Source organism: Chiloscyllium punctatum, chromosome 39 (genome assembly GCF_047496795.1).
Source record: "Chiloscyllium punctatum isolate Juve2018m chromosome 39, sChiPun1.3, whole genome shotgun sequence".
NCBI lineage: Eukaryota > Metazoa > Chordata > Chondrichthyes > Orectolobiformes > Hemiscylliidae > Chiloscyllium > Chiloscyllium punctatum.
Genome location: NC_092777.1, coordinates 56810425 through 57387140, shown reverse-complemented (window position 1 = coordinate 57387140; position 576716 = coordinate 56810425). Strand labels below are relative to the sequence as shown.

At 41.9% G+C, this 576716-nt stretch overlaps 7 protein-coding genes across 14 annotated transcripts in view; 4 read left to right on the top strand and 3 right to left on the bottom strand.

Moving 5' to 3' along the window:
- Positions 1-82646, bottom strand: part of gnav1 (guanine nucleotide binding protein (G protein) alpha v1) — a 134936-nt gene extending 52290 nt beyond the window's left edge. For 3 of the 4 annotated variants that reach the window (XR_011954851.1, XM_072558785.1, XM_072558787.1), the window contains exons 1-5: positions 82262-82646; positions 81911-81988; positions 76936-77027; positions 36662-36754; positions 11076-11236 (exon numbers count right to left, since the gene is read on the bottom strand). Coding sequence is in view for 3 of the 4 variants with exons in the window: in XM_072558785.1 (XP_072414886.1) it covers positions 11076-11236; positions 36662-36754; positions 76936-77027; positions 81911-81988; positions 82262-82391 (554 nt within the window). In the remaining variant the exon portion in view is untranslated. The remainder of the gene's footprint in view (positions 1-11075; positions 11237-36661; positions 36755-76935; positions 77028-81910; positions 81989-82261) is intronic. The other variant, XM_072558786.1, reaches the window with a different exon arrangement.
- A 20013-nt stretch (positions 82647-102659) lies between these two features.
- On the bottom strand, positions 102660-162547 carry pcyt2 (phosphate cytidylyltransferase 2, ethanolamine). Its single transcript, XM_072558783.1, has 13 exons — positions 162332-162547; positions 136052-136140; positions 134230-134391; positions 133966-134032; positions 132954-133038; positions 130924-130968; positions 119456-119594; positions 118132-118214; positions 117398-117475; positions 117195-117260; positions 111253-111318; positions 106939-107027; positions 102660-104186 (listed from the first exon to the last, which is right to left on the bottom strand). The coding sequence occupies exons 1-13, from the start codon at positions 162412-162414 to the stop codon at positions 104066-104068; spliced, it is 1173 nt and encodes a 390-aa protein (XP_072414884.1). The 5' UTR covers positions 162415-162547; the 3' UTR covers positions 102660-104065.
- Positions 162548-162914: 367 nt separating this feature from the next.
- Positions 162915-178036, top strand: cenpx (centromere protein X). The gene is made up of 5 exons (XM_072558784.1): positions 162915-163011; positions 168768-168819; positions 169459-169512; positions 172334-172422; positions 177291-178036. The coding sequence occupies exons 1-5, from the start codon at positions 162976-162978 to the stop codon at positions 177303-177305; spliced, it is 246 nt and encodes an 81-aa protein (XP_072414885.1). The 5' UTR covers positions 162915-162975; the 3' UTR covers positions 177306-178036.
- A 17955-nt stretch (positions 178037-195991) lies between these two features.
- aspscr1 (ASPSCR1 tether for SLC2A4, UBX domain containing) lies at positions 195992-533412 on the bottom strand. Of its 4 annotated transcripts, XM_072558780.1 has the most exons (18): positions 533299-533412; positions 494956-494993; positions 399350-399405; positions 396494-396608; positions 364195-364295; positions 333804-333861; positions 328731-328804; positions 322433-323054; positions 283636-283704; positions 277743-277888; positions 275149-275230; positions 273004-273070; positions 266037-266099; positions 261415-261467; positions 213305-213356; positions 207868-207937; positions 201790-201968; positions 195992-196212 (listed from the first exon to the last, which is right to left on the bottom strand). In XM_072558780.1, the coding sequence occupies exons 2-18, from the start codon at positions 494983-494985 to the stop codon at positions 196202-196204; spliced, it is 1848 nt and encodes a 615-aa protein (XP_072414881.1). In that variant the 5' UTR covers positions 494986-494993; positions 533299-533412; the 3' UTR covers positions 195992-196201. The 4 variants fall into 4 exon arrangements, with proteins under 4 accessions (XP_072414881.1, XP_072414877.1, XP_072414880.1 ...); XM_072558776.1 differs by lacking the exons at positions 494956-494993; positions 533299-533412 and adding an exon at positions 407112-407266; XM_072558779.1 differs by lacking the exons at positions 494956-494993; positions 533299-533412 and adding an exon at positions 407145-407260.
- Positions 458589-502283, top strand: notum1a (notum, palmitoleoyl-protein carboxylesterase a). Its single transcript, XM_072558781.1, has 11 exons — positions 458589-459437; positions 461650-461702; positions 466568-466663; positions 468200-468260; positions 470562-470620; positions 475445-475547; positions 490011-490202; positions 491690-491790; positions 493351-493498; positions 495145-495192; positions 501439-502283. Exons 1-11 carry the CDS (start codon positions 459073-459075, stop codon positions 501743-501745), a joined length of 1533 nt encoding a protein of 510 aa, XP_072414882.1. The 5' UTR covers positions 458589-459072; the 3' UTR covers positions 501746-502283.
- Positions 533276-534189, top strand: LOC140464085 (myeloid-associated differentiation marker-like protein 2). Its single transcript, XM_072558782.1, has one exon. The coding sequence runs from the start codon at positions 533278-533280 to the stop codon at positions 534187-534189; it is 912 nt and encodes a 303-aa protein (XP_072414883.1). The 5' UTR covers positions 533276-533277.
- A 13411-nt stretch (positions 534190-547600) lies between these two features.
- pycr1a (pyrroline-5-carboxylate reductase 1a) lies at positions 547601-568771 on the top strand. 2 transcript variants are annotated; one of them, XM_072558772.1, is made up of 8 exons: positions 547601-547715; positions 547794-547918; positions 558797-558867; positions 560619-560798; positions 562205-562426; positions 564217-564309; positions 565283-565446; positions 566180-568771. In XM_072558772.1, exons 2-8 carry the CDS (start codon positions 547852-547854, stop codon positions 566319-566321), a joined length of 939 nt encoding a protein of 312 aa, XP_072414873.1. In that variant the 5' UTR covers positions 547601-547715; positions 547794-547851; the 3' UTR covers positions 566322-568771. The 2 variants fall into 2 exon arrangements, with proteins under 2 accessions (XP_072414873.1, XP_072414874.1); XM_072558773.1 differs by lacking the exon at positions 547601-547715 and having other exon boundaries at positions 547722-547918.
- Positions 568772-576716: the final 7945 nt, after the last annotated feature.

Sequence of the window (576716 nt, the reverse complement as noted above, 5' to 3'; positions counted from 1 at the left end):
TCTGATCCTGGTTGATACATTGCTGTCTGCAGCGAATGTGACTGGAGAGGTCACAAAAGGTTAAAACAAGCAGAATGTGCTCAGATTATACTGAAAACAATACGAAAGCTGTATCACTTGAGACCTCTTAAGCTTGAGCTTCAATCAACTCTGTATTAATCAGGAGAGTTCAGAATTTACTAATGCTTTACTCATTGTATAACAAGGTTAGGCCACATTCAAAGGACCTGTCATTAAAACACTGCAGTATTCTCATATGTGCTGTGATGGAGCTTTGTAAACTGCTTTCACAAATGGGAGTGAGTTGCGGTAATTCAGCCTGAGACTATTTTGCTATTAGCGTATATGTCATCATTGGCAGTCTCTTGTACATGAGGATGACTCTCTTCCACTCTCAGGGGAGTCTGTAGATCTGTAGGCTGTATAGACTGATGGGGCTACCCCAGGCTCTGTTACACTTGGAGCAGTGATGGTCACAGGAAGGGGGGGGTGGGTGCGGTGTTGGTGAGGCAGCACGCTCATTTCGCAGTTTTCGTCCGGCTTCCATCAATCTCGAGGTGCTCGATGCCTTCCCAAATGCTCCCTCTCCACTTTGGACGGTTTTGGGTCATTGATTCCCAGGATCTGTGGGAATGCTGCACTTTGCCACCCAAGTGCTTCCTGTGTCCACCTGGGGCTCAGCTGCTGTTTCAAACCTGCAAATGTAGGCATTGTTGCCTATGTCTATGGCCCATCCACAATTGCTCTGGATAAAAAGGTGATGGTGAGCTGCCCTCTTGAACTGCTGTGGTGGTGTAGGTTGCTGATCGAATAGTAATTCCAGGATTTGGGAATCCTGCAATGCTGAAGGAGCTGTGAAATATTTCCAAGCAAGGTTGGCATGCAGTTGGAGAAAAACTTGCAGGCAGTGTTCCCATGTATCTGCTCTCCTTGTTCTTCCAGTCGGTAGAAGTTATACATTTGAAAGGTACTATCCAAGGGGCCTTGTAGATGGCACACACCACTGTTGAGGTCATCTGTGGCAGAGGGAGTAAAATTGTCGAAAGCATGGATGTGATGTCAATCCAGCAGGCTGCTTTGTCCTGGATGTTCTCAAACTTCTGAAGTGCTGGAAACTGTCTGCATTCCTGACTTGCGCCCTGTAGATGGTGGGCAGACTTTGGAGAACCAGAAACAAGTTACTCAGCATAGAATTCCGAGCCTGTGTTCTGTTCTTGTAGTTAAAAATGTTTATATGCTTAGTCCAGTTCAGTTTCTGGGCAATGGTAACCCCAGGATGTTCATAGTGTTGGATTGAGTGATGGCAATGGCATTGGATTTCAATAGATGATGGTTGGATTCACTCGTCATTGCCTGGCACAGATGTTACCACTTATCAGCTTTGATAACATGACATAAAGAACTTATCAGCTAAACCTGGAAATTGTCCAGGTCTTGCTAAACATGAACACCAAGTGCATCAATGTCTGAGGAGTCACAAACGGTGGAGAACATTGTGCAATCATCAATGAACATCCCCACTTCTGACTTCATAATAGAGGGAAGGTCATTGATGAAGCAGCTAAAGATAGTTGGGCCTAAGATCCTTCCTAGACATTGCAGATGCCATGTTGTAACTGTACTAGAACAGCTTGGTTCAATGGTGTGGCATGTTCTGGAGCACAGGTCTTCAGTACTATTGCTGGAATGTTGGCAGGGCCCACAGCCTTTTGCAGTATCCAGTGCCTCTAGCCATTTGTTGATGAACTGAATTTTGTTTGTAGTCTTGACCAAGGTGGTACAAGGAGGGTGCGGCTGCAGAATCTCCACCTGCCAATGGGATGTCACCACCAAACAACTGGAAGAATAGGCTGTTTCACCATTGACCACTTGAGACATGGCAGCTGCTAAATCCCAAGGAGAGAGTATGTTCTCGGTACTGCTGAAGGGGCTTTGGCACAGTGCAACGTGCATTCAAGCCCGTTACTCTTGCTGGGTGGAAGAGACGTTAGTGTCTAATCTTGACATTAAACTGTCTGATGGAGATGGGGGCCCTTTAGATAATTTCAGTTAATCAGTCTGTTCAGACATATTACTACTACACAGGTCTGGAACAGATGGGTGTTGAATCTGGGCCTCGCGGACCAGAGGTTGGGACATTACCACAGTGCCACAAGAGTCCTCAAAAATGTCCCTCTAAATAAGTTAAGCCACGTCCAATTTGGACATAAACAGCTGGTTCTTGGCACGTGTAAAGAGATCTCTATTGTCTCCAAAGTACTTCAGTAAAATAACAATCTACTTTACTCTTCTCATTACGAGAGACACTCACTTTAACCCAATCAGCAGAGTGCCCACTGGGAAATCTACACGGAGTGCAGTTATCCCAAGGTGACGAGCACGTTAATGAAATATCAGATCCTGCTTGGTAACCTCAAGTTGTTGACATCTTTTTCTCCAATATATATAATACTTATCCCCTCCCTATTTCCCAACCCTGTCTGTAACTTTAGGGTGTAGGTTTGCTCACTGAGTTGTAGGTTTGATATCCTGGCTAGGTAACATCATCAGTGGTGACCTCCAAGTGAAGGGAAGTGGTTGTCTCCTGCTTTCTATTTATATCTTTCTCCTGGATGGGGTTCCTGGGGTTTGTGGTGATGTCATTTCCTGTTCGTTTTCTGAGGGGTTAATAGATGGCATCTAGGTCTATGTGTTTGTTTATGGCGTTGTGGTTGGAGTGCCAGGCCTCTAGGAATTCTCTGGCATGTCTTTGCTTAACCTGTCCCAGGATAGATGTGTTGTTCCAGTCGAAATGGTGGCTTTTTTAAAATCCGTGTGTAGGGCTACGAGGGAGAGAGGGTCGTGTCTTTTTGTGGAAGTCGCCATTGATGATGTTACCTAGCCGGGTAACGAAACGTCTGGATATCAAACCTACAGCTCAGCGAGCAAACCTACACCCTAAACCTCAACCTGAGCTACAAACCTTCACAAACCTTGCCTGTCTGTAACTATTTATACATATACATGGAACCCTGTCAGAGTCAGACCCCCATCCAAACTTTTATTCAGAACTGCCTCCCACTTCTAATAATTAAAGCAGCAGGAAGACTTTTATCCAGGATACATTCAGGCCAATTCCCGTGCTGAAGGTTAACATTGTGTTGAACACACACCTGGGTTGCTGGGCTCTTGCTACATTAACAGCTTGATAGAAAAACAAATTGTTGATACTGATACAGTGACTCTTCAGGAATTGCAACTGGGCTCACAATACAGACAGTGGCAGATACAGTTCTAAAAACTAATAACATCATAATACATGATAACAGGTTCATGTAAAACAACACATTGCCGCACACCTCTCTGCAAAACAGACAACCACATCAAAAGATTCAGAAAATAAAAGGAGAGCAAAACAATCAGAGTCTAGGGATATTATTAAAATGTCTGATTTAATTTGATTTAAAAGGTATGTTTTACCTTCAGGATGTTGGAATGGAAGTTCCTTTCATCACTTCAAAATTATATCTTTATTAAACTACATTCATAAAATAAAGAGGATTGTGTTTGACTTCACTATGTTAACCGATGATTTCATGCACTTAATTCTCTACAGATTCATTTAGTGCCAGGTTATATCAACAAGCATAAGCCTGATCCACACTCAGTTGGGGGTTGGGAGGAAATGGGGAGACAAGCCTGCAAGTTAAAACCAAAGTTTTCACAGAACTAAAGATTTGTTGGTAAAGTTGAAATGATGTTTGGTGTCAATCGCCAGGTAAATTGCTCAAAGTGTTAGATGCAATTGTCAGAGGGAAATGTGTCTGGGCGGGTTACTGTTTGGAGGGTCGGTGTGGCCTGGTTGGGCCAAAGGGCCCGTTTCCACACTGTAAGGAATCTAATCAGTGGGTGGTCCTCAAGCTGCTGAGTCAGGGTTATTAGAAGTCATCATCATTTTGGACAGTGGTGAATGGAGTGGCTCAGCCTGTGTGAACTCAGACTGTACATCTTCAGGTGGTTCTGAAATACCAGTACAGATACTGCACACACAGATCTGTACTTGCAATCCCACATCTCCCATGTTACAATCACGTTTGCACTTTGAAACAGAACTTGATTGGTGGTGAAGAAATTTGAAATGTCCTGAAGTCAGGAAAGGCACTATATAAATGAAAGTCTCTCTCTCTGATTTTGTACGTATGATACTCGTGCTGGAGCCACTCAACAAAGGCCATAGTAAAGTTTAGTTGTTCACTCCAAAATGAATTTTAAAAAAGCTTTACAAAGAAAAGGATATTACTGAATCACAACATCGTGACGGTCATTTGTCTTCTGCCGAAGTGTAACCACAGCCTTCTGCAAACTGTCAGGTTCTTACTTTAGCTGCACACTCCCAGCCTCTCACAGAAATGATCACATTCAGTGGTCAAATTAAACTGAAAACTAATCACCAATGCATCAAAATAAACTTGATAAATAAATCCCGATGACTGAATATTGTATGTGAGAACAGATGGGATTGAGAACTTTTGCAGATGAACAGGAATATTAAGCAGCACATTAACACAAGCAGTCTCTAGTAGAATATGTTATTTTTGAGGGAATGCAGAATAAATAGAGTCAAAATCATATTTATTAGTTTGGTGTGGTTACGAGGTGTGGGTTAAAATCCAGAATTACAGTTTAGTTTTGTACTGTCCAACTCCTCACAACCACGTGGTAATGACTGGTCCTTCTCTAAAGAGGATGGAGTAAAGCTATTACTAATCAATTACTTTTGCTAAACGGCAACATCCCAAGTGCCTGAGGGCCCAATTCACGAGTGATGTTCCTGGTTATAGATAAAGGCAGACTGAGGTCTTGGTTTCCTCCCACTTTTTCTCCCCCCCCCCTCCCCATTGTTCTTTTGCCCATTCTACTTTTAGACTCCTCTTACCCTAAGATATGGCAACAACACCTTAGCAGAGGGACAATAAATAAACACAGTCCCAGCCTTCAGTGGCGAGACTCTTCACTGAAAACACGTTGAGAGAAAATCTCATCAGACAAGCGTTAAAAGTTTGGTTAGTTTTCCCTCACATCTGAGGTGCAACTTTGTTGATAACCAGCTTTGAAAAGTCAATGACTAATCCAGCATTGTCTGAACATCATCAACTTCTACACTAATCACCTTAAGCAAATGTAAGCCAGGAGAAGGAACTGAAAAAATATCCCTTCACAAAGTGAGCAACCTTTAATAGTTTAAAAGGGTCTTTCCTCTTTGTAGTTAGACAGACAGCTCATCACCAGGTTGGCCTGACTTCCTCCCCCAGGTTTCACTGAGGCTAACCTGACACTATGCTCCCAACACTTGGCTCTCACCTCCATTAGCTCTGATTGTGTCTGACTCAGTATAATGACACTCATTACTTCAGCACGCCAACTAGATAGAAAGCTGTCATTGGTTACAGCTAATCCGACCTTATACCTCCACAGCTGAGAGTTAATGTCAAAGCCAGCAATTAGTGCACTGTGTGTTAAAAAGAAACACAAAACGTCAGGCAAATTAACAGTGCAAACTTTACACAGAGGTAGCAATTACTAGTCAAATTGTGGAAATGTCACACAAAGCCCTTTTCAGCTAATAATCTATCAGGCATTCACTTGAGGGGCTATGTTAGTTGATTGCTGTCAGGTGCAATTTTTTTTGCTTTGTCAACGTTTGCACTCTGCTGGAGAAATCCTGGCTCTCCAAACACTTTCTTTCACTATGCAGTTTCCCTCAGGTGAGAGGCTCTATTCACATTTCTTGGCCACTGCTCCATCCATTCACATCCCACTGGATTCTCCGTAACCTCCTCACACCCCCAGCTCACACTCCTCAATGATGCAGGACACTAGCAGCAGTCTTCATACACTGCAGCTATTGACAAGAGATTGGTGACTATCAAGGCCTCTCTACTCTTTTATACTAAAGGTAAACTGAAAGTGAACACTCCCCCCTCTCTGTCCCCCCTCTCTCTGTCCCCTCCCTCTGTCCCACTCTCGCTCAGTCTACCCTCCCTGTCCCCCTGTCTCTCTGTCTCCCCTCGCTGTCACTCCCGTTCCACCTCTCTCTGTCCCCTTCTCTCTGTCCACCCTCTCTCTTCCCCCCCCCGTCTCTGTCGCCCCTCTCTTTGCCCCCTTGTCTCTGTCCACCCTCTCTCTGTCGCCCCTCTCTCTCTGTCTCCCCTCGCTGTCACCCCCGTTCCCCCTCTCTCTCTGTCCACCCTCTCTCTCTGTCCACCCTCTCTCTCTGTCCACCCTCTCTCTCTGTCCACCCTCTCTCTCTGCGTCCCCCAGGGAGGGTGGGGTTGCTGGGTTTCAACAGCCAGAACCCCAATCCTCAGGATGACCCTCCCTCCGCCTCTCCATTTCTTTGTTCCTCCTGTGAGACGTTCCTTGAAACCCACCTCTTTGATCAAGCATTTTGTCACCCGTCCTCATTACCAATACTGCGCCACGGTCCAAGTTTGCTCCACAAGACTCCTGTGACACTCAGACCATACTTTCTTCCATCAAAGGCACTATATTTGTACAAACTGTTGTGTTATCGTTGTGAAACAGTCAACCACATTGTAGAAAGACCGGGTGAAGGAGCATAGGAATAGAAGTAGACCATTCAGCCCTTCCAGCCTGTTCCACCATTCAATGAGATCATGGCTGATCTGTAACCTAACTCCATATACCTTTGGCCTATATCTCTTAATACCTCTGCTTAACAAAGTTTTAAAACGAAGATAAAATTAACAGAATCCTTTTGTTTTGTGGAAGAGAATTCCAAACATCCTCCACACTGTGTGTGTAGAAGTGCTTCCTAACATCTCTCCTGAACAATCTGACCCTAGTTCTCAGACTATGCCCCCAGTTCTAAATCACCTACCAATGGAAATAGTTTCTCTCTCAAGTAAATACCTTGAACACGTTCATCAAATCACCTTCTAAATTCTAGAAACAAAAACAAGCCTAACTTGTGCAATCTCTCCACATAACACAACCCTGAAGTCCAGGCACGAGATTTCTTAATGTGGAGGTTAATGATGCTGCTAGTTTGACTAATTTGTGTAAAGTTGAAACAAGACATAATCTACATATCATATTTACATCATAATTCGTAAAAAGGAAATTGACTCATCTACAAGATGCAAGTTACTTAAACATCCGGAATTATAATTCAATATTAATCACATCCTGAAAATCAATTAAAGACACAGCTTATAATTTTGGATAGACTGAGTCATTATTTTTCTGAAGAATGGAATATCAGCACCATCCTGAACCCTTCAGTCCACATGCATCTACACGGACCCCACCAGCATGGTTGCCTCCTGACTGATCCGCCACCCCTTATCCAGCACAATCCCCACTCTCCTGCACAGTCTCCACCCACCTGGTTCCCCCTCCAGCCAACCCCACATTCTCCCTTGTGAAGACAGAAGGGCGACACAAATATGGTGAACACAGAGGTTAGTAAGGGAGGAACTGAAGCAAACTTGTATTCATACAGAAGTAGTGTTGGAGAAATTGATGGTATTGAAGGCTCATAATTCCTCACGGCCGCATAATCTACATCTGACAGTACCTAAGGAAGTGGGTCTAGAAGTAGTGGATGCATTGGTGGTCATCTTCCAAGGTTCTTTAGACTCTGGAACATTCAGAGTTATAGAGTTACAGAGATGTACAGCATGGAAACAGACCCTTCAGTCCAACCTGTCCATGCTGACCAGATATCCCAACCCAATCTAATCCCATCTGCCAGCACTTGGCCCATATCTCTCCAAACTCTTCCTATTCATATACCCATCCAAATGCCTTTTAAATGTTGCAATTGTAGCAGACTCCACCACTTCCTCTGGCAGCTCATTCCATACCCATACCACCCTCTATGCAAAAAGGTTGCCCCTTAGGTCTCTTTTAAGTTTTCCCCTCTCACCCTAAACCTATGCCCTCTAGTTCTGGACTCCCCCACCCCAAGGAAAAGGCTTTGCCTATTTATCCTATCCATGCCCCTCATAACTTTGTAAACCTCTATAAGGTCAACTCTCAGCCTCCGACTCTCCAGGGAAAATAGCCCCAGCCTGTTCAGCCTCTCCCTATAGCTCAGATCCTCCAACCCTGGCAACATCCTTGTAAATCTTTTCTGAACCCTTTCAAGTTTCACAACATCTTTCCGATAGGATGGAGAGCAGAATTACACGCAATATTCCAACAGTGGCTGAACCAATGTCCTGTATAGCTGCTACAGACCTCCCAACTCTGTACTCAGTACTCTGACCAATAAAGGAAAGGATACCAAACACCTTCTTCACTATCCTATTTACCTGCGACTCCACTTTCAAGGAGCTATGAACCTGCACTCCAAGATCTCTTTGTTCAGCAACACAACGTAGGATCTTACCATTAAGTCTACAGATTATCCAAAGTAATCCTGCTATTAAAAGGGGGGGGGGGGGGGGGGGAGAGAAAAGAGAGAGCAAATAAGGAATTACAGACCAGTGAGTCTGATGTTGGTATCAGAGAAGATGCTAGAGTCCATTGTCAAGGACTTCGTAGAGGACCACTTAGAAAACAGTGGTAGAATTACTCACAGAACATATGTATTTACAAAAGGGAAATCATACACTAATCTATTGGAATTATTTAAGGATGTAACTAGTGGAATTCAATAGGGGAAGCCTGTTGTGTTGTCAAACAAGACTCATGGGGATTCAGGTACGTGGTTCTTTCAAATTTGCATCACAGGTAGATTGGGTGGTTAAGGCGGCATTTAGTACACTTGCCTTCATTTCACAGACTTTTGAGTTTAATAGTTAGAATGTCATGTTGTGGTGGTAAAGGACATCGGTGAGGTCAGTTTTAGAATGCTGTGCCCGTTGTGATCACCCTGCTATAGAAAGGATATTATTAACTGGAGAGGGTTCAGAAAAGATTACCAGGAATGACATGTTTGAGTTCTGAGGAGTGGCTGGGACTTCTTTCACTGGAGCATAGGAGGTTGACTGGTGACCTTATAGAGATTTATAAAATCGTGAGGGTATAGATAAGGTGAATAACAAAGGTCTTTTCCATAGGATGGCCAACTTCAAAACTAGAAGGCATATTTAAAAGGCGATAGGAGAAAGATTTAAAAAGGACCTGAGGGGCAATGTGTTTTACACAGACTGCTTCCTATGTGGAATGAGCTTCCAGAGGAAGTTGTAGTAGGAAGTATAGTGACAATATTTAAAAGACATTTGGATAGGTAAATGGATAGGAAAGGTTTAGAGAGATATGGGCCAAACACAGCCAAGCGGGACTAATTCAGATTGGGAAACTTGGTCAGCACAGACTAGTTGGACCAAATGGTCTATTTCCATGCTGTATGACTCTGTGACTGACAATTAACTACTAGGTTGTGTTTAAAGTTTAAACTAGGCAGATTGCCTCTGATTGGTCAATGCCTTAATCAGAGAAAATCAACCAGCAAGTGGCCGTCAGTCATTTTGTTCAGTTGAAACACAGTGATTGTACATTTTCTACCTGTTTACAAAGAACAGCTACATTTAAATATACGCAGCTTCTACCACATGTGTGTTTACTGCAAGCCCAACTGACAATCCTAAATTGATCATCAGTGTAATTCTCCACACACTCAGAACTATGCAGTAAGTGTTGCCCAGTTGTAGAACCATGTCTCATGCTAGACATGGTATTGAGACTTTGGCAAGTATGGAAACAGTCAGTACCCAGTTTGGCATGAACAGTTGAAGGGTTATGCAGTTTGATACGATCTGTCGGTCTTTGGGATGTATGACTAACAAAGCTGGCATTACACTGGCATTGAAATTCACATACCATATTACTCATTTCAGAGTAAGACAGGACACCCTTCTGGTTGGATGGCAGCATGCGGTTAGTGATGAACAGGATCTATGTGACCACTGCATTGTAGCAGCGTGAAACAGCCAGGGGTGGTGACAATTCACAGTGACCAACTTCCATCAATGACTCTATTACTGACTCTCTATAACATGAGAAGAGGATGAATTCCCACATGTCCAAAGTCACGTGTTTCTCCCAAACCTGTTATGCTTCCCATGGATCCATGTTTTAAATTAGTTTGTGTAAGGAAGCTCTCAGTATTGCCTTTGGCAAATTAGCTGCTTCCACCATTTCCCTTGTGAACCTGTTCCACAGATTAGACACCACCTCCCTAAAATATTGGATGCATGCACTGGCCTCATCTTTACCCACTTTGAGGTGGCTGTGCCCTCAGGTTTGACTGTTCTGGAAATGGGAAAACAATCATTCATGGTCTATGTTGTTGAATCCTAATTTCAGTTGATTTTAGTCATCATTCTGCCTTCTGTTTTCTATTGGGAACATCCACAATTTTCATAATTACTCTTCATAATCCAATTCCTCCCTATTCCCACAATTGCTCAGATTGCTGTACTCTGTACCCTTTCAACAGCTGCAGTATTCTTTTCCTCAGACAGCATTTCCAAACCCAGGACCTCTTCTGTCTGGAAGGACAAGGGCAGCAGGTATATGGGAACACCACCCCCTTCAGGTTTGCCTCCAAGTCACTGTCGCTGGGTCAAAATCCTGGAATTCCCTCTCTAAGGGCATTGTGGCCACCCACAGCACATGGATCGCAGCAGTTCAAGAAGGCAGCGCAACGACCTCCACAAAGGCAACTGGGGACGGGCAATAAATGCTGGTACAGTCAGTGAATCCCAAGTCCTATGAAATGAATAAGAAAGTCCTTTTGTCCCATGAATATCTGAAATTGTGGTTGTACAATGGTTTATAAACTATAAATAATATTAACCTTTGGAGCATAAACCAACATTTGACTTGCTTGAGTCATTGGCAGAGTATACAGTCACATTTATAGCATTCGATATACTTCAGGGGAAACTGGACAAGTTCCTGAGGGAGAAAGGAACAGGTAGATAAGCGGATAGGCTGAGGGGTTAAACAGGAAGGAGAATAAACACTAACATGGACCTGATAGATTGAATGGCCTGTTTCCGTGTGTACATTATATGGAATGCACAGTGAACGTCGAGGTACACAGGAAACCACTAACTTACTAATGCGCCGAGTCATTCAGCTCAAACTCGTAGCCTCGCGATGCTGCCAGTTTGACTCCCTGGTCCGCCCACAGGAAGCGGAGGGCGTGGGACATGAAGGGGAAGAGCGCATAATCCTCATCGAAACAGCGACCACAGGACAGTACCGTCTGAGCGTGGATCTGAAACACAACAGGCAAAACAAAAAACGCGAGTCAAAACTGATTCCAGACGTGACCCCATGTTAGTCACAGGGGAGGAGAATGCAATAGGAGAGAAGCTGCAGAAAGGAGGAGGAGGAGGCTCAAAAGAAGGGAGGGAGGTAGATGAGTCAGTCTGTCAGCTAGTTGCAATGACATTTCAGATTTAATTAACTTTTTCTTTTAGGGAAGATAATATTGACGCCTTCTTAACCTTATTCACCAGAGTTAGCAGAAACCATGTTATACTCTCTCACACCTAAATGTGCACAATGTTAATATGTCCATCTCCCATTCTTCAGTGACAAAGAGTAAAACATTCTCAATCAGAACAAAATTCTTGCACACTGTATTTTCTACCCACTTCTTTCTCCAAGAAGTGATCATAAAAGCTGGAATGCCCACAACTATTAATGTCAGACACCACCCACTCACTGAGAACATCACCCCATTACCCATCAGCAACAAAGGTAAAGTCACTGTATTTCTACCAGACCATAGGGCTACCCTGTTATTAGAGAGAGACAACTGGCAATTTAATCTGAAAGTCACTATGCCTTAGGTAAAAGGAAACACTGAGAAAGAGAGTCCTTCATGGTAACTTCAGCCGGTGTGGGAATTGAGCCCACGCTGTTGGTATCAATCTACATTGCAAACCTGCCATCCGGCCAACTCAACTAACCGACCTCCAGCAACATCTGGATTCACACCGAGCTACATGTGGCAAATGCATTAGACACTGTTCAAGACAAGGTTCAAAACATTCAGAAAACACAGACTTTGAAGCATCTTCCTTTTTCCTGGAGATTTCAACCTCAAAATCTAATTGGAAACCCAAGATTTGAAAGGTTGGATGATTTCAAATAATTGCTTGATTTGCAAAAAAAGACAGAAACAGCAGAATTCCTCCTCCCAGCAGGCACCTGCCCATGACAGTGGACAGAGGAGGGCAGGAGACAGACAGGAGGCATCCTTAGAACATAGAACATTACAGCGCAGTACAGGCCCTTCGGCCCTCAATGTTGTGCCGACCTGTGGAACCAATCTGAAACCCATCTAACCTACACTATTCCATTTTCATCCATACGTTTATCCAATGAGTATTTAAATGCATCCTATCCCTTGCTGTCTTCGTACAGACCCGTCTGGGTGATGCAGCAACAGAGATAGCATTCCCCGTAACAGCACAGCTGATATCAGGAGGGACCTCTCCTCACACTCTCAGCTTCCCTCGTCTCCATGTGTTCTAATCCACAGCATTGCTGTGTAATAAAGATATGTTGGAATAGCTCAGTTCTCGGAGTTATCAAGCAAGTCAAGTACTACTGGAGAAGTGCACCAGTGTCAGCCTGTGTACTCATGGTTCAGAGAGCAAAGAGAGGGGGACAGTGCATGTGCTAAAGAGTGAGAGCACAGGAGAGAGAATGAGAACTCAAGAGAGAGCACACAAGAGAACAGATGGACAAGAGAGGAAGCAGCAAGCATGAGAGAGAGGTGGGGGGGGGGGGGGGGGGGGGGGGGAAGCAGGGAAAACACAGGGTAAGTGGGTAGCATGAGAGGGGGATTGGAACACACCTTACCAAAGGAAGATGAAAGAAAGGGGTGCTCTTTAATATTTAGCAGCTGACACTCAGTCGCCTGATTTTTGCTGATCGGTTGCAGAAAGTGTCAGAGCTGATTTGCTGCATCCTTACAGCTGTCATTATTGGTTTGTCAAAGTTGATTTTCAGTGAGAAGAGGGAGTTGCTGCTGTCACCAAACACAGCTCCATCTCTCGCTGCTGTAGCTGATCGAGATCTTTCTATAAATAATTGCTTATGAAGTGATTATTCAAACAACTGCCCTATATTAAACTAAATAAGCAGTAAGAGCATGTAAAGGGCAGGTGTCAAGGGGTCAAGGGCCAGGACCCACGTGCCCCATGCACATCCTGCCAAGATTATTTCTGTTCAATTGTATTTCACAGCTAAAGTTGAGTGCACTGTTAACAAGATTTGAACTCTTGTGATGGGGAATTCTTTTCCTGACATTTCTGATGGTTATTAGCTGTTGGGGTAACAATGGGCCAGTTGGAAACAGGAAGTTCCCCCGTTAGCAAACTCTAATCACACCAGGGACAGCTCCATTGTGTCAGCTCCTAACCTCAGGCTAACCAGATCGAGAACAAGGACTACACCTTACAGACCCTCTCCAACAGTTCAAATTCTCCCTCTGATCAGACCATAGGTAAAACACAATCCACCAGCAGGCAATATCAAGAGAGACCACGAGATAGAGAGAGAGAGAGAGAGGGCGAGGGAGACCGGGCGCGAAGCAGAGGGCGAGGGCGAGGGAGACCGGGCGCGAAGCAGAGGGCGAGGGCGAGGGAGACCGGCGCGCGAAGCGCACATAGCGCCAGAGAGGGAGAGGGCGACAGCGCGCGAAGGAGAGGGAGAGGGCGACAGCGCGCGAAGGAGAGCGAGAGGGCGACAGCGCGCGAAGGAGAGCGAGAGGGCGACAGCGCGCGAAGGAGAGCGAGAGGGCGACAGCGCGCGAAGGAGAGCGAGAGGGCGACAGCGCGCGAAGGAGAGCGAGAGGGCGACAGCGCGCGAAGGAGAGCGAGAGGGCGACAGCGCGCGAAGGAGAGCGAGAGGGCGACAGCGCGCGAAGGAGAGCGAGAGGGCGACAGCGCGCGAAGGAGAGCGAGAGGGCGACAGCGCGCGAAGGAGAGCGAGAGGGCGACAGCGCGCGAAGGAGAGCGAGAGGGCGACAGCGCGCGAAGGAGAGCGAGAGGGCGACAGCGCGCGAAGGAGAGCGAGAGGGCGACAGCGCGCGAAGGAGAGCGAGAGGGCGACAGCGCGCGAAGGAGAGCGAGAGGGCGACAGCGCGCGAAGGAGAGCGAGAGGGCGACAGCGCGCGAAGGAGAGCGAGAGGGCGACAGCGCGCGAAGGAGAGCGAGAGGGCGACAGCGCGCGAAGGAGAGCGAGAGGGCGACAGCGCGCGAAGGAGAGCGAGAGGGGCGACAGCGCGCGAAGGAGAGCGAAGAGGGCGACAGCGCGCGAAGGAGAGCGAGAGAGGGCGACAGCGCGCGAAGGAGAGCGACGAGGGCGACAGCGCGCGAAGGAGAGCGAAGAGGGCGACAGCGCGCGGAAGGAGAGCGAGAGGGCGACAGCGCGCGAAGGAGAGCGAGAGGGCGACAGCGCGCGGAAGGAGAGCGAGAGGGGCGACAGCGCGCGAAGGAGAGCGAGAGGGCGACAGCGCGCGAAGGAGAGCGAGAGGGCGACAGCGCGCGAAGGAGGAGAGGGCGACAGCGCGCGAAGAGAGCGACACCCGAGAGGAGGGCGACAGCGCGCGAAGGAGGAGAGGGAGACAGCGCGCGAAGGAGGGGAGGGCGACAGCGCGCGAAGGAGGGGGAGGGGAGAGGGAGACAGCGCGCGAAGGAGGGGAGGGAGAGGGAGACAGCGCGCGAAGGAGGGGGAGGGGCGACAGCGCGCGAAGGAGGGGAGGGAGACAGCGCGCGAAGGAGGGGGAGGGCGACAGCGCGCGAAGGAGGGGGAGGGCGACAGCGCGCGAAGGAGGGGGAGGGCGACAGCGCGCGAAGGAGGGGAGGGCGACAGCGCGCGAAGGAGGGGAGGGCGACAGCGCGCGAAGGAGGGGAGGGCGACAGCGCGCGAAGGAGGGGAGGGCGACAGCGCGCGAAGGAGGGGAGGGCGACAGCGCGCGAAGGAGGGGAGGGGCGACAGCGCGCGAAGGAGGGGAGGGCGACAGCGCGCGAAGGAGGGGAGGGCGACAGCGCGCGAAGGAGGGGAGGGCGACAGCGCGCGAAGGAGGGGAGGGAGAGGGAGACAGCGCGCGAAGGAGGGGAGGGAGAGGGAGACAGCGCGCGAAGGAGGGGAGGGCGACAGCGCGCGAAGGAGGGGAGGGAGAGGGAGACAGCGCGCGAAGGAGGGGAGGGAGAGGGAGACAGCGCGCGAAGGAGGGGAGGGAGAGGGAGACAGCGCGCGAAGGAGGGGAGGGAGAGGGAGACAGCGCGCGAAGGAGGGGAGGGAGAGGGAGACAGCGCGCGAAGGAGGGGAGGGAGAGGGAGACAGCGCGCGAAGGAGGGGAGGGAGAGGGAGACAGCGCGCGAAGGAGGGGAGGGAGAGGGAGACAGCGCGCGAAGGAGGGGAGGGAGAGGGAGACAGCGCGCGAAGGAGGGGAGGGCGACAGCGCGCGAAGGAGGGGAGGGGATACAGCGCGCGAAGGAGGGGAGGGAGACAGCGCGCGAAGGAGGGGAGGGCGACAGCGCGCGAAGGAGGGGAGGGCGACAGCGCGCGAAGGAGGGGAGGGCGACAGCGCGCGAAGGAGGGGGAGGGCGACAGCGCGCGAAGGAGGGGAGGGCGACAGCGCGCGAAGGAGGAGAGTGAGACAGCGCGCGAAGGAGGGGAGGGCGACAGCGCGTGAAGGAGGGGAGGGTGACAGCGCGTGAAGGATGAGAGGGAGAGGGAGACAGCGCGTGAAGGAAAAGGAGAGGGAGACAGCGCGCGAAGGCGGAGAGGGCGACAGCGCGTGAAGGAAAAGGAGGAGGGCGACAGCGCGCGAAGGAGAGGGAGAGGGCGGCAGCGCGCGAAGGAGGAGAGGGAGAGGGAGGCAGCGCGTGAAGGAGGAGAGGGGAGGCAGCGCGTGAAGGAAAAGGAGAGGGCGACAGCGCTGCGAAGGAGGGGAGGGAGACAGCGCGCGAAGGAGGGGGAGGGCGACAGCGCGCGAAGGAGGGGAGGGGGCGACAGCGCGCGAAGGAGGGGAGGGCGACAGCGCGCGAAGGAGGGGAGGGCGACAGCGCGCGAAGGAGGGGGAGGGCGACAGCGCCGCGAAGGAGGGGAGGGCGACAGCGCGCGAAGGAGGGGAGGGCGACAGCGCGCGAAGGAGGAGAGGGAGAGGGAGACAGCGCGCGAAGGCGGAGAGGGCGACAGCGCGTGAAGGAGGAGAGGGCGACAGCGCGCGAAGGAAAAGGAGAGGGGCGACAGCGCGCGAAGGAGGAGAGGGCGACAGCGCGCGAAGGAGGAGAGGGAGAGGGCGGCAGCGCGCGAAGGAGGAGAGGGAGAGGGAGCAGCGCGTGAAGGAGGAGAGGGAGGCAGCGCGTGAAGGAAAAGGAAGAGGGCGACCGCGCGCGAAGGAGGGGAGGGAGACAGCGCGCGAAGGAGGGGAGGGCGACAGCGCGCGAAGGAGGGGAGGGCGACAGCGCGCGAAGGAGGGGAGGGCGACAGCGCGCGAAGGAGGGGGAGGGCGACAGCGCGCGAAGGAGGGGAGGGAGAGGGAGACAGCGCGCGAAGGAGGGGAGGGAGAGGGAGACAGCGCGCGAAGGAGGGGAGGGCGACAGCGCGCGAAGGAGGAGAGGGAGAGGGAGACAGCGCGTGAAGGAGGGGGAGGGCGACAGCGCGCGAAGGAGGGGGAGGGCGACAGCGCGCGAAGGAGGGGAGGGCGACAGCGCGCGAGGAGGGGAGGGAGAGGGAGACAGCGCGCAAAGGAGGGGAGGGCGACAGCACGCGAAGGAGGGGAGGGCGACAGCGCGCGAAGGAGGGGAGGGCGACAGCGCGCGAAGGAGGGGGAGGGGAGAGGGGCGACAGCGCGCGAAGGAGAGCGAGAGGGCGACAGCGCGCGAAGGAGAGCGAGAGGGCGACAGCGCGCGAAGGAGAGCGAGAGGGCGACAGCGCGCGAAGGAGAGCGAGAGGGCGACAGCGCGCGAAGGAGAGCGAGAGGGGCGACAGCGCGCGAAGGAGAGCGAGAGGGCGACAGCGCGCGAAGGAGAGCGAGAGGGCGACAGCGCGCGAAGGAGGAGAGGGAGAGGGAGGCAGCGCGTGAAGGAGGAGAGGGGAGGCAGCGCGTGAAGGAAAAGGAAGAGGGCGACAGCGCGCGAAGGAGGGGAGGGAGACAGCGCGCGAAGGAGGGGAGGGGCGACAGCGCGCGAAGGAGGGGAGGGCGACAGCGCGCGAAGGAGGGGAGGGCGACAGCGCGCGAAGGAGGGGAGGGCGACAGCGCGCGAAGGAGGGGAGGGCGACAGCGCGCGAAGGAGGGGGAGGGCGACAGCGCGCGAAGGAGGAGAGGGAGAGGGAGACAGCGCGCGAAGGCGGAGAGGGCGACAGCGCGTGAAGGGAGGAGAGGGCGACAGCGCGCGAAGGAAAAGGAAGAGGGCGACAGCGCGCGAAGGAGGAGAGGGGCGACAGCGCGCGAAGGAGGAGAGGGAGAGGGCGGCAGCGCGCGAAGGAGGAGAGGGAGAGGGAGGCAGCGCGTGAAGGAGGAGAGGGAGGCAGCGCGTGAAGGAAAAGGAGAGGGCGACCCGCGCGCGAAGGAGGGGAGGGAGACAGCGCGCGAAGGAGGGGAGGGCGACAGCGCGCGAAGGAGGGGAGGGCGACAGCGCGCGAAGGAGGGGAGGGCGACAGCGCGCGAAGGAGGGGAGGGAGAGGGAGACAGCGCGCGAAGGAGGGGAGGGGAGAGGGAGACAGCGCGCGAAGGAGGGGAGGGCGACAGCGCGCGAAGGAGGAGAGGGAGAGGGAGACAGCGCGTGAAGGAGGGGAGGGGCGACAGCGCGCGAAGGAGGGGAGGGGCGACAGCGCGCGAGAAGGAGGGGAGGGCGACAGCGCGCGAGGAGGGGAGGGAGAGGGAGACAGCGCGCAAAGGAGGGGAGGGCGACAGCGCGCGAAGGAGGGCGAGGGCGACAGCGCGCGAAGGAGGGGGAGGGCGACAGCGCGCGAAGGAGGGGAGGGAGCGAGAGGGCGACAGCGCGCGAAGGAGAGCGAGAGGGCGACAGCGCGCGAAGGAGAGCGAGAGGGCGACAGCGCGCGAAGGAGAGCGAGAGGGCGACAGCGCGCGAAGGAGAGCGAGAGGGCGACAGCGCGCGAAGGAGAGCGAGAGGGCGACAGCGCGCGAAGGAGAGCGAGAGGGCGACAGCGCGCGAAGGAGAGCGAGAGGGCGACAGCGCGCGAAGGAGAGCGAGAGGGCGACAGCGCGCGAAGGAGAGCGAAGAGGGCGACAGCGCGCGAAGGAGAGCGAGAGGGCGACAGCGCGCGAAGGAGAGCGAGAGGGGCGACAGCGCGCGAAGGAGAGCGAGAGGGCGACAGCGCGCGAAGGAGAGCGAGAGGGCGACAGCGCGCGAAGGAGAGCGAGAGGGCGACAGCGCGCGAAGGAGAGCGAGAGGGCGACAGCGCGCGAAGGAGAGCGAGAGGGCGACAGCGCGCGAAGGAGAGCGAGAGGGCGACAGCGCGCGAAGGAGAGCGAGAGGGCGACAGCGCGCGAAGGAGAGCGAAGAGGGCGACAGCGCGCGAAGGAGAGCGAGAGGGCGACAGCGCGCGAAGGAGAGGCGAGAGGGCGACAGCGCGCGAAGGAGAGCGAGAGGGGCGACAGCGCGCGAAGGAGAGCGAGAGGGCGACAGCGCGCGAAGGAGAGCGAGAGGGCGACAGCGCGCGAAGGAGAGCGAGAGGGCGACAGCGCGCGAAGGAGAGCGAGAGGGCGACAGCGCGCGAAGGAGAGCGAGAGGGCGACAGCGCGCGAAGGAGAGCGAGAGGGCGACAGCGCGCGAAGGAGAGCGAGAGGGCGACAGCGCGCGAAGGAGAGCGAGAGGGCGACAGCGCGCGAAGGAGAGCGAGAGGGCGACAGCGCGCGAAGGGAGAGCGAGAGGGCGACAGCGCCGCGAAGGGAGAGCGAAGAGGGCGGACAGCGCGCGAAGGAGAGCGAGAGGGCGACAGCGCGCGAAGGAGAGCGAGAGGGCGACAGCGCGCGAAGGAGAGCGAAGAGGGCGACAGCGCGCGAAGGAGAGCGAGAGGGCGACAGCGCGCGCGAAGGAGAGCGAGAGGGCGACAGCGCGCGAAGGAGAGCGAGAGGGCGACAGCGCGCGAAGGAGAGCGAAGAGGGCGACAGCGCGCGAAGGAGAGCGAGAGGGCGACAGCGCGCGAAGGAGAGCGAGAGGGCGACAGCGCGCGAAGGAGAGCGAGAGGGCGACAGCGCGCGAAGGAGGAGAGGGCGACAGCGCGCGAAGGAGGAGAGGGCGACAGCGCGCGAAGGAGGAGAGGGCGACAGCGCGCGAAGGAGGAGAGGGAGACAGCGCCCGAAGGAGGAGAGGGCGACAGCGCGCGAAGGAGGGGAGGGCGACAGCGCGCGAAGGAGGGGAGGGAGAGGGAGACAGCGCGCGAAGGAGGGGAGGGAGAGGGAGACAGCGCGCGAAGGAGGGGAGGGCGACAGCGCGCGAAGGAGGAGAGGGAGACAGCGCGCGAAGGAGGAGAGGGCGACAGCGCGCGAAGGAGGAGAGGGCGACAGCGCGCGAAGGAGGGGAGGGCGACAGCGCGCGAAGGAGGGGAGGGCGACAGCGCGCGAAGGAGGGGAGGGCGACAGCGCGCGAAGGAGGGGAGGGCGACAGCGCGCGAAGGAGGGGAGGGCGACAGCGCGCGAAGGAGGGGAGGGCGACAGCGCGCGAAGGAGGGGAGGGCGACAGCGCGCGAAGGAGGGGAGGGAGAGGGAGACAGCGCGCGAAGGAGGGGAGGGAGAGGGAGACAGCGCGCGAAGGAGGGGAGGGCGACAGCGCGCGAAGGAGGGGAGGGAGAGGGAGACAGCGCGCGAAGGAGGGGAGGGAGAGGGAGACAGCGCGCGAAGGAGGGGAGGGAGAGGGAGACAGCGCGCGAAGGAGGGGAGGGAGAGGGAGACAGCGCGCGAAGGAGGGGAGGGCGACAGCGCGCGAAGGAGGGGAGGGCGACAGCGCGCGAAGGAGGGGAGGGAGAGGGAGACAGCGCGCGAAGGAGGGGAGGGAGAGGGAGACAGCGCGCGAAGGAGGGGAGGGATACAGCGCGCGAAGGAGGGGAGGGCGACAGCGCGCGAAGGAGGGGAGGGCGACAGCGCGCGAAGGAGGGGAGGGCGACAGCGCGCGAAGGAGGGGAGGGTGACAGCGCGCGAAGGAGGAGAGTGAGACAGCGCGCGAAGGAGGGGAGGGCGACAGCGCGTGAAGGAGGGGAGGGTGACAGCGCGTGAAGGATGAGAGGGAGAGGGAGACAGCGCGTGAAGGAAAAGGAGAGGGAGACAGCGCGCGAAGGCGGAGAGGGCGACAGCGCGTGAAGGAAAAGGAGAGGGCGACAGCGCGCGAAGGAGAGGGAGAGGGCGGCAGCGCGCGAAGGAGGAGAGGGAGAGGGAGGCAGCGCGTGAAGGAGGAGAGGGAGGCAGCGCGTGAAGGAAAAGGAGAGGGCGACAGCGCGCGAAGGAGGGGAGGGAGACAGCGCGCGAAGGAGGGGAGGGCGACAGCGCGCGAAGGAGGGGAGGGCGACAGCGCGCGAAGGAGGGGAGGGCGACAGCGCGCGAAGGAGGGGGAGGGCGACAGCGCGCGAAGGAGGGGAGGGCGACAGCGCGCGAAGGAGGGGAGGGCGACAGCGCGCGAAGGAGGGGAGGGCGACAGCGCGCGAAGGAGGGGGAGGGCGACAGCGCGCGAAGGAGGGGAGGGCGACAGCGCGCGAAGGAGGGGAGGGCGACAGCGCGTGAAGGAGGGGAGGGTGACAGCGCGTGAAGGATGAGAGGGAGACAGCGCGCGAAGGAGGGGAGGGCGACAGCGCGCGAAGGAGGGGAGGGCGACAGCACGTGAAGGAAAAGGAGAGGGCGACAGCGCGCGAAGGAAAAGGAGAGGGCGACAGCGCGCGAAGGAGAGGGAGAGGGCGGCAGCGCGCGAAGGAGGAGAGGGAGAGGGAGGCAGCGCGTGAAGGAGGAGAGGGAGGCAGCGCGTGAAGGAAAAGGAGAGGGCGACAGCGCGCGAAGGAGGGGAGGGAGACAGCGCGCGAAGGAGGGGAGGGCGACAGCGCGCGAAGGAGGGGAGGGCGACAGCGCGCGAAGGAGGGGAGGGCGACAGCGCGCGAAGGAGGGGAGGGCGACAGCGCGCGAAGGAGGGGAGGGCGACAGCGCGCGAAGGAGGGGAGGGCGACAGCGCGCGAAGGAGGGGAGGGCGACAGCGCGCGAAGGAGGGGAGGGCGACAGCGCGCGAAGGAGGGGAGGGCGACAGCGCGCGAAGGAGGGGAGGGCGACAGCGCGCGAAGGAGGGGAGGGCGACAGCGCGCGAAGGAGGGGAGGGCGACAGCGCGCGAAGGAGGGGAGGGCGACAGCGCGCGAAGGAGGGGAGGGCGACAGCGCGTGAAGGAGGGGAGGGTGACAGCGCGTGAAGGATGAGAGGGAGACAGCGCGCGAAGGAGGGGAGGGCGACAGCGCGCGAAGGAGGGGAGGGCGACAGCACGTGAAGGAAAAGGAGAGGGCGACAGCGCGCGAAGGAAAAGGAGAGGGCGACAGCGCGCGAAGGAGAGGGAGAGGGCGGCAGCGCGCGAAGGAGGAGAGGGAGAGGGAGGCAGCGCGTGAAGGAGGAGAGGGAGGCAGCGCGTGAAGGAAAAGGAGAGGGCGACAGCGCGCGAAGGAGGGGAGGGCGACAGCGCGCAAAGGAGGGGAGGGCGACAGCGCGCGAAGGAGGAGAGGGAGAGGGAGACAGCGCGTGAAGGAGGGGAGGGCGACAGCGCGCGAAGGAGGGGAGGGCGACAGCGCGCGAAGGAGGGGAGGGCGACAGCGCGCGAAGGAGGGGAGGGCGACAGCGCGCGAAGGAGGGGAGGGCGACAGCGCGCGAAGGAGGAGAGGGAGAGGGAGACAGCGCGCGAAGGCGGAGAGGGCGACAGCGCGCGAAGGAGGAGAGGGCGACAGCGCGCGAAGGAAAAGGAGAGTGCGACAGCGCGCGAAGGAGGAGAGGGCGACAGCGCGCGAAGGAGAGGGAGAGGGCGGCAGCGCGCGAAGGAGGAGAGGGAGAGGGAGGCAGCGCGTGAAGGAGGAGAGGGAGGCAGCGCGTGAAGGAAAAGGAGAGGGCGACCGCGCGCGAAGGAGGGGAGGGAGACAGCGCGCGAAGGAGGGGAGGGCGACAGCGCGCGAAGGAGGGGAGGGCGACAGCGCGCGAAGGAGGGGAGGGAGAGGGAGACAGCGCGCGAAGGAGGGGAGGGCGACAGCGCGCGAAGGAGGAGAGGGAGAGGGAGACAGCGCGTGAAGGAGGGGAGGGCGACAGCGCGCGAAGGAGGGGAGGGCGACAGCGCGCGAAGGAGGGGAGGGCGACAGCGCGCGAAGGAGGGGAGGGCGACAGCGCGCGAAGGAGGGGAGGGCGACAGCGCGCGAAGGAGGGGAGGGCGACAGCGCGCGAAGGAGGGGAGGGCGACAGCGCGCGAAGGAGGGGAGGGCGACAGCGCGCGAAGGAGGAGAGGGCGACAGCGCGCGAAGGAGGAGAGGGCGACAGCGCGCGAAGGAAAAGGAGAGGGCGACAGCGCGCGAAGGAGGAGAGGGCGACAGCGCGCGAAGGAAAAGGAGAGGGCGACAGCGCGCGAAGGAGAGGGAGAGGTCGGCAGCGCGTGAAGGAGGAGAGGGAGGCAGCGCGTGAAGGAAAAGGAGAGGGCGACAGCGCGCGAAGGAGGGGAGGGAGACAGCGCGCGAAGGAGGGGAGGGCGACAGCGCGCGAAGGAGGGGAGGGCGACAGCGCGCGAAGGAGGGGAGGGCGACAGCGCGCGAAGGAGGGGAGGGCGACAGCGCGCGAAGGAGGGGAGGGCGACAGCGCGCGAAGGAGGGGAGGGCGACAGCGCGCGAAGGAGGGGAGGGCGACAGCGCGCGAAGGAGGGGAGGGCGACAGCGCGCGAAGGAGGGGAGGGCGACAGCGCGCGAAGGAGGGGAGGGCGACAGCGCGCGAAGGAGGAGAGGGAGAGGGCGACAGCGCGCGAAGGAGGGGAGGGCGACAGCGCGCGAAGGAGGGGAGGGCGACAGCGCGCGAAGGAGGGGAGGGCGACAGCGCGGGAAGGAGGGGAGGGAGACAGCGCGGGAAGGAGGGGAGGGCGACAGCGCGGGAAGGAGGGGAGGGCGACAGCGCGGGAAGGAGGGGAGGGCGACAGCGCGGGAAGGAGGGGAGGGCGACAGCGCGGGAAGGAGGGGAGGGCGACAGCGCGCGAAGGAGGGGAGGGCGACAGCGCGCGAAGGAGGGGAGGGCGACAGCGCGCGAAGGAGGGGAGGGCGACAGCGCGCGAAGGAGGGGAGGGCGACAGCGCGCGAAGGAGGGGAGGGCGACAGCGCGCGAAGGAGGGGAGGGCGACAGCGCGCGAAGGAGGGGAGGGCGACAGCGCGCGAAGGAGGGGAGGGCGACAGCGCGGGAAGGAGGGGAGGGCGACAGCGCGGGAAGGAGGGGAGGGCGACAGCGCGGGAAGGAGGGGAGGGAGACAGCGCGGGAAGGAGGGGAGGGAGACAGCGCGGGAAGGAGGGGAGGGAGACAGCGCGGGAAGGAGGGGAGGGAGACAGCGCGGGAAGGAGGGGAGGGAGACAGCGCGGGAAGGAGGGGAGGGAGACAGCGCGGGAAGGAGGGGAGGGAGACAGCGCGGGAAGGAGGGGAGGGAGACAGCGCGGGAAGGAGGGGAGGGAGACAGCGCGGGAAGGAGGGGAGGGAGACAGCGCGGGATGGAGGGGAGGGAGACAGCGCGGGAAGGAGGGGAGGGAGACAGCGCGGGAAGGAGGGGAGGGAGACAGCGCGGGAAGGAGGGGAGGGAGACAGCGCGGGAAGGAGGGGAGGGAGACAGCGCGGGAAGGAGGGGAGGGAGACAGCGCGGGAAGGAGGGGAGGGAGACAGCGCGGGAAGGAGGGGAGGGAGACAGCGCGGGAAGGAGGGGAGGGAGACAGCGCGGGAAGGAGGGGAGGGAGACAGCGCGGGAAGGAGGGGAGGGAGACAGCGCGGGAAGGAGGGGAGGGAGACAGCGCGGGAAGGAGGGGAGGGAGACAGCGCGCGAAGGAGGGGAGGGAGACAGCGCGCGAAGGAGGAGAGGGAGAGGGAGACAGCGCGTGAAGGAGGGGAGGGCGACAGCGCGCGAAGGAGGGGAGGGCGACAGCGCGCGAAGGAGGGGAGGGCGACAGCGCGCGAAGGAGGGGAGGGCGACAGCGCGCGAAGGAGGGGAGGGCGACAGCGCGCGAAGGAGGAGAGGGAGAGGGAGACAGCGCGCAAAGGCGGAGAGGGCGACAGCGCGTGAAGGAAAAGGAGAGGGCGACAGCGCGCGAAGGAAAAGGAGAGGGCGACAGCGCGCGAAGGAGAGGGAGAGGGCGGCAGCGTGCGAAGGAGGAGAGGGAGAGGGAGGCAGCGCGTGAAGGAGGAGAGGGAGGCAGCGCGTGAAGGAAAAGGAGAGGGCGACAGCGCGCGAAGGAGGGGAGGGCGACAGCGCGCGAAGGAGGGGAGGGCGACAGCGCGCGAGGAGGGGAGGGATACAGCGCGTGAAGGAGGGGAGGGCGACAGCGCGCGAAGGAGGGGAGGGAGAGGGAGACAGCGCGCGAAGGAGGGGAGGGCGACAGCGCGCGAAGGAGGGGAGGGAGACAGCGCGCGAAGGAGGGGAGGGAGACAGCGCGCGAAGGAGGGGAGGGAGACAGCGCGCGAAGGAGGGGAGGGAGACAGCGCGCGAAGGAGGGGAGGGAGACAGCGCGCGAAGGAGGGGAGGGAGACAGCGCGCGAAGGAGGGGAGGGAGACAGCGCGCGAAGGAGGGGAGGGAGACAGCGCGCGAAGGAGGGGAGGGAGACAGCGCGCGAAGGAGGGGAGGGAGACAGCGCGCGAAGGAGGGGAGGGAGACAGCGCGCGAAGGAGGGGAGGGAGACAGCGCGCGAAGGAGGGGAGGGAGACAGCGCGCGAAGGAGTGGAGGGTGACAGCGCGCGAAGGAGGGGAGGGTGACAGCGCGCGAAGGAGGGGAGGGTGACAGCGCGCGAAGGAGGGGAGGGTGACAGCGCGCGAAGGAGGGGAGGGTGACAGCGCGCGAAGGAGGGGAGGGTGACAGCGCGCGAAGGAGGGGAGGGTGACAGCGCGCGAAGGAGGGGAGGGTGACAGCGCGCGAAGGAGGGGAGGGTGACAGCGCGCGAAGGAGGGGAGGGAGACAGCGCGCGAAGGAGGGGAGGGAGACAGCGCGCGAAGGAGGGGAGGGAGACAGCGCGGGAAGGAGGGGAGGGAGACAGCGCGGGAAGGAGGGGAGGGAGACAGCGCGCGAAGGAGGGGAGGGAGACAGCGCGCGAAGGAGGGGAGGGAGACAGCGCGCGAAGGAGGGGAGGGAGACAGCGCGCGAAGGAGGGGAGGGAGACAGCGCGCGAAGGAGGGGAGGGAGACAGCGCGCGAAGGAGGGGAGGGAGACAGCGCGCGAAGGAGGGGAGGGAGACAGCGCGCGAAGGAGGGGAGGGAGACAGCGCGCGAAGGAGGGGAGGGAGACAGCGTGTGAAGGATGAGAGGGAGAGGGAGACAGCGCGCGAAGGAGGGGAGGGAGACAGCGCGCGAAGGAGGGGAGGGCGACAGCGCGCGAAGGAGGAGAGGGAGACAGCGCGCGAAGGAGGGGAGGGAGACAGCGCGCGAAGGAGGGGAGGGCGACAGCGCGCGAAGAAGGAGAGGGAGACAGCGCGCGAAGGAGGGGAGGGCGACAGCGCGCGAAGGAGGAGAGGGAGACAGCGCGCGAAGGAGGAGAGGGAGACAGCGCGCGAAGGAGGAGAGGGAGACAGCGCGCGAAGGAGGAGAGGGAGACAGCGCGCGAAGGAGGAGAGTGAGACAGCGCGCGAAGGAGGGGAGGGAGACAGCGCGCGAAGGAGGGGAGGGCGACAGCGCGCGAAGGAGGAGAGGGAGACAGCGCGCGAAGGAGGGGAGGGAGAGGGAGACAGCGCGCGAAGGAGGGGAGGGAGAGGGAGACAGCGCGCGAAGGAGGGGAGGGCGACCGCGCGCGAAGGAGGGGAGGGATATAGCGCGCGAAGGAGGAGAGGGCGACAGCGCGCGAAGGAGGGGAGGGTGACAGCGCGCGAAGGAGGAGAGGGAGAGGGAGACAGTGCGCGAAGGAGGGGAGGGTGACAGCGCGCGAAGGAGGAGAGGGAGAGGGAGACAGCGCGCGAAGGAGGGGAGGGCGACCGCGCGCGAAGGAGGGGAGGGATATAGCGCGCGAAGGAGGAGAGGGCGACAGCGCGCGAAGGAGGGGAGGGCGACAGCGCGCGAAGGAGGGGAGGGCGACAGCGCGCGAAGGAGGGGAGGGCGACAGCGCGCGAAGGAGGGGAGGGCGACAGCGCGCGAAGGAGGGGAGGGCGACAGCGCGCGAAGGAGGGGAGGGCGACAGCGCGCGAAGGAGGGGAGGGCGACAGCGCGCGAAGGAGGAGAGGGCGACAGCGCGCGAAGGAGGAGAGGGCGACAGCGCGCGAAGGAGGAGAGGGCGACAGCGCGCGAAGGAGGAGAGGGCGACAGCGCGCGAAGGAGGAGAGGGCGACAGCGCGCGAAGGAGGAGAGGGCGACAGCGCGCGAAGGAGGAGAGGGCGACAGCGCGCGAAGGAGGAGAGGGCGACAGCGCGCGAAGGAGGAGAGGGCGACAGCGCGCGAAGGAGGAGAGGGCGACAGCGCGCGAAGGAGGAGAGGGCGACAGCGCGGGAAGGAGGAGAGGGAGACAGCGCGGGAAGGAGGGGAGGGAGACAGCGCGGGAAGGAGGGGAGGGAGACAGCGCGGGAAGGAGGGGAGGGAGACAGCGCGGGAAGGAGGGGAGGGCGACAGCGCGGGAAGGAGGGGAGGGCGACAGCGCGGGAAGGAGGGGAGGGCGACAGCGCGGGAAGGAGGGGAGGGCGACAGCGCGGGAAGGAGGGGAGGGCGACAGCGCGGGAAGGAGGGGAGGGCGACAGCGCGCGAAGGAGGAGAGGGAGACAGCGCGCGAAGGAGGAGAGGGAGACAGCGCGCGAAGGAGGAGAGGGAGACAGCGCGGGAAGGAGGGGAGGGAGACAGCGCGGGAAGGAGGGGAGGGAGACAGCGCGGGAAGGAGGGGAGGGAGACAGCGCGGGAAGGAGGGGAGGGAGACAGCGCGGGAAGGAGGGGAGGGAGACAGCGCGGGAAGGAGGGGAGGGAGACAGCGCGGGAAGGAGGGGAGGGAGACAGCGCGGGAAGGAGGGGAGGGAGACAGCGCGGGAAGGAGGGGAGGGAGAGGGAGACAGCGCGCGAAGGAGGAGAGGGAGAGGGCGACAGCGCGCGAAGGAGGAGAGGGCGACAGCGCGCGAAGGAGGAGAGGGAGACAGCGCGCGAAGGAGGAGAGGGAGACAGCGCGCGAAGGAGGAGAGGGAGACAGCGCGCGAAGGAGGAGAGGGAGACAGCGCGCGAAGGAGGAGAGGGAGACAGCGCGCGAAGGAGGAGAGGGAGACAGCGCGCGAAGGAGGAGAGGGAGACAGCGCGCGAAGGAGGAGAGGGAGACAGCGCGCGAAGGAGGAGAGGGAGACAGCGCGCGAAGGAGGAGAGGGAGACAGCGCGCGAAGGAGGAGAGGGAGACAGCGCACGAAGGAGGAGAGGGAGACAGCGCACGAAGGAGGGGAGGGCGACAGCGCGCGAAGGAGGAGAGGGAGAGGGCGACAGCGCGCGAAGGAGGAGAGGGAGACAGCGCACGAAGGAGGAGAGGGAGAGGGCGACAGCGCGCGAAGGAGGAGAGGGAGAGGGCGACAGCGCGCGAAGGAGGAGAGGGAGAGGGCGACAGCGCGCGAAGGAGGGGAGGGAGACAGCGCACGAAGGAGGAGAGGGAGAGGGCGACAGCACGCAAAGGAGAGCGAGAGGGAGACAGCACGCAAAGGAGAGCGAGAGGGAGACAGCACGCAAAGGAGAGCGAGAGGGAGACAGCACGCAAAGGAGAGCGAGAGAGAGACAGCACGCAAAGGAGAGCGAGAGGGAGACAGCACGCAAAGGAGAGCGAGAGGGAGACAGCACGCAAAGGAGAGCGAGAGGGAGACAGCACGCAAAGGAGAGCGAGAGGGAGACAGCACGCAAAGGAGAGCGAGAGGGCGACAGCGCGCGAAGGAGGAGAGGGAGACAGCGCACGAAGGAGGAGAGGGAGAGGGCGACAGCGCGCGAAGGAGGAGAGGGAGAGGGCGACAGCGCGCGAAGGAGGGGAGGGAGACAGCGCACGAAGGAGGAGAGGGAGAGGGCGACAGCACGCAAAGGAGGAGAGGGAGACAGCGCACGAAGGAGGAGAGGGAGAGGGCGACAGCGCGCGAAGGAGGAGAGGGAGAGGGCGACAGCGCGCGAAGGAGGAGAGGGAGAGGGCGACAGCGCGCGAAGGAGGGGAGGGAGACAGCGCACGAAGGAGGAGAGGGAGAGGGCGACAGCACGCAAAGGAGAGCGAGAGGGAGACAGCACGCAAAGGAGAGCGAGAGGGAGACAGCACGCAAAGGAGAGCGAGAGGGAGACAGCACGCAAAGGAGAGCGAGAGGGAGACAGCACGCAAAGGAGAGCGAGAGGGAGACAGCACGCAAAGGAGAGCGAGAGAGAGACAGCACGCAAAGGAGAGCGAGAGGGAGACAGCACGCAAAGGAGAGCGAGAGGGAGACAGCACGCAAAGGAGAGCGAGAGGGAGACAGCACGCAAAGGAGAGCGAGAGGGAGACAGCACGCAAAGGAGAGCGAGAGGGCGACAGCGCGCGAAGGAGGAGAGGGAGACAGCGCACGAAGGAGGAGAGGGAGAGGGCGACAGCGCGCGAAGGAGGAGAGGGAGAGGGCGACAGCGCGCGAAGGAGGGGAGGGAGACAGCGCACGAAGGAGGAGAGGGAGAGGGCGACAGCACGCAAAGGAGAGGGAGAGGGCGACAGCACGCAAAGGAGAGCGAGAGGGCGACAGCACGCAAAGGAGAGCGAGAGGGCGACAGCACGCAAAGGAGAGCGAGAGGGCGACAGCACGCAAAGGAGAGCGAGAGGGAGACAGCACGCAAAGGAGAGCGAGAGGGAGACAGCACGCAAAGGAGAGCGAGAGGGAGACAGCACGCAAAGGAGAGCGAGAGGGAGACAGCACGCAAAGGAGAGCGAGAGGGAGACAGCACGCAAAGGAGAGCGAGAGGGAGACAGCACGCAAAGGAGAGCGAGAGGGAGACAGCACGCAAAGGAGAGCGAGAGGGAGACAGCACGCAAAGGAGAGCGAGAGGGAGACAGCACGCAAAGGAGAGCGAGAGGGAGACAGCACGCAAAGGAGAGGGAGAGGGCGACAGCACGCAAAGGAGGAGAGGGAGACAGCGCACGAAGGAGGAGAGGGAGAGGGCGACAGCACGCAAAGGAGAGGGAGAGGGCGACAGCACGCAAAGGAGAGGGAGAGGGCGACAGCACGCAAAGGAGAGCGAGAGGGAGACAGCACGCAAAGGAGAGCGAGAGGGAGACAGCACGCAAAGGAGAGCGAGAGGGAGACAGCACGCAAAGGAGAGCGAGAGGGAGACAGCACGCAAAGGAGAGCGAGAGGGAGACAGCACGCAAAGGAGAGCGAGAGGGAGACAGCACGCAAAGGAGAGCGAGAGGGAGACAGCACGCAAAGGAGAGGGAGAGGGCGACAGCGCGCAAAGGAGGAGAGGGAGACAGCGCACGAAGGAGGAGAGGGAGAGGGCGACAGCACGCAAAGGAGAGGGAGAGGGCGACAGCACGCAAAGGAGAGGGAGAGGGCGACAGCACGCAAAGGAGAGCGAGAGGGAGACAGCACGCAAAGGAGAGCGAGAGGGAGACAGCACGCAAAGGAGAGGGAGAGGGCGACAGCACGCAAAGGAGGAGAGGGAGACAGCGCACGAAGGAGGAGAGGGAGAGGGCGACAGCACGCAAAGGAGAGCGAGAGGGAGACAGCACGCAAAGGAGAGCGAGAGGGAGACAGCGCGCAAAGGAGAGCGAGAGGGAGACAGCGCGCAAAGGAGAGCGAGAGGGAGACAGCGCGCAAAGGAGAGGGAGAGGGAGACAGCGCGCAAAGGAGAGGGAGAGGGCGACAGCGCGCAAAGGAGAGGGAGAGGGCGACAGCGCGCAAAGGAGAGGGAGAGGGCGACAGCGCGCAAAGGAGAGGGAGAGGGCGACAGCGCGCAAAGGAGAGGGAGAGGGCGACAGCGCGCAAAGGAGAGGGAGAGGGCGACAGCGCGCAAAGGAGAGGGAGAGGGCGACAGCGCGCAAAGGAGAGCGAGAGGGAGACAGCGCGCAAAGGAGAGCGAGAGGGAGACAGCGCGCAAAGGAGAGCGAGAGGGAGACAGCGCGCAAAGGAGAGCGAGAGGGAGACAGCGCGCAAAGGAGAGCGAGAGGGAGACAGCGCGCAAAGGAGAGCGAGAGGGAGACAGCGCGCAAAGGAGAGCGAGAGGGAGACAGCGCGCAAAGGAGAGCGAGAGGGAGACAGCGCGCAAAGGAGAGCGAGAGGGAGACAGCGCGCAAAGGAGAGCGAGAGGGAGACAGCGCGCAAAGGAGAGCGAGAGGGAGACAGCGCGCAAAGGAGAGCGAGAGGGAGACAGCGCGCAAAGGAGAGCGAGAGGGAGACAGCGCGCAAAGGAGAGCGAGAGGGAGACAGCGCGCAAAGGAGAGCGAGAGGGAGACAGCGCGCAAAGGAGAGCGAGAGGGAGACAGCGCGCAAAGGAGAGCGAGAGGGAGACAGCGCGCAAAGGAGAGCGAGAGGGAGACAGCGCGCAAAGGAGAGCGAGAGGGAGACAGCGCGCAAAGGAGAGCGAGAGGGAGACAGCGCGCAAAGGAGAGCGAGAGGGAGACAGCGCGCAAAGGAGAGCGAGAGGGAGACAGCGCGCAAAGGAGAGCGAGAGGGAGACAGCGCGCAAAGGAGAGCGAGAGGGAGACAGCGCGCAAAGGAGAGCGAGAGGGAGACAGCGCGCAAAGGAGAGCGAGAGGGAGACAGCGCGCAAAGGAGAGCGAGAGGGAGACAGCGCGCAAAGGAGAGCGAGAGGGAGACAGCGCGCAAAGGAGAGCGAGAGGGAGACAGCGCGCAAAGGAGAGCGAGAGGGAGACAGCGCGCAAAGGAGAGCGAGAGGGAGACAGCGCGCAAAGGAGAGCGAGAGGGAGACAGCGCGCAAAGGAGAGCGAGAGGGAGACAGCGCGCAAAGGAGAGCGAGAGGGAGACAGCGCGCAAAGGAGAGCGAGAGGGAGACAGCGCGCAAAGGAGAGCGAGAGGGAGACAGCGCGCAAAGGAGAGCGAGAGGGAGACAGCGCGCAAAGGAGAGCGAGAGGGAGACAGCGCGCAAAGGAGAGCGAGAGGGAGACAGCGCGCAAAGGAGAGCGAGAGGGAGACAGCGCGCAAAGGAGAGCGAGAGGGAGACAGCGCGCAAAGGAGAGCGAGAGGGAGACAGCGCGCAAAGGAGAGCGAGAGGGAGACAGCGCGCAAAGGAGAGCGAGAGGGAGACAGCGCGCAAAGGAGAGCGAGAGGGAGACAGCGCGCAAAGGAGAGCGAGAGGGAGACAGCGCGCAAAGGAGAGCGAGAGGGAGACAGCGCGCAAAGGAGAGCGAGAGGGAGACAGCGCGCAAAGGAGAGCGAGAGGGAGACAGCGCGCAAAGGAGAGCGAGAGGGAGACAGCGCGCAAAGGAGAGCGAGAGGGAGACAGCGCGCAAAGGAGAGCGAGAGGGAGACAGCGCGCAAAGGAGAGCGAGAGGGAGACAGCGCGCAAAGGAGAGCGAGAGGGAGACAGCGCGCAAAGGAGAGCGAGAGGGAGACAGCGCGCAAAGGAGAGCGAGAGGGAGACAGCGCGCAAAGGAGAGCGAGAGGGAGACAGCGCGCAAAGGAGAGCGAGAGGGAGACAGCGCGCAAAGGAGAGCGAGAGGGAGACAGCGCGCAAAGGAGAGCGAGAGGGAGACAGCGCGCAAAGGAGAGCGAGAGGGAGACAGCGCGCAAAGGAGAGCGAGAGGGAGACAGCGCGCAAAGGAGAGCGAGAGGGAGACAGCGCGCAAAGGAGAGCGAGAGGGAGACAGCGCGCAAAGGAGAGCGAGAGGGAGACAGCGCGCAAAGGAGAGCGAGAGGGAGACAGCGCGCAAAGGAGAGCGAGAGGGAGACAGCGCGCAAAGGAGAGCGAGAGGGAGACAGCGCGCAAAGGAGAGCGAGAGGGAGACAGCGCGCAAAGGAGAGCGAGAGGGAGACAGCGCGCAAAGGAGAGCGAGAGGGAGACAGCGCGCAAAGGAGAGCGAGAGGGAGACAGCGCGCAAAGGAGAGCGAGAGGGCGACAGCGCACAAAGGAGAGCGAGAGGGCGACAGCGCGCGAAGGAGGAGAGGGCGACAGCGCGCGAAGGAGGAGAGGGCGACAGCGCGCGAAGGAGGAGAGGGCGACAGCGCGCGAAGGAGGAGAGGGCGACAGCGCGCGAAGGAGGAGAGGGCGACAGCGCGCGAAGGAGGAGAGGGCGACAGCGCGCGAAGGAGGAGAGGGCGACAGCGCGCGAAGGAGGAGAGGGCGACAGCGCGCGAAGGAGGAGAGGGCGACAGCGCGCGAAGGAGGAGAGGGCGACAGCGCGCGAAGGAGGAGACGGCGACAGCGCGCGAAGGAGGAGAGGGCGACAGCGCGCGAAGGAGGAGAGGGCGACAGCGCGCGAAGGAGGAGAGGGCGACAGCGCGCGAAGGAGGAGAGGGCGACAGCGCGCGAAGGAGGAGAGGGCGACAGCGCGCGAAGGAGGAGAGGGCGACAGCGCGCGAAGGAGGAGAGGGCGACAGCGCGCGAAGGAGGAGAGGGCGACAGCGCGCGAAGGAGGAGAGGGCGACAGCGCGCGAAGGAGGAGAGGGCGACAGCGCGCGAATGAGGAGAGGGCGACAGCGCGCAAAGGAGGAGAGGGCGACAGCGCGCAAAGGAGGAGAGGGCGACAGCGCGCAAAGGAGGAGAGGGCGACAGCGCGCAAAGGAGGAGAGGGCGACAGCGCGCAAAGGAGGAGAGGGCGACAGCGCGCAAAGGAGGAGAGGGCGACAGCGCGCAAAGGAGGAGAGGGCGACAGCGCGCAAAGGAGGAGAGGGCGACAGCGCGCAAAGGAGGGGAGGGAGACAGCGCGCGAAGGAGGGGAGGGAGACAGCGCGCGAAGGAGGGGAGGGAGACAGCGCGCGAAGGAGGGGAGGGAGACAGCGCGCGAAGGAGGAGAGGGAGACAGCGCGCGAAGGAGGAGAGGTGGATTGCGCGGCAAGGAGACAGCGCGAAGATGCAAACGAATGCAGGAGAACGAGAGAGAAAAAATTTGACAGAGAGAGAGAGAGAGAGAGGGCGGAAAGGGAGCAAAGAAATGGGAAAAAGGAAATGAGAAAAAAAGGAAAAGGGAGCAAGAAAGAGCCAAAATCTCTTAAAACACAAATAGTTGCTGTGGTGTTATGGGCAAACGGTGGTCAACCCATGCACAGTATGATCCCACACATTGCCATTCAATGGCAGCAATAGTGGAGGAAGAAATGTCTGAACTTACTTTTCTTTGAAGAGTGCTATGGGATCATTTACATTAAAGTTATCAGAGTCTCTGTTTATCATCCAAAACGATGGGCTCTCTGACATTGTGGCACTCTGTCACCGCTGGCCCTCCAACAGTGCTGTGTACAAATGAACAAACAAAGCTGCCTCTTCTGTCTTTTCTATCATCTCCCATATTTGCCAAACCTTCCCAATACCTTTTCACTGTATTCACAATCCCAATGACATCAACATCCACAATTCCCAATTCCAGCATTTTATTCAGGCCAAGAACACCCAACATTTTATAATTTTACTTGGCATTTTTGATTCTCTGTTCAACTACGGGGAGTCATCCAGGACTAGAACAAAGAAGAAGGCCCTTCAGCCCACCCAGCCTGTACCAGTCCAAAACAAGCACCTAATTATTCTAATTCCATTTTTTAGTACTAGGCCTTAGACTTGTAAATGTCTTGACATTGCAAATGCACAGCTAAATAATTATCAAATGTTATAAGAGTTTCTGCCTCAAATTCCCATTCTTTGGATGAAAAAAATATTTCTTCACATCCCCCACGAACCTGCTGCCCCTTACCTTAAATCTCTGCCTCTGGTCATTGTTCCCACGATTAAGGCGGGAGGGAATACTGTCTCCCTGTATGTAATTACTAATTATATACATCTCAGTGATGTTCCCCATCAATCTCCTCTGCTCTAAGGAAAACAGCTCCAGTCTCTCTTCTTAATTATTTTCATGATTTTTTTTTTACTAATTCCTTTTCCCCATCTACCTGCCAGACAGATCTCTAGCTACATTGTTAAAATTTCATTGCTTCCCTCTCCTGGATCTAGACCAAAACAAACTCACCTCACTGATTCTGCAGTGAACTACCGCAACTCTGCAGGGGTCAGTGTTGGGACCACAACTAATCTGGTTATACATTAACAATCTGGATGAAGGGACAGACGGCATTGTTGCTACATTTGCCATCGACACAAAAGACAGGGGGAGGGACCATGAGCAGGTGGGGAGGCTGCAGAAGGATAGTGGGCCAAGAAGTATCATATGGAATATATATGGGACAGTGTGACAGTTATGCACTTTGGTAGAAAAACAGAGGCTCACACTATTTTCTAAATGGGGGAAAGGCTTTGGACATCTGAAGCATGAAGGGATTTGGGAGTCCTAGCTCAGGATTATTTTAAGGTTAACATGCAGCTGGCAATTAAGAAAACAATTGCGATGTTAGCATTTATTTCAAAAGGATTAGAGTACAAGAACAGAGATGCATTGATAAAGCTGTACAAGGTTTGGTCAGACTGCACTTGGAATATTGGGAGACGTTTTGGGTTCCCAATCTAAGGAAGGATGTACTGTCCTTGGAGGGGGTCCAGAGGAGGTTTACAAGATTGATCCCAGGAATGAAGGGTTTGCCATATGTAGAGCGGTTGAGGACACTGGGTCTGTACTCTATGGAGTTCAGAAGGATGGGCAGGGATTAGATTAGATTACATTACAGTGTGGAAACAGGCCCTTTGGCCCAACAAGTCCACACCGACCCGCCGAAGCACAACCCACCCATACCCCTACATTTACCCCTTACCTAACACTATGGGCAATTAAGCATGGCCAATTCACCTGACCTGCACATCTTTGGACTGTGGGAGGAAACCGAAGCACCCGGAGGAAACCCGGGCAGACACGGGGATAACGTGCAAACTCCACACAGTCAGTCGCCTGAGGCGGGAATTGAACCCAGGTCTCTGTCGCTGTGAGGCAGCAGTGCTAACCACTGTGCCACCGTGCCACCCACAAATGATTGAAATTTACAGAATACCAAGAGGCCTGGACAGAGTGGACATGGAGGAGATATTTCAACTCATAGGAGAGACTAGGACCTGAGGGCACAGTCTCAGAGTGAAGGAAATAATAGTGACCGCGAAGCCACTGGAACTGGATTGTTGTAACTTCCCATTTGGTTTAGTCACATCCTTTAGGAGATTAGCAATTTGTTAACTGGTTTGGCCAAAATGTGTCTCTCAACACACAGCAGACCTAAAGGGGCTACTTTTTCACACAGAGGGTGGTACGTGTATGGAATGATCTGCCAGAGGAAGTGGTGGAGGCTGGTACAATTACAACATTTAAAAGGCATCTGGATGGGGATATGAATAGGAAGGGTTTGGAGGGATATGGGCCGAGTGCTGGCAGATGGGACTAGATTAATGTAGGATATCTGGTCGGCATTGACAAGTTGGACTGAAGAGTCTGTTTCCATGCTGTACATCTCTGTGACAACCCTTTAGGAGGAGGAATTTGTTCAGCCAGAGGGTGGTTAATCTGTGGATCTCATTGTCACAGAGGGCTGTGGAGGCCAGGACAGGGAGTGGATATAACACAGAGATAGATAGGTTCTTGATTAGAAAGGGGAATTAAAGTTTATGGGGAGAAGGCAGGAGATTGGGGTTCAGAAATATAACCAGCGTGATCAGATGGTGGAACAGACTCCAAAGGGCTGAATGGCCTAACTCTATTCCTATAGCTTACGTCTGTTTCCTCCGCCTTCTTGCTACTGGGTTTTGATGCTTTTGTTCCCCTCAGTTCTCCTAAAACAACTTAAATGTATACTTTCATCTGCCAGAAACTCACTCCCTTCCAGAATTATACACCTAACGTCACACCTTTATTGTAGTCGATTGATGGGGAAAGAGAGCGAGTGAAGGAATTTCCACTGGATAAGGAAGTGGATAATATCCAGCAGTCGTAAAGCCTTATTGCAGAAGAAAAATACCTCATGAAAAACAACATTGATGAATCACTGAGGATAATGTGCAGGCAGGACAGACACGGAGTTAACATCAACTCCCTACAACTAGTGCAACACTGCCACCTACTGGTTGCAACTCTTCTGGACATACAGTGACAGTCATACTGTCCAAGTTACTATTTCCATCAGTGAATGAGAGAATATCTGACTGGAGGTCCCTTCTGCATGGCCTGACAATGTCAAAGATCCCATGATCCTATTTGAAGAAAGGCACAAGCGTTATCTCCAGTATTCTGGTCAATATTTCACTCTCAATCACCATCATTGCACACACAGATAATCTTATCTTCGTCACATTGCTATAATGTATATGGGAGCTTGCTATGTGTGAACTAACTGCAAATTACAACAGTGACTACACCTCAAAAAGGACTACATTGGCTGAAAGGTGCTTTGAGATGTCCTGAAAAGTGCTCTGTAAGTATTTTTAAAAATTTCTTACGGTATTCTTGGGGTTGGCCAGATTAATCCTCAGGATTCCCATCCCTTGGAGCACAAACTTCATTGAACTGAGGAGATTGTCCAGGACAGCGGGCTAAAGGGAGAGAAGAGGAGAATGAAACTCCCTGATTAGTGACAATGCTGGAAGAGAGGCTCAACACAGCAAAACAAACAAAGGCATTTCACAAGAGGAATAATCACAAAAAATTGGAGCCCGAACAACACAGGGTGATTCCATGCAGATTATCAAAGGAGGGCTTTAAAAGCAGCAAAACTTTTAGGATGAGTTTTCCAGACCTGCGATCAAGACAGCTCAGACACAGACACGGATGGCAGAATATTTAAAACAGGAATTGCTGTGGATGAGAATTGGAGATTCAGTATGGGAGGGTTGATTGTGAGGAGGGAACGGCTTAAAATAAGTTTAACTAAATAGCTGGACAAATTCAAAATAGCCATCAGAAGTAACTAATGGGCAGGCTATAGCCTTATAATATTACTGCTGGACCCCGATAATCCTGAGACCCCGATAACATTCTGGATTTGAATCTCACCAATTCAAGTGGAACTTGAATTCAATTTTTAAAAAAAGCTGGAATGAAGTGTCTAACAACGGTAATGAATTCATTGTTGATTGTTGGAAAATCCCATCTGGTTCACTGATGTCCTTTAGTGCCATCTTTACCTGGTCTGACCCACATGTGACCTCAGACCCACAGCAATGTGGTTGATTCTTAACTGCCCTCTGGGCAATTAGGGATGAGCAATAAGTGCTGGCCTAGCCAGTGACGCCCTCATCTATGAATGAATATTAAAATAAAACTGCATTTAGAGCAATCAACAAATTATCATCTGGTCTACGGTAAAAGACCTGAATGTTTGTTCAAGGCTATGACCATCTCCATCATTCCTGATAAAGGGCTTTTGCCCGAAACGTCGATTTTCCTGCTTCTCAGATGCAGCCTGACTGGCTGTGCTTTTCCAGCACCACACTCTTGGCTCTAATTTCCAGCATCTGCAGTATTCACTTTTGCCATCTCTATTAAGAGATGATCTAACCACCACCCGTTGACATCCAATGGTGTTACCATCCTGGTAACCCACAGGTTTTGAGAGTGAGCTTATCATTGACCAGAAACTCAACGGGATATCATATAAATATAATGGCTACAAGACCAGCTCACAGGCTAGCAATGCTATGGCAAGTAACTCGCCTCCTGACTCCTCAAAACTTGTCCGCCATCTACAAAACACAAGTAAGGAGTGTGATGGAATTCTCCCCACTTGACTAGAGGGCTTCAGCTCCAACACATTCAAGAAGCTTGACACCATCCAGGACAAAGCAGCCCACTTGATTGGCACCACATCCACAAACATTGATTCCTTCCATTCTGCTATTGGTGTCTGTGTCTGAGTTGTCCTGATCTAAGGTCTGGATGCTCAGTAGCTGTAGCGTGTACTATTTACACGATTACTGCAAAGATTTACCAAAGATCCTTAGATAGGACCTTCCTACCCACGACCACTTCCATCTAGGAGGGTAAGGGCAGCAGATACATGGGAACACCATTATTTGTAAGTCCCTCTCCAAGTCACTCACCATCCTGACTTGGAAATAAATGCCATTCCTTCACGGTTGCTGTGTCCAAACCCTGAAATTCCCTCCCTAAAAGGCATTGTGGGTCAATTTATAGCTCATGGACTGCAGATGTTCAAGGAGGCAGCTCACCACCTTCTCAAGGGCAACTAGGGACAATAAATGTTACCCAGCCAACACCACCCACAGCCCATGAATGAATGAATGAAAAAATGCCACTTGGATGACAAAGGAAATGGAGGCTATTTCAGATTTGCTGGATGATGCAAGATGGACTGAATGGCCTGATTCAACCCCAAGATATACCATAAAATGCCAATTTGATTACGACAGTATTTATTTTTGTAGATATGATATGGCCACAACCTGATTAACAAAGTTTTTTTTAAAATCAGAAATGTGTCTCACGCAGTTTAGTTTTGTGTCATTCATAAAACTAATCCTCAAAATTACTGCCTTGTTGCACATTAAATTTCAGAGGATAACGGCTCCATGTGTAATTAGTTTCCTTTCTCTCTCAGTCGAACAGGGAAGCAGCTGGTGCCCTGAGCGTGTTCTACTCTTTCAGTATTGTCTTACATTTGCATCACAAAATTCACAATTCCTGTTGGCAAATTAGCAAAACAACTCTCCACTGTTCCACCAAAACCTCACTACCCAAAATATCAAAAGGAAACTTATCGACTTAAGTCAAAGCATCATTGTATGGCCAATGCACCCAGCCTCTGTGGTGCCCACATATCATAAAGAACCTAACACTCACTATCGCAACATTCATAATTGATACACCTTTAGGTGGTAGGTACGTGATGGACTGGAACAAAAAAGGGGGACATTTTCAACTCTAATTATTATTCTGTCGCTGGGTATCCATCAAGAACAAGATCAAACTTCCCTATAATTATTTGTCAGGTCGAATTCTAAAAACAAGCAGCTGTTTGGGAAAATTGTTCTAACTGGGGACCAGCTCTGCCAGGGAACTACACGAGCAGCTCTACCTGGGGACCAGCTCTGCCAGGGAACTACAGAGCCATTATGCCCAAGGTCCTGCTCTGGTTGGGCTGCTGCTCCATCAGAAGGTCATGGAGACAGCTTAGCCAGGGGACCACAGGGAGACAGCACTGCTTGGTAATTGAGAGTGCAGGTTCTCCTGGGGACAAGCTGTGTATGACTGGGTGGGGTGGGGGAAAAGGCCTGGCAGGCTCCTGACAGAAAATCTTCAGTTCATTCACTGAGGCAGCAGTTCAAGTAGCCTTTACTTGGATTTACATCATGATTGAGGGTGGACAAGAGTGGCATTGGTTGTGACCATAGCTCTGAGTCAGGAGGCCTGGCTCAAGTTCCACTTTCCCCAGAGGTGTGCGTCATAACATCTTTGAATAGTCTGATTAGAAAATACTTTTTAAAAATCTATAAATGTCTAAGAGCCAGCAATGTTCTGGGGAGGAGGGTTCAAATCCGGTCACGGCAAATACTGGAATTAGAATTCAATAAAATAAAAGTCTTGATAGAAGAGTCTAATGATGACCATGAATCTGTCATTGATGGTTGGGTCTTTGGGAAGGAAATCTCCCAAACCTACTTTGTCGGGCCTACATGTGACTACAGACCCACAGCAACGCGATTGACTCTTAACTGCCCTCTGGGAAATTAGGGATGGGCAATAAGTGTTGGCTCAGCCAGCGATGCCCACATCCTGTGAAAGAATAAAAGATGTCACATTCCTAACTTCCCAAGTTTAATTGTTCAAATTAAAGCAAGGATGGAAAACCATCAGGAATCCTTACTCCTGAAAAACCTCTCCAGCGGTTTATATGCAATGACAGCTGACATTTTATTAGTCAAGAATGTGGTGCTGGAAAAGCGCAGGAGGTCAGGCAGCATTGGAGGAGCAAGAGAATTGACTTTTCAGGCAAAGGCCCTTCATCAGGATTCCAGAGGGAGCAGACTGGACCCCAGTTTAAGACTGGACTGAAAGACATGATTTGGAGATGCCGGTGTTGGACTGGGGTGCACAAAGTTAAAAATCACACAACACCAGGTTATAGTCCAACAGGTTTAATTGGAAGCACTAGATTTCGGAGCGGCGCTCCTTCATCAGGTGGACAACCACCTGATGAAGGAGCGTCGCTCCGAAAGCTAGTGTTTCCAATTAAACCTGTTGGACTATAACCTGGTGTTGTGTGATTTTTAACTTTGGACTGAAAGACAGCAGTATAGCACACACACTGTGCTGTACTGGAGTATCAACCTAGATTGCTAGAGGACCAGGTCCATGTAACTAGGTGGAATGGGGTGGGATAACTGCAGCTTTGCCTGATGACATCTCAATACTGGCAGTTGAAAACTGAGTGCAATCATTTGCACAACAATCATACTGAGCTAAGACTGAAAAATCATTTTTAAAAAAATACTGCTTTTTTACTTTCTCTCTCTCAACAATCTATTTCACTCCCACTAACCCTCACAATCAAATCTGAAGAAGGGTCCGGACTTGAGACGTTAACTGCCTCTCTCCACAGAGGAGGGCAGATCAGCTGAGTTTCTCCAGCAATTTCTGCTTTTGATGCATGCAATCAGGCACCTGGCCTGCAGGGGAGAGGAATTCCACACAAACATCAGATTCGGCATAAAGAATCAATTAAAAACAACTTACAGCAGCATTCACAAGATTCATGAGACACACACACATACATCCATGACCAGTGACACATTAAGGATGACATTCTTTCAATCTGCAGCAACTTACAGGGTGGTGGGGTAATAAACACACAAGGGTGGATCATTGGAATCTCTTCTGGGGTAGAACTGACCTGTACAAGGAGGATGGATTGCACCTAAATTGGAAGGAGACTAATATACTGGCAGAGCTGAAAATGTGTTGCTGGAAAAGCGCAGCAGGTCAGGCAGCATCCAAGGAACAGGAGAATCGACGTTTCGGGCATGAGCCCTTCTTCAGGCAGGGAGATTTGCTAGAGGTGCTCGGGAGGATTTAAATTACTGTGGTCGGGGTGGGGGTGGGGATGGGACCCAGGGAGATAGTGAGGAAAGAGATCAATCTGAGACTGGTACAGTTAAGAAAGGAAAGCAAGTCAAACAGTCAGGGCAGGCAGGGACAAAGCAGAGAACAAGGTAGGACTGATAAATTAATCTGTATTTATTTCAATGCAGGAGGCCTAACAGGGAAGGCAGATGAACTCAGGGCATGGTTAGGAACATGGGACTGGGATATCCTAGCAATTACAGAAACATGGCTCAGGGATGGACAGGACTGGCAGCTTAATATTCCAGGATACAAATGCTACAGGAAGGATAGAAAGGGAGGCAACAGAGGAGGGGCATTTGCGTTTTTGATAAGGGGTAGCATTACAGCTGTAATGAGGGAGGATATTCCCAGAAATATATCTAGGGAAGTTATTTGGGTGGAGCTGAGAAATAAGAAAGCGATGGTCACCTTACTGGGATTGCATTATGGATCCCCTAATAGTCAGCAGGATATTGAGAAACAAATTTGTAAGGAGACCACAGTTATCTGTAAGAATAATAGGGTGGCTACGATTTTAACTTTCCAAACATAGACTGGGACTGCCATAGTGTTAAGAGTTTACATGGAGAGGAATTTGTCAAGTGTGTACAAGAAAATTTTCTGATTCAGTATGTGGATGTACCGACTAGAGAAGGCACAAAACTTGACCTACTCTTGGGAAATAAGGCAGGGCAGGTGACTGAGGGATCAGTGAGGGAGCACTTTGGGGCCAGCGACCATAATTCTATTCGTTTTAAAATAGTGATGGAAAAAGATAGACCAAATCTAAAAGTTGAAGTTCTAAATGGGAGGAAGGCTAATTTTGATGGTATTAGGCAAGAACTTTCAAAAGCTGATTGGGGACAGATGTTCGCAAGTAAAAGGACAGCTGGAAAATGGGAAGCGTTCAGAAATGAGATAACGAGAATCCAGAGACAGTATATTCCTGTTAGGGTGAAAGGAAAGGCCGGTAGGTGTAGGGAATTTTACTTTACTTACAGTGTAGAAACAGGCCCTTTGGCCCAACAAGTCCACACCGACCCTCCGAAGAGCAACCCACCCAGACCCATTCACCTAAATTTACCCCTTCACCTTACACTAAGGGCAATTTAGCATGGCCAATTCACCTGACCTGCACATCTTTGGACTATGGGAGGAAACCGGAGCACCCGGAGGAAACCCATGCAGACACTGGGAGAATGTGCAAACTCCACACAGACAGTTGCCAGAGGCGGGAATTGAACTCGAGTCTCTGGCGCTGTGAGACAGCAGTGCTAACCACTGTGCTGGATGACTAAAGAAATTGTGGGTTTGGTTAAGGAAAAGAAGGAAGCATATATCAGGTATAGACAGGATAGATCGAGTAAATCCTTAGAAGAGTCTAAAGGCAGTAGGAGTATACTTAAGAGGGAAATCAGGAGGGCAAAAAGGGGACATGAGATAGATTTGGCAAATAGAATTAAGGAGAATCCAAAGGATTTTTACAAATACATTAAGGACAAAGGGGTAACTAGAGTGAAAATAGGGTCCTTCAAAGATTAGATTAGATTACCTACAGTGTAGAAACAGGCCCTTCGGCCCAACAAGTCCACACTGACCCGCCGATGTGCAACCCACCCATACCCCTACACTTACCCCTTCACCTAACACTACGGGCAATTTGGCATGGCCAATTTACCTGACCTGCACATCTTTGGAGTGTGGGAGGAAACCGGAGCACCCGGAGGAAACCCACGCAGACACGGGGAGAACATGCAAACTCCACACAGTCAGTCGCCTGAGGCGGGAATTGAACCCAGGTTTCTGGCGCTGTGAGGCAGCAGTGCTAACCATTGTGCCACCGTGCCGCCCACAAAGATCAGCAAAGCTGCCTTTGTGTGGAACCACAGGAAATGGGGGAGATTCTAAATGAGTATTTTGCATCACTGTTTACTGTGGAAAAGGACATGGAAGATATAGACTGTAGGGAAATAGATGGTGACATCTTGAAAAATGTCCATATTACAGAGGAGCAAGTGCTGAATGTCTTGAAACAGGTAAAGGTGGATAAATCCCCAGGACCTGATCAGGAGTAACCTCGAACTCTGTGGGAAGCTTGGGAAGTGATTGCTGGACCCCTTGCTGAGAATATTTGTATCATCGATAGTCACAGGTGAGGTGCTGGAAAACCAGACTTGGCTAATGTGGTGCCTCTATTTAAGAAAGATGGTAAGGACAAGCCAGTGAGCCTGACATCGGTGGTGGGTAAGTTGTTGAAGGGAATCCTGAGGGACAGGATGTACATGTATTTGGAAAGGAGAAAGTGAGGACTGCAGATGCTGAAGATCTGAGCTGAAAATGTGTTGCTGGAAAAGCGCAGCAGGTCAGGCAGCATCCAAGGAGCAGGAGAATCGACATTTCGGGCATAAGCCCTTCGTCAGGAATGAGGGCCTCTTGCTCCTTGGATGCTGCCTGACCTGCTGCGCTTTTCCAGCAACACATTTTCAGCATGTATTTGGAAAGGCAAGAACTGATTAGGGATAGTCAACATGGCTTTGTGCGTGGGAAATCATGTCTCACAAACTTGATTGAGTTTTTTGAAGTAACAAAGAGGATTGATGAGGGCAGAGCGGTAGATGTGATCTATATGGACTTCAGTAAGGCGTTCGACAAGGTTCCCCATGGGAGACTGGTTAGCAAGGTTAGATCTCATGGAATACAGGGAGAACTAGCCATTTGGATACAGAACTGGCTTAAAAGGTAGAAGACAGAGGGTGGTGGTGGAGGCTGTTTTTCAGACTGTGACCAGTGGGGTGCTACAAGAATCAGTACTGTGTCCATTACTTTTCATGATTTATATCAATGATTTGGATGTGAACTTAAGATGCATAGTTAGCAAGTTTGCAGATTACATCAAAATTGGAGGTGTAGTGGACAGCAAAGAAGGTTACCGCAGATTACAACGGGATCTTGATCAGATGGGCCAATGTACTGAGAAATGGCAGATGGAGTTTAATTTAGATAAGTGTGAGGTGCTGTATTTTTGGAAAGCAAATCTTAGCAGGACATATACACTTAATGGTAAGGTCCTAGGGAGCGTTGCTTCTTGAAACTAGAGTTGCATGTAGATAGGATAGTGAAGAAGGCATTTGGTATGCTTCCTTTATTGGTCAGAGCATTCAGTACAGGAGTTGAGAAGTCATATTGTGGCTGTATTGGAGATTGATTAGGCCACTTTTGGAATATTGCGTGAAATTCTAGTCTCCTTCCTATTGGAAGGATTTTGTGAAACTTGAAAGGGTTCAGAAAAGATTTACAAGGATGTTGCCAGGGTTGAAGGATTTGAGCTATAGGCTGGGGCTGTTTTCCCTGGAGCGTTGGAGGCTGAGGGGCGACCTTAATGAGGTCTATAAAATCATGAGGGGCATGGATAGGATAAATAGACAAAATCTTTTCCCTGGGGTGAAGGAGTCCAGAACCAGAGGGCATAGGCTTAGGGTAAGAAGGGAAAGATATAAAAGAGATCTAAGGCACACCTTTTTCCATGCATGGTGTGTGTGTGGAATGGGCTGCCAGAGGAAGTGATGGAGATTAGTACAATTGCTACATTTAAAAAGACGTTTGGATGGGTATATGAAGAGGAAGGGTTTGGAGGGATATGGGCAGGGTGGTGGCAGGTGGGACTAGATTGAATTGGGATATCTGGTCAGCATGGACGGGTTGGACCGAAGGGTCTGTTTACAACTCTATGACACAGCAGTGACCTTTATATAAGGAACCATGATAGCCTGCACTTGCCCTCAATTCCCAGAATTATGCACGGTTGCCAACGTTGGGCAGAAATAAACAAAACTATAAATAAAAAGTTTATAAAATCATGAGGGGCATAGATAGGTTGAATAGCCAAGGTCTTTTACCTGGGATTGGGGAGTCCAGAAGTAGAGGGCATAGGTTTATGGTGAGATGGGAAAGATTTAAAAAAAGAGACCTAAGAGGCAACATTTTCACAGAGGGTGGTGCGTGTGTGGAATGAGCTGCCAGAGGAAGTGGTGGAGGCTGATACAATTACAACATTTAATAGGCACCTGGATGGGTATACGAATAGGAAGGGCTTAGAGGGATTTGGGCCAGATGTTGGCAAATGGGACGAAATTTATTTAGGTTATCTGGTCGGTATGGACGAGTCGGACTGAAGGGTCTGTTTCTGTATGTTCAGCTCTTTGATGCCGAAGGTCAGAAACAAAAACTGCAACTGCTGGATAGACTCAACAGGTTTGGCAGCATCAGTGGAGAGAGAAACACAGCTAAAGTTTCAAGTCCAGTGATGTGCCAAGGTTCTCCAGCACTCTGTTGGGCAGATATAAACCAGATGGGTCCATCATGCGACCATCCATCCCCACTGTAATAATTCTCTGTATCCACATATTTTAAAATAATTATTAAAAATTTACCAATTCAAAGAAAATGATAAAAATAAGCTTTTCTTTTAAAGAAAATTCCCCAGTTTGCTTGCCTCAGAGTCCTGGAGGTTCATCTTCAAATATTGGACATGATATAACAGATGCTGGAGCAGGACATCCTGGCTCAGAGGGAGGGATACTACCACTGTGCCACGAGATCCTTCTGGCTTCCAGGGCTATCCTGGAGAGTTGGCAGCAATTGTTGATGGGGGATGGATTCGAGATGAGGTTTCTGGAGGGTGGACTGACATATCACCAATGATATTACTGTCCTGACTTAAACCAGGGGTCAACTTCACATGTGCAAGTTCATTACTGATTAAGTAATTATAAAAATTGTCAACCAGCCCACTAGGGATCAGCTAATCCCATTGTGGAGGGCTTTACACTGAATCTATTCACTATGTAACACCATTACATAATAATACCACCTCATGTCTTTCCTGAACTGACTGACCATTGGCCATAACAGTGTTTCCAGCAGTGGGGCTCGCTTTTTCGACCCAGCACTCTCTGGAATGTTCTCTCTAACACCAACAACTTTCCCATTCTGACTTGGCTTCAATTCGACAACCTGGGTCCCTATATACTCTCTCTCTCTCTGCCCGGGATTGGACGTTGGATATCGGATGCCAAATCTCTCTATACCTCCATTCCCCAGCAGGATGGTCTGCAAGTTCTTGACTTCTTCCTCAAAGGCCTGAACACTCCCCATCCATCACCACTCTCCTCCACCTGGCTGAACTTGTTCTCTCATTGAACAATTCCTACTTTAATTCATCTCACTTCTGTCAGGTCAAAGGAATGGCATCTGCATGGGTCCCAGTTATTGGGTATGTGGAAAAGCCCTTGTTCCAGTCCTAAACTGACTCCCTCCCCCAATTCTCTTTCTTGGTACATCAACGATTGCTTCGGTGCTGCTTCATGTTCCCGCCAGGACCTTGAAAAATTTGTTCATTTTGCCTCCAATTTCCACCCCTCTAACTCTCACACCGCCCATTTCCAATACTTCCCTCCTATTCCTTGACCTCTCGGTCTCCATTTCAGGGAACAAACTGTCCACTGCCATCTACTTAAAGCCACCAATTCCTATAGCTACCTTCACTACAGCTTCTCCCAGTTCCTTCACCTACATTGCATCTGTTTGGATGATGCCACCTTCCGAAACAGCGGTGCTGACATGCTTTGCTTCTTCCATGACTGTGGTTTCTGGCTCACTCTCATTGATAGGGCCCCCAACCACATCCAATTTATCACCCGTGCTTCTGCCCTTAGCCCTTCCCATCACACTCAACGTGATCGGGTCCCCCTTGTCTTCACTTCATCCCATCAGCCACTGCATTCAAAGGATCATTCTCTGCCATTTCAGACAACTCCAGCAGAACACATTCCCTCACTCATCCTGCCTGTGTTTCACAAGGATCATTCCCTCTGGGACACCTTCGTCCATTCCATGAGCACCAATGCTAACCCTTCCTTCCCACAACACCTTCCCATGCAACTGCAGAAGGTGCAACCCCTGCCCCTTCACCTCCTCCCTGCTCACCATCTAAAGGCCTAAACAGCCTTTCCAGGTGAAGCAGAATTTCACCGTGTACCTCCTCCAATCTTGTGTATTGTATTTGCTGCACCCAATGTGGCCCACTGTACATTGGAGAAACCAAATGCAGACTGGGTGACCACTTTGCAGAACACCTCCGGTCCAGATCTTCCTGTAGCCAGTCATTTTAACACAGTAGCTTGCCCGCATGCCCACTTGTCTGTCCTCAGCATGCTGCAATGGTCCAGCGAATCAGTGTGGGCACCTTACAGCCTTCTGGATTTAATATCGAGTTCAACACCTTTCAATTGTGAACCACCTCCCATTTCCTCCCTTTCTTTTAGTCAGGTCTTTAATCAATACAGAAATAAAGGTTTATGAGGACACCATTGTTCCTGATGAAGGGCTTTTGCCCAAAACGTCAATTCTCTTGCTCCTCAGATGCTGCCTAACCAGCTATGCTTTTCCAGAGCCATATACTTTTCGACTGTGATCTCCAGCATCTGCAGTCCTCACTTTTTCCATACCATTATTCTACCATCTCTCATTCAGATCACTTAATCTGAGTTATCAATACCCTTTCTCCCTTAGCATTTCAACACCACCCCTCCCACTATTGCATAAATGCTGCCCCCTCCACAGTTCATGCCAGCTCTGAAGAGTCATCTAGACTCGGTGTTAGCTTGCTCTCTCTCCATGGATGCCACGTGACCCACTGTGATCTTTAGTGTTTTTTGTTTTCAGTACAGATTCCAGCATCTGCAGTAATTTGCTCCGATCACAGCAACTGTTACCTTGGTTCAGTGTTATTTACACAGAGAACAATTGCTAGAACATTCTTTACATAGCTGACTGAAGTTCCTAGAGAAACAACTGAACCCTTCCCTGCCAAAGTAAAAGGGTAGCTCATTGAATATCAACCTGCATCCAAACATAAACAAACCAGAGAGCAAAGATTGAATTTAAACAAAAGAGCAAGTCTTAACTTTAGTTCATGAGAGTGCCAGTCACTGCACAAGGTACCCCATTTTTGGGTCATGTGTACAATGACCCAGACACCAGTGTCACCCTAAACATCTCCTGCACCTTCTCTCAAGACACAGTGCTTTGGTGGTCAGCACACTCACCTCAGAGCCAAAAAGGTTCTGGATTCAAGTCCTACCCCTGAAATGTGAACACAGAAATGTTGACCCATGCTCCAGTGCAGGACCGTGGCAGGGCTGCACCGCTGCATGTGTTCTCTTCAGCTTGAGGTAAAGGCCCCACCTGCCCCCTCAGGGGGAATGTAATAGACCATGACATGATGTCAAAAAATAGCAAGGGGGTCAGCCCCATTCATTCCGGTAACATTTATCCCTCAATCAATGTTACAAAAACAGATCATTGGCGCATTATCTCGTTTCTGCTCAAGAGTTTTAGCCGTGCCCCCTACACTACAGAAACGTCACTACAGGAACTCCAAGACATTCGGAGGTTGTGACAGGTGCTGGGCACAGTTAAGTTGCTTCATTCCCGAGAATGACGGTATACCTTGCGTCAACAATGACGGTGTCATGGCTTGCATTCTGAATCACAGGCTGCAAAGTCATCGCTCATTCCAGTGTCTCTGCTGGAGACATTTTCTAATCAGTCTGTTCAGAGATATAACGATGCATCTCTGTAGCAGGTAGATCTTGAACCCATACCTCCTGGCTCAAAAGATGAGGACACTGCCATTGTGTCACATAAACCTCAGGTTTTCTGCATAAATCAAGTCATTAAAAATTGCAGCAGCTTTGACATTTCCCACTTCCTGTCAGGGGACAAATGATAGGCCTCCTCGCTGAGATCCATCTTCCCAGGGCCTCAACTCCCACCACCCTGAGACCTTCTCCACAAGACTTCTGTCCCTGCGGAATTCCCCCCTCCCCCACCCCCCCATATACAGGATACAGTTAGTAAAACAGGTTTGTGATGGACTGATGTGACAGCTACCAACTGGTCATAACTACACCCTCTCAACAGGTGATGCCCATTGATGTAACTGGCACTTGGCTCAGTATCTCAGGTAAGAGGGATATTATAAATTTCAATGGGGCCATAGAGGCTTTACAGAGAGTAGAGCCAGAGGCTGACACTCTCACACTGGACCACCAGTGGAAATTTCAGTATCGTTGTCTAAGCAAACATATACTGGCGTAGGAAGCTGACCAGAATGATTATTACCAAATTAATCCAGGGTATGGAGGGATTTACTTCTGAGGAGAGGTTGATGAAGTTGGGCTTGTACTCATTAGGAAATGAGAAGAATGAGAGGCAACATTGTTAAAAGTTGCAAGATTCTTAGGGGACTTGACAAAGTAGATACAGAGAGAGAAGTTGCTTCCCCTTGTCAGAGAATCTAAGGCCAGAGAGAATAATCTCAGAATGAATGGTCACCCATTTAAGATTGAAATGAGGAGGTATTTCTTCTCTTGGAGGGGAGAGAATCTGTGGAGTTCTTTATTGCAAAGGGCAGTCAAGGGCTGGATCATTAAGTATATTCAAGACTGAGATAGTCAGGTCTTTAATCAATACGGAAATAAAGGTTGATGAGGACAAGGTAGGAAAGCAGAGTTGAGGATTATCAGATCGGCCAAGATCTCATTGAATGGTGAAGCAGACTCGATGGGCTGAATGGCCTATATCCTCTCTAGGTCTGATGATCTTAACAGCTTAAATGGAGACCCTGTCTGGCCTCTGAGATGATTGTAAAATACCTGTGGCACTATCAAATCAAATATAGGACAGTTTCCAGTGCCTGGCCTAATACCCATCAATCAACACTCCAATACACAGTAAGATCCCACCAGTTCTGATGAAGAGTCATCTAGACTAGAAACTTTAGCTTGCTCTCTCTCATTGGATGCTGTCTGACCCATTAGAATCTCCAAGGTCCCACCAGCAGCACCTGATAGCAAATTGGCTGCAGCACTCCCAACTTTACAACAGCAACTACACCCAAAAATATTTCATTGGCTCCAAAATACTTTCAGATGTCCTGTGAATGTAAAAGCTGCTAACTAATTGCAAACATTATTTAATAAAAATCTACATCACCACAGCCTGTAATTGTAATGGGAACCTGGTTTATAGTTAGCTCAGTGCTATCATGCCAAGCAAACAGCATGGACATGTTTGAGAGAATGAACAAACGTGAGCCTTTTCCTTTGATGTCCCACAATTTTAGCAATCCAAAGCCAACAAAAACTTCATATACCTGAAGAAAAGAAAATGCAGGAATGTGAATGAAGGCATGGAACACAGAACCTTAGAAATGGTTAATGGGATGATATCATCAAACAGGACAAGCAGTCCTTTGTGTCCAAAGTTTTTCACAGCCAGTCACCAGACCACAGCTTAGACACAAACGATAAAGGAGGCTGGACAGCACTTGTGATATCTTCCAGATAAATTTCCAAAGGAATTCACAAAAGAAACACAAAATCAAAAATTTATTTGGTCATTATCTCATTACTGTGCATGGGAGTTTGCTGTGTGCAATCGAACTCTCACAACAGCAGGCGACCTGGGATGTCCTAATTTGGTGAAAGGTGCTAGATAAACTCAAGACTTTCAGTATCTGCCCTGGGATGGGAAAAGCCTTAGTAATGGAGGATTCCAAAGGGGATTGGGTACAAACCGCTATCCTAAAACAGGCCCAATGGCCAGCAGTCATAATGGGAGTCCAATTGTTGGTGACTCGGAGTGAACTGAGCATCAAATCGACAACACATTTCTTCCAAACGGGAAGCGGGCTGTGAAAGGAATTTAAAAACTGATCACTCGCTTGTCGGAATTAAACTGCAGGAATTCAGGAGAGCTGAACCAACCAAAACCTTTCTAATCCAGCCTGCTCACCGTGAATGTGGAGTTGATGAAAAGCGGAACTATTCAGTATTAATGTATGACGAAGTCTGCTGTTTAAACCAGTCAGCTGAGAAGAAAGCAGATTCAGAGAACTACAGAATTGTTACAGCACTCAGAGAAGCTATTCTGGAGCGACGCCCATTAAAACATTTGTTTTCATCCATTGTGGGTGCATTCAGATAGAAAACGGAGGCAACATTCCTTCAGTAACCAGGAGGACTTGTGGTATAATGGATAATACTTTAAATTCTGTGCTGAAAGTCCCACTCCAGACCTCAAAAGATGCGTTCATAACACGACCAAGCAGGGCAATTACCAACCTGCAGGTCTTTCTGGCACACTTAGGGCAGATGGTAACACTGGGAGAGTTTGCTGGTCAGCCAGGGTTGATGTGGAGAGGTACCTCTCAGATTACAGCCTCTATTGACAGGCTAGAGACTTGGTCCAGCTCAAACAGACAGAAGCACTGGCTTAAGTCCAAGCAAAATACTGGTAATATCGAAAATCTGAAATAAAGTGAAGAGACTCAGCAGATCTGGCTGCACCTGTGGAAACAGAGTCAGAGTTAACATGGAGTCTAAGGAAGAGTCATGTTAGACTCAAAATATTAACTCTCTTTCTCAGTCTACAAATGCTGCCAGACTTGCAGAGTTTCTCCAGCTTTCTCTATCTCAGATACCATTAAACACAGGAAAGACACAAAAATGAACATTGCTTCCAAAAATGAGAACTGATCCATCATTTGCTTTACACTGCTATGTAGAGAGTTAGTTATTTCTCTCTGTAACTTTATGACATTATTTTATGTAAAAGCACTCATTGTAAAACACCCAACACAAATTCATGATATTCCAAAAGTATCTTACAGTCAATGAACCATGTAGTCACTGCTCTGGGTGCTTGCTGTGTGCAAATTGATCACAGTACCAGAAAAAGACACAGGAGGGAATGTACAAATGATGTAATCACTAAGATGTAGCAAGGCATTAGCCCAATAAATGCCATCACTTCATTACAGGGAAAGAGGGAGAATGGAGTAATGTCAAAAATTGTTCAGCACAGTTGGTGACAGCTTGCTTAAAATCCTAAGATAAACACAAGGTCCCAAATGCAACTCTTGCCAACTTTATGACATTATTTTATGAAAAAACACTCATTGTAAAACACCCAACACAAATTCATGATATTCCAAAAGTATCTTACAGTCAATGAACCATAGAGTCGATGTGCCCTGGGCACAGGTAGGTGAGACTTGTCCCATGTCAAGGAAATGCACAGCCCATTGGAAGCAAGGTTGTTACTCTTGAGCCAGACAAAGAAGGTGCCTCTATTATTGATGGTGCTGGCCTTTGAGAGGAGATGTCAGAAGGAGGCCTCATCTCCTTGGTGCCTAGGCCAACATTCATCTCCCAACAAACATTGCCAAAGATAATCCACATGAGCTAGCTATTCAGCTAGGTGCTGTTTATGGAGTCTTGCTATGCATAAAACAAAGGCTGCCCTTGCCTAGATAACAAATGCTAAAAAGCAGTTCATTGCAGGAGTGTGTGCATTTGTCCCTCAGTGCATGGACTGATACCACAACCCAGCTCAAACTGTCAGCGCACTGAGCTGTTTCCAGAAAACCAGACCAAGACCACAATCACTCGAGGGTTTCCGCACACATTAAAAAGGTTGGCTGCTGATATCATTTTTAAAGCAAGTGCCACTGACTCTATGTTAAAGTGGAAAGCTCCAAGCTGTAACTTGGTCAGAGTAACTCCCAGTGGGCAGTGCAATGTGTCATATAATGGAGCTTGTGGATCAAGGAAGGGGGATGCAGTTTGTGTTCGTGATTCTTGTTATCATAGGTCCCAGATTTTAACAGTGCTATTGTCCAGGGAATGCAGTGGTAGGGGGCTATTTAGATTGCTCTTCCAGCACCACTAATCCAGAATCACAGCAGTTCAGGCAGCATCCGAGGAGCTTCGAAGCTCCTCGGATGCTGCCTGAACTGCTGTGCTCTTCCAGCACCACTAATCCAGAATCTGGTTTCCAGCATCTGCAGTCATTGTTTTTACCTCGCTATTTAGATTGATGTCAATCATGGTGTGTCTATTCTTGAGTTAACTAGAAGTATATTGGTGCCCAGGCGATTGCTCTGGCAGATCGTCAGGTTGGTTGTAATTCAATGCAGGATGATGACGTGTCCAGTCGGTTTTTCAGTTGGTGATTAACCAACCAACCAGGCTCATTGCCAGGGCCTGGAAAATTACACTAGAGAGCTGTCCCTTTCTCTTGTTTTTGCTTCCTCTAAACTGGACTAATGCAGAGAGCTCCAATCCAGGTGAGTAGTGGGCAATATGCTAAGTTCAAGAAGCTGACATCATCCAGAGCAAACAGCCTGCGTGTTTGGTACCACATGCATGCACAAGCATGCACTCCCTTCACCAGCAACACTCAGCAGCAGCAATGAGTACTATCCACATGATACATTGCAGAAATTCGCAAAATATCCTGAGACAGCACCTTCCAAACCCACAATCACTATCATTTCAAAGGACAAGGGCAGCAGATACACGGGAACACCACCACCTATATTGCCCCTCCAAGGCACTCACCGTCCTGACTTGGAAATGTATTACGGTTCCTCCAATGTCACTGGGTTAAAATCCTGAAATTCCTTCACTAAGGGCATTGTGGGTTCACCTGCAGCGGTTCAGGAAGGCAGTTCACCACCACCTTCTCAAAGGTAACTGGGGACAGGCAATAAAAGTTGACCCAGCCAGCGACATCCATGTCCCACGAGAGAACTAGAAAAGATAACATTGGCTGGGCCTCAGCATCACTGCGCTATGATAGAGTGGCGAGGGTTAGGAGGAGAAACTACAAAACACTATCACAGTGCCTCACTGCTGTCCTAATGGACTACCAGCAACAACCCAGAGGGAAACCTCCAGAAAGGGCTATTCTGACCCTTTCAGCACAGAACATATGCAGAATCCAAATTCCAATCATATCCGAGCGTCCCTCCACCAGGATGTCCTGGAAAAAGTGGGAAGCAAAACCTGACTGTGCAAAGCTGATCGTGAACTTACACCTCTCAAGGGAACAGTATGGCCTTTCCATTCTCATCCACGCTCCCCCATCCCCTGAACTTGACAGCTTGACGCAAAATACAGTCAAAGTCCACAAGGTTGCTGGGGAAAGAAAACAAACCAGTCCCCGGATGACCTCCTCACTCAGATCACTTTGTACAAACCTTGCAAAACGTGAGATGCAGGATGTTTACACGGATTCCTCATTCGAAAGGGAGCCAACAATTGATGCATGTGACACTGACAAGCAGGTTACACACACAGGATTTCAAAACATTGTCTGTCATGGGAGCGTGTGCTACGTGTCACAGTTCATGACAGAAGCAAATATCAATGAAGCAGAGAGCGAAAGTGAGGCGAATGGGAGTGTATGGGTGTGTGTGGGAGCCTCAGCAAGGCTTTATTTTTCTAGAGTTATAGCAATAGCAGAAATAATGAGGCCATTCAACCCATTGTATTTTATATCAGTAATAGCTCCACATTCTACTGCACAAGTCAACTCAATTAATCAGCTAAAGCCCTGTTATAAATGTAAGCACTTCTGTTACATAGAAAATGTAGCACAGAAAGAGGCCATTTGGCCCAGCAACTCTGTTCCAGTAAGGTCTATTCCCACACCATCTACCTCAACTCCATGTTTTGTTTGATCTTTCCCCTGTCTTTTTTCTCTCACACCCATGTCTAGTTTCCTTCCAAAAGCATCTAAACTATCTTCCTTCTTAAGTGAGTCGTTGGAAAAGCTGCAATTGAGGAACAGCAAACCATTTCTCAGTGGCCAACACTTAACAACAATAGAGCAGATTTATTTGGCCTTTATCTCATTAGTGTCTGTGCGCGCTTTCTGTGTGCAATTTAATTACAACTATAACACCACTTCAAAAAAGTATTTATAATTGATTATTAAGTGCTTAGGATGTCAGGAGGTTATGAAGGTTGCTACATAAATGCAAGTCTTTCATTCCTGTGCCATCGAGTTCTATATTTTAATCACTCAAGTAAAGAAACTTCTCATTTCCCTATTGGCTCCTAAATTAACTACCATGCATCCATATAACCCCTAGGTTGGAAATGAGGAAATACTCAACAGACTCAATATGCCTAAATCCTTCATCATTTTCAAGCTAAGGTTACCTCAGAGTACAACGGGATTGTGATCAGATGGGCCAATGGGCCGAGGAATGGCAGGTGGAGTTAATTTAGCTAACTGTGAGATGATGCATTTTTGAAAGGCAAATCAGGGCAGGACTTATACACTTCATGGTAAGGTCCTGGGGAGTGTGGCTGAACAAAGAGACCTTGGAGTGCAGGTTCATAGTTCTTTGAAAGTGGAGTCTTAGGTAGATAGGATAGTGAAGAAGGCGTTCAGTATGCATTCAGTACACGCCTTTTTTTGGTCAATGCATTGACTATAGGAGTTGGGATAAAGTTAAAAATCACACAAGGCATTTGGTATATTTGCCTTTATTGGTCAGTGCGTTAAGTTTAGGAGTTGGCTTTATTAGTCAATGCATTGAGTCTAGGAGTTGAGAGGTCATGTTGTGGCTAAACAGGATATTGGTTAGGCCACTTTTGTAATACTGCTTGCATTTCTGATCTCCCTGCTGTCGGAAAGATGTTGTGAAACTTGAAAGGGTTCAGAAAAGGTTTACAAGGATGTTGCCAGGGTTGGAGGAATTGAACTATAGGGAGAGGCTGAATAGTCTGGGGCTATTTTCCCTGGAGCATCGGAGGCTGAGGGGTGACCTTATAGAGGTTTACAAAATCATGAGAGGCATAGTTAGGGTAAACAGACTCCCCCACGGAGTGGGGGGGGGGGGGGGGGAAGGGGTAAAAGAAAGAGTCCAAAACTAGAGGGCATAGGTTTAGGGTGAGAGGGGAAGGATATAAAAGAGACCTATGGGGTACCTTTTTAGCACAGAGGGTGCTGCATATATGGACTCAGCTGCTAGAGGCTGGTACAATTACAGAATTTAAAAGGCATCCGGATGGGTAACTGAATAGGAAGGGTTTAGAGGGATATAGCCCAAATGCTGGAAAATTAGATTTATTTAGGATATGTGGTCAGCTTGGATGAGTTGGACCCAAGTGTCTATTTCCATGCTGTATATCTCAGTAACCTCCAAATTCTTTGAGGAGCAGTCCATATCAAATATTAAAATTTCTTTCTGCCTCCACAGATGCTGCCAGACATGCTAAGATTCTCCAGCACTCAGCGTTTGTTTCAGATTTCCAGTATCCACAGTATTTCACCTTTATCCAAATTCTCTCTAGAGGACAAAAAGCCTAACTTTCATACAGTCATAAAGCCCAGAAGCCCTTCAGTCCATTGGGTTTGCACCAACCTATCTACACTAATCTCCTTTCCAGCACTTGGCCCATAACCTTCAATGTTATGCTGTTTCAACTGCTCTTCAATAAACCTTTAAATGCTGTGAGGTTTCCTGCCTCTACGACCCTCTCAGACAGTGCATTCCAGATTTCCACCACCTTTTCGCTGAAAATCTACCCGCTGGTCCCCTTTAAACCTCCCACCATTCACTTTAAAATTATGTCCTCTCATTATTGACCCTTTAACAAAGGGAAACAACTGTTTGGTCCGTTCCTAATTGCTACAGTCTCTCAGTTCTTGGTCAGAACCTATTTTATACTTTCCCAAAGTTATGGTAAAGAGACAAAAGCAGCATGGTACATCACAGTCTGTGTAGGGTCCTATACATAATGCCCTGCTTTTGAATTGTGCATCCCTTGTAATCAATCCCAGTGCTCTGTTAGCATATTTTTATTCCTTTATTAACCTGTAATGTAACTTTCAGTGATTTGCTCTTCTTTATTCCTAAAACACTGCACTCTCACTTCGTTCAATGCATTTTTCAAAATGTGGAAGATGCTTCCCCATATTTTACAAATGTGCATCACCTTTCATTTACCGACTGTTATAAATCCATGCTTGATATTGAAACAAAAACAGAAATTGCTGAAGAAACTCAGCCGGTCTGGCACCATCTGTGGAAAGAAAGCAAGTTAGTGTCTCAAGTCCAGTGACCCTTGCTGCCAGACCTGCTTGAGTTTCGCCAGCAATTTCTTTATGTTTTTGTTTCAGATTTCCAGTATTCGCAGTTTGTTATTTTATTTCTCTGCTCGATATTGACTCCACTTATTGAATGGGCTGAAACCACAGGACGAGATGAAGGGTGAAGGGTGGAGAGACAACCCTTTAAGAGCAGAGATGAGGAGCAATTTCTTCAGCCGTAGGGTGGTGAATCTGTGGAAACCATTGCCGCAGAGGGCTGTTGAAGCCAAGTCATTGAGCGTCTTCAAAACAGAGATGGATGGGTTTTGATGAGGAAGGGAATTAAAGGTTATAGGGAGAAGGCAGATGAATGGGTTTGAGAAACATACCAGCCATGATCGAATGGTACAGCAGACTCGATGGGCTGAATGGCAAATTTTGCTCCTACAGTTTAGGGTCTAGATTAAGCAACTTAAATGACATCTTTCAAGATGGCTTAAAAAAAACGACATACGTACACTTGACAATTTACTAAACAAATCAGAATGGATACAGGCTGCTCTAACTAGGCCATCAGAACAGAGACAGAGACAGGGACAGAAACAGAGACAATCAACTTAAATGTGTGTGAGAATCAGTCAGTCTCTGAGCTATTCACAAAACAACCAGATATTTACATGTCTATTCAGCCAGACTTGATCACTTTGGACTATAAATACACCCCTGCTGAGAAAAGACCTCTACTCCACTGACCATATCATCAAATCACTCTTAAACAGTGCATCTGGAAGTACCTTACTGTGACCTTCACAGCCTAGGACACTTATGAAGTGCTCTGAAGAATGGTGATACTAGACTTGAAAGGAGATAGTGACCAAAGAGTCCAGAATATTGATGAAGAATTATCTGAAAGTACAATAGATGTGGATTCAATTGCAACCTTCGAAAAGAAAGTGGATAAATACAACAAAAAGGAAAAAGGAACAAGTTGAAACATAAATAGGACACCAGAGCTGGGCTAATTGGATAACTCTTTCAAGAAGCCAGCACAGGCATGGGGCTGAATGGCCTCCTTGGATGACTGTGGGAGCACGACACTCTCCTGATGTTCAAGCCAATCTTCAACTTGCAGCCACCGAAGTAAGCTCAGCCTTCCTCATCCTGCCACTTGTCGGACATTGTTGGGCTGTCTCGCTGGTATTCCTGTTTGCTCTCTGACCCTCACCCAATTGCCCCTGCGCTGCTCTTTGGGAATTTACAAGCACATGCAGGCTCACTCCAGAGACACAAGAACTTCCTTCTCTAGGATCGGAGTGTGAAAGGAAGGTTGACACAGACAAATGGTCTATATCTGTAGTGCAAATGTTTTACAGTTAGTTGCTTCTTCTTTAATTGTTCAGAAATAAAGCCAGCCATTTTATATTCAAACAAAACCATGATTACTTTCTTGCCTCTTTCTAACATAGGTCAGCAGGTAAAATGGACTGACTATAAGAACCCACATGGTCACTGCCAGGCTCTGACCTCGGGCCAAGAACGTCTCCCATTACTAGGAATCCACCCTCCAGGAAGTCAACAAATTCCACTGACATTTTTGTGGTTGACCTCCAGCGTACTGTGTTACCAACATCTGTTCAAACCGTGGCTCAGTGGGTTAGCAATCTCACCTCAGAGTCAGAACATTGTAGGTTCAACAGCAAACTTGAGAGGGTGGAGCACTGCATCTGAACAGACACCCTGGTGCTGCACTGGGAGAGTACCGCGCTGTCAGAGATGCTAAAATTGAAGGTCCTGTCTCAGGCAGGTATAGCAGGTTCCTGGGCACAGATTGGATAATGATCAAAAGGAGATCTCTGGTGACCCGGCTTAATCTTGGAACTGACACCCAAGAACCTGGTCATTAGACTGTTACAGTTTGACAGCCACACTACAACAGTGAGTATACTTCAAAAATAATCCTCAATTAGATGTAAAGAGCTCTGAAGCATTCCGAGGTCACAAAAGGCACCAGGCGTAAAAACCAAGCCACTTTTTTTTCTGAAAGGGGGGGGTGGGGAGGAGGAGGGAAATAAAGAGACACAGAGGCACAGACTCTTTGTAGTCTTGCTAATTGCTCCCAGACTTGCTCTGGCTGGGACTAGCTCACAAATTACTCCTGGCATCCATCAGGTAAATTCCTGGTAAAATTCCACACCCTTCAGGAGTGCACCCACTTGCTGTGGTTGGTGTGTGAAATCAAAAATGTACTCCTTAGTCACCGCAAGTCTCAATGATACTTCATTTGATTCTGAGTGCTGTAACTGTAATAATTTTGAACAAGCATTTCTGACAGGTTTTATTTGAACATTTTTTTGTTCCTTTCCCCCGAATCAGTGGGATTTAGTTCAATTTCTTTCTCCCTACCTCGTTGCTTGAAGATTCTAATCGTCATCAAGGAACAACGTTTTCTGGCATTGGCTTGTCGTGTATGAACCTGAACAGAGTGCGTCAGCAGCTATTTGACCACAATGGGCCTCATAGCACAAGCCAGTGTTTTCTCTCAGTCTACACAGGAGTATAGTCTGCAGAGTACATCAGTGTTTTCCAGGTTAATCTGCCTTGTCCCCCACCCCAACTCCTCACACAACCCCTACCTTCCCAATAAGCTACTCCTCTACCCAACTTGATTGAAATCAGCTCATTCAGACACAGACTAGGAAGCTCAGAGTCATCATACACACAGTTATAAAAATCTAAAGTGCAGAAGAAGACCATTGAGTCTGTACTGGAGGACTCATTTCACACACAGTATAATTTGGAGAGCCCTGTGCATAATCCAAGGAGACAATCCGAGAGAGTGCTGCAGAGTCAGAGAACCATCTTACCCTCTCAGGTGGATGCGAAGGTTCCATTTGAGTAACAATAAATGATTTGCCAGCTGCATAAATCCCTCGACTAACACCATTAAAGCAAATTATCCAGTCGTTACCTCACTACTGTTTGTGGGAGCTTGCTAGGAGCACATTGGCTGTTACATGAAAACTGTGACACTGATTCAAAGCAAACTGAATCGTTGTAAAGCACTTTGGGAATTGAGGTCTTGAGAAGTGCTATTCAAAATGAAAATCCTTATTCCAATGCAGCCACAGTTACACAGAATTTACAGCACAGCAAGAAGCTGTTCAGCTCACCTAAACCACACAGGGTTCTTAACTTCTGAACATCTTCCTTTTCATCTGACCCTAGGAGCACATTCTTTGCCTCTCATATGTTTATCAGGCTTCAACCACTCCCTGTTGCACACACTGACCACTGTCTGGGTAAAGAACATACCAACACAGGCATTCCTCCTGAATTCCCTGCTAGACTTATTTTTGACTCTTTCATACTCGGGGGCCCTCGGTTTTGAGTCCTTTACAAGTGTAAATATTTTCTCCGCATCTCCCCTCTCGAAACCCCTTCTAATTTAAAAAAAGAATCAGCTTTTTAAATCTTGTGCCTTTTCCCAGAGGAAAGGCGAAAGGACTTCCCATGGGTTTTTTTTGCTTGGTCGTGCAGGGGGTTGGGGTGAGGAGAATCCTGAGGGACAGACGGGAGGGAGGGGAAGGCGTGCCTGTTAAGGCGTAGATCTTGTCTGCAGCAACCATCACGAGTGGGAAAGTACCAGGTTGGAGAACCAGCTGCTGCAATACCAGCCCCAGTGCGACCAGTCTCAACTGCATATTTTAAAACAAAAATAACTTAACGTTGGGGATGATGATGGCGCCACAACATCAGATTCAGAGATGGACATGACAGATCTTGTGATCGTTAATACTCAACCGCTTCTTTTTAAATTTAATCCTCAAAAGGAATTTATATCCATTCAGCCAGCACGGGACTGGTGGTGGGTTAACCTTAAGCAGTAACAGCCTGAGGGAGCTCATGACTGTAGATTCAAGGCTGCAAGTTAGAAGGAGAATTTTTTTTTTGTTCATTCACAGGATGAGGCCCTCGCTGGCTAGGCCAGCATTCATCGCCCCAAGTGTCAAGGGTCAACTACATTTCAATGGTCTGGAGTTACATCTAGGTCAGACCAGATAAGGATTAGAGACAAAAAAAACCAGCAGATGCTGGAATCCAAAGTAGACAGGCTGGAAGAATACAGCAAGCCAGGCAGCACTGGGAGGTGCAGAAGACAACATTTCAGGTGCAACCCTTCTTTAGATCGGGGGGGTGGAGAGCTGCAGATCAAAGGGGTGATGGGGGCAGGGTGGTGAGGTGGGGATTGGTGAAGACAGGTAATGGGTACGACCTGGTTGGTCTATGGGAGGAATGAATCCAGTTGGTGGCAGGGAGCAGTGAAAAGGAGGAGGGGGGGGATGCTGGGAAGGGAGTCGGGGGATGTGAAGGGAGGTTATTTGGAATTCGAGAACTCAATGTTGAGTCCTCTGGGCTGTAAACTGCCCAAGCAGAAGATAAGGTGTTGTTCCTCCAATAGGAGCTGTGGTTTGTTTTGGCAATGGAGGCGGCCAAGGATGGTCACAGCAGAAAGGAAGTGGTTGGGGGAATTGAAATGGGCGTTGACTGGGACGTCCAGTCGGTCCCTGTGGACCTGGCTGAGATGCTCAGTGATCCATTCCCCAAGTTTACGTTCGGTCTCCCCAATGTAGAGAAGACCACATCAGGAGCACCTGATGCAGTAAACTAGGTTGGAAGAGAGGCAGGTGAACCTCTGTCTCACCTGGAAGGACTGTTTAGGGCCCTGGATGGAGGTGAGGGGGTTGGTGTACCGGCAGGTTTTGCATCTTTTTGCAGATTATCTTTTTAAAAACCGAATTCAAATTCCATCATCTGCTGTGGCAGGATTTGGACTAGAGTCCCCCGGTCAGGGGAGACTCCCCAGGATGTTGCTGGGGACAGGGCATTTCAGTGACGAAGTAAGGCTGGATAAGCTCTGGTTGTTTTCTTTGGCGCAGGAAGGTTGAGGGGCTACCTGATTGGAGGTGTGTAAGATGATGAGGGACAGGCTAGGTACAAAGCAGCTGTTCCCTTCAACTAAAGAGTTAGCAATGAGGGGCACACTTTTAAAAAGGTGGAAGACAGGAGGTTTAGAGGGGACTTGAGGAAAAATCGTTCCACCCAGGAGTCTGGAGTGCACTGCCTGGGAATGTAGTTGAGGCAGGAAACCTCACAGCCTTTAAAAAGTATGTAGGTGATCACTTTAAGTGTCATTACATTCAAGGCTATGAGGCAAGTACTGGACAGCGTAGATTTAGAGTCGTCTTGGTAGTACAGACCCAATGAGCTGAAGGGCCTCTTCTGTCTGATTGTATGAGTGCCAATGTATCAGAGAGATGCCAAGATGGCTGTGATAAATGCCAGTGTCTGAACAACAAGGAGGTGTGTTTGGTGTCCTGAGATCCTGAGATGTCATATGCAACATGGGGAAGTAATGGCCTAGTGGTATTATTGCTGGCCTGTTAATACAGAGACCCAGGCAATGTTCGAATCTAGGAATTCAAATACAATAAAAATCTGGAATTAAGAGTTTAACGATGACCATAAATCCATTGTCAGTTGTCAGAAAAACTCATCTAGTTCACTCATCTCCTTCAGGAAGGGACCATCCTTACATGCTCTGGGCTACATGTGACTCCAGACCCACACCAATGTGGTTGACTCTTAACTGCCCTCTGGGTAATTGGAGATAGAAACACCTTCATCCTGTGAATGAATGAGAAAAAAGACATGGGATTCTTGGGAGCAAGTGGCGAGCTGAATTCACCAGGTAATTTCTCCAGTTTCCAGGCAGAGGTTTCTGAATGATTAGCTTGCTTGACACTCTCAGGAAGACAGAAAGCTTTATAAAACGAGTTGGGTTATTAACAAGATATTTAACAAACAATAATCCCCTTCAACTGGTAATATCCACTCAGCGAAAGTATAAGTGATGTAGTGAGATGCCCCCACAGTGGAGATAGACCTGCCTAGTCACCTTGTCCAGTTCTGCCACACGTCTTACCATAGCCCCCATTGCTCAGACTCCTAAAGAATCCATTGAGAGAGTCTGGTCAAATCTCTCACTCCTGCTTTCATGCACAGGAACAAGGGTCAGATTCCCTGGAGATGCCCCTCATAGATGAGCAGCTGCTCTCTGCACAGGGGAAAGCCTCATGTTCCTGAAACCGGTGTGTGGCAAAAGATGGGGAGGGTGAACGAACGAGGAGGATTGGGAAAGTCCAGAAGTTTGTCAAACCTGGATCAATTAGGAATATACAAACTGATACCGGATGGAATCCCAAGGGTGTGCTTAAGTCTAACACTCCTTTCTCTCCCTGGGAACACATTGTTCATAAGCCACAGGCATGAAAATGAATCAAAATAATTCAGCGTAACCTGTCCCTCAAAGGAACAGTCGGTGGCAAGTTCTGACATGGAGTGCGGCAAACTGAGCAACGTTTTTGGCACAATTTCTGTTGTTATTCAAACATCCTTCTACAAATAATAGTAGGAGTTGGCAGACCTGCAACAAAACCATTCTGAAATCCGGCAGGCTACAGAAATTCAGTCTTTCATTAACTAAAATAAAAGCAGCCAAAAAGAAAAGGCAGTTGTCAAGTCAACACTTTCCAAGGTTGGGGGGGGGGGGTCTAATCTAGACAAGAGGAGCTGAGTGTTACAGTCAGTGTAGAGCTAATTAATTTACTGGAAATGAGGTCGATCACCCACTGTTCCTTCATCAGAGAGGGCGATTGCAAAGCAAGTGACGATACCAGAAATGTTTGAATTTCTCTAGTGCCTTTCACAACACAGGTCATAGTGAAGAAGGTAGTTTCTTTTTCCCCCCCCCAAAAAAGTGTTGTCACTCTTGTAGGAAATGCAGCAGGCAAGTTGCTCATAGCAACCTCCCACAAACAGCCTTCAGGGAATTCCGGGTAATCTGTTTTGGGTGTTTGTGGGGGTGGGGGTGGTATATAATGGGCAAGACATCAGGGCGAACATCTCATACTTCAAATAATGCCACAGAATTTTATTTTGCAACAACACAAGGCTCGATTTTAACGTTTCATCCTGAAGGTGGCGTCTCCGACAACGCTGTGTGCCCTTGGGCCTAACACTGGAGCATTATCCTTGATTAAATGCTCAAATCATTTGCCTGCATTCATTATGTAGACTCACACTGAAATAATTGTAGTTCAGGAGTGAAATCAGAGGCAGGACAGACTTTGAGACAATAATCCCCAACACTGCAGAGAAATAAAGTGGACCAATTGTACCAAGAGAATGAGGCCTTCAGTACAAAGTAATTTTGGAAATGTATTCTCTGCTGTAACACAGTAATCTCGCACAGACAATCAGCAAAGTCAAAACAACCAGATAATCTGTTTTGGTGATGGTAATTGAGGAATTGGCAAGGGTGTTATTTTCACTGTAGAAAATAATTTTCATGCGAAAAATAAACATGTTACTAAAGCTTAAAAATTTTAAAATCTCCTTTCTCTGCAGAAATTTACCAAAGATCCTCAGACAGCACCTTCCAAACTCAAGACCACCTCCATCTAGGAGGATAAGGACAGCAGCTATATTGGAACACCACCATCTTCACATTTCATCCAAGCCACTCCCCATCCTGACTTGAAAATATATTGCCGATCCTTCACGGTCAATGGGTGAAAATCCTGGAATTCCCTCTCTAATGGCATTGTGGGTAAACCCACAGCACATGGACTGCAGTAGTTCAAGAAGTCAGCTCATCACCACCTTCACAAGGGTAACTAGGGATTGGCAATAAATGCTGGCCCAGCCAGTGACACCTGCATCCCACAAAATGAAGCAATTGAAAAACAAAATAAATTTCTCTTTCCCTCTCCTTCGTGTTACAGTTCCTTTTGCAGCTCAATTGGTAGCTCTCTGGCCTCTGAATCACAAGGTTCTGGGTTAAAGAATTAGTCCAGAAGTTGAGGACAAAGTTCCAGGATGACACTGGAATGCAGTACTGGGGGAGTGCTGCACTGTCAAAGATGCCATCACTCAGTTAAAATTGTAAACTGAGGCCCCACCTGCGAGCATAAAGGATCCCATGGCACTACTTGAACAGGAGCAGGAGAATTCTCTCTGGTGTCTTACCCCTCAAACGATGTCACAGAAATAACAGATCAATAGCTCTCTGTGCAAATTAGCTCCTGAGTTCATAGAATCGCAGAATCCCTACAGTGCAGGTACAGGTCATTTGGCCCACTGAGTCTGCACCAACCCTCTGAAGAGTATCCCACCCTATCCCTGTAACCCTGCATTTTCTACAGTTAACCCACATAGCCTGCACATCCCTTGACACTATGGGCAATTTAGCATGGCTAATCCACACCAACCTGCACATCTTTGGATTGTGGGAGGAAACCAGAGCACCAGGAGGGAACCCACCCAGACACAGGGAGAATGTAGATTAGAGAGTGGTGCTGGAAAAGCACAGCAGGTCAGTCAGCACCCGAGGAGCCGGAAAAATCGACGTTTCAGGCAAAAGCCCTTCTCAGGGAGAATGTGCCAACTTTACACAGACAGCTGTAGGTAGAATCAAACCAGAGTCCCTGGTACTGTAAGGCAGCATGCCATCCCTATTTTTTTCCTCAGTTCTTTAAAATTGCAAGAATTATCACATGCAATTCTGGTCTCCTTCCTATCGGAAGGATGCTGTGAAACTTGAAAGGGTTCAGAAAAGATTTGCAAGGATGTTGCCAGGTTTGGAGGATTTGAGCTATAGGGAGAGGCTAATAGGCTGGGGCTGTTTTCCCTGGAGCGTCGGAGGCTGAGGGGTGACCTTATAGAGGTTTATAAAATCATGAGGGGCATGGATAGGATAAATAGACAAAGTCTCTTGCCTGGCGTGGGGAGTCCAGAAGTAGAGGGCATAGGTTTAGGGTGGGGGGAAGATATAAAAGAGACCCAAGAGGCAACTTTTTCACACAGAGTATGGTATGTGTATGGAATGAGCTGCCAGAGGAAGTGGTGGAGGCTGGTATAATTGCAACATTTAAGAGGCATCTGGATGGGAATGTGAATAGAAGGGTTTAGAGGGATATGAGCTGGGTGTTGGTAAGTGAGACTAGATTGGGTTGGGATATCTGGTCAGCATGGATGAGTCAGACCAAAGAGTCTGTTTCCTTGCTGTACATGTCTATGACTCTACAAGACACTATGATTCAGGAATACTTCATTGGCAGTGAAGCACTTTGCAATAACCTGTGGTCCATAAATGCAAGTCTTTTCTTAAAGTGCATCTGATCCATTTTCCTCAATTACTCCTGTGGGAGTGAGCTCCATATTCATACTCTCTCTAGATAAAGAGGTTACCTCTCCCCTGAAGTTGACACAACATCTCTATTGTACTAACCCTTTGAGATCACTGTAAGGAAAGGCTTTTCTGTTTGATAGCTTTAATTGCTAATTTCTGATATCAATACGGCAGGGGAGTTTATAAGATAAATAATCAATTCTCACTGTCAAAAAAGACAAACATTGGAGTGCAAAAATTGGCTAGATTGAAATCCTGTTTAATCAGAGGAAGTAATTTCCTGCTGCACAGGGCACACACACAGTGTGGGAGATGTCAGCCGTGGAATGCAACCAGTAAGAGGGTGAAAGCTGCAGACTCCCTCACTATGTTACCTGCTCACACTCCCTCCACCACACAGGAGTCTGTTAGCCAGGGTGTAAGCCATTTCTTAAGAAGACTGGAGGAATCCTGTTGAGAAAGGCTAAAGATTTCATAGAGTTTAGCAGTGTGGAGACAGACACTTCTGCCCATTACGTCTGTGGTGGCCATCAAGCACCTAACTACTCTAATTCAAAGTGCGATAGTGTGCTATGGTGTTTCAAGTGCACGTCTAAATGTTTGTTAGATATTGTAATGATCCTCACCTTTACCACCATTTCTGGCAGGGAAAAGGGTGAGAGAAGGCAAGGAGGGCGGGGTGTAAAGGGAGTGGTTGAGGGTGAGGGAGGACAAGGTGGAAGTTGGATGAGTGAGGGAAAAGGGGATAAAGGAGGTTGAGGGTGGTGGATGGGGTGTAGGGAGGAAAAGGGGAGGGTTGGGTGGACAGAGGTTAAGGAGGGCAAGGGTGGGATTGAGGATGAGGAATTGTCAGGAGGGCGAGGGGGTGAGGGAATGTAGGGAAGGGAAGGGGTGAAGGGGAAAGAGTTGGGGACGCGGCGGCGGGGGGAGAAAAAGAGTAGGGGACGGCAGGGGGAGAGACAGAGTTGGGGACAGGGAGCGAGAGAAAGAGTTGGGGACGGGGGGTAGAAAGAGTTGGGGACGGGGGGGGGAAGAGAAAGAGTTGGGGACGGGGGGGGGAAGAGAAAGAGTTGGGGACGGGGGGGGGAGAGAAAGAGTTGGGAGTCGGGGAGAGAAAGAGTTGGGGACGGGGGGAGAAAAAAAAGAGTAGGGGACGGAGGGTGGGGGGAGAAAAAAAAAAGAGTTGGGGACGGGGGGGAGGGGAGAGAAAGAGTTGGGGACGGGGGGGGAGGGGAGAGAAAGAGTTGGGGACGGGGGGGGAGGGGAGAGAAAGAGTTGGGGACGGGGGGGGAGGGGAGAGAAAGAGTTGGGGACGCGGGGGGAGAAAAAAAAAGAGTAGGGGACGGAGGGTGGGGGGAGAAAAAAAAGAGTTGGGGACGGGGGGAGGGGAGAGAAAGAGTTGGGAGTCGGGGAGAGAAAGAGTTGGGGACGGGGGGAGAAAAAAAAAGAGTAGGGGACGGAGGGTGGGGGGAGAAAAAAAAGAGTTGGGGACGGGGGGGGAGGGGAGAGAAAGAGTTGGGGACGGGGGGGAGGGGAGAGAAAGAGTTGGGGACGGGGGGGAGGGGAGAGAAAGAGTTGGGGACCGTGGGAGGGGAGAGAAAGAGTTGGGGACGGGGCGACGGGGGGGAAAAAAAAAGAGTTGGGGATGGAGGTTGGCGGAGAAAAAAAAGCGTAGGGGACGGGGGGGGAAAGAGACAGAGTTGGGGAAGGGGGGTGGAGAGACAGAGTTGGGGAAAGGTGGGGGGAAGAGGAGAGAAAAAGGTGGGGACAGGGGGAGAGAAAGAGTTGGGGACGCGGCGGCAGGGGAAAAAAAGAGTTGGGGATGGAGGGTGGGGGCAGAAAAAGAGAAGGAAGGGGACGGGGAGAGAAAGAGTTGGGGACGGGGGTGGGAGGGAAGAGTAAGAGTTGAGAGGGGAAGAGAAAGATTTGGGGGACGGGGAGAGAAAGAGTTGGTGACGGCGGGGGGGGAGAGGAGAGAAAGAGTTGGGGACGAGGGGGAGGGGAGAGAAAAAGAGTTGGGGACAGGAGAGAAAGAGTTGGGGGACAGGGGGGTGGAAGAGAACGAGTTGGGGTCGGGGGGGGAAAGGGGATAGAAAGAATTGGGGTATTGGGGGGGCGGAAGGAGAGAGAGAGAGAGAGAGAGAGAGAGAGAGAGAGAGAGAGAGAGAGAGAGAGAGAGAGAGAGAGTGTTCGGGTGAGGGAGTTTTGGGAGGGCAAGGGGTAAGGAATAGAGGTGCTGCAAAAATGCAATGAATTAGTGAGGCGGAGGTGTATGGTGTCTCAATGTGACCACTTTTTGAGGGGTGAGGACCGAAAACAGTGAAAGGACACTTTCGTTTGCTTTTTGTCCTGGTATAAAAACTGCAGCTATACATTTTCACTCCTGTAGACTTCCCATTGGTGTTTGCCCCACTAACAATGCAGGGTGCTCACAGTTTCCACTTGATTTTAAACAAGAAAATGTTGTTGAAACATCCGTGAAGTTAAAAATTTAGCTTAGTAGTGGAAGACACACACACACCAACTCGATCCTCCCTCACTCATCACCAAGCTCAAGAACCTTGCAAAAAGCAGTAATCAAGCTGATTAAAGCAGCTGTTACAAGGAATGTAAAAGATGGAACATAGATCAGGCAAACTCTCAATATTCAGTTGTCTGGTTTGAATAAGGGAAACAGGATCAAACTAGTAAAAAAGGTCACACTTCGGAAACTCCTTGGATACAGAGTTGCCCAAAGTATGGAATGGATTTCCTTGGGACAAATGAAGAGGAATCTGGAGTCTTTCAGCAAATGCTGAAAATGTGTTGCTGGAAAAGCGCAGCAGGTCAGGCAGCATCCAAGAAGGAGAATCGACATTTCGGGCATGAGCCTTTCTTCCTTGAAGAAGCTCCTGCAATCCTCTTTCAGCAAATGGTTGGGTACCGAATAGGGCTACTTTAGGACCACCTGAGTGAAGGTGATGGACCGAATGGCCTTACATTGTGAGCTGCTACAACATAGACATACACTAAGGGACATGGGTCCAAGAACCAGGAATAGGAAGCTAATGCTGATATTCCTCATCAGTATGGGATCAACCAGACACTGGTTTCATTCCAGACTCACTCTTCTGTCCGTATAACTTAGCTCCATGCTTGTTAGTCCATTCACCAAGTGAACCATCAAGAGAACTAGCTTCAACCACATTTCACCTGTTATTAAAAAAAGGTCCTGTCCATTGATCAGTTTCTTTACAATGCTCTGATACCTGTGCATTCCTCCAATAGGAGTAGGCCATCCAGGCCCTGAAGCCTGCTCCACCATTCAGTAGGATCATGATTTATCTGACATTCCTCACATCCACTTTCCTGCATGTTCCCCCTAACCCTCCATTCCCTGACTGATCAAGAATCTACCTACCGATCTCAGCCTTAAATATACACAAGTACTCTGACCCCACAGCCCTCTGTGGCAAGGAGATCCAAAGACTCAACCCTCAGAAGAACTTCTTCTTCATCTCAGCCTTAAATTGGCACCCCTTTATTCGGAGACTATGCCCTCTGGTCCTAGAGTCTCCAGTGAGGGGAAATATCCTCCCAGCATTTGTCTGTCATCCCCATTAAGAATCTTATATGTTTCACTGTAGGATGCATTTTGACAAATCCACAGCTTTGGCTGCTCCATTATATGGACGAGGAACAAAGGTAGGCCCCCTTTTGAGCCCACTGATCTGAGTTTAGCCATAACTCTACATTTGTGCATCTCGCATTCACCCACTTTGTAATCAAGAATCTGCCTACCTCTGTCTTGGAGATATTGAAAGGTTCTGCATCTGCTGCCTTTCGAGGAAGGGAATTCCAAAGACTCCCAACCCTCAGAAAAAAACATTTCCTCATCTGCCTTATATAGGCGACTTCTTATTTTTAAACTCTGACCCCCAATTTCTACATTCTCCCACAAGAGGAAGCATCCAATTGGTCAAATCCCCTCACGATTTTATATGTTTCGATTAAATCACTTCTGACCATTCTAAACTCCAAGGGATAGAGTATAGCCCTTCCTCTTAAGGCAATCTGCTCATTCTAGATATTAGTCTAGTAAACCTCCTCTGAACTGCTTTCAATGCATTAACATCACAAAGGCTGTGCCTTCAGGAGTCTGGTCCACACTCCCATTACCTCTCTTCCAAATATCCCCCGAAACTTCTCCACCTCATGACATCTCTCTCTCTCTCTCTCTCTCTCTCTCTTCCCACATCCCCCCTCCCCACCCCCCCCCCCCCCCCCCACACACACACACACACTTTTACCCTAGCTCTTAAACCAAGCTTAGAGCTATGTATTCTCATATCTCTATTTGCAGCTCAGTTTCAAATTTAGTTTCCGGTAATTGTTCCTCAGCGAAGTCCAGGCATGATTTACTGTATGTATATCAGTTTTCAAACAAAGTTACCAGTTCAAATTGGCTGAAATAATTCAATTGACACAGCTCTGTGCAAGGCAGGAGGAGTGTAAACAGATGGAAGTTAGAAGGTTAATATGACTTGGAATGCTGTTGAACAAGTTCCTCAATTCCACAAATACACCAGCACATTCTGACTAATACTTAGCACAGTTACAGAGCCTCTTGTTTTTCTGTGTGGTTGTGGGGGGATTGTTGGGGGTGTGTGGGAAATGTGGTAGGAATCGGTCAGGCCCAGTCAGTCAAGAAAAACAGGTATAGTGGGATCGGGTGTTGAGTACGCAAGTTGGAGGTACAGACAGACAGACAGACAGACACACACACACACACACACACACACATGGAGAAAAACAGAGTCAGAAGATGATGTGAATTTTTTGTTCAATCTGTGAGCAGCTGACAGGTGTAGCTACCAAGTTATGATCCTTAATCCTCCCAAATCCCTGACTGTCAGCTCTTCCATACAGAGTTTGGGACTACTCCCATTAGAAATCCATTTCCACTGGTGTTGACCATTTACAGCAGAATCAGTGCCGTACGGCCCAATTTCCACACTGTAGGGAAAGGTGACTAACCCTGGTGGGAAAAAAACAAATTATTCAGTCTCAGTTGAAAGATCTAATCCCTCACAGATCAAAGTGGGGGATGTGGGGGTTTTAGGGAGGGAGGGTGGTGGTGCCATTGGTGAGGGACTTGAGTTGGGGCACACAAGTGGGAGACAGTGAAGAGAGGGAGGAGGAACGATAGTGAAAAGCCATTTCCCTCTTTTTATCCCAGAAGAGCAATGTAAAGGCATGGGAGTAAAGAATTCAAGAGGGAAATCTTCACCCAGAAACTGGCAAGAATGTGGATGCCATTACATAGTGGACAGGTGAAGTGAAAAGTATACAGTAAATACATTTAAAGCTGGGTAAAGGGAAAGCAGAGAAGCTAATAAAGGGAAGGTGAAGCAGAGTAGAGAAACCTGCTGGACAGCATCAACAATGATAGAGGCTGGTTACATCAAACAATCTGTCTGCCTGTCCCGAAAATTCCATGGAACTACATTCAAGAGCCATACTGAATGAGCCAGCTCCATCATTGATGATCGAATCACTTCCCTTTAGAAGCTCACAAAACATTTCAAAGCAGCAGATTAGCCACTGAAACAACCACAGCTCCCCCCACTCCCCCAGCTTGTTCTCCCCCTACCTATTCATCACTAGCAATTCATAAAGCTGCTACAGCAGGCCAGGGATTAAAAAGGATTGTGTTTCTGGTTTGCTGATTTGCATTCCCATGACTGGACAAATGCAGCTAGAGGAAGCCAGCTTTGTCCACGGCAGCAGTGGGGAGTCAGAACATGAGAAGGCCAGGGAGCAGGCCATTCAGCCCCTTGACTCTACTGTGTCATTCAAAACGATCACAGCTGATCTCATCTCTGCCTTAAGTCCACTTCCCTGCCCACTCTCCATAATTTTTTAGCCCATTACTCATTTAAAAAAAAAACTAACAGAGCATTCTTTTTTTTTAAAAAAGAAAAGCTTAGGTCCAGAATGGAGAAAATGGGATGGCACAGTGGCTTAGTGGTTAGCACTGCTGCCTCACAGCACAGCGCCAGGGACCTGGGTTCGATTCCACCCTCAGGCAACTGTCTGTGTGGAGTTTGTACATTCTCCCAGTGTCTGCGTGAGTTTCCTTCCACAATCCAAAGATGTGCAGGTCAGGTGAATTGGCCATGCTAAATTGTCCATAGTGTTAGGTCCATTAGTCAGGGATAAATGTAGGGTAAGGGAATGGGTCTGGGTGGAGGGTTGGTATGAACTTGTTGGGATGAAGGGCCTGTTTCTACACTGTAGGAATTCTAATTCTAAAAAAAATGCAGCAGCCCAAATAGGCACAGCAAGATCTCCCATACAGTAGTTGAGATAATGACCAGATAATCTGGGCAGTGGGTAAATATTGGCCAGGGTTGCTCACAGTAGACAAGAGAATTAAGATATCCAAGGGGTGCAGTATTCTGCTTTCAATGTCCTTTAAGGCTACATGCTGTAATTGCTATATCTTCCCAGGGGGAAATTATCCACTTTTGATCTCGGGCAGACATCCAAGTCAATTAGAAAAGGTCAGAATGGCTGTTCGCAATTTCTCGGTTTCAAACATTGACTCCTGAAGTTAATCAGAAACTGAACTTTTGTTGCTGCAAGATTTTCCTTACAGATTTTTTTTTAAAAACAGCTTTTCAAACAAAATCCTGACAGATATTTACTTATGCAACAAGGAGACAGATAAATGTCAAGACAGTTAGCAGGCACAGCTGGGATCTGTGAAGCACAGCAGACCAAGCTGTACATGTACTGAACCTACTGCAGCACAGGTTGTTAACCTACACATATTTCTTTGGGATCACGCCTTACACCAAATCATGAAAAGATCTCTGCTAGTGCTCTCTGCATTATTTCCAACTGCACAATTTGAAAAGAAAATGATTCTTCTGAAACGATTACATTTTTGATTTTAAATAAAAAAGTTATTTTGAATGCAATGTTTTGGGATTTAAGTAGTTTGTTTGTTACAAAGCCAGGTATTGCCATATACATATTCCTTACAAAGATACAATAGTTCCATGTGCCTCGCTCCAGTTCTTGCACCTTAGGTTTTTTTAAAAATCTTTTCCCTTTCACCCTAAACCTATGCTCTCTAGTAACGGACTCCCCCACCCCAGGGGGAGACAGACAGACACACACACATACGCACACACCTGCTGGGAGTCAGGAATTTGGAATGAGGTCTTGAAAAGAACAAAAAAAAAATCAAATCAATTATAAACAAACCAAGTTAGTATTTCCTCCAGGCCTGCCACCACTCCCCCCAACCCCACTCCACCACCCCAAACCCATACAGATTTGGACTCTTATATACTTCAGAACCACATCTGATTTGCTGAGAGCTGTCAATAGGTTACATATATATAAAAAAAGAACAAATCATTCACCCCTTCAATTAGATGGTACCTCTATTCCATTTACTGCACTTCCCCTTAGACATGTTCAATTTTAAAGGGGCTGACTTGCAGAATTCCCCATTCTTCTCACCTCAGGGAATGCCAATTAGCTTTATGCAAACCTATCTATCTGCCATTCTTTTACCCACTCACTTACTCTGTCTATTTGCCACAGTAATCCATTGTGCCTCCTAACTCAGTGACATTTGCAAACATAGACACAAAACTCTGTTCTTTCATAATGTAAAACCTTGAGGACTGGTATCATCATGGGGATTCTGCATGTAAACCCTCAGAGGGCCAGGATCTAGAATTTTAATGTAACATTCCTTGAAAGTGGAGTCACAGATAGGATAGGATAGGCTAGCGAAGGCAGCGTTTGGTATGCTTTCCTTTATTGGTCAGAGTATTGAGTACAGGACTTGGGAGGTCATGTTGCGGCTGTACAGGGCATTGGTTAGGCCACTTTTGGAATATTGCGTGCAGTTCTGGTCTCCCTCCTATTGGAAGGATGTTGTGAAACTTGAAAGGGTTCAGAAAAGATTTACAAGGATTTTGCCAGAGTTGGAGGATTTGAGCTATAGGGAGGGGCTGAACAGGCTGGGGCTGTTTTCCCTGGAGCGTCGGAGGCTGAGGGGTGACCTTATAGAGGTTTATAAATCATAAGGGGTGTGGATAGGGTAAATAGACAACGCCTTTTCCCTGGGGTGGGGGAGTCCGTTACTAGAGAGCATAGGTTTAGGGTGAAAGGGAAAAGATTTTTTAAAAAACCTAAGGGGCAACCTTTTCACACAGAGGGTGGTACATGTATGGAATAAGCAGCCAGAGGAAGTGGTGGTACAATTACAACATTGAAAAGGCATCTGGGTGGATATATGAATAGGAAGGATTTAGAGGAATATGGGCCAAGTGCTGGCAAATGGAACTAGATTAGGTTAGGATATCTGGTTGGCATGGGCAAGTTGGACTGAAGGGTCTATTTCTGTGCTGTACATCTCTATGATTATATGACCTGAACTGGATTCTGACCAGGATCTATAGAATTGGAAGCATCATCTCCTTTTTATTGTATTCCAATCATCACCAAATAAAGACCAATATTCTATTAGCATTTTTGCACAGTTTACTTTTTTGTTTGCATACATGAGTACCCAAATCTCTTTACCCTTAAACACCTCCTAGTCTCATAGCATGAAGTAAATATTCCAGTTTGGCATCGTCAGATCCATACTGGAAGACATTACAATTCACCACATTGAATATTATACCCGTCTGTGGCTGGATCCATTCACTTATTCTACATCTCTCAATCACTTACTGTGGCTTTAACTCAGTGTCATTGGAAATTTGGATAGACAATTCAATTCCTTGAGCCAAGTCATAAATATATAGATGTGGTGGTGGTGGTAGCCCAAGAGCTCACTCAAGTGCTTGAGGACACAGAAGAAACTTTTCTATATATAAAAAAGTAAATGAGTGACACACGCTTCAAAATAATAAATAAACATAACATATGCTCTTTGTCTACTCCCTCAGATAGGGACATTGAGGAGGTAGAGAGTAAAGGAGTGCACAATTTAAAAGTGAGAGAAAACTGCAGTCACCATAGACCCCCATAACATTCCAACAACTGCAGGAAGTTGCACAACATCCTGACTCTGATCAATTGCTGAGGAGATGAAGCAGCTCATAGGAGACACACCAACTAAATTGGGGGAAATTCATTGATGCAGCTCCAAGCTTTATAGGGACAACAATATTCCAATTTATTCAACACCAAAAAACATTTGTCAGTTTTCAAATACAAGGCATGAAGAAACAATGTCAATGATGTAAAAACAGGCTTGGAGAACCACTTCTGATGAAAATCAACAAAACTATTAAGTCTCTGCTTCACAATACAGAGGACAAGCCACAACCTTGTTCCACTCCCCAGTGAACGATGATTCATTCCCCTCGATCCTGCAGACAGACAAGAAAGTTCACACAATGCAATAAACTAGGGACTCTCCCCTGGTCTGTGCATTGGATAAGCTTCTATTTGGAAATGGAAATTTTGGACAAACTAATCACAGACATTATTGATATATTAAATTCCCAACACCCTTCCTTTGAAAGATAATGAGAACTTTAAGATACTGGTCAGCAACATCCAATTTCATTCACAGTAACCAGCTGACAAGTATTTTTTTCCATCTCATTGCAAACTTGTACAGTGAATTGTGGAACTAATAATTAGCATTAAACCTAGTGCGTACATTTCATTTAAATTTTATTATCGAAGAGGAGTAACTTATTGTTTTAATCAGACATAACTAACTGTAAAAGCATCAATTATTACACCAGTGTGATAACCAGCCCAGGTTTTAACGTTTGGTGAACTGGCTCCAAAATGAAAAGGGAACACTGAAGAAAGACAGGGAATAACAATATATTTGAGACAATATCCCTTTAGATTAGATTAGATTACTTACAGTGTGGAAACAGGCCCTTCGGCCCAACAAGTCCACACCGCCCCGCCGAAGCGCAACCCACCCATACCCCTACATCCACCCCTTACCTAACACTACGGGCAATTTAGCATGGCCAATTCACCTGCACATCTTTGGAGTGTGGGAGGAAACCGGAGCACCCGGAGGAAACCCACGCAGACACGGGGAGAATGTGCAAACTCCACACAGTCAGTCGCCTGAGGCGGGAATTGAACCCGGGTCTCTGGCGCTGTGAGGCAGCAGTGCTAACCACTGTGCCACCGTGCCGCCAATCTTTAATCTTGCTGATTTACACAAACAGTTTTGGACCTTCTTTGCCAAAAAAGGTGATGGAAGCAGTCTTTGAATATTTTCAAAGCAAAAGTGGATAAGCAAGGTGTAAAAGGTTATAGGGTAGTTGGGAATGTGAATTGTGGCTACAATTAGATTAGACATTATCTGATTGAATGGCAGAGCATGATCAAGGGGCTGAATGGCCTACTCCTTCTCTTTGGTCAATTCAACTTTTAACAATTAAACTTTTTGAAAATTACCTTGAAACTTATAAGTTCTTCTTCAGTGAAACCATGACTGTGAATAATCTTCATTTGTTTTACCAATGTACTCTTCCCACTCTCGGCTGCACCTGGAACATGGAACACAAGACTGTCACAAATAGGAAGAGAAGTCAGCCCTCAATCCTGATCAGTCACAAACAAGATATTCAACTGCAACAGTTCAGCACAATATCTGTCTCAGGTCAGCTGCAGGGCTCCAGTGAGGCTCAATACAAGACAGACAAACAACACCTTGGGACATTTAAGACTTTAGGATGCAACATCAGGTTTATCAACTTTAGAGCATAAACACCTCTTTCCATGTCTATTACCTACCATACACTCCAGGTCCTGTGGCTTTAAGTGCAGCCAACCCATTTACAAGAACTCACAGTCCCCATTATTAGCTCTCCAGCTTTTTTTCTTCCCGAGCTTACTATCAACAATCTCTTTGTCTGCCTATCCTCTTTATCTCCCTCGTAGAGTCATAGAGATGTACAGCATAGAAACAGGTCCTTCGGTCCAACCCATCCATGCCGACCAGATATCCCAACCCAATCTAGTCCCACTTGCCAGCACCCGGGCCATATGCCTCCAAACCCTTCCTATTCATATACCCATCCAAATGCCTCTTAAATGTTGCAATCGTACCAGCCTCCACCACTTCCTCTGGCAGCTCATTCCATACAAGTACCACCCTCTGTGTGAAAAAGTTGCCCCTTAGGTCTCTATTATATCTTTCCCCTTTCACCCTAAATCTATGCCTTCTAGTTCTGGACTCCCCGACACCAGGGAAAAGACTTTGCCTATTTATCCTATCCATGCCCCTCATAATTTTATAAACCTCTATAAGGTCACCCCTCAGCTTCTGACGCTCCAGGGAAAACAGCCCCAGCCTGTTCAGCCTCTCCCTGTAGCTCAATTTCTCCAACGCTGGCAACATCCTTGTAAATCTTTTCTGAACCCTTTCAAGTTTCACAACATCTTTCAGATAGGAAGGAGACCAGAATTGCATGCAATATTCCAAAAGTGGCCTAACCAATGCCCTGTACAGCCGCAACATGACCTCCCAACTCCTGTACTCAATACTCTGACCAATAAAGGAAAACATACCAAACGCCTCCTTCACTATCCTATCTACCTGCGACTCCACTTTTAAGGAGCTATGAACTTGCACTCCAAGGTCTTTTTGTTCAGCAACACTCTCTAGGATCTTACCATTAAGTGTATAAGTCCTGCTAAGATTTGCTTTCCCAAAATGCAGCACCCCGCATTTAACTAAATTAAACTCCATCTGCCACTTCTCAGCTCATTGACCCATCTTTTCAAGATCCTGTTGTAATCTGAGGTAACCCTCTTCGCTGTCCACTACACCTCCAATTTTGGTGTCATCTGCAAACTTACTAACTGTACCTCTTATGCTCGCATCCAAATCATTTACGTAAAGGACAAAAATAGAGGACCTAGCACCGATCCTTGTGGCACTCCACTGGTCACAGGCCTCCAGTCTGAAAAGCAACCCTCCACCACTACCCTCTGTCTTCTACTTTTGAGCCAGTTCTGTATCCAAATACTAGTTCTCCCTGTATTCCGTGAAATCTAACCTTGCTAATCAGTCTCCCATGGGGAACCTTGTCGAATGCCTTACTGAAGTCCATATAGATCACATCTACCGCTCTGCCCTCATCAATCCTCTTTGTTACTTCGTCAAAAAACTCAATTAAGTTTGTGAGACATGATTTCCCACGCACAAAGCCATGTTGACTATCCCTAATCCGTCCTTGCCTTTCCAAATACATGTACATCCTGTCCCTCAGGATTCCCTGCAACAACTTGCCCACCACCGAAGTCAGGCTCACTAGTCTATAGTTCCCTGGCTTGTCCTTACCACCCTTCTTAAACAGTCTCTCTCTCTCTCTCTCCATTTATTACCCACTCATTTCACACCCCCAGCCTCCCCATCATCAGCATATTTTCCCCCTCACCTAGTTGCTTTCAGTTTTGGTTTTGAAATATTAGCTTTTTTTTCCCCTTCACAGATGCTGCTAGATCAACTGAGTTGCTCCTGCTTCTGTTTGTTACAATATCCCTAGTTTCCTTAAAACTCAAAGCTCCAAGTTAATAGTTCATTTGGAGAAGACAGCTCTAAGATTCCACAACAGATTCATTTTTAAAGATCATGACAGTTTTCAACATTTTAGTTTCAAAAATCTCTCATTTGTAAAACATCTTTAAGACTAAAACTTGAGGAATATAGGAGTTGTTGACATTTTCTGAATTCTGCTGACAATGAGCCTGGTGGTTTGGTTTGTAACAATTAAAGTTGATGGCAGAGGGGCAGGATGTCTGATTGGGAAGAAAGTACAAGATACTCTCACCTGTAAAGAACAGTCTGAGCAGCTGTGCAAGAGCGACAGAGATGCTAGGAATGTCAAGTTTTGTGAATAGTTACACTTTAAACTGTCCACTTAATTTCAAGGTAGAATGGAGTTGGAATAAACATTTCTACCAGGAAACGAGGTCCATGTGATTGATGATGCCATGGATACAGGCTGAGTGGGGAAGAGAACATAAGAAGCCATTAGATCTCAGGTTTTCTTAAAGGGTTTATAAAATCATGAGGGGCATGGATAGGGTAAATAGGCAAAGTCTTTTCTCTGGGGTGGGAGAGTCCAGAACTAGAGGGCATTGGTTTAGGGTGAGAGGGGAAAAAATTTAAAAGGGATCTAAGGGGCAACCTTTCCACACAGAGGGTAGTGTGTGCATGGAATGAGCTGCCACAGGAAGTGGAGGAGGCTGGTACAATTACAACATTTAAAAGGCATATGGACAGGTATATGAATAGGAAGGGTTTGAGAGGGATATTGGCCAAGTGCTAGCAAATGGGAGTAGATTAGGTTAAGATATCTGGTCTGCATGGACAAGTTGGACTGAAGGGTCTTTGTCTGTACCGTCTATCTCTATGACTCGATGACACCACTGAACCTCAGACAGGGTCAGTCTGCAAGATTCTGAGAGACAGACAGAGACAGAGGTTGCAATGAATTCTTAGTGTGGGAAGCATTCAATGTCAGGTTCCATCTGTTCTTGAAACCTTCTAGCAACTCAACCAATGTGCCCACTCCTCAGGAACTAGCCTAGCCATTGGCTATTTGGCCACCACAACACAGGATCGTTGTGCCCACATCTGATATTGTAGATTTTGTGTGAGGGGTTGATGGCTATATTCAAAAGATGAAAGCTTCCCAACATGACAACTTTTCCAGATCCAATGGCTCATCTGAGATGGCCTGAATCAGCACAGAATGGGGATCAAATCTAAGATGTTGCTAGTTTGTAATTAGTGAACAATTCGGTTGACTCTTCCAGCACAACTGCAACCTACGGAATATGCAGAAGTGATGGCTCTCAGACAATTGCCAACATGTCATAAATGATGTTCACCCAAAAGGGACTTGCAAGGTGAAGGAGATAGCTGTAGAAGCTGCTCAGGAGATAGGATTAGGAAAATAAATGCAAAGATCTGCAGATTCTGGAGATCCAAAACCAAAACAGAAATTGTTGGAGAAACTCAGCATGTCTAGCAGCATTTGTGGAGAGGGAAACAGAATTAATGTTTTGACTGAGTCAATTCAAGCCAGAATGTCCTGATGAAGGGTCACTGGACGCAGAATGTTAACTCTTTTCTCTTCCTTCTGCAGATGTTGCCAGACCTGCTGAGTTTCTCCAGCAATTTCAGTTTTTGTCAGGATTAGGAAAATTCTGATCTCTGTCTAGATTAGAGTGGTGCTGGAAAAGCACAGCAGATCAGGCAGCATCCAAGGAACGGCACGGTGGGCGGCATCCATGGGCAGCACGGTGGCACAGTGGTTAGCACTGCTGCCTCACAGCGCCGGAGACCCGGGTTCAATTCCCACCTCAGACGACTGACTGTGTGGAGTTTGCACGTTCTCCCAGTGTCTGCGTGGGTTTCCTCCGGGTGCTCCGGTTTCCTCCCACAGTCCAAAGATGTGCAGGTTAGGTGAACTGGCCATGTTAAATTGCCCGTAGTGTTAGGTAAGGGGTCGATGTAGATGTAGGGGTATGGGTGGGTACGCTTCGGCGGGGCGGTGTGGACTTGTTGGGCTGAAGGGCCTGTTTCCACACTGTAAGTAATCTAATCTAATCTAATCTAAACAGTAAATCAATGTTTCAGGCATCCCGGAGGCTCCCTGCCTCATTCCTGATGAAAGGCTTTTGCCCGAAACCTCGATTTTCCTGCTCCTCGGATGCTGCCTGACCTGCTGTGCTTTTCCAGCACCACTCTAATCTTGACTCTGATCTCCAGCGTCTGCAGTCCTCACTTTCACCTAAATCATAATCTCTGTCAATCAGAGGACAATACTCTAATACACACAAACCTGTTGTAAGGATTTTTAATGTTTGCAACTTATTCAGATACTCTTGGCCTTTCCTTCAACACCATTGGTTTGTACTTAATTTCAGTGATTTATTTGCTATTAGGCAATAAACGTCTTCAAACAAAGTAGAAGATCAGACAGAATTTAACAGACAAAGCCACTGTAATTTTTCCCACCCAGTTTCATTTTGGCCACTTTGAGCGTTTTGGATGTAGACTTCATTGTCTATGCTCTTTATCACCACGTACAGCCAGTGGGATTAAAATAGTCATGCGTAATAAGTAGTTCTGTGCAGTGGTTAGAGGAGGACACAATTTTTTCACTTCAGCCTCACAGTGCGAGGAGTCAGTTACGCTCTGCAGAGCGCTGCTGTTTGCTGAATGTTTAATGGGACAGACAAAGGGTCTCATTATTTACTGATTTTTTTTGTATTTTTTAAAAAAAATACACAAGTCTAACACAATCTGTTTTTCAAAAAAGATACAATTTGGACCCAAATCGAAAGAAACGGTTAGCGACATTTTGTTTAAAACAATATGGATATTTATCAAATATCAAGAAAAGGAACTCACAGGGACACTCCACTGGAACATGTCCATTGGTGCTCCCGAAAGTCCTCCACCTAGTAACTAGCTCAAAAGCAGCACGCACTGTTATTTAAACACAGGGAGATAGTTCGCATTTACACACTGAATGCAAAAAAAATCAATCCGAACATGCAGCTGACAACAGGACTTCCAGTTTTGTTTTGAAGGGGAGAAAAGTTCATTAAACATTTTAGGCAATTCTAATCATTTATCTGTGAGGAGCAAATCAAAACGTGTAACTTGATAATTAAGAAACAGCCGGGTAACCAGCTCAGGTGAATTTCTCCTTCAGTCACAACTCGCGTAGAAGGGAAAAGAGTAAAATCTGTTACTGACCCAACAGCAGGATCTTCACCATGTTCTGCTCCTGCTTGGCACATTCACAGAGTACACGGTCAATCTTCTCACTGCGGAGTCGCGCCTGTCGCTCCTCGGCTGTACTCTCGGATCCCAGGCACAATCCCATCTCCGCCGACCATTTCTTTCAAGGTGGGAGAGTGTGTGTGAGAGAGAGAGAGAGATAGATAGAAGTGGGGGGGAGCTGAAGCAGACTCAGAATGAAGGGGAATAAACCAAGCGGGGGAACATCACTCCAGCTTCCCTCTCACTCACACGTGTCCCAGAACAAACTTTCTCCTCCCTGCAGAAAGTTTAAAGCGCTGACTCTATAGTTACAGAGAGAGATAGACAGACAGGGCAATCTCTAGCACATGGCAGAGGAAATGACGTCTGCTTTTAAGGCAGTTTCTCAGTTTGGACCAACTGGTTTGCAAACTAATATTCGTCATTTTAGCATTTTTGGTGAGAACTTAGTGCAAGCCTAACGAATCAATTTGTTTTCTTTTTATATTGATTGTCTCCCTACTGTACTTTAAGGATATCAGTGCTCTCTGGAAATCAGAATATAAAATATTCTCAGACATTCTTCCTCCTTCCCACTGGCACTTTGGGTTTCATCAATGGGTGCCTAACCGTTCCAGAACGTGGTTTATTGATAAAATCCCAAGGGTAAATTCCAATACCCACTTCCCCCAAATTCCAAAAATGGGACTGTCAGTGAAGGGGCATACCAATCCCATTGGCATCTGGGAGTCACTAGTCCTTAGCATATCACTATTTAGGCAAAAGTACTTCTTTAAAAAAATCGGAGTCCCACTTTTATTGTGTAGTTTGATGCAACACTACAAGGTTGGGTTAAAGTCACACTGTGAAGATGGCAAAGCCAGTCTTAGATTCCAAAGTATTTATTATGCATTAATACTAAAGTGTGCTTTACAGGGCAGATTTCAAACCTTACCCACTCTTTCTAGGTATTATTGCAAAGTTGTTCCGTGCTCTGAAGGCCCTTATCCTCCAATAAACCCACTTGACAGTCAAGTATGGTGCAATTGTCAAGTGGCCAAACAGATTGAGTAAATTCTTGCAATACCCACCAACTGCAGGAGATACTCCTGTCAACTGAGTGATGGAAGAAATGACCGAGCTTCTGCCATCACTCTCTGTAGCTCCAGACTGTGATGTGGGAGGACCTGAGCTCCCTGAGGGGACTGAGACACATCACCACTAATAACATGTCTCAATGAGATGTGGTAGCAGCCATTCCCAAGGGAACACAGCCTCAGTGCACACAGTATTATGGTGAGGCTGCTGGAGAGTGGATGTGATCAGAAACCATCAGCAGAGGTTTACAGACAGTGAGCAGTAAGAGGCAGCACAGAAAGGCGAAGGATGTCCCCGGACACTGGGGTGGGGTTGGTCACAGCAGCTCAGCTGGAGTTAGTGAAACCAAAACTTCTTGGTAAGTCCCAGGCTCTAGGGGAGGGTGATGTTGATTCCACCACTACCATGGATGCAGCCTCAGCCACAGACTGTCAGGGCTCCACCTCCCTCTGTACCTGATTCTGCTGAGGCAGCCACTGACTGACTTGCCACTGTAGGGAGCTGCTTTAACCTGTGAGGCAGGAGGTCAGGCCCAGCAGCTCATCCCACAGCAGCCTTCCCAGAACTGGGAACCATGACGTCAGTGTTGAACTGGGGTGGACAAAACCAAACATCAGACGACACTGGGTTATAGTCCAACAGGTTTATCTGAAACCGCAGGAACTGGAAATGTATGTGCTGCAGGATCTGAGCAAACCTTCCTTTGTATCCTTTAGGAAGGTAATAAAAGGTGAATGACTGCAACAGCCTCTATATTGGTCAGTTAACAACTACAGGGAGATTCCTTCAGAAGGAATGGAAGTATCTGTTCCTTTCTTCAGATACCTTGGGTATCGAGTGTTTTCATCATCCATGTGAGATCATCTGAGAAGGCCATTCATTGTTACCAGATCACAGGCCAGGTACAAATTCTCAAAAATGAAGAGGTTTGATATAAACTGGATGTAGGTTTGCTTCAATGAGCCTCCAGACGGAGGCTCACTGAAAATGTTACCTAGTATGGTGACGAAATGTCTGAAAATGAACCTTCCAGCTCAGTGAGCAAACCTACATCCAGAACCTCAACCTGAGCTACAAATGTTCTCAAAACCCTTTTGGTATAAACATCAAGACTTAATTGTTATTTCTTTCAAACACAAATCAATATCGATAGGTTCATAAGCAAAAGGTTACAGACCTGAAAAGATAACTTTTTCTCTCTCTCTGAAGATATTGCTTGATCTGCTGCTGAGTATTTCCAGCATTTTTTCATTTTATTTCAGATTTCCAGCATCTGCAGTAGTTTAGTTTTGCTGTAGTTGTTTTGTTGTGTTGTTCTGTTAAAACAATTAATCAACAACCTGCTGTTCTACAGAACTCCTAATGTGGGCACACAGTTCAAATTTCCTTACATTAAAGAGTGCAGAACAATAATCAGGTGACAGGAAGTTTAAAAAACAAAGAGCAGGTTGGGAAATGAAAGGTGCAGTAGAAGAAAATTGTTACCTGGAGTTTTTAAAAAGCAGAGATTGTGAAGAGAACTGAATACAAAAGGTATATAACTGTAGTGATTAAATGATAAGGTATTCGTGCTATAATCTTTCAGTGCGGAAAGAGACCATTCAGCCCATCACGTCTGCATCCAACCCAAATCCATCGCCCTACTCAACACCATAATCCCACATTTACCATTGCCAATTCACCTAGCCCACACATACTTAGGCTGTGGGAAGAAACCAGAGCACTCGGTGGAAACCCATGCAGACACGAGGATAACATGCAAACACCACACACACAGTCACTCAGGGTAGAATTGAACCAGAGTCCGTGGCGCTATGAGGCAGCAGTGACCTACTGTGCCGCCCAAAGGAGTGAAGTTGAAGCCGAAGAAATGAAAAAAAAGCAAGATTCTGGTTTAAAGGAGTGGACAGATATGGGAATTTGAAAATTAGGTCAAAAGGTTCAGCCAATGCAAGAGGGCTTCCATAATGCCTGTCATACCTTACTGGGATGGTGCAATGTAAATCAAGCCCCACTATTCCTGGAGTTTGCACAAAAGATAAAGACTTTATCAAAGCACACAAAATCCCAAATGTATCTGTCTAGTTACATCCAGGTTAACCAAAAGCATGGACCAGGTTTCTGTATTTAATGAGAATTACAATTGATTAAAAATAAACTGATTCTAGCTATAGATCAACAACTATGAACTATCACCATGTAACTCTACTAGCTAAAATTCTAACCTCTTTATAAAACTCTTCCCTACACTTATGCAGACACATAACATTGGTGTTACGGTTGGAGAGAAATTTAATGGCCCATGTCCTAGGATTTGCTGAAGTAATTCTTTTGCTTGTCAGTCCTTGCTATTCGTCAATCTCTCTCCCCAGGTATCTCACTTGCTTGCAGGAGGCACCAAGCAACTGGTTCACATCTGACAAATTTAAACAGAATGTGCTGCAGAAACTCAGCGGGTCTGGCAGCATCTGTAGAGAGAAAAACAGAGTTAATGTTTGTCCTGACTGGACTCGGAACACTAACGCTGTTTTTCTCTCTCCACAGATGCTGCCAAATCTGCTGAGTTTTTCCAGCATATTCTGTTCTTGTTTCTTTTCTTACAATCTTTGTATGCCTGAGTCAATGAGAAAGGGGGAGAGAAAGACAGACAAAGGACGTGTGAGCACTCTGGTCTCCCAAACTCACGATGGCTCTCCTTTCAGCCTTTTTCTCGCAGAATATTTGACTCTTTAGAAGAACAGCTCCATAAAACTGCTCACTATGTCCAAGCAACAGCCAGCAGTGTTCAAGTGGATGTGGGAACATAACCAAAATAATGAGCACTCAAGGATAACAAAACTAACCTTCACAATTCATTTGCTAGTGTCACCTGGCTACATAATCTCACAATCAGATATTTCATCATAAGGTCTCCAGGAACTTGTGCTACCAGATTTGCCAATACTCTAGGCCAATATTTATATATATTAAAAAATATTTTTGTGACACTTTCTTGCAACAAAACCCCTACCGACCCAGAACGTAGAGGGTTAAGCAGTATTTTCACTTTTACTGCTCAGTCTGTTTGACAGATAGAAACACAGGACAAATGATGAGTGAGTGGGAAACTAAAATAGAAATGGCTGGAAGTGAAGAAAGGTCACTGGACCTGAAATGTTAACTTTGCTTTCTCTCCAGAGATGCTGCCAGACCTGTTGAGTTTTTCCAACGATTTCTGTTTTTCTTTTTAATTTCCAGAATCTGCATTTCTTTGGTTTTCTTTTATTTGGTGTGTGTATGGTACATACATAGTAACTTCCATCTCACTTTCCTTCCCACACCATTCTGCTGAGAATGGAAGGGAGAACCTGAATGTAGCCGGTGCTGGAGTTGCCTATCCCATTCACCTTGTGTCAACCGTGCCATGTAATAATTAAGGAACTGAACTGCAGTACATTTCATAAAGCACTACAATTTCATTAAGTGAGTTATAATTCCGGTCACACTCAAGTGGTTCATTCCTCCTATCACTTTTATTTGTTTTGTAAATTACTTTAAATTTGTACCTTCTCATTCTCAATACCTCCAATCTATTTCCATAACTGAAGTTCCTCTCTCTGGAATCAGTGTTGTGGAGCTTATCTGCACTCTCTCCAAGACCTTCATTCTTCTTAAATACAATACTTCTGTTAACATTAAACAAGTGTCTTATATAAGTTACTCTATACCCCACTAATAAAACCTAGAACACTACATACTCTAACCACTTTCTCAACCTGTACTGCCACCTTGAATGACAAATGTAAATATACAATGACATCCCTCTGCTCCTGCACCTCTTTTACTGCGGTACTCCTTATCATTGTAATGTCTCTCCATGTCCTTATTACTGAAAGTATCACCTCACATTTCGCCGCATTCAAATTCATCTGTCGCCAATTCATCCATTTTATCAACTTGTCTATGTTCTTTTGAAGTTATACAATATCCTACTTAAGCTTGCAATGGTGCCAAGTATTACATCAGGCGTGAATGTTGATTTTGTGCCCTGTTCACCAAGGTCTATGTCATGAATGTATGTCAGGAAAATAAAAGAGTCCCAACAGTGACTCATAAGGAACTCCACAACAAACTTTCCCCAAGCATGAAAATATCCATGAATCATTACATCAGTTCCTGTTATTCAACCAATTTCATTTCCATGTTACTGTCTCTATTTTTATTCCACAAGCTATAATTTTGCTCACGAATCTGTTCTTGGCAATCCAAATATGTCTTGGAAGTTCATGCACACTACACTAACAGCATTGCCTTCATCAGCTTATCATCTCTCCAAACATTACAGGTTAAACATGATTCTCCTTCAACAAATCCATGCTGGCTGTCCTTAATTAAATCACATTTGTCCAAGTGACTATTAATTTTGTTCTGAATGATTGTTTTGGGAAGTTTTCCACTACTGAAGCTAAAATGATTGGTTAGAATTGCTGGACTTATCTTAATACACTTTCTTCAACAAGTAGATAATGTTTGCAATTCTCCAGTCTTTGGGTATCGAAGGAAGGTTGAAGGAAGATTGAAAAATAATGACCAGTATCTCCAAAACTTCCACTCACTTTCCTCAGTATGCTTAGTTAAAAATCACACAACACCAGGTTATGGTCCAACAGGTTTAATTGAAAGCACCAGCTTTCGGAGCGTCGCTCCTTCATCAAGTGATAGCACCTAATGAAGGGGTGACGCTCCAAAAGCTAGTGTGCTTCCAATTAAACCTGTTGGACTATAACCTGATGTTGTGATTTTTAATTTTGTACACCCCAGTCCAACACCGGCATCTCCAAATCATGACTCAGTATGCTTAGATGTTTATCTCAATTGCTCCTGGCATGTTGTTAATGTTAAGCACAGATAACCTGTCCAAAACCACCTCTGAACTGTAAACCCTTTCAGCTTTGAATTAACTCCTGTTTCATCATGGCCTGGGTGGCAGCCTTTTACTTGGTAAAGCCAGATGCTGAATTGAGTACCTCAGCTACATGTAATTATACATCATTACAAGTTCTGTTCATGTCTCGTGATATAATTATGTCAGTGCCATATGATTATGTAAAGAGAGCTGGAAGGAAGCAGAGTCTAAGAGAATGCATATATCCACTATTCTGTTCATAAAAGAGAATTTTAATATAAAGGACTCTAATAAGGAAAGCAGCTTGGGCTCAAGAATCAGTACGTGGCAGACTAAAGCTGGTTAGACCTCATGCACAAAAAAAACCATGGCCCTTGCCTTCACCAGAATAAATATACTTTTTGATCCCTAATGGGCCTTACTGTTTCTAACTTTGTCTATAGAAAGCTTTGGAATTTCCTTTTTATGCTAGATGCCAGTCTTTTCTCAAACTTCATCTTTGTTTCTCTTATGTGCTTTGTCACCTTCCCTCTGAAACTTCTATGTCCACCTGGGTCTCAATCACATTTGAATTTATCATAAATGTGATTCATTAGACGTCCAGGGGATCTGAACTTGTTAACCCTACCTTTCTCTTGCAAGGGAATATACCTTGGCAACATTTGAACTGTGGCTTTTTTCAAGGTGGCCAATTACTTAGTTAATGTCTAATCCTACCAGTTTACTAGAGTTTACCAGAAGAAATGGCAGATATTTAAGAAAATAGCTCAGGATTCACAGCAAAGATATATCCCAGTGAGGAAGAAAGATTATAGTAACAGAATACACCAACCATAATTTACCAGAGTTAAGGACTGTATCAAATTGAAAGGAAAAATGTATAGTGACAATCAGAAGTCAATAATGCGATCTTTTCTGGCACATTTGCACAATGTCAGAACAGTGATGCAGGTATGGTTTAGAAGGGACATTGCTTGTGACTAGTGGAGGACTACATGGATCAATAATTGACAATTATTTACAATATATATTAATGTCTTGGATCAGGGAAATGAATGTGCTACAGACAGTCCACAGGCTGTGAATGGGTCCTGTTCTGGAGTTTGTTCACAAGTCGATTTGTTTGCAGCTGTTCATAAGTACAGGAAATGTTCATATGTCAGGGCTTTAAATTACATACATAGAGTCAGAGTAATACAGCATAGAAACAGACCCTTTGATCCAACCAGTCCATACCGAACATAATCCTAAACTAAATAGTTGCACCTGCCTGCTCTTGGCCCATATCCAAACATTTCCTATTCTTGCACTTATCGGAAGTGTACTTTAAACATTATAACTGTACCCGCATCCACCACTTCCTCAAGAAGTTCATTCCATATGCGAACCACCCCCGTGTAAAAGATTTGCCCATCGTGTCTTTTTAAAATCTCTCTTTTTACCTTAAAAAATACCCACCCTTGAAATCCCCATCTTAGGGAAAAGACACCTACCATTAACCCTATCTATACTTTTCATGATTTTATAAACCTCTGTAAGGTCACTTCTCAACCTCCTATACTCCAGTGAAACAAAGTCCCAACCTACCTTGCACTGGAAAAACTGTAAAAAGTACTCCAGAATCAATGATCTATATAACCTCAACATAATTTCCCAATTCTTATACTCAGAATAATGAAGGCAAACATGCTAAACATCTTTTAAACCACCCGGACACAACTTCAAAGAATTATGTACCTGAACCCCCAAATCCCTCTTCTACAACACTACCCAAGGTCCTACCATTAATTGTATAAGACCTGCCCCTGTTTGTTGGACCAAAATGCAATATCTCGCATTTATCCAAACTGAACATTATCTGCCACTTTTCAGCCCATTGACCCATTTGATCAAGATCCCTTCGTAATCTCAGAAAACCTTCTTCATTGTCTACTATGCCATCAATTTTGGTCCACAAATATACTAACCATGCCTTCTTTCAGAGTCAAGGTAGACAGATTATAGGGTTAAGGTAGGAAGGTGGAGTTGGAAGTGAGGATTATCAGATCAGCTATGATCCCACGGAAAGGAAGAACAGACCTGATGGGCCAAGTGACCCACTTATGCTTCTACTTCTTCTGGTATAACCATTTATTCCAATTTGGCCCAGATTCATCCTTACCAACATTTAACTTTCCTTTTCCATAATCAGCTTAAGTTCCTAAATGATATAATGAACATTGTCTTCGAAAGCTTCTCTAAGATAACATACAAATAGCAGAAAAAAATCCTGAAAGCACAAGAAACAGATCTAGATATTTAATTCATTATAGCTTCAAAACAAGCAGAGAAACAACAGAGCTTCAGGTTTAAAACTGAAGGTTGAAGAACATTCAATAGGTTGAAGTATTTACAAACACTGCGTTAATGCTCAACTAAGGAAATATGATGGTAGCTATTTCAATTTTAGCTGCATGTAAGTTAAAAGTGGAGATATACCTTCTCTGCAGTGCATAATTCGAACACATTGTATGATGAATCTTTAAAACCACCTCAATTTTATAGAAATATCAAGCATGCAGTAAAGACAAGTAATGTGTATTTTTTGAGAGGCTTCTTGTGCTCAATCAGTAACGGATTTCACAACTACATTTAGTTGAAAAATAAAAGTTATAGCCTCATGCTATTGAGTAGTGCACAAAATTGCAAAAGCATGAGAAAAATTATGCGTCATTGCTGATTTGAGAATGTTGTGTGCCATTGTAATCATAAGGAAATAATTAAAAGAGCAAGCAACCAAGACAGTGCAAAAGGTATCAAAATCAAATTGATCCATCCTCATTTAATACTAATACTGTTTTGCATTAAGAACAGCCGAAGCAGGATGCCTACGTACTGAACCTCAAGGAAAGAGTACCTATTTTCTTCCTGAACTTGAAGTAAAACATCATAATTTGTGTCTGGCTAAACTAAATTACCTTGCAGACATGACCAGTGAAATAAATGAGCCTCTGAATAAAACTATACAAAAATGTGAGAGTTTATTTTTTTACACACCATGAAAGTGTTAGATATATAACAGGCAAAAGAGAGGCAAAAAATGGGCATTGGACTGCTCGAAAAATGACACTGGAGAGATAGTAGTGGGGAACAAGGAAATGGTTGAGGAACTGAACAATGACTTTGCATCAGTCATCACAGTGGAAGACACGAGTAATATTCCAAAAATTCAAGAGTGAGCGATTGGAGCTTAGTATGGCAGCCATCACCAAGGAGAAGGTGATAGAAAAACTAAATGGCCTGAAGGTGGATTTCTAAGGGAGATAGCTGAAGAGATAGTGGAGGTGTTAGTCGTGATCTTTCAGGAATTGCTAGAATCAGGGAGAGTCCCAGAGGACTGGAAAATTGCTAACATGACACCCCTGTTTAAAAATGGAGTAAGGCAAAAGATGGAAAATTACAGACTGATTAGCCTAACCTCGGTCGTGGGTCAGATCCTGGAATCCATTGTGAAGGATGAGATTTCTGAATACTTGGAGGTATGTGGTAAAACAGGACAAAGTCAGCATGGTTTCATCAAGGGGGGGGTCATGCCTGACAAATCTGCTAGACTTCTTTGACAAAGTAATGAGCAGATGAGACCAAAGAGAGCCAATAGATGTTATCTACCTGGACTTCAAGAAGGCCTTTGATAAGGTGCCACACAGGAGGCTACTGAATAAAATAAGGGTCCATGGTGTCAGAAGCAAGGAGCTAGCATGGAAAGAAGCAGAGTGGGAATAAAAGAGTCCTTCTCAGAATGACAGCCAGTGACAAGTAGTGTTCTGCAAGGCTCACTGATAGGACCACAACTTTTAGCTTGATACATTAATGATTGAGATGAAGGAATTGAGGGCATTCTGGCTACGTTTGCAGACGATACAAAGATTGGTAGAGGGAACGGGTAGTATTGAGGTGGGGAAGCTGCAGAAGGATTTGGACAGGTTAGGAGAGTGGGCAAAGAAGTGGCAGATGGAATACAACGTGGAACAGTGTAAGGAAGGAAGAATAAAGGCATGGACTATTTTCTAAATGGGGAGAAAATTCAGAAGTCTGAAGTGCAAAGATTCTCAGGGGAACATGGCACGAACAGCCTGTTAGAGTCTGGCCCTAATGCAATGAGGGGTATGTAAGGTTCCAAGAGATTGATTGTGTTTGGGGACTGTCTAGTCTGAGGTACAGACAGATGTTTCTGTGGGCAGCAGCGAAAAATCAGAATGGTGTGTTGCTTCACTGGTGCCAGGATCAAGGATGTCTCTTGAGAGAATGTTCTCAAGGGGGAGAGGAGCCAGCAGGAGGTCATTGTACACATTGAGATTCTGAAGGGAGCTTACAGAGAGTTCGGTAGGAATTTAAAAAGGTGCTTGAGAGTAGTAATATCTGGATTACTCCCAGTGCTATGAGCTAGTGAGGGCAGGAATAGGAGGATAGAGCAGATGAATGCATGGCTTAGGAGCTGGTGTATGGGAGAAGGATTCACATTTTTGGATCATTGGAAGCTCTTTTGGGGTAGACGTGACCTGAATGAAAAGAGAGGATTGCACCTAAATTGGAAGGGGACTAATATACTGACAGGGAGATTTGTTAGAGCTGCTTGTGAGGATTTAAACTAGTAAGGTGAAGGTGTAGGACCCAGGGAGATAGTGAGGAAAGAGATCAATCTGAGACTGGTACAGTTGAGAACAAAGGCGAGTCAAATGGTCAGGGCAGGCAGGGACAAAGCAGAGAACAAGGTAGGTCTGATAAGTTAAACTGCATTTATTTCAATGCAAGAGGCTGAACAGGGAAGGCAGATGAATTCAAAGCATGGTTAGGAACATGGGACTGGGATATCATAGCAATTACAGAAACATGGCTCAAGGATGGACAGGCCTAGGGGCTTAATGTTCCAGGATACAAATGCTACAGGAAGGGCAGAAAGGGAGGCAAGAGAGGAGGGGGAATGGCATTTTAGATAAGGGATAGCATTACAGTTGTATTGAGGGAGGATATTCCCGGAAATACATCCAGGGAAGTTATTTGGGTGGAACTGAGAAATAAGAAAGGGATGATCACCTTATTGGGATTGTATTATAGATCCCCTAATAGTCAGAAGGAAATTGAGAAACAAATTTGTAAAGAGATCTCAGTTATTTGTAAGAATAACAGGGTGGTTATGATATGGGACTTTAACTTTCCAAACATAGACTGGGACCCCCATAATGTTAACGGTTTAGATGGAGAGGAATTTGTTAAGTGTGTACAAGAAAATGTTCTGATTCAGTATGTGGATGTAACAACCACAGAAGGTGCAAAACGTGACCCACTCTTGGGAAATAAGCAAGGGCAGGTGACTGAGGTGTCAGTGGGGGAGCACTTTGGGGCCAGTGACCATAATTCTATTAGATTTAAAATAGTGATGGAAAAGGATAGACCAGATCTAAAAGTTGAAGTTCTAAATTGGAGAAAGGCTAATTTTGATGGTATTAGACAAGAACTTTCAAAAGCTGATTGGGGGCAGATGTTCGCAGGTAAAGGGACAGCTGGAAAATGGGAAGCGTTCAGAAATGAGATAACGAGAGTCCAGAGAAAGTATATTCCTGTCAGGGTGAAAGGAAAGGCTGGTAGGTATAGGGAATGCTGGATGACTAAAGAAATTGAGGGTTTGTTTAAGAAAAAGAAGGAAGCATATGTCAGATATAGACAGGATAGATTGAGTGAATCCTTAGAAATGTATAAAGGTAGTAGGAGTATACTTAAGAGAGAAAACAGGAGGGCAAAAAGGGGACATGAGATAACTTTGGTAAATAGAATTAAGGAGAATCCAAAGGGTTTTTGCAAATACATTAAGGACAAATGGGTAACTTGGGAGAGAATAGGGCCCCTCAAAGATCAGCAAAGCGGCCTTTATGTGGAGCCACAAGAGATGGGGGAAAGATACTAAATGAGTATTTTGCATCAGTATTTACTGAGGAAAAGGACATGGAAGATATAGAATCTAGGTAAATATATGGTGACATCTTGAAAAATGTCCATATTATAGAGGAGGAAGTGCTGGATGTCTTGAAACACATAAATCCCCAGGACCTGATCAGGTGTACCCTAGAACTCTGTGGGAAGCTAGGGAAGTTATTACTGGGCCCCTTACTGAGATATTTGTATCATCAATAGTGATAGGTGAAGTGTTGGAAGAGTGGAGGTTGGCTAACGTGGTGCCACTGTTTAAGAAAGGTGGTAAGGACAAGCCAGGGAACTATTGACCAGTGAGCCTGACATCAGTGGTGGGCAAGTTGTTCGAGGGAATCCAGAGGGGACAGGAAGTATGTGTATTTGGAAAGGCAAGGACTGATTAGGCAAAGTCAACGTGGCTTTGTGCGTGGGAAATCATGTCTCACAAACTTGATTGAGATTTTTGAAGAAGTAACAAAAAGGATAGATGAGGGCAGAGATGGTAGATATTATCTACATGGACTTCAGTAAGACGATCGACAAGGTTCCCCATGGGAGACTGGTTAGCAAGGTTAGATCTTATGGAATACAGGGAGAACTAGTCATTTGGATACAGAACTGGCTCAAAGGTAGAAGACAGAGGGTATTGGTGGAAGGTTGTTTTTCAGACTGGAAGCCTGTGACCAATGGTGTGCCACAAGGATCAGTGCTGGGTCCTCTACTTTTTGTTATTTATATAAATGATTCGGATGTGACCATAAGAGGTATAGTCAGTAAGTTTGCAGATGACACCAAAATTGAAGGTGCATTGGACAGCGAAGAAGGTTACGTCAGATTACAACAGGATCTTGATCAGATGGGCCAATGGGCTGAGAATTGGCAAATGGAGTTTAATTTAGATAAATGTGGGGTGCTGTATTTTGGGAAAGCAAGTCTTAGCAGGACTTATACACTTAATGGTAAGGTCCTCAGCAGTGTTGATGAACAAAGAGACCTTGGAGTGCAGGTTCAAAGCTCATTAAAGTGGAGGCGCAGGTAGATAGGATAGTGAAGAAGGCATTTGGTATGCTTTCCTTTATTGGTCAGAGTATTGAGTACATGAGTTGGGAGGTCATGTTGCGGCTGTATGGGACATTGGTTAGGCCACCTTTGGAATATTGCATGCAATTCTGGTCTCCTTCCTATCGGAAAGGTATCTATCTACCTTTGATAGATAGGTATCAAAGGGATCAAGGGTTACAAGGAGAAAGGAGAATGGGGTTGAGAAACTTATCAGCCATGATTGAATGGCACAGCAGATGCAATGAGCTGAATGACCTAATTTCTGCGCCTATGTCTTATGGTCTAATTGGTACATTCAAAAGAAAACAGCAAGTCTGTAGGCAAAACGCTTTTTTAAAAAAAGTATTCATTTATGGGATGTGGGTATTGCTGGCTGGCCAGTATTTATTCCCTGTTCCTCGTTGGGGGTGAGCTGCCTTCTTGAACTGCTGCAGTCCATCTGTTGTGGGCCAACCCACAATGCAATTAGTGAGGAAATTCCATGATTTTGACCCAGAGACAATGAGTAAAGGTGATATATTTCCAAGTCAGGATGGGGTGAGTGGCTTGGAGGGGAACTTAGTGATGTTCCTACATATCTGCTCCCCTTGTCTTTCTAGATGGAAGTGGTCATATGTTTGGAAGGTGCTCTCTGAGGATATTTGAATTTCAGCAGTGTATCTCATAAATAGTACATACTGCTGATACTCAGCAATGGTGGTGGAACGAGTGGATGCAGTGCAAATTAAGGGGCTACTTTTTCCTGGATGGTGTCAAGCTTCTTGAGTGTTGACAGAGCTGCACTCATCCAGCAAGTGGGGAGTATTCCATCACATATCTAACTTGGAATATTTTGTATAGTTCTGGTTCCCCCCCATTACAGGAAAGATGTGGAAGCATTGGAAAAGGAGCAGAGGATATTTACCAGGATGTTGCCTGGTCTGGAGGGAAGGTCTTATGTGGAAAGGGTGAGAAACTTGGGTCTGTTCTCATTAGAAAGAAGGCTAAGAGGGGATTTGATTGAGACATACAAGATAATTAGAGGATTAGATAGGGTAGAGAATGGAAGTCTTTTTCCTAGGATGATGACATTAGCTTGTACGACAGGGCATAGCTACAAATTGAGGGGTGATAGGTTTAAGACAGATGTCAGAGGCAGGTTCTTTACTCAGAGTGGTAAGGGTGTGGAATGCCCTGCCTGCCAATGTAGTTAACTCAGCCACATTATGGGGATTTAAACAATCCTTGGATAAGCACATGGATAATGATGGGATAATGTAGGGGGATGGGCTTAGATTAGTTCACAGGTCGGCGCTATATTGTTCTATTTTCTATGACCTGTGCCTTGTATGGTGGACAGGCTTTAAGGAATCACAAGGTGAGTTATTCACTGTAGTATTGCTAGGCTCTGTCCTGCTCTTGTAGCCCTTGTGTTTATTTGGTGACTACAGCTGAGTTTCTGGTCAGGATATTGATAGTCTGGGATTCAGATATTGTAACACCATTCAACGTCAATGTGTGGTGATTAGGTAGTCTCTTATTGGTGATGGTCATAGCCTGGCATTTGTGTCACACGAATGTTACTTGCTACTTTTCAGTCCACGCCTGGATATTGTTCAGATCTTGACGCATTTGAACGTGGACTGCATCGTGAATGGTGCTGAACACTATGCAATCATCATATGGTCAGAAGTGGGAAAGTTTGCTGATGGAGGGAAGGTCATTGATGAAACAGATGAGGGTGGTTCAGTCCAAGACAGTCCCTGAGGAACTCTGACAGAGAGGACCTGGGAGCGGAGATGACTGATCCCCAACGGCCATCAGCATCTTATGTGGAGAAAGTGAGGACTGCAGATGCTGGAGATCAGAGCTGAAAAACATGTTGCTGGAAAAGCGCAGCAGGTCAGGCAGCGTCCAAGGAGCAGGAGAATCGACATTTCGTTGAAGAAGGGCTTATGACCAAAACGTCGATTCTCCTGCTCCTTGGATGCTGCCTGACCTGCTGCGCTTTTCCAGCAACACATTTTTTAGCCCATCTTCTTATGTGTCAGGTATGTCTCTAGAGTTAGCCCCCGATACCCATTGATTCCAATTTTGCTAGGGCTCCGTACTGCCCTATTCAGTCAAATGCAGCCTTGATGTCACATCATCTCTGGAATTCAGCTCTTCTGTCCATGCTTGAACCAAAGCTGTAATGAGGTCAGGAGATGAGTAGCCTGAGTGGAACTCAAACTGGCCATTACTGAGCAGGTTACTGTTGAAGAGGTGCTGCTTGATAGTGATGTTTCTGATACCTTCCATCACATTACTGATAATCACAAGTACATGTTGGAATAGTAATGGGCTGGGTTGGATTTTACTGCATTCCTGGGCGATTTTCTACATTACACAAGATTCAAATATCTGACAAAGAAAATGATTGAATCACAGAACAATCTGTTACATATGCAGTGATTATAAAGCCTTTCAGTGAGAATATTTAAATTAGTTTTAGTGGTACAGGATGGTAATTATTAGAAGAGCTCATTGACATTGTACAGAGGGAAGCTCTCAGATGAAGGCTGAACTGACTACCAGTAGTGATGTACTGGTCTAAATGTTCTGATAAATTCAACAATGCTTCTTCTTTAGCAATGAAACAGTTGGTCCCGTTTCGTACATATCATTGCTGTCAATTCTAAAAAAACTTACAAAATATTGGAAATTAACAGTCATATACTGAAATGGGATAAGCAGCAGCACAACTAGATAAACCTACAAGCACAAATGAGGTATGTCCAGGCAGTTGAGCAAAAGGAGGAGACATCAAGGGAAGCGTGCGGGTAAATGAAATTGAAACACCATCAGCCATGATTAAATGGGCTGAATAGCCTTGCTTCCACTCCCATGTCTTAATTTTCAAATCCTCTCTTGTGCAGGTGAGGTACCAGATCACTGATGTACTACTAACATTAACCGATTATTAAAAAGGGCTAGACTTGTAAACTACAAATCAGAGTCCAACTTCTTCAGTGCTTGGAAGAACAAGGTTAAAAATCACAACACTAGATTATAGTCCAACAAGTTGATTTGGAAGCACTAGCTTTCAAAGTGCTGCTTCTTCATAAACAAATTTAGCAAATTTGTTTAACATTACATGCCATGACACTGCAAGGATTTCAGGGAGCTAGGGTGGAAGCCAAGAGCTAGAAGCAGCAGTTGTTATCTTTGGTTTGTTCCCCGTACCACGTGATATTTCGCCCTGTTCTTCGTCTTGCTATCAGCTGAACACATGGCTGCAGGGATGGTGCAGGGGGAGGGTTTCAGGTAAATGGATAATTGGGGCTCACTCTGGGGAAGGTGGGACTTATACAAACAGGACAGTCTTCACTTGAACCAGAAGGATACTAATATCCTGGGTGGGAAATTTGCTAGTGCTATTCAGGTGGGTTTAAACTAGTTCAGCAGGGGGATGGAAACCTGTGGGGTCATTCCAGTGCACAGGAGGATAGAGTAGGGAGGACATGGACAGGATTTCATGGCCACAGCAGTGTGCTGGTATACAGCAAGCTGGTTTGAAGTGTGTCTACTTCAACACCAGACGTATCTGAAATAAGATGGGTGAGCTTGCAGCATGGATAGGTACCTAGGACTTCGATGTTGTGGCCATTTTGGAGATATAGATAAAGTAGGGTCAGGAATGGATGTTGCTGGTTCGAGGGCTTAGATCTTTCATTAGGATCAGGGAAGGTGGTAAAAGAGGGGGAGGTGTGGCTTTGTTAGTCAAGGACAGTAGAACAGTGGCTGAAAGAACTTTTCTTGAGGACTCATCTACTGAGGTGGTATGGGCTGGGTTAGAAATGAGAGGAGAGGTCACACTGCTGGGAGTTTTTATATAGGCCTCCACAAAGTTCCAGGGACGTGGAGGAGCGGATTGGCAAAATGATTCTGGGCAGGAGCGAAAGGAACAGGGTGATCATTATGGGGGACTTTAACTTCCCCAACATTGACTGGAAATACTATAACTCTATTATGATGTCAGATGGATCAGTTTTTGTCCAATGTGGGCTGGAGGGTTTCCTGACACAGTATGTTGAAGGATCGACAAGAGGGAAGGCCACACTGGATCTGGTACTTGGTAAAGAACCAGGCCAGGTGTTTGATTTAGGGGTGCACTTTGGAGAGAGTGACCATAATTTGGTTATGTTTAGTTTAGTGATGGAAAGGGATAGGTACATCCCATAGAGCAAGAGTACTTATAATGCGATTAGGCAAGACTTAGGAGGCATGGAATGGGATAGCAAAGTAGAGGGAATGGAGACAATCAAAATGTGGAGCTGGTTTAAGGAACAGCTATTGCATACCCTTGATAGGTATGTCCCTGTCAGACAGGGAGGAAGCAATAAGGTAAGGGAACCGTGGTTTACTAAAGAAATTGTATCTCATTAAACGGAAGAGGGAGACTTATGACGTTGAGACAAGATGGCTCAGGGGAGGTGATGAAGAGTTACAAATTAGCTAGGAAGCATTTAAAGAGAGAGTTAAGACCAAAGAGGGGGTATGAGCAGTCTTTAACAGGTAGAATAAAAGTAAAACCCTAAAGTTTTCTATAGGTATAGAAGGCTAAAAGGATGACTACAGTAGGAATAGGGCCAGTTAAAGACAGAAGTGGGAAATTGTGTGTGGACCCTGTGGAAATCAAAGTTGTTAAATTAATATTTCTCATGTTTTCACTCAAGGAGAATATTGTAGAGGAGAGGACTGGGATACGGGCTATTAGACTTCAGGATTGAGGTTAGCAAGGTGGTGGTGTTAATCAATTCTAGAACGTGTGAAAGTAGACAAGTTCCCTGGGCCGGATGGGAAGCTAGGGAGGAGATGGCAGAGCCTTTAGCCTTGATATTTGAGTCACCATTGTCTGCAGGTTTAGTACCAGAGGACTGGAATTTCAAATGTTGAGCCCTTGTTCAAGGGCAGCAGAGATGACCCAGGCAATTGCAGACCAGTGAGCCTAACTCACTATTGGAAACAAACAACGTCTGTTGTTGGAAAGGATTATAAGAGATAGGATTTACAATCATCTAGCAAGCAAAAATTTGATTGGAGATAGTCTACGTGGTTTCATCAAGGGTAGGTTGTGTCTCACAAACCTCACCGAGTTTTTTGAAAAGGTGACCAAGCATGTGGATGAGGGTAGGGTAATTGACGTGGTGTACATGGAATTCAGTAAAGCCTTTGATAAGGTTCCACATACTAGATTGTTGGAGAAAACACAGAGTCATGGGATTGAGGGTGATTTAGCACATTTAACTGGCTTTCTGTAATCTGCTGCTTGTCATTTTTATAAATGACTTCAACACAAGGCAAAGGTGAATTGGTTAGTAAGTTGGCAGATGACACAAGTCAGTGGAGTGGTAAACAGAATGGAAGAATGTTACAGTTTGCAGGGGGACTTTGATAAACTGCTGAGAGATAGCAAATGGAGCTCAAAATGCAAATAAATATAAGGTGATTCACTTTGGGAAGAATAACAGAATACAGAAATACTGGGTCAATTGAAAGATTCTTGGTAGTGTGGATGTGCAGAGGGATCTTGGTGTTTATGTACATAGATCAACTGCAGGTTGACAGTGGTGTTAAGGAGCTATACAGTAGGTTAGGTTTTATTGGTAGGGGGATTGGGTTCCGAAGCAATGATGTTATGTGGCAACTATACAAAACACTGGGAATATTGTGCGCATTTCTGGTCTCATGAGAGGAAGGATGCAGAGGAGATTTACCAGGACGTTGCCTGGTCTAGAGCAAAAGCTCCTATGGAGGAAAGGCTGAGGGAGAGGAGGAGGCTAAGAGGGGATTTAATAGAAACATACATGATGATCAGAGGATTAGATGAGGTGGATAGGGAGTGTCTTTTTCTTAGGATGATTATGTTGGTTGTAGGAGGGGACATAGCTGCAAATTGAGGGGTGATAGATTGAAGACAGATGTCAGAGGCAAGTTTTTCTACTCAGTGGTAAGGGTGCAGAATGCCGTGCCTGCCAACATAGTTAACTCAGGCACACGAGTAACATTTAAACAGTCCTCTGATAAGCACATGGATGAATGATGGGATAGTGTAGGGGGATGGGCTTAGATTAGTTCAAGGGTCTGTACTGCACTGTATTGTTCTAGGTCTAGGACATATCTGGACAATTTTCCACATTGGCAGGAAAGCATCAGTGTTGTGACTGTACAAAGTTTGGTTAGGAAAGCAGCAAATTCTGTAGCATAAGTCTTCAGTACTATTGCCAAAATGATGTCAGGATTGATAACTAGTGCATCCAGTGCCTCCAACCATTTCTTCATATTATGGGGAGTGAATTGAACTGGCAAAAAGCTAATGCCGGGGAGTATTGGAAGAGGCAAAAATGGATAATCCACTTAACAATCTTCAGCCAGAAGTGCCATGAACACTTCAGCTTATCTTCTGCACTGATGTGTTGAGCTCTTCCATCATGGAGGATGGGGCCATTTGTGGAGCCTCCTCCACCAGTGAGTTGTTTAATTGTCCACCACCATTCCGGACTGGATGTGGCAAGATTGCAGAGCTTAGATCTGCTTCACTGGTTGCGGGATTGCTAAGCTATATCATTTTTACTTCTGTTTGGCAGCTTCACTAGGTTAACGCATCATTTCTCAGAATTCCTGTTGCTGCACCTGATCCCCCTCCTTCACTCTCCATTGATGGTATGGTGGAGTGAGGGATATACTAGATCAAAATAGTGACCAGCTCTGATGTCTCTTGCATTCCAATGAGTGAAAAGAGGAATAGTTTCACAGCAGATTCATCTAATCCAGTTTTGTCTCCACTTTCTCTCCAGTTTTCAACATTGTACTTAAAATGTCAAGGTCAGCCTGCACTACAAAATACATTCCAATCACTTCTGATGTTGATTGAAGTCCAAGCAAGTACTTAGAAACTTAGTGCAAACAGATGCATCTATTCACGAGCTTCTTGATCATGGGCAAATGATCTTTATGACAGAGAACAAAAGTCATTTTCAATTAAGACGTTCCACACATCAGAAATTTCACATTTCAAAAGGTTGAAAAATTTGTTGCTAAATCATAGAAGTGTCCCAACAAGTACATATTTTATAATGCAATCTATTGTAGACATGTTTGAATGTTAGCACACCACTTTATGCCAGCATTTTCCATCTGTGTCATTTCCCCAGAAACCAAGATCTTTAATTCACTGACTGGCAGTATAATAGCATTCAAGTTTTAGATTAGATTAGATTAGATTAGATTATTTAGTAATCTCAGTAATCTAAGTTCTCAGTAAGTGATTGCAATTTAAGACAAATATGGTGTAAAAGTGAAATTAAAAACTGAAATAAAAGTACCTGAAAAGGAGAAGTAACAAAAGGACATGAGAAAATAAAGTTAAAATAATTCCAATTTTTCTGAAGTCCGCACATTGCTAGTTCAAAGCTGTCCCACACACAACCTGTGCATTGATTTATTTGTTACATCAGCACACAATACTCAGCCATGTTTTAATGCACCATTGGAGAAAAGCAGACATTGAATTCAAAAAGTTCTACAGACATTTGCCACACTGTACATTCATTAAAACTGCAACAAGTTCAAGGTTAACACAAGGTAGGGTATTTACATATAGCACAAAATAATTCTGAAGGAAACTCAACAGGTTAAAAATAACGGTAAGCAACCATTAAAAATTTAAACAATAAACTTAACCTCAGGCAAAAATTACTTCCTAGAAGTATGAAGACAAATACAACAGTAATATTACTTACTAATATATGTTGGACAGAATGCTGACCATTATGACAATTGGTTCAGTTTCAAAGGCCACTGGCTCTCAATTTTACAATTCTGCCTTTGGTAATTGCAATGAGATAACGACTGAGGGTGCTGTGTAAAATTTAAGAAATTTTTTTTTCATAGTTTTGAGCATAAAAACTCAAGAGCTAGAAACTTAGTATAGTGTTAGTGCAGAACATGTTGGAAAAATTAACTTTGAACTACTTCTTTTAAACCGCTGATCAGCAGAATTAAAATTTAAATTTCAATTGTTCGATCTCAATAATTGTGCACGAACAATTGTAATAAATATATACTGCAGACATTTATTATAATATTGCATGGTCCCAAGAAATAAAACTGCTGGCAGAATGTATTATGCCCATAATTAGAACTACCAGACATGCTAAGGAAAAAATTTAATAAAGGAAGCATTGAGGTTTGACTGAAGGTGGCAGGAGGGTTTTTCTTTGAAGGGGGTTGGGGCGAAGGGGGACATTAAAATTTTCTCATCTTCCGTGATGAAGAGGAAGTTAAAAAATAAACTATGACTATTTCAAATTCAAAGCAAAATTTTCCTGACATTAGTAAACATCAAAACTGCTCCAGTTTTAATTGCATCTTAAAATCTCTTCATAAATAGAAAAGCAGCATGTTACATAAAATCCAAATCACCAAAAAAGTATAATAGATATTTGTAAAGTCTACGTTATAAGACCTTTTACAGGTCAATTATATGCAAATAGAATATATAATTTTAAAATTATATACTTACATTTTTACAGCTCTGCACTGTAAATACTATCTGTATATTTACAAGCAGCCGGTTTAGTAAGGTCCACAAAGTACAGACTACCCCTTAGTGTATCCCATTATTTTAAATTAAAATTACTAAAAATATCGAAAGGTTCACCAATTAAACCCACTGCAAACCTAAAATGCAAAAATCTAGTAAACATAAAACAAACAGTGCTGAAGAAAAACCATTCATTAAATGAAGTGTACTGGTGTAAGTCAGCAGTTATGCATGGTTAGAATTATTCACTAGATTGTGCGTCGAGGATTCCTTTTGTTCGTTCATCACATCTCTTCTTGATGGCTTCTATTGCTGCCAACTCTTTAGCTTCCTTCTTTTGGTTTCTTGCTTCAAAGTGTAACCTGTCAGTGGCAGTAAAAAAAAAATGTTTAGGAAAGGAAGATATTCAATAAGTAAGCTCTTGCTGCAGGTATGAAATTCAAAATGCATTTCAAGGTGACATCTACAAAATTTTAGCTTTTTTCCATTCAAAGGATCCAATATCTTTTGAGAAAAAGGCACCATCATGAAGCTATTCCCTCCTCCCCACCAAAAGTTAAGGCTACACAGATGCAAAAAGAAAATATACTCTTGACATGTGGCCTATGACTTGCCATTTTTGCTGGAATGTTTTTTGGTTAGATACACAAATTTATGCCCAAACAAGATATTTGGACTAAGTGAAACATTCTTCCCGTCCACTTTATGACAATTAACCAGATTTGTGCACAAAGCTGGAACAGAATGAAGCTAATCTGAATCTAACAAAAAAACTATTGAACCTAAAACAGAGTTATAAAACAATATATTAAGCTATGTTTTCTAGTCAAACATTGCTTGCGAAAATGCCAAGTAATTACAGTAGTTTTGAAATTGCCAAACATTTAGAAAGTTGGATTTTATACCCTTTTCCCCCCATTTTAAATTCATCAAACAATTACAAATCAGGTATACAATGCATTTGTAAAGCAAATTGGGACAGCATGGTGGCTAAATGGTTAGCACTGCTGCCTCACAGCCCCAGGGTCTCAGGTTTGATTCCAGCCTTGGGTGACTGTCTGCGTGGGTTTCCTTTGGATGCTTCGGTTTCCTTCGGATGCTTCGGTTTCCTTCACAATCCAAAGGATGTGCAGATCAGGTGAATTGGCCATGCTAAAATTGTCCAGTGTTAGGTGCATTAGTCAGAGGGGGGGGGCGGTTCCTCTTCGGAGGGTCAGTGTGGACTTGTTTCCACACTGTAGGAAATCTAATCTAACCTATCAAAGCTCCCACAAAGTTTCTATTAATGTTTTCCCCCCAAGGACATGTACACTATGGATTAGTTAAGCTCAATATTCCCTTAACACTCCCCAACAATGTACTTCAGTTTCAACCTCCATAAGATATTGTAGTAGACTTAGGCCATAGATAGGTCCATCGTGCCTGATCCACCATTCAAATCATGGCTGGTACATTTCTGAAGCCCCTTCTCCTGCCTTCTCCCTGTAATATTTGATCCCCTTGCCAAGCAAGAACCTTGGTCTTAAATACACTCAATGACTTGGCCTCTACAGCCCTCTGTGGCAATGAGTTCCACACATTAACTACTCTCAAGTTGAAGAAATTCCACCTCACGTCAGCTTTAAGATGTTGTCTCTTCACGCAGAGGCTTTGCCCTCAGGCCTAGTCTCTCATACTAGTGGAAATATCTTCCCCACATCCACTTTATCCAGGCCTCTGAGCACCCTGTAAGTTTCAAATCAGACCACTCCCCCCCCACAACTTCCCCCCCCCCACCCCCTCCACCACCCCCAATCCCCATCTTTCTAAACTCCAACTCGTACAGACCAACCACCACTCCTCCTATGACAGGCCATTTATCCCAGAGATCATTTTTGTAAATCTCATCTTGAACCTTTCCAAAGCCAACACACTCTTCTTCAGATTGTGAGCCATTTTGTGGCCCCTATGTTTGAAATATGATCTGACCAGAGCCTTATACAGCCTCAGCAGTACATCTCTGCTCTTGTATTCTGGTCCTCAAAGTAAAGGTTAAGATTGCATTTTCCTTCCTAACTGCCAAGTGAACATGCATGTTAACCTTAAGAGAATTCTGAATTGGGACTCCCAAATCCTTTTGTGCTTTAGTTTTTCCAAGCCTTCCCACATTGATAAAATAGTCTATGTTGGCACTCTTCCTACCAAAGTTATAACCTCACACTTTCCCCACACTGTATTCCATCTGCCACTTCATTCTCCTAGCCTGTTCAAGTCATCATGCAACCTCCCCACTTCCTCCCCACTATCCTAACATAAAACAAGGAAGTGTGGATGCTGGACATCTAAAAAATAAATTGCAGCAGAAACTCAGCAAGTCTGTCAGACAAAAGCAGAGTTAACGTTGAGTCAAGACAGAGAGACACAGTCAGAGTGAGCGGGCGGAAGACTTGAGACAGAATGAGTAGGATGAAAGGGGCAGGTAATCAATGAGATTGAGAAAAGGGTAACGTGGCAATACTATGGCTTTTAGAGGTGCATTTTGTCCTGGGTTTTTTTTGGGAGAGATTGAGCCGTGGGGCTGAGCTGGATCTTTCAAGTTAATAAAGTAAACATCTTGGGAGGCTTTTGGGTCTTTTTTATTTAAAAAAGGTTGAAACTATAGAAGCAGCATGAATGGTTGGAGTCAGACTCCCATAGAACCAGGGTTTTAGTTGAACTTCCACAGGTTGCTGGGTTTTGAAGCTGGTTGCGGAAGCAGCTATATCTTTCTGATACAACTAAAAGCTTGGGTTCTGTCTCACATGCAATTCTGACAGCGGAAAATCAGTTTTATTGATTTTGTCTTTGTCAATTGTGCGTTTATGGGACATTACACTAGTGCTGTTTAGTAGTTAAATAATCTATTATTCGGTTTGGTTTTCTAAGAGTTAAAGTTATATCAATTCTTCTTTCCTTTGCTTGTATTTTAACTGGATTAAAGTGTGTTTTGCTTAAAGAAGAATAGTGTGACTAACTGAATTACATCTGGAACATAGCACCTTACATTTGCTTTCAAAATAAACACTTGGGTCGAGGCTATCATCTTGATATATTTGCAGGGAGTTTGGTCCATTCAAAACAAAATAATTTTCCCACCTGTTCTTGATTATTCTTTGAACAATGTGGTCCGTAGTGAGATCATTCCCACTATTGATGGATTTGAAGATGTTGCGCCGTTTAGGCTCCTGCAAGTAAAATGTGATGAACAACTTGAACACTCAAGAAATAGGTAAAACAATTAAGAATTTAAAAGTAATGAAATTTTTACTTATGTTTATTAAAACTACCACTTGGCATCTTCACTCCCTTTAGAATATCAAGCACTCAAAACCTCTTGCAATTTTCTCAGGTGGCAAAAAAATGTCTGCAGCAATATTAAAGAAACAAGGCCTGGATCAAGATGTTTAGGTTTAAAAGTGAATCACTGATTTGATTGTGTGAACTTGAATGAAGGAATATGCAATAAAATAAAAGGTCAGCCTGTATAAGCACTTCTTTGCACATCCAGTCAAAATGTGGAACATGCTCCAAGAATTTGAAAAGAATAAAATTACTTAAGATACAGATTCTTGCCTACATTAATGGAACATCAGTAGTAAAAGCCACATTAAATATTTAGCTCATATTTAGCCCAGTGAAGACGTTACTGACAGTTTATCCCAGATTTTGATAGATATGCAAGGGAAGCTGCCTTTGTGACTGCCAAAATTAGCAGTACTCTTAATACTAGATTTCTCCAATTGCTTAAGGTGTATAAATAACCAATATGTGTTCTTAACATTTAATATATGTACGATGTTGAAGTGGTTCTTCCATAGGAATGCAGAGTGCAAAGAAGTGCTTAATAAAGTCCAGCCATATCTGGTGATTTTGCTTTTTTAAAAAAAAAGGGCAAAATGCTTGGCTTTGAGTTGGAATGAGTAATGAAGGATACAAGAGCAAACTTTTGTTCAAATATGCTCCACATGGATTTAAAGGGCTTAAAAATAAGTGTTCAGAGACCACCTTGGAAACCTCATTCCAAAGTCAAAAAGTTACAAACTCCTGAATGTGATACTGCGATTGTCTACAATACTGCTGAAGCTGTCGATTCCTCAATCACTCCTTGTTGCCAATGATGTCCTTATCCCCAGTAAGACACTTACTTTCTTCCATTCTCTACTCTTGATGTAGCACTAAGGGGCGCCACATGGCCTAGCGATTGCAAAAGCAACTCAGCTAATCACACTTGCCACATCCCTGCAATTTCTTTCCCTCTCTCTCTCTCTCTCCCTCACACACTCACTCAGGGAAGAATAAAGGCAGAACAAGGAATAAGAGCTGAAACTTTTTTTGTGACAAGGAATTAAGTACTTTAATTGGTCATGAATGTTAGTTTTTTTTAAATGCAACTTCAAGTGAATGAAATTAGAAATAATGGTTTGGACACTCCGCTGTTGGACCACCTTGGATTGGAGTTGCATCTCAAGACTGTGGTATTCTTGACACATGACTCTAAAGGGAACTGCCCAGGAAACTATAACTGCTGATAAGCAATTCTCCTAAGGCTCTACAAATCTTCCACAGAAAGAAAGTAACTTCAAGTCAGAGACATCGGGGTTCCAACTCACCTAAGCTTAATAGTTATCCTGGACAAGGTTTGAGAATTAAAAATCTACTCTAGCTTCTGCACAGCTACCTAACAGAACTTCAGACACTCAGCAGACCTCCCAGTTATGAAGTGCCCCAACCTTGCCAGAGTGAAGCAAACAAAATACTTCTGCTTGTAATATCAAAGTCATTTGTTTTCCTTTTATCTTCTAATATCACCCAAGACTGTTGGCCAAGGTTGTGTAGGTAAAAGTCATTGATCAAATCATGATCAGATTGAATAGTGAAGACCTGATGGGTTGAAATTTTAAAGAAAATAGTCACTCCTCGGACTTAAGACATTGCTTCTTGGCCATCGTTTGTTGCCCATCCACAGGTGCCCTTGAGAAGGTGCTGGTGAGCTGCCTTCTTGAACCACTGCAGTCCACGTGCTTCAGATGGACATCATAGTGACTGATACAATTAAGTGGCTAGCTGGGCCATTTCATACAGTAGTTGAGTGTCAACCTCATTGCTGCAGGCCTGGAATCACAGGCAGGCCAGACCAGCTAAGTATGGTATCTTCCCTCTCTGAAGGTCTGAGTGAGCCAGATGGGTTTTTTTCATAGTAACCATTCCAGATTTTAAAAAACTGAATTCAAATTTGAATCCAGGCCACGAGAACATCAGCTGAGTTTATGGATTAGCAGTGCAGCGATAATAGCACAAAGCATCACCTCCCCTACTTGTGTTCGAGTGCATTTGCATAACATCACAAAATTCATTTCAACATTTCAGGGTTCAATGCAATTCATAAATGCAATACATGGGTAATGTTTCAAGGTCATCTCTTGTACAAATTGAATGTATCCTTCAGTGTACAAACTTGATTTGCCTTTTAGCAGCTCCTGGCCATAAAAAGGAAGCATCTCAAAATCACAAGAACTTGAATCCATGCCTTTTAAGTAAAAAAAAGCTTTAGCAATGTGCAGCATTTTTCCTTTATCCTGTATTTGTTCTTAACAGCTGCAATCATCAGCATACTATTGCTGTAAACAAGTAAAAAAAGTCTCGACAAAAAAAAGTCTCGACAACTTAATCTTTAAAAAATCATGAAGTGGTGTTGACAATGTATTTCTAATGAAGGACTTTTCCCTGAAGTGTCGATTTTACTGCTCCCTCGGATACTGCCTGAACTGCTGTGCTTTTCCAGCACCTCTAATCCAGAATCTGGTTTCCAGCATCTGCAGTCATTGTTTTTACCTAATATACATATAGCTCTCTGTGGATCATGGCTAATTAGTACATCAAAAAGTTGCAACAGCAAAGCTAACCACAAAATTAGCAACTACCTTCACTTAACATACTAGATGCTATGCCAACAAATCTTTTTGATCAATTTTACAGAAAGTTTGTCAATACCCAGTATTTGATCATCCAAGTCTTATGTGCATGATGCATACAGTGGTGGATCATTGTTAATAAACGGTATTTACATTAGATTCACAATTACTCTTAGAAACTAGGACAAAATTTAAGCAGCTCAAATATTATGGTGGATTTAATGTTCTTACTAATATTGGTCAAATTTATGTTCATCTATGAGCAGGACAAATTAGCACTAAAGATATCCCAAGATTACTACAAAGATGATAAATAGCACATATATATGCTGCTAATGCTGTCACTTAAAAAGGTCAAAAATGCCAATTGAAAGAACAGGTTAAACAATATCAGATGCTTTAAAGAAATATGGTACTGATCTTGGAAAGAACAGACTTGCCCAATGTGCAAGAGCTTGGTTCTCATAAACCTGAAGATTAGGCACAATCGCAGATTTTATCTAAAAGGGATCAAGCAGATTTGATGCTTCGAAAAAAAAACTCAACCAAAATCATTAAGAGGGTTAAAAGTATATGCAAAGCATCAAACATGAAAATGTAAAGCAAGCTAACATTAAATACCCAAAATGCAGGCAATTGTCAATGTACCAGTTACAGCCAGCAATAGCCTAGACGATAAAGAAATTCATGGAGCTGTCAAGAGTTCTTTCACCTCCAGATGAAACAGTTTACAGACCGAGGCTTCTTAACGGAAGGCCCAGATCTCCATCATTAACTGGCAAGCTATGTTATACTACCAGTCCTCTTAATCCTTTCACTAACTGATGAATCTGCAAAATTTCTCAATTCAAAATTACATCCTGCAACTCATCGGAGTTGTTACAAAGTCAGCCAAGAACCCTGGCTCCATCTGCTTGGTTGACAACCCACTGTGGGTTGGTGCAAAACTGGCTGCTGGTTCCTGTCAATTACTGATAAAGAGATTCCAGGCTTTCTAGCACTCTACTCCACCACTGCCCTCTGCCCCTCAAAGATGATTTTTAAATAGGTCAGAATCCTCAACCAGCAGCTGGTCAAAATGCAATTGGGTTGGTGAAGCCAACAGTTTCCTGTTTCGTGATAGCAGGCTAGCTACAATGACTGCACCTCAATGCCCACTCAGATTCATCTCTGGAGGAGCAGTATAAGTGTGATTTGAGGAGTTGGAACAGTGGACATGGAAGAAATAATCTGACTGGAGGAGTAGCTCAGTCTCTCCCATGCTAACAACTTCTCCAATCATTGTTCTAGTCAGTTCTCATTCTCACCAATTGATAAGAGTCGAGGCTAGTTTTAAGCATTGTACATTAGATGAGCCCTTAAGGTCTGAACATTATTTAATTTATCTGATTTCTGGGGTGCCAATCAGATATTCTTCAAACAAGGAATTTCTCATTCATGCAGCGCTTGTAGTAAGTATTATCTTCATAAAGAGTTAAGATGACAAAACTTAACTTACAGCATATGGGTCTGAACCATCCTTATCAGCGATAACTTCTGTCTTTCCGTGACAAACTAAATCAACCTGGAAAAAAAAATACCATTAGCAAACAGTTCACAAAGCTCATTCACCACTTCATACTGAATAGATTAATGAGTAACAGAAAACAGCTTGGATATGGCTTAGCTTCAAGGTTCAAGTTCTTTGATGTCAGTAATCATTTCATCCCCCTTAAACATCTGAAACAGAACAAAATTTTCAGATTATTGATGTGGCTGTACATTTTAAATGGGATTTTTAACATTCCATTTCAGCCTCTTTCCTGAAGATTTTAACCCTTGTGCAAGGGTACTGGTTGACCTCATATTACCAATTGATGGTCATTTGATCATAGGAACTGTTGGCCAGCTAAGCACCTCAATATCAAAAAGCATCTTAATCTGCACATTGAACAGATGTGGACAATAAATGTTATTTAATAATGGCCAGGTGCAGGATGATCTCCACAAACTAATGGCACAATGGCTCAGCTGAAATCAACATAGCAGAGAACTTAATTCTGAGTAAGGGCTCTCCTGTGGTACAGTATAGTGCCCTTAACCATGGACCAGGAGGCTCAGTCCCAACAGGTCCAGAGATACTTAAGTACACTTCAGAACAAGAGGATTAGAAAAAAAAAGTTAATTCTGTTAGAAGGGCCATTGATCTGAAATATTAAAATCTTATTCTTACATCTGTTTGACCTGTTGAATACTTCCATGATTTTCAGTGGAATTTTAAGGTTTAATTTTAAAGCAATTTGAATTTAATAGGACCAGGATTCTCTACACAATAAACTGAATCATTTCCTGACCAACTATCAAACACCCACGCTGTCATTCATATTACAGACAAGGTACATTTTTAACAGGGAGAATTATTAAAATAAACCTAGAGTTAAATTTAATGAAAACTGATTTTACTTTCTACCCTCTCTTTCTCTCATACATATGCCCACCCACCATAGTAAATGTTCAGGGGTATCAGAAAACTACCACTATACAGTGTTGTATCTCAAAAGTACAATATTAAGATTTATCAATACAATGAGATAATTGCCCAATTTGAATTCATCAAGGATATAATTTATCTATCTTTTTGGTACTGAAGCATTAGAAATATTCTATTTATTCGGACTTTCATTCACAATTTAAACAAGTGGTCACAAGTGATCAAGTAAAAACCAATGGTCACACTTAGGTAAATTAGCAGAAAAAAGGCAATGTGAATCATTAAAGTCAGTATGTAACTGCATCAAGTAATTAGAAAAGCTAACATAATGCATAATTTATTGAAAAGGGAATCAAATACCAGTTTGAGGTGGTCATGATTCAGCTTGACAGGATAACAGCAATAAATTATCAGGAATACTGTGTACATCACTGGTCTCCTTATTCAAGAAAAGGATGTAAAATGTGTTGGGAGGTAGTTCAGAAAAGGCTGATTAAACTAATACCTGGAATAGTCAAGAGAGTCTTGAGATAAAGTCAATTAAGGCTTCCAAAAGAGAATGGTATGACCTAAGTAAAAAAAACATTGCAGGACCACATGGCAAAGACAATTGGGAGATGAGTTGTTCAGAGTTGTAGAGCTGTACAGCATAGAAACAGATCCTTTTGGTTCAACTCATCCATACCAACCAGATATCCTAAAATCAACCTAGTCCCATTTGCCAGCATTTGGCCCAGATCCCCCTAAACCCTTCCTATTCATAAGCCCATCTAGATGCCTCCTCCACTTCCTCTAGCAGCTCATTCCATGCACATACCACCCTCATTATCCAGTACTAAATCTAATGTGGCCTTGCCCCTTGTTGGCCTTTCTACATACTGTCAGAAAATCCTCTTGCACATAAGACAAAAACTGACCCATCTAAAGTACTTGAACTATAGTATTCGCAGTCAACATTTGGGAAATTAAAGTCCCCATAACAACTACCCTGTCACTCTTGCCCCTATTGAGAATCATCTTTGCTATTCTTCCCTTTAAATCTCTGGAACTGTTGAGGCCTATAGAAAACTCTCCAAAAAGTGACCCCTGCTTTCCTGTATCTAAGTCAGACTTATGCAAGCTTCCTAAAGTGAAACTGAAGACACCCCCCAGGTGCCTTTTAAATCTTCCCTCCCCCCACCCTAAACCTATATCCTTTAGTTTTGGACTCCTCTACCCTGGGGAAAAGACCTTGGCTATTCATCCTATCCATGCTTCTCATGATTTTATAAACTTCTATAAGGTCACCCCTCAACCTACACTACGCCAAGGAAACAGTCCCAGCCTATTCAGCTTCTCCCTATAGCTCAAACGCTCCAACCCTGGTGACAATACCTGTAAATCTTTTCTGAACCCTTTCAAGTTTCACAACATCCTTCTTATAAGCAGGGAGATCAGAAATGCAAGCAGTATTCCAAAAGTTGCCCAATCAATGTCATGTGGAGCCTCAAAATGACATTTCAACTGCTCTACTCAATGCACTGACCACAGTCGCATGGACTGTGATAGAAAGTATATGATTCATATTGGTTTTGAACTAATGATATTTGGGTTTTAATGATCAAATTGCAGGTATTTCTGTAGGCATGATGATTTGCTTTTAAAAATCATGAGAAACAGTTTAGAGATTTGTTTACATTCATTTTTTTTTTAGAAAGAGAAGTGACCAACATAAACAGCAGTGGATTAGGTCAGTATTGATTTATTTTGCCTAGGGGAAAATACCCATAGCTTCTGGGGGGTGTCTTCAGTTTCACTTTAGGAAGCTTGCATAAGTCTGACTTAGATACAGGAAAGCAGGGGTCACTTTTTGGAGAGTTTTCTATAGGCCTCAACAGTTCCAGAGATTTAAAGGGAAGAATAGCAAAGATGATTCTCAATAGGGGCAAGAGTGACAGGGTAGTTGTTATGGGGGACTTTAATTTCCCAAATGTTGACTGGGAATACTATAGTTCAAGTACTTTAGATGGGTCAGTTTTTGTCTTATGTGCAAGAGGATTTTCTGACAGTATGTAGAAAGGCCAACAAGGGGCAAGGCCGCATTAGATTTAGTACTGGATAATGAACCTGGTCAGTTGTTAGATTTGAAGGTAGGTGAATACTTTGGTGATAGTGACCACAATATTTACTTAAGCGATGTAAAGGGATAGGTATAAACCAGAGGGCAAGACTGCAGCTTGGCAGGGGGGAGGCAATTATGATCTAGGATGCATAGGATGGGGGAAGGATACTGCAGGTGATGGGCACAATGGAAATGTGGAGCTTATTCAAGGAACAGCTACTGCATGTCCTTGATAAATATGTACCTGTCAGACAGGCAGGGAGTTGTCGAGTGCAGGACCTGTGATTTACTAAGAAAGTTGAATCTCTTGTAAAAAGGGAGGCGGCGGCTTATGTTAGGATGAGTTGTGAAGGCTCAGTTTGGGCAATTGAGAGTTACAAAGTAGCCAGGAAAGACCTAAACAGAGCTAAGATGAGTGAAGAAGGGACATGAGAAGTTGTTGGCGGATAGGATCAGTGAAAACCCTAAAGCTTTCATAGTACATAATGGATAAAAGAATGACTAGAGTAAGATTAGGGCCAATCAAGGGCAATAGTGAGAAGTCATGCGTGGAGTCAGGGGGATAGGGGAAGCGCTAAATGAATGTCTTTTTCCAGTGTGAATACTGAGGAAAAAATAATGTTGTCGAGGAGAATACTGACAAACAGGCTACTAGACTAGATGGGATTGAGGTTCACAATGAGGTGGTGTTAGAAATTTTGGAAAGTGTGAAAATAGATAAATCCCATGAGCTGAATCCTATCCTCGAATTCTCTGGTATGCTAGAGAGGAGATTGTTAAACTTTTGGCTTTGATATTTATGTTGTCATTATCTACAGAAATAGTACCAGAAGACTGGAGGATAGCAAATATTATTCCCTTGCTCAAGGTGAGTAGAGACAACCCTGGTAATTATAGACCAGTTAGCCTTACTTTAGTTGTGGATAAAGTGTTGGAAAAGGTTATAAGAGATATGATTTCTAATCATCTTGACAGAAATAAGTTGATTAGGGATAGTCAACATGGCTGTGAAAGGTTTCACAAACCTTAATGAGGTCTTTGAGAAGGTGACCAAACAGGTGGATGAGGGTAAAATGGTTGATGTGGTGTATATGGATTTCAGTAAGGCGTTTGATAAAGCTCCTCATGATAGACTACTGCACAAAATTTGGAGATGTGGGATTGAGGGTGATTTAGCAGTTTGGATCAGAAATTGGCTAGTTGAAAAAAGACAGAGTGGTGGTTGATGGGAAATGTTCATCCTGGAGCTCAGTTAGATGGGCTTCAGATTGGTTTTACAGGGCAGTGCAACATCGAAGGCCGAAGGGCCTGTCCTGCACTGTAATGTTCTCATTAAGTCCTGGCTGAAACTGGATGTATATGACAGGGGTTTCGCGTGAAAAAGAGAAGTGGTGTAGGTCAGTGTAAAGGAGTTTAATTTAAAAGTTCTAGAACAGAACCGGTTTGGATGCAAACCTGAAGTTATTGTGACTTGTGAAAGTCTAATCTCAGTTGTATGGAAGGTCCAGGAGCAGCTCATCAGATTCTCAAAATTGAAATCGCAGTTAAAGTTAAGCCCTATTGTTGTGAAAGGGAAAGGAATCTTTGATGTGAGCACTGTAAAGTGTTGCTTAAGGGTTTAACGCAATTGTATTTTACCATGTTTCAGATCTTTAAGCTCCTGCGATATGTAAATAGTTTGGTTGATTCTACTTAACTTCTTTCGCTTAATAATTTGTTTGTGAAACCTTAAATTGTTTTCGTTACAAATGAGCAAAAGCTGGTTTTACAACATTTTTAAATAGATGCAGATTTGTGAAAACAGATTTTCATTTGTTCTCCTTTCACTCTCTCAACACCCCCGCCACCATTGCTCTGTGATATTGTTATGACACAGGGTAAATTCCTCTGCTAATTTAAAGCAGCCACACAGAAAAGATTCCCGCATGCTGTAATCTGTTACAATTCAAGAAGCAAAAGAACGACCCCCAAAGTCACTACTTAAAGTAAAAATTTATGAACTTTAAATTTTAAGTCTAGCAGAATATTAACAACTATTTACAACTCCTTTCTCTTTGAACCTATTACCTCCCCCCCTCCAAAATATTGATCAAATAAAAAAAATCAATTACAATTTAAAAAAAAAATCACGTTTCAGCTTTGCTGAGTTTCTTCTTTCGATTTTCTTATGAGAATCTTTCTCCAGGTTGGTTCCAATGTTTTTTTCTGTGCAAACCCCTTCTCCAGACAGGTACCTCTCAGAAAGGTCTTACTGGAAGCCAACGTCTTGGTCTTTTGGCAGTTCTCTTTGCCACTCTGGCTAACTGCTCAAAATGTCTGATATTTATACCCCAAAACATCAGATCGTTTCATTTGTTTTAATTTTATCAAAATATTAAGTTCAAATCTGATTGGAGTTTGCTACCTTAAGACATAATTTAAACTAGCCGAATTTGCAATTTGTTTTTGTCTCACAGCAACCCAGTTACTGCTGGCTGTTTGACCAAATGTTACATTGTTACCTTGTTCAGAACACTGCTGTGTCAGGTAGTTTTGCTGACTTTTCAACTCTCTTAAAAAAGGTACAGTATTTCTCTACACCTTCAGAACAATATCATAACATTAATGGTATGAACAACAATATCTGTAGTGCGAGAAGGCGAGTGAAGTATTTGGGCAGGAATTTTAGAATTACCTCCTTGCGTTTGTTTTGTAGGAACACAAGTTGTGTTTGAACAGGATTTACACGTTTCTGATTTCAAAAATTCTGATTTCAAATATCTCAAAAGATGCCTCTCAGCCATCATAGGTTTGAGGGGAAATGATTACACAGTCAAACTGAAAGTTACTTCCTTACCTAATTCCCATTTTTTAGCTTGAATAATCATACCTTGAAGTGATCCAGTAAATCAGCAGTCACAGAATAAGGCGCTCCTATTACTACTTCTGATACATACTAAAAAAGAAAAAAAAAACTCATTACACCAATACATAATAAATGAATATTGAAAATAGTTCACACATTGGAAAACTACAGAATAACTTTAAAAAGTCACTATCTACTCAAAGTCTAATCCATCCCACTTCACTCACTCTGCAGGCCAGTACACTTAGTGTCCTTTCATGCACATTCATTATTGGGTAATTCTTTCCTTTGTATCGATTCACTTCCTACAAAAGAAGGATGTTGAATAAAAATAATCAATGCTCAATTTCAAGCTTTCACTGAACACAAAACATACGCCTATAGTTAAATGGCTAATCCTACAAGTACTTCAGTCATGCTGGACTAACTCAAAGCAAAAATGGAAAACAAAAAACATGAGCACTGACGATAAAATGACAGCTAGACACATCACTCAAAAGGAACACAAGGAAAACACAGCCCAATTGTAAATTACATAAACCTAACTTGACTTAAACTACATTAAAACTTTTTAAAAATCATGCAGTTTGATTACATCTGACAGAAGGGCAAAAACCATGTTAGTGGAAGTTACTATTCCACAAATAATCTTCCATTATTTAATTGTGCAAGTATCAATATGCAGAAAATAATTGCGATGTTGCAACTTGAGCTTACATAATAGAGCTTTCTGTACCAGAGTCAAGCTACATGAAAATGGCAGATTTAAACTAACAGAATTGTGTTGAAGTATTCACACTAGCTAGGCTCAAGCAGATGTCCTAGTATTCCAAACAATGAACATGGTGATTACAAAACAAATTAAAACCTTACATGCATAAAGTTTTCACCACCACTTTCTAGAAATTAATCACAACTTTAAACAGGTAAAGATGATAAAATTGAGTAAGTTACAACCTACCTGGTCAAAATGCAGACCAACAATAATATAAGGTCTTTCTGCCAACTTGTAGACATTTTCTAGAAAGTCTACATGACCAATATCTTTTCAAATTGTAAAGGAGTGACAATCAATAGACATGATTTGGAGGTGCTGGTATTGGACTGGTGTGGACCAAGTTAAAAATCACACCACCAGATTTATTTGGAAGGACTAGCTTTCGGAATGCTGCTCCTTTGTCAGGTAGCTAGTGGAGTAGGATCATAGGACACAATTTACAGCACAAGATCATAACATCATACACTGATGCAATAAATTGAACAAACTTGGACTGCTGATATCTGCTAAGTCTGATATCTTTTAAAATTAGCTGCAGGCTTTGATTCATTAATATGTAAATCCCAGAACTTCTTTAAGTTTTATCAGCTGCTAGAGAAAGTGGTGGAGGCTGGTATAATTACAGCATTTAAAAGGCATCTGGATGGGTACATGAATAAGAATGGTTTAGAGGGATATTGGCAAAGTGCTGGCAAATGGGACTAGATTAATTTAAGATATCTGGTTAGCATGGACAAGTTGGACCAAAGTTTCCGTGCTGCACATCTCTGACTTAAAATCACATTCCCAAGATAACTTAAGGTTTTATTTTTTTTTTTTAAAAAGTGACATCTCAGCTCAGACAATGCATTGAAAGGTGTGTAGTTAGAGTCTGCATGTATTCCAATTTTGAGTCAGACTGGTTCTATTTCCAAAGTAGGAATTTATAAAATGTCACATGGATTGTCATTCCTTTAAAAAGCACACAAAGTATCTGCAAATGCAAATTTTATAATCCATGTGATATCTTATAAATTCCTACTTTGGAAATAGAACCAGTCTGCTTCAAGACTAGAATATCTTCAAACTGATAAAGATCATACTGTAGGGAATCTAATTTAACCTAACCTCACACCTTTACCTTTAATGCATGGTCTGAGCAGAGATATCACTTTTATGTAAAACCTTAAGTTATCTTGGGAATGTGACTTGAAAGTAGTTCTGGGATTTACATATTAATGAATGGAAACCTCCAGCCCATTCTAAAAGCTGAAAGACTTAACAGCAAGCTAGGTTTGTTCAATATATTGCATCAGTGTATGACACTATGATCTTTTGCAATAAATTGTGTCCTACGATCCTACTCAACTAGCTACCTGACGATGGAACAGTGCTCTGAAAGCTTGTACTTCCAAATAAACCTGTTGGACTATAACCTGAGGTTACAAGATTTTTAAAATTAATACACTTTATATACTACAGAACAGAGAAGCTTTATCATCAACAAAAACTAACTTAATAAGGATACGGAACAAGTCAAATGCTCCTGCCACGTAAATTATAGTGTCATTTGGTTCAGGCTCTTTTCCAGAAGCAAATTGAATAATTTTTTGCGAAGTCTGCAAAAATTGAGATACTCCAGTCCAGGGGCTGTGACCTTTCGGCCCCTTTCAAACAAAGAATAAAAACATTTTAGGATGCGTGCAATGACTTTACATTGTATTTATATAGCTTTTTGTTAAATCAGAAAACAAACGATACATCATATACTTTATCTCTAGACCTTGCAAGCAAAGTTAATCTTTATTAGGCTATATTGAGATAATTACTTAGTGTAAATCTCAATGAACCAAAGGGGCTATAGATTCTTGCATTCAAAGATACAATCTTTCTCATTTGATTTTATTAGTTTGAGTCATTTTAAATAGTTAAATTTTGGAATGAAGAAGTGTCATTTAGCGCAAAACATTTGATCAACATCACATTAAAAACAAATGAGTTAACAAAATATTGACTACAAATGTACTAAAAAGATCAAACAATTCTTCATTCTTAGTGTACATTCAGTACTACATCCAATTTGTTCACACTTTGCCAAGATTTATGAACAATAATTTAAAAATAAACAGGTTTTACAGGTCACATTTATAGCACAAACTCCCACTCTTTATTTAAGCTAAAAGTCTTCTGTTAAATGCCTCTGACATTTTGGGATAGAATACTTCCAAGCCTCTGCGCGATTTATTCTCCGAAAGGCTAAAAAGCTTACGTGACTGCAAGACAACTTCCAGACTAGTTTTTTCTTTCCAACTAAGCTTTAATTTAGCACTTACCTTAGGGAATATTTGCAATCAGTTCTATTTCAAACAAAGGAAATTATTGATCAAAATCTACATCTTAAAGTTCCTCTAATTTGTTTAGGTTTTTCTTAGCATCCTATCTATGCAACATGATGGTTGTGCAGCAAATTAAAGTAGTTTGCAATTCATTTGTCATCCTTCTTGCTGGGGAGAGCAATTTGTGACAGGCAGGTTCTGCTTAAATTGCCAGATGAAAGGCGGCTATCAGATATTGGTACAAGTTGGTTTTGTTATTGTCACCTATTACCAAGCAGATGATCATGGTGGTGTATCTTCAGTCTTCCACCAGTATGGCCCAAATGCTAGAAACAATGTTGAAGGACTTCATACCTTGCTTACAAGTACCCTTTATGCATACTTTTGGGCATCTGAATCCAGTTGCTTCACCATAGTCACAAGTTGTCACATTTCATAACGCGCATCATGATATTAAAAATATAGGCCTCAACCTAACATATGCATCCCAGGATTCATCTTAAAATGTTGCTTATTGCACTTTTTAGGAATCAGGAAGCCTGATATCTACTTTGTTTACTAAAGTAAAAAGTTCTGTGCTAACAGACAGATGGGTTTTTGGTGAAAGCCAAAGTAGCAGAATGTTAACTCCTTCCATCAAGGAGTTATTGAGTGAAACTAGCACAGCCTGGCTAAATGACCATAGTTCACTGATACTTGTAGTCAGGGAAAACAAGTTACAGGCGTGGGGAAAAAAAAAGTGTTTGTAACTGGTTTGTGCGCGATATTAATATGGAGGTGGTGTCTTTATCAAAAAATACATTATATTTTTATTCTGGTTTGCTGTCTAGATTGATTGTAGAGATCACCATGCTACCAAATGTGTAGATAAATGCCTTCCAAATCTGCAGGGAAGGAAAATTTCAAGAACATAAATACGATGATATCAGTGGGGCTAAGACACAGCACTGTTTCACTCCATTCTGGTCACCAAAACAGTCAGAACTGGTGTCCTCAATACGTACAGTGAAGTGCATGTTTTTGTGGGAAGACTCCTGGACCACTGATCGAAGATTAATTTACTGAGGCGTACGAAAAGATGATACACGAGGTATATCCTATTTCTTATATTCCTCTTGTAGCTGAAGGCGATCGTGTTTGCTATAGATCAAGCAGCATAGAAATGACAGTATAGTCAGAAGCACAATCTGGAAGTTGGAGTCATAAACTTGTACAGCATAGAAACACACCTTTTAGTCCAACATGTCAGTGCCAAATATCCTAAGATGATCTAGTCCCATTTACCAGTGTTTGGCCTACATGGCTTTAAACCTTTCCTGTTCGTGCACTGATTCAGATGCCTTATAAATGTTGTAACTTTACCCATCTACATCATCTCCCCTGGCAACTTGTTCCATTCATGCATCACCCTTAAACATAACCCAAAAGAAACCCATACCAGTGATGCCAATGATTGAGATGGCCCTATGGTTATCATGACCTTTGTATTTATAAACTAATATTAATATTTGTAAAGTGATGCTTTTTGCAACACATGTTCTGTAAAATGGATCCCATCTTCTAAGAGGAGTGATTATCAAAATGTGGTAGATGGCTTTCTGTGGCTTAAGGAGTGAGTTCAGCCTGAATTCAATTTTATTTTTTGAAACTGTACAAACAGATGGAGATGGGGAACGAGTTATACTAAGCACATACTGAAACTTCCTTATCAGAGGACTTTTCAGGTTAGAAGAGACATTACATTACACTTCTGGAAACGAAGCAAAAGTAGGTCCCCTGAGCTGTTCTTTTGGTGGACTCAGCTCCACTTACCCTTCCACTCATAACTCTCAATTCCTTTACGGTTTAAAAATCTATCTTTGCCTTAAAACTTAACAGGGTAGCCTCAACTGCTTCACCAGGCAGGGAATTCCTTTGTGTGAATAAGTTCCTCCTCAACTCAGTCCAAAATCTGCCCTGCGCTCACTATTTTCCTCAATATTTTTAGTTTCTAGAGATCCATTTCTTCCTCAAATGCATTGACTTGCCCTCCACAGCTTTCTGTGGTAGAGTATTCTACAGGTTTACCACCAACTGAGTGATACATTGCTGCTCCCCTTAGTTCCAAATGACCTACCACATAGCCTGAGATGGTGACCTCTTATTCTGGACCCCCTAGGGCAGAGGGAAAAAAAAAGAAAGTCCTTACACTAGTCTGTCCAGCCCAATTAGAATTTTGTGTTTCAAGGAGATAGTCTCTTTTTTTTTCTGAGCCCAAGAAAATACATGTCCCCCTTGAATTACTGATTCAATTTAAAGTCAAGTGGATGACTAAAGAAATTGAGGGCTTGGTTAAGAAAAAGAAGGAGGCATGTGTCAGGTATAGACGGGATATATCGAGTGAATCCTTAGAAGAGTATAAAGGCATAGGAGTATACTTGAGGGAAATCAGGAGGGCAAAAAGGGGACATGAGATAGCTTTGGCAGATAGAATTAAGGAGAATCCAAAAGGGTTTTTACAAATATATTAAGGACAAAAAAGGGTAACTAGGGAGAGAATAGGGCCCCTCAAAGATCAGCAAGGCGGCCTTTGTGCAGAGTCACAGAAAACGGGGGAGGTACTAAATGAATATTTTGCATCAGTATTTGCTGTGGAAAAGGATATGGAAGATATAGACTGTAGGGAAATAGATGGTGACATCTTGCAAAATGTCCATATTACAAAGGAGGAAGTGCTGGATGTCTTGAAACGGTTAAAGGTGGATAATTCCCCAGGACCTGATCAGGTGTACCCGAGAACTCTGTGGGAAGCTAGAGAAGTGATTGCTGGGCCTCTTGCTGAGATATTTGCATCATCGATAGTCACAGGTGAGGTGCCAGAAGACTGGAGGTTGGCAAATGTGGTGCCACTGTTTAAGGGCGGGCAGTAAAGACAAGCCAGGGAACTATGGACCGGTGAACCTGACCTTGGTGGTGGGCAAGTTGTTGGAGGGAATCCTGAGGGACAGGATGTACATGTATTTGGAAAGGCAAGGACTGATTCGGGATAGTCAACATGGCTTTGTGCAAGGGAAATCATGTCTCACAAACTTGATTGAGTTCTTTGAAGAAGTAACAAAGAAGATTGATGAGGGCAGAGCAGTAGATGTGATCTATAAGGACTTCAGTAAGGCGTTCGACAAGGATCCCCATGGGAGACTGATTAGCAAGGTTAGATCTCAGAATACAGGGAGAACTAACCATTAGGATACAGAACTGACTCAAAAAGGTAGAGGGTGGTGGAGGCAGATGGAGTTTAATTCAGATAAATGCAAAGTGCTGCATTTTGGGAAAGCAAATCTTAGCAGGACTTATACACTTAATGGTAAGGTCCTGGGGAGTGTTGCTGAACAGAGACCTTGGAGTGCAGGTTCATAGCTCCTTGAAAGTGGAGTAGATCGGATAGTGAAGGCAGTGTTTGGTATGCTTTTCATTATTGGTCAGAGTATGGAGTACAGGTGTTGGGAGGTCATGTTGCGGCTGTACAGGACATTGGTTAGGCCACTGTTGGAACATCGCATGCAATTCTGGTCTCCTTCCTATCGGAAAAGTGTTGTGAAACTTGAAAGGGTTCAGAAAAGATTTACAAGGATGTTGCCAGGGTTGGAGGATCTGAGCTACAGGGAGAGGTTGAACAGGCTGAGGCTGTTTATTCCTGCAGCGTTGGAGGCTGAGGGGTGACCTTATAGAGGTTTACAAAATTATGAGGGGCATGGATAGGATAAATAGACAAAATCTTTTCCCTGGGGTCAGGGAGTCCAGAACTAGAGGGCATGGGTTTAGGGCGAGGGGGAAAAGATATAAAAGAGACCTAAGGGGCAATGTTTTCACACAGAGGGTAGTACGTGTATGGAATGAGCTGCCAGAGGATGTGGTGGAGGCTGGTACAATTGCAACATTTAAGAGGTATTTGGATGGGCTTGGAGGGATATGGGCCAGGTGGGACTAGATTGGGTTGGGATATCTGGTCGGCATGGCTGGGTTGGACTGAAGGGTCTGTTTCCATACTGTACATCTCGATGACTCTAAATGCCTGTGCAGCAGAACATTATGGAAGAACTCAGCAGTCAGACAGCTGATCCAGGAGATGTAGGAAGAGACTTGTAATCAACTGGAGCCCATCTCAGCCATGCTGCAAAAGCATGTAAAGGAGTTGGAAGGGCTCCAGAAGCAAGTTGAAGAGGTTGAGCGGCGGCTCGCTGGAGACCGAGGTCAAGTCCTCGGCAGGGCAGATCCAGACTCTTGAGAAACTGGTTCGGACCTGACTGAGCAAGTCGATGACCTGGAAAATAGAGGTAGGTGAATATCCAGGTCATTGGGATTAGAAAGTAGGCAGCCAGCAAGTTCTTTTAAAGCCTGGTTGCCACAATTTCTTGGCTGGGACCCGGCAGACCAGATGAAGGTTGACAGAGCTCATCGGGTTGTGGTGCACAGATCCAGTCAGGATCAATGCCCCTATCCAGTACTGATATGATTTCAAGGTTTATAGGGACAAGCAGAGAGAGTCATGGAAACTTGTAGAAGGTTGGGGAGAGATCTGCAGGCCCTGACCTAGCAGGGGACTAGGATAATGTTTTGCCAAGCCTTTTCTGCAGCAGTGATTCATAAGAGGAAATCGCTTGATGAGGTTGAGAGAAGGTTAAAGGACTGCGGTATTCAATATTCGATGAAATACCCAGCAGTGCTTCACATTACTTACGAGGAGACTGCAGTCATTAGGTTCCTTGAAGCAAGCCAAAACCTCTTGGACACTTTTCACTCTTTTCCAAAGAAACTGTTGTTGATGAGTTTTTCTTCTCTCCAGTGCGCAGTGGTATTGACATTGTGGGGAATGGGCAGAGTGCTCACTGTTTTTGTTATACCTTTGTGTTTACAATATCCTTTGTTTGGCTTCTTCCATTGCTTAGATTTGGGGTGCAGCCAAGCTGGAAGGTGTGAGAGAAATGTAAGCACTATTGGTGGACAGGGGGTACAGCCCCCTCCCCATTAAAGTGCGTTTTGTGTTTTATAGATTTTTCTTTGTTTTTTTTGTAAATAGACTCAGTTTCCTTTTGAGCATGATCAGCATGTTACAAAATGAATTCTTCCTCTCGGCAGGTCAAAGGTGATTGTAAAGGATCATGGTTAGCAGCATTCTTAAATGGTGCACCTGGAACATCAGAGGCATTCATTCACCAGTTAAGAAGAAAAGGTATTGGCGAGCCTTAGAAAGGAGTGGGTGGATTTGCCCTGTTGCAGGAGAATGACAAGGTAATGTTAATGACAAGGAACATGACGTTGCAGCAGGGTGGATTTGATCAGGTGTTTTTCTTATCTTTTAGTAGTAGAAGCAGGGGGGTGGCAATACTCATCCTGAAGGGTCTCCCATTTAATAGATTATATTAATAAGTAAGTATGATCAGTTTGTTATTCTTAAGGTGAGGAATATGGTATTTCGAATGTCTACTGTCCTCTGGCCCACCCTCAAATTTCTGACTGATTCACTCAGCTGACGGCCTTGGCACGGAACATAATATTATGGGGGGGGGAATCTTTAATTGCCTTATGGATCCTGTGCTAGATAGAATGCCTAAAAGGTCCCCCCAAAGCTTTCTTCATAATCTAAGCAATTGGGTGAACTGTATGGGGAACTGGGATTGGGAGACGTTTAAACCCCATGGGCAGAGATTTTACATTCTTTTCCAATACTCAAATGCCACACAAGGATTGATTATTTCCTAAGTCCCATGGCTTTTTTAGATTTGGTGGTATCCTGTTCAATTGGGAATATTGCCATCTTAAAAGATATGCAGCAGTGCAGTTAATGGTTAAGATTAAAGGGCTCACAGTACTGGTAAATGGATCCTTTCATCCAGCAAGTTTGCAGAAAACTTCTCTGGGGAAGCTTTTTTTGGTCACCAACTCAGGTGCAGCTAGAAATCAGTCCATTCTTGAGAAGACTGCTAAGGCCTATGCTAGAGGGATAATTATCTCACTCTGGCAGCCAGAAGCGATAGAAGGGAGAGCAGCTGAGACGCCTTATTACAAGAGACCATTGGTGACTAAGCTGCAGCGGATCACAGCTCTCCAATCCACCTTAAACTCCAAGTTAATGCATACAGCAAGGAAGGAACTGTCTGTTGCAAAGCAGAGGCTGTTTGAGCATGGTGATAGTCCAGGTAAATACTTGGCATATTTGAATGCCTCCCAGTCTATTGCTTCTATTATGGAAAGGAATGGGAGTCTTACTTACAATACTAAAAAAAGATCAATGCAGCATTTCAGAGGTTTTACTCTGAACTCTACCACTCTGAATGCTGTGAGGACAGATGGGATAAGATGGAATTTTTTTTTAGGAATTTGGATCTTCCTGATGTATCTGCTGAACAGGCATCTCTCCTTAGTGCTGTGTTAACAGCCCAAGAGATACAGGAGGCAGTGAGGCAATTTCAAAGTGGTAAGGCACCAGCCCTGATGGCTTGCCCAGTGAAAGTTTTCTAAAGAACTTGTAAACATACTGTCAGGACCAATGCTAGACATGTATAACTATTCATAGTCAGATTGCCTCCCGCCATCTTCGAGAGACGCTAATATCTCCCTTATCGTCAAGGAGGGGACGACTCAGAAGACTGCTTCTTCCAGACCCTTCTCTCTTTCAAACTGATAATCGAATTTTATTGAAAACTCTGGCATGGAGGTTGAAAAGGCTGTTGCCCTCTATTGTTAAGGAGGATCAGACTAGCTTTATAAAAGGGTAGCATATTTTTAAATAATGTTAAGAGACTGCTTAATATGATTCAAGTGTGCCAGCAATGGTCAGTTGGTGGTTCCCTTGGACACGGAAAAGGCATTTGCCTGGGTAGAATGGCTGTATCTTTTTCATACCCTGGAGCAGTTCGGCCTGGGTAAAGTGTTTACTAGATGGGAAAGGGTCTTTTGCAGTAATTCTCTCGCGACAGTTCTCAGTAAAGTTATACGGTCTGATCATTTTAAACATTGGTAGAGGCAGTCGGCAAGGCTGCCCCCGCTCACCTTTGCTGTTCACATTGGTGATTGAGCCACTGGCAGAGGCCATTCGTGGGGACCCTAACATAGCTGGCCCAAAAGGTAGGGTCAAAGATGCATTAGATCACATTACACATGGATGATGTTCTCCATTTTCTTTCAAACCCAGCAGTTTCAGTGCCATATTTGTACGATGTTTTCTTTCATTTGGCTTTTTCTCAGGTTAAGAGATCAATTTTTCCAAAATTGGAAGCTATGCCTATGGGGGTCTTGGGAGATACTGGATGAAGAAGGTGGATGCCCCTTTAAATGGGCACAGGGAGGCTTTCTTTACTTGAGCCTCAGTTGCCCCTAGTTTTGATCAGCTATTCAAGCTTAATTTTGTCCATTTGTTTAACAAGAATAAACAAGACCTTCAAAGACAAGGGGCCCTTCCAATATCATGGTTAAGTCAAGTTGCTCTTATTAAAATGAATGTCCTTCCTCACTTACTGCACCCTCTGTGGATGCTTGCCTTGCTTTTTCCTTGATAAACATTTCAGAAACTAAATAGTTGGTTTAGTTCTTTTATTTGGTGCCATAAGCAGTCCCTTATCAAGCCTGCAAAAATGCAAATGCCCCAGGGGTTGGGATGAGTGGATCTCTTAGATGGCAGAAGATATCAATTGAGCTCTCTTCTATCTTTTGAGTGTGATTGGGCCTGTGAGGACTCTGCGTCGATATGGTTAGACATTGAGGCCTCCCAGGCAAAGTGCCCTCTTATTAACCTGTTGTTTCAGGACAAAATGTGGATAGTTGTGAATCATTGTAACTGGCAGTGTGGTTTGAATTTCACTCTTTATCCTTCATTCCCATGAGGACGACACACAGGATTTGAATCCTAACTGTAAACATTCTTAGTTGTGCTCGTGTGATGTGTTCAGCCTTTCAAGCTTGTACTATACTTGCTTTAGTGATGCTCAAATTCCAGTAATCATTAGAGTTAATGTTTTGCCTGTACAGATGGTTTAGGATAAGTAGTACAAACTGAGTTCTCATTCTTTTGAATTCACTGATATTACCCAATTATAATTTGGTTTTCAGGGCACAATTTTTAAAAAAAATATCTAAAATCAACTCTCTCAAGAAGGCTCCAAGTCCATAGCCATACTTGCCTTGAACCATTTCTGAAAGCTCCGCCAAATGTTTCTTTAAAAATTCAGAGATTTTGACTGTCTCAGATTTAATTGTTTAATTTCTTTCCTTGCTAGGTCACACATTCCTACTGTATCATACAGACTGTGCATTAAGCAGTTTATCCTTTTTTTTGTTAGAAGAGTGCACTTGTTCAAAGAATAAACCAGTGTTTTGTTAATAACTAATACAGGTTTGAGATTAGTTTTTTATTTGGAAGTGAGAAACTTGGTGTGGAATGAATGCTGATTTGAAAAATGCTGGATAATGATTCACTTCTGGACATGCTGTCAGATGTATTCTGAGCTTTAGTCTTCCAGAAACGGAAGAAAGATTTGTCAAGTACTGTAATACCACAAGGGCATTGCAGAGCAAGACAGTTAGAACAAGTAACACAAACTGCCATCTAGTGGAAATATTTAGTCAAACATCTTATTTCAGCTGAACATTTTCTGCAGTTGGAACATACACATATTGCTCCTAAGATCACACATGCTAAAAAGATAGTTTTGCGGCTATCATAAAGAGAATAGAAAGAGAAATCAATATGAACCAAAGAAACTCAAAAACTCAATTCATCAAATTTCCTAACTTTTAGAATAACCAAAATTAACTTCTACTAATGAGAAAGATGACTTCTTTAACACCGAATGTAGATCTTTTTGTAAACTTATTTCAGAAGTATGACTACTTTATTAGACATCACCATTCTGTGACACAGCCACACCTGCCCTTTCTTGTATCAAACGCTCTCCAGAGTGCCTCCAATGTCAGAACATCTTTCTGTAGGCAAAAGGGCCCTAAACTATTCACTGCGTTCCAGCCTTGGTCTGACTCGTGCCTTTATCAAAAGATTCCCTACTTTCATACGCCATTTCGTTTGAAATAAAAAAAATAACATTCCACTTGCCTTCCCCGTTACTTACTGAGCTTGGATTTTAGCTTGCTGATTCATACACAAGAACTCAAAAATCCTTCGGTTCTGTACCTTTGTGCACTTTTTCTTCATTCAAATAATATTCAGCTCCTCTATTCTTCTTACTGAAGTGCATAACCTTATATTTTCCCACATGTGCTAAATATTTTGTTCATATGCTTAATATGTCTGTACCCCGCTGTAGACTATCATCCTTAGCACCTTCTTTCTCACGTGTGTCATTCGCAAACGTGGCTACAGTATACATTCACTTTCCTCACCCAATTTATATTTACTGTTAATAATTGTGGCCCCAAGTAGAATTAGTGCCCTTCTGGCACTAAGTAGAATTAGTCATTCCAAAAATCTCCCTCCTTATCCTAACTACGTCTATTAGCTAGCCAGTCCTCTACCCATGCTAATATACTACCTTTAACACCATGGATTCTTAGGTCATCAAGTAGCCTAATATGTGGTACCTCAATCACATTCTGAAAATTCAAAACATATTACATAAACTCAAGAAACCCATGAATAATCTATGAAAAAGTAAACTTTAAGCATATCATCATACTTCCTAAGGGGGTTTAAGTCAATACCAGTTATTGGAGAGTAACCTCATGGGGTAAAGAAAACTATGGGGCCAATTTATAACCAGTTAATTATAAAATGTTAAAGCTTTTGTTAAGAGCAGCAAGGTACAGGAAAACATTGCTTGTTCCAAAATTCCAGAGGCTGCTGAATAAATATGAACTTTCGACAGCATAAAGTATCTTGAATTTTTAGTTTACCAGTCCATTTTTCTACTTGTAAGATGATTTTTGCTGATATGCTATTCCCTCTAGTAGCAATATACACAACTATGAAAGTTCGTGCAATCCAGCACCTTGGAAGTCAGGGCAATGCAAGTTTTCATTGCCATCCAGTTAGTTTCCAAAATTACATTTGATAGATAAATCCTTAGGAGAAAGTGAGGACTGCAGATGCTGGAGATCAGAGCTGAAAAATGTGTTGCTGGAAAAACGCAGGTCAGGCAGCATCCAAGGAGCAGGAAAATCAACGTTTCAGGCAGAAGCCCTTCTTCATGAATGAGGAGGGTGTGCCAAGCAGGCTAAGATAGAAGGCAGGGAGGAGGGACTTGGGGGAGGGGCGTTGGGAATGCATTCCCATCACCCCTCCCCGCTATCTTTTATCTTAGCCTGCTTGGCACACCCTCCTCATTCCTGAAGAAGGGCTTATACCCGAAATGTCAATTCTCCTGCTCCTTGGATGCGGCCTAGATAAATCCTTACTCCATTTAGGCTTTAAAGTCGCAATGGATGTGACCAGAACAGGATATCAGATTTGGACTGCTTCATTTGAGCTTGGACATTTTGCTTTCCATGGAAAAAATTTCTGATTTTCTTGCAAGCAGTTACATTGTGCAGAAATCATAACACTGGTTCAAGTATAGGAACACAATTATGCTAATTCAAAGGAATTAAAGACAGATCGAGAAAGGAGACCTAAAATTATGTAAAACAAAAGGAAAGCATGCAAACGAATACAGAAAAAAATAACAACCAATACCTTGCCAAAGTTGTCAGTGTGCTCCTGGTAGTCTGAATTTTTTTCCTGTAGAAATTGGGTATTATATATTTAAATAATTGTACAAAGTTAATTAGTAAACTTCATTCTATTAAAATTAATATTTTATTTGTATACCATTTCTCCTTAGATCTTGGTACAGAACCTCAAGATAGGAGGCCAATTTCTGAAAGTTAGCTTTCCTTCAAGATATGAAACTAGTTTCACAAAAAAAATCACTGAATTAATCTGTATCACAGCAATTTAAGATAGAAGATGCCTCTTTGGTTCTAAGCAGGAAAGTCTAAACTCCCACATTAGGTAATAAATGAAATAAATTGAAAAGCAGGCAAAAATGCTTCACTCGGCACAAAAATAAAAAGGAAGAGACTGTTTAAATAGCAAACCTCTTGCTCAATGAAGTTTATAATTTAAACACTGATATTTGGGATGTTTAAAAAATTTAACATTTAAAAAGTTATTGAAAGAGTGAGAGACAAATTGTAAATCATCTCCCATTGCAATAAAAATGTCCAAATCAACAGTATGGGTCAAAATTTATAACAATTAAATTTACCATACTGCACAGGTCAAGAATTCAGATACGGGGCATAATAAGATCAAGATCCTAAATCATGCTAATTCCAACAAAGCAGTGCTACTTTGTAACAAAAATGTTTCAGTTTTAATCAGCATGACAATTGCTCTGTCATCCCCTCCCATCTTTCTTCATGATAATAGAGTCATACAGCATTCACATACTCTAGAGGAAGCAACAATCCAGTATCAGAAGAAACAGAACCACAGAAATAGAGAAAAATAAAGCTATTCTGCCTATCAAACCTACAATGGTTCTCTGCAAAATGAAAAACTTTAGTGAATCCACTTTTCTACCTAGCAAATATTTTTCTTTTAGATGATCATCCAATTCCTTTTTAATAGCCACAACATAAATGTCTCCATCACCCTTTCAGTTAGTGCATTCCAGATTATAACCTTATGCTGCAAAAACACAAGTTTTTTTGTGATGCCACCTATTCGTTTGCACATTCTAGCCTTCTTATCCTTCTCAAGAAATTGCAGGTTACAAAAGTGCATATTTAATTCATGAATCCAAGAAACATTAAGATCTGCAAGATAGCCTTCCTCATCTATAATTATCATGTAATCTCCAAATCACATCTTCTTCTGAAATATGAATAGTTTCTTGTTTTGATCTGATTCAGAAAGTGGACAAAATATGGCAAAATAAAGCTTTCAGCTTTGTAGTTATTCTATTATACTATGCAATAAAGCATTGATGCTTAGTATCTTGCTTGAGGATTTTAGTCAATTAAGCTATATTTTGTAATATTAAAACATGCCACAATTATACTTTGAGATTAGGACCTTTTAAAATGCTCAGCAATATGATTAAGTGGTATTGCTGAATTACAAATCAAATCAGAACTAGACAAGTCACTTTTACTAAAACTGTAGAATTTTAATTTGGTACACTTGGGAAAGTGAGGACTGTAGATGCTGTAGATTAGAGTCGAAAAATGTGGTGCTGGAATCGCACAGCCGGTCAGACAGCATCCTAAGGGCAGAAGAGTTGATGTTTAGAGCATAAACTCTTCATCGGGAATGAAGAACTAGTGCTCGAAACGTTGAATCTCCTGCTCCTCAGATGATGCCTAACTAGCTATGCTTTTCCAGCACTACACTGTTCAACTCTCTACACTTGTAACAACTCAGTTTACGTTTTAGTCTAACATCTAGTTATTTGTATCATAGCTTATACTTCTCCTTGACATTCACACAGCATAATCAATTTTCAAAGCAAATAACTCACATCTGTAATATCTGCTGACATTAAAATTAGATAGGATCTGTTCTTTAAAATTGGTTTTAGCATAGGGGATTAAAGCACTCAAGTACAAATCTATTTGGCTTTCACAAATTAAATACACAATGCCAACATTAGTAACATCTGGCACACATGGGCTCAAAAATCACTTCCTTATAAAACTATATTTATACATTTTACTCACAATGTTACTGTGATGAGCTTTAGTCATGAGCAGCATTCGACCAACCAGATCTGTGGTAGAAACGCCCTGTGTGCGTTTACACTCTCTGAAAATTTTTTAAAAGAAAATCAGAAAGGCTCAAGTATTGGTAGCCACATTTCTCACTTAATTGATCTATAAAAGACTTTGCTCCTGCACTAGTTCCTTTACTGCTAGAAGAAACCTTCAGCCAGTCCTTTTCATACTTTGGCCTAATTAAGCCAGTATTTTCCTGGTTGGCCTTAGTTTTCCAGTTGTAAAATTGAACTTGTAAAAAGACGATTGTAAAAAGACGATTATCCATATCCTAACTCAGCTAAGCCACAATCACTACCATGCTCACTGACCAACATTGGCTCCCAGGCTGTTAACACTTCAAGTGTAAAATCCACATCCATATCTCCAAATTTCTCCATGACCTCAACCCACTCAATCTTTATGCTTCTCCTGTTCTTGTACATTACTGGTTAAACTGTTTCATTACTGATGGCCGAGTCTTCAAATGCCATGGGCTTTTGATTTGGAATTTGATCCTTAAACCCTTTCATCTACTCTCTTTCAGATATGTAGAAAGCCTCGATTTAAATCAAGGTTTTAGCTCTGTCTCAAGCTAACCTTGTACAGCTCAGTATCCAACTTAGTTAGATACTGCTATTCTGAAGTGCCTGACATTTTACCATGTTAAATGCACGATATAAATTCAAGGCATTGCTGAGGTAGAGCAAGAGTAGAATTTTCATTATAGGTAGTACTACGTTCTTCACTAACATGAAAATAAAGAATACAAACTTTTTGTTTCTATTTATGCCCTCTGAACTGATTTTGGGGAGAAAGCAGGATTAGGCTATTGAACTGGACAATCAACCATGATCACGATGAATGGTGGAACAGGCTCAAAGAGCCTCCTACTCTATGTTTCTAAATGTTTTTATTATAATAATTCCTATGACAAGTATAAAAATACCAGAACTTGGCTTTTAAGCAGCATGGTTACCTATATCTGCCCATTCTCTTCACTTCTTCATAAGTATCTTTTCCGTCAGCAGTCAAAGTGATATCATCTACAAAACACGATTGAGCAAAAAAATTAAAATCAATACTAATCTAAAAGGCAATAATGGAATAACATCTACAGAAGTGTCTGAAATATATATTTCATTCTAAGTCTCAAAAAAAGTTCAAGCATAGATATTTAAAATCTTAATTTTATAGTCTTGAATGACAAAAGAAGCTGATTACATCATTGAATACAGCATACCTCCATGTACACAAAAATCAGCATTATATTTATCCAGCGTTTCAAGTGTCGTCACATACGGTGCTCCTTCAATGACTTCATCAACCCACTTAATTGCACGGACCATCTTGTAACGTTCATCCTGTGTAAATACAGGCGGACCTTTGTGCTTGGCAACTTCCTCTGAAATAAAAAAGAAAATATTTAATTATTAGCTTCTTTTTAATTAAAAAGGGAAAAATGAATGGAATGATTACCAGGTGTATTCCAACCCCAGTCACATAAAGCACATTAAATATGCTCGATAGGTCATTATTTAAAGTAATATGTAACACTGTGCTAACATACGGTTCTTAAATTTAACAATTGGGTCATTGGCAGGATACATTTAGTACTTTTTACATTTGGTACAACATACAAAATATTGATTGATCATAAAGTGATCAATGCTGTCTACAGGTGAGAGATATCCTCAAATTTCACTGAATATCCAATTGCAAGACAGAGACAGACAGACAATTAAAAGGGGAGAGGAAAAAACCTAACAAAACCTCCAGAAAACATCAACTCAATGGACACAGGAGTCAAACTCTCAAGAAGTGTTCAGGATTAATTTTAGTACAAGAACTGGGGAACAGTTTAATATACATGAGACTCTGAAGTTAATGTTTACCCCTAAACAGACCAAGATAAATACAGAACTTGTTACCATAAATAGATTACAAAAAAAAAGTACCTTGTAAGATAATTTTAAATTAAAAATTTCTAATATATTAATTATTCTTTCAGAATGAATTTTCTACAATAGAAATTCAGCACTGTATCTGTGGAGCATGGATGATAGGGATTGCAATGATATGGATAACTATCGACAAAGACACATTGCAAAGGTCAGTTATTTTTGCAAGAGCTTCCCTAATACTTCTGGTGGCCAAAACATAACAATACCTCAGCCAAACAAACTAGGACGTTTCAGGTTTGATCCTTGATCTTAGCTGATCCCTTCCAAGGCAACATCAAGAAAAGCAGAATGATCAACTTCATCATTCTCTCGCCTAATTTCCGCTTCTACTTTTAAGCTTGTCAGACCATTCAGAATCTCCTCTCTGCCTTTGCTAAATTTTAAACACAAAGTATTCATTTAGAACCCTACCACAGTCTTCTGGCTGCATATATAATGATCCTTAAGCACCCTACTCTTTCCTTAAATCATGCTTTTATCCTTACTGTACTTTGCACTAATGTTATTTTCATTATCCTGATCCTACTGACCACTCTTCTGGTTTACTTCTTTCATGGAGGCTTTCTTGCTTGCCTCTACACTATTATCTTTTGCTTTAAATTTTGTGTCCTATAATCCTGGTCCACTACCTGTCAAAGGAGCAGTGCTCCAAAAGCTTGTACTTCCAAATAAACCTGTTGGACTATAACCTGGTGTTGAGATTTTTAACTTTTTCACCCCAGATAAACACCGGCACCTCCACATCACATTCGAATAAAGAAAGCTTGAAGACAGTTGATTCTCTTCTGGCAGATTACAGATATGCACTGCATACGACATTTTATACTTTTAATCTTGAAACTAAACATGTAGCTGACATAAAGCAACTGCTTTTGAGTCACCTTATTGCAGGCACATTTAAATAAGGTATTTTTAAAACATTAAATCACAGCTTTGCACTTGTAGAAATAAAATTCAACTTTTCTGCAAAACAAGGAAAACTACAGTGGAGATCATTGATTTAAACAACTGAAAGTATTCAACTAATACCATAACTATGGAAGCAATGTGCGCTGGATGATTACAAATAAAGCAGTGTGAAATAGTGACTTTGCAACTTACCATCTGTATGCACTCCCACAATGAGGTAATCACCCATAGAACGTGCCTGCCTCAGCTGGTTGGAATGACCATAATGCACCATATCATAGCTGAAAGACAGACAAACATACATAGTACACGTTCCAACATTTGTGAATAATAATTCACAAAGCATTATATATGCTGTCCAAAATCTTAGCTAAAATTAAAAATCAATGGAAAATATAGTGGCTTGAATTTCCTCTGCCTTTAAAAAAAAACCCATTTTATTTGATCTTGATCATTTTAGTGTTATTTGCATCATGTACTCAAATATTTCTGGAATCTTTGGCACAAAGACAAAATACGCAATAACTGGTTTTTTGTCTCTTCAAGTATTCACAATGTTACAATTTACTAATTGTGATTAATTGTTCAAATTTACAAATATTTATATTTAATCTAGTTTGCAGGAAATATTAGATACTAAGCTTTCTAAGGATAAAGATTTATATCAGTAAAGCAAAGTGACATTTCCAACAATCCTCACCCCACTATTACATAATGGCAAAAATTACTACTTGGGGAAGTTCAGTTCAATGTCCAAGCTCAGAAACTGCCTGTTATTTAATTTTTCCAAAACAGATATTCATTCCAGAACTTACAACATTTGAATTATTGCAACTGGGATGCTTCTCATTGAAAGGACTTCAAATTAATTTAATTATTCCAGAATTGAACTTCAAGCTATGCCACACAAGAACAAGGATACACAGATGAAAACAGGTAAAAAATTTGAATTCATGTCATGCACACAGCATGAGTTACTCAGGGCAAAATGGAAGCAAATGTTAATTTTTTTGTAAATATATTTTTATTAGCAAATTTTTAACTTTACAAAATTATTGAAAAATACAAACAAATATTAGTATAATAAAAAGAAAAAACAAATTATAATACAACTACAGTCTACTAACTACTAACCTACCCTATAATACAAAACAAACCCTAACTGTGCAAAGCAACACCAACAAATAACAAAGATTAAAAAACGAAAAATTTAAAAAACAAAAAAAAACACAGAATACAGAACATCTATGCTTGGCTGCTCATCTTTCACCTGTTCTAATAATGTGAATGGAAGATTTTTCTGGATAAGTACTACTAAAAGTAGGGGAGTGGTGGTAAAGGATGAAAAAAAGAATACCCAGTCATAACCCCCCAATGTAATTTCAGGTGTTCCGCATCAAGATGGGTTTCCTGCAACAAAGCAATACCAACCCCTTTCCCTCAAGACCAGAAAGCACTTTTCTTTCCCTTTTAACAGACAAATGACTTCTCCTGATGTTCCAGGTGCACCATTTAATAAGACACTTAGTCATATCTCCTTTCAGAGACCCTTGAACCCCTGGGAGGGAGAACCCTGCTTTCAAAGCGCTGAACACAAGTAAATAAAGAGTCAGAGTTGAAAGAACTATATATACAAAAACTACTCTATCATAACTATAAACAACTATTACTACCAAAAAACTACATAGAAAACCAACCATAAGACCTTGAATGGAAGACTCTTCCCCTGCCCATAGGAGGCACTCATCCTACTCATTTCCCCCATTCCCCCCTTCACAGCTCCTTCAAACCCGGCCTGTGCCCCAGCCTTAGGCCAGAATAAAAAAAAACAAGGAGATGATCCTTAAATAACAGAAAAAAGACACAGTCAGAATGAGCACTCCACCCATCCCTGGCTTCACGTCACCCCTACTTGACTAAAAGAGAAACAGAACAAACAAAAAGGGGGACATAGAACATCCACAAAATTTCCCATCAGAAAATCCAGTTAGCAAAAAAATGGAACAACTTATTCCCCTCCTTTCCAAAAAAGGAATTATTAGGAAGAAAGAAAGGAATAATTAAAAAAAGGGAAAACTGGAGGAAAGAAGGAAGGAAAAGAGAACTAACATTAACTGTATTCTTCAGGCCAGTCTATTTTAAAGTGTCTACAAAGTTTCTGGCTTTATCCGCTGAGTCAAATATATAACTGAGTCCTCGTGGCTGAAATGGAGCATTGCGTGGTATCTCAGAGTACCGGATGTCCAGGTTCCTCTGCCTTTTTAACTTCATCGAAAGACTTCCCTTTTTCAAATTAAAGCTGCTGAGAAATCCTAAAAAAACGTGATTTTTTTTTGACCCCTTGTACAGCAGTGCCTGCAGATCATTTCTCAGTAATCTAGAAGCTTATATCACTTTTAGCTTGTCCTTATGAGTGGAAGTGCACTAGGACCGGGTGGGGGCTTTGCACCGGCCCTGACCTGTGCACTGTAACCCGATAAACCCTTTCAATCTGCAGCCTGCTGGACTCCATGTGAAGGCATAAAAACTTCGGCCGCCAGCTTTCAAAGAAGCTGAATGGCTGCTCACCTTTAGGGAGCCCACAATTCAGAGATTTATCCTCCGACCTCGATTTTCAAGGTCATCGATATGGTCTCGCAAGGCCTGCACCTCTCGCCGGAGCAACTGGATCAGACTGGATGATTACTCCCTCGCAGCTTCCGAGGCCTTAGTTCGACCCTCAACCTCCTCCAGTCTCTCCCAGAAGCCCTGGATCTCCTGTTCATGCTTCTGCAGCATGGACTAGATAGGTTGGACCTGGGCACGAATCTCCCCACTGATCTGCTCAATCACAGCCCCAACTTTCAAGGTAAATCTCTCCATCACTGCAGCCAATTTCTGCGAGTCTGTTAGGTCCCCAGGGGGTTCAGGAGAGGCCGCTGCTGCAGCAGTCTCTGGTGTGGTAGGTGCTGCAGGGGCGTGTCCTCCATACTGCTGTTTGCTCAATCCTTTTCCCTTTGGCATCCTTCCCACTCTCAAATATTAACAAATGTGTTCTGTAAGATTTTAAACTAATAATTCCACCACATAAGCTGGCCAGGAATGGCAAAAAACACCAGTATGCCTTGGCTGTTAGGCAGAGCTGTCCACAGAATCGCCGCCATCTTGCAGAGTCAAATTTTCAATTTTGCCATATAATTTGTAGTCAAGATGTGGGAAGAGGTGGAAGAAATACAATGCATTTTGACTGAAGGTGCTAGAAAGGCTAAATAGCTTTGTATCTGTATGTATCTTACAGCAGATAATTAAACACTCAATCACAAATAAAATATTTTGCTTCAATTCTGTGTTACACATGGAGATGATATTCAAAGACTTTGGGATTTTTTTGTAGTGCCCAGCAGGTCCAACCATAAAGCATACACAGGGTATATGCTATACATATAGATCGATTTGCCATAACATGTGCTCCATTAACAAATTCACATGTGATTGACGAATTGGGGACACTGTGGGGGAGGGAAATCAGCCAGGGATCATTGGCTGAAACATGGAACCTCTTCCACTGCAGTTGTTTCTTTAAGTCCCCAGCTTAAAACTAAACCAAACTAGAAAAACTTCTGAACCAGGAGAATTGGTCACTCCCCTTTCATTGTACAAAGTGTTTTACAAAAAAAAACCCTAAAAGCCCTTCTTCCTGATTGATGCTGTAGACAGTATCTGTTAGCTGCAATCAATGTGGCCTAATCCAGACAAAATCAGATCCTCCACCTTTTACAACCCCTTTTGAGAAAAAAAAACAAGGACAACATAACTTTGAAGGAGCAGCATCATCACGTGGGTAATGAGAAGTTGCAACTAAAAGATAATTTATAGATTTATTGGGATTGGTTTATAAAGGTATCATGGTACATGGGATAAAGTGATAAACATTAGTAATTTTACATACTAAATTGTTGTTAAATTACAACTTTTTCTACTAACTACCTCATCATTAACCTTATCTCTGAGTAAGGGACTGTTAAGAAAGGGAAGAATTCCTTCTGAGGGTGATGAATCTTTGGAATTCTTTACTGCAGAGAACTGCTGATGTCAGGTCATTAAGTATATTCAAGGCAGAGATAGAGGTCTTAAAAATCAATAAGGGAGTCAAGGGTTAAAAAAAAGGGAAAAAGGCAGGAAAGTGAAGTTGAGAGTGATCAGATCAGTCATGATCCAGCTGAATGGCAAAACAAACTTGGTCTGAATAATCTACGCTGCTCCTTTGTCTTTATGCTCTTGCAACTTCACTGTTGCTCAAAGCTTCACTCCCAACTTCCCAGTCACACTTACTCTCATATCCATACTGAGCAAAGATTTGAGCGTCAGTGCAAATAGGCTGCAGGAGAGATGCACATGGGCCACATTGTGGATTTTGCTACTCCACACCTTTTTGACACTGAGGCCAGGACTTTGGTCAGTAATCAAAAAGCACGTTCTAACCAAAGTTTGACTAAAGTTATTTTAATTTGGTTTTTCCAAGTCTCTCCTTGTAGAGCTCAACCTAAATACTTGCATATGAAAATGTTGCATTTTACATGATAGGACCACCCTTCACACAATTACATGGACAACTCCAGCAGAGTTGCTATTGGGGCAATGACACCACACCAGGTTAAAGCGGACTTTGCAGGGATTCTTCCCTTTGGGACCTGTAGTCCATTCCTTGACCGCCAATACCATTGCACCTTCCCATGTAACTGCAGAATATGCGACACCTATTCCTTAACATCCTCACCATCCAAAGGCCTAAACAGTTTTTCCAAGTGAAGCAGCATTTCACCTGTACCTCCTTCAATCTTGTGTATTGTATTCACTGCACCCAATGTGGCCCACTCTACACTGGAGAAACCAAACGCAGACCAGGTGACTGCTTTGTGGAATATGTCCAGTCAGTGCGCAAGCATGACTCTGACTTTCCCTCAGCTGGGGAACACAGCAGCTTGCCCACATGCTCATCTGTCTGTACTCAGCATGCTGCAATACTAATGAGAAGTGCAAACTTCTCATCTACAGTCTAGGCACGCTACAGCCCGTGGGCTCAACATAGAGTTCAACACCTTCAGATTGTGAACTCATTCTCATTCCTACCCTTTCTTTTAGCTTTGTTTGTTACATTCCGCCATACTCTCCCCTCCTCCTCCTCCGTAGGACTGTCTGTTCTTTCCAGTCTGGTAATCAGACAGTTGTTCTGCCATTCTCACATTCCAATCACTTAATCTGAACTATCAATATAGCTTCTCTCCCAGCACTCCAACACCACCCCTTCCACTATTGCATAAATGTTGTCCCCAGCATACATGACTCTTCAGAGCTGAAGTGTCATCTAGACTCAAAACACTTTCTCTCCATGGATGCGGCTTATCTTGCTGAGATTTCCAGCAATTTTTCCAGAATCTGCAGTAATTTGCTCCTAAACCTGATCCTCCTAGATCTAGGGCAGGGGGGTGTGAAATGGCATCAGGAATACCAATACCAGATGGGACAGAAGCAAAACATACCCAGCCCCTCGGAACCTGTGGGTTCTCCCTGCTCCAGCTCACAAAAGAAACCTCAGATGACAAAATTGAACAACAGATGTTGCAGCTCAACACTGTTACCTGAAGGATTTCAGCAAAGACATTCTGGGCGCACGAGGCAGGCTACAGGTCAGTACTGTATATGCTACCAGTATCCAAGTTTAAAAAATTACAACACCAGGTTATAGTCCAACAGGTTTAACTGGAAGCTAGTGTGCTTCCAATTAAACCTGTTGGACTATAACCTGGTGTTGAGAGATTTTTTAAACTTTGTACACCCCAGTCCAACACCGGCATCTCCAAATCATGACCAGTATCTGAAGCAGTCGGAGAAACCTGACCTGGTACAAAAACATTTTTTAAAAAAATCTATCAAGTCATATTTTACTGAGATCTGACTTGCCCCAGCTGTACCATCAGTAGCATCATATTTTGTGTGGAATAATATGCTTTCAATATGGAAGGCTAAATACATTTATTTAAAACAAAATCAGCTCATTTCTTCAAAAGCAGCCCGATAAGCAAGAAGAAAGATGGCCACTTTGTTTGAGCGTTAACTTTACCAGTATTCGTTGATTAAAGTATTAATGAACAAAATAATATATTCTTATAAACATGAACACATCTTATACCAGACTAAGATAGCACAAATAAAAATTTGTCTGTAAGATCTGTGTTGGCCCTCTGAAAAAGTAATTCACTCAGAGCCACTCCCATCTTTTGCCTGTTCCATTCCACGTTCACTCTGCCAGACAACAAATCCTTGGCTCATTTCCTATTGATGCTTTATCCTGAGATGATTTGCTATACAGTTTGGTTTTGGACAGTGGGGGTTCACTGTAATCTTCCACTAAGTCCCAAGTCTACGTCATCTGGAATAGGAATCAGATTCATGCTATTGATGTTATTCTAAACCACTTGTTAGCCATACAGGCAACTGCTTGCTTCTTTCACCCAGCATCTGTTTCCCCTTTCACATAATGGCCCAAGTTTCTTTTGAAAGTCACAAGTGAATCTTTTGCCACTGCACCTTCAGTCTGTGCATTCCAGATTTTAGCTATTTAATGCCAGTAAAATATATTCCTTATAATGCAAAGCAAAGAACTTTATGCTGAAGATCTAAAACAGAAAGATATTGCTCGAGAAACTGTCTGGTATCACCTGTGGAGAGAAAGCAGCGCTAACATCAAGTCCAGTGACCCTTGCTCTTCTAGAGGGTGCCAGACCTGCTGAACTTTTCCTGCATTTTCTGTTTTTGTTCCTCGATGTCATTGGCTCTTTTGCCAACTCATCTAAAATCATGCATCCTCTAGTTCTTGATCCTTCAAAGAAGAGTTCTTCTCCCCTCCTCTCACGTTTGTGCTGTCCCTCATGACAGAGCCGATCAAAACTCCTCTCAAATATCTCTTCCAAGGAGAACAGCTTCACTTTCACTAATCTCTTTCTTTGCAACTGAAGTCTCACATCTCTGGACCCATTCCATGGATCTTACAAGCATGCTGTCTAATGCTTCTGATTATTCCAATAATGCAGTGCTCAGATTGGACACAAAGCTCCAGTTAGTTGCTAAACTAGCATTAACACAAGTGCTTGTTCCATTTCGGAATTCAGCTTCCCCCCCACCATTGATAACATCCAAGATTTTGCATGCTGTTAGGTTTTGTTGCTTCCCTCTTTATTCTGAACGTACTTTACTTTTTCTTATTCTACTGTAATCCCAGTATTCTGTATTAGTTTAACTACAGTAGCAGGAACACTTTTGGAAAAAAATTATTCATGATAGAATCAGTAGTTACATGGAAAAAGGTAGGTTGATTAGAAAGCGTTGGGATGTATTTTTTAAAGCTGAAATCATGTTCAACCAATTTGGAAGCTTTTTTTTTGAAGAGGTAACAAAAAGTGTTGCTGAGGACAAGGATTATGACATGATATACGGATTTCCAGAAGACACTGGATACAGTGCCTCACAAATTAGCAAAGAAGTTTTAGGTCATAGTATAAAGAGGGACAGTGGCAGCATTGACACAAAGTTAGCAGAGTGATATAAAAATGACGAATACAATTCAATGGATATTTTGAGCTGGAAGATGACGTTGCTCATTGGCATTCTTGCTTTGTTTGATACTATTAATAATTTGGATCTTGGTGATAAACTACAATTTCCAATTCTGAAGATGACACTAAATTGGAAGAATTGTAAATTGAGGAGGATAGCTTGTAATTCCAAGTTTCCGGAGTGGGCAGATAGTTGGCAGACCAGCTCCAAAGCTACAAAACACAAGGTGATTCACTTTGGTAGAAAGACCACTGAAATGCAATACAAAATAGAGGGTACAATTCTAAAGGGGATGTTGAGCAAAGGTGCCTAGGTAGATACATGCACAAGCCATTGAAGGTGGCAGAGAGCAATAAAAAAAAAAGCAGTGCTCTTGGCTTTATTAATGACAGCATACAGTACACATGCAAGGAGGTACTATTGAACTTGTACAAGACAACTGTTAGAACTCAGCTAGAGTATGGTAAATAAAACTGCAGGTACAACATTATAGGAAAGATGTGAATGCAATTCAGAAAAGGGCAGAAGAGAGTTATAAGAATGGTTTCTGGGATGAGAAACTTCAGCTATGAAGTTAGTTGGGACTGTTCTCCTTGGAGAAAAGAATCCTGAGGAGATCCAGTCAGAAGTTACACAACACCAGGTTATAGCCCAACTGGTTTGTGTGAAATCACAAGTTTCCTGAGCGCTGCTTTATCAGGTCAAGTCCACATTTTTATTCTTGTCAACCTTGTTTCAGTTTTGGAGAAGACTTGTAGTTCAGGCTGGAAGTTTGCTTGCTGAGCTGGTAGATTTGTTCAGATGTTTCAAGACCACTGGTGTTCTGGCCCACTTGCTGTTTACCTGTCTTGGTCTGTTGTGATGGGCGATATCGCTTCTGGTTCTTTTTCTGAGGGGTTGGTAAGTATGGTCCAAATTAATATGTTTGTTAATGTGGAGTCCTCCTTTGAATGCCAAACCTTTAGGAATTACCGTGCGTGTGTTTGTTTAGCCCGTCCTAGGATGGTGTCCCTTTCAGTTTGTGTGTATGGATACTAGTGATAATTGGTCATGTCTTTTGGTGGCTAGTTGGTGCTCAAGTATCCTGGTGGCTAGTTTCCTGCCAGTCTGTCTAACATAATGTATGCTGCAGTCCTTGCAGGGTATTTTGTATAGGACACTAATTCTGCTGGCTGTTGGTATGGTGCCCTTTAAATTCATCAGGAGCTTTTTCAATGTGGTGATAAGTTTGCGGGCGACATGATGCCTAGGGACCAGAGTAGTCTCTGGGACGGCCTTAATATATGGCAGGGTGGCTAGAGTTTCTGGCGTGTTGTGTCTTCTTGTTTAGGTATGTTGTGTAGAAATATGCTTATTGGGTACCCGTTGTTCCTGAATACGTCGTACAGGTGTTTTTCCTTGGCTTCTCTTAGTCCCTGGGTGCTGCATTGTGTTGTGGTGCGTTTAAATAATGTCCGATGGACCCAACTCCATAGCTAGAAAACTATCACAGCATTCAGAGGAAACTTCACAAGACAGATGAAATTAACAAAACTGGCCTCCAAAAGAATGAAACCTGAAGAATCCAACACCCAATTTCTACAGATTACCAAAAAGATACATAAACAAGGCCATCCCCTCACCTTCCTGGTACACCGACATACAGACTAAAAAAGGAACTGCAACGCAAACGGAAACACCTAGTAGAAGACTCATGCCACCCAATCCACTCCATCCAGGAATTCTTTTAACAAAGAAACCAAGGTAGAGGACAACTAGGCCATGGTGTCCTGCAACGTGATGGCACCGCTCACATCAATAAACATCATCCTAGCCAAAGAAACACTGGCCTCACGGCTAGATTAGCTAAGAACACAAAAACCTGACAGCTTCAACTGCAGCAGCAAGAACAGCATCCTCAAACTCGGAGGCCTGCGCCTCACACCCCACTTCACCTTCAATGACAAGACCTATAAAGATCAATGGGACACCTATGGAATCACCAATATCAGGACTCTTAGCAGAAGCAGTTACGCAGGAGGTTAGAACGAACAGCTCTTCCCACAATCCAGCCCAAGGTTTGAGTCCACTATGTGGATGACACGTCATGAAACTCAACAAATTAGAAGAAACACAAAACATTCTTATTGGTGCAAAGTTCAAAAAGAGAACAACAGACTCCCTTTCATAGGCATCACTGTAGAACGCCAAGCCAATGGAGCGCTACAGACAAGCGTTTACATGAAAGCCACATACACTGACTAGATGCTCAACTACAGGAGCAAATCATCCCAACACCCACAAATGGAGCTGCATCAGGACATTATTTAAAAGAAGCCACAACACACTAAGAGAAGCCAAGGAAAAACACTGGTCCACTGTATTCTGGAACAGGTACCCAATAAGTAGATTCCACATAACAGACCTAAACAAAAAAACAACACACCCAGAAACTCTAGACACCCTGCCATACATTAAAAGATATCGGAGATAACGACCAGATTACTCTGGCTCCTAGGCACCATGGTAGCCCACAAGCCTACCACCACACTGAAACAGCTCCTGATGAATTTAAAAGGACCCCGTATCAACAGCTAGCAGAATGAATGTCAAGTACAAAATATCCTGCAAGAGCTGCAACAAACATTACATTGGACAGATGGGCAGGAAAGCAGCCACCAAAAGACATGACCAATATCCATACACAGATGAAGAGGGAGACCAGTTCGACTGGGACAATACATCCATCCTGGGACAGGCTAAACAGAGACATATACAGGAGCTCCTAGAGGCGTGACATTCAAACTAGCACTCCATCAATAAACACAGATTTGGACCCCATTTACCAAACTCTTAAAAAAGAGCGGGAAGGGATTTCACCCACCATAACAGACCAAGATACAAATAGCAAGCAGGACAGAACACCAACGCTTCAATGAAAGGTCATTGATGTTCTTTGCTGTTTCATCATAATGCAAGGTAACATCAGAGAACAAATCTACCGAACTTACAACCTGACCCTTGTTTCATTTGGACATCACTTTAGATCCATGCCCCCTCAATCTGGAGTCTTTTACAAACAGAAATGGCTTCATTCTCTGCTGTCCAAACTGATCATGATTTTGAAAACCTTGATCAGATCTCATCTGATGTGGAGGTAGCAGTGTTGACTTGGGGAGGCAGGGAGGGAACAAAGTTAGAAGTCACACAACACCAGAATATAGCCTGACAGGTTTATTTGAAAATTACAAGCTTTCAGAGCACTGCTCCTTCATCAGATAAAGTGGACTTTGTCCACCCCAGTCCAACACTGGCACCTTCAGTTCTCATCTCGAATGTGATCAAGGTTTTCAAAATCAGGATCAAGCTAGACAGATGTGGTACAGACATTTCTGTTTGTAAAAGAAACAAGAATAAGGGGACATGGATTTAAAATGATGTCCAAATGAAGTAAGGTGTCATGAGAAAAAAAAGTTTAAAAAAATAGCAAGTTGTGAGGGCATATAGAATGCACGGCTTGGAAATTCATGGAGGCAAATTCACAAGGCATTCAAGGTAGCATTCAATATTTTTTGTTTGGATAGCAAAGGCTTTTGCTTACAAAAGAAGCTATTCAAACCTTTCAGGGAGCGACTTCCAAAGACTCATGTGCCTCAGAAACAATTCCATTTGTTTTAAATAGGAGATCCTTCATTTTGAAGCAGTGATCCTAGTTCTGGATTATCCCACAAGTACCACTCTGCATCTACCACAGGATCTGATGTATTTCAATTAAGTTGTTTCTTAACTCTAGATTCTAAAGGGTAGGTCTAGCCTGTTCACTCTTGCCTTGTAAGGCAATCTGTCCATTCTACATATTAGTCCAGTAAACTTTTTCTTACCTGTTTCCAACACTTTTGCATCTTATTAAAATGGTGACCAATACAGCGTACAGTACTCCAGAGGTGTCTCACAAGGTATCTTGTATAATTAAGTATGATCTCTCTACTTTCATATCCCCCTTGGTAAAGGAGAACATCTTATCAGCTTTCCTAATTATTTGCTATACTTGCATGCTAGCTTCGTGATTCATGGACTAGGACATCCAGTTTTCTGACTCTCTGAGCCCCACTATCTCTCACTATTTAGACTGTATGCTTTTTTAAAAATAAAATTCCCTGCCAAAATGGACACCACCACGTTTTCCTGCATTATACTGCATACTCCAAATCTATGTCCATTTCCATCTTTTTGGAGCCACATGTCTCCTCAACTTGTTTTCTTACCTTTGTGATAGCAGCAATATTTTATCCCCCCAACCATGCCTTCCATATCTTCAAAGTCATTTATGTAAACTGGGATCAGTTCAAGATTTCAGCATTGATCCTCATGGCACACCAATTGTTAAACTTGCCAATCAGAAAGTGATCGATTTATGACCCCGCTTCCAATTAGCCAGCCAATCACTTATCAATGTCAATATGTTACCCATTCACAACAGCAATAACCTTTATGGCACCTTAACAAAATGCCTTCTGGAAATCTGGCTCTGCTTAGATGGTACCCAATCAATACAGGTCCCATATTCCCCAAGACTAATTCCAAACTTCTCAAAATTCTAAAATATCTCCACCTTCCAGTCCTCCTGCACCACATGTACAGCTGCAAATTAATGTGCTAAATTGTCCAATTTGAACACTCAACTGGTTTTTCTACTGGAGGTAACTTTCATATCACTACTTTTATACAGACTGATTTCCTACCTTGCTCCCTAAACTCTGCCTGCTTGGGGCGGGGGGGAGAGAAGAAAAGAAGGTGGTGGCGACTCAGCAAGTCTGAGTCTACAGTGCTCCTCCCAAGACTTGGGCAAAGTGGGTCACCCATCCCCACCACACTCACCAGATCATTTAAAATAGCTGTTTAATTTAATTAGTTGTTAGTATTGAATTTAAACAATTTAATCTTCAGTAAAAATGACTAAAAGGGAAGGGAGCCTGCAGCTCTCAGCAAGCAGGAACCCCTCCCCCACTTCTCCAGCTGCAGCAGAGGCGTCCGCAGCCACCCTGGGGGACTTAGCTACGGTGGCGAGCCTTGTGGAAATCATTTCCAAACTGGATGTGAAGATAGACGCTTTTATTGAAGAATCCTGAAGTTGATGGGACTCACTCTCAGCCGCGCTGCAAAAGCACGACCGAGACATTAAGGAAATTGAGTGCCGAGTCGGAGGGGCGGAGCTAAAGGCCACGACCTCCGAAACCACAACTCAATCGGCCGTGGATCGGGTCCGGACTCTCGAACAGTGAATTTGGACTTTAGAGAACCACAATGACTACCTCGAGAATCGAGGTAGTTGAAAAAATATTCGTTTGCTGGGCCTTCCCAAACGGGAAGAGGAAGGCCAGCTTACAAGGTTCCTTGAACAGTGGCTTCCACAGCTGTTAAATCTGGAGGCTGGATCAGGCCAGGTAAGGGTAGAATGGGCCTACCGGGTTGCAATACGCGGGCCCGGCTCGAACCAGTGCTGCCGCCTGGTACTGTTCCAGCTATAGGGAGAGGCAGATACTCCTAGAAGCCTCTAGAAATCTTGGAAAAGATCCCCAAGCCATGATCTATAAAGGATCCAAGATAATGTTATTCCAGGACTTTTCCCCAGCTCTGGTCCAAAAGAGGAAGGCATTCGATGAGGCGAAGTAGTGTTTAAAGGACTTAAATATTCAGTACTGCTTACACTACCCAGCGATGCCACGTTTTAACCATGAAGGATCCGTGTATAACTTCGGATCGCCGGAAAAGGCCAAGGAATTTTTGGACTCTTAGATAAATTGTAAGAGATAATTGATGTTGGTTTGCCTCCCCCCCACTCCGGTTTATATCCCCCTTGTTTTTAACCTTACTGTTTAATATTATCTTGAGGGGTGGGGAGAGAGATTTATATGTTGGTGGGGGGAGGTGGTTACCTTATTCTATTTTACCTCTCTCTCTAGGAGCGGGGTTGTTTTCCCTTGTTATTTTGTATTATTATATTTAATTATTACTTGTTGAGGTTGTAATTTTATAGTTATATATGTTTATAGATGGTATTAACATTAACAAATATATCCAGGTATTGGTGTGGGTGGGGGTAGGGTGCACACTGTTAACTCTAGCTCTAGTATATTTGAATTTCCCTCATCCTATTGAGGAGCACCTGGGTCAAGGGTGGAGCACTGGTTGGGAGAGAATACAATGGACCTTTGGAAAGTAATACCCCCTGGGAACAAGGGGGAAAATCTCCATTTAAACACTTTTTTAAATTTAGAAAGTTTTATTATACTGTTGAGAGTGTATTAGAGAGCCTTTATTTTTGTTAATTTTATATGCTCTATGCTCAGGATGTTCTGGATAGGTTTCCCCTCCTAAGGGGTCTCAGATTTGCCTGGACGATTACGGTTGATCAGTCGGTTAAGTGGTGCACCTGGAATGTCAAGGGGAGTAATTCGCCAGTCAAAAGGAAGAAAATATTATCAAATCTCAAGAAAGAAATGGTTGATATAGCTCTCCTACAGGAGAGACACTTGTTGGATAAAGAACACTTGAAATTACGACAGGGTGGATTTGATCAGGCCTTTTTTTCTTCTCTTGGCTCAAAAAGCAGGGGAGTTGTTATTCTTATTCGGAAGAATTTCCCTTTCAAAATCCTAAATCAGATAAAAGTCGAATCTGGACGATATATTCTGATTAAAGCCTTTATAAATGGAGTGGAATATGGGATTTTAAGTTTGTGTTGCTCCCCGGCACATCCTTTTAAATTTAAAACGAAAGCCTTCTCAAAATTGATGGCTCTCAGTGCCCATCATACAATTATAGGGGGAAGACTTTAATTATTTTATGGATCCGGAAACAGATAGGATTCCCAAGAGTACTGCAGGAGTATCTTCCAGATCTAGACAATTGGTGGATTTGAACAAAGAATTAGAATCAGTAGATGTATGGAGATATCTTCATCCACAGGGCAGAGATTTTTCTTTTGACTCCAATCCACATAAATGTCATACCAGAATTGATATTTTTTTGCCCCCTCGATTTTTTTAAACTACATATCATCCTGTAAATTTGGTAGTATAGCAATTACCAATCACGCTGCTGTATATATGGAAATCAAGGCGAGGAACAATGGGACATCCCCTCGGCATTGGCATATGGACCCCTTCCTGATGAAAGATAGTAAATTTGTAAAGTACTTCTCTCAAGAGCTTAAAACTTATTTAGAAATTAATTTAGGCATGGCTAGCAACCCAATGATGTGGGAGACCATCAAAGCTTACGCGCGAATTTGATTATCTCATACTCAGCGACCCATAAAAAATTAAAGGGAGAACAACAGCGTCTGCTCGAAGCTCGCTTAAAAGCAGCTGAAACAGCATACGCTGATAGACCTTTTATCAAATTGAAAAGGATTACGGCCCTTAGGACAGCTCTAACCACCACGCTTACCCAAACGGCCAAGAGGGAAATATTATTTGCAAAACAAAGGTTATATGAATTTGGCAACAAACTGGGTAGATACTTAGCATTTCTTGCAAAGAAAAAAAAGGCCCCTCAAACTATCATGTCTATCAAGGAAAGTATGGGTATTTTGACCCATGATCATAAAAGGATTAACGCAATCTTTAGAAAATTTTATTCTGGTTTATATAAATCGCAGGATTGTGAAGACAGGACTAAGAGGATGCAATAATTTTTAAAAAATTTGACTTTCCTGAACCTAACTCCGGAACAGGTATCGATCTTAAATGCTCCCCTAACAGTCCAAGAAATACCTGATGCAATCAGGCAACTTCAGAGCGGTAAGGCACCTGGCCCAGATGGTTTTCAAGCTGAATTCTATAAAGAATTTACAGGAATATTGGCTGGTCCACTTATGGACATGTATAACTACGCATACAGTCAGGGCTGTCTCCCACCTTCGTTGAAAGAGGCAAATATCTCTTATCCTTAAAAAGGGAAAGGACTCTGAAGAGTGCGCGTCATACAGACCAATATCCTTGCTAAATGTAGATTTTAAAATCCTTTCCAAAACGTTAGCAATGAGACTAGAAAGGGTATTGCCACACATCATAAAGGAGGATCAGACGGGGTTTAAGGGCCGTAGATCATCCAATAATATTAGAAGGGTTTTGAATATGATTCAAGCCTGCCACAGGGAAAAATACCAGGAGTAGAAGTCTCATTAGATGCGGAAAAGGCATTCGATAGGGTTGAATGGTCATATTTGTTTTACACATTGGAAAGGTTTGGCGTTGGAAAGGTATTTACCAAATGGGTCTCAACATTGTATAGTGATCCCAAAGCAGTTGTGGTTATCAATGGATTAGGCTCAGATAGCTTCAGTGTGGGTAGGGGCTGCCGTCAGGGATGTCCTCTCTTGCCATTGTTATTTACGCTAATAATTGAGCCACTAGCAGAAGCTATATGGCTGATCCTAATACAACAGCCCCGAGGATTGGTACATAAAATTACCCTTTATGCAGATGATGTTCTTCTATTCCTCAGTAATCCTCTGATGTCCGTGCCTTGCTTAATCCAAGTTATTAATACATTTAGTGCAATCTCAGGCTATAAAATTAATTTCTCAAAAATCGGAGGCTATGCCAATGGGTGGCCTTGCTATGATACCCCACTTAGTGGACAGATCCCACTTTCCCTTTCGGTGGTCCCTGGACGGTTTCTTATATTTAGGCATTTTTATTGCCCCAGTATTTGGTCAGTTATACAAGGCTAACTTTGTGCATTTACTGGAAAGGATAAGGCAGGACCTCCAGCGATGGGGAGACCTTCCAATTTCCTGGCTGGGTAGAACAGCACTAATTAAAATGAATGTCCTGCCCAGTCTCCTATACCCTATGAAAATGCTTCCAATGATGCTGCCGAGGCTGGCACTACGTAAATTATATGGCTGGTTAGGTTCCTTTATCTGGAATCATAGACTGCCCCTCATTAAGCTGAAGAGGCTACAGCTTCCACAGGCAAGGGGAGGATTGGACTTCCCAGATTTTAAGAAATATCAGTTAAGTTCCCTATTAAGTTACATAGTTGATTGCGGGTCAGACAAGACCCAATCAATCTGGCTGGACATCGAGGCTTCTCAAGTAAAATGCCCACTTAACCTTTTATTTTCAGACAAGAGGAAAATCATTATGGATCACTGTAAAAACCCTATAATACTAAACAATTAAAACTTGGAATATAATGCAGCAAAATGAGGGCACCTCACATAAAACATCCCCCTATGCTCAGATAGTGGGAGCATGGGGATTTCAACCGGGGTTTACAGATGCCACTTTTAAACTCTGGAGATCCAGGGGTATCTCATGTTTAGGGGACCTATTTAAAGAAGGGATCCTGATGTCTTTTGAACAGCTGCATCAGAAATTCAGATTACGTAATGGAGACCTCTTTCATACTTCCAAATTTGAGATTATATACAGAAGAAGACTACGTTATTAGATAGTCTTTATAAATCAGAAAGAGAATGTAGAGTGCTACGGCCAATGGGGGTATCTTCCGTCAGTACTATTTATCTTTTACTACATGATGAAGTATCAGGAGATATGGACAATCTGCTTAAAACATGGGAACAGGATTTGGGACTAGAAATCTCTATAGAAACATGGAATGACATTTGGGAAAACGCCAGAAGAATCACCATCTGCAACAGAACTCAGGCTATCCAGCTGAAGATACTTCATAGGGCCCAAATAGCACCGGATCGATTGGCAAACTTTAAGGCAGGAGCATCTCCAATGTGCCCCAAATGTAAAATAGAGGTGTACATTGTACATTGCCTATGGACCTGCTATAAGATCCGTAGATACTTGACTAAAGTAGCAAGTACCCTGACAGAAATTTTAGGAACGGAAATTAAAGTGGACCCTATATCTCTCCTTTTGGGCTTTTCGAACTTACCCTCCCTGGTTATGCACGGGAAGAGATTATTTTCTATTCTCTCTTTCTGTGCAAGGAAAAATAGTTTGGTAAACAGGGTGGCTGAGGACCCCCCTGGACTTTCAAATTGGCACAGATCAATTATGGAATGCATTCCCCTTGAATTCCTTACAAATATGGTGCACCGAATTATTTCATGAAATACAGCAGCCCTTCTTGAATTATATAAATACAGATATTTCTGCTCTCCTAACAAGGGTTTTATTTAATTGGGATTGCGAACCTGGCTGGTCCGGGGCCCCTTGGGAGAGGAATTCTGCACGAATACGGGTTTTGTTACATTTGATGTTAACACATACTTTGCATGTATCTCGCTATCCAATTTGCGTTATCCATTTTTTTTCCTTTCTCTTATTTGAATAATGTAAGAGACTTAATTATACACTCTGGTTAGTTGTAGGTTAGAGTAGTAGTTAGTTGAGTTTTGTTTTTTCCCTCTCGGTATTTTTCTTTTGTTAAATTTTGATTATTTATTTAAGATGTAATTGTATATCAATGCTTGTACTTGAGAGTTTTTTTTATTTTTGTAAACTTGTAAAAATGTTAAATTTCCAACAAAAATATCTATTAAAAACTCTGCCTGCAGAACTACATCTCTCCCTTCCTATTTATGATTTTCCTACTGATTGGGATAACCTCATGGCGTTTTGCAGTCTGGGACATCCTTGATATTGGCACTATGGAACAAAAATACCAACCTGTGGCTACATCTATAAATTTTAATTTCTATGTTTTTAGTAATTATATTTAGGATACTTTGAAAGATAAGCCAATATGGAGGTAGACAATTACTAGTTAAATGATGCTGTGATTTGCAGCTCGGGTGTAGATTGTCATAGTTATGAGTACGTTTGTGGAGCTGGGAAGTTTATTTGCAGACATTTCATCGCCTGCTTAGATGATACCTTCAGTGCTTTGGAGCCTCCTGGGAAGCGCTGCTGTACTAAGTCTTCTACAATTTATTTGGTTCCATTCCTGATGCTTCTGGTTGTTAGAATGAAGCTGCAGGAATATCTGTTCTTGGTGAAAACTCCAAAGCGGTGATGTCCTTCTCTTTGTAGGTCGAGACTGCTATAGTATGTTGCAGCCCTTTTGAACAGGCTCCTAATGCAGCTTCTCATGTTCCAGCGGTTGCTGTTGTTGCTCAAGATCTGGTCCGTGCGCTTGGCTTTTCTGTACACTTATGGTGCATTCAGTTATACATTCTTTCTAGCAATGCATCCAGGATTGGGACTCTATTGTTGATTTCCTCCTCTCCTAAAAATCAGATCCCTGTGAGCGTGGTATTGACAATCTGGTGTGTATTCTCAATTTCTGTTCTCTTAATAATGAAGAAAGTGCTGTCCATGTAACTGATCCAGAGTTTGGGTTTGGATTTGAGAGCTGTTTGTTCCAGCCTTTGCATCACTGCTTCTGTTATGAGCCCAGAGATGGGGGAGACCATGTGTTCCACTGGTCTGTTCATATTTAACAACCAAATATATGAAGTGTGTCATCAAGCACAAGTCTAATAGTTTGAGTGTGCAGTCATTGTTGATAGGTTCCTCGTCAAGTCATCTGACCAGATTGGCTATTGTCTCTGTTTGGAGTTTTGTCAACTGAACTGAACAGTGCCCTTCGATCAAATGAGACCATTGCTTTGCCAATGTCTACGTTTATGTTCTTGATGTTGTCTCGGAATTCCTGTGATGATTGTATGAAGTGTTTGGATCCGCTGCTAAGATGTTTCAGTTTTTGTTTAAGTTCTTTTGTCAGTTTGTGGCATTCCCAGGAATTCCATCACACAATGCATCTAAGTGGTATATCTAGTTTGTGTACCTTGGGTAATCCGTAAAATCTTGGGGTGTTGTTGCTTTCTGGCTTTATCCTTTACAGGTCAATGCTAGTTAGTTATCGGCCTCTATGTTTGTAGGTTCTGTAGTGTGTTGTTTATTCTATTGGTGCTATGGGGCATGGGTTCACTACATCTAAGTACGTGTCAGTATCTGCAAGTAACTTTCTGAATATATTCAGTCTTGTCCATGATACCCATCATTCTGCCCTTATCCGTAGATACTATGATTACGTTTTTGTCATTTTTAAAGGCTTCTCTCTCTTTGGTGTTGAGGCTTGTACCCTTTGTTAGCAAGGGTACAATGGTTTTTCCGACTGCTTGCTGTGTCTCTTTAGTTAGTCCATTAGTTCTATGCGTACTTTCTAGTGCAGCTCAGAGGTTTGATGTTTTTATGTCCCTCTCGTAGTTGAAGCGCTAGGCTAGCACAGCCTTTTGTGTCTGTTGACAGAAATCGAGAACACACACTGGATTATCAACACCATGCTTGCAGGGATCAGATTTCTCAAATAGGAGGAAACTAACAATCAGCTTCCATTCCTAGATGTGATAATAGAAAGAATACAGAACAGTGTATGCACCACAAGCATACAGAAACGCCACACACAGACCAGATGCTGAACTACAACTGAAATACACGAGAGAAGCTGCATTAGGACCCTGTTCAAAAGGGGGTACAGACAATGTAGCACTTCCAACCTAAGAAGAGAAGAACACCACCTTGCCAAGAACAGATATTCCTTCAACTTCATCCGCAGACACTGAACAGAAACAACGAGACAAGGACATGCCACTACCCAACTAGCCATGCTTATTATAAGAATTGTCTCAGACCCAACAACCAGACGTCTACAACTAGCGGGATTCATAACAGCCCATAAACCAACAATCATGCTCAAACAACAACCCGCTAGAACAAAATAACCCCACACCCATCATATGCAAGACAAACATAATTTAAGAGATTCCATACAAAAACTACATGAAACACTATAGAGGACATACAGACAGACAACTAGCAATCCACATCTGTGAATACTAACTAGCACTAAACCAGCTGTCCCTAGTAGTCATACACACAGATGACAAGTACCACAAGTTCGACTGGGACAACACAATGAACATAGGACAAGCTAAACAGAGGACAGCCAGATAGTTTCTAGATGTATGGCACTCACCCATGGACTCCATCAACAAACATATAGACCTAGACCCAATATACCAGCCACTACAATGAACAACCGGAAGCAGCAGGAACAGAACCAAGTAAATTCGAGAAGGCACAGTACAGCAACACTTCACAGGAGACTCCAAAGCACTGAAGATATCACCTAGGCAGGGTACGATACATCTGAAAATCAACTTCCCAGCTTGGTGAACATACCAAGAAGCATGAGTCTATGAATTTGTATAAAGCCCAATAGTTGGTTGGAAATTTCATCTTTCTTTTTGAGAATTGTAATATCCAGGATCAATATTAATAAGTCTAATTATGACAATCATTTCACAACAGGTTCATAACGTAAATGTCTGCCACGACTTCCCTGATAATATATTGAATATTTGATTAAACAATAGTCTATTTTTACTTGCTGCTCTTACTTTATCCAGACTAATAGGTGATGAAAACAGTTGCTATGAAACAAACAGGGTGAGCACTGTTTCACCATCACTCTCTCAGCAACTGGCATACAGAATGTGTTCGGAGTGTGACATTTTTAAAAACTGAGAAACATTTAATCTCAAGAGGAAGCTTTTGATGAAACTGTTCACTGCCTGTAGAGACTAATTATGACAGTCAATTTTATATAATTCTAATTAACATGCAGAAGCATTCTGGAAGAATCACTTATTTACTGTCAAAAGAACAGTGCTTCAATGAATACTATCTATTTAATGTTACTGTTGTACAGACCATTCAAGATTGCTTTATGGTTTACTTACAGATTCTGTAACTTAGCTGAGTTATCACAGAAGACAAGCAATTTAATGGAAAACTTTAACAGAAAATTACTCAATTTATATAACACTAGACAGATGTTTGAGCTTGATACAAAACAAACAGACAAATGTGGAAACTGCAAACAGCATAAAATTCAGATGTTCACTTTATGAAGATTGAGTTGAGAACATTCACAGCATTTCCCTATTTGCCTTACATATGAATTTAGTGTCTCAATTAGCTTAATGGATTACAATTAGTATAAAATGTGAAAATATTTTCAGTATTGCCCTGACATAATTTCAGCATTGTGTGTCATGAACCAGACATGTATTTCTTTACAATCAAGCTTGCATTGTCTTAGTTGTAAAATAGCTTCTTTCAGTCATGCTTTTTATCTAACACTTTCAAAGAAAATACAGAAGCACAGAATCCCTGCAGTGGAGAAGCAGGCCGTTTGGCCACCAAGTCCACACAAACTCTGAACAGCATCCCATCCAGGCCCTCCCTGTAACCCAGCATGGCCAATCTAATACGGAATTGGTGTTTTTAAACTTTTCCAAACCAAAAGAGGTTACGTAAACAAAGACAAACCAAAAAGATACCAATTACACCAGTTACTTTGGGGCAGCACGGTGGCTCAGTGGTTAGCACTGCTGTCTCATAGCACCAGGGACCCAGGCTTGATTCCAGCTTTGTGCAAACTCCACACACAGTCGCCCGTTCTCCCAGTTTCTGCGTGGGTTTCCTCCCACAGTCCAAAGATGTGCAGGTCAGGTGAATTGGCCATGCTAAATTGCCCATTAGTCAGAGGGAGAGGAGTTACTCTTCAGAGGGTTGGTGTGAACTTGTGCGGCTGAAGGACCCGTTTCCACACTGTAGGGAATCTAATCTAAACAACTCAATGACAATCGAGGCTTTCTTGATCTGTTTCAACTCATTTCAAGAGTTGTGGGGAACATTATATATAGTTTGCCTCGTTAGTTTCCTCACCAACTTGAATGCTATCTGAATTTCTCTGTTTGATGAGACACGGTATCTTGTCTTTAGTCTTGCAATGACTAAAATGAGTTCTATGTACTAAAGAGACCGCATCAGATAAAAAAAAGTTACTTCCAATTTGATCAAATTCCTGTAGTTTCCTGAAAACCAATGATGCATGCAGATGTCAAGCTGGAGACCTGTATCACTGTCAAAAGACATTCAGTTACAGACGTACAGCACAGAAGCAGACCCTTCGTTCCAACTCATCTATGCCGATCAGATATCCTAATCTAGTTCCATTTGCCAACATTTGGCTCCTATCCCTCTAAACCCTTCCTATTCATATACCCATCCAGATGCCTTTTAAATGCTGTAATTGTACTAGCCTCCACCACTTTTTCTGGCAACTTTTTCCACACACACCACCCTCTGCGTGAAAATGTTGCCTCTTAGGTCCCTTTTATATCTTTTCCCTCTCATCCTATATACATTCTCGGGTTTAAGGTCTGAGCAGGCAGGGAAAGTTGAGTTTTGTTAAACAAGAGGTTCAGGTGAGCATGACTCAGATCAGATAAGAACTTACAGTTAACAATGGGGAACTGGAGACAAGGGTAATGGGTTAACAATGTAGAAAGGCATACATTATGCAGGGCCATTTAACAATATTGGAAGCACCCAGTAAGATCAGTTAACAAGGTGAAAGGTATTCATTATGCGAAGCCAGTTAAAGTTAAGAACATTCATTGTGTAACAGTAGATGGCTTAATCTTTACTGTTGATGCTCACTGTTTGCAAGTCACCCACTCAATATGTATGTTGTCTTATCTGGATGCTTCTCCCTGTATAATGACTACATAATATGGGCGGCACGGTGGCACAGTGGTTAGCACTGCTGCCTCACAGCGCCAGAGACCCGGGTTCAATTCCCGCCTCAGGCGACTGACTGTGTGGAGTTTGCACGTTCTCCCCGTGTCTGCGTGGGTTTCCTCCGGGTGCTCCGGTTTCCTCCCACAGTCCAAAAGATGTGCAGGTCAGGTAAATTGGCCATGCTAAATTGCCCGTAGTGTTAGGTAAGGGGTAGATGTAGGGGTATGGGTGGGTACACTTCGGCGGGGCGGTGTGGACTTGTTGGGCCGAAGGGCCTGTTTCCACACTGTAAGTAATCTAATCAAATAATTCATTAATGCCATTCCAGAGAGACAGAACTCATGTCTCTGTGCACATGGGTGATCATTCTCTCTCCCTGCAGGACCTGGAATAAAGACGAAGGAGGTAAAACTATACTGTTTCTGAGCATTGTTGCTTCGACTGAGGGGGGAATGGGATGACAAACCTATGTCCTCTAGTTCTTGACACCCCCACCCCAAGGAAAGACCTTGTCTATTTATCCCATCCATGCCTCTCATGATTTTATAAACCTGTATAAAGGTTACCCCATCGCCTCCGACACTCAAGGGAAAACAGCCCCAGCTTATTCGGCCTCTCCCTATAGCTGGGATCCTTCTATCCTGGGAATATCCTTTTAAATCTTTTCTGAACCCTTTCAAGTTCCACAATCTCTTTCAAGTAGGAGAGACCAGAATTGCGCACAATATTCTGAAAGTGGCCTAACCAATGTCCTGTACAGCTGCAACAATACCTCCCAACTCCTTTACCCAATGCTTTGATCAATAAAGGAAAGCATGCCAAACACTTTTTTCACTATCCTTTCTACCTGCGACTCCACTTTCAAGGAACTATGAACCTGCACTCCGAGGCATCTTTGTTCAGTCAGTCAGATGATATAGTATTCTCGCTTCTCACATACACACACAGTGCCTTTATTACTTGCAATACAAGGGACTCGCCCTTATCTGGACAGTTGGACTTTCTGCACTTACAATTGTATTTTTATACACAAATCCACGTCAATCACATATCGGTTCCTTCTTATTAACCAGTTACATATTGATCGTCAAGTCTTGGTAACATAACCAACTTATCACATTAAACTTTGGGTATGTGGCACTTACCATTAGATCATTTACCTCAAGCCTCTGCAGCACAGGGTGAATGTGGTTGAGCTTCTTGTTTTATTGCTGAATTGGGGCAAGTTGCAGTTAGCTATCTTAGCTCGCATACACGTTTGGCTGCATATTTCTTTGCTTAAGAGGAATCAGGTCTGATTAATTCTCGGAGAAAGAGGACTGCAGATGCTGGAGATCAGAGTAAAAAACTGGTGCTGGAAAAGCACAGGTTAGGCAGCATGCGAGATGGTGGCTTTTGCTGGACACATTGACTCTCCTGCTCCTCAGATGCTGCTTGACCTGATGTGCTTTTCCAGCAACACAATTTTCAAGTCCGATGAACTCTACCTATGTGTTTACCTGGACATTTACAGGTACTGTGCCCATTCCTGACTAGCTTAGGTGACCTATTTTAAGGTTGTGACCCCATTTTTAACCATTTCCACATCACTGTGTACACGAAATGTAGCTAGTACTTATCGATGCTCATCTCAAACAAACTCTAAGATAACTGACTTTTGGTTGAGGATGTTTTAAACTTAAAATTGAAATAATATTGTCAGTTTATCCATACACATTAATTAATAATATGCTTATTTCAAGCTAATGTGTTAGTTCTGTCAACAGCTCAACACACCAAACAATAAACTCAAATATACAGTTCTAGGTTTGTGCAAGCTAATCTCAGCAGCACGAGGGCAAAACACAAACTGATTTAAATGCCTATCTTGTTTATACAATATATCAGAATTCTTATATCTGTTCACTATGCAGCAAATCACTAAGTGTACATATGTTGGACATTCACTGACATCCCATGTCAACAAGATGCACTCTGGGGTGAGCTAAACAACTAAGAATAAAACTGGTGTAAGAGGGGTAAAAAAAGCAAAAGCAAGCAGTAAATATAAAATTAAATTCATAAGAATTTACTGTTATAAGCTAGCACAGAGATCTCTAAATAAAAACCAAGAGAACTGTAGATGCTGGCAATCAGAAACAAAAACAGAATTCCAACCATTTCTATTTTTGTTTTGGGGTTGTCTGAATTAATTTAAGACTCCACTGATTGAATAGTTTTGACTAATTATAAACACTGAACTAAATTGAAAATCAAAGACAAAATAAGGATGGCATGGTGGTGGGGGGAGGGGGGGGGAAAGCACATAATAAATTCTCTCATCTAGGGAATGGTAAACCCCACAATTAGTTTCCTTGTACAGTCACTGCCTCCATCCACCTCAACAAATCATTGTGCATCCAGTTAAGCTATCTACATAATACACTAAACAAACTCACCTCCCTTGTAAAATAAAACCAACTCTCCAAAATGTCACCGTGACTCGGGGGCAGCTTAATTTTTAGCACAACCACAGGCAGGGGTCAAGGGCAAAAGAGGGGGCAGAGGTGTCCGCAATGCAAGTCACGTCAGTATGTGTTTTGGGACATGAAAACAGGTCATTGGGGCCATTTGTCTCCATGCTGTGGCTTATCTCCCCCCCCACCACCACCACCACTTATATTAACTCCAGCAGCACTTCCCTCTGCACCTTTCACTGCTCTGAGTATCTAGTTTCCCTTTAAACGGACCCGCGGTCACTCGCCTCAAATACTTGGCGTGTTTGTGCCGGGTTATAGTATTTCTGAGCGAAAAAGTGAACGGAGTGCCAACGCAATTCATCCAAACACAGGGGGGGGGGGGGGGAGAATTCCAGCCAGGACTCGGCGTTACCACAGAAACATCACAAACGATCAGATCCCTAACAGGTCCTGCCTTACACCGGCAACACAAGGGTTCGTGCACACTCCATTTGGAGCCAACCTTGAAAGAAAGAAACTTAATTCTTTCCCCTTTTTCCCCCCAAAGCGACTGTGTGCGTTTGGGGAGAAAGCGTCGAGGGAGACTTGAACAAGAGAGGACGGCATTTGATGGAGATGACAGAAGGTCAATTAAACAACAAGGGCTCGGAATGAGGAGCGTTACCGCACCCAAAGCAAAATTAAAGTAACAAGATACACAGACTTCTTGCTACTCAAAAGAGGAGAGTGAATTAAACAACAACAGCAACAGGGGCTGGGGAAGGTGGAGGCCTCACGCTCTTCCAAAGATAAAATTAAAAGCGAAAGGTGCCGGGTGACAGCGAGAATTAAGTGCACTCCTCGCTTTCACTCACCAGCCATCACACCAGACCCGAACCGTCCGCTTCCTCTTCTCCGGGGAGCAGTTGTCGCTGGAGGACACACCGTTTTTAATCATTGCTGCTACTGCCGCCGCCGCCGCCTCGGCCACCACTCTCCAGCAAAGGAGGGCCGAGCCCGCTCGAGCGCAGGAATTTACTGGAAGCCGCCGCTCGTGCTCCGTGACGTCGGTCGCGGCCTCACGCCACCAACGCCCGGCCAATCAGCGGGCGGGGAAGGAGAGGAGGTGTCACCGCGAGCCCTCTTGTCCCAAAGCGCAGAGCCGCTGAAAGGCAGATCGCGGAGGGCGGCTGAACAAGGAGGAGGGGCTTCGATGCTAGCCTCACCTAAGATCGTGCATATACACTCACACTCAAACAAAAAAAAATCAGAATGTTCAACGATTTTACCAAGTAGCGGTCACCTATCAGCTTTTTTTTAAAACCGGTTGTCAGGTGATTTCCCCCCCTTCCCCATCCTTTAACTGTCGGGCGGACTGATGATTGATGGCGGAACTGTCCAATGAAAGCGGGGGGATGACGGAGGCACGTCGACATCATAAAGGAGCAGACCAATAGTGAGCGGGAGGAGGTGGGATCAGTCGCAGACAGCGGGGAAGGTGGGAGGGGAGTGTTAGAGGATGGAGAGAGGAGCAGAGGGCGCCAAGTTCAAGAAAGTAAGTTCGTCAAGGCAGTGTCGCTAATTGCCCTGCCTTTATCAAGCCGCCCTAATTCCGAATGAATCTGAAGCGAAGACATAAATTGCTGGAGAAAGCCAGCAGGTCTGGCAGCATCAGTGCAGAAAGAAATCAGAGTTTCGATTCCAGTGACCCTTTCTCAGAGCTGCTAGGCCAGCCGAGTTTTTTTCCCCAGTAATTTCTGTTTTTGTTTCTGATTCCCCACCTCTTTCTCTCTCTCTCCCTCTCCTTTCTTCCCCCCCCCCATAAATCTGGTCGTGGACGGTTTGTATTCACTTCAGGGAGAAGGTGAGGACTGCAGATGCTGGAGATCAGTCAACAAGTGTGGCACTAGAAAAGCACAGCAGGTCAGGCAGCATCTAAGGAGCAGGAGAATCAATGTTTAATAAGTCCTTTATCAGGAGTGGGGGCTGAGAGATAAATGGGAGGTGGTGGTGAGGCTTGGGGGGGTGTGAAGGTAGCAATAGGTAGATGCAGGTGGTGGGTGATGGTGATAGGTCAGAGAGGAGGATGGAGCTGATAGGTGGGAAAGAGGATGGACAGTGGGGGAAGTTCAAGAGGATGGTGTCGAGAGGTTGGGTCTGTGAAGAGGAGAGGAAACTGGTGAAATCAACGTTGATGCTGTGTGGTTGGAGGGTCCCTAGGGATGAAGATGAGGCGTTCTTCCTCCAGGCGTTGAGTTGCTAGAATTTGGCAGTGGAGGAGGCCCAAGTCTTGCATGTCCTTGGTAGAGTGGGAGAGGGCGTTCAAGTGGTCAGCCACAGGGCGGTCAGGTTATTTGGTGCTTGAGGCCCAGTGATGAAACGTTCCGCAAGTTGGCATCCTGTCTCCCCAATGTAGAGAAGAACACATCGACAGCAACAAATACAGTAAATAAGGTGTCTGGATATGTCTGTTGCTCTTGATGTGGTCTCCTCTTCCATCTCGGGACCCTTCAACCACCCAGCATCAATGTTGATTTCACCAGTTCCACAATTCCCCTCCCCCCACCTTATCCCAGATCCTTCAACTCAGTACCGCCTTCTTAAACTCCCCACCACCCCTGTCCATCTTTTTTCCCACCTATCCACTCCATCTACCACTCTGATTATCACTATCACCCCTCATCTGCATCCACCTATTGCCTTCCTAGCTACCTTTTGTTCCAGCCCCTCCTATTTATCTCTCAGCCCCCACGGGCCTTCCCACCTTCCTAATGAAGGGCTTATGCCCAAAATGTTCACTGTCGTGTCCCTTGTATTTACTTCAAACAATCAAACCACGTAGTTTTTTAATCTAATCAAATCCACTCTGATCTAGCCTTTATCACCCAAAAATTCATTTTCAGGTCTTTGTTTGTAGTTTGTGTAGTAATGCTGAAATAAGAATCAGTTGAACACTAGTGGTTGGCAGAAGTGAGATCTAGAGAGCCATGTCATTTTTTTTTGTTGTGATTAAATACAAGAAGTAAGAACTGGGCCAGGGTGTGGAAGACTTTGGAGAGACTTGGCTTGATGGACTAATGAGTTGGAGTTCTGATGAAGAGTCACTGGACGTGAATAGTTAACTCTGTTTTCTTCCCACAGGTGCTGCCAGACCTCTCCAACAATTGCTATTTTTGTTTCATGTCTCCAGTACCCGCAGTTTTGTGTTCTACTTTGGGGGTTGGACTGATTTGTCTGATTGCTAGATTGCCCTCAGCTTTCTAATACGAGTTCTTGTGCTATCATTGATTCCTTCTCCCTACAGGTAGAGGCCATTTGGCCCATTGAATTTTCTATCAACATGTCAATCTTGCTGCTGGGTGGGGTGGCACAATGGCTCAGTGGTTAGCACTACTGCCTGATAGCACCACGGACCTGTATTCGATTCCAATCTCGAGCGACTGTGTGGAGTTAGCACATTCTCCCTGTGACCACATGGGTTTCCTGCCACAGTGCAAAGATGTGCAGGTTAGGTGGATTGGCCATGCTAAATTGCCCATAATGTGCAGAGATGTGTAGGTTAAGTGCATTAGCTTTGGGAACTATAGGGTGGGATATTCTTCAGAGGATCGGTGTGGACGTGTTGGGCCAATGGCCTGTTTCCACAATGTAGCTATTAAAAAATATATACAGTAGTCCCACCATACCCACAGGGGGATACATTCCAAGGCCTACTGCCGCAAATAGGAGCGAAGCCATTCATTTAAATGGGAAGCCTACCATCTTGGCAGCCTGCTGGTCAATGGTTCCGGCCGCAGTAACCCGCGGGTAACTGAAACCATGGAAACCTGTGGATATGGGGGTCACCCTGTGTCTGAAATTTTTTTTTAAAAGTGTTGGAGAAACTCAGCAGGTCTGGCAGCATCTATGGAGAGAGATTTGTGCATAGTTAAGTTGGATAATGTTATGAAGGTGTAAAACTTGGGAGTGGTTGGCGATGTTTATGGATGGAGTTGAAAGGTAAATTTATGGTTGCTGTGCTGGAAAATTACTTAGTTCAACCTGAAGTAACCAGGGATGGAATTGGCAGCTGATGAATGGAGTTTGTGAGTGGCTGAAACGATGGTGCTGATATTTAACTCTTGGAACTTTTTTTGGTAATCCACAATTCGATGTCAGATAAGCAATCAAATGACACAAAGGCATTGGAAATATTAAAAGGTGGTGAAAAGCTGGTTTTCTGCCAGTGTACAGAAAGCTTAGAACTAGTGGAGTGGTGCTGGTTGATTTTGTGGGCATCAGTGTGCTAGCTAAAACTAGAAGAACAATGGTAGACCATCAGAGGTGCTCCTGTGTAATTCGTATTCTGGGACTAGTGTGCAGCTGCACTCCAGTTAATTGTACCCAGTTTATACAAATTTGTAGGTTGGATGGAGAGAATTCTACAGGTACCAGTCTTGTTCGCCATGAAACTACTCTGTAACGGCTATTAGAACAAACTTCACTTATCACTGTACAATAAATCTGTCTGGTTATGTACGTTTTGTACACTCAGAAAAAATGTCTTTGACTTTAACTTATTTCCTGAATTAGCTTTTCTTGTACTATTGCTTCAACTTTGTCCTTTATTTTCATACTCTGCTTATCTTGAACCAAGTATGACGTTATTCTTTGGCATTGACTTTTTTCCTATAAATTTCTCCTTGAACCTTCTACTCTGTCCTGTTTTATTAATTAAAACCCTTGTTATCCGTTTCTTCAGGGTACTATAGGGAACAGAAACTACCCCTACCTATACTTTTCCTGTTTCATTTCGTTTCACTCTTCCTACTTCTACAAATCATGGAGAGTTTACCCACAGAATGTTCACATCAAACATATCAGCAAAAGGAACCTAATACATGTTGGATAACAGCAAAGGTTATCTCCAGATGTCCCCTTATCCACCTGACTCACAGTCATATCTTCCTGACCTGACTGTTAACCAGATCTGCAACACTTCCTAACTATGAATGTATGATTTCTGCCTGATTAACATGTCCTGTGAACTATACTTCTGCCCAAAATGTCTGCGCCTCTGACTCCAGTTTGTTTTTTTTGTCCTGAATCTGGGTCTCCTGGCTCAGAAGTTGGCACAGTACCATTGTGCCACAAAGAACTTGCCTATTCAGTGTTTCTTTTAATTTATCCAGAGATGCTTTTACACACCACCAAATAATGTTAGTTATTTTTATCCTCCATCATCAAATTATCTGTTTTCAATTTATTAGCCACCACCAGTCAATCACTCATGTTTTCCAATTGATTAATTTATATGCAAAGCCCACTAAAGTCAATACAGACCGCCAAAAGTGAGGAAGGGGGCAGACTCTAATTCATCAACTCTGAGCTAAATTTCCTCAAGATGTAGATATTTATTGTTGATGGGGCTATCTAGGAATCAATGTTCTCCACAAACTCCCACATATTGCATTTGTGACACACCACTTGTGCTGCCATCTGTGTTTTGTTGAATTGATTAGTTCATGCATATCATCAACTTGTATGTAGCATCTAGAATTTTAACTAATTGATTTAGTTGAAGTCAGGCATATGAAATTATTTTCTTTTTAACTGTAACATAAACCACAACAAGTATTACATGTAAAAAGGAGCGCACACATCTACCTCTCCACTGAATTCCCAAAGTTTTCAACTTCTGCATTTTGCTTGCAACTGTATTCCTGATGAAGGGCTTTTGCCCGAAATGTTGATTTTACTGCTCCTCAGATGCTGTCTGAACTGCTGTGCTTTTCCAGCACCACTCTAATCTAGAATCTGGTTTCCAGCATCTGCAGTCATTGTTTTTACCTATATGATAGTTATGTGTCTTCTCAAACGTTACTGAACAACATCACTTCAATGGAGATATTCTTCTTCAGTTCATTGTCAAACTTAGTGCATAAAACACAATCTCCATCATAGCAGGGCAAGAAGGCAGGTTTCAGGTCCACTCAAGCTGACCAGTTACTGTCCGTTGTGACTACTCATGAGAAATTCTCAAAACTTTTATGGTCCTAGTATTCCACCTTCTTAAATTCCTTAAAGTTTGGAAATCCCAATTGCATTGATCATTTTGCAGCCATGTGTGTTGAATAACATGCAGGAATAGCCTTTCATTAGTCCACAAAACAGTTTTCTATTTTCTATTTCTGTCCTTATAAATCACCCACTTTTTCTGTTCCATCCATTTCATTGTACTGTGAAGTCTCAACCTAAATCAGCACTGAACTGTCACTACTTGAATGAAGTAATATTTAGTTTTCTAAAATAAGCAAATTCACTTTTTGCTTTTGCATGTGCAGTTTTACTTACAATATTTTAAAAAATGAATATATGGATCGTGCTAAAGCATGTTAGTGTCAAAATGTGTTTCCTATGCTTAAAGCTTCCTTTTTGGAATGAATATTAGTTTGATTGATTGTAACTGACTTAAATGTTTGATTTTAAAACTCCAGGTGTTGCCATGTTTTATTCGTAGTAGCCCCAGTTGGATGAGTTTGAGAATAGATAATTTTTACAGAATTTGCTCCCAAGGACATCCTGAAGAAGATTGCTAATTATAATTCATTGTCCCTACTTACGTTTTGTGACAGGGAGAAATTCCAAGTAAAATATGTGTAGACCAGCTGTTCTGAAGCAAGGTAGTAGGATGATCTCTTTGATCAAAGTTTGAATTGCATGACCACTTTGGATTAGATTCTTCCTTTTAAAGTCAATTTGCTATGCAACATGTTGAAGTTTTTTCTTGCATTATGTCTTGATGCAAACTATGCTTTATAGTACTGAAGATGAATACATAGGCTGCTTGAGGTATTACCTGTAGTTAGTGTACAAGTGTACTTTTCGCAAATTTGTCAGTGACTAAAAGAGCTGAGTATTTCCATAATGACAGCTATAAGTACAGCTAGCTCACTTTGTTTGATTGACTACATGACATGTTGTGGATTGCTTGATTTTAACAAGACTTCGTAGCTTTTCAAAGTGTTCTATTTGCTAAGTTAACTTGCACGAGCACAATCAAAACATCATGGTCAGCCTTTCGGTAATTATTTTCCATTGCTGTGGGACTTGCATTATAAATCAATCCTCCAATTCAATCATTCTTTAAGATTCACACTCAACTGAACATATGAAAGAACACCTGGTGATGAATATCCATGCATAAACAATGCTATTTTTAAGAAAAATAGACATCTGAGCTGGAGAAAAATTGAATTGTGTATGTTTATTTATTGGCTTCACATATTCTTAAGAGCATTGCTCAGCAAAACATATTATTTTCTGTTCCAGGAATTGGTCAGTAAACTACTATACTTCTATTTTAAGGATCAGAAAACCAAAGGTATGTTCATTTTTGAATGCATCAAAGTGGGATAGCAAATAAAAGTACTTTGTTTTTCCGATTGTTAAATGAATAAGTAGTAAAAGGGTGATTTCCACGAATGGTAAGGTGCTAAAGTCCACCCAACTAATGCAGTGTGGCATAGAACTTGAACTTTTCCCCTACTAACTTCCAACAGGATGTTTGTGTGTAATCTGAGTTGATATGCCAGAGACAAATACTTGTATATTTGACGTAATGTATTTTCCCTCTTATGGTGAAATCTAGAGCAGGTTGTACATTGTAACAATTAACTGCTAGACTGTACTCCAGTCCTTTGAGTGCAGTTTTCAGTAAAAAACAAATTTTGACGAAATTTATTCCATTGGATGAGAGCTCATTCAGACCTCCCATGGCTGTGGAAAATAAAAGATGTTTTTAACAGAAATTGGAGAGAATAGGGAGTGAGCACCTTTTGGACAATATTTTATCTGTTCCTGGAATTTTGATGTCAGAATGTGGATAAAGAATTGTTCTGCTGTCAGAGACATGAACCATTTGCAATGAATATAGGTCATGGATAGAAATAGTAATGTGCTTTGAAATGGCTGTATGGTTCATAATCAAGGACTAAATCTTGTATTTTGTATTTACTTACAGTTAGCAGTGATGCTGTCATCATTATGTCTGAAATGCTGAAAATATTTGTTGTAGGTAAGCATATAAGATGAGTTATCTAACAGAGTGTGTGTGTGATACAATACAATAAAATAATCAAATGTACTGGACTTTGTGTTCATTACATAAGGATGGGATTAGTTAAACAGACCATTCTTTTCAATGGAGGAACGTTCTAGAACATATTAGCACCAGTTAATATAAGTTACAAACTAGTAAAACACAAACAAAAACAATTCATAAGATTTGAATACAATTTCAGGAGAGATGTTCAGCCAATTAAACAGATTAGATGCAGGGGAGGGGAAATCCAACTTTGATTGCACTGTGTTATGATAATGGTAAAAATAGACTACCAGTTTTGGACTTCCATCTGATTCTTGAGACATTTCATGATGTCTATACTTGACCTTGATTTTAGTAATACACTCTCCCCTTTTTACACTCTATGCCTGCACTTGTGGATATTTGATGTTGCATTTTATTATTTTTTTGTGGGGCTGCTAAGTAATAAGAATTCCTGTTCTACTCAAAACCTTATAATTGAGTTCTTCTTTCTGATTAGTACAACTTTTTAGCTGTATAGTAAAGGAATTAAAAATTTTTGTGGCTAATGAGGGGTTTAAAAGACTGGACCTAATTCATTCCCCCCCCCACCCCCCACCTCCCAACCTAGTCATAACAAAATTGGGAGGGTTCTGAGATTGTGGTAGTTCCCACAGGTGAATGAAAGAATTGAAGTAGAGAAAAACTAAATTGTTCCTAAAGCTTTCTTTAAAAAAATAAAAATGCAAAAATAGTTTTCTTGGGTCTATAATATGTCTACCTTTGATGTGAATGTTTCTGTAGATCAAGACAACTTTGAAAAAATTGAAAGCATCGTTCTTGGAAGAATGAAAAGGGGTAGTTAGGCAACAGAGGTGAGGTTCCATCTGAAAGCCAGAAAACCAGGGACAGAAAAATCAGCAGTGATATAAGTAACGTCACCATAGTCCCAGAAGACCTTAATGCTGTTCGATCATGAGAGAGAGAGAGAGAGAGAGAGAGAGAGAGAGTGTGTTTTGAGAGGGTGGGGGGAGCTGGTGGTGGTTTAATCTGAAGGTCACCAGGCCTCAGGCGAGGACCAAGGTTGAGAAGACAGGACATTCATGGTGAACTGTCAGCCAGTTTGAACTGAACCTGTGCTGTTGGCATCACTCTGCATCGCCAGACTGAGTCCAGCTAACTGAGCTAATATGTAGAGACAGAAACTGGCAACTGATAAAATTGGAACAGCTTCGATTAGAAGTGCAATTCCAACAGAGAAAATAGAAAAGAGAATTGCAGAAAATAAAAAGCAAAGCAGGAAAGAAGGGAGAATCCTAATGAAGGCAAATGGGGGTGAGGAAATCACTTCTAACATAGAAGTTAAGGGCTGAAGTATTCAGGTTCACCCATTTTAATCCCCAGTGTTGAGGGAGAAGTGAGGCTAGTGTAGCAGTTAAAGTGGCACTCTTGCAGAGCAGACTGACAGGGCAAACTAATTAAACATATTCCCTCTTGCATTAGGATGATGCAATTGGTAGAGACCGTGAAATGGGCTGTTTCAACCTCACTGTTGTCAAATAACCATTTCTGCGTGAACTGAAAAATTAAGTTGTATCTTGTTCATTGAAGTGTAACTGGGTTTTTAGTGGGAATTTAAATAATTATGACCACTGAACAACCAATCTACCTCCAAAAGAGATGTGCATGTTATTAAATGTTTCCCTTCTTAATAAATATTAGATTTATGCAAACTAGACTTTTAAATTTTTTGTTTTGATATTTCAACTTCTGTTGTGACTCTGGGTCCAAAACATTATTCTGATCTTTGCTTAAAAAAAACTCATTATTTCCTGATTGGCTGCTTGATGATCTCACTGGTATTCAACAGTGGGAATCCCCAGTAAATGATACCACAATCAATTGAGATTGCAAAGATCTCAACAAAATGTTTTCTAGGTAAGTGGTGACTACACTTTGCTGTAGGCTGCAAAAACCAAGCTGTTGTTTCAGGCGGAACTATACTGTTCACAGCCCTGACCTTTTGGTTCAGTATTGACTGCATATCTTCTTCACTACTGTTTCCATCTTTGTAATGTCATTACTCTCCACTCCTATCTCTGTACTTGTATTACTGAAACACTCATCCATGCTTTTATTGTTCAAATGTTGGCTTTTCCAATGCTCTTCTGAACTCATCCAAGATTGTTAATGCACAGCAGGTCCTCTTCACCCATCATACCACAGTCCAATGCAATAGCTACTGATCTGGTCCACCAAACCTTCCTTAAATTCCCACGCTAGTGTTATTTTGGTGGCATCTGCCATTCCTATCAGTGTAGTTTCTGGCCTTGTAATCTTTTGAGAACTACAGCAGTCCAATGACGACCTCATGTATTCTCCACTTTCTTTGCTTGTCTTACCTTTATTCATTTAGGTCCTATAATTTATTCCCCAAACCTCTTTTTTTTTCAACTCACTTAAGGGATATCAGCATTACCTTTCCCTAAACTATTTCCAATATCTACATTTTTAACCATCAGTCAATTGTCACATTTCTTTTGACTTTGTAAATGCTAGTCTGATTTATGTGAAATGCCTTGATGCTTTTCAATGCTAAAGGTGTTTTATGAATTTCATTTATTGATTGATGGTGTTGCAGCCAACAAGTTGATGTTCTTCATGTCAGCAGTAATTGGAAATGTTACTCAACACAATAGAGGGCTTTCCTGGAAGGAACAGGCTGATACATTTGCCATAAAAGTTTCAAAGTCTTTTGTTTTGCATGATGTACACACTACACAATTTAACATGAAACTTGTATCACATTCAGAGGCAGCAGCACGAACTGCCAGACAGGCATCTAATGAAGATTCTAGGACAGCAGACCTTGACCATTTTGAGAAGATTTTGCCCCAGCTGGTATGTAACAACAATTACTTAACTTTCTTGGCAGGGTAAAGAAAGAAAAAAATTGGTTTAATTAAAACAGTGTAGTTGGCAGTTCCTTTCCAAGAATGTGATTGTATGTTAGCTTGTCCAGCCTACCATTTTTATCCACAATATCTGTTGAGTAGCTTGTATGTAGGTTCACCGTTTTGAATGGGAGAATCTAAACAGTCTGAGTAGGAACATGTACTGTGGATCTTAATTAAGAATGTTAAATTAGAAATGATGGAATTTCTTCTTACTATTGTCAGCAAAATCTGTTCTGCACACAACAAGCATCTTTCCCTTTGAGCATGATTTCCTTGTAGTAAAACAAACAGAAAATGGGAAAGGAGAGAAACGGCATTGGATACCACTTTGCAGATGAAATTAATCAAATTACTCTTGTTAAAGCACGTCAATTTTGCGCAATTGGGAGTTCAAAGTATTTGCATGGTTGGAGTTCAAAGTCTTTTAACTTGGGTGTATTACTGCTTCCTTGGAACAAGTAAACAACACCCAAACAACTAGGATCTATTTACAACTCTGCTGTCATTTGAAGGAATACGTTGGCACTTGAATTACCTCCTTAAATAGACCATGACAAGTTGCTGCAGTTCTTAAGACATGATTGTATATTTAAGTGTTCAAACTGGCAACATGTTAATGAAGATAGGGCATTCTGCTGCTGTAACCAACTCTTTCTTGTATAACAAAATTCCCACTGTTGAATTTTGAGTTCTATTATTTGGAAGTGCAAATGCAGTCTGGTTAAATATTGAACATTTTGTAATGATAGGAGTGATTTTCTGAATGTTCTGGATGTAATGGGGGCTTATAAGAGGCTTACTACGTTATTTGTGTTGTTTTGATGGAAATGAACGTGGTGGCTTTTTGAGAAGGTGCTATAATGAAGGCATATAAAGACAATGTTGATGTAGCTACATATGTCAGGAGATGGTCATAGCACACTTAGAGGTAAAATGCTATTTCTTTTTCCAGACAGCTGATAAAAGCACCTTGTGTTCTATCCCAGTATTCTTAGTGATTTATAGAATCAGAGTGTCAAAGTGATGTACAGCACGGAAACAGACCCTTCAGTCTAACTCGTCCATGCCGATCTGATATCCCAACCCAATCTAGTTCCACCTGCCAGCATCTGGCCCATATCCCTCCAAATCCTTCCTATTCATATACCACCACTTCTCCTGACAGCTCATTCCATACAGATACCACCCTGTGTGTGGAAAAAGCTGCCCCTTGGGTCTCTTTTCCATTTAATAGTCCGTTGATGGCAAATTAGGGGTATCTCTACAATATCATTGGTCTCTACTCCTGTCTCTGAACAAATGCTACTGAAACACTCATCCATGCTTTTGTTGCTCTAGGATTGCCTTTTTCAATGCCCTCTGAGCTCATCTAAAACTGCTAATGCACAGCAGTTCCTCTTCACCAATGATGCCACAATCCAATGCAGTGCTACTGTTCTGATCCACCGAACCCTCCTTAAACTCCCACCCTAATGTTGAACTATTTTGATGGCATCCACCATTCCTATCACTGCAGTTCATGATGACCTCAGCCAGTGTGTGAACTGAGCCTGGGCTAATGGTATCACTGCATTGCAAACCAGCTATCCAGCCAGCTGAGCTAATATAAAGAGATAGAAACTAACAAATTAGGGGAAATTTATGAATTTAAGGGGACTTCAGCTGTTTCATGGGAGAGTAAATGATACAGAAAAATGAGCAATTGTTGGGAGGGTGGTGACAGGTGGCATAGTGAAAGGAGGTGTATCTTAAAAAGCAAGAGCCTTGAGGGCTCTAATGATACAATGATACTGTCCCCGGCCTCTGAGCCCAGAGGCCTGGCTTCAAGTCCCAACTGCTTCAGAAGTAAATAATAATATCTAAAAAGCAAGATTCTTGCGAGCAGAGGAGATGCAGGCACAGGCTCAGGCACTGATTTTTCTTAATGAACTCTAAGAAAAGCTTTGGGTTTCTTCCAGCCTTATCTACTTTTTAAAAGCATTTGCACACAGGTTATATGGGTTGTTGGCTAGGCTTGCATTTACCTGTCCATGATGCCCTTCTCCCATGAATGAATACATTTTTAAAAAAGACTGCAAAAGCTAAAAGCTGCTCTTCTGCTGAATGGATCTTTTCTTCTGAACTGAACCTGATTGAGGTTCCTGCCCCTCCACTTCTCTATAGGTCACAAAACCTGAAAACTTTGTAAATACTTTAGCAATTACTTTACCAGGGAGTTTATCTAGTCATTTAGCTTAAGTCACATACCCACTGGGAAGTGATGTTTGAACTCTGTTAAAACTGACTTTGAGATTTAAAAAAAAACAAACTAACTTGAGCTCTATTTTAGAATCTCCAATTTCCAAACAATAAAATAAAATTATAAATCTTCACAGTAAACACTTAGTTCTATAAAGCTAATTGGATGATAGAACATTTCTAAAAAGGCACATGAATCTAAATTTTAAGTAATATATTTAATATTTAAAAAGAAAATTTATGAAGCTTGAGCATTTTGGTTGGACTGTAATGGGGAATGTTTGATTTACTTCCTTAAATAGGAGGCCCTGAACCACAATCCGAAATGGAACAGGAAAATAAGCATGAGCATGACTTCAGCACAGATTTGATAGGCTGAATGGGCTGTAAACTTTTCTATGTTTCTAATCACAATGTGCGCTTATGGCTATGACAAAGGATTTCTGTCCGTTCAGGAAGGAGAGAGGGAATAGAGAGGAGGGGAAGTGAATTTAAGCCTGAAAGAGAAGCAAAAGACAACTTTTAAATTATTGAAAATTAAATTATTCAAGTCATTGAAGTTTAAGATAGCATTGAATCAATAGTCAGAAGACTGCATCTGATCATAAGGGAAAATATAAGTAGAAATGTGACTGTATGGCTAAGTTGGGATTTTTTTAACAGTTACAACATGATGTTTTACTGGTAGCTATTATGATACAACCTGTATCAGTTAAGAGAGTTACCAACTATCTGAAAAGGCCTATTAAAATATAGAGGGAAATTATAGTAAAGCTTCCTGTCTCATTTATGCTTATGAATCCTGACATTATACTAATCCTTTTCTTGAAACTAAACTCTTAAAATCTAACTAGAAAATGATAAATGTAAATATTCTAGACATTTATTTGTTTGTGTCCCTTGCCTTACATGGATCTAATGAATTGAGTTTAAAGAAGATTAGATCATTGAGCAGCACAGGGTAGTTCAGTTGAGATTAATGTAAGTAAACATCAGTCCACAGCATAGGGAGTAGAGAAGCAATGAGGGTTCCAGCAGAGGGTGCCAGATACTAATCTGAAGTGGGAAGTGTATACTTGTAGAGGACCTTTTTTTGAAAGAAGTCAGTAAAGTTGCCAAAGTTCTAGGGAACCACAGGGATGCTGTAATGAGAGAGAGAGAGAGAGAGAATATGACTGGTCGTGGTTTAACATTGTTACCATGGCTCAGGTAAGGAGCACGTTTGAGGAGAGTCCCGTCATGGGGACTTCAGCTGGTGTAGAGGGTCAGTTAGCTTGGTTGGCTGGATGGCTTGTTTGTGATTCAGATTGATGCTTATAACATGGGTTCAATTCCCACACGATTGAGGTTACCATGAACAACCCCCTTTTCAACCTCTCTCCTGATCTGACCCCAAGTTCAACCCCAACCAGTCGTCTCTCTTGAATGAGAAAATAGCCCCATGATGTTAGAGGATGTTGTTATTCCTTTACAAGAAACTTGGTGGAAATTTTATGTAGGACTTGTATAATAGAGTAAAGCAGACTCCAGAAAAGTTCCCTGACCACCGATTTATAGAGCTGTGTATGAAAGGCAACAGATATCCTTAAGTGAAAACTGACAGAACTGCCGATGCTGCAAGTTCTGAGGAAGGGTCACCAGACCCAAAACGTTAATTCTGATTTCTCTTCACAGGTGCTGCCAGACCTGCTGAACTTTTCTAGCAACTTCTGTTTTTTTTCCCCTAATATATTGTTACGACACAGGGTAAACCCTCCTGCTGATTTAAAATCAGCAACACAGAAAAGGTTTCTCCTGTGCAGTAATCTGTGAAAATTCAAGAAGTCGAGAACTATTTAAAGTAAAAATTAACAACTTTATTTCTTAAAGTATAACAGAATAATTAACGAAAAATTATTTACAACTCCTACCTTTTACCTTCCCCTGTATAATACTAGTCCAAGAAAACCCACAATTAAGATTTACAAAGTAAAACTTCTTATCTCAAAACCAGGCAGCATTCAGTTTCTCTGAATTCCTGTCGTCTTTTCTTCTTGCAGATTCTGCTTCATAGATTACTGATCAATAAAGATACCTTTAAGAGAGCTATTTGATGGGCAGTCATTACATGCTGCTAGCTTGGCAGTTCTCCTCCCAACTGTTCAATTTTCCCTGATCTTATACCCCCAAAGCATTGGATTGTGTCATGGGCTTTTAAGATTGTCAATATACTCAATTCAAACTTGATTGGAATTTGGTATTTTTTCAGGGTATAATTTAAACTGATTGGCCTAATTTGAATGATTTGTCATTTCCAGGCAACCCAGCTAATTAGCTTTTGACCCAGTGTTACATTGTTACCTTATTGAGAACAATTGTGCTGTCACACATTTCTTCTAGCTTCTAACTCTCCTAAAAACACCCACATCTTCACAACAATATCTTTAAGTGATCTGTTCCATTAATTGTAGGGCACCAATTACTTTGATCTTTAGTTAAAATGAAATTTGTTACATTTCATTTTGATGTCTAAAATTTGTGAACCTTCATTGTAGCTTGTCTTTTTTTTAAAAAATGTTCATCTTGTTCTTACAGCTTTTGGACTTCTAGGAATTGGACTTTTTCCATGAGGTACTGCTGATCTATAATATTTCACCAACATTCGATCGCCACATTGATAACATCGTTCTTTGAAATCAGTCCCCTGTAATAGAAGTTATGGGTCTTTGTTCACAGTTGTTTATAATTTAAATTATATATTTTACTGTTATTTTATACAAGTAATTGTTCCTATTTTCCTGATCATTCATAAATTGTCAAATCCAAAATTTAATTTATGTTCAGTCAAAACAAGACCCGCAAAAATATGCTTTGTAAGAATATGAGCTTTTAAACTTTATTTCCAAGTGGACCCTAATGGTGTGACTTTCCCACTGATGGATTTCTAAAAGTTTTGAAATTACAATTCAACAGAAATCAATTTATAAATGCACGTTAAAAAAAATCAATAGCATGGTTACTTGGAAACTAAGGGTTAAGGCTCAAAGTTTACAGTCAAGAGGTATTAATATCAAAGACAAAATGATTCTAATGTTAGTATTTCTGGTGAATGCCATTTGTAACCATTTTCTTGTACAAATAAATGAAAAATAGAAGTTTAGAAAAATAATTTTTGGCTCTTTTTATATTTTGCATTGTCACTCTGAGTGAAATATAAATATTGAGTAACTGTCAGAAGATAAACTCCTGGACAAAACCTATTTCAATTAATCAATTTGGACAGATGTGCTGAAAATATATTTCCTAACAAAATGGTAAGGAGAAATAAACAATGAAGTCAATATGAACTGATCTACAAAATCATCTTTACATTGATGCGTATCTTGCTTTTTTTCACCTCAAAAGTTCATTCTACAACATACACCCTTAATTGTTCATTTGAAATCAATTAAAATTGTTTGCTTTTGTGGTTGACTATTTTCATTATTTCGTAAATATAAATAAGTATTAATTAAAAATTACTGACTAATTTCACTATTCCTTTTTTTTTCCCCCACTCTTTTATATTACAAGTCTACCTTCTAAAGGATTACTTTGTCTTCAGCAGGCCAGGACAAGGACAAGAGTCTGCATTAACAGCACCAACAGGTGCTACAGGGTGTGTTCGGGCTGGTTAGCATTTGCAATGATACATTAAGGAAATCCCGAGAACAGCTGAAAACCAGTTGCATGTAGTAGTTAGCTTCTGTACCTAACCAGGCCCTGTAGTAGTTAGGTTCTTCCTTCACCCAGAAGGAAGCTTAGCATCGAACCATCTGGAGATTTGTGTTTTTGGTAGGAAATTGGAAAACACTTCCTCAAAAAAAAGATGAACTCATCTGCTTTTTAGGTATTCTGCTTTCAAGCATTACTCATGTGGACTAATGCTCCAATAAACATTCAAGATTCTTAGTGAGCTTCTTGGTCTGGTAGATGTGGAGAGGTTGTTTCCCCTTGAGAGTGTGGGACGAGAGGGCATCATCTCCATTTGGAGTCACCCAATTAAGATTGAGATGGGAAGCGATTTCTTCTTTTGAGGCAAGTGAATCTGGAATTGTTTTCTATGGTGGGTTGTTCAGTATATTCAATACTCCAATTTTTAATCAGTAAGGGAAAAGGCAGGAACACAGTTGAAGATTATCAGATCAGCCAAGATCTCATTGAATGGCAGTGTGGACTTAATTGGCCAAATGGTTTACTTCTGCTCCTATGACTTACGGTCTTAAAGGCAGCCTCAGTATTGGCTTCATTAGCTATAATCTGTTTACCTCCAATTACACTATTCTCACTTCATTCTGTCGTTAACTGGGCTGTAACTCCATAGCTATCAAAACCTTCCGACAAAAGCAGCTGATTTTTAATGCTTAACAGCTCTAACCTCATCCCATTGTCAATAATTTATTTTAATCTATTATACCACACCTAAAATAGCATGAACTTTAAAAATTAAACTCACTTCCCTTAATCCTAGTACATAAGAAATTACAAATTGTGCATACCAAATATTACTTGAGCAAATATACTGTTATCATTACCAATGACATTTACACCATAGTTAAACTGTAAAGCAGTCATTGAAAATTGAGTGCATTCCTTATGTTATCATATCACATTAAAAAGGAAGATTTCAAATCTTCATTATTTGTAAGTGAGTTATATGGTTTGTATTCACATAGTGTTTATTCAATACCAGATAGCAGTAACATTTGTCTGGTAGTTCACATCCACCTACTTGAGGAAAGTTAGTCATAGGCAATAAATGTGGCCGAATCAATGACACCCATATCCCTGGGACAAATAAAAAAAACCTCACTCCCTACAGCCATTCACCCTTACTTTACTCGGCTTCTGATCCATCCGAACAAGCATAGATTTTGAGGTTGTAATTATGATTGCTGAGCTGGTGTGTTTTTCTGCAGACATTTCCTTGCCTTGTTAGGTGACCTAGTCAGTGCATCTTTGATAAGGTGGTGGTCTGTCCCGCCTGCTATTTGTGTCTCCCCGTATTGTTGGTACTTCCGATTCTGTATCTGAGTGGTTTGTAGATGGGGTACAGTTCAATGTGTTTATTGATTTGAGTTTCAGTTGGCGTGCCAGGCTTCCAGGAATTCTCTGGCATGTCTCTGTGAATCACACCAGCACAGCGAATGAATTATGACCTCATCCACAACCCAAGCTACAGATCTTTTTCAAAAGCTGTAAGCCTAGATTTTATTCCTGTACCCTGAATGACAAAACTGAGATTTTAACATGGGTGGAGGACTCTGTGAGGACTACAGAGCTGGAGAGTCAGAGTTGAAAAGTGTAGAACTGGAAAAACACAGCCGGTCAGGCAACATCTGAGGAGCAGGACAGTCGACGTTTTGGGCATAATGCCTTCATCAGGAACCATTCTAATCCCATTAGGCAACACCTGGCCTTATTGCCTTAGCATCACAAATGCAGATCTAAATACATTTTAAGTGTTATGAGGGTTTCTGCCTTCAGATATAAAGTCAACTATTCTAAGACTGCACATGAGAGGAAGTCATTGGATCACTCAGGAAATATGCCATAAATACAGAACTGTAATTGTTTTACAACTGATTAAGGATATTGGTTGAAACTTGAAGATTTTCAGGTTTTTGAATTAGAATAAGTATAACCTTTAGTTTTCAGTGAACATCATTTTACTCTATCGAAGAAACTACTTGTGGCAAGTTGCCCAATGTTGTAATGAGTAAAGAGTAGGGAAGTAGTGGAAGGAGGAGAGACTTCTGTTGTATAGGTAGTAATAGAAATTAAATACTGTGAAAACTAGAGATTCAGACCAATAACGACTTGTTTATGTGGCATCGCAGGGAACTTTTGACCATTGTTGTAGCAGTTATAAAACTGTGTAAATGATCAGGGAGTTTCTGATGCCAGTACATTGTAAAGCAGACATTCATTCCAATCAGAGTTAGACTGTGGCGCTGGAAAAGCCTGTCAGGCAGATCCAAGGAGCAGGAGATTCAACGTTTCAGGCATAAGCCCTTCATCAGGATTCATTCTAATCATCCTTCATGTTACTATCTTGTTAAATAGAGAAATTTACTCTCATCCAAATACACATAGTAATCCAAACATTCCTTCTTCATTCACTAAAATACTTACATTTTCAGCAGTTAAATGATCTCATTTGCTATTGCATTGTTGACCACAGTGGCAAAACTGACCTGCCTTTAGTTGTAGCAGCTTTGTGAATCCACATTACAGTTACATTTTTTTCAACTTCACAGAGGTCGACTTTACATCCTTCAGAAATTATGCTTAACTTTTCATTAAATGTGCGTACATTAGAACTGTCTTTCTCAGGGTGGCCAAATAAACATTACGTACATAATGGATTACTTCAAGCATATACAACGAAACATTGTTCCAGTGAAGCTCAGCACAAGCTGGAAGAGCATTTTATATTCTGTTTGTGGATCCTGTAGCCTTCTGGACTCAATATCAAGTTCAAAATTTTTAGGGCCAGAACATCATCTTCCATATCCTTTTACCACTCCAAACCATGTTGAGAGATGGACTGCTTTCAGCACAGTCAACCCATTTTCATCTATGTATGGTCCCCATGGCAAGTTTTCCTTTCTCCCTGGCCCACCATTATCCATCCTGTTGCTCTCTCTCTCAGCTCCACCTCCACCTACCATGTGCCCACCCTCCCCCCACTAATCCGCTGTCTTCAGCATAAATGCCACCTTTTCTTAGCTGCCTGAAGTTCTGAAGGTTTGTTGGACCCAAAACGGTAACATTTTCTCTTCACAGCTGCTGAGTTTTTCCACCAATTTCTGTTGTTTCAGCTTTCCAGTTCTTTGTTTTATTTTAAACAAAGGATCTCAGCCTGTCTTACCCGACCCCTGAGAGTAGCTGTATCTCTCTTTAAAGGGAACCGACAGCGAAGTCAGATTGTGTGTGTCAAAAAATGCTGCGTGGGGCATTTCCTTCTTGTCCAGAGACCTAGCTGCAGCTTGTCACATTGTTTGGTCACACTTTCCAGTTGATGATTGTGAGGAGAGGTGATGGCCTAGTGATATTATTGTTGTACTGTGAACCCAGAGGCCCGTATTGTGTCTGGGACTGGGATTCAAATCCTGTCACAGTACAGAGTGAAATTTGAATTCCATTTTTAAAAATCTGGAATTAGGAGTCTAACGATGATCATGGCTCCACTACCAATTGTTGGGAAAAGCCCATCTGGTTCACTAATGACCTTTAGGGATGGAAACTACCATCCTTACCTGGTCTGGCCGACATGTGATTGCAGACCTACAACAAGGTGGTTGACTCTTAACTGTCACCTGGGCAATTAAGGATGGGCAATAAATGCTGCTCAGACAGCCACACCTTCATACCATGAATGATTAAAGAAAAACAAAAGTTTGGATTTTAGTCCATCACCTGTCATGATGTACTTCCAGATTATGGCCATAAGATGGCTGTGTAGAGCAATTTACTAACATCTTTCTCAACTCCAACACTGTCTTTCACATATGTACCTTAAACTCATCAGCTGACTGAGAGCAACCCTATGGTCAATTTACCAGCAGTTTTTGAATTTCCAAATACACAATGCAGCTTACAAGAAACAAAACACAATTATACAATGGAGAATAATTATTGACAAAGTTCATTCGACCAATTTGAAGGCCGCTGTAAAATTCTGAATGCTGGAATTCAGGCACACATCAGTATTGCCTGTGTGTGAGCATGCCATGCATAGTGCTATATGAATGTATCAGAACCAGCTAATTTAAAGTAACACACATTGTGAAGGGGGATTACATTAACCCAGCAGTGGTCCAGTATGGAGAGAGTTCAGTCTTGCTTGTTACTTTCCCCCCACCTGCACTTACAGATTGTGGCAGGTGCTTTGAGTGTGCTCACCACTTCAAAGCACTACGAGCAGTTGGAAGTAATTAGACATCAGGGAAAAAGAAAGTCAAGCTGCAAGACAATGGCAAGTGCCAGGAACACAGGGGTTCTCTAGGCACTTTGAAGTTAGACCAAAGTGCTGTTTGGTTTCGAAGAACATGTCAGGCATCAGTGAAAGGACCACACGAGTAGAGGGTGACGGAAAAAGTACATTTCCTAACACCAAGAGTGTCAAACCCCCTTTAAAAAGTGCTTATTATCTAAAGTATATACAAGGGTTCATATTCTGTAGACAAATACAATGACCCTCTTTGTACCAGTTGATTAAAGAGCTCATAGCATATGATTTCAATGTATATTTTTATTAGGAGAGGGATGAAAGTCTAATTTCAACCTTTGAACCTTCTTTACCAAACCTCTTTTCTCCTTTCATTAAGTTCCTTTCTTCCTGTTTTTGTGCAATCATTGACTGAACGATTGAAGAGACCTTGGCATCTAAGGTCAGAGAAACACACACGTTCTATAAATTACATAGATCATACTCAGACACAGAATGTAATACATGCTTTGTGTATATTACACACATGCAATTTTAAGAGTGCAATCAAATCTGTAAAGTGACATGACATTTACATGACAATACAGCAAAACGTTCAATTGATGTCTATTGACCTCTAACTAGAGAAGCTCTGAAAATAAAATCAATCCAAATGGCTTCCTCATACCTTGTGAAATTCAATCACATCACCAGCTTTAAATCAGTCACTACACGTTTCCACAATTTCACTTCTCCCGTCATGCCTTCCAGAGTTTTCAGAACTATGTCGACTTCGAATACAGATGTGATTTAGAAATGGGAAACAAAATTTATTTCAGGATGTGGTTTGATGCTTTTCTTTCTTCATTGCATCCACACAATTCTGAAACCAAGAATCAATCAATTCACAGAAACACTAACACGGTTTTAGACCACAGGGCTACATGTCACAGCAGAAGTAGACCATTCAGCCCATCAAGTCTGCACCACCATTCAATGAGGTCATGGCTGATCTGGTAATTTACAAATCCACTTGCCTGCTTTTTCCCTGTAATTCGAGGTTCTCTCACTGATTAAAAATCTATCTTGATCTGGAACATACTTAATGACTTGGCAACAACAGCACTCTGCAATAAAAGAATTCCATATATTCTTGACTCTCTGAGAGAAGAAATCCCTTTCTTATATTGGTGGTCTGTTATTTGAGAATTTAGGTCAGAGTGGGGCTGAAAAAGCACAGCAGGTCAAGTAGCATCTGACGAGCAGGAAGATCGACGTTTTGGGCAAAAGCCTTTCAACAGGAATAGCTTTCACCCGAAACATCGATTTTCCTGCTCCTCGGATGCTGCCTGACCTGCTGTGCTTTTCCAGCGCCACTCTGATCTAAACTCTGGTTTCCAGCATCTGCAGTCCTCACTTTTTCCTTGTTATTTGAGAATACCTCCTCTGGTCCTAGACTCTCTCACAAGGGGAAGCCCTGTCAGAATTGAGGAAGTTAGAGAGCCACAAAGGAATCAGTTCCATGTTTTACTTCTCTTGCAAGGCATACTGGGGACTCAAGGGTTAAATATTCCACTACCAAAGAGACTCACTGCAGTATCAATTGCATATCTGCCCTCTTACAGAAAATAGACAGAATATCTCAGTAGGGAGGACGCTAACTGAATCTTAGAGAAGGAATCCAATGGAGCCACACGTGTGGATTCCTCTGCAGCCTCAGGCAAAGGTATTTGTCCTCCCCAGACAAGACTGATAGTCTTGGCCACAATCCTATTAAACTGCTTTCTGTTCCCATTATCTTGCTTCCCCTCCGTATTAGCAGAAGTATGTGAATCCCCCCATTGAGAACAGGCAAAACCCTTCTGTTTTAATCTCTTTCCATCAACACATGCTCATGAAGAATACGATAATCAGTCCCTGTAATCCATTCACTCGTTATCACAGGATATCGACATTCACCGGGCTTTGCAAAATTATCATTACCCATCTTAAACAATGTAACGACAATCAACCATGTGACTTATGTATTATTCCTACAAAAATTACTGCCTTTCGGTGTAGAGCAGAGATTCGTGGAGAAGTGTCACCACATGTAGACACATGACTATTTTTGGGGACATTGAAAATCTCTCATCGGCTGTCCGATAGTAAAGCATCTACTGTTGTACTGAAACTTGTGTTGTCCGGATTTGTGGAACAAAATGTACATCAACAGAATCATGTTTCAATAAGGTTGTCTCTCATTCTTCTAAACTCTCATTAGTACAGGCACACCTATGCAATCTCATCTCAGAAGGAAACCTGTTCATACCCAGGATCAATCCAGTGATCCTTCCCTGGACTGCCTTCAATGCCAGTATATGCTTCTTCAGGCAAGGGGACCAGAACTATTCACAGTATTCTAGAAGGTACAGTTGGGAAAAAGAGCAAGTCAAACAGACAGAGCAGGCAGGAACAAAGCAAAGCATGAAGTAGGAATGATAAATGATTTTATTTCAATGCAAAGGGCCCAACAGGGAAGGCAGATGAACTCAGGGCATGGTTGGGAACATGGGACTGGGATATCAAAGCAAATACAGAGACATGGCTCAGGGATGGACATTACTGGCAGCTTAATGTTCCAGGGTGTAGATGCTATAGAAGGATAGAAATGAGGGCAAGAGAGATGGAGTGGCAGCATTTTTGATAACAGATAACATTACAGCTGTACTTAAGGATATTCCTATGAATATGTTCAGGGTTGCTATTTGGGTGAAACTAAGAAATAACACCTTATTGGGATTGTTCAACAGACCCTGCCAGTAGTGGGAAATTAAGAAAAAAATTTGTAAGGAGATCGCAGTTACTTTAACAAAAATAGGGTGGTTATGGTAGGGGATTTTAACTTTCCAAACATAGTCTGGAACTGCTATAGTGGTAAGGCTTGGACGGAGAGGAATTTGTTAAGTGTGTACAAAAAAATTTTCTGATTCAGTATGTGGATGTACCTATTAGAGGTGAAAAACTTGACCTTCTCTTGGGAAATAAAGCAGGGCAGGTGACTGAGGTGCCAGTGGGGGAGCACTTTGGGGCCAGCGACCATAATCCTATTAGTTTCAAAATAATGAAGGAAAATGATAGACCGGATCTAAAAGTTAAAGTATAAATTGGAGGAAGGCTAATTTTGATGGCATTAGGCAAGAACTTTCGAAAGCTGATTGGGGGGCAGATGTTTGCAGGGAAAGGGACAGCTGAAAAATGGGAAGCCTTCAAAATTGAAATTACGAGAGTCTAAAGAGTATATTCCTGTCAGGGTGAAAGGCAAGGCTGGTAAGTCATGGGAATGCTAGATGACTAGAGAAGTAGAGGTTTTGGTCAAGGAAAGGAAGGAAACATATGTCAGGTATAGACAGCAGTGATTGAGTGAATCCTTAGAAGAATATAAAGGCAGTAGGGGTATACTTCAGAGGGAAATCAGGAGGGCAAAAAGGGAACATAAGATAGCTTTAGCAAATAGGATTAAGGAAAATCCAAAGAGATTCTACAAATACATTAAGGACAAAAGGGTAACTAAGGAGAGAATATCCTTAAAGATCAACAAGATATATGTGTGGAACCACAGGAAGTGGGGGAGATACTAAACGAGTATTTTGCATCAGTGTTTACTGTGTAGAAGAACATGGAAGATATAGAACATGGGGAAATAAATAGTGATATCTGGAAAATAACTCCAAATTACAAAGGTGGTGGTACTGGATGGCCTAAAACACAAAGGTGAATAATCCCCAGGAACTGATCAGGGGTACCCTAGAACTCTGTAGAAAGTGAGGGAAGTGATTGCTGGGTCCCTTGCTGAGATATCATTGATAGCTACAGGTGAGGTGCTGGAAGATTGGGGGTTCGCTAACATGGTGCCACTATTTAAGAAAGGTGGTGAGGAAAAGTCAGGGAACTATAGACTGGTGAGCCTGACATTGGTGGTGGTCAACTTGCTGGAGGGAATCCTGAGGGACAGGATTTACATGTATTCAGAAAGGCAAGGACTAATTAGGGATAGTCAAGATGTGGGAAATCATGTATCACAAACTTGAGTTTTCTGAAGAAGTGACTAAGAGGATTGATGAGGGCAGAGTGGTAGATATGATATATATGGACTTCAGTAAGGTGTTTGACAAGGTTCCTCATAGTAGACTGATTAGTAAAGTTATATCATATGGAATACAGGGAGAATTAGCCATTTGGATACAGAACTGGGTTGAAGGTAGAAGACAGAGGATCGTGGAGGAGGGTTGTTTTTCAGATTGGAGGCCTGTGACCAATGGTATGCCACAAGGATCAGTGCTGGTTCCACTGCTTTTTGTCATTTATATAAATAATTTGGATGTGAACATTGGAGGTATGGTTAGTATGTCTGTAGATGACACCAAAATAGGCGGTGTAGTGGACAGCAAAGAAGGCTGGCAGATGGAGTTTGATTTAGATTTGGATTTATTTAATCTTGTCACTTGTACATGGGTGCAATGAAAAGTATCTAATGTCGTTATGATCCAGTGCCATCTTGCATTGAAACATAAACTACTGAATAAATTGTACAAATAGTAAAATACTGAATAAATTCATATTACTAAAACTGAAACAGCTTCAAAAGTTCATCTTTGCCTTTCCATAGCCTTCATCCTCTCTGCTCCTCCAGTCGCCACTGTCCAACATCATCCCCAGGGATCCTGGCAATGTGTTCTCTTTCTGCTGCCAGAACTCGAAGGCATTGGTTTAAGGTGAAAGATTTAAAAGGGATCGAAGGGGCAACTTTTTCACGCAGAGGGTGGTGCGGAAGTGGGGGAGGCTGGTACAATTACAACATTTAAAAAGCATCTGGCTGGGTTCGTTAATAGGAAGGGTTTAGTAGGATCAAATGCTATCAAATGGGATTGGATTTATTCAAGATATCTGGTCAGCATGGGTGAGTTGGACTGAAGGGTCACTTTCTGTACTCTACATCTCAGTGACTGTATGTGCCAGGACTAATGCTCTGTGTAATTTTAGCAAGACTTTGTATTTTGAAATAAAGGCCAACATTTCATTTGCCTTTCCTACAGGATCTATTAGCAAACTGCGTGGGTTCAATTCCTGCATTGGCTGAACTTACCAGGAAGAACTCTCAACTGCTCTCCTTGCCTGAGGGGTGGTGACCTTTAGATTCAAACATTGCCATTCTCCTCTTTTTTAATGAGAGCGCAGTCCTATTGTCTAGTTGGACCTGAAATGTCAACCCCCCCCCCCTTCTCCTCTGATGCTGCTTGAGCCACTATGCTTTTTCCAGTTCAACTCTTTATCCATTTGAGTAGGATTTTATCAACTTTACTACTTACTACCTGCTGAACTTCAATACTGTTTGTGATTCATGCACAAGGACTCCAACTCCCTCTGTACTACAGCTTTCTGAAGTCTTTCTTCATTTACATAATATTTAGCTTTCTCCACAGTGCATAAGCTCCCATTTTACCATATTAAATTCATCTGTAAAGTTTTAATCCAGTCCCTTAACCAGTCCATATCCCTCTGCAGACTCTGCCATCACTTGCCTTCTCACCTTTTTTTGTCATGTGCAAACTTGGATATAACCATTCGCTTTCCTAATTCAAGTCATAAATAACTCTTGTATTTCTGTCCTTAACATTGATCCATGTGATATTGCATCAGTTATAAGTTGCCCATTTGAAAATGTCCCCCTCATCTCAACTTGTTTTCTATTAGTTGGCCAATCTTCTAATCCTCCTAATATACGATTCCTGACACCATGGGTTCTTATCTTACTTAGTAGTCTAATGTGCTGTACATTACCAAACACCTTTTGGGAAATCTGAATATCTACTGGTTTCACCTCATCTATTCTGCTTGTTTACATCCTCAATGAATTCTAATAAATTTATTAGGCATGATGTCAGTTCATGAAGCCATTCTGGCTCTGCTTGTTCATATGTTGTATTTCTTCATGCTCTATCCTTACTTCCATTAGAATAGATTCTAATATTTCCTAATATGTAATGTCAAATATTAAGCTAACTGGCCTAAGGTTACCTGTGCTTTTGTCTCTATTCCTTTTAAATGTATTACATTCACAGTTTTCCAATCCTCTGGGACGTATCCAGAATCTAAGGAGTCTTGCAAGGTTACTACCAGTACATCCACTATCTATGTAACTACTGTCTCCAAAATCCTAGAATGCAACCCATCATGATGAACAGACAACCAGTCTCTAGTCCCATTAGTTTCCCTAGGACTTATTCAGTAGTGAGTTTAAATTCCTGCCTTTGCCACTTGATTATTTAGAATTTGTGGAAGGCTATTAGTATCTTCTTTTTTGAAAACTGATTAAAATTGCTTATGCAACTTCTGTGCCATTTCCTAGATTCCCCTATTTCTCCAGCCTCATCTTCTAAAGGACAAGTATTCCATCTGGACGACTCTATTCCTTTCTATAGATTTAAAGAGGCTATTGCTGTCCATCTTGATATTACTTGCTTGTTTACCCTCAAAGCTTATTTTCTCCCCTTTTTTCTCTCACTTATTGATAACATTTTGATGGTTTTTAAAATGTCCTAATCCTCTGGTCTTACCTCTAATCCTCTTCCTAAATTCCCTTTTCCTCACTGGGATACATTTTTGATGAGAGTTGGGAACTATCTTCTTCAACATCTTCCATTGTTCTGCAACCATCTTTTCTTCTGAACTTATTTCTGAGTCCACTCCAGCCAGTTCTATCCCTAATCCTGTGTAATTATCCTATTTAAATAGAGCAGAGTTGTTTCTGGTCCATGTTCCTTACTCTCAAGCTGAATGCTAAATTCTACCATGCTATGGTCACTGTTTTCTGGGAAATCATTTACTCTGAAATCATTTATTAAACAAGCCTTATGCATTACCATCCCTGGTAGAATCCACAACATATTGTTCGAGGAAGCTATCCCAAATACTCAATGATTTCTTCCTCATGGCTACCTCTGCCAATCTGACTATCCAAATCTACATGAATATTAAAGATACTCAATTAACATACTGCTTTTTAACAGATTTCCCCATTATCTCAATTTATGTTCCATCCCTCTGTATAGCTACTGGTAGGGGACTTATAGACTCATTTCCTTCTTACCTGTTAACTCCATATAGATTCAATACCTTCCAATCCAAGGTCAATTCTTGCTGTCATACTTATTCTCTCTCACATTAACAAAGCAACACCTTCATCCTACCATAGAGTCATACAGCATAGAAGCAGACACTTTGGTCCAACTCATCCTTTCTGATCTTCCAGCCTCCTACTTGTCGATCTGATATCCTAAACTGATCTAGTCCCATTTGCTACATATCTATCTAAACCTTTCCTATTCATATAGTCACCCAGATGCATTTTAAATGTTGTAATTGTACCTGCCTCCACCACTTCCTCTGTTCCTTTTGAAGTCATATACTCAAATTATTTAGTTCCTGGCTTTGTTCTTCTTGTAAACATGCCATTGTCATAGATACATGTTCATACCCAATTACCTCTATTTGTGCTGTTAATTCATTTATTTTCTGCTGGCAATGCAGAATTATGGAATTTCTCATCACCTTCAGTTTTATTTTATTCATTCATAATTGCACTTATTACCTCTCCGTAATTGCCCTTGAGGTGGTGGTGAGCTACTTTTGAAAAGGCTGCAACCTACTTGGAGTTAGATGTTAGGAAGGGTAGTTTCAGGATTCTGATCCCAGGGAATGAGCGGTGAGTGAATTCCAAGACAGATCAGAGTGCTGTTTCCATAGATTGGCTGCCCTTAATCTTCTGGGTGGTAGCAGAGCAAGAAATCATCTTCAGAAACTTGGCCAATATTTAATCTTCCATCAATGTCACAAAAAAAATCAGATCATCTTGGTATGGGTCTGTGAGAAATTTGGCTGCTCATTTCCTATGTTACAACAGTGATTATACTGCATTGGCTTTGAGGTGTTCTGTGGCTGCGAATGGTGCTAAAGAAATGCAAGGCTTTTGTTTTGTTTTGGTAGTGACTGAGAGTATGTAGAATTACCCTTCTTGTAATTTGCATTGACACATCACCTTCATAGTAACGCATCCAAAGGCATTTCACAGAAACATTACCAAAAGAAAACTGACAGCGAGCCAAAGTTGGAGACATTTCAGAAGGGAAGTGGATATGTGAGAAATCAGAGTTGAAATAGCGAGTTCGCTCGTTATGCCATTTAACACAATCATGGCTGATTGACCTTCCCACAACATCCCCATATGTCTGTCATTCTCTTAGTGCTAAAAGAGTTATCAACCTCTGCCTTCAAAACACTCAACAAGACAGAGTATCCAGTTTCCTGGGCATAGAATTCCAAAGATTACAGGCTCCGTGAAGGGGTCGGGTACATTTTGGCACTGATCATTTGGCCCCTCCATTTTGGCTCTAAACTGTTTTGGTGCTCATTACTTTGGCGCTGAGCTGTTTTGGCGCCAATTCAGAATTTTTAAAAAAGTCTTGCTTGGTTAAAGAGAGGATGACTAACGACCCGATGTAATTTTCACAACTAGCAAGAGTTGCTAGTCAAAGCGGTAATGACCCGCTGTAGATTCAAATCTTGTTTTGTAATCATTTTCTCATCTAACAATTGTTAATAGTCATATCCTGCCTTGATGATACTTAAGCCCTTCTGTCTTCACATTGGAAAGCTGTAATACAATTCTCTTTCTATTTTCTTGTAGAACCCACACCAGAAATGGCTGAAAACATTCTAAGCAAGAGAGACAAACCAAAATTTTCACACAACGGTTATCTATATGTGTTTGATAAATGTAGCAAAATGTAGAAATTCATTTTTATAATGAATAGGTTAAAAATAATGAATAAAAAAGAATTAGATTTATTTCTTATAATGCAATAAAAACAAATTTCTTACGGGCTCTACAAGACTTTTTTTATTCTGAATTGGCGCCAAAACAGCTCAGCGCCAAAGTAATGAGCGCCAAAATAGTTTAGAGCCAAAACGACGGGGCCAAATGATCAGTGCCAAATAGGCCCATTCTGCTGTGAAGAAACGTGTACAAAATGCTGAATGATAGACCTTTTATTCTCAGACTGAGACCCCCACAACGTGAAAAGAAAAAAAAAATGTAGAGACAAGTCAAATATCCAACATCAGCAAAATGGGCTTTATGGCCCCTATTCCACAAGTTTTGATAATCAGAACAGCAAAAGCTTGGTCAGTGTGGTGATTTTTAAAGGGAGTAGATTTGGGGTTGGGAATTGTAGAAATTAGATGGCTGAAGGAATAATAGCCAGTGGTAGCACTTAATGAGTAGAGAGGTCAAAAGGGCCAGAGTTGGACAAGTCAGAGTTCTGAGGAGTTGGCACATGTAGGTTTGGTTTGGGGAGGTGTCAAGTCCGAATGGCTTAAATGGAAAGACATGATCTATGAAGGAATATCCATGAGAGAATTTTTTTAAATTGGCATTTGTGAGCCACATCGACAAGAACAAGGATGCTGAGTGAATGAAACAGTTCAAGAAATGGCAGAGTTTTGAAAGCCAAGTTTATGTGAAGTCGAAGACCAGAGGCGAAGGCAGCACTGGATTAGTCATTGACTGCTCACTACACTTTGAATGTTTCGGATATCAATACTTTGGAGCTTAGCCCTGCATAGTAGCACCTTTATTAACCAAACACTGCTAAAGGTGTGTACATCATAGGAAGGAGTCAAAGTTCACATGGAACCAATGGAGGCTCTGCTATTTTCTTTCTCCTCCATATCCACCATACCCAGAGTACAATGCCGTGGCCAAGTGGAGGCTCAGACTGAAGCCTCCACAATTATAGTAGGTACCTAATGGTTCAGCAGTAGACAAACAGAAAATTGTTACACATCTGCACATGTTGGAATTATTGCATAAAAATGTTGTGAAATAGTTTTGCATCACGAAATATTATCTGCATTAATCAATGTCAGTGAAGCTCCTAGTCCTGGGAGGAAGAAACACAGAATCAAAGAGCAAGAGAGTGATTATTATTACATAGTACCCCTGTCTTCATGTGAAGCAGTAAAAAAAAATCAAAGTGAAAAAATATTAGTTTAAGTGGAGAGAATCCATTTCAATTAGAAAGATAAACAGAATGGGTGTGACAGCATATGTACATACCAAAAAGTCTTAAGAAGCTAACAACAATATTTATCTAGTAAGGAATTTGTGCTTCGAGAAACAGCAGTTGTCTCTTTCCCAGAACCTCTCAACTGTTAGGGTGCAGGAGGCTATTCAGCCCATGATGTTTGCATTGACTTTCTGAGAATTTTGACTTTATCCTGTCACCTTGCAGATTGTTTATATGTAAGTAATCATCTAATGAACCCTTGAACGCCTCAATTGAAGCAAAAGTGAGGACTGCACATGCTGGAGATTAGAGTCGAGAGAGTGGTGCTGGAAAAACACAGCAGGTCAGGCAGCATCTGAGGAGCAGCAGAATTGATGTTTTGGGCAAAAGCCCTTCATCAGCAATGCCTCAATTGAACTTGCCTCCACCACATTTCCAGGCAGAGTGAAAACATTTTTATCTTTCTTTGCTTCTTCCGCAAAGCACTAAAATCATGCTCCATAGTTCTCTACTGTCCCATGAATAGGAACAATTTCTCCCCCACTACTCTGTTCAGACTCCTCAATTTTGAAAACTTCATTCAAATCTCCTCTTCACCTTCTCCTCTCCAACAAAAACACGTTCACCCAGATCTCTTTGCACACTTTAGAACATTTCTTTTTATACTTAGTTATATTTTATCTCTAGTTTATATTGTATTTCCGTGTTCTTTGTACCAAAATGTATCACCTCACACTTGTCTGCACTGAACCTAATCTGTCCTCTAACTTCAACTTGTCAATGTCCTTTTGAAGTTATTATGCACTGTCCTCCTCACAATGCTACCAAGTATCATCCAGAAACTTTAAAACTGTACCCTGCACACCAAGATTGAGATCCACAAAACTTCCTCCAGCTGGAAAAATGCCCAAAACTCTTATTTCCTAGCTCCCAAATAACTTTAGATCCATATTGCCACTATCGCTTTTACTCCATGACCTATAACTTCCCTCACAATTCTGTTGTTGGACCCTGTATCAAATACTTTTGAAAGTCTATGAACGCCACATGAACCATGTTTCCCTCACCAACCATCTGATACCTCTTCAAAAACTGCAGCAAATTAGAGGCACATGCTTTAGGGACGCCACGGTGATTCAGTGGATAGCACTGCCACTTCAGAGCGCTAGGGACCAGAGTTCGATTCCAACCTCAGGCGACTGTCTGTGTGGAGTTTACACATTCTCCCAGTGTCCAGCGTAGGTTTCCTTCAGGTGCTCTAGTTTCCTCCCACAGTCCAGAGATGTGCAGGCTAGCTAAACTGGGCATGCTAAATTGTCCATCGTGTTCAGGAATGTGTAGGTTAGGTGTATTAGTCAACAGTAAAATATAGAATAATAGGCTAAGGGAATGGGTCTAGTTGGGATATTCTTCAGAGGTTCGGTGTGGACTTGCTGGGCCAAAGGGCCACACTGCAGGGATTCTACGCTTTTTTCTCCTTGGGGGAAAAAACACTTGCTGACTCTTCAAAATTAAGCCACATTTTTTTCCATGCAACCCAAACCTTGTCACGAATAACTGCTTCTTGAACAGTTTTCATTTGGTCATTCAGTTACTCTGCTGGTCTTTGGCCTTAACTGTTGTACTGAAAATATTGTGACTAAAACCAAGGGCTGTATTGTAACAGATACAAGAGAAAGAATATGATTTCAGTATTAGAGTTGCAAGTTTTTTTGTCTTTTTAAATAGAAACATTGAACATTAAATCCATAACCAACAGCCTATCATAGGTTCATTTCATAGTGTGGATCACCAAGGTATTTCATTCCAATAAGCACAGCTATTCCTGAGAGGTAACTGTATACCTGGTTGTTAGGACATCAGCAATTCTGGAACTGGCTCATTTCCTCGCAGTGCTAAATGATCCCTCCAAAAATACAACACAACCAAAGCTTATGAGAAGATTTGTAGCTTGGATGCTTGTTGTTGTGGTGCTGTTCGCCGAGCTGGGAATTTGTGTTGCAGACATTGCGTCCCCTGTCTAGGGGACATCCTCAGTGCTTGGGAGCCTCCTGTGAAGTGCTTCACAGGTGGCTCCCAAGCACTGAGGATGTCCCCTAGACAGGGGACGAAACGTCTGCAACACAAATTCCCAGCTTGGCGAACAGAACCACATACAACACAACCAAATGCCTGTGAGAAAACTGAGCAAGATCATCATGCCAGCAGGTGCCAAGTTTACTGCAAATTGAAGTGGGCATAAATTATTTGTAAACCTCGACAGAAAAATACCAAATGTGGTCGAAAGCTGTCAAAATCATACATGATATTACATGAGATTTCTGAGGGATAATTTAACACCAAGGACAGGAAACTAAAGAAGAACAAAATACAGAATATGGCCTTCATTGAGAGGATTTGAATAGAGCTGCTGGGATGCCAATTGTACAAAGGCCTTGGTGAGACCACCCCTGGAGTGCTGCGTGCAGTTTTGGTCTCCTTACCTGAAAAAGGACATTCTGGTTATGGAGGGAGTGCAACAAAGGTATACCAGACTGATTTCTGGGATGTCAAGACTGATGCATTAAGTCAGACTGGATTGCTTAGGACTATATTCATTGGTGTTTAGAAGATTTTCACTTAAGGATAGTGTCGGTCAGATTCTAACTGTAAAAAGAAGTTTCATGTGAAGAGCCAACAATTTTCAGGCAGACAATTTTGCAACAGGTTGTTGATATTTGAATTGTTCTCTTTTGGAATCTGATCACAAAAACATGCATGCTGCAAAGCTTCATTTTCACTCTGGTCCTATAGAATTGGCAGGTGAAGCCTAACGCAGGAAAGCAGTTTTATTCTTCAATTTTGTGCAGGATTTCTAATGAATTCATACCACAGTATTTGATGTGCAGCTACCAGACACCACAGCATAACCAGTGACCACTAAGAGACACACAGGCCTTTCATACTTACCAGGGTACCACATATTCTCCACCCCTTACTGTTCTCTCCTTCCTGGAACCAGGCACGGAAACATTCCAAATAATAACTGGAACATATATTTAACAACTTCCAATCCACTTTGAAACAGAATACTTGAAAAGTAAAAACATCAAAAGACTATTTTTCTTAAGGAACATTTTGATTTTGACTAATATTTGACTAAGTATTATTTTCTGGCATTACCTCTTTATTTTCCTTAGGTATGAGACCAAAATAACAGAAGCAAAACTAAACACATCTATGCTGAATCTCCATTTGTTTTATTGTAAAACTCGTACTAATCTGGAACTACTTTTTACACGATTAATAAATTCAGATCATTCAATACAGTATTCCAAAACAAAAAGCAAAAAAAAAAGCAATTCCGTGGATCAAAAAGTATATGATTTTTGCTTCGCATTCTATGAAGTTATTGTGCGGCTTCTGCACTGATTACATCTTCCCGCTTCTTAGCGTTTCCCTGTAATAGGAACAAATAAAACAGACAAAATTTGAATGTCATTCCAGCATTATAACTATTTTGTACACCTTGAAAATACTATGATTTATAGAATTCAAATTTGGTAGTTCTAGTGATGTAAAACTTTGACAAAGATACATTTTAAAGAAGGTAAAGATGTAACAGCTTTTTCACTAAAATAATGTTCACATGCCAAGTGCAATTTGATAAATGCTGAACATCAGTGCTATCCAATTTCTTTTCAATGTCATGAATTTCTTAGAAAAGTCACTCAAATAATATTTTAACCCAGTTTCCTGTTTACTGATGGCTCAGCTGGCAAGACCTATGGAAGTCCAAGTAAAGAAATGCATAGTAAGGGAACACCAAGTTCTGCTCTTTACCGCCACGAATTGTACAACACGTAAAACATATTGCACTTGTAACATGAACCAAATTTCCCTGTTTTGAACCTGAAGCTATTAAATTATAGCATGTGAATTACATCCAAATCTATCTACAGGAGTAGGACTTATGCCAAAAGGACAAAATTCAAATAGAGACGTTTTTGGTCAGTTTAATGGCTATTTCTTCTCTACCACCTTAGTCCACTAAGGTCGTGATTTTTCACTCTCATGGAGCTTATTCTCATGAATATCAGTGCCCGATTTTTTCAGTCGATTGACAATTTTTCAAAAATAAATGTGGCCAATGTGAGGTAGTGGTGTGCTACAAAGGGAAGTTGTCAGAGCACAATGAAACTGAATTCTGCCCTCAATTGATATCCCCACACTTGCACGTGACAGTCACCGTGCAGTAAGCAGAGACAAGAATATTGGAAACTGATTCCACTGTCCCCAACCCTACCTGAGCTAAGCAAAAACAAAAATGGAAGAACTGCAGATGTGGGAAATCAGAAACAAGAACTGAAATTGTTGAAAAGTCTCAGCAGGTCTGGCAGTATCTGCGCAGAGAAATCAGAGTTAACATTTCGGGCTCAGTGAGCTTTCTTCAGAACTGAACTAAGGGCAAACTTACCAAAAATGGGATTAAACTACTTCTCTGATGGTTCTCCTACAGAACTAATCTTTTACTTTTTCAGAAGAATCTAAAATAATCATTATTTTTCAGGAATGTAGCATAGAGTGCAAACAGTATATTTTCTGCCCATATTATTTTCTAAGCTGTTTAAGATTCAAGAATCATATTGAAATGTTTGTAATGGAGACAATTAGCAAATGGTACATGGAAGTGCTCAGATGTGCAGAGGCGAACACAGTTGAGTGCATGAACCTGATACTCAAATTTGATTGATTCAAGGGTCAAAACCAAGAGAAATTGGGGATATCAAATTGGGTTAAATCATCCCAAGAACAGACATCTGAGGGGAACAGCTGTTTAAAATGAGATCTGGAGACGTTGCTAAACACAGCTACGATGAATTATTTGACCTTTGCCAAAAACATTGCTCAAAAAACAATACACTGAGTAAGGGGTAGGTGAACACACTGTTCAGAGATTCTGAAGATGGATACTACCAGCAAATTCAAGAAGGGGTTGGACAGTCCTTTGACAAAGAACTGAAGAATGTGTTCTTCTTTCAATCTTTGCGACCAGTCAAATGGATGCACAATGTTTTAACAGTCCTGTCTGTGCCTGCCATGTCTGTTCTTGTGGTGTAATTGTATTTAAAAGATAAAGGAATGAAAATTCACAGTAATGCATTTACCATTAATAGCCAGCAGTAAGTACGTGACATTTACATACAACCATACAAGTTAGGAGAACTCGACCATTCAGCTCTGAAAGCCTGCTCCGCTATTCAACAAGCTCAGTGCTGATCTGACAATAACTGCAACTCCACATTTTGACCAATCTTTGATAACATGTGACTCCCTTGTTAGTTTAAATTCACAATAGATAGTTCATTCCCACCAGTACTTCAACAATACTTCAACTAATGTTGTTTATAACCTGCAAATGAACACTTCTGACCACATGACAGGTGAAAGTTGACAGGGTTCTGTATAAACTAGGTGTGGCTAGACTCTGGCAGACCTTACATTTGTGGAAAAGGTTACAGATATTCAATACCATATCACTGGCACACAGCCCTTCCAAGCACACAGTCAAATGTGGGCTGAGCCAGAAGTACTCCATCAAACCCAAACAACTAAAACTACTCCAGTTCAGAGACTGATGAATTGCCATGTTTCATTTGGAGCTAATTCCAAACCTCAAACCTTCAGCTATGGCTCCATTTTATCCAACTGTTCAGGTTTATAAGAGACCAGGCCTGGAACCCCTCCGACCCAACGTTCGTATCCACAATTTCCTTCAAGCACATTATTTTAAAACAAAGATGTTTCCATGTGGATAAAGAGTGGAGTTGGAAAAAGTACAGCAGGTTAAGCAGCATCAGAGGACAAGGGAGTCGATGTTTCAGGTCGGAGCCTTTCATCAGGATAGCTTCTGACCTGAAATGTCAACTCCCCTTCTCCTGACCCTGCTTGACCTGCTGTGCTTTTTCCAGCTCCACCCTTCATCCGCTCGGACTCTCCAGCACCTGCAGTTCTCACTATTTCAAAGATGTTTCCATCCCAACAAGTCGTATTGTGATGAAATGCTATTGAGATTAGATTGTCAAACAACATTAATTATATCAAAAGTTGTGGTAAAGGTTATTGGGACTTCCAATAATGTTAAAAAAAATGAAAAGATGGGCTTTTGTTTATCTAACTTCACTTAGTTGTCCAATGCCAAAGGAACAAATAAGTGCAGCTCCAAAAGTGCCATTTAATTATTGCCCCAACGTCTTTTTCAGGTTAACTCACCTGTTAATGTAACCAGCACCTAAAAATGTCCTTGAAATATATTATTTGACATGGTTTTAAAAGTGTGAATATTATTTTGAAGGGACTAAAAGTGATGTAGGACAGGAACTGTTATCCTGAGTTATGGATGGTAGTTACATATATAAAAAAAAATTAAGATCAATTACATACCAACGTAAAAAGGATGATGCTATTGGGCTATTGATCCTAGTTGAGTAACCTAGAGTAACGATCCAGTGAATGGAAATTTAATTCTTACTAACTGAAAATTGGAATTCAGCTTTGTTTTGCTCATTCAAGTTAACATGTCCAATGAGATTACAGTAATGGATTGCTAATCCACTCTGGTCTGCCCACATGGGTTTGTGGAAGAGAGTACCAAACATCTATCACCCACTGTGTGCAGTCAGTATAAAGGTAAGCTGTTCGCAGTGCTTATTTTGAATATTTCTGTATTGATTTTAACACAATGGAAAATAATGCTTTTAAAACTAAGCACTGTTAGGAAGCCGAAGGCATTCAATTATGAATTGACAAGATATAAAAAACAAGGAGGAACCAAATTTTACGGGCCATTCCCAACAGGCTAGTTCAGTTTTTAAAAAAATGTGTTTCATTGAGTTATAGGAACCAGGATCCTACATGCTCTGGCTCCTTATCTCAACGAGATGTACATGTGCAAGTGAGACCTGGAAATCGGTCAGCTCTCCAGTGACAGAAAAGAAAAATCATAGTGACCGCTGACCATTCTCAAGTACCTCCTAGCAGACTGTAATCAACTAACATCAACAGACAGCTGGATTCAGGACTGCAGCACATTCATTGCTGGGACCACAGCAGTTTACAATATATTGATGACTTGGAGGACAGAAGCAAATGTATTGTAGCCTAATTTGCAGATGACACAAAAAGAGGTGGAAAAGCAAGTAGCATTTTGCATCAGTATTTACTGTGGAAAAGGGGCATGGATAGGATAAATAGACAAAGTCTTTTCCCTGGGGTCGGGGAGTCCAGAACTAGAGGGCATAGGTTTAGGGTGAGAGGGGAAAGCTATAAGAGAGACCTAAGGGGCAACTTTTCCACACAGAGGGTGGTACGTGTATGGAATGAGCTGCCAGAGGAAATGGTAGAGGCTGGTACAATTGCAACGTTTAAAAGGCATTTGGATGGGTATATGAATAGAAAGGGTTTGGAGGGATATGGCCCGGGTGCTGGCAGGTGGGACTAGATTGGGTTGGGATATCTGGTCGGCGTGGACGGGTTGGACCGAAGGGTCTGTTTCCGTGCTATACATCTCTATGACTCTAGTGAGAGGAATACAAATAGATATGTCAAGTTGGCAAATGGAGTATAATGTGGGAAAATATGAAATTGTTCATTTTAGAAGGGAGAACAAAAGAACTAAATATTAAATGGGGAAACCTCCTTGAAAGCTACAATACAGAGGGACTTACAAATTATACACAAAACTCAGACAGCTAGCACACAGGTACAGCAGGTAATCAGGAAGGCGAATGGAATGTTGACCCTTATTTCAAGGGGGTTGGAGTAGTAAAGTTTTAGTGCAAATCTACAAGGTGCATGGTGAGACCACATCTGCAGCACTGTAAGCAGTTTTGGTTGCCTTATTTAAGGAAATATATTATTTTATTGGAGGCAGTTCAGAGAAGGTTCACTAGGATGATCCCTGTTTTGGGAGGATGGTCTCATGAGCAAAGATTAAAAAATTGAATTAGAACAATGAGAGGTGATCGCATTGAAATATTTAGGATGCTTAGGAACTTGACAGGATAAATACGGAGAGGTTGCTTCCCTTCAGAATAAAGTGGTACCAATTTAATACTGAGATGAAGAGGAATTTCCTCTCCAGAAGGTTGAGTGTTTTTGGAACTCTTTGCCATGGACAGCTGTGTTGCAGAGTCCTTGTGGAGATTTTAAGACGGAGATAAAGAGATTTTTGATTCGTCGGGGAGTGGAGGGTTGGGGGGGGGGAAGAGAGCAGGAAAATGGGCGTGAGGAATGTTGGCTCAGCCATGATCCTTTTGAATGGCACAGCAGGTTTGAGGGACCAAATGGTCTTATTCCCTCAACTGTGTAAGATGCACAGATTTAAGAAAGAGGGGCAAGGAAGTAACCATCAGAAAAAAAACACAAAATCAATAGATGAATAAGATTAAAGTGGTGCTGGAAAAGCACAGCAGGTCAGGGCAGCATCCAAGGAGCAGGAAAATCGACATTTCAGGCAAAAGCCCTTTATCAGGATTGAGGCCCTTTGCCCAAAACGTTGGTTTTCCTGCTCCTCGGATGTTGCCCTGACCTGCTGTGCTTTTCCAGCACCACTTTAATCCTGACTCTAATCTCCAGCATCTGCAGTACCCACTCCCACCAACCAAATGAATAAATATTATTCTATCTGTAATAGAATGAACAAATGCATTACAGTGTTTGAAAGATACAAGTGCATTGCTCCAAATGTTTCCTGTGCTTTTGCATATTTTAATGAAAGAGTGTTTTGTAAGCTAACAATATTCTAATAAAACAAAGTTAAAAATCACACAACACCAGGTTATACTCCAACAGTTTATTTGGAAGTACAAAATTTTGGAGCGCTTCTCCTTCATCAGGTAGGAGCAGCCCTCCAAAAGCTAGTGCTTCCAAATAAACCTGTTGGACTATAACCTGGTGTTGGGTGATTTTTAACTTTGTCCACCCCAGTCCAACACTGGCACCTCCGCATCATGGCGAATAAAACAAGCTTACTTACCTGGCAGTTTGAACCATTTAGGCACTTTACTTGCGTCGGTTTGAATTTCCCTAGCACTTGCTGCATTTGTCATAGGCTGCTTCCTCCCCTCATCCTCTTCTCCACTCTGAGCAGAGAATTGCACTGCTGTTTCACAGCTCAATGAACTAGTTGACGGGGTCACTTGTCTGGGAATACAGCTGAAGAGGATGAAAAAGGAATCATTAGAAATTACAGAGATGTTGGACACTACTTGCAAGCTTAAAAATCCTTTCAGACCCATGTATGGTTCTGTCAGAACCCAACCACCATGAACAAAAGGTATTTTGTGACCCCAGAGGTAATTAGCTAATCAGAGAGTCTCAAAGCTGCAGGGGTTAAATCAAACAGACAAAAGCCAGTATGCTAATGTCAAACTGCTTCCAGCCTGCCTTCATTTCTTCAGTTGCCCTGGTTTTTCTATCTGATCTGGCATGACATCACATGTTACCTGACTGGTGATGGTACTTGCTTCTCCCCAGCTAAAAGACTTCCTGAAAAATAGAGGCAAGGGATCCTATTGAGCAGACAAAGAATTGTTCGCATTGCAATTTGTGCTAAAAGTATTTGCTACAGTCTTGTGCTGTGAAGAAGCAGAAGTAATCTCTGACGCACTCATATTTTGAAGGTGTTTGATGCAGTTGTTATCCATGGTATATTAAGGAAAAATCTTTGATGTCAAAGGTGTCAGTAACAAAGCAGCAAGAAGCCAATTTCCACAATCTTAAGATGACACTGACTCTCCAACTCATTTGTTGTAAATGTGGATTCTGTTAACTCACAGCTGCCAACTGAAGTGCTCTATTGAGAAAGAAAGGCCAAGAGTGCAGCTCGATTGTCTTTGGTTTCAAGCAGATTAGCCTGCTGCTGCGAAGCAGGGCAGCACTGATATCAAAGAACTCGGAATGGGGAGGAGAGAAGGAGGTGGCGGGACAATGTCTTTCATGAAGTCTTCTAAATCCAGCTGAGGGCCACTGGCAACAAAATGGTCAGCGTGGAATTTAAAATAGAACAAGACGATGACACAGGTTCTCTTTCTGAGGGGCAAAACAAATCTTTCCTTGTTTTTCTTCAGTTTTTCACCATCTCCAGCTGAGACAATGAGTGAATAGCTTGTTCCATGCCTCTGGCAATATAGCTCTGAAATCATTTACTGGAAGTCACAGGAGGGGACTCCCTTTAATTTTGGGTGTTGCTCAGCCTTTGCTGAGTGCCTCATGGAGACAGAATAGCTTCAATTGAGGTTTCTAAACCTATTACTCTGTCTCCACTTCAATATCATTATCAATCTTAAAACAAAATAGAATTAATAGAAAGCAAAAACAAAGTGCTGGAGAAACTCAATAGGTCTGGTTGCATCTGTAGAGAAATAGAGGTAATGCTTCAAGTCCAATATGATTCTTCTTCAGTACTCAGTTTTAGAGAACACTTCATTAAATACTAGGAGAGAGACAGAAAGCAATGAAGGTGAATTTCCCCTAAGATTAAAACAGAAATACTGTTGGACAGAACAGCAGAATTTCTTCAAGGTAGGCATATCTGGAAGAGAGGCAATGAATTAAGCTTAAATAAAAGCAAAATACTACACATACTGGAAATCAGAATTGAGGTCAGAAATTGCTGGAGCAACTCAGCAAATCAGGCAGAATCTGTGGAGAGAGAAACAGAGTTAACGTTTTGAGTCCAATATGACTCTTCTTCAGAATGGAAATAATAGATGTTAACAAGAATTTGTTTCTGCACGTATTTCAAAGTTACTTTGTGGACAGCATTACCAATAACTCAATGACAAATGCTGAAAGGTGTATGCCGAAGAAATGCAGATAACCATACTGAATGTTGAGAACTTGTTTCTTACTGTTTGTATCATTTGCATGTAACACTTTCTTTCTTTGAGGAAACAGCCAGTTGTTTGCTGTGGTGATCTAGGAGAAGATGCAGTTATAACAGGAGGCACAAATTCAAACAAAGACAATTTTGCATAACCGGAGTTAGACAGGAAATACTCGTCCATAAAAGAAAGCAAAAAACTGTTGATGCTGGAAATCTGAAACAGACAAATCCCTGGAGAAACTCAGGAGTGGCAGCAGCAGAGTTAATGTTTAGAGTCCAGCGATCCTACTTCTGACCTGCACTTCTAGTCAAACCAGCCCGTAAGGACAAAATCATCAGGTGTCAACAAACGTTGAAGATGCATAGAGTTTACAGATGCAACAGTGATTAATGGGTGTTACTAGGGCCAAGTGAGTAGGAATCACAGGAGCTCTTTTAATTCATTAGGTCATGCCAATTCTTTGAAAGTTGTAATCCCACGGCCTTGCTTTTTCTCTTCAACTCTGCAATTTTCTCTCTTTAATTATCCAAATTTACTTTAGAAAGTTGTTGTTGAAACTGTTACCGCTGTGCTATCAGGCAAGCATCCCAAAGTTTAATGGTGCCCAATATTTTATAAACTGATCTCTGTGGTAGAAGTGTCCATAATGATATTACTCAAATTTAAGGTAATTGGCAAAAGAACTAGTAGAGTGCAAAATGGGAATTTTGTATGTATATAGCCAGTATGTATAGAATTTTGTATGTATATAAAATACAGCCAGTTATAATGTGAAATTAACTAAAGCAAATTCAATACTTTTCAGAAAGAACTGGCTTAATATTTCAAAGAAAACAAAGATACCCAAGAGACAATTTATGGCATACAACTTGCATTCATAAAGTGCATTTAACATAACAACACTCCCCAAATGGCTTATAAAGCACTATATCAACAAAAACACTGAAGCACAGAAGGAGAAATAAGGACTGAATATTAGAAGATGAACCAGGGAGATAGATTTTTTTTAAGGAACATTGCAAATGAGACAGGTAGAGAGGTACGGTGGGGATATTTAATGGAATTAGGCTATAGCAAAGGTAGCTGAAAGCACGACTGCCAGTTGTGGAGCAATTAAAATCAGGCAAGCGCACAAGGTCAGGCTTGGAGGAATACAGAGGTTGGCAAAACACTGCAGCATTGGAGGAGACTACTGAGGTAGGGCGAAGCAATAGCATGTAGTCATTCAGCATGGAAACAGACCCTTTGTCTAACCCATGCCGACCATGATTCCAAACCAAACTAGTCCCACTTGCCTGCATTTAGCCCATATCCCACCAAACCTTCCCTATTCATGTATTTATCCAAATGTCTTTTAAATTGTAATTGTAAATTCATCCACCACTTCCTCAGGCAGCTCAGTTCACACACAAACCCCTCTGTGTAAAAAAATGGTTACCTTTTTAAAATCTTTCTCCTCTCACCTGAAGATATGCCCCCTAGTTTGAACTTGCCCATCCTAGGTAAAAGACTCTTGCTATTCTACTTATCTCTGCTTCTCATGATTTTATAAACCTCTAGAAGGTCACCTCTCAAACTCCCATACTCCAGTAAAAAATTGTTCCAGCCTATCTTTATAACTCAAACCTTCCATTCCTGGTAACATCTTGGTAAATCTTTTCTGTACCCTCCCCAATTTAATAATATTCTTCCTATAGCAGAGCAACCAGAACTCACCAATGTTCTGTACAACCTCAACATGATATCCCAACTCCAACACTCAAAGGTCTCAGCATGTGGAAACAAAGCTATACATTTTAAAACTGTTGTCTGATGTACAGCTTGTTACGGTCTGCAAGCACAGGAATATGAGGTGAATCGTGGTTTAGAACAAATTAAGATACTGACAGTTTTGCTAACACAAGTTTAATAGAATCCCTACAGTGTGGAAACAGACCTTTTGGCCCAACAAGTCCACACCGACCCTCCGAAGGGTATCCAACCAAACCCATTCCCCAACCCTACTGACCCACATTTACACCTGACTAATGCACCTAACCTACACATCCCTGAACACTATGGACAATTTAGCATGGCCAATTCACCTTACTAGCACATCCTTGGATTATGAGAAGAAACTGGAGCACCTGGAGGAAACCCAATCAGACACAGGGAGAATATGCAAACTCCACACAGATATTCGCCTGAGGCTGGAATCGAACCCGGGTCCCTGCCAACCATTGAGTCACCAAAGGTAGGAGGAAGAAGGTATAAGATCAGTTCACCCTAAGTCAAATCTAGTGGTAATAAAGACATCAACAGCACCTAATGCAGTTTTCCACAGTTAGTGAAAGTTGGGGGGGGGGGCATGGTGGCTCAGTGGTTGGCACTGCTGCCTCACAGCGCCAGAAACCCAGGTTCACTTCCAGCCTCAGGCAACTGTCTGTGTGGAGTTTGCACATTCTCCCAGTGTCTGCGTGCACTTCCTCCGGATGCTCCAGTTTCCTCCCACAGTCCAAAGATGTGCAGGTTAGGTGAATTGCCCATGCTAAATTGCCCATAGTGTTAGGTGAAGGGGTAAATGTAAGGGAATGGGTCTGGGTGGGTTGCTCTTCGGAGGGTCAGTGTGGACTTGTTGGGCCAAAGGGCCTGTTTCCACACTGTAAGTAATCTAATCTAATCTAATTACTGAATTTAAGTTTGAAGATGACACTTGACGATGTGCTTGGTATTTCAGAAACAAATACATGCATTTTTGTAATAAACGCCTTCTAATATTGCAATTATTCTGCATAAAATAAATTTCAATCTGTGCAGATGGAAAAGTTTATTCTCCCTATTCTTTGATTGTAGCAGTGTATCATAGATAACCATATTTAAACAAAAATCTTAGCTTCTTCCACTTAAAAGATTAACTGACAACTGTAGAAAGGAAGATTACTTACAAAATTATCTTTGGTCATGAGTATTTGCTTTTAGAAGTATCACGCAGCTGGAAAGAATTGATTGTGCTTTTACCTTGAAGTGATAAAACTGAACACCTAGACACTGCAAAAACCAATTACGTGCACTGTAATAATATACCTTTAACACTCTGCATGTTTGAGTATTAGCCTTACATCTAATCAACTTCAGTTTGTGCAGATTAAAAGATGCCAACTAGTGTGTGTATCCTCTGCCCCATATGTAATAAGACGAAGAACAAAGATATAAATATATTTAATGTTAAAAAATAAATTACTGGTATACTGTGGACCCGAATAAGGAAATCAAAAGAAGTTACTATATGTATAGTATTAGGAATTTTAAACTTCTGATGATTTAATTATTCCAACAAAGTATTCCCCAAATAATGTCAATGAACATGCAAAGTTCTGGGATGTCACTGATGATCAATTAAATATTTCAGATGACAGATTCTGAGTATACCTGCTGCAGGTGCAATCTGCATGTTGAATATTTTACAAAGTACTTTTGGAATACGACACATAAAAATAGATGGGTTCCTAATGGTAGACCTGGAAATAAATATTATTGTTAAATCCATTTCAATTTACCCCTAAGGAAACATATAATAGTTCATCATTCGGTGTTTGTCAAGGCATCCACTTTGTCATAGGAATAATTCCTCATGTTTTATAACAGAATATTTAAGAAGGCTCTTATTTTATAAAAATAGTGGCTCAGAGAAAATATTTAATAACTTTTAAACCTTCTATTGCCATAATGTTCACCTACTGACAGTAGTTAATAGTTAAATGATATTCACTTCACAACCAACAAAATCCACAGTTTCTTACAGTCTGATAGATAGTAACTTCTCATGACATTGTGTTTAATAATGGATGCATGAGTTCATCCATTTCTACTATGAAGAAGAAATTAGGATACAGATGGAATATGGAAGATGTGAAGGAGAGAGAAAGAGGAAAGAACAAGCAAACATTAGGAACAGTTTGTATTAAAAGTGCGTTAGAATAAGTGAGAAAGAAAAATGTGCATGGGCAAATTCAACTCAGTATATTCTCTAGTTTTATGATTAATTCAAATATTTTAAGAAACAGCAAGTTGGCAAAGAAGATAACTTGACAAGCATGACCAAAGCATGACCAAAACATCTGATCAGCCAAGTACATTAAAAAAAGGAACATTCAGTGAATTTTACTTTGCAAAGTACACAAATGTAAATTATCCATGGGTTAGGATACAAGTCTAAGTTCAAATTTGGCAGTACAAAAGGTACAAACCTGGTAATGGTGAGGTCTGCCTGGGACATAGAGGTTGGAGACTTCAAGAACTCTTCACATATGTAGCAATCTAAGTGTTTATATAAAAAAAGCAAAAAACATGAAACAACTTAAAATTTTTGCAATATTAAAATATTGCTACGAGAACATAAATGGATACAGCTTATATAAATGGAGTCACAAGTACATTTAATTTATAATTATTTATTGGCACTTTAGCCAATAAATGTAGTGAAATGCAGCAATCCAACTTAGACATAACAAGGAACCACATGCAGCAACTGAATTTTTGAGAAGGTAATCAATGTTTGTGGGTAAGGTTGAGTGTTAAAAGATTTGCCTGGCATTTATCTCTGACAAGAAATAATGTAACCATCACTCCTTGACATCAATGGCATTACCATCAGTGAATCCCCACTATCAACATCATGGCATTACTTCTGACCACAAACTGAACTGAACTAGCTATTTAAATATTGTGACTACAAGAACAGGTCAGAGACTAGGAATCCTGCAGTGAATAACTGACCACCTGATTCCTCAAAGCCAGTCTATCGTATACAAGGTACAAGTCAAAGGTGTGATGGAATTCTCCCCATTTCCCTTGATCTCCAACAACACTCAAGGAGCTTGATACCATCCAGGACAAAGTGATTGGCAACACATCTGCAAATATTCAGTAACTCCACTACTCAGTAGCAACAGCGCGTACAACCTACAAGATTGCAAAAATACTCCATGCCTTCTAACAGCACCTTCCAAACCCACAGTCACTGCCTTTTGAATGACAAAGTTGACAGGTACATGGGAAAACCACAGTTTCCAAGCCACTAACATCTCAACTTAGAAATAAATACATTGACATTCTTTCAATGTAATTGGGTCAAATTCCTGAAACTCCCTCCTTACTAGCCCTTTGCCCTAAACCCTAGCTACATCAAATGGACTGCAGCAGTTCAAGAAAGCAGCTCACCACCATCTTCTCAAGGGCAACTAGGGACTGGCAATAAATGCTGGACCGTCCAGCAACATTCACATCGCAAGAATGAAGCTTTTAAAATTCCCAGGAGGCTCCCTGAATAATATCACAGAACCTTGTGCAATCAATCCCAGTGTGAGCAATCTGAGCCAGTTTACTCTGTCATATTTGTAACATGGTACCTTTATCAATGCAAGTTCAGGACGGTGAGGTGTCAGTTCTACACATTGTGACAATGTTTGGCTCATATTAGGGCCTTCTAATTTGGGGGATTGCAGTCATAAACTCAGATCACAATTAAAGCAAATTACTTGCCACAGAAACTAAACAATGTGGGGCAGTTGAGGGGAAGATTCATAATTCACTTAGATTACTTACAGTGTGGAAACAGGCCCTTCGGCCCAAAGCGCACCAAAGCGCCCAAAGCCCAAACCGACCTGCCAAAGCGCAACTCACCCAGACCCATTCCCCTACAGTTACCCCTTCACCTAACACTACGGGCAATTTAGCATCACTGACCTGCACATTTTTGGACTGTGGGAGGAAACCGGAGCACCCGGAAGAAACCCATGCAGACACAGGGGAGAACGTGCAAACTCCACACAGTCAGTCGCCTGAGGCGGGAATTGAACCCGGGTCTCTGGCGCTGTGAGGCAGCAGTACTAATCACTGTACCGCCCAAAATTCACTGAAATAAATAAAGTTTCTGTTTATAATGCCAATATTGAGGGGCACCAGTGGAACGAATCGTCTTTACAAGGCAGAATCACAGAAATTTGTAGGATTTAAATGTTATTGGACAGATATTCATTTGGGAATTGTGTTTAATGTGAATAGAACACATTATATCAAAAGGTCCCCCTAACTCTACAAACAAGGTAGTAGGAAACACGTAGGAATAGATGTAGAAAATGATAATTTCCATGGCCTGACTATTTTTTTAATGCTGTGCTGGAGGGAACAAAACTGCATTCGAAGGATTCCACAATTCTGTAACATTCATTGGCTTTCATTGTAATCAGGGGTTACACCTGCAATCCCGTAAATTGTATGAGCCCAATACGAGCCATTGGTTTTAGAAACATGCAGAGCTGAACCCTGACAGTTCATGCAGCAAATCAATGGGAGGAGCTGTGCCTGCAAACATTCTTGTAGCCTGCTTGACAGTTGGCATTAATACATGTCTGCTGGAAGACAAAAGCGTTCCCTCTTAACTGGAAATGGCGTCTAAGGTGAAGGAGAACAGAAAACCAGTAACTATACTCCCCTCTGTTTTGTACAGAGGAATCTCAATTCTCCGGCATTTGATGATCCGAATTTCAGATTATCCGAACAAGATCACAAGCTCCCGATGCTTGGCTAAACTATGTTATCCGACATTCAATTAGCTACCATTCAAATGACCAAACGAAATATACCCCACCCATGTCGTTCAGATAATAGAGGGTCCTCTGTATCATCTCCTGGAAATTGGTTGCACAGGTGTGATAGCTTTCTAGTACATGGTCATTTCCTATTAAAATTCCAGGGATGGTAATCTGTTTGATGGTGAGCACAGTGGTGCCCAGTCCATTCCAAAACCAGCATGGATAAGTTGAATTCCAGTCTTGGTTATTTGACCAAAAATGTTCAAGTGAGTTTTAAGTAGGAATCAGTGCGTCACAATAATGCCAGTTTTAACACATTAAGTACCAAGCTCTGAAAGCCTATTCTTCTGAAGTCCACACTTATACACTTCCCAGCACAACTCATTAGACAATTATCACAAGTGGGAACCTTGACTGAGTTTAATACTGTCAGGTACAGAGGCAAAAGAAGCACATCAAGTATAACCTTTTGGTGATGATCAGATAAATCTGTTTATATCAGGAAGCAAACATGAGAGATTTTAGTTTGTTTGGCACACTTTAAATCATTAGATTAATGGAAATAAAATAAAGAATCAAAACAAATCTCTTCTGGAATATATGGTAGATATGCTGAGTTTACACACATTGAACAAAATGGCTCTTCAGAGTCAAGGGTGTTTTATCTAATATATAGATAGCGAGAAAGAAATTACAAATGTGTTTTCCATTTCTATGATCATTTTATTCTTGGCAAAAATTAATATTTTTACTTGCAGTAAATACAGCATCACAACTGTCATTAGATTCAGTGTCACCTTGTTGTTCTATTCCTTCATCTCAGCCATGGGAAATTGTAGTGATATTATGTAAGATTGTATATAGGGTTCTGATCAAATACATCTCAGCAAAACACTTACATTGGCTGTTGACACCAAGCAATTAAAATATATTATTTTGCAGAATAAGCTGCAGTGTATTCATCAGATACTACTCTCATTGAAACAAAGCAGTTTCTTGCCCAAAGTCAGAAGTCACACAACACCAGGTTATAGTCCAACAGGTTTAATTGAAATCACAAGTTTTTGGAGCACTTTGTCAGGTGAAGGGTCGAAGGAGCAGTGCTCTGAAAGCTTATGATTTCAAATAATCCTGTTGGACTATAACCTGATGTTGTGTGATTTCTGACTTTGTTCACCCCAGTCCAAAACTGACACCTCGACATTATGTTTCGAATGACACATCAAGATCACTTGTTCATTATTAGTTGAATAAAAATCTAGCAACTTGCAGAGTTGAAGAGCTAGGTCATCAGTTCAGTTTCTCCATAAAGTACTGGATGATTTGTGTCACTCCCATGTTAGCCTTACTGGGGGTAAGAGACCCTTCTTGCTGTGACTTTTCTATTTCAAGATCAGTCATGAAATTGATGGAGTTAGGCCATGAATTCAAATTATTTCTGCTATAACTACTTAGGTGTAATACTTAATGACGTAGAGGCTCTTGTTAATGATGTTTAACTGATGTTACAGAGCTCGATGAGATACTCAAAATTGGATGCCTACAAAGAACAAGAGGTACCTGTGGAATCTCGCTCCAATTGGTATTGAATTGTTGATACAGGTGTCTTTTAATTTTTTTATCTGAAACCATGTTTCCAACATGTGCTTTGAGCATCAAATAGAAACTAACCATTATATCAGAGTTGGTCAAAAAGCACTTTAGGCCTGTATTCATTAGAACTCAGAAGGATGAGAGTGATCTGCTTAAAGTATAAAATTCTAACAGGGCTGGGCAGTCTAAATGTAGGGAGGTTGTCTTCCGTAGCTGGGGAGTCCAGACCCAGGTGAGACAGTCTCAGGATATGAGGTCGACAATTTTGGATTGAGATAAGGAATACTTCTTAAATGGTAATAAATCTATGGAATTTTCTACCATAGAGGCCAAGTCATTGGATATACTCAAGGAAGAAATAGGTGGAACAGGCTCCAAGGACTGAATGGTCTCCTGCTGCTCCTAGTTTCTAAGTTTCTATGAAGACTGTTCAAAAGACATTGAAATCAAGAGCAGATAAAAAGGACAAAGTTCAAAGTTTAGTTGGTAATGACAAACTTTAGTATTGTTAACCTATCGTTAGGAAATCATAAAAAGCAAGTTCACTAGTCCTTATCAAAGCAAAAGGAAACTTAATTATCCTTGAGGAGGATAGTTAAAGAAAAATGTACTTACAGTAGTGAAATAAATAATAAGTGAAAATATTAGGGAAACTGGAGAATAAGATCAGAAATTGAAAATTCAAAAGTTGATTCTCCAGCCAGGATAATATGAGACAAAGATTTAAACAGCATAATATTTAACCTTTCAAAAAACTCAGAGTGACTTACAAAGTCACCAAAGTCAAAGACTTATCACAAATTGATATTGGTAAACAGGCCAGGAAAAACTTCTGTTGCTGTTTGTGATATTAATGCAGGGGATGTGTTACCTTCAAAACAACATGCTTACAGATTCAATCTAGATAAATTATCTCTTGAGAGAAGAGATTAAATTCTTTATGGATAATGACACTATTGAACAGTCATAGTAGGTGGATTTCACTATCATGCCACTGGAACTGATCAGGCAGTAAAAATTTTGTTTAATTGTAAAGGCAATGCAGTAACAAAAGCAGACTCAAACTATTCCAAGTTTGTAGGACTGCATTACTAGAGTTTGACATGCACAATTCATCACCAAAACTGACTTGCTAAGAAGATGTTGCAAGTTACATTGACTGATCGAGCCACAGGTGTATGAGAGCCCTAAACCTGTCATTAGAGTTAGGGTGACTAACCACCATGTTAACTAAAATAACAGAAACATGTGACCAGGTTTCATTCTGTGACCTGATTTGTTCAGCAGTATCATCAAGTAGGATCATAGCAGAAAGAACAGATAAACATAAAAAAATACATTATTTTGAATGTAAACCTTTTGCTGAAACTAAAAATGCTAACAGGTAGAAGAACAATTGGGTTAAATCAAGAAGAAACTTTACATTATATGGAGGGGGCTGTAGAATTTCTGAAATGCTAAATAGAGCAAATAAAATACGTAGGATTATGTTACTCACCCATTCTGACTTCAGAGCCAAAGTGGACAAGGGCTGCAGGAAACAAGTTTGCCTGAAGCAAAAAGAACAAAGAAGAGTGATGAACCTCTACAGATGGCTGTCATTATGTTCTCACTGAAGTTAGCTAAAACCCAACTCAATGCATCAGCCATGAAGCAGCAAAATCAAATACTGAACAGACTTTCCCTTTCATGACCAAAACCTGCCAGTCACACGACAAGATCACAGCAAACACAATAAACAGATGCGGTGATTCCTTTGTTTGTCCATGGAAAGTGGGTGTCACTGGCCAGCATTCATTGCCCATCTGTAATTTCCCAAGAGAAGGTTAACCTATCTTGAGTTGCCTTCTTGATCTGTTGTAGTTCTTGGGATGTAAGGACACTTAGAGCTGTTTTAAAGGAGGGAAGTCCAAGATTTTAACATGACAGTAAAGCAACAGCAGTATAGTTCCAATTGTGGATGGTGTGCTCCAATGCATCTGCTGTCTTTTCCTTACAGGAGGGCGAGTTTGTGGGTTTGGGAGGGGTCTGAGTGAGTTGCTGCAAAGCAATCTGTAGATGGTACACACTGCTACCATTGTTTGTCAGTGGTGAGGAGAGCTGATGAGGTGTCAAACAAGCACTCACTACTTCATTTAAACAAAGCCAAAGCCAAACACAGAAACAAATATGTAGTGCAAAGGGAAAATCATTCAAATTTCACCTAAATCAGGAAAACCCAAAAAACTGGCATCGAAATGGCACCTCATCAGAACATTCTAAATTTTACAACTAACAAAACATGCATCACATTGGCACATATGGGAAGCAAATTTGTACACAAGATCTGTCAAACAACAAATGAATAACTGTTATATTTATAATACTATTCGCCCAAGACTTAGTGACAATAAATTGCTGCTCTTACTCAAATGCTGTCAGTAGATGATGCACATCTACCTTAACAGACAAGGCAGTGCTTTGGCTTGACATGATGTCTGAAAGATGATTTCTCAAACAAGGCAATATTCCCTCAACACTACCAATCCAGATTATGTGCCCAAAACACTGAAGTGGTCACAAGTACAATTCCAGCATAAAGACCAACGTTCTCTCAACACGGTACAAGTGTAAAAGTGTAGAACCAAATCATTGGTCAATATTGTTATTCATTTCACAATCATTGTGTCAATCTGCTGTTAGAAAGCAGCTGCACAATGTGTTTATTGAAGTCGTTGATATTCTGTGTTTCCTGTAAAATAACCTGGAGGTATTTCAGTACGAAAAGCCAGTATATAAATGTGAGTATTGCTCAGGCTTTTTCAAATAAATGTTACCTACTCAACTAACCTGATTATTTTAGATTTACAACCTCTACCTATATTACTTTAAAGATGATATAACCAGGTGAGACTGAACAGACATGACCAAATATTGCGTTGGTTGCTCACATCAGGCCCATGTACCCTACTCATAGCACCCAGGCATATGGATTTACTATAATATTTTGCATTTATCTATTAAATGTAAAATAAAGAATCACTAGAATGCCTATTTGCTGGTTCCTCTTCACGTTACTCAGCTCAAAATGTAATTACTTGCTTGGAACATAGGAAAAAGTAAGGAATAATACACAGCTATTAATATGTCAATAATATCTCAGACTGTGCAGTGGAAGGAGGAATGGCAACAGCAGTAATTAAAACACAAATCTAGAGGGACCTTGGAAAAGCTGTTCATTATAACCAGGTACTGAACACTGAGATTGTTCTACTGCTTTTCAAATCCAGAAACTAAATCCTGTTGTTATAGTCATCAGGAAAAAAAACAATCCCATGGCTTCAACTTTGTTACAGGTTATGTCAAACTCACGACATTCTTACAGGCAACATTCCACAGAATTCTCACTACTGAATCACAAATTATTCATTCGTGTCAGCACAGTGTACATTAACTTCCTCCTTAAATATAACAAATTATTTAACTTCCTCTTGCCTTGCATGTTTAGATTATTCTATGTTGGTTATTTTCACTACCAGAAGCTTTGGAATCTGAATCATAAGAACACAAGAATTAATGACTGGGGCCAGGGTTGCTCTGGGAGGAGGGAGTGGGGTGGTGATTGGCATTAGGAGAAGGTGAGGCTTTGTTTCTTTGCATGTTTCTTCAATGAGTCAAATGCCACAATTAATTATAAATTAAATCATATCCTGCTATTACATTTTTAATAAACGTTTATCTTACACAGTCTGATTTTGGATCTGGCAACTGTCCAAATCCTTCTCTAGTGCTAGTTAATATATAGCAATAAAACTTATTATGAAATTACAGTTATTTAGCAATATTTTATTACAAAGTACATTAAATGTCCCAACATAAATGCTGCAAATCAACAGGTAGCAATCAGAATCTTGATTGCTAACCGTCTCATCAAAGAGTATTTCCTGTCAATCCGTTCCCACGGATTTGTTTTCTGCCCATTTGGCACAATAAGCAGTACAGCATGAAACACTAAAAACAGCATAATTCTGGCACATCAGCTACTGTCCCAATCAATAACACAGCATTGTTTAGAGTCAGATGACAGAAGCAACTTGGCATTGCTTCTGTCACTCTAAATTTTAAGAATCACAATGACATGAACTTTATCCAAAAAACATGCTACAGTTTGTATGTTAATTCCTCCTTAATATTTTTTTTTGAGAAATGTGGTTTCAAAATAAAACAAAGTTCACTTTGCATCTTCTCAACCTATCCCAATGACATTGCTACTGACCAATCATTTTTATACACAACCAGAACATAAATCTATATTTTAAAACAACAGTGTGCCTGATAAAAATTTAAACCAGTTCCTAGTAAAATTGTGATCCTTGTACTGATCAAGAGCTTTAACAAAGATTTGAACGCCCAGCAATTAACTTGAAGGATCATAGAAGATATCATATTTTAAGATTTTTACTGTAATATCTAAAATTGACAAACATTACATAGTTGACAACAAAATACACTAAACCTAGACAAAAGACATCCCCCATCTCATCTTTCTAACTCAACCTAAAATCACATGGTGCATTCAGACATCACACCATACTTTCCTCAGCATGTAGTTTCTAATAGGTTCATTTCTCGCCAATTTACTAGGCCATAACACCTGTTGTCCAGTGAAGGTTATTTCCCTCAGTCTTCGAGCAGCAAGATCCACTCCAATAACACTCCTGATCATGCCATGGTGAATCTTCAGTATTCTTAAATCTCTGTGTTCCATTGTCTTGACCAGAGAATAAGCCCCTCCATCCAACATTCTATCTGGTTCCTAACAGAGAACAGTCTTTGTCCCCTCTATTGCTTTCAGCAGCTGCTGTTTTTTTGTTCCTCCCTTTGGAGCTTTTACTTTTGAGTTGGTCTGGCTCCATACACTGAAGTCACCTATTAATTTCTTTATTTCCAGGTGTGGTACTGGCATTTGTGTTACAACAGGATTTGATGTGAGCCCCATGGAAACCAGACCAGATAAGACTTATTATCAGACAGAATTTGTATGAAATCATATGATCACCTCTATTGGTCCATTTTACCTTGAACTAAGAGAGATAGTATAAAACAAAACCATGTTATAAAACCTCAGTTCAAAACATATATTCTTTACGTCTTGACAAAGCTAGAGTAAGGACAATAGGATTGTTATGATCCATGTGTGAGAATATGAGACAAGCTGGTAATGGGTGCAATCTGATTCTACTAACCATAATTCTTTAAAGATTATAGTATGTAGGAGAACCAAGAGTAAGAAAACAAGTGGCAAGAGGCCAAAATTAAATTGAAACACCAAAAGAATTTTTACCAAAAAACTTGGAGCAAAACAAACATAGGTAATAACGACCAAATAGATAGACTGAACAAGACAGACAATGATTCAAAACCATATACACTACTTTATGCAATTTAGACTCTAACATGCAGAATTAACATGAGGGAAACAAGAGTAGAGACAAAAGAACTGCAATTACTGGAATCCAAAATAAACAGGCAAGAGGCTGGAAAAACACAGCAAGCCAGGCCGCATCAGGAGGTGGAGAAGTCAACATTTCAAATGTAACCCTTCTTGAGGATATGAGTAAGCAGACAGAGTACCCCACAGACAGCATTTTATTTGCATTTAATGATAACAATTCATCAAATCTCATGTAAGCCTCATCTCCTTCAGAAGGGATTATGTTTCTTCAATTTTGAAGATATCGCTTTGGAACGTCCTCAAAGCCTCATTGACTTGGACTGACTCGCTGATTATAGGCAAAGTTCCCCAAGATTCCTTAGATTGCTCATGTCAAATTACCTGCACAGTTTCAGCTTTTGTTAAAAGCTAGCTTCACCGAGCTGCTACTGTATGTCACAACTGCATGAAAGAAATATTATTTCTATGTTTCTTTCATGCAAATATCAGCTGCACAGAACTATCAGAGTCACCATTCCCTCGGAGTTCACCTGCATCTTAACTGCCTGGAATATGCTAATAGCAGCACTTATGCTACCTCGAGCCACCTCTTCTCTTTCAGCACTCTCTTGCCTCCAAAATGCAACTAATCTTCTCACAAACAAGCAAATACGTTGAAATCAGAGATCCTTAAGTTTCACGACAACATAGACTGCTCTGAGCTATCCTTAATCTGACTATTAGTGTAAGTATCCCTCATTTACAAGCTCTTCTTTGATCTGATGAAATAAACAAGTATTACAGTCTTCCAGAGTTCACGGAGTACTTTTAACTAACTTTAACTCTTAAAGGAATCTCTCTGGACTGTCATTACAGCAAGCAATGTAGACATCACGTCTCCAGTTTGCCTGCTGTTTCTGATCTTAACTTTCTAGCTGTTAACTTCTTCAAGCACCATGACCCAATGCAAGTGCAATAGATTTCCATGTACTGTACTTCAAACACATTTACGCTATTTTCTGTCAAACTTGAATTCATATAATTAAAAATTTTAGATAAAAACACATGAACCATGAACAAGGTATTCACAACAGTACAAAGTAATTTTCTACTTTTCAGGTAAAGACATGAAAAATAATTGTTCACATAGAAGATCCATTATCACCACAGTTCCAAGAAAGCCACAGATGTGATTTTAACTTACACCGTAACTAGAGTGGAAAACTGGGAGACAAGCCCAAAGAGAAGTAAGTGCCCTTGCAGAGTCCTGAATAAATTATAATAACTACCATCGTAATGGTACATGAACAAGATTACATCCACTTCCAATCACATGATCCTTGAATTTGTCAGTGTGCATAATATACACAGTTGGTATTATTTCAGTTGTGCTGTAATTTCTTGGTGGGTTCAGTGTCACATATTTTAGTGGCCTCTATGTGGACAATCAGTAAAAAGTATTAAAGCTAACTCCACTGTCACTCAAATATCCTATATGGTCTAACTAACATCTCTTAGTTCTGTTATAATGAAAATTTAACCAACAAGCCAAGGTTAATAGAATATTAGCATTAATGTACTACACTAAACCCTTAGCTGCATATAGTACCTAAAAAGTGACATCACCACTGGCAACTTCAAGAAATATGGGACAATGTTTACGCAGTCTCTTGTAGAGTACCTCAGACCATGGGTACTTTCTGCATCAGTTCCCTTAGCCACCAGAGTAGAATTATTTACAATTGTGCTATAAAATCAATTGACTAGCTTGCTCTCAATACTTCTAAATTCAGATAGTTCAGAATTCACAGTACTCTCTGGAGGTGGGGAGAATGTCTTCACTGTGATGGATAAATACTGCTGCAGGTCTTCAAGAAGAATAATGGGCAACATAATGCATTAAATTGCAAATTATCAACTACCAGATGTCACCTCTACAGTTCTAGGCGCTCTGGATCCTTCCACAAATTAGCACAAGAAACAAAGCAGAAAGAGGGCTATATCATGATAAACCCTTTCACCAGTCACTAATTGAAAATATCATGTATTAGGTCACTTTTTGTTGCTTAGCAAACAATGCTGTAATTTGTCTTACAAGACAGGTTTGGAAATTAAAATCATATTTGCATATATGAGTTTATAATTATCCAGCTATGGAAAACTGTTTAGTCTACTGTTTTTGTTTAAGATGGGGGCTATATTTGTGTGATAGGAAAATACCAAAAACAGAGCAGAATAATTCCAGTGATGTGGCTCACAAATGTTTCAAGTATTGCTATGGCTGGAAGAAGTACATTGTACAGCACATTGAGTAGGCCATTACTCCATCTCAGGTCATGCCAATTAGTTTTACAATTGCATATCCAAGTAAGGGATTGAGATACTTTCTGAAGAACAACCATGTATCTACCAGATCCATGTCTAAGACCAAACAACTTATGTTTTAAGTCATAAATTTTTGTTTTTCCACGCAGAAAGTATGAAAACTCTTAACTGCTGTGCTAAATGACAAGTGTTGCTTTATCTTCAAATCCTGTACAAAAAAGGCATCACAGAAAATTTCTGAATACAGGTGTATTAAAAACTTTTAATGTTGACTGTTTAGACTGTAATCTTCATTTTCTTTTGTAATACTTGAAGAGGCAAAAGAGTGACAAATGAAAGGAGGATTTTACTTTGTGTGATGTTGCACTAAATGCCACAGAAACTCCCAGAGTTGCGGAGGTGCACTAACGTACTTTGAACTGTTTTAGGTGTGACTGGTTAATGTTTTTGTTAAAACACTTGAACTTGCTGTTTTTCAAATAGTACAAATGACTTGAAAACAATATAATAATTAGACAGAATGTAAATTTAACATCTTTTCTAAAAGACAGTACCTTGAACAATCAACAGTGTAGCATCTTAGATAAGCAAGTTCAAATTCCCAACAGAGGAGTCAGAAACACTGTTCAAGAGCAGGTAAGAAATGCCCTACCAACTGTGCAAAATCAAATTGTACTGGAATATTGATCCTAATGAGCAAGTGATGAACATAATATGTATATATCACATGAAACAGCAGTGAAGTCATGCTTCCCATGCTGTTAAACCTTGCCAAGAAAATGTCAGAAAAATAACCCACAACTCAAATACAATTCAGAGTTTAGCAACAGCATCCTCCAAGGGCTTTAGAGGTTAATACGAATCAACTACAAATTGAGAATAATTTCATACAATAAACATGTCATTTGAGGAACACAGCACTCAATGTCAACCCAATTATATTCCTTATTAATAAGGATATCCATTCAATTGACATCATGATCTTTTAAAGGTACAGAATAATGTCAACATATTTGCAAAAGCCTGTACAAAAGAGCAACTTCTTGTCTTTTTATGAGCTTATGAACCAAAACAAAGTTTTAGACATTCACCTCGTTATCAACACGCAGACACATTGTGCATTTACCAAAATCTAAAAAAACCTCACTCTTCAAAGACATCTGGAAATACGGGAGACAAATTCAGCAGATGTAGCAGTGCACAATGCAGATTTTCACTGCACAAGATAGTTGTTATCTCACTCAGTGAATTGAAATGATATTACTTGTTTAAATTGAGGGAACAACAACTGTTATGGATAATTGTATCGAAAATACATCAAAATACACAGAAACGAACAGCAATCTTCAAAGCCAACAAAAATATCAAAATTATAAAGTTAAAAATCACACAACACCAGGTTCTAGTCCAACAGGTTTAATTGGAAGCACACTAGCTTTCGGAGCAAAGCTTCTTCATCAGGTGATTGTCAGATGAAGGAGCGTCGCTCCGAAAGCTAGTGTGCTTCCAATTAAACCTGTTGGACTATAACCTGGTGTTGTGTGATTTTTAACTTTGTACACCCCAGTCCAACACCGGCATCTCCGAATCATATCAAAATTATAAATTTTGTACAATTGTTAACATTCACTTCATCAACCTTATGCCATTGCCAAAGGATCGGGAGATACTTGGAAAAGTAGAAACAGCACAAATATAATTGTAGTTACAAAGGAATTCCTGATGAAGAATTTATGCTCGAAACATCAACTCTTCTGTTCCTCGGATGCTGCCTGACTGGCTGTGCTTTTCCAGCGCCACACTTTTGGACTCTGATCTCCAGCATCTGCAGTCCTCACTTTCTCCACAAATATAACTGCAGTTCGATATATTAAGGAAGTATGACAGAGTTAAAACCAACACCAAATAACAGAAGGTGGTATTTAGGACAGGTGAATCTTCCAAATGTGCCACATTGTAACTTCTAACTTGCTTTTCCAAACAGCTGTTCCTTGCTCAACAGCTGTGTTTCTACCCAACGATGCTCTCTACAAATTTCAAATACTTAACATTTTACCATCACAAACTGTGAAACTTCTATTCCTGGAAATAGCATACAGTTGAAAATAAAGGAAATGACACTGCCAAGGAATCTAATTTTACTTCAGACCGATAATGCTCGTGGTTCTAAAACAGTTAAGTTTGCATATGTCGCTTACCTTGATTGCCGGTTATAATTCATTTAATCAAACCAATTTTCAAATATCTAGTAAATCCTTCACTGCTGAATGAAAGGTCTCTTGAAAAGGTAATGCTATGAATGTGGCAAAGGGTTTCTTCCTTTTTTCTGCATTTGATGCTTATAGATTTAGGCTGTTTGTAATTAAAACCAGTTGCATGAGCTATCTTTACTCATACCATGGCTCAAAGATCAAACAAAGCAGCAGTTGCTAGACACCAGGTTTTAAGAAAAAGCATTAAATGGTAAAGAATATTTCTAGCATGAATAAGATCCATTGATTTCATTTTAAATTAGCACAAATATAATGACACCCATATATTCCATATCACTTACTTTATTCAGCATTATACCTTTGTTGTAAATAACTGCAGGGCCAAGTCATTCACACCTAAAGTATTTGCTTTTCATTGACTTGGTGAGCAGCAGACATCTTTCGCATATTACAAACCGTGCATGTGTTTTCCATTAAACAACATCTGCAAAGAAATGTTTTTGTAAAATTTGTAAACTTAGGCAGAGAACCCAGTGTAATTGTCTCACTCAATATTATTTTTTTTAAAAAACTCAGTATTTAAAAAAAAGTCAGAACCCTCAATGGTTTATTTACCAGCCAGGTAAGCCAGTAAAACGAACAGAAAACTCAAACCAACATTTTTAAAAAATGTAATTATTCATTCTATCCACTTTTTCTCAACTTCTATGCCATTCCAATAGAAGTCCTGGGCAGCACGGTGGCTTAGTGGTTAGCACTGCTGCCTCACAGCGCCAGGGTCCCAGGTTCAATTCCAGCCTCAGGCGACTGTCTATGTGGAGGTTTGCATATTCTCCCTGTGTCTGCGTGGGTTTCCTCAGGGTACTCCGGTTTCCTCCCACAGTCCAAAGATATGCAGGTCAGGAATTAGCCATAGTATTCAGGGATGTGTAGGTTAGGTGCATTAGTCAGGAGTAAATATAGGGTAGAGGAATGGGTCTGGGTGGGTTACTCTTCAGAGGGTTGGTGTAAACTTATTGGGCCAAAAGGGTCGGTTTCCACACTATAGGGACTCTAAGAACTTGGTATTGTAAAGTAACCCTATACATAAGTAGTGGCAGCATCTTCATTGCTTGTTTTATTTAGGACAAGTCTCAACCTTCAATTGGTCTTAGTTTATTAACAAATCTGAGAAATTGGTCTAAGATTTTGCTTGAGCAAATAAGGAGGACAGCTCCCAACGACAGAAGAATCAGTAATGAAAGAACATGGATTAAAGATCAATGGCAAAGAACCAATGGAAACATGAGAGGCAAAAAATTACAATTATATTAATTAAGATGCTTTGAAGTGCATTACTTGAAAGTGTGGTGAAGGCGGATTCAATAGTAACATTCAAAAAGGAACTGAATACATTTTTGAAAGAAAAAAAATCACAGATCTTTTGGGAAATGAGATGAGATAGGGATCCTCTGGATAGATCTTTCCAAGAGTTGACATAATAGGCAGAATGGCCACTTTCAAACTTCTATCATTCTGTGATTCTACTGGCAACCCTAATCACATCATGTCAAAGCTCAAAATGCCATTTTAAAGACACATAGAACACGTCACCGTAATGCAACTTGGAATCTCAGTTACACATTTAAAGTTGAAAAGTGTGGTGCTGGAAAAGCACAGCAGGCCATGCAGCATCCAAGGATCAGGAGAATTGATGTTTTGGGCATAAGCCCTTCTTCAGGAATGAGGCTGGTGTGCCAAGCGGGCCGAGATAAAAGGTGTTGGCGCTGGGGATATGATAGGTGGAAGGCGGTGAGGGCGAGGTGATAGGCCAGAGAGGGGGCTGGGTCTCCGGCCCATCACCCTCACCTCCTTCCACCTATCATATCCCCAGCGCCTCTCCCCTAAATTCCCGCCCCCCCACCACCTTTTATCTCAGTCAGCTTAGCACACCTGCCTCATTCCTGAAGAAGGGCTTATGCCCGAAATGTCAATTCTCCAGCTCCTTGGATGCTGCCTGGCCTGCTGCGCTTTTCCAGCGCCACACTTTTCAACTCTGGTCTCCAGCATCTGCAGTCCTCACTTTCTCCTACACATTTAAGTTGCAGATCACTGGCCGAAGGATTATCTCTACCTTTCACCAATCCCAAGATTCATTCTATGATTCTAACATGATTCTTTGCCATATGTAGTTTCTTGTCAAATAACAAGTTCTTATTGCCATAGTGCATTTAATCTAAGGCATCATATCTTTTTCTACTTTCAGTGAAAAGAATAAGATTAATAGAACACAGAATATTTAGGAACAGAGATAAGTTATTAGGCCCAAGATATTTATAAAGCTGCTACTCTTTGGTTTAGAGTGAGATTAATAATGAATATGGGCATCCATACAGAAATTCCAGTGCTTGGTTATTGTGCTACTGCAATTGTTCTAACATATATTCAGTGTTCAACGATGAGAGATGTCAGGATTTTAGTTTGCAAAAATATACTTTATTCATAATATCTATAAATTATAAAACATAATTATAATTATAAAAATTACAAATACATTATAAAACATGTCAAATTGGATATTACAGAAAATGCAATAAATTATCACTTTTCTATACTGTGCATGTTGCACTCAATTCAGTTACTCAATATGTGACACTTACTGTATGCATTCAGTGATAAGCATGCAGCCTAAAGGGTTCAATAAATTATCAGTTCATATGTCAGAGTTTTGATGGATCAAGCTTAGACAATTAAGGGAAAAATTTCACAACTCCCTCTTGTTCAGGAAGCTTTACCTGGGACTGTTCACCTTAAAACTAAATGTGTGCAAGTAGATTCAATGCGTTTTATTCCAAAATGTATGAGAAATTTATGAGAAAACAACCAAAAGACTACATATAGAATTCTACATTCAGTTGGGATTCAGGGATAGATTAATGTCATCATTGGCTATGAAGCATTTTGGAAAGTCCTGAAGATGTATCAGCCATAATTAAATGCAAAACATTCCTTCTAGAATAGGAGTAGAAGAAATGAAATGGTTGAAGAAGTTTCTTAAAGAGAACTAATAAGACAAGCAAAAATGCATTCCCATTCAAATGTTTCTTAGATTGTGGTCTCACAAAAACCACATACTTGAAAACAAAATGGGCACATAAATAGTGAGCAACCAGCAAAGAAAGAATAGCATTGTACATCACTCACTTCAAAAATTCCAATTATCCATGGCTGGCAATTATACTGCTTGTTATAGGAACTGATGTTCACGTAGAAAATAAAGCTAGCACATTCTTGTTTAAATGTATTCTATTTAACTTCAGTAGATTCCACAAAACATATCAAAGAGTTTGAACTCCTTCTTCTAGAGACTCATACCAACATATTTCCAAAAAACTGAAATGTTATGAACAGAGTTTTTCACTTTGTAATACTTCTGTTGTTTTATTATGCATTTATGTTCAACCTTTGTATCAAATGGGACTTTAAAACCAAAAGAGTGAAAAACACACTCACAATCCATATTACTTATTCACAGGATGAGGGAGTCGCTGACTAGGGCAGCATTTATTGCTCATCCCTAATTGCCCAGAGGGCAGTTAAGAGTCAACCACATTGCTGTGGTCTGGAGTCACATGTAAGCTAGGCCAGATAAGGATGGCAGTTTCCTTCCCTGAAGGACATTAGCGAGCCATTACTTAATGAAAACAAATTGAGTGTAAATTTATACAAATGAAGGGCAAGGGAAAATGAGGGAATTCAGTATTTTATATGACAAATTCAGACAAAAATATGGCTTTTTTTTATAACTATGCCTAATATTAAATATTAAAGAATTTGCATTAATATAGTGCTTTTCACAATCTCCATACGTTCCAAAAGGTCTTAAAGGCAATTAACTGCTTTTTAAACTGGTAATCTGACTGTGCTATTGCATTGACCCATAAAACAGCAATGAAATAAATGATCACAGCATCTGTTTTAACAATAATGACCAAGAGATAAATGTTGACACTTGACAGTGGAAACCTTCGATAAGATAGCTAGGGACTTTGACTTTGCAAAAGACAGCAATTCCACATTTTCATGACTGGGCTGAAATGTCAGTATGGTATATATACACAACTTTCTGAAATGGCCATTGAAACCAAGGTCTTCTGACTCAGAAATGCGAATACTACCACTTAGCCATGATTGACACCTAAATTAAGCAGCAGACACAAACATGGACCACAGGCAATTTTTCTTTAAGCTTCATAGAGTCATAGATGTACAGCACAGAAACAGACTCTTCGGTCCAGCTCGTCCATTCTGACCAGCTATCCTAACCTAATCTAGTCCCATTTGCCAGCAATTGGCCCAATATCCCTCTTAACTCTTCCTAATCATATACCCACCCAGATGCCTTTCAAATGCTGTAATTGTACCAGCTTCCACTACTTCCTCCAGCAGCTCATTCCATACATTTTTCAATTAACCACAGAGCACCTAGTACTTTTTTTAAAACTATGAAAAACATCACAATAGCTTTAAACTCCACAGAAAAATAAACTTGTTTATACAGTTAATTGGCATCTGTTCAGCTTGCATTGGTTCAGATTTAGTATCCAAATTAGTTGCCTCCCTTGTTTACTAGAAATTTAAACTTAAATCTGAATTTAAGATGAATTGTATGGCCTTCTAAAGGTCAGTCAGATCTCATGTGGACCACACTGAATGACTGACAATTGAAACCATGAAACTCTGGATTTCTTAAAACAGACTACATGCTTCTGGAAGCTACAACTGTTGTTTCACCTGTTCAAAACGTCGGAAAACAGAATTGGACTGTCCTGCTAACTTTTTTTATTGCTGAGTTTTTCATTCGGAACAGCCATTAATATCACCAATAGGAAATTATGACTGACAAGTAAAGAGAAAAAATATGCAATACATTTTCATTGCATTGGAAGTCACCTTTGCTTTATTTTCTCCACATATTTCAGTAAATCTAGTTCACAGAAATTACTATGCACAACACAGATAACACATCAACCAAATATTTAAACTTTATCCTTTAATAGGCTCTGTGAATACTAAAATTCAAACATGGGTAGTGTGAAGCAAGTTTATAATTTAAAGATAATAATCAACTAGACATCCAAATGAGATTTGTTGGTAGATATAAAATGTATAATATCCAAAACGCTGGATTTGATACAACATCTAAAAGGTCTAAACCACCAGTAAGAAAAACTCAACATATACAACAATTTCTTGGAACCAATCTAAGCAACTTCAGGAATTTATCTATACCTTGCTCTTTTTAAAAGAAAAGACAAGACACTTAAAATGAGGCATCAGGTGAAGTTACAATTCAGCTGTGGGAGAATGAGTGGTACAAGTAGCATAGCCACAAGTTTTCCAGACACAAAGGATTTTACATGGAAGTAAAATCACAAGGCCTTCATTTAAGTACAATGAAAATAAATCCTGAAATTACCAGTCCGTTGCTGTAACATTTACTTATATTTATTCCAGAACTTCCCTTCTAAATACTAGAGTAGCTCAAGCTTGGGCCAAATTACAATCCTTTTCCAGTCTCTATGATGGGTTTTGACTGTGTTCTTTTGCTTTCTGAAATGGAGATTGCAAATAGATCCATTTAAAAGGTGCTTTCCAAAGGTGAAAACCATTTTTTTAAAAATCAACGCTCAACTATGTGGTCAACTGAAAATCTCCAATATTTTGGTGAAGGTTCTACAGAACGAATAATGGGATTTGAAGTCTGTAAGTGTGCAGACCTTCAGCATGACAGTGAGTTTGTTGGTGGCGCATCACAGAAGATGGGATCAGCAAAGAGACACCCACTGACAGGAATTCCATCATTCAAAATCGACAGAGGGACTTAGTTAAAGGCAGTGTTCAATTACCAGCATATTTTTGAAAAGGGTTCACAAACCGGCAGCACACACCTACTTGCACGTGTGAACGACCTTATATCTGTTTCAGGTCCAGCATACAGACATGTCTAAAAGAAGTCTTCATTAATGCTGTAGACACTGGCAAGTTGCTCAACAGAGACATTAATCTTACTTAATTTCCAGAGATAAGTAGATGTATTGAGAATGGGTTTGTAGATGAGAATTGATTCCAGTAATGGTACTCCGAGGCCTCTATTAAGAGCCTTTTCAAATGCAGTAAGAAAATCAATTTTCTGCCAGCAGATCAAATAAAGTGGCACACATTGATGTTGCCAACTGCATGTTTCTAACTTTCAATATGCAGCACGACTTACTGAGGTAACATTTTATAGCCTAGACGTGGTGTCACAGCAGCTTTCTGGATTTCTCCGAAGGAGAAGAATGAAGGAAAAGGAAATACCAGCTGCTGGGTCTTGATCAGCTTTTTGTGCTTTGAATCTATTTTCTCTGATATGCGTGTTGGCTCACTGCTCCTGGCTGCTGTTAATCTGCTCTGTCTCAAGAAAAAGTAAGGCAAAAGGTTTGTTGCTAGAAAGCACTTTCTTCTGAAACAGCAAATGTCAACACAAATCCAAACACAAAGTCTAGATGATGACCTTCACTGAAGAGATAACCATTGTAAACATATAACAATCAGACAAACAACAATGAAATGACAATAAGACCATAAGGTCTAGGAAGAGAAGTAGCCCATTTTGCCCAAAGTCTGCTCCACCAATCAATGAAAGGATGATTGACCTGATAACCATCAACTCCACTTTTCTGCTATAACCCAAGATTCCCATACTGATTAAAAATCTGTCTATGTCAGCCTCTAATATATTTAATGACCCAGCCTCTACAGCCCTCTGCCGTGCAGAATTTCACAGATTCACTACCCTCAGAGAAGAAGTTCCTCCTCAACTCAATCTTCAACCTTTATTCTGAGATTGTGCCCTCTGGGACACAGGAGGGAAGGCAAACAAGGCAAGCAGCCTTTCTGCATCTACCCTAACAAGTCCCCTAAAGAACTTGTACATTTCAATAAGATCTTTGCTAATTCTTCTCAAGTGCAATGTATACAGGCCAATCCCTTCTCATAAGAAAGTCCCTCCATACAAAGGATTAGCCTAGTGAACCTTCTCTGGACTGCCTTCAATACCAGTATATCTTTCCTTAGATAAGGGTCTGAAAGTTACACACAGTATTCCAGTTGCAGTTTGAATAATGTCTGTCATAGTTTAGCAAGACCTCCCCTATTTTGCACTGACTTGCTTTGAAATTAAGGCTATATATGCCATTTGCCTTCCTTATTACTTGAAGTTGTATGCTGGCATTTTTTTGTCAGACTTCATTTAAACAATATTTGGTTCTTCTATTTTTCCAGCTAAAGTGCATAACATCATATTATCTACTATTCATCAAGATTCTCCCCAATCGCATAATCTGGATCCCTCAGTAGATTCTTTAAGCCATCCCCAACATGTCTTCCCACTTGTGACATCCACAAACTCTGTTCCAGTACATTCAGTTTCCTTATCGAAGTTATTAATATATATTGTAAATAATTGTGACCCTCAATACCAAGCCTTGCAGTAATTCACTAATTACAGGTTGCCATTCTGAAATGCCACTCCACCTTATCCCAACTCTGTCTTCTGTTAGTTAACCAATCCTCTACCCATTCTAATACACTATCACCAACTCTATAGTTTGTTATCTTATTAAGTAGGTAAAAACAATGACTGCAGATGCTGGAAACCAGATTCTGGATTAGTGGTGCTGGAAGAGCACAGCAGTTCAGGCAGCATCCAAGTAGCTTCGAAATCGACGTTTCGGGCAAAAGCCCTTTGAAGGGCTTTTGCCCGAAACGTCGATTTCAAAGCTATCTTATTAAGTAGCCTAACGTGTGCTACCTTGACAAATGCCTTTTGAAAATCCAAACAAGTTACATCCACGGCTTCCCCTTTATCTGACTTAATTGTTACCTATGCAACGAATTCTAATAAATTTATGATGTCATGCTGACTCTGCTTGATCATATTATGTATTTCTAAACTCTGTTATTACAACCTTTATAACAGAGTCTAACAATTTCTTAATAACAAAGTGACAATCATCTGTTTCTGACTGAGGAAACAATGTTGGAAATGACAGAGAGGGAGTTTGCAGTTTTAAATTTGCCATAATGGCTTTACCATTTTAAATTACGAGAATAAGTAAGGCCTCAGGTTAACATCATGCTCAAAGGATGGCCTCTCTAGCTTTAACACAATTGAAGAATTTAGACCGTTATTTGCAGAACGCAAGCTTTCCTTACCTGTATTGGATATAACGTGATTCCGGCCCTATTAGTTTAAATGGCGCAGCTATTGCATGATTTTCTTATAACGCGAGATCACACAAGAATGGAACTATGGCGTTATATCAGAACTGACTGCAAAGCAATGGGAAATGGAGGAAGCAAATAAATACATTTCAAGGCAGCAATGAGCACCTTTTACAAGAACAAAATCAAGCAAAACTATAGTCAGACTTCTTGAAAGACAAAGGGAAAGCTTTAAAATGAGTCATCACAGAAATCCTAGATATTCTCATTTCAAGTAAATACTGTGCAATAGTCAAGGGGATCTCTCATTAAATCCTATAAGATGCTATTGTGTTAGATTCCTTGTAGTATGGTCACTCGGTATGACAATCAAACAAACAAGGATTATATTAAGGCACAGTCCAAAAACACCAGTCAGGGACCAAATGTTTTTCCAACCCAAATGCTGATCCTTCTCGAGCAGAGTCGGCCCACTCCTCAACAAAGCAACTGTACAGAACTTTCCTTCTATTTAGCCGATGGACACATTTCATTCTGTAAATCAATTCGTGCAGAGACCACATGATAAGGCCAGGCTAACCTTTCTAGTTCTCAGGTAGAGGTTGTTTAACCTTATGTGGTCAATATACTATCGGCCCCCTGTTGATCTTCAAATTGTATCCCAGTCTCACCAACTTAAACCAAAGAAAATGACAGTAATAACAACCACCTAAAGAGTCAGGTTTGCTAATGTTTATTTCACTTGAATACATAGACCACCCATTTTCTCTTGCACTTTTTGACGCTATAATGAGCCTTTCAGCAATTTTAAACAAGCAGCCTGGCTTTAAAAAAAAAGGTTATTCTGTATAAACCACAGTTCTTAAATAATTAAACTAATAGTAAAGCTAAAAGAATCCTCCTGAATGAAATTAAAATTTAACACACTAGAAACACTCAGTAGATCTGTCAACGTCTGTGACAAGGCAGAGTTAACATTTTAGGACTGACTTTTTTTGTTCATTCATGGGAATAGAATCCCTTGCATAACAAGTATATGATCGCCTTTTTGAAACTTTAAACCTAAATAGCATCACGAAAGGGTTCAAATCCCCACTCTTCAGTGTATCCAATCTTGCCTCACGATCCACTAAGCTTTCAGTAAATCACCAAGCAAGCAAACAACAAACTTTGTTCAGTAATTACTTTTGGGCACCAGATTACCTTATACTGTATCTGCATAGCATCCCATGTTAAAGTTGCAGTTTCACAACAGGACTTAATTAAAATGTAAAGTATGATATACATTAGATGAACATACAAATAATTTCAACAACTGTACATTTATGAGAACTCAAATCAAAATATTAAAAATGTCACCACTCTAAGTAATTAATCCAAGTTTTTGTAGAATTTTTCAAATTAACATTGTTATTGTCCAATATTTCACAATCATTAACCAATTTAAATAATTACTTTGAAATCTCAATTTACCCCCAGTAAGATTTACTGGGGTTCAACGATTTTGAATAATTATTCACTCGTTTCAGTAAAAAAAATACAATGAATTTACGTACATTGTATTGCGCATTATACTCTACCCTCTCAAGATGACTGTGAATTGTAGCAGCAGAAGTAGGCCATTTGGCTGATCGAGTCTGGTCCACCAATTCAATGGCTGCTCTGATAATCCTCAACTCCACTTCCTTGCCTTTCCTGGAGGAGGTGGTAGTAGAGCTGTAATGTCACTGGACTAGCAATCCAGAGCCCTAAGCTCATACTCTGGTGAACATGGGTTTGAATCTCAATATAGTGGATGGTGAAATTTGAACTTTATTACCCAGAGAGATCACAGTTTTAGGATAAAGGGTAACAAAATTAAAACAGAGAAGAAACGACTTATGACAAAGGGTTGTGAATCTGTGAATTCAGTGAATGCTGGCATTTTGAGTAAGTTTAAGGAGCAGAGATGCAGATATTTCATTAGTAATGGATGGAAGGGTTATGGGGAGCAGGCAGGAAAGTGATGTTGAGATGGAGATGATCAGCCATGATTGTATCAAATGGGGGAGCAAGCCTGAGGGGCTGAATTGCTTACTTCCGCTCCTAGTTCTTATGTTCCTGTAGTCCTCGATTCCCTCACTGATTAAAAATGCATCTATCTCAACCTGGAATACATTTAACGACTCAGCCTCTGCAAGCCTATGCAGTAAAGAATTCTACAGATTGACTACTCAGAGAAGAAATTCCTCCTCACCTCTGATTTAAATAGGCAACCACTTACTCTGCAATCACGCTTTTTGGTCCTAAAGTCTCCTTTAAGGGGAAACAATCTTTATGCACCTACCCTGTCAAGCCCTCTTAGATTTTTTTTATGTTTTAACAGAAAACTTTGCACCAATGTGATCAGAAGTTGCTTGGTACAAGTTAGTATTGTTCTGCTCAGTCCGTGTAAAGAATATTGAAGAGATTGCCCAACCAAACCTGGACAAAGAAGCACAAACTGAGCAAGACTGATTCTTCTAGAATTTGCTGAAATTAATGCTTTAATAATTAATTCAGCATTTGAACACTTTGAAAGATTCCTGGTGATAGGCTTTCCTTTGTGGGAATCTCTATTCACCAGTACTAGAACAGGCTATGGTGGCTTTAGAGAGCAGCAGCTTGATTTCTGCTTTCCTGGACTGATGGATGATCTTCTCCCCTATAGCACTAATCTCAAGACAATTTTTGCTCTGATTTTTATGGTGATTAGCAGTATGCTTATTATTGTTTAATTGAGGAAGAACCCATGAATAACACAACTGATTAAGAAAATTTAAAAATATTCAACTGGACTTGAATGAAAGTGAAACACGGGGAAAAGTGTCTTTTTAACTTAAATTATATAATTGTTAAAACATGTCTGGATATTTCACTATACTTGGAGCAATGTACAACTTTTACAAACTACATTAAATATTTTCAGATACTTAAGAGGCAGAACTATTTTAACTGCTTTATGATCAGTGCACAAAAGGTTCAAGATTAATTTATTTGCCTTTATATGCAAACTACTCAGCCTATTCACAAGTTATTCTGCAGCGCAGCCTATAAAATTCCAGAAAATTCTCTCAATGCACAACTGCAGGTGGACTTTTTTAAAGAACTTTGGCTAATAGATGATCAAAAGAAAGTGTGTGACAACTATTTCTGTAAAGCTGCCAGAGTTTTGTTCCGAGCTGACCAGCTTGCCTGGCCTACAGCCACAGTAATAATGTGCCTTCCTGCTTATACTTCCGCTTCCCCAATGTGCCCACTAAGCTGTGAACTCTGGCAGGAATTCATATCATTACTTATCAATGTAACACAGAAAACCAATACATACCAGTACTGACTTAGCTCTTGCTGGAGAGGCCTCACTCAACCAGCTGATACATGTAGCACACTTCAATTTATAGTTGTGAGGAATTAAAACTGAAGTTTTTCTTCCACAGAGACGTGTGTTCCAAAAATCAACTCCAAGAATCATCATCATTTTGCACAGCAACATTTTTTAACATCCTTAAAACTCACTAAATGCTACGAAAATTATTTAAAACTTATCATTTTGATTACCTAATTAAAATTTTATTTCAGTGGTAATCGACATATTAAAGATTTAAATTAGACTGTAATGATGGGATTCAAACTCTTGAAAGAATACCGAGGTTTTCTTTGGATTTAGGACTGTGCAACTCCCAGATCTGGCTACGAGCATGAGATCCATGCTCAAGCCGCTCAAAGATATGTCATCTGGTATAATTTATTTAAATAAAACATTCTTAAAAATCCATTTCACTGGAACATCCTTTGTTTCTTTTTAAGCGAAGAAACACCTTTTCAATTCAATGTGTGACAACCTTCGAACCAGAAGCAGTATGCAAGAAAAAAAAGAACTTTCTTTAAAATGTCAAGGAATCCTGTAACTTCGAAACAAAATATCCAAAAGAAACTTTTAAGAGATTGCACCAGTTGCAAATGGATAAATTGCAAATTTCTTGCATACAAAATACTAGTCCGGTGATCTACTGATCACTTGATCCAGAAGAAGTACCAACCAACAAGGAGGAATAAAAGATAAAGAGGAAGAAGGAGGCAGATGTAAAGATAAGACGTGAAGGCTCCGTTAGGGTGCCTTGAGTGTTACCCGTTAGCCAGGAAAGACCTAAAGAGAGAGCTAAGAAGAGCCAGGAGGAGATAGGGAGAAGTCTTTGTCAGGTAGGATCAAGGAAAACCCGACGGCTTTCTATAGTTATGTCAGGAATAAAAGAATGACTAGAGTTTAGGGCCTATCAAGGACAGTAGTGGGAAGTTGTGCGAGGAGTCTGAAGAGATAGGAGAGGCGGTAAATGAGTATTCACACAGGAAAAAGACAATGTTGTCAAGGAGAACACTGAGATACAGGCTATTAGACTATACAGGATTGGGACTCATAAGGTGGTGTTAGCAATTCTGGAAAGTGTGAAAACAGATAAGTCCCTGGGCCGGTAGGGATTTATCCTAGGATTCATTGGGAAGCTGGGGAGGAGATTGAATAGCCTTTGGCTTTGGTCTTTATGTCGTCATTGTCTAGAGGAATAGCACTAGAAGACTGGAGGATAGCAAATGTTGTCCCCTTGTTCAAAATTTTGTTGTGTCCGCACTTGGAGTACTGTGTACAGTTTCTGGTTGCTGCATTGTAGGAAGGGCGTGAAAGTATTGGAAAGGGTGCACAGGATGTTGCCTGGTATGGAGGGAAGGTCTTAAGAGGAAAGGCTGAGGGACTTGAGGCTATTTTCATTATAGAGAAGGTTAAGAAGTGACTTAATAGAGGCATACAAGATGATCAGAGGATTAGATAGGGTGGACAGTGAGAGCCTTTTTCCTTGGATTGTGATGGCGAGCATGAGGGGACATAGCTTTAAACCGAGGGGTGATAGATATAGGACAGATGTCAGAGGTAGGTTCTTTACTCATTAGTAAGGGCGTGGAATGCCCTGCATGTTTAATTTGAGTTTGTTCTAATTCATCTTAAAGTGTAAAAGTCATAAATTTTATTTGTAATTTATGGGGCAGTGAGGATCATTTGATAAATTTTGGTCATTTTACAGTTACCAATAGGGATTGTAACATTTGCAACAATAACAGATCACCAAGTCTGTGAGAATCATTATTAATTCACCTGAAATTGGCAAAATCCAGGCAAATGATCTGAAACATCGGTTCAGATGTCCACTGCGGTATAATTTCAAATATTTCATGCTCATCCAGAGAATTAAGAGGTCACAAAGAGTTAGTTTTTGCAGAGTAAGGTCATGCCAAATAAACCTGTTAGAACTCTTTACAGGAGAAATGTGTTTCAATCGACTTGGTCTGCCCATGAATATAAATTTTCACAAGTAACTTCATAAGAACAAGGAACAGGAGTAGGCCATTCCACACATTATGATTTCAATTTATTAACTCAATTAAAGATCATGTAACTAACTGAAAACTAAACAGCTGGATTTAAAATTGACTTAGTATAGAAAAGAGGATTTGGTTTACTTCATTTGAGTTATGCACAATTATCGGTGAAACGTCTGGGCTCAGTGGGTCAATTTCTGTTAAGTTTATCTTCTGATTGCACATACATTTGTTTTCAGTATACATGAAATGTGCTTCCTCCTTTTGTAAAATGAAAAATTTATACTGAGCGATTAAACTCTTTAAATTTAATCCAAACACAACAAATACAGAATTTTAGTTTTAACAGACACCACAGAAAATAGGAGTAAAAGATTTAACCCTTTGAGCCTGCCTCTGCCATTCACCATGATCATGGTTTATCATCCAACTCAATGGAGTGTTCCCAATGAAATTTCTCATCTCAATACAAACAGCTTATCCTGTAGCTTACACTGTGACCCACTGCTGATGATGGGGGAGTCCAGAAATGTCCTTCCTGTGTTTACACTGTTTAGTCCTGTTGGAATTTTATGTTTCTTCTGAACACCAGCAAATGTAATTCCAAATGATTCAGCTTCTGCTCATATTGTCAGTGCGGCCATCCTAGGAATCAGTCTGTAAACCTTCATCACACTCCTTATTCAGATAAGGAGACTAAAACTGCACACAATACTCCAGGCATGGTCTCACCAAGGCCCTACATAATTACAGAAAGACATCCCAGCTCCTGTACTCAAACGATCTCAACATCATTTATCTTCTTCACCATTTGCTGATCCTGCATTCAGTGACTAGTGTACAAGGACACAGAGGTCTCGCTGCACAATTCCCTCTCAATTTAAAGCCACATACTAATCCACTTTCCTGCTTTTGCTCTCAAAGTGAATAACTGCACATTAACCCACATTATACTGCATGCCATGCATTGGCCCACTCACTTCACTTGCCCAAATCACAGTGAAGCATCTCTACATCCTGCACACAACTCACCCTCCCACCCAATTTTGTGATACCTCCAAGTTGAGATCTATTACATTTATTTTGATCAGCTAAATTATTCAACATATATTGTGAATAGTTGGAGTTCTAGCACTCACCCATGCAGGATCCCACTAGTCACTGCCTGCCATTCAGAAAAAGACTCTGTGCTTTGATTCCTGGCTGCTAACTAGTTTTCTATTAATTTCAATACATTCTTCCAATCCCATCTGCTTTAATTTTACATACTAACCTCTTATGTGGGACTTTGTCAGAAGTGTTCTGGAAGTCCAAATAAACTACATCCATTGTCACTCCCTCATCAACCCTGTGAGCTACATCTTTGAAAAATTCCAGTAGATCTGTCAAGAATGACTTACTTCCCTTTTGTAAATTCGTGATGGCTTTGCCCGATTTTGCCACTGTTTTCCAAGTGCTCAGCTCTTAAATCTTTTATAATGGATTCTAGCATTTTCCTTATTATTGATGTCAAGTTGACTGCTCCATTATTGCATTTTCTCTCTGCTTTCCTTTTAAATAGAGGTGTTATATTAGTTATTCTCCAATCTGGGGGAACTGTTCTAGTGTCTCTAGAATCTTGGAAAATAACCAGCAATGCATTCACTAATTTTAGGGTCACTTCCTGAGGTACTCTGGATATTGAATTTCAGGCCCTGGGGACCTGTCTTCAATCCCATCAATTTACCCAACACCATTTCCTTTCTAACACTGATTCCTTTCAGCTTCATCCTCTCTAAAATGTGTTCGCCAACATGCTGGTGTGTTATTTGTGTCCTCCTTTGTAAACACTGAATCATGTAAACATTATGTATTTAGATGGTCAGCCATTTCTTTGTTCCCTTTATAAACTTCTGTTTCTGATTGCAAGGGACGTATGCTCATTTTCGTTTCACACACAGACAGAAACATTTACAGTCAGTAAGCTTGCTCTCATACTCTACTTTTCCTTTCTTAATCAATCCTTTTGCCCTCCTTAGCTCAATTCCATAAGACCATAAGACATAGGAGTGGAAGTAAGGCCATTCGGCCCATCAATCCACTCCGCCATTCAATCATGGCTGATGGGCATTTCAACTCCACTTACCCGCATTCTCCCCATAGCCCTTAATTCCTCGAGACAACAAGAACCTATCAATCTCTGCCTTGAAGACCTTTAGTGTCCCGGCCTCCACTGCACTCTGCGACAATGAATTCCACAGGCCCACCACTCTCTGGCTGAAGAAATGTCTCCGCATTTCTGTTCTGAATTGACCCCCTCTAATTTTAAGGCTGTGCCTACGAGTCCTAGTCTCCTCACCTAACGGAAACAATTTCCTAGCGTTCACCCTTTACGAGCCATGTATTATCTTGTACGTCTCTATTAAGTCTCCCCTTAATCTTCTAAACTCCAATGAATACAATCCCAGGATCCTCAGCCGTTCCTCATATGTTAGACCAACCATTCCAGGGATCATCCGTGTGAATCTCCGCTGGACATGTTCCAGTGCCAGTATGTCCTTCCTGAGGTAAAGTGCTCCCACTCCTCAAGCCTGTTGTTTTTTTTTTGAGTCAATTTGTATGCGTCTTCCTTGGATCTAAATACTGTCTCTAATTTTCCTTGTAAGCCATGGTTTGACTACCTTCATCATTTTATTTTTGTGCCAGAAAGGAATTAAGGATGGTTGAAGTTCACCCATGCGCTTTTTCTTAATCAATCCATTTGCTGCTGATCAACACTTATTTGCGAACAAAACTAAAAGAATTGCTGAAAATACTCCTGCAAAGAGATATATCAGGACACCTTAATCAAGAATTCAAATTTTAAAAAGAAATTTTCAGTAACAGTATTTTTTATTAGTACTAAAGACACTTAATGAAGGTTCTATCCAATGAGATCTAGAGGAATTAAGTGGGTGGATTAAGGTTTATTCATGAGACTTTAACATGGGCAAACACAAGTTTCAGATCTCTAGAACATGAAACATGCGTGCACACAATGAATGGAACTTTCTTTGCAATGGACCACGCAGCTGTAGCGTGTTGACCCAGAAAGAACAATAATATATTTCCAAGAGGGTGAGAGAGACTTGGAAGGGAAAGTATCAGCACGCACCTACTGTTCTGGTGTTTTAGTTAACACAAATACCAGGTTTGAAAGGTACTATCAAAAAGAGCCTTCGTGGATTGTTGTAGTACATCTTGTAGATGACACATGCTCATGCCATGGTTCACAAGCAGTTGAGGGAGAAATGTTTAGTTTAAGAGAGCTACCAGACTTAGCATATCAGTAAGACATTTAAAAGTTCTCTATGTGTGAGGTAAAACAGTTGGAATAAAATACTCAAAATGAGAGATGCTGTTAAAGCTTTTTTGTCTTACACTCATCAGAGCATAAGTCAAGAATACCAGATGTTAAAAGATTAACAATTTAGTCTGCATGACAAAAGGGTATAGAGTCTAGATTAGAGTGGTGCTGGAAAAGCACAGCAGGTCAGGCAGCATCAGAGGAGGAGGAAAATTGACGTTTCATGCAAAAGCCCCTCATCAAGTTGACAAATGAACTCTGATTGGTTGAGCTATTACCATTGGGAAATACTGATCACACACTGTTGTTTAATTCTAAAATGGCGAAATTTCATTTTCCTACAGAGGACAGGTCCCTATACATCAATATACATAGTTTCTAGCAAATGTAAATGAGCCATATTGGGAAACTTACTGATCATGTTAAATTGATAAAATTATCATTTAAGATAATTTGTCAATTAATATTTTCACACCTTTGCACATAGTTATATCTTTGAACACAAGGAAAAGGCATCTATCGGACTGGAATACCCTTCAGGTAAATATCTAAGGTGACAAATCAGCTGTTTTGGTTATAGGTAAACAGGTGCACTTGACCGGCGTTTTCATTTCTGATAAGAATCCAATGTATAATTTAAAATAACTTAGAAATCCTTAAGTCAGAGGGCTTTAATGATGTGATGAGTTAGTATTAAGAGATGAAAAAACGCCTTGCACCATTCACCCCAGCCCCATTGTTGACTATGAAGAGAATTAAACATTATTTCAAACATTATTTGCTTTGCCTTGAACTAACTTCAAAACAGTAGTTATAACAATCAAAACTGATCATTAAAAATATCTTCAGGACCAACAAAATTTTTGTCATCAGGATTTCATCTTATTCAGTTACCAGAAGACTATTTTCAGCAATGCCTGGGAAGAACAATCATAACAGAGGACCTGTAATAACATGGTTGATTTAATAAGATTCAGCTGCATGTTAAAGTTTGAATCATTTATTCATTGGGAGACTGGAGAATGATGCTTCCAACTTTGTGGGAAGATAAATCTCAGTACAATCCTGGTGAGGGTGTCTGAGGTATGCAATCCATGGAGGTGCTGAGTCTACACAACAGTTCAACATTTCCATAGATGTTAATGACCTCAGGAAATCTTAATCAATTTCAGCTGTAAGGTCCGATACACCAAAAGTCCTGCAATGATTGCCTGAAAAGTGTTAAATTCATGTGAAAAGCATGCTTTTGTTCCAGAAGTTTTGCTGGAAAGTCACAAGTTACAGAAGTGTGAATGAAAAAATGAAGTGAGTTGAATAAATAGTAAGGAACAAGTAGAAACCCATATAAATTTAAAAGGTTTGGAAATGCGAGATATTATCTAGATTAAAGCACACTGACAAAATTGCTCAGCTGCACTTCATGTGGAAAACCTGGAAAAGCGGTTCTCCATCACACAATGATGGAAAATATCCAAGGTGCCAATCTTGGCTCAGTGGTTGTATTTTCCCGAGCATCAAAGGTTGAGAGTTTGAATACCAAGAGACCTGAGCATACAATACAGGTTGAAATGCCTGTACTGAATGAACGCTGCATTGTTAGTGTTGTTATCTTTCAGATGAAACATACCTAGGTTGCCTATTCAGTGGACAAAAATTATTTCAATGGTAATATTGCAAAGAAATCCAGATCAATATTTATCAGTCATCTAACATGACTGAAAAAAAAATTATCCGTTCATCATTTCATTGCTGTTTGTGGGTCACTGCTGTGTGTAAATTGGTTGCCATCTTTTCTACATTGCATCCTTCAGGTCAAGAGTAAGCCAAATGTCAAATGTCAAAGTTGCAGTGCAAAGAGCAATGATTCAACAATCTGGTATGTTTGATCTTTTAAAGTATTGTTGACAAAACCCAAATGAAGTGTCTGTACTTCAAAAGTACTCCGTAGGGTGTAAACGTTGAGGTCAGAAAAGGCACTATACGAATGTATGTTCTTCTAATACAATTCACAGTTTTGAATCACAATTGGACATCAAATAAGATGCTTAACTAGATTGTCGATATAGATTAGCAAAAATTAATAAAAGATTAAAGATTATTGGAAAAATCCACATGATTTTGTTTTGTTTTAAATGTTGTGTCAACAATGACCAGGCTTAAACATCAAGGCATACCAGACTGTTGAATCATTGCGGCACAAAGTTGGCATTTGGTTTACTCAACAAGATACAAGATAGAAACAACTCCAGTCTTCATGATAAATGCTGTCAGATGTTGCAGATGCACAATATATATACTTGGAACAAACACAGCCAAAGGCCAAGATGAAGATGTTAGACTCAGTATTAACATGCATGCCAATTCTAATGCCAAGACCAGCACAAAAATAGCTTAAACATAAAATGCTGCATTATTAACAATTTTTTTAAAAAAAACAATACTTTATAAAGTCAACTCCACTTAATAAATATCTACCCAAATCTTACACTAACACTTATCAACTCTTATTCAAAGTTATTACTGGAATGCCAACCCTCATTTAAAAATTCTATTGTGATTAACAAAATCTTCATCATAGTCTACGTATATACGCAACAATATGACAATGTTAGGATTTAACCAGGTAGTGAGATATACTGTATGTTTTAAAAACACAAAAAGGAATTGAATCTTATAACTCTATATTTACCAGAAATAAGTTGTTCATTACATTATAATCAATTCATTTTCTGCACAAATGTTTTAAAGAAAAACAAATTGGCATATGTTTTGTCAGGTACTTTTTGGTATTTAATATAATTATGTTTATAATCCAAAAGTTAAAATCAATCACAATGCTGTTTGCTGATTTGTATCCTGCTTGCCAAAAATTGATACTTGGTCTAGGCTTTTGTTTTAAAAAGTGCAGTTAAGGTAGCTCTTTGGTAAATAAAGGAATGAGCTGAATTACATTCAGAAATTTAGTTTCAATACAAATCGTGGAAACATGTAACATCCATGTCGAAATGTCATCAAAACTCCTGAAACATTAACCCATCTTCTTATTGGCTGAAATACCCACTATAATTATCAGTGTCAAATTGTTTGTTCTGATTTCTATTGTTTAAAGCTTTATTTACATATACCATGGAGAACACTGACAGCAAGATCCAGGTGAAAACAATTAAACTCTCATAAGTCATTTCCTCTAAATGATATTTGGTCAATACTTAACTGTAGTTTGAAGGTAACTAGTTTCTTACAGAGATCTAGTATAAATTTATCTACAGTCTGACGAGACAATGAGTGAACGTAAGTTGTTTTGAGAAATTAAAAATACACTTAAAGTGATGACAAAGTGAGAAAATCAAGCAACTCATGGTGTGTTGTATAGTAAAATCTCAATGCAATTATGCTCACCTATTCTGTCCATTATAGTTTATTTCATTGTTGTATTTCATGAAGTTGCATACCTATCTTAAAAGTTAGCTTCATCAGTATGTTGTAAAGAAAGTACTGGTCACTATTGGCCAATCTCTTATATTTACTCATCTTTTCTCACCAGAAACTCTGGTTCTCCTACAAAATAATTATTAGCTTTCTCTAACCATTTCACAATGCAAGCGTTCTAGAACATTTCTTTAAATTCTTGAGTATTCTTGAATGACAAGATTGTGGGCGGCACGGTGGCACAGTGGTTAGCACTGCTGCCTCACAGCGCCAGAGACCCGGGTTCAATTCCCGCCTCAGGCGACTCTCTGTGTGGAGTTTGCACATTCTCCCCGTGTCTGTGTGGGTTTCCTCCAGGTGCTCCGGTTTCCTCCCACACTCCAAAGATGTGCAGGTCAGGTGAATTGGCCATGCTAAATTGCCCGTAGTGTTAGGTAAGGGGTAGATGTAGGGGTATGGGTGGGTTGCGCTTCGGCGGGGCGGTGTGGACTTGTTGGGCCGAAGGGCCTGTTTCCACACTTTAAGTAATCTAATCTAAAAAAAATTGTTTTTCTTTTAAATTGCAGCACTCCAAGACAGACAAGTAAACAGTCTGGAGTTAGACCTCAACTGTTGTTACCCTGGAACTATAAGAATTTCCACTAAAGGTAAAAGGCATACAGGATGGAAATGGGTTCAGATTTGACTGTATACGCCAGCTCACTGGCAGGTTGAGAATGGGCAATTATTAGTGCTCTTATACAGACTAAAAACCCAGGTTGGAACAGGAAGGCAGCAATATGCCTCATCAATTTTTCAGTCAATTCTATGATATCCTTGATTTCAGGCTGCTTTGTGGAGAAGAATCTAGCACATTATCTAAAGCATGTAATTTCAAGCCCTTAACCTTTTAACAGTCAGCAACAGAGTGAACATCCAGGACAATAAGAAATAAGTATCTAAAGTCCCCAAAAACGTTAAGCCCACTTGTCATCACAGTGTGACCCATTTGCTGAAAACTCCAAAACATTTACTCTCAAAGAAATGCCAGAAATGGATATGTAACATTTGACTTTGCAAATGTCTGCAGAAATGTAATATTTCGCGTAGATTTATGATTGAAGATTATGGATAGCAGGCCTGAATACATCCAATAATTGTTAATGATTTGTAGATTCCATGGCTGGTATGGTTGCTGTTTTCCATTAAATCTGCCCAAAGTTGCTGCAAAAGTAGGAAATTGGGAACGCGGTACGTCAATGGTGGAACATAATTTTGTCAAAATGTGGCATTACTTTATGCTACAGCACTGTTCCAAATAACAAAACTGCTGTGTTTGCTTCTATCCTATACTCACACTCATTTACCAGATGCTTCAGCAGAATCTAGGTGATGATTGCCACTTTTGTTTGCAAGGTGGAAAATATATTCAAAGTTATCCAAATATAAGATGCTGGATAATGTTTTACTTGATCCTTTATGTAGTCTTTACATGATATTGCATGGCAACAGTTCCATAAATTTTTAACATTATTATGAATTACCACAGTCAAGGTTCTCATTTCAAAAGCGAAACCAGTTTAATGCCCTACTGCACATATAATCACAGTGACAGGGAAATAGACGTTACATTTTCTCACTGTTTAAATTCCTACACATCGCAATTACCACTATATACACTTTAGTGGTGTTCTAAGAATTTTGATAAATACAAAGCACTCCTCTTCCAATTATCGAACAGAATAATTAACATTCTGAAAAATAATCAAGAACACAGCACTGAGTTCTTAACAGATTTTAGTTCAAAGTCCTCGGCTTTCTCATTCTCCTAATGTTGCAACTGAAAGTTGTCAATCACCATCTGGGCAAGTACATCAAAGGCTTGGGGACAGCCTGGAGGGGTCAGAGAAAATTCATGGCAGAACCTCAGACTCCCACAGAAGGAAGCCCTGAGAATAACAGTTGCCCTATATAGACAAAATTAACGATTGCACCCGTAACACTTCAAAAGGTTCCTGCATTGGCAAATACATTCATTCACAGAGAAGATTGTACACAGTTGGGTCACTTTATTGGCAGACTATACACAGGCATTAGTTGACTGCTCAATGCACTGAATGGCACAAACAGCATTCCAATCAAACTTTTCCATTTGAAGACAAATTAAAGCTGTTAGGATGGGAAAATTCCTTTCATCTCGTGGTCCAAAGTGATTAAGGCACCACAGGTCTGTTATGAATTTAATGAATAATCTAATGGATTCTTCAGTACAGCGAAATGTCTGAAGTTTGTTTCTCCATTGTGCTCTTTGTGATACTCTTGTGTACCAGGAGCTGAGCCTCAAAAATAAACCAATGGCATTATACATATTTATAATACTGGTTAAAAACAGCAACTGTTTAAAAAATATGGATATGTTTAAAATGTTGAAGCACGTAATATTGGGAAACAAAAAAGGTTTTGCTTATGTTGAAAGCAAAAGGAAGAACAAGTGTGTGATCTAGAAGGCAAGAAGTGCTGACCTTTCACATCTAGGATCAGATTTCAAATCCAGCCCTTGGACCAGTGGATGAAAATCATCTCCATGATCACAAGGTGGATCTCTATACGCAAATTCCCTCAATTAAGACCCCAAAAAAATCTCTGGGCTAGGGATAGGGTAAGCAGCGCATACAATAAATAACTGTTGCATTATTATAGCACCTTTCGTTTCCAAGACTTCAAATCCTTCCATACCAAAGAGGTCACTCACACAGGCATCATTTATTAGCATTCTTTATGCCATTCTTCAAAATTGCACTTTATATCAAACCTCTAATGATTGTAACAGATAATACTTTAAATCTTTCAGCATCTACAATACCTGCCCATCATAAAAAATTATCAAAGTGAGTTACGGTATTTATCTAATATTAGTTCCTATGAAGTGGCCAACAAGCTTGAACAAGACAAAGTGATGGAGAAACTGTTATGACAATGGGTCATTGGACCCGAAGAATTAGTACTGTTTTTCTCTGTGTTTCAGATCACTAGATCCAGTATTTTGTTTTATGTAAGCACATAACCAGGAGCAGGAGTAGGATGTCTGGCCCTTCGGGCCCCTGCTCCACTTACTCACCCTCTCACCTTAACCTTTTAATCACTTTTCAGTTCAACAAGTTATCTATCTTAGCTTTAAAAACATTCAATGAGGAAGCCTCAATTACATCACTGGGCAGGTAAGTCCACAGACTTTCAATCCTCTGGGTGAAGAAGTTCCTTCTCAATTTGGGTTTCCCGATCTGCTCACCCTGATCTTGAGGCTATGCTCTCTTGCTCTAGTTTCACCTGCCAGTGGAAATATCCTCTCTACTTCTATCCTGGCTATTCCCTTCATAATTTTATTTTTTTATATAAAACTCCCACCTCATTCTTTTAAATTCCTATGAATACAATCCCAGTCTACTCACTTTCTCCTCATAAACCAACTCCCTAAATTCCAGAATCAACCTAATTAACCTCCTCTGCACCCCCTCCAGTGCCAGTACATCCTTTCTCAATTATGAAAACCAAAACTGCGTGCAGTACTCCAGGTGTGGCCTCACCAGCACCCTGTACAGTTGCAACATAACCTCCCTGCTTTTAAACTCAATCCCTTTAGCAATGAAGGACAAAATTCCATTTCCCTCCTTAATTACCTCCCGCACCTACATACCAACCTCTTTCTGTGATTCATGCACAAGGACACCCAGGTCCCGCTGCATAGCAGTGTGCTGCAATTTTGCTTGAAGCAGCAATCGCATGCTTGAGGCATGGATACGGCTTAGACTCAATTGTACCAGACTCATCAAATTTCTCCCCAGTTCAGTCATGACGATCCTTGGGTTTTAAAGGCATAACCTTAAAATGAAAAAGTAAAGCTAAACCAGGACAGCAGCTGCTATCCCATGGAAGGATTTAGCCGTCTGTTCACCTGGTTTACAAACTGAAATGGTGCATAAAATCAAAGAGGAAAGAAAAACTGGAGAAATTGAGAAATAAGTCTTAACCCAAACAAGACAAGTGCATGCATTTTCAGAATGTGTGTTAATAGAAGCTTTCAAATGATGATTATGGTACAAAATTACTAAAAAAAAGTACATTTTTAAAATTCATTCATGAAAAGCTGCCTTCTATAACTACCATAGTCTATTTGTTGGAGATACACCAGAGTACTGTTTGGAAAAGAGCTCCAGCGTTATAACCAAGAGACAGTGAAGGAATTGGAACATATAGTCAGTTCTGCTAATAACACGTGTACCATGACTAATCCAACTAACCTAAACATCCCTGGGCATTATGGACAATTTAGCAGAGGCAATCCACCTAACCTGCACATCTTTGGAAGAAAACCAAAGCACCCAGAGGGTGCAAACTCCACGCAGAGTCACCAGATACTGGAATCAAACCCGAACCTCTAGCGCTGTGAGGCAGCAGTGCTAACAACTTGAGCCACCAACTTCCATTAACTTCCTGACAATCATCAGGAATTGGCCAGGTTGGATTTATCCTGCTTTTTTTTGCACAGGACTTATCTCGGCAATTTGCCTCATTGTTGGGTAGATGCTTATCATTTAGGTACAGATTTTTCATTTGGAAGTTAAAACCAATAATAGTTGATATTATAAGCAATCCAAGAAAGCATCATTCCACCTGCTTTGATGCTAGATGACATTTTGACAACAACTAAGCTAAAGGAAGAAATTTGCCTAATAAACTAGATGTTAAAACCTGGTCATGAAAAATAGAAAAAAAGTGTCCCAGCACAAAGCTTAGATTCAGTACAATCTTCCTCTTCCTTTAAAGAAACAAACACTGATACATAGGTATGCTAATTATAGCCAAAGTACTGCCTTGTAAAGCATGAATGAATACACACTTTCGTGCTTGTGTAGCACTCCATGCCTTTTACAAACAGTACAGCCACGTGTTTGTAAGTTTATTTTTGTTCCTTCCCAAGTAATCTGATGGATTAAATCAGGGTTTGAAATTACTATCATCTTGTTTGCCCAGAGCAAGCATACTTTTGGTATTGCTGAACATCAATGGAGATTTTTGCTCTGCAGCCAAATAAACAAACTGGTTTGAAGCACTTTATGCAGTTGAATGTGTAGAAAAAAAACACAAAAAATTAACCCTAAAGTTATAAACAAAACAATGTGTTCTTCTCAAACCTTGTATATTTACATATACACATTCATCAATTTTAGACTTATTTTATATTTAGTAAATACAAATTAGAGTTGCTGATGATTTAGTGCCAATAACATACAGATTTAAATACTACAAATAAGTTTTGACTTAATTTAATAGTTACTAAATCAAACAGATCCATAATTGCCATAGATCAATAGCAGTGTGACGTTTCAAAGTGAGTGTCAACAACAAAGAGCCTGAGGGCAGCTTGATGTCAAAGCAAACAGAATAAAGAGCTACTCTGATGTCCATCATTCACATCCGTCAGCATCCTATTCCTGTCGCATTAAAAGATCTAGCCTTCTTCCTCCTAACCTGAAGCCATTAATTTATTTTTTACATCAAGGCAGCAGATTGCCCGACTGGGCCAGAAAACATCAAGCTACCATCAGATAAACAAGTCTATTATTGGCAGGAATGATCAAAGCACTGCATATCACTTAGTTTGCCAATTCTCTTTGGCTTTCTTGTTCAGAAAATCAAACACAGATGAAACCTCATAGATCCTCAAAGTGAAATTGGTATCAACTCCCTTTAAAAAAAATCCTATTGTTCTAGAAAATGGGAGCATGATGAAATATCATTAAACTTTTGGATCAACCTTAAAGAGAATAAAATCCAAATGCATCACAAAAATCACTTCATTTGGAACCTTTTCTTATTGGACCCAAACATCAATTGTCCTCCTTGCACTGCAGTGTCCTACTGCAACTGAGTAGTTAGAAATGACTGCCCACAATAAATGCTTGGACTTTAGCAAAGGATGTAAATAATAAATTACCCTACGAAAGGTTATCCATTGGATCAAAAGTTTTTACACAAATGATCCAGTTTAATAATGCATTGTGTCACTGAAATTTTAAATGTTCACTCAATCTGCTTTGTTGGCTTCTACTGTAACATCATTTCATGTTCAGACTTTAATAAACCTTTTGCAGCTTGCTTTAAAGACACTGAAAATGACAATGCCAGGCTAAGAATAGGATTTTTCATAGATCACTTCCCATTTACTTTTGCTCCTCTTCACAATATTTAATCTCCAAGATTTTACAATGATTGGCGAAGGAACCATTTTCATCATTCACTGTTTGTATAGTTCCCTAGACATTTTGTGGGCTCCTTAACAGTAGTTTCTGCTTCTCTGCAGTCCAAGTTAATGGACCACCCACGTTGTTCGTGAACAGGAAGTGTGGTATGGAGGTGGCTTTTCACTAACTGAGCTTAAGTCTCACAGCCACACAGACTAAATAGCAGCAGGGAAGGAATGGGAAATATAAAGTACAAATAAATTACTGTACAGAAGGTGAAATACAGATTGGGGCACATGGATGGGATTATGAGGGGATGGTAGAGAAAGACAGAAATGAAACACAAAATACAAAAAAAAACTAGAACATTACTTTCTTTTCTTCACACTTAAACAGGTGGCAGAGTGGCTCAGGGATTAGCGTTCTGCCTCTCAGTGTAAGGGACCCAGGTTTGATTCCAGCCTCAAGTGACAGTCTGTGTGGAGTTTGCAATTTCTCTCTAAGTCTGTGTGGGTTTCCTCCAGGTACTCCGGTTTCCTCCCACAATCCAAAGATATGCAGGTTAGGTGAATTGGCCATGCTAAATTGCCCATAGTGTTCAGGGATGTGTAGGTTCGGTACATTTCCCCTGACTAATAATAAGGTAGGGAAATGGGTCTGGGTGGGTTGCTCTTTGGAGGGTCTGTGTGGACTTGGGCCAAAATGGCTTGTGTTCACACTGCAGAGATTCTATGATTCTTATAAATTTTTTTCACCCAAGAACCAAAGTTGTTTCGCAGAAATTACTCACTGCCTTGTTCAAAAACTTAGTTACTTATGATTATACCAGCCTCAAAATTTTTATCTCTCTTTAGACCAAGAATAATGGTAATTAGCCTAAGCTCATGCCATTAAATTAATTTCTTGAGATTTTATCAGTGCATTACAGCCAGTACCAAGCACTGCATGACTGATATATCTTTTGTATTTCTACATTCAACTGCATGTGTGCGCACCAGCTGTTAGTGTTAGCTTGTGACACTGCTGAGCACAAAAGCCTTGACATTCTTGCTAATAACAAATCCAAGTAATTATTTGTACAAAATTTTGCAACTTGAAATTATTTTAAGTCCTTAAAAACAACAACCTTGTTGTACCACATGCAGATCAGATGAAAACAAATGGGAAACATAAAAAAATTTAATACCAAGTTGTGGATGATAAACCAATGAATAAGTCACTGTACTTCAAGTTAGACACAACAGCCTTTTAGAATGCAAGCTCTTTGATTTGTTGGAGACAGAATTCTTTGTTAACAGCCAGCAGACAAAACTAATTCAGTAGATTTATAAAAGGCCTTCAATAAAATAGTAAATATTAGGGTCAGGATATTACTAAATATTAGTAGAAGTGGACAGTGAGGCCCCATAAGGAGAAACGCTTGTATAACACTAATGTCTCCAACTTATATCAACAATTTAGAACTTGGAGTCAAAAACACAACTTCCAAATTTTTGGAAAATGACAAATTGAGATATATTGGTTGACAAAGTAAACCATAAAAGAGACAATACATTACAAAACAATGGTAAAATTTGCAGAGTGGGCATATATTTTGCAAATATATTTCAATTAAGTAAGTGTTACGTATTACATTTTGGTCAGAAAAATCTGGTGGCCGCATACTGGAAATAATTTAAATAAGGCAGAAGAAAAAAGGGATCTGGAGTGCAAATACACAAATCACTAAAAGTAACAATGCAGGTTAATAAGGCCATAAAATTTCAAAGCAGGCAATATGATTTCCTTATTTATTGTCATATGTATTTTGTTACAAAATACCATGAAAGGTGTTGCATAGTTTTGCTACTTTCTGGCACCATCTTAAAACACAGAAAAACAAACCAAAACATAGAAGGGCATAAAAGTGAAAAAAAGAACGTGATTAATTTTACAGTCCTTGTTGTCTGGCCTGGTGGCCAGGCACAAGTTCCCTTTGCCACGCTATCACCACTGGAACAAAGGTCACCACTCTTTGGCACCATCTCACCTCAACTGACGCCCTCACCACTGTGAGTCCTTGCTGGACTTGCCAATACAGATACTACCAGGTCCCACATTGGACTCCACTGCCACTACATGTTCACTTTGGGCCCAACTTGCCAATACAGCCACTGCCATCAGGTGTCGTACTGGGCCCAAACTTGTCTCCACTGCAGCAGCCACGAGTCGGTGCGAGAAACTGCCGGGAACCCAAATTTCACCTCCGCAGCTGCCGCCATGTGTCAGTGCCGGGCCCAAGTGAGTCCACACTGGGCTCACTCTCCATCACTGACGCTGTCACCATGACAGAGTCAACCAGAGGTATGTTAAATAAAGGAAAAATAATGAGAAAAGAGAAAGAAAAAAAAAGATGAAAAACAAACAGCGGGCTCAGAAGCCCTACTCCTCTGGCATCTTAATGGAAGGCCAATATGATTTAGTTGTGGAGGAATAGAATTGAAAAGTCAACAAGTTACACTAAATTTATGTCAAGCTTTTGGAATGTCAATACCAATGGGTAGAGTACAATGTGGGAAAATATAAAGCTTTTCAGTTTGGCAGAATATTATTTAAATGAGAATGATTACAGAATTCCAAGGTGTAGAGGGATTTAGGTATTTAGGTGCATGAGCCATAAAAGGTTAGTATGCAGCTCCAACAAGTGATTAAGGAGGCTAACTGGGTGCTATACTGCCACAAATTCAACATTAAAAATGTTATACATCAGTAATACAGGCACTACAGGGCCTCATTTTGAATACTATCTGCACTTTTGGTGTCCTTAAGGAAGAATATAAATTAGACTGCAGTCAGTTCAACGGAGGTTTAAACATTGATATTTGGAAATGAACTGATTGGCTTATGAGAAGTTGAATAGACTGTGCTTGTTTTCATTACAGTATAGAAGGATGAGAGGTGACCTGATTGAAATAAAAGATCCTGAATGATCTTGACAAGGTGAATGTGGAAAGAATGTTATCTCTTGTCGATAAGTACAGAACTATGTGCAATGTTATGAAATGAGGGGTCACCCTTTCAGAACAGAGATGAGGAGATTTTCCTTCCCTCTGAGAATTATCCCACTTTGAAAATCTCTGCCTCAGTGAGGTCATTAAGACAGACAGAAATGGATAGATTCTTTTAAGAGAATCAAAGATCATTGGGACTGATGGAATGTTGAATTTGAAACTGACAAATCAGTCATGATGTAATCAAATGGTGAAGCCTGCAGAAGGTGCCAAATGGTCTAAATCTGCTTCTATTTTGTATGTTCATTTGTGTCCCTTCTACTTGTAAAAAGACTGAGGTCTATTGCTGATCACTGAAATTATGAAAGTCTTCCATCAAGTAGACAGTGTGTCTCCACTTTGGAAAGAGCAAAAATTGAAGCCATTAATAAATAAGCAGAAAATTAAATAAAGAATGGCTGTAAAGGACATTGGTGAGGCCACTTTTAGAATATTGCTTACAATTCTGGTCACTTTTCCATAGGAAGGATGCTGTTAAACTTGAGAGGTGCAGAAAAGAAAGATTTACAAGGATGTTGCTGGGACTGGAGGGTTAGAGTTTTCAGGAGAGGCTGAATAGGCTGGAGCATTTTCTTTATCCCCTGCAGTGTTGGAGGCTGAGGGGTGACCTCATAGACATTTATAAAATCATAAGCAGCATGGATAGGGCAAATAGCCAAGGTCTTTTCCCCTGGGGTGGAAGTGTCCAAAGCTCGTGGGCAGAGGTTGAAGGTGAAAGGGGAAAGATTAAAAAAGGACCTGAACGGTAACTTTTTCTGCACAGACTGTGATGAGTGCATGGAATGAGCTGCCAAAGGAAGTGGAGGCGACGGGTACAATTACAACATTTAAAAGTATGGGTATATGAATAGGAAAGGTTCAGAGGGATATGGGCCAAATGCTGGCAAATGGGACTAGGTCAGATTGCAACATCTGGTCAGTGTAGATGAGTTGGAATGAAGGATCTGTTTCCATACTATATGACTCTATGAATTCAGTAGAAACACCTTTACTAAGCAGAATAGATTTAAGGTCTATAGGAAAATGAGCTACAAAAATAAACTGCAAAGCGAGATTCAATAGTCTCAGAATTAGGGTGCTTCATCTAGTGTGTAAGATGTTAATGTAAGATAACATTAATTCAGAGAAAATGTAGTTAACAGAACCAAATGAACACAATAATGAGAAGTAAACATAAAAAGAATGAAGAATTATTTCTTAGGTGTATTAATATTTCTAATAAAAAACAACTGACATGAAACATTTGGGAAGATCTAAATAAAACTAGATGCTAGGCTGAGTTCAAATAACAAAAGGGCCAAACTTCTTAAGTTGAATGGCCTTTCCTTATTCTGGACTGTTCGTACATCCTGAAGGTACATTATAATGGTGTTACTGGAACATAGGACAAGGATATCACGAGAAGCTGTCATCCCACTTTTTAAAATTAATCAACAATATTTTTTTATAAATTTGGTTGTTATTTTTGCATCAGAAGACTAAGTGGTGATTTTATTTTATCATGTCACTACAATTCTAATACCAAGATTTGAATGGACTGATGAATCACGTACAGTAGCTCTCCGATAATGCCCATTCCGGCAGCACAATCTGCTTATAACGTCGCTGAGGAATTAAGGAATGGGAGTTTTGAGAATGCTTACCTCTGTTTGCAATAGCGCGATTCCAGTGGGGATCACTTTGCACGCTTCGTTCTGCACGTGCTGATGTCAATGTTGAAGTCTTTGCACCGTTCTGGACATGTGCCCATGTCAGCTGCTTACATAGCAGCTGTGACAGGCGCTGTACCAAGAGCATCTTTCTGTAAGAGGTAGGTTGAGCAGCTTCCTTTGAAAGGTATACTACTCCTAGATTATCCACTCTTTTGGAAAATCAAAAGGAGCATATGGACACGAATGTTAGCAAGAAATGTCCTGGTGATAAAATTGCAGGTGGTGAATGCAAAAGAAAGGCTAAAACTCTGGGACAGAAGCTAGATATTATAAAGTGTTTTGAGGGTAAGGAAAGAACATGTGATATAGCTTGCTTAACAGGAACAGGGGAGTCTACCTGATGCACCAGGATGACCATCTGTCCCTGCATTAATAATATTTTTCAAATGTAACGTGTTAAACTTACTTTTGCGTTTGATAAATAGGATTTATACCTTCATTCATGCTGCGCTATACTCAGCGTCAGATGTCTGGGTAATTTTTGAGCGATTGAGAGTGTTTTTTTTTGTTGGTCTGCTCCAATCCCACTTTTCCCATAGGCTCCATTATTTATATTAAGCGATTTTCTATTATGCGAGGTTTTACTGGAACGTAATCATGGTGTTATAGGTGAACTGCCTGTTCATGAACAGCAGTGTAAACCGTGCCGTAATGGCTGGCCCAGTTACAAGCCAATTAATCGAATTTTGTTGGGAATCAAATGTTGTAGAACATATGTATAGAATAATGGATTTCTGTGGGGTGGGGTGAATAACATACAGGTACAGCCCCAGAGAGAAATCAGATGATACTACAATTGAACAAGTTAAATCTCAAGTGGTTCATAATTCAGCTAAACCCAGATATACAATTACAGTCTCAAAAAATACCCCAGAGTATCCCTTAAGCTTCATCTATTTCTGTCACTCCTCCTAATGATTGAAGCTCACGTGAGAGATATCAGCAGCTTTATAGGCCCATCATCTCTAGAGTGTGAGGATGCAGAAGTACTAAATTGTAACATAATCAATTAATTTGGAGTGATGATCAAGATTTGACTTTTAAAATTGTGGTAAATATGTAATTAGAAAGCAATTCTTTAAATATGCAGAGTAAGCCAACCACAGTAATTTCAGACATATAATTCGTTATTTAAAATGAAATGCTTTTGAACTTTGCAAAAGATTTTCTGGTTGGGTTACACAGCACAGCATAAGTAAACAGAATAATGCCCAGTCACAAACAACTGGCCTCAAAGTGGAATGAGTCCATGAAATCAGCGTATGTGGTAAATGATTAACATGCATTTCTCTTCCTGCTGTCTCTGGGAAACAACAAGACCAAATACTAGTACTTACATGTTCAAATGGCTAAAAACAGCAGAGTAACCTTCTTCCCCACCCTGGAACTGTTGCAATTTGTGAGTACACGTTCAGAATTTTTCATGATTGCTCATATCTGTTTTGATCACTCATTCTGTCTTAAGTGTTTTCACATGTCAAGTGACAATCTCAAAGTAAGTTCAGACACTAAAATATGCATATAAGATAAAACCAGCTTGTGATGTTAAAAACAATTCTTTAAAGTGCTGATTGCAGCTGGAAGAACAATCTGTTGTATTTATAAATTACACTCACATCAGAGGCAGGAAGCAGAAAACTGATGTTTGGTCCTCATTAAAAGGCATTTCAAAAGGAGGCTCTCTAGACAGCAAACAAGGCTATCAGGTAAAATGAAGTTCCCACTCTGAAATTTATGACCTAAGTGGTACCGATTAGTTTATCAGTTCGTCTTCTGTGCACTATTGTAATACAAACATATGAATAAGTGATGATGAGAGGAATAGGCTTTCTGCATTGCGCTGTCTTCTCATACAATTGTAATACTTTGCAATTCTCCACCTTATCAAAAATCAGATTGAGGGAGGCACCTGAAAGAGGTGTTAAAGAAGATAAGGGGCATGAACAGGGTGGATAGAAAGTAGCTGTCCCTTTCAATTGAAGGATCAAGTACATGGGAGTAAAATCCCTTGTACAAGGGAGTACAAGAAAGTTATCTTAAAGTAAAAAGCAGGAGGTTTAGAGGGGATTTGAGGAAAAGATTTTTCATCCAGAGGATGGTGGGGTTTCTGGAATGCCTTTAAAAAAACACTGGGATTAACACTTGAAGTATCATAACAATGAAGGCTGCAGGTCTAGTGAGAGAAAGTGGAACTACAGTAGGTAGCAGTGTATTTTTGGCAGTACAGATTTGACAGGTTGAAGGGCCTCTGCTGTACTGCATGATCCTATGATTATGTGGTCAACCTGGACCAAACAAAAAAAGTCTGCTTAAGACTTAAGCCAATGCAGATAGTGAGAGATCTGGAAAATTCCTCTGCACTCCATTCAGTTAGCTGCAATTAACTTAAGTGTTCATTCTGAGCCCAGAATTCCCTAAAGCAGATCTCTGCAAGAACTGGTACTACCAGGAGTGATATTTACACCAAACAGAAACAGGTCCTACTTTCAAGTGAAGGAATTTAGCAAATCCACAAGGGGATATGCAGTTCCAAAGGGCTATTATTCTCTGGGTAAAGCATTACATTCTGACATCTGACAAAGATCTGGTCTTGGGCAACTGTGGCTCTGCGGTTAAGTAACTGAGCAGGAACCTTGGTTCCATCACCAATTACTGCAAAACATCACTTCCCAACTTTGCTGTTCTGAGCAACTTTATTTAATCCTGTCTATTTTCTAGTTTCCAATCAGTTTGTTAATTTTCCTATTGGAGCGACCATAGCCACAAGTCTGTATATGCCTCAAAAAACTCAGATGTCCTGAGGTCATGAAAAGTGCTATGTAAACAACTCTTTTCTTTTAAGGGATGCTGCAAGATAATTCCTACTACTTACAACTTATGTCTAAAAATGACAAAACAATCGCTATTGAAAGTCTTCAGGATTGCTGCACGGCAACTTCAGCACGATTCTCTCTTAGTATTTTTACATAACAGGATCGACACCAAATAAAAATGCCCCAATTACATAAAAATACAATAGATGCTGTTGAGATCCTAATTAGTGAAAGGATGAAAGCTATCTGAAACTCTACCCACATAATAAAGTATGTCTGACATCTTAATTCAACTGATGTGGGCAGACTGAAAACTAAATGGGTGGAAGCAAAAATCTAATACATATCAGATGACACAGGGTGGATCTAAAAGTCCATGATAATTAATACACACCTTTGGAAAAGGGAGAACTGACACTTTGTTATAAACACAACACCATTATTATCTGGTTCAAAATACATTCTCACACAGCTTTTATGGAATGTTGCAGCCATTCTTTTAAGTTCCAAGTAACACAAGAATGTAACCCTTGAATGATGCATATCCTTTTCTTTGCTTTTATCAATAGATAAAGCAAAAAGGAATACTCACTAGAAAAAAAAAGCTGCATTGCTTTTGACAGTGAATGCTTTGGCTTCATACCGCAGGTTACTATTTCTAACTTACTCAGGAACTGTATTGGTTGAAAATGTGAAACTCCAGTGATTTACCAGTGCCCATAAAGCATTTTAAAAACTGCTGCGCTCTCAAATTTATTTGTGGAGTATGAAGTTGCGCATTAATGTCAATTTTGAAGACAACAATACAATATGCTTACTCACAATAATGAATTAAATAGATAGAGAAAACATTCTGTGCACAGGAAAGTTTTGTATGCAGTTAAAATCTCCCTCCCAAATTAGCCCAGAAAAGATTCCAGAATAGCATTAATATTTCTGTGGGGAAAAGAATTCTTTCCCCCCATCGATTAGCCTGCCTTGTTGGTTTAACAAATAATAATGACAATCATCTACAAAATGAAATGTTGCAGAGTTGATTTGTCAGCAACATATACCGATGTATAAAAATGTCAGGGAAAAACCAAGGTGGTAAATCCACCAAATCCAATTTGGATGCTGAACACAAAATCCATAAGGGCACTCTGGTTAAGAGGTCTTTAGACATCACAGAACATGTATATAGGTATAGAGCTTATAGATACTGTCAGCAAACAGTTTGAATTAAAAGCTTGAATATCATAAGGTATGTTTTGAAATACGTGCTTTACTCTGAGGTTACCAGAAACTTTAGCTTCACAATGATTTTGTTACAAGGAATAATTCTGTTGACAAGTGTAAGCCCCCACACCATCCCCTCCTGATGCTTCCAGTGCATTCACGTATCCTTTTAAAGATGTTAGTGCATGAAAGGTCATGTATAATTATGAAAAAGAATGTAATACATCATTGAAAAAGTTAGTCAATTTTTAAATGCTTCTTAAAATGTTTTAGCTTCATCCTTCAATTCACTAAAAGTTGAAGTGATTTTGTGCCAACTCCTACCCAACCAATTGTCATATTTGATTCAAATGCCTACAAATAAAATTCAATATATAGAATTCTATTTCAGACAAACAGGTGTTATTTGCCTGTAAAAACACCACAATTATTTCAAAAACTGAGTTACCAAAGTTCTATATCTTGGCACACCCGCTTGGATATAAAAATGTCCAACTGATGAAACTTTTAAGCATTGACCAATAATGCAACAGTTGCTCCTTTTACTATATCAGTGTAAATCTGTGGCCTCTCATTCTTAACCGTTTCGCAAGTGGCAACATTTTCTCCCTATTTACTCTATGTACACTGTGATTTTGAATGCGTCTCGGAGATCTCCTCTCAGCTTTTTCTTTTCTAAGGAAACTTGTCCAAACTTCTCCATATATCACCGGGTGGCACGGTGGCACAGTGGTTAGCACTGCCGCCTCACAGCGCCAGAGACCCGGGTTCAATTCCCGCCTCAGGCGACTGACTGGGTGGAGTTTGCACATTCTCCCAGTGTCTGCGTAGGCCCTCCGGGTGCTCTGGTTTCCTCACACAGTCCAGGTCAGGTGAAATGGCCATGCTAAATTGCCCGTAGTGTTAGGTGAAGGGATAAATGTAGGGGAATGGGTCGGGTGGGTTGCACTTTGGCAGGTCGGTGTGTACTTGTTGGGCCGAAGGGCCTGTTTCCACATTAAGTAATCTAATCATCATCATACCTGAAACTCCTCATCCCCAAAAATATTTTTGTAACCTCTTCTGCACTCTTCCCACAGCCTTTCCATCCTTCCTAAACTGGTCAGGATTGGTCACAGTAGTCCAGCTGAGGCTGAATTAGTGTCTTACTGAAGTTCAACATAACTTTGTTATTATGTTCCCCACCACTATTAATAAGGCCTACAATGCTGTAGATTTTATTAATTGCTTGCTCGAGCTGTCCTGTCACCTTAAATCATTTATGTACAGATAACCATGGTCTCTCTATTTTGCTCCCCTTTTAGATTTGTACCCTTTATTTGATGTTGTCGCTTCATGCTCTTCCTACCAAAATGCATTACTGTAAATGCCCTTTTGAAGTTCCACTCTTTGAACTTCCACGTTGAAGTTCCTCCTTCCATGTTTTATATCAAATTTTGAAACTGTATCCTGTATACCAAGATTTAGATCATTGCTTTTCCTGAAACAACATGCTTCCAACACTAACCCTTGAAGAATTCTGCTACAAATTTTCCTCAGCCCAAAAGCATCAAATTAACTATTACTCCTCAATTCCTGTCACCTAACCAATTTTGTATCTATGTTGCTAGTGTCCCTTTTAGTCCTTGAGTTCTAACATTGACTTCAACAAGGCAAACATAATTTTATGGATCTCAGACCCTAGTCCAAATACAGCCATACTGTGGAAACAGCTTTGGTCCACTTGTCCATGCCAACCAACAAACACTAAAGCACACTAATCCCAGTTATCAACACTTGGTCCATAGCTGACTATCCCTTGGAATTTTAAGTACTCATCTATATATGCTCATTGTTCACTCATGAACCTAAAAAAAAGACTATTTAACCACAGGTGGGTGTAGTTCAATCTTTCCTCAATTGAGGATACTAGGTAGTGAAAAGGAGTACACATCCCTTATAAAAGTGAAGTATTGCAGGTGTTGAAAATCTAAAACAGAGAGGAAATGTTGGAGAAACTCCACAGTTTTTACAGCATTTGTGGATATGGGAAATTAATTTAAAGTTAGAGTACAATGTGACTCTACTTCAGATCACAGGACAGTGTAACCCCAGCCCCCCAATCAATTGCAACCATATCAATAAAGAACAGTTGTGATATACAATTCAGTACTAATCCTTTTTACATATTAAGGTATTAAGGAAACAAATGAAGAGCAAATTCATAACGTATATTGTCTATCAATACAAGCAAATATATTCAAAGGTATGACAATATAATTATAAATGATAAACTCAATCATTTATAAAGTTAACAAACATATTCATTAAAATTATTTTATCTTATACAAACATTAAGACAAGCTATCAAAGCCAACAAAATTACAAAGATATTGGTGCACTAATCATCAATATAGCCATGATATGGAAGTGCCAATGTTGGACTGGGGTGGACAAAATCAGAAATCACCCTACACCAGGTTTATCTAAAATCACAAGCTATTTCACCTGTCGAAGGTGCAGCGCTCCATAAGCTTGTGATTCCAAATAAACCTGGTGGGCTATAACCTGGTGTTGTGCGACTTTGAACTAAGCATCAATAGTCAGCAATCACAAGGTAGTCTTTTTTTTGCATATTGGGATTCTAGCATCACACAGCTGCTTAGCTTCTGGTCATCCAGCAATACTTTTACACTCATGAAAATGACGTGCTGGTAATTAAAAAAAAAGATACGACTGTAGCCTTCTAAATCAAATTCTTTGGAGTTTGAGAAGTCAAAGCTAATGCATAGCAAAGTCAATAGAGAAAATCAAATATGCATTGTATGAGAGCCATCGCAGCCCAAAGGCCACAAAATCAAGCAAACCTGAACACAGTAACCTATTAGACAAATTGTCTGTGGGTTGAAGGGAACAGTTATATTAAAAAACATGTAGGCATCCACAAACAATATACCCACCCTTATATATCTTGAGCTAATTAAGATATTCTGAATCATCTTTCAAATTGAAAACACAAGTATAGATGGAATAACCACTTTCATTACAAATCTGTAATTAGATTTCTGTTATTAATTATGCATAATCTTTTATTAAATACAACCATTAAAAGGGAACTTCATTTCTTTGAAGCAATGTCAACACAATAAGATTGCTCATCATTAGTAAGTACTCCAGCTGGTTTCCAGAAAATTAATTTAAAAAAAAGTTTCCAAACACATCATTCACAATGCTTAGTTTTTAGCTTCATGAACTCTGAATATGAAAGTTTGGGTTTTTGTAACAGCACAAAGAATTAAGAAAATGTTCTGTACAGTTTTGAATATTGTGCCTACAGTCATACCATGTCACTGAGACTACCTTCATCAGAACAGCAACAATGATGCTACACTCAAAAAGCCATTACATCTCAACGCTTTCCAGTCCTGGAATGTCAGGCCTGATGTGTGAGGAGATAATGGATCAGGTAGACCTATATTCACTGGCGTTTAGAAGAATGCAAGGTAGAATCTCATAGAGACCTACGAAATTATAACAGGACTAGACAGGGTAAAGACAGCAAGGATATTCCTGATGGCCAGGGAGTCCAGAATAAAGGGTCACAGTTTGAAGATATGGTTAAGCCATTTAGGACTGAGATAAGAGATTTCTTCATCCAGATAGTGGTGAGCCATTGAAATTTTCTACCACAAAAAGGAGTTGAGGCCAAAACATTGAATGCTTTCAAAAAGGAGATATACACAGTTCTTAGGGCCAAAGGGGTCAAGGGGTGTGGAGCATAAATGGGAATGGGTTACTGAGTTGGATGGATCAGCCAACATCATATTGAATCATGGAGTAGCCCCGAAGGGGTTAATGGTCAACTTCTCTTCCTATTTCCTATGTTTCACTGCAATCAACATGAAATCTCAATGTTTCACTCTCCATATATGTTACTAGACATCTGCAGTATGTCGCTTTTCTAATACACAGTTGTTCATCTGAGCAGCTGTTAAATTTTAGACTACTTTCTTCTTGCACCATTCCCCAATCTTCAACAGTAAAAAAACCTGAGCTCCCATCAGACATAGCAAGCATCAAGCACTTAGCTTTTCCCCAAAGTTCTAAACTGTTCATAGATCATAATAAGACTATAAAGCCAAGTGAAAAATGTTAACAGATCATAAATAAGTAGTTATTCAGACAAGATGACTTCCAATCAATCGCACATTAATGCGACAAATAATCAACAGGAGTTAAATTCTGAAGAACAACCAATACAGATGTCGGCACTCTTACCTCGAAAAGTGTTGCAGTTGGTTTATCAAGAAGCACTTTAGGTGGTGTTTTAACTACAAAAGAGAAACCATGATGATTATAAAGTAATCTCAATAGATTCATTGGCTGATTTGAGAAATGGTGACACAAGTACAATATAGAGTGAAAATGCCAATCTACAGTAGTGTACCAATCTTAACCTTGACACACTCATTAACATTTAAAGAGAAACTGTTACTACCACATCCTTTAAATCAAGTGAAAAAACAAACCGAGCTCCTGCACAGCTCTCTAAAGCCAAAATAGAAGAGCACAACATTTTATTTTGTGCCCTATCTGTTGCCAATTAGGCATCAAACACAATACATTGCTTAGTTAATAATGTGTTTTTGGGAAGGAATTTTACAATGACTAAATCGCACAATGCCCCAAAAACTTGGGAACAGAATCACTGAAAAGAAAACTGTCCTTACATAAATTCCCTCTAAGAGAAAGGGAGTTTGATCTGATTCTTTTACCTTTTTTAAAAAATTTTTAAGTCTTGAAATGGTGGTATCAGACATAAGTTCTATGATTATTGTATCTTGTCAAAACTAACCACCATTTTGAAATTACACATCAGTGTAACATAATCAGACTTAAAATAATCAATCTGCATTTAACAGAGGTGACAGATGAATGCCACATCACAGGAAGAGATAATAACCTGTCCAAATGGCGTCTATTAAAGGAGACGACAACCTCAGAGTGTGGGGCCAGGATGGGGTGAAACTATGCTTGCTAATGGCGAGGAGAAGGGAGCAGGGTGCAATACAAGATAGTGTGTCAGACAAGCATTATGATAGCAGACAGGCACTGGAGAGGTTGAGGAGGAGGGAGGCTGGTGATTTGTAACTCTACATTCAACCTGGCTCCGGATCTGCAAATGAGGCTGCAAGAGGCAGCATTAAGAGGTGGTCGCCAAGAATGGATTCTTGCCATAGTCCCAGTCAAGAGATCGGAACAAAATCCATCAGTGAATATGTCTCAACTATGATTTGACATGTCAAGGTCAGATCCAAGTGGAATCAGTCTAAACAAAATAAAAACTGCTTGCTTTTAGATGGTTACTCATGACCATGAACAATAACCTTTGGTAAAGCAAAATAGTTACTTCGCTTATGCCAATTTTTTCACTTCTACAAGTCACCTTGAAGCTACAATCTGCATTTTTGTAGTGATCTAGTTTAGTGGTGCAATTTAATTTTATATTTTTAAAGGTGCAGAATACAGGTTTTCCTCAGCATTGTACTGTGTTGCCAAGTCAGTTTGCTGCATCTTCACCTGATTTCTCTATTGCGTTAATCAAAATTCGACCCTTATTTGCGAAGTATACCAATTTTTATTTTCAATTAGCAATGAGACGACCTTAAAATGATGAAAAATTGAGAATCTCTGCTGATAGCTCTAAAAAGTATCTTATCCTTGGAGATGCTTTCTTATTTTGATCACTGGCATTCTGATCTTTAAAAACCACTACATTGACATTATTTCAATCCCTTCTCAAGTTAAATTTGGTTCCGAAAGACAATTGATTACTCAAATGTATTAGTTAGTTGTCATTTATTTCTTACTGCAAATATCCAAGGTTATCTATTCCCAAATAGTCAATGAGAAACTGAGCATTGTGTGTCTCCAGACCACCTCAACTTTTCACATATGTCACACAAATGTGCTGTGTATTTTAAAAAAAGATTCAGATGATGTTTTGGGATTTTGTGGTGAATGCATGATTTTATTGTGGGCCAATACACCACATTTGATATTCTTTAGTTTTGGGATATGGTTGATGGAGAAAGAAACAGATGGATACATAAATATAATTCTCAACTGAAACTAATGACAAGAAATGCTACACATTTTGAGACCACAACAAAGACCTGTCTTCAAACACTCCTAAAAAGGCAAGTAGCTAAAAACAGGTTAGACGTGAAATTCACCAAGTTCTGGTGAACCATTCTAACCAATAAAATGGGAATGATTATAAGAGGTAAAGGTATAAAGAATCTTACCAAAGACATTTATTCAGCTGGTTTGAAACTAAAGATGAGTCTAACGTTTTAGAATAAACTTTATGTTAATCAATTTTAAGTTACATGGCAACATAAACTAAATTAAAAAGATATCACTCGAAAACAAATAATATCCTTGATGTTTTGATGTGTACTCAATAATTAACACAGCTAGTTAGCTACCAAAGTAGGGCATTTCTTAATAATGCTTCACTTTAGACCACATTAAAGGAATTATGCCCAGCTTTATATTTTGTTGTAATATATTTTAAGAATTTTTTTTTATAAATTGTAACATTTCAGAATTGATCATAACTATGAATGATTTCATTCAGGAAAGCAGCATCATCCTTAGAAATCTAAAATAAAAAGGAACCTGAATTAGTAGTATGATGGTTGGTGAAGAATGCAAATTTGTGCAGTTTTGGTTTGTTTATTTGAGTAAGGATGTTCTGGAGGGAGTGAAATGAAGACGTACCAGGATAATTCCCCCAGATGGCAGGACTGATATACTTAAAGAGACTAGACCAGTTAAACTATATCCACTGGAGATTAGACAAATGAAGGGTATTTCATACAAATCTATAAAAATTTTAACAGGAGCATAGGAGTTTGGAGTTGCCACTATACAGGACATTGGCTAGGCAACTTTTGGAATACTGTGTTCAATTCCAGTGTCCTTGTTATAGAGAAGATGCTGTAAAACTTGAAATGGTTCAGAAAATACTTTAAGGATACTGCCAGGGTTGGAGGCTTCGAGCTGTGGAAGAGGTTGAATAGGCTGGGGCTATTTTTACCTGGAGAGTCAGAGGTTGAGAGGTGACCTTTTGGAAATTTGTAAAGTCATGAGGGGCTTGGATAGGCTGAATAGCCAAGGTTTTTTCCCCAGGGCAAGGGAGTCCAAAACTAGAGGGCATAGGTTTAAATTGGGGTGGGGGAAGGGGGGAAAGAAGAGGAGCAGGAGGTTTACAAGTGACCAGAGGGACAATATTTTTACATAGAGGGTTATGCTTGCATGGAATGAACTCCCTGAGGTGGAGGTTGGTACAATTACAACATTTAAAAGGCATATGGATGAGTACATGAATAGGAAGGGTATAAAGGGATATTGGCCAAATGCTGGGAAATGGGGCTAAGATTAATATGGAATACCTGTTTGGCATGGACGAGTTGGACTGAAAGGTCTGTTTCCATACTGTACATCTCTATGACTCGACAGTGTAAACAGAAGAAGGATGTACTCAATGATTGGAGAGTCCAGTAGCAGGATTCACAGTCAAATGGTATGGCATAGGTCATTTAAGACTGAGAGAAGGAGATTTTTTTTTCACCCAGAGTGTGGTGTGCTTGTGGAATTCTCTGCCACGGAGATCAATTGATTCCAAAACAGTGCATGTTTTCAAGGAGTTAAGGGAATCAAAAGATAGGGGGATAAAATGGGTGAAGGGTGCTGAGTTGGATGATCAGGCACTATTATATTGATTCGCAGAGCAGGCTTGAGAGACTAAATGGCCTACAAACAAGGCAAGGGAAGCAAACAGGATGAGAAGGTCCTTGGTGTGCATACCTACCGGTCTCTTAAGGTAGCAGGGCAGGTAGATACGGTGGTTAAGGAGGCATATGGAACACTTGCCTTTGTCAGCAAGTCATAAAGTTAAGAGCAGGGAGGTTATGCTGGAACTGTATAAAATGCTGGTTAGGCCACAGCAAAGAGTATTATGTGCAATTCCAGGATCCATGTTAAAGGAGGGATGTGATTAGCAATGAAGAGGGTGCAGAGTAGATTTACCAGGATATTGCCAGGGCTAGAGAGTTTAGTTATGAAAGAAATTGAACAGTCTGGGACTGTTTATCTTGAAGTAGAGGAGACTGAGGGAGGTCATGATTGAGATGTGCAAAATTATGAGGTATAATCAGAGAAGACAGGAAGGAACTTTAACCTTGATGAAGGGATCAATGACGGGGTGGGGGGGGGGGGGTGGGGTGTATAGATTTGGGGGTGTATGGGGGGGTGTAAGGGGCACAGGTTTTAGAGGGATTCCTTTCCCCCCACTCAGAGGGTGGTGGCAATCTAGAACTCGCTGCTTGTAAGGGTGATAGAGACAGAAATACTCAGAACATTCAAAAGTATTTAGATGTACACTTGAAATGCCAAGGCAGACAAGGTTGTAAACCAAGTGCTGCAAAATGGAATTAAAATAGTTGGGAGACCGATTTTGCCTGGCACAGACCTGATGTGCCTTTTTCCTTCTCTTATTTTCAACGTTTTTATTGTATGTTTCTAACTTTCTGAAATACAAGGCAACAAATATTCATGTTCAAACTTTGCTTGTTCAAAAACAAGTGACAAATTGGACTACAAAATGTACACAGAAGTTGAGGTCTGAATTTTAAATGCTTTCCAGAGGGTGAGCTAACAGTCTTGGTTGCATCATCTGAGAATTGTACTAGCCTACACGTCTTCATGACCATTTAACAAACTGAAAAGTCATCAGTGAAGAACGTCCAACCTCCAAAAGAAATCAATAACATGGAATATATTTTACTTCGCTCAATGACTGCATATTCAGTTACGGTGATCACTTTACTTACATAAATAAAACGAAATTGCTGGATCAACCAGATGCATTTTCACAAATTCAATCAGTGCTCCAACTGTTGGGGAAAAAAGAAACTCCTTTACAAAACTTGGTCTCAGCACATGTATCATTTGATAGTTTACAGTGTTATAATTCAAATTAATCCGTGATAACGACTTTCATAGAAACCTACACCACAAATGGAGGCCCTTCGGTTTACCAGGTATGCCAGTTCATGAAAGTTGAGCATTGAATCCAAAATTTCCACATTTTGTCTGCAGCTCTGCAAATACCTTTCACAATTTCCCTTTAAAACAACTTCCATTATCTATGCTGATAACGGCATTGCAGATCCTAAAAAACTCAAATGAAATAATTCTTAGCAACCATTTGGATCTCATGGTCTCTGGCTACTGACCTACTGCAGAGGGAACAGTTCCTCCCTTAAAACTACAAATCATAAGAACCTCTATTAGGTCAATCTTCATCATCTTGTCTGATCTTACTCTTTCCATGCCTCCTCTAACTGAATTGCCTCAATGCTGGTAACTTCCTGATCAACTTCCTCTCAAACTTCTTTAAAGTCTTTACATTTTTCTTGAATTGTGGTGCCCCAAATTGTGCACAATACTCCCAACTGAGGCCTAACCAGTGACTTACAGAGCATAATCTCTTTGCTGTCACATCCTGTTCTTGTTTTTCTACATTGTTGGCCTTATGGTCACTATAACATACATTGCAGTCATCACTTAAGCTCATCACTCCACATATAAATAATAAGCAAGCTTTTAATTTTTCAATAATTGCAAAGTAACTTGAACATGTTCTTACACACTTAGAAATGGGCTCAGCCATGGTAAATCAACGCATTCTACTTTTTACTTCAATTATGAGAATTAAGTGCACAGCCTTACTTGTTCATGGTATTTCTTCAATGTATACAATATAGATTTTTAGTAAGTGTGCAAGAGATACAGACAGGTACTAAAATGATATTTATCTGAAAACTTGAATGATTCAACTAAAAAGTTTATTACATATTGGAAGATTAAGACTAAATAGATTTCTATATTAATAAAATTCACTTGCAAAGTACTGTAACCTTTCCAGTTAACAAATCTATTATTCAGAAACACTAGCTGCCTTGAAATGTTTTCAACAGAATCACCTGTTCCCTCACAGTCCCAACTTTATTTTGTTATTGGGAGCAGAAAAATACTACTTGGATAGGTAAATCTATTTCCTGATGAAGGGCTTTTGCCCGAAGTGTCAGTTTTCCTGCTCCTTGGATGCTGCCTGACCTGCTGTGCTTTTCCAGCACAACACTCTCAACTCTAATCTCCAGCATCTGCAGTCCTCACTTTCACTAAAGCAATTTCGATAACTACTTTACAACATTTTATCACTTTCATTTATGTCAGTTCACACATCTAAGATTGGACATTCCAACGTAACCCAGAAAATTCCAAACTATCTTCAAGCCCATTAGTTTGGAATGCGAATGTGAAATCGTTGAAAATTCTTTTTTTTTCCATTTTGGACAAGACAACCACATCATGAGCAGAATGCAGAACGTAACAAAGTCAATCGATTTTTATTTGTGATACATCAGCCTCAATTACGAACTCAATTTGGTGGGATTTCTGGCATCACATTATTTGGCTTTTGGCCTAGCATTCACTTGAGTTGGTGAATCACCTGAAGCACCAATTAAAGTATAAAAGCTTAAATATTGAGTTAACCATCTGAATGACTGACTTAGTAGGTCAGTCAATCAAACATTCACTTTTGACACTCAGGATATAATTGTCTGGTCCTAGAGGCAGCGGACTGGAAAGTGGGAGGTGAATTTATTTAGGTGGGATGTTGGAGGAGCAGAATTTCATTTTTTCTCTCCTTTGCCTGAATTAAGTTCTGGGCGGGAAGCTGCAAGCTCCATCCTCCCTCCCTACTGACAACTGAGACTGTTAAGTGGTCAAATAATGATCACTAGGTCCTCATGTTGCCTGGACTGCAATTATTTCAATTCCAAGTGGGACAAGAAAGAGTTGGCCTGCATTAATCTGCCTGTATAATCATGAGACTGAACCTGGGTGTTTGTGGTGGTGGTGATGGGGACAATGTGCTGGCGCGCGCACGCACGGGTGTGGGCGTTTCTGACATTCCTGCCCCTCACTCCCCACAATCCCTACTGGAGGGATCTCCCCTCAAATAATACTGACCTTTCCTGTGGCGTCAGCTCAGTCTTCATGGCCCAGGACCCAAAATCTGGCAGAAAGCCATCCAGCTCTCTCATCTTTGTAGACTATGGGATTCCCTCCTGCAAACTTTCCTGCTTTTGGACACTATCCAAAACCAGGAGGTTATCAGCCCAGTCTGCTGCTTTTGCTGCATGCAAAAGGGAGTGGTAACAATGGAAAATGATCAATATGTTCCAGTGCAATAAAAGATTTTACCCTATTGTTATAGCAGAGTAAAAACTTTATATCACGTCATTTCTTGGGAATGCAAAAATGGGGAAATGTACTAACTTCTCCAGTTCTCACATTTCAAATGAAATTCACGAAAAAAACCTTGAATTTCCCAACATGAAAAAGATGCTAGTACTGTCCTTATAACCAGGTGAAAAGGGGTGATCAGCTCCCCCTTTAACCCTCACTCTCAGTTATAGAGTCATAGAGATGTACAGCATGGAAACAGACCCTTCGGTCCAAACCGTCCATGCCAACCAGATATCCCAACCCAATCTCGTCACACCTGCCAGCACCCTGCCCATATCCCTCCAAACCCTTCCTAGTCATATACTCATCCAAATGCCTCTTAAATGTTGCAATTGTACCAGCCTCCACCACTTCCTCTGGCAGTTCATTCCATACACGTACCACCCTCTGCATGAAAATGTTGCCCCTCAGGTCTCTTTTATAGTTTTCCCCTCTCACCATAAACCTATGCCCTCTAGTTCTGGACTCCCCGACCCCAGGAAAAGACTTTGTCTATTTATCCTATCCATGCCCCTCATAATTTTGTAAACCTCTATAAAATCACCCCTCAGCCTCCGACACTCCAGGGAAAACAGCCCCAGCCTGTTCAGCCTCTCCCTACAGCATAAATCCAGCAATCCTGGCAACATCCTTGTAAATCTTTTCTGAACCCTTTCAAGTTTCACAACATCTTTCTGAAAGGATGGAGACCATAATTGCACACAATATTCCAACAGTGGCCTAACTAATGTCCTGTACAGCCACAACATGACCACCCAACTCCTGTACTCAATACTCTGACCAATAAAGGAAAACATACCAAACGCCTTCTTCACTATCCTATCTACCTGCGACTCCACTTTCAAGGAGCTATGAACCTGCACTTCAAGGTCTCTTTGTTCAGCAACACTCCCTAGGACCTTACCATCAAGTGTATAAGTCCTGCTAAGATTTGCTTTCCCAAAATGCAGCACCTCATGTTTATCTGAATTAAACTCCATCTGTCACTGCTCAGCTATCATATTTTTGTTAAATCAAAATGCAGTAGCCAAATTACAAGGGCCATATTTCCAGTGAAAGAGGAATTTTATTATGTACGAGTCCTGAAAAAATATTAGAAGTGTAACGGGCGGCACGGTGGTACAGTGGTTAGCACTGCTGCCTCACAGCGCCAGAGACCTGGGTTCAATTCCCGCCTCAGGCGACTGACTGTGTGGAGTTTGCACGTTCTCCCCGTGTCTGCGTGGGTTTCCTCTGGGTGCTCCGGTTTCCTCCCACAGTCCAAAGATGTGCAGGTCAGATGAATTGGCTATGCTAAATTGCCCGTAGTGTTAGGTAAGGGGTAGATGTAGATGTGGGGGTATGGGTGGGTTACGCTTCGGCGGGGCGGTGTGGACCTGTTGGGCCGAAGGGCCTGTTTCCACACTGTAAGTAATCTAATCTAATCTAATCTAATCTAACCAAACACACAAACACAGGTAATATGTTTAAAAGCTAAGTATGAGGAACTGCAGGAAGAATAGGCTACACAGTTGTTTGTAAAAAAAAAGCCCTTAGTCTTGAGGTGTTCAACTTTAAACCTGAGGCCAATTATTTAAATGTTGACTGTTCTACAACAGTGGCAAAGTTTGTACACCGAGTTCTTGCTGAATGGCTATTATTGCAAGTTGCTTTTTCACCAGACATTGACTAATGAGTATGTTTATGTTGCATACTTGCTTGCAGCCTTGCTGCTCTGAATTTTGTAACTTAAAACAGCCATTGATATAGGTCCAGTTATACACTCTGGAGTCCACTACATTGTGCTTCCAAATGAGATTCTCTACAAATAATCATTAATTTCCCAATTTGAGAACTTAACATATGTGAGAGATAAACAAGAAATGTAAATTTCTTCACAATGAATCAAATTGAATGGATTCAGTCTTTAGAAAACATAGTAATTTTAATGCAGCTGGCTTCATTTATTCTCTGTTCCTAACAAATGCTGCCATCTTCCCTGCACTGTGTCACACATGGTGACACTGTGGTGACTTTTTTTCTGCTGAATGATTCAAATGTCTGTGGCATATGTTTAGCTATAATTGTCCGTAATTCAAGAATTGGAATGCTTCCAGGAGATTGACACCACACTGGCCAAGTAGCACAATAATAATGTTAAACAAGGGAAATGCAACAACAGATATTAACTTATTTTGCATACCTTGCTTTTTATGCAAGGGGCTCTCTTAATACCTAGTGATCCTAATTGAGCATGTGTAATTGCTAAGGGTGTTGCTACACCATTCAGGACCAAGTGGTTTTTGGATAAAAGATACTTTAAGTTTTGAGATAATTACTGTACAGGTCTGTTCAGGCCTTTTGGAAGATAACTTTGTTTCTAGATCCATTCAGGTACAATTGAGCCCTGAACAGATCTAAAAGCAAAGTAATTTTCAGCAAAAAAGAAGAATAGCGGGTTTGGGAGCTGAGAGAGCAGAGTATTACAACAGTTACTTGAATGCTACTGCTTTCTCAGAGTTCAATCTCATAATTTCTGCGATCAGGCCCACATGGGATCACAATCCTGGCTTAGAAGATATACAACAAGATTTATGGATTGGAAAATTTAAACCCAGAGCAGTCTTATATAATAAATTCAATAAATTACAAGAGTAGAGAAAGAGATATTTCAAAGTAGCCAATGGTATGTTTAAAAGTGAAATTAAGACATTCTATTTCACACAAAGCCATATCAACATGCAGAATATGGATTTCTAGGAAAGTGGAGGCAAAAATATGAAATTATTTCATGTTGACTTTTTTTGAAAGAAGGGGAGGATGGAGTTAAGATGAGCTGTAATTATGTTGCAATTTCATTTTATAATCATCTCGTAGATTATCATCTAATATTCTGTGTGCTTGTGTAAGATCAACTCATTCTATGCATTAACTTGTTCACTGGTAATCTCAATCTTCAAGTTAAAGTATAAGACACCCTCTGCAGGTCTAATTAGATATGGCTAAGAACCTTTTCGGTTGCCACAACTAATACAAAGTGGTTGTGGACAGTAAAAGTAAAACTCAATTCGGTTAATGAATGAGCAAGTTGATGAAAATCAGACAAACATAACCACCTCAGGGTAACAATATATGCAAGATGAAAATGGAGGTTGGTTAATCAACATTTTATTCAATATTGCCATAGGATTTCATAAATTTGGTTAAGTGTATTCATAATTTTACTAAGATCTGAGATATAGCCTGTAAAGGGCATTATAAATTCACTATTTCTTATCGGACACAAATGCCACATCAAGGTATGAAAATAAACTGGCTTTATTCATTACACTAATATTATTTATCTAGCATAGATTTAATTCAGTGGGTTGGCACTCACTTGCTTTATGTCTATGATACAACCACATGAATATTCCAACTTAAAGATTTTTAATTGGCTGTCAATACTTCTAAAGCAACTTTTCAAAAAATTAATGATAGCTAGGTATTTAAAATTGGTCCATCACCAAAAAGGCATAGGTTTAGAAAAATCAAGCTTTCATAGAATCACAGAACCCCTAAAGAGTTGAAGCAGGCCCATCGAGTCCATACTGACCTTCTGAAGAGCATCCCACCCAGGCCCAGCACCATACTCTGTCCTTATAACCCCACACTTCCCATGGCGAACCCACCTAGTCTGCACATCCCTGGATACTATGGGCAATTCAGCATGGCCAATCCACCTAGCTTTCAGCAGCAACATAAGAAAAAGAAGTAGGACAAACAGAACTGGTAAATGACACTAAGTGATTATACTAGGACTTTAGGGATTATTATCATAGCAATGAGATTACATCTGGTGTTTAACGATTTGTGGCATATTTGTGAACATATATTATTGCTGCAACATGGATGAAAATTTAAGCTCTGGTCGGCATGTAAAAAACAGGAGTTTCCCTGGACCTGCTGAAAGATTAAAAGTAACGTGATTTACAGGGCATCACTTGTTTATACAACTTGTACTAAGAATTTTAGATATCACCCCACCACGTTTGGAATGAAGCTTCGCAATTCAAAATGTTGTTATATTGTTTATTACCTCCCCTGTGGTTCGGGATCAAGCAATTCACTTTATGTGAATTTGAACAAAGATTTAATTCTAAGATTCCTTCCAAGTTGCCACATGGTTGAATTGGCAGTCTCTCTGACTGGGACAGACTGACTTAATTCGAGCTGAGACCAAGTAGTGAAGGTCTCGGGCCTATTATTTGCTTGCATTGTCAGGTCTTACAGAGTGAAGAATGAATGTCTGTATTCAGATTGAGGTGAATCTGAATCTGCTAATGAGAGATATGTGGTATCTTGAGCAAGGCACACATTTTTATCATGATACTGATACAGTTCGGAATTTTCAGGTATGAAATGAAAGAAAGCAAATATAAAACTCCCCTTCTATGTTTGGCCAGGAGTCTGCTCTTCACTGTATTTCCTTAAAAAACAGTAAACATACAGAAAATTCACCTGTTTCAAGGGGTCTGAAGAAACCTTGCAAGACATATCTGTCAGGAAACTGCACTCTTAGAACAACCTATTTAGTCAAACAAAACAAGTAAAATTAAGTTAGAATTGTTTATTTGGAAGTTACATGAAAAGCATATTTGAATAACTCTGGAATACTTCTTTATAATACTGATATACTTCCTTATGTTGCTTAAATAGAAGTATATAGCAAATGGCTATTAAAAAAATTACTACTCTATTGTCACCTTTAACACACAAGAAACTAAAACAGTTCAGTTCCAACAATCTGTTCAAATAAACTAATCAAGATGTGATTCCATAACTTTCAAATAGGAAGGACCTCAATTAACTCCCTTGGCCTGATTGTTCTGAACCACAATGGCAAAGAAGCAGCTCAAAGTTGCACAATACTTCAAACAAGAGATAAGTTGAAGCCAGTGCAACATCTGTACATATTTTTGACACGAAATAATCCTGTCTAAATTGTGCCTTTCAAGCCATCAAATATGGCTGCAGAATATTATTGCATGAGAAAGAAAAAGCAAATGAAAGCAAATTCTTTAGTTGTAGATGAAAACAAAGAAATTAGTAAACATGTGTGCCTGCCTATTTTTATGTTTGGATTGAGTTTTGGGAAAATATTTGAGAAGCAACAGAAAATATTGCAAGGGTTAAATCAATACTGCAGATGAGTTGTTCAGGTACTTAAGATAAACCAGAGACTTCTCTCTTCCCTCTGCACATTGATGACTTAAATTATGCACGCATATATACATATGCATACTTAACCATACACAAGCAATTCTTTGTGCAACATTTATTTCAAATGTCCCTGCAAAGTGTTTTAAATTAAAATTACAATATCCAATTTTATTTTGTTAGCTTGCATTGACATCACTTTTTAAGTCTCTTTCAACTTCATTTTAAAATCTTTGCCTGAAATGAATTTGTTGAACAAGAGTGTTTTACAACACACATTTTTCCCTTAAAATCAAAGACGATTGATGAATAAGATTTGTATCTGTCTTTAAAATGAAATAGTCAACAGAGGACTTCAAGCAAGTGAAGAAAGGTACAAAATACTGCAATCGATATCATCAATTCCAAAGAATTTCATGGCAAAGTTTCCACATCACATCAAGCAGATTAGACCTAAATGATCCATATTTATTCTTATAAACAACAGTTCAATTTTTAATCAGATATTTGGTGTAGCATCTTCTTAAATTTCAATACCTTATGTAGCCAGAGTATACACAATTCATCTATTTGGCAAAATGCAAGTGATTATTTTGATCACTAATATCACAATTCAGCTCTAGCAAGAACACAATTTAAATACAAGACAGTGATCTTCTTTCAAGAAAAATGTCAGCTATGTCTAATAGAGGTGGTCAATGTAAGAAAAATAACAAACCCTTATGAGTGCTTGAAAGTGATGAGACAGAGGAGAATGGGACTACTCAGAGTTGAAGGGATTTAGTTGGGTTTGGAAATGAAAAAATGCCAGATACCTAAGGTGTGAAAGATAATATGACTTCATTTATATTGTTATTGTACAGACGTTTATATTAAACATTTTGCTTCCTTCCTTTAAATTGAGGAGAGAAGAAAATGTGATGGGGGCGACCTAAAGCAAGGTGAAATAGACATTACTAACAATAAATTTTTAACTACATATTACATTGGAAAAGGAAATTAGACTGATACTTGAAAAATTATCAGGCCGAGAAGGTACGCATCCCAGAAAGCTCAGGCAGGTTTATTAGTGGAATGATATGAAACTAGAGAAGTTATGACGCCTTGACTATGTCATAATTACATGCTTAAATTGAAGTTTTTTCTTTATAGGGTCTCAAGAATTCCAAAGCAGGGCTTTAAAAACAACAGTCTTGTATCACTGGAATGGAGAAAGGTGTAGAACATTGTTTCTACTGGTTGACAAACTACATACATACGCATAATGGTTAGACGATTGAAAAGGGAGAAATAATGTTTCACATGGGAGGGTTGTGAGAATACTAATAACTTTAACACAAACAATATTGTACCAAATCTCTCAATTTAAAAAATTAACTCAATTCATGAAAGTTAATCAATGATGCATGAGTTTACTGCTTTTCAGGAAATGGGACTTTGACTAACCTTTGGATAGCGCTCGGTCTTTTCTTTCATGTAAATTTCTCTCATCGATTTTGTCATCAACGGAGCCTCTTCAAGACGTCGCCTGAAAGAAAGTGCTTACTAAAAATTTAGCAAATTTTCTTTCCTCACATCCTAATCCTGATAGACCATAAGACAAAAAGTCACAGGAGCAGAAATCAGGCCATTCAGCCTATCAAGACTACTCCACCATTCGATCTTGGCTGCTGTTTCTCAACACCATTTACCTGCTTTCACCCCATAGCCCTTGATCTCCTTCCTAATCAAGGACATATCTCTGTCTTATAAACACTCAATGACCTGACCGCCACAGCCTTCTGCAACAAGACATTCATCCTTACCTTAGATCTAAAGGGTCGTCCCTTCATGCTGAGACTGTGGCCTTGGGTCCTAGTTTGGTGCGCTGACCTCTACACTGCTGAAGCCAGACGTCAACTCATGGACATCTCCTCCTACTGCCCCCTCGAATATGACTTCACCTCTCAGACCATTCACAACCTCATCACCTCAGGGGATCTCCCAACCACAGCCTCCATAGCAACATATGCCTTAGCATTGCAACTACATATCTAAATACTTCTTTACATATTAAATTCTTAAATATTGTGTGGGTTTCTGCCTCTAACCTTTCTTATAGACAGTGAATTCCACAGTCCCACCACCTTTTGGGTGAAAATATGTTTTCTACATTCCCTCTAAACTACCGACCCTTAAATTAAATCTCTGTCCTGGGTAACTGATCTCTCCAAGGGGAAATGTTCCTTTTTGTTTACTTTAGGTGCAGGGAGCAATAAATAAAGTTGTTCTCAGGTTTATTAATAGTCGTATAGAATACAAAAGCAAGAAAGTGACACCAAATTTGTACAAGATACCTGCTAGACCTCAGCTGCAATATTATGTACAGTTGTGGGTGCCACATTACAGAGAAGATGCAAATGCATTGGATTGTGTGGAAGTTATTTACTCGTGTGGTTTGAGGTATGTGTAACTTCAATTGAGAAAATATTGAAGTAATTGGGACTTTCCTCTCTGGACAGAAGGCAGCTTCTCGGCGATCTAATTAAGGTTATCAAAGTCACAAATGGGCTAGAAAGAGTAGATAAGGTGTGGCTGTTTCCATTTGTCAAAGCAACAGAAACAAGGAAGCATAGATTATGCACTGTCTATAAATGTGGTGGAGGCAGGTTCAATGGAGACATTCATGAGGGTTTTGGATGATTTTGTTTGGATAGTAATGGCGTGTAGGGATATGGAGGAAAAGGCGGGAGACTGGCACTAGATAACACAGCTGGACTAGATAGTAGAGCTGGGTAGACACAATGGATTGAATGGCCTCCTTCTGCAACACAAACATTCAGTCATTCAACTCTCCCATCTTTTTATTCTGAAAGTCTTGCGTGGTTGAGTGAGACAAACTTAATGTTCGGTACTAAGAAGGACCAAAATGAAGGAGGAAGTTTTTGAAATGAACAGCACTCTTCACACTTCTTATAGTCAAAGTAAAGCAATCCAAGACCTTAACGTAACTATCACAACATAAATTTGCTCCCTTCAATTTCATCCATATATGAGAAGCGGCAGTAAAATAGGCGAACCAATTTTACTAGAATGTTTAGTTTTCCAAATCTTTGTAATATTAGAAAACTGAATGTTAAGAATAAATAAAATAAATCAGGTAACAACTTTTGTTCATCAATTGATTAAATTGCTCATACTAAAAAATCATGTACAAATCCAATAAGCATTCTAATAAAAAGTTAGTATGTACCACACATAATTACTATCTTCTGGTGCTACTATGCAATAAATATCCAGGAGAATTACAGTATGTAAATCATAAAGCTGCATTTCCTCTAAAATATGGTTAAAGATAAAAAAAACTGCAGATGCTGGAATCCAAAGTAGACAGGCAGGGGGGAGGAAGAACACAGCAAGCCAGGCAGCATCAGGAGGTAGAGAAGTCTACATTTCTGGTGTAACCCTTCTTCCTGCCAGAGGGTGGGTATAGTGGAAGCTGGAGCTCCCGCTACACCCACCACCCAGTGCTGAAAGGTTACACCCAAAACATCAACTTTCCTCTAAATTATGGCTTCCTTCCTATTTATCCTGCTCATATTGCACATCAACAGAGAATGGAGATCCCCTAATGTATAATAAGTGCAAAGTGATACTTGTAACTTCATTAGCCTGGCTGGGATAGTGTCTAATCTTGGGGAAAACATGCAATGTTAACACTAAATAGTGGACTGAGACTTGAGGCCAGCCTGGACATTGTTTATGTTATCCACATGTTGCAAATAAAATATCCTCTCTTGACAAGCCTAATACGTTTCACTGGCACACACAGGCGATTGATTTCAACACTCTGAGGTAGTAAATGAACAATCCCACTGTTCTGTCTCCAGTGAGGAAAGTACCTGACAAAAACTAGTAGAGTCAAAGCCAGAAGTTGATACTGTTGAGTTCCACAGTGTTGTACACTCGATAACTACGAATTAGATCAAGAGATACTTGTACAGTTGCTTTCCTTTAATAATACTGTGATAATGTACAGCAAAAGCAAACACTTAGATTACCTTTCACTTTTCAGTTGAGCAAAACGTTTTCTAACATCATCTATGGTAACTTCAAAGAATTCATCAGGAAGTTCCTCAAAACCACTTGATTCTTGAACAGGATTCTTCCCATCCAAATGGTAAACAAGTGGCTCTCTGTCAACGGGCTTGAATAGAAAACAAATCAAATTGTATTCACATGAACAGTTTTATGCCACCAAATTCTTAGCAATAATGATACTGGGAGCAACATAGCTTGCCTCAACTCTCTTGGGATAAACACAGGGAGAACACTTTGAAAAGTTTATTCTGAGTGAATAAAAATATCCACAATGATTAAGCTGACTGTGTTGTCATCAGAGTCAAATAACCTGCCAAATATCTTCCATTAACCCAAATTTTTCTGCTCAAACTGGTCATCCTATGCATATGGTATCCTATACTAAGTACATTTCAAGGGTTCATATATGCTCAAAGAAATTGGCTGTATACAGGAAAAATAAACTACGATGGTACACTGACCACCAACATTTACTTCCCAGGTTTTTACTTGAACAAATGTCACAAACTCAGTTGCCATCCTTAGTTTGGTAGCAATTTTATGTTGAAGAGCCCAACTCCAGAGTACACAAGCTCGGTTGATGCTTTAATGCAGTAGTGTGTGCGTGTGTTGGAAGTACTGTCAATCCAACCTGACATTGAACTGATATCCTGTTTGCCCTTGGATGGAATCCAGAGATCCTATAGCACTATTGTGAGGAGGAACAGGGGAATTCTTCCAGTGTCCAGTCCATTAGCTACCCCCCCAATAATCAATAAAAGCAGACCATCTGGTCATCATTGTGTTGCTGTTTATTCAAACTTGCACTGTGAAAGTTGCCCATTGTGTTTCCTACATTGCATTATGGCAAAGACAATTCAGGTAGTTCTCGATTAATCTGTGTTTGAGTGAAGTATAGAAGTCATCCACAGCAATTAGATTGACTAAAATTCTAAAAGAGTCAATCACTTCAGCAATAACTTAGAGATTGTTCAAAGATCAGAATAGGCCTAAATGACAGGATCTGTTTTCATTGGAAATTTGTTACCCCCCCTTTTCTTCCTTAAGTGAATTTCCCCCCAAACCTGAAATCTTGTCATGTATTCTTGTTTGTTCCTCTAACACGTCACTGAGGTTTACACTACTTCATCAGTTCTTCACACTTTTATTCTGCCTCCCTCTCTCTCGATCTTTAGCTTCAGATATTTAGACAATGGCTCAGAAATATCATGTTTCTTTTGTGTTGTGCTGATATAATTTCTTGCATATGATCGTTTTCCAATCTCAATTTCAGCAGTTTATTCGCCATCAATTTATTTTCCTGACAACGTGGTACTGTTTTTCCTCATCCACCTTTCAGTTGGATTTCACAACCTGCATTCTGAAATGGCCTTGCAAGCTCTTGTATTATTATTATTCAGTTCTAAGGAAGTGCGCATGATTGAAATGCTATGCGCCTGCTTCATCCACGGATGCCTCATCTATGTGCTTCTAGAAGTTACTTTACTTTTGTTTCAGAATTCAATAACTGCATTATTTTACTCTTTTTCTAACTCTCCAAATTACCCCATTTATATCCCTTGTTAAAAAAAGGATTCTTCAGGCAGAAAATTTAATTGGAACAAGATTTTCATTGCATTTACCACAACAAAGAGAAAAAATGACAGAATATTTAGAAACAAATGTAATCTGATGAATTTGTCAACATTTGACTGTTTTGGGTTTGTGGTATTCTGGTTAAGCACTGGTAGTTTACCCGAATTGCATTTTGTATAATTAACAACTGGATTCTGAAAAAAGTGGGCTCCCCTGGGAACAAACGTCATGTTGGCTTGCCTGCAGTTATCAATCATTTAAACTCACAAAACAAACCTTTGCGGGAACTTACAGAATGGAATGCTGAAAACAATATATCAAAATATCTGTCAATCTTTGTAATAAAACAAATATGGAGAAAACAAGCATGAAAAACAACATTTAGACAGATGTTTAACTACCAAGGGAATCAAAGGCTATTGAGAGTAGGCAGGAAAGTAGAGTGATGGCCACTAACAGATCAGCCATGATCTTATCAAATGGCAGAACATGAAACCTTTAGATATATCCAGGGGAGGCAATGGCCAAGTATTTTCTTTTGCTGGACATTTAATCCAGAGACCCAGGTTCAAATCCTGTCATGGTAAATGGTGGAATTTGAATCCAATAAAAATTTGGAATTAAGAGTCCAGTGACAACCATAACTCCATTGTCAACTGTTGGGGGAAAAAAAACAACTGGCTCACTAATGTCTTTTGAGGAAGGAAACTACCATCCTTACCTGGTCTGGCCTGCATGTGATTCCAGACCCACAACAACTTAATTGACTCTTAATTGCCCTCTGAACAATTAGGGATTGCCAATAAATGCTGGCCTAGCCAGCAACACCCTCATCCCATTAATGGGTTAAAAAAAAATAACGCCAACAATTTCTATGAATTCATTTATTACACTGAATTCCTGTTGAAACAGAAACTCCAAACAACAAGAATTCTATCTTTATCAAAGGGCTCAAGGGGCCAAATGGCTGACTTCTGTCCCAAATTCTTAAGTTGTGTGTATACCCATATGTTACTGAGCAGAAAGGACCCACATTCATAGTACTCTGTTCTTAGAAAGCTACGATAGTAGAGAATTATTCTGTAACACCACCATTCTTTTTGCAGAAAGCATTGGTCCATATAGTAGTGCACCCAAACATTCAAAATTAAAATAACATTCAGGGAGGCAAACGTTGTTGACAATACCAGTATTTATTTCCCAACTGAATGGTCCTTGAAAAAGTAGTAACAAATCACCTCATCAAATACAACTGAGAAATTTACAAAGCCATTTCAAAGGGCAATCAAAAGGGCATACTCTGGGTTTGGATTGACAAGCGTACGTCAAGTCTACGGACGAATGGCATAATTAACTCAGATCCCGACAAACGAGATGATAAACACCATGTAACCATACCTCCAATACTGGCACCAAAGTAAATGGACAAATAGGATGTGTGATGTTTTGAACGATAGAAGTGTTATAATAAAGATGTTTAAAGAATTCAAAATAGAAAATTTATATCTAGTTTTCATTAGTCCTGATAAAGATGGCATTCTTGTTTTTTGGAGTTCCTATTCTGAGCAATCAATGAATTCAGTGCAATAAATGAATTTACAGAAGCTGTTGGGGAGTTCCCACATATTTAAAGGTTTCATAGCAAGGCTTACGTACTTATGAAATCAATTGTCAAAGAGGCACAGTAAAGCCTGGATTGATGAAATTGTCTTATTATGCAAGACCACAAACAATTCAACTGAACGATGATTCCAATTCATTGTATGAGATGTGACCATTCAATAAAGTAACTGTAAGGTCAAAAGAACAGCTTTCGTGGATATTCTTAAATATCATAAAGCTGATGGTGGGTAGATATATTTTATTCTTAGTTTTAAAGCATGCATATTAATTCGTATAGGCGTACTCTGGTCCTGTTATATTAATATGCATAAGTGCAGTTCAATCCAATTCCATTCCAACCAATCATCAATTACTTTTATCCATCCACTAAAGTGTTTTAAATGACCATAATTTTATTAAACAATGAACAAAAGCTATTCAATATAAAACTGTATAGTATGCCTGGTTACATTTTGATTTGTCAAGCCTTTCTAAAAACATACTTTTCAAAGTTTATTGCTGGGATGTTTTTGTGGTGTTACATCATCTGTAAGTCAATGGCAACAAATGTACCTCCAATGGTCCTTTTGATGATATCAGTAATGCAGAATCCTGGACCACAGAACAGTTATGTGGTGCTAAGTGGACATTTTCAGCTCTGAATCCAAGGATTTTAAATGATCATATCCTCTGACAGCACCTTCCAAATCCACAACCTCTACCACCTTGAAGGACCAGGGCAGCAGACGCGAGGGAACTGCAATATCTGCAAGTACTCCTTCAAACCACACATCATCCTTAATTGGTACTACATCACTGCTCCTTCACTGTCATTAAGTCAAAATCCTGAAGCTCCATTCCTAATAACACTGCAAGCTTCCCTACATCCCAAGGACTTTTTTTACAAGGTTTGTAGCTCAGGTTGAGGTTTAGGGTGCAGGTTTGCTCACTGAGCTGTAGGTTTGATATCCAGACGTTTCATTACCTGGCTAGGTAACATCATCAGTGGCGACCTCCAAGTGAAGGGAAGCTGTTGTCACCTGCTTTCTATTTATATCTTTCTCCTGGATGGGGTTCCTGGGGTTTGTGGTGATGTCATTTCCTGTTCGTTTTCTGAGGGGTTGATAGATGGCATCTAGATCTGTGTGTTTGTTTATGGCATTGTGGTTGGAGTGCCAGGCCTCTAGGAATTCTCTGGCATGTCTTTGCTTAGCCTGTCCCAGGATAGATGTGTTGTCCCCGTCGAAATGGTGATTTTTTTTCATCCGTATGTAGGGCTACGAGGGAGAGAGGGTCGTGTCTTTTTGTGGCTAGCTGGTGTTCGTGTATCCTGGTGGCTAACCTTCTTCCTGTTTGTCCTACGTAGTGTTTGTGGCAGTCCTTGCATGGAATTTTGTAGATGACATTGGTTTTGTCCATGGGTTGTACTGGGTCTTTTAAGTTTGTTAGTTTTTGTTTCAGAGAGTGTTGGTGGGTTTGTGTGCTACTAGGACTCCGAAGGGTCTTCGTAGTCTGACTGTCATTTCTGAAACTTCTTTGATATATGGTAAGGTGGTCAGGGTTTCTGGCTGTGTTTGGTCTGCTTGCTGTGGTTTGTTCTTGAGGAAGCTGCGCACTGTATTTTTTGAGTATCCGTTCTTCTTGAATACATTGTATAGGTGGTTCTCCTCTGTTTTCCGAAGTTCATCTGTGCTGCAGTGTGAGGTGGCTCGTTGGAAAAAGACACGACCCTCTCTCCCTCGTAGCCCTACACATGGATGAAAAAAACCACCATTTCGACTGGAACAACAATCTATCCTGGGAGAGGCCAATCAAAGACATGCCAGAAAATTTCTAGAGGCCTGGCACTCCAACCACAACGCCATAAACAAACACATCGATCTACAGGCCATCTATCAACCCCTCAGAAAACGAACAGGAAATGACATCACCACAAACCCCAGGAACCCCATCCAGGAGAAAGATATAAATAGAAAGCAGGAGACAACAGCTTCACTTCACTTGGAGGTCACCACTGATGATGTTACCTAGCCAGGTAATGAAACGTCTGGATATCAAACCTACAGCTCAGCGAGCAAACCTACACCTTAAATTCCAAGGACTGTAGTAGTTCACCATCATCTGCTTGAGGACAATTATGAATGAGAAATAAATACTATTCGAGCTGGTGACAGTCATGTCTCCAGAACAAATAAAAATAATGGTCGGAAGCAAGCACCCACTACCACTCCCACCTCCTGAACTCATTTGAAGCATAATATCAAACTGAAAGGTAACAGAGCTGGGCACATCCCTACCAAAGCTTAAGCAAACAAAACTCAACTAGTTTGGATCTCCCAGGAGAAAGTGAGGACTGCAGACACTAGAGATCAGAGTGAAAAAGTGTGGTGTTAGAAAAGCACAGCCAGACAGGCAGCATCCGAGGAGCAGGAGAGTTGATGTTTCTTCATCAGGAATTCCTGATGATCTATGCTCGAAATGTCAACTCTCCTGCTCCTCAGATACTGCCTGACTGGCTATGCTTTATCAGCATAGTTTGGAACTCAGTTTGGAACTCCCCCAGAGTATTCCCACATTTAATACTGATAACTGCCAAATGGATTACCATTTCACTTAATACTTGCGATCAGTGAAGATAGAATGAAAGGTGTTCAAGAGTGATTGAGCAGTATGTACCTTCAAATATTCTTTACTGCTGGATGATTCTAGAGGCTCCAGTTTCAGAGGTTCAGTAGCATCTGAGCTCTACAAAAAAAAAGTTTACAGAATAATTTTCAACATAACGGACATTACCTGGACTGTAACTAGAAATTCAATTTGGAAAGACAAACGAGCTTGGGTGGTGCAACCTCTGGAAAAACGTCACACAGTAGATTATAGTTCAGTTGGTTAAAATCATCTTAATTACAGCCTTGTTTAAAAAAAGAGTAAAGTGTGTCTCCTTACAGCAACTCGCCAAAGAAATCTAAGTCACAAACATTTTTGTACCTCAGAACAAACCAATGGCATCCCTCGCAGAATATCTGGAAACCCACCATACAGTGTAAATACAATTCTTTTGAGAGATAAATGATTACCAGTGCGACTGCAACCACAAGTGTATTAACTCTTCTATTTACAACAATACCTTCACTGAATCTTTGACTGTAAGACAAAGATGCTCGGTGTCAAACACTATTAACATAACATACTCAATGCTATGGATGTACTATTCACAAAGAATCAAAACAGATGATGCAAGGGACTGACTTAGTTGCGGCTAATGTTTCCTGAAATACGGGTAATATGAATTTAGAGGAATATCGTGAGTTGCACCTTCAGCACGGTCAACTCTTAAACCCCACAAGACCACATTCTTCCTTTCTTAACGAAAAGCCTAACCCCTATGAAATTCCAAAAAGAAATTGTATTGTTTGAGTGTGAATATAAGGAATCTTCTAGCAAGTAATACTGCAGATTACAACAGCATATGCAGAAAGTTTGGGGGCACTTCTCTATTAAACAAAGTTCTAACTGTTTTAATTTTCCAGTATTAAATTTGTACCAGAGCAACTTGACATTTTAAAAGATGATTTGATATAAGGCAATGTACACATGAACTTGAGCTCAATGCATCATTTCACCTTACCTTAAAAATAAGGTTTTACAATGGTGTTACAACTTGCTTATCAAAGGCAAGGTGAAAATTAAGTCATTTACATTAAAGAATGCTGGTTCTCCTTTCAGTGATCTAATCAGCTCCATTACCCTGTGTTTTGTATCTGTAGCCCTGCAAGTTTACTTCCTTCAACTGCCTCTTGAAAATCAATGACTGCGCCTTGGTTTCATCATGGACGGTGTGTTCCAACGTCAATAAATCAATTAAGAAACAAAGAACAGAGGAAAGCAACAAAAAGTGAGATATAAAAAAGTTCACCATAATAATCTACTAATTAAATTATTTTACATTTTTCAAATTTATCTGCTTAGAGGCAACAAGTCAATTGTACAACCTGAAGTTATATTGCCATCATGCTACTCACCCATAGAAGTGCTGCACCTCAATTTCATTGTAGCAATATCTTTTTCATGGGGAGTAAGGATTGCAATAAACAATCTACAAATACTCTTACCACCAAAAAAGAACCATCCTTCAATATCCTTCATTTTATTGGGGTGCACATTTGTGTAAGCCTTGAGGTCACAAATCTTACTATCAATCCCATTAAATTTTTATTACTGATTGTAGATTTTGCCATTTAAGGCCAACAAAAAGACTTACCTCTAAGCCCTGTAGACTGTAATCACTCCCTTAAAGAAAATCCCTACATTCCTTCTAGGTGGTGAGTTCTTGGAGGTTTGTTTTTAAAGCATTTTGGAAAAACTCTGATTTCTTCTTGTCTTAACCTGTCTATATTCCTCTACAGACTCTTGGTGTCACCTACATTACTTGGCTTTACCATGTATTTTGGTTTTGTCCAAAAACATGGCAATAATACATTCACTTTCCTCAACCAAGACATTAATGTACGTTGTAAATAACTGTGGCCCCAAAACTGATCCCTGTGGCACTCCACTAGTTACAGTTTTCCATACTGAAATGGCCACTTTATCCTGATTTTCCATCTTCTGTTAGTTAGCCAATCTTCAATCCATGTTAATATAATACCGCCAACACATTCGGTTAATTAAGATATGAACCCAATGTTGTACCTTATTGAATGCCTTTTGGAAATCCAAATACATTACATCTCCTGGTTCCCTTTATGCATCCTTCTCATTACCTCCCCAAAGAATGTTAATAAATTTGTCAAGCATGATTTCCCATTCATCAAGCCATGCTGACTCTGCTTCTAAATTCTTTGCTCTTATACCTTTCATAACAGACTCCATATTTTCCATTGGTTTAATTGCATCTGGGTCTTTGTGCATAGAGGGAGTGCAACTGAGGTTCACCAGACTTCTTATTGAAATGTTGGAATTGCCCTGAGGAGATTGGGTCTGTCTTCTCTAGAGTTTAGAAAAAGTGATCTCATTGAAACTTTAATAATTCCTAAAGGTATTTCCCTGTAGAATGGATGAAGAAAGGATGGCTCAAAGACATTCAAAATAAGTTTTCAAATATTTTGGACTGAAATCAATCATTCGTAGGGAAAACTTCCAGTGGAAAGTGAAACTTTGCCCCTCCTGCATCTCAAAGTTTGATGCTTAAAAACACTCTCATTTCTCTGGGCATTTTTTCTTCATCCCAATATGCAAAGTGTTGAAATAATTTAACCCCTCTATCAGTGGAACTCTGATGAAGCTGGGAGTGGTGACCTCTACTCCTCACACTGCTGGCATATCTGGACTCATAATGGCATCGCTTAATTTAAAAATCCACATCACTATCATGATTGCCTCTCTGGTTGTAGGAAGCAGTTTTGGCAATGAAGTCATTTTGAAGGTAGCTTTTCTTTTGGCTACAGCCCTCTTAAGAAGAGGCCATTAAAAAAACACAATCAGCAATTAAGGATGTTTATCTCTTCAACAGTGTTATATAAATTCAAATTATTTAATCGGAGTCCTATCGAGGATAACAAAATTTCACTGCATCATTGATCAGCCTGGTACACTTGGTTCAACCTGACATCCAGGCTGATCAGCTGTGGTAAAGTCAGGGAGGAGTAAGTTCCTGCTGTGGAAGCTCTCTCCCCATAATTCTAGACCTTTTTATGTCAAAGGGCCAGGTCACCATGCCCAGTCCTAGGTTCTTTCTGGTTTGGTTGTTCAACTGGAGTGTTTAAGTATACAAGCTTCCCATTGGGGTTATAAAATTAAAAGATTCTTCACTTATTTGGCAGGTGAAATCTACAACGAGCAAAATTCCATTTTTAGGCATTAGGAAACTGTTCAAAATCCTCTTAAAAGCTAAAGATGAGATACTGAGCAGTTGCTTTGATACAAACTCTGAATTTGCCCTGGTAGACTAGAAACAGCTACTGAAAAACAGAAATCACTTATGTAGATAAAATGTGCTGAAATTGAATACTAAACATTATTTAGTAATTTCAGGGCACCGAGACAAAATTACTTACCATGTGAAAGGCATAAGCTATGAAATAAAAAGGAGAGTAACAAGATAGCTACAAATTTGGCTTACTAATAGAAAACAGAAAGGAATAGTTAATGGATATTTTCAGGCTGGAGGAAAGTTTGTAGTAGAGCTCCCTCAGGATTAGTATTGGGACCCTTCCTTATCTTGATATATATACATTAATGATCTAAATCATATCATGCATAGGACAATTTCAATTTTTGCAGATGACACAAAACTTGGAAGAACTGTAAATGGTGAGGATGATAGAGTAGATCTCCAAAACAAAGTTGCAGGAATGGGCAAACTAGTAGAAGATGAAGTTCAATAGATAAACTGTGAGGCGATGTATTTGATAGGAAAAGCACTGAAAGATAATATAAAGTGGAAGGTACAATTCTAAAGAAGGTGCAAAAACTGGTACAATCCATGTGGCGAAGGAACTCCAACAGCGATCACAGCAGCACGCTCCAATTGAGAGGCTTGCTCGATTATTTCAGAGAGAAACAAAAACACTCCACATGCTGGAATTCAAGGTAGGCAAGAAGGAGGCTGGAAGAACACAACAAGCCAGGCAGCATCAGGAGGTCGAGAAGTCAACATTTCGAGCGTAACCCGTCTTTAGGGCTGGAGGTGGGGGTAAGGGAAGTTGCAGATAAGGGGGGGCATGGAGGAGGGTTTTAGGTGGGGACAGGGGCAGAGTGGTGAGGTAGTGATAGATGAACACAGATAGAGGGTATGGCCTGGTTGGCCGATGGGAGGAATGAATCCAGTTAGTAGCTGGAAGGAAGGGTCGGTCTGAGGAAGGGGGGGAGGGAGCTGGAAAGAGAGCCGGGAGATGTGAAGGGAGGTTATTTGAAATTGGAGAACTCAATGTTGAGTCCTCCAGGCTGAAGGCTGCTCAGGTGGAAGATGATGTGTTGTTCCTCCAATTTACGGTCTGATTCTCTGTCGAAATCGAGGAAGCCAAGGATGGTCATATCGGAGAGGGAATGGGAAGGGGAACTGAAACTGGCGGTGACTGAGAGGTCCTAGAGGGCCTGGCTGAGATGTTTGGTGAAATGTGCCATCAGTTTATGTTTGGTCTCCCCAATGTCGTGAAGACCACACTGGGAGCACCGGATACAGTAAACTAGGTTGGAGGAGAGGCAGGTCAACTTCTGTCTCACCTGGAAGGGCTGGGTGGGGCTCTGGAGGGAGGTGAGGGGCGGTGGTGTTAATAAGTAACCACACTGCTGTGGTCTGTAATCAAGTATGTCAAACTTGTATCTATCTCCCAAGAGGATGGTCTGAAGGCTCTGCGCTTCTTCCTGAAAAAGAGGACTGAATAGTCTCAGCCACCCTTTCCTTCACCTGGCTGAGCTCATTCTCAAATTGAACAATTTTTTCCTTGAAATGTCTCACTTTCTCCAAGTTAACAGTATGGCTTTAGGTACGTGTGTGGGTTCCAGTTAAGCCTATATTTTTATGATGTGGAACATTCTTTGTTCCAGACTTATTCAAGGCCACACCCACAATATTGCCATGTGGTTGGTGCTGGTGATTTACTTAATTAATTGAATTTAATTATGCCAGCTCCCACAGTGAATTTGAATTCCCATCTCTGGTCATTAGTATGGTCTCGAGATTACTGGGCAAAAGTGAGGACTGCAGATGCTGGAAACCTCCGTAACTACCCTGGTCAGGTCCATGCCCCCCAACAACCCATCCTTCCGTCCTGGCACCCTCCCCTGCCACCGCAGGAATTGCAAAACCTGGCCTACACCTTCTCCCTCACCTTCAAAGTTTCATCTGCACATCCACCAATGTCATTTATTGTATCCGTTGCTCCCGATGCGGTCTCCTCTACACTGGGGAGACTGGACACCTCCTCGCAGAGCACTTCAGGGAACATCTCCAGGACCCCCACACCAATCAACCCCACCACCCCGTGGCCCAACATTTCAACTTCCCCTCCCACTCTGCCAAGGACACGCAGGTCCTGGGCCACCTCCACCACCGCTCCCACACCACCTGACGCCTGGAGGAAGAACGCCTCATCTTCCGCCTCAGAACACTTCAATCCCAGGGCATCAATGTGCACTTCACCAGTTTCCTCATTTCCCCTCCCCCCCACCTTACCCCCAGTTCCAACCTTCCAGCTCAGCTCCATCCCCACCCCCATTCACCTATTGTACTCTTTGCTACCTTCTCCCCAGCCCCACCCCCTCCCATTTATCTCTCCACCCTGGAGGCATCCTGCCTCTATTCCTGATAAAGGACTTTTGCCCAAAACATCAATTTTCCTGCTCCTCTGGTGCTGCTTGACCTGCTGTGCTTTTCCAGCACCACTCTGATCTAATCTCTACCCTCTAGATTACAGTTTGAATAATGTAACCATTATACCACCATCCCAATATGCACCTAGATGATGTCATTAATCTATGAAATGTAGCTACAACTGCATGAAATCACATTCGATTATCTGCTTAAAATTACGCTTACTTGCGTAATTTAACAGGTTCAGCATTTATAGATTAGAGTCACCTGTGTGACAAAGTAATCCGACACTGATGATAGATCTTATTTTACAACGGACTTCTAATTTATTTTATATCTGACCTTTTAATCCACTTCAACATGATGACTGCCATGTTTGTTGTATAGTAAATCACATGCATTGTACATTATAAATTGATTCACTGATCTCAAGATATGCAATATTGACACAGTATGGGTTCAAAGGGTTCAAAGCATAATGCACTAATAAGTGTGAGGTGATGCAAGGGAATACAAATGAATGGTAAAACCCTGGTAAGCACACAATATCAGAGGGACCTTGCTGCATATGTTCATTGCTTATGTTCACCATAATATTTTATTAGCATTTAGATGTTCACTTGGCATGCCAAGGCATACATGTGCTGGACAATGGGATCAGAATAGTCAGGTGCTTGATTTTGATCAGCGCAAAGTCGATAGGTCTTTTACTGTGCTTTAAACCTCTATGACTCCTTAACACAAATTGAATAATTTTCCATGTTAAATATTAAATGCTAACTTCTAAAAAATGTTTTTAAAATGGATGGAGCTATATGCATATATTCAAGTATCAGCTTGTCATATGTTTGTCTTTTAAAGAAAAATTCCAGCTCTGATACGAATGGTCAGATTATTAGATTATATAACAGAAATCCCCTTTTTAACATAAGGAATGTTGAAGACAGGAAGTTTTAAACATGGAGAATGTTAAACTAAAAAGATGAATACTTTAAACTGGAAAAAAATGTTACCCTTAAATAACAGTCTTCTAAATAATGAAGATAGCAGCCCACTTATCCAGGATCTGCTGAAATGTCTGCATCTGGCTGCAGTAGTAGGTTATCGGTCTTTAAGGTGAGAAGTTAACTACGATGCAATTAACAACAAAGTAATCGCCTTCAATTACATTCACCAGGTCATTGACAAAGACAAGAAATATAAAGGGGTCAAGCATGCTTTACTGGGGCACCCTTGCTTAACTACTCAAGAAGGCACTTTCATTTATCATGCACTATGCTTGTGCCCTTTGAGCATGTGGCTTTGAAGTCCGAAATCAATAAATATATGTAATGGCAAAGCCCCCATTTAACTCTTGCCTTCACCCTAAATATGCAAAATATTTTCTTTCAAAAGCAAGAACAGCAAGTCCAGCATTGATTAAAGGCTGATTTTTTAAAAAATGGTTACTTTTAGGTTAATTTTGCAAACAGCTCAATGACTTGCTTACTTCATGAACTGGTACTCTGAAGTGGCTGCATATGTTAAGCATCAAATCTCTTTAATCTCTTCCCATGGCATTTCAACAGCACTCAAATAACTTTTATCTCATTTGCAATACACTTCACTAAACAGTATTGGATATGACCAACTTTATTTTGCTTATTTGCAAACTTTGCTTGGGTCCTTCTGCAATATTGTGCTGACCCATCACTGAATCTCCCTTCTAATCACCCAATTTTGTTTTTATAAAAATGGAATTGAAATAGGTATGAGAATGTCAAGAATGATGGGAAGCCTGCAGATTGAAGGTAACTTCTGACCCAGTAAACTTTTTACTGAAAAAGTTTTAGTGAAGAATGGTAAATGTCACAGAAACAAAGTTTCTTTGCAAATATCTTCATGTCTCCTACACACAGTTGGATGCCACTTAGCCAAACAAGTTGCTAACCAGCTAGGATTTCATCTTTTCAATCAGTATCTCATGCCAGGGAGTGCGTCATGACATGGAATTTCCAAGGTGGGTAATTATATTAGCTAGTGCATAATTGCCACCAACAATGAATAGAAACAAAATGATTAGAGCATAAAAGGAAACCATTCAGCCTGTCGTGTCTGTGCCAGCTCTCTGAAAGAGTAACTCACTTAGTTCCACTCTATGTCTTTTACCCGTAGCCCTATACTTTCTTTCTCTTCAAGCGTCCAACTGATGTTTTAAAAGAACAATTGAATCTGTCTCCACCACACACTGTGGCACTGCATTCCGGATCCTAACCCCTCATTTTGTAATACTTTTTCTCTCATGTCAACATTAAATGAAGGGATTGAAGATATCACTGCACAATTTCTTGATGTCACAAAGGCAGGTAGAAAATGAATTTTTGAAGAGGACACAATGAAGCTACAGAGGAATTTGGATAGGTTGAGTGAGGGGGCAAAGATCTAGAAAATGAAACTTAATGTGGGAAAATGTGAAATTGCCTATTTTGGTAGAAAGAATTGAAGAAAGCACATGATCTAAATGGTGAAAAACTGCACAGATCTGAAATGTAAAGGGATGTGGATGTTTTAGTCCATGAATCACAAAAGACGAAAAAGTAATTGAGAAATCTAATAGAATGTTATTATTTATTGTGAAGGGAAATGAATACAAAATTATGCTTCACTTGTACAGGGTATTGCTGAGACTACACCTACAGCATTGTGCACAATGTTGGTGCCCTTATTTAAACAACAATGCAAATGCTTTGGAAGCATTCCAGACAAGTTTACCAATGTAATACAGGCAGGCGGTCTTATGAAGGCAGGCTGGACAGTCTATGCTTGTACCTAATGAACTTAATGAGAGTAAAAGGTGATTTGACTTAACCATATATAATGCTGAGAGGCCTTGAACAGGTGGATGTACTGAGAATGTTTCCTTTTATGGAAGAGTTTAGTACTGGGGATTAACTGTTTAAAACAGAGAATAGGCAAAAACTTCTTTCTAAAGGACTGAAATTCTTTGGAACATTATTTCTGAAAAGGTGGTGGAAACAGAGTCTTTAAATATTTCTAAGACAGAGATAAATAGATTCTTGGTAAGCAAGAGGATGAAAGGTTATCTGGAGTAGACAGAAACATAGAATTGAACCTACAATTAGATCAGCCATGATCTCATTGAAAGGTGGAGCAATCTCAAGGAACCAAATGGCCGACTATTGCTCCTGGTTTGCACATCCTATTTGGCTTCTTTTGCTGATCATAAGTCAGTGGCCTCTCATTCTTTCTGCAAATGGGAACAGTTTCTCCTTTCTACTCTGTCTAAACTTTGCATGGCTTTGAACCCTTACCAAATCTCCCCTCAACTTGCTCAGCTCTAAGAAGAACAGTTCCAACTTCTCCAGACCATTGACACAACTGAACAGGAACCATCCTCATGAATCTTTTCTGCATTCTGCCCAATGCCATCACATTGTCTCTAAAGTATGATACATAGTACTGGACAGAACACTCCTGCTGAGGCCAAACCAATGTTTTATACGTTTATCATGATTTCCTTACTTTCATAATCTATGTTCCCATCTATAAAGCTGAAGATTTCTAATGCCTGAAAAACCATGTTCTCAATCTGCCCTGTGGCTTTCAGTGATTTATGCACATATATCCCCCAGTCCTTCTACTCCTGCTCTTGCTCCCTCTTTAGAATTGTATTCTTTGTTTCATATTGCCTTTCTTCATTCTCCCTGCAAAATAAATTACTTCATTGCATTCAATTTCATCTACCACTTAAGCACCCATTCCACTAGCCTGTGACTATGCCCCCTTAAAGTTTAACTATCCTTCTCACAGTTCGGAATATCTACAAATAGCAATCCTCAAGCTTTTCTCTTGTTGATCAATACCATTATTTTGCTAATAATCAATGAAAGGCCAAGAGACTTGTAAGTGAACTTAATTTATTTACACCTCTTTTTTGGGAAGGGGTACTACACTGGCTTATTTACAATTCAGTCAGACTTCCCTGAATGTGTGTCTTGTTGGAAACTGGTTATGAATGTTTTGAAAATGTTTAGGGATGCAATTTAAATAATAAAATAATTAGATTCAGTTAATGACAATGCTAACTAAAAGTGCTTTCTCCCATGAACATATCCAAGAAATAAAAATGCACTTTATGAACTACTTTTAATTTTATTCCAATTGCTTGAAAAAAAAATCAAATTTTCTTCATTTTCATAAAAACTCATTCACAAGATGCAGGTGTTGCTGTTATTGCCCACCCCCAAGTAGTCAGAGGGCAGTTAAAAGAGACAACCACATTGCTGTGGGTCTGCAGTTATACGTAGGCCAGACTAGATGAGGACAGCAGTTTCCCTTCTAAAAGGACACTACCGAATCAGATGGGTTTTCTGACAATTGACAACAGGTTCAAAGTCACCAGTAGACTCTTAATTCCATAGTTTCATTGAATTCATATTGCAGAATACTACCTGTGTCCCTAGATTAATATTTAGTGACAATACTACTAAGCCAGTGGTTTAAATCACTGTTCATAGAATCACAGAATCATAGAATTCCTAGTGTAGATAGAGGTCCTCTGTTCAGGAGTTGCCTCTTTACTGTGACTACCCACAGTGAAAGTCTTGGCACTATGGGCCCAACTTGCCTTCAGGCAGAGAAGTGAAGTAGTTGATCATTTTTGACACCACAAACATCAGTTAAGGCAAAATCCAATCTTCAGATGAAGTTAGTTGGGGACTGATCCTAAGCGCATTGACATACAGCAGTCCCCATTCTGAAGTCACAGATTATCCTTATGTTATATCTATACAAATCTGTAGAACTACTAGAATCTACCAATAGAACCTTCTCATGCCATAATTACACTATCCTACAAGTGGTGATACTGTGGCTCCTCCATTAGAGGAAGGTGCAATCAGTGTGAGAAGTTTATACATGCAGTTTCCCTAAAATTGTGCACATCAGAATGTGTAATGGAAAACATTGGAAGGAAGTGCAATAAGATTTAACAGACCTTGTCTAGTGTTTTGTTTCTATAGTTATTTATATTTCTATTTATTGCCTCTCCCCACCAATTGACTTGTCAAGTTTATGGAGACAACTGTATTTTTCAGGTTTTTTTGTCTGCTTTACTCCAAGCGGCATGAAAGAATCTGGCTTCTTATTTACTTTGCATTGTACTTTTGAGTTAATTCAGTGTTAATTTGTTTAGTCTGTGTGTGCATTTACTCTGCATGCTTAGCAGCGTGTACCAAGTCGCAATCTTTTCAGATCTTCCTGCATTCCATTAATTCTGGCTTCTTTTAAAATACATTCCACATTGCTTACCCAACATAAAATGTAATTCAATATGATAGAGTGTGCCATCCTATGGTATCAAATCTTTTAAGATTATATCTATTATATCTACTGCTACCATCATGTATTAAAGTTATTAGCTCAGGTACCATTTTGTGGGGGCTCCCAGTTTGAATTAGTTAGATTAAAACACGTCAGCGATCTTTCTCTTTACTTCTATTTTCCTAATTACTTGGTTAACAAGCACATTATTCAAATTTTATATGGTGACGAGTAGCAAACACCAGGATAATCTTTTCTTATCAAACATTTCTGGGTTATTGTGATTACTCACAGGAAATGGGTCTATTCCTTCACTGCCCAACTGATATTTTAACTTACCTAATTTGTTCCCTTCCTAGTTTGATCTTCCTAAACCCTCAAAACCAATCCACAACTTCTCCACTTTACTCTTTGTAGGGAATACAGGCTCATCTTATTTTTCATAAGATTCTTTTGTACCGAATTATTTATGATTTGGAATGTAACACTCCAGGCAGGATTCCTGCACAGCTCCAAACCAGATTGCCCAACCTCCAGCATTAGATTTTTTCCATCAATCTGCTCAAAGATGCTACATCACACCTCTGGATCAAATGGGACTTGAACCCGGGACATAGAGTCTAGATTGTACAGCATGGAAACAGACCCTTTGGTCAAACTTGTTTATGTCAACCAGAATCTAGTCCCGGTTGCCAGAATTTTGTCCACACCTTTCTAAAACCTTCCTATTCAGGCACCCATCCAGATGCCTTTTAAAATGTTGTAATTGTACCTACCTCCACCACTTTCTCCGGCAGCTCATTCCATGCACGCACCATCTCAATTCACCCTATTCATGCCCTTCATGATTTTATAAACCTCTATAAGGTCAACCCTCAATCTCTGATGCTCCAGTGAAAATAGCTCCAGCCTTTTCAGCCTCTGCCTCCAGCTCAAACCCTTCAACCCTGGCAAAACCTTGTAAATATTGTCTACACCCTTTCAAGTTTCACAATGTCTTTCCTATAGCAGGAAGACCAGAACTTACGTAGTATTCCAAAAGTGGCTTAACCAATATCCTGTACAGCCAGACATCCCAACTCAATGCACTGATCATTAAAGGCAGTGTATCAAAAACCTTCTTCACTATCCTGTGTACACGTGACTACTTTCAAGGAACTGTGAACCACTTTCCCTCCACCACCCCAGTCTCTTGGTTCAGCAACACTCCCCAGAACCCTACCTTCAGTGTACAAGTCCTGCCCTGATTTGCCTTACCAAAATACCACATCTCACATATATCTAAATTAAACTCCATCTGCCACTCCTCAGCCAATCTGAAGAAGGTCCCTTGTACTCTGAAGTAACCTTCTTCTCCGTCCACTGCACCACCAATTTTGCTGTCATCTGCATACTTACTAACTACCCTCCTATATTCAAATCCAAATCCTTTATATAAATGACTAAAGGCTGTCCTGGTTCAAAGGTAAGGACACTAGCACTGCACTGCAGGAGCCCTTCTAGCCTTCCGCTCGACTGTGTGATAGAACCCATGTGCAGAGGTGCAATGTTAGCAGCCAGTGCTGGCAGGAAAAGTCTACTGCACCTGATATTCCCAGGCTGTTTCCATCCAAGTACCAAACAGGCTTGAGTCTGTTTAGCTCCAAGATCGGACAAGAGAGGCCATTATCAGACTAGATGAAGTCAGTGGAATGGGATGAGTTGGGTTGTTCTAGCAGAGAATCTGCATGGCCTCACTGAGCCCATTGGCATTCTGTGAAATAATAATTCAATGGTTGATTCTAAAAATACATAACATGGATGGGAGAGACGAATGGGGAGAAGAACTTGATTACTAAACTTCATTAGTTACCACAGATCCTTTTTAGCAGCAAACATTTGATCTAATTTCTTTCTAAATCATCAGCAACAATGCCAGTGACTCAGCTGCGGAATATTATTCCAGAAAACTATCAAAACTGTTTTACGATAGGTTCTAGATGACACGGGAAAATAGAAATTATTTTCTCTGCACTTAACTTCCTTATGTAAGGAGCTGTATCATGACTGAGATAAGGCATACAATGGGTTCAGTGTCAAATCACTACCTCTAATCACTCGATATTTCAGAAGCACTTAAATGGAGTACAGAAAGTATTACCTTTTGTTGTCTTCTATGCAATGGAGGCTTCCAAAGTACCAAACTGGCCACACTACAACTTCACCTTCAAGTGCCTTTTTTTAAAAAGAAAATCATGATCATGGGTGTCCATTGTTTGGAGTCCTCAATAACAGTCAACACCTTGGCATTGCTCACAAATTTTCCATCTTCTTGCTCTGCTGCCACTTGTTCAAAAGTTTCTTTCTCCTAAGGATGTGCAAGGAAGTGTAATTGTCTCTTGATGGTTGGTACAAAAGTTCTGTGTGTTTGCCTGCTGTCCTCAAAACTTTATTAGTTGTGTGTCTTGGCTAACCTTTCCTCAACATGCACCTCAGAAATCTTATTTCTGTTGCGTTTAATTTTCTTCTATTGTCTTGCCTACAAGCAAGGCTGGTGTGTGATGCAGAAATAGTCCTGCAGGTAGCTGCAACAAATGCTCTTCTGAAGCTGAAACTAAGGTAGACTGAGAAAGGATGGAAGGAGCTTGTTTCAAAAATTGGATGGAAATTGTATAAAGATAAAAGGGGAAAACCAGCAATGTTCTTCACTACACTACTAAAACAATTAACAGTGGAACACAAATCTGTATGGGTTTTTACTTAAAAATTAGAACTCCTGGATTATCATTTCTTTTGGTAAAAACTGTTCTGATTCTTTTCTTCTGGTTTCCAGTAAATCTCTCTTACATCACAATCTCAATTACAGCGTTTCTACTGGAAGATCAAAGGAATAACTGGAATGCAGCCAAGAGTTATATTATAATCAAAGTAACATTTTAATGAACAATATACAAAGGGGTCACTGCAGATCTTCTGAGATCATTTCTTTTCCAAACTCCTCCTCAAAACAATTTGTGCCCCATTTTGAGTACTTCGTGTCTCAGAGGAAAAGCAAATCATAATATGGCCACGTGATATAATCTGCACAATTTAGTTAGGCAAACAAAGCTGGGATATTCACCAGTTTGCACTAACAAACAAAATGTTCCATAACTTCATCCTTCTACTAGTATTTGGATGCGACTATAACAAATAGTTTGTGCAATTAACGGACTTACTAATCAGGATGGTCATTCTCATATGCCTGTATATTATTTAAGGTTTTGCTTTGATTAAGCAGTAATATCATTTGAGATGAATGTAATGCAGGACTCCAGACATTATCATTTATCATACTGGATTAAGTTATGCAGATCAGAAGGTCCGAAGTTGTGCTACATTAAATGACTTCAAGCTCCCCAAATCAAGAAAGGGCAAAGTTAAACATGGTTTCTCTTCCTGACTGCAAGCTGCAGTAAGAAATTCAGGGGGACCTGGATTTTGGTTTCGAAAAGATTGTGAATTTAATGGTGATTATTAGCAATTATTAATCACCACTGACCCAAAGAAAGGCTGACCACATGGACAATGTACCAGAGATCACAGATGCTTTACAGTCATACTTCAAACAGAAGCAGCTCTTTCAGGAAAGAAACTGGGAGAGGAAAATAAAACAAAACTCTCTCGAATAATACCTGTTGGAGCTGCAAGCAATCTGCAAATCCCCTCCAACCCAAATCATCCTGATTTAGCTAGACTATAGTTCATTCACAGTCACTGGGTCAAATTACTGTAAATTCTTTCCTAACGGCATTGTAGGTGCAGCTTCCCAAACATGGACTGGAGTAATTCAAAAAAGCAGCTCATTGCCACTTTCTCATGGCAAATTTGGCATGGACAATAAATGCTGGTCTAGTTAGAGATGCCTACACAATGCAAACAAATAAATGACCCAGAACAGCCACGACAAATTTCATAGTTATTGGGCAAATCCACCTTGTCCTTGTTGCTCATGTTTTAGACCCAGAAAACAGCTATAACAACATTAAGTTTAACCATCAAATTTAAAGCATTAAAATAGATTAATATTGATTTCCAGCTAAAATTGTTTTCTAAACTGAAAAATTTAGATAAATTTATAATTAAAATGCAAACACAGCTTTTTCTTTGCCAAGAGGATATACGTGTTACTCTCTTCCGATTAAGGATATCTACTCTTTCTTCTCCTTCAGACCAAGCAACGCAGAGGTCAAAGAGCTCGGGAGGGTCTGGCCCCACCATAACTATCACAGCCAATGGCCAAGGGAAACATCCCATATCATTTTCACTTTTTGTCCAAGCCACATGGAGGAATATGCTCAGATAGAAACTTTCCCAACATTATATCTCTCTCCACTGAGATACTGCAAACTGCTTCTCCAGCACAGCAAACAAGCATTGCTGGCATGGTTTTGTGACAGATTTGTACCAGTGTACCACCCATAATGAATATTACCCGATGAGGTAGTATTAGTGGTATTTTCCCCGGACTGGTAATCCACAGCCCACATAATGTCCTGGAGACCCGGGCTCAAACACTCCTCACAACAGATGGTGGAGTTTGAATTCATTTAAAAATTTGGAATTAAGAGTCTAGTAATGACAATGAATCAGTCATCAATTATCAGACACTAATGTTCTTTAGGGAAAGAAACTGCCATCCTTACAAGGGCTGGTCTACATATGACTCTAGATCTGCAGCAATACAGTTGACTACAGAATAAGGATCGGGATAGGAAATAAATGCTGGCCTAGCTACTGACGCCCTCACCCTGTGAATGAATTTTTTAAAAAAAAGAGCCTAACCCAAGGCACCTTTATAATTGATCATTAGCGTGAGTTGTAACAGCAAGATAATGAAAGAAATGAATTTTCAGCTACAACTCCCAAAGGCTACACATTGCAGTTTCCAATTTTCTGTTTTAATACTTTTGCTCATCCAGGAGAACAGATGAACACACTGAAAGGGGATCCGGAGAGCCGATATTTATTCTGGGTCAATTCAACGATCATGTTTTCCCACAGTTGTTGGCCTCTCCTTGGCTACCAGTCGCACTTATCACAAATAGTGAAATTTCTAAGTGGTGCACTGCCAAATAAGAGTAAATGGTAAAATTTGCACTTTATTCAATCTAAAGAACTTTTGTTTCATTTGCTCATCAAAATCATTTTATAGTAGACAGTGTCAATAACAGCCTGTGTTTTAAACCAGCAATTGATTATAAATTCCACTATTGCATAATGCTAAGTACAAACATAATCTGGAGCTGAAAGCAGTTTTCTTGAAAATATGAAAGCTATGGTGGATTTTACTAAAGCTATAAGTTGTTAGAATAGTTTTCTTTCACGTCTTAAAAGATTCTGAAGCTGAGTCCATCAGACTGATACTTTTAATTCTGTCTGAACTAAAGAGCTCCTCCATATTAAGCCTTACATCTGTATCTAAAGAATAAGATCTTTGTCAACATTTTATTACCAAAAAGATAGAACTGTTAACATTCACCATTTTCAGTCTTGAAGAGATGATGGGAAATATGAGAAACTGTGAGCTACAATGTACAGTCACTTTGTACTCGAATATTTAGTTTGATTCACTATATTTTACAACTTTTGATTTTACCGACAAATTAATTTAATTGTCTTAACTGGTCAGTTTCCTGATCTGTAAAGTGCTTGTTTATCCAAGCTGACAAAGGGAACAATGGTCATCCTACTAGATTCCAGACAAAAAGTACCATAATTAGGACAATTGTTATACACATTAAGAGCACACGAGCTAAGGTTAGTATTTTAGATAAGAAAGTGCACAAGTTGTTCACAGAAACTGCCAAGCTGATTGAAAAAAAGGCAAAATATCTTGAAACTTCAATCCCATAGCTCTAAAAGTAGAAACAAAAGTATTTGCTTTAAGTTCTTCAGTACTCTCATAATAGTACTTGTAAAAGATTCATTAAGTGCTCGGAAAAAAAACTTAGTTTTGAAAGCATTATGCTTTAAATGCAGTCATGGAAAGTATGCTTCAACCTTCAACATGGATTAAATATTGTCCTTCATTCAGTAATTATCTGAGTTGAAGAGACAAAATGCCAAAAACCCAGAGTGGGTAATGGGGGTGGGGAAGAAGTGGGCAGGCAGGGAGATGAAGCAGGGAAGTGGAGAGAATGGGAGAAGAGGAGGGAGGGTGACAGAGAGCGAGATATTCACACAGACAGAGAGAAAAACAACAAAAAAGAGACAGAAAGGCACATACACACACAGAAACAGACAAATACAGAAAGTCAGGCAGAGTGATGAGACAGAGAGAGACAGCAAGACAGTTAGGGACAGATAGAGACACAGCGCAAGAGGAAGAAGAGACAGAGACACAGAGTAAGAAAGGCAACAAGAAACAAACAGACAGACAGAAAGAGAAAAGCACTGAACACATAGATAGACTTCCAATCTTTCTTCACAAATTTCACAGACTTGCATCATCTCTCAAGCTTCTAACAGCAATACACCATATGCTGATTTCCCCCTCCCTGAGCCTCATGGACTCATGGTAGATATCAAAGCGCTGTATTTACAGTTATCTAGTGCAGTGCAGGAAGTAATCAGTTCTGTTCGGGGTCGCTGCTTTGACCTGGGACAAAGAAGCAAAGCAACCAATGCCAACTTCAAAGTGAGGTGCACCTCACTGTTGTTGTAGCTCCGGACTACAAACACTATAATCAAGGAAATTTTAGCTCTGATCTGCAGTGAGTTCAGTGAAACTACCTTAGAATAATTAAAGTTAGACATCAAAGGCTTGTTGGTTCGGTCTGCTAAACATCCATGGCAGAAGAAAGCAGAGTACATATTTTATCCTGTTCAATTTTTGATTGCAAACCACACTTCATCAAAAGTGAGTGGAAAATGTACTGGTTTGCTTTTCTTTTTAATTAAAAAAGCAAACCTTTGAAGTACAACATTCTAGTCTAGCATAAACGGCAAAAACAAAAAAAAAATGCAAACGTTAGTACACGCAAGCGGACTTAAAGTTTTTTGACCTGCCAGCTATGTCTGTGCTACCACACTCTATCTACAACATCAGCTACAAGCTCAACACACAGATTTCAAACCTGGAACCCAAAATTTAAACAATTAGATTCAATATATTAAAAGTACTCGAAGCCACAATTTGTTCAGCAGCCCTCTAGAGTAGCGCACAAACGTGATGCACCACTACATACAACAAACTCAATCTAATAATACAATTAATTATTGGCTAGGCATTATGACCTTTTAGTGGATTGCTACCTTGCAGTGGTGAGGTTTGAGTGTTCCACTGACCCTGAAAGTAATGCCATTAGGGGTCTCAAATGCTGGCAGGGCCACCACTGACACTAAGGTCAGAGTGGGGTAACCATACAAAGCATAGTCCAAAGCAAGTCCTTAACTGCAATCCGGGGGAAGATATCCATGTGATATTAACGGCTGTGAGAGTGGATGAAAGTTGCAGCTGCAGGGAGGTCCACAGTTGTTGAGGTGTCTTGGCCATTGGATCTGGACCTACTTTCTGTCAAGGACATGGTATCTGTTGATGTTTAACATATCAATATTGATAGGTGTCTTGCACAAGGCATCTATCTAGAAAACCAATTCCATCTCCCAGGAGCTCATCAGCCATGCAACAACCCTCAGAACCTATGATCAATGACACAGATTTTTCTAGGTGGACAGTCATGCTCATTAGCAAGTGATTGCCAATGATACATTTTCAACCTCTGATCTCATTGAAGGAAGTACAGAATTTCTGCAACTGCATCCTTCAAGGAAACTGCTTAATGGTCTGAACAAAGCAACCAAGTTTTCCTGGATCACAATGATATGGTTGGATCAGTTTGTGTAGAAATCTGTAGCGTATACTCTGAGGAGGCTATGGCATAGTGGTAATGTTACTAAACCATAATTCAGTGTTCCAGTTAATGATGTATGACTCTACGGCAAATGTTGCCATTTGAATTTTTAAAAAATTTGAACTAAAACATATAATGATGACTGTAAAACAGTTACTAACAAGCATAAAATCCTCTGTGGCTCACTAATGTCCTACAAGGAAGAAAATCACCAATCCTTACTTTTTCTGGCCAACATGTGATTTCAGACTCACAGTAATGGTTGACTCTTAACTACTCATGAAAATAGCTAACCAAGCCACTCAGATATATCAAACTACTAAACATCTCAAAGGGATGAAACTGTACAGACCAACAGGCAGCATGCATGGCACTAGAACTAATAGCAGCAAATTCAGACCTGTCAACCCTGCATAGTCCTCCTTACTATTATCAGGGGTCCAGGGTCAAAATTGGGAAATCTGTCTCAAAGACGAGTCAAGCAACAATCTGGCATTGTTTGAGGTAAATTTCCATTAGTATGTCGACTAGATTCCAAACACCACCTACTTGACTTCATCCTCACTACTGCCCACCACAGATATATCTCTTCATGACAATATTGGGAGCACCACCACTGCACAATCCTTGTGGAGACAAAGTGCTATCTTCACTTTGACAATGCCCCTCCTTGTGCTGTGTGATACTACTACGATGCTGATGGGATAGATTTGCCACTCTAATACTAACATTAATAAGGGATCAATACTGGCACAGCATTAGGCATAACTAAAAATGAGGTATCAATCTTGTGAAGCTTTAGCAAAGGAGCTACTTCCATGCCAAACAGAACAAACAGCAAGTGATTCTGAACCAACAGATCAGATCTAAAATCCACATACATCAAGCAGCAGATGCCACATCGAGCTGTGAATGGTGCTGAACAATTAAATGATTACTACAGCAGAAGTTTCAACAAATTTTCCCATCCACAATAATGGGATCCAATACATCAGTGCAAGATAAATTGAAGCACTTGCAACAATCTTCAGTATGAAGTGCCAAATGGATAAGCCATTTTGGCCTCCACCAGGGGTCCCCAGCATCTCACATACCAGTTTTCAGCCAATTTGATCCATAACACATGATATCATGAAGCAAATGAAGACACTGACAACAGTCCAGCATCTGACCTGACAATTTGTGCTCCAGAACTTGCCGGACCCTAGCAGTACTGTTCAGATCAGCAACAACACTGGCATCTATCTGGCAATATGGAAACTTGCCTAGGTGCATCTTGCACACAGAAAGCAGGTCAAATCCAACTCAACCAATTACTACCCCATCAAACTCTCACCAATGTTCATCTGTAAAGTGAGAAAATAGCTCATCAACAGTGTTATCAAGAGACATGTGGTAAGCAATAATGTGTCCTCTGATCCTCAGTTTGAGTTCCAACAAGGCCGCTCACTTTCTGACCTAGTTACAGCCTTGATTCAAACATGGACAAAAGAGCTCAACTCCAGAGTTAAGAGTGATTGTCCTTGATATCAAGATTTGTTTAAGCAGGAGTGGAACTGAGGTGCCCAAGCCAAAATAGTAAATGGGAATTGAGAATTAAATTCTCTATTGGTTGAAGTCATACCTGGATCAGGTTGCCATTGTTGGATATCAAGTCATCTCAGCTCCAAACATCTCCGCAGGAGATCCTCAATGTAGCGTCTTGGGTTCAACCATCTTCAACTTCTTCATCAATGACCTTACCTCCATCATAAGATGAGAGGGGAGGACGCTCACTGGTGATTGCACAATATACAGCAACATTCGCAACTCCAGATATTGAAGCATTTTGAAGCAACACATGGACAATATCTAGGCCCAATTCATACCAAAAGCATCAGGCAAAGAACATCTCCAACAGGAGAAAATCTAATATGCTCCATGACGTTTAATGGGATTACTATCACTGAATCCCCCAATATCAACCGCCCTAAGGATTATCACTGACCAGAAACTAAACTATGCTAGCCATATAAACACAATGGGTGTAAGCGCAGATCAGAAGCTAGGAATCTGACGGCAAGAAACTTACCTTCTCACACCCAAAAGGATGCCCACCTACGAGGCACAAGGTTGAATTATGAAAGATTACCCCTCACTTGCCTGGATGATTGCAGTGCCAACAACACTCAAGTTTAATGCTGTAGGGCACTTTTTAAAAAAATCAACAGTATTATTACATAAAGCCAACATAAATTTATAAAAAGGAAATCATGTTTTACAAACATATTGATTTTTTTTGAGGATGTAACTAATCAAATACATGAGGGAGAACCAAATGGACAGTGTTTTGGAATTTTTAGAAAGCTTTTGATATTGTGCCACATAAGAGGTTTTTAAGCATTCAGAACACATGGGAATGGTGGCAATATATTGGCATGAATTGAGAAGGTTAACAGACAGGAAATGAAGAGTACAAAGAAATTAGTGACTTTCAGGGTGGAAGGTGATGAAAAGTGGGGTATCACAGGGAATAGTGCTTGGTCTCCAGCTATTCACACTATATATCAACAATTCAGATGAGAAATTTGAATGTAATATTTCCAAGTTTGCTGACAACACAGAACTAGGTGGGAATGTGAATGGTGAGGAGAATGGAAAAAAAACTTCAGGGTGATTTAGACAGGTTAAGTGTGGCAAATTAATCTAATAGGCTTAAGTGTAAAATTGTCCACTCAGTAGGAAAAATGGAATGGCAGAGTATTAATTTAAATGGTGATAAGATTGGGAAAGTCTGAAGTACAAAGAGATGGATGTTCCTGTACGTTGGTCATTGAAAGCAAGTCAGGAATGTAAATGTTATCTTGGTCTTCATCGCAAGGGGCTTTGCACACAGAGGCAAGGAAATCTTAGTGCAGTTGTACAGGGTCTTGGTGAGATCACACCTGGAGTACTGTGCATAGTTTTGGTCTCCTTACCCAAGAAAAGCTATGCTTACCCTGAGAGTGAATACAGCAAAAGTTATTCAGACTGATTCCAGGGAATGTAGGACTGTCATATGAAAAGACATTCATGTAGAACTCTGAGCTCAAAAACTGCATGAATTTATGTAAGACTCTTATCTCACTTTTTAGATTAGAATCAATCTAAACATCAGGTCATAGACAGAGAACACAGGGGGCTAACACCTTCAACATATTGTCTAGCTATCACCATTGTTAACAGCTAACCTGAGAATGCAACTGTAAAATAAAAGGGTTTTGTGATTTACAAATGAATGAAGTGAAACTATCACTGTATTCTAACAGATGAAAGGCTTAACAGACAATCAATTTTTCAATGTATAATTTCAGTTACATCACACTGCAAATTTTTGCTATAAATTCTGTGTTACGATTGAGCCCTCCACAATCACCTGATGAAGGAGCGTCGCTCCGAAAACTAGTGTGCTTCCAATTAAACCTGTTGGACTATAACCTGGTGTTGAGATTTTTAACATATGAAAAGAGGTTGAGTCAAAAGAGATTGAGTATTCACTGGAGTTTAGAACAGTGGGAGGGAATCTCATTAAAACAAAATTCTGACAGGGCTAGACAGACATGATGCTGGGATGATGTTTCCCTTGGCCAATAAGGTCACGAATAAGGGTCTCGGTCTCGAGATATAAGAGCTGATATGAGGAGAAACTTCTGTCAGAGTATAGCAAGCTTGTGGAATTCTCTACAGTGGAGGTCAAGTGACTGAATTTACTGAAGAAATAGATTTCTAGGAGCTAAAAATGTCAAAGATTATGGGGAGAAAGTGGAATTATGATATTGAGATAGAAGATCAGACATGATCATTTTGAATAACACAGCAGGGTCGATGAACCAAATCACCTACTGCTGTTAATATTTTCTACATCTCTGTTTGCCATCCAAAACAGAGCAAAGCAATCCACTTGCATGTCACCAAATCCACAAACATTCATTCGCTCCACCTTGAATACAGAGCTGCAGTAGCCTGTATCAACTATGAACTACACTGCAGAAATTCACCAAGGCTGCTTAGACAACAAATTCCAAAGCCACAATGACTGCTATCTGAAAGGGTTGGGGGTGGGGGGGGTGGGGTGGGAGGTACCTTTACACATGATCAACAATTATTTGAAATTATATGGGTGCGTATTTGCTTATAACCAAACTTCAACACGTTTACAATTCACTGTATACTGCTAGGTGTGCCTGAACAATTGCTTTGGTGATGTGTTTGACACCAAAAAATAACTATGAAGTTCATATACAAACAAGAAGCAGAAAAGCATTCAGTGCATTAAGCTTCCACCACTATTCAATAAAATCATGCCTGATCTGATTGCAAATTTAAATCCACATTCCTGCTAATCTCAGGTACCCTCTTACTTTCTCGCTTAACAAGATTCTAACTGCCTTAAAAATATTCTATGACTCCGCGCCCGCCACCATTTTAGGAAAAGACTTCCAAAGACTTTCAACCCTAAGAGAAAAAAAACTTCGCCCCATCGTTGTTTTGAAATGGTGATGCTTGATTTTTAAAATGCACGAAGTGGTACACAGTTCACAATAGAAGTACTGGAGATTTACTTAGTGCCATAGATTTTAGAAATGCTGCATGTGAATACACCATAATTTAGACAACCCTCTCTCTTTCCCATAACCTTAAGAAGCAGGTGTTAATTTGGACCCATAAAGGGCAGATGAGAATTGAACCAATATTTTGATGAAAATTGACTACTCAATTATTCATTCACCATGCCAAACTTCCAAGATAGTGGAAGTGATACAGCGACCACAACAGCATATCAATCGATACCAGACATAAACTGTTAAATTACTAAGTTGGTAATGAGACCATGCACAACTTCTAAACAATCAATTAAAGTCATTGTTCTGTGGTTAGCCATATATTGCAATAAAGAAATAAACAGTCCACGAAGTTACCACTGGGCAGACAGCCCACATCAAGATCTGTACACGAATGGAAAGCATACTTAAATTTACAACAAAGTACACATACACAAGAATAAAACTCAATAGCAAATCAGTGCCAAACATCAATATTAGCATCTTCCAATATCATTTTGAAATTTATAAAGCCCTAAACTATTTCTAACAATTACATACATATAATCTACATTTTTACACCATTTTGGTGAGAATTAAAACATAAACTAGACCCTTAAACATTATATGTAAATACCTCAAACATCAACAGTATAATCTGGAACAGAAGACAGACTGTACCAAAGAAAATTGCTGCATGATTTCTTTTCCATAGTATTGGATGCTGCCATCACCTCCAGCATAACTGAGTAGAGGAAGGAAGCGCTTTGCCAGTTACAAAACATCAAATGTATTATCTATAAAATAGATTTTAATCTTAAAACTGTCTGACAGCACAAGTAGCCTCATCTCATGATGTGTGTCTTGAGGAACTTATGCAGTAACATCTGAAGTCTTTATGCAAAAGTTAGCTCCAGAAAATGCAGACAACAGTTTACGAACTTACAGTGTCAAGTCAGCTGCAATCTAAACTATGTTTCCATATTCAAGCCATCCCTAGGTTACAAACAGGTTCAATTCCTGAGTACATTCATAAGTCGATTTGTGTGCAAGTTGGGACACAATACAGTATTGCATAAAATAGTCACTATAAGTATGAACAAATGTTCGCATGTTGCGTCCTTAAAATTAATATTAACATGAGACCTCATTTGCAAGTATGAGTGTTGATTAGTCAGATGTTCATAAATAAGGGACTATCTATAGCAGCAAAATAAAAGCAGTGAAGTTAAACAAAAGAGTCATTACGATTGAAATGCATTAGCAGAATAGTATGAACTTGGATGCAATTATAACATTCAAAAGACATGAAAAGTGGCAAGATAGTTGGTTTTTGGCAAAATAAACATGGGAGCGTTTATTGTACTTTCAAAGTGTCACTGCAAGCTCACGAGCCATTAGATTCGTACCTTAGATTAGATTACATTACAGTGTGGAAACAGGCCCTTCGGCCCAACAAGTCCACACTGACCCGCCGAAGAGCAACCCACCCAGACCCCTACATTTACCCCTTACCTAACACTACGGGCAATTGAGCATGGCCAATTCACCTAACCTGCACATCTTTGTGACTATGGGAGGAAACCGGAGCACCCAGAGGAAACCCACGCAGACACAGGGAGAATGTGCAAACTCCACACAGACAGTCGCCTGAGGCGGGAATTGAACCCGGATCTCTGGCGCTGTGAGACAGCAGTGCTAACCACTGTGCCACCCAGGAGATGAGGACTAAACCAGCATTTATTGCTCAGATGGCAGTTAAAAGTCAACCACATTGTGGTGGGCTCGGAATCACATGTTGGCAGTTTCCTTTCCTCAAGGACATTAGTCAAACAGATGAATTTTTCCAACAATCATCAATGGTCATCATTAGACTCTTAATTCCAGATTTTTAAAAATTCTGCCATGGTGGGATTTCAAACCAGAGTCTCAGAACATTACCTGGGTCTCTGGATTAAAAATCCAGCTAAGCTGTCATCTTCCCCTATTATAATTCTATTGAATTGTTCACATTATTAATCACTCACTGTTATTTACATGACAATAGTAAAAATTGGTAAATTTTGCAATTTTTGTGTTAATGTTACAATTCACTTCAGTTTTAGATTATCATTTTGCCAAACATTCATGGCTTCATTGTTATTAGGATTTATTCTGGATACTGCATTACCCTGCTCAATTGGAACACATTGCCTTATATTTCTCAACAGATAAGAGTAGTTAAGGAAATTGTTAAAATGAAATAGCAATAAGATACAAACTAAAATAATATCAAAGGACATGAGATTAGTTTCACAACTATGTTAATTCACACAAAAAATTGATGTACTGTCTATCCAGAGATCTACCCTATACAAAACTAAATCAGCTACAATGAATACATCTTTCAGAAGGATGCAAAACAAGGTGCCCGTGGATTATGGCAGTTGAAGAAGAGTATCAGTTGAACCGTTGCTGATACTGTTTCTTAAAGACTCCTTTGGGGCAGGAAAAAAATTGCTGATGAGATAATCAATAGCAACTTTCTCAACTAGCAGCAATGACCATCAGGATTATTCCCAAGAAACTGACAATTCTGGGGTACGGACAAGAAAACTGAATTCTTTGACGTAAACTGAAGCCAGCCACACTGCTGAGTACACACTATGATTAATCTGAGGCTAAGTCACCATCCTGAATGTTTCAGACAATATTTGCATAGTGTTTGCAGATCAATGGGGCGCCAGCTCCATTGCAAGATTATAGCAATTCAGAAGGTGTCTGGTAGCTGTGGCCAAGGAGGCAATGTTGAACAGTTCTGATTAGATTATTTTTTACTTTTGAGAATTAAGCCGTAAAAACCAAACTGCAAGTACCAGGCAGAATAAAATAATATCCTTGCTGATACATTGTATTGTTCAATTCACTCCTTACACTTTAAGCCAAAAGATCAGGTTCAGGATAACAAGAAAGAGATGTTGGTTTCATATTAACATATAAAACAATCACCTTCACTGTGCCGTGCTGTTGCTGGTTCTGCTACCGGTTAAATGTTGGTTTTTACTATTGAATGAACAGTTACACATAAACATACATCCACAAATTGTTAAAAATCCAATAAGACCCTAAGTCAAATGTCACCCAAAAAAATTCCAACTGTTTTGCTGTGAACCAAGATATTGTGAAGTCAAGTGCATAATTTTCATTAAGCACATCATATTTCGTACCATATGAATGGGAAGGTAGACGATGAAACTATCCAATCAAATATTCTTCAATTGGGAAGAAAATCTTACTGTTGAAAACTTAACTTCAAAACTGAATCAAACATGTCCTTGAAAAAGAAAACTTGCAGGACTATGGAAAATAAGCGTGGGGGAGTGAGTTTAATCAGGCAGCTCTTTAAGAGCCAGCATGAAAATACAATAAACGAAATAATTGTCTTTGTGTGATACAAATGTGCAAATCAAAATGCTGATGCCTTGAAAACAATTTATGGAGGCAACCTCGTCCTCGTGTTACCTTTTTTTAAGGCAGTGGTAAATTTAGCTTAGCAAATTGCTCAATCATTTAGAAAGTACTCACTGCACCCTTAATTCACCAGTGGCTGACTTTAATTTCAATGGTACAGTTGCCACTCAGGTGAACTGCTTTTACATCGATAGCATCGAGCAGTTCAAGCATTGCTGTGAATACATCAAATCAGGAGAGTAACAGATATTCAATCGCAATCCTTTTCCAAGCCCTTGGGATGGTAGATAAGCTTTAACCACACATTGCAGTACGTGCCTTCCTTTGTTACCCACATCTTGATATTGCTGCTCCAGTTCAACTTCTGATCAACGAAACAGTGTCATGTGTGCGAGTGAACAGCTGACTTTGAACCTTTGGTTCACAAAGCTTTTTGCCCCTGGGGCTTTTCCTCACATCATGTCTGGGTCTATTACTTAATCAAAAGCTATGAATAATCATAACACAACTGCTGTTCTATCATGAAATAAGGAGGATAAGAGAAGCCAAACTAGATGGACTGTGATCATTTTTCTTCTCAATTCCAGTGTGAGAATATTGCTGTTGAAAGTTAGAGTAAGTTACAGGTGTTTTTCATGCTGGAGATGGTCGTTCACAATACTTGCATGGTGTGAAGGTCATCTACTATGGTGTACTTAAAAACTTGCATTTTGGGCTGACATAATTTAATGAAGATGTTCAACATCATGAGGGGGCCAGATGTGAAGTAACTGTTCCCATTACAGGAAGGGTTGAGAACCAGAAGACATGCATTTAAAGTGATTGGCAAAAGAAACAAAGACAACATAATGAAACATTTTTACACAGCGACTGGCCACAATCTGAACGGCCTGAAAGGATGGTGGATGCAAATTCATGACTTTCAAACAGGAATTGCATTAGCACCAGAAAGGAGAACATTTGCAGAGCCTCAGGATAAGGTTGGGTAATTAGGATTAACTAAATTGCTCTTGCACACAACCTGCACATGCTCAATGGGCTGAATTGTTATACCACAGTGAAAAACAATTCCGTGATACGTGCTGTATTTCCAATGGATCAGGGTTTAACAGCTGATTACAGCACAACTAATTCTTGAACACTGGCAAAAAAGACTACAAAGAAAATGCTGCTGTGGAAAATTCTAGTTTTCAGTTGTAATATCAAGGATAGTGGAGAAAGCCCTTCTTTCCAACAGCATTAAAGAAAACAGAACAATAGTAGAAAACATAGTATGCTACAAATCCTGTACTTGAAATCATAAATATTTATTGGACCATTCCCAAACGAAGAGAGTGATACAAGGGCAGCACCTGAGAAAAAAGGCATTTGGTTATGGGAAGATCCCTTCTGCAAGACCGACTGCAGCAGGATGAGCTCAGTTGTGATAGCCTTATGTTTAACAGCCTGCCAACATGTAATTAATTAATGGGACTGGCACCAAGATTTTAAATAGACCTGAAGGCTTTTGGTTTTTTTTAAGAAAAGAAATTACTTGTATTTTGCGGTAACGTTCTAATTAATTCCCAAAGTTGTTTTTTAATTTGTCAGGCTGAAAGCTGACATATGAAGCCCATAAAAGTTACTGGCACAAGTCTTACAGGAGAGGTCAGCTTAATTTGAACTTCATTTAAAAAGAGCTGCCATCGGTTAAGAACCCACTTGAGAGCACTTAACAAGCAAAACAATAGTTGTGAAAATATTCAGTTATTTTAAGTACTTCTAATTCCTCTGAGTACCTTTCAACCTTTGAAATGTGCACTCACTCAATTAGCAACTAGAAACTTATTGCTCACAAAATTCGCTATGGAAAGCTTATTCACAGAAAGACTTTGGAAATCACTCAGACAGCAACCCAAACCAAAAAATAAATGAAAACTTAGATATTTATAGAGAATTGAAATTTTGTTCCAAATGTATTTTTTATTTTTGTATTTAGAACATACAATAAAATTTCTATCTCGAATGTGAAATCATAATGAACTTTCAAGCATTTGCTTTACTTTCCTCTGTTAGTATTAATGCAATCGTGTTTTGTACATTTAGAAATGCTAACTACCTAAACATTTGAACTGAAGTATCTAGGTGATCCATACATATGGTATTGCTCATCAGTAAGATACTCTCATGTTATATATGCTATGCCAGGAAATAGTCGGTCAATCAATGGCTCCGGAACCACTTCTGCATGAAGGCATTTCTTCATTCTCCAAAACAACACCAGTAAAATTACCATTTGCAATCTAACCCTATTAACTCAAAAATAGTTCATTCAAATTGCATGATCACCAGCATCTAACTTATTAGATAATTCAAATTTTGAGTGGCAATGAGAAACTTTGAATGGTCAGAGATGGACTACAAACCAAAGCATATTTATTGCAGTTCAACTTTCTAAAAATCACATTTTTGAATCAACTCGTCTTGAAAACTAGTCCACATTTGGATGATGAAGTCACATTATTTGTTCTTTGATCTCATGGTATTGGCTCTCATTTCATTCAAGTCAAAAAAACCGCACTAAACAAATTGGCAATTTTGAATATTTTCATTACATAACTCTAAGTCTTAGGACCTTAAAACGTCTAACTTTACCTTCCATAATCTAACTAATTGATCCACTTCCAGAAACTTTTGATTTTTCAACCAACAGAGCTCCAACTCAAATGGAGCAAGGTGGAAGGGGAAAAGCAATCTAACAACTGTTGGTGTGAGAGTGGGGGAAAGGAACAAAGAGAGAGACTGTGTTGAGGAAGAAATGTTTGAGGAAAGATGAGAGCTTGAGGGAACAGCAAGTGTGCAAGAAACACATGTTCATAATCTCTACGAATATTGTAAGTTTTCTGCATGCTTTATAATAGTAACAGCCACCGAATGTTGCTATTAATACAAAAATCATTGCATTAATAGGCACCTGATCAATTTTCTGCACTGTTTTAATAAGCATTATTATTGCATAGAAAGTTTAGGGAGAGAGTTGTTGAGATTATGCTGGCTAGAATGAGCAATACTCAACTATTGTACAACTTATACAACTTCCCAGCGCCTGGTCAATAAGCTCAAGTTTTGGCACATTGCAAACTGAGTTTCTATTTTAAATTGTAAGTTAGCTTACTGCCTCAGTCATCTTTTTGGGGAATGAGGTCCAAACCACAGCACCAGCTGGGTGAATGATTCTACTTTGATTCATTATGTAAGAAAATATAAAATGTCGGTACAGTATAAGAAAGTGATGGATATGAAATCTAGAAAAAGCATCCCTGAAACACTCACACTTTACTCTTGCAGGTAATGTTATATGAACTCTGGAATACATAAATAAGTATCAATGATTCATAGCATTGATCTTCCTTTGTATATTTTTTGTAAATTCACATTCCCAAGAAGCCAAAAAATCCATTTCAAATGACATTTACATGCTTTTTAAATAGTAAATTTAGCTTTTACCATCCTTTCAACTGAACAGATAAAATGGATAAGACAGTCTCACAATACCACAGTTGAGTGTTATTATTAGTTGTTGTTAGTATAAGTAAAGCTGCTGATCTGTCTCCTTTCAATGCAGTTGTGTATTATATCCAGCATCACTTATCCAATTCTCATTTTGACGTCCTTTCAGACCACAGTATATTTTCCAATTTGTCACAATATAAAATAATTTACAACTTCTAATCATTCTGTAGGAAATCAGACTTGTTATAATATCCTCAGGAGCATAATACATCAAAGTAACAGCAAAGAAATTAGGTCTTTATCACGGTGTTGTGAAAACTATAATTAATTCAGATATAAATGTGGCATATATAGAGCTAACCAATGATTTATAAACACTTCAAATTGTGGCTTCAATAAGACTGATGGATGATTATAAATGGATGATTCACAACAGCTTGATCTTTAACTGAATTGCAAAAGACAACACAACATCCAGAAAATTAAGAGAATAGCTTCTGAACACAAAGGGACCAATCCTACGCAAATGATGTCTCTTCATTTATACTACACATTCTAGGATCTGATAGTTAACTATTTAGCTTAACTATATACAGCAATGTTCATTTATATATTTCTTAGATGCTGCAAATGTTATAAATATACTGTTATATTCCACTGGGGTTATCTTGCTATGCCAGATGATAACACAGGAGATATTATACCAACCAATAAGATATGCCTTGCTCTCTTTTCACCCACAGGTTTTTCTTAGAGTGGAAAGCTGAATTTATTTCCGGACACATTTTCCCAACTTCTAAAGAGTACAATAATATCCATTTCAGAAGTGATGCTCCTTTTCATTGTTAAATGGATAGAAATAGTGTTACATCTTTCTTGAAAGCCTGGAGATGGAGCATGGATGGTTAATTAAGTATGAATCTATGTTAATTGAAAAACTGTGTAAATTTTATCAGGACTGTATGCAGATAACTTGTTTTTCTTACAATTTATAAATGGTCAAATATTAGCAAATCAGTTGTAACGACTTAGAGAAAATTATGTTCCAATTCTGGTAAACTGAAATGTCCCACTCCAAATCAATCCTTACAGTCATAACCTCAAATTGATTCATCAATGGTTTTCTGTTTGATTGTTCTTAATACTCAAATCTTTACTAAAAACTGCAGATGCTTCATGGTAAATGAAACTTCTCAATTAGATTTGGAAGGGGAACTTGCTTCTTTTTCTTCGAGTTGACTACCGATTTCTGCTTCATAATATTTGAGATGACATTTTATCAGCTTTTGATCATCCCAAATTGGATATAAAAGTGTGGTAGACATTCAAGCACATCACTATTCTCATTCTTGACTATTTAAACTCTGTATTCCTTCTTTTTTTATTATTTCAATTCTGTAAAAACACAAAGTGTCTGTACCTAGATAACCTATAACTGAGATGGTGCCAAACGGCAACATAAACTTTTCACTGCATTTATTTGACAATAAAGGTTATTCCATTTGTTATGAGGTGACAAACGTTTCAGAAATAGTTGAATATTAAGCTTATGAAGCACGTAACTGTTTCTTCATTTTAATGGTGATATCCTTCCAACAGTAGAGAACATTCCATTTTGCTCTCATGCAAGGTTAAGTTTAATTGCTTTTTCTTGTCTACAGAAATGACTACTTTGAAATTACTCATGCTAGAGTCATAGAGATGTTCAGCATGGAAACAGACCCTTTGATCTAACTTGTCCATGCCGACCAGGTATCCCACCCCAATCTAGTCCCTCCTGCCAGCACCTCACCGATATCCCTCCAAACCCTTCCGATTCATATACCCATCCAGATGCGTTTTAAATGTTGCAATTGTACTAGCCTCCATAACTGCCTCCGGCAGCCCATTCCATATACGCACCACCCTCTGTGTGAAAACGTTGCCCCTTAGGTCTCTTATACATCTTTCTCCTCTCACCCTAAACCTATGGCCCCTAGTTCTAGACTCCCCCATCCCAGGGAAAAGACCTTGTCTATTTACCCTATCTATGCCCCTCATTATTTTATAAACTTCTATAAGGTCACCCCTCAGCCTCCGACGCTCCAGGGAAAACAGCCCCTCCCTACAGCTCAAATCCTCCAACCCCGGCACTATCCTTGTAAATCTTTTCTGAACCCTTTCAAGTTTCACAACACCCTTCCGATAGGAAAGAGACCAGAATTGCATGCAATATCACAAAAGTGGCCTAACCAATATCCTGTACAGCCACAACATAACTTCCCAACTCCTGCATTCAATACTCTGACCAATAAAGGAAAGCATACCAAACGCCTTCTTCACTATCATATCCACCTGCAACTCTACGGTTAAGGAGCAATGAACCTGCACTCCAAGGTCTCTTTGTTCAGCAACACTCCTTAGGACCTTTGCATTAAGTGTATAAGTCCTGCTCTGATTTGCCTTTCCAAAATGCAGCACCTTGCAGTTATCTAAATTAAACTTCATCTGCCACTTCTCAGCCCATTGGCCCATCTGATCAAGATCCTGTTGTGATTTGAGGTAACCTTCTTCTCTATCCACTACAGCTCCAATTTTGGTGTCATCTGCAAACTTACTAACTGTACCTCTTATGCTCGCTTCCAGATCATTTATATAAATGATGAAAAGTAGCAACTCAGCACCGATCCTTGTGGCACTCCACTGGTCACAGGCCTCCAGTCTGAAAATCAACCCTCCACCACCACCCTCTGTCTTCTACTTTTGAGGCCATTCTGTATCCAAATGGCTAGTTCTCCCTGTACTCCATGAGATCTAACCTTGCTAACCAGTCTCCCATGGGGAACTTTGTCGAACACCTTACTGAGGTCCATATGAGTCACATCTACCGCACTGCCCTCATCAATCCTTTGTTACTTCAAAAAACTCAATCAAGTTTGAGAGACATGATTTCCCATGCACAAAACTATGTTGATTACCCCTAATCAGACCTTGACTCTCCAAATACATGTACACTCCAACAATTTGTCCACCGAGATCAGGCTCACTGGTCTATAGTTCCCTGGCTTGTCCTTACCACCTTTCTTAAATAGTGGCGCCACATTAGCCAACCTCCAGTCTTCCGGCACCTCACCTGTAACTATCGATGATACAAATATCTCAGCCAGGGGCCCAGCAATCATGGCCCTAGCTTCCCACAGAGTTCTAGGGTGCACCTGATCAGGTCGTGAGGGTTTATCCACTTTTATGCGTTTCAAGACGTCCAACACTTCCTCCTCTGTAACATGGACATTTTTCAAGATATCACCATCTATTTCCCTACATTCCATATCTTCCATGTCCTTTTCCACAGTAAACTCAGAAGCAAAATACTTGTTTAGTATCTCCCCATCTTCTGCGGCTCTACACAAAGGCAACCTTACTGATCTTTGAGAGGCCCTATTCTCTGATTAGGGGTAATCAACATAGTTTTGTGCATGGGAAATCATGTCTCTCAAACTTGATTGAGTTTTTTGAAGTAACAAAGAGGATTGATGAGGGCAGTGCGGTAGATGTAACTCATATGGACCTCAGTAAGGTGTTCAACATAGTTATCCTTTTGTCCTTAATGTATTCGTAAAAACCCTTTGGATTCCCCTTAACTCTATCTGCCAAGGCTATCTCATGTCCCATTTTTGCCCTCCTGATTTCCCTCTTAAGTATACTCCTCCAACCTTTATATTCTTTTAAGGATTCACTCTATCCATTCTGTCTATACCTGACATATGCTTCCTTTTTCTGAACAAATCTCAATTTATTTTGTCATTCAGCGGTCCCTCCACATACCAGCCTTTCCTTTCACCCTAACACCCTAATACTGTCTCCGAACTCTCGTTATCTCATTTCTGCAGGCTTCCCATTTTCCAGCTGTCCCTTTACCTGCGAACATCTGCCCCCAATCAGCTTTTGAAAGTTCTTGCCTGATACCATCAAAGGTCTATTCTTTTCGATCACTATTTTAAAACTATTAGTATTATGGTGGCTGGCCCCAAAGTGCTCCCCCACTGATACCTCAGTCACCTGCCCTGCCTTATTTCCCAAGAGTAAGTCAAGTTTTGCACCTTCTCTAGAAGGTACACCTACATACCGAATCAGAAAATGTTCTTGTACACACTTACATTCCTCTCCATCTAAACTCTTAACACTATGGCAGTCCCAGTCTATGTTTGGAAAGCTAAAATTCCCTACCATAACCACTCTATTATTCTTACAGATGACTGAGATCTACTTACAAATTTGTTTCTCAATTTCCCTCTGACTATTAGGGGGTCTTTAATACAATCCCAATAAGGTGACCATCGCTTTCTTATTTCTCAGTTCAACCCAAATAACTTTGTTGTATGTATTTCTGAGAATATCCTCCCTCAATACAGCTGTAATGCTATGTCTTATCAAAAACGCAAATCCCCCTCCTCTGTTGCCTCCCTTTCTGTCCTTCCTGTAGCATTTGTATTCTGGAACATTCAGCTGCCAGTCCTGTCCATCCCTGAGCCATGTTTCTGTAATTGCTAGGATATCCCAGTCCCATGTTCCTAACCATGCCCTGAGTTCATCTGCCTTCCCTGTTAGGCCTCCTGCATTGAAATAAATACAGATTAATTTATCAGTCCTACCTTGTTCTCTGCTTTGTCCCTGCCTGCCCTGAATGTTTGACTTGCTTTCTTTTCTTAACTGTACCAGTCTCAGATTGATCTCTTTACTCACTATCTCCCTGGGTCTCACCCCCACCCCAACCGTAGTAATTTAAATCCTCCTGAGCACCTTCCTGCCAGTATATTGCCATTCCAATCCATCTCCCATACACCAGCTCCTCAGCCATGCATTCATTTGCTCTCTCCTGCTATTCCTACCCTCACGAGCTTATAGCACCTGGAGTAATCCAGATATCACCACTCTCGAGACCTCCTTTTTAAATTCCTGCCTAACCCTCTATACTCTCCATTCAGAATCTCATCCTTTTCCCTTCCTATATCGTTGGTTCCAACTTGTACAATTACCTCCTGTTGGCCCCTCTTCCTCTTGAGAACATTCTGCACCCTCTCTGAGACATCCTTGATCCTGGCACCAGGAAGACAAAGAACCATTCTGATTTTTTGCTGCTGGCCACAGAAACGTCTGTCTATGCCTCGGACTAGAGAGTCCCCTAACACAATCGGTCTCTTGGAACCCAACGTACCCCTCATTGCATTAGAGTCAGTCTTAACACCAGAAACTCGGGTGTTCATGCTACATTCCCCTGAGAATCCATTACCCGTACATTTTCTAAAGCAGCATACATGTTTGAAATGGAGATAGCCACAGAAGACTCCTGCACTACCTGCCTACCTCGCTTACCTTTCATGGAGTTAACCCATCTATGTGACTATCTGCGACTTTTTTCCCTTCCTTTAACTGCCTTGCAAAACATCGCCTTGGTCTTGTAAATTCCTCGAGGCCTCTAACTGTCACTCCAACCGATCCATTCAATCTGAAAGGATTTGCAACCAATGGCATTTATTACAGATATAATCCTCAGTAACATGTTAACTCTCCCTCAACTCCCACATCCAACAAGAAGAGCATATCACTCAACTAAGGGCCATTTTTGCTTCTTGGCAATTAACACTAAGCTTTAAGATAGACTACTGCACAAAAAACTGACAATGCCCAATTTCTACCCCAATCTGCCAAGACCGTGAAGAGAGGACATAAGCTACTTACACATTGGAAGCATAGCGACCAAAATAAAAGAGGCAAGAGATTGGGTTAACAGAACTCACAGCTCCAAGTGAATGGTTCAGAAAAACATAGGCTGATACCTGGAATAGACTCTAACTCAACGTTATCTATAGCTCATGTGCCCAAGAAATGGTAAAACAAAATCAAAGACAGGATGGTTCTTCTTTCAACACAGAAATAAAGTGTGCCAAACTGACAATTACATTCTTTTCAGCAAATTTTGTGTTCAACAAGGTGTAATATCAGTAAAGTGGAGGATGGAAAAATCTCATTTCACACAGGGGCAGCTGGAGGATGATTTTACCACTCTTCCAAGGTGAAATCACCACTCCTTCCACATCAAAGTAACATCCTTTATGGACCAGTTACACATCTACTCCCTAAGTTTTAATTGGGACAGATTTATGCTTGTGTCCACGAGACAATGGATCAATACTCTCCAAGAAAGTCAGAGATTTTGTGAAGCCCAATTCATATTCCAGCAGCCATAGTTGATGGTAGCATTCTAATCAGTAAACATCATAGAATCACAGCAGTGCAGCTAGAGACTGGGGGATGTGGAATACATCACGATGGTCAGAAATGCTGGCCTGTTACAAACTCATTTTTCCAGGAGATAGTTCGCGTATGCTCCGAACCAGCAATAAAGTGAAGTCAATGCAGATTCTTGCAAATGGCCAGTTCATAATTCATTTAAGAACTTTTACATTTAAGAGTGAAATGTTCTACCTTAGAAAAATGGCAGTATTTGGTTGAGAAACTGGTAATAATCCTGAAGTAATACAAAGCAAAAACTTTAAGTTGAGCTTATTATAACTAAATGTTGGGGCTGAGTTGGTTAAGAAAGGTAACATAAAACAGATTTACCAAGCTAAAGAATAGGAGGGATGACCTCTGCAGTAATTCTCATAAAAATTATTCATATGCTTTTCCAGAATTAAAGAAAGCTTTTGAATTAAAAAGTAGTTAATTTTCATTTCTACCTTGGAACAGGTCATGCGTGTCACCTTGTCAATGGAGAGGTGTAGAGTCTCAGTGAAATTCTTTACTTTGAGGTATCTCTGCAAATTCAGTTGAAGCATGACCAGCAGGCAAGCCTGGATTGAGAGAAGCAGCTAAACGATATCAGTGTTCCAAGTCACACTTGCCCCAGTGGTGTGCCACAACGTCTCAACAGGTTGGTTCAAACATTTTTGACTTGTGCACCTTGAAGCTTCTTAGAAGTCAAATATAAGAATCAGGTCCACACCTCAGGTAGAGTAGATGCTAGATTTATTGTCCAAAATGCAGTCCAAAACTGGGAACTAGAATTCAACAAAAAACAAAATTGGAAAAGAGATAATCTAATGGGGGATGTGTTTAGCTTGAAGCTAAAGGGAAAAGTCTACATTGGATGCCTTCCAGAAGATTGTACCAGAAACCCTGCAGCTGTGCTGTAAAAGACTGGTGACCAAAGGCGGACTTTCAAAGACTGCAGGAATAAAAGTGGGAAAGTTCAGATCCTAGTGTCAAAAATAAGCACTCTTCTGATAAGTGAAATTACCACTCCTTCCAAATCAAAATAATATGTTACACATCTACTTCCCAAGTTTTAACTAGGACAGGTTTATGCCTGTGTCCATAAGGCAACGGATCAACAGAGGTTTTGTGAAGCCCAGCTCATATTCCAGCAGCCACAGTTGATAGTAGCATTCCAGTCAGTAAACATTATAGAATTGCTGCAAGCCAGATAGAGACCATTAGCCCATCAGGTCTGTGCCAAACCTCCAACAGCATCCCCTCCTATCCCCGAAATCCCACATTTACCATAGATAACCCAACTAATCTGCATACTACGGGGCAATTTAACATTGCCAATCTACGGCAACCTTAAATATTAACAATCCTAATGACACTACTTCAATCCAAATACTGTGTAGTAATATTTCTTACATTTTACCTTCTGGCATGGATCAGGCCAACATCATCAAGTTCTGGGTTTGGGAGTACATGAAATTCAGAAGCAAAAGGTCTGATTTGCAGCTTGCCAGACAAAGGCTTTACATTCCATCAGTAGTCAGTATAGACTGCCAAAGGTGACAAGCAGGCAAATTTCAATTAAATATTCACACACTTCTAAGATATTTTACAAGCCACCCCCAACATTTGTTTGCCATAGTATCAATACAATGTGATTACAAAGTTAAGGAAGTGAACATTCTAGTTTGTAACTGGAAGCTTATCGAATTCCTAAAGTACTGCCAGCCATGACAGTAAGAAGTCTGAGTGTGGTTTGGAGTAAACATCGAAGGAGGAATATTCGACTTTCACCATGTAATTCAGCATCAAGAAGATCTAAAGTCAGACAAGGCGAGTCAAAAGGAAGTGACTAAGTAAAATGAAACGTGGATCTTAAAAGCCTAGGATTAGTAGAGGAAGGAAAGGCTAGGAATGCCAAAAATAAAAAGCACTGTGTTTTAAATTGCTACATGACGATTATACCACAGTTAGATTCTATCTGCAAAGAGGGGGAGAAAAAAAAAGTCACCACGATTGGAATTAAAGGCTTTCATACTTGTACGGTAACATAAGATCCTGGCAGAAGTGCAAACACCTAAAGTGTTGACATAACTGCGTGGCCTGTTACTACAAATTTTGGAATAAATGCAAATTGAGCTTTCTTGCATTTGTTGCATCAGCAATGGACGTTTTTTTCCCCCAAATTAAACGAATATCTAATTTCTTACCTTTAAAGGTGACTGCTGAGGAACAGTTTTTGATTTCTTTGGATGTGGTGGACCAGCTGAAGTAGAAGAGTGTGCTGTTGCCTTTGATGGTTCATCAAGGATAAATGGATTACGATCCATTCCTGAGTTGTTCAGATCTTGACTTCCTGTTGGAAAGGAGGAAAGTTCAGGACTTTCATTGTTTTTGGTGGATGAGGCAATGCAGTCTGAAACATCAGAATATTCTGAGGGAGGACTTGAATCAGGAGCAAGAAGCTGTGCTGAACCATCACGTGGATTTTCTGATGATTCAGAGCTGATCTGTTCAGGTGACAATTTGTCTTCATCTTTCTTCTGAAAAGGATCTGTACTGTCTTTGCTTCGTTCTTGTGTCAAGTCCATTGATGGCACTTCCTTCTGTGCAAACTCCTCCACAGTTCTGTGCAAATTAATCTCTGTGCTCAACCCATTAGGACTAGAATCATCGACAGAACAAACAGAGCCTGGTTCAGTCGCAGAGCCATCAACAACCTCGATCAGCACAGTTTTTGATTCAGATTTGTTCACTGGCTGTTTGTCAGAAATTGAAGCCAAATCCATTGCTCCATTTTGTGCATCCACATTGGATCTCTTCAAAACATATCTGTGTGAAATAATGATACAGAATTATCAAAAAATAAATCACAGAACCATACAAATGGAGTAGTCAGGCAAGAGTCAGGCAAGTTCTGGTTTAGCTATTGTCACAATGCAAACAATACCACTTTCAAAACATCAAGCATCAAGGTGTTTGAAACAGGACTGCTTAGCTGAGATTGCTAGCTAATCTAAAATAACAGTGGTGTATGAATATACAAAAGTTTACTATCTCTGGATGTATAAATGAGGTAAAGTTGCCATAGTACCAGAGGGACCATAGGGCTGCTCTCTCATGAGATACACTTGGTAGGGGTTTAAGCTGAAGGTCACTATGCCTCCAGGAAAGGGAGTTTTGAGAAGGAGAGTCCATCCAGTGCAGGAATTGAGCTCATGCTGTTCACAACACTCTGCATCACAAACCAGCCATGCAACCAACTGAACTAACAAACATTCTTAAAATCGGCTTATACAAATGAGACCAGAAAATGGAGACCAACTCAAAAGTCTGGAAGCAATGTGTTTTTTGGAAGCAGAGTTATTTATTTCATTCAACCACGTCCTCAACCATACTGTTTTGTTGGCATTATTAGTAGAAGAATCAAAAGATTAACTATTATTTAAAAAGCGACTCAAAAAAGTGCAATGCAGAAGGATCTGGGTGTTCTTGTGCATGAAACACTAAGGTTGCATGCAGGTGCAACAACTATTAAGAAAACAATCAAATTTTGCCCTTTATTGCTTGGTATTTAGAGATTAAAGATATGAAAGTCTTGTTGCAATTATACCCAATGTTGGTAAGGCTACACCCAGAGTAGCATGTATAATTTTTGGCTCATCTAAAGGTCACTCACCTAACACAGAGATGCAAAAGAACTTCTCCCAGACACTGATGAATGTCTGGAATTCTCTACTCCAAAGAGTTGTGGAAGCGAGATAATTGCAAGTATTTAAAGAAGAGGCAGATAGAATTTTGAGATACTGGGGAGAGGATAGCTATTTGAACTGGCACAAAAAAAATTGATGTCTGGGGCAGATCAACCGTGTTTTTGCTGAATGTTAGGGCAGGACAGGCTTGTCATGAATCCTTTTAAAGTTCAGCAATCAGTACTGCGTACAACTGTAGAATAGGGCAATACACTATTGTGCATTGCTGCAATGGAACAAAGCAACTTTGGTAGAGCTGATTGCACAACAAAATATATTGTTGTAACCATGTTCATTTTTAATTTAATTAATATTATGAATCATGTATATAAAAACAATGTTCGCAATTCATATTCCCAAATAGTACACAAGGTTGAAGCATTAATGCACATATATGAAAGCTTCAATTTATTTCCAAAACATTTGTGATTCTTGGGTTTACTTTTCTTACCTGCCTCCCCAATGCCCTTTTATGCCTTGCTACTATCAAAATCAATTTCATAGAGATTTGAATTTGGCTAGCCAAAGAAACAATAGCCAACTTGCTGGACAGACATAACAGACAACAGGACGTTGAACCTATCAACAAAGACGGCATACTTAAACTACTGGACTTGTGCCTCACAACACACTTCGCATTCAACAACCAAATATACGAACAAATCAACGGAACACCCATGGGCTCACCGATCTCTGGACTCATAGCAGAAGCAGTAATGCAAAGGTTAGAACAAACAGTCTTACCACAAATTCAACCCAAACTCTGGGTCAGATACGTGGATGACACCTTTGTAATAATTAAAAACACAGAAATAGAGAACACACACCATATCATCAACGCCACACTCACAGAAATCTGATTCACTAGAGAGGAAGAAAAGGACAACCAACTCCCATTCCTAGACGTGATGGTACAGAGAACACCGAACGGAGAATTCACCACAAAGGTTTACAGGAAAGCCACACACACAGACCAAGTCCTAAACTATGAAAGCAACCACCCCAACACACACAAACGAAGTTGCATCAGGACACTATTCAAAAGGGCCACAACACACTGCAGCACACCAGAACTACAAAAAGAGGAAGAGGAACACCTATACAAAGTATTCGCCAAAAACGGATACCCTCGCAATTTCATCAACAGATGCCTAAGGGAGAGTCAACGGAACGAGGACATGCCGCAACCCAAAGGACTAGCCACATTACCATACATCAGGAGCATTTCTGAACTGACAGCCAGACTACTGCGACCACTAGGACTCATAACAGCACACAAACCAACAGCCACGCTCAGACAACAACTCACCAGAACGAAGGACCCGATACCCAACATGAGCAAAACTAATGTAGTGTATAAAATCCCATGCAAGGACTGCACAAAACACTACATCGGACAAACAGGAAGACAGTTAACGATCCGTATACACTAACACCAACTAGCCACGAAACGACACGACCAGCTATCGTTAGTAGCCACACACACAGACGACAAGCAACATGAATTCGACTGGGACAACACTACCATTATAGGGCAAACCAAACAGAGAACAGCCAGGGAATTCCTAGAGGCATGGCACTCATCCACAGACTCTATCAACAAACACATCGACCTGGACCCAATATACCGGCCACTACAGCGGACAGCTCGAACTGACAACCGGAAGCGACAGAGACAGGCCACTATAAATGCCGGAGGAAACAGCACAGAAGCGGTTCACAGGAGGCTCCCAAGCACTGACGATGTCACCTAGACAGGGGACGAAACGTTTGCAAGACAAATTCCCAGCTCGGCGAACAGAACCACAATAAATACAGCAAAATTATTTCTTCCATGTTATCCTTGAACCTGTGCTCCTTTTTAAGGTGTGCACAAAATAAAGTATTTACACAGGTAATTATAAAATTAATTATTTCACCATTCAACAAAATGCAAGAAATAAAGGTGTTGGTGCACAATTTCTCTACTTACTGTATTTCACGTTTGCTTTATTCAGCCAACACTGACTTACATTAGTTAGCATTTAATGCCTTTTCTTTGAGATCTAAAGTTACAATTGATTATTTTATCAGTCAAAGGAATGCCTGCTTTAGGAGGGGGTTATTTCTCTTCACCGCTCCTTTGAGGAATCATCAAGAAATGTTGGAGAGAAAGGTGAAGAAAAGCACAGCACTGAGCTGCCAATCCAAGAACAACTTAAGTCTAAATCAGCATTGACTTAGTCTACATAACCATTGACTTTTGCCAAGACAGAAATATATTGACAAACTAGAATAGAAAAAAGGAACACAATGTTAGGGCCATTAACTTCCTCAAAATAAACAGGCAGATCAAGATTGCTACATTTGAAGGGCTGTCACAATGAGGTACTGCAGTCTCAGGTTCTAACTGGTCTTCGTGAATTTGTAGATCAGCCATATTTTTGAGCAACATCAAGAGCATTTAGAATGCCATCCAAGAATTTTTTCCAATACAAATCAATTCTTCATGTAAAAGGGAAAAGGGCAAAAACAATGTTTTTTGACGCTATTCAATTACTAGGTTAAAAGTTAAGTGCATATGCAAAATGGGCTGTACAGCAACACAATTTAATGACATAATTACAGGTAAAAGCAATCCGAAAGACAACATGAAGTGACAAATATTGCACAATAACCAAGATCCACCTTGATACAACTGAAGAGAAAAAAATGCAGTAATATACAGAGAATGAATCACAGTATCAATTTGTGCAAAGAAGAGATGAGATGCTGCATTATAAAGGAGATAAAACAACAGCATGAGTCCTCCATAAAGACTGAATAAATACTATACCATTGCTTGTAGGCACTATCACATTTCTGAAAGGAAAACAAAAGCATACAACACGAGAGAAAGGAGGTGAGTAAATAAATATTCACCCACAACCAACATCAAGTGAATATACATGTAAAGAGATAAAATGACAAAGGTAACTAAAAGAAATCATGTATCACCCCACTGGAGTGCAGGACAGAACCATCAACACCATACAAAAAACTACGGATTTCAAGTTTAATACCTTACTTCCAAAGCAAACAAATAGTTTGAAACAACTTATGTATTATAAGTGCATTGTGTTATTATATTTGCAGTAAAATAATAAAAGGATCTGGTTTTAGAACTCGTGATTATGAAGTTTAGTTCACCCAGATTATAAGGTCTCGTTCTGCTTCTAAACATCAATTAGCAAAATCAAATTGATAGTGGTAATGTTTTAGGGTTATGGTAGTGGACTCTCAATCTAGCAGTCAAACCCTAATAATCTAAGTTATGAAAGTTAGTTCAATAGATCTGGTGATTTGCGGTCATTGCTTAGAAAAACTGCATCAAGCTACCAGGTTTCTATGGAAATTTTAAATGGATACTATGCAGACTCAGCAAATACGTGAACAGTTCACACCACGTTGATGACTTGATACTGTTTGAAGTGACTGGCAAGATATTTGGTTGTAAATAACTGCTGTGAAATATGAGCAGTTCAAGGAGGTGGCCTATCATCACTTTCTGGATGCTACTAAGAATGGGTAATAAATACATTCATAACAGTTCACTTCGATTCCAAGAACAAATTTTAAAATGCAATGGCTCATTAATTGTGAAATTTGGTTCAACATATTACAATAGAATCACAAAACCTAATTTTCAGAAATGGCATTTAACCATACAAATATGACAGAATATAAAATACTATGCTTCACGGAATTTGTTCTGAACATTGAATTACATTCCACCTGTCCTCTGAAGTATACAGTCCACCCAATAGTTGTCAGGTATCTGTTTTAGTAAAAACCATATACCATATGAAGAAATGAAATATGGATTACACAAAAACATATGCTGCCTATTTTCTAGAACAGATTAATTTAATTAAAAGAAAGTCATGTAAGAACAAATTTCATATAAGAGCAAGTTTTGCAGCCCCACCCTGCCCCCATCCAATGTTACAGAACTGCATGCTGTTTCACTTAGAAGTGTGTTTTTCTTTCAGCTTCACAACAACCTTCAGCAATCAAAGATTACCTTGCCTCATTTTGATCTTTAGTGAGTGCCATTAATCACTCCAGCTATCCATGATTGCACAAAAACATTGACTGTAACAGCCAACTCTTCAAAAAGATAATCCAAGTCATCGCATTTCAATAATTTAGGATGTGTCTAATTAGGTATCATAACTGCCATCAATCAGGCAAGTTAATTGTTAACTACGTCACACAATTTAAATTTCTAAAAATATTCCTCCTCATAATATGTTAAAATCTCACAAAGAATAATTTTAATTATGAGCACATTTTTCTAGAAAACTTTGCTTGCATAATATTTCACATACAAGCAGCAGAAAATGGGCCTTTTTCCATAACAGAAACTGTTATGAAAATAGAACGTCAGTCTGAAAGAAGAAAATACAAGCTAATGTTTCAGTTAAAGATCCCAAATCAAACTGATATCTACTGAAATGTCTCCACCTGAAACATGAACTTGCTTGTTCTCTTTTTCAACCAAGTCTGCAGTACACTACCAGCATTTTCTTTCAGATTAGTGGTGCTCCTCTCTCCCACCCTAAACAGTTTTTAAGACTTGTTTGGCAAGGCCAAAAATCTTGTTACATTTAGATTACCAATTATGATCATCTACTTAATATGATTATTCCTGCTAAATCACAGAACTGGAGATCATTGCTTTAACACCAACAATTTTTACCAAAATATATCTGCTCAAATATGGTTGGCTTCTTACCTAATGATGGCACTACCATCAGTAAGTCCAAGTGATTTTAGAGTAGTTGCCTTTAGTGCAGATTCTCCAGCTATCTGAAACAGACCATAAAGTGAAAGAACATGCATCAAAAATGTAAAATTACCTCCATTGAATCAATATAAATTCTTGCAGATAAAACATGGATTCAACCAGATGCAGTTTAAAATCACAAGATAATTTTTTCTGTTTTAAATTCATAGAAAAGAGACTGCAATGAGCAATAGACACACTCAACCTTACATGCTTTCATTACAAGAATGACACAGTATTATAATTTAGATGGGGATGCATTATTACGAATCCAATTGAAAAGTGATCATGCAACCTAGATGGTTTGAGAAACGCTGCAGTAAAATAAAGAAGAAGTATTTCCAAAGTACGTGCGTGCTTTGCTGAGTACTCAGATACTCATCCTAACAGTACAAGAATTTAATATAAAAAAAACAAAGCTTTTCTTATTACACTCTGCAAGACAGAAACACAAGAATTTCCAGGGCACGTCTGCTGTAGTCCACCTAACAACTCTTTTTCTCATTCAATATAAATTGTTGTTCCCTTTCAAATTTGGCATTCTTGTGATTCTGTCCTAACGAATGTAGGATAGCAATCGTTATTCAGCAATACTCAAGTTGTGTCTACCAAATGGAGGCAGAAGTTAATCCAATCTGCATTTCCCAGCTACGAAAATGGAACAGATACTGTGCCATAAAGGCCAAAGTAAACAAGATTACAGAATGCTATGTGAGCTCCTACCATACTTTCCACCTTATTCACAGCCTTTGAAATGTATATTTTATTCCACTGTTCTAATATTTTTGTCCCTTTGCAAATTATCATTACAACATTTTCAAGCCAGTTTAGTGCATAGCAATGGGAAATTCTAAACCTTGGGCACAACTAGGTAATTATTTTCTATTTGGATTCCTTACAATCAGCTAATGAATCTCTGGCCTGGCACCATTCTTCATCTCAAAAACAAAAGTTCCAAGACTAGATCTCATGCTCCTGAAAATTTATAAACTTGAAAACTTCTGAATTCTGTTTTGAGTTTTTGGTATCAAGTTTTTACCGGATGGTATGCTGAATTGATGTAGAAACACTAAAAATGTTTATATTTTTAAAGATAATAAATCTGAATTAGGGTAATACGAAAGATTTGAACCTGCACTGTATGTTAATTGTGCCAACATTCAACTAGCCTACACATAAAATTCCTCCCCTTCTATTTTAGCAGACGTGCTGGTCTGGTTACATTTTAAACTGGTTAAAATTAAAATAGCAAATATTTCATACTCAAGAAATGCTCAAATTTCTTGTTGCACAGCAGAATTGCATGCTTCTAATATTGCGCTTTGTTGAAGCTCAACACTACATTCAAGTCATTTAGACCAAAGTGTCAATTGGCTATAAAATAATGTTGCATTCAGGACTTCATATCAGACAATGCCTTTGTGTTACTTTTTGACAAAATTCTTTTGCAAGCTAAGAAGCCCTTTTACAAATATTTAATGCCTAGGATTCACCTGTAGGCCAAACATTCATGACTTGCAGCTACATAAAATCTTAATGCAGTTAAGTCATCCGAAGGCACTTCTCACAGGAATTATCAGAAAAAAATTAACTCTGAACCGCATGAAAGGTTTGGACATTGAGGTAGGTTTTAAGGAGCAACTTAGGAGAAGAAACTAAAAGATTGAAAGGGTTTAAAAAGGGATTTCCAGAGTTTAGGAACCAGTTGAAGGCACAGCAATCAATATGGGACAAACAAAATTGGGGATACACAAATGACCGAATGGGAGGTATACTGCATCCCTGGAGGCATGTTAGTGCTTAGAGATTTAGAAGAGGGAATGGAAGGATCTTAACACAAGAAAGAGAATTTTAAATTCTAAACTCTACTTAACCTGGAGTCAACAGAAGTCAATGAGCAAAACAAAGGTGATCAGTGAACAGACCTTGCTGTGAATTAAGATAGAGGCAATAGAGTTTTGGTTGACCTCACATTTACAAAGAAAAGATGGAATTGGTGGCCAGGATAGCAGTGGAATTGTTTAGGCTTGAGGTAACAGAAACAAAGATTAGGGCTTCAGCAGATGGAAACAGAGGCACAGATAGGTCTTATTCGAGGTGCAAGTAGTTGGTCTAGGTGAAGAACAGGGCTTGAGGTCTGAGTCAAAAAGGACACTAAGTTTGCAAACGGTATGGCTCAGCTGGAATTGGTTTCATCAAGTTTAATGTAAAAGGAATTTTATTTCAACTTCCATACTCTAAAACCAAACTTACAACATTTACCACTAACATTTAAATAATGGCAGGCATATTTTGATGTAACAGTATACAATTATTTCAAGCACACTAATTAGTTTTACAGTGCTGTCTCAGAGGTCTCAGAAAGAATCTAACTATCCAGTCTGCAAACCAAAGCTTCGCAATGCAGCATGACCCATTCCTGTACATTATTTTACTATTATAGCCAGAGTTATATCTTCTGCATGCGCAGTGTTTCAAATTTATCACTTTTTTGATCATTACTTTTATTATCTGTCGTTAACATGAACTCTTTTAAACCTTCCAAATTGGCAACCAGCTACAACTTTGGAGACTGGAACATCCAGAGATGTCAAACAAAATAAATCTTAGCCAATTATTACAGTTAACATACACTTGGATAAAGACAGAAATTGTCCTTATGTCTAAACAAATTAAATATCACCAGCACAATCCAGTCATTCAAAATAACATATTACAGAAATGGAGAATAATGCCAAAGCATTTAAACTGCTTACTGTTTTAAGTTGGTTGATTATTCTTCCATGTCTAAATTACTTCTGCACTTCTTAAACAGTATTTGCTTACAGAATAACTGAAGTGGACCTTTTAAGTGTAAAAAAAAACACTTCTCAAATAGTTCAAAGCATCAATTCATAGAAAATACCTTTAAAAGATCATGAGCAACAAAGATGTTAGAATTAAACCAATGCCAGAAAAATGTTTTACTTGGCAAACAGATCTTTTCTAAACTTGCCTATATTAGCTTCTGGCTTGCCAAAAATTATGTCTTGAACTTTTAATCAGAACTTTAAATGCAGTTAAAAAGATGTGCAGTTCAAGGAGTTGAAACTAATTGGTTAAAGTTAACCAGTCACATATATACTGGGGCTGCAAGAGGTCAGAGGCTGGGTATTCTGTGACAAGTGCCTCACCTCCTCACTCTTAAAAGTCTTTCGATCATCTGCGTAACACTACAATGGAATACACTCCAAGTGCTTGGAAAACTGCAACTCCAGAAGCTTGAACCCCATCCAGAAGAAAACAGCACACTTGATCAGCATCTCATCTGCAACCTTAAACCTTCTTAACCATCAGTGCAGTGCCACGCCTGATTCACAAGATGCACTGCAACAACTTAATCAAAGCTCCTTCAGAATCATCTCTCAAACCTCAGCCAATTAGAGAGAAAAGGATAAGGACAGCAGGCTTATCGCAACATTATGACCTCCATGTTATACATCATCCTGGACTACAAATCTCTTGGTGCCACTGAGTAACTTAAAAATAAATCACTGGATTGTTGAAATCCAGTACTGGACAACATTGGCTGTTACCAACTTATGGCATACATTTTCAGGAGCAAGTGTAAGATTCTGAAAACTGCAGCTTCACTGAAGCTAAGCATAACATGGATGTAGTAGTGGTACACACTGCCTACTCCTGTAACAAGGTTTCTTGAACAATAGTTTCAGGTTGCTAGACTGGCGTCAGCTCCAGCAGTTTTGAACTGAATAGTGGTGAGAGCTACTTTTAATGCCTCAAACAATTTCCATTAAAGCTAAGTGTTCTCAGTGTCTGACTTAAATGGTCAATTATGACTGTGCTTTACACAGTTCTTGAAGTTGCTATCAGACACATGGTGAGAAAACAAACCACAGAAAATCATTTTACATAACTGGCAATTCAATGTCATGGATGTGAAAAGATCTTGGAAATTTAATTACCCTTCATGGTATGTTATTTCCTCCTGGTGAACACAGCTAACCTGGGATCACTCCTGCAGTACAGGATAGCAAGAATCAATATGCTTTGAGATATAAAAACTGAAAGACAGATTGAGGCTAACAGAATACACTGTACAATTATCTTAAAAGTTAACAACCAATATCTTCCATAACTAGACATATGTTAATGCCTTTTCACACTCAAGGCACTCTGCATGCATGCAATGTCAACTGGGAAGATAGTCAGGGAGGTAAAATTGCTATTCTGACTCAGTGTCCGGTATCCGGCTTGATGCCACTGCACCTGCAAGATTTAACTGCTTTAGATCAAATCAAACTGCTGCAAAAACATAAAATATTTTTATAACACTGATTTTATTCCAACATTTTTATAGCAAGTGTCACATCTATGAAAGTAGTTTTCCGATACCGTGCGCTTTGAACCATTTGAGAGCTGTAGCAGCATTCTTTTACACCACTGGAAAAGACTAGATTACAGTTATTTGAACCACACTATGTCGGCAAAGCACAATCACATATTTATTGTACTAGAACAGGCTCAGAAAAATTCACGGCAGTAGATCAGGTATTCTGAGTTTCTTTCCACAATCTTCACATTTTTGATAAATGAATATTCAGAAAGAATTTCAGTCCAACTGTTCATCTGTATGCAACGTCCCAGCTAATTTGACTTTCAAATAGAATGGCAGCTCTATGGCTGCCAAATTAGGTTAATACATTCCAAAATATGAATCCTAGGATTTACAGACACTAGAGTACCATGAGTTCCAAAATATAATGGATATATTAATAAATTCTTTTGTCTACAATCACAGGTTACATTTCCAGCTTTTTCCATCAAGAAAATTACAATTGTTGATAGTGCACAGGATAGGAATTTGTTGTGTGTCACAATTGGGCCCAGTTATAAAGAAAGGGTCTAGATGCACAAAATAAATCACTTAATACTTTAGGGCATGATGGTAATCTGCTGCAACAGCATCTATTCATAAAAATCTTTGAAGAAAACATAACGGGAATTTTTTTTTAAACTTACCTCATCTCTCATATAAACACAGACTGGAAAAGCTTCCAACAGCTGTTCTTCAGAAATCCTAGCAAAACAGGAAAAACTGTCAACATTTGATCTTGTACAGAGCAAAAATATTTATCACCTAGGTAGCAGGGGACACATGATCAAAATGTTAAGTAAGGGCAATAAAAATATCATGAACTGTTCAGTTTTTGACTGCTTTCTTCAGAGGTCAATACCATACAGATTTTAATTTGATCCACGAAGAAATACCTTGAGTAACCCAGTTGCAACTGCTACCATTTAACTATAAACAGCTGTCAACATCTCCATACTCAAGGCACACTCCAGATGCTTACCCATCTGCTACAACCCAAAAGGTGTTGACAGTAAATACAGAGGCTGCACTCCATGGTATGACGCACCGTACTGACTAGAAAATGACTGGACCTGAAGTTGCATCAGAAAATTACAAAGAATGTTCAATCTTGAGTGTTATGAAAGAAAATTTTTGTAATATAGATAAGGAAAGTTAAATCATTTTAAAATGCCTGGGATTTAATTAGTTACTCTTACAGTGGTCACGAGTCACTCATTCTTGACTATGTAAATTACAGTTAATGATCATTTCTCAAGTAATAGATTTTGATTGGGTTTAGCCCATAAGCCAGCTTCACTTGATACAAAGTACGCTGTTTTTAAGTTTTTTAAAATTGAAGAGTTTAGATAACCCAAATCAGAATACTGTGCATCCTGCAGAGGTGAGAATGTAAAAAATCTGTCTTATGAATAAATTTGAGAAAATGCTCCCAGAAAATATATGTTCTGCATCTAAATATACTTAATTTTTTGTAAAAATTGCAACACTTAAAAGAGTTCCTGTTTCTGATTGTTTATACTAATTATTGTTACCAGTTTAAAGTGATTAAGGGGAAATCATGCCTGACAAATTTATATGAATTCACGGAGGGTGTAACAAGTAGAATAATGGGGAATCAGTAAATGTAATATATTTGGATTTCCAAAACGTGTTCAATAAGAAACCACACATAAAGCTACTCGATAAGAGCCCGTGCTGTGAGGGACAGAATATTAGCATGAGCAGAGAACCAGTAATCGATAACCCATACCTATGTTTTGATTTTGTGAACAACCTTTAATCTCCTTGAGTGTACATGGGCATGTTATTGTCCCAAGATTTGATGGTTTAATTCCTCCAATTAGTTTTCCACCTCTCAACCACACCCAGATAAAGTCAGGGATGACATTCTTATCACTATGGTACATTATTTAATTTTGTCTTCTGCAGTCTTTAACACTGTTCACAAAAGACTAAGTCAAGTCACCATAGTCCTACCAGACCATACAGTTGCATAGGCTGGAACATTTTTCCCTGGAGCATAAGAGGCTATGGTGTGACCTTATAGAGGTTCAGAAAATCATGAGGGGCATAAATAAGGTGAATAGTCAAGGTTTTTTCCCCAGGATAGAGTTGTTAAAAACTGGAAGGCAAGGGGTTAAGGTGAGATGGGAAATATTTAAAAGGGACCTGAGGGGAATCTTTTTCACTCAGAGGTTAGTGCATGTATGGAACTAGCTGTCAGAGGAAGTAGGAGATGGGGACATTTAATAGAAACATAGATAGGAAAGGTTGAGAAGGATATGGGCCAAACGCAGGCAAACAGTACCATTTTATTTTTGGAAACCTGATCAGCTAACGGGTTTGTATATGTACTATATGACTATGACTCTAAGGCAGAGAATTGGGATAAAGGGGGAAATTTCAGATGGCAATCTGCAACTAGAGGAGTGCACAGGGATCAATGCTCGGGCCACAATTATTTATAATGTACAGGGTCATACTAACAATTTGGATGAGGAAAGTGAGCGTACTATCACCAAGTTTGCAGATGACACAAAAATGGGTGCGAATGCAGGTCAATGGGATGTCAGAGTCTACAGAGTGATATAGACAGATTAAGTGAGTGGACAGAAATTTGGCAGATGAAATAATATAGGAATGGTACTGTTTGTATTTTGGCAGGAAGACTAAAGGGAACAAAAATGTCTAAGTGGGAGAAAACTGCAGAAACCTGCACCAAAGTGATTCAGGGATCCTTGTGGATGAATCTCAAAAATGTCAGAAATCACGACACCAAGTTATAATCTAACAGGTTTATTTGAAATTACAGCCTTTTGGAGAGTAGGCCTTCATCAGGTGTAGAGAGAGAGAGAGAGAGAGGGAAGCACCCAGAACACAGAATTTATGGGCGGTTAGGTCAAAAGATCACACAAATGGTGTATGTGGAGTGTCAAATAATAAGTCCCTGCAAGTGATCAAGGGTGTTAGACGGTGTGTGAGTAAAGTATCAACAGCTGAATAACAAGCGAAGGGATGACCTATAAATCCAGTTAAATGAGGCAAGAAGATAATTACAAAAAATTAAAAATAAGGTGGTACTGGAGACAAACCAGATGATTGGAATAACATGGATCAAAAACAGAAGTCGCTGGAAAAGCCCAGCAGGTCCGGCAGCATCTGTGAAGAAAAATCAGAGGAAGGGTCACTAAACTCGATCTGATTTTTCTTCAGAGATGGTGCCAGAGCCACTGAGCACCACACACCCTCCCCCAACCCCCAGCAACCCCAAAGGCTTGTCCACCATCAACAAGACACAATGCACGATTGTAATGAATACTCTCTATGTGCAGCTCCAACAACAAGAAACCTGACACCATTCAGGATGCAGCAGACCACATGATTGTTTGTGGATGTGGTGACATTGAGCCCCTCAACGACAAAGCTCAGTAACAGCAGTGTTTACTATCTACAAGATGCACTCCAGAAACTTTCCATAGATCTTTCGACAGCTCCTTCCAATGTCAAGAGCAGCAAATATATGGGAACAGCACATACAGAGGTCCCCCTCCAAGCCACTTACTATCCTGAGTTAGAAATGCATCACCATTCAGTGTCCTTGGTCAATGTCCAGAAATTCCCTTCCTAATGGCATTGTGGTACTACCTACAGCACGTGGGCTGCAACAGTTCAAGAAGGCAGCTCGTCACCACTTTCTCAAGGGCAACTAAGGACAGGCAATAAAGTGCTGGCGCAGCCAGAGATGCCCACATCTCATGAGTGAATAAAGAAAAATGCATATAGCTCCTTTACTAAGAAAGCATAGAAGCCATCATAACGGGGACATGTTGTTCTGACACACCATTTGACATACAAACTAAAATATTCTGTGTCAAAGGAAAACAGGAGCAATCTTTGTGTCTGGTCACCTATCTTAACTTCAAGGCGTCGCAAAAGGATTAATCCCAACATACTGCCTTGTCAGCATGCAGAATTAATCATCAAAACTTTTGATTACCAGAAACTAAAATTCAATTTATGGTGAGCTTTCTTTTTAATAAAAGGAAAAAACATACAATAAAATGTAAAATTAAATCAATTTAAATTTCCCTCCCTTTGAATGAAAATATATAGTATGGAGTTAATTTGACAAACAGTACTACACCTTCAAATGGACAGCCCTGTGCATTTGGGAATAGATTATTTCAGAAGAGTTTCATTAAACCTTTGAGCAAGCCAAAAAAAAAGGTGTCATACAGTGCTGCAGCAACTTATTAACCAACATGCACACAAGATCAAACAACCTGAAACATGACACATTCTGCAACAGCACCTAACAATGTGTCAAAATAAATTATATAAATACTACAATCTCAGAGTCAATTTTGAAAACATTCATTTCACCTGTACAAATATTGGAATCTTCACAAGTTCCTATATAAACAGGAAAACTGCAGGCAAAGGATAGAATGTTATAAATACCCAATTTTGAATATATTTGCTATATAATAAAAAAACACAAATGTATACATTTTTGAATAATTTGAACTTTAGAACAATCCTAATGTAAGTCAATATTCTTGTTGCTGTTTCAAACTTACGCTACAGTCAACTGTTCAGTAATTACTTTGCAAATGATTTTTGCTTTGAACACCAATGATCTACAACAATAGCAAAAAACTTGCAAATTCATGAGTCTTTCCCCTCTAGTACAAAGTAGAAAATCACACAACACCAGTACATATGTGTGTGCGTATGCTTGGTTGAGAGAGAGAGAGAGAGAGAGAGAGAAAGAAGAAAGAGAGGGAGAAAAAGAGAAAGAGTGAGTGAGAGGGGGAGAGAGAGAGAGAGAGAGAGAGAGAGAGAGAGAGAGAGAGAGAGAGAGAGAGAGATGGGGTATGTGAGAGAGGGTGAGTTTGGGGTGAATTTGTCAGTCTGACATTGGAACACAGACAGACTTCACACCTATTGTTTAAAAAGCTGAGCTATCTTGAGAATGTAATTTAAAAGTAGATATGGGATTTACATGTCAAAGAACAGAAACCAGCATATCCCATTATAAAGGTGAAAGTTTTAATCTAAGATTGTTTACTATGACACTGGACCCCGGACTCCTTTGGCTATAAAGTCTATGAGCATGATTTAACCTCCACAGCCATCTGATGAAGGAGTGGCACTCCGAAAGCTAGTGCTTCCAAATGAACCTGTTGGGACTATAACCTAGTGTTGTGATTTTTAACTTCATCCACCCCAATCCAACACCAGCACTTCCAAGTCAATACAATGTAGGGCTGCACAATAGCATACTGCATTAAAAATTCATATGGTAATAGGTTGATCATGTCAACATATTTCTGCTCAAAAGTGAACTAAAGCTCTTATCAAATGTGTTAACATGGTTTATGATGAGCAATATTTCTCTGCCACAGAAAATTCAGACCTAAGCCACAAAACATTTCGCAGAACGAAATATTAATAAAATCTACTAATTAGGTATCAGCGGTAATGCAGGAGGTCATGCCCCACTTCAGAATTTGAATAGATAACCTGGGTTGCCATTTCAGTGCACTGTCAAGTTTTTAAGTGGAGGCCTTAACTGCTTACTTGAGTGAATGTAAAAAATTACTACTCGTTATTCCGAGAGATTCTCTGACGTTCATCAACTTCCACACAAGATCTTGAAAGTGGAAGCAAACTTGCATTTACAACACAAAAATGGTTGCTACATCAACTGCAGACAAAAACGACAAGCAGGCTTGAACCTTCTGAATAATGTGTAAATGTTGAATTGTTTAGATTATATTGAAGCGCTCAATTTGTAGGGTTGACTACTACACGGGCACTAGTTTAAAGGGGGTGAAATTCACGCTGCAGTTCAAAATACCATATTATTAGCAGAAGTTGACTTGATCGCTCAACTAATCCAGGTAAAGAAGAAAAGCACAAAGAATTACAGTAAAGGTAATTACCGGATAAAAGCAAGAGAAACAAGAATGAATTTCTGGTAGTAAATTTTATTTATACACACTGGTATGAAAATCTAACATGTCAAAGATTCACTGGAATCCTGCAAAATCACACTGTTCGTCATCATCATGGCCTGGTATAATGACTCACTTAAAGTGAAACATTCCTTAAATTCTGAATGTGTAAGCGTCTTGAACCTTACCGCCAAATTCTTCCATTTCCCTCCCATTTACTCTCGTATGTAATGAACCTCAACAACATTCACAGATTTATCAAATAATTAAAATTACGTAGCTAATATATCTCACTTTTATTCAGATATAATGGCACAATTAAAATGATTAACTTTTTAATGATATTAACTTTTAGATGTATAGTGAACAAAGTGTCATAAATACCGACAGACTTAGTACCGGACTGAATGAATGAATGAATCAAAATGTGCTGCAGTAAATGAAGTGGGCTAAGTAGTGTTATGAATGAATGAATGGAGACGCAATATAGTAAACAAAGAGCGATGAGTAGAGTTACCGGTATGAATGAATATATGCGATTTTGTTTAAGTGGGTTAATGGGAAATGCAGTTTCCTTTGCAAGAGGTTTATAATGCAATATAGTAGGGCCTAATTTTACACGAGATATATGGAAAATACAAGACCTTTTGGCCAAAAATAAGGGGTCGACTTTTACACAAGATTAACGTTTACTTGGGTATATACAGTAATTAGACAGCAAACTCTGTTAGTGCCACTAAAATCTACCCAACAGAGAGATGGTCACACTGTTAATCTTACTGTAATCTTAATATGACTGAACCAAAATCGGCCAAGCAAGGGATCCAATGAAAGATGATGCATGTGAAACATTGTTTTTCTCTCTCTACAGAAATGCTTAACCTGAATTTTGAGAATACATTCATTCATTAGCTCAAAAATCTCCATTTCAGCTAACAAAACTAAATTATTCTGTTCCCAGGGATTTTGTAGAGAATAAATCAAACAAAACAAATGCTTCCTTACTGGAATGCTTAATTAAACACACATGAACTATAAAGATTCTTCTCACACAATACTAGTGCTTTAAACATGGGGCATAGCAATGCCTGAGCTTCAAAGTTTAATATCTTCCACCTGGTTTGGATACTAAAACAATCCAGCTTTGAAGCCTGTCCCACTCGACTTTCCAGTCTCTGAGAAATCATCTTGCATTTACTCACCACAGTTTTATTTCTTCCAAGTCCACCATCACATTTCCAACTTCCTCCACCTAATTTTGCATTCTACCATCTTAACTTAGTAAATAACCAATTAAGCACCTACTCATTACTCAAAGTAAAACTGACAAACAAGGTATTCTTCTAGAATCTCTGCCAAGTTAAACTTCCTTCTACTCTGTATTGCAATTCAGCAAAAATCTTGGGTTATACTTTACCGAAACTGCAGCTACACAATCTCAACTGAGTTGGTGGATTACATCAGGAAATGCACAGACACAGATGCGGTATTGTCCACACCTCAGCATGTCAATATCATTCTACTACACTTGGAATTTAATTCTCTAAGTTCAGCAGATACAGATCCAAAAAAGATTTGCATAACTTGGTGAATTTTCTGCGTAAGAGTTTTGGTGACAAATTGGTCACAGTTCAATATTTACTCAAGAAAACAGATTATCAAGTGTCAACAACAAAAATTGTGGCAGCCATAAACTTCAAGTGTTAGAGACCATGAGGCTTTAATGTAGCTGGAAGTAAATTTAACAAAACCTAATTCATTCTTCTCTAACTGCCATTTTGTGAGCAGCTGTAGCCATTTTATATGGTGAAAGACTGTCATCCTAGTTTCAAGCTCTACTCCCAAGCAATCTTCATCCTGGCTTCTGCCTGAAAATGATTCGAACTGTCTGCGAACCTTGGCATCCTGCTCAACCTCAAAAGTAAGCTTCTAAAATATTCACTCCAACATCCAAAGTTGCCACTTGTACATCCATAACTCTGTCCTTGCATCAGCTCACTTGCTGAAAAAGCTCAGTAATACCATTAATGATTATCAGTTTGACTATTTCCATGTTTGCCTGGCTACTGTCCACTGCAAACCCTGTGCAAACTTTAGTTTATCCAAATCTCTGATTAAAATGCGAAACAAGTCTCATTCACTCACTACGTATTCTCTGACCTATACGGGCTCCTGGCCCAGTCACACTGCAATTTTAAACTTTCATCCTCAAGTTCAAATCTCTTCACAGTCTCCCCCACCCTAATTCAAAACTCTTCTTTCCCTATAACCTTCAGAAATCTTTATACTCTTAATTCTGGTACATTGCACATCATATTTAGATGTCCTGCCACTGGTAGTGATATCTTCAGTTATCAGCCCCCTAACTTTGGAATATCTTCCCTTGACCCCCCCGCTGTTCATAATCACTCTCCCTTTTGAAAGGCAATCCTTAAAACACACTTCTTTGTCTAAAGTTTTGGCCATCTGTCCTAACACTTCACAAAGCTTAATATCAAACTTTGAAGAACTCTCTGCGGAATGCTTTAGAATGTTTAACTCCATTAAAAGCATTTTGTAATTACTATACCGTACTGAAAATCATTTGAACCATAGTGTTGACAATAGTAATATTCATCTAGCAGGATCGAAAACATATTAAACTATCAGCTTAGTGACTAATAGTCAGTAATTGGCTTACTTCTATTTACATACAAAATATTAATACTAAAATAGCAAGTTTGACTTGAAAACAAGTTTCTTTTTGAAGTTTAGGATGGTAAGCATAAGATGATGTAGTGGATTCAAAAGTGATTTGCAGTGTTTAGTTTTTCACAAATGCTACACAAGATGAAAGTCTACTCATTTATCTGGCAATCAGGGTCCCAAATGGAATTTTTAAAAAGTCAGTGCCAACAAAATATCCAGGATATTACAGCTCACAACTCATAATAAATTAATATGCCAAGAATCGCATCAGGTTTAACATAAGCAGATTAAGTTTGTGACTGGCAGCTTTCAATGAAGTAGATTGAAAACTTATGAAGCACAGAGAAAGTACAGAACTAGATTTCTACACACGAAATATATTGTGATTCAATGGAACTTCCCATGTGCTACATATTATCATAAACAGAGATCAAAGAAAATAACTAATTCATGATAAAATGCTTGTGTTCTGCTACATAAAAATTATGCAGTCTTGTGTGTGCTCAAAACTAACTCAGCTGCAAGGTTTGGAGCTCAGGTTGAGGTTTGCTCACTGAGCTGTAGGTTTGATATCCAGACGTTTCATTACCTGGTTAGGTAACATCATCAGTGGCGACCTCCAAGTGAAGTGAAGCTGTTGTCACCTGCTTTCTATTTATATCTTTCTCCTGGATGGGGTTCCTGGGGTTTGTGGTGATGTCATTTCCTGTTCGTTTTCTGAGGGGTTGATAGATGGCATCTAGATCTGTGTGTTTGTTTATGGCGTTGTGGTTGGAGTGCCAGGCCTCTAGGAATTCTCTGGCATGTCTTTGCTTGGCCTGTCCCAGGATAGATTGTTGTTCCAGTCGAAATGGTGGTTTTTTTCATCCGTATGTAGGGCTATGAGGGAGAGAGGGTTGTGTCTTTTTGTGGCTAGCTGGTGTTAGTGTATCCTAGTGGCTAACTTTCTTCCTGTGTGTCCTACGTAGTGTTTGTGGCAGTCCTTGCATGGAATTTTGTAGATGACATTGGTTTTGTCCATGGGTTGTACTGGGTCTTTTAAGTTTGTTAGTTTTTGTTTGAGAGAGTGTTGGTGGGTTTGTGTGCTACTAGGATTCCGAGGGGTCTAAGTAGTCTGACTGTCATTTCTGAAACTTCTTTGATGTATGTGGTTAGGGTTTCTGGCTGTGTTTGGTCTGCTTGTCGTGGTTTGTTCTTGAGGAATCTGCACACTATTTTTTTGAGTATCCGTTCTTCTTGAATACATTGTATAGGTGGTTCTCCTCTGTTTTCCGAAGTTCGTCTGTGCTGCAGTGTATGGTGGCTCGTTGGAAAAAGACACGACCCTCTCTCCCTTGTAGCCCTACACACGGATGAAAAAAACCCACCATTTCGACTGGAACAACACATCTATCCTGGGACAGGCCAAGCAAAGACATGCCAGAGAATTCCTAGAGGCCTGGCACTCCAACCACAACGCCATAAACAAGCACATTGATCTGGATGCCATCTATTAACCCCTCAGAAAACGAACAGGAAATGACATCACCACAAACCCCAGGAACCCCATCCAGGAGTAAGATATAAATAGAAAGCAGGAGACAACAGCTTCGCTTCACTTGGTGGTCGTCACTGATGTTACCTAGCCAGGAAATGAAACATCTGGATATCAAACCTACAGCTCAGCGAGCTACCTACTCACTAACTCAGCTACTCAATGTAGACTTTCAAATCTTTTAGCATAACTGAGGGCAAAAATATCATTTTGAAAGCTCATATGTTCCATTCAAATGTGCAAAACTAAAATACTACAGATTAAGAAAGTCTGAAGTGAAATTTCTTTTCACTTATTGGAGATAGAAAGCAATCTGAACAATTCTAACAAGGTGCATCCACCTCTGCCAGTAAGGTGATCAATTGATAAAAAAAAACTGTACCAGCTAGAAACTGATCACAACTTTTGCAATTTAAGAGCAAAAAAAAATTCAAGCTTACGGAAACCAACCCTATTTTGACAAGTCTTATGACAAACTAGAACAGTATTATATACAATCAAGCCCATGACATTTATAGCATTATCTATCAGGTCCTGCATTAAATTCCACTTGATTGCTTTTTTTTAAAAGAAAAGATTAATTTTTCAAGTTTTTTTTCATGAAGTACATTTGTCTCATGAAGAAATTGGCTACTGAATTATGCTCAGTGGGAGAGGTGCAACAATAGAATGATAGAAAAGTTCAGCTTATAAAAGATAATGGACCGTAAGGACATTAAAGAGTTTGCTAAAGCAAGTAATGTTAGCTAAGGTATATTCAATAGAATCTGTGTGCTCAAGGGTAGATGCCAACATAGAATGGAGGCGATGAGGAATTCAGCAGCAAGTGAATAATTCCAAGTGTACTCAATAAAGAGCTACATCAGAAACATGAAGACGAAGTAAACATTGTGATGTTTGTATTGCACAAGGAAATTTAAAAAGTGTGCAGGTAGATAAAATGATTACATTAGGAAATAGGCTGATCATCTTTTCCACAAAGTATTCAACACTGGTTAATTTTTAACAGCTAACTTTCACAATTTAATTTATTACCCAAACATATACTGTCCTACATTTCATTTAATGTTTCAGACTGCTCCATAAACGCAGAAAGGTGAAGCTATTTGAATAGTTTTCTCATAACTATTCATGTTAAACAAAGTCAAATAAAAATAGGATTAAACAAACATTGATCCTAATGTGATATAATTAATCAATATTTTGCCTCAACAGAAAAATTTGTCCAGTTATGGCCACACAATTCCTAAGATTTCTCCCCCTCATCTAACAAGCTTTGGTTATCATTCAGATCTGAAGCACTTGTGCATCCTTCTTACTCGAGAAACAAACTCTAAAAAATTTGGATATGTTATAAAGGATAGCTGCTTGATACTGAACAGCAGATTTCATTCACTCTGTCTTTTAAATGACAGGTTATGGCATTCCATTGTTTTAAGGTTCTTGCAACTTTGTTAAAGAAAATTCAAAGAATAATTCAATCAGACTAAGCTGAACACTTTTAACTGCACTTTGAAGAGGGAAGCAGAGCTCGTAGGTAGAAAGAAAGTCACCAGTTTGTCTACTCTCACACTTGACAAATTGAGTATAATTAAAAGCAGATACATTTGTGAAGGCTTAAACAGTATCAGGTATCTGAAGGAAATGAAGTACAGATCAATGTTATAGAAAAAAACTACAAATTAAAGAATCTTAAAATGACAGTAGATACTAATTAAGTGCAATATACATTTTTCATAAATGTTTCTATAACCAAAAAACACAAATACTTGTCTTACATGTTACATTACGAATGGATTAAAATCATATTTTTAGCTAAATAACAGTTTAAACTTCAGTTCTACTACATTGATTATGGTTATTAGGCTGTGCATTTCTTCATAAAGAGAAGGTGGATAAATAAAAAAAATGAAAAACATCAAAAAGTGGAATGTCTTTGATGTCTCCACAACATGGTGGGCATTAGCACTGGATATTCTGATCACATACTGCATTTTGTTCATTTACAATCTTGAAAACAAATTGATTGACTACCATGGTAAAACTTATAAACACATGAAAAGGGTCATGCTGCATTAAGGGAAATGCAGGGAAAAAAATTCTTTTCAATTCTCTGCTTATTTTAAAGCTAAAGTTATCCTTGTAATTGAAAAGTTCACAGCTTTAACAAAGAGTCATAAAGATGTACAGCATGGAAACAGGCATTTCAGTCCAACCCGTCCACACCAACCAGACATCCCAACCCAATCTAGTCCCATCTACCAGCACCCGGCCCATATCCCTCCAAACCCTTCCTATTCATATACCCATCCAAATGCCTCTTAAATGTTGCAATTGTACCAGCATCCACCACATCCTCTGGCAGCTCATTCCATACACGTACCACCCTCTGCATGAAAATGTTGCCCCTTAGGTCTCTTTTATATCTTTCCCCTCTCACCCTAAACCTATGCCCTCTAGTTCTGGACTCCCCAACCCAAGGGAAAAGACTTTGTCTATTTATCCTATCCTGCCCCTCATAATTTTGTAAACCTCTATAAGGTCACCCCTCAGCCTCCGACGCTCCAGGGAAAACAGCCCCAGCCTATTCAGCCTCTCCCTGAAGCTCAGATCCTCCAACCCTGGCAACATCCTTGTAAATCTTTTCTGAATCCTTTCACGTTTCACAACATCTTTCCAAAAGGAAGGAGACCAGAATTGCACGCAATATTTCAACAGTGGCCTAACCAATGTCCTGTACAGCTGCAACATGACCTCCCAACTCCTGTACTCAATACTCTGACCAATAAAGGAAAGCATACCAATTGCCTTCTTCGCTATCCTATCTACCTGCGATTCCACTTTCAAGGAGCTATGACCCTGCACTCCAAGGTCTTTGTTCAGCAACACTACCTAGGACCTTACCATTAAGTGTATAAGTCCTGCTAAGATTTGCTTTCCCAAAATGCAGCACCTTGCATTTACCTGAATTAAACTCCATCTGCCACTTCTCAGCCCATTGACCCATCTGGTCCAGATCCTATTGTAATCTGAGGTAACCCTCTTCGCTGTCCACTACACCTCCAATTTTGGTGTCATCTGCAAACTTACTAACTGTACCTCTTACGCTCGCATCCAGGGGGAGCAATAATTTAGTTAAAATTAGAACAAATGCTAAAAATCAAATCATCGAATAATATTTACTGCCCCACAATCAAAGATAAAACCACATTAGAGAATTTTATCACTGGTTTTACAGGGATTCTTCACATTACTACCAATCTGATCTACAGTGCAATGATGAGTTACATCCTTTATAGTACATTCCATCTATATCACAGAGTGCGTCTACTCTTTACATTTACTGTTAATTCCACATAAAGTGTCAATAAGGCAAGTGGTAACAGAAGCACTGTACTGAGTTAAACAGATGCATTCTTAATATATGTTCAGATCTCTAAAGCCCTATCACTCTTCCCTGACATATTCATCCATTCTTATAAAATCCAAAATAACTGCAGATACTGTACATGAAAGACAAACACAGAAATTGCTGTTAAAGCTCAGCAGTTCTGGAAGCATCTGTGCAGAGAAATCAGTTAACGTTTCAGGTCCAGTGACCCATGGACCCAAAACGTTAACTCTGATTTCTCTCCACAGATGCTACCAGAACTACTGAGATTTTCCAGCAATTTCCATCCATCCTTATATCTTGCTTTCATAGCCTAAGCAGTAACAATTGTGATCACTACACCCAGGAGTTCCTGATACCATTGGTGATGGACAAATATGATTCGCAAAACACAAAGATATAGCACAGAAGGCAATCTATCACATCTGTTGCAGATTTTTTGGCAGATCGAAACAAAGTAATCCTGTTCCACTGACCTTTCTCCACAGCCCTGTAAATTATTTCCCATAAGATGTGAGAACATATGTTGTCCATTCAGCCCATGGAGTCTGCTCTGTTATCAAATGAGAGCATAGCTGATTGGACAACCCTCAGCTCTACTTTCTGCCTTATTCTCATAATCCTGGATTCCTTTAACTGATTAAAAAAATCTATCTCAGCTCTGAATGTACTTAACAACCCAGCCTTGACAACCCTCTGCAGTGAGTTTATTATTTAAATTCTATGGAAGTTACTCTTGAATCTGCTTCCAGCACCCTTTCAGGTAGGCACCTGTTGAAAAAAAAAGGTTTCTTCACGCATAGCAATGGGAATAATCCACACATTCCTTATTTTTGAAGGCCAATCTTTAGCTTCTTCCTAGTTGCTGAAACTGACTGGAGAATCCCAACCTTTTCCTTCTATGTTACTAGCCCTTATATAAACCAGAACTACTGGCTGCTTCCTCTTCTTCCCCAAATTATTCTATAACCATCTTGGTGACATCCTTTACCTTGGCACCATGGAGGGACACAGCAAACATGACTCTCACCTTTGTGTTCTTCATTCCTTTTGGTAGTTGCTACCTGTCTGTCTAATTTTAAAACTGCAACAGAACCAAGTTGTCAAGTAAAACATAAATTTCAAAAGACAGTCCACATTGTAGTCTCAACTGTGTATTTGTCCAAATGAATGTAAACTGAGTGCAAATCACAACCAATTTCAATATCATATCAGCTGCAAGTTGCTGAATTTGGAACATGCTGTTTCAAGGTATAATTTGAGTTCTTCCAAATGCTGGTGCTAACTGCATTTCCTCATATGGAGGAGCAAACCAGGGGTCAGTCCAGCATTTCCATGTCCATTCATCTAATCAAAGCATTGGTATTCAATCCAAATTAACCCATTTGTTGGTGAAAGACAAAAATGCATATGACATTTCAACAACCTGATTTTATTGGTTATTTCAAAACTATCTGCCTTTTTTTTAGATCTCCATAAATGTTTTGAAGCTCACAGATACTTGAATCCTTAATACTTTGCACAATTCATTATTTTGAGTCAAAATAATTTTGATTCCAAACTTCCTCAACAAAATGCATGAAATAAAAAACAGGTGCAAGCTGTAACATTTTTGCTATTCATCATCCTTTACTCAATGTTAAAGTAAGTACAGTACATTTAACAGCAGAATGTGAATCATGACAGAAATTTAGTTTCAGTGTTATCAATTCATAAATTTCTTCCAAAATGACACAAAGATGAGTTCTTCTTTAAGATGTTTATCATCCTTTTGACCTATCTTGAGCAATTCAAATTCAAAAATCAGATCTTTTGAATATACATTAAACAAATTCCTTTAGCCATGACACAAAACAAAACTAGCTAACTCATGTCACAAATGTCACAGTTGTAACGAGCAACTTCTGATTGTCTAACAATTTCAGAACAATTAACTAATGTTAACTTCAGATCATATACGCTTAGGCATTAAATCCAAAGTTAAAAATCACACAACACCAGGTTATAGTCCAACAGGTTTTAATTGGAAGCACACTAGCTTTCGGAGCGACGCTCCTTCATCAGGTGATTGTGGAGGGCTCGATCGTAACACAGAATTTATAGCAAAAATTTGCGGTGTGATGTAATTGAAATTATACATTGAAAAATTGATTGTCTGTTAAGCCTTTCATCTGTTAGAATACAGTGATAGTTTCACTTCTTTCATGTGTAAATCACAAAACTCTTTTTTTTAAAAAGTTGCATTCTTGGGTTAGCTGTTAATAATGGTGATAGCTAGTCAATATGTTGAAGGTGTTTGAATATGTTTACTATGTCGAAGATATTGTCTAGCTATCACCATTGTTAACAGCTAACCCAAGAATGCAACTTTAAAAAAAGGGTTTTGTGATTTACACATGAAAGAAGTGAAACTACCACTGCATTCTAACAGATGAAAGGCTTAACAGAATCAATTTTTCAATGTATAATTTCAGTTATATCACACTGCAAATTTTTGCTATAAATTCTGTGTTACGATCGAGCCCTCCACAAACACCTGATGAAGGAGCGTCGCTCCGAAAGCTAGTGTGCTTCCAATTAAACCTGTTGGACTATAATCTGGTGTTGTGTGATTTTTAACTTTGTACACCCCAGTCCAATACCGGCATCTCCAAAGCATTAAATCCAAGTTATTACTTTTGTTTTATGCCCAAAATATAATCTAATAATTCAATTTTTCCCTGCACTACTCAAAATGCCAGTACGCAAAATACATCCAATTTTAAAATCATGAATATTGGAGAGGAAAAATGCCAGTATTGAGGAAATGAAACACTTCTCTTGCATTTAGCATCCATATTCTGGCAGATCTCATATAGCAAAAAAAATTCTTCTCTCAACTCCAATAACACTCTTTAACCCCCAGCTCAGAGATGGAAACCCTTGAGGAAGCAGACAATATTTTCTATTTGACCACACTAATCATGCCACTGGCACATTTGAAGAAAAAGACCATTTAATCAGTTGGTACAAAGGTGAAATCTTGAAAACATAATTTGCCACTTGCTTTGCAAGCTAGAGTCATAATTGGACAAGACAGTTGTTTTGAAAAGAAAAATTCAAATAAAAGTAGCTTGGAACAATTATATTCCCACTGAGACATCATGCAACATTTAGGTATTTTCAAACCAAAACTGACAGATCAAAAACAACAGAAATTAGAATAACTTTGGCCACTTAAACTCATAGGCCCATTTTATGACACATTTCATTAAATTCAGCAGTTACTAAAAGAACTGCAGCATTACCAAGCAAGTTGTTTATATTTCACAAGACGCTAGGGTTGAACACAAAGAGACAGGACTAGCACCACAAAAATCAGTAGTCTGGTACCTATCATTTCAGGAGAAGGTTAAAAATCACACAACACCAGGTTATAGTCCAACAGGTTTACTTGAATGTATAAGCTTTTGGAGTGCTGCTCCTTCATTAGGTAGTCAGTGGCACAGAATTTATAGTAAAAGATCAAAGTGTCATTCAACTGACGCAATATATTGAACAAACCTAGACTGATGTTAAATCTTTTAGAACTTGGAATATAGATGCAAGTTTTGATTGATTAATATGCAAGTCCCAGAATTTCTTTCAAGTCACAGCCCTGAGATAATTTAAGGTTTCATCGTATTAAAATAAAGGTCAAATCTCAACAACCTGGTGAAGTACGACTTTTAACTTTGTCCACGCCAGTCGAACACTGGCACTTCCTCTCCCAGGAAAAGCACATGGCAAGAATGTTTGCTGCACCACTTGCATATTTCCTGAACCATACTAAGTCACCTTGCAGTTAATGATAAGGTTGAGATTATGTACCAAAATGCTTTGTAAGCTTTGTTTTCCAAAAACTTTCAAATAAAGACGTGAAGATCTGTCTGCAACTGTTTTGCTTTTACAACTGTTTCATTTAGCAAACATTGTAGATGTAAACAAAAATACCCCAGATAAGGTGCAAAGAAGTGTACATCACCTGTAGCTTACAGGTGACTCGATTATCCAATTTTTCTATTGTACCCATGAGATTCCTCAAGGTCCCAGTGCTTTGCATTTCACATTCCAAAATGACTCTGAATTGAGATTACACTGACTATATTTTGATTTTTAAAATTCTGAGCGATATCACAAACAGAAGCATTAGAATCCACACACATAACATCCCTCTCCACCCCACCTCTCTCAAATCCCTTAAGCACCAACACAGTTTGATTCCTTAATTTTAGACAATTCTGTTTCGGTGGTTACAAAGTCCAGAACAGGGATATGCCACTTTCACTGTGGTTTCACTAACATTGCAAAGATTATGATCTGACTAACTGGCCATCAACGTGAATGCCTTCTTTACCTCAACAATTTCTGTTTCACTGTCAATGACAGTACATCATTAATACTAAGGCTTTGGATTAAGGTCTTATATAAATTGCTATTTCCACAGCTATGCCCTCCCACTTGGTTTCTCTATTTATCAGTTTTACTTTTGAACAGTATTTAATAGGATTCATCCCAACGACATCTGTTAAGACATGAAGGTAAAATGCCTACAGTCGAAGAGGACCACACAGCTGCTCCTTCATTACAGGGAGAGGGGAACGACTGGTAGTTGTTTAACCTGAGGATCAGCTCACCTCAGGTGAGGGGCAAAGGGCGAGGCTGAGAAGGCAGGACCAACCCAGTGACCCCAAGGAATTGAACCACTGCTGTTGGTGTCATGTTGCATCGCAAACCAGCTATGGAACATGAAAACAAAAAAAACAGGAATAGTCATTTGACCCATTGAAACTCCTATTATTTGATAAGGTCATTGCTGACCTAATTGTGAGCTTAGTAATTTTCCTGTCTCTCCCAAAACCTTGGACTCACTCAATAATCAAAAATCTAACAGTCTTAAATACATTTACTGATCCAGCTTTCAGCACTCTGTAGAAAAATAGTCAGAAAGTGTATAAGCAAGAGAAGAAAAATCTCTTAATCTTTTCACAGTTTCTAAACTGTGCACCCCCCCCCCCCCCCCCCCCCCACCACCCCGGGTCCTATATACCCCCATGAGAGAAAACAGGGTCATAGAGATGTACAACACAAAAACAGACCCTTCAGCTGATGAAGGAAAGTGTGCTATATGCCTTCCTGACCACCTTACCCACCTGTGCTGCCACTTCTAGGAATCTGGACATGCACGTCCAGATCTCTCTGTATGTCAATGCTCTAAGGGTTCTGTCATTTATCGTATAACTTGCACCTGAATTTGATCTTTCAAAATGTACCACACCTTACATTTGTCCAGATTAATCTCCATCTGCCATTTCTCTGCCCAAATATACCTGACTCTCCTGCTCCTCGGATGCTGTCTGACCTGATGTACTTTTCTAGCACCACACTTTTCCACCCTGTTGTGGAAGACTATTATTAAACTGGAGAGAGTTCAGAAAAGATTTACCAGGATGTTGCTGGTAATAGTGTGCTTGAGATACAAAAATGGACTGGGAAGGCTGGGATTTTTTCACTGCAGCGTAGCAGGTTGAGGGGTGACCTTAATGAGGTTTTTAAAATCATGAGGGGCATGGATAAGATGAATGACAAGGGTATTTTTCCTAGAGTTCAAAACTTAGGGGACATTTTTTAAAGTGAAAGGAGGAAGATTTAAAAAGGAAATCAATGTCAACTTTGTCACACAGAGTGGTTTGTGTGCGCACTGACTGCCAGAGGAAGTGCAAGATGCAGGTACAGTTATAATATTTAAAAGGCATTTGGACAGGTGCACAAATAGAAAAGATTTAGAGTGATATGGGCTAAACACAGGCTGGTGGGACTAGTTCAGTTTGGGAACATGGTCAGCATGGACTAGTTAGTCTGAAGCATCTATTTCCATGTTGTATGACTATGACTATAAATCTGCAATCTATATCCCATTGTATCCTTTGACAATCCCCCTCACAACCAAAATGGTAGAGTTGTAGATAAAGTACTCATTAAGGTTCTCACCCATTTCCTCTGGCTCCACACATTATCCTTTATCCCTGAGTAGGCCTACTTTTTCCATAGCAACCTTCTTGCTTCTAATATATGTATAAATCTTGCTAGCTAAAGACATTTCATCACCCCTACTAACCCTCTGAACTCCCCACTTGAGCATCTTCCTAGTTTCTCGACATTCTTCACGGATTTAGTCTGTTTTCAGTTGCCAAGACCTTAGGAATGCTTTTTTTTTGATTAAGCAGACAATTTCCCCTGTCATTCAAGGTTCCTGAATCCTGCCATTTCTGTCCTTCATTTGCACAGCTAGATGCCTGTTTTTAAAATACTCGCATATGTTTAGATTAGACTCCCTACAGTGTGGAAACAGGCCCTTCGGCTCAACAAGTCCACACCGTCCCTCCAAAGAGTAACCCACCTAGACCCATTTCCCTTTGATTAATGTACCTAACACTATGAGCAATTTAGAATGGCCAATTCACCCGACCTGCACATCTTTGGACTGTGGGAGGAAACCGGAGCACTTGGAGGAAACCCACACAGACATGGGGAGAATGTGCAAACTCCTCACAGACAGTTGCCCTAGGCTAGAATCGAACCTGGGTCCCTGGTGCTGTGAGGCAGCAGTGTTTGTTAACCACTGAGCCACCTTGCCACCCATGTTAAATGTGGATTTACCCTCAAACATCCAGTCCCAAACCACATTCTCCAATTCTTGCCTAATTCGGTCATAGTTGGTCTTGCCCAATTTAACACATTCATCTGAGTCCACTTTCGAACCGATCCATCCATATCCGAAAATTTACTGAATTATGGTCACTATTCCAAAAACCTCTTCAACTGAAACTTTGATCAGCTGGCTGGGCTCATTTCCCAATATCAGGTCCATTATGTTCCCTCCCTCATTGGACTATCCACTTACTGTTTCAAAAGGTCCTCCTGATCATACCTAATACCACTTATACTCAACTAATAGTCGAACTCATAAACGTCGACCCCCTATTTCTGGTTAAATAATCTGGAACTTTCCACAGATCTCATGTAAAAGTCGATCCTAGTTCTTCACAGATAACAGATCAACGGTTATGAGTCAATGTGCCGGCTGTCACGTCCCGCTCCAGCTTTCCAGTCTCCCAGTTGTTCCACTCTGCTCCTGGTGTTCCAATCTGATGGCTGTGTCCCACTCTGGATTTTCAGAATTACTGTAATTCATTTAGAGATCAATTGGGCTTCTGCTAATGATACAGTATGAATTTTGACAGGCAGGAATTTCAGCCCCTCAAAAGTATTCATGTAGTAGTTAACCCCATAAATTTAACATTACAAAGTAGTCAAAAAATTTGACTATTACACAAATATATAAGGTAAATCTCTCCCCATCCAAGCCCCTAGCATTAAGGGAGTATTGGTCAAGATGGGGGAAGTTAAAATCACCCTCCACCAGCAACCCCACTATTTTCATATTTTTCCAGAATATGACTACACATCTCTTCCTCTATCTCCCAGTAGCAGCTGGGAGGTCTGTTGTTTAATCCCAGCATTGAGATTCTATTCCCAAGCTTTACACATAATGCCTCATTGCAAGATCCCTCCAGGGTGTCCTCCCTCAACATGGTTGTGATATGCTCCCTAACCAGTAATGCAATTCCCCCATCTCTTTTGTTTCCTCCTCTGTCTCATCTAAAATATTGATATCCTGGGACATTAGGCTGCCGATCCTGTCCCTCTTTCAAACATGTCTGTGACAGCAACATCATAATTGCATGGATTAATCCAGGCTCTAAGTTCATCCCGCGGCCACACGAATGTAAATCCTCCCAATGGCACTATCAAAACTCCCTGCCAGGATACTTATCCCCCTCTAGTTTACGTGCAACCTGTCCTTCTTATACAGATCCAACCATCCTTGGAAGACATTCCAGTATTCCATATGTCTAAGGCCGTCCCCTTAAACCAGCTCCTTAGCCACGTGTTCAACTGTATTCAGTCTCTGTTCCTAGTCTCAGCAGCACATGGCATGGGGCATAATCTTGAGATTACTACTATTGAGGTCCTTTTTGCTAATTTACCACCTAACTAATTGTTGCAGGACCTTGTCACTCTTGCTACCTATGTCATTGGTGCCAACATGGACAATGACCCGTGTCCGTTTACCCTCCAATTTCAGGATGCCCTGTACTCGCTCACAGACATTGAGTTATAGTGACATAAAGCTATACAGGATGGAAAAAGACACTTCGGTCCACAACTCGCCCATGCTGACCAGATATCCCACATACATCTAGCCCCAACTGCCAGCATTTGGCCCAAATCCCTCTAAACCCTTTCTATTCATGCACCCATCACATGCTTTTTAATGCTGTAATTGTACCAGCCTCCACCACTTCCACTGACAGCTCATCCTATACACGCACCACCTTCTGCGTGAAAAACTTGCCACTTAGGTCCCTTTTATATCTTTCCTATTTCACCTTAAATCTATGTTCTCTAGTTCTGGACTCCCTGGGGAAAAGACCTTGGCTATTCACCTTATCCATACCCCTCATGATTTTATAAACTTTTAGAAGGTCACCCCACAGTCTCTGACACTCCAGGGAAATTAACCCCAGCCTATTCAGCTTCTCCCTATAGATCAAATCCTCCAAGCCTGGCAACATCCTTATAGATCTTTTCTGAACACTTTCAAGTTTCACACCATCCCTCCTGTCGCAAGATCAGAATTGAACACAAAAATGGCCTAACCAACGTCCTGTACAGCCACAACATGATCTCCCAATTCCTATACTCAATGCATTGACCAATAAAGGAAAGCATACCAAACATTTTCTTCACTATCCCATTTACCTGCGACTCTATTTTCAAGGGAGTATGAACCTGCACTCGCAAGGTCTATTTGTTCAGTAATATTCCCTATGACCTTAACATCAAGTATATAAGTCTTGCCCTGATTTGCGCTTCCAAAATGCAGCACCTCACATTTCTCTAAATTAAACTCTATCTGCCACTCCGCAGCCCATTGGCCCATCTGATCAAGATCCCATTGTACTCTAGAACAAACAAAGTTTACAGCCCAGGAATAAGCCCTTCGGCCCTTCAAGTCTGAGCCGATCCAAATGTACTGGCTAAACCAGTCGGTCAATTCCTAAGCCTTTAGAGTCATAGAGATGTACAGCATGGAAACAGACATTTCGGTCCAACCCGTCCATGCCGACCAGATATCCCAACCCAATCTAGTCAATTCTACCAGCACCCGGCCCATATCCCTCCAAACCCTTCCTATTCATATACCCATCCAAATGCCTCTTAAATGTTGCAATTGTACCAGCATCCACCACATCCTCTGGCAGCTCATTCCATACACGTACCACCTTCTGCATGAAAAGGTTGCCCCTTAGGTCTCTTTTATATCTTTCCCCTCTCACCCTAAACCTATGCCCTCTAGTTCTGGACTCCCCAACCCAAGGGAAAAGACTTTGTCTATTTATCCTATCCATGCCCCTCATAATTTTGTAAATCTCTATAAGGTCACCCCTCAGCCTCCGACGCTCTAGGGAAAACAGCCCCAGCCTGTTCAGCCTCTCCCTGTAGCTCAGATTCTCCAACCCTGGCAACATCCTTGTAAATCTTTTCTGAACCCTTTCAAGTTTCACAACATCTTTCCAATAGGAAGGAGACCAGAACTGCACGCAATATTCCAACAGTGGCCTAACCAATGTCCTGTACAGCCGCAACATGACCTCCCAAATCCTGTACTCAATACTCTGACCAATAAAGGGAAGCATACCAAACGCCTTCTTCACTATCCTATCTATCTGCGACTCCACTTTCAAGGAGCTATGAACCTGCACTCCAAGGTCTCTTTGTTCATCAACACTACCTAGGACCTTACCATTAAGTGTATAAGTCCTGCTAAGATTTGCTTTCCCAAAATGCAGCACCTCACATTTATCTGAATTAAACTCCATCTGCCATTTCTCAGCCCATTGGTCCATCTGGTCAAGATCAGGTTGTAATCTGAGGTAACCCTCTTTGCTGTCCACTACACCTCCAATTTTGGTGTCATCTGCAAACTTACTAACTGTACCTCTTATGCTCGCATCCAAATCATTTATGTAAATGACAAAAAGTAGAGGGCCCAGCACCGATCCTTGTGGCACTCCACTGGTCATAAGCCTCCAGTCTGAAAAATGACCCTCCACCACCACCCTGTGTTCTACCTTTGAGCCAATTCTGTATCCAAATGGCTACTTCTCCCTATATTCCATGAGATCTAACCTTGCTAATCAGTCTCCCATAGGGAACCTTGTCGAAAGCCTTACTGAAGTCCATATAGATCACATTTACTGCCCTCATCACTCTTCTTTGTTACTTCTTCAAAAAACTCAATCAAGTTTGTGAGACATGATTTCCCATGCACAAAGCCATGTTGACTATCCTGAATCAGTCCTTGCCTTTCCAAATACATGTACATCCTGTCCCTCAGGGTTCCCTCCAACAACTTGCCCACCACCGAGGTCAGGCTCACCGGTCTATAGTTACCTGGCTTGTCTTTACGACCTGCCCTTAAACAGTGGCACCACGTTTGCTAACCTCCAGTCTTCCAGCACCTTACCTGTGACTATCGATGATACAAATATCTCAGCAAGAGGCCCAGCAATCACTTTGCTAGCTTCCCAGAGTTCTCGGGTACACTTGATCAGGTCCTGTTGTATCCCTCTGCTCCCCACCAACTCATGCATCTGTCCAGACACATCTTAAATGAATCTATCATGCCTGCTTCTACCACCTCTGCTGGCAACGCATTCCAAATGTCCACCACCAAATGTCTGTGTGAAGTACTTGCCGCGTGTATCCCCCTTGAACGTTCCACCTATCACCTTGAAAGCATGACCTCTGGTTATTGAATCCTTCACCCTGGGAAAAAGCCTGTCTCTATCCACCCTATCTATACCCTTCATGATTTTGTAAACCTCAATCAGGTCCCCCCTCAATCTCCTTTTTTCTAGTGAAAATAAACCTAACCTACTCAACCACTCTTCATCGCTAGCACCTTCCATACCAGGCAACATCCTCGTAAACCTTCTTTGCACCTCTCCAAAGTGTCCACGTCCTTGAGGTAATGTGGTGACCAGAACTGTACACGGTATTCTAAATGTGGCCGAACCAATGTCTTGTACAATTTTAACATGACTTGCCAGCTCTTATACTCAATACCCCATCCAATGAAGGCAAGCATACTATATGCCTTTTTGACCACCCTATCCACCTATGCAGCAACCTTCAGGGTACAATGGACCTGCACTCTCAGATCTCTCTGCCCATCAACTTTTCCCAAGGCTCTTCCGCTCATTGTATAATACGTTCTAGAATTAGACTTGCCTAAATGCATCACGTTACAGTTGTCTGGATTGAAAGCCATCTGCCACTTTTCCGCCCAAGTTTCCAGTCTATCTATATCCTCCTGTATTCTCTGACAGTCCCTTATGCTTTCTGCTACTCCACCAATCTTTGTGTCATCTGCAAACTTGCTGATCATACCAACAGTGCCCTCTTCTAGATCATTTACATACAACAGTGGCCCCCAATACTGACCCCTGTGGAACACCACTGGTCACCTTTCTCAATTTCGAGAAACTCCCTTCAAGTACTACTCTCTGTCTCCTGTTGCTCAACCAGTTCTTTATCCACCTAGATAGAACACGCTGCACACCATGTGACTTCACTTTCTCCATCAGTCTACAATGGGGAACCTTAACAAATGCCTTACTAAAGTCCATGTATATGACATCAACAGCTCTTCCTTCATCTAACAACTTGGTCACTTCCTCGAAGAACTCTATTAAGTTGGTAAGGCATGATTTCCCCCGCACAAAACCTTCTTCACTGGTAACCTTCTTCACTGTCCAATTTTGGTGTCATCTGCAAACTTGCTAACCATACCTCATTTGTTCATATCCAAATCATTTATATAAATTACAAAAAGCATGGAATTAACACCAATCCTTGCCACACATCGCTGGTCACAGACCTCCGGTGTGAAAAGCAACCCTCTACCACCACTCCCCACACCACTTTGAGCCAGTTCTGTATCAGTGCGATCTAACCTTGTTAACCAGTCTACCATGCAGAACCTTGTCAAATGCCTTACTTAAGTCCACAAAGATCACCACCTTGTTACTCATTAATCCTGTTTGTTACTTCTTCAAAGGATCCATGATCATGCCACTAGGAAGGCAACACACCATCCTGGATTTGGAGACTCCAGTGTTGGACTGGGGTGTACAAAGTTAAAAATCACCCAACATCAGGTTATAGTCCAACAGGTTTATTTGGAAGCACTAGCTTTCACAGCACTGCTCCTTCATCAAGTGGTTGTGGAGAATAAGATTGTAAGACACAGAATTTATAGCAGAAGTTTACAGTGTGAGTTAACTGACCCTCTACCGATTGTTACTTTGCATGTTAAATTTTAGTTATCTACCTAAAAATTACAATTACTTTCTAACAAGTAGTCCCGCCAACTTACTCACTATCTGAATTCTGTCCTAACCAGAAGAATGAACTACCTGTATTAACCCTTTAGAAAGACAGAGACACACTTACCCTGCACTGCAGTGAGATTCCTTGACATCTACCTTGTCAAGCCCCCTCAGAATCTAATGTTTCATTAAAATCACCTTATTCTTCAAAATTCCAATGAACATAGGCTCAAATTGCTCAACTTTTCATGGAACCCAACTTGGGAAAATTGGCCATTCAGCCCATCGGGTTCACACCAATTCTTTGGGGGGGGGGGTCAGAGATAAATAGGAGGGTGGAGGTGGGACGCGGGGGGAGTTAGCTGGGAAGCCATTAGGTCGCTGCAGGTGGGGTGGGGGGGGGGGGGGGGGGGGGGTGCAATTGTGACAGTTTGGTGGGGAAGCTGGAGCAGATGGGGGGGGGCAGGGAGGAAGATGGACGGTGGGAGAGGTCAAGAAGACGGTGCCAACTTGCGAGAGCTGGGTCTTGGATGAGGTGGGGGGAGGAGAGATTTGGAAACTAATGAAGTTGACGATTATGCCATGTGGTTAAAGGATCCCAATGCGGAAGATGAGGCAATCTTCCTCCAGGTGTAGGGTGGCTCAGATTTGGTGGAGGCGGCGCAGGACTTACATGTCCTTAATGGAATGGGGGGGGTGGTTGAAATGGTCGGCCACAGGGCGGTGAACTTGTTGGGTGCATGTGTCCCAAGAGATGTTGGTATTATGTCACCCTGATGTACGGGAGACCACATTGAAAGGTGGGAAGGGACAAGTTTTACACCTGCTGCAGCAAGGTAAGGTGCCAGATGTGGAGGTTGTGTTGGTGGCGCCCTTCAATCACATGGCATCAACACTGACTTCACTAGTTTCCAAATTTCCCCTCCCCCACCTCACCCCAGATCCAAACCTCCAACTCAACACTGCCCTCTTGACCTGTCCATCTTCCGCTCCACCTATCCGCTCCACCCTCACCGCCAATGTATCACAATCACGCCCTATCTGTGTATTCACCCATCGCCTTCTCAGCTACCTTCCCCCAGCCCCACACCCCACCCTCCTATTTGTCTCTCAGCCACCTTCTGAGAGAAACACTGACTTTCCTGCTCCTCGGATGCTGCCTGACTTGCTGTACTTTTCCAGCGTCACACTTTTTGACTCACCCTCCAGCATCTGCAGTTCTCACTTTCTTCCACTTGAGAAATCAGTCCAGTAAATGTTCTCTGAAATATTGTCAATGACAGTATATCCCACCTGAAGTAACAAGACCGGAACAATACAATATTCCAGGTATTTTCTCATCAATGCCCTGTACAGGTGTAGCAAGACTTTCCTACATAATGGCTTTGAAATACCATTTCAACTCTCAAACCCCCCCCCCCCCCCCCCCCCGCCAGTGAATTCATTTAAGGGATAACTGCTTGAACACAGAATGAGTGTCAAACTGCTGGCAATAATCTGAAAAGGGTTTTACACAATGGCAAGAGCTCCTAATGGAAGTTAGATAGCAGCTCTCAACTTTCCCTCAAACACATCACTGACATTTCCCCCTGCTTGAATTTGGGTATGTTAATGGTGTCATTGTTGGGTAGCCTTGGTGGGCACAGTAGGATTTAAAACGTCCTAGAGATTCCTGGCCGATTTGGAAGAATGACCACAATAATGCAAGGAAATGGCACTATATTGCTCTCCAAATGAAGTCAAGGAGCTGAATATGAAAGCTTAGGAGCTAACTGTAAAAACCAGCATCAGCAGGCAAACAGCCAAAGTTCTTGCGCAAATGTTTCAAGAGGCAGAAGGCGTGACCCCAACTCATCAGCAACATCACGGTCACTGTGGAAAGAGATTATTCCTCAGACGAAAAGCTTATATCCATCCAGTCCTGAAATATGGCCATCCAGCATGGTATACAGCAAATCAACCATGGAGTAAGAGGCAAGCAAACAATAAAACAATGCACTCTCTTGCACGATCTGCTCAAACTGGCCATTGTACCTACTACATAAAAGTGGTGTGTGCAAACCATGAGTTAGATAAATATCAAATTTACGCAGTGACATTTTAATTTTTTTTAATATAAAGCAAAGTGAGGACAATGATCAGATCTTTTAGTTACTCAGCTCAAGCACTAGAACACAATATGCATTGATAATACCCAAATGTAAATAACAATGCTATCTGGGATTCATTTTTCAGAAATATTCTCAAAATGCACTCTTCAATGCTGCAAAAGATTTACACAGTAATAAGCTAAACCTCATACCCAAAGCATTCTGAAGTTAATTGTCAGCGAGTGCTCAGTTAGCTCACTGAAGGAGGAGTACTGCAACTGGTTTCAGCCTTCCTGCATTGGCCAGAGAGAAGCTTGGCCAGGGTTCCTGCCCTCAACTGAAAGGCAATGGCCTCTTCTAGAAATATATACATATGGACATCAAGACATGACAGTATCCAATTCAGTTACAATGACCGAAATGTGAACACCTTGACACAAATCATTTTCAATATTTATCACAAATAATGCCCATTTGGAAGTAGTACAGAAATGAACCATTGGAACACATCCAGAACAAAGAATCAATGATTTCAGGTAACAGGACCCAGAAATGCACATGTTAAGAATAAAAGAGCTTTTTTTTCCCCTGACCAGTACATTCTGCTGCTGCAGAGCAGAAATAATTAGGTCATTTTAATGCTGGCAGGATGTCTCGAGTGGTGTAACACAGGGGTGAGCACTGGGGCCTCAAGTCTTTACAGTTTATATAAATGATTTGGATGAAGGGACAAAAAATATAGGAGCTAACTTTTCAGATGTCACAAAGGCAGGCAAGTGAGTTGTGAAGAGGATATAAGAAGCCTACAAAGATTGCATAGATAGATTAAGTGAGTGGGCGAAGGTCTGGCAAATGGAATACAACGTGGGAAAGTGTGAGAAATTGTCTATTTTGGCAGAAAGAATAAAAAAAGCATGCAATATAAATCGTGAGAGGTTGAGGAGCTCGGAGATGTACAGATAGCCTGGTGCATCAAGTTCAGCATACAAGTACAGCAAGTAATCATGAAAGCTAATAGAACGTTATGCTTCATTGCATGGGGAATTGAATGCAAGTGAAATTTTGTGAAACATTGGTGAAACACATCAATGGAGCATTGTGCACAGTGTTAGTCACTGTACTTACGAAAAGATGCTACTGTGTTGAAAGTAGCTCAGACGGTTAACTAGACTAGTACCCAGAATGAGTGGATTGCATTAGGAGAAAAGACTCATAAGAGTCTTTGGAAAGAGTCAGAGGTGACTTCACTAAAACAGACAAGATCCTGAGGGGACTTAACTGGGTGGATGTCAAAAGGATGTTTTATCTTGTAGAAGAATCTAGAACTGGGGTCAACAGTTTAAAAGTGAAAGGTTCCCCATTGAAGACAAAAATGATAAAACTTTATTTTCTCTCTAAGGGTTTCAGAAATTCTACAAATCTTTTTTTTCCCCCTGTGGAGATCCAGCCAGGTTTGCTACATTTGTCTTCAATATCTTTGATTAAAATAAAGATGGAACAATTGAATTCTCTTTCCTCAAAAGACAATGGATGCAGAATCCTTAAATCTTTTCATGGCAGAGGTAGATAGATTACCAAAGTATTGAAAGATTGTCAGGGTATGCAGGAATGTAGAGCTGAAAACAGATCAGCTGTGATCTTATTGAATGGTGAAGCAAGCTCAAGGACTGAGTGGCCTACTCTCGTTTCCTGTTCCAATGTTACCATTTGACATAGATTCCAAATATTTACTTCCATCTTTCTTTACCGATAGACAATTACAGAAGTGCAAATATTTATGAAGGTCTGTAATCGAGTAAAGGAGGAAAAACATTGCATTGAACTGAATATTTGCCACACCTGCAACATATTCTCTATAAGCAGATGAAAATTTGTAAAATCTGTTGAATGTGGCATTGAAGAACAGCATCGCATTCAGTACATGAATAATGATCTGAATTAACAAATAATTTCAATTATGAGACTCAATACCATGAGGAAACCACGATAAACTGAGTTTTGCTATATGTTGTTTCGTTTTATTTACCTGCATTTTTGATCATTGTCAGAAATGGGAAAAACAATGTTTTGTAAAGAAAGAATTGTGGAAAAGATTACTGCTTTTAAAAAGCTAGTTGCCTGACACTCATTGTAAGGGCTGTTAACACTGCTGTTTGTTCAAGCAGTGGATGAGAGATGTTTTGTCATACACAACTGAACCAGGGAGCAGACAACAAATAGATGACTGGTTTGTGTACTGGTGATTAGTTGTTGGTGACAAAGGCTTTCTTGTCTTCCCACAATAATGAAATTGGGTTACAGAAAGCTAAACAGGTTGTAGGTGTGAATGATTAAACAGTAGTCAATGGACTTCCAGAAAGGAAAGAGACGTCCTTTCTCTGCAGTAAGAAATAGCTCAAGCTTGTAGGAAGCCTCCTAAAACTAAGTGAAAGTATCTGGAGAAGGAAGATTCAGGAACAGCAAGTACTGACAATAAAAAAATCTCTCAGTGAACCCTTTGTACAGGGATCATTCAATAGCCTTCCCAGCGTCTCTCTCCACCCATAAAATATTTTTTTTTCCATGTTTGTATTTGCATTATTTATTGGGAGGGAATGGTTAGAGTTTTAATAGAATTATATGTATATGGTTCATTGTTGTTTACCTATAACCAATTTATTTGAAAGAAGCTATAATTCTTGTTAAGTACAGAAACATGGTCTTGGCTTTCTGTCAACCTGGGTCTAACAAACAGATAAATTGGGGAATTATGTATACTTTTGTGACAAATCCAGGTATAACAGGACATGATTTCCAGCATGCTAGCCCAATGAAGGATAACAATATGTTGAGGAGTAGGAAAACTCTGTTCTGCCAAAAACCGATTGAAGACCAAAATAGTGACATGCCTCACCTGGTCTCAGGAAAGTGATCAAGAAGATCCCAGAGAGTCAAACCAGACTGAAAAAAGTGTTGAAGTCTGGATCCATCTTCAAGTTGTAGAGCAATCCGAACCTAAAGAATCAGTACAAAACATTTCAAATATTTGCAACTTACACTGATCATCCAAAGCAGAGAGAACACAATCATAAGAACCCTTTTGTTAAATAACACCTTTATGTAAATTTAGTGAGTATTCTTTCCTTCTCAGTTAAGGCCACAGATCAGTAGAAGTCCCATCTTAGAATGAACCTTTCAAAATGAATATGGGCTCTTCTCACTTCTTCTCAAAAAGAGAAAGGTCCACTATAGATTAGATTAGATTACTTACAGTGTGGAAACAGGCCCTTCGGCCCAACAAGTCCACACCGCCCCGCCGAAGCGCAACCCACCCATACCCCTACATCTACATTTACCCCTTACCTAACACTATGGGCAATTTAGCATGGCCAATTCACCTGGCCTGCACATCTTTTGGACTGTGGGAGGAAACCGGAGCACCCGGAGGAAACCCACGCAGACACGGGGAGAATGTGCAAACTCCACACAGTCAGTCGCCTGAGGCAGGAATTGAACCCGGGTCTCAGGCGCTGTGAGGCAGCAGTGCTAACCACTGTGCCACCGTGCCGCCCAGTGTCAATAGTTAGCCTATCAACTCTTTACCAATTAGCCAGAAATCTAAACTCTAAATCTGGAAAAAGAAACAAACTCCACAAAACATTCACAGCAGTACAACGTCATTGATCAAAGTGTACACCACAGAAGATTTTCAATAAACCTGCTTGCATTTGCAGCACAAACTGGAACTAATCCTACCTGCCATCATCATCGCCACAGAATCCCTAATGCAGAAATAGGTCATTCGGCCCACCAAAGAGCATTCCACCCAGACCTCACCACCTCTCCTCTCCCCCCCCCCCCCCCCCCCAACGTAACCCCTCATTTTCCATGGCTAATCCAGCTAGCCTGCACATATCTGGACACTATGGACAATTTAGCATGGTCAAGTCACATAACCTGCACACCTTTGGACTGTGGAAAGAAACCGGAACACCCGGAAGAAACCCACACAAACACGGGGAGAATGTCTATGTGACGCTTGCAAAATCTCTTGCACATCCACCATTCCACATCCTACTTGCTCCATTCATTCATTTGCCCTGTCTGTCATGGATGTTTTATTCTCCGATATTGTCTCTATAAACCCCTTTGCCTCACCTACTTGCCTCTTTTCAAGCCCGGCCTCAAAATCCACCTCTGATCATCTTTTAATTACCTTCTTTAGCTCACTGTCCACTTTCTCCAGTGGCTTTAAGTACCTAGGGACACCTTTCTCCATTATGGGTGCGACTTGAAAAAGTTATCAAAGATATAGTTACAAAAATAAAACGGTTAATAAAAATGTTATGAGACGCTTCCACGGAAAGTGAGATTTCAACCTGAACATTTTAGCCCAACAGTAGGAACAATACTACTGTCATAAACCTCTCTTGTGGATACTGTAATAGGTATCATTAATTTCTTCAAACATCAAGTTTTATCCCACACATGAAAATGGCAGCATCGTGATAATTTTACTGGACTAGTAATTCAAAAGATATAGTCTACTGCACAAGAGAAAAGAGTCCAAAGACCACCACAACAACTGGTGGAATTTTTTTCCATTCACACTTGGGCGTCACTGGCTTGTCAACATTTATTGCCCATCCCTAGTTGCCTCTGAACGGAGTGGCTTGCTCGTCCTTTTCAAAGGGCAATTGAGTCAACCACATTGCTTTGGGTCTGTAGTGACATGTAGGCCAGGCAAGGGTGATAGTTTCCTCCCTTAAAGGGCATTTAGTGAACGAGGTGGGGTTTTCTAACAATCAACAATGGTCTCCCAGTCATCAGTAGATTATTAATTCCAGATTACTATCAAATTCAAATTTCACCATCTGCTGTAGAGTCGCCAGAATATTAGCCAAGTTACTGAATTAAAAAGTCGAGCAACACTACCACTAGGCCTTCGCTTCCCCTAACTAATAAACCTGGAATAAAAGTCTAATGACCACCATGAAACTACGTCCTCAATTCATGAACGAAATGGGTTTTACAGTAATGTCCTTCAGGGTTAGAAAGATACCAACCTTACTGAGTTTTGCCCATGTGACTCCACACTCTGAACCTGGGAATTAGCATGCATTACTTAATGTTATTTCGTAAGCATGGGGGACAAAAGTCACTACAATAATCTTAACAGACTGTAAAAGTTGTTTGTGCTTCACTCAAAAACAGTGTTATTGTTGGAATAACCTCCATCACTTGCAACAGTAAGGGCTAAGAAAACCAATAATACACACCCCTAAGTTGTTTCCTGGAAAAACAGTCAGTTCAAGTTCTTCTGTGCTATCTCCAGGAGTAAAATCACAATGCATGCCAAAGTGTACTTTTACATTGGTAAGTATTACAATCCAGATGGCTCCCTGATAACCCAAGGACTTTAGTTAGAGACTATAGACTCAATTCCTGGACAGTGATCAATCAATCTCAGATAGAGTAACAGTACTTGAGCTCCCAGATTTTGATTCAGTCATACACTTCCATATTGGAAGGTCCCAGGTCAAAGGCTTACCGCAATAACCTGAGCAAGTAATCTAGATTGAGATTTTAATTGCGGGACTGAAGAAATGTCCAAATGCTTCCTCAGTTCACACAAGTTGTTATAGCACAATTCAGAGAAAGGTTGAGATGTTCACTCAATATTTGATGAATATTTATCTCTCAATTAGTGGCACTACAACAAATACATCTGGTCAAAAGTACGTCAGAAGCTGTGACATGTTTTCGAATTATGCAAAATATAACATAAATGCAAGTTAGTTACCTAGCTCACAGCCATTAATGACAACCACACTGTATACAAGTCAACTACAACAGTTTCCCACATTACTTTCAAATAAGCACTTCATTGACACTGAAAGATTTTGTCGTGTTTTAAGTGCATCCTTTGCTTATAATGCTTTCTTTCATTCACAGGATGAGGATGTCATTGGCCAAGTCAATATTTAAAGCCAATCCCTAATTGCCCAGAGGGCAGTTAAAAAATCAACCAGATATTGCTGTGGGTCTGAAGTCACAAGTAGTGCAGACCAGTAAGGATATCAGTTTCTTTCTCTAAAGGACATTAGTGAATCAAACGTTTTTTCTGGCAATTGACAATCACTTCATGGTCATCATTAGATCCTGAAGTCCAGCAATCGGGTGATTTAGGAATGGGAGATGGCAAACATGAACTTTAGAATGTTAAATTTAGAATTCTTCATTTCTTTCCCCAAGTTTCTAGTGTCTGTTGCTGAAAATGCTTGTTAATGAGAACAAATGTTTTAGACAACTCAATTACAGAGAATCTACACCTGAGCCCAAAGTTTGCAAGTGTCTTTTGATCATTCTGTACATGTTACTAATTTAATTTCTGCTTACTGGAGATCTGCTAAAATGATGTGCAACATGGACAGACACGGTGAACAGACCTCAGCATCTTAGAACCCCAGCAACACTGCAGAAGGGCAGCTAGCATCATGTTCAGCTCAGCAAACAGGAACAATTGCTCCTGTATTACATAACAAAGGCTAGAAGCTCAACAAAGAAGGCACAGTGTTAACACGCATGGTCCAATGTGACTTATTAGATATGACAGCCATCTCAACAGTTACTCGAATATAGTCAGAGCACTGCTCATAACTGTTTGACAAAAACCTAAAACACTACATAAATTTCAGAGCATTTTTTAATTTCAAAAATATACTTAATTCACAAAAACATTTAAAAGTATATACAAAGATTCTAAAGATTGTAGAGTCTGCAATGAAAAAGATAAAACATTGGATTTTTTTGACATTTCTCAGAGCTTTGCTACAGTTGCGCAAAACAAAGGCATTTTCCAATTATGCAGGAAACTATTTACATTCATTTGGAGGCACCAAGAGGGTCTGACAACTGATTATGCTTTGGCAGAAAGACCCTTGATGGGCTTTGGCAACAGCTGCCCCAAGCTTCAGTATGTCCCTCAGTGTGTAGTCTTGGACCTTGGAATGTGCCAGTCTGCAATAGTCAGTCAAGGACAACTCTTTACACTGGAAGACAAAAATGTTTAGGGCAGACAAATAAGCATCCTACAGACGCAGTTGATGCTTGCCTGTGTGCGCGTCCTGGGGGACAGCCTGTAGAGCACAGGGGCCTGCATAATGGAGCTACTCAGGATGAACCTTCACAAAAATCACTACATCTCTCTCCAGACCTCCTTTAATGGCACATTCTAGGAGGAGATGTGTGACAGTTTCTTCAAGTTAGGAGCTGTGCCTGGTGAATTCATTCAGGAGTTCCAAAGTTTTAAATTAAAGGGAACAACAGCAAAGGTTAATCACCTGCAGTGTGTCATTTTCTACTAAACTTAGTCAGATGCAGCTAAAACTATAGTGTTGTAGCCAAACCTGTGCCTAGTAAGCAATTACAATTGGACAATAGTGACCTTGGACATTTTACTTCAGAAATTGTACTCTACATATTCATATCCAATATAACATAGCCTAGCACATTACATTTTTGTGTTCTTTTCAGAGAGGTTCTAAAAGGGATTCATTTTCTACACATTTTCAACATTAGCTTTCATTGCTTTTTCAAATTTCCAGCAGATTCTCTTTTACATTGCAGTACGGATGGTCAGCCTGGGAAATTAAAATGTCACAGCAAAGCTGCAAGTTGTACTCTGCCCAGTTTGGAATCACCAGGTTTCTGGAGCAGTTTTACTCTTTACATGACATACTCATACCTCATCTGGAAACATTCATCGTTAATAATGAATGCTTAAAATGCCTCTGTGGGCATTTTCCCCTCACTCTAATATTATCAAAAATTGCTTCCTTGAATCAGGAACAGAACTCATTTTAATCCAGAAAAGTATATTAAGAGCTCTTGCTCTCTTCATTTTCAACTGAGGATTTGATATAGTTGAGGGATTCTATACTGAACGTGTCAATAGCAAAGGGGATTCAGGTTTTGTTGACAGAGTTACTGTCAAATTTATTGCACAACCCTAATTGCTCTTAGGAAGGTGGTGGTGAACTATCTATCTATCTTGAACTACACACAAAAGAAGCAAGTTTCAGGTTTTAACATGAGAATTAAGAGTAGGAGTAGATAATCCAGCCCCTTGAGCCTGCTCCATTACAGCATGATCATGGATGATCTCATCTCAGCCTCAACTCCACTTTTCTGCCAGGTTCCCATAACCCTTCATAAACCTATTACTAATGAAAAATGTATCTATCGCCTCAAACATAGTGTCCAGGCATCCACTGCACTTTAGCATAGCAAATTCCACAAATTCAAGACTCTTTGAGAGAAGCAATTTCTCCTCATTTCTGGTTTAAATCTGCTAACGTTTTGACCTAAAGCTATGACCTCTTGATCTAGATTGCCCCACAAGAGGAAGCACCGTCGCCACATCTACATTATCTACCCCCTTCTGCATCTTATTCACCTCAAGTTGATCTTCACTCATTTATCTAAATTTTAGAGAATAAGCCTGAACTGATCAAGTTTGGTTCACAAGACAAATGTCTCACTTCTGGAATCTCTGGTGAGTCTCCTTTGAACTGTCTCCTATCCAACCATATTCTTCCTCAAATAAGGTGTTCACCTTCCCTGGTCAAAATTCTGGAAATTATCAAATGGGAAAATCCCAAGTGTCAACAACATGTATGCCACAGCACAAAGTACCAGCACCAACGTCACCAATAGAATTTCAGCAAAGTTCAATGGGAGGATAATATTTTCACTTTGGTGACAGGAAAGATTTAAAAGCAACCTGAGGGGCAACATTTTTTTTTACACAGAGTGTGATGCATATATGGAATAAGCTGCCAGAAGAAATGGTAGAGGCAGGTACAATTACAACATTTAAAAGACATGTAGACAGGGACATGGAAAGGAAAGGTTTAAACGGATAAGGGCCAATAACAGGCAAATGGGACTAGATTAGTTTAGGAACCATTGGGCCGAAGGGCCTGTTTCCATGTTGTATACTCGTTTGACTCTAAGGGCACTTTTCTGGAAACCAGAAATTAGTTTGTCCTGGGCTACTAATAGCAAACTGGTTTTGAAAATAAAGGATGCTCTTCATTAGTCTCTTTCAAAAAGTCCATGACAAAACAAAATACACTGGGCCTAGAACTCCTTTCATGTAGTTCTTTCATGGGATGATAACAAAAGTCCAAAGCTCATCTTACTCCTTACAGGTTTAAGGTCTGAAATTATATTCAAAGCCCAATTTCAGACCCAGTATCAATTTTATTCTGGCAGCCATATCCTCTTGGTTATTAAAATTTGATTCAAACATTTTACATAGCTTCATAATAGTAATGCATTGTCATGCTCATTTCTATTCACCATTTAAGGCAGCAAAATGTATTTGGTGCATTCTACTTATGTTCTTGTCATGTACCAATCTTCCCTTTGCTATAAAACCCACAATTCTAAGGTGGATTTCCTTTCTGCTTTTCAGAAACATTCGTATTTTCTACCTGTTGGAAACACACCAAGTTCTAGTCCTCTGATATCAAGGAGGAGTCTACTTGCAAATTTATCCGAATTGGCAAAGAAAATATACTTTAGAAACTTGCTAAAAGAGGACTACTAAAAATCTATCACAGCTCACATATTAGAACACTTGAATTTATCTGTAGTTTCAGCTGCAGAATGACTTCTTAGTTCTGAAAAAATTGAAGGATTCAAAATGCAACTTTTCCTCCCTCCATAAATGCAGAAACGGAACTGGACATCCATTAATCAGCTCATATTTTGCTTCAAACATGCATATCTTGCAGAATACTGTGTCCAATTTAATATTAAACCTACCATTTATACTAACAATTGTCCAAATGATTCAGGACATTTATCAGGTAAATAACCTCACTACTGTATTTCAAAGTTTCTTCAGCTGTGCCAACATTTTTCAAAACCAGGTTTCCAATTGTTAAAATCCAAAGTCCATCCAAGACATGGAATGCAGCATAACTCACATGTACAGGAACAATTACTAATATTTGACCATTTTCCCTTAATGCTAATCTACAACATACTTTTCAACTACAAGTTACTAATGGAGTCACTGCACAAGCAAGTGAGATTTCTCAAATAAATAAGCTAGAATTTAAAGTCATAAATATTTTAAAGGTTAGCAAGTTGCACTGGTGAGAAAAGCCAAATGATGTTGCCTCCACTTCCCTTCAACTTATAGCTCAAGGATGGAAAGTAAAATTGCTCTTGCAAGATGGCTTGTAAAAAAACTACCCATCCCACTTGGGGGCAGTGGTTGAGGAAAGAGAAAAGCCTCGTGAACATCTTTGAAAATTATGACTGAGACATGGAAAATGACAAAACAATCCAAGTTCAGTGGGTAATCAGGAATGTAAACGGAATGTCATCTTTATTTCAAAGGGAATGGAGTATAAAAAGTTGGGAGATTTTGTTAAAACTATACCATGCACTAGCCAGACCATTGGTGAAATACTGTGAACGGTTTTGGTCACCCTATCTAAAGAAAGATGCACTGGCAGTCCAGATATGATTCACTAGGCTGCTACAGCAAACTTATTACTAACTGGCACCAACGGGAGTAGGAGTGTGCCAGTTAATTAAATATTCCAGTTGATCAAGAGGTCCACATAATCTATGGGAAAAACGCACACTAAGTAATAGAAACGGAATGTGGGGGTATACACATCAGTGTGATATTTCATTTGGAGTAAATTGCTTAAATAATAATGCAACTTAAATAAAACTTACCGGTAAAGAGCTTTCTAACACACACCCTCAACTGACTACTTTGCCATTGCAGAGATTGCAATAAAACAGTAAACTTCTGGTAATTGATGTATGTAATTTTTGCCAGTTCAAATAAAGTCTGGTGTATTACGTCTTATGAGAAGAGGTTGAGCAATTTAAGCTTGCATTCATTGGAATATAGAAGAATGAGAGGTGCCCTTATTGAAACATACGAGCTTCTGAGAGGACAAGGTAGATGAGGAAAGGTTGTTTTCCTCTTGTGGAAGAGTCTAGGACCAGATAGCATAATTTCAGAAAAAACAGAACCCACATTTAAGATAGAAATGACAAGAAATTTATTCTCTGAATTCTTTACCACTGAGGGTTGTTAAGGCTGGGTCGTTAAATATATTTAAGGATGAGATAGATTTTTAATTCGTAAGGAAATTCAGTGTTACGGAGAAAAGAAAGAAAAGTGGAATAGAGGAATCAGCCATTATCTCATTGAACGATAGGGCAAACCTGAACTAAATAGCCTACTTCTGCTTTACATTTTATGGTCTTAAACCATGGGGTATTACTTCAGTATGGCAACCCTTTGGAATCCCATCATGCTATGACACCACATTGTGCTACCCATATGATACAAACACCCATTAGTCACTGAAGAAAACTGAAAAGTATCTCCAGTACATATTCAATGAATCATTTCTCTCGAATAACTTTAAATTTAGACATAGATATTCAAACATTCCTCATTCAAGTGTACAGTTTCCAAACAATTACAAAGTTCCTGTCTGAAAGCAATTTTACCCCACTCTAGGAAGGGAAAAGTGTTGTGCAGATGTCCTGCATTATTATCCTTTCCCTGAGAAAGTAAATATACGAAATGCTCTTCTTGACATAATCCAGGCAGAACAATATTTACAAAATCTTTTCATTTCATAATATGAAAACCATATGGAATGAGGTTTTATACCATAAAACAATTGTCAATGGTTACATTTAATATCACAGACAAGTTGCAAGTTGTGGGTAAATTGATGTAAATATGAAGACCGCTAACCAAAGGTTTATGTTGCTTTAACCGTCTTTGTATCAAGGATAGGCATTACTTCATGCGTCCACACCTCCTCACCTAGAAATGAAGATTCTTAGATCTTTCAGTGTAAAATCTTATGGATTCAGAAAAATATTTTTAATTATCATGTTCAATGTTAAAACTACAGAGAGGACAATTTTACAGACAATAAACTAAATTTGAATAGCAGGTAGCATAAAAGAAAATCCAGTAAGAACTTGAATAATAGTTGCAAGAGTACACGAGGAATCCCATCAAGCCTACCCCACCATTCAGAATAATTAGGGCTGACCCTATGTTTCAATTCCATTTATCTAAACACTCCCCAGTTCCTCTGATTCCCAGAGACATCAAAATCCAGCGATCTTAATCATGAATATGATTTTGAACGGAACGGCGAGCAGAGAGGGCGGAAAGAAAAACTTCCCGGCAGGCCTCGTTTAAGTGGGTGAGATTTAAACCAGAGACCCTACATAGTAGCGTTTCCCTCCCACCCATCCCCTCGAACCTCACTAAGGGTCTATAAACTCGGTAAGTTTTCAGGTTTTCTCATTTTCATTCAGTTTCTTCTCTTCCTTGTTTAGTCCTGTGTGGGCTTTCAGATTAGCAGGGTATGGTTGATAGAGCACTTGCATGCTCCTCCTGCAGAATGCGGTAGCTGAGAGACACGACACATCTCTGCTGACCACATCTGCGGGAAGTGCACCCAACTCCAGCTCCTCGAAAACAGAGTTAGGGAATTGGAGCTGGATGAACTGCAGATCATCCGGGAGGCTGAGAGAGAAATTGAGACAATGAACAGGGAAATGGTCACTCCTCAGACACAGGATAAGGACAGCTGGGTTATAGTCAGGGGTAGGAAAGCGAACCAACAGATAGAACAGGGATCCCCGGTGGCCACTCCCCTCAGCAATTAAGTATACCATTTTGGATACTGCTGGTGCGGATGGCCTACCAGGGGAAAGCCATAGTTGTCAGGTCTCTGGCACTGGGCCTGGCATTGAGGCTCAGAAGGGAAGGCGGAAAAATAGAAAAGCACTAGAGGTAGGGGACTCAAACGGATTGACAGAGGAGTTTATGGTCAGGAATGGGACATCTGAAAGGTATGTTGCCTCCACGGTGCCAGAATCTGGGATGTCGCCGATCGGGTTTACAAGATTCTGAATGTGGAGGGGTCTCAATAGACAGATTGACAAAAGATTTTGTGGTCAGAACTGAGCAGCCAGAATTCATGGTACATATTGTCACCAATGATATAGCCAGGAAAGGGATTGAGGATCTGAAAAGTGACTACAGAGAGCTAGGTTGGAAGCTGAAGAGCAGGACAAGTAGAATAGTGATCTCAGGTTAGCTACTGGTGCCACGAGACAGTGAGGTGAGGAACAGGCAGAGAGTGCAGCTTAACACATGGTTGCGAGGCTTGTGCAGGAGGGAGGGCTTCAGATACTTAGACCATTGGGATGCCTCCTGGGGAAGGTGGGGCCTGGACATGAAAGACGGATCGCAGCTGAACTGGAGGAGAACAAACATCCTGGGTGGGAGATTTGTTCGTGTGTTTCGGGAGGGTTTAAGCCAATTTGGCAAGGGGGTGGGAACCAGAGCTACATATCTGAGGCGGGGGTGGTAGTTGTAGACGGGGCAGTGACAGGATGTAATGAATCTATCGGGAAGGTTTTAACATGATGAAACAAAGGGATCAGTTAAAGTGTGTCTGCTTTAATGCAAGGAGTATCAGAAATAAGAGTGATGAACTTAGAGCATGGATCAATACTTGGGACTATGATGTTGTGGCCATAACATAGACATGGGTTTCACAGGGGCAGAATGGTTGCTATATGTTCCAGGGTTTAGAACATTTAAAAAGAACAGGAGGTTCGAAAAAGAGGAATGGGGTTTAGCATTGCTAATCAGAGAGTGCATCACTGTTATAGAAACAAAGGTTGTTGAGGAAGGTTTGTCTACTGACTTAGTATGAGTGGAAGTTAGGAACAGCAAGAGAACAGCCACCTCATTGGGGGTTTTCTACAGATCCCCTGATAGCAGTAGGGAGACTGAAGAACTCATAAGCTGGCAGATTTTGGAAAAATGCAGATTTAGCAGGGTTGTTATTATGGGTGACTTCAACTTTCATAATATTGACTGGAACCTCCTAGTGCAGTTGGTTTAGATGGAGCAGTTTTTGTCAGGTATGTTCAGGAGGATTTCCTTACTCAGTATGTAGACAGGCCATCGAGAGAAAGGCCATTTTGGATTTGGTGCTCAGCAGTAAGCCAGGACAGGTGTCAGATCTCGTGGTGGGAGAACACTTTGGTGACAGTGACCACAACCGCCTCACATTTACCATAGCCATGGAGAGGGTTGTCAGCAAGGCTTTGTAAACAATTCTGAAGGATAGGATTTATGACTATTTGGAAAAGTATAGCGTGATTAAAGGCAGTCAGCATGGCTTTATGAGGGGAAGGTCATGCCTCACAAATCTTATTGAGTTCTTTGAGGAGGTGACGAGACAGGTCAACGAAGATCAAGCAGTGGATGTGGCGGATATGGACCTCAGCAAGGTAACTGATAACATTCCCCATGGTAGGCTCATTCAAAGTCAGGAGGTATGGGACACAGGGAAAGTTGGCTATCTGGATTCAGAATTGGTTGACTGACAGAAGGCAGAGAGTGGTTGTAGATGCATTCTGCCTGAAGGCCAGTGGTGAGTAGTGTCCCACAGGGCTCTGTTCTTGGGCCTCTGCTCTTTGTAGTTTTTATAAATGACTTGGATGAGGAGGTTGAGGGGTGGGTTAGTAAATTTGCTGATGACACAAAGGTTGGAGGTGCCATTGGTAGTATAGAGGACTACTGCGGGCTGCAGCGCGACATAGACAGGATGCAGAGCTGGGTTGAGAAATGGCAAATGGAGCTCAACCTGGATAAATGCAAAGTGATGTATTTTGGACGGTCGACCTTGAATGCTGAATATAGGATTAAAGACAGGATTCTTGGCAGTGTGGAAGAACAAAGGGATCTTGGTGTTCAAGTGCACAGATCCCTCAAAGTCGCCACCCAAGTGGATAGGGTTGTTAAGAAAGCATACGGTGTTTTGACTTTCATTAACAGCGGGATCAAGCTTAAGAGCAGCAAGGTTTTGCTGCAGCTCCACAAGACCCTGGTCAGACCACACTTGGAATATTGTGTCGAGTTCTGATCGCCCTATTACAGGAAAGATACGGAGGCTTTGGAGAGGATGCAAAGAAGGTTTACAAGGATGATGCCTGAACTGGAGGGCTTGTCTTATGAAGAGAGGTTGACTAAGCTCAGATGTTTCTCTCTGGAGAGGAGGAGGAAGAGGTGACCTGAGACATACAAGGCAATGAAAGGCATGGATAGAGTCAATAGCCATAGACTTTTCCCCAGGGGCAAGAGTGACTGGCATGAGGTGTCATAGTTTTAAAATATTAGGAGGAAAGTATAGAGGAGACATCAGAGATAGGTTCTTTATGCAGAGAGTTGTGAATGCATGGAATGCGTTGCCAATGGTGGTGGTGAAAGTAGTGTCATTTGGGACATGTAAGTGACTGCTGTGCATGCACATGGACAGCAGTGAATTGTGGGGTGCTTAGGTTAGGTTATTTTATTTTAGAAAAGGAATAATCCTCGGCACAACATCATGGGCCGAAAGGCCTGTTCTGTACTGTACCTTTCTATGTTCTACTTATGTTCTATGAATATGTTCATTGATAGACCATCCACAACCTTCCAAGTTAGAGAATTCCAAAGAGTCCTAAACATACAAGTGAAAAAATTCCTCATCTGATTTCTTCATTCGTGGGAATTGCCTTTATTTAATAAATTGGGAATTAAAGGCCAATTTCAATAATGGTGATAATGAAACCATGATCGTCATAAAAATCTCAGTTTCACTAAAGCTCTTTAGAAAAGGAAAACTGCTATTTTATATAGTCTGACTGACATGTGACTCCAGACGCATAAAAATATGACAGACTCTTAAATGCTATCTGAAATAGTCTAGCAAACCTCTCACATGTATCAAACTACAACAGAAATATCAATAAAAAAGAAGATAGATGGACCTCCCAGCACTGACCTAGGCATGGGAAACAACAATGGCAAACCTAGCCATGTAAACCCTGCAAAGTCATCTTAACTAACACCTGGGAGGCTTGTGCCATAGTTGGAGAGCTGTCCCACAAATTAGTTAAGCAACAGCCTGACAAAGACTGCACAGTTTTGTGGAGATGAAGACACAAAGTTTTGAGGACAACCTACATGTTGTGTGACACTGCCACTGATCTAACTGGGTTAATTTCAAACATATCTAGTGACAGAGTTAAGCAATCATGAGCCACTGTGGAAGGCCAGCAGGGGCAGAACTGTACATAAACACAATATGAAACCTCATAGCCTGGCATATCCCAAATTCTTGCATTAACATTAAGCTTGGAAGCCTAATTCAATAAAGAGTGTAGGAGGACATGCCAATAGCAGTACCAGACATGAATGAGAAGTCAACCTAGTAAAGCTGCAACACACAACTACTTCCATGCAAAACTACAGAAGCAGAGTGCAACAGGCAGAGATAAACACCCCAACAATCAACAGATTTAATCTAAGTTCTCCTGTGCTGCCACATCCAGTCCTAAATGGTGGTGGGCACTTAAACAACTGACATGAGATGGCTACACAAATATCCCCAGCACATCTGTGCAAAAATCAAGGCTGAAGTATCTACACCTATCACTGTCAAAATTGTCAAGTGGATGATACATCTCAACTTTCACCTGAGTTCCCCATCATCATAAATGTCAATTTTCTGCCAATTCACTCCATGTGATACCAAGAAAAGTCAAAAGGAACTGGATTATGAAAATCTTATAGGCCCTAACAACATTCTACTAATGATACCACAAAAAAGCAATGACAAAGAAAGAGATTATTCGACCCATCGTATTTTTTCCAGTGAAAACAAAAATTAAAAGCTGCTAAAATCCTAGTTGATGTTACTACTGGACAAGTTAGATCCCAGATTGAAAGCTAGCTTGATGGATCATAATTTGTTTTGTTTCAGTTTTAACAAGGTGATCTCTCACTGAAACATAAGCATGCAATATTATAGATTTGGTTTCAGAGGTTCATTTCATGAAAGAAATGAAGATAAAATAGGATAAACTGACACCATTTACACATTACACAAATTTAGAGATTTTGAAACACATGGCTTTTTTAAAAATTCATTCATGGGATCAGAACATCATTTGCTAAAACAGCATTTGTTGCCCCTCATTAATCATCCAGAGGTAATTAAGAGTCAAACACATTGCTGTGGGTCTGAAGTCACACGTAGGCAAGACCAAGTAAGGATGGCAGATTTCCTTCCTTAAAAGGACATTACAGACGAAACAGGCTTTTACAATAATCAACAGTGGTTACATGATCATTAATTAACTTTGCGTGTTTATTCCAGATCTTTTATTTTTGTATTCAAATTTCACCATTCAAACTCACATCTCCAAATATTTAAGACTTTTAGGCATAAGATGCTATGGAAATATGAAAAAAACATTTACACGTAAAGGAGTAATGACTTTGACCTCACTATCTAAGAGGGTGGTAAAAGAAGAGACAAATATGGAGGCAATGGCCTAGCTGTATTATTACTAGACTATTAATCTGGAAACCTGGTAATCTTCTGGGTTTGAATCCCACCACAGCAGATCTTGAAACTTAATTCAATACAATTCTGGAATTAAGTGGCTACTGATGTCTGAGAAACCATTATCAATTGTCAGAAAAACCCATCCCATTCACTCATATCCTTTAGGAAAGGGAACTGCAAGGTCTGGTCTACATTTGATTCTAAACAACATGGTGGACTCTTAACTGTATTCTGGGCAATAAGTGTTGGCCAAGCCAGCAATGCCCTGCTCTGTGAATGAATTAAAAAAACAATGATTTCAAAAGAACATTGAAAAGATATTTGAGGCAATACAATTACAGAGATCAAGCCAGAAAGTGTGACTACAGGTTGCTCAACACAGAACTTGCATGGACTTTAAAGATTAAATTCTCACTCCCTGTTTATAATAATTCTTCAAATCTAGTTTTGGGACTCGTCCCAAGTGATCAAAAACTCACTGATAAGTATTAGTCACACCAGAACTTCAACAAATATTTTGCTCAATTGCCATTTGAGAACGTACAGAACCAACTTCCACTACGTTCCATATATGGCATCTGGACAAGATTCTACTAATCAACATGAGTTTTGCAAACAAGGAAACTAAAGTTTTTTAGCTATATAATTTCCAAAAAGGCTCAATTTTGTTTAGATGACATACAATGTGTTTCATTTGGATTAAGACAAACATTAAATGTACTACAAAGGATTAGATTCATCCTGTTTGAGTGCTAATTAATGAAAGGTTCCTTTTTACTCCTCAATGACCAAGATATGCCAAGATTATGAATAGAATTCATTCATCTTCATTCAGACTAATAAAAAAAAAACATTTGTATACAAGTACTTTCAAATTCTATTATCTACTAAAATAGTGCATCAGCAGAACAATAACCAAAGAGAGTCGCACAAATTATTTGCAAAAAATCAAAACGTTATACCATATATATCTATCTCCTGTGAACAGAAAGTACACTGCAATCTAATGCCTTATTTTAAAAAAACAAATTTAAACTAACAATTTTAAATGAATTATATATGTACAATTTTCTTTTCTAAAGAAGTATTTGATGACTATTTTTAGATGATAGAAGAAATGCCAGGCGAGCTTCAGGTATTTTCATGATAATGGCCTGGATTATGCTGTAGTAATGACCATGAACTTGTCAGCATCACTATCATTACTTCACTAAAACTGACAGCAACTTTGGAAGTCGCCACATGCTCAGAATGCCATGGAAATCCAGAAGTTATTGTCAGTTTTTATTCTATCCATCAACTGTATTCTCCATTGCAATTATGATGAAAACTTCCACCTCTTTGTTACTAATCTCATTTTAAAAAACCCTGGAAGAGTGTTGCATCTTGTTCAACGTGGTGTAACTAGGTTTTTCACTTCATGCTGTCTTCAGAATTATTGCCAAACCCTTTTACTGACTGAAAAGTTAACAGGACACCTATGGAATGTCAAAGTTTGCCATGATCATTTTCTCTCAGTTTCCACTTCCTTTTACTTGGGAATGACAAGAATGCAGTTTGACCTTCTTTCTCAGTCACCTATTTATCGTATGATTCAAGTCTCTCAGCATCCCTTCCCATCTAGCCTGTCTGCTTTTCTTTGTGGCACTCCAATATGTATCATCATATATTGCCCCTCTCCCTCTATCATTGCAAAGGATGACCGTTCCATTTTATTTTCTCCTCAAGTACCTTCTTCAATGCTTTCTCAATGTTCACTGTCTATACTGGTCCCTGTTGCTCCAATTTCTACATAAGGATTTTTTTAAAAAACCCACATTAATTATATTTTTCTTTTCTTTGACATCTATCTTAATCCATACATAGTGGTTTATTTTGCCTTATGAAATTTTAAAAGTGAAGGAATTCCATGGATTTAAAATTCTGGTTTGCTATCCAAGAACACTTAGACCTGCTATCAGATTTAAGATTCCAGCAAGGAAGGGAAAACTCCTGCTAAATTTTTGTGGATAGTTTTTATTAACATCAGTGGCAAGTTCCTTTGTCTTCTTATTGACTGCAAAACTCTGATCATTATACAGAAAAAATATAATTGAACAACTGGCACTACAGCATGATGCAGCACAAATCAGGCCATTCAGTCCTTCAAGGTCTGCAGGGTATTCACTTTACATGTTAATCACTGAAACTGATTTAATTTCTTTGGTGCCTCTCCACATTCTTTTAACTACATAATGATTGATATTATTTGTTTTTTTTTAAAGGGACTACTTCAACAATAATCTCAGCATTCCATATTTTAACCATTTTCTGCACAAAGAATCTTTCTAACTTACCCCCATCAAATCTATTTCTGGACTTTCTTAAACTTGCCTAAACAAAGGAAACCAACTTTTTTTTGATGTGAACAGTTGCATTTTGTAAGTTTGAGATACCCTCTTCTCATTCTTCTAAGCTCCAGTCAATATAGCCCTAACTGAACCAGTATCTCTTCATATGCCAATCCTGACATCCCAGGAATCAGCCTGGTAAACCTTTATTGCACTCCTCTCTCAGATAAGGATACTAAAACTGCACACAATATTCCAGGTTGGAGGATGAAGAAGCGTTTATGCCTGAAACGTTGACTCTTTTTCCAGCACCGCACTCTTCAACAATACTCCAGGTGTGGCCTCACTAAGGCCGGGTACAATTGCAGCAAGACATCCCAACTCGTGTTTTTGAATCCTCTTGTTTTGAAGACCACTATATAATTTGTCGCCTTCAAGGAGCTGCACGTTTACTTTCAGTGACTGGTATAGAAGGACACCCAGACCTTGTTGCACCTCCCCCTTTCCTATTCAGATAATAGTCTGCCTTTCTCTTTATCCTACCAAAGTGGATGACCTCATATTTATTCACATCATGCACTTATGCACTCACTCAACTTGTCCAAATCTATCCTCACAGTTCATTCTCCACTCTGCTTTGCATCGTCTGCAGGTTTTGAGATACAGTAGGTCCCCACCCCAACCCCATACCCATGGCGGATAAGTTTCAAAGCTTACTGCGGAAGCCTGAAACCACAGATAGGAGTAATTTACCTTCCCAGGAGCCCCAGGTACTGGATGGTTCCGATAACATGGTCGGGCCACGGTAAACCACGGGTAACTGAAACCATGGAAAACGATTCCATGGATACAGGAACCGCCCTGTATTACATTTTGTTCGCTCAACCAAATCAATACATATTCCACATGTCTGTGGTCTAAGCACAGATTTCTGCAGTATCCATTCATCACTGGCTGCCAGTAGGAAAATGACCCATTCATTTTAACTCTTAGCTTCCTGTGTGCCAGCCAGTTATCTATCCATGTCAGTACACGACACCAAATCCTACGCACTCTAATTTTACATGCTAATATTGCTAGATATTAGACATCAAATATTGGTGCAATTGTATGTGCCAACAAGTTAATTCAGCCCCAATATCAAACACACAGTTCCAACATAACTTGCCCCAAACCTCCACAGAGTTTCAGTACTGAAATGATTGCCGAGTACGGAGGAATATTAGCTATAAACTGTTAGAATATGACATTGTTCCATTCCGACAGCTGTTTGCAAACCCTGTGTTATGATGTTTCACAATAATGAAAATAAAATTATATACTTGGAAAGTACAGTAGCATGGAGACAATGAAATAATGGAAATTGTGAGACGGGCATGAAGAAAAGTTCTAAACCAACAGCCAGTAATCTGTCCAAGCCAACTGCGTTTTCCTTCACAAAATACTGACACCATTAAAGCTGCAGGATCCTTCACAACTACTGCCAGCTACAACTATCAAAAAAAAGTTTAAATATAACTGTAATACTCACAAAATTAACTATTACCGCATGATCACACTACTGCACTACATAGATGATATGACACATTAGGTCTAATAGACCTGTTTACATCTTTGGGTCAATTATGTCAACCTTCAGAGTTCTAGTCCATCCATTAACTGAAAAATAATTGACTTTGGAGAAAGGCTTGTTTGCACAAAGCTGATCCTTCCAAAACACAATTTAAGATCCCAAGAAAACAAATGCATAAAATAGCTTAAAACTAAGAGAGAATAGGGAAAGTAAAGTGCGGGAAGGTTATTACGGTACCACTCTGATTTTGACTGGATTTATTATTATAATACTGGCTGATTGTCCTATTTCGCAAACTCATGAACAAAGGCCCCAGTGCAGTCTTCATATTAAATGAAGTTACAGTGCAGGAGATAACAAAAAGAGCATAGATGGAAATTCAATCTTCATTTTTAAGTCATATATTGTCACTATTTGTGTATGCAACTGCTACAAGTTCCTATGTCTGCATTTATAGTAAAAACTACATAAATGTGCAAACATTAATTCCAACCTTTTGCCAATGGTGACAACAAATTCCCACATGGTGAAATGCTTTGTTTCTAGAATGGCAAACTTACATTATTAATGTGGAAATAAGAATTTAAAAGTTAACAGCAAGTGTGCACAGGTGAAATATGTTTAATATTAAATAAAATTAAGATTTGTTTTAGAGTCAAAACATGTGATTTGAGTAAGTTTAAGCATTGCATTATTAATCTCATAATCTAGCAATAAAACAAGACCAAAGATCTTGAAATGTTATATCATAACTTGTATCTTAAGGTCAGTTCAGGGAAAGAATCTACCACAACTACCTAATTTGGTCTATACAGAGCTTTGATTGCACAATGTTTTGGCGATTGCTAATACCCTCAGGACAAGAAGTGTTGCCCCAATCAAAATAAAAACCCAAAACGCTTAGAGGGACTACAACGTTACACTGCGCCTTGGGCCCCAATCGGTTCACAGAGTTCTACAGATGTCATTCAGACTGCAGTGATAACAAGTAATTGCCCTTCACTAATTAACACTGTATTCATATTCTGGGCTGCAACATACAATTTCACAATACCGCCCCAAAGATATTTTGCAAGCTTCTTATTTGACATGATTCTTTAAATATTTTGCAATTAAAACCCTGATGTCCCAAGAATCACTATTATAAATTTGCAGGATTATATAAATTCTCACAAATGTTCACTTTGGAAGCTACAAGGAACATAAGTAGTCAAAATGATAGAATTTAACTAATATCAATCCCTCCCACGGTTAGAATGAAATTGACTAATTGTATTAATAGCCTTTGGCTTCACTACATTGTCAGAAAAAATATATAGGGTATGATACAACTTCCAAACTCATTACCAAAGTTTTTTTTTAAAAAGCAGAAGGTGCACAATCTGAATGGATTTTATAGGTTTCTGGCACAAGTACACAGCAATTACAGACTTCAAAGTCAACATCGTTAGATTATCAATAGCAAGTTCTAAGTGTATACAATGCCAATGATAAATGTTTCAACTTTTAAGCAGATATAAGTTGAGCTAAGCGTAATGTAAAGTTCCCTCTATATTGCTACTGTTCCTCAACCACAATTCTAACTTAAGAAAAAAGTCATATAGCGCCATAAGTCATTTCCTGAAATTAAACTGCGAGGGGTATTGAAAATATCAGTAAATAATGGAGAATTCTACACTGTAGTCATCAGTCAAATTCTCGTTTAGGAACCACAACAGAACTTGTTGCTGAAAGTCAGCAGGTCTGGCAGCATCTGTGGGAAGAAAACAAGAGTTAATGTTCAAGTTCGGTAACTCTTCATCAGGAAAAATGCTCTAAACTCACACCTTGTACCCTGGTACAATTTATAATCTGATGAAGAGTCACCAGACTCGAAATGCTAACTCTGCTTTCTTCCTACAGATGCTGCCAGACCTGCTGAATTTCAGCAACAATTTCTGTTTTTGTTTCAGAATCTCCAGCATCCGCAGTTCTTTATTTTATGTCATTTCAGAAACATAAGATATAGCAAACTTTGCTTTATTCAACACTTTATGAACCAGCATTCTCAAAATCAGGAAAAATTAAATACCATGCAGTTTACTGTATTATTCCATCCAAATTTTACAGTTTAATTTATTTACCTCAGTGTAAATATAATTTTTTTCAATCAAATGGCCACATGAAATATCAACAGGTGACTCAACTTCAAGTCAATTTCTCCTGAAATACTGCAATCTACCATGATGTCAGAGTAGTCAGTTGAGGACTCGAGTGAGAAGGTTCTCTGTCAGTAAGTTCTATTTAAAGCAAAGTTGCAATCTTATTTAAGTGATATATAAAGTATAACAGTGATGTGTATAGCCCCTGGACTATGTTACTTAATGTGTGGCTTTACACTGATTATGTGGACTTCTTGATATTTGATCAACCAGCACACTCCTGGTCCCAGAGGTGTCTGTGAATAAAATGTTTATTGTACTTAAATTCAGGATCTAAACTCTAGGGGGCTAAATATTAACCAATCAACACTCACATTATACTAAAAGCTAGTAGAGGAGATGGGGAGAAAATATTAAGCAGTTAAAGGAAATTCAATTCCAACACTTCAATGGATATGAGGGCAGCAGAGTGGCTTGCCTTGAAGAGGACTCTCTCAGTGCAATTAGATGTAAATTAACAGCTCCTTCCATTGATCCATCTGTTCCCACTTCAGTTCCATTCTGACCTGCTAGACAATGTCTTGAAGGTTGCCCGGCTACAGTCTTCCTCTATTGGTTTCCCTCCAGTTCATTTGACAGCTATCAGCTTGGTAGACTGACAAACAGGAGAGAGAAATTTCTCTCATTAACATTGGTAGCACAATTTTTTTTTAAAGAATCCCGCAAGTGTGGAAACAGGCCATTGGGCCCAACAAGTCCACACCGACCCTCTGAAGAGCAACCCACCCAAACCCATTCCCCTACTCTATTATTCTATGTTTAGCCCTGCACCTAATCTACATATCCAGGAACACTACAGGCAATTTAGCATGGCCAATTCAATTAACCTGCACATCTTTGGACTGTGGCAAAAAACCAGAGCACCCAGAGGAAACCCATGCAGACACGGGGAGAATGTGCAAACTCCACAGAGACAGTCACCCGAGGTTGGAATCGAACCTGGGTACCTGGCGCTTTGAGGCAGTAGTGCTAACCATTGAGCCACCGTGTATGGTATCCTTGCCACTGTTTCAAATTTTGGCATCATCTGTACCCTGTTCACCTACGGTATTGAAATCAAGGCTTATGTAATTATGGACCACTGTCCAGGACATTGGTGTGACTAACTCCATTTTCTGTTCGCCAGTGGCAGTCCTGCAGACCCAAGTAAACTACAGATACATACTGGATTTAGTATCATATATGTCAGAAGCAAGTTTCCAGCCTTTTGGAATCCAAACTAAATGACTAATACTACAGTGACCACAGAGAGACATGTCTCTCATTGTCGTGACTATATTTACACCATGATATTTTTTACTGAGTATGTGAATGTTACAAATCACGTTGTTAAATCACTTACACAGATTGTTTGCAGAAATGGTCCTTCAAGCAGATCAAATATGTTACCAAGCTGCACTGAAAATTTTACAACTCTTGATTGGCAGTACACACAGATTTTGTTCAATTCTGTTTTATCTTTCCATTCAAATCCGGACAAGCACAATTCTTTTGAAACTCAAACTCAACAACGACATTGTTTTGTAAAGGTTCAAAATCTTTCATCCAAACTTATGACTAAATGAAACGACAAACTTCAATAGGGAAATCAAGAGTCACCAGGAAAGGGCAGGAAAACGGGACATGAGGAATGTCAGGTCAACCGTGACCCCAATGAATGGTGAATCAAGCTCAAGGGGCCGAATGGCTTTCTCCAGTTCCTATTTCTTATGTCAAAGTTGACAGTTCTTAAAAATGTTTAAATTTTATATTTCAATAATAGAATTCACGTACTCTAATTCACAGGCACGATTCTACATAAAATAAACTAATTCTGAGTAAAATGGTGGCATGGTGGCAATATGACTGGACTAGTAATCTAGAGGCTCAGGCTAATGCTTTGTGAATGTGGGTTCATTGGTGACCATGAAAGTATCTGGTTCACTGATATCCTTTAAGAAAACTGCCATCTTTATCGGGTCTAGTCTACACGTGACTCCAGGGCTACTCTTAACTGTCCTCGGAAATGTCCTAGCAAGCTATTCAGTTCAAGAACAATTTAGGTCTTGCCAGTAACACCATTATGCCATGCAAGACCAACAAAAATTCTGAAAATTTATCATAATGTACTATAAAAACCATGATGAAAATGCTTGAGTTTTACAAATCTAAATACCACTGAATCACAATTTTTGGGCACTGTGAATTTAGAACAGTCTTTTATATGGAACTTTTTCCAACCACCAGATGCCTCAAAGAATTTAACAGACAACAAACTGCATTTGAAACAAAAAAGAAATTGCTGGAGAAACTCAGCAAGTCTGATAGCATCAGAGGAGAAAAAGTAGAGTCAACATTTTGGTCCAGTGTTAAGTGTAATCACTATTGCAATGCTGGAAATTGGCAGCTAACTCACACATTATAAAATCCTACTTACAACAATGTGATAACCTCACTGCCTGTCTCTTTGATGTTGATTAGAGGATAAGTATTGGCCAGGACACTTGTGACAACTCCCCTTCTTTTCTCTGAAATAGTGCCATGGGAGTGGGCCATCCATTTAAGGTCTTAACCAAAAGATCACTCCTGCAATAATACAGCACTACTTTATGACTGTCTTGGACTATTAGCCTTGATTTGTCTGCTTATACCCTCGAATATCTCAACTCAATTTAAGCAACTCCAGAATTTGGGGTTTAAGAGTTATGCATTCAACTGTAATACAACTAAGACCTTTTTCAATTCATCCAAACTCTTTATCAAAACAGATTACAGCAAACCACACATCAAGTACACAACTTTAAATGATTATATTGGATGTCATGACTTGAAGGTGCCAGTGTTGGACTGGAGTGGACAAAGTTAAAAATCACACAACACCAGGTTATAGTCTAACAGGTTTATTTGGAAGCACTAGCTTTTGGAGCACTGCTCCTTCATCAACACCCACTTATCACATTGTTATCTTGGCATTAAACTAATAGTTGTGTTAGTAGGCACAGTTCCCACCTTCCAAACACTGCTGGCTCACTGCTGGAACTCCACTGGACTCTTTTTCAGACACTTATGACTGCTTGCCTTTGAACAATTTCCGGTTTGGGATGGCTGTTCCTAATTATACATAAAATCCACTTGCTGAGCTGCCAGAAGAAGATGCCAATGAATCCCTGGAACTTACAAATCCTCTTGTCTCTGAAAATCAGTTTTGGATTGGCTAGTGAAGGAAATTGCATCATTATTGAAACACTCAATTCTGAACAGTTGAAGCAAAAGTTGTATTTTGAACTGTTCCTAAATTCTAGAATACAGGATGGGTTTAGAGTTCATTTCTCCCAACTGTTTTAGAATATAGCTGCTGTTGCTGTTCAAAACTGGGGTCATTCATATATTTAAATTAAAACAATTATCACTTCCACAAATGAAACACTTGATTGCACCTACAATTCACAGTTTAACCATCATAGTTTTCTCATACCCATGTTTCACTGCGTAAATGGTGCTCTTCTTGAAATTTCTGTCAACATTACTTGTCTCACTTAGCTTCAGCGACTTATGGCTAACATGGTATCCTTGGAAACATTTTAATGTAATTATGCAGTGGGTTGTGGTTGTGATGGCCTGGAATGTGATGGAAGCAGATTTAGAAGTAACTTCTAAAAGATGCTTGGATGAACACTTGATGGAGACAAAGTTGAACAACGGGAAAAAATAAAGGAAGACTGACTATATCATCCTGAAGCTCAGCTGAACGCTGAAAATCAAAAAGATGATGAGTCCATCAACCTTCTTTCTGGAGTAGTGGTGCTGGAAGAGCACAGCAGTTCAGGCAGCATCCAAGTAGCTTCGAAATCGACGTTTCAGCCAAAAGCCCTTCATCAGGAATAAAGGCAGTTAGCTTGAAGCGTGGAGAGATAAACTAGAGGAGGGTGGGGGTGGGGAGAAAGTAGCATAGAGTACAATCGGCGAGTGGGGGAGGGGATGAAGGTGATAGGTCAAGGAGGGGAGGGTGGAGTGGATAGGTGGAAAAGAAGATAGGCAAGTAGGACAAGTCCGGACAAGTCATGGGGACAGTTACTGAGCTGGAAGTTTGGAACTAGGGTGAGGTGGGGGAAGAGGAAATGAGGAAACTGTTGAAGTCCACATTGATGCCCTGGGGTTGAAGTGTTCCAAGGCGGAAGATGAGGCGTTCTTCCTCCAGGCGTCTGGTGGTGAGGGAGCGGCGGTGAAGGAGGCCCAGGACCTCCATGTCCTCGGCAGAGTGGGAGGGGGAGTTGAAATGTTGGGCCACGGGGCGGTGTGGTTGATTGGTGCGGTTGTCCCGGAGATGTTCCCTAAAGCGCTCTGCTAGGAGGCGCCCAGTCTCCCCAATGTAGAGGAGACCGCATCGGGAGCAACGGATACAATAAATGATATTAGTGGATGTGCAAGTAAAACTTTGATGGATGTGGAAGGCTCCTTTAGGGCCTTGGATAGAGGTGAGGAAGGTGGTGTGGGCGCAGGTTTTACAGTTCCTGCAGTGGCAGGGGAAAGTGCCAGGATTGGAGGTTGGGTTGTTTGGGGGCATGGACCTGACCAGGTAGTCGCAGAGAGAACGGTCTTTGCGGAAGGCGGAAAGGGGTGGGGAGGGAAATATATCCCTGGTAGTGGGGTCTGTTTGGAGGTGGCGGAAATGTCGGCGGATGATTTGGTTTATGCAAAGGTTAGCAGGGTGGAAGGTGAGCACCAGGGGCGTACTGTCCTTGTTACAGTTGGAGGGGTGGGGTCTGAGGGCGGAGGTGCGGGATGTAGACGAGATGCGTTGGAGGCCATCTTTAACCACGTGGGAAGGGAAATTGTGGTCTCTAAAGAAGGAGGCCATCTGGTGTGTTCTGTGGTGGAACTGGTCCTCCTGGGAGCAGATCCAGCGGAGGCAGAAGAATTGGGAATACGGGATGGCATTTTTGCAAGAGGTAGTTTTATTCCATCAACTTGTCAAGCTCCACACCGTCCTCAGTCAATAATGGCCAATTTGGTGATTCCTTTCCAACTCATAATTTATTAAGCTTGATACAGTTTGAGATACTAGAGTCTACAGGATGCAATGAATGATTAGGTACTTCAGCACAAACTTGCATTAATTGGCACCCATGTTACAATAATACAAATGGAAAATTCATTGATCTCATCTGTCACACTGGCAATGCCTGCACCAGAGAAAGAAAAAGCAAATTGTCTCTCACAACCTTGCAGAAGTTCAGATCTTTTTGTGAACTATAGGAAGTTACAAAAATTAAAATGTTCTCTTGCCCTCATGCCAGTTGTCAGCCAAGTAAACTTACCGTATATACTCGTATATAGATCGATCTCACATAAGTCAATCCTTTATTTTTGCCCCTAAGATCTGGTATCTTTGATACATCTCGTGTATAAGTCAACCCTAGTTTTTCAGGGGTCTCTTCCTGACTGCATATGCAGCTTTCAAGGGCATGATTTGCATATTTTTGATTCAAATGCAATATCTACGTCATGACATGTTGCAAGCACCAGTATACAATTGCGCAACGTGATTTTCAACCAGTTAAATTGAATGTTGATAACTATATATATGTTTATGTAATATGTACATACATATATCTGACTTGTGCATGCAAATATCTATGGTACCTTATGGCAGCCCTCGACCTTGTCTTCCCACTGATGCCTCTGTTTCTTAGAAGTAGGTGTCGCATACAGTTTGTGCTCTGTACTTATTGTAAAACTCCCCCAAAGTTTTTCTGACAAAATGGCATCATGAAAAAACAAGCACACGGCACAGTTTAAACTAAAAGTTATTGAAGTTGCAGAGAAGAACAACAATAGCGTCGCTGCAAGGGAGTTCTGTGTTTGAAAAATTTGTTCAAGGTCGGAGGAAAAAAGCCACACAGTTAAAGGCTATGCCAAAACAGAAGTACGCCAACCTAGGAAATCGGAACAAGTGGCCACAACTAGAAGAAAAGATTGCTCACTGGGTAATTCAGTGTCGTCAGACGGAAGCACAGTGACTCGACAATGTATAAATACGTGCCAAGAACGAAGCAAAAATAGATGGATTCAGTGATTTCAAAGTCAGTCCTGAATGGTGCAGTAGGTTTATGAAAAGATATGATTTAGTGCTTAGACAGAAAACCAACACTGCCCAAAGTCTACCAGCAGAACTTAATGACAAGTTAATTGGATTCCATCGCTTTGCAACCAAAAGTCGGAAGAAAAACGGGTACAGGCTCTCAAGTATCAGCAATGTTGATGAAACCCCAATGAAGTCTGATATACCAGAGAATAGATCTGTGGACAAGATCGGAGCAAAAACAGTTTTGTTTAAGACTTCTGGCCATGAAAGGAGTCAATTCACTGTTGTATATGGTTGTATGGCAGATGGAACAAAGTTAAAGCCGATGGTGATCTTTAAGCAGATAACTCTGCCCAAACAGAAACTTCCAAAAAACACTGTTGTCCTCATCCATGACAAAGGGTGGCTGAATGAAGGTGGCTGTAAGACTTGGATTAGGGAGGTGGTCTGGAATATGCGACCAGGATGGACTTAGAAAGGGGAAAAAAGCTCACTGGTTTTGGATATGTTCAGATCACAGAGTGAAAAGTATTATCAGTGAACTTCAAGCTAACAATACTGACATTGCAATGAAACTTGGAGGCCTTACGAGCATGTGCAGTCACTGGATGTTAGCATCAATAAACCTTTTAAGGACTTAGTGCGGAAGAAATGGGATGATTGGATGCAAGAAGGAGAAAAAAGCTTCACAAAGGGTAGCACCGTGTATGCTCCATTACTTGCAACTGCATGTGAGTGGATTGTTGAGCCCTGGAAGGGAGATGAAAACTGAAATTATTGTGAAAGCCTTCAAAACATCTGGAATTTCTAGTGCTTTAGATGGTGTGGAGGATGGTATGGAAGTGATGGCAAATCAGTTGATAATCTCCTCGAGAGTGCAGATGAAGATGATCCATATGACGATATGCTTGACCCAGATGACTGGAATAGGTTATTCAGTGGTACAACTGATGACAGTGAACTTGAAGGATTCTAGTGGACTTGTGCATGGACATGTAACTTTTGTTTTAAGCAGCTATCCCATAATATTTGTGATACTCACTGAGAAGAGATTTTTGCTGTGAATATCAGGTTTTTGATGTAAAGTGTATATCGTATATTATTAACAGTTTCATGCAGTTATTTCTTAATAAAATATTATCAGTCTTTATTCTTGTTTTTACTGCTTCTCTGTTTTTATTTCATGAATTGGGCGTTGTATAGATACCCATGGTAGATGGCCTGACCACCTGTTGATATGCCTATTAACTTTTGTACATGTGTTGACCTACATCCACTTTATGTCACTGGTAACTGGAAAACAGTACGACAGTGCCGTTCTACTGTAACAGGCAGAATGGAGACAGTTATTTTGAAGATCAGTGTTCAATACCGTCCACAATTCTTCTTCCTTTTATTGTTTACTATTTTATATAGAGATCTGGCTCGTTTGTCCACTTCTTTGACTCATGCCAAACATGCATTTCATCCCCTCGAAAACAATACCTTGCGTATAAGTCGACCCCCTAATTTCAGCTAAAACAACTGTCTTTAAAACATAACCTATACATGAGTATATACGGTATTTGCTAGAAGGAAATAGGAACGAAACCATGGAAGCATAAAACAAAAATTTGTTCTGGGATGCATCACTGAGGACTGTCACCCTAAGCAGTTGAATTAATCTTACTTTGGATCATATTCAACATCCAGAATCCCTCAACCAGTACTGATGTGGTGGCAACCGCAACTTTCTTTTTGTCTAGTTCTTCTGCAGTCATTTTATGACAAGGTGTGAAAATTAAATCCACATTATTACTCTCCAGAAACTCCACAGCAGCCAAAGTTCCATCATTCTTTACAAAGTTGTCAACACGCCTTTTATCGAGTTCCAACAAAAGGTTGTTCATTTGAAAAGTTATTGTTACTTTTCTCTTCAGAGGTTCTGTCTGATCTGAATATTTCCATCATTTTTTTTGCATTTGCATTTCAGATTTCCAGCATCTGCTTTTGCACTTCAAAAATCCATCTCTCAGCAATTAGTAGTTCATTGTTACAAATGAATGGGCAGAAACTACACAAATGCACACAAATTTCAATTGATTCATAGATACCTAATGGGTAAATCCACATCAGTCTTGAATTAGAAGCATGTGCAAAGGAATGGAAACCAATTTTAAAGCTCAAGTCACTCAGTTTATTAATTTATTAGAAATTCAGAAACTTTCTTTTTCATCATTAGGTGTAAAAACTATTTTATATCTACATTTTTAAAACTGCTCCAGAAGATAATAGTTTTCTGGAATACTTTGGCTTATGCTTCCTGTCGTCAAATACTTACATAAGTTCATCCTAGTTCAGTGGCAACTTTCTGGGATCTATGTACATGGACACAGAGATTTCTGTGCTCATCTACACTATCAAGAATCTTAGCATTCACCCAGTACTCTTTATTCCTGTTGCTCCTTCCAAAGTGAATCACCTCACATTTTTCCACATTAAACTCCATTTACCACCTCTCAGCCCAGCTCTGCAGCTTATCTATGTCCCTACAACATCCTTCAGCACAATCCACAACTCCACCAACCTTAGTGCCATCCACAAATTTACTTACTGGCCCATGCCCTCATCTAGGAGAAAGTGAGGACTGCAGATGCTGGAGATCAGAGCTGAAAATGTGTTGTTGGAAAAGCGCAGCAGGTCAAGGAACAGGAAATCGACATTTCGGGCATCAGCCCTTCTTCAGGAACAACGGCTGATGCCCGAAACATCTGTTCTCCTGTTCCTTGGATGCTGCCTGACATGCTGCGCTTTTCCAACAACACATTTTCAGCTCATACTCTCATCTAGGTCATTTATAAAAATGATAAACAGCAGTGTCCCCAAAACAGATCCTTATGGTATACCACTAGTAACTGAATGAACATTTCCCATCAACCATCACCCTCTGTCTTTTTTCAGCTAGCCAATTTCTGACCCAAACCGCTAAATCACCCTCAATCCCATACCTCTGTTTTCTCCAACTGTCTAGCATGGGGAACCTTATTAAATGCCTTATTGAAATCCATATACACCCCATCAACTGCTTTACCCTCATCCACCTGTTTGGTCACCTTCTCAAAGAACTCAATAAGGTTTGCGAGGCACAACCTACCCTTCACAAACTGTGCTGCCTATCTTAATCAACTTATTCCTCTCTAGATGATTAAAAATCGTACCTCTTATAACTTTTTCCAACACTTTATCCACAACTGAAGAAAGGCTCACTGATCTATAATTACCAGGGTCATCTCTACTCAACTTCTTGAACAATGGGATAACATTTTCTAAACTCCAATCTTCTGGCACTATTCCTGTAGACAATGATGACATAAAGATCAAAGCCAAAGGCTCTGCAATCTCCTCCCTGGCTTCCCAGAAAATCCTAGGATAAATCCCATCCAACCAGGGGGAATTGCCTAAATTCACACTTTCCCGAATTGCTAACACCTCCTCCTTGTGAACCTCGATCCCATCTAGTCTAGTAGCCTGTATCTCAGTGCTCTCCTTGACAACACTGTCTTTTTCCAGTGTGAATACTGACGAGAAATATTCATATAGATGTTTGAGTAAAAACAGAACAGGTGGTAAAAGAGGGGGAGGTGTGACATTATTGAGTACTCATCTACTGAGGTAGGATGGGCTGAGGTTAGGAACAGGAAAGGAGAGGTCACCCTATAGGGAGTTTTCTATAGGCCTCCAAATAGTTCCAGAGATGTAGAGGAAAGAACAGCAAAGATAATTCTGAATAGGAGTGAGAGTAACAGAGTAGTTGTTTTGGGGGACTTTAACTTTCCAAATATTGGCTGGGAATACTATAGTTCACAATAGCATACCCTTCACAAACTGTGCTGCCTATCTTAATCAACTTATTCCTCTCTAGATGATTAAAAATCGTACCTCTTATAACTTTTTCCAACACTTTATCCTTTAGCGCTTCCCCTATCTCCTCTAACTCCACACACAACTTCACACTACTATCCTTGAATCACCCTAATCTTTCTTAGTCATTCTTTTATTCCTGATACCTATAGAAAGCTTTAAGGTTTTCCTTGATCCTAGCTGCCAACGACTTCTCATGTCCATTCTGGCTCTTCTTAGCTCTCTCTTTAGGTCTTATCTGGCTAACTTGTAACTCTCAAGCACCCTAACTAAGCCTTCATGTCTCATCCTAACATAAGCCTTCTTCTTCCTTTTGACAAGAGATCCAATTTCTTTAGTAAATCATGGCTCTCTTGCTCAACCACTTCCTCCCTGCCTGACAGATACATACTTATCGAGGACACATAGTGGCTGTTCCTTGAATAAGCTCCACATTTCAAGTGTGCCCATCCCCTGCAGTTTCCTTCCCATCGTATGCATCTAAATCTTGCCTAATGGCATCATAATTGTCTTTCCCAGAGCAATAACTCTTGCCCTGCAGTATATATCTATCCCTTTCCATCACTAAAGTAAACATAACTGAATTGTGGTCACTATCACCAAAGTGCTCACATACCACCGAATCTAACACCTGGCCAGGTTCATTACCCAGTACCAAATCTAATGTGATCTCACGCCTTGTTGGCCTGTCTACATACTGTGTCAGGAAACCACCCTGCACACACTGGACAAAAACTGACCCGTCTAAAGTACTCGAACTATAGTATTCCCAGCCAATATTTGGAAAGTTAAAGTCCCCCAAAACAACTACTCTGTTACTCTCACTCCTATTCAGAATTATCTTTGCTATCCTTTCCTCTACATCTCTGGAACTATTTGGAGGCCTATAGAAAACTCCCTATAGGGTGACCTCTCCTTTCCTGTTCCTAACCTCAGCCCATCCTACCTCAGTAGATGAGTACTCAAACATCTTTTCTGCCACCGTAATACTTTCCTTGACTAATAATGTCACACCTCCCCCTCTTTTACCACCTGTTCTGTTTTTACTCAAACATCTATATCCCGAAGCCTGCAACAACCATTCCTGTCCCTGCTCTATCCATATCTCCAAAATGGCCATAATATCAAAGTCCCAGGTACCAACCCATGCTGCAAGTCCACACACTTTATTCCAGAGGTTCCTGGCATTGAAGTGGACACACTTCAAACCACCTTCCTGCTTACCGGTGAACTCTTGCAATCTTCAAACCATATTTATGACCTCATTACTCTAAATCTCCTGGACACTGGAACTACAATTTAGAGTCCCACCCCCATGCTGAATTAGTTTAAAACCTCCTGAATAGCATTAGCAAATATTCACCCCCAAGATATTGGTATGCCTCAGGTTCAGATGAACAAAAACAAAATGAAGAGTTTTTTCAAATTGTTCAGTCAATCTAAAACGTTAAACCTTTAAAAATTAGTAATAACTATTCAACGTGCAACATATAAAATACTTCACCGAAAAGACAAAGTTCAATGGTTGAAAAGCAAATATTTCAAAATCTTAATTAAAAAGGAACCTATTGCAATTTGTAGGTGGTACACTCTTGATAGCCTGGCCATGAATGTTATTCAATTAATAAATAACATTATCAAATGGACCTGCAAATTTACCTTGCTCTCTGCTCCAGCATGCTGACGTGCAGCTGCAACCAACTCCAACTTGGCATTGTTAGGGACATTGGCAAACCGCCACTGCTGTGACAAATCCAAAACTGTTCTCTGGAACCTAGAATAAACCAACATATCATCAACATTCTACTTTTATCACATATCAGTGTGGTTAACATTCAGCCCTTCCAACCACGAAGAATTAAAGAGAACATTTTTAAGATTTCCATTTCACTTTACTGTCTTACTTGTGTGATTTAATTTATTTATTGCCACATATACCTAAGTACAGTGAAAAGCTTTGTTTACGAGCAGTACAGGCAGACCTTAGTAAACAAGAACAAACAGATCATAAGGTGAAAGAAAAACTTAGAGGCATACAGGTTACATTGCACAAAGCATGCACTAGGCAAGATCAACATTAGCAAGATCAGCATTATTTGAAGTTAGAGAATCCCTTCAACAATTTAGTAACGGCCAGGAAGAAGCTGTTCCTGAATCTGCTGGTGTGAGAGTTCAAGCTTTTTTATCTTCTGCATGATGGAAGAGGTTGTAGGAGAGCAATACTTTCAAATATTTATCTTAAGAATCTACATGTGACCTTATTTACTAGAATGTTAAGGTTACATTTGGAAGAATAATTTGTAGCAAGTAATAAAGGATGACACATATTGACCTGACCTTTAAAGCTACCATTTTAATCTATCTGAAGGGCAATGTTACTACAATCAGAATGCTGGAAGGAGTGTATTGTCATCATTCCTTTATGTAACTCGAGAACTGTTTTGAGCAATATATGAAGAGCTCCGAGGTAGATAAAAGCATATGTATGTTGATGTATGTGGTTTCAGGTGAAATGGTGAGTATACTTATTGTGATGTGAAAGATAACACAATTGCTTGAGACAAGCTGAATGGACCAAACGGACGAGTTCGATGTAGCACTGCTCATTTATGCAGAGACAGTTCATGAAACAGGGAATGTTCTGCTGAGATTAAGCATGGCTCCTTGTAGTCTGCTAGGATTGAAGTCACATAGATTTTTAACAGGGCATCAATCAGATTGTTGCCACAGCAAAATAATTTGGACCAAGTTTTGCACTGCTCTAAAACAAAACACTACATCAAAAAGAAAGCTCATCATCCAATTAATACTGCTGGACCAACCACAAACAGAAAGTACTCCTTCTGGTACAAAAATGCCACAATAAGCATAAAAGGTAAATGAGGATTGTCTGTTTTTCAATGAATCTTTCTTTGCTGTCCCGAAATCTTTTTCCATGTCTACTACAGATGAACAAATTGAAGAAATCCGTTTGCTGTCTGTGTGTCAGCACCAGTTAAATTTACATAGTATCCTTTTACATAGTTTAATCCACATCAAAAAAGATGATGTGCAGTGAAGAATTCCACCAGTAAACCACATCAATTTGCAAGAAGGACTTCATCAATCTGCTTACAATTCTAGTAAAGCCAGAAACAAAAATGCTACTATCTAAATTTTTTCTCAGAGCAAAATAAAAAGTTGAGCAACAGAAAATAGTTGAAAGCAGACCTTACACAATAACACTACAAAATCTGGTCTAACCCCAATTCAGCCAGCTAAATCCTGGTCTCTAATGGGCATTACAACTTACATCTACATAACACATCAGGCAGCACGGTGGCACAATGGTTAGCACTGCTGCCTCACAGTGCCAGAGACCCAGGTTCAATTCCCGCCTCAGGCAACTGTCTGTGTGGAGTTTGCACATTCCCAGTGTCTCCGGGTGCTCCAGTTTCCTCCAGTCCAAAAATGTGCAGGTTAGGTGAATCGGCCATGCTAAATTGCCCGTAGTGTTAGGTGAAGGGGTAAATGTAGGGGAATGGGTCTGGGTGGGTCAGTGTGGATTTGTTGGCCCGAAGTGCCTGTTTCCACACTAAGTAATCTAATCTAATATAGCAGAATATCCCAAGGTATCTTACAAAGGCAAATAATAAAGATACCCAAAGACACTGGGAGGGTCATTCACTTTAGCTAATTACTCTGGTGGCTGAATGCATGATTGTGAAGCATCAAAGCAAGAGGGATACAGAAATAATGCTAGCAGAAATTAGAGCACATGGAAAGCTATGGAAAATCTGTCAGCAACTGCGCAAATTTTGAATTCAAAGCAACAGAATCAGCTTCAAACTATCAACCTGAAAATTGTTACATGGAAGATCAACTTAAACTCTTAAGTCTATTTGGTGTGATTAAGCACAAGCATGAAACAGATTTGATTCATTCAATCTATGTTACCACGGAAGTTGCCAGATTGATCTGGTGCCACACATTGACAAGTACATCACAGTCTGCAAAGTTCCATCACCTACAGCAAGTGAGCTAAATTGCTCAAGCATGTATTGATTTGCAGTAACTAAGCTTTATGGTCTTAGAAAGGAACAAGCCAAATTCAACTCTGCAGCACATACCCCATTATAAAGCAGCATGTCTGACTGACTCTAAGTATTGTTACACCAAAGGATAGAGACCTAGCTGCAATTATTTCACAAATATGAAGCATTATGACAAAATTACTCAACAAATTTTTAAAAGAGTGATAAACAGGATAACAATTCACCTTAGATGCCAGGGTATTAACAATCCACTGTTTCGATCTTTTCTCCCCCCACAGATTTAACTATGACTATCACAAAATTGAGGTTAATCTGAAATCTTAGGGATGTTATACATGAAAGGTAACTATTTCAGCAAAAAAAAATAAAATAAACTTATAATCGCAGAGAAGTAGGTTGGCAGCATCTCTTCCAGCACATTTATATTCGGAGATAAAAAATCAGCCAATATTAGAAGTTCAATAGCTTTAAAGATTCTTACTTCAGACCATATTCCTCGGGATCCAATTTCTGTTTTCTACACACCTCTTCTAAAACCTAATGAACAGAAAAATATAATGACAAATAACAATCATTTTGCATCAGAAAAACAAATCATATTTGGCTGTAGCATAAAGTTGGGAATTATAATAGTTATCTTCAGCGGCAAAATCAGATGAAAATCAAAACAAAAAAATGTTCCCTTTCCTTATTTTACTTGACTAGTTATATGTTGACAGGGGTTCAAACCAAAGTTCAGTGCAGGAGTATCTATCCAACATTGCCTAACTCTAACCAAACCACAACTCTTCAGTTATCTACAAATAAATTCCAAAAGTTCCTATAAACTCAAATGTATATCTAGCTGGGTTTACAGATAATAGGCGCTGCTTCCACATCATTTTGAAAATTAAACATTCAATATCTTTTGCTATACTTGCCAAATAGTAGCATATTATTTTCATCATCATACATTCTTAAACGGTTTTCTGCAAAAACAATTTTCCTTTGGGAGATTGAAGGGTGATCTTATACAGGTTTATAAAATCATGAGTGGCATGGATAGAATAAATAGACAAGGTTTTGTCCTTGCGATGGGGGAGTTCAGAACTAAAGGACATAGGCTTAGGGTTGAGAGGGGAAAGATATTAGAGGGACCTAAGAGGCAACTTTTTCAGGCAGAGGTTGATGTATGTATAGATTGAGCTACCAGAGGAAGTGGTGGAGACTGGTATAGTTACAACATTTGAAAGGCATTTAGATGGGTATATGAATAGGATAGGTTTAGGGCAATGAATTCTTCCAAGGGGCCACATGAGAAACCCGAGTTGTGTTGGAGGGCCGAACCAGCAATAAGTTGAACATAATTCTGCTCAGTATTAGTTTTCTCCCATTGTAAAAAGTGCTAAATTATATAGTTTTGTACTGAAACTATAATCAAAAGAATAAGGATATTATTTTACAATAAAGATATGAAATTGTGGAGTAGGTCAAATACAGAAGAAATAAAACAATAATTTCAGTATTTCATTTTATTTTTAACATGTTAAACTCACAAATCAATAATGAAAAGTTGTTTCATTATTGTTCAGTATTACAAACAACTCTATACAAAAAGCAATAAGTGCTTTTGACGTTTTTCAGTTCATTTAACTTGTTTAGTGAGAAAAGTCCAGTCTGTTTTGGGCTTGAACAAGTGCACTGAAATCTGCTTGAATGTCTGAGGTGATTATGTGAAGGACAGCTGAAAGGTGATCATCAGTGATAGAGGATCTGGATTTGGATTTGTTGAACTTCATCACTGAGGATGTCTGTTCGCATATATAGATCGATCCAAAGAAGACTAGAATCTTCTGAGCATGCCTCCTCATGTGTAGAAAGTTCTACTCTTTGAGAGAAGAGTAAAAATCAAGCAGTGAGACTGACCTAAAGTACTCTGCCAGAAGTGTGTCAGACTGCAGGTCAATGAGTTCAAGCTGCACATCACTAGGTGCATTCTCACATTGCATGTAAATGGGGAAAGAATCACGTGCATTTCATTCTCAACCATTTTAAAGTCTTGAAATCACCTTGAAAATTCACCATGCAGTACTTCTAACATAGATGAGTACCTGTGGAGGTGATCAGTTGAATTTGTGGCTTCAGTCAGTGTTGGCAAGTGGGTGAGAATGTTGCCCCCCATTTGGCTTGAGAGAAGCTGCAACTTTTCATAAAAGCCTTCACTAAGTTGTACATTTCATGCACAAAAAGGCCCTTGCACTGCCGTTTCACATTTAGTTCATTCATAAGTGCAGTCACATCAACAGCACAACCAAGGTCTGCAATCCAGTCTGCATCTGAAAGCTGTGGAATGCCATTCCCTTTCTTCACACAGAAATCTTGAATCTCTTCTCTCGGGTCCCGTACACTTTTTGGCATTTTGCCCAGGCTGAGCCACCTGACAGCTGTGGGGTAGCCCATGTCACGATATTCAGTCTCATTTTCCTCCAAAAGTGCAACAAACTGCCTGTGATTCAAAGCTCTTACCCTGAAGAAGTTAACTATTTTAGTTACAACATCAACCACATGGTTAATTTTTAACATTGACTTACACAACACTTCCTGATTTTTAATACAATGCAAAAATACCAATTTCTGTTCAGGGTCAATTTCTGTCACTTTATCCTGCATTCTCTTTAAGAGTCCAAAGTTTTTTCCCCGTTAGATTTGGGCAACCATCCGTTGTCACACCCGCCAGCTTGTCCCATTTTAGTCTCAACGTGTCCAAAACAGACATTTACCTCCGTGAACAAATCATGACCAGTTGTTGTTCCTTTCATTGACTACATTGCTGCCAGCTCCTTCGTGATTTTAAAGTCCACAGTTATCCCACGTACGAAGATGAGTAGCTGGGCTGTGTCATGTACGTCGCAGCGCTCATCCAAGGAAAACAAGTCAAGGTTGACATTTCTGTGCTGCAGCTGAAGCTCCAGAGTTCTCGCGATGTTCCCAATCCTTCTCGTTACAGTGCGTTAGGAGAGGGGCACATTCTCAAATGCCTTTTTCTCCGGACATATTAGTTCTGCAGAGTCCAACAAGCACTCCTTAATAAACTCTCCATCAGAAAACGGTTTACTGTTTCTGGCGATTTTGTGCGATATGACATAACTTATCTTGGTGTGAGCTGACATTTTGAGGGCTAGCCAGCAAGCATCACTTTTAGCTGTTCACGCACATACACGCGCATGTGCGTCCATACGTAAATTTTAAAAAGCATCCTTTTCAAAACAAAAGCAACACAGCTGCATTGCGTGCGTGGCATAAATACTTTTTCATTTATGTTCTAATTTAAGATTGACGTCATGCGGGCCGGACAGGAACGACCAAAGGGACGTAAAATGCCCAGGTCTGGTTAGAGGGACATGGGCCAAGTGCTGGCAAATGGAACTAAATTAGTTTAGGATATCTGGTCAGTTGGACCGAAGGGTCTGCTTCCATGCTGTACATCTCTGTGACTCTATTGTATTTCAACAATTGAAGAAGAGGTTTCCACTACAGGTAGGTCAATATTTATCACAGATCATTGGAATAGGAATATTTGACAACTCTGTTTTAAAATATCCAGTATGATAATAGCAGTATAAGAGTATTATTTAGCTTTTCCTTGTTTTGTTTTTGGAGTCCGATTTCCAAATACTCCTTAAGTACTTGTGTCAAACTGATTTACACTGTGAACAAATCACAAAGCAGTTACTTCTGATCACCTCGGGATAGTGATTATGTTTTCACATTCTTAACCAAACAGCAATTTTAGGATTAGACCTATCAGATTTTTCAATGTGCTAAGCAGAAATAAGCTAAACAATAAACTGGCTGTGAAGTTAAATATATTTTATTGCAATTTTTGTAAAATAGATTTAGTTCTCTCTTGACACCTAATTAAAATTCTATCTCCAATAGTTATGCAGTGGTAGAGTTCATTACAGATTTGATATTCTAAATTTTTGTCATAATTTATTAAATGTAACAGATAGAATTACTAACATTTTTAGAATCTAAAATGTGACAAATGACTGCATTATTGTGAAATAACGTTGGCCTGAGTTCTTGGTTCACATAAACATATCAGCACAGAGTAGATAAGGTAGCTATAAATGTATTTATTCTGATCAAAAGGTTTAGAACAAGGAGGTAGAACCCCAATTTTAAAGTTGAGCTACACAAAAACAATCTCAGAAGTATTTCTTCACACAAAAAGTGATGAATATTTGAAATTTCCACTGCACAAAACAGGTGACGCTGGGGCTCCATCAAAAAAGTTTGAACAGTTATTAGTTGGCTTTGTTAGATAAGTACCTTATGGGCTTTCGAAAAAAAAGATTGATGGATTTAAGATAAATTCAGCTACAATTTATTGAGTAGGAGAGGTTCAAACAGTTAAATGAACTTCTGTCTCGATGTTTCTAACCTATAGAAAATAGACAAAACTTTCAACTTAGGCCCATCTGTTTGCTTTGATTTTTTTAAAATCCTAAACACTTCTTCCAAAAGAGCAGGGAGTTCTCTGTGGGCTAACCAACATTCCTCCCTCAACCAACAACACAAAAAGATTTAACTGGTCAATCCTTTCATGGTGTTTGTGGTACCATGCTGCGTGCAAATTGGCTGTCGTGTTTGTCTACAAAAGGAACTACACTTCAAAGAGCAATTCATTGGTCATGAAGTACTTGGGGATGTTTTGAACACATAAAAGGCACTATAAATAGAAGCTTTTTCTTCCCTCTTTTAGATTTTTTCTGCCAAAGAAAATGTATTTAAAATTGGTAACCACATCATCTGCACATCATGAGCATGAAGCAGGCAAAGAATTCCACCTTCCCTATGAACACAAGCAACTTTCAAGGAAGTGCCATCCAAAACCAGATGGTAGAACTGAAACTTTGAAGTTTATACACCATGTAAAGAGAAGCGGCAAATGGGGATTTTGCAAGTTTGCAAACTGTGCATTTGAGAAGGGGGTTACTCAACTCAGCCCAAAAGTAGGGCAGCTGGCAAACCTATTTGATGTGAACTAAGGAGTATCTTTTATGAAAAGAGTTTCATTATTTTAAAAGGAGTTGGCATATGAATGCAAAGGTATGTAAAGTTTGAAAACAGTTGTAATTTAAACGTTAACACAAGGGAAAAAAAAAATTCCAACCCATGAGCAACATATTGTGAAGGTAAATAATTAATACAGAATAACTCACAAGAAACATATTGTTATATTTGGTCCCCTCCTTCTCCACTCCCAACACCTCCACAGAAGCTTCTCAAGCAATCACAGAAGGTGCAACACTTGCCCGTTTACTTCCTCCCTCTTCACTATCCAAAATTTCAGGCACAAATTGCAGGTGAATCAACAATTTACCTACACTTCACTCAATCTAGTATATTGCCCATCTTCATTGCACACAACGTGGACTCCTCTACAATGGGGAAATGAAATGCAGAGTGGGTGACCACGTTTGGAATATTGTGAACAGGTTTGGGGCCCGTATCTAAAGAAGGATGCAGTGGCCTTGGAAAGGGCCCAGAAGAGGGTTACAGGAATGATTCCCAGGGAGAGGTTGAGGACTGTGAATCTGTACTCAATGGAGTTTAGAAGGATGAGAAGGAGGATGACTAGTAAGTCTGGATAGAGTGGACCTGAGGGCATAGCCTCAGAGTGAACGGATGACACTTTAGAACTGAGGTTAGGAGGAATTTCTTCAGCCAGTGGGTGATTAATCTGTGGAACTCATTGCCACACAGGCTGTGGAGGTGAAGTCATTGAGTGCACTTAAAATAGAGATAGATAGGTTCTTGATTTTTGAGGGTTATGTCAAGAAGGCAGGAGAATGGAGTAGAGAAACATATCAGCCATTACCAAATGATGGAGCAGATTTGATCAGTCAAATAGTCTAATTCTGCTCCCGTATTTTATGGTCTTTGCAGAATATCCACATACTGTCCATAAAAATTACTCAGCTTCCAGTTGCCTGCCACTTCAACACACCGTTGTGCTCCCTGACCAACATTTTATCTCAGGCCTGATGCAATGCTCCAGTGAGGCTTAGCAAAAGCTAGAAGAACTGTATTTCATTTTCCATTTTGGAAACCTATAACCTTCAGGAATCAATGTCAAGTTCAATAATTTTAGACCCTGATTACCTCCTTCCATATCCTTTATCCTCACTTTCCAGGGCCCATCATGATATGGCCTGCTTTCAGCACAGCCACCCCAATTTAACCTACTCATTGTCCCCATCATCAGCTTTTCTCCTTCACTGGCTTACAACAACCATCTTTTGTCTGGCTAATTTCTTTGCTCTCTCAGTTCTCTGCTTCCACCTATCTGGTCAGTCCTTTTTCCTCCCAACCCTTGTCATCAGCATAAATACCATATTTTTCTAGTTACTATCAGTTGTGAGGAAGGGCCACTGGACTCAAAAAGAAAGAGCATAAAGATGTGCAACATGGAAGCAGACCTTAGGTCCAATTCATCCATGCTGACCAGATATCCTAAATTAATCTAGTCCCATTTGGCAGCATTTGGCTTATATCCTCCCAAACCCATCCTATTCATTTTCCCATTCCGATGCCTTTTAAATGTTATAACTGTACCAGCCTCCACCACTACCTCTGGCGGTTCATTCCACACACACACCATCCTCCACATGAAAAGGTTGCTCCTAGGTCCCTCCTAAATCTTTGTCCTGTCACCCTAAACCAATGCCCTCTAGTTTTGGAATCCCCTGCCCTGAGCAAAAGACCTTGAAATATTCACCTATCTACACTCCTCATGGTTTTATAAACTTCTAGAATAACCCCTTAGCCTCTGATGCTTCAGAGAAAATAGCCTCAACCTATTCAGTGTCTCCCTATAGCCCAAACCCTCCAAAACCTAGTAACAGTGAAACTGGGCCATTTGGCCCATCAAGGCTGCTCCACCATTCAATCATGGCTGATTTCAACCCATTCTCCTGCCTTTTTCCCTATAAGTGAATTTGAAAATTGGGGCGGCACAGTGACTCAGTGTCAGGGTCCCATGTTCAACTCCCACCTCAGGCGTCTGTGTGGAGCTTGCACATTCTCCCAGTGTCTGCATACATAAAGATGTGCAGGTGAATTGCCCATAGTGTTAGGTGCATTAGTCAGGGGTAAATATAGGGTAGGGGAATGGGTCTGGGTGGGTTACTCTTTGGAGAGTTGGTGTGGACTTGTTGGGCTGAAGTGCCTATTTCCATACTGTAGGGAATCTGATCTAAACTCTTGATAACTTTACTAATTAAGAACCTATCTCAGTCCTAAATACACTCAATAACTTGAGTTCCACAGATTAACCACACTTTGGCTGAAAAACAATCCTCATTTCAGTTCTGAGGAGTTATCCCGACACTCAGAAGCTGTGGCCTCGGATCCTAGTCTTTCCTTCGAGTGGCAACATCCATTCGATCCAAGCCTCATAGTATTTTGTAAGCTTCAATCAGATTCCCCTCATTTTCATAAACTCCAGTACAGACCCAGAGTCCTCAACTGCTATCATACAACAAGCACTTCATCCCCAGGATCATTCTTGTAAATATCCTCCAGACCCCCTCAAACACTAACACATCTTAGATACAGGTCCCCAACACTGCTGACAACGTTCAAAATGTAATCTGAGCAGAGTCTCTCTCAGTCTCAGCAGTTCATCTCTGCTTTTGTTGAAATGAATGCTGACATTAAACTTGCCTTCCAGCTGCCAACTGAACGTGCATGTTAACTCTGCTTTCTCTCCTCAGATACTCTCAGCTCTGCTGACTTCCTCCAGCAATTTGTTTTGCTTTCAGCTTGTCATATATGTAGTATGAATGTAAATTAAATAAATGATTAAAATGTGTAACTCAGAGCAATATAATACTTTTATACATATACACACACACATATATTTATTTGTATATGTATATAAAAATAATGTAGGTGATTGACAAAATGAAGAGATATGTAACCCATGACCAGCATCAGCATATAGTAGGAGGCTACAACATTAATACAGAATAAATGTGGATACCCCCGCCTACTGTTGTGTATATACTGTAGTATGAAGGTAAATCAGAGTAGGGTTTATGGTCAATAAAGGTTTGCGATCCTAATGTTGCTGTTGCCTGTGTGAGGCGGAGCTCTGACTCAGCCAAGGCCCGGTTTTACCAGGGGAGCACAGAGAGGAATCCTTCCCCTGGAAAGGCGGTGGTCAGGAGCAGGGATTCCGGGCCGTCTCTCACCTGTAGCAGCGGCGTACTCGCCGCCACTCTCACCTGCTGCCGCCTGCCATTCGGCGCCAGCACCGTCACCGCCGCCGCCATCGCCGCCATGGCCGTCCCCTTCAAGCGCAGCTGGAACTGGCGCAACGCGCACGCGCCGAAGATGAAGGCGAGCGCCAGGGGGCTGACCCCGCGCGCTCTCTCTCTCTCTCTCTCTCTCAGTCACCGCGTGCGCGTTCCAAAGGGAGGGGACCGCCGCGCACGTGCGCGTCACCGCCCTGCCGGGGAGCGCGCACGCCGTCGCTGAGGGTGGTCAGCCCTCACCCCCAACACCCCAGTGTGCCGGTCCACTCTGTCCAACACATCAACCAACCAAAGGATCCCCAATCCAGCCAATCAGTGCAGCCAGTCCATTGTGTCCAATCACAGCAGGAATCAAGCAGTCAAAGGATTCCCCGGTTCAGCCAATCAGTGCACCCAGTCCAGTATGTCCAATCACATCAAGATTTAAGCAGTCAAAGAATTCACAGTCCAGCTAATCATTGTGGCCAGTCCAGCAAATCCAACCACACCAAGAATCAACCAAAGGATCCCCAGCCAATCCAGCAACTCCAATCACATTAATAATTAAGCAGTCAAGGATCCCCTTGCCCAGCCAATCACTGCACCAGCCCAATGTGTCCAATCACATCAGGAATCAACCAAAGGATCCCCAGTCCAGCCAATCAGTGCAGCCACTCCACTGTGTCCAAACACATCAAGAATCAACCAATCAAAGGATCCCCAGTCCAGCCAATCAGTGCAGCCAGTCCACTGTGTCAAATCACATCAAGAATCAACCAGTCAATTTATGTAGCAAATCCAGCATATGTAATCACATCAATAATCAATAATCAATAATCAAGGCTGCTCCAGCCCAATATGTCAAATCATAACAAGAATCAGCCAGTCTAAGGATCCCTAGCCAGTCTAGCAAATCCAATCACATCAAGATCTGTGGTGCTGCAGAGTCCATGGACCATGTATCTATGGAGAGTGGCACCCTCTTTTTAGTTTTCTGGAAAACCTTCTCCTCTGCTTTTGGTTGCACTTCACACTCCTGATCTTTGGGCACCTGATGAGACCGGGGCGGATAGGTCAGAGGATCTCATCGTGGGAGGTGCTCCTATGCCGGGCTAAACTGACCATAAACAGGTCCAGGCAGCGGACCATGGAGGGGGTCATTATGGCCAATTGGCTGCCCTTCTTCCATGGTTATGTTAGAACCCGGGTATCTCTGAAAAGGAGCATGCGCTGTCCATCAACACCCTTGAGCTGTTCAGGGAGAGGTGGGTACCGCAGGGAGTGGAGTGTTTGACATCCCCCTGTAACTCTATTTTAATTTAATCCCTGCACGCCCCCCCCCTTCACTTTTTTGATCACACAGCATTGCCCTTTGATGAGAAGGGCATTGCTTGTCACTGACCACCCTGGCATTTCCTTTCTTCCTGGTGGTGGAAATTAAATGACAATTTGTATACCTATTGTCCTTCACTGTCTCTCACACCTGCACACACACAACTTGGGTCTTGGGGAAGTTATAAGCATACTGCTGTTAGGTGGTAGTATGGGGGAAGAGGAAAAAAGGTATAACGAGGAGATAAATAATCCAATATCATCAAAATTTAACTAGTCAAAGGTTCACCAGCCAATCACTGCACCAGCCCATTACATCAAATCACATCAAGAATTAACCAGTCCCCAGCCCAACTAATCTTTGGAACCAGTATAACAAATCCAATCACATCAAGAATCAATTATATAAATGACTTGGATGTGAACATAGGAGGTACAGTTGGTAAGTTTGCAGATGATACCAAAATTGGGGGTGTAGTGGACGGTAAGGAAGGTTACCTCAGATTACAACGGGATCTTGAACAGATGGGCCGATGGGCCAATGGGCCAAGTGGCAGGTGGAGTTTAATTTAGATAAATGTGTGGCATTGCATTTTGGAAAGGCAAATCAGAGCAGGACTTATACACTTAAATAAGGTCCTGGGAATGTTGGTGAACAAAGAGACCTTGGAGTGCAGATTCATAGTTAGAGTCGCAGGTAGATAGGTGTTTGGTATGCTTTCCTTTATTGGTCAGAGTATTGAGTATAGGAATTGGGAATTCCTGTTGCAGCCGCACAGGACATTGGTTCGGCCACTTTTTGAATATTGCATGCAAATTTGGTCTCCTTCCTATCGGAAGGATGTTGTGAAACTTGAAAGGGTTCAGAAAAGATTTATAAGGATGTGTCCAGAGTTGGAGGATACAAAGTATAGGAAGAGGTTGAATAGGCTAGACCTATTTTCCCTGGAGTGTTGGAGGAAGAGGGATGATCTTATAGAGATGTATAAAATCATAAATGGCATGGATAGGATAAATAGATGGGGAGGGGGAGTCCAGACCTAGAGGGCATAGGTTTAGAATGAGAGGGGAAAGATATAAAAGGGACCTAAGGGGCAACTTTTTCACACAGAAGGTGGTGTGTATATGGAATGAGCTACCAAAGGAAGTAGTGGAGGCTGGTACAATTGCAACATTTAAAAAGTATCTGGATGGGTATATGAATAGGAAGGATTTCAAGGGATATGGGCCAAGAGCTGGCAAATGGGATTAGATTAGGTTAGGATATCTGGTTGGCATGGACAAGTTGGACCGAAGGGTATATTTCCGTGCTGTACATCTCTATGACCCTACATGTCAAATCACAACAAGAATCAGCCAGTCAAAGGGTCCCTATCCCAGCCAATCACTGCAGCCTTCAAAGCAAATCTAATCATGTCAAGAGTCAACCACACAAAGGATTCCAACTCTATCCAATCGCTGCAGTCAGTCCAATATGTCAACTCACATCAAGAATCAACCAGTCAAAGAATATCCCAGCTTAGCCAATGCTATCAAGTCAATTGGTGCACGAGACCTCACACCTCCCCACCCCCACCCCCCCAGCTCAATGTATTGAACATAAATTTGATACTAAACTCAGTCGTAAACTGTGAGGAGGACCATGGAGAATTCCAAAACAAGTTGGTGGGGTGGATGGATAGATGACAATACAGAGAAGTGTGAGGGGATGTTCAGAAAAAACATTGAAAGACAATATAAAATAAAAGGTACAATTCTAAAGGAGTTGCAAGAGTAGAGGGACTTGGATGTATATTTGCACACATCAATGAGGGTGGCAGGACAAGTGAAGACAGCATAGTATCCTCAGCTTAACTACTCGGGGCATAGTGTACAAGAGCAAGGAGGTGATGTTCAACCTGTACCAGGGCTTGTCAACTTCAAGTATATCCAATTTTATTCAAGACTTCCTCCTTACTAATTTTGAACTCTTCTAGTGACAGAGTAATCTCTTCTGTCACCATGTCTAGACAGGACCCTTCTCATTTATAGAGACAAATGCAAATTACTCATTAAACACCTCTGCCATGATCCCAACTTCCATCTATGAATTCCCTTTTTGGTCTCTAATTGGCCCTCCACATCCTTTATTTATCTAATATTTTATTATTTATATGTCTTTGGAAGGCTTTAGAATTCCCCTTTATGTTAGTTGCTGGTCTTTTCTCAAAAGTCCTCTTTACTTCTCTTATTTGCTTTATCATCTTTTCTTGTTGGATTGCACATACACTGATATAGAAAACTGGATGTAGGTTTGCTCACTGAGCTGGAAGGTTTCTTTTCAGATGTTTCATTACCATACTAGGTAACATCATCAGTGAGCCTCCAGATGAAGCACTGGTGGTATCCTTGAGTTGGTGATGTAATTTCCTGTGGTGATGTCATTTCCTGTTCTTTTTCTCAGTAAAGAAAACTCTACTGAGTGCACTGTTGGAACTCTGTTGCCCCTTAACACACAATCAATATCCAATCTATTCTGAGTAATTCAAAACCCGCGTTGTTACCACTCTGTAATGTTGGCATTTCGTTAGAATTTCCCTGAAGATTTGTTTCTCCATACCTTTTCCACTGGTTGGTGATCTATAGACTACATCAAACAATATTGTTGTATCCTTTTTATGCTTTATTTTTAATCAAATTGAGTATGCCCTTGAACCTTCTGAGACATTCTGTGGCTCCAGCACAGTAATGCCCTCCTTAACCTGTGAGTGGGACCCCAGATTCCCCAGCAGGAGTCTAGCACTACCTTAAGGTTTTCCTCAGACTGCCTGGATGTTACACTTGCCCTTTCTTCCCCCAGTCCCTTAAACTGCAGTATAACCACCTCTGTAAACATGCCATCGACATAACTCACTCTTCCAAATATGCCACAGTGTCTCTTGCTCCCGCTCAATCAGTAGATCAGGTAAATAAACTTCATTAGATTCTTTGAGGATGTTTTTACAAAATATCATATCTCAATGTGATGAACAGAAAGTGATTGACTCCACTAAGCATCTCGCTGCTGCTAAGTCTTTGACGTTTTCTATATCCACAGATTAACTGCTGGGGGTTCAATTGCCACCCACATTAAGTAACAGAATGCAAAAAGTAAGTTTAATCAAAAAATGATGATTTGCAAATTTACTTGTGAGTGGCCAGCAACCATACATCAGAAAAGGTAGATGTCACTCACTACCCATGGAAAAATGTCTATTTCACATACAACAGTAGCAACTTACATTGATACAATGACATCATAAAGACATAGAATCATAGAGATGTACAGCACGCACAGACCCTTCGGTCATGCCAACCAGATATTCCAACCCAATCTAGTCCCACCTGCCAGCACCTGGCCCATATCCCTCTAACCCCTTCCTATTCATATCCCCATCCAGATGCCTTTTAAATGTTGCAATCGTACTAGCCTCCACCACTTCCTCTGGTAGCTCATTCTATACACACATATTTCTTTCCCCCCTCACCCTAAACCTATGCCCTCTAGTTCTGGACTCTCCCAACCCAGGGAAGAGACTTTGTCTATTTATCCTATCCATGTCCCTCATGATTTTATAAACCTCTATAAGTCACCCTTCAGCTTCTGACACTTCAGGGAAAACAGCCCCAGCCTATTCAACCTTTCCCTATAGCTCAAATCCTCAAACCCTGGCAACATCCTTGTAAACCTTTTTTGAACCCTTCCAAGTTTCACAACATCCTTCCAATAGGAAGGAGACCAGAATTGCATGCAATATTTCAAAAATGGCCTAACCAATGTCCTGTACAACTGCAACATGATCTCCCATCTCCTGTACTCAATACTCTGACCAATAAAGGAAAGCATACCAAACACTTCACTATCCTATCTACCTGCAACTCTACTTTCAAGGAGCTATGAATCTACACTCCAAGGTCTTTTTGTTCAGTAACATTCTCTAGGACCTTACCATTAAGTGTATAAGTCCTGCCAAGATTTGCTTTCCCAAAATACAGCACCTCACATTTATCTAAATTAAACTCCATCTGCCATTTCTCAGCCCATTGGCCCATCTGATCAAGATCCTGTTGTAATGTGAGATAAACTTCTACACCTCCAATTTTGGTGTCATCTGCAAACTTACTAACTGTAACTCTTCTGCTCACATCCAAATCATTTATATAAATGATGAAAAGTAGTGGAAACAGCACCGATCCTTGTGGTACTCCATTGGTCACAAAAATGGTCTAAGATTTTATGGTTATATAATGTCATAGACGTTGGGATGACGGATCAAAAACCTGATCAGAAGTAGATTTTAAGGCAATCTTAAAGGAGAAAATGGAAGTGGTGAGGCAAAGGCATTGGGTGAAGAAATTTCAGAGCAGTAGGAACAAAAACAGAAATCACTGGAAAAACTCAGCAGGTCTGGCAGCACCTGTGGAGAGATATCATGTTAATGTTTTGGATCCAGTGACTGTTCTTCAGAACTGATGGTAGCTAGGTAAATGTTGGTCTTTATGCAGAAGACAGGGTCGGGGCTGGGGTTAAGTCCATAGAGAGAGTAAATCAGTTGGACAGACAGACAGACAAACAAACAGTGGATAATGGTCAGCCTAGGAGAATGAATAGCTGCTAATGGGGACTGGTAATGGCGAACAATGGGTTATGTGCAATAGCAGACCATGTGAAAATAAAGCTTGGTGTGTGGGGGTGGGTGAAAGCTTCGAGAAAGCCCTAAAATTGTTGAACTCAATATTGAGTCCAGAAATCTGTTCCCAAGCAAAAAAACGAGTTGCTGGTCTTCCAGCTTGCATTGAGCTTTGCTGGGGTATTCAGGAAGCTTGAGATAGAGATGTTGGCCAGAAAACGTGGTGGCGTGTTGAAGTGGCAGGCAACTGAAAGTACTGGATTTTTTGGCATTAGGCCTAGATGCGTGAAGACTGCCTAAGTTGGAGCCAAGGGAGAGGAGGAGGCACAAGAGTGCAGAGTTGGAGAAACATCAAGTTCAGGGAGGCTGCAGGGTTGGAAGTGGTGACAGATTTGGGGGAAGAGGGTACTAGATCATGAAAAGATTTAAACATGAAAATGAGAATTATCAATCAAAGTAGCTGGAAGACCATGAACTAACATATGTCAGTAAGGATGTGGGTTATGGGTGAATAGGAATTAGATTTGTCAAAATTTATCAAGCGTGCAGAATGGGTGAGCAGCCAGGAAAGCATGAAATAGTCAAGTCTGGAGGTGACAAAGGCAATGATGAGGCTTTCAGCAGGTCTGAAGCAGGATGGGAGATGGATGTTATTATAAAGGTGGAAATAGCTTGTGTTTGTGACACAGCGAAACATGGCATAAGATATTCAGTTTGCAGACAAACAAGACTCAAAGGTTATAATTGATTTATTTTAACCTGATTGATAAAAACTTGTGTCCCTAATTAAATATCCTTTCTGTTTTCGTGCATTCTTTGGAATCTGCCATTTCCATCTTGTGTTGATTGCTGATTTGAGGGCATTTAAAAATAGTTTTGGTTCAGCATTTTGATTTTTACATCTGCTCAAGATCGACTATCCCTAATTAGTAATAATCAGAAATGGGAATTCTAATCATTTCTCCCCCTTGTTGCTCAATGATCAGAGAAGACTGCTGTACACATCCACTGTTTAGCTAATTCCAGTGATCAAATTTGCAAACCATCACAGTGATATGGTTTACTTAATTTAGATATTTTTATTGAAAAGCTTTTTAAAATCTTTTACAAGACATTTATAGATAAAGAAAAAAAAATAAAACCATCAAAACAGAAAAAGAAGTACAAAACACAAGGCCATAACATTGTTACTAAACAACCCACTATTCTACCAAAACAAACCTATCTACTTAACTAAAACTAAATGACAAACATATTGAATAAATACTAGCTTAAATTACATTCAAGTTACTTGAATTAAATAATGTCTTACTACTTTATTCTATCATACTCATCACACCTCCACTGAGGTTCCCATCCCTGGCACTACCCCCTACAGTACCCATATTCTTTTCCTTCCAGTCTCCTCCTCCTGGGGCCCCACAGACGCCCATAAAGATCCCACGGCTACACCACAGCCCTGACTAATGTTGTCGACAAGTCAGTTTCAATATAATTTAGAAAGGGCCGCCACGTCCTATAAAACTGTTTGTGGTGCACCATATTTGTGAGGTAATCTTGGGGCAGATGCTCCAATACCAGCTTATGCCATCCCTGGTGGTTTTTCTGACGTCCAATTTAGTAGAATGTTCTTCCTCGCACAATGGGCAAGGATATTACATAGTCTCTTCCTATGTTCCCCCAGAGAGGGCAAATTTGGCAGCCCCAAAAAAAGAATGATTTGGAGATGCCGGTGTTGGACTGGAGTGTACAAAGTTAAAAATCACACAACACCAGGTTATAGTCCAACAGGTTAATAGGAAGCACACTAGCTTTTGGAGCGATGCTCCGAAAGATAGTGCTTCCAATTAAACCTGTTGGACTATAACCTGGTGTTGTGTGATTTTTAACCCTGTGACTGTGTGTGCTGGAATGCCTGGTTTTGTGAAAGAAGTGAAACTATCATTGTATTCTAACAGATGAAAGGCTTAACAGACAATCAATTTTTCAATGTATAATTTCAGTTACATCACACTGTAAATTTTTGCTATAAATTCTGTGTTAGGATTGAGCCCTCCACTATCACCTGATGAAGGAGTGTTTCTCTGAAAGCTTGTGTGCTCCCAATTAAACCTGTTGGACTATAACTTGGTGTTGTGTGATTTTTAACCAAAAAAAATTGCTGGATCCATGTTAATTTCGATCCCCAGAATGTCCTTTAACTCCCTTACTATAGCACTCCAATATCTTTGGATCTTGCAACATGACCAATAACAATGTGTGAGAATGCCTATATTTCTGACTTAACTGACTGAATGACATCAGGACCTCTCCCTCGAATAAATTTCCCAACCATACAGTGATACGGTTTAAATGCATAGTGTGGTGCATTAACTCACAGAGGCAACCAGTTTTCCTCAGCAAATACAATTTATGTAAATATCTCCCAATAATCCTCATAAAATGATTATCAAAATAGCAAGCATTCTTGTGAAAGGTTTGCAACATCATAAGGAGCATTGGATTATTATATGCATATAGAAAATACATTACACATTGAACAGAAATAACATTTTAAAAATGTGGCATTTATATCAGAAGCCCAAGGGCATTTAGTAGGGTAATCAACACAAAAAGGTTTTCAGTGACATAATTGTTGCAAAATATTTAAACAAATTCTAGTGACAAATGTAAAGAACATGTAATGAAATTACTTTTAGCTTTGATTTATCCAGCAAGAAATCAGTGTTGTTATTCAACCTGCAGATTAAGATTAGCTAAAGTTTATGAAACAGGACTCAGGAGTGAAACAGTTTAAATCATCTTTTCTTAATTTGGTTTAAGAGTGATAATATATACGTAGATTAGATCAATGTTAATTTTGACTGTGGTTTATAACCATGGTAGAAGTAATGTTGCCGAAACTAGCTGGACAACTTGAGGTGAAAAAGCCAGCAGGATTCTCACATTTAATTGTTTATTTCCGAAAAATAAAATTTGCTTCAATCACAGTTTGCATTGGATATTGCAAAAAGTACAACACAGTCCATGTTATTTCAATATTAAATGTGTCTCACTGAGGTGCCTCAATACAATTGCCATTACACATGATATTTACAATATACATTCCATGACAAAGTTACTGCCTAAAGGAGTTATGCAGTTTCCAGCTGCTTGGTATACTATGGCAGGTGAACCTGAGACAGAAAAAGGACAGCATTCCTTTTTCCCCAGTACATCTTTGCAGCAGCTGTCCCACGCTTCAGTGCATCCCTCAGTGCATTGTCATGGACCTTGAAACGTGCAGTCTGTTACACTCGCTTGTGGAAACTCTCTGTCCTGGAAGACCAACAGGTTCAGAGAGCCAAGAGAGTGTCTTTCACCAAGCTTATATTCATCTTGAAGGGTGTCTGTGGGAATACCTCATATAGTACAAAATTCTATGTGCGAAAACTGTTCAGGATGAACCTCAGCATTTATCAGGGCATCTCTTTCCTAGCCTGTTCACAAAGGCACATACCAGAACAAGGTACACTCCCATTCCTCCCCCACCACAGACACTTCAAGGACAACATTTGGGTGGATGGGAGGGGGTGGTGAGACTGTGGGCATGAAGGATGGATCTGACAGGAATGTTATTCTCAGCACCAGCCAAACTGCATTTATGAAAGTTCTTACAAGGAGGCACTCAGCTAAATCACTTTGACGGCCTGCTCTGTGAACGATCTGAGAGGGTCCGCCATCTCCTTTGTCTGCAGGGATTCAAGAATGTCATGCGTGGACCACAGCCTGATGGACTTGTGGTCAAAAGTGTTCTTTTGCATTAATCTCTTCAGGTGATATGGCACAGTCCAACTGCACAGAGTATTCTACTTCAACATGGCCAGTCCCATCCTGCACAACACCAGAGGCATATAGAACCTCAATCAAGAGTGACACTTGGCAGTTGGCAACCTGAGGGTCTCAGGATGCAGTCACACACAGAAGTGGCTAATCGTTCTGTTTGTGGAAAATCTCAAGCATTTGGACTTTGAATGAGGGTAGGGTCTGGCTCAGCAATAATGATGTCTATGGTCAAAGAACTTGCTGCCACTCCCTGTTCAGTCACATGTGGGAGGAGTAACTACTACTAGATAACTGAGGAAGGGTATCTGTGAATTCAGAATTATTCTGCTTCAACAACACCGAGAGAATCATTCAAATTTTTACCTTTGTAAAAAGTAATTCAAATGACAGGAAATAGCAACAACTTATAAAAATGTAGTCGATGCAATCTCCTGGTGAAAGAAAATAGGCTATCTAAGAGGCTCAGAGGAAAACTTTTCAAATGTGTTTTCCCTTATTACCCTTTGGAATATTGTTTTTACCTCTGAATTCTGCAGCAAATCACTAAACAGAGACAAAATGAAATCACAAAATGCTGGAAAAACTCGGCAGGTCAGACAGCTGCTTTGGAGAGAGAAATTAACTTAATATTTCAGGTCGTTGACCCTTCATCAGAACTGAGAAAAGGTTAGAGATGAAACAAGTTTCAGGCACTACAGAGACAAGAAAAGGCAGAGAGACACTAACGAAAAGGAAGATTTGTGATAAGATGGATGGCAGGAGAGATCAGATGGCAAAAGGGACGATGGTGATAGAACATTGATTCACCAAACTGTATAACACAGCATGAAGCCATTGAGTCCATTTTGCCTCCGGGGCACTCTCTAAAAGAGCTATTCTCTTACTCTCATTTATCTTCCCTTCCCCCATATGAAATTTTATTTTGTTTTTCCTTTTCAACTATTTAACCACTTAACTTTTTAAAACTAATTGCAAATCGTCCTCCCTGCACTGTAAGATATTGCATGTATGAGCTGGTCATGGAATCACCTCCACTATTTAGAGAGTATATTAAAAATTCTGTCTTCTGTAGCATTTAATTCAGTGAGAAATGAAGCTTTTATCGTTTCAATGGGAAAGGAGTTTTGTGGACCACTCTCATTAATGATACCACATTTTAGTTAACTATCGTGTATGATGGCTTCCGGCTGGTCAGTGTTTTTTTGTAAAGCAAGCGCCTATTCACTTAATTCTAACGGCATTAAAGCTGTATTGTGTGCCTTTGTGCAATGGGTTTGGAAGCTAGCCAGTGGCACTCTGCACCTGTTTCTGATGATGCGCCCGTCTGTGTCTAATGACTGCATTTCTTGTCTATTCTCTTTGATGTAACCCGATCCATACATTTCCATATTGTGGGATTTGAGAATCATAAAACCACATTTGAAGCACGTGCAAATCAAAAATAACCAGAGAAGGAGGTCGCTGGAAGGAGAAAGGTCACATTTCAAATTGCATATGCAAAATATGTACAGTAATAAGTAGATTGAAACCACAACAATGCAAGTGCTGAAAGATTGAAGTGTGGAAAATGATTACCATTCAGCACCATGCATTGGTTGCAATCCTATTTTACTGAAATACAAGGAACAAACTTTAAACCTAAGGTGAATAAACATTGTTCTCAATTGTAATCTGCCTATTAGTTGGATTAAATTGATACAGATTTACCTAGGAGACATTAACATTTGTATTCTGACATACTACAGCTCAACTTTGCATCATTATTTTGTATGTCAGCTCAGTTTCAGAAACAATTGAATTTTATGCCTATTGGGTGTAATTATCCCTTTATGCTAGAATTCTATAATGCTTGGATAAACATGACACAAAGCTCTTGCCAATATTTTTCGCTGAAGCCAATTCAGAAAGTTAGCATCAAACAGCTTAAATAATATCCAAAACCAAAATAATGCAGGAACTTGACATTTGAAACAAACTACTGGAGAAAGACAGCAGGTTTGGCAGCATCTATGGAAAAAGAAGCAAAGTTAGTGTTTCAGGTCTTAGATCTTTTATTAGATGGTGGCTCCATGGTTAGCACTGCTGCCTCATAGCGCCAGGGACCCGGGTTCGATTCCAATCTCGGGCAACTGTCTGTGTAGAGTTTTCACATTCTCCCCGTGTCTGCGTGGGTTTCCTCCCACACTCCAAAGATATGCAGGTTAGGTGAATTGGCCGTGCTAAATTGTCCATAGTGTTTAGGGGTGTGTACATTAGGTGCATTAGTCAAGGGTAAATGTGGGATAATAGGGTGGGGGTATGGGTTTGGGTGGGTTACTCTTAGGAAGGTCAGCGTGGACTTGTTGGGCTGAAGGGCCTGTCTTCACACTGTAGGGATTCTAAATAAATAAAATATGCACACTGACACCAAAATACATTTATTAAAAATCAATGTCAAAACTATGAACTATCAATTCACTTTGCAGTTGCAGACAGTTGTGCCAGCATCCTTTACTGTAACTATTGCACAGCGACACTAACCAAATCACTACAAGGCTATAATAATAAACTTAACACAGAGAGATTGTTTGGCTCTGTACAGCCAAATAGTTAGTATGGTTCCAGTTCGCAAGCTCAAATAATACTAAAGTAAAAACAGAAATTAATAGAAATATTCATCACATGTGGAAGTCTTTCAACAGAGAAATAGAATAAAATTTTCAGGACTGAACCTTTCATAAGAACTGAATAAAGCTAGAACTGGGACATGCTTTAAACAAGTATTCTACAGAAACAAGGAAAGGGTGGGCCGTTGGGGGAGTCCGGTAGAGGAGCAACAAAAGAGAAGGTTTGCAATAAGGTGTAAATCAGGAAAGATTAAATGACAAAATTGGTACAAGGCAAAATGGGTGGTAATGATTTGAGTAAAGTGGACTTTTCCGGGGGAAAACCAGGGCAAAATGTATGGAGAGTATGGAGATCCTGGGCAGCCTAAATGTCAGGATTCCCCTCTTGACCTCCAAGGTTAAGTTCAAAGGAATTCACTGCCCAATAGTTGGCATTGGCTTGATTGCAGGGAAAGTTGACAGATTTAGACATAAGTCTGCCTTTTGTCTCCACTCCAGTATTTGTGTTTGGGTTTACACCCTTAGCCTTCAACTCTCCTGATGTATCCAGAAGACTGGGGAGTTATTTAGCCATAGTTAGGAGTTTTGTTCCTGAGTTCACAGTGTGTCCAGATGCTACAGGGTTTGCACACTGCATATCTTGGGAACAAACCTCCTCTGCATCCCTCTAGATGCAGTCCCTTTAGCTTGGGGCTGCAAGCTACCGAGTTTCTGACTGTTACCATGACGAAGCACAGCTGAGAACTGACCAATAGAGAGGCTTCTTACTGATATCATGTGTTGAAAATGAAAAGTAAATTGGCAAACAAAATCAGAAAGCATACTAACACTCTTCACCCATAGACCAGATCGCATCAACAACTGGGACACACAGTAGGCCTTCAAGTCCTCTTCAGAGAGAGTGTGTGTCCACTTACATACCAGAGCTGACAGGCAACTGCAACTGTTCTGCCTTGCTCACCTGAGATTCAAGGAGAAACTGAAGACAGCAGATGTTGGAAAGTCAAAGTCAAAACGTGTGGGGCTGGAAAAGCACAGCAGGTCAGGCAGCATTCGAGGAGCAGGAGAGTCGACATTTTGGGTGTAAGTCCCTCATCAGGAATGTGGAGGGAGAAGGGGTCTGAGAGATAACTAGGAGGGTGGGGCTGGGGAGAAGGTAAGTGCAGAGGCAATAGCTGGATGCAGATGGGATGGAATTGTGATAGGTCAGGGGAGGGTGGAGCAGATAGGTGGGAAGCAAGATAGACAGGTAGGACAGGCCAAGGGAGCGATGACGAGTTGGGGGGGTTGGATCTGGGATGAGGTTGGGGGTGTGGGGAGATTTGGAAATTGGTTAAATCATTGTTGATGCCATGTGGTTGTAAAATCACCTGAGATTCAAGACAAAAGTGCATTAAATTATCAGCAGAGAGTTGCTCCACGTTGTCAAGGCAACACTAATATTCTATACAGAAGAACACATTCAGCCGCAAATGAACTTTTTCACATTTGGAAAGAGTTTGGTTTGACCATCAATGTCAGGAAGACAAGTATCTTGCTCCAAAGTGTGGACTTATCAAGAGGGGCAATTGGCAGGTGAACCCGAAGGCAGCAATTTTGAAAGAAACAGTGAACATTGCCATCACTGGAAAGCTATAAGGTGATTGTTTGGGAAAGGAGTGGACATGGGTGGTCCTATGGGAGATGCACAGGGTTGGTTGGGAGGAGAATAAATCTACTGGATTTGGGAAAAAGTGATGCCACAGGATCGTTATGAGTTAGTGAGTAACTGCTGTTTAGGACTGAGTGTAAAGTTTTGAAATCAAGAAAAAGTAATTATTTTTAACAATGTGCAATTACCTGCATTTTAACTATTTAAAATATTCAAGCATAAAGGGAAGCAAGAAATTAATTATTCATTATTTATCTTATTCTTAGGTTCATTGGAGCTTAAGTAGTGAAAAGAGATGTTAACTTATTTAATAATTAACTAATCATACAATATAATCATGTGTTGCAATTGCAGAATGTGAGCATGTCTGAACGTTGGTATGATTCAAAGCAACTAAGTCGGTAGTGAGTATCCACAACCCAAATAGCTTCAGCTCAGAGTTAGGCCAATCTACAGTCACTGCAGCAGATCAGGGAGGGAACCATCATCTGGACATTTTATCCCAGGAGGCGGTCACACCCTTTAGGATAGAATCTTCTGAGTTGATCGCTTGTCAGGGAAAGGATGATCTGGCTATGAATTAGACAAGCACAGGGATCTGGTAGGGAAGAATCTGATAGCAAATCAGATGGTAAGATGAGAAGTTGCAAAATAATAAAATGGCTGAATTATGGGCTTTGTATCTGAATGCATGTAGCATTTGAAACAAAAGAGATGAACCAACAGTAAAAGTAGAAATAAGGAAACACAATATGATGGCTATTACTGAGACATGGCCAATGGATTTTACGGACTGCATATCAAAAGGGTATATGCAATTTAGGAAAGACAGGAAACTAGGGAAAGGTGGAGCAGTGGCTCAGTTAGTTAATCATGGTCGCAGCCCAAACTATAAGGCTGATCTAAGTACAGGAAGGCCAGATGTAAAAGTGGTATGAAATTGACAAAGACAAGAACTCACCTATGGGAGTGGTGTTTAGGTTTCATAGCAAATCAGATCGGCAAAAATGACCTGGATGAGAATTTTGTAGAATGTTTTCTGGATAATATCTTAGAATAATGCCTTCTGGAGCCAACCAGAGAAGAGGCTATACTAGATCTAGCGTTGTGTAACAAGATGGGATTAATCAATGACCTCATGGTGAAGTTGTCCCTAACTGGCAGCAACCAACTATGATTAAATTTTACATTTGATTTGAGAGAGACAAAAGTGAGTCTGAGAAAAATGATTTAACCTTAAAACAAGGAAATTACGAGGACACAGAAGCAAAACTAGTTAAAGTGAACTGATAAATTAGTTAAAAGGTTAGGGCAATAGAGATGCAGTAGTAAACATTTCAGGTGATATTTCAGATTTTCAGATGCAAAAAACTGCTACTGAAGAGAGAAAAGATGGAGTACAAGAGATAGCTAGAAATATAGAAAGAGGTAGTAAGAGTTTCTGTTGATATTTAAAAAGAAATGAGTTAACAAAGGGAGCATTGAGAATGAAAGTCCTATTGAAAGTGAGTGATGAATTAACAATGGGAAATAAGGAAACAACATGATATTTTGTATCAGTCTTCAGTGTAAAGGATACAAATAACATCTCAGAAATTGTGATTTTTGGAGAAGATTTGTAGCTCAGGATGTGGATCAAGTTGTAAGTTTGCTAGCTGAGCTGGTAGATTTATTCTCAGATGTTTTGTCACCATGCTAGATAACATCATCAGTGAGTCTCCGACGAAGCGTTGGTGTTCTATCCTGCTTGCTATTTACCTGTCTTGGTCTGTTGTGGTGGGTGATATCACTTCCAGTTCTTTTTCTGAGAGGTTGGTAAATGGGATCCAAATCGATGTATTTGTTAATGGCGTTTCAGTTCGAATGCCAGGCCCCTAGGAATTCCCATGTGTGCCTTTATTGTCTCAGTCGAACTGGTGTCCTTCATTTGTGTGTATGGATACTAGTGATAGCTGGTCATGTCTTTTGGTGGCTACTTTCCTGCCCATCTGCCCAATGTAATGGTTGTTGCAGTCCTAGTAAACCTTTGCCTCACAACCCACTTAACCTTCAACGACAATATCTACAAACAAATCAATGAGACACCTATAGGATCACCAATATCAGGACTCTTAGCAGAAGCAGTTATGCAGGGGTTAGAACAAACAGCCCTTCTCACCACCCAGCCCAAGCTTTGGGTCCACTATGTGGATGAAACCTTTGTCATGACAAAACGCAACAAATTAGAAGTAACCCACAAACACATTAACAACATCCTTACTGGTATAAAGTTCATCAAAGAGGAAGAGAACAACAACAGACTCTCCTTCTGAGACGTCACAGTAGAACAAAAGGCCAGTGGACAACTGGAGACCAGCATCTACAGGACAGCCACACACACTGACCAAATACTCACTACGGAACAAGCACACCAACACCCACAAATGGAGCTGCATCAGGGCATTAGTTAAACGAGCCACAACACACTGCAGCACCCAGGAACTATGAGAACCCGAGGAAGAACACTTATACAACACACTCAGGAACAAAGGGTACCTGATAAGCGCAGTCCGTCGATTCCTACATAACAGACCTAAACAAGACGACACAACACGTCCAGAGATTCTAGCCACCCAGCCATAATCAATGACATCTCGGAAATGATGACCCAGCTACTCCAACCCCTAGGCATCATGGTAGCTCACAAACCTACCACCACACTGAAATAATCCTGATTAATTAAAAGGATCCCGTACCAACAATCAGTAGAACGGATGTCATATACACAATATCCTGCAAGAACTGCAACAAACATTACTTTGGACTGACAGGCAAGAAAATAGCCACCAGGATACATCAGCACCAATAAACCACCAAAAGACATGACCAACTATCACTAGTATCCATGCACGTAGACAAAGAGGGACACCAGTTCGACTGGGACAATACATCCATCCTGGGACAGGCTAAACAAAGACACCCATGGGAATTCAAACCAGAACTCCATTAACAAACAGATTGATTTGGACCCCATTTACCAATCTCCTAGAAAAAGAACCAGAAGTGATATCACCCACCACAACAGACAAGACACATAAATAGCAAGCAGAACAGAACACCAAAACTTCATCGGAGACTCACTGATGATGTTATCTAGCATGGTGATGAAACATCTGAGAACAAATCTCAGCGAGCAAACTTACAACTTGATCTCAGAAATTTCTGTAAATCAGGAAATGGAAGAGAGCGATGGACTCAAGAAACCACCAGAAAGTGGTACTGAGCACATTGTCAAAATTGTAGCTGACAAGTGCTCAGGTCCTGATGGACTTCATGCTAGGGTCTTGATACAAATGGTTAATGAGAGCTGACGCATTGATCATAATTTCTCCAAAATTCCCTAGATTTATAGATGGATCCATTAGATTGATAAACTCGGACTTTTTTTCAAAAAGGGAGGGACTTAGAAAACAGGAAACTACAGGTCAGTTAATTGTTATAAGGAAAATGTTACAAGCTATAATGATAGAGCTTATAGCAGAACAAATGACAGTCAACTGCATATCCAAGGACTTTTTATATGTAAAATTGGCCACTGGGTCACAACCTCCTGAACATCTATTTCTCTGCTATAAGAACATGGGCGGCACGGTGGCACAGTGGTTAGCACTGCTGCCTCACAGCGCCTGAGACCCGGGTTCAATTCCCGACTCAGGCGACTGACTGTGTGGAGTTTGCATGTTCTCCCCGTGTCTGCGTGGGTTTCCTCCGGGTGCTCCGGTTTCCTCCCACAGTCCAAAGATGTGCAGGCCAGGTGAATTGGCCATGCTAAATTGCCCATAGTGTTAGGTAAGGGGTAAATGTAGATGTAGGGGTACGGGTGGGTTACGCTTCGGCGGGGCGGTGTGGACTTGTTGGGCCGAAGGGCCTGTTTCCACACTGTAAGTAATCTAATCTAATCTAATCTAATCTAAACATCTGCAAGCCGGATTTGAAGATGTTGGATATTGACACTGACAATTGGCATCAGCTGCTGATGGCTGTAATCTCTGGAGGTTGACTGTATGGAGGGATGTTGAGAGGGGTGAGTAGGAAGAGGAAAACCCATCCAGCTGAGAAGAGAGGCCAAAGAAAACAGAGGCCAACAAATCATGCTCCTTCTCAGCACACTATTGCTTTGCAGGAAATGCAGCAAGGAGCGCCATGCCTGAGCACTGAGTAAAGTTTGACACAGAGTTGGCAATCTGCAGACAACAGCGCAACGTCCAGAGCTTTGGCTCAGTCAGCAGTCCCCTTGCCTCCAAGTCAGAAGGTTGGGGGTTTAATGACCACTCAAGAAAACTGAGTAGAAAATTCAAGAGAATCCACTCCTCACCCCGGTCCTCACCTTTCACCCAACCAACATCCATATATATCGCATCATCCTCTGCTACTTCCACCAGCTACAAACAGACCCCACACTAGGGATATATTTCCCTCCCCACCCCTATAAGCATTTCGGAAAGACTCCATTCCCTCTGCGACTCCCTTGTCAGATCCATGACCCCACCAGCCCTCATTCCACTCCCGGCACCCTTCCCTGCCACCACAGAAATTGCAAAACCTGTGCCCACACTTACCCCCCCCTCACCTTCGTCCAAAGGATCCTTTCACATTGAACAGAAATTTACCTGTACCTCCACTAATATCATCTACTGTATTTGTCGCATCTGATGTGGTCTCCTCTACATTGGGGAGACAGGAGTCCAACGTGTGGATCATTTTAGAGAACATCTCTGGGACACCCGCACCAACTAGCCTGACCACCCTGTGGCTGAACACTTCAACTCCCCCTTCCATTCCAACAAGAACATGCAGGTTCTGAGCCTCCTCCATCGCCAAACACTAACCACCCAAAGCCTGGAGGAGGAACACCTCATATTCCACCTTGGGACCCCGCAACCACATGGAATCAATGTGGATTTCAACAGTTGCCTCATTCCCCCCCCCCCCATTCCCAGTCTCAAGCCTCCAACTCTACACCACTCTCTGGAGCTGTCCATCACCTTTCCCATCTATCCCCTCCACCCCTTCTCCAACCTATCACCTTCTTCCTCACCTTCATCTACTTATTGCATTCTCAGCTACCTTCCCTCCAGCCCCACCCTCTCCCATTTATCTCTCAGCACCCATCTCCCATCCCAACCCACAAGCCTCATTCCTGATGAAGGACTTATGCCCGAAACATCGATTCTCCTGCTTTTTGGATGCTGCCTGACCTGCTGTGCTTTCCCAGCACCACACTCTTGACTGGAATATTGTGTGCAGTTTTGGGCCCCATATCTCAAGAAGGGTGTATTGGCCCCAGAGTGGGTTCAGAGGAAGTTCACGAGAATATTGCCAGGAATGAAAAGCTTAACATATGAGGAATGTTTGAGAACTCTGGGTTTATACTCGACTGAGTTTAGAAGGATAATTGAAACATACAGAATACTGAATGGCCCAGACAGAGTGGATGTGGGGAAGATGTTTCCATTGGTAGGAGAGACTAGGACTTAGGGTATAGCTTTAGAGTAAAGGTAAGGTGTTTTAGAATAGAGATAAAGAGAAACTTCTTCAGCCAGAGATTGGTGAATCTGTGGAATTCACTGCCACAGAAGGCTGTGGAGACCAGGTCATTGAGTGTATTTAACACTGGGTATCAAGATGATCAAGAGTTACAGGAAGAAAGCGGGAGAAAGGGGTTGAGAAACTTATCAGCCATGATCGAATGGCACAGCAGAATCAATGGGCCAAATGGTCTAATTTCTGCTCTTGTGTCTTACGGTCATGTGGACACTTCAGTGATATTCCTGAGTGAGTGCTGTATTGTTGGAAGTGTCACTTTTTTGACAACAGCAAACCAAAGACCCTGTCTCGTTTTGCAGGTTGTCGGGAAGGATCCTGTGGAACTTTTCTGAAGAAAAGCAATGGTGTTCGCCTCGATCTCCTGGCCAATATTTATCAGTCAACCAGCACCTCTAAAGTATTTGGCCATTATCTGCAATTTTGGCTTTGCACGATGTGCAATTGGCTGCCATGTACGCTACGTTACAAGAGTTACATGTGAAAAAGACTTCATATGCCACTTTGGAACACCCTGGGAGTACAAGATGCACTATTTAAATGAAATCGATTCTTTATTTTGTTTAACCCATTGCCGGCAAAACATGCATTGTTGGATGAATATTGAAGGAACTTCTGACACTAGCTGTGCTGTGTTTCACGACAATGCTTCTTTCCGGAATATGCTTTGTATATCACAGAATGTGTCATGTTCTCAGCATTTCCATTTCTATTGTGTTTCCAACTGAGAGTAATTTAGACTTTGGGATGGTTTCTTCTGCTGATGAAACAGAAGCAGAGTTGGAGGAGATAATGAGTGACAGTACTCAGCTCCTTGGGCTACCACATGTCAAAATCCATTGAAACATCTATTTGAAGTTTCCAATTAATATTTCAACATGTGAAGGCACTTCAAATCACTTTCCAAGATTTACAGATAGAACAACCCCTGTCCTCATAGCTTCAGATCAAAAATATTTCTGAATAGGAGTATTGTATTAACAATGTTATCTGCACCACACTGTGTGGATGCAGCCACTTTTAAAAATCTATCTGTAATATATATTCCACTTTGTGGGCATGAATCTTTGCTAATTTCCTGTAATGTCAATATTTAAAACTTATGGTTTGCAAAAAATTAAATGTATTTCTGAAAACAGAAACTGATAGCTGTCCTTTCTAAAATGGTAGGATTTACTTTATATATGCATATGAAAACAATAATATCTTCACAGCTTATTAAAAGACCATAAATGTCCAGGCTGACACACCGTAAACCATATTTGGGTAAGAGGAATATTTAAAAATGTCAAACATATTTATCTGATGAATTGTTGAATCATTCTGTTTAAATCCTCCTTATAATTGGACCACTTTGATCTAATATAATGGATCCCCTTTAAGATAGACTCTGACAAGATCAAATACATGTTAAATAAACTTCCCGTGAAAAAATGAGGTTGGTCTTATCAGGGCTCCACTGTGCCACTTTGAGGTTGGTTTTGCTGTAGACAGGCTCAGTCGGGTGGCTTTTGAAGTGGCTATTGTAGTCTAATAGTATTTTCCAACAGCTGTGTTTTACGTTCTCGAACCTTCTGTCTAATCCCTGATCTGACCTGCAACACATAGCTACCAGCTTTAATTTGGAATCTGCAATGCTGCAATATTACTCCTGAAATAGGACTGCTTAATGATGTTTACTCTGGGGACGCAGGGAGCAAGCAAGCCTGAAAAACACAAAAGCATGCAGTGAGCTTCCCTAATTTGTCCCTTCCTCTTCTGAAGCCGTCAGTGCCTTTTATGCCTGCAGTTCTCTGGTGGCTCACATCATGGTTTATGTTTCATGTGTGAAGCTGCACAACATTTAACAGCTTTCTTTTCAACCACACGTACTATCACAACCCGATTAAACAATTTTCTCACCAGTTTCTACACATTGCATCTGAATAAGAGTGATCAGGTATGTAAATCTCAGCTGACTGTTGCACTCCCCTTGTAGAGAGGCCAATAGGATGCATCTCTGCCACTACCCTGCAAACAAACTTCAAGCCAGAGATCAGACAAGCAAACTTTGATTCTGACTCTGACAATGATTCAACTCAATGTTAAATCATTATTCACTGGCTTTTTCCTTTCAGTTTGAATTGTGTAAATGGTGACCTGTTGTAGTCTGGATCTATTTACTAGGATCTGGCTCATCTGTCTATGCATGAATTAACCTTACAGCTAGTAATGAAGCTGAACTTAGTTGGCTGGCATGGGGAAGGAGCAGGGATTTTGGGGGTGGGAGCGTATAGTGGGATTTGAAATTTGACCGATGTCAACATAGAACATAGCAAAATACAGCACAGAACAGGCCCTTTAGCCCACGATGTTGTGCCGAGGATTAATCCTAAGGTAAAATAAAATAACTTAATGTACGCACCCCTCAATTCACTGCAATCCATGTGCATGTCCAGCAGTCGCTTAAATATCCCGAATGACTTTGCTTCCACCACCCTTGCTGGCAATGCATTCCATGCATTCACAACTCTCTGTGTAAAGAACCTACCTCTGACGTTCCCTCTATACCTTTCTCCTAATATCTTAAAACTATGACCCCACATGCCAGTCAATCCTGCCCTGGGGAAAATTCTCTGGCTCTTGACTCTATCCATTCCTCTCATTATCTTGTATACCTCTGCTATGCTAGAAAAGCTGAAATGCTGAGTATGGTAGCCTAGCAGTCTTGCGTGTCAATCAGGAGACTGAAGACAAGTGAGAGAGGGAAAATCCAGAGGCAAATTTCCCAAACCAGTTTGGTCCATCTCAGAATGACTTGTGGTGTTTGGTGGGTGAATGAATGAGTGATTTTATCATCACATGTATTTTACTGTGAAAAATACAGTTTAAAAGCTCCCATTGTCCCCATGATCCAGCAAATAGTTTAAGAATAATAAAATAAAAAGATACAACTTAAAGAGAGTCCATAACTGTTCTGCCACTGCTTTGCCCCGCCAGCGCCAAACCCAACCAACAACAAAGTCACCGCTCCTCAGGCACCATTTGGGCATATCTTGCCAATGTTGCCTCCACCAGCTAATGCCAAGGAAGGACTGTCTTTTAACTCAGTTGTTCTTGAACGATTGTTCACATGCTACAGGCATTTAATGGGCATTTTCCACTAAACGAGTTTAGCAGTACTCCGGAGGAGGGAGCAAAGTGCAGGGGTCAAAGGGCTGGCTGTATCTGACCTGCAGCTGAGAATGGACATGGACATGGACTTGAGCTGACAACAGTATCAAAATAACCAAGATCCTAAATAATCAAGTTTAGCTGAACCTCGTTCAAGGGATGGGAGCCCTTGAAAGCATTTTAGCACTGCACACTATGCAGAAAGAAGCAGACGTACCCATCTCTCTGATATAACAGCAGAAGACGTTCAGGGCAGGAAGAGACCATTTACAAAAGAACATGCAAATCAGGAGCAGAACTAGGCCATTCAGCTCCTCATGTCTGCTCTGCTACTCAATATGATCATGATTGATCAGGTTGCAGCTTCAGATCTATATTCCTGCCTGCCCCTTTTAACCTCTTACCCGCCAACAATCTATCTACTTCTGTCTTAAAGATACTCAAAGATTCTGTTTCCAACAGAGAAGATAGTTTGAAAAACTCACAACCCACTGAGAGAAAAGCATGATCTTACCTCTGTTTTAAATGTGTGACTCCTTATTTTTAATTAGTGACCCTTTGTTCTAGATTCTCCCACTAAAGGTAATATTCTCTTCACATCACCCTCTCAAGATCTCTCAAGTCACCTCTGAATCTTCTAAACTCTACCAGATATAAATTTAGCCTGTTCAACCTTTCTTCCTAAGACAATATGTCTTTTCCAGGTATTTGTGATGTAAACACTTTCTGACCTGCCTCCAAAGCATTTACATCCTTCCTTCAATAAAGCAGCCAATTCTGTGCACCAAAAGGAGTGCTGAACCATTACCTCCCTACTTTGGTATTCAATTCCACTTGCTATAAATGATAATATTCTATTTGCTTTCCTAATTATTTACTATACCTGTGATTCATGAACTAGGACATACACATCTTTCCGCATCTCAGATCTCTTAAATCTTTATTGTTTACACATTATGCTACTCTTGTATCCTAGCTCTCTTGGAATGAATGCTAACATTGCATTTGCCTTCCTAACTACTACATGAACCTGCATGATTCTTCCATTTACAGAATCCTGGGACCAGGGCTTCAAAGGCCCTCTGTGTTTCAGATTTCCGAAGACTTTCCTTGTTCACAAAATAGTCTATGCTTCTATTCTTCATACCAAAATGCATAACCTCACACTTCCCACATAGCATTCTGTTGAAGAAATTCTCCGGACCCAGACCTTGAGCAATGACAAACTTTATTGCACGACATCATGGCGAGCACACCATTCCTTAGTAGCATCTGGTGCATCTCCAAAGTTCTTCCTGATCACCGCAGATTTATATAGTAAAGCAAATGCTGAGCTGACAGTTTCTCAATCAGACACGGAATCACAAGACAGTCACTTGATGGTCTACATGAGCATACGTCAGGCAGAGTCCGAGACTATACATAACAAGCTATTGTTCTCAGACCTTGAGTCAATGCACACTCCAGATACTACTTTCGCCCATTAATAACATTTGGCTGAGTTGCACTTTCTACAGAAAAACAGTTCATGAGTTATGTGGGAAAAGCAGAAGTTATGTGGTTGTTACAGAATGTTTCAGCAGGCTAGGGGCACCCAGGGCAAGGGGCCAAGCCAGGCAAGTGCAACACCATGATTGACCAAAATCTCTGCAAACGAACACTCCAGCAAAAACAGCTTCCACACTTTCCATCTGCCAATTCTTTGCCCACTCTCCTAGCCTGTCCAAGTTCTTCTGCAGCCTCCTCACTTTCTCAACACTACCTGTCCCTCCACCTTTTTATCATCTGCAAACATAGCAACAATGCCCTCAGTTCCCTCATCCAGATTGTTAATATATAAGATGAACGGCTGTAGTCCCAATACTGACTTCTGAGGAACTCCACTAGTCACAAATTGCTATCAAAAAGGATCCCTGTTTCCCTACTCACTGCCTCTGTCAGTCAGTCAATCCTCTATCTATGCCAGCACCTTGTCCCTAACACCATGGGCTCTCATCTTATGTAGCACTTTCCTGTGCAGAACCCTGTCAAAGGCCTCTGGAAATTCAAATAGATCACATCCACTGGGTCTCCATTGTCTAACTTGCTCATTACCTCCTCAAAGAATTCTAAGACATTTGTCAGGTATGACGTCCCCTTGTCAAAGCCAGGCTTACTCAGCCTGCTTTACCATACACTTCCAAGTACTCCACAATCTTATCCTTAATTATCCAATTTAACCCAATCCAACCCTACTAGAGTCCAACTGCCTCCCAATATAAAGGTCACTCTCTCCTCCCTGATGTGGCACGGTGTCTGTGGATCAAGCTCCAGCTCATTAACTCTGAGCTGAAGCTATTTGAACCTCAGACATTTGCTGCAGACCTGTTTGCTCTGGGTCAAACCAGCATCCAGGAACTCCCACATACACCAGCTATGATGCATCACTTGTCCTGCCACCTTTAATCGGTTCTAAGGAACAGCTTAAATATAGTATTCAGCTTCATCTTTTCTTATGTTTCCTATATTTTATCAACTTTACTACCAGTTGGTATGCCATTATGAACCTTCAGAGTGGCATAAACCTAAATCACTTACAGATACAAACCAATACTAATGAACTTTTTCTCAAATAACAGAGTAAGAATCGATTCCTGCAGACTGAAAATGTTTAGGAAAAGGCAAAAGCAAAAGGAAAAAAACACCTTTTTTCCCTTCCGGCCATTAACTGCCTACTCAGCCATTCAACAAGATATGATTGTAGCTTTAAATTCACTTCCAATAACCTTTGATTCCCATGTGGATCAAAAATCTGTCTGATTGAGCCTTAAATATATTCTAATTAGTCAGATTCCAGTGCTGTCTAGCATAACGATTCCAAATGTTAATGACTCTCTAACAGAAACATTCCTCCTCATCTCAGTCTTTAAATGGGAGACTCCTTACTTTGAAACAACACATCCTAGTACTAGCTTCCACACAAGGAGAAACACCTTCTCAGCATCTATCCTGTCAAGACCCCTCATAATCTTATGTGTTTCAAAAAGATAATCTTTCACTTTTCTAAACTCCAATGAATATACCACCCCACCTGCCAAACCTTTTCATACAAAATAACAGCTTCATCCCAGGAATCAAGTCAGTAAGTATTCCGTGAACTGCCTCCAATGCAAACATATTCCAATAAGTGGACAAAACAGTTCTCAATATTCCAGGTGTGGTCTTAAATGTACAGGTGAAGTACGACATCCCTTCTTTCATATTCTATTCCTCTTGCAATAAACACCAACATTCCATTTGCCTTTCTAGTCTCTTGCTGTCCTTGTGTTCCGGTATTTTTGATTGACATGAAAGGATCCCTTGATCCCTCTCTATTGCAGAATTCCTCAGTCTATCTCCTTTTAGATAACATTCTATTTTTCTATTCTCCACAGCAAAGTGGACAACCTGACAACTTCCCACATTATACTCAACATGGCAATTGCTTTACCTACTCACTCAACCTGTTTCTATGTCCTTTTGTTGCCTTTTTGGCCTCCTCACAACTAGGAACATTGGTTACAATAATCTACGTCCCTTCATCCAGTTCATTAATATATTGCTTGTAAATAGTTAAGGCCCCGACACTGGGGTTAGATGCACCTCCACTAGTTTCAGATTGCAAACCTGAAAATGTCCCATTTAGCCCAACCGTCTGTTTCCCAATGACAAGCCAATCCTCTAACAATGCCACCAACACCATGAACTGTATCTCTCAGTAAATAACAGCTTTCTTAAAAATATTAATCAAATACTTTTTGCATATAGCACATTCATATTGTGAGTACCATAAAGTAGTGATTACTAATTACTGTGAAAAGGAAACATCATCCAAATATGCTGGAGAATTGATGTTTCCATCCATCACATTAACTAGACTGCCCTGGATTTCATTTACTGGCTTTGGTCAAGTAGAACAGCTTAAATCCTCTGACAATTTAGTAAAGAGATTTTTCAGGAAAAGTTTGCTGTTTTAGACTATTATTTCTCATGATGATGGAATTTTTCTCTTTATTGAACACCACCTTTAAAAAAAAAATTCACTTTTTATAAACCCTATTCCCTTCTTCCAAAGGGAAAAATGTTTTGTTTATAGATGCATTCTAACTGTACATTTGTCTAAAAGTGGGTGGGAAAAATGTCTAAATGCAAGTATTTAAAACATCAATGGATGAAAAGAAAAAGTTATAACAAATAATAATAGAGACGGTTGCACTTGTTTTGAAATCATCTTGATATTTAGAATCTTCCTTTAAGAAGATGTAAAACAAAACACTTCAAACTGCTAATAATGTCGGACACAGGGGTGTGCTTTCTGATTTTGCTTAACTTAATAATGTGTGAATCTCACAGAAGGAATGAAATCCAAAATGAGGGATGAAAATGATGTGGAAAACAGATTGATACCACTGCCTTTATGTCATTAAGCCACATCTTGCCACAAGATCAAACAACTACCTGAATGCTTAGAGAAATTAGCACAAGAGTTCCAAATAGATCAGTTTCACAGCCAGATATAAAAACATCCTCAGCTGTAGAGAGGGGCCAATACTTAAAACTTTCTCTGATGTGTTGTGTATCAAGAGAATGATCTAAAACATTTCTAAGGTATTTTCAGCAAGTTACCAACATGTAAACAAAATCCGCCCTTCCAGTTAAGTACCATGAGACATTTCCAGTCATCATTTACATTACTAAGTCCCTCAGCATTAACAATGACAGTTTCCTCACTGACAGTTCTGGTTCATTCATTGAAAATATATTGTTGAAGCTATCAGTTCCATTCTGAGTGCCATTTAAAGTGGAAGTGATGGATTGTTAAATCAGACACATAAAGCACAATCTTTTACAGTGACTAACGTGATACCTTGTACCGGTTATGACAGCGGTTAGGCAATTTTATCCAGGAATTAACATAAAAGCATCTTTCATTGCATGGAGGTGCATGGCAGATTCACAATTAAGTTCGCTCATAGAAATCATATCATGGCCTAATTTGATATTTTTCAAAAGAATTAGACTGTTTACTTAATAATCTTGAATTCAGGAGAGGCCCAAGCCACATAGTCCTGACACAACATTCTGCTGATTTGCTCAAATATATATTCAGATAGCAACCTTTTTTAAATTAACAATTATTCAAATTCTGCTGTGTCCCAGATGCCATTTCACAGGTAATTAAGGGTTAGAGGAAAAAGTTGGGTAGACAGAAATAAGATACATCTCAGCCATAATCAAAATCAATGAGGAGCAAGCTCAAAGTGCAGAATAACCAACTCTAGTTCCTATCTATTGACCTGTCTTTTTTCAAAATCGTGAGTTTGTATGGTCAAGGTTCTGTAAAGAAAAGTGCTCCATGTGTAAGGAAATGGTTTCACTATTTTTCTAATGCACAAGGAGTGAGCAAAGCTTAATAACATCATTACAAATTAGGGTCATTTACAGATTCTGTTTGATTGTTGTTGAAAGAACTAGTGCATATAGTTTCAAACTAGTTTAAGATCATCGTAAGGATGATGTCAGGAAACTTTTATTCACACAGGGGGATGTGGCATAAACTTGCAGGTAGTGCAATGGGTGCACTAAAAACTGGATTCATCTTATCAACAATTAGATTCTGCATCAGGTCAGGTACGTTAAGATGAGATGAATAACCTTTCCATCTATAAGTGTCTTGTTGAAGAAAATGAAACAGTATCACAAACACATATAAAGACTATTTTGTTTGTTTGGTGGCATCAAATGAGTTTTAGCCTCAATTATATTTCCCTAAGCCATGAACACGAATGATGAGATATCAAGATACCAGTGCTGTAGTGTGATCCTGCATTAATTCTTTCATGGGCTCTTTAAATTTGGGTTTAGATGCAGACTGGGTTTTACTGACACTCAGGATGAAGTCTTACACTGCTAACTGTATTGTCAAAGTGATCCTGTTGGATTCACTGTGATCAATTACCAGGCAGACTCCATAAAAATGAAGGTTTCCTTTGGGGCTGCTAGTGATTGCATGAGACATGTGCATTCGGAGCTACTGACACTACCACAGTGAAATACGATAGCAAAACTAACTGATCAGATTTATAATAGATGACCTATGACAACACCAGCAATAACTTTCATTTATACAGCACAAACCTTCCCAAAGTGATGGCCTAATGACCTATTAGGATTTGCTAATGGTTCAGGAAGTTTGCTCAGTACCCCGCTTAGCTGGACAGATGAAGAGGTTTACAGGTTTTTGCCCTCTCTATGTTGTAAGGTAATCTCAGCATTAACAACAGGAGTAGAATTAGATTTGTCCTTCAGTGCAAAAACCAAATGCTGCAGACTTTGGAAGTCTGAAATAAGAACAAACAAAAGCTGAGAAAACTTATTAGGTCAGGCAGCATCCGTTGACAGAGGCACCAACTTTGTCTTTATCCACAGATGCGCTCTGACTGGCTGAGACTGTTTGGCCCTTTTTAAATTCTTATTACAATTGCACTCAGTGGCCCAGGGTGAAGGCTGGAAAAAAAATGTTCGAGTTGCTTCTGCTGTTTCCTTGTGTGTTTGTGTGTGGACAGGATTGAAGCTGGCTGTGACAGCTCCACAGTTAGGTGATAGTGACTGACAAAGCTCACATGGATACAGTCATCACTTCGCCAACAAGACAGGACCTGGTGTCTATGCAATTGTACTTTAACAAGATGTCAACGTGTCTGGCAGAGAAAATTTGTGAGATAAAATAGACTGCTTTTGGGCAAGCTTAGTGTCGTGGAATGCAGCTTGACGTGCAAACGAACATCTTTAATTTTATGCGCAACCACATCATTCTCTGTATATCATTCAATCATGTTTTGAACTCTCTACAAATAACATTCAATCATGTTTCAAACTCTTTCTATATAACATTCATCATGTCTTGAAGAACTGTCTATATAATATTCAATCATGTTTTGAACCCTTATTATATAACATTCAATTATGCGTTGAATATCCCTCTCTATATAAAGCCCAACCACATATGAACATCCTTTGCTATGTAATGTCTGCATGGACTTTGAACATCTCTACTGCTTTTGTCTCCCCTATCATGCCTGAAATATCAATCTAAGTATTGTGAGTAAAAACGTTATATCTAAATTGTTTTTCAGCAACTTAAACATTTTATTTTCATTCTGATACTAGTTACCTGATTTAACTGGAACAAGTTCATATTCTATATGGTTTGATGAAGTCCTCTTTTAACCACTTTCTTCCAAAACTGTACTATATTTGCCATCTACAATAAGCCAAGAATGCCTTTCTGGCACGGCTGAGATTTTGACTGAATGTGATACAGTGAAATCACATGGACAACAACAATCTCATAAATATACTTGCTACAATAAACTGCTCGTTTTGATTGCACTTACTTGTGAGCCAAATTTCCTGGCATTTATTGTAGCTGAATCCAAGGGAATGCAACCAAACAGTGGGATACATGCACTACAGATATTGTAAACAGTGACTATTCTGTATTGTGCTGTGATAATATAGTTAGAGGTTTGTTCTGCACTATTTAAGCTTTCAGCAATGTGTATTCTGATATGTGAGTGATGCTGGGCTATTTAATAACAAATTTAGAGCAAATTTTGTTATCCCTTTTGAATGGGAAAATTTGGACATCCACGTTAATTAAAGCATTGACATGCCAGTATATTAATGCAGTGTATTAATGTTTATTTAGTTTCTGGGCTAATATTCTTCAGCCTGAGCTATAAATCTGAATGATCTACAGAAAGCTATGCCAGCTCAATAAAAAAAATTAAATGTATGTGCCAAAGCTGCCACATACCTAACTATATAGGAACCTGCAAAAAAGAGAAGGCCACTTAGCCCCTTGAGTCTGTTCCATCATTCATCGAGATTCAGGCTGACCTGTGACTTCACTCTGTGTACGTGCATTTGGCCTATATTTCCTGAGAGTTTTGGTTAACCAAAAATATCAAGCAATCAATGTTTGATTTTCATTCATGGGATGTAGGCACTACTAGCCAGACCAGCATTTATTACCCATTCCCAACTGCCAGAGAGCAATTAAGAGCTAATCACATTCCCAAGGGTCTGGATTCACTTTTGGGCAAGACTGGGTAAGGATAGCAGAGTTCCTTCCCTAAAGGACATTAGTGAACCAAGTTATTTTTTTAAGAAAAAAAACTATTGACAGTGGTTACAGCTTTTAATCAAACTCAGATTTCACCATCTACAATCTTGGAATTCACAGCCACGTTCATGTCAGTCTGGGTTCCTAGTCCAGCCACTTTACTACGACACACTAGCTCCCTATTTAATGATAGATATAGTATTAATTGCCACTTGCAAAAGAATGTGCCAAACTTCTGCCACCCTTTGCATGTAGAAATGATTACTCATTTTACTTTTCAAAGTTCTGGTTCTAATTCCTGGACCATGCTCTCCAGTCTTAGATTCCCCATCATGATGATCAAATAGAATAGTTTTACTCTATCTATTCTATCTAGTTCCTTTAATATTTCGAAACCTTCAACCAAATCACCACTTAGCCTTGTAACTCCTCAGGATTACAACTCTGGTTTCTGTAATCTTTCTCCATAATGTAACACTTTGTGTCCATTCTGGTATATTTACGCTGTCTCCCTTCAAAGTCAAAATTTCCTTCCTAAGGTAGGATAGCCAGAACTGTCAAGGTGACCCAGGAATAACCAGAACTTTGTATTGATTTTTAGAAATTTGTTTTCAAGTCCTGTTAGTTAGGCTGGTTTCTATATGTTTAGGTTTTAAAATGCTTTGCATAGTTGCTAGAATTGTCAGGATCTTGGTGAACAACTGGATAAATATTTAACCAAAGGTTTGAGAAATAAACAAAGGAAGAATTAAGAACTAGGGTAAACTCAAGCAGATGAAATAAATGTTAAATCAGAGAATCAAAGAGATGACAAAATATTGTTTGAAGAGAATAAGAAAAATAATGACGTGAGAAGAGACAAAAATTTCAGTTTCAATGTGAAATTTTAAAAATTCCTAAGACAGTTCACAACATGATGGAACAAGACACCAAAATAATGATTTCCTACCATCACATCAAAAAACTGATTGATATTAATTAACAATGATCACTTCTCATAATTGAACATTTGATTAAATTTAACATTGTGAGTTTCATAGGCGATAAATGGGTAAATACACCAACATTGTAAATATCACAGGGTATCAAAGGGCGAGATATAATTTATTGCATAGCTACACAAATTGAATAGCCACACATGGTGGTTTGCATTTCACAGAGCATCTTGTTCTGTTCCCTTTTATTTTCACAGAGAAAAATGGAGAAAAGAACCATTTGCATTTAACAGTTAACGCCTTCAAACTGCTGACGAAATGTCTTGCCTGAAATAATCATTGATTGTAAAATTAGCAGGGGCAAAGTGAGAGCAGTAAGTCGGCATGGAATTTGTGAGATATGAAAACGGAGAAATATTCTGAAGTTTGCTTGCTTATATTAGGACCATTTATCAAGAAGTGTTCTTTTGCAGAGTCCACACACGGGAGCTCACAGTAAGGTAAACTCAGTATGAAATCAGAAAGCTAAATGAGCTAAACAGCTTTTCTTTACTCATTGATTTCTTACATTTCCCATTGCTTCCTTCTCAGTGCTGACCCACCTACACTCATTTAGGCAATCTGGCAGAGTGGAAATAAATCAAAAGAGTTTTGAAATACAGGATTGAAATTTTATCTTCTTAATTCTGTGTAAAGTGTTATGGCTCCGCACTGCAGTAAAGTGTAAGATTGTATTCCTGTAACTTGCAGTATTTAGGTTGAATTGCTTTCCCACCCTAATGCTGGGATGCAGTAGGTATGAGCTTCCACAGGGATGCTGATTCCTTCAGTGCACCACTCCCATCTAAACTGTGTAGATCAGAAGATTTCAGTTTGTGCCAGTTTGTGCTCACTCAGCTAATCTTGTACCAGGCTGGGATTTGGGCACTAAAATTGGCACCAATGTGTTTGGACTGGGATGTACATTCAGCCAGCATATCTTTCCCTGTTTTTCAAGCACACACAACTGAGTGACCTTCCCACCAACAAAATCACCGTGACTTTTGTTTTGCACTTTGTAGAATTACTATCCACCTCTTGTGTATCCAACTGAGTATTTAAAAGCAAAGCCCATTAAGGGTAATGCAAACCATCAAAGGTGAAGTTGGGATAGGGAGAGAGGGCCGGAGCTACATCAAAATGGATTTGGAGGAGGAAGTAAAGCGCTGTATCTACCACAATGCCATCGCTCCGTAAGGGCATCAAGAGTTTTATTGGACACTGTGTCAATGCAGATTCATTTTTATTTAACCAATTTTTCTAATCAGCCTCTTCAGAGATATTATTACTCATTATAGAATACGTGGTACTTGAACCCAGATCTCTTAGTCCAGGGATAGGGCTGTTATCACTGTGCCACAGAAGGGTCCCTCAATGTATAATTCTTCTTTATTTTAACTTTTTTTTGGAGGAAGAGGCATGTTTACAGATGTTGTGATTCTAGCATTAGTCTTGACTGTATTCAATAAATTATCAATACTAACTGTCCACTTTGAGATATGAACAAAGTGCCAAAGAGTTATACTAGCTCATGGAACTGTTCCACACACAAAAGGGCTGAGGAGAACATTTATTTTCCCTCATCAACCTGATCAAGGATTTTATTACACACCTCTGGAATAAGTGGGATTTGACCCTGGATGTCCTGGCTTAGAGGTAAGGATACTAACACTGGACCACAAAAGTCCCTCTTCAGAGCAGATGGGACTTGACCTGAACCTCTTGGTCCAAGGATAGGGACTCTACCACTACACCACAAGAGGGCAATTCAATGTAGAACATTGGAATAACAAGAAACTCAATTTCACTCGCACCTGGGACCAGGTTAATAAGCTATATGATTAGCAAGTCAGATCAGTGGGAGAGGTCAGCAGGCAAGAGAACGAAGATAGCTTCCTACTGAAATCAGAAAGAGTGTTTATATCCTGCTTCACAGTCTTCGTTTCTTTGAATTTAACCAGAAACATAATTAAACAAATGTGGGCAATGCTCATTAATAACCTTTAGTTTTTGCTTGTAAGTAATCTATACGTTTGGGGAATATACAGAAGACACGTAGGGTGCAGCGGTGACTTAATTCTTGATTTCTCGTCTTACATTTCACTTTTGTGATCCCACAGCAACAGCTTATGACTTCAGTCTTCAAAAGCAGAATAATGCCCATGTTTTAATGGTTGGGAATATAACTTGAAAATGCTCAACAGACTTGCATGGACAGGGTAAAGGCCTTTGTGTAAATTTAACTGATGGCCTCTTAATTACAGTATACAAATGGTACCAATAGGGTAATCTCATCATACATTAATTGCAAACCAAATTTTACAGCAATAGAAGATAATTTGACTTCAACTTGTCCAGTGGGAAGCTGATGCTATCAGACTAACCTGCCATTCAGGATGTGGTAATGGATGGCTGAGGATAAGGAAGGAGGGAGAGTTGATAAAATCAGATCAGATTTCAGACAAATAAATACTTTAAGATGACGTCTTACATTTACTAATTTTGTTTTCACGGGTTTACCTGGTAAAAGCACTTATGTAACTGTTAACGTGGAATTTTTTTAATTGCAGAAACACGCTGTTCAATGTGATGTTGAGTTACACAGTTCAGGATAGTCAGTTCTCAATTGCTATTTAGCTGAGCTCAACTGCAACAATGGTAAAGGCATCATAATTAGCCTTAGTGCTCATGGAAAAGTGCAAATTCTGAAAAGCACACTAAATAACATGTGCACATTTTCAAATTGAGACTTGGCATTCCAAACCAGGGCACTTAAACAAAGGGATTGTGGATTAAAATGTCTTTGCAGACTGCAGAGGATTCATCCCACTGCTTCCCACCTTTAACACATATCAATTTGTAGCCATTTGACGCATTGGTGCCCTTGCTTTATGCTCAAATAGCTCATGGAGATGATCAAGGGCCAAACATGCAGAATGATGGGTGAGGTGCTTCACATCAGGAAGAAATTGACACCTTCACAGGGGCAGGAAATCGAAGAATAGATTTTTGTCTTTGACCGGGAATTTTGGAAAATGCCAAGTGTTGATGGAAATGTGTTGATGAAGGTCTGTCAATCATGATGTGACTGAAGACTACCATTGTGGAGAGTTGTTGCAGTATCTTGTACTGCTTTAGGAGGTGACAACAGATAATTTATCATTGTTAAAGTTAGCAACATGTATAAATTGGTCTAATTGGATAACATTCATTAATATGGGCATATATTTAGGGAAATATACCTTGTTTTATCATAGGAATAAGGAACCCTAAGTTAATGAATTGTTATTGGTCAGTTACCCAGGTTTTTACACAAAATTGTGATATTCAGGCAGCAATTATTTAAATATAGGTAAATATTGAAATTTGTGGTCTGTGTTGAGGGAAGTCATGAGGCACCAAATCACTTGAGATAATTGAAGGCTGAGGAAGTCACTCATGAATTGTGCTTGTGTTGCCTGTGTAGTTTACACTCACTCACTGGGTACTGCTCTTATACAAGCTAGGAAGTGATTTATTTTGAGAACTATGAAACACGTTACAATAATCTTTATTCCAAGCAGGCAGCCCATCCAAATGGGATGATTTTCATCTTAGCATCAAATCTTTCAGATTCACTTCAGTCGCAAATTACATTTATTTAATCTGAATTCTACAGATACAGGGAAGTTCATTCTGTGACTTATCACAAGGAGAGAACATGCTGCAAATTGACCATGAGTTATTATACAGAGAATCTTTTCTCATCCCTTCAGTAAGTCGGTACTACTGTAAAATGTCTGACTGTTGAAGACATAAGGCAAAAGTTAGAGAAATTGAAAAAGTAATTCAAGTCATAAGTTATCATATTGCATGAAATTTCATGTGTGGACATTTTTTTTGCGGAGTAATAGAATTTTACAGCATAGAATGGCAAATTGCTCCCGCAGCAGTTTTCTGAAAAATGTATCCACTTAATTCAATCCTCCATAAGGTTTTAATTTTTATTGTGATTTTTCAAAATATCTTTATTTTAAAAACTGTTATTGATCCTTTTGTGGCAAAGGTGTCCACAACCTCTGTGTTAAAAAAATCACCCAACTTTTAATTGTTTTGGTGGTCACCTTAACTTTTTGTTCACTTTAATCATATCCAAAAATAATCTACTAAATATAAAATAGCTTGTCCCTATTTATTTTACATTGAACGGAATCATAATTTCTCTAATAAAATTGATTGAAATGCATGGCTTAAAACATATACAGTCATAGAGTCATAGAAATGTACAGCACAGAAACAGACCCTTTGGTCCAATTCGTTCATGCCAACCAGAAATCCCAACCTAATCTAATCCCAGTGACTGGACCAAATCCCTACAAATCTTTCCTATTCAGATACCCATCCAAATGTCTTTTAAATGTTGCAATTGTACCAGCCTCCATCACTTCCTCTGGCAGCTCATTCCATACATGTACCACCCTCTGCATGAAAATGTTGCCCCTTAGGTCTCTTTTACATCTTTCCCCTCTCACCCTAACCCTATGCCCTCTAGTTCTGGACTCCCCACCCCAGGGAAAAGATTTTGTCTGTTTATCCTATCCATGCCCCTCATGATTTTATAAACCTTGCTAAGGTTACCCCCTCAGCCTCCTTCACGCCAAAGAAAACAGCCCTAGCCTATTCAGCCTCTCCCTATAGCTCAAATCCTCCAACCCTGGCAACACCCTAGTAAATCTTTTCTGAGTCCTTTCAAGGATTGCACTATCCTTCTGGATAGGAAGGAGACCAGAATTGCACGCAATATTCCAACAGTGGCCTAACCAATGTCCTGTACAGCCACAACATGACCTCCCAACTCCTGTACTCAATACTCTGACCAAAAAAGGAAAGCATACCAACCACCTTCTTCACTATCCTATCTATCTGCAATTCTACTTTCAAGGAATAATGCCCCGGCACTCCAAGGTCTCTTTGTTCAGCAACACTCCCTAGGACCTTACAATTAAGTATCTAAGTCCTGCTAAGATTTGCTTTCCCAAAATGCAGCATGTCGCATTTATCTAAATTAAACTCAATGATGAAAGGTAGTGGACTCAGCACTGATCCTTGTGGCACTCCACTGGTCGTAGGCCTCCAGTCTGAAAAACAACCCTTCTCCACCACCCTCTGTCTTCTACCTTTGAGGCAGTTCTGTATCCAAATGACTAGTTCTCCCTGTACTCCATGAGATCTAACCTTGCTAACCAGTCTCCCATGTGGAACATTGTCGAATACCTTACTGGAGTCCACATAGATCACATCCACCGCTCTGCCCACATCAATCCTCTTTGTTACTGCTTCAAAAAACTCAATTAACTTTGTGAGATATGATTTCCCACGCACAAAGCCATGTTGACTAATGCTAATCAGTCCTTGTCTTTCCAAATACATGTTCATCCTGTCCCTCAGGATTCTCTCCAACAACTTGCCCACCACCGCATCAGACTCACCGGTCTATAGTTCCCTGGCTTGTCCTTACCACCTTTCTTAAATAGTGGCACCAATTAGCCAAGCTCCAGTCTTCCGGCACCTCACCCATGACTATTGATGATAGAAATATCTCAGCAAGAGGCCCAGCAATCACTTCCCTAGTTTCCCACAGAGTTCTAGGGTACATCTGATCAGGTCGTGGTGATTTATCCACTTTTATGCATTTCAAGACATCCAACACTTCCTCCTCTGTAATATGAACATTTTGCAAGATACTAGAGTGTTGCCAGGGTTGGAGGATTTGAGCTATAGGGAGAGGCTGACCAGTGGAGTGCCACAAGGATTAGTGCTGGGTCCACTATTTCCCTACATGCTGTATTTTCCATATCCTTTTCCACAGTAAATACTGATGCAAAATATTTGTTTAGGATCTCCCCCATCTAATGCGGCTCCACACAAAGGCCGCCTTGCTGATCTTTGGGGGTAACCCTGTTCTTTCCCTAGTTACCCTTTTGTCCTAAATGTATTTGTAAAAGCCCTTTGGATTCTCTTAACTCTATTTGCCAAAGCTATCTCATGTCCCCTTTTTGCCCTCATGATTTCTGTTTTAATTATATTCCCTCTGCCTTTATACTCTTGTAAGGATTCTCTCAATCTATCCTGTCTATACCTTACATATGCTTCCTTTTTCTTAAACAAGCCCTCAATTTCTTTACTCATCCAGCATTCCCTATACATACCGGCCTTTTCTTTCAACCTAACAGGAATATACTGTCTCTGGATTCTCATTATCTCATTTCTGAAGGCTTCCCATTTTCCAGCCATCCATTTACCTTGGAACATCTGTCCCCAATCAGCTTTTGAAAGTTCTTCCCCAATACCGTCAAAATTAGCCTTCTTCCAATTTAGAACTTCAACTTTTAGATCTGGTCTACACTTTTCCATCACTATTTTAAGATTAATAGAATTATGGTCACTGGCCCCAAAGTGCTCCCCCACTGACACCTCAGATACCCGCCCTGCCTTATTTCCCAAGAGTAGGTCAGGTTTTGCACCTTCTCTAGTAGGTACAATCACATACTGAATCAGAAAATATTCTTGTACACACTTAACAAATCCGTCTCCATCTAAACCCTTAACACTAAGGCAACCCAAGTCTATGTTTGGAAAGTTAAAATCCCCTACTATAACCACCCTATTATTCTTGCAGATAACTGAATTTGTTTCTTAATGTCCCGCTGACTATTAGGGGAGGAAAATCCCAACAAGGTGATCACCCCTTTCTTTTTTCTCAGTTCAACCTAAATAGCTTTCCTGGATGCATTAGTGGGAATATCCTCCCTCAGTACAGCTGTAATGCTATCCCTTATCAAAAACACCACTCCCCCTCCTCTCTTGCCTCCCTTTCTGTCCTTTCTGTAGCATTTGTATTCTGAAACATTAAGCTACCAGTCCTGTCCATCCCCGAGCCACATTTCTGTAATTGCTATGATATCCCAGTCCCATGTTCCTACCCATGCCCTGAGTTCGGCCTCTTGCATTGAAATAAATGCAGTTTAATTTATCGGTCCTACCTTGTTCTCTGCTTTGCCCCTGCCTGCCCTGACTCACTTCTTTTCTCAACTGTACCAGTCTCAGATTGATCTCTTTGCTCACTATTTCCCTGTGTCCCATCCTACCAAACCTTCCATCACCCACCCCACTCCCCCCCACCCCACCCCACCCCCACCTTACTAGTTTAAATCCTCCCAAGCAGCTCTAGCAAATCTCCCTGCCAGTATATTAGCCCCCTTCCAATTTTGGTGCAATCCGTTCTTCTTGTACAGGTCACTTCTACCCCAAAAGAGATTCCAATGATCCAAAAATGTGAATACACCAGCTCCTCCGCCATGCATTCATCTGCTCTCTCCTCCTATTCCTCTCCTCACTAGCTCGTAGCACCAGAAGTCATCCAGATATTCCTACTTTTGAGGACCTCCTTTTTAAATTCCTGCCTAACTCTCTATAATCTCCCTTCAGAATCTCATCCTTTTCCCTTCCTATGACGTTGATTCCAATGTGGACAATGACCTCCTGGTGGCCCCTCTTCCCCTTGAGAACATTCTGCACCCTCTCTGAGACATCCTTGATCCTTGGCACCAGGGAGGCAAAACATCATTCGGATCTTTTGCTACCGGCCACAGAAACGTCTGTCTGTGCCTCGGACTAGAGTGTCTCCTAAAACAATTGATCGCTTGGAACCCAACATACTCTTCGTTGCATTAGAGCCAGTCTTGATACTAGAGACTTGGCTGTTCGTGCTACATTCCACTGAGAATCCATCACCCCTGACATTTTCCAAAACAGCATACTTGTTTGAAATTGGGATAGCCACTGAAGACTCCTGTACTACCTGCTTATCTCTCTTACCTTGCCTGGAGTTTACCCATCCATGTGATTGTATCTGCAACTTTTCCTCCTTCCTGTAACTGCCATCCATCACATCCCCCTTGCTCTAGTAAATTCCTCATGGTCTCTAACTGTCTCTCCAACCGATCCAATCGATCTGATAGGATTCACAACCGATAGCATTTATTGCAGATATAGTCCTCAGTAACACGTAATCTCTCTTTGAACTCCCACATCCAACAAGAAGAGCATATCACTCTACTAAAGGCCATTTTTTGCTTTTTTCAATCTACAGACTCAGAAAATAACACAGTCTTATTCCTATACAAAACACTGCTCCAGGTTAAGTTAATACTTATGGCATATATTTTAAGTTTCATCTAGAGTCATATCTCAATAAAACAAATAATCAAGAAAGAATCCACTCTGCTCTCTATTGCAGACTTACTGTAAGGCCACACTTAAATCTATTCACCTATCTGTTTCTGTGCTGTGACCTCTCCCAAACAGGTTCCTCCAAGGTCCGTTGTAAATTTCAATGTTTGTTAATTCATGTTGAGTTCCACTCACCTTGGGATTAAACCTTGCTTTAAGATTTTCTTCTTCAGGTCCATGCCCTTCATAGGCTCAATGGTTCCACCAAGTTGCTGCCTAACCCACCAACCTACTGTCAGAATCAGGGTCACCATCTGCAAGAGGATAACTGTGTGCTGACATTTTCCCTGACAATGAAAAGCAAAACACTAAAGCATTAATTCAGCCTTGGAGATGGTGCATTGAGGCAATGCCACTGGACTCATAGCCCGGAACCTCAGCCTTCATTCAAATCTTCCCATAACCAGGTGGTGAAATGTGCATTCCATAACAATTCAGAGTAAATAGACTAGCCTAATGATGGCCATGTATCATTGCCACTTTGTTTCACTAAAGTGCTTCAGAGAAGGAAATGTGCCATCCTTTCCTGTTCTGCCCAATGTTTGACTCCAAAATTCTTAACTGGGGATGACCAGTGCTGGCTATGTTCCATGATCAAATAAATTGAAGCAAACTTCGCAATTAAACTCTGGACAGTCATGATTCAGTTGAGTATGATTCAGCTTTTTTTCCATTGACAATCTGGTTACTAACATCAGGGAGAGAAACAAAGTGAACACTTTGGATAATATGACTCCTTTCCCCCTCCCAACCCATGTCATTAGCATAAATACAACCTTTCCTTAGATGCTATCAGTTCTAAAGAACTCGAAACGTTCACTCTGTTTCCATCTCCATAGGTGCTGCCAGGCCTGCTGAGTTTCTCCAATATTTTCTGTTTTTATTTCAGATTCCCAGCATCTGCAATATGTTGCTTTTATTTGATTATGAATTATATTGTTTGAGGAAGAAATACCAGGATCCGCAGGAAAATTCCTTCATTAATTCTAATAGTGCTACTCGATGTTTTATATTGAATTGATCCAAAATAAATCACCTCTAATAATACAATATTTCTTTCATGCTACTTTCTTTGATACTAATTTATTTAATGTCAAAAGTGCAACTTGCCTGTACGACAGCTTGACAAACTGCTTTAGGGTTTGAAGGGAACAGGGCTTCCAGTGGAATAAAACTAGAAGCAAGGAAGTATTATTGATATTCAAAGTTTGGGAGAAGATTTGTAGCTCGGGTGCTCGTTGTTGTGGTTCTGTTCGCCGAGCTGGGAATTTATGTTGCAGACGTTTCGTCCCCTGTCTAGGTGACATCCTCAGTGCTTGGGAGCCTCCTGTGAAGCGCTTCTGTGATGTTTCCTCCGGCATTTATAGTGGTTTGTATCTGCCGCTTCCGGTTGTCAGTTCCAGCTGTCCGCTGCAAGGCCGGTACATTGGTTCCAGGTCGATGTGTATGTTGATTGAATCTGTGGATGGTGCCATGCCTCTAGGAATTCCCTAGCTGTTCCCTGGATTGTTCTATAATAGTAGTGTTGTCCCAGTCGAACTCATGTTGCTTGTCATCTGTGTGTGTGGCTACGAAGGAGCTGGTCGTGTTGTTTCGTGGCTAGTGGGTGTTCATGGATACGGATCGTTAGCTGTCTTCCTGTTTGTCCAATGTAGTGTTTTGTATAGTCCTTGCATGGGATTTTGTACATTACATTGGTTTTGCTCATGCTGGGTATCGGGTCCTTCATCCTGTTGAGTTGTTGTCTGAGAGTGGCTGTTGGTTTGTGTGCTGTTATGAGTCCTAGTGGTCGTAGTAGTCTGTGTCAGTTCAGAAATGTTCTTGATGTATGGTAACGTGGCTAGTCCTTTGGGTTGTGGCATGTCCTCATTCTGTTGTCTTTCCCTTAGGCATCTGTTGATGAAATTGTGGGGGCATCCATTTTTGGCGAATGCATTGTAGAATTTGTGTCATCATGTGATTGTGGCTAGTTAGCCAGATTCAGGTCATGTAAGACAGAGAGACCTATTTGTGAATAACTTCTCATCTCATCAGTCAGAGTTGGAATTGGTCTCTGGAATCAGCGGTCAGGGAGTCCATACATCATACACATTAGGAACAAGTGTAGGCCATTCGGCCCCTCGAGCCTGTTCTGCTATTCAGTAGAATCATGGCTGATCTGACTTTGCTCACAGCCACTTTCCTGCCTTTAACTATAACATTTGATTCCCCTCCTGATCAAATTATAAAGGTGTTCTTCTTCCTCTTTTTGCAGTTCTGGTGTGCTGCAGTGTGTTATGGCCCTTTTGAACAGTGTCTTGATGCAACAGATTCTATCAACAAACACATCGACCTGGACCCAATATACCGGCCACTGCAGTGGACAGCTGGAACTGACAACCGGAAGCGGCAGATTCAAACCACTACAAATACCGGAGGAAAGATCACAGAAGCGCTTCACAGGAGGCTCCCAAGCACTGAGGATGTCACCTAGACAAGGGACGAAACGTCTGCAACACATACTATTGATATTACTGGGGAAAAAAGACATGCTGTTGAAGTTTTTGGTTTTGCATTTATCAGGACAGAATCCAAGTCAAAAGACTCAAAATCTATCTGATGACCAATTAGCATCCTCTTCCCATGCAGTACAAGTTGATGTTCCCTCTGAGATTTGGTATTCTTGCATTACTGTCCTGATGAATACATGGAGAAAGCATCAACAACATACCTGTTTGTTTCAGCAATAGTCAAGTACTATTCTTCCAAGAGACTATTAACTATGTAAGAGGTTACAAATTGTGCAATGATTATAACTCAGAGGACAATTATAAATGGAATGTAGGGATTATTCTATCAACACAGGCTAAACGGATTGGGGCTCACTGGACTTTAGAAGAATGAGAGATGATCTAATTGAAGCATACAGATTCTTCAGTGACTTGACAGGGTCAATGCTGAGAGGATGTTTCCCCTCATTGGAGAGTCTAGGACCAGAGAGGACAATCTCAGAACCAGGTTGTGCCAATTTCAGACTGAGATTAGAAGGAATTTAGTATCTAAAGGGGATGTGAGCCTTTGAAAGTGTTTGCGACAGAGAGCTGAAGGGGTATAGCCCTTGAGTTTATTTTAAGGCTGAGATAGATAGATTCTTGATCAGGAGGGGAATCAAATGTTATAGTTAAAGGCAGGAAGGTGGATGTGAGCAAAGTCGGATCAGCCATGATTCTACTGAATAGCAGAACAGGCTCAAGGGGCCGAATGGCCTACACTTGTTCCTAATTTGTATGGTGTATGGACTCCCTGACCGCTGATTCCAGAGACCAATTCCAACTCTGACTGATGAGATGAGAAGTTATTCACAAATAGGTCTCTCTGTCTTGCATGACCTGAATCTGGCTAACTAGCCACAATCACATGATGACACAAATTCAGACGACAGTTCCCAGAGGATGGCTAGATAACCGATAGGAATATCACACCAGTATCCTGGCAGTTGCTCCATTTAGGGGCCATTCGCCCCTTCCAGCCTGCTCCACCATTCAATCAGAACCTTAGACTCATCTCTACATTTGTGCAGCGCCCAGTTGGAAGGGGCTGGGGAGAGGTGGTAGGTAGGCAGGGGGCAGCAGGAACCCTGGCCCTGCCTGATACCGTGCTGGAAATGCTGAGAAACTCTGGATTCTCAGGAACCGTTGGCATTCCGAGCTCTGGTCATTTGTGCATTTCCAAAAAACGTTCTTTGCTGTTTTTCATTCGGAACACTATAAACTGCTTTTGTTAGGTTAAGTATTTTTTAAAATCATTCCATTTAGGAGGAAAGCCTTCACACGATCTCCCGAGAATGGTGTATTTACAGCCAACACACTGAACCCTCCAGCGCCGCTTCTGAGCACCAGCTTTACCTGTTTCGATTTTTCGTTTATTTTCAATGTCCTGTTTAAAGGTGCCCCGTTTCTGCCCTTTCTCCCTGTCTCTCCCTGTCCTTTCACCCTCTCGCTCCCTTTCCTTTTACTCTACCTTCTCCCATCCTTTCTCCCACTCTTTCTCTACCCTTTCTCCCTCTCTCTACCTTTTCTCCCTCTCTCTTTGCCCTGTCTCCCTCTCTGTTACTCTTTGCCCCTCTCTGCTCGCTCTTTCTCTCTTTCGCCCTCTCTGCCCTTTGCCCTTCTCTCTCTGCCCTTTGCCTCTCTCTCTGTCCTTTGCCTCCTCTTTCTCTCTGCCCATTGCCTCTCTCTCTACCCTTTGCTCCTCTGTCTCTCTGCCCTTTGCCCTTCTCTCTCTGCCCTTTGCTCCTCTGTCTCTCTGCCCTTTGCTCCTCTCTCTCTCTGCCCTTTGTCTCTCTCTCTCTCTCTCTGCCCTTTGCCCTTCTCTCTCTGCCCTTTGCCTCTCTCTCTCTGCCCTTTGCCTCTCTCTCTCTGCCCTTTGCTCCTCTCTCTCTCTGCCCTTTGCCTCTCTCTCTCTCTCTCTCTGCCCTTTGCCCCTCTCTCTCTGCCCTTTGCCTCTCTCTCTCTCTCTCTACCCTTTGTCTCTCTCTCTCTCTCTGCCCTTTGTCTCTCTCTCTCTGCCCTTTGTCTCTCTCTCTCTCTGCCCTTTGCCTCTCTGTCTCTCTCTGCCCTTTGCTCCTCTCTCTCTCTGCCCTTTGCCTCTCTCTCTATCTCTCTGCCCTTTGCTCCTCTCTCTCTCTGCCCTTTGTCTCTCTCTCTCTCTGCCCTTTGTCTCTCTCTCTCTCTCTCTCTCTGCCCTTTGCTCCTCTCTCTCTCTGCCCTTTGTCTCTCTCTCTCTCTGCCCTTTGCTCCTCTCTCTCTCTGCCCTTTGTCTCTCTCTCTCTCTGCCCTTTGCTCCTCTCTCTCTCTGCCCTTTGTCTCTCTCTCTCTCTGCCCTTTGTCTCTCTCTCTCTCTCTGCCCTTTGCTCCACTGCCTTTTTTTTAGGTATGTGAAAGGCAAAAAAATGGTTAAGACTAAAATTGGGCCCTTGAAGACAGAAACAGGGGAATATATGACAGAGAACAAAGAAATGGCAGAAGAATTGAATTGGTACTTCAGATCTGTGTTCACTGGGGAAGACACAAGCAATCTCCCCTGAGGTAACAGTGGCTGAAGGCCCTGAACTGAAGGGAATTTATATTTGCCGGGAATTGGTGTTAGAGAGACTGTTAGGTCTGAAGGTTGATAAGTCCCCGGGGCCTGATGGTCTACATCCCAGGGTACTGAAGGAGGTGGCTCGAGAAATCGTGGATGCGTTGGTGGTTATTTTCCAGAGTTCGATAGATTCGGGATCAGTTCCTGCGGATTGGAGGGTGGCTAATGTTGTACCACTTTTTAAGAAAGGTGGGAGAGTGAAAGCAGGAAATTATAGACCAGTTAGTCTGACCTCAGTGGTGGGAAAGACGCTGGAGTCTATTATAAAGGATGAGATTAAGACACATCTGGATAGTAGTAACAGGATTGGTCAGAGTCAGCATGGATTTATAAAGGGGAAATCATGCTTGACTAATCTTGTGGAATTTTTTGAGGATGTAACTCTGAAGATGGACGAGGGAGATCCAGTAGATGTAGTGTACCTGGACTTTCAGAAAGCTTTTGATAAAGTTCCACATAGGAGGTAACTGAGCAAAATTAGGGTGCATGGTATTGGGGGCAAAGTACTAACTTGGATTGAAAGTTGGTTCGCTGATAGGAAACAAAAAGTAGTGATAAATGGCTCCATTTCAGAATGGCAGGCAGTGACCAGTGGGGTACCGCAGGGATCAGTACTGGGACCGCAGCTTTTTACAATATATGTTAATGATATAGAAGATGGTATTAGTAATAGCATTAGCAAATTTGCTGATGATACTAAGCTGGGTGGCAGGGTGAAATGTGATGAGGATGTTAGGAGATTACAGGGTGACCTGGACAAGTTAGGTGAGTGGTCAGATGCATGGCAGATGCAGTTTAACGTGGATAAATGTATGGTGGCAAGAACAGGAAGGCAGATTACTACCTAAATGGAATCAATTTAGGTAAAGAGGCAGTACAGAGAGATCTGGGTGTTCTTGTACACCAGTCAATGAAGGTGAGCATGCAGGTACAGCAGGTAGTGAAGAAGGCTAATAGCATGCTGGCCTTCATAACAAGAAGGATTGAGTATAGAAGCAAAGAGATTCTTCTGCAGCTGTACAGGGCCCTGGTGAGACCACACCTGGAGTACTGTGTGCAGTTCTGGTCTCCAAATTTGAGGAAAGACATTCTGGCTATTGAGGGAGTGCAGCGTAGGTTCACGAGGTCAATTCCTGTAATGGCGGGATTACCTTACACTGAAAGACTGGAGCGACTGGGCTTGTATACCCTTGAGTTTAGAAGACTGAGAGGGGATCTGATTGAGACATATAAGATTATTAAAGGATTGGACACTCTGGACGCAGGAAACATGTTTCCGCTGATGGGTGAGTGCCGAACCAGAGGACACAGCTTAAAAATACGGGGTAGACCATTTAGGACAGAGATGAGGAGAAACTTCTTCACCCAGAGAGTGATGGGTGTGTGGAATGCTCTGCCCCAGAGGGCAGTGGAGGCCCAGTCTCTGGATTCATTGAAGAAAGAGTTGGATAGAGCTCTCAAGGATAGTGGAATCAAGGGTTATGGAGATAAGGCAGGAACAGGATACTGATTAAGGATGATCAGCCATGATCATATTGAATGATGGTGCAGGCTCGAAGGGCAGAATGGCCTACTCCTGCACCTATTGTCTATTGTCTCTCTGCCCTTTGCCCTTCTCTCTCTGCCCTTTACCTCTCTCTCTCTGCCCTTTGCTCCTCTCTCTCTCTACCCTTTGCCTCTCTCTCTCTCTCTGCCCTTTGCTCCTCTCTCTCACTGCTCTTTGCCTCTCTCTCTGCCCTTTGCCCTTCTTTCTCTGCCCTTTTCTCCTCTCTATCTCTGCCCTTTGCCTCTCTCCCTCTGTGCCCTTTGCTCCTCTCTCTCTGCCCTTTGCCCTTCTCTCTCTGCCCTTTGCTCCTCTCTCTCTCTGTCGTTTGCTCTTTTCTCTCTGCCCTTTGCTCCTCTCTCTCTCTGCCCTTTGCCTCTCTCTCTGCCCTTTGCTCTTCTCTGTGTCTCTCTGGCCTTGGCCCCTCTCTCTGCCATTTGCCCCTCTCTACCCGCTAGTAGAGTGGGTAGTCAAAGAATAATCAGCTTGAAGTCGGGAATTTGCGTGCTTGCCCCAGTGCTTTCCGATATAATTGCTGTAAGTTTACTGAACTTAAAATAAGAAACATTTCATTTCATCCCAGCTCCCGATCGGAGAGAAAGAACACCATCAAAACACCTTCCAACCACAACCCCACAACCCCGACTGAGAGAACACAGGGCAAAGCAATCTGTCGGAACCAACCATCGGGTCACTCCCTCCCTCCCTCCCTCACACATCCCCTCCCTCCCTCACACACATCCCCTCCCTCCATCACACACACATCCCCTCCCTCCCTCATACACACATCTCTTCCCTCCATCACACACTCCCCTCCCTCCCTCACACACATCCCCTCCCTCATTCACACATTCCTTCCCTCACTCACACACACATCCCCTCTCTCACTCACACATTCCCTCCCTCACTCATCACACATTCCTTCCCTCCCTCACACACGTCCCCTCCCTCACTCACACATTCCTTCCCTCACTCACTCACACACATCCTCTCCCTCCCTCTCTCACACACGTCCCCTCCCTCACACATCCCCTCTCTCACTCACACATTCCCTCCCTCACTCATCACACATTCCTTCCCTCCCTCACACACGTCCCCTCCCTCACTCACACATTCCTTCCCTCACTCACTCACACACATCCTCTCCCTCCCTCTCTCACACACGTCCCCTCCCTCACTCACTCACACAATCCCTCCCTCCCTCATTCACACATTCCTTCCCTCACTCACTCACACACATCCCCTCTCTCACTCACACATTCCCTCCCTCACTCACACACGTCCCGTCCCTCACTCACACATTCCTTCCCTCACTCACTCACACACATCCTCTCCCTCCCTCCCTCACACACGTTCCCTCCCTCACTCACTCACACATTCCCTCCCTCACTCATCACACATTCCTTCCCTCCCTCCCTCACACACACATTCCATCCTTCCCTCACTCACATTCCCTCACTTCTTCCCTCTTTCACTCCCTCTCTCCGTCCCTGTCTTCTCGGTCAGAAACAGCCCGTTCCTCCTTCAATCCCGCGCCGCTGCGGCTGGGGAAGAATTCGGGTCTGACCTGGGACACTCTCTCCCTGTCCCGGACCCTGGGGTCGAGCCTCCCGGAGCGGAGAGAACGGAAACCGACAGAGCAGTTTCTGGCAGGACGGGACTAATGGGGAAGGTGCCTGTGTCACCGACCTCCCGGGGCGGGGGAACTGAGCGATGAAAGGAACTGAATTGGAATTGGCCCCTATTACCTCCTTCCTGTCTCTCCCACCACCCCTCAATCCCGGCCCAGTCCTTATTCTCTCTCTCTCTCTCTCTCTCCCTCATGTACCTTTCTCCCTCCCCCTCAACTCCCGCCAAGGTGGTGACCCAGGTTGACCGCTCTAGTCTCTCGGATTCCCCCTACCCCCGCAGTACCCTGTCACACTCACACTGTTCCTACTCTCTCTCTCCCACCCCAACCCGTGTTGTTTCTTGAATAAATATCCCTTATCTCAAATGCCCATCCCTTATCTGAAGCGATCACTTCAAATACAACAGGATGGGCTGTTGTTTTATCCTGTGAGCGGGGTTTCCGCGTCGTTTGGAGTTGAGAGGGTTGAAGCAGCACTGGCTCTCGCTCGGACTGTTTTCTGAACTTTGTGTAAACAAGCAGTGATTGGGAAATAATAGGGACTATGGCTGACAGTACTGACCAGGGGATGTGTGCTCTCTCTCTCTGTTAAAGGGACCCTTGTTCTGTCTGACATTATTTAGAAAAAGTCTATTTCAGAGAAACGGTTTGGAGATGCCGGTATTGGACTGGGGTGGACAAAGTTTTTTTAAAAATCACACAACACCAGGTTTTAGTCCAACAGGTTTAATCGGAAGCACTAGCTTTCGGAGCGTCGCTCCTTCAAACGCAGCATCGCTGTGTCTCAGTAAAACAAAATGCTGAGCTCTCACTGACTGGCTGAGCTCCGGCCGTCAGAGGGTCCCCTCAGAGATTATTGGGGACGAGGTAAGGTTTTTTTGCGGGGGGGGGGTGTTCCGGGGGTGCGATTTAATTTGCAATCGCTCCGCGGTTTCAGATGAGCCTGAGAGTACCAGTTGGGGAAGCTCCAAATCCGATGGAGTTAAAGCTGGATTTCAAAGCTGTGCCCAGAGCCCCAGTGCGGGGGGCGGGGGGACTGAAACAGTTTGAGCTGGGGGACAGACCGCGGTGTGAAGTATCTTCCACACACACACACACACAGACAGCTGTGCACCACTTCCAGATCAGCTCCAGCTGGAGAACTGTCTGCCATTCTGGTCACCAGTCTATGGGAGGGGTGTGATTGCACTGGAGTGAGTTGAGGGGATTCACCAGGATACTGCCTGGGGTGGAGAGAGACTGGATAAGAACCCCAAAGAACTGCGGGTGCTGTCAAATGAACGCCGCTGGAAAAGCTCCTCAGAATGAGGAAGGGTCACTCGACTCGAAACGTGAGCTCTGATTTCTCGCCACAGATGCTGAGCAGAAGTCATTGATAACATTTCGGGTCGAGTGACCTCCCCTCAGAACTTAGAGTCATCGAGCTGTACAGCCCGGAAACAGACCCTTCGGTCCAACTCGTCAATGCCGTCCAGTTCTCTTCATCTCACCTTTTGCCAGCACTTGGCCCAAACCCTTCCTATTCATATACCCAGCAGATGCCTCTTAAATGTTGCAATTGTACCAGCCTCCACCACATCCGCTGGCAGCTCATTCCATTCATGTACCACCCTTAGGTTCCTTTTATGTCTTTTCCCCTCTCAGCCTGAGTTTTGTCCCTGGATAGACGGGACTGTTTTCCTCAGAGCGGAGAAGGATGGGGTGGGGTTGGGGGGTGGGGGGGGGTGGGGGGAGCGGGAGGGCAGGGGGACACGCTGGCTCAGTGTTTAGCTCTGCTGCCTCACAGCCTCAGGGACCCCAGGGATTCCAACCTCGGGCGGCTGTCCAATGTGGAGTTTGCACATTCTCCCCGTGTCTGGGTGGGTTTCCCCCGGGTGCTCCGGTTTCCTCCTACAGCCCAAAGATGTGCAGGTCAGGTGGATTGGCCGTGGGAAATTGCCCATAGTGTTAGTCAGGGGTGAATGTAGGGGAACGGGTCTGGGTGGGTTGCTCTTCGGAGGGTCGGTGTGGACTGGTTGGGCCGAAGGGCCTGTTTCCACACTGTAGGGAATCTAAATCTAAAGAAAAACCTGATTGAGGAGCATTGACGGGATAGGCCGGGCGAAACTCTCGATGTTGGTGGAGAGGTCAGTAATGAAGGGACACCGTTTTAAGGAGGGTTTGAAGAGACACAATCAGACGCCGGTCAGTGGGAATCCGGAACTGAAAAGGCGGGGACTTGAAGACATTTAAAAACTACTTCTGGAGAGCACATCAAACACCAGCACAGACAAGGAAAGGGCTGGAAAATGGGATTAAAATAGATGCTTTCTAACTGATGAGGACACGATGGGTCTTTCCCCCCGTGCTGCTGTAGCTGGAACAACACGGAATATCCAAAAATTAAATCTCCCGGGAGAGCGCGGTATATCCCCCTCCCCCCCCCCCCCACCCCTCTCTCTCTCTCTCTCTCTCTCTCTCTGGAAAGACTGGAATCAATCCGCTCTGATCTTTGGGAACACTTAACACGGCGGCAACATCAAAGGGACGGCAATCACTCCCAACCTCCCCCCCAGTCCTGTTTGTTGAGGGGGGTGGGGGAGACGCAACTGGACAGCAACTGCGAGGGGGGAGGAAATCCCCTCCCATTGCCCGACAGCACTCCCCCCCCCCCACCGCACCCCTAATGGGGGAGATCAAAGGCGATTGGGGGAACACCTCAGAGAAGGGCTGTGGGGTGTGTGTGTGGGGGCGGGGGTGTGGGTGATGGTTGGGGAGGGGCTTGTGGGTGGGTGGTGGGGGGGGGGGTTGCTGGCGAGGTGGCGGATGAAAGGGCCCCCACTCTCAAAGACCGCCCAATTTTCTGTTGGCCAGTGCGTTCATTGGCAGGGAGTCAGAGGGAAGATGAAATAAGCGGAGATGGCAATTCAACTCCCCCCTCCCTCCCCCCCCCCCCCCCCCCGCCCCGAGCCATGTTCCCGACCGGAGCAGAGTGTGTGGAGTGAGCTCCCTCAGTATTTAACCAGCGTGGCTTCAGCACTCAGGGGCGGCTCGAGATTCCTCATCCAACTCCAGGGAGCTGCTGTAACAATTGGGGAGAACTTTACTTTAAATCATATCCACCAAGTCGTCTTTTTAAAGAGAAAAGATTTAAACTATTGAGAATAACTATTGGGAGGGGAAAACTACCTCGGCTGGAAAATTGACACGTTTAAATTGTACGATTTTCTGTTTTATTCTGCTTGAGTTCTTTTTTTAAAATTAATTTCAGTTTTTTAAAAATTTAGTTGGGTTTCACTCTCCCTGCGTCAGGGACCAGTGTTTTTTTTTATTATTTTGGTTGGGGTGCTGGAATCCTATCCTGAGACAGCGGGAGTAACCTGAGCGGATTTTGCTTTAAGTGGGTTTTTTTTTTGAGAAAGGGGGAATAGAGAGAGAGAGAGAGTTCTGCAGAGAATGGTCTCCGCTCCGAGCCTGTGGCGCCCGCTGCTCTTCGGCTTCGCCCTGTGTCAGCTCGGCGGCCCCGCCGACACCAGGAAAAGCTGGAAGGGTGCCCGACAGAACTCCCACTACCGCCGGCCCCAAGGGCTCTCTGCCCGGGACAGGAGTCAGCAGCACCAGGCGGCGGCGGCGCCTGAGACCGAGGAGAGTTTCACTTTGGATTTCACCGCGGTTGAAGGGAACATTGATAACTTCATGACTCAGATCAAGAGCCTGGCTCAGTCCCTCTACCCCTGCTCCGTCCAGAAGCTCAACGATGACATGAGACTCCACTTTCTGACCAACTCCTCGGTTACCTGTAACGACGGCACTCCGGCTGGGTAAGGAATTTCAACCCCCACCCCCCCCGCCTGACTGGACCGGTCCCTTCCCCCCCCCCCCCCTCCTAAAAAAAAACCCCACTGACATCTCACATTGTCCGGCAGAGAGGATTTCATTTTAAAAACCAGCCCCTTCAAGCACGACACTCGGCTTCCTTTGAAGACAGGCAGGGCTAGAGAAAAGTTAACTACCACCCCCCCCCAAAAATAAAATGCCCAACTATCTGCACCCCTCCTCAATCAATGATCAAAAGTTCTCAGGGATTGGTTTTTGCTGCTGAAGGGAATCCTGGTGCGAATGACATGTTTTTTCAGATGTATTTTTTTAAAGTCCACTTTATGGATGGAGCTTCTCTCTTTCTCTCTCCCCCACCCCTTCTCTCTCTCTTTCTCTCTCCGACTTCTCTCTCTCTTTCTCTCCCCCTTCTCCACACCACCAACACCCCCCCCCCAACCCTAAAAACCTAAAATCGGAGCTGGAAATTGCTGAAGAACGCGTGGATTCACTCTGCAATGTCCCGAATACAGCAGCTCAGGGCTGTACACGGCCCCGTGTCGCTCACTCGCACCGGGACCCGGCATTCTCCTATATACAACACCCCAAAGGTGACTCCTCCGCACATCCCAGCCTCCTTCCCCAACCTACTAGTCCGTCTGATACTCACATCCCGATCAATTTCACCCCCTCCCTGTGTAAAACTCACATCCTGATCAATTTCACCCCTCCCTGTGTAAAACTCACATCCTGATCAATTTCACCCCCTCCCTGTGTGAAACTCACATCCTGATCAATTTCACCCCCTCCCTGTGTGAAACTCACATCCTGATCAATTTCACCCCCTCCCTGTGTGAAACTCACATCCTGATCAATTTCAACCCCTCCCTGTGTGAAACTCACATCCTGATCAATTTCACCCCCTCCCTGTGTGAAACTCACATCCTGATCAATTTCACCCCCTCCCTGTGTGAAACTCACATCCTGATCAATTTCACCCCTCCCCGTGTAAAACTCACATCCTGATCAATTTCACCCCCTCCCTGTGTGAAACTCACATCCTGATCAATTTCACCCCTCCCCGTGTAAAACTCACATCCTGATCAATTTCACCCCCTCCCTGTGTGAAACTCATATCCTGATCAGTTTCACCCCCTCCCCGTGTGAAACTCATCCTGATCAATTTCACCCACCCCCCTGTGTAAAACTCACATCCTGATCAATTTCACACACAGTCCCACAAACTCTTAGTTCAAACCAGAATTCGGAAAAACAACAGAAAGAGAAGATAACATCCCCCCTTCTCTCTTTAAGACGCACATGACGGTGTGGAATTAACAGAAGCGGCGCATTAAATGAGATTTTTTTCTTTATCACCAAAGCCGAGGGGGGTGGGGCGCAGTTCCTAGATCTTTTCATGTCTTTAGTCATTTTAAATGTGAGAATAATATTTAAAGTGACAAAATTCAGAGCAATGTCGGGTTTTTTTGGAATTGATTGTGTTGGTTTTCGATATATATTTTAAATAAAAGGCGAATTTGAGAGTTCAACAGGTAACAAACATTGAGGTGCTATTACATAGCAATCCAGGATTTGGTTCATTAGGGAGATCCCTAACTTCTCAAATCGCGGGGTGAGAGACTCTCAGCTTCCAGCGACAGGGTGCTACCAGTTTTATAAATTCACCCCCGCCCGTTCTATCAGAGTGTTAACAGCGGCCGAGGTTTAACGTCCCAAAATTCCGGTGACCTTCGTTACTCTGCCACAGCGGGGACACATTCCCTTCTCCAGTTTCGACAAGAGTTAGCGCTTGGGCGGGGGGGCTGATCTCTGACACACAGCTGCACTCTGAGCAATGGCTCACGGGGCAGGCCAGTGACTCCCTACCCCGGGCTCCATCTCTGTCAGCTAACACCCCTCCCTCCGCAGGAGTTTCGCGAAAGAAAAACCCCACCAGATTCCCAACGCAGAAAACCCGAAATCTGGACTTTCTTCAGGTCAGTTCTGATGGAGAGTCATCCGGGCTCACTCTCTCTCTATGGCTGCTGCCTGACTCGCTGGGATCTTCAGCGTCTTTCCTGGTCCAGCCAATGACAAGTTTTGTTTGCCACAGTCCAGCTTAGTTTTTCCGAGGCTTCCGAATAGTTTTTTTTAACACAAAGTGAGCTCTCTCTCTGTCTGTATGTTGCTTTCACTGATTTACCATTACTTTCACAGGTATTATATGAAAGAGTCGAAAGGCAGTAGGCGCTGGTTAATCTTTTTAGAAGGTGAGTTTGGGGCTTTGAATGCAGGTGGATAGATTTCTTAAAGAAAAGCTTTCATTTATATAGCGTTTTCCCCATCCCCAGGCCGTCCCAAAGCACTGCTAGGCAGAGGGATGTTGTGAAGTCAGTCGCTGACATAATACTACTTTTTAGACATTACAGCACTGACATCTGACTTGACGTTTAGTCAAAATAATATTTTTTTCCGAATTTCACTTTATCTATTGGCGTTGGTAATGAGTGAGATCCTGGGGAAATGCGCGAGAGAACAGCAACCTGCTCGGAAACTACGGGAGATCTCAGGAACACTAACATGGAACATCCCTGGTGTTTTTGAAAGGATGCTACTCCCTCTCTTCCAAATTCCTGTTCCGGTGCTTCAGCTTTCCAGCACCTGTAGGGGTTTCCCTTGCAGCTGTCCCTTTCTCCAGGGGATGTCCCCAGGGATTGAATCTAGCCACTCAGCTCCTTATCCTCTGCTGTGTCCCATCACCAACTCCAGTGATTAGATTAGATCTCCTACATTGTGGAAACAGGCCCTTCAGACCAACAAGTCTACACCTCTGAAGAGTAACCCACCCAGATCCATTTCCCTCTGACTAATGCACCTAACACTATGGGCAATTTAGCATGACCAATTCACCTGGCCTGCACATCTTTGGACTGTGGGAGGAAACCGGGGCACCCGGAGGAAACCCACGCAGACACGGGAGAATATGCAAACTCCACACAGACAGTTGCCTGAGGCTAGAATCGAAGTTGGGTCCCTGGGACCGTGAGGCAGCAGTGCTAACCACTGAGCCACTGTGCCGCCCATCCAGACTCTAAAACTATCATGGCAATGGGGAATTTTATATCAGAGAGAATTGAAGATTAATTTGAAGATTAATATTGCTAGAATGATTTGATATAATCGGAAACACAAATTATAAAATCCATCCAGTACTCTTTTTAGTATTAGTATTTTATTTAAACATTGTCTATCAAGGACCCTAGTTCAGACTTCTTCCCTGAAAAGGTATAGTGATTTAACCATCGTGTAAAAAATATGGTGAACTAAAGATTTTCTTCCTCTTCCAGTCAGCAAAATACAACCCTCACAATTACTTCATAATAAAATAGAACAATAAGGAATGGTTGAGGTTATGATTCAGTGCATTGGTGAGGTCTGCAAGTGCTATTCCTGGCACCTGACATTGCTGCTCCCAGGGACACTGTCATAAAATGATACAGCACAAAACAGACCCTTCGGTCCAACTAGTCCATGCAGACCACGTTCCCAAACTAAACTAGTCCCACCTGCCTGTATTTGGTTCATATCCCTCCAAATCGTTCCTATTCATGAACTTATCCAAATGTCTTTTAAACAATGTACTTACATCCACCACTTCCACTTGCAGTTCATTCCACGCATGAACCACTCTGTATATAAAAGTTGCCTCCCATGTCCTTTTTTAAATCTTTCTCCTCTCACCTTAAAATTATGCCTCCTAGTTTTGAACTCTCCTAACTTAGAGGAAAAAAACTTTGGTATTCACCTTATCCATGCCCCTCATGATTTTAGACACCTCTACAAGGCCATCCCTCAACCTTCTACACTCCAGTGAAGAAAAGTCCCAGCCTATCTTAATAATCAAAACCCTCCATTCCTGGCAAAACCTGGACCCAATCTGAACCCAATCCAGTTTAATAACATTAGAACTACACATAGCACTCCTGAAGAGGCCTCATCAATGTCCTGTACAACATGACATTCCAACTCCCATACTCGAAGGCCTGAGCAATGAAGGAAAGCACACTAAATGCTTTCTCAACCATTCTATCCACCTGTGGCACAAATTTTGAAGAATTATGTTCCTAAATCCTTATGTCTCTCTGATCTGAAACACTAATTCCAAGATCATGTTTAAAATGTAAATCCCAACAAGTCCAGTGTATTCTTTACTCCTGGCCTCCATTGGCTCCTATCTCAGCAACATCTGAATCTTAAAATTCTCATCCTCATGTTCAACTTCCATTATGGCTCACTCCTTCAAGCAACAGCAGTCCTCTCATTATAAAGAAAAACAAGTCGGCACCTAGGTCAAGGTCAAGTCACCATAGTCCCACTCTCTCATTAGAGAGATGGCTGGTTTTGAGGTTACCCCAAAGGTCACCATGCCTCAGGTGATGGGTGAGCTTGACAAGACAGGACATTAATGCTAACTTCAGCTAAGATGGGAATTGAACCCATACTCTTGATGTTAACCCACATTTTAAACCAGCCTCTCAGCCAACTAAGCTAACCAACTCCCAAGGTTGCACATATACACCTCTAACGACTTCAGGACATTCTAACCAATTAAGTTATTCTGCTGTCTAACCACTGATGTAATATTGGAATTACATTAACCAAGTTGCAAACAGCAATCTCCCACAGACAACAAAGAGATAATGGTCATCTATTTGACTGGTGATATTAATTGGAAGTATGTACTGATCAGGGTAAGAACTCCATTACATTTCTTCAAATTAGCCAAAAGCAGTACCTCCAACAGTACAGCACCCACTCAGTGCTGCACTGTAATGCTGGCCTTTACTTTTGCACTCAAATCTTTGGAGTAATCCTCTCACAACCCTCTGAGCCAACGGTGAAGGTGCTGCCTACTGAACCCTGGTAGATCTCAATTCCATCCTCTTGTGCAACCCAGATTTTAATTGTTCCTCTACTGGTGGCTGTGCCTTCATTTGTCTGGGCCCCTGAATCTGGAATTCCTTCCCTAAACCTTTCTGCCTTTCCACCTCTCCCAATTCCTTTAAGAACATTAAAATCCAAATCTCTTATCATCCACCTGACATCTCCTATGTGACTCAGGGTGAACATTTGTTCAGTAATATTCCTGTGAAATGTTTCTGGCTGCTTTATTTTGTATCATTGCTAAATGAATGTAAGTTTTTGCTGTAAGTTAAAATCAAATCTCCTCATTCCAGTTTTCTTCCATTATCCTTCTGGTCATTTATGAATTATTCAAGGGAATAATTTGGAAAAGTGCATTTGTCCATTTTTAGCTGGATACTGAATGATAGCGATTTGATGGAGAGAGTGCAAATCCTTTTGAGTGTATGGTACAACTTAAGTTGAACCCTTCAAACTCCTTCCTAGCTTTCTATTTTGTGAATTTCTAATTCAATGTGAATCCAGTCCATCTGCCCCTGAATAACCCAGGAATACTTAGGTCTACTATTGATTCCATTGCAACATTAAGCATTCACCTCAGCATAAACTACATCTCACACAGTCCCTCCATGAGTCTATCACTATTAGTGACACTGGTGGAAATAGTTTGATGAGGTAAAGTTAAGAGCAACAAAAATGATTTGGTATGATGTCAAAGCAATCTGGGCTATGCAAAAGTTTCCTGCTATGTTTTTGCAATAATATGGGGAATGGAAGCATGGATGTGGGTATTTAGATGTAAAATGGAATGTAATAAATTTGGTAATTTTCTAGCATCAGAAAATTGCCATGAAATCTTTTAGATTGCTGTAAACATTCAACTACTTTAAGTTTCTTCAAAAAGGCGACCTGCAGTCCCATCTGGTCTGGCCTCTATGTGACTCCAGTTTGATTCTTTGTGTCCTTCGTATGACCAGTGATTGGCGATAAATACAACTTACTTTGTGTTACCCATAACCCCTACTCCTCAAAACATCTAATGCTAGAAGTAGTTTCTGTAATTGAGGGGAGCAATTTACAGAGATAGCAGGCCTGATTTTAACCCTAAGTGAATGGGGTTTAATTGAATTAAAATTGCATGGATCTTGTTCAATGTCAGAAAGCACTGCATATCAGGGGCATTAATAAAACATTAGTCTTTTCAGATTTGGTACTGGGGATATTTTAACGCATCTGTTGTCATTGTTAATTTAGAGTTTTAAAGTTTATTTATTTTGGCATGTTTTTGTAAAATTTGCCAGTGAACTTATAATTACCTCAATATATTACATTTATTGTATTAATTTTGTGCCACTTTGAGGAGAGAATTTGGAACCATTGGTTTGACACTGATAATGAGTTGTAGATTTCAGAGCTATACATTTAGATTAGATTAGATTAGATTACTTACAGTGTGGAAACAGGCCCTTCAGCCTAACAAGTCCACACTGACCCGCCGAAACACAACCCACCCAGACCCCATTCACTTTGTAAATAAAATCTACAGCTCTATGAAGATTGACTTCTGGTCTCCTCCTTCACCAACTGGCTGTCAGAGGTTTTATAATGTACCAGCTCGTTTCTGACCCATATGAATTGAGATATGCAGGGGCTTCCTCTCTCTCGGTGGCTTGTTTGGGGATTTGCTCCCAAGGTGTTGTTCTGCTTTATCGTTTGCGTGTGCTTACAAATGGCTCCTATTTTCAAAATTTTCTCCCAGATTTTCCGCAGTATTTTTCTTTTAGTCCCATTTTCTATTTCACCTCCAACCTGTCCTGACAGATGCCCTGATACTTTGATGTCTTTTAGTTGCCTCATTGATCATCACACTTGATCATGATCATCACACTTCACTCAACAGGATTCTAAACAAAACCTTGTTGGGCCATTCCTCCTCTTCCTGACCTTCCCCATCTGCTTTTTGTTCATGAGTAAATGTCTGACTTGTCTTCCAGTCCTAGTCCCAATCAAATGTTTAAACTAAGCTATTAATCTGCCTTTTCTTTTTTTTTTGATCCTGAAGGATTTGTTAGTTTTTATTCATGGACATCTACAGTATTTATAGACTATTCATATTTCTGGAGTGCAGAATTGGTATGTTTCTAATCCGTAGATGTCTCATGCTGACTGTCCTATTCAATCTTGAATGTGCTGTTTGCCTCTGTTCTCCCAGGGGGCTGGTACTGTTTCAGCAAAGAGAACTGTGACACGCGATATGACACCATGCGCCGGTTAATGAGCTCCACCAACTGGCCTCGAAGTAAAACAGGTTGGTATTAGAAATTATGGTTTGGACGCTGCGCTATTGTTCACGCAACAGAGAGAAAACATTTCAGTCGAATAAAGCATTAGAATAATCATTTCCAAAGTCATTAGATCTGGGCATTCAGTGGGTGATGTCACCAAAGTCCTGCAGAAGTATACCATAGTCATTTGCTATTTGCTAAGATATTGGCAGTTCATAGACTACATCACTGTACTCCTGTAATCTTTTTGAAAAATGCCCAAAATCATGTCATGTATTTAGATGCTCCACTGAAGCACCTTTGGAATTTTCACAATGTTAACATCTAATGCTGTAGATGTTAAGGACACTATATAAGTGCAATCTGTTGCTATTGTATACATTTCAGGCAGACTGCTTTGGGACTTGGATGGGATAAAGGACTAATCATTCATTTCTTTTCCTCCACTCTGCCCTCCCATATTATATCTGTCTGGCTAAAGTGCCAATGAGATGGGATTTAAAAAAGTCATTTTTCTTTTTCCAAGGACTCCTCTTGAAATTTTCTTGGAGAGTCACTTTGTGATTTTCAGGTGACTTTTTCCGGTTTTCACAGGCTCCTTCTCCACTGATGACAGACAAAATCACATTCCTTTCCATAGTTAGCATATGGGGTAATTGGACTTGCACAGGAGCAGGATTAGATGAACTCATCAAATTTCTCAATAATCATCACCTTTCCATTAAACTTAAAGCAACAAAGCACAATAAAGTTCAAAATAATAAAGCACGATAAAGCACAAAAAGGCATTAAGTTCCAAGACACCACAGTATTTAAACTGGCATAAGACAACAGGCATGGGTTAGCAACAAATTAAAGCACAACACCATGATGCTAGATACTCAAAATAAGTACAAAGTGCTGGAGAAATTCAGCAGGTCTGGCAGAATCCATGGAGAAGGAAATAGAGTTAACGTCTGGAATCCAATATGATTCTTCTGGGCAATATGAAGATGATTTTTCTGATTGCTTGTTCCTGTGATTGAAGTTTCCCGTGTAGTTTGGAGCTTCACAGGGTGGAGTTGCCTGCCACTTCCATGCATTTTGAACATTAACAATAAGGGTTTAGCAACGTCCTTGAATCAGTCAGCCTAATTTCTAATGGCTAGAGACCACCACAGAAAGCTATCCATAATTTAACGCAGATTGACTTAATTGGCAATTTCACTGAGAGATACTATAAAAATTGAAAAATTTCCCATGAACATTTGCAGATTAACTATTCATTTGTAACTGAAATTCCTATATTTTAGCTGAAAATGATTATTCTAATGCTTGCTCCACATTCCATAATCATTTTACATACTAGGAATCCCAACCCAAATTCTTCAAATATTGAAGTAACTGTCCTAGTATGTACTCTCAATATGCAACAAAATTGACTGTGGATCCTTTATATCTCTGACAAGTCAAAATCCTGGTTTCCCTCAAAATATTTCATGAAATTTAAAAGAAATGTGTGTATTCAAATTCACATTAAGCTCATAGACCTGATGTTTCTGGGTCTTTTCTTTCATCAGGAACTGGAATCCTGTCTCCTCAGCCAGAAGAAAATCCTTACTGGTGGAACGCTAATATGGTGTAAGTTTTGGTCAACTCAAACAATTTGGAACCAAATTTGGAAAAGTTATGATGTCTGAATATGGAACATAATAATAGAAAATTTTAAACTAATTCACTTGACGGCTCATAAAAATGCGACACCTGGTTTAAGATTGAATGTCTAAACCCATGCCCCTCAACCATCTCCATGGTCAAGAACAACAACTGAATGGGAAGATCACAACCATCAAATTCTCCTTCAAGTCACACACCACCCTCCTGACTTGGAAATATATCATTGTTCCTTGTTAGGTCAAACCTCTGGACTTCCATATATATTAGGACAGAGGGAGAACTTACAACATACAATCTACAGCGGTTCAAGAAGCTGACTCATCACAGTCTTTCATGGGGCAAAGTAGAGTTTGTTGGCTGGGCCAGCTTTTATTCCCCATCCCTAATTGTCCTTGAGAAAATGGTGGTTAGCTCCTTTCTTGGACTGTTGTGGTCCATGGAGGGCAGACATTCTCACAGTGCTGCTAGGTAGGTGGGTTCAGGAACTTGGCGGAAATCATGAAGGAAAAACAGGATAGTTCCAAATCAGGAAAGTGTGTGGCTCGGAGGGGAACTTGCAGGTAAGTGGTGATGCTCCCATGTATCTGCTGCCCTTGTCCTTCGAGTCAGTAGAGGTTGGAAGGCGATGTTGAAGAGGATTTGGGGAGTTGCTGTGGTGCATCTTGTGAATGGTACACAATGCTCAGACCGTGTGTCAATGGTGGACGGACTGAACTGAAGGTGGTGAATGGAATGCTAATCAAGTGGGCTGATTTGTCTTGGATGGTGTCAAACTTCCCGAGAGTGTTTCATTCCTGAAGAAGGGCTTATGCCCGAAACGTCAATTCTCCTGCTCCTTGGACGCTTCCTGACCTGCTGCACTTTTCCAGCAACACATTTTTCAGCTGTTTCCCAAGATTACCAGCAAAGCTAACATCCCATGGATGTGTGAAAAATTATACAAACTGCAGGAGTCTTGATATCTCCTATGCTGGATCAATCAATCAGTCAAAGTTAGGGGAGGAGTGAATACAAGTGACTGAAGTACTCTTGGATCAAGAGGGAAAATATGAAGTGGCATTCCTACTTGTAATTACAGTTTAGCCTTTCCCACGTGAACCATGGCTTTGGATAAGCTGGAGTTCATTGTCAAATTTGAAACATCTCCTGGGGCAATGGTGGCATCCCTGCCATGAGGAAAACGTTCTGGATTTGTGTATCACCCCAGGATTCGATGGCCAAGGAAGCTGCATTTATAAGCAGATTGATTATGAACCTATAAACCCTTCCAATACATGCCAATGGCAGGCGGTCAGAGCAGGAAAATTCCTGGTCAACTACATGACAGGAATAACACTGGAACCTCCACCATCACAATCCATAGCCCTGGACTACAACATGTATATAAAAGTCATTGCAACCTGGGCTCCATGAGTGAACTGCAACATACAATCACCACTGTAGTAAGTCAGCTTGGTACACTGACTGGATAGGCACATAGAAAGGATGGCTAGTTGGGGCTTTTTCATACCCCATCAAGTATTTGCACCTCTGGGTGATGCTGTGCGTAAAGGAAGAACATGAGGAAAATTTTGAACAACGTGGTAATGTTAAATCTGGGGAAGTTAAATAATTGCATAGAACCACATTATATGTATCAGCACTGACTTCACTAGTCCCATCTAAGGAACTGAGTAATGAATGTGCTTGTTCTTTTACTGATGTTATGATTCTTATGTTGGGATTGAGATCATATTAGTTTATTCTAACTAGAACTATCCGCAAAAAGGTAGGCAACACACAAAAGTATGCCATGTAATCATTCCAGTAACTCCTGTGCATTTGTCAAACCACACTGTGCATTATATATATAGCATAAGTACAGGCTGGGAGTTATAATCTCCTGCACCATTCCCCCTGATTTGCAGGTTATTTTTCTGCCACTGTCATTCACCACACACCATCTCGGGTAGAAGACAGTGCTGACATGCTCCTTGATCTCACACAGACCTACCTCTGATCCTTTAGAAAGTTTAAGAGACCAGGGTGAATGGCTCCCTCCCTGTTGTGAAGGTCCTGAGAGGCCTGGTTCCCTGTGATGCCCTTGAAGTCTATTGGCAAATCCAGGACTGGCGTTGTTGGATTATCGTAGGCATGAAAAAGTCTTTTCCAATTTCTCCCATCCAGAAGAAACTTGTGCAATTCTGTGTGACACTAAGAATTATATTTCTACTCAAATAATAATATCTGGCACATTGATTAATTGCACATTTTTTCCTCTTTCAGTTTTATCCCTTATTGCTCAAGTGACGTCTGGAGTGGAGCATCCCAGAAATCTGAGAAAAGTATGTTCTGGTTTGGTTCTATGTTGTTTTAAGCAGAATGTATCTCTATCAAATTTATGTAGGTTTCTCAAATGAATAAGTTCATTACTTGGAGTGACACTAAGCTATACACATGTGGAAGGTCCTAGTCTGATAGTTGAATTCAGTTGACTGACTATGTCCAGGACAGTGACATGGACATTACAGATCACCATAGTGCCTGTAACTAAAGTTCCAACACTTGATTGTTGTTGAGTTACCAGAATTTGAAAACCTGCATGCATTGGGGCAGAATCTGATTTACTTATTATGCCTCTGAGGTCCAGTAGCTTACCAATGGTCACTGAGCTGAATGACACTTTTGATGTGGTATTGGAGGATCTGTGAATTTAGCTAATTGAACCAAACAAGCTTACAGTCAAAAGTAAACAATCTAACCATTTAAATAAGAAGGATGGCAGCGGTACCAGTGACCAGAAGTCTGTCTTGCCATAAAGACCTGACTGGTTTTCTAATGCCATTTAAGAAAAGAAACCTACAGTTCTGATCCCAACAGGTCAGTAGAAATGCCGTCTGAAGTGACCTGAAGGTTACCTGGTTGCCATCACTTTCTGGCTAACAACTGTTACTTTTACCAGTGTCACTTGTACTAAAACATTTGTCAGACTTGCACAGGTTTTTGTTGGAGCAATCTATGATTAATCCCATTAATCTATGATTAATCCCATTAATCCCATTAATCCCATTAATCTATGATTAATCCCATTAATCCCATTAATCTATGATTAATCCCATTGCCCTGCTGTCTTCCCCACCACTCTGCTCTTTCTTTGCTTCAAATTTATATTCCCTCCTTCCCTTTTAAAGGTGCAATGGCCTTTGTCTTAATAACTCCCTTTGGTAAAATATCTTTCTTTGTAAACAAAGTTTTCTTAAACTTTTCTCCGTTTTATTTCAGTTTTAACTAGACTAGGTATGTAAGTTAGGAGAAAGTGAGGACAGCAGATGCTGGAGATCAGAGCTTAAAAATGTGTTGCTGGAAAAGCACAGCAGGTCAGGCAGCATCAAAGGAACAGGAGAATCGACGTTTCGGGCATAAGCCCTTCTTGAGGAATGAGGAGGGTGTGCCAAGAAGGCTAAGATAATAGGTAGGAAGGAGGGACTTGGGGGAAGGGCATTAGGAATACGATAGGTGGAAGGAGGTTAAGGTGAGAGTGATAGGCCAGAGAGGGGGTGGGAGCGGAGAGGTCACGGAGAAGATTACAAGTCAAGAAGGCGGTGCTGAGTCTGAGGGTTGGGACTGAGAAAAGGTGGGGGGAGGGGAAATGAGAAAGCTGGAGAAATCTGCATTCATCCCGTGTGGTTGGAGGGTTCCTTTTCCCCTTTACCTGCTGCGCTTTTCCAGCAACACATTTTTAAGCTTTCGGTATGTAAATTAGCTCGCTGAGCTTGAAGGTTTGTTTTCAGATATTTCATCGTCATACTAGGGAACATCATCAGTGAGAGTCTCTGGTGAAGCACTGGTGGTATGTCCCATCTCACTATTTATAGGTCGAGGTTTCTTAAGGCGGATGATACCATTTCCGATTTTTTTCAAGGTAAAGTAGATAGGATCTAAATTGATGTGTTTAATTAATGGAGTTCTGGTTAGAATGCCCTGCCTCTAAGAATTCTCGTGTGTGTCTTTGTTTCGCCTGTCCTCAGATGTTGGGTATTTTTTTTGGTGGAAGGGGATGATTCGATTAGATTCCCTACAGTGTGGAAACAGGCCCTTTGGCCCAACCAGTCCACACCGACCCATTTCCCTCTGACTAATGCACCGAACACTACGGGCAATTTAGCATGGCCAATTCACCTGACCTGCACATCTTTGGACTGTGGGAGGAAACCCACGCAGACACGGGGAGAATGTGCAAACTCCACACATACAGTCGCCTGAGGCTGGAATCGAACCTGGGACCCTAGTGCTAACCACTGAGCCACTGTGCCGCCCCCACTGTTGTTCCAGTCAAAGTGGTGTCCTTCTTTGTCTATATGTATAGAAACTAGTAATAGTGGGTCGGGTCCTTTGGTGGGCAGTTGGTGACAAAATGTCTGAAAAAAAACCTTCAGGCTCAGCGAGCTAACTTACATACTTAGCATCAACCTGAGCTACAAACCTTCTCAAAAAAATGCTTTAAATACACTCTCCCCATTCACTATACTAAAACTCTTCAATTTTTAAAATTGAACATTAAATTTCGTTTATCCAGCTTTACCTCAGTCGATAAAGTGCTGTAACTCTTGATCACCATTGCTATCTAAAGACCTTTCTTAAAGGTTGGTGTGCATGAACGTTTTCATATTAATCACTTGTGGGACATGGGTGTTGCTGGCTGGTCAGCATTTATTGCCCACCCTTAGTCGTTCTTGAGAAGGTGGTGGTGCTGAAAATGTGTTGCTGGAAAAGCACAGCAGGTCAGGCAGCATCCAAGGAGCAGGAGAATCAACTTTTCGGGCATGAGCCCTTCTTCGGGAATGAGGAAAGTGTGCCAAGCAGGCTAAGATAAAAGGTAGGGAGGAGGGACTTGGGGGAGGGGCGTTGGAAACGCGATAGGTGGAAGGAGGTTAAGGTGAGGGTGATAGGCCGGAGTGGGGGTGGGGGCGGAGAGTTCAGGAAGAAGATTGCAGGTTAGGAAGGTGGTGCTGAGTTCAAGGGTTGGGACTGAGACAAGGCGGGGGGAGGGGAAATGAGGAAACTTGAGAAATCTGAGTTCATCCCTTGTGGTTGGAGGGTTCCTAGGCGGAAGATGAGGCGCTCTTCCTCCAGCCGTCGTGTTGCTATGGTCCGGCGATGGAGGAGTCCAAGGACCTGCATGTCCTTGGTGGAGTGGGAGGGGGAGTTGAAGTGTTGAGCCACGGGCTGGTTGGGTTGGTTGGTCCGGGTGTCCCAGAGGTGTTCTCTGAAACGTTCCGCAAGTAGGCGGCCTGTCTCCCCAATATAGAGGAGGCCACATCGGATGCAGCGGATGCAGGAAATGATGTTTGTGGAGGTGCAGGTGAATTTGTGGTGGATATGGAAGCATCCCTTGGAGCCTTGGAGGGAAGTAAGGGGGGAGGTGTGGGCGCAAGTTTTGCATTTCTTGTGGTTGCAGGGGAAGGTGCCGGGAGTGGAGGTTGGGTTGGTGGGGGGGGGTGGACCTGACGAGGGAGTCACGGAGGGAGTGGTCTTTTTGGAATGCTGATAAGGGAAGGGAGGGAAATATATCCCTGGTGGTGGGGTCCGTTTGGAGGTGGCGGAAATGACAACGGATGATACGATGTATATGGAGGTTGGTGGGGTGGTAGGTGAGGACCAGTGGGGTTCTGACCTGGTGGCGATTGGAGGGGCAGGGCTTAAGGGCAGAGGAACAGGAAGTGGAGGAGATGCAGTGGAGACCATCGTCGATTACGTCTGAGGGGAAATTGCGGCTTTGAAGAAGGAGGCCATCTGGGTTGTTCGGTATTGGAACTGGTCCTCCTGGGAGCAGATGCAGCAGAGATGAAGGAATTGGGAATATGGGATGGCGTTTTTACAGGCGGCAGGGCAGGAGGAGGTGTAGTCTAGGTGGGGAGTTGGTCGCCCGAGATAGAAATGGAGAGGTCTAGGAAGGGGAGGGAGGAGTCTGAGATGGTCCAGGTAAATTTGAGGTTGGGGTGGAAGGTGTTGGTAAAGTGGATGAACTGTTCAACCTCCTCGTGGGAGCACGAGGCAGCGCTGATACAGTCATCGATGTAGCGGAGGAGAAGGTGGGGGGTGGTGCCAGTGTAGCTGCGGAAGATGGACTGTTCCACATATCCTACGAAGAGGCAGGCATAGCTGGGGCCCATGTGGGTCCCCATGGCTACTCCTTTGGTTTGGAGGAAGTGGGAGGATTGGAAAGAGAAGTTGTTCAGAGTGAGGACCAGATCGGTCAGTCGAAGGAGGGTGTCCTGTGTCACCAGACCATAGCAACACGATGGCTGGAGGAAGAGTGCCTCATCTTCTGCCTAGGAACCCTCCAACCACAAGGGATGAACTCAGATTTCTCCAGTTTCCTCATTTCCCCTCCCCCCACCTTGTCTCAGTCCCAACCCTCAAACTCAGCACCACCTTCCTAACCTGCAATCTTCTTCCTGACCTCTCCGCCCCCACCCCCTCTCCGGCCTATCACCCTCACCTTAACCTTCTTCCACCTATCGCATTTCCAACGCCCCTCCCCCAAGTCTCTCCTCCCTACCTTTTATCTTAGCCTGCTGGACACACTTTCCTCATTCCTGAAGAAGGGCTCATGCCTGAAACGTTGATTCTCCTGCTCCTTGGATGCTGCCTGACCTGCTGCGCTTTTCCAGCAATACAGCTCTGATCTCCAGCATTTGCAGTCCTCACTTTCTCCTAGAAGGTGGTGGTGAACTACCTTCTTGAACTGCTGCAGGCTGTATGCTGTTATGTTGGGGAGGGTATTCCAGGATTTTGACACAGGTTGGATTTGATGCCACTCAATGACGAATAGCTACTAGCAGTCACTAGGAAAAGGTCAAGTAGGAAAATTTGGCCATTAGTACCCTGCACTAGTCAGTACCTTCAGGAGAGAGAGAGGAGGCAGACTCTGCTGTAACACCCAGAGGAAACCCACACTGACACAGGGAGAATGTGCAAACTCCACACAGACAGTCACCCGAGGCTGGAATTGAACCTGGGACCCTGATGCTGTGAGGCAGCAGTGCTAACCACTGTGCCGCTGCCGCTGGTGTTCCAGTTAAAGTGGTGTCCTCCTTAGTCTGTATGTATAGAAACTATTCCATTGTGGTATGCACTCACCAATCAATGCTTATTGTTTGTTGTAGGTGCCTATGCTTTCATGGGAGCGCTGATAATACAAGAAGTTATCAAAGAGCTGTTGACTAAAGGTCTGGAAAATGCAAAGATTCTCCTTCTAGCTGGAACCAGGTATGGTGCTTGGGTTTTCAGGGTCCCAATCCTGAGACCCCTTCTCTTAGAAATGTGCTATGGTATGATTAAATGTTCCTTGAGTTAAAAGTGAATTACATGCAGAAAATTGTATTCAGTCCCTGCAATGGGAATGATGTTGGTTGGATTCAGACCTACTTTGGAACTCTCACACCACCCAAGGTCATTCGAGATTAAATTCCATTCCATTGTAGCAACTTGATAAGATGAAATGAGGTTGTGGATTGACTAATCATTGTTGTAAATCAATGAGTTAACAATATTTTCTTTTACCATTTCTTTCTATCAACCTTCTTCAATGTTTGCCCCTTCTGTAAGTTTTGAACTATTAGCTTCGGAAATAAGCATAATCCCACTGCTTTGTTCTCGCAGCTAATTGGCTCTACTTCATGCTGAAGTTCAGACAGGAAATGTTGATGAGTTTTTTTATCCAATAATCACCCAGCTAACCTAAATATCTGTATATGGTAAAAAGGGATATGGAGCCAAGCAGGTACGTGGATGGTGTTAAGACACAGATCTACTGTGAGCTCACTTGGAGAAGAGCAGAACCTGGTCAGAGGGTTAATGGCTCTGCTCCTGTTTGTATAGTCACACTTCCAATAATCATCCAAATAGAAAACAGAAGTGAGAGAGCTGAATGGTTTCTTACGTTCTAGCTTGAGACAAGATTTTGCAAACTGTCTTTTTTTTCTTTCTTGTCTAAAGTTTGGTAATTTAGTATGTTGGGTTAAATTAAAATTCATCCTGCTAATGATTACTTGCTTACTCATTGCCACAGCCAGTTTAAGTGTTAGATGAGCTCACCATTACTGCTTTTCTCATTTACACTGTTAGTTAGATCAGTACTTATGATGCTATCAGGCCACTTATGTTCCAATGTGCCACAAATCAACCTCCCCAAGCTGGGATAAAACAGTGCTATTGAATTGTCACAGGGGGATTGTGGAATAGAATAGATAACTTGGTAAATATTCTTTCCTTATTCTTACACTTTTAGCAACCTTGTAGTTTCAGTGTGTAGGATTTCTTAAATCATCTTTGCCCGGGAGAGTACGCAATTTGCTGTGTAGAAGCGGGCTCTATGTTTCTCAGAAATCATGATTTTCGCTGACCCAGATGTCCCGCCACATATTCCTGACAATTCTGTCCCTTCTCCTTGCAGCACAAACATTTAACAAATTGAGAAATTGTTCAGCAGAGGCAGCGTAAGCAAAACAAAATACAGACAGGAGGCTGAAAGCTTTGCTGCAAGTTGCTGGCTTAAAATTTCTTTCCATTGCATGAAGAGACATAGAAAAGCTGTGATGAAATTAAATGATCCTATAATCGCAGTCAGGCAACAACGGAGGCACACATTAACTGCTAAGTATTCTGATATGGTGCATAAACACAGCAGTTCGCCACTCAACCCCTCTTGTCTGTTTCACTATTCAATTAGATCAATGTCAATCTATATCTTTACTCTATCCATCTTCCTTGGTTTCTCTAGAATGTAGAAGATTAAGGGGTGATCTGATCAAAGTCTTCAAGATATTAACAGAAAAAGACAGGGTAGGTAAAGAGAAAGTATTTCTAGTGGTTGGGGATTCTAGAACTAGGGGTCTTAGTCTAAAAATTGGGGCCAGGCAATCAGGAGAGATGTTAGGAAGCACTTCTACACCCAAATGGTGGGAGAGGTTTGGAACTCCCATCCACAAATAGCAGTTGATGCTACATCAGTGGTTAGTTTTAAATCTGAGAGAGATTTTTTTTATTGAGCAAAGGTATTAAAGCATCTGGGTCAAAGGCAATTATATGGAGTTAGGCCACAGATCAGCCATGATCTCATTGAATCGAGGTACATGTCTAAGGGACAGAAAGTTCTGGGCCTGTCCCTACATACTGTATTCATTAAAATGCTTCTATATCAAAAAGATCCAAGTCACACATCAAACAGATGTATAAAGGAACAAAGGTAGCTCCCAGGAACATAAAATATTGGAATCAGGAAGTTTTGAGAATCTTAGCTGGCGCCTTTGTTGCCTTTCTAAGCGCTGAACATTGTTGTTTAAAAAAGAACATATGACAAGACATAATACATTTTGACCTTATTAAAATTGTGCATGTTTTAAGAACCTTGCTACAGGATATTTGCTATTGTAAAGAGTAGGTTGAAGTGTTCATCTCTTACTTGGAAAAATAATGTGGAGGTGCTGGTGTTGGACTGGGGGGGACAAAGTCAGAAGTCACACACCAGGTTTATTTGAAACCACAAGCTTTAGGAGCGCAGCCCCTTTGTCAGGTGATGAATGAGCAGTTCTCTGAAATTTTGTGATTTCAAATAAACCTGGCGTTGTGTCACATCTGACTTTGGAAAAATAAATTCAGGCACTCATTCAAGATACAAAACCAAAATGTCTGTAAATTTCACCATCACATTTGCAAAATAGGCGAAAGGTTATAACTTTTAAGCCTGAAGGACAATTGTGTTGTGGCATCAGCAACCTTTTGAAGGAATGTTTTGTGAGAACTGATCAAATCAGTTTGCTGAAATCGCCCTGGAAAGAGCAAGAAAGTAGGGGTAGCACATGGCCTTAGTGTTAACATTATCAGTAGGGACAGTGCAGCTTCTGTATAGTAATTGAAATATGTAGAAAAGACTCACTAACGGTGCCCTGAAACTTGTTCCTGTATTCAATGAGCAAAATATAATTCTCTTTGCTTGCTTTGGCAGAGTTAATGATCTATGTGCCACAGGAAAGGGCAGCATATTAAAACCTCAATGTGTTCATACAGTGTGACTAAAGACACTTTTATGGTTTGATGCACATTTACCAAATCAAATAGAAAATAATTCCATGGAAATTAGATACAATGGAAACATACTAGTGACCGCTGTAATATCCTTGTAGATCCTAGAGGTTTAATGGTTTTTCTCTTCCTTCATCATACTGATGTGACTGAGGTTAGTAATTAAACAGAGTAGTTTTATTCAAGTCTACATTCTCAATGCTATGTGACTCTCACTGTTGATGTTCAAATCCTCTGTGCCATCTAACTTTAACCTTGAGTACAGAACAGTTAATCTAACACAGAAATATAGTTGCGCTTCTATTACCATCATTCTCTGATACTGCAAATTGTGACTTGGGGGCATACTTTGTAGCTTTTAATTGGTTAGAATACTTTGGCAACATGGCATCAGCTGTTCCAAGAAGTGAACACTTTGCTCTTGCATCTGATATTGTAACTCACTGCACTGCCAAATCAAAAAATGAGAAACCGACGTTGATCAAATTAGACATGACGCAAACCAACAACTAAAATGTGACTGCAGCCAAGTGAGGATCGGTGACTAAATATACCTAAGTAAAAACCACCAAGCGGATAAGGAAGAGAGCAGGAAGGAGCATGTATAAGGAATGGATTTCTAATTACATGCGATATCAATTCTTCAAAAAGTAGACTAGGAAAATGTTTCACTTTAAAGGGAGGAAAGACTTTTTACAGTGTATTCAAGACTGTTTTCTATGTTACTAGTCCAGCAAAGTACACTTATTTGATCTGTTCATGTGTAATGAAATGGAGCAAGTAGGCCACATCAAGTTAGGGGTGCATTTGGGAAGTGGTGACCACAATATAATTAAGTTCAATACAAGAAAAATAAAGAGCAAGAAAAGTGACAGGCATATGTATTTGACTAGGGAAAAAAAAACAAATTATACCAAGATTAAAAGGGACGTGGCCTTGATTAAAGGGAATGAAAAATTGGCAAACATAACTGTACTTAACAGGAAATATTTAAACAGGAGACAGAAAGAGTACAAATTAACTATATTCCAGTAAGGCAAAAAGGATGTGTATCGATGATTAGTAGGAAAAGCAGGCCGCTAAGAGATGAAGAGACTAGTTTGTAGTGGTGTGTGAGGGAATGGCAGAAATAGTGAATAATTCATCTTTGCTTTCACAGAGGAGCTAGTACTGGGATTACACATCTAGATGAGGTGGGGTTGGAAAGTTGGTGGAGATTATAGTTTAAAGAGAAATGACATGAAACAGTTATTCTAAACTTAAGACAGACAAATCATAGAGATGTGATGGATTTCACCTGCAGATCCAGAAGAAAGTTAGGAAGGAAATGACTGAGGAGTCTGACTATAATTTTCTGATGAGTTAGAGTCGTACAGCATGGAAACAGACCCTTCGGTCCAACTAGTCCATGCCGGCCATGTTCCCAAACTAAACTAGTTCCATATTGGTTCTGCACTTGGCTCATATCCCTCCAAACCTCTCCTATTCATGTACTTATCCAAATGTACTTTAAATGTTGTAACTGTACCTGCATCCACCACTTCCTCTGGCAGTTTATTCCACACACAAATCACTCTCCGTGTAAAGGATTTGCCCCTCATGTCGTTTTTAAATCTTGCTTCTCTCACCTTAAAAATATAACTGTTGGTTTTGAACTTCCCCACCTTTGGGAAACGACCCTTGCTATTCATCTTGTATGGCCCTCATGATTTTATAAACCTCGAGAAGGTCACCCCCTCAACCTCCTATACTCCAGTGAAAAATATTCCAATCTTTCAAGTCTATTTTTGTAGCACAAAGAAACAAAGGGAATGTGTCCACAGAGACAGAGAGACGGGAATGTGGGCTGGTCATCCGGGAGTTATGTTTCTCCTTCTCTCATGTTGTTTATTTACTGCACCTGAGTTACAGTTCTTAAACCGTTAAATCCAGAAGGTGGAAAACAAGAATGGGGGTAAAAGGAAGTTTCTTTTGACTGGAAGAGCCTTGTCCCGTTAGGCATTTATTCGTGAACTATAGTATCTTGCATTTAAGGCAGTGCTTTCTAAATATTTTCCCTCTGTGACTCCATTTCAAGACTTTGCCAATCGTCATGCTTATTGAAACAGTGAGAACTTAGAGACTGGGGTTCAGGGAAATTAGGTGGATGGGTGGTTGGTGAGTTGCTCTGACATTGGGTGACCTGATAGTGTGGCTGTGTAGCTGTTCTAACCTGGCCAGAACTCCAAATTGCTGCCTCAAGGCCGCAGACAGATAGGTGGCAGCAACACAGGAGAGAAATACTGCGCGTGACTGATCTTAAAAAGAAACAGAAAGAGCTGGAGAACAGGTCTGGCAGCATCTGCAGGGACTGAAACTGATTTAACATTTCAAGTCCAATATGACCATTCTTCAGCATTAGTCAAGAGTGTGGTGCTGGAAGAGCACAGCAAGTCAGGCAGCATCCAAGGAGCAGGAGAATTGATGTTTTGGGCATAAGCTCTTCATCAGGAATCCCCCACCCAAACATCAATTCTCCTGCTCCTCAGATACTGCCTGACCTGCTGTGCTTTTCCAGCACCACACTCTCGACTCTGATCTCTAGCATCTGCAGTCCTCACTTTCTCCATTCTTTAGCATTAGCTTACTGGTAGGAAAATGTCAACCAAAAGATTTGGGAAGTAAGAATAGAAAACATGATTAAAATAGTAACATTTTAAATGAGAAAGCAGAGTAGCGGGAGCATGACTTGTTGAAACATGAATAAATGAATACCTTTTATTTCTCATCCATGGGATGTGGGTAATGCTGGTAAATCTAGCTCTTATTGCTCATCCCTAATTGCCATTGAGAAAGGTGTATTGCCTTCCTGAGCTGCTGCAGACTGAGTGGTGTAGGTGCTCTGTGTGGGCAGCGAGGGATTTCCAGAGTTTTGACCTAGTGACAGCGAAAGGACAATGATATGTTTCTAAAGCAAGATGATGTGTGACTTCGAGGGAAACCTGGAAGTGGTGATGCTCCCATTTACCTGTTGTCTTGTCCTTATACCTGGTCGAATTCAAGGTTTTGGGCAGTGCTGTTTAAGATACCTTGGTGAGTTACAACAGGGCATCTTGAAGATACTGCATCCACAATGAACCGATGGCGGAGAATGTGGACAGTTAAGATTATAGAAGGGGTGCTGAACAATAAGGCTGCCTTGATTTGGAAGCTGTCAAGCTATTTTGATAGGTTTTGGAGCTGCACTGATCTGGGCAAGTGTAGAGTATTCCATCGCACTTTGACTTGTGCCTTGTAGGTGGCAGACAGACTTTTGGGATCAGCAGCAGAGACACTGGCTACAAAGTACTCAATCTCTGACCACTTCCTTAGCCATAGTGTCAATATGGCTAGTTCAGTTAATCTTCTGGTCATTTATGAACGTCAGGATTTTGATGGAGTGAGATTTGGTCAAGATAATGTAATAGAATGACAATACATGTGGGTGCAGATCCCTTCATTACGTGAGGAATTTGTGAATGGAACCAATACTGTGCAACCATCAGAAAATATCCCCATTTCTGATACTTGAAAAGGAATGTTATTAATGAAGCCACTGAAAATGAATACTGTCCTGAGGAACTCCCCAGTGACGGTGATAAAACGGTTGGGTTCCAACAACCAGAACCATCTTCCTTTGTGCCCAATATAACTGAAAATGATGGTACCCCTTTACCCTGATTCCTATTGATGCAATTGTTACTGTAGTTCCTTGGTCAAATGTTGCCTTGATGTCAAGGGCAGTTATTCGCTCCACTCCTCTGGAATTCAACTCATTTGATTTGATTCATTGTTGGCACATGTACCAAGATACAGTGAAAAGTGTTGTTTTGCATGCTCTAATAGGGAGATCATACCCATACAAACAGCAGAATACAGTGTTACAGACACAGAGAAGGTGCAGAGAGAGAGAGATCAGAATTAACATGCGAGAGGTCTGTTCAAAATGGGGAAGAAGCTGTTCTTGAATCTGCTTTTACATGTATTCAAACTTTCATGTCTTGTGCCTAATGGAGGAGAGTGGAAGAGAGTATAACTGGGGTGGGATGGTGTAATGGTCTGGGCTGCCTTCAGAAGTCTGTGTAGTTTCTTGCGGTTGTGGGAACAGTAACTGCTGTACCATGTTATGATGCATCCAGATAGGATGCTTTCTATGATGTATCTACAAAAATTGGTAAGAATCATTGTGTACATGCCGAATTTCCTTAGCCTCTTGAGGAAATAGAGGCGTTGTTGTGATTTCTTGACCGTTATGTCTATGTGGGTGGACCAGGATAGATTGTTGGTGATCATCCCTCCCAGGAACTTGACCCTCTGGGCCATTTTTGGAGGAAGGTTGCAATGGTCAGGAGTTGAGAGGTCCTGGCAGAATCCTGCAACTGAAGATGTTATTGCTGGGTAAGTGGCAGATGTTTGCACCATCAATGATATCTCCCATCATTCAGATGATGATTGAGAGGAGTCTGGATTGGGAATATCCTATGGTTGTGAGTTGGCATGGATCAAGTTTTGAATCTTTGTGTAGTTGATCGTGATGGATAAAAGTCAGCGGGGGAAAATCCCTTTGGATATGGTGTACAGAGGTTTCATAAATACCTTTATATAGGTTTATCTGTAGGCAAACTTGAAAGATTTGCTCCATGAATGAAAGTGTAGTAAAAGTGGCAACATGGGTGCATAGTTTCTATGACGACACAATAAGCATTGTCAACATTGATTGTTGTTAGATATTTCAATGAGAGAAATTCAATAAAGAATCCAGTCAGCTTAAGGCAACCTTGATTTGATAATCGAAAAACAGTCGCCCATTTTTATAATTCCATTTCCAACAAAAGGAATTGGCAGGAATGGGAAGCTACACGTGAAGACAGGTCAGAAGTAAGTTAAACCTTTTGCTCAGGTAAAGTGCTCCAGTAACTTTTCACACAATTATTATGACAGTGGAGGCTATGTCAAGTAAATTAGTAGCACTAAAGAAAGAAAGATCTGTACTTACGCAGCACATTTCATGACTGATGGACACATCAAGAGGTTTTACGGCTAATTAGTTTGTATCGAAGGGTGGTCATTGTATTACCATAGGAAAAATTACAGCCTATTTTTTCACAGCAAGTTTCCATAAATGGCAAGATGATAAAGACTAGATAATCTATCTTTGTGCACGGGGGGTGTGCAGGGTGAATTTGTGTTGAGTGTTTGGGAAATTCTTACATAGATAGCTTTATGCGGTGTCTCAGAAGGTTTTGGGAATGTATTCAGTGAATATTGAGACAGAGGGGGGTTCAGCCTGATGTCAAAGAGATTCCAGTTTACCCAACAGCTTGAAATTTACTCGGTGATGCCAGTGCCAAAGTGTGAGTGCAAAATAATTGATCTCCTTTTATCTCTATTTGCTCTTTGTGGAATTTTGGCAGCAACACCAAAGCAAAAGCAGATGGATTCTGTACCCTGGAACATGGAACCACTTTATCTATGGGCAAAACTTTGTAGTTCTTCCAGCTGCTGGTTGGCATTTCTGGCTGCTTGGAGTCATAGATGTTGCTAGAGACAATAAATATTGTTTTGAACAATTTTATGGATGGTCATAAAAAGCAAAATGCTCAGCAGGTCCTGATTACAGATTTTTAACCTGAGGCATTGCGCCTTCCTTCCTGTTTCCACAGTTTCACAGATGCTGCCTGACCCACTGAGTATTTCCAGAATGTTCTGCGTTAATTGTAGGAAAGCTTTCATGCCCTAGGTTTTTGAAGTTTTGAGGGATTTTTGTGACTGTTAATTTTTTGCCCACATCTGCCCTCTCTCCTCTGTCCATCATCCTTTCCACTTCCTCGCTTCCTCAATTCTCTCCTCCCCTCCCCCGCCCCCCCCCACCCCCCCACCCCCGACTCTGTGTTTTCTTTTTCTCATCTCTCCGGGCAATTGCTCATTCCAAGTCATTCTGGAGGCAGCTAATGCCCTTCAGTACTTGGCCCAAGTTAGTGGCTCCTCATCTGAGAATTTGAGTGGGGAGCACAGGCAAGCTATTCTGTGGGGGTATGAGAGATATCCTTTCCTCATTGGCCATGCATTCACTTGAAGCTGAATTTAGTACCTCAAGGAGCTGCACTGGTTGTGTTCAAGCACAAAGCAGGGATTGAAACTAGAATCTTGTTAGCATGGTTCGGTTCAGCATTGGAAGCTGTATTTAATCACTAGGAAACACAATGAGCTGTGCTTTTGCGGTTTGCCCCATCTGAAAAACACCAGGGAGCTGGTGAAAATATTTGAAACGACATCAAGGCAGAAAGGTTATGTCAGCACACCCTCTGAATCTCTTTTGAGACCTTTTACAATCATTAGAAAGAGGGCATGTTGTTCCAACATTACGGGCTGGATTCAAAGCAAGGTCCCACAGATTAAAGGGGATGCTCTGTTACCCACTGTGCCACCCAGTCTTTGATTATATTTATTTTTATTGTGGAATTGCTATTAATGGTGGGGTAACCCTTTCCATGGGAAAACATTGTTTTATGTGGCTGTGTTATAATCACTATTATTACTATTATGCAACTAGATCCAAAGACATCTGAAATGTCAGAGACTGCTTTCGTTCATTAATGCAAAACTCCCAAGTCCGATTCTCCCTAGCTGATTTGGAATACCTTCATTTAAAAAAAGCTCCAAGAATTAATGTCCGCACATCCTCCAATCTGAGATTCACAATGATGGGATGTGGGGTATGGTGAGGGGTGGGGTGGGATGCTCTTCGGATGGTCGGTGCGGACTCGATGGGCTGAATGGCCCGCGTCCACACTGTAGGGATTCTATAATTCCAATGAATGGAAGTGAGGACAGCGAACAAGTAGACTGTCTTGATTTCATCGATTCAAGCGTTAATATTCATGGATATTGGTGAAGGTCAACAATAACTTCTGACTAGGAAGAAAGCTCAGTTCTTTATTGTCGTGAATTGAATAACAATCCAAGGTTCATGTTTGATAATTAAGCATGAAATTTATAAGACTCGTAGTTTCTCGGAGTTTGTGATGTCACTTCCATGAATGTATGTGACATGTGACATAATTCAATCAACTGACAGAATTGCACTTGGATATTCCAACCTAATCCTGCCCATAACAGCTGGTAGACACACATTGAGCAGGAGTCAGGAAGGTTGTTTTGATATTTCTTAAAAGGCGACGAGAGCACAGCCGTCATCATTCATTTCATTACAAAACGCAAGCATGTCCTTTAATTACTGAGCCGTAACTCAGCTGATTCTTATTCCTCCTCTCGTTTGCTACACTGCCATTATTTTCCTGCTAAGAATGAAGACGACATAATTCAATCAAGAACACCCTAGAGTGAGGTCCTACAGCACGTTACCATTTAATGAAGGGGATCAGAGCTTAGTTGGAGCATTTTGGAATATAATGGAATGATGTAAAAAATGGATGGGAGGGGCAAACAGATGACAAGGAGATGAAGATAGATCATTATGCAGGGTCATTGCAATGTGAGCTGGAACAGAAGCTTAAACATCAACCTTTCCCATTTTACTTCCTTGTGTTCTGCTTGTGTTGCTGAGGGAGACTTCAGGCTGTTGTTCACTCATTTTACGTGCTTAGTAGAAATGGGTTGTTGGTTCCAAGATCCAGTTCTGCACATCTGTTTTAGTAACATGATGAATGTTTTGCATATTAAGAGGTTCAATTTTATCAGGCGTGGGACCTGGATAATTGGTTACATTTCTGAGTTGTGAGAAAGTGATTTTATCATAGATTTTCCATGTTGATAGAGTTCGATAACTATGAATGAATATCTACATAAATAATCATTGACTTCTTTCAAATAAAGAAGCATTTTCAATCATGCAGGACCTATCATGACCTGAGAATATTGCAAAGCTCTTTTAATAGCAAATGAAGTGTAGTTGCTTTATGAAGTGCAGTTACTGTTGTAATGTAGGGCGTTATATTGAGTCAAAGAGTGTGGTGCTGGAAAAGCACAGCTGGTCAGGCACGAGAGTCGACATTTCGGACATAAGCCCTTCATCAGGAATTAAGTATTATATCGACTATAGTTAAAAATCACACAACACCAAGTGATAATCCAATAGGTTTATTTGGAAGTACTAACTTTCAGGGCAGTGTTCCTTCATCAGGTAGCTGTGGAGCAGGACCATAAGACACAAACTTTATAGCAAAAGATCTCAGTGTCATGCAACTGAAACAAAATATTGAACAAACCTAGATTGCTGTTAAGTCTTTTATCCTTTAGAATGGGTTGCAGGTTTTGGTTCATTAACATGTAAATCCCAGACCTTCTTTCCAGTTACATTCTATGTCATTTGATCCTGCTCCACAGCTACCTGATGAATGAGCAGTGATCTGAAAGCTAGTGCTTCCAAATAAACCTGTTGGTCTCTAACCTGGTGTTATGTGATTTTTAATTTTGTCCTCCCCAGTCCAACACCGGCTCCTCCACATATTGACCAAATAGTAACTTGGTACTGGCTGAGTTTGTGAAAAGTGATATATAAATACAAGATAATCTTTACATTTTTATATTTTCTTTGTCTCCATATTTGCAATTCTTTTTCCTTATTTCCTTACAGAAACTAAACTTTTATTTAATATATAATATGTGTTATCTTATACATATTAACACATTTTAGACACAAGATATAGAGTCATAGAGACATAAAGCATGGAAACAGACCCTTCCATCCAACCCGTCCATACCGACCAGATATCCCAACCCAATCTAGTCCCACCTGCCAGCACCCGGCCCATATCCCTCCAAACCCTTCCTAATCATATACATCTTCAATAAAACTCCCTCACATAGACTCAGAAGCTCAATAAGTAAACTAACTTGTTATAATAGTAAATTCTGGCTTTCATATCAAAGAAAGTGGACTTAACAAACAGGGCTGTTTCAGGCTGTTAACAGGTGCATTATTGCCTGCCGTGCTTTTCCAGCACTCCACTTTTGAGATGCATTATCATCCCTCACCTTAAAGTGGACAAATCCTGAGGGAATTACAAACCATCTCCATCTTTCTGCTCCAGAGAATCATCACACTCTCAATGTCACCATACATTCAGCCACAGTTTGCACCATCGTCTCAAATGCTGTTTGTAGCAAGTTAAAAAAATGTAATCAATCCCTCCTCTATGAAGATAGTGCTTGTTTATAGTCTTGCTCCACCCTTCAATTTCAGCTATTACTATGATATTAGCAGAATCCACTAATTGTCTCAAGGCAAGAGTCTAGAGTCTGCAATAAGACTGGGTGATTTTTGAAGAGTTAAATGAAGCACACCCTTTAAGGCAGATCTTTGATCTTGCTGAGGTGTCCATACTGAATACATAGGGATAGTCTGAAATGCGAAGTCAGTTAGGCTTTACGAATTCTGGAGTTTAGCTCTGCTGGTGGCTCCTGATTGCTGGTCCTCTATTGCACGATCAATATTTAAATAAATCACTGCAGTCTAAACAATCGCAGAACTGTCTTAATGTGTTTTTTAAGAAATAAACCAACTTGTTTGAACATGTAATGATGCAGCTCTTACGTCCTGAGAGGTGAGTGAAACCTGAACCTGCTGACCGAAAGGTCTGTTTTCATGCTGTACGTCTCTATGACTCTATATCTTGTGTCTAAAGTGTGTTAATATGCTGACCAAGAGATAGGGACATTACCCCTGCACTGCAAGGTCATCTGTTAGATATTTTCAAATCGATCCTGTTTAGATGTGTGGTTACACACCTTTGGAGCAGGTGGGATGTGAAACTAGGCCTCCTCTGTCAGAGGTAGGGACACTATCACTACACCATAAGAACACTTTCATCAAATATCTTGATCTTCTCTGAAGTGAAGAATTCCACTTTCTATTTGTGTCAACTACAGTACGTCATCTTTGGAATCACTCTCAAATCGTTTCTGCATTCTCTTCCATGCCTTCATCTTCTTCCTAAACCACGCTGGACACAATATTCCAGCTGAAGCCAAGGCAGAGTTTTATAAGAATGCATCACTCTGCTTAGCTTAATGCTTTATGACTCTAGTTAAAAAGCTGAGGATCCCTGGCGCTGCCATTTTACATCTTCTCAACCTGCCCTGCCACCTTGGTGATTTATGCACATACAGCAGCAGTCCCTTCACTCCTTTAGAGTTAGACCCTTTGTTTTATATTGCCTCTCCTCATTCTTCCCCTCAGACCAAAACATATTGCTTCGCATTCCTCTTCATGCAAGTTCATCAGCCATATGTCCGTCCACTACACCAATCTGTGAACGTGGCACCATGCAGATTGAATTTAGGGCTACTCAGGCTCGCTCATTGCTAATCAGTTTACGTTACATTTTTATGCAGGCGCTTCAGATATTCTGTATCTTTGTTGCCGTTTTGTTTTATGGCCCATGTGGTCCTAATTATCTCCTTCTGGGTCCCGTGACTCTCCAGATGTGGAAAAAAAACACAAACCAAATAAATAAAGCTTGAAGCTGCTCAGCATCTCTCTCCTATCATCCTATCCCGACTATTAACATTCCAGCCCCAAATAGAACCCACTTAAAGGATCTGGTGTACAATTTGAGGAGGGTAAAATATAGAAGGGGTCAATGAAAGTAGTGTCTTCACAGCTCACATGGTCTCCTTACTTTGCCAATCAATCTTATGTCACTAAAGGAAGGCGTAGTGCATATCTTTAGTGCGGTAATAATCCCTCTTTAAAGAAATTGAGTTGTAATAGTTTTGTGTTTTGCTTTTTTGCAGTCATTACATTCCGCAGCAGCTCCGATTCACTGGCACTGAGTTGCATGTTTCGGTCTGAGGGTGTGCAGAATAGGCAACTGAGCTCTGTCCTTAGTTATCAGAGCTTCTCCAGGTCAAGCAGCATCAGCTCAGAGGAGTGAGGCTGTCTGAAACACTGTCAGGAAACACAACATGACCCAAACCAGCAGTACATCTGCTGATCTCCTGGTTAAATGTAAACACACACATGGTGTTGGAAGTGATTGTATAAGAATGGATTTGTATTTTATAATGGAACATACAGTGCCAGTTACGGTGGAGAATGTGTGTATTTTATGGCCATGTTGTGGAAGTGCCAGTGTTGGACTGGGGTGGACAAAGTCAGAAGTTGCACAACACCAGGTATTAGTTCCAATGGGTTTATTTGAAATCACAGTGCTGACGTTGTATTATATAGGACATTCTGTGTTGGGGAAGCAGTATTCCCTGCCTGAGCACAAAAACCCTTGAAAGTTGGAATTGGAAGAAGTATTACTATTTTTAAGTGTTTTGGATAAAAAGTTAAATTTAGGTCCTGTCGACTGTTTTGGGATCTAAGAGATATCATCCAATGTTTTCAAAGAAGAGCAGACTTGTCCTGGTCAATATTTATCCTTCAACCAGTATGTAACAATCAGAATATCTGGCTATTATCATATTACTGTGCACGGGATCTTGCTGTGTGTGCCTACATTGCAACAGTGCTTACACCGCAGAAGTAATCTATTGGGCTTCAAGATGCTTTAGGGGCATCTTGAGGTTATGCAAGTCCAAACACAAATGCATGTTTTTCAAAAATGAAATCTTATCTTTTGTTGTAAAGTTGTTAATGGGAGCGTTTGTCTGTCTGACTAGTGCTGGCGGGACAGGGGTGCTCCTGAATGTAGACAGAGTGGCCGAACAGCTTGAAGAGCTTGGAGTCCATGGAGTGCAAGTTCGCGGTCTGGCTGATTCAGGCTGGTTCCTGGACAACAAACAGTACCAGAGGACTGACTGCATCGACACAATATCATGTGCCCCCACAGAAGCGATCAAGAAAGGAATAAGGTAAAGACTTCTGCTTCTCTTGTGAGCTTCCATCTCTCAGAGCGTCCAGCTGAATAGGTTAGTTCTGATATACTTCTTGGTCATTGCACTTGATTGACAGCAGTAATTCCACGACATGTGGTAACATAATGACTAAAGCTACCTGAGTATCATCTGGCTGGATAAACTTCTGTCAATGGGTGGAATCTGGGCTCTCACTTATAATATGGTTCAAGTACTCATCTACAAAGATGAAATTATCACTGGTATACCTGACAACGAGGGTTAATATTTGTATCTCTACATGACTCTGAATGAGCAAAAGGCCTTGGGATATATACTTCAGAAATTTCTTTATTTTTAGGAATATTAATTTAACTAACTATTACAGGAGGTATCCTGCAATGATAGATCATGGGGTGGCGTTTCGAAAAAGCACGCTGAGTGCAGAAGTTAACTTCCATCAAAGTTCACCATGTTCTTGTATGAGAAGTACTTGCATGTACTCAACAGTTTCCATCACCATGAAAATTATTCTTCTCTGGCAAGTTTTTGAATAAAGAATATTCTGCACTCAAAGCAGTTCAGAGACAGTTAACTTATTTCTGGGATTGGAGAATTATTTAATGAAGAGGGGTTGAGCAGGTTGAGGGGAGCTGAGAAGATTGAGAAGTCAGACATATTGGGATACGTAAGATTCTGAAGGAAGTGAAGGGTGGATGCTGACAGGACATTTCCTCTTCTGAGAGAGTCAACAACTAGAGGACACAAGTTAAAAATTTAAGACTGAGGCAAGGAGGATTCTTTATCCCTCAGCGAGTTGTGGAATTCTCTTCCCTCAGAGAACAGTGGGGGATAGAGTGTTGAATGTATTCCAGGTTGAATTTTATAAATGTTTGTTCTAGAGTGTTGAGGATGATGAGGAAATGAAATTAAGTCCACAGTTGGATCAGCCATGGTCTTATTGAATAGCAGATGGACCATTCCTTGTGTTCTTATCCAAAGTATCTTAGCCACTCATTTTTTAATTATAGGCATTAACAGCAAATACCGTAGAAAATGGACTAATTACTCAGAGCCACTTTCTGCTGATTTATTTCACGTCATCTACTTTTCATCGAAACTGAAAAGAATCCAAAGGAATTGTAACTGCGCCAAATGAAGAGTAGAAGGGGACTTTAGAGGATTAGGGTGTGCAGCCACAGTTGGAAGAATGGATTTAGGGTTAGGGTTAGTTATGATCTCTCTTGAAGGACAGCACATGCTTGAGGGGGTGAATGGCCCATTCCTGCTCAAATATTCTACTAACAACATTTGGGAACCAACATGATTGGGTTCATTTGTTTCCCTGAGCTGCTTCATTGCTCGTGAGTTGCAGGTCCTCTGAGACCACACAAATGCCTCAATTTAGTCGGAGGAAATCCACCCCCCCTTCCTTGTGTATTGGACCCAAATTCTTGTTCTTGAGTGATGGTGTGAAATGATTAAAACATCTTCCATGTTTTCAGATACTGGAATGGAGTTGTCCCTGAACTTTGCAAGCAGCAGTTCAGAGGAGGAGAAGAGTGGAACTGCTTCTTTGGATACAAGATATATCCAACATTAAGAAGTAAGATTTAAATAAAAAATGTAACAATATCAAAGTCTGTCTGATCAATAAGGCATGCTCAAATTATCTGGAGTTTCCCTAGTCAGTCATCTCAGCTTCAGGGTGTCTCTGCAGGAGTTCCTCAGTGTAGTGTCAGGCCTAACCCATCTTCAGTTGCTTCATCAATGACCTTCCCTCCATCATAAGGTCAGAAATAGGGATGTTCGCTGATGATTGCACAATGTTCAGCACTGTTTGTGATGCCTCAGATACTGAAGCAGTCCATGTTCAAATGCAGCAAGACCTGGACACGATCCAGGCTTGGGCTGACAAATGGCAAGTAACATCCACACCACAAAAGTGCCAGGTTATGACCATCTCCAAGAAGAGAGATTTGCTTTTTGATATTCAATGGTATTACTGTTCTTGAATCTCCCATTTAGCAGCATTCTGGGGGTTACCATTGACCAGAAACTGAAGTCGACGAATCATAAAAATACTTTGCCTTCAAGAACAGGTGAGAGGCCAGGAATTCAGCAGTGAGTAGTTCACTTCCAGTCTCCCCAAAGTCTGTCCACTATCTAAAAGACCCAAGTCAGGAGTGTGATGGGTGCAGCTCGAACAATCCTTATGAAAATTATCACCATCCCGGACACAGCAGCCTGCTTGATTAATACCAATTCACCAGCTTCAGCATTCACTCTCTTCTCCACCAACACACAGCACCAGCTATTGGCAAGATGTACTGCAGCAATTCACCTTCAAAATCCACAACCTCCATGACCTAAAAGGACAAAGGGCACCAGAGACAGAGGAACACTGCCACTTGCAGGCTCCCCTCCAAGTTCCTCACCATCCTGATTTGGAAATACATCACTATTCTTTCACTGTAGCTGGGTCAAAATCTCTCCCTTTGTTGGCGTCCCTATGCTCTCCAAGACAGCAGCAGTTCAAGAAAGCAGTTCACCATCATCTTTACCAGGGAAATTCGGAATGAGAAACAAATGCTGACCTAGACACTGACCCCTACATCCCATGGACAAATAAAGAGAAAAAAAAAATCTCTGGTAACAGGGGTCTCAAATTGCCCTCAGATTTCTCAAAGGTAGATTTGCAGTGAACCCAGATTAATGATAATTGACAAAGGGGGTCAGTTGTAAAGATGGAGAGAATTTGTTTTATGTAAAATGTTTAGGTCTGGTGCAGAACACTGCTTGAAACAAATTAAGAAGTAGTCTTGAGAAAGAAGTTAGTTAAATAATGAAGGGAAAAATGTTTTGAAGGGTAATACAATAAGAATGTAGGGATGGCTGATGAACTAATTGGTAATTACCTTCAGAGCTCCAACACCGGTACGATTGGCTGAATATTCTCCTTCCATGTTATACAAAACCAGAAAACTTTGTAACCAGAGTTTCAATGAGTAATAGGTCTAAGATTCTTTCACTTGACTGGGACATCCAGATTTTATTACAGCAAATCCTAATGCACAGACCTTCACTGGGACCTAAGGTATTTCTCAGAGGACGTTTTATGGAGAAAAGTCACAGAAAATCTGACTTTGTTCTGTTCCTTCCAAAGGCCCGTTGTTTGTGGTCCAGTGGCTCTTTGATGAAGCACAGCTTACCGTGGATAATGTGCATCTCACAGGGCAACCAGTTCAAGAGGGACAGTGGAACTACATTCAGAACCTGGGAAGAGAGTTGAAAAATACTCTTAAGGACGTACCGTAAGTTTTGTCAGCTCTATGACCTTGTTAAGTCCCCATTTTGGCTCTGTTTAACATCTGTCCCAGGTTTCAGTAGTGGGAGGGAGAGCTGAAGTTTTTGCCTCCCTCCCACACAAAGGGTGTGCGGCTGGAGGAGCTGCCTGACTAACCAGTGAGTTCCTCGCCTTACACCCTAAATAGAACAGTCTCCACATGAGGACTTGGATACATCTGGAGGACGTGTCTGGAAACTCGGAAAGACAGAGTTTCATTAAGAGTATGCAAGGCAGACAGACCTTGGGGTTCATGTATATAAATGTTTGAAGGCAGGAAACCAAATTGAGAGAGTGCTCGAGGAGGTATAGGGCACCTCAGGCCTCATAACTGGAGCTGATCAATAGAAACAACAAGGTTGTGCTGGTTAAACCACAATTGAAGGGCTGTTTCCAGTCCTGTTCAGTACACTTTAGGAAGAATGTAAGGTGCTTTAGAGGTTGCAGAAGTGATTTACCAGAATAGTTTTGTGGATGAGTGATTTGAATTAAATGATTAGTTTGGACAAACTGGGTTTTTCTCATTGGGGCAAAGGAGATTGAGGGGAAATCTAATGGAGGTGTAAGGAAGACTTTTGTTTCCTATTGAGTGGCAATGACCTAGAAATTTTCCTAGTGGGAGATTTGGTGGTGGCAGGAGTGGTTTGTGAGGGGGTTGGGGGTGTTTGGGTGGGGGGGAGTGGGGGGGGGGGGGGAGTTGTTAGGGCTAGGGTGGTGGAAGAACAGGTTATCAATGATTTCAAAAGGAGATTGGATGGCCACTTGAAGGAAATCAATTTGCAGGCTACCAAGATGGAATGAGGGATTGCTTGATTTGCTCTACAGAGAAATAGCATTGACTCAATGAGCCAAATGGTTTTGTTCTGGCTGTGAATGACTTTTACAGCTGTAATTATTTCAAGACAGTAGATCTTTAGTGTCCTGGACTGCCTTTCTCAGTTGTATTCTGATCTAAGTCTACACCAATCCAAAAGACCTGCAATCTGCATCCAATTACTCTATTCCTTTCTTCAAAGGAGTGAGTCATTTCAATTTCAATATATGACAATCTGGATGGGTGTATAAATAGGAAGGGTTTTGACGGATATGGGTCAAATGCTGGCAAATAGGGCTAGATTAATTTAGGATACCTGGTTGGTATGGACGAGTTTCCCTGCTGTATAGCTCTATGACTCTATGACTGTAAATAAGGTTAATGTACATCAATAAATACAAACATAAATCCAGCATATATATGCGGTGTCGTCATTTTAATTATTTAAATGCTCGGCCACAATAAATCATCCAAAAGCTGTGATATTCCTAAAATCATTCAGCCTACATTGCCTGTGCAACATTTGCACCTCACCCCTGTTCATTTCCCATAATCTGACAAGACTTTTCTCTAATCTCTATTCTTTTTAAATCTACAATTCAATCTCCTACCTTTCTTTCAGGCAGTGCATTCCACATCATCACAACTCCTGTAGAAAGACAAAATAAGAACAATTCAAGAAAAGCAGAAATTGGGACTTGATGAAAATAAATTTTGTGTATTGTGTTGACAGCTAAAAGCACAAGTTTGGACACTATAAATTGTTCATGAAATTGTTCATGTTTTGTTTTTGGTTTCAGGGCTGTTTTTGCACCTGCATGCTTGTCTCATGAGGTGATCACAAAAAGGTAAGATTTTAAAATCATTCAAAAGAGAAGTGTTCATTGAGCCTATGTGGCTTTTCTTTTTTAACTGAAATTCTTTCACTGGTCTTATATTCCTTCAGTTAACAACAGTAACGGCACTTTAAAAGCTAAGAGTGATGTGTGAAACAGTTTGAGGTGTCTCAGTGTGTCTGGGATCTATATAAAACTGATTCAATTTCTAACTTCTTTGTGAAACATTCAGTAACTTATATTCACATTCTATTTGTCCAAAGTTCGTAGTCCAATAAACTAATAAGCATTTGGAATGTCATGACAATCATGGCTATTTGCCCTTTCTGCCCTTGCCCTTAACTTCACTTGAACATGATTCTATCTAAATTCCAATTGAAACTTTAATTTCCAATGTCACCAGTCTTCCACTTGTCCTTAAGCCCCTACAGTCCTGTTGTATCTACCTCCCTCTGTCCTACACTTCTCTTAGGATTTTTTGAGCAGTAACACACTGCTGTCTAGCACCAGGGTCCCAGGTTCGATTCCAGCCTCGGGTGACTGTCTGTGTGGAGTTGGCACATTCTTCCTGTGTCTGCATAGGTTTCCTCTGGGTGCTCCGGTTTCCTCCCACAGTCCAAAGATGTGCAGGTCAGGTGAATTGGCCATGCTAAATTGTCCATAGTGTTAGGTGCATTAGTCAGAGGGAAATGGGTCTGGGTGGGTTGCCCTTCGGAGGGTCGGTGTGGACTGGTTGGACCGAAGGGACTGTTTCCACACAGTAGGGAATCTAATCTAATCTTAATTCAAAGTTAAAAGTCCCACAACACCAGGTTATAGTCTAACAGGTTTAATTGGAAGCACACTAGCTTTCAGAGTGTTGCTCCTTCATCAGGTGATTGTGGAGGGCTCAATCCTAACACAAAGAATTTACAGCAAAAATTTACAGCGATAGTTTCTCTTCTTTCATGTGTAAATCACAAAACCTTTTTTAAAAAAGTTGCATTCTCAGGTTAGCTGTTAACAATGGTAATAGCTAGACATCTCCAAATCAATCTTAATTCAGAACTACTGCAGCAACAATTACTTTAATATCGTTTAGTATCTTTAACGTAAAGACATCCCCCAAGGAAATTTATAGGTGGGCAGTCATTAGATGTAAGGAGAGAAATTTACAAATGTGACTCAAGCACCCTGGGTGAGAGAGAATTCTTTCACTGGTCTTATATTCCTTTAGTTAACAACAGTAACTGCACTTTAAAAGCTACGAGTGATGTGTCAAACAGTTTGAGGTGTCTCAGTGTGCCTGGGATCTATATAAAACTGATTCAATTACTAACTTCTTTGTGAAACATTCAGTAACTTATATTCACATTCTATTTGTCCAAAGTTCTTAGTCCAATAAACTAATAAGCATTTGGAATGTCATAACAATCATGGCTATGGATTAAACACTGGAAAATTGGGATTAAGGTAGATTTTGAGTAGCTTTCTGTTGATGAGGATTTGATGGCCTGACTGGCATCTTCCATAACATATAATTTTAGGATTCTATGAAATAAAAGTAGAGAATGTTCTTTGTGTAGCTAGTCTGAGGAAGGGATAGAGCTACAAGTTCTGATCACTAACGAGGGATTTTGTGAATGGTGCATCAACATGGGGTATTTCACGAGAGGCAAGGGATAGGTAAAAATACAGGGGAATGTTTTCCGATGAAATATTCCAGGAACTTAAAACTATTGTGTGACATCTGCACTCCTTCCTCACACTCCTTCCTCACACTCCTCCCACACACTCCAGCTCTCACACTCCAGCTCTCACACTCCTTCCTCACACTCCTCCCTCACACTCCAGCCCTCACACTCCAGCCCTCACACTCCCCCTCACACTCCAGCCCTCACACTCCAGCCCTCACACTCCAGCCCTCACACTCCCCCTCACACTCCAGCCCTCACACTCCAGCCCTCACACTCCCCCTCACACTCCAGCCCTCACACTCCATCTCTCACACTCCTCCCTCACACTCCTTTCTCACACTCCAGCTCTCACACTCCTTCCTCACACACCTTCCTCACACTCCTCCCACACACTCCAGCCTTCACACTCCAGCTCTCACAATCCAGCCCTCACCCTCCTCCCTCACACTCCAGCCCTCACACTCCAGCCCTCACACTCCTCCCTCACTCTCCTCCCTCACACTCCCCCATCACACTCCAGCTCTCACACTCCTCCCTCACACTCCAGCTCTCACACTCCTCCCTCACACTCCAGCTCTCACACTCCAGCCCTCACACTCCAGCCCTCACACTCCAGCCCTCACACTCCAGCTCTCACACTCCTCCCTCACACTCCTCCCTCACACTCCTCCCTCACACTCCTCCCTCACACTCCTTCCTCACACTCCTTCCTCACACTCCTCCCTCACACTCCAGCTCTCACACTCCAGCTCTCACACTCCAGCTCTCACACTCCTCCCTCACACTCCATCTCTCACACTCCTCCCTCACACTCCTTTCTCACACTCCAGCTCTCACACTCCTTCCTCACACTCCTCCCTCACACTCCAGCTCTCACACTCCAGCTCTCACACTCCAGCTCTCACACTCCAGCCCTCACACTCCCCCTCACACTCCAGCCCTCACACGCCTCCCTCACTCTGATCCCTCACCCTCCTCCCTCACACTCCTCCCTCACACTCCAGCCATCACACTCCTCCCTCACACTCCAGCCCACACACTCCAGCTCTCACACTCCCCCCTCACACTCCCCCCTCACACTCTCCCCTCACACTCCTCCCTCACACTCCGGCCCTCACACTCCGGCCCTCACACTCCTCCCTCACACTCCTCCCTCACACTCCAGCCCTCACACTCCAGCTGTCACACTTCTCCCTCACTCTGATCCCTCACACTCCTCACTCACGCTACTGTTTCACACTCCGCCCTCACACTCCGCCCTCACACTCCGCCCTCACACTCCTCCCTCACACTCCTCCCTCACACTACAGCTATTACACTCCTCCCTCACACTCCTCCCTCACACTCCTCCCTCACACTACAGCTATTACACTCCTCCCTCACACTCCTCCCTCACACTCCTCCCTCACACTCCTCCCTCATTCTCCTCCCTCTCCTCTCTCACACTCCAGCCCTCACACTCCTCCCTCATTCTCCTCCCTCACACTCCAGCTCTCACACTCCTCCCTCACACTCCAGCCCTCACACTCCTCCCTCATTCTCCTCCCTCACACTCCTCTCTCACACTCCAGCTCTCACACTTAGACAATAGACAATAGGTGCAGGAGTAGGCCATTCTGCCCTTCGAGCTTGCACCACCATTCAATATGATCATGGCTGATCATCCTTAATCAGTATCCTGTTCCTGCCTTATCTCCATAAACCTTGATTCCACTATCCTTGAGAGCTCTATCCAACTCTTTCTTAAATGAATCCAGAGACTGGGCCTCTACAGCCTTCTGGGTCAGAGCATTCCACACACGCACCACTCTCTGGGTGAAGAAGTTTCTCCTCATCTCTGTCCTAAATGGTCTACCCCGTATTTTTAAGCTGTGTCCTCTGGTTCGGCACTCACCCATCAGCGGAAACATGTTTCCTGCCTCCAGAGTGTCCAATCCTTTAATAATCTTATATGATTAAATCAGATCCCCTCTCAGTCTTCTAAACTCAAGGGTATACCACCCCAGTCGCTCCAGTCTTTCAGCGTAAGGTAATCCCGCCATTCCAGGAATTGACCTCGTGAACCTACGCTGCACTCCCTCAATAGCCAGAATGTCTTTCCTCAAATTTGGAGACCAGAACTGCACACAGTTCTCCCTCACACTCCTCCCTCACACTCCTCCTTCACACTCCAGCTCTCACACTCCTCCCTCACACTCCTCCCTCACACTCCTCCCTCACACTCCTCCCTCACACTCCTTCCTCACACTCCTTCCTCACACTCCTCCCTCACACTCCAGCTCTCACACTCCAGCTCTCACACTCCAGCTCTCACACTCCTCCCTCACACTCCATCTCTCACACTCCTCCCTCACACTCCTTTCTCACACTCCAGCTCTCACACTCCTTCCTCACACTCCTCCCTCACACTCCAGCTCTCACACTCCAGCTCTCACACTCCAGCTCTCACACTCCAGCCCTCACACTCCCCCTCACACTCCAGCCCTCACACTCCCCCTCACACTCCAGCCCTCACACTCCAGCCCTCACACTCCAGCCCTCACACTCCAGCCCTCACACTCCAGCCCTCACACTCCTTTCTCACACTCCTTCCTCACACTCCTTCCTCACACTCCTCCCACACACTCCAGCTCTCACACTCCAGCTCTCACACTCCTTCCTCACACTCCTCCCTCACACTCCAGCCCTCACACTCCAGCCCTCACACTCCCCCTCACACTCCAGCCCTCACACTCCAGCCCTCACACTCCCCCTCACACTCCAGCCCTCACACTCCCCCTCACACTCCAGCCCTCACACTCCAGCCCTCACACTCCCCCTCACACTCCAGCCCTCACACTCCATCTCTCACACTCCTCCCTCACACTCCTTTCTCACACTCCAGCTCTCACACTCCTTCCTCACACACCTTCCTCACACTCCTCCCACACACTCCAGCCTTCACACTCCAGCTCTCACAATCCAGCCCTCACCCTCCTCCCTCACACTCCAGCCCTCACAATCCAGCCCTCACACTCCTCCCTCACACTCCAGCCCTCACACTCCAGCCCTCACACTCCAGCCCTCACACTCCCCCTCACACTCCCGCTCTCACACTCCCCCTCACACTCCAGCTCTCACACTCCCCCTCACACTCCAGCCCTCACACTCCCCCTCACACTCCCGCTCTCACACTCCCCCTCACACTCCAGCTCTCACACTCCAGCCCTCACACTCCAACTCTCATACACATGCACTCCTGATTCTGATATCATTCTTAGTTCTAGCTGTAAAATGATCAACATTAAAAATAAGTTCAATTTTTGAAACTGAAATTTCAAAGTAGTTCTTTTGAATGCTTTCAGGGTTAATACCTGACAATAGTTAATGATTGGCATGGTCTTAAAGTTGTGTTAACAGCTGGATCACAATGGTCTCCAATAACCAACACTACATTTGAGCACAACACACTGGAGGTTTCTTTTAAAAAATCACTCACTCACAGGAAAACGACTCTTTTCAAATCAGCATATTTGCATTGGTTCATATCTGCAGAACATTCTAAAGTGCTTCCCTTTTTGAAATGCAATCACTGTTTTTCTGCAGGTGACGACCAGTGTGTAACCTTAATAAATGATCGATTTAATCTGATAATCTGACAGTGCTGCTGACTGAGCTATGCTCTTTCAAAAATGGGAGAAAGGATCCCTATTGAAATGATGGAAGTATGAGAGATCCCAAACACACTCTCATATCATTAAGTTGGAAACAAAATGACAAATCAGAAAGAACAGCAAGGTTTATAGTAAAAGACAGTATTGACATTGAAAATGGTATCTGCAGAATTCAGAAAATCCAGAAAGCCCTGGTTAAGTGCCACACCAAGTTTGCAAATTGCAGGAAAAAAGACTTGGCTGAAGGAATGGATCTGGGCGGAAGGGCATTTTGATCGTTCCAAACAATATTAGAAGGGAGGCCACATCAAAGGTGAAGGAATGGAAGGTAGTGCGTGCGGACAGGCTGAGATTGTATTGATTTGGGAGGACACCCATGTGGAACATAAATACCATCAATGACCAGTTCTGCCAAAAGTTATCCCACCTCCAAGTCTGATTGCACACAGTGAGGAAAATAATATATTTATTCCTGTGAAGAGAAAAAGAGTGGGCTGCTCAGCTTCGATAAATACGAATGTAATGAAAAAGTGAATTTAAGTGGTATTGTTTGGAGATGCTGATGGGAATTGTATTCCCATTACTTCCTTTAATCCATCACTGGCTGGACCAGCATTTATTGCTCAGAGGCCTCATTGCTGTGGGTCTGGAGTCACACGTAGTCCAGACCAAGTAAAGATGGCAGTTTCTTTCCCTAAAGGACATTAGTGAGCCAGGTAGGTTTACCCCTTCCATTGACAATGGTTTCATGGTCATCATTAGACTCTAAATTCCAGACTTTTTATTGAATTCAAATTTCACTGTTGCTATGGCAGGGTTTGAACCTGGGTCCCCAGAACCGTGGCCCTCTAAGTTAACAGTCTAATGATAACACAAGTCAGTCATTGCCTCCTCAAGCATGGCAGTTACTTTTTACATTTCGCTTCCAGCTACTGGTTGAATCTCCAAGTGAAAGGGATCTCCTTACCACGAGCACTGCACTGTTGGGATCGCAGCCTCCAAGATGGGAACAGAAATGGCAAGAATTCAATGAAGGGCTGTCCCATCCATCTGACTGATGGCTGCCACTGGCCTCACTGTAACCCTACCTGCCCCACCATCAGAGACCAGTACACAGGGCAGGAGATGACTGTTATACAATTCCTAATGCACATGGGTTTCGATATACAGAAGATGGCCCAGCAGCAAGGAATAGAGGTTAGCAAACTACTCGGGATGCTGAGCAGCGGGAGCTAAAATACCTGCTCGTTGGGACTGATGAGACGTTGAATGCGTTTTACAAAAGACAAACTGTCCACATGCAGCAGAGGAGCAGGCAGGCTTTTCTAACCGGACCTCAACAATCTCTCAAATCAAAACCTGCAAGGACACAGATAAAATACAAAGTGGTGGAAAGCACTGGATTGATCAATGAAACATAAGAGGAGGAAGGACCCTCGGTCTTTCTATGCAACTGACAGTCTTCACAGATTGGGTCACAGAACAAGAAGACAAAACATGGTGAAATGGATTCTTTTCCCTTTCAGTTAACAATGTAAAACCAGACAGTGGGATTCAAGCAGGAGATGCTGCAGTCAAAACTGATGCAAACTATAATGCTGTGTATTTTTTAACAAACTAAAACCTGTGCTAATTTGGTAATTTTACATATTTATTTTTATTATGTAAATCATATTTATAAGTGTAATGCAGGCAGAGAGCTAAATATGTTTCTTTATAAATTGTAAATACTGTCTCCTAGTCGCATGTTTTTGTAATGGAATTAAAACGATCTCATGACAATCACTTTGGTGTGTTCTGCGTTAGTCTGTGAACACTGGAAGATTCAAGATTTATTGCATTTTCATTTACTCATGTCTACCTTTTGCCTTACACAGAATAACACTGTTTACTTTAGATTCGGGCCATTCAGCTCATCTGATCTGTACTGATGTTGACATGCCCCTCTTCAGCCAACCCATTCAGAATTACCTTCTGTTTCTGACCCTCATTTGTTTGTCTTCTGACTCATCTTAAATGCATCTTTGCTATTCCCATCCATGTGGCAGTGAGTTTTGTATTCAAACCACTCTCTGGATAAAGTTGTGAATTTCTAGTTGGAGTTAATAGTGGCTATTTTACATGTATCACCTGCTTTTTGGTGATTTCTAATGGATGGTTTGTAACAAGCAAATCTTCTCACTGGGCTTATCCAATTGTGACAACTCCTGCTATCACCACGATAAATATGGAATCATACAGCACAGAACTAGGTGCCTTGGCCCACCATGTATGTGCTGACCGACAAACACCCAAACTGACTAATCCAATTGATCTGCAGTTGGTCTGTCGCCTACTATACCCTAGCATTTTTAAGTGCTCACCCAGTTGCCTCTTAAATGTTGTGAGAGCACCTGCCTCCAGCACCCTCTCAGGCAGCATCTTCCATACAATATACCATAAAAATATTTTATCAGACACTCAGCATTTCACATTGGACAACACCACTTCAAAGGATCCAAAAATTGCCATCATGGTTAAAATATATAAAACAGTAATGACACACAGAGCTCCAGTAGTCCCTGCAGAAGGATTGAACAGCCTGGTTAAGAATGGGACGTCTTGTACTGCTGTTTGTCCCTGAACTGCTCATAATTCATTCTCCTTGTGCAGCTGTTGAAGGAGATATGCCTCACTGAATGCAAAAGCTGTGTAATAAAGACCATTGTAATTCAGTGTTGGAATTTCACCCACACAATAAAAATTCATTCTTTTGTTGGTTGGGGTAATACGTCCAGCAATAAATTTGCTACTGGGCCAGTCCGAAGAACATGACATGGTCCGGTGACGAACATGATTAACTCTTCACAAACAGCAATCAACTCATTGTAGCCAAATATATAGCCAGTTGGACAGTGAATGTTATGTTAGCCTTTCCACTAAGCAGATAGGAGCATCAGTGTGGCCTTCATCTCTCCGTGAATTGAAGAAGGGTAAGGGAGTTTTCACCGTGTCCTGGCCAACATTAATCTTTCAAATGCACTGTTAAATAAATAAACTGAATAAATAAATAAATAAACTAAATAATCTGTAGTTACTGTCTCAGTATGGAGGAGAAAGTGGGGACTGCAGATACTGTCTCAGTCTAACAGTTTAAGATCCACAATTAATGCCATCAGCAAAATGTCAGGCACTGTCTCTCCTATCTCTCAGGTACTGACATTGTGCTTGTATTGTACACAGGAATTTAAGCAAAATTCGCTATCTCTTGATATCAAGGTTACTGGGTAATTATTTAAGACCATAAGATACAGGAGCAGAAATTAGACCAGTTGGTCCATCGAGTCTGCTCTGCCATTCAATCATGGCTGATAAATTTCTCAACCCGATTCTCCTGTTTCCTCCCTGTAACCCTTGATCCCCTTGACAATCAAGAACCTACCTATCTCTATTTGCTAGAAAAGTTGTGAATTACTTATTTATTCATCAGATAAATTATTCCAGTGTCATTCTAGCCTAGAAATCACAAAGGGCAACTTTCTTGAAGTATCTGCACTTTTGCAGTCAGCTATGTGCTGGATCTCTCTGTTGATCAGCACCTGGACAGCTTGGAGATGCATGTGTGCTCCAACAATCCCGTGAGTAATGCCAAAGGAGGCATCTGGCATGGCGACAAGGTTAGAGAGAGTTGTTAGGCAATGTGCGGGCTACGTAGTTCTCAACAGAAGAACAGGTAAAGGATGTCTGTGTGTCTCACCTGATGCACAGATAGAAAGTACAATGGCAAGACAGCTTTGGTTAATACGATGTTATTCTTTGCACTAAGCAGATAGGAACATCTATGGGATGAGACGTTGAATAAAAGGCCCACCATCAAAATAATGAGGACAATGATGTCTACCCAAGCTCCCCACAAAAAACAAAACTCACATGCAGGCCGATACCAGCGTCTATTGGCTAAGCTGTACAGTGAGGTATAGAGATGTGAATCTGGGAATCCCCAGTCAAGAATCCACAGACAGGAGACAACTGCATGAAGGCTTGTTGGCCATGTGTGTTGGGTCAGAGGTGTCTTCGGGGAGCAGTATCTGTGACGGAGCAGTCCCCTTCACAATACCCTCTGCCCTTTACATCTGAAAAGGTGCTAGAAGAAATGGTCTGAGAATAGACCATCCCACCTTCTGTGTGAATCCTACAGACCCAAGACTAAATGTTTATAGGATTGGCTGGCTTGAGCTCAGTAGATAAACGTTGTCAGAAAATGTTCCTGATCTAAATTAGCTCTAAACAAAATCTATAAATCACTTAATTCCAACATTAACTAAGCTGAGAGAGTTTTGAGAAGATTTGTAGCTCAGTTTGAGATTTTGGATGTAAGTTTGCTCGCTGAGCTGGAAGGTTCATTTCCAGACGTTTCGTCACCATACTAGGTAACACCTTCAGTGGGCCTCAAGCGAAGCACTGCTGAAAATTCCTGCTTTCTATTTTTATGTTTGGGTTTCTTTGGGTTGGTGATGTTATTTCCTGTGGTGAAGTCACTTCCTGTTCCTTTTCTTACAGATTAGGCTTACAGATACTCCAAGGATGATATTAGTTATAGGTGAAAATAATTCCTTGACATTTTCTGACAGTATACAAGAACCTTCATTGTCACTCACATTGCACACTCTCTAAAGCTGCCTGCTCCTAAAGTACATAAAAAATGTCTATGACAAGGCTGATTAGAAAATTAATGTCCAGGTTCAAGTCTCACCTGCTCCTGAGGTGTGTCATATCATCCCTGAACAGGTTGATTAAAATATATCTATAACTGGCTATCCAGAGAGTGACATAGTCATACAGTCATACAGCATGGAAACAGATCCTTCTATCCAACCAGTCCATACATAATCTCAAACTAAGCTTGTCCCACTGACCTGCTCCTGGCCCATATCTCTCCCAACTTTTCCTATTCTTCTACTCATGCAAATGTATCTGGAATATTGTAATTATACCGACATCCACCACTTGCCTGGGAAGTTCATTCCGCACATGAATCATCCCAAGTATAAAAACTTTGCCCCTTATGTCTTTTTTAAATCTTCACCTTGAAAATGTGCCCCCCCCCCCACTCTTGAAATCCCCCCATCCTCGGGAAATGACAACATAACATGTGGAAAGATGAAATCTTTCATTTCTGATGCTGACCATTTGCCAAGCCATGCTCTTTGAGAGTAGACTGTGTTGGGCTGAATGGCTTGTTTCCTACTTTTCCTGGGATTCTATTCAATCATTATACTGATGTCTGCCTGTAGTCAGTTTGAGTGAGTCCACATGATACTTCGCTGAAATTGACTCTGAACCTGTGTACTACAGGAAAATGTTTTGAAGTGCTTACTTTGAATAAGGCTGACTGAGAAGTCAAACCCTTTTGAATAACTATAGTGACAAGTCCTTGAATGTAATAGGAGAGACAAGCTGCCAGGAACTGTACTCCACAAAACTACCATTTTGGGACATACGAATGTGTACACGACCATACAAATTAGAAGCAGGAGTAGACCATTTAACCACTGCAGCCTGCTCTAGCATTTGACATGGTCATACAGACTCACAGATACTGTACAGCCCAGAAACAGACCCTTTGGTCCAACTCTTCCATGCCAGCACTTGGCCCATATCCCTCTAAACCTTTCCTATTCATATACCCATCCAGATGCCCTTTAAATATTGTAACTGTACCAGCCTCCACCACTTCCTCTGGCAGCTCATTCCATACACACATCACCCTCTGCGTGAAAAAGTTGCCCCTTAGATCCTTTTTAAATTTCTCCCCTCTCACTCTAAATCTATGCCCTCTAGTTTTGGACTCCCCTATTCGGGGGAAAAGACCTTGTCTAGTTACTCTATCCATGCCCCTCATCATTTTACAAACTTCTATAAGGTGACCCCTCAGCTTCCGATGCTCCAGGAAAAGTAGCCCCAGCCTATTCAGCCTCTCCCAATAGCTCAAACCCTTCAGCCCTGGCAACATCCTTGTAAAGCTTGTATGAACCTTTTTAAGTTTTACAACATCTTTCCTGTAGCTGGGAGACCACAACTGAACATAGTATTCTAAAAGTGGCCTAACTAATCTCCTATACAATGGCAATATGACCTCCTAACCCCTCTACTCAATGCTCTGACCAATTCGCAGGTTAGACCAGGGAAACCCAATGGATGTGGTCTATCTAGACTTCCAAAAGGCCTTTGATAAGGTGCCACACGGGAGGCTGCTGAGCAAGGTGAGGGCCCATGGTGTTCGAGGTGAGCTACTGGGATGGATTGAGGATTGGCTATCTGACAGAAGGCAGAGAGTTGGGATAAAAGGTTCTTTTTCAGAATGGCAGCCGGTGACGAGCGGTGTCCCGCAGGGTTCAGTGTTGGGGCCACAGCTGTTCACATTATATATTAATGATCTGGATGAAGGGGCTGGGGGCATTCTAGCGAAGTTTGCCGATGATACGAAGATAGGTGGACAGGCAGGTAGTACTGAGGAAGTAGGGAGGCTGCAGAAGGATCTAGACAGGTTGGAAGAGTGGTCCAGGAAATGACTGATGGAATTCAACGTGAACAAATGCGAGGTCTTGCACTTTGGCAAAAAGAATAAAAGCACAGACTACTTTCTAAATGGTGAGAAAATTCGTAAAGCCAAAGTACAAATGGATCTGGGAGTGCTAGTCGAGGATTCTCTAAAGGTCAACATGCAGGTTGAATCTGTGATTAAGAAAGCGAATGCAATGTTGTCACTTATCTCAAGAGGGTTGGAATATAAAAGCACTGTTGTGCTACTGAGACTTTATAAAGCTCTGGTTAAGCCCCATTTGGAGTACTGTGTCCAGTTTTGGTCCCCACACCTCAGGAAGGACATACTGGCACTGGAGCGTGTCCAGCGGAGACTCACACGGATGATCCCTGGAATGGTTGGTCTAACATATGAGGAACGGCTGAGGATCCTGGGATTGTATTCATTGGAGTTTAGAAGATTAAGGGGAGACTTAATAGAGACGTACAAGATAATACATGGCTTGGAAAGGGTGGACGCTCGGAAATTGTTTCCGTTAGGTGAGGAGACTAGGACCCGTGGACACAACCTTAGAATTAGAGGGGGTAAATTCAGAACAGAAATGCGGAAACATTTCTTCAGCCAGAGAGTGGTGGGCCTGTGGAATTCATTGCCGCAGAGTGCAGTGGAGGTCGGGACGCTAAATGTCTTCAAGGCAGAGATTGATAGGTTCTTGTTGTCTCGGGGAATTAAGGGCTACGAGGAGAATGCGGGTAAGTGGAGTTGAAGTGCCCAGCAGCTATGATTGAATGGCGGAGTGGACTCGATGGGCCGAATGGCCTTACTTCCACTCCTATGTCTTATGGTCTTATGGTCTTAAGGCAAGCATACCAAATAACTTCTTCACTACCCTGACTACCTGAAACTCCACTTTCAAGCAACTATGAACCTACACTCCAAGGCCTCTTTCTTCGGCAACACTTCTCAGGACCTTACCATTAAGTGTATAAGTCCTGCCCTGACTTGCTTTTCCAAAATGGAGCACCTCACATTTATCTTAATTAAACTCCACCTGCCACACCTCGACCCATTGGCCCATCTGATCAAGATCCCATTGTAGTCTGAGATAACCTTCTTCATTGCCCATTACACCTCCAATGTTGGTGTCATCTGCAAGGGGTCTTGGCTATCTGATTGTGTATCTTAACTCCCTCTGCCTGTTTGGCTACTTCCAATAACCATTGACTCCCTTAGTAGCCAAGAATCTAATTAACTCTACTTTATAAATATTGAATGAACTGGAACGTAGAAGCAGAAAACATTGTAAACATTCAGCAGGTCAGGTAGCCCTCTCTTCATAGATATTGCCTGACCTGCCCAGTATTTCCTAGCCAGTTTCAATTTTGAATTTCCTGTGTCTGCAATATTTTAACTTCTGTCACTTTTGAATCATCCAATCCAAAAGAAAATAATTGGAGGAGAGTGGAAGGGTAAAGGTGAAAGTTCGTAAAGGTGAAAGGACAAATAAAGAGACACTTTGGGGCAAACAGAAAGCCTACAGGACGATGATTTGAGGATGGGGGTTTTCCATATTTTTATTTTACTTTAGCATAGTTCATAGCATGTGGGTGTCACTGGCTGGGTAAGCATTTATTGTCTATTCCTAGTCTCCATGGAGAAAAAGGTGATGCAGTCCTTGGGGGTAGATCCTGCTGTAGGGAATGTTAGGAAGGATATTCCAGGATTATGATCGCGTGACACTGAAAGAACCACGCTATACTTCCAAGTCAGGATGGGGATGAGAGTCATGGAGGAGGATTGCAGGTGCTGGTGTGTATATACTTGTCCCTCTCAATGGTAGAGGTTGGGGATTGGGATGGTTCTGATGAAGGAACCTCAGTGAGTTGCTGCACTGAATGCCTCTGAATGCATTAGGTATTGAAGGTGGTTAATGAAATGAACTGGTTTGTTCCTTGGGTGGTGTTGAGTTACTTGAGTGTTGAGTGTTGGAATAGCATCCATCCAGGCAATTACAACGTGCTCTATCACTCTCCTGGCTAGGGCCTGAAGATGTTGGGCAGGTTTTGTGTTGAAACTTCCTTTGTTGACCACAAAGCATTTTGGAGTATCCTGAGGAAATGAAAGGTGCTAATGTTGGGGTGCGGCAGGTGGGGGGGGGGGGGGGGGGTGGTTTACAGCTGTTCAATATGGAAGCCTGCAGAGGATAAGAACAATCAAGCAGCTCAATGGGAATTTTTAGTCCGGAGATACAGTCTGAGGTGTCTGTTGAACTTCTGCTGGAAGCTATGAAGCAGATTAGATAAAAGATCTGCATCAAGCTATGATTACAGAATAGCACAGCACAGAAGGAAGCCATTCAGCCTACTGGGTCTGTGTCTTGGAGAATGATATGTGAAAGAATCATTAAAGTTCACATCAGACTGACTTTGGGATTTTGTCTCGCCTCCTTGTGGTTCTGTTCCACCTCTCCCTCTGGTCCTCCCTCAAACCATGGAAGACAACTATGAACAAGAAGCTGCATATGCAGATTTGTAATGTGGGAAGGCTGTTGTGCAGCAGATACCACCCAATTCTTGAGCAGACTAGGAATCTCTCCTGCTTACAATAGCTACAATGGAAGCCTATGCAAGTTGATAATCAACCCGTTTAACCATATTATGAATGCACCTTCTGTGGCCATCCAGGCTCAGAGTTGGACTTGAATGCAGAGCCCCTGGGTCAGAGATAGGGACAGTATGACTGCACAGTGAGAGCTTTGGGGTTCTATAACATAACTATCTGCTGACACACAAACTAAATCAACAAAGGAAGATATAGCTCTTGCATTAGGACTGGAGCTTATGTTATGAGAGAGCCAGTTAGCTGACCACAACATCATCTAGAAATACATCTGTGCAGCTGGTAAATGTTGACACTCTTATACCATAGTTTCAAATTAATAGATTGTGAGTGAAAAATTTTCAAATCCTTTTGAGTTGGATTATTGAGATACCCTCAATGCTGTGGTTATCTGATAGAAATGCAACCTCAGGATTTGTGGCTGAGAGGTCCCCAATCCCATTGGTAATGTTTAGTCCCATTTTCAAGCATGCCTTGTACTGCACAAAACAACATATGGAAAATGGCAGCTTAGCACTTGTAGTCAGACTGGCTCCCCGGTTCATAGTTTAATTAGTATTTAGTCATTGCACACTGAACTCATTATGTTTGGACTTAATGCAGTGTGGGAAATGCAGACTGAATGTGATAAAAGTCTGACTCCTGCCGAAATAACTAACATTCACCACAGACAACTAGTCTAGCCATAATTACTCAGTGTCGCTCATATGGTACAATAACTGAGACATGTGGGTCATATGCTTTATTATCAGATGCTTATAGATCACGTGGTTGAGCAGGGAACAAGGAATCATCTCCTTTCAACTTGAATTTTTCATCTAATTGCGAGAAAAGTTGAAATTAGTTGACAAAAATGCTGGAAATACTTAGCAGTATCTGTGGACAGCAAGTGAGAGTTGGGCCTGATTAGGACTCCAAATGAACATGCTTTGAGTGAGTTTAAACCAGGCTCAATGTTTCAGCTCAATGACATTTTATCAGAATTGATGGGTCATTGACCTTCGATGTAACTCCTCCGTTCATTCTTAAGCTGATTTGCTACTTTCCAAGTGCAGCCAATGTTCATTTTGCTGTTAAGTGCTTCAGCCAAGTCATTAAATATTGGACAGTTCGTTCTTTTGATTAAGGTGTGACTTTTGAACGTACAGAATGGGAGTCTCTGATATTACAGCACTTTCTGCACTGCACAAACGTCAGCCTAGGCGATGTCCCAAAAGCCTGGAGTGGGACTTTTTGTACTCTGACTTGAGAGACAAGAGTGCTATCACTGAGCCATGCTTGGTCAGGGACAAAAAAACTGTAGATGCTGGAATCCAAAGTCAACAGGCGGGAGGCTGCAAGAACACAGCCAGCCAGGCAGCATCAGGAGGTGGAGAAGAAGTCGATGTTTCGGGTGTAACCATTCTTCAGGACTGGGGGTGGGTGTAGGGTGAGCTGCAGATAAAGGGAGTGGTGGGGGAAGGGTGCTGAAGTGGGGAGAGGTGAAGACAGGCAGAAGGTACAACCTGGCCCAGTCACTGCCCATTTTAATTCCCCTTCTCACTCCCTTTCTGACATGACCATCCTTGATCTCCTCCATTGCCACAATGAACCAAACCGCAAATTGGAGGAACAACAGCTCATCTTCTACCTGGGCTGCCTACAGCCCGGGAGGACTCAACATAGAGTTCTCCAATTTCAAATAATCTTCCTTGCCTGACCCTGACTTCCCTTTCCCAGCCCCTCCCCCTCCCTTCCACTCCTCCCTGCGACCAACCGGATTCAATCCTCCCATTGACCAACCAGGTTGTACCGTCTACCTGTCTTCACTATCCCCATCTCACCACCCTTCCCCCGCCACCCCTTTATCTACAGCTCCCCCCACACCCACCCCCAGTTCCGAAGAAGGGTTACACCCAAAATGTTGACTTCTCCACCTCCTGATGCCGCCTGGCTCACTGTGGTCTTCCAACCTCCTGCCTGTCTACTGAGCCAAGCAGCAACACTCACAGAATGCTCTAAAGATCAGTGAAGGGGTATTTCCCTTCAAATTTAATTTCAGCAAGTTACACATGCTTAATATTTCAAACTTGGGTTAACTATGATTGTTCCTGTTCAGAAAAGATTTATAAGGATATTGCTAGGGTTGGAGGATTTGAGACATAGGCTGGGGCAGTTTATCCTGGAACATCGGAAGCTGAAGAGTGACCTTACAAAAGTTTATAAAATCGTGAGTGGCACATATAGGGTGAATAGTCAAGGCCTTTTCCCCAGGGTAGGAGAGTCCAAAACGAGATGGCATAGGTTTAAGGTGAGGGGGAAAAGATTTAAAAGGGGCCTAAAAGATTTAAGGGGCAACTTTTTCACACAGAGGGTGGTGCGTGTAAGGAATGAGCTGCCAGAGGAAGTGGTGGAGGTTGGTACAATTACAACATTTAAAAGGCATCTGGATGGATATATGAATAGGAAGGGTTTAGAGGGATATGGGCCAAGTGCTGGCAAATGGGACCAGATCAGTTTAGGGTATCTGGTTGGTTTGGACGAGATAATTGGCATTGACGAGTTGGATCAAAGGGTCTGTTTCCATGCTGTATGACTCTATGACTATATATGAAGGTGTGCGTGTGGTTGAATAGTCTGATCAGGATTATACTGCCTGAAACAGTAGGAACAAATTTAACTGTCTAAAGGGAATTGGATAGATGCTTGAAATCATTCATAAGGTAATGTAGCAAGAACAGACAGGTGGTATTATTTGGCTTGCATCTTCAGACAGTCAGTACAGGCAATGATGCGATGAATGGCCTCCTTCTGTGATACATTTGACTATGGAAAGTGACAAATTAATCTGGACATTCACCCATCTGTATCAGTAAATGTACAACCATAACTGACAACATTCAGCGCTTCAAGAATAAAGTGTAAAAACGTTAGCAAAATTTATTTAAGACTTTTTAAAAAATTTGTAGCACTTGCAGATGCATTTTAAATAAATGCACCTTCAGTGAATTTCTTTTTGTAGACGCTGGGCACAGTTAAGTTCGATTGGGACTGTGGTAAAACAGGAACGTAAGCATGAGAAGCAGGAACAGTCTGATCGGTTCTTGGAGTGTTCTCCATCATTCAATAAAACTGAGGCTGATCTTCAGTTTAAATTTCAATATTCTGTTCACTCCCCACTTCCTTCTATTCCTTTAGAGTTCAAACATCACTTCATAAACACATCCAGAGCATCCACAGCTCTCTCAGTCAGACAATTTCAAAGGTTCACAACCCACTGAGAGACAGTGGTTCCCATTAGCCTGAGCCCATAAGAAATAGGAACAGGAGTAGGCCATTCGGCCTCTCAAGCCTGCTCTGCCACCCAATAGGATCATGGGTGATCCAACATTCCTCACGTCCACTTTCTTGCCCTTTTCCTGTAACCTTTGATTCCCCTTCAAATCAAGAATCTATTTCCTCTTCCGATCAAGAATCTCTGCCTGAAATATACTCAAGGCTTCCGCCCACACAGCTGTCTGTGGCAAGGAATTCCGAAGACTCTCACCCCTCAGAGAGAAGAAATTCTTCCTCATCTCAGCCTTCAATTGGAGTGTCTTTAACCTGAGATTGTGCCCTCTGGTCCTAGACTCTCCCATGAGGTGATGCCACCTCTCAGTATTGACCCTGTCAAGCCCCTGAAGAATCCTTATGTTTCAATGAGATCACCTCTCATTCTTCTCAACTCCAGTCCCAACCTGTTAAGCCTTTTCTCATAAAGCAGTCCCGCCAAATCAGGAACATTCAAGTGCACCTTCTTTAAACTGTCTCCAATGAAATTGTATCTTTCCTTAAATAAGGGGATCCAGAGCTGCTCACACGACCCCAGATGTGATCTCGCCAGCACCTTGTACATTTGCAGTAAGACTTCCCTACTCTTATAGTCGAGAGTGTGGTGCTGGAAAAGTACAGCAGATCAGGCAGCATCCAAGGCCTCATTTCTGACAAAGGGATTTTGCCCAAAACTGCAATTCTCCACCTCCTTGGATGCTGCCTGACCTGCTGTGCAATTTGATTAGATTCCCTACAGTATGGAAACAGGCCCTTCAGCCCAACAAATCCAGACCAATTCTCCAAAGAGTAACCCACTCCCCTACCTTACATTTACTAAAGTATCTAACAACATGGCCAATTCACCTAACCTGCACACCTTTGGATTGTGGGAGGAAACTGGAGCACACAGACAGTCACCTGAGGTGGGGATTGAACCCAGGTCTCCAGCACTGTGAGGCGGCAGTGATAATCACTGAGCCACTGTGCCACCCCAACCCAGCACCCCACTTTCCACTCTGAAATCTCCAGCATCTGCAGTCCTCACATTTTCCCTACACTTATACTCCAATCCCCTTCAAAAACATAGCAGCTTATTGAAGACCAAGGCACAACGCTGAACTCACAGTGTACAAATTCCCAACTCGATAGATCAAGCCTGTTTTGATGATGATTGGCAGGCTTGTTTAGTTTATTAAACTTAAAAATTGTGCAAACACATCACTCAGTTAAAGCAAGTGTATGTCTGTTCTGTTTGTCATTATTCCTAGCATTTGAATCTGTGCTGTAAAATTCTATGACTCACATCATTGAGGTTCTTAAGATATTAAGTTTGTCATTAAACTTTAAAACCCATCCCTTTATGATATCAAGGTTATGGAAACTTTTGTTCTTGACTCTCCAGTCAGGGGAAGTATTTTCTCAGCACCTATCCTGTAGACCTAACATCAATCTTCTGCCAAACTAAAAAGCAAAATTCTGTGGAAACTGGAATAAACACAGAAAGTGCTGGAGAAACTCAGCAGGTCTGGCAGTATCTGTGGCGAATGAAACAAATTCAACATTCCACATCTGAAAGGACTCTTCCTCTGTATTTCTCCAACACTTTCATAGAATCCCTACCGTGTGGAAACAGCCATTAGGCCCAGCAAGTCCACAACACCCTCCAAAGAGTAACCCACCCAGACCCATCCCCCTAATGTTTGCATCTAACCTAAACAGCCCTGAACACTATGGGCAATTTAACACAGCCAATTTACCAAACCTGCACATCTTTGGACCGTGGGAGGAACTGAAACATCCATGCAGACACAGGGAGAATGCATAAACTCCACGCAGACAGTTGTCCAAGGCTGGAATCAAACCCAGGTCCCCAGTGTTGTGAGGCAGCAGTGCTAACCACCGGACCACCATGTTACCAACTCACTTTATTTTCATTTGTCTGTTGATCAAACCCGTGTAATGCCTGGGATAAAATCGTGATGCAAGTCTCTGTTTTGTGAATGGTATTCCCTGGATCAACTTAACCCCACTGTTTTGTTGAACAGCTGGGTACTGTGGGATGAAGGGTTATCTACCGCTGCCCTCTTGTGGATGCAGAGAGTAGTCTCCTATTTGAACACTGCAACAGAGAGTATCACACTCGTACAGCAAATGGTGTTTTAGATATTTCCCAACTTGTTCAGAGATATTGTTAAAGATCTTTGTAGGAAGTGGGATTGAAAAGCGGATTTTGTGATTCGGAGGTAGGGACATTACCACTGTGCCACAAGGACCCCACAAATAGTGATTCATACTGACAGCAAGGCCCACCAGTGCAGAAGTGAGAATTAATAAAGTATTTTGCTCACATTAAAAATCCTGTGTCAATATAGCACTGAGATTGTGATATTGTCAAATTCAGTTTCGGATCACCAGTTGTTTGTTGGAATTGATGACAGAAAAGTTGCAATTTATAATCAGGGCAGTTGATCAATCAGCCCATGTACCCTGACGCTGACCAGGAGTTCTGGTTAGCTCAGTGGCTAGCCAGCTGGTTTGTGATACTGCCGGTGTGGGCTCGATTCCTAACGCCTTTTATGAAAGGAAACAGCCAATCTTACCTGACCTGGTATCCATGCAACACTCAACTGCCCTCTGGGATTGGTTGAGATTATTTTGAAGAACTCTCCTGCTGCTTGAAGCATGGTGAACCTCAGATAAAACCATCATCAGTCATTGATTTCTGGTCAGCTACAACAATGGTGACTTCACCTTTATAAATGAACCACCATGTTTCTATATATCTTTGCCCTCTTTTCTTTCAGATATCTGAGTCATGAATCCATGCAGTTTGCCCTTCAAGCAAATGCTAGGAACGAAAAAGATCAGGGTACTGGAACTGACCTGAGGAGTGAAATATGAAATCTCTCACAGCACATTTAATGGTTATGGAGTACTCCAAGAAGATACACTCCTGGAAAAGAACTGTTGTTAGTTGTGGGTAAGTGTAGTAGACTACTTGCTCAGGGTAGGGTACGCCCCGAAGTGACGGGCCACAAATGAGTTCATCTGTTTAACGGGACTGGGGAAGAATATTGACCAAGGCAATGGGAGCACTCCCCAGGGATTAGCCAGTGGATGGTTTGCACCTGAACAGGCAGACACTGTTTAGTTTGACATCTAAGTCAAAACATACATTCCTTCTCAACCACACAGTCAAGAGTTTGATATAGTCCATAAAAATAATTATATTTTGGTGCTGTTAATTTGTACCAGTTTTACAAGTTGCCTTAGGGCACCTCTCTTACAATATTTTTGTGTACACGGAGTGCAGAAATAGCGGGAATCCACATAATTAATTCCTTGCTATCATTAGGCACCCACGCATTAACTTGTTCTTATGAGGCACACCCAGCATCAGGAACATGTAATAATACACCCTCTTCTGAATGGATAATTGCTGAAAATTTTAAGTATGATTCATGTCGTAAATAAGAAAACAATGGTCTTGCATTTATGAAGTACCTTTAATGTTTCTGTGATGTCTCCACATGCTTTACAGCCAATAAATGACTATTTCCAAAGTTGTTATGAGCAAAGTTCCACAGCAAATTTGTTCACAGCAAACAAGTTCTGACCCATAATGGGACAAATGACCAGTTATTCTGATTTCAGTCGTGTAGGTTATGGGGCAATTTAAGCCAGGACATCAGCTTATCCAGGGCCTAGTGGTATTATTGTTAGACTGTTAGTCCAGAGACCCAGGTCATGTCCTCGGGTCCTGAGCTCAAATCCTACCATCGCGGATAGTGCAATTTGAGTTCAATAAATATTAGGAATTAGGAGTCTAATGATGACCATAAAACCATTGTGAGGAAAAACCCATCTGATTCACTAATGCCCTTTACGAAAGGAAACTGTCAAACCTGTCTAGCCTACATACACCTACAACCCTCTGGGCAATTAGGGATGGGTAATAAATACTGGCCTGGGCAGTGATAACCACATCCATGAATTTTTTTTTAAAAAGCTATAGTTCAATTTCTATGCTCCCCATCAAAGTTCACTCCTGAATTCCTCTGTGACTTCATACTCTGGGGAGCTGGCATATGGACACACCCACCATTACCCAGTGACTTGGCATATGCTGATCTCGACTCCATACAACACTCTAGATTATGTCAGTGTCTAAGTGGGTGGCCACCTCAAATGACAGGGTGTCTTTGCCAGTGTAGTTGCTCCATGTTTCTCCTCATGCCAGGGCTGGATGGGCACGAGTTCTAGGGGGTCTGAAAACAGAGAAGCTCAGGGAAGTTGGGGATGGTGAGTGGGGGGAGTTGGTATGGAGTGTTGCAGAACAGAAAGGAAGGAGTCCATTTGAGACCGTCTGCCCTTTGCTCATCCTGCCAGGCAGCATAGTGAGGGTGAGCCAGGAGTCAGGTAAGGGGCAGTGAGCAGATATTTCCCATCATCCTTAACGTCATCCCCGATGCTCTGGGCTTAGCTGCAGGTGGTATCACAACGCAGTCAATCTCTGTAAGAACGTGCACATCCTGGTCGCCCCACTCATTCTGCTCTTTCCCTTTTGTTGCTTGCCATCTCATCCTGCAAAAGAGGAGGCAGAATGTCAGTGATGGTATCTGACTGTGTTCGGGCATTGTGGCTGTCTTAGTTGAATAGGCGGGAGAGGCAAGCAGAGATGGGAGTGAGGTAGGTAGCATTGGCAAATGTGTGAGGGTGAGGTGGAGTACTGATTGCCTCTGGCTTACTGATAAGGGTGTGGTGCTTTGAGCCGAGTGAGAGATCACTGCTTGCCAGTTGGAGAGATGTAGTGACGATCCATTCACTGGCCATGGCCACCTATGTATTAGACTTCTTGAAGTCAGACTCTGGGCACTGACTTCCCTGATCACCTGCTCCCAAATCCTTCCAACGGTCATCTGGGAGAAGCAGGTGTCTCTCTCTGCCTGTCCACCTACAGTATTAAGGCCCCTGGCTTGACAACTCTGGACCTTGCTTAGAAAGGCAAGAATAATATTCGACAGCAGTCTTCAGTGATACCTTGAGGAGGGGCAGGCTACCTTTAAGAACTGAAGGATGCAGTCACCACATGCTGTTCAGTTCCCTCAGGGAAACAAAGTGACAAAACCAAGTATCTGGGCTAGTGGACTCTACAAAAACGCACAAAGACAGAGTCATAGAGGTCCACATCATGGAAACAGGCCCTTCAGCCCAATCACCCATGCTGCCCAGTAACAGATTGTGAATTGTGCTCCCCGACCAAAATACCTTGTGGACCACATTGGATTACGTCACATGCTCAGTATACCTTCAAGACATATGTGTTCATTACTGCATCATAGTATGTGGAGATAAGGCTTTCATACTCCATCTTACCTTCGGACTACTTGAAGCATGACATGCTACTTGAAGCATGCTGTTTTGTTGCAATCTAATGTTTGTGTATTATAGTTAGCAGTAACAAACATCTGTTGGAATCTTCAAGAACTGTGATATTTATGCCTATTTCATACAATATTACAAGGAATATCCTCAGCGTTGTTGCATCCGGAAAACTACCCTGCTGGAGGCAAATCCACACCAAACTATATTAGGAAATGCCTCTGATTTAAATGGTAAAGTTTTTTCCTTCTCTATCCCTTTAGGAATAATATCTGCTGTTTCCAAATTTAGTACATTATACATTTCTGTAAACCATATTTCTTGCTCCTTTCAAATGACATTTGTTTTGGCTAAAATTCCAAAAACTGAACCGACCAGGGCATGTGTTAAATCTACGCCTTGTAATTAACTTCAAGGTATTTTAAAAAGGCATTTAATCCCAGAAAGTTGTGATTTGCAAGGCCTGAGACAACACCTGTGTCGGGTGACTTACCTTTTTAAGATAATGTTTAAAGGAACTGCAGTTTTATTTTCTTGAGACGTTTTGGGGCATCTGAGAGAGGAAAAGCTTTGATTCATTTTATACTGATACATTCAGTTATAAGTAAAAGGAACAAGCCGCTTTTGTCTGTCAGCTGCCCACTGAATCATACATTTGCAGCTTCATTTCCTGTCATTTCCCCCCACCCCCCCACCTTTCAGGTCACAAGCAAAGGAAATGAAGGTTGACACTCCAGCTCAGTACTGAGGGTGTGCCACACTGTTGGGCACGCTGCCTTTCCATTTCAGTGTAAGACAAAGTTTCTCAGTGCCTTCTCAGGTTGGTGTAAAAACAAGTCCCACTCTGCTGCTTTCAAAGGGAAGCATGGCAGTCATTCCCATGTTGAGAGTGTGGTGCTGGAAAAGCACAGCAGGTCAGGCAGAATCCAAGGAGCAGGAGAATCGACGTTTCGGGAATAAGTCCTTCATCAGGAAGCCCTTTCCTGATGAAGGGCTTATGCCCCCGAAACATTGAATCTCCTGCTCCTCAGCTGCTGCCTGACCAGCTGTGCTTTTCCAGCACCACAGTCTCGACTCTGATCTCCGTCTGCAGTCCTCACTGTCTCCCAGTTATTCCCAAGCCTTAGCCAATACTGACTGCCCAATTGATGTTCCAGAATGAGACTATCTGGATGTGAACACAATCTTGCTTATGGGAGCTTGCTGTGCACAAGATGGCTGCCACATCATGACAGTGACTACATTCCAAAAAACATTCTATTAGATGTGAAACGTCTCAGGGTGTCCAAATCAAAATCACTACTTTCTGTGATTAAGTATCTTTTCAACATACCTTGAAGTCAATTAACACATAACACAGGTCACATCAGGTTTTAACTATTTTTTAATATGGGGGGTATCATTGACTGTGGTATTTTGCTGATAGCATTCTCCTCGTAAACAGAATGTGCCTACTACCTCGAGTTCAATTTGACCCTTGCTTCCCTTTATCTGAAACTTTGACTCATGGAGCAAATAGATGTCAGCTCAATCCGTTGTAAGCAGGATTTTTACTCCTGGAATGTGAAAATAAACAAAGACTTGCATATAGAAAGCAGCTTCCGCGATCATACAACATCCCAAAGTGCTTTACAACTGATGAAGCCCTTTTTGTCATGCTGTCATTGCTGTACTGTAGGAATCATAATGGTCAAAGGCCTGAAAAATGGCTCTAAGAAGTATTAATAATGGCTGGGACACTGGAGAATGGTCTCTGATTCCTATTCAAAATAGAAACATTGGGTCTTGTACATTCAAGCGAGGAAGAGATGGGGGAACTTGGTTGTTGTGTTTCCGCTGAAAGGTTGCACCTTGGTTCCTTCAGCACCGCACTGGAAAGTGCAGTCAGCAGTCTTGTGCTAAAATAAAGAACTGTGGATACTGGATATCTGAAACAGTGAAAGAAAAGTGCTGGAGCAACTCAGCAGGCCTGGCAGCAACTACTGAGAGAAAAACAGAGTTACCGTTTCAAATCCAGTGACCCTTCTTCAGAAGAGTCTTGTGCTGATGCTAGATCTACAACTCACAAAGTTGCTGACTGTGAGGCAAGAATCACAAATACTGTGCTCCCACTGGGGATAATATTACACCATTGGAACATGTTATGGGAGCTAAACTACATTCACTGATTCATTTGAGATAAAATAAGGTACAGACGAAAAAATGTCAGCAAGGAACTAGAATAATCAAACTGCCCTGGGTGCACATTTTCTGAATAGATGGCAATCATTCCAATTTCCTAGCAAAGGCTAGGAAAGCAGACTGACATATAATAAACTCTCATCTATGGTTCCTCATCCACTTCATCCTGTTCATCATACACGAGTCAAAAATACAAGCATATGAGACAGCCCCTGGATTGAAAGGATGTTTAATATTCAAAATTCAAGCAAATTTTGTCTCAAAAATTAGATTTTTAAATGAATATCCATTTGCTTGAGTGTGTGAACAAATGTCAACATGTATCCTGTAGTTACACCGGAGCTGTGATCCTCGCTAGCTTTGTTGCCAGAGGGTTTCTCAATATCACTCTCATCTGGGAAGCCAGAATTTAATCGCCTCCTTCAAAGTTGTGGTGAATTGGCCATCGGTTAAATTTGGAAAGTCTGAAATTGCAGTGGTGTCCAAGTTCCTGCAGCAGAATAACAAAGCTGATGGAGTGACGGCCAGGATGAAGTTCCAAACTCCGGATCAATCAAACAATGAGAGCGGTGTCAGGCTTTGCTCTCGCGTGAAATGATGGAGCTGTGAAAAAGCCATCATCGGGCACCGAGGTCTCCCTGTGAAAGGACAATGAAACCCTGGAGAATGAGCCTGGGCAGGGAAGTGTTGTTGATCGGAGACAGAGTGAAGTTAATACAAGTGGAAACCCGTGGGATAACGTGAAACGCAGGAGGTTCTGTGATCGAGTCTGTAGCCGGAGGTGAGCATCTTGGAACAGTCCAACAAGCCTGCCTTCTCTCCCAGTGCTGAGGGAGCTCTGATCATGTGACCACATTCCCATCACCGGCCCAATCCTATAGCAAAGAGAGAGTGGCCAGGTCACCAGGAGGTCACCTGTCATGAGTGATGGCTGATTGATGAAAGCTAAGTGCCGGCAGAAACTTCAAGGAGGGAATTGGTGAGTGTGCAGCAACTATGACAGCAGAGACTTGGCTGCTAAAACGCTCTTGCCTGAGCGAGTACGCACCAACAGACATTTTTTAACTTGGATGAAACTGGCGTATTTTGTTGTGGTTCTGTTCGCCGAGCTGGGAATTTGTCTTGCAAACGTTTCGTCCCCTGTCTAGGTGACATCCTCAGTGCTTGGGAGCCTCCTGTGAAGCACTTCTGTGCTGTTTCCTCCGGCATTTTTAGTGGCCTGTCTCTGCCGCTTCCTGTTGTCAGTTCCAGCTGTCCGCTGTAGTGGCCGGTATATTGGGTCCAGGTCGATGTGTTTGTTGATAGAGTCTGTGGATGAGTGCCATGCCTCTAGGAATTCCCTGGCTGTTCTCTGTTTGGCTTGCCCTATAATGGACTACCCAAAGTGCACAAACCAGACATCCCACTCAGACCCATAGTATCACTACCAGGGACACCATCACACAAACTGGCCAAAGAACTACAGCAGAAACTGAAACACCTGATCAGCGGATCCAGACAATCTATACAATTGACACAGGAATTCTTGGACATCATCAGAAATATACACATAGACAAAGAAGAAACTATGGTCTAATTCGACGTAACGGCACTGTTCACCTCCATTGACAAAACCCTAGCCAGAGAAACAATAGCCAACCTGCTGGACAGACATAACAGACAACAGGACGTTGAACCTATCAACAAAGACGGCATACTTAAACTACTGGACTTGTGCCTCACAACACACTTCACATTCAACAATCAAATATACGAACAAATCAACGGAACACCCATGGGCTCACCGATCTCTGGACTCATAGCAGAAGCAGTAATGCAAAGGTTAGAACAAACAGTCTTACCACAAATTCAACCCAAACTCTGGGTCAGATACGTGGATGACACCTTTGTAATAATTAAAAACACAGAAATAGAGAACACACACCATATCATCAACGCCACACTCACAGGAATCCGATTCACTAGAGAGGAAGAAAAGGACAACCAACTCCCATTCCTAGACGTGATGGTACAGAGAACACCGAACGGAGAATTCACCACAAAGGTTTACAGGAAAGCCACACACACAGACCAAGTCCTAAACTATGAAAGCAACCACCCCAACACACACAAACGAAGTTGCAGCAGGACACTATTCAAAAGGGCCACAACACACTGCAGTACACCAGAACTACAAAAAGAGGAAGAGGAACACCTATACAAGGTATTCGCCAAAAATGGATACCCTCGCAATTTCATCAACAGATGCCTAAGGGAGGGACAACAGAACGAGGACATGCCGCAACCCAAAGGACTAGCCACACTACCATACATCAGGAGCATTTCTGAACTGACAGCCAGACTACTGCGACCACTAGGACTCATAGCAGCACACAAACCAACAGCCACGCTCAGACAACAACTCACCAGAACGAAGGACCCGATACCCAACATGAGCAAAACTAATGTAGTGTACAAAATCCCATGCAAGGACTGCAGAAAACACTACATCGGACAAACAGGAAGACAGTTAACGATCCGTATACACGAACACCAACTAGCCACGAAACAACACGACCAGCTATCCTTAGTAGCCACACACACAGACGACAAGCAACATGAATTCGACTGGGACAACACTACCATTATAGGGCAAGCCAAACAGAGAACAGCCAGGGAATTCCTAGAGGCATGGCACTCATCCACAGACTCTATCAACAAACACATCGACCTGGACCCAATATACCGGCCACTACAGCGGACAGCTCGAACTGACAACCGGAAGCGGCAGAGACAGGCCACTAAAAATGCCGGAGGAAACAGCACAGAAGCGCTTCACAGGAGGCTCCCAAGCACTGAGGATGTCACCTAGACAGGGGATGAAACGTTTGCAAGACAAATTCCCAGCTCGGCGAACAGAACCACAACAACGAGCCCCCGAGCTACAAATCTTCTCACAAACTGTGAACTGGTGTATTTTAGCATATTTTACCAGGACCACCCTTTAATGTTTCAAGCTCAAGTCAATGGATCAGTTCTGAAGCAGGGTCACTTGACCAGAAACATTAACTCTGATTTCTCTCCACGGATGCTGCCAAACTTGCTGAGCTTTTCCAACAGTTTCTGTTTTTGTCATTGGATCAGGGGTTGGTTATGAAGGAATATCCTCTCTCCAGAGCAGCTGATCTCTCGAGTTATTCAGTGATGAAGAGGGGGACAACCCAACTGTTCCGGGGGCTGTGTTCATGATGTAGGCCGGATGGAAGATGGTGACGGAAGCTGTTATCCCCAACTGTATCTGCACAAGAAGCAGAGAATAAGAAGGAGCTGGGGCAGGTAGCGTGATAAATCAGAGCTGTAGGTTCTTCTACAAAAGGCCAGCAAGATAACTCCAGCAGAGACAACCATGGACAACACGGCACTGACAGATGAAGCAATTGAAGACGCAGTACATTCTTCAATTGAAAAGATCAAGAAGATCATTGGCTTTGGCCTCTGAGAAGGGCACTGTTTGTCACTGGCCACTTGGGTGTTTCCTTTCTTCCTGGTGGTGGAAATCGAATAAGGATTTGTACACCTAGTATCTTTCACTGTGTCTCACACCTGCACGCACACAACATGGGCGCTGGAGATGGTATAAGTGCTACTGCAGTTAGGCGGTAGTGTGGGGGTTTTATTAAAAAATAACCAGGAAATGGCCTGGGGTGTTTTATTCTAAAGGAAAAAAAACATCATTGGCCCTGAAGAACTCATTCATTGGCTCGTTTTCCCAGGCTGAAGAGCACAAAAACATGGAAAACTTTTGCATATTCACTGCTTTGTTGTGTTTGAGGACTTTTGAGTGCATTTATAGGGAAACTAGATTACAATGGGACATCCCTGGCTAGCTTAAAGTTGTGTCTGAGGCAAATTTGCAGGTGGATCTCCTGCAATTTGATTTACTGCAATTTCAATGTAATTTTTCAATAGATGATTAAAATAAAATTTGTATTTCCTTAGGCTTTTTATAACCTCATAATGCCTCAAAGCACTTTTACAGCTTTTCTCAAAGTGTCATTGCTAATGAAATATATGGAATGTGCAACCAATTTGTGCATAGCAAGATCCCACAGCCATGTATCCATCACCAACTACTTTGGTGATGGACAAGACATTTTCTTTTCAATGAAACAGTGTTTTGGAATCCTTTATATCCACAAGCAGGGCTTCGGTTGTGATGCCTCACCCCAAAGGCAGTGCCGCTGACAGTGCAGCACTCCCTTGGTATTTATTACTGAGTTATAACTTTCACCGTATGGTCACGTCTCTGGTGTGGGCCTCTCTAACTCAAACAGGCTGCTGGTACCCACTGAGCAATAGCTGACAGTTACTCACTCACTGCTCTTTGAAAATCATTGTAAAACCCTCAGGTCCACGTCAGTGTTTGGAATCCATCTCAGGGTTATTGATTAGAAAATGATATATCCACAAGCCAAGGACAAAGATTGCATTACTTTCACATTCACATTGGCTTACCCTGGGGAGCTAACTTCACCCAGAGCAACAGGATCAATATTATAATGGACCCACTCATTTCTTTTGCTGGGGTAGGGGGAAAAAGAGTGGTCAGACAGGATCTCGTTTCCAACCACTAATCAACAGCCATTGTCTGATGACCTATGAGAGATTTGCTCTCCAGGATCTGACACAGTAGATCAGTTTGAATGAAGTTCTGGAGGATCAGAACTCGGATGAATCATGTCACTCTTTAAAGTCAGATTTGAGGCTGACACAGAGACTCCAAGTTTATCTTACATTGAACCAAACGTTTTTTTCAAATGAGTAAAATAAAACAAAACTGTGGATCCCGAATATCTGAAACAAAAGCCAGAATTCCTGGAGTCATAGAGTCCCTACAGTGTGGAATCTGGCCATTTGGCCCAACAAGAAGAATATCCCATCCAGTCTCATTGCTCTACATTTACCCCTGACTGATACACCGAACCTACATATCCCTGAACACGATGGCAATTTAGACAATAGACAATAGGTGCAGGAGTATGCCATTCTGCCCTTTGAGCCAGCACCACCATTCATTATGATCATGGCTGATCATCTTCAATCAGCATCCTGTTCCTGCCTTATCCCCATAACCCTTGATTCCACTATCCTTAAGAGCTCTATCCAACTCTTTCATGAAAGTTTCCAGAGACTTGGCCTCCACAGTTTTCTGGGGCAGAGCATTCCACACACCCACCACTCTCTGGGTGAAGAAGTTTCTCCTCAACTCTCTTCTAAATGGCCTACCCCTTATTTTTAAACTGTGTCCTCTGGTTCGGGACTCACCCATCAGCGGAAACATGCTTCCTGCCTCCAGAGTGTCCAATCCTTTAATAATCTTATACATCTCAATCAGATCCCCTCTCAGTCTTATAAACTCAAGGGTATACAAGCCCAGTTGCTCCAATTTTTCAGCGTAAGATAGCCCCGCCATTCCGGGAACTGACCTCCAGGAATTTAGCATGACCAACTCACCTAACCTGCACATCTTTGGACTGTGGGAGGAAACCCTCACAGACACTGGAAGAATTTGCAAACACCACACAGATAGTCACCCGAGGATGGAATTGAACCCAGGTCCCTGGCACCTTGAGACAGCAGTGCTAACCACTGAGCCACCATGTGGCCCAACACGCCCAGCACGAACTGTGGGAGAAAGCAGAGTGAACACTTTCAGTCTGCCGAGACTCCATTGCTGAAGAATCAGCTCTGACGAAGAGCTACCAGACTCGAAGCGTTGACTCTGGTCTCTCCCCATAGATGCTGCTGGACCTGCTGAGCTTCTCCAGCAGATTCCGTTTTTATTTCTCTCTCAAACAAATCTGTTTTGCTTCACTAGACTGCAATCCCTCCCACAGCGACCAGAAGTAGGGATATTGTGCCAATAGTTGAATCTTTAATGGCCGTTGGTTCTTTTCTATGAATCATATTGGCAAGTATAAAAGACAAGTGCATTAACAGAAAATAATAATCCCAACAGGAAGGTCACCTGGTTCAAGTCCCATGTACAATAGGGGTGTGTCATCCCATATCTGAATAGGATGATTCAAAATAACAATCTCACTAGGGTTTTGCAGCGATGTTGGAACATTAAGCTCTCTTAGCCTTAAAAATATCAGCAAGGAGAATAAGGGTAAGCTGTAGATTATTAGCAGGTATTTGTGTCGAGCAGTAAAATGTAGCATCAGGCAATGTATCCACATCACAAGCTGGCCAGGGCGGCCCTTGTCTACCCTCTAGTGGTCTTTCACGGTTCTTTGTAGACATTTTTCATCAATCTCCTCAGGCACATTACAACAGGTCTGGGGCAGGTGGGACTTGAGCCAATGTTTGTGGGCGGCACGGTGGCACAGTGGTTAGCACTGCTGCCTCACAGCGCCAGAGACCTGGGTTCAATTCCTGCCTCAGGTGACTGACTGTGTGGAGTTTGCATGTTCTCCCCGTGTCTGTGTGGGTTTGCTCTGGTTTCCTCCCACAGGCCAGGTGAATTGGCCATGCTAAATTGCCCATAGTGTTAGGTTAGGGGTATGGGTGGGTTACGCTGCGGCAGGTCGGTGTGGACTTGTTGGGCCTGTTTCCACACCGTAATCTAATCTTTTGGTTTAGACATAGGGGCACTACCACTGTGGCGCAAGAGGGTGGTTCAGGGATCACCAACCTTAATTACAAGAACAGCCAGTTTTAATGTTTCAAACACACAATATCTTCAAAGCTGCAATGCAGTTACTCAAAAGCTAACAATCATGAATTTAGTTCAATGTTTGAACCTAATTTTTGTTCTATAAATTTTGCATGTGTGTTGTTATTTATTTATTCTAGTAAAATTATTAAAATGAATGCCATTGTTTTTGTCTTTTAAAGGAGAAGTTTATTAAAATTAAAGGTTGCTAAAAATGTAAAAAGGAGTTAAAGGTTGGGAAAGGAAATCAATTATTTTTGCATAAATAAAAATATGGATACAAAAAACAGGAAATTAAAAAATAACTTCTACTTTCATGTGGATTTCTCATGTAGAACATTTTGGAGAGTGCTTTTATGTCTGGAAAATATGCTGTTCCTTTGCTTTTCTTGCAGGACTATAAACCTCCATCATTCTGTTAACCTTTCAACTTGCCTCTTCTGAAATCCATACCAGAAAACCCTTCCTCACACAGATAGTTGGTCCTGAAGACAAACAGGATAACATCTCTTTATGTTATTGTAAGAGTCCCAGAAAATAATTTTAAGAATTAAGGTGGCACAATGAGTCGTGGTTAACACTGCTGTCTCACAGCACCAGAGAACTGGGTTTGATTCTACCCTTGGACATCTATCTGTCTGTGTGGAGTTTGCATATTCTCCATGTCTGTGTGGGTTCCTTCCAGGTGCTCCAGTTTCCTCCCACAGTCCAAAGATCTGCAGGTTAGTTGGATTGGCCATGCTAACTTGCTCATGGTGTCCAGGGATGTGCAGGCTGGGTGGATCAGCCATGGGAAATGCAGGGATACATGGACAGGGTAGGAGAGTGTGTCTGGGTGGATGCTCTTCGGAAGGGTGGTGTGGACTCAATGGGCTGAATGGCTTGCTTCCACACTGTAGGGGTTGATCAGAATATACAGTGTTTAAACCACCCATAGCACATGTTAGTCTACTGCTCTGACAATTTACTCAGTACTGCTCTGGTGATTGCAATTTTCCTGAGCTATTCCCGTCCTGCCATTTGCTGATTTATTGCTGCTTCTGGGATGTTACTTGTATCCTCTACATTGAAGAATTATACAAAATACCTTTTCAAATAATCTGCCATTTCCTTAGTTTCCATTGTTCATTCTCTCATAAGAAGAAACCTATAACACCAACATTCATTTTGTTAACTCTTGTTTAAAAATATTCATAGAAACTTATGCCATCTGTTTTTATATTTCTGGCTAACTTTCTCTCGTACTCTGTTTTTCCTCGAACTAAGTTTTTATTTATTTTTTGTTTTTTTTTATTAGGGCAAAACATTCACCTTTTCCAGATTTTCCTATCTCCTTTGAACTCTTACAACCTCAGCTTAGAGTGTCTTGTCACATGTTCATGATGGTACCCCGTCTTTGGCCTTCAACTTGGTTTCTTACTGAGAATAAACACCACTAGCAGGCTCTATTTCCATTCCAGATTTCCAAAACTCACAGTCTTTCTCTATTTCTTTCAGACTCCTAATGTTTTTGACAGGACTGCCCCATGGTTCAGTCATTAATGTTAATCCCAGCGTGTGAGAAATCTCTTTCCTATCCAACCCCCATGCCATCTGGATTGGAATGTGATGTTTATTTGCCATGTGACACATGCTGTACATATAAGCCTAGAAATAACTTTCTTTACTTGACTCTCTATTTTCAGTGATTGTTCGTCAAGGTCTTGTTAATATGGACCTGATAATTGTGGAACCTTGCTAGTAACTACTGAAATTCTTAAAGAAACATTCCATCCTTGTAAATTACTTGCCCACCTTCAACTTGCCATTCCATTCCAAAGCTGCTGTGGTCACTCAGATGTTCCTGGGATGTTTCTGTTCCTCTAGCAGTTTGGAGGAGGGAGGTCAGCTATTTTCTTTGGGATTGGAAAAACTGGGAATTTGGGCATGTTGAGAATGTGAAAGCTGTAGAATCTGGGAGATTGGGACTGGGAAAGCTGGGGAATCAGGGTTGTTGGGAATCGGGAGACTGAGGAATCGGGGATTAGGAATGGGGAAACTAGAGAATTGAGGATTGGGAATGCTTGGGAACTGAGAACGTTGGGATTGAGAAAGTTGGGGAATCAAGGGCTGGGAAGGGTGAGGTTGGAAAATTGAGCATGTCAGGATTGAGAAAACTAAGGAATTAGATGATCAAAAATGAGCAGGCTGAAGAATCAGGAATGTCAGGATCTGGGGAGCTTTGGAATAGGGTAAATCAGAGTGGAGATAGGTGAGGATTGGGAGTTTTGGGATTTGGAAAGCTGGAGATTTGAGAATTGTGGGGAATTGGGGATGTGGGATGCCAGGAATGTTAAGGCAAAGGAATTGGGGATGATAGGAGGTACAAAGTTGGTGAATCAGGAATGTCAGGAATGGGGAGGCTGACTAATTAGTGCGAATGGGGAAGTCGAGGAATCTGGGATGTTTGGAATTTCCATTGGAAAATCAAGGATGTCTGAAATGGGGAGGCTAATGAATCAGAGTTAGGAATTGGGAGACTGAGGAATCGGGGCGGGGGGGTGGAATTTCCAATGGGGAATCAGAGATCAGAAAGGGGGAGGCTGAGGAATGAGAGGTCAGGAATGAGGAACCTGGAGAATTGGGATGTTGGGAATGGGGAGACTGAGGAATCAGTGATACCTGACTTCAGGGATTCTCTGAGTGCATGTGGACTCTGATACTGTGAGGTTGAGATCTGCCATTCTTACCTAGTCTGGTCCAGCACGCCAATCAGTTCAAGGCCAAATAGTGATGGACAACAATTATAGGCCTTTCCAGTGCTGCCCACATCTCATGAATGAATAAAGGGAAAATTATTTTGACATTGAGTTGTGTTTAGGACAACATGCCCCTTTGAGGTGACCTCCCTTTGCCTGATCTCTCAGTTTGACTTAGGTCGATGTTTGTCATCCTGGTTTGAAGATGGTATTGACTGATGTTCCCTATTGAAGGTTGACATCATCAGTTAGTCCTGAAGAAGGGCTCATGCCCGAAACATAGATTCTCCTGCTCGTTGGATGCTGCCTGACCTGCTGCGCTTTTCCAGCAACACATTTTCAGCCATCATCAGTTAGTACCAAGTGCAAACCAGAAGCCAAGGAGAGATACTGGGTCTGTTAGCTCAGTTAGCTGCATGGCCGGTTAGTAATACCAACAGCATGGGTTCAATTCCCACACCAGCTGAGGTTACCATAAAGTATTCTCTTTGCCAACCTTTCCCCCCCTCATCTGAGGGATGGTGACCCTCAAGTTAAGACCACCACCAGTCATCTCCCTTTAATCAGGGAGCAGGACTACAGTGACTTTACCCTTTATCTTTATTAGTTATGGGTTGGATTTCAGGTTGCCACACCCAATAATGCCAGTTATATTTGGAGAAATGATGTTATGGCCAACAATAAGGGGAATCTGATTGTTACCATTGATTATCAGCACAACTTAGAGAGTTGTCATTGAAAGGTGGTGGAACTAAAGTTCTTCCCACCTCTGATTTGCCCTAAAGGAAAACTCTCTGCTCCTTTGGATTTCCCCTTTCCCTCAGAATTCTCACCCCGGATCCTCCCTCTTGGATTTCCTGGCCTGGTCGGCTCACAAGTGATCTGCTTGTCACACGATGGCTGGCTTGAAAAGGGACACCACTGACACAATGTCATAAAGGTAAACAAAACAAAAAGAAAAATGTAAACATGAAAGGAAACTTATTGAATATCAACAATCACGACGCACTCCAGTTCCCCACAGTACCCATTGATCAGGGAAAGCCATGAGTGGGTACTGTGCTCCCTCTGCTGGAGGTGAATACCCCACAGAAGAGGGTGGCAAGATTTCCAGCATAAATAGATGCGGAAGTGCACAGTAGATCAGAGAGCATCTGAGGCGCAGAAAAGGGCTGAACCATTGACTTTCCGGGTGCTCGGATGCTATTCTGACCTGCTGTGCTCTTCCAACTTCACATCTATTGACTCTGACTTCCAGCATCTGCAGTCCTTACTGTCTCATAGGGACAAGATTTTTATTTCTTATCACCAGTCACAGGATCAAAGAGTATATAAGAGGCCATTCAGAAATCAAGTCCGTACCTTAAATAAGAAGAGCATTCCACCCAGACCTGTGCTCCCACCCTACCACTGTAACCCCAGCTTTAGCATGGCCAATTCACCCTAACCTGCACACCTTTGGACTGTGAGACAAAATCAGAGCACCCGGAGGAAACCCACACAGACACAGAGAGAATATACAAACTCCACACAGACAGTCACCCGAGGCTGGAATCGGACCTTGGTCCCCGGCGCTAGGATGCAGCTAACCACTGAGCCACATGGAATAATATTCAGAGATGTTATTACACAGGTCTAGAAAAGGCTCAAAGATAGGGACACAACCACTGCATACATTCTCAAGGGAGGGAGGAAAGTGAATCCTGAATGAACACTCGCCACGTGCATATAATTAATCAACCAATAACCATTGATTAACATTAGTCTTTTAGTTTGTTTAAACCTCCCCCACTTCCAAGACTTCCCCCTTAATTGCTGGTCTGCCAATCCATCATAAAAAGCTCATCCCCATAAGTAAGTTCCTGCATGGTCTCAAACTTACCTTTGTACCAGCCTCTCAGCTCGACCTTCTGGGAACAGATGGCAAGTATGTCAGTCACTTTTATTTCCCCACAGGAACCCTGTGTCCACCTGTACCCACCCTTTCCAAGAAGTATCAACTGGGATTAGAATGCTAACTCTCTCTCTTTCTCACACTCTTTCCATAGATGCTGCCAGAACTGCTGAGTTTCTCCAGCACTCTCTGACTTTTATTTTTGATCTCCAGCACTATGCAGTTTCTTGCGTTTTTGTTTTGAAATGGAAAACACGGGTTGCATCAATCACACTTTCAGCAGGGGTGCAGATGGAATTAAAACAGTGAGGTTGGGGAATGCTCCGATGCACCAAGGGCTGCAGGGTCTGTTACTGTTGTGTGTGGACTGCCCTTGCTCACTAACTGACAGCTCTATTAATAGCGATACGGTCAAATACCAGCACTAGGACAAGCGGCAGCTGCGGCAATATCACCACCTTCCAAAATTAGCTGCATTTTCATTCCACTCAGACACTTGGTTGTCCAAGAGGAGAGCTGCAGCTGGAGGGGGGGAGGAAAAAGCTGCAGGCGGTAGAAGCTGATGAGGGTAAAAGCTAGTGGGGTAAAATGTGCTGGGTATAAACTGGTGCCAGTTAATCATGCTGGGTAAAAGGTGGTGGCAGTAATTGTTCCGCGGAGGAGTTAGTGTGGCAGTAAAAGGGCAGTGGGGGGTAACAAATGCTGAGACAGTGAAAGTGCAGTGGGGGGGTAATAAGGACTAGGGCAGTAAAATGTGGTGGGTGTAACAGGTGCTGGGGTTAAAAACTAGTGGAGCAGTAATAGCTGGTGGGGGTAAAAAGGGGTAGAAGACAGTGGGGGTTAAAGGCGGTGGGAGGGGTTAAAAGGTGGTGTGGGGGGTTAAAGGCAGTGGAGGGGGTAAGAGGCAGGGGGAAGGCGGTGGGGGTACAAGGCAGTGGGAGTTAAAGACTGGGCGGTACAAGGCAGTGGGAGTTAAAGACAGTGGGGGGTAAAAGGCAGTGGGAGTTAAAGACAGTGGGGGTAAAAGGTGGAGGGGGTTAAAGACAGTGGGGGGTAAAAGCGGGGGGGGTGTATAAAAGGCGGTTGGAGTTAAAGGCAGTGGGGGGATAAAAGGCGGTGGGGGTAAAAGGCGGTGGGGGTAAAAGGCGGTGGGGGTAAAAGGCAGTTGGGGGGGGGGTAAAAGCCAGGTGGGGGTAAAAGCCGGGTGGGGGTAAAAGCCGGGTGGGGGGGGGGTAAAGGCAGTTGGGGGGGGGGCGTTAAAGCCAGTTTGGGTGAAAGCCAGGTGGGGGTTAAAAGCAGTTGGGGGGGGTAAAAGCCAGGTGGGGGTAAAAGGCAGTTGGGGGGTAAAAGGCGTTGGGGGTTAAAGGCAGTTGGGGGGGGTAAAAGGCAGTGGGGGGGGTAAAAGGCAGTGGGGGGGGTAAAAGGCAGTGGGGGTAAAGGCTGATGGAGGCACAAGGCCCGTACCTGAACTGCTCGGCCCTACTGTCTCCCCTGGGTGTACTCCGCTCACTGCAGATCCTGTTCGGCTGTGTCACCCTGAGCCTAGTTGCCCACGATGGGGGTTACGGGGAGGCGTACGGCTACTTCTGTATGTTCGCCTGGGCCTGGTGCCTGGCGCTGAGCGGCCTGATCGTCTCCCTGGAGCTTTCCCGGCTGCAGGGCTGCCTCGGGCTGTCCTGGGAGAACTTCACCATCTCGTTCGCGATGCTGGCCGTGCTGATGGAGCTCACCGCCTCCAGCGTCTACCCGGTCTACTTCGTGCAGCTGGAGTGCGGGGAGGGGGCGGCGGGGAGCTGCGAGTCCCGCGGCTTCAGGATCTCGGCCAGCGCCTTCTCGGCTCTCACCTGCATCGCGTACGGGGCCGAGGTGCACCTGAGCCGGGCCAGGCCGGGGCACATCGGCGCCTACATGGCTACCACCCCGGGGCTCCTCAAAGTGGTCCAGGCGTACGTGGCTTGCATCATCTTCGGGGCACTAGCCAACGGCAGCGAGTACAGCCGCTACCCGGCCACCCAGTGGTGTGTGGCCGTCTACTCCATCTGCTTCACCCTCACCTCCCTGGTCATCGGTCTCAATGTGTCTGGACAGACCGGGGCTCTCAGGTGCCCCTTCGACAGGCTAGTGGTCCTCTATACCTTCCTGGCCACTCTGCTGTACCTCAGCGCCGCCGTGGTCTGGCCCATCTTCTGCTTTGACAGTAAGTACGGCTCGGTGGAGAGACCGGCCTCTTGCTCTCTGGGAGACTGCCCCTGGGACAGCCAACTCATCGTCACCATCTTCACCTTCATCAACCTCATCCTGTACCTGGTCGACCTGATTTACTCGCAGAGACTCCGCTACATCCCGGAGCCTTGAAGGAACACCCCTCTCTCTGCAAAAATGCAACAAAAATATTTGACTCACACAAAAAAAAAGCTTTAACTGAGAGCTGTTCTGTAAAGTCTTTGCGGATCAAGAAAAATAAAATTGGGATTTGACACTACACCTCAATTGAGAAATTGCACCTCACGTGGTGATGTCTGAAACATTAAACGCTTTATCGGTGATGACTTGGAAACCTTCTCAGAATGTTTACTGGACCGTGTTTATTCTAGACAGTGCCAAACTTGTGAAGAAGGGTCACTGGTCCTGAAACGTTGACTCTGATTGCTCTCTCCACAGAAGCTGCCAGACCTGCTGAGCTCTTCCAGCGATTTATTTTTGTTTTGTTTGTGACAGCACTTGTATTTATCACAGCTTTTGTTTTTGGTTTGTGGAGGGGCGGGATAACAAGGCAAATGCTCCTCCGGTCTTTAAAAAAAATTATTGCACACAGGTATAGTCACAGAAGTAAGGCTAAACAAGCGAGCGTTAGCCCGTGCGGCCTGTAGGAATTCCCGGCCAGCTAATTATTTCTTGCCAGTCTTTCCGTATAACCCACATCGCCATGTCCTTCCGTCTGAGTCTTCTTTGTGTTTATTCAGCTTCTATTTAAATCCTCTGTCATTCACGTCAACCACATGGTGTGGCTGCACATTCCCATCAATGTCGGTGTAAAGATCTTTCTCCCAAATCCCCTTCATTGGTTCATTGCTGACTCAAGTTTAACTTCCCCCAACACCAACTGTCTTAGCCAAATCCTAACCATTCACTGGACCATAAGAACTACCCTACCAGATTCTTTCATAATCTTGAAGACATCTACCAGAACAACCTCCATCTTCTTTCTACAAAAAAAGCCTTACTTATTCAATGTTTCCTAATGGGTATAAACTCTCAGTTCTACTATCATTCTTGTAGATTTTCTTTCAAAGCTTCTGTGTCTTTTTCTATAATCATGGAGACTAGAATTGTTTGCAGTACTCCACCTGTGCTCTGATCCATGTTTGATACAAGCTCAACCTTACTTCCCTGTTTTTCAGTGTTATCCCTTGGAAATTAACCCTAGGCATCTGATTACATTTTTTTTGCTCTTATTAAACTGTATCGATACCTTTAATTATGGCAGCACATTTGTGGTGTACCAAAATAACAACGTTAATATTAATTCAGGTTGTGACACCTTTTAGATAGAGGGAGGTCATTTGAACTGTCAGTCCTGTGCTGACCCTATACAAGGCTGCTCTAAGTCTATCTCACACATTGTGGCCTCCATTTGTTTGCAGTTCTTTAAAGTGAAGCAGTAATGATGTTCTTATTCTGACATGTTATAGGTATATCACTTATCTTTGACTGACTTGCTTTTTGTATTCAGAATGTTGCAGAATACTCACTGGAGTAACAGTGATCAGTATATGTATACACCTGTATGCCAGGTAAAACACAGCATTCTTGCAAGCAAGAGCTTACTTGTCACTTAACAGAATTCTACACTTTAAACAAAAAGCCACATCACTAGCAGCTGCTAATTGTGTACAGAAGTAGCTTGTTTTACCTCATAAAAGTAAATCTCTGGCTGTTCTGCTTCACAATGCTGCTTTGTATGTATATCTCAAGATTTAAATCCAATGTTTAAATGATGTAGATATTCTTTGGGAAAAGTGGAGAATGCAGGTCACTTGTTTTTGATCAGCTTGAATTTCAGCAAGGGGATGTGATAAAGGGACACTCTCTTTGTTTTATTTCAGTGGAATCAGCACATTTAACCAGTGCACTGGGGAGAATGAGATAGAAATGCATGTCCAATCAGGCCTGAATAAAGCATCTGCTGAAGTATTCTCTTCTGTATGACTGGAAACCAAATGTTAAAAGCTACTGTGTCATTTTTTTAGGCAGAATAAGGCTTCTGCATTTAAATGTATAAACACTGACAGATTTAGTGCCTTGTAATCTGAACTGGAATCAAAGTATCTTTATGAAATAACAAGTAGTTTAGCTGATATCATAATATTGTTACAGAGTCTCACTCAAGAACAATTAAGAGTACAGATTGTGTAATGTCATTTGGAAGCATAAACATTGCAATTGAAATTAATAAATTTATCCTCCAATATAAATGTAATATGTTTAGATACTGTACCTTGTAACAAAAATAAATGCTACATATTTCCTCATGCTTGTATCTGATATTTTGTCAGACACTAGGAAACCTGGTTTATCCTGTTGCATTGAAAGTAAAACAGGACAGGTCCAACAGTAACGATGTGGGGAGGATGGAAGAGTTGTTATTTTGAGTGTGTACTGTTGAAGGAAGGTTGGTTAGCTGAGATGGCTGGATTGTAAGGCAGAGTGATGACAATGGTATGGGTTCAGTTCCTGCACTGGCTGTGGTCACTGGCTGCCTTCTTGACCTTGCCCCTTATCTGATGTGCTGACCTTCAGGTTAAACTCGCCACCAATCATCGCACTCTGTAGTGGGAGAGAGCTGACTTCTATGACCTTTGCCTTTGCATCACCAGAACAGAAACTCCATTCAAAACAGGTATAACAAAAACAGAAAAACAGAAGCAGAAAATGTTCAAAACAAGATGAAATGTGGGGTCTTCTTTTATTTCTGTCATACATTGCTGAAAAGTGGTAAACCAGTTGTCTAAGAAGGAAATCACTTGCCTTATCACATTTTCAGGATGACCCAGGTGTATCACAACCAACAGGTCTCTGACCTGGAATCTCTGCAAGTGCATCTGCAAATATGACACTTTTTATTTTACACAATAAGGTTTCACAAATAGAATTCATATTTTGATTTTCATTGATAAATCTTGCCCAGGGGACACCATGGGAACATCTCTGCTACTACCTTGAGTAAATGCCACAGGTTCTAATGTCCAACTATTCAGGGGTGTACATGTATATGGGTAGTCTCTTGGTATAAGGCTGACATTTGCTCATGGTAAGAATCTCTTTGCAGGGTCTTTTAACTTGTGCACTGCAGTTGCCACATGATTCAGACTGATCAAGAAATTCTCCCACTTTTGATGCTTGCCATAGGGAAGATTTACAGATTGATAGCATGGCCCCATGATTATTTTTGACATGATGCACTTACCATGGCCATCACATCCAGAGGTGGGACTTGAACCTAGAATTTCTGGCCCAAAGATTTGGATACGACAACTGCATCACAAAACTTTCTTTGCAGTAGACATAGCCTTGCTCAATTATGTATTCTAAAACATGCACCACCTTTGATAATGCAGTACTTTCAGTACTGTACCGATGTGTAAGTCTAGATTTATGTGCTCAAGTCTTGGATAGATTTTATATCCATAACTTTGTATTTCAAAATCAAAATAATTAATTGCATCAAGCTGACATAGAACTGTATTCCTGTTATAGTGAATTTACAGTCATAGAGTTGTAAAGCGTGGAAACAAACCCTTCGGTCCAAGTCGCCCATGCTGATCAGATATTTTAAATTAATCCATTTCCACTTGTCAGCATTTGGTTCATATCCCTCTAAGCTCTTCCTATTCATATACCCACCCAGCCTTTTAAATGTTGTAATTGTACCAGCCTCCACTTCATCTGGCAGCTCATTCCATACATGCAACACCCTCTGCATGAAAATGTTGCCTCTTAGGTCCCTTTTAAACCTAAGCCCTCTGGTTTTGCACTCCCTTATCCTGGGGAAAAGACCTTGACTGTTCATCCTATCCATGCCCCTCGTGACACCCCTCAGCCTCCGACACTTCAGGCTATTCAGGCCCACTCCATAGCTTAAACCCTCCAACCCTGCCAACATCCTTGTAAATCTTTTCTGCACCCTTTCAAGTTTCACAATGCTGCTTCCTATAGCAGAGAGACCAGAATTGAATGCAGCATTACAAAAGTGGTCTAATCAATGTCCTCTACAGCCGCAACATGACTCCCTAACTCCTTTACTCAGTGCAGTGACCAATGAAGGCAAACATGCCAAATGGCGTCTTCATCATCCTGTCTACCTGCAACTCCACTTCTATGAACTTGCACCCCAAGGTCTGTTTATTCGGCAACACTCTCAGGACTTTACCATTTACTGTATAATTCCTGCCCTGACTTGCCTTTCCAAAATGCAACACCTCACATTTATCCTTGGTCCACTGGCCCATCTGATCAAGGACCTGTTGTATTCTCAGGTAACCCTCTTCACTGTCCACTACACCTCCAATTCTGGTGTCATCTGCAAACTTACTAACCATACCTCATGTATTCATATCCAAATCATTTACATAAATAACAAAAGCGGTGGACCCAGCATCGATCCTTGTGGCACATCACTGATCACAAGCCTTCACCACCACCTTCTGTCTCCTACCTTCAAGTTAATTTTGTATCTAAATAGCTAGTTCTTCCTGTATTCCATGAGATCTAATCTTTCTAACCAGTCTACCATGCAGAACCTTGTAAAATACCTTATTTAAGTCCATATAGACAAAGTCCACTGCTCTGCCTTCATCAATCTTTGTCACTTCTTCTTCCTTATTATAATTAAAAAATGTATTAAACAGCATAATGATTTATTGATCAGAGGAAGCCACCTATTCAGATGAATTTTTTATATTATGTTTCTATACTAATTGATTCTTTTATTGCAACTTTTTAAAATAGGATACTTTCAGTTTCACTCAGTCATTTATTTCATAAGGTATCTTTTTTAATGAATATATTTTAGTTTACAGAAAGGACCAAATGCACCACACTTCAGGCAACCTGGACTTGCATCAAGCTTAATTACTGCTGCTCAAGTGTAGCATGTGTCAGTGCAGACTAATACACTGTCTGTTCCAGTGGAAATCCATGTCTGACTGTAATCCCCAACAAAACACATCTTCCACCCGGACAGTATTTTCCATTCGCACTGTCTATTTTCATTTCAGTTTCTTCCAATTGTCAATATCCTCCCTTCAGGTGCTAATTTCCCCATTGCCTATTTTTCACAATCCATAAGGAATCTTTCAAAGACCCATCTGTAGCAGTCTCAGGAGTGGATTCGCTTGGATGGCTGTTTTGTGATGCAGAATGATGCCAATAGTATGGGTTCAATTCTTGCACTATCTGAGGTTACCATGAAGGACTGTCCTTCTTAACCTCTCCCCTCACCTGAGACATTCTCCTTAGGTTAAAACCACGACCAGTTTTCTCTTTCTGTAATGAGAGAGCAGTCTTATTGTGCAGAACAACTATAGTAACTTTACTATGTATGTCATAATGGAAGTGAGCCAAGTCAAACATCAGAGATTCCCAAAGGTAGACTGTATGTTTTACACTTACAACTTACTTGGTCTTATCTATTATATTGTTATAAATCTGTTATATAAGGCTGAAGATAACAGGAACTGATTAAAGACTTAATATTGGGCTGTTATGTGAATGGAATTACATTGAGTCAGTCAGGTCTGCTAGGAGTTAAAATTGCAGGAAAACAGTAGCTGCTGACTGTACCAGATTAGGCTTACATTTGGACAAAATATTTGAGATTACTCATGTGCATGGATAACTGCAAAATTGGCATTTGACCAAAACCTTCGGGATTGATCACGTGCACAGAAAATTCCGAATAAAGCACATACTTGGCACAGAGACTTGTGTATAAAGAGCCTGAAAAATCATTTTGTTCAGGATAACTTCAAAAATTAACGTTGCAAGAAGTACCCTACATCAGGAGGCATGGTGATGATGTCGAGCAGAGTTTAAGCCTGGTCAGCTGTGAACTCTCCCGGGTATTAATGTTTGGGTTTAGTTACAGAAATCTGGATAATGAAAGACAGTGATTGAGATACCTCTTGTAGTTAAAGTGTGTGTATTTGTTTAAGTATTTAATAAATTAATTGTGTTTTATATGTCTCTAAGTGTTTCTGCTGTGTCTTTGGTCTATGTGTGTACTGTTGTCTCTCAGTGATGGGCAACTAATCAGTCAATGACTTTTTATGTATTAGATGGGATTAGAATAGTTTGCACTCAGAAGGCACGGTCACAATAACAACTTTATTTATAAAGCACTTTTGATGCTGCAAAATGTCCCAAGATGTCAAGGAAGCATTTTCAAACAAAATGTGACACTAATCCATGTAATGATCTGGGTCACTTGACTGAAAGCTTGTTCAGAGAGATAGGATTTAATGAGATCCGAGATTCTTCAGTTGCCTGTTTGTCACCAACATTGTATTTTAAAATGCAAATTCTATTTAACTATTAAGCACAATGTAAAAGTATATCCTGCACATTTTAAACTGAATCTATCAGCAAAGTCTAGATTTTGAAGCAATGTAAAATTAGTATACAGATTCCTTTCAATATAGAGGGATTAAAGAATATCCTTATAGATGCTACTATCCAGTCAGTCTGTCTCCAACATGACCTCCTCCTTTCCCCATTGAAAAATGCCATGTTATCTTTGCTACAAAACATTTTATAAAGTAAGAAAGATGCAAATTTAAATATTTGTCTTGCCGACATCATGATTCAATAGAACTTTTGCAGATGAGTTTCCAAATCTCAACTATTATGTTAATATTATATTAACTTCCCCTATGGCCTAGCTAATTCAATTGTTTATTGTAAGGGTGTATGAAGTTAAAAATCACACAACACCAGGTTATAGTCCAACAGGTTTATTTGGAAGCTCTAGCTTTCGGAGTGCTGCTCCTTCATCAGGTGGTTGTCACAATCATCTGATGAAGGAGCAGCGCTCCAAAAGCTAGGACTTCCAAATAAACCTGTTGGACTATAATCTGGTGTTGTGTGATTTTTAACTTATTGTAAGGGATTGTTTTAATTATGAGACAGAGTTTGTGACTGACAAGTATTGAACTCGCTGTAGGATACTTATCTATAGACCCAGTCCTCATTATCCATGAGTGATAGGGCCACAGACCTCCTGTGGAGAATAAAAGAAATAAGAAGACCACTCCTGTATACCATGAAGGACCAGATGATTGGATTATCAAGGACATTAGAGAAAGAAAAAAATGCAGAGTCTGAGACTGGCTTCATGAGTGCATGGATAAAGAGGATTAAGTAAGTATATGTCATACAATCACAAATGAAGGGCTAAATTCCTGATGAAAGGTTTATGCCTGAAATGTCAATCCTCCTGCTCCTCCGATGCTGCCTGACCTGCTGTGCTTTTCCAGCACCCCACTCTCGACTGTGATCTCCAGCATCTGCAGTCCTCGCTTTCTTCCAATCATAAACAATGTCCATCATCATCATCTTTGAAGAATTAGCCGCATAGTCTTCCCTTTTAACATATCAAAAATCACCTATCAAAATGATAACTCTGTCTCTCTCTCCACAGATGCTGCCAGATTCTTTATGTTTCTCCAGTACTCTTTGTTTTTATTTCAGATTTCCAGCATCAAACAGCGCTTTGATTTATTTTGGTTCTATTCCTCCATGCTTTCCACACAGCTCTGTAAATTTCTCCTTTTTAAGTATGGACACATTTCCATTTCTCTTTGAAAGTTATTATTGAATCTGTTTCTGCCATCCTTTTGGCTGGGCATTCCAGATTGTAATAAACCATTACATAGAAAAAAAACTGAAATCACAGGAGGTGCAAAGGTTGCCCATTTACTTCCTCGCTCCTCACTATCCAAGGTCCCAGGCACACCTTGCAGGTGAAGCAACGGTTTACCTACACTTCACTCAATTTAGTCTATTGTATTCAATGTTCACAATGTCATCTGCTCTACACTGGGTAGATGAAACACGGACTGAGTAATCACTTTGCAGAGCACCTAACCCTGTTTGTAAAAATGTTCCCAAGTTTCCAGTTGCCTGCCACTCCCACTTCAACACACCGCCATGTTCCCAGACATCATTCCTGTCTCTGGCCTGCTGCAGTGTTCCATCAAAGCTTAATGCAAGCTGGAGGGACAACACCTCATCTTCTGTCCAGGTATCTTACAACTTTCAGGATTAAATACCAAGTTTAACAATTCCAGAGTATGAAAACCTTCCTCCATTTTTGTTACCCACCCCCAGACCCTGTTCTATATGGGTTGTTCCCAGCACAACCAACCCATGTTCAACTATTCACACTTTCCTTTAGCATTAGTTCAGCATGCAAGTCTCTCATAGCTGACTATCAACAATCCCTTAGTCTGCTTCTTTACCTTCTCTCCTTTTCTGGGCTCCACTTATGCAAATCACACCTACCCCAAACCCATTCCCCGTCAGTAGCACAAATACCACTATTTCCTAGCCGTTTTCAGTTTTGACAAACAGTTATCGACTCAAAATGTTAATTCTGATTTTCTCTCCACTGATGCTGCTGGACCTGCTGAGTTTCTCCAACACTTTGTTTTTGCTTCTGCTTTTCAGGTTCTGCAATTCTTTATTTTAGGCGAAAGTGAGGACTGCAGATGCTGGAGATTAGAGTCAAGAGAGTGGTGCTGGAAAAGTACAGCAGGTCAGGCAGCATCCAAGGAGCGGGAGAATTGACATTTCGGGCAAAAGCCCTTCATCAGGAATTCTTTGTTTTGGCAACTTATTGTCTCTCTGGGTTGCTTTTGCCATTTGTCATAAATCTATCTCCTCTACTGCCAGTTTTTTGTTATTTAATTAATCATAGTAATTCACGATTGGAAACTGGATATCAATCTCCTCTGCTCCAAGGAGAACAATCCCAGTTTTGCTAGTCCGTTACTTAAATAGACAAGTTTAAACCACAATTTCTATTCAGAATTTTCCTCCAAAATTGAACAATAATATCATCCTTGAAGAATTTACACGTGTGAGCAATACTATAATGGACGGCACGGTGGCACAGTGGTTAGCACTACTGCCTCACAGCGCCAGAGACTCAGGTTCAATTCCTACCTCAGGCAACTGTCTGTGTGGAGTTTGCACATTCTCCCCATGTCTGCGTGGGTGTGCTCTGGTTTCCTCCCATATCCAAAAATGTGCAGCTTAGGTGAATTGGCCATGCTAAATTGCCCATAGTGTTAGGTGTAGGGGAATGGGTCTGGGTGGGTTGCTCTTCGGGGGGTCGGTGTGGACTTGTTGGGCCAAGGGGCCTGTATCCACACTGTAGGTAATCTAATCTCTAATCTAAAACAATCAGCAAACATAAAATGCAGGAGAAACTGAGCAGGTCTGGCAGCATCTGTGGAGATAGGAGCAGAGTTAATGTTATAGTCTTCTTCAGAATCAAAAGTTTAACAGTTTAAAATTAATCCTTCTTCTTGAGTTCTCTGCTCAAAGTTACAGCACCACAATCACCAGAATAAAATATTGGATTATGCATTTTGATAGGAAGAATAAAGGAGATAAACATTATATAAAGAGGGGAAAACTGCAGAAATCCACAGAACAGAAAGATTTAAGGTTCCTCATAACTCACAAAAAGCTAGCATCCAAATTCAGCAGTTAGTAGGGAAGGCAAATGGAACATTGGCCTTTATTTCAATAGTGATCGAGAATAAAAGTAGGGAAGTTTTGCTAAAATGTTACAAAGCACTAGTCAAACCACAGCTGGATTACTGTGAACTATTTTGGATCTCTTATATACAAAGCTGTAATGCATCCTGATGGTATGCTTTCTATGGTGCATCTATAAAAATTGATAAGAGTTGTAGTGGCTATGCCGAATTTCCTTAGTCCTCTGGAAAGTAGAAGCATTGGTGTCCAACCTTATTGAAACAGACTCTTTGGGGACTTGACAGTGTAGATGTGGAAAGGTTGTTTCCCCTTGTAGCCGAGTTGAGGACATAATCTCAGATTAAGGGGTCACACACTTAAAACAAAGGTGATGAGGAATTTCTTCTCATGAATCTGTAGAATTTGTTACTGTAGAGGGCTGTGGAGGCCGAGTCATTAAGAACATTTAAGGCTGACAGAGACAGATTTTTAATAATTAAGGGAATCAAGGATTACGGAGAAAGGCAAGTAAGTGGAATTGTGGATTATCAGATCAGGCATGATCTCATCGAAGGCAGAGCAGACTCACTGGCTGAATGGTCTGTTTTGGTCTTATGATTTTATAGAAATTTGTCCACCAAAAGGATGTAGCTCCTGTTCCTCTGGGATGTTAGTCTGCTTCACACTGGCCATCCAGTGAACTGACTCAAAGTGCTTACTGTTTTTCTCTCCAGGAATGCTGCCAGATCTGCAGTGTCTCTCCAGCACTCTGAGAACAGCTATGTTTGGATTAAATGGTGGAGCTGGCTCAGGGGGGCTAAATTTCCTACCCCTGCTCCTTGTTCATATGAAGGAGGTTTATAAGTGATTTTCAATCTATATTAATTAGATTTTAAACAAAAATACTCATGACTTGTCCGTGGGAAATCATGTCTCATGAATTTGATTGAGTTTTTTGAAAAAGTAACAAAGATGAGGGCAGAGCAGTGAATGTGATCTATCTGGACTTCAGTAAGGCATTCAACAAGGTTCCTCAAGGTAGACTAGTTATCAAAGTTAGATCTCACGGAATACATGTGGTGCCACTGTTTAAGAAGGGTGGGAAGGACAAGCCAGGGAAGTGTACACCAGCGAGCCTGACGTCGGTGGTGGGCAAGTTATTGGAGGGAATCCTGAGGGACAGGATGTACATGTATTTGGAAAGGCAAGGATTGATTAGGGATAGTAAACATGGCTTTGTGCGTGGGAAATCATGTCTCACAAACTTGATTGAGTTTCTTGAAGAAGTAACAAAGAGGATTGATGAGGGCAGAGCATTAGATGTGATTTATATGGACTTCAGTAAGGCACTCAATAAGGTTCCCCATATGAGACTGGTTAGCAAGGTTAGGTTAGATTAGATTAGATTCCCTACAGTGTGGAAACAGACCCTTCGGTCCAAGACCAGACCGACCCTCCAAAGAGATCTCCATAAGGTCACCCCTCAGCCTCCGACGCTCCAGGGAAAACAGCCCCAGCCTATTCAGCCTCTCCCTGTAGCTCAGATCCTCCAACCCTGGCAACATCCTTGTAAATCTTTTCTGAACCCTTTCAAGTTTCACAACATCTTTCCGATAGGAAGGAGACCAGACTTGCATGCAATATTCCAACAGTGGCCTAATCAATGTCCTGTACAGCCTCAACATGACCTCCCAACTCTTGTGCTCAATACTCTGACCAATAAAGGAAAGCATACCAAACGCCTTCTTCACTATCCTATCTACCTGCAGCTCCACTTTCAAGGAGCTATGAACCAGCACTCCAAGGTCTCTTTGTTCAGCATCATTCCCCAGGACCTTACCATTAAGTGTATAAGTCCTGCTAAGATTTGCTTTCCCAAAATGCAGCACCTCACATTTATCTGAATTAAACTCTATCTGCCACTTCTCAGCCCATTGGCCTATCTGGTCCAGATCCTGTTGTAATCTGAGGTAACCCTCTTTGCTGTCCACTACACCTCCAATTTTGGTGTCATCTACAAACTTACTAACTGTACCTCTTATGCTCGCATCCAAATCGTTTATGTAAATGACAAAAAGTAGAGGGCCCAGCACCGATCCTTGTGGTGCTCCACTGATCACAGGCCTCCAGTCTGAAAAACAACCCTCCACCACCACCTTCTGTCTTCTACCTTTGAGCCAGCTCTGTATCCAAATGGCTGGTTCTCCCTGTATTCCATGACATCTAACCTTGCTAATCAGTCTCCCATGGGGAACCTTGTCGAATGCCTTACTGAAGTCCATATAGATCACATCTACTGCTCTGCCCTCATCAATCTTCTTTGTTACTTCTCCAAAAAACTCAGTCAAGTTTGTGAGACATGATTTCCCACACACAAAGCCATGTTGACTATCTCCAATCAGTCCTTGCCTTTCCAAATGCATGTACATCTTGTCCCTCAGGATTCCCTCCAACAACTTGCCCACCACCGAGGTCAGGCTCATCGGTCTATAGTTCCCTGGCTTGTCTTTACTGCCCTTCTTAAACAGTGGCACCACATTTGCCAACCTCCAGTCTTCCAGCACCTCACCTGTGACTATCGATGATACAAATATCTCAGCAAAAGGCCCAGCAATCACTTCTCTAGCTTCCCACAGAGTTCTCGGGTACACCTGATCAGGTCCTGGGGATTTATCCACTTTTAACCGTTTCAAGACATCCAGCACTTCCTCCTCTGTAATCTGGACATTTTGCAAGATGTCACCATCTATTTCCCTACAGTCTATATCTTCCATATCCTTTTCCAAAAGAAGACAAAACAATACTACTGTCATATTTTAATGCCCACTGTCTTATACAGTAAATTTTGTTCACTGGGAACATTTTTACTAAAAGTTGCAAGAAGTATTGTGCAAAGATAATGTAGGTTTTTATTTGAAGTACTTGAAATGCATTAATAAAGAATAGACTTGATCGACCAAAAAAATAGGAGTGGTCCACACAGATCTGGATCAGTGTCAAGGACTCTCCACATATAAATAAAGGATGACTTGGTGATGCCAGCCTCTGTCAAGTCATTTTAGTTCCTCAGGAAAGGAAACTGCCATCTTTACCTGGTCTGGACTACATGTGACTCCAGACCCACAGCAACGTGTTTGACCCTTAACTACCCTCTGGAGCAGATGGGTAACAAATACTGGCCTAGCCAGTGACATCCTCATTCTTGTCAATGAATAAAAAAATCAAGCATCTCAGCTGAAAGGCAATGCCTCCAACAGTGCAGCGCCCTCTGAGTACTGACTATAGGGATGAAGCTGATTAGTCTGGGGCTACTTTCCTTGGAGCATCGGAGCCCGAGGGGTGACCGTATAGAAGTTCACACAATCAGGAAGGGCATGGATAGGGTAAATAGACAAAGTCTTTTCCCTGGGGTCGGGGAGTCCAGAACTAGAGGGCCCAGGTTTAAGGTGAGAAGGGAAAAATTTAAAAGGGAAATAAGGGGCAATTTTTTTATGCGAAGAGTGGCGCCTGTGTGGAATGAGCTGCCAGAGTAAGTGGTGGAGGCTGATACAATTACAACATTTAAAAGGCATTTGGTTGGGTATGTGAATAGGAAGGGTTTGGAGTTATATGGGCCTGGTGGTGGCAAGTGGGACGAGATTAGTTTCGGATATCTGGTCGGCGTGGACAGGTTGGACCTAAGGGTCTGTTTCCATGCTGTACATCTCTATGACTGCCTGAATTTTAGGCACAAATCTCTCGACAGTAAAACACATCCCAGCTATTGCCTTGTGAGCAGAGTAGCGCTTTTGGGGCCTTCTCACTCCATTAAGAAAGACACCATACCACAGACAGTGAGAGGGAGTAAGCGCTTGTGAAATGATGCAATGGTGTGCTCACGTTGCGAGTATTCAATCGAACTTTATTTCAGGAGCCCGCCCTTCTCTCTCCCTGTTGGTTTCTGACCAGCAGAGGGGCGGGTCCTGGCTATAACACTCAAACGGATTGGTAGATACGGCTGTCACTCTGGAGGGATACACAGTCTTGGTTGGTTTGATACATTTCCGAGCCACGTTGCCGGAGTGAGCTTCCCCAAGGATTAGGACGGACTCATATCGCTGGGCGTTAGTTTACCGAAGGTGCTATTTCACCCAGGTAATTGGCTTAAAGCCTCTCCGGGAACGGTGGACTGATTGCGTGTTTGTTTTGCGTTCCAGGTAACGTTGGGGGACACCCATCGGCTTCCGGGCTGCCATCACAAAGAAGGATAAAGAGATGAGTGTTGGGTTCATTGGGGCCGGTCAGTTGGCCTTTGCTTTAGCCCGAGGATTCACGGCTGCAGGTGAGACTCTCCTGGGGGACAGGTCGCTCTACTGTACGGTGGGTTCTTCATGGGAACATTGCTGGTGTGTTTGTAGACTAGTGTCCCAATGACTGGCCAGTTTATTCTCGGGGGGGGGGGGGGGGGGGAGACACACATCTTGCTCTCTATCTCCTCCTCTTTTGGCCCTGTATAAAATTATAAGAAATTGGAACAGGAGTAGCCCGCTCGGTCCCTCGTGGATTAAGGCTGACCTGTCATTTCCTCACGTCTACTTTCCTGACCTTTCACTGTCGTCACTGGTTTCCCCTGACTGATCGTAGTCTGTGTGCTGTGCCTGACATATCTTGGCTGAAAATGTGTTGCTGGAAAAGCACAGCAGGTCAGGCAGCATCCAAGGAGCAGGAGAATCGACATTTCGGGCATGAGCCCTTCTTCAGGAAGTCCTGCTCCTTGGATGCTGCCTGACCTGCTGTGCTTTTCCAGCAACACATTTTCAGCTCTGATCTCCAGCATCTGCAGTCCTCACTTTCTCCTGACATATCTTGGGGCTAGCCACCGCTTCTATCAGTCCAACCTGAGTAAGTTGTTCCCAAAACAGAAGTTACTTGAAAAGCCTAGCGAGTCTGGTGACATCTATGAAGAGGAATCAGAGTTAACATTTCAGGTTCAGGGACCTTTCCTCTGAATTGGAGGAAATTGGGGTTGCTGGTATTATAGTCAACCCCAACTCTAGCCTATTGTCTCCCCTTCCCTTAACTTTCTTCTCTCTCTTTGACCTTTTCTTTGTCTGCCCTGCCTACTAAATCATCTGTAACATTAATATCGTGCCCAGCTCTGAGCTTTAACTGCTCAACCTCCCTTTCCAATTCGCAGTGTGAAAGTGCACTTTTGTTAATATCACTCCCCACTTCCACCCCCACCCCCACTCCTGCTCATGACCAATCCTGACCTTATTAGGTGATAGAGACTTTGGTTCTTATGTTTCGCCTCTGCAGCAGGTTCTGTCTCTGGCTATGCTCTTTCACTCAAAAGCTGAGTATTGATCTCTCTGTCCATTTCAGACACAGCTAAGTCAGTATGTGAACTGCTGCTGCCAATCTCTCTCCCTCCTTCTGTAAGCTTGAGCTTGCCCCAAACTCTATTTCAAGTGATTCATTCTCCCACCCATCAACTGTTGTCCTTGCTGACATCCTCAGACCTGCGATTCACCGAGGAATTGATTCTGGTCCATAAATACCTCCTTTCCATATTGTCTGTGATCTCATCCTGGGGATGTGTCCTTGGAGCTCTCCAGTGGCCTAACATAATATGCCTTCTCCAGCCAGATAACCACCAGCAATGACAGTCTCTGACCTGCTGTTCACAACTTCCTTCTGATATTTTCAAACATATCCTCCAGACCCATCCCCTGACTGAAAGTTTAATAATCTCTCTTAGCCTCTCCCCTCTCTGGTTTGATATTATTTCTGCCATGACTTGGGCAGTGCTTTTGAGGGGTTTTCCTGCATTATAGATGTTATTCTCATGTAAGATGATGTCGTTCAGGAGCTATGATGTGTGATTGTTTAGAGTGGTGGCTGAAAGCTTGTTTGAGAAGAAGGCTTGTCTCTCAATTTTTTATTTTAAAAGACCAAACATTGTTGCCACAGGTTAATCCACAGTTATTGTTCAGTGGGGTGTAGCTGTTGGGATATCAGGGTGACACCAATGGCTGAAATTCAAGTAATTTTCTTGCTGAGTAATTTTGTGCACTGAAAGATATTTTCTGTGGTTTTAGAGATTAGATTAGATTCCCTACAGAGTGGAAGCAGGCCCTTCGGCCCAACTAGTCCACACTGACTCTCCGCTGTGAGGCAGCAGTGCTAATCACTGAGCCACCATGCCGCCCTAATGATAAGATTGTAGAAAATAAGATGTTGAGATGATTGAGGTGCTGCTTCTGCTAGAGCGACACAGACTGGAGTTGGAATGACTCTCGAGACCAGAGTGAGGGCATTGAAGAAACATGACAGCAAGTAATCACAGAAAGAACAAAGAGGCCTGAGCTCACCCAGTCAATACCAGCTGGAAAATGAGCCAGCCAACCTTCTCCACTCTCCAATATTTACTCAATTGCCCTTCAGGTTACGCCACTTCAGGCGTATAACCAGATTCCTCTTTCAATGAGTTGAGGGTTTCTGTCGCCCCTTTTTCAGGCAATATGTTCCAGACCCCTACCAACCTCTCTCTTATAATGTTTCTGCCAATCACCGTTTTTAAAATCTAAAGTAAAGTCGCTGTAATCCATGGGACTGTTCTCTCATTGGAGAGTTGATTCTGTCCCCGATCTCTGACCCCTCTGCTGAGGTCAGTAGCTTCTTCCCATTCATTCTGTCAAGGCCCCTCTTGCCTTCATCAAATCCATAGCTCAGCCTTCTCTCTTCCAAGGACAACAAATTAAGACTATTCAATATTTCCTAATTTTGCTAGTTCTGGTACCATCCTGGTAAATCTCCTCTGTAACCTATCTAGATCTTTTCTGCAGTGAGCTACACACATTGCTCAAGTAATGGCCTGGCAAATAATTCACATGATTCCAGCATAATTTCCCCACTCTTTTGTGTTCTGTGTCTGGGTGGTACAGTTACTCAGTGATTAACACTACTGCCTCATGGTGCCAGGGGCAAGGGTTCGATTCCACCCTCTGGTGACTGTGTGGAGTTTGCACATTCTCCCTGTGTCTGTGTGGGTTTTCTCACACGGTCCAAAGATGTGCAGGTTAGATGAATAGGGCATGCTAAATTGCCCAGAGTGTCCAGGGATGTGCAGACTAGGTGGATTAGCCATGAGAAATGGAGGGATAGGGTAGGGGGTGGGTCCACACTGTAGGCATTCTATGTATAAAAATACAAGGAAAGGATTCTGTATGCTTTTGTAATTGTCTCATTGACCTATCCTACCTTCAGGAATCTGTAAATATTTACTCTGAGATCCTGTACTTATTTTACATTTCTCAGGAACCAAACATTAATTCTGCTTTTCTCTTCCTTGTTTGACCTCTCCAAGTACACCACCTCTCACTTCAAGTTGAATTCTATTTGCCACTTTTCTGCCCATCTAATCAGTCCATTGATGCATTTCTGCTCTTTGCTGTTATCCTCCTAACTATCAACCACACTACCTATTTTTGTGTTGTCTCTGAATGTGTGGAATGCTCTGCCCCAGAGGGCAGTGGAGGCCCAGTCTCTGGATTCATTTAAAAAAGAATTGGATAGAGCTCTTAAAGATAGTGGAGTCAAGGGTTATGGAGATAAGGCTGGAACAGGATACTGATTGGGAATGATCAGCCATGATCATGTTGAATGGCGGTGCAGGCTCGAAGGGCTGAATGGCCTACTCCTGCATCTATTGTCTATTGTCTATTGTCTTGAACATGCCCCCCACCCCCCATATCTCTGTACAATTCTCCAGATTACACCACAAAAAACAGAGGACCCACCACTGCAGATCCCCACTGGAAACCACATTCGAGGTGCTGGAAAAAAAACCTGTCAGCAATTATCCTTTGTTTCCTGCCATGGAGCCAGTTTTATATGAAGTTGCTACACTCACCTGAGTTCCAATGATTTATTCTTTTTAACCAGTCTGCCACCAGAGAGCTTGTCAAAAATCTTTTCCCAAAATCCATGATGATCATATGAACTGTACTGTTCTCCTCAATCCTCCTTGTTACAGGTCATTATGCTATAACGCGACATCTGTGTTCCTCTGCAACCCGCGCGATAGAAAATCACACTGTGGAAAACTGATGTAGAAAATTGGGCTGCAAGAGGTTGCCTATACAAAATCATGAAATCCATTCAGTAGAAAGTTCATGATATCCAAACAACATCCACAATTACTGGATTAGTGGTGCTGGAAGAGCACAGCAGTTCAGGCAGCATCCGAGGAGCTTCGAAATCGATGTTTTGGACAAAAGCAGGGCTTTTGCCCGAAACGTCGATTTTGAAGCTCCTTGGATGCTGCATGAACTGCTGTGCTCTTCGAGCACCACTAATCCAGAATCTGGTTTCCAGCATCTGCAGTCATTGTTTTTACAACATCCACAATTAGTCAATCACGTTACAGCCAATTCATGCTGATGGGGCATTATAGCAGAATGACCTGTATTTCCTTAATTTCAATTGAAATTAGTCAAGGACAATCTTCCCTTAACAAATCCATGCTAAATATTTTTTACAGTAGTGCTTTTATATTTGATATTGCTTGGAGGATTTGAGTTTTGAAAGATTGCTTCCTCCACAATTTCAAAATTGAGGTTTTCTTGGATGTTCTCATGCTAGAGGAAATTATAGATTGATGGGGAGATGAAGCTATGGAGGAACATGAAGATGAGGGGATCAGTTTTAAATTTGGTGCTGTGACAGGCAGGAGATAGACAAGAAGCCAGTCTGCATCATCTGTACCATCAGGTAGTCATGTCACTTTTTTCCCCCCCTCTCGGGTAGCAATATCTGCAATTAGCAAATTTGAGTACAAAATCCTTCACAATTTGAGCAACAATAATCAATAATGGAGTTGCAGAAAATGAGTCACAGTGAGCTTTTGGAGAGTTGTTAGCTGTGACCTTTGAAATCCCACGCTGCTATTTGTTTTAAAATAATTGTGTAATCTAAGTTATTGGGCAACTCGATAGGAGATTTGTTAGCATGTGAGATAAGATTGGGATAACTTCTCGTGGGTTTCAGGGTTTGGTGTGGGATGGAGAGGACCTTTTGTATTAAGGCAGGAGGATGGAAACTCTGCCACTTGCTCACCTCTCTCCTAAAGTGGGAGGACTTTCTTAAAGTTCACTCATGACGTTACTGCCAGTTGTTGTCCATCACTAATTTGCTGTCAATAGCCCCACCGCCCCCAACTCCACCTTAGTTGGTGTCTTACACCCCTGGGACCTCCATTCCAGATTCACAAAATCCAATCATAACATTGTTAATGTAAAAGGAGGCCATTTGGCCTATCAAGTCCACACTGGCTTGGATTGTATTGCTTAATGCCAAGTTGCTCATAACCTGCACATTATTAAAATTGAAACAATCATCCAATACCCTTTTGAATGTTTCAAATGAACTGTTACAATTTGGAGGGTGGTGGCAGCATTCCAAATCTGAGCCATGAAGATTTTCCTCACCATGCATTTTTTTTGCAGAGCGCTGTAAATAGTCAGCGATGTACAGCATGGAAACAGACCCTTCGGCCTAACTCGTCCATGCCGACCAGATATCCTAAACTAATCTAGTGCCATTTGCCAGCATTTGGCCCATATTACTTTAAACCCTTCCTATTCATATACCCATTCAGGTGCTTTTTAAATGCTGCAATTGTACCAGCCTCCACCGCTTCTTATGGCAGCTCATTCCAAACACACAATACCCTCAGCATGAAAATGTTGCCCCTTGGGTCCCTTTTAAATTTTTTCCCCTTTCACCCTAAACTATGCCCTCTAGTTCTGGACTTCCCCACTCCAGGGAAAAGGCCTTGACTATTTACGTTATCGATGCCCCTTATGATTTTATAAACCTGAGGTCATCTCTCAGCCACCAATGTTCCAGGGAAAACACCCCCAGTCTATTCAGTCTCTCCCCACAGTGTAAGCCCTCCAACCACAGCACATTCTGGTAAATCTTTTCTGAACCCTTTAAGTTTCACAATATCCTCCTGATAGGAGGAAGTACAGAATTGCACGCAGTATTCCAAAAGTGGCCTAACCAATGTCCTGTACAGCTGCAACCTCCCAACTCCTGTACTCAATGCTCTGACCAATAAAGGAGAACTATCCTCTCTACCTGTGACTCCACTTTCAAGGAACTATGAACCTGCACTCCAAGGTTTCTTTGTTCAGCAACGCTCCCCAGGACCTTACCATGAAGTGTATAAGTCTTGTCCTGATTTGCCTTTCCAAAATGCATCTGTCGCTTCTGGATCTTGATCTTAAACGGGCACAGTTTCTCCTTATCCATTCTGTCCAGACCCCATAGTTTTTGAAAATGTCTGTTAAATCTCCTCTTCACCTTCTCTTGAAGGAAAGCATTCGCCGGTCTGTCTTCACAACTGAGGTCCCTCATCCTTGAAGCACTTTCGTAAAGCTCTTCCGCATTCTTCCCCAGTTCATTCTTACCCTTTCTGTAGTATAGCATCCAGAACTTTGCACTTACACAGTGGCTCAGTGGTTAGCACTGCTGCCTCACGGTGCCAGGGACCCGGGTTCAATTCCTGTCTCGGGTGACTGTCTGTGTGGAGTTTGCACATTCTCTCTGTGTCTGCGTGGGTTTCCTCCGGGTGCTTCGGTTTCCTCCCACAGTCCAAAGATGTGCAGGTTAGGTGAATTGGCCATGCTAAATTGCCCGTAGTGTTAGGTGCATTAGTCAAGGGTAAATGTAGGGGGGTTGCTCTTCGGAGGGTTGGTGTGGACTTGTTGGGCTGAAGGGCCTGTTTCCACACTGTAGGGAATCTAATCTAATCTAATCTAATACTCCAGTTTTATTTTGAGGAGTTCATCACAACCTTCCTGCTCTTATACTCTGTCCTTATAAATGAAGCCTAGAGTACTATGTTTTATTAACAGCTGCCTGGCCACATTCAAATGTTTAGGTACATATGCTTCAGTTTTCTGTCTACTCCTGCACACCCTTCAAAATACTACAATTGAAGTTTTAAACTATCATCCTCACTGCATTGCAATGCTTCCAGGTTTTTGTTTCTCCTCAAACTTTGGAATTATTCCCTGCACATTGTATTCTGGTTCACTTTTATAATGCAATAGTGGCAGAAACATAGAAAGAGGAGGCTTTTTGAGCCATTCCCACCCATTCAGCAGAATCATGGCTAGTCCCATATTTCAGCACAAACTTCTGATCTCTCCACATACCCCTTGATTCCTTTAGCTTCTCAAATCTATCCATTTCTTTCTGAAATTTGTTCCGTGAATCGCCACTGCTCTCAGTGGTGCTGTTGGTAGTGCAAGGAGGTGATTCTTGGGAGTGGAATATGCATCTTTGGCATAGCCATGGGACAACTAAATTACCCTGGGGAAATCAGCAGCCATAGTGGCAGGGTATCCACTGCCAGCAGATTGTTGGGAGTCCCAATAGACTTTGTAACAGATAATTGTTTTGGGGTGAGGTTGCTGTGATTAAATTCTGCTATTGTTTTGCAGAGATGGTAATTTAGCTGATAACTGCTGCTCATTCATGGGAGCAATATAAAACTGAATTGAAAGGGGCAAAACCCCGGGGCTGGACGGGCTGACTGTGGAGTTCTTCAGGGCGTTCTGGGACGTCCTGGGGAACGACTACGCACAGGTCCTGGGGGAGTGTCTAAATGCCGGACAGCTGCCCCTTTCTTGGCGCAGGGCGGTCATCGTCCTGCTGCCAAAGAAGGGGGACCTTCGTTCTTTGAAGAACTGGCGTCCGGTCTCCCTCCTCAGCACGGACTACAAAATCTTCGCCAGGGTGTTGTCTTCTCGCCTGGCTTCCGTGCTGGCCCACATGATTCACCCGGACCAGTCCTACACGGTCCCGGGCCGGAGGATACACGACAACGTCCACCTGGTCCGGGACCTGATCCATTTCTGTCGACGGGCTGGTCTGCCGAGCGCCTTCCTGTCTCTCGACCAGGAGAAGGCGTTCGACAGGGTCGATCACGAGTACCTGCTCGGGACTCTGCGGGCGTTCGGGTTCGGGACGCGGTTCGTCGCCCGGATCCGACTCTTGTACGCCGCCGCAGAGTGTCTGGTTAAAGTTAACGGGTCCCTGACGGCGCCCCTTCGCTTCGGGAGAGGAGTGCGTCAAGGCTGCCCCCTGTCCGGCCAGCTGTATTCCCTGTGCGTGGAGCCTTTCCTGCGCCTCTTGCGGAGGAGGTTGTCGGGGCTGGTTCTGCGCGGCGCGGGCACGGGGGTGGTCCTCTCGGCCTACGCCGACGACGTGCTCCTCACTTTCACCGACCCGGCTGACCTGGGGAGGATGCGCGAGTGCCAGGCCGTGTACTCGGCGGCGTCTTCCGCCAGGATCAACTGGGCCAAGTGTTCCGGACTACTGGTCGGTCCGTGGCGGGTGGACCCTCTGCCGGAGGAGTTACGGGGGTTCAGCTGGAGCACCACCCATCTCCTCTACCTGGGGGTCTACCTCAGCCCGGCTGAGGAATCCTGGCCGGCCAACTGGCAGGAGCTGGAGGCCAAAGTCTCGGCTCGCCTAGGCCGCTGGACAGGACTGCTCCGAGTGCTATCTTACAGGAGTCGGGTGCTGGTCATAAACCAGCTGGTGGCCGCCATGCTGTGGTACCGGCTGGTCACTTTGGTCCCTCCTCCTGGCTTTGTCGCTGACATCCAGAGAACGTTGGTCGACTTCTTCTGGGACAAAAAGATGCACTGGGTCGCCGCGCAGGTTCTGAGTCTCCCTATCGAGGAGGGCGGTCAGTCGCTGGTGTGCGTCCGCACCCAGGTCGCGACGTTCCGCCTTCAGACCTTGCGGCGATACCTTTACGTCGAGCCTCCTCCTAGGTGGTGCGCCCTGGCGACGTATTTTTTCCGCCAGGTGCGTAACCTCAACTACGACACGCAGCTCCTGTTCGTCGACCGTGACGGTTTGGAGGTCGCCCTCAAGGTGCTGCCTGTCTTTTACCAGGACCTGATCACTGTCTGGAACATGGTCGAATCGCGTCGCGCCTACCCTCCGGCTGGAGTAGCGGCTGTCGTCAGGGAGCCGTTGCTCAGGAATCCGCACCTCCGTACTCGCGGGTTCGAGTGGCTGTCGGAGGGGAGGGCCGTGGCAGCGAGGGCGACCAGGGTCGGGGACGTGCTGGGTGCCGGGGGCCTGGGCTGGACGCTGCCGCAGGACATAGCGAGCAGGGCAGCGGTAGACGTCCGGTGCGTGGCCACCGCCATCCGACGCCTTAAAACGGCGGTGCTCGGACCCGACGTAGTGCACCAGTTGGAGGACGCTCAGGTGTGCGGTGGGATCCCGTCCGCGCTCACCCCAGCCCGGACGGAATTTCACATTGGCCCCAAGGTCCCGTACTTCCCGCGGGAGCCTGTGCCCCACAACCTGAGCCGCCTCCGGAATTTTAATTTTGTTGCTTTTAGGGACATAAAAAGGAGGGCCCTGTTTCGACTGCTGCTGCACACCATCCACCTCTTCTCCCTCATCCACCGTCCGGACACGCCTTGGCGTGCCCATTTGCCACCGGGCGGCGGAGATCCCCAGTGGAGGGCTCTCTACGCGGGAGTCCTCCCCCTTTCTCTCGGGGATCTGGGGTGGAGGGTGCTGCACGCAGCAGTCCCCTGCAACCGCAGATTGCGGTGGTTCACGGACTCCCAGCCCAACTGCTTGTTCTGTGGCGCTGTGGAGTCCATGGACCATGTATATACTGGGTGTGGGTGTTTGCACTCCCTTTTTGATTTTCTTAAGAACCTTCTCCTCTGTTTCTGGCTGCACTTCAGTCCCACGCTCCTGATCTTCGGGCACCCGGTACGGAGGAGGGAGGGCAGGTCCGAGGACCTCCTCGTGGGTCTGCTCCTGGGCCTGGCCAAACTGGCCATCAACAGGTCCAGGCAGCGGGCCGTGGAGGGGGTCGTTAGGGCCGACTGCCTGCCCCTCTTCCGGGGTTACGTTAGAGCCCGGGTGTCCTTGGAGAAGGAGCACGCGGTGTCCACCAACACCCTGGAGTCGTTCAGGGAGAGGTGGGCGCCGCAGGGAGTGGAGTGCATCATTTCTCCCTCCAACTCTATTTTGATTTAGTCCCTACCCTCCCCTTCACTGTTTTGCTCACACAGCATTGCCCTTTGGTTTGAAGGGCAGTGCTTGTCACTGGCCACTCGGGTGTCTTTCCTATCTTCCTGGTGGTGGAAATTGAATAAAGATTCGTGCACTTTGTGTCTTTTCACTGTGTCTCACACCTGCACACACACACCATGGGTGCTGGGGGAAAAAATAAGCACTACCGCACTTAGGCGAAAAAAAAAATAAAAAAAAATAAAACTGAATTGATGTAGTTGTGTTGACTGAGATGTGAGTGTCTCTCAATGTTTTGCCAGTTTCTAAGCAGTGTGGTTGAGGATGATGATTAACCTGAAATACATGAATTTCCATCAGGGCCTCCTTTTTTTGGGGAGGGGGGTGTGTTAGCACATTGTCAAAGCGCTTATAGCACAGAATATTGATGGCAACTCAGAGATTCTGAGTTTAAATTCTGGCATGATCACTCTGATGGAAGATTCCTCATTATGGTGAAAACTTGGGGTTGTTTTCTTTGAAACAGAGGCTAAGGGGCAATTTAATTGCACTGTGTATATATTATGATGGATATCAGTAGAATGACTTAGAGGCAGAGACTCTGACACCTGTAGGAGTGTTGGGAATCTGGAACTCTGCTTCCAGATTACCGCCACACCTTCTAAGGGTGATATAAGAAGCAGAAACCTTCACATTTGAGAATCACATAGATCTGCACTTCTGATGCTAAGCCTTACGAGGCTATGGGCAAAGTGCTGGAAAATGGGATTAAAATAATTGGAAGGTTGTCTTCGGCTGGTGCAGTCTCAATGGGCTGAAGGGCCTATTTTTCTGTGTTATAGATCTCTGACTCTGACCACTCTGCAGTAGGAAATGGGTTAATCTGAGGCATAGACTTAAAGCACTTTGTGAAAGGATTAAAATCAATTTTGAGAATTTGTTTTTTATTCAGATGGTGATGGGTGTCTGGTACTGAAAGTGTGATGAAGGCAAGGTTCCCCAGTGTGTTTGGAAAACCACTTGGATGTGCATTGAAGTGGCATAACCCAGAGGGTCACAGCCAAGAACTGGATGGTGCTTTGCTTCCCATTTTAATTGAATTCGCTTTCCTGAACCAGTTTTTTCTCCTCAGGTATCTTAGCTGCTCACAAGATCACAGCAAGTTCGCCAGACCAGGATTTGCCCACCGTCGGCGGTCTGAGGGTATGAGGCAATGTGTTTGTTTTACCAATCCACTGTAGCACTGACCCTTTTCTTTCCCAGCACCAGCTGTACGTGGAGTCAGGCTATTGAACCTTGTGAAAACAACTGTGTGTGTGTGTGTGTGTGTGTGTGTGTGTGTGTGTGTGTGTGTGTGTGAACAAACATCCCACCTGTGTTCACGCATCGTGCTAGCTTCTAGCTATGCTGCAATATAAATTTTAGCATAGCTATTCTTCTAACTGCGTGACATTTCTGAGATTAAGGCTATATTGGAGAGTTCATGCCTAAAATGCTTCAGTCATATCTGCTGGACCTACAAGCTGACTTCTCTGTTTTGATGTACTGTAGTTTTCCCATCCAATCATTCTGTTCTGCATTGGCTCAAATGAAATTATTGCCTTGAGAGCACTTTGCTAAATTTCCACTTTTTTCTTTATTGAGTTTTTTTTTCCTGAAAGAAACCAGCAGTGACAGCCCATTGCCACAACGAACACACTGCAAGTTGGAGGAACAACACCTCATCTTCTGCCTGGGCAGCCTACAGCCCAGAGGACTCAACATTGAGTTCTCCAATTTCAAATAACCTCCCTTCCAAGCCCCTGCCCCTCCCTTCCACTAACCAGATTCATTCCTCCCATTGATCAACCAGGTTGTACCCTCTCCCTGTCTTCACCTGTTCCTACCTCATCACCCTGTCCCCACCACCCCCTTTATCTGTAACTCCCCCTACACCCACCCCAAGTCCTGAAGGGTAATCCTGAAATGTCAACTCCACCCCCTCCTGGCGCTGACTAGCTTGCTGTGTTCTTCCAGCCTCCTGCCTGTGTACAAAGCAAACAATTTGTCATGCACTCGAAACACATGGCTCCCTGTTTACAAATCTGCTGCATTTAGTTAGCGATATACGTGGTAGAATTTCAAGTCGAGATTATTAGCAAATAATTTTAAAAAGGGATGTTATAATTCCAAAATTAAAAGTAACCACATTTGATTGTTCGTGCAGAGTGTAGGAGATGTTTGCAAGTTCTGATTTGCATCCAACTTGCAGGAACAATAACCACAAGTTTGAGGAGAAGGAACAAAGAAAGGCACCTGGAATTTTCTTCCTTTTCCAAGTTGGGGGTTGGTGGGAGATGGCAGAGTTCAGTTGACAATTTCAGAATTGACATTGATAAATCTTTGTTAGTCAGGGCTTTAAGAGTCTCTGAATGAAGGCAGAAAGATAGAGTTAATTGAAAAATGGAACGTGCTCTGGGGTCTGGACGTCCTAGTTATTTTTCACTGACTTCTTTTGTTGAAGCCATTCCCGAAAAGGAAGGGAGTGACCGGGGCTGGATCCAGTCTGAGATCAAGGTAAAAACAATGACTGCAGATGCTGAAAATCAAATACTGGATTAGTGGTGCTGGAAGAGCACAGCAGTTCAGGCAGCATCCAACGAGCAGCGAAATCAACGTTTCGGGCAAAAGCCCTTCATCAGGAAGCGCTTTGCCGAAACGTTGATTTCGCTGCTCGTTGGATGCTGCCTGAACTGCTGTGCTCTTCCAGCACCACTAATCCAGTATCCAGTCTGAGATCAGTCATTCTGATCACTCTAATTACTTTTAGGATGTTTTAATCACAGAATGTCTATTGAATTACTTCAAGTAGCTTGCATTGTTGTATTTTAATGTTGGGGAAGTGAGCTAGAAGAAATAAATTGTGTGTGACGCTCATTCATAATCTTTTCTGTTCTTTTTCTTTAAATTTGTAGAAACTTGGTGTCAATTTCTCCTTGAGCAACAAGGAGACTGTTCAAAAGAGCGATGTACTATTTCTTGCTGTCAAGCCACCCATCATCCCCTTTGTGCTGGATGAAATTGCTCCTGATATTCAGGACCGCCACTTGATTGTGTCTTGTGCTGCTGGAGTCACCATTAGCTCCATAGAGAAGGTGACTTTTGAGTCTAATGATCTTTTGCTTGAATTTTGTTCAGACACCAGTACAGTCACTAAAATTTCACTGCAGTTGAGAATTTAGGAAGGTGTGAGGTTTTGATTTATGATATTTGTGGTGGGAATTTCTGTGCAAATTAAAATAAATAGTGCAGATCTTCTGTGATGAATACCTCCCTATGTTGTCACATTCCACAAATGCCAACTGGCCCACATCACTTCACGTGGAGAATGACCTTTTGAGGCCACACAGGCATTATTTTGGATACAGCATTCCACAAGGAGCAACTAAGCTCACTTGTTTGTTTGGTGGCTAATGGAAGAAATTTGTTCAAGACAGTGGCAAATTATGTCTTTGCTTTCAATTTTATAGTCCACGCTTCAAACCCTATTATGATTCAATTTTCAGCTCATTCTGACACGTCTGTGCAGATTCTGATTTCCGGTGGATGCACTGTTACTCCCAGTTCCTAGGCTGAACATCTCAGTGCACGAGCAGCATATCAAATAGCAGCATAACACCTCTAACCAAAACCCTGCCACATTGCTTCTCCAAATGGAATATTAATGTATGTAAAAGCTGGTGACTACTGCAGGGTTTTAGGTTGAGAGTAAAGTATAGGAAGACATAAATGCTAAATTGTTATGACCTTGACAATAGCAATGGTTGATTTAGTGAGTAAACTCACTGTTTGTGTTTCTTTAAATTCAGCCGCTAAGCAACATCACTCAGCATTGTAGACTGTCACACTCCAAATATCTTCCCATCAATTGGTTGCAGACTGATTGCTTATAGGAACATTGCTAATTTCCATGTTTTTAGAAGTTAAAAATACAATGTTGAAAATGAAGTGACAGTCTTACAGCAATAATGGGGTGCCATAGATTTACTGAGTACATTGGTCTCCCCTGACTATTTCAGATAACTGCAGTGTATTTACAGTATGCTTTCTAATAATGTCATGAGTGATTTCACACTACACAGTGATCTAATTGACTAGTAGTGCAGGCTTGTGGGACTGATCCACTTATTCCTGCTCTGTGTCTTTTTGAAGAGAGAATCCTCCTCCATCTATCCTCTGAAAGCTGTGTGCAGTAGTTATGCCGAAGCGAATAAATTCCTACTGATCTGGTGAACATTCAGAATGCAGTCAGTTTATGTTGAAGGACACCACCTACATTTTTAAATAAGCATTTGATAAACTCCAAAGCAGAGATTCATTCAAGGGTATAGTCGACAAATATGAAGTGGAAAGGCGTAGAAGAATGTAGTAATATGACTCGAGGGAAGAAGGGTGAGAAGACTTGGAATTGACCAGTTGTGTTGAATGGCCTGTTCCTTTGTGTAAATTGATTTTACATTTCTGCAATGGCACTTTTTAATGTAGCTGCTTGATCTTGCAGAAACTGTCCTCTGTGCACCAATTTCCGAAAGTGATCCGCTTGATGACCAATACCCCTGTGATTGTACGAGAGGGGGCTACAGTGTATGCCACAGGAACACATGCAGAGGTGGAAGACGGGAACCTATTGGAGCAGCTGATGGCCAGTGTTGGCTACTGTGTGGAGGTTGAAGAGGATCTCATCGATGCAGTCACTGGGCTCAGTGGCAGTGGCCCTGCCTATGTACGTACCAGGCTTGTCCCTTTTCAGTCACAAAATACAGTCATTGACAGGTGCTCAGGTTTTAGAAACTAGAGGGGGAACAAAACACCATTTTATTTAGTTCTAATAATCTGATAATGTGGGATGAGAAACATCACTTGTATAGTTTTTCTTTTCCTTTCCAAGAAAGTCACAGAACAGTATAGGAATTGTGAAGGCAGGAACAGGATCACCAGGGATGATGGTCGTTCAGATGGACAAGATACAGTCAGGACAGCAAGCCATGTACAATATTTTAAATGCAGTCATTAATGCATAAGAACATAAAGGGAGGCAATCCTAGTGCTATTATCACTGGACTGTTAATCCAGGAGACCTGGGTTTGAATCCTGTCTTGGTGGAATCTTAATTCAGTTTTAAAAAAATGCAAATCCACTGTCAATTGTCAAGAAAAATCCATCTGGTTCACTAATGTTCTTTAAAGAGGGAAACTGCCTTCCTTTCCTGGTCTCGTCTACATGTGACTCCAGACCCACAGCAATGTGGTTGACTCTTAACTGCTCTGTGGGCATTTGGGAATGGGCAATAAATTAGGGCATAGCCAGTAATGCCCTCATCCTGTGAACGAATTAAAGAAAACTCAATACAGAGCATTCCCAACACAGGGCACTGTAGCCCATTAGCCTCCTGGAGGGGGTACGAGTACACAACTCAAAAGTAACCAGATTAAAGATCTACCTAGCACATCTGAGATCCCAAATTTAGTCAGTGACTCCTCAATTAATAATAATATCTGCAACATTCACATAGATTGGAGAAGGTGGGATTGATTACCTTGGTGTAGAGAAGGTTGAGAGATGCTCTGATGAATATTCAATTTCAAGAAGGACAGAGTATGTCAAGGTAGGATTGAAAATGAGGATACTATTTTTAAGGTCATACTGGCAAAGGGAACAATCAAGATGTGAGGAATAACTCTTCCAATGCAGCAAATGCTTTGTGTCTGAATGTGCTGCCTGAGTTGTGGTTGGAGGTTCAGTTGAGACATTCAAGGGCAAATTGGATTGTTATCTGAAGGGAAGGATTATGCAGGTTCATGAGGGGGAATAAGATGGGGAAATGATACTAGGTGCATTGCTAATTCAGATAGCCAGTACAGGCATAATGGGCCAAATGGCCGTCACCTGCACTGATATGATTCTGAGGACGGATGGGGATGAATTGCAAGGTGGTTACAAAGAGGGGGAGGAGTTTGAAGAAGCCTGGGAGGAGGTTTGTACATTACTATTGACCTAGCTTGTTCCTAAATGTAAACCTACATTTGAAAAATATTTTAGTCAAGAATCTCTAGTTTTTCTTTCTTGTGCAAGCCTTTGTTTTGCATCCATCCATCTTTGCTTTTGTAAAATATTTTGGGCAGAAGAAATACCAAGTTATTTTTCTCATTCCCATTCAAATTCATTCATGTATTTTCTCATCACAATCTTTAGACCTCTTAGCCAAGTACCTTCAGATCTTAACTTGTATTTACTTGATTCTTACATCTCATTTCTGAGCTGTCCTCTTGTTTTCCTAAGCCTTTAGTTTAGTAAAAGCTCCAAAGGTGCTTTATAATCCAAAGTTACCAATGTGCATGGATCTTAATTGAGTGACTCAGAGGCTTCTGGAGTGAGGCTGTCCACCTGAGACAGCTGCAGATCACCTCATAGAATTTGGATGTTGGTGAGAAGAATGAAAGAAGTGGATTTGCAAATAAGTCGAAGATTGTATATTCCACCAGACAAAGAAATGTTAATCTGATTTATTGTCAGGCTTTTACAGCAATAGATGCTTTGGCAGATGGTGGAGTGAAGATGGGCCTCACTCGAAGGCTGGCTGTTCGACTTGGTGCTCAAGCATTGCTGGTCAGTAAATCACAATGTGTCTTTTTCTCAATCTCTCCATCTTTACCTGCAGTGTATATGGGCAAAGATCTGCTAATATTATTGATGGTCAGGAGCTGCTTCACTACAGCTGTAATGTTAAAAGATTAAATTGTACACTCTGTTAAATGTTAAAAGGTTAAGCTATACTGTCTTTCTCCAAGAAGCTGAACATTCTGGAAGTGGGTGGGGATGACATTCTGTCTCACAGACAGCATGCAAGAACGTGGATGACTAGCCATTATAATTTACACCATTTGGGCAGTCATTTACTGCTTTTTTCCACAGCTATTATAAAATTAAACTCTCATTCAGTCCCTTCCATTCAGAAATGCTTTCATAGCCATCCCCAGACTATCCAATTCATGTATGTGATCATCCCCCAATACTGAAGCATATCACAACTACATTGTCTTGGAGAATCACTGAGTCTGGAAATTGTTTGCATAAAGATTCCTCAAGATTAGGGCATTTACATTATCACCGAGTCTGACCTCATCCTACCATTGTACCTGGGGTAACATGTGGTTATGAGGGGGGAGTGGCCGGAATATCTACGAGCATTACCAACTGACCTGTATAAAGGGGATGTGGGGCCTCTTTTGACTCTACTTTGCATGCCTGCGAAAAGGGTCAAAGGGGTTACCTAGCTTGTACAGGCTTTAATAAACTTTAACTGTTTGCAGAACTTGGTGTGAAACCTCGGTGGGGGGAAAAAAACTCGAACAAAACCACTCCATTGATTTTGTACATCAGTCTCCCAGTACAGCACATTGTTTGTTTGAATTGAAAGCTTCAGGCTCCTCCATTTGAAATGAAGTGTTTATAACAAGCTACTGATTTGTTCAAATGCAAGCCTTTGCAGTAGCTTCTGCAACTTTGATTTTCTAAATTTGTAGTCTTTTTGTTTAAATGGCGAAGGGCTTTAAGATGCCCATGTTTCTTCTCTGGACAGGGAGCAGCAAAAATGCTGTTGGAGTCGGAACAGCACCCTGGCCAACTGAAGGATAATGTATGCTCGCCAGGAGGTGCAACCATCCATGCTATACACTTCCTGGAGAGTGGGGGCTTCCGCAGTCTGCTCATCAATGCTGTTGAGGCGTCATGTGAGAGAACAAGGTATGTGCCTGTTTTGTTTGTTTATTTATTCTTTGCCCTCCTCTGTCGACTGGAAGTCCACCTCTGGTCACTAATTCCCCATCCTTACCTAAGTGTGACTCCAGAGCTAGGTTCTCTCTAATTCTTTTCTATTCTGTGCAGACCTCAGACTTCTGAAACTGGAAGTCAATGCTGGGGACAACATTGACATTCTGATTTTGTATGGACCTGTTTTTTGTCTTTTGAGTGGCTGCATGTCTACATAGCTTAAAAGGAACATTGCTCCTGACCCACAGCAATGTGGTTGACCATTTTAACAGGGATGAGAAATGGGTAATAAATGTTAGCCCAGCCAATGACACTTGCATCATGTAAGTCGTACAGGATGAAAACAGACCCTTCATGGCCTCTTCAGTTCTTTTACTGGACTAAGTTTGGGAGAGGTTTGTTTAGCCAATGTTATCAACGCCCTTTCTCCTCTTTATCTCCCTCACCTAATGTGCTTCGCTGTTGAATTAACTAATCAAGATTTGGTATTGGCATTCATTGTGGAAAGAAAACACCGCCTGCAGATTACTTTGTTTTGAAAAGGTGTATTTTTTGAGATGAATGTACAAGTAAAGAGTTGGTGGGACTTTTTTTATTTTACAAGTTGTTTAGCACCTTACTGTAAGATTTTATTCTGCATTTCGCAATTTGCTCTTGCACTTATTCATGTGTTTTCTCCTCTTTTTTTTTTTCCTCCTTTGTTCAGAGAGCTGCAGTGTATGGCTGACCAAGAGACTGTTTCCCCTGCTGCCATCAAAAAGACCACCCTGAACAAGGTGAAACAGACTGCCTCAAAAGCTGGCATCAGCCTCTTCAACAATAAGTACCCAGGAAGCAAGAAACACTAAATGCAGAATGGTTATTAAAATTGACTGGGCAAGCAACAGTGAAACTTAAGTATTATTACCAAAGTACAGTTTGATATGTATATTCAATGCAGATCAGTGGCTTTGCTTTTGTAACCACTGTGTACTGATATTGATATTTTATAATATGAAGGTAAGCATGCACATTAAGGTTGGTGAGACCTGCGGTTGACAGTGCTATCAATGTGGAAAATAATATTGGTAGTAATTTTACAGCAGTCTAATGCTCCCTCTTGCTTTCCTTCTGAATTGTTCCATTATGCAGAAAACCAACATTGATTCCTCTTTATGAATTTTCCTGACAGGCAACGCGTTAGCATTGCTCTCTGCTTAAATCAATTTTTTTCTCATGCTGGCACGAGTCCTATACTTCCATGGACTTCAGTGCTGCTAACGCGTCTTTTCCCTCACTGTGTATCTTAAAAATATTCCTTTATTTAAAAGGTTCCCCTATACACAAGATCAACCACATTACCTTCTTTGGTTATCTGTTATTGAAGAATTGAATCAAGTTTGTTGGATTGTTCTGTGACTATCACTTCACTTCAAATGAAAGCTCTGTCCTGAAAATCATTTTTATGTGACTAAGCTCAAGCATAACAGCATTAGAGATTTCTCAAAACGTGACTGTGACATTTTGTGCAGCTGAATAATTCAGCATAATGTTTCATGAAACCTGTACTTATTTTAATATGAAATGTGGCCTCAGCCTGAGATTTAGATTTCCTGTGCACTGTTGGCTGGGAGTGCCCCGGCCTTTATTTTCAAAGACCTTCTTGGAGATGTATAGTACAGGCTTATGGACCATATTATGTAGTTGTGATTTATGGGAAGATTACTTCTGTCTTCTGGCTTTAAGTGCACAACTGTCATTTAGACTGAAGCAAAGATTACTAGTTGGAGTTTCCAAACCTACCCTTCTCATATTTATGATTAGAAATATAAGTTTTTAATTTAGGCTTGTGGTCAGATTTCCAACTTCCAAATGTTTCAGTTTCAATAGACTTGCCACTTTCTGAATGTTCATCTATAGTTTTGAACATGTTTCAGTATGAAATAAGAAAAATGTGAGCTTTTTTCGTGTTCAATAATTGGATAATCTTACATACCCCTGGTAACAGGACTGTTACTTGTTCTGGTATCTTGTACACGTTTTTATAGCTATAGAGAAGAAACTTCAGGTCAATTGTGTTTTATTAACACTCAATACCAGTGATGCTAATGCCTTATTTGTATGTGAATTTTATACACCTAGCTACATTCACATCTTAAAGCTCAGAGCAAAAGACTGAGAGACTTTTGATCTAGTGAATGCTGTAAATTCCTGGAAGTGTTTGTGTACTTGTAATGTTTGACCTAAAGTAGAGATTTCCGTCCACTTGTCCTAATGTTTAGTGCAAAGTACTGCAAAGTTGCTTGGAAAATTATTTCTTTTCAGAATGAGATGTCAGGATGGAGCCTTTATATACTCTACTACTTTTTAAAAATAAAACAAAAAACTTCAGGTTTTTACTGCTACAGAGGTTGCTGCTTATCTAGTAATGGGCAATCGCTGCCCTGCTTATGGTTAGAGGTATTTACTGATTTAAAGAAGACAAACTAAAACTTTTTTTTTTATCTGGCCAGATTGAGATCACCAGTGAATCATGGTGTAATTGTGCAAGCAATTGACCTGATATTTTAAAAAAAGTTCACCTATCTTTCTTCTGTCTAACTGCTTCTGATTGTGTTAGTTTTATAATTATCTGAACTTGTAGATTAAGTCAATGGTATGATTTCCATGTGCCAAAAAATGAATAATCCTATGATTGGCTGATTTTTGTTTTTGGAGTCAGTCCTTGTTTCGCAATATTGTACTATTACGTGTGGTTTACAAATGAAATGCCAACGATATTTTAACAGGCCCTGTGTGCTTTTCTAAACTGCAAATAGAAGTGGAAAAGAAGAGCCTGCCTTTGTGTAATTATGTAGGTCAAGTGGCTACTAACATTATGATTGTTCAATCACTTTTTACTAAAATATTTTTGCTTCTTAACCCTTGTCAGTTTTTCCTGTTGTCTTTTTTTCATGTTTTGCCAAATGGCATATGCTTAAGAGATTGGACCAACTAAACCTGGATCTGAATTCAGGTCTGTGAACAACTGGTGAGTAGTGAGCTGATGTCTTGGACAATACCTTGATCAGGTGCATTGTAGGGGTGGAAATCTCCTCCCTGTTCCATGTGAAAGCATGTGTATGTGCGCTTTCACAGTGGCAGGACTAGGATTCCATGAAAGTTGATACAAATCAGTGAACTTAAAATGGAAATCACAGGTCTGGCAGCATCTTTGTAAATTTAAATGCTTTGATTTTGAATAATAATGGTTGTATCACGAAACTTGTATACATGTGAATTCAACATGTAATTTATAATAAAAGCTGACCTTCTAAGACTCTGAAGTGTATGTTCTTTTGAAGCAAAGAATTCATGACATTCAAGTCACACCATACTAAAGTTTTGAGTATTTGCATTTCCATCAGCCCATAATGAAGCTGGAGTATCACTGTCCAATTATGGAATATTTATTCTGGTTTTACAATCGTATGTTCTGTTGAGGACATGGTGAGTCTGGTTTAGACTTGATTCGAGCTCAGTGAGTGCACACAGTAACTCACTTCCTGACTCCAAAAAGCCGGTCCACCATCTACAAGGCACAAGTCAGGAGTGTGGTGGAATACTCCCCACTTGCCTGGATGGGTGCAGTTCCAACAACACTCAAGAAGCTTAACACCATCCAGGACACAACAGCCCAATTGATTTATCATCATATCTACTCCTTCCTCCATTGACTCACAGTAGCATCAATGTCTACTATCGACAAGACGCACTGCAAAAATTCACCAATTTCATCTGGAAGGACATGGGAACACCCATTACCTGTAAGTTCCCCTCTAAGTCACCTAGATTTGGAAATATATCGCTGTTACTTCAGTGTCGCTGGGTTAAAATCCTAGGAGTCCCTCCCTAACAGCATTGAAGATTTATGTACAGCACATGGACTGAAGCTGTTTAAGGAGGCAGCTGACTGGCACCTTCTCTAGTGCAACTAGGGACTGGCAATAAATGCCAGACTAGGCAGTGATGCCCATGTCACAGAAGTGAATTGAAAAAAAAACTACAAAGACTCATAGTGAGCACAGAGGTAATGCTGCCCTGTTCAGATGTGCCACATTTGGGATGAAAGGTCCTGTTCACTTTCTCAAGTGGGTATGAAGCATCTGGCTAATATTTATCGCTCCAGTAACATCACTAAGACTGACTAATTATTATTGTGCTACCCTTTGTAGTAATGTCCTGTGTGAGTTTGCAGCCTGTATCGTACTTTTACAACAGTGACTACTTCAAAAGTCTGCATTTTGCATGAAGTGGTTTGAATGGTTCCAATTACATAAACTGCATTTGTATAGCACCTTTTAAAAAAACATTTTAAAAAACATATGCTAAGATTTGCATTAGAAAGCGCTATCCTTTAATATGTTCGTAAGTAGTGTTTTGACTCCTCAAGAATTTTTAAATTCAAAAAAGAAACCGAAGCCATTGGAGGCATTTTCCAAGCTGGCTGAGAAGTTCTCAACCCTGGTCAACAATCTGCATAGCTTGGACGTGCAAAAGAACTGGATGTTGTCTCCAAAGGGATCTAACTGTAAACCAGAATGTTATTGGCTGGTTGAAAAGGATCACTGTATCCCTCAGGTCATTACAGCTCTGTTCATGCACCTTTCCAGAGTTTGTAAAACTATGCTTTGAGGATGATTGACTTATGAAACAAGATGATGAAAGTTGCTATCACATAGGACTCTTTTTATCTATTCTGCATGAATAAAATTGTAGAACTTCATAGCTAAGAGTGCAGGGAATGAAGCAAATGCTAATGGTTGCAAAAGATTCATTTTTATTACGTGGATTGCTTAAAGTGAAATTTGTCATTTTATTGAAGTATCATTGCTTGTTAATTCTTATGGAATTTGTCAGTTCTGACTGTTTTTAATGTGAAGTCCATAAATGTGGAACATCATTCCTTATACCTTTGAATATAGGAGTTGGGACATCATGTTGAGGTTGTACAGGACGTTGGTGAGGCCTACTCCTGAGAATTACATACAGTTCTGGTCATCTGTTATAGGAAAGGTATCATTAAGCTGGAAAGGGTTCAAAAAAGATTCACCAGGATGTTGGAGGGAATGGACGGTTTGAAATAGAAAAATAGACTGGAAAGACTGAAACCTTTTTCACTGGCCCGTAGGAGGTTGAGGTTTATAAAATTATGAGGGGTGGAGATAAAGTGAATGACAAAAGTCTTTTTCCCTAGTGAGGGGGGCATTCAAAACTAGGGGCATATTTTTAAGGTGATTGGAGAAAAACATTAAAAAGATGTGGGCTACTTTTTTTTAGTGTTTTGTGTTTGGAATGAAATTCCACAAAGTGGTGGAGGCAGGTACAGTTGCAGCGTTGAAAAGACATTTGGTTAAGTACGTGAATAGGAAAGGTTTGGAGGGATATGGGCCCAGTGCAGGCAGATGGGACTTGTTTAGTTTGGGAATGTGGTTGGCATGGACTGGTTGGACTGAATGGTCTGTTTCTGTGCTGTATGACTCTGACGCAAACTTATTTTAGGGATCATTCAGTCAATAAATTTATTTATTCTGATCTCCAGTTTCCCCTTAGACAGCATAACAGAGGGAATACCAGAAGTTAGTGATTATGCCTTCAGCTACCTGCACCCTAATGTAAGCATTAGGAATACACCAGGGACCAGAATTTCATATCAACTTTAAGTCTTTTTAAAATATTTTGAGTCAGTACACAGGAAATAGTTCAGTGTTAAGTACATCTAATTATTTTTGATATCTATAGTATACTTACCTAGTTCTAACACAAACTTAACTGATTTGAAACAGCAACTCTGTGCTCCTTTCATCACAGATGCTGCCTGACCTATGCATTTCCAGCATTTTTGAATTAATTAATCTGGAATTGAATGTTTCTCCTGATGCTGGTGACCATGAAACTATCATCAGTTGTTGTAAAAACCCACTGGTTCACTGGTATCCTTTTTTTTTAGGGAAGGTCCGTACCCAATCTAGTCTACATGTGACTCCAGAACCACAGCAATGTTACTCTTGTGTAGCACTCTTAATTGTCCTCAGAAAAAGACCAGCAAGCTACACTGTTCTAGGTAATTAGAGATGGGCAATAAATAAAGATACACACATTCCATGAAATAATTAAATATGCAATTTTCACCTAAGTCAGATGTTCTAAATGTTTTTCTTCAACCCAGGTATTAGTTTCATTCTTCACAAAAACCTGCAGCCATTAGTACAGAATGGAGTGAAGACTTGCTCAGTTAGATAGCATATGTGAAACAAATAAGATTTCTTCAGCCTTGATCAGATTAATCTGACTGGTTTTTCCTTAAACTGCTGAGGCATAGATTTCAGGCGAGAGGGGAAAGATTTAAAAAGGATCTAAGGAGCAACTTTTTCACACAGAGGGTGGTGTGTGTATGGAATGAGCTGCAGAGGAAGTGGTGGAGGCTGGTACAATTACAGCATTTAAAAGGCATCTCGATGGGTATATGAATAGGAAGGGTTTAGAGGGATATGGCAGGGTGCTGGCAGGTGGGACTAGATTAATTTAGGATATATGGTCGGCATGGACCAGTTGGCCCAAAGGGTCTGTTTCTGTGCTGTACATCTCTATGACTCTAAGTGCTTGAAGTAAGTGTTTAAACTTTGAAAGAGTTGGCATTCTCTGTCTCAACTGGTGGTACTCCAGATTAAAACAAACATTGTGACGTGCAATTGTAGCTTCTAATAATGCAAACAGGTGCTTCAGTCTGACAGCCACAAAGCATTGTTTTAAAAAAAACACAATTACATCAAGAATTGAGTGCTATTTGCATGATCAGACAAAGGGGTTAACATTTCATTGACAATATTCCAGTCATTTGCAAATGTTCCCAGGTCGTGATATTCATGCCTTGTTTCTGAACTCTGCTATTCAGCCTGTGTCACTGCTGTGGCATGTTGAATGAGCTGACATAATGATTGCCATTGTATATTTGCAGCAATTTCACAGCAGTTCACATTGTATTGACCTCAGCAGAAATTGCTTTCATGTCTAAGATCACGAGGCAATATTCTGGATGAGAATCATTTTAATTTGCATAAGCTGACAGCACAGCAGATCCTCATGAAACATGCCTGCTATACATTTCTGAGGGTCTTTGTCTCCTTCAGTGTGTTGGCTTGTGATTAATCCTAAAATGCTTTTTCCTAACTCTGTATTCCACTTGCTTCGGTGACTACAGCTATTTATTTGCAAGTTTGACCCAATTGACTGCTAGCAAGCATTATCTGATTTTGAATCCCTCCATATGAAATTGTAAATGCCAACATTTTATGAACTACAACCACTTAATTAATACAATCTGGTACAAGCTTATAGGAACAAGAGTAGGCATCTTGGCCCTTCGAGCCTGTTCCGCCATTCAATAAGATTGTGGCTGATCTGACTTTTAACTTCACCTTTACATTCTTGTATGCCCTGATAATCTTTCATCCCCTTGGTCATCAAGAATGTATCTCGGCTTTAAGAATGCATCCCCAGTGCGTTGAGTATTGGAGTTGGGAGGTCATGTTGCGGCTGTACAGGACAATGGTTGGGTCCCTTTTGGAATATTGCATGCAATTCTGGTCTTCCTGATACAGAAAGGATGTTGTGAAACTTGAAAGGGTTCAGAAAAGATTAACAAGGATGTTGCCAGAGTAGAAGAGTTTGAGCTATAGGGAGAGGCTGAATAGGGTGGAGCTGTTTTCCCTGAAGTGTCAGAGGGTGAGGGATGATCTTGTACAGGTTTATAAAATCATGAGGGGCATGGGTAGGGTAAATAGCTAAAGGTCTTTTCCCTGAGGTGGGGGACTCCAGAACTAGGGGCATATGTTTAAGGTGAGAGGGGAATATTTTAAAAGGAACCAAAGGGCCAACTTTTTTACACAGAGGGTGGTGCATGTGTGGAATGAGTTGCCAGAGGAAGTCGTGGAGGCTGGTACAATCACAACATTTAAAAGGCATCTGGATAGGTATATGAATAGGAAGGGTTTAGAGGGATATGGGCCAAATGCTGGCAAGTGGGACTAGATGAATTTAGGCTGTCTGGTCAGCATGGAGGAATTGCACCAAAGGGTTTGTTTCTGTTCTCTACATGTCTCTGACTCTGACACTGTTTTTTGAGAAAGGCAATTTCAAAAGGTTTTGACTGTCAGAAGAAAAATATGTTTCCTCGCCTTTGTCTTAAATGGGCAACCTCTTAATTTAAAACTATGACCGTGTAATAACTCCTGAAACTTGCCTGGAAAGGAACATTGCTTATTGCTGAACACCAAAACAGAGCCACTAGTTGTGGCATATACAAACTGGTCCCAGAGCAGGACAGACATTCTGCAGAATTGCACCAATTCACAACCCACCACAAATTCACTGTGACTTGTTTTTGTTTTTGTTTAACTACTAACCACCACCTGTAATCACCTGTGCAGCCAGTTAAATATTTACTTGCAAAGCCTGTTATGAGCAATGCAAATCATCAAAAGTGAAGGGAATTGGTAGGGAGAGAGGGAAGTGACTGAATCAGAATGGAATAGGAGTGAGAATTAAAACACAATATTCCCCCCTGGTGCCCACCTCTCTCTCTCAAGGCATTGAGAGATACCATGTACTCCCTTTCCAAGGAGACACAGACACAGATATAATCCCTGAAGTGGGGCAGACAGTCAGCAGAAATGACCCCATCTACATTCTGCTGCTTGGAGTTGTTCAGGCTCTGTTTTATATTTTTAAATCAGTTTGTTCAGAGATGTTATTACACACATCTGGAGCAGGTGGGACTTGAACGTGGGCCTCTATAGACCAGACATACAGACACTCCTGCTGCACTCTCAGGTCTGCTTTACATGCTTCTCTTACCCAGGGGCTGCTTTATTTTCTAATTGACCTGGTCAGAGATATCATTATACACATACCAGGTGCAGGTGGGACTTGAACCAAGGCGTCCTGACTCAGGGGCAGGGATGCTACCAGAGTACCACAATAGCCCTTTAGGGGTCTACTTTATTATTTATTCTTGAACCCAGAAGAACTATCATGTACAACTGAGTGACTTTCCCAAGTCCAAAATAATTTTGACTCTTTTTGTTTTCTTTTTGTAATACTAACCACCGCCAATTAAAACAAAAATCGAAAGAACTGCAGATAACGTAAATCAGAAACAAAAATAGAAGTTGCTGGAAAGTCTCAGCAAGTCTGGCAGCATCTGTGGAGAGAAATCAGAGTCAATGTTTCAGGTGGAGTGACCCTTCATCAGAACCAATAAAAACACCTGTGTAGCCAATTGAGTGTTTACAAACAAAACTCATCGTGGGCAATTTAAACCATCAAAAGAGTGGCACGGTGGCTCAGTGGTTAACACTGCTGCCTCACAGCGTCAAGGGCCCAGGTGTGATTCCAGCCTTGGGCAACTGTCTGTGTGGAGTTTGCACATTCTCCCCGTGTTTGCATGGGTTTTATCTGGGTACTCCGGTTTCCTCCCACAGTCCAAAAATGTGCAGGTTGGGTGGATTAGCCATGCTACGTTGCCCATAGTGTCCAGGGATGTGTAGGTCAGGTGGATTAGCCATGGGTAATGTAGAGTTATAGGGTGTTAGTCTCTGTGGGATGCTGTTCAGAGAGTTGGCATGGACATATTTCGCCAAATGGCCTGTTTCTGCAATGTAGGGATTCTATGATCAAAGATGCGGGGAGAGACTAAATCAAAATGATGTTGAATGGGAAGTAAAGCACCATATCTCTTGTAATCCCTACCTCTCTCTAGTGACATCACGAGCATTGATGGACGCTACATGCTCCCTCTCGAAGTGCATTCTGAATGAAGATAACCACCGAAGAGCAGAATCTGCATTATAAAGTGCTCAGGTCTGATTTCCAGCTGGGCAGGCCATTGTTTGTTACCAAGGGAATTTCAACTCAATGAGTTCCAACAGGAGATTAGTGATTTCCCTGTGGGACTTGTAGGGGTTATCACAGACCCCTACCTCTAGATTCTCCCACAAGAGGAACCATCCTTTTGACATCCATCTCTTTCAATCCCCTCAGGATCTTGCTTTTCAATGCATTTGGAAAGGCAATGACTGATTAGGGATAGTCAACATGGTTTTGTGTATGGGAATTTGTGTCTCATAAAAGTGATTGTTTCTTTTTGAAGAAATAACAAAGAGAATTGATGAGGGCAGAATGGTGGATATGATCTATATGAATTTCAGTAAGGTATTTGACAAGGTTCCTTTCGGTAGACTGGTTAGCAAAGTTAAATCACATGGACTACAGGGAGAACTAGCCACTTGGATACAGAAATGGTTTGAAGGTAGAAGATGGGGGGGGGGGAAGGGGGTCTGTGTGTGTGGAGGGTTGCTTTTCAGATTGGAGGCCTGTGACCAGTGGGTTTGCCACAAGGATTGGGACCGGATCCACAGCTTTTGTTATCGATGTAAATAATTTGGATGTGAACATAGGTGGTGTAGTTAGTAAGTTTGCAGATAGAGTCATAGAGATGTACAGCATGGAACAAACCCTTCAGTCCAACTTGTCCATACCGACCAGATATCCCTACCCAATCTTAGTCCCATATGCCTGCACCCGGCCCATATCCCTCCAAACCCTTTCTATTCATATACCCATCCAGATGTCTTTTAAATGTTGCAATTGTACTAACCCACCACTTCCTCTGGCAGCGTATTACTACCCGCTGTGTAAACAAATGTTGCCCTTTAGGTCTCTTTTTATATCTTTTCCCTCTCACCCTAAACCTATGCCCTCTAGTTCTGGACTACCCCCACCCCACAGAAGAGACGTTGTCTATGCATCCTCTCCATGCCCCTCATGATTTTATAAACCTCTATAAGGTCACCCCTCAGCCTCCAATGCTCCATGGAAAACAGCCCCAGCTTATTCAATCTCTCCTTATAGTTCAAATCCTCCAACACCAAAATTGGTGATGTAATGGATAGCAAAGGTTACCTCAGACTACAACAGGATATTGTCAGATGGGCAGAGGTGGGTATTGCAGATGCTGGAGGTTAGAGTCATGATTAGAATGGTACTGGAAAAACACAGCAGGTCAGGCAGCATCCGAGGAGCAGGAAAATCGACATTTTGGGCAAAAGTCCTTCATCAGGAAGATGATGAAGTGTTTTTGCCTGAAACCTCGATTTTCCTGTTTCTCGGATGCTGCCTGACCTGCTGTGCTTTTCCAGCACCACTCTAGTCTATTGATCAGATGG

Coding starts and splice junctions, on each gene's coding strand:
- pcyt2 (XM_072558783.1), bottom strand. CDS start 162,414: ATGATTAAAAACGGTGTGTCCTCCAGCGACAACTGCTCCCCGGAGAAG. Junction 136,141..162,331: donor CGGGTCTGGTGTGATGGCTG/GTGAGTGAAAGC, acceptor TCTGTCTTTCAG/CTATGATATGGTGCATTATG. Junction 119,595..130,923: donor ACACTGACAACTTTGGCAAG/GTATTGGTTGTT, acceptor TTTGTTTGAAAG/GGGCCGAAAGGTCACAGCCC.
- cenpx (XM_072558784.1), top strand. CDS start 162,976: ATGGAGAGAGGAGCAGAGGGCGCCAAGTTCAAGAAA. Junction 163,012..168,767: donor AGGGCGCCAAGTTCAAGAAA/GTAAGTTCGTCA, acceptor TTTCTGTTCCAG/GAATTGGTCAGTAAACTACT. Junction 169,513..172,333: donor GCTGAAAATATTTGTTGTAG/GTAAGCATATAA, acceptor TATCACATTCAG/AGGCAGCAGCACGAACTGCC.
- notum1a (XM_072558781.1), top strand. CDS start 459,073: ATGGTCTCCGCTCCGAGCCTGTGGCGCCCGCTGCTCTTCGGCTTCGCC. Junction 490,203..491,689: donor GCGATCAAGAAAGGAATAAG/GTAAAGACTTCT, acceptor CCATGTTTTCAG/ATACTGGAATGGAGTTGTCC. Junction 493,499..495,144: donor AATACTCTTAAGGACGTACC/GTAAGTTTTGTC, acceptor TTTTGGTTTCAG/GGCTGTTTTTGCACCTGCAT.
- aspscr1 (XM_072558776.1), bottom strand. CDS start 407,201: ATGGCGGCGATGGCGGCGGCGGTGACGGTGCTGGCGCCGAATGGCAGG. Junction 396,609..399,349: donor CCCGAGGAATATGGTCTGAA/GTAAGAATCTTT, acceptor GGTTTATTCTAG/GTTCCAGAGAACAGTTTTGG. Junction 207,938..213,304: donor TGGCTCTGAAGTCAGAATGG/GTGAGTAACATA, acceptor ATAAACACTTAG/ATTGCTACATATGTGAAGAG.
- LOC140464085 (XM_072558782.1), top strand. CDS start 533,278: ATGGAGGCACAAGGCCCGTACCTGAACTGCTCGGCCCTACTGTCTCCC.
- pycr1a (XM_072558772.1), top strand. CDS start 547,852: ATGAGTGTTGGGTTCATTGGGGCCGGTCAGTTGGCCTTTGCTTTAGCC. Junction 562,427..564,216: donor GTGGCAGTGGCCCTGCCTAT/GTACGTACCAGG, acceptor ATTTATTGTCAG/GCTTTTACAGCAATAGATGC. Junction 564,310..565,282: donor TTGGTGCTCAAGCATTGCTG/GTCAGTAAATCA, acceptor TTCTCTGGACAG/GGAGCAGCAAAAATGCTGTT.